Raw genomic sequence first — 566,007 nt, 5'->3', positions numbered from 1 at the left:
GGGAGAGGGAGAGGGAGGGTTGTGTGTGGGGGGGGGGGGAGAGGGAGAGGGAGGGTTGTGTGTGTGGGGGGGGGGGGAGAGGGAGGGGTGTGTGTGGGGGGGGGGGGAGAGGGAGAGGGAGAGGGAGGGTTGTGTGTGGGGGGAGAGGGAGAGGGAGGGTTGTGTGTGGGGGGAGAGGGAGAGGGAGGGTTGTGTGTGGGGGGAGAGGGAGAGGTGTGTGTGTGTGGGGGGGGGGGGGAGAGGGAGAGGGAGAGGGAGGGTTGTGTGTGGGGGGGGGGGAGAGGGAGGGTTGTGTGTGGGGGGGGGGGAGAGGGAGGGTTGTGTGTGGGGGGGGGGGAGAGGGAGAGGGAGGGTTGTGTGTGGGGGGGGGGGGGGAGAGGGAGATTTGTGTGTGGGGGGGGGAGAGGGAGGGAGGGTTGTGGGGGGGGGGGGGGGAGAGGGAGGGTTGTGGGGGGGGGGGGAGAGGGAGGGTTGTGGGGGGGGGGGGGAGAGGGAGGGTTGTGTGTGGGGGGAGGGAGAGGGAGGGTTGTGTGTGGGGGGGGGGGAGGGAGAGGGAGGGTTGTGTGTGGGGGGGGGGGGGGGGGAGAGGGAGGGTTGTGGGGGGGGGGGGGAGAGGGAGGGAGGGTTGTGGGGGGGGGGGGAGAGGGAGGGTTGTGTGTGGGGGGAGGGAGAGGGAGGGTTGTGTGTGGGGGGGGGGGGGAGAGGGAGGGTTGTGTGTGGGGGGGGGGGGGGGGAGAGGGAGGGTTGTGGGGGGGGGGGGGGAGAGGGAGGGGTGTGTGGGGGGGGGGGGAGAGAGGGAGGGTTGTGTGTGTGGGGGGGGGGGGGAGAGGGAGGGTTGTGTGTGTGGGGGGGGGGGGGGGAGAGGGAGGGTTGTGTGGGGGGGGGGGAGAGGGAGGGTTGTGTGGGGGGGGGGGGGAGAGGGAGGGTTGTGTGTGTGGGGGGGGGGGGGGAGAGGGAGGGTTGTGTGTGTGGGGGGGGGGGGGAGAGGGAGGGTTGTGTGTGTGGGGGGGGGGGGGAGAGGGAGGGTTGTGTGTGTGGGGGGGGGGGGGGGGGAGAGGGAGAGGGAGGGTTGTGTGTGGGGGGGGAGAGGGAGAGGGAGGGTTGTGTGTGTGGGGGGGGAGAGGGAGGGTTGTGTGTGGGGGGGGGGGGGAGAGGGAGGGTTGTGTGTGTGGGGGGGGGGGGAGAGGGAGGGTTGTGTGTGTGGGGGGGGGGGGAGAGGGAGGGTTGTGTGTGTGGGGGGGGGGGGGTGGAGAGGGAGGGTTGTGTGTGGGGGGGGTGGGGGGGAGAGGGAGAGGGAGGGTTGTGTGTGTGGTGGGGGGGGGGAGAGGGAGGGTTGTGTGTGGGGGGGGGGAGAGGGAGGGTTGTGTGGGGGGGGGGGGGGGGGAGAGGAAGGGTTGTGTGTGGGGGGGGGGGGAGAGGGAGGGTTGTGTGTGTGGGGTGGGGGGAGGGGGAGGGGTGTGTGTGTGTGTGTGTGTGTGTGTGTGTGTGTGTGTGTGGGGCGGGGAGGGGACGCGAGAGAGAGCACGTGCCGGGGTGGGCGGGAGGAGAGAGAGTGATCGGGGGGGGGGGAGAGAGAGCTTATTGAAAGCCACACTTGAATCTGCTTCCACCCACCCTTTCAGGCAGCGCATTCCAGATCATAACTACTCGCTGCAGGAAAAATGATATCCCTCCTGTCACCTTTAGTTCTTCTGCCAATCACCTTAAATCTGTGTCCTCTAGTTCTTGACCCTTCTGCCAATAGGAACAGCTTCACTTTATTTACTTTATCTAAACCCTTCATGATTTTGAACACTTCTATCAAATCTCCTCTCAACCTTCTCTGCTTTATGGAGAACAACCCCAGCTTCTCCAGTCTAGCCACGTAACTGAAGTCCCTCATCCCTGGAACCGTTCGAGTAAATCTCTTCTGCATCCTCTCTAAGGCCTTCACATCCTTCCTAAAATGCAGTGCCCAGAATTGGACACAATACTGCACTTGTGGCCGAACCAGTGTTTTATAAAAGTTCAACATAACTTCCTTGCTTTTGTACTCTATGCCTCTATTTATAAAGCCCAGGATCCCATATGCTCTTTTAGCTGCTTTCTCAACCTGTCCTGCCACCTTCAAAGATTTGTACACATATAGCCCCAGGTCTCTCTGTTCCTGCACCCGCTTTAGAATTATACCATTTAGTTTATATTGCCTCTCCTCATTCTCCCTGCCAAAATGTATCACTTCACATTTCTCCACGTTAAATTTCATCTGCCATGTGTCCACTCATTCCACCAGCCTGTCTGTCCTCTTGAAGTCTATCACTCTCCTCCTCACTGTTTACTACACTTCCAAGTTTTGTATCACCTGCAAATTTTGAAATTGTGCCCTGTACACCCAAGTCCAAGTCATTAATATATATCTAGAAAAGCAATGGTCCTAGTACCAAAGCCTGGGGAACACCACTGTATACCTTTCTCCAGCCCGAAAAACAACTGTTCACCACTATTCTGTTTCCTGTCACTTAGCCAATTTCGTATCCTTGATGTCCAGTTTTGCCCCCTCTCCTACAGCTGTTGATTCTTGCCATAATATGGTTTTAAGTGTTCCACCCACACTGCTGCCTAGCCAACATGGCCATTCTTCATGTATGAGCCCAGGCAATGAGTGTCTGTCAACTATTCAGTAGCTGTGGGGGCTTCACAGCTGAGCCCAATCCTGTCCTCACCATTTTCATTAGAACTTTATAGAAGGAGGCTATTCACTCACTGTGTCTGTGTTGGCTCTTTGATATAGTAATTCAAAACTACTTTTTAAAAATGTAATTCGTTCTTGGGATATGGGCTTGCATTTATTGCCCACACCTAGTTAAGAACATAGGAACAGGAGTAGGCCATTCAACCCATTGAGTCTGTTCCAATATTCAATTAGATCATGGCTAATCTTTATCTTAACTCCACTACCCACTTTGGTTCCGTAACCTCTTGTTCACTACACAACTAGAAGAAATAGTTTCTCTCTATTTCACGTCAATTAGATCACCCCTTAATCTTCTATACAAAGGGGAATACAACCTAGTCTATCCAACCTGTCCTCGCAATTTAATCGTATTAGCCCTGGTATCATTCTCGTGAACCTGCGCTGTACCCTCTCCAAGGTCAGTATCTCCTCCTTGAGGTGTGGTGCCCAGAACTGAACGCCATACTCTAAATGGAGTCTAACCAAAGCTTTATATAACTAACATAATTTCTACCCCTTTGTATTCTAGCCCCCTTGAGATAAAGGCCAACATTCCATTAACGTTTTAAATTATTTTTTGTACCTGTCCACTAACTTTGTGATTTCTGAACTTGGACTCCTAAAACTATCTGCTCCACAGTTCCCAGCTTCTCACCATTTAGAAAATACTCTACCTATCTTCCTTAGGTCCAAACTGGATGACCTCACACTTTTCCACATTGAACTCCATTTGCCACAGTTTTGCCCACTCATTTAATCTATCAACGTCCCTTTGCAACTTTCTACTCCCATCTACACTATTTACTGTGCCACCTAACTTGGTGTCATCAGCAAACTTAGATATATGGTTCTCTATTCGTTCATCAAAGTTGTGTTTAAATATAGTGAAAAGCTGAGGCCTCAGTACAGATCCCTGGAGAACATCACTAGTCACATCCTGCCAATTTGAGTACATATCCATTATCCCTGCTGTCCGTCTCCTACCTCCTAACCAATTTCCTACCCATGTCAATAGGCTGCCTCCAATTCCGCATGCTATTTTTTAAGTCTCTTTTATATGGAAACTTATCGAATGCCTTCTGGAAGCCCATATAAATAATATCCGTACACACTCCCCTACCTACCAAATTAGTTACCTCTTCAAAACATTAAACTAAGATCATATAACATGACTTACCCTTTACAAATACATGCTGGCTCTTTCTGATCAGTTCATATTTGCCCAAGTGCTCAGTTACTCTGGATTGAATAGATTATAGAACTTCTCTACAACTAATAGGCCTATAATTTCCTATCCTCCTTAAATAATGGAGTGACATTGGCAATTTTCCAGTCCAAGGGGACAATTCCTCAATCGAGAGTCTTGGAATATCATGACTAGAGCATCTACAATTTCCTCACCTTTTTAATATCCTGGGGTGGAAACCATCTGGTCCTGGAGATTTGTCTATCTTTAATCTCATTATTTTCTCCATTACCATTTTTTTACTTGTATTAAATCTAGCAAGTTCCTCCCCTTAATTTATTTTGTTTTCCTCGTATCGCTGTACTTTATTGTCATCCTCTACTGTGAAGACCAACACACAGTAAGTATTTAGCAAGTCTGCCATTTCCTGATTTTCAATTGCAGTATCACCTGTGTCAGTCTTTAAGGGGCCCACATTACTCTTAGCCACCCTCTTTCTCAATATATTTGTAAAAACCTTTAATGTTGACTTTGATATCAGTCATTTTTTTTTCTCGTATTCCTTTTTAGCAGTTCTTACTACTATCTTTGTATCGCTTTGCTGTTTATGTCTCTCCCAGTCCATGGGCTCTTTACTGTTCTTTGCATTCGTTTAAGCCCTTTTAGTTGTATACTATCTCTCACTTGTCTTGTTGACCAAGGTTGTTTAATTACACAAATCATGCTCTTGCCCTTTAGGGATATGTACATGTCTTGTATTCTACCAAATACTTTTTTGAACACTTTCCACTATTCATCTGTAGTTTTATCTGTTAATAGTTCTGCCCAATCTACTGTGGTGAATTTCAGCCTCATCCCTCCAAAGTCCACTTACCTAAATTTAAAACCTTAGTTCATGACTCACTCTTGTCCCTCAAACCTAAGTTGTCCTGAGACGGTGATGGTGAGCCACAGCCTTCGACCGCTGCAGTCCCAAGTGGTGAAGGTGCTCCCACAATCTTGTTAGATAGTGAGTTCCAGGATTGTGACCCAGCAACAATGAAGGAACAGTGATATTCCACTCCCTCAAGCTCTTCCCATAGCCCTGTATCTTCCTTTGCTTCAAATAATTATCCAATTTTCCCTTAATAAAATGGTCCCTCACTCAACTACTTGTGGCAAACCATTTAAATTAAATGGCCCCTCCTACTGACTCCCCAACTAGAGGAAATAATCGATCTCTATTCTCATTAAAACCCTACAAAATTTTAAAAATCCCTTAAATCTTCTAGTTTTCTCTGCTCCAATGGAAATAGTCCCAGTATCTCAAGTATCTGCTCATGACTATAGTTTCTCCTCAATGGCATCTTTCAGGTGAATCTACGCTGTAGATGGCTTTATTGTCCTTTCTATAATGCGATATGCAAAAGCACGCACACTTCTCCGACTGGCCTAACCAATGTTTTGTACAAATTTCTCATTTTTCATACACAGCGGGGGGAGGGGGGGGGGGCGGTGGAAACAAGGTATTCTATGCCCCTGTTTATAAAACCCAAAATGCTCTTGGCCTTTTTTATGGCTTTACCTACCCACACGCGCCTTCAGGGAATTATGCTTCTGCACCCCAAGGCCTCTGTGTTCAGCTACACCCTTCGGCATCTTTGTATTAGGTATATATTCCCAGGAGCAGGGACCCCAGTTGATTTTTTTTTTAAACCACTCTAGCCCAGGGACACAGTTGTAACTTGTGTTAAGATAATCAAAGGAGTATAGAAGATTAAGGGGTAATCTAATTGAGGTGTTTAAGATGATTAAAGGAATTGATGGGGTAGATAGAGAGAAACTATTTCCGCTGTGACTATTGCCAGGGACTAGCGCACGCGCACTTGAGCCTGGAGCATGTTGGGCCGTGCATGCACGTTGTAGGTCACCAACTGCCCTCGCTGCCGTTCACTAAAAGCGCGGACTGGAGGACGAGCACCAAAAGTGCAGCTGATGCAGGTAATCGTAAGGGGGGAGGAGAGCAGAGTCTGGAGGAAGGGGAGAAGCAGGAGAAGCGGTGGCGGGGGGAAGGGGAGAAGCAGGGTGATGGAGAGAGCAGAAGCGGGGGAGGGGAGGAGCAGGGGAGAGCAGAAATAACATGGGAAGCAGAAGCAGAGGGGAAAGGGAGAAGTGGTGCCCCCTCTGCTTCTGCTCACCCTTCCCCTCTATTTCTCCACCGCTACTGCTTTCCCAGAAGCAGTGGGGGGGCGGCGGCGCATGTGGAGGGAGCAGAATAGTGTTTGCAGGGGGTTGGTGGTGAGGAGAGAACGTGACCCAGATCTAGACCCCCACGTTCTCCGCTCTCTTTCTCTTTTTCTCTCTCTCTCTCTCTCTCTCTCTCTCTCTCTCTCTCTCTCTCTCTCTCTCTCTTTCCCCCCCCCCCGCCTCCCCAGTTAGACCTGGATCACGTTCTCCTCCAATGACGTCACCCGTTCTCGGTGAATGAAATGCGTCCTCACTAAACCAAACTTGCAGCCCAAATTATGTAAGATAATCAATGCTGTGGATTTGTTACATGCAGCCTCAGAAAAGGCTGCAGCCTCCCACATGATCTTGCAGTGCCTGTTCATGGGGCCACATATTTGAAGGGCCCCACAGGTCAGTTGCTGGGTTGACCTGGCATGGAGTGTTTCCAGAGTCAAAGCGAGGTGGGAGGCTGCTCAATGTGGAGGCCTCACCCCTCCAGAGGACAGGGGAGTTTGGTGGGAGTTTTTAAATCAAATCATGCTGATAGCATTCAACAAGGTTCCACATAAGAGACTGTTAACAGAAACGAGAGCACATGGAATTAGAGGCAACTTATTGGTTTATTACCAGGACATATTTATCTCAATCTTGCTCTGTAACCACGCCGATGTAACTTTAGTTTCCCTGTGTCCATTCACGTGTATTTTGGCTGCTGCTCCGGCCCTGAGACCATTTCTTCTGTTTCACCTTTTTTCTTTTCTCTTTACCCCTCCTGCCATCTGGCCTGCTTTCTATTTTCCCCCCTCAATTATTTTGCCTCCCCCTCCCCCCACCCAAATCTCTACCGCAACCCTTCAGCACTCCTCGACCTTGCTACTCTCCTGCCGCCATCCCAGGCTTGACTACCTCTTGGATAAGCCTACAGCATCCTCTGAAGGGCCCTCGAGGCACTCGTTGCGGCCTCCTTATGAGCAGCAACCCCAACTGCCCCATCCTACTCTCAGACTTTCCTGCCCAGCACGCCCAGTGGGGCTAATCTTGCCAATTTCCTTCCCGTTCCACTCACCGCTCCCAGCATTGATCCTGTGAACTCTGCCCCTCTCTGCATCTCCCTCCAGAATGTCTGCTCACTTGTGAACAAGACCCTTGTCATCCATGAGCTTATTGTGGATCATTGCATCGACATCATGGCTATGATGGAAACCTGGCTGAAGGGTGATGACACCTTCTCTCTTAATGAAGCCTCCCCGCCTGGTTATATCTTCCACCACTTATCCTGCCCAGACCGCTGCCGTGGTGGTGTGGCCCTTGTCACCAATTGGTTTGTCCCCCTACTCTGGCAACTTCTCCTCTTTTGAGCATCTCACCTTGTTCCACCCCTCTCACCTCCTTTAAAATCCTCGTTCTCTACCACCCACCAAAGTACCACGCCAAGTTTCTCACCGCAATATCTTCACTGCTTTCCTCCCTCAGCCTCTGCACTAAGTAGTTTCTCATCCTCAGTGATTTCAACCTCCATCTCAACTCATCATGCTCTCTCTCCTGAGTTCACAGCCCTCCTATCCTCCCTTAATCTCTCCCTCTATATAAACTCCCCTACCCATATTCACGGCTACCCCCTCGACCTTGCCATCTCCTGTGGCCTCTCTACTCCTATCGTGTCAATCACTGATGAGGCCCATCTCTGATCACTTCCTTGTATCCCTCTCCACCCACGTCCCCCTTCCCCCTCCCCCTCCCCCTCCCCCTCCCCCTCCCAATCCCACTTCCTTCTGTGTTCGCCCCTGGAAAAAACTCTTCCCCAAGTCACTTACAAGGGCACTTTCAAATTCCCAACTGTCTAGTCTTTGGCCCTCCAGTCGTCATGACATTTCTGCAGCTACCGACCTGCTCAATCACACCCTCACCTCCACCTTTAATGTCCTTGTCCCCATTATAACCATTACTCTCTCACCCTGGTCGGTCCCCCTAGTACGGCCCCCATCTCCTTAAGTCAAAGGGGCACAGACTTGAACGTTTATGGCAGACAACTTGTTTAACCATTCATCGCCAGATCTGGCTGGACCACATAAATCACTCGGGTCCTGCTCTCCTCTGCCAAAACTATTCACCATTCCAGGATCACCCTGGAATGCAAAGATAACCCTGGCTTCTCTTCACTACAAACTGTCTTCTTAAACCCCTCTCCCCTGCCCCTTCCACCCTCCCCTCCAACAAGTGCGAGGAGCTCATGGACTATTTTGTCACTAAGATTGAGACCATCTGTTCAGCTGCCTCTGCCGCTTCCCTCCCTTCCCCTAGCCCAAGTCAAACTTCCCCTATGGTTCCCCCCTGCCCTTGCCCTGAACTCTCATTTTTCTCTAGTTTCTCTTCTGTCTCCGCTCATGCCCTCTCTGAGCTCATCTTGACCACGAGACCCACCTCCTGCTCCCTCGGCCCTATTCCTGCCAAACTGCTGACCACCCAACCTCCATTCCTGGCCCCCATGTTAGCGGATATTGTTAATGGTACCCTCTCCTCAGGCAGTATCCTCCTCCCCTTTAAATCTGCCATCATCGCCCCCTCAAAAACCCACCCTTGATCCCTCTGTCCTTGCAAACTACCGCCCCATCTCCAGCCTCCCTTTCCTCTTCAAAGTCTGAATGTATTGATGCCTCCCAAATCCATTTCCATCTTTCCCACATGTTTGAAACCCTCCAATCAGCTTTTCACCCTTGCCACAGTACTGAAACAGCCCTTATCAAATTCACAAATGACATCCTATGTGACTGTGACAGTGGTGAACTATCCCACCTCATCTTTCTCGACCTGTCTTCAGCCTTTGACACGGTTGACCCCACCATTCTCCTTCAACACCTCTCCTCCATCATCCAGCTGGGTGGTACTGCGCTCACCTGGTTCCATACTTATCTATCCAGAGAATCACCTGCAATGGCTTCTCTTCCCACTCCCGCACCATTACCTCGAGTCCTCCAAGGGGCTATCCTTGGCCCCCTCCTATTTCTCGTCTACAGACCTACATGCTGCCCTTCCGTGACATCATCCGAAAACGTGACATCAGGTTCTGCATGTACGCTGATGAGACCCAGCTCTACCTCGCAAGCACCTCCCTTGACTTCTCCACTGTCTCTGATTTGTCACACTGCTTGTCCGACACTGGATGAGCAAAAATTTCCTCCAAATAAATATTGGGAAGACCGAATCCATTCTCTTCGGTCCCTGCCACAAACTCCGTTCCCTAGCCACCGACTCCACCCTCTCCCTGGCCACTGTCTGAGGCTGAACCAGACCGTTCGCAACCTTGGCGTCCTATGAGCTTCCGACCACATATCCACTCTTATCACCAAGACCGCCCACTTCGACCTCCGTGACATCACGCTTCTCCGCCCCGCCTCAGCTCATCTGCTAAAACCCTCATCCATGCCTTTAAACTTGACTATTCCAATGCTCTCCTGGCCGATTTCCCATCTTCCACCCTCAGTATACTTGAGCTCATCCAAAATTCTGCTACAAGTATCCCAACTTGGAGCAAGTCTTGTTCTCCCATCACCCCTGTGCTCACTGACCTACACTGGCTCCTGGTCCACCAACACCTTGATTTTAAAATTCTTGTCCTCACGTTGAAATCCCTCCATAGCCTCACAGCTTCCTGTCTGGACACGGGCGTGCCAGCGCTGCGCCTTGGCTGGGCTCTGTAGCCTGCCTGACAATGACAGGATCAAATTACACATTCCAAAGAGCTTGAATTACTCTGCGACAGACTTGTTCAAATTACACAGTCCAGACAAAGGGTTGGGTGAGTATTGTCCTCCCATATCCTGTCAGTGGCAATACCAGAATGTGCTATTGCGACCACAGTGGTGGCAGTAAACACGGCCAACTATTTTGTCTAGTGGGGAAGTCCAGAACAAGGGGTCGCAATCTTAAAGTTAGAGCTAGGCTATTCAGGGGTGATGTCAGGAAGCAGCTCATCACACAAAGAGTAGTGGAAATCTAGAACTCTTGCCCCAAAAAGCTGTTGAGGTTGGGGATCAATTGAAAATTTCAAAACTAAGATTGATAGGTTTTTGTTAGGCATGAGTATTAAGGGTTACAGAACAGGCTTGAGGGGCTGAATGGCCTACTCCCGTTCCTATGTTCCTAACTGCTGCCCCAGCTGAGAACAGCTAACTTAGCACAGACCAGAAAATGAAACCTGGGACCTTATCACCAGAACCACTTGGTGCAGTTACTCACCAAGCCATTGAGTGAGCTTAGTCTAACCAAGGAATTTGCTTTATCTGCTAAACGCTGAGAATTAAATCTCTATCCCTCCCCGGGGTGGGGGGAAATCAAAGGTCCACTTTTTTTCCTTGGGGCTATTTGTAGTGAGTACTGTTTAGGTTTAATAGGGGCTATTCAACTTTGGGCCTGTTAGTGTGTTTACTGTGCATTGATCATCGATTAATGTGGTTTTCATGATTGATTGATTATAACTTTAGCATATGTTAATTTTAGAACTAACCTGCAGTGCAATTATAGATCCTGTCCTTCCAAACTTGGGTTGTGTATGGCGAGAGCATGTTTAACACTAGGGTGAAGTACTGGCAGTTACAGGTCTGTCAACCGGTACCGTGTTGAGACCAATCGAAGTGTTTCACTTTATTTTTATTCTCAGGATACGAGCAACATTAGCAGGGCTGCATTTATTGTCCATCTCTAATTACCTTGAGTAAATCATCTTGAGCTTCAGTTTAATTTTTACCTACAAAATTACGTTCATAATAGCACTATGCAAAACCAGAAGATAAGCAGCCTGTCTGTATATAGCAGTGTTCCACCAGTTAGATCATGGCTGATATGCATCTTAACTCCATCTACCTGCCTTGATTTTGTAACCCTTAATACCCATGCCTAACAAAAACCTATCAATCTTAGTTTTGAAATTTTCAATTGATCCCCAGCCTCAACAGCTTTTTGGGGCAAGAGTTCTAGATTTCCACTACTCTTTGTGTGATGAACTGCTTCCTGACATCACCCCTGAATGGCCTAGCTCTAATTTTAAGATTTGTGCCACTTTTGCTGTTGGAGCACAGGCCCATCAGCCAGGGAACTCCATGTAGTTTGTGTAATCATTGCCAATTTGAAGAACTTGCATTTATATAGCGCCTTTTACGTGCTCAGGATGTCTCGCAGCCAAAGGATCATTTTTGAAATGTAGTCGCTACTGTTAGTTAGGTACATGTGGAAGCCAATTTGCACACAGCAAATTCCCACAAGCACTGAGCTAAGGGTGTTTGTTGAGTGATGAATCTAGACCAGGAAATTGAGAGAACTCCCTGCTCTTCAAAACAAAGAATGCTGTGGTATTTTTCTACTTCTATCTGAACAAGCAAACAATGCCTCAGTTTAATGCTCAACTTTCTGAATCAAGAGGCAAGAATGCTGCCAATTGAGTCAACCAGTGACATTTTTACATTCAGCTATATGTGTACATGCTTCCTGTTAGAATGTGTCCTGTACCCACAGATGTGTTATTGACACAATCTGTATTTACCATTCTGCCCAGCTAGTACCACCCACATTTGCAGATACCTAACCATGAAGGCAGCACAGCCTTGTTATTGAGTACCTGGTAACTGGCTGCTTAAAAATAGTATCTGCCACCGCAAATTATTTTTAAATAACGTTTTTGTTACTGGAATAAGTTCTCCATTTTAAAAACAAATTGCAGGTGCCACAGCTGTTTACAGTAAATCTGTGTTGCATCACTTTTGCGTGGATAACCTACCATTATCATAGTAGGACTCGGCCCATTGTTTCTGTGCCAACACTTTGAAAGAGCTATGCAATTAGTCCTATTCCCCTGCTCTTTTCTCCCTAGCCTTGTAAATTTTTCCCTTCAAGTATTTATCCAATTCCCTTTTGAAAGTTACTATTGAATCTGCTTCCACCACCCTTTCAGGCAGTGCATTCCAACTCGCTGCGTAAAAGAAATGTTACTCATGTCGCCTCTGGCTCTTTTGCTGATCACCTTACCGACCCTTTTGCCACTGGAAATGGCTTCTCATTTACTCTATCTAAACCGTTCATGATTTTGAACACCTCTATCAAATCGCCTCTTAACCTTCTCTCTTCTAAGGACAACAACCCCAGCTTCTCCAGTCTAGCCACGTAACTGAAGTCCCTCATCCCTGATAACATTCTAGTAAATCTCTTCTGCACCCTCTCAAAAGCCTTCACATCCTAAAGTGTGCTGCCCAGAATTGAATACAATACTCTAGCTGAGGCCTAACCAATGTTTTATAAAGGTTTAGCATAACTTCCTTGCTTTTGTACTCTGTGCCTCTATTAATAAAGCTCAGAATCCCATATGCTTTTTTAACAGCCTTCACAACTTGTCCTGCCACCTTCAAAGATTTGTGTATGTGAACCTCCAGGTCTCTGTTCCTGCACCCTGTTTAAAATTGTACCATTTAGTTTATATTGCCTCTCATTGTTCCTACCAAAATGCATCACTTCACACTTCTCTGCATTAAATTTCATCTGCCATGTGTCTGCCCATTTCACCAATCTGTCTATGTCCTCCTGAAGTCTGTTACTATCCACCCCATTTCCAAGTTTCATGTCATCTGTAAATTTAGAAATTATACCCTCTATACCCAAGTCCAGGTCATTAATATATTTCAAAAAGATAACATTTGATTCGATGTCCATTTTTGTCTGATTATACTTCCATTAAGGGTCAGGCTGGGCAAAAGCACAGTCCAAGAGGAGGGTTTTAAAAAGCTTTTTGAAGGTAGGAAGGAAAGGTAGCAAGACAGAGTTTGGAGTGGGTGGGTGTAAGGTGAATGGAAGGGGAAATACTGATGGTGTGAGGAATGAGAAGTAGCTGGATACTGGAGGGTAGGAGGGTGTGCGTACAGATGTGAGGCTGGAGGAGATTTTGGAGGGATTTGAAGGTGAGAACGAGAATCTTACCTACAAGACAGCAGTGATTCATTGAGTGCGAAGCACTTTGGGATGTCCTGAGAACATGAAAAACTATATAAATGCAAGTTCTTTCTTCGTTGAAGAGCACAAAATAGTTATAGATGCAGAAGGCCATTCATTGCATCTTAATTCATCTACCGTGTGAAGTGCCTTAGGACGTTTTATTACATTAAAGGTGCTATACAAATGCAAGTTGTTTTCCAAAGAGACCCTAAAGTTGGTCCATTTCAGCATGTAACTGTTTCTTAAAAGATTCCAGGGTTGGCGTCTCCACCTCTCTTCCTATATGTTGATTAATGTGTGAAGCGGAATTTCCTAACATCAGTTGTAAATTTACCTTTTACTAGCCTGTCCTACTCTTGTAACGTAATATTCTGGAATTACCTTTTCCATTCCTCTTACTATCTTATCTATCTCTAAGATCACCTCTCACTGGCTGAAAAGCTTAAGTCTCCCCAGTCTTTCCTCATAGCTCAGTCCTTCGACACTAGGAATTAGCCTCATGCGTCTTCTCCGCACTGCCTCTAAAGTCTGAATGTCTCTCCATTTCTCAGGTGTCTCAGACGGGACGCAGTACTCAAGTTGCAGTCTGACCAGAGCACTGTACAGTTTGATCACAACTTCCTCTGATTTGTATTTTACTCTTCTGATTATATAGTTCAACATTAGGAAAGGGGAAGAATTAAAACTAACCAATATGTGATTTTAATTCCAAGAATAAACTGAACCAAGAAATATTTGTGTGATGTTCAAATTGAGGATTAAGTTCAGATGGATGCTTAGACCTGAGTAAACAGGACTTTCTGGTCATTCAGACATTTCAGGGTTTCCTCTTTGTGGTTTTACAAAGATACCCTTAGCACTCTTTAATATGTAGGTCATAGGTAGAACAACTGTGCCCACCTCGCATATAGCAGGGTTAAAATTGCCTCAGAGTTTACAGTTGCTTCCTCCTTGAAGTGATTACCAGGTGTTGGCACATTCTCAGAGCATTTTGAGTGCGTTTCTGTTCAAACTCACGTCGAGTGGCACAGCAGCAGGGTGAGTCTGGAGGCAAGAAATGAGAATAGGGTCCTCACAGCTTTATTAATGTGACAGCCCAGCCACAAGTTTGTGATATTGGAGCTTGTGGCTCTTCTGCTGAGCCATACGTTATTTAGTTTATTGCTGCGTCTCCCTTTGGACTGCACTGAGTTCAATGGAAAGAGATTCATTTTCTGTAATGTCAACAATTTTCTATCACTGAACAGACATCAGTTTTCTACACTGAAGTTGGTAATGGTGATCAGTCAGGCACCTCACTCAACTTTTTCTCATCCTTGCATTCCTAAAGTTTCCCATTGTACCATCTTTGCCACTTGTATAAATCTGAGGTGATGACCAAGCCAAGAAGCTTGTAACTGCCATTAACAGTATGAGGTCTACATGTGTACCTTAAAACCACAGAATGGGTGTTTGACAGACTCCATAGCTTTGCTGGAAAGCTCTATTTACTATAATTTGAATCTCCAGCATTGTCTTTCTTCAAATGAATCCATCAAGAAACACTAACATACTAGCACACCTTCCATGGCATTGATTACAGTAAGTCGGAGGATTTGCCATTTTATAATTGGAGCATTATGCTATGTGATTAAGTCTTGCATCAGTGTGCACTTCCTGCGTCGTGACTCTCTTACATGGATAGCTTTTAGAAATGCTTTTAAACTAAGAATTGTTTTCTGTACTTATTGTTACTTTGAACGCCTCCCAACACAAGGAGACACTGCTGTGTCTCACAGTCTGCCCACTATCTTAGTTTTTTTTTACCTGTTCCCATTCACCTGATTTGAGTTTACCTGCTCCTTTCCAATCAATATTTGGGGCTACCAGGCCAACCCAATTCTGATTTCGGGCTATGACCTAGTTTTCTGTCATCCATAGTAGTGGTCGGACCTTAAGTTTGCCAGCTCAGACCTAGCTTCTCATTTCCTTTCTTCCACCACCCTCCCACAATGACCCCCTGCCAGACATTTGGGTCAGTTGGGGTTTATCCCCTACCCACACTACCCCGTGGATGCCTGATGTGTCACCACGTTAATGTATTCTTCATTACAATGTGTCACAGAATACCATTTAATAAAAAATCAACTTACTCAGCTACTGTAAATCAGTGGCCCTAAAAGTACATCACATGTTGCACTGTATAACATCGTGTTCATATAAAACAGCACATCATCCAACTTGCCATGACCCACAAGTAGGTTTTAAGGAGGGCCTTAAAGTAAGAGAAGACGATGGTGGGGTTTAAGGAGGGAATTTCAGAGCATGGGGCCTAAGTGGCTGAAGGCACGGCTGCTAATGGAGTGAAGTGAATGGGGGATGCAGATGAGACCAGAGGAATGGAGAGTTCGGGTGGGGTTTGTAAGGCTGGAGGAAGTTAGACTTGGGGAGGGGCGAGTCCATGAAAGGCAGAATCAAAGCTGAAACCAGGTTGTTTTTTTTCAGATGGCCAAGGATTGTAAAACATGGCTCTATACGTTCCCTGAATTTAAATGTCCTTAGATACTCTGATAAAATTTATACTGACAGGCACAGGCTAATGGTTGAAAACACTTCAGTGCTCACAGTGTTGCGAAGTTTCACTGCTCATATGAAATTAATTTCTCTTTTTGTTTCTCTTCAGCTAAATTCTAATTATACATTCAGGAAGACTCTTTTCAATGACAGCACTATTTATTTAAAATGTAAGTAATAGTTTTTACTAGGGTTGTGTGTAAAATGCTGGTGGAAGGCGTAAGGCAACAGTATCGTGGTGCTGGCAAGAGATGAATTAACTGTGCCCTAAGAAAGCTGATCCGCAATTGTCCTCCATGAGGTGCTCAAGTGAGCTGGTTGATATTTCATTCAAGGGAAACCCGAAGCCTGTACTCAGCACCTCTCTCTGGCCAGAGATCAGGGTGTGGTCATGTGCCTGAACACAGCCTTGAGGTTTATTGATGCACTGTGCTACAGAGCTGCTCACTAGATAATATAAGAACGTAGGAATGGCCACTCACTTAGACATATTCTGACCGTTTCCCTGGCCCATAATCTGCTTAATTCTACTGAATTAGGAATCAAGCCAATTACCTTTTGAATGCTTTGGTGAAGATTGACACTGCACTATTTGTCATGCAGTTATGAGCAGGCTTATGATTTCACCACAACATGACAAACCAAGGAAATCTTCCCCCTTTTGACTCCAGTGGGTTACATCAGAAGTTGTTCCTGCAGGAGGCTGTGCGTGGAGGGCAGTGTGAACAAAGTGGGGATGTGTTTCTGATGCTAGGAATAAGGATAATTTGTTGAGCTCCAACATTATTTGGACTTGCGCATAATCTGAGGAATTCTTGGTGCTGCCGGTGAGAGTATTTTCTTGGGCCAGTAGAGGTGATTGATATCTTGCAATGCAGTTTCCTTCTGCAACATCCATGATCCTAGTGCACAATTATACTCGTGATTGGTGATCTCCTCAGGGTTGCAATTCTGAATGCTAAAGTGCTGTTAAATTCAGAGTACAACATTCACAACCCTCCCTCCCTGCATGCACTTTACTAATTCCTCCCATGTGCAAAGAGAAGCTTTCTCCACAAGAGAGAGAATATTGAGGGCTGCTCGGAGACATTTCCTGCTACCGGCCTGCCTCCCTCTAAAAATTGTACTTCTCATTGTGGGTTAGATTAATTGCATTTCTCCCAGCACCATCCCACAGTGTGTCTCGGTACCTGTCGTTTAAATGGCTAATATTTCCCACTGGGTGTAAATAGCAGACCTAATACGGCATTTTTATATTGATGCTGTTGGTACATAAACCAGATGAACTCTGCCTGCTGAATTTTATGGCTCCTGAGAACACAGGTCAAAGGTGCTGAGTGCATCGGTCTGTTTCTGTTGTCTGTCAAAAGGAACCGTGACATAAGGTGCAGTAACAAGGGGAGAGCCCTGCTCTCAGGTTGTGGGTCTCTTAAACACTGCTCCTCCAAAGCCCAAGAACTATTGTAAAAGTGTCTAGAAACAGTGTGTTGCTGACTAGACTGCTGCTCATTCTCTCTTCTGTTGTTCTTGCCTCTAGTTCTCAATGATGGGAAAACATGTGATTCCTCACTGACTTTTAATGTCTCCTGGTACCTCAGGTATTCACACTGCTACAATGAAGTCTTCAACATGCCAGTAAGTCTCATTTGCAGTGGTTTGGACGGGAAAGTACTATATTGCAGTGCCATTCGCCAACCTTTTGTCACAGGCTACAATTCCAATCAGTGTCTTACTGGAGAGTCTCTAGAGTGACGCACGATAAAATGTTGGTCTGCGCTTGTGCGCTCACACATTTTGATTATGCCACTGAGAAGTGCCGAGTGAAGTTCTTGTGACAGAGGAAGAGGGCAGAAAAATATAGGCCATTAGTTGTATTTTAATAGGGCTCTTTCACTTGCTGTTGGGGGGGAACACTGCCTACTGGTATTGCATTTTCTGGAAAGTAACAGGAGCGGGAACAGAATTGAATCCCAGCTTGGTCATTGTTCCCCATTCATTTAGTCCACAGGCACGAGGATCAGCAAGTCTGGCAGGGGGACCTATGAAGAGACAGATTTAGGTAAGGGAAAGCAATCAGCGGACACTCCATGGTTAGACTTGAGGAATAAGAGGTCTTAAAACTGTAATGGGAGTTGTTTACGGGCCTCATGATAGCAGCAATGAAGTGGTGGAATGTACTCACTGAGGTTAGAGAGGCTTCTAGCAAAAGCAGAGTTGTTTTAATGGGAGACTTTAATTTCCACACAGATTTGGAAGAGCAGAGTAGCTCAAATCAGAAAGGTGATGAATTTCTTGAGTGCATTCAAGATAGTTTTCTGGAGCAATATGTTATAGATAATAAGTACATGAAGGAGAAAGGAATAGAAGGATAGACTGCTAGGGTTAGATGAAGCATGGTGGGAGGAGGCTTTTGTAGAGCATAAACACCAGCATAGACCAGATGGGCCGAATGGCCTGTTTGTGATGTAAATTCAATCTAACCCAGCAATAGGCAGGTCATACTAGATTTAGCAATGAGTAATGAGCCAGACTTAAATAAATATTCCCTTACTGTTAGATTATTAACTAATGGTAATCATATGATTGAATTCAAAAGGCTGTGTATGCTGGGACAAGTGGAGCTTTCAAGACTGAGATCGATAGATTTTTTGTTAGGTAAGGGTACCAATGGGTATGGAGCAAAGGCAGGAAAATGGAGTTGAGGTGCAGATCAGCCATGATCTAATTGAATGGCGGAGCAGGCTCGAGGGGCTGAATGGCCTACTCCTGTTCCTATGTTCCTCCCATCACCTAACCAAAACATGCTCAATGCAGAAATGACACTCGTATTAAGGGACAATGTTGGGACACCTGTGACATTAGTTGGCTGGAAGGAGAAGACAAGAGTCTGTTTAAAGAGAAACTCTCGGTTCAGGCATCAGCTAATCCCCATACTTGCATTGACACTAAAAGCGTTCAGGAAGATGTGTTCACTTGCTGTGAGAATTTGCTGCCTTGAAAACACACTGGCACTTTTTGATCGGGTACTGGGCAGAATATATCAGGATCAATGAGGCCTCTTTATAACTGGAGGATTTCCAAAAAAATTTATTTTTGTGTAATTATGTTAAAAAGCTGTTTTTATGTTGGGCACCAAGAGGCCCGTGACCAAGTCTCTCAGCATGCAGCCAGTGCCTCCAGGACGTGCTGGGAGGACAGCAGGAAGCAGTCCTGTGTATTGCATATATGCTAATAATGCTCGTGGTCCCAAATACCTTGGCATGAAGTTAAAAAGCAAAGACAGGATTCGTTTATATAGCACCTGATCACACCTCTTGTCAGCCATGGCTCAGTGGGTAGCACTTTCGCCTCCGAGTCAGAGTTCTGTGGGTTCGAGTCCCACGCCAAAGACTTGAGCATAAAATCTAGGCTGACACTTCACTGCAGTACTAAGGGAGTGCTGCACTGTCAGAGGTGTGCGGTCTTTCAGATGAGACATTAAACCGAGGCCCGGTCTGCCCTCTTGGGTGAATGCAAAAATCCCATGGCCACTATTTCGAAGAAGAACAACAGGGGAGTCCTGGCCAATATTTATCCCTCAACCAACATCATTTTTAAAAAAAAAACAATTATCCAGTCACTATGACATTGCTATTTGTGGGAGCTTGTGCACAAATTGGCTGCCGCGTTTCCCTATATTACAACAGTGACTGCGCTTCAAAAGTGCTAAGGTCATGAAAGGCACTACATAATTGCAAGTCTTTCTCTCTCAAATATCTCAGCGCTTCACGTACAGTGAATTAGTTTGAAGTGTGTTGGTTGTTATGTAGATCTTTGGACAGATAGTGTGTCGGCAGCAGAAGTAATGCATGACTGCTGATGGTCACTTAATATAAAGGAACTTAACCCCGTTCTCCTCCTCCTCCTTTCCTAACCCCCCGTCCTCAATGAAACACTGAAGCCTTTGATTGCTTGCTTATTTCCATATTCTAATGTATTGCAGGATGAGCAGAATATTGTGTACTTTGAAAATAACAGAGAAGTACATGGAGGCTGGTCTGGAAGCTATGCTCAGAATTTCATCGTCTTTGAGAACTGCACGGAGCTCTTAAAGCTACAGGTATCTGACACACAGTCTCTGCCGACTGCCTGACTAGAGGTGTCCTGAGAAATCATTTGATGTAGTGGGAGTGAATCGTTTGTGATTTTGTAGAATTGTGGAGGGAGGGGATAATAACTTAGTGAGGTGGGGAGGGGATCAGGTCAATGGGATTTTGTAGATTGTGGGGAGGGGGTCAGGGCAGTGGGATTCTGTAGTGTGAGGAGGGGATCGGAACAGTGGGATTCTGTAGTGCGGGGTGTGCAGTTTCCTTCAAGGTAAAAATGCCGTTATTCTTTTTCAGTCCTACCGTCAATCTTCAGTCCACGTGAAGAAATTGGAGCCCCTGAAAGAGGTGAGAGGGTCTTGGGGTTAATTTTTAATGCTATATACCCCCTTTAATTCATCGGTTGTTAAACATCTCAGTTCTAAAACTCTAATTCCTTCTTCACATGTCAACAAGTGCCCAGTGGCTCCACATCTAGGCTGTAAATTGTGTTCTGCTGGCCCCCCCCCATGAATGGTAATCAGCAAACCTCCTGCTGATTACCATTCCTTTACTGTTTGACTCTAGGCCTCCTAGAGTCAGGGCAAGACCTCTTCCTTCTCCCATCCTCCCCTCCCATATCTACCCTCTCTGACAACGCTACTTCCAACTTTACCTTCGCTTTTGTGCTGAATTGGAATGCACTCTATACCGTGTTTTTTTAACCACACGGTATAGAGTGCATTCCAATACCGTGGAATGCAATAGAGTGCATTCCACGGTATTGGAATGCACTCTATACCGTGTGGTTAAAAAAACAATGGTGTGAAGAATTGGGTAATGCAGTTTAAAATAAAAGATTGAGTCACGCACAGATGTCCAGCTGGTTTAGGTTGTGTTTGTGTGTCAACATCCGCTCCACAAGCCTCTCTCAGTCAGGAGCAACACTGCACATTAAGCTGCCAGATTTGCTAAGACCGGATGCTGTACAAGGCTCACATGTTGGGAACCAGCATTTGCACGATAGAAAATCAGCTTCCATTCCTTTACTGTTTGACTCTAGGCCTCCTAGAGCCAGGGCAAGACCTCTTCCTTCTCCCATCCTCCCCTCCCATATCTACCCTCTCTGACAACGCTACTTCCAACTTTACCTTCGCTTTTGTGCTGAATTTTTTACCCCTTGCTGGTTGTCTGCACTTTGGGCGTTGGCCCTTCACCTGGGTTTTATGGTAAGGGCTTACAGTATTTGTTTTTGAACATTATTTTAACACTTCAGTAATTAAGGTGCGAGGGCGCATGTGAAATATGATTTGTGGAACAGTTAAACTCCAGTCTTAGTTATTTAAATTGAATTAATTAAATCAAATCTGGAATAAAAAAAACTAGTATCAGTAATGGTGGCCGTGAAACTACCGAATTGTCGTAAAACCCCATCTGGTTCACTAATGTCCTTTAAGGAAGGAAACCTGCCATCCTTACCCGGTCTGGCCTATATGTGACTCCAGACCCACAGCAATGTGTTTGATTCTTAATCGCCCTCTGAAATGGTCTAGCAAGCCACTCAGTTGTACAGTCTCGCTACAAAAAGTCGCAATAAGGACCACTCTGCATCGAACCACTAGGCACCGGATATGACAAAAGCAAACCAAACCCAGTCAACCCTGCAAAGTCCTCCTCACTAACATCTGGGGACTTGTGCCAAAATTGGGAGAGCTGTCCCACAGACTAGTCAAGCAACAGCCTGACATACCCATACTCAGAGAATCATACCTTTCAGCCAATGTCCCAGACTTTTCCATCACCATCCCTGGGTATGTCCTGTCCCACCAGCAGGACAGACCCATCAGCGGTGGTGGTACAGTGGTATACAGTCAGGAGGGAGTGACCCTGGGAGTCCTCAACTTTGACTCTGGACCCCATGAAATCTCATGGCATCAGGTCAAACATTGGCAAGGAAACCTCCTGCTGATTACCACATACCGCCCTCTCAGCTGATGAATCAGTCCTCCTCCATGTTGAGCACCACTTGGAGGAAACACTGAGGGTAGCAAGGGCACAGAATGTACTCTGGGTGGGAGACTTCAATGTCCATCACCAAGAGTGGCTTGGTAGCACCACTACTGACTGAGCTGGCCGAGTCCTGAAGGACGTAACTGCCAGATTGGGCCGGCGACAGGTGGTGAGCGAATCAACACAAGGGAAAAACCTGCTTGACCTCGTCCTCACCAATCTACCTGCCACAGATGCTTCTGTCCATGATAGTATTGGTAGGAGTGACCACCGCACAGTCCTTGTGGAGATAAAGTCCTATCTTCACACTGAGGACACCATCCAATGGGTTGTGTGGCACTACCACCGTGCTAAATGGGATAGATTCAGAACAGATCTAGCAGCTCAAAACTGGGCATTCATGAGGTGCTGTGGGCCATCAGCAGCAGCAGAATTGTATTCCAGCACAATCTGTAACCTCATGGCCTGGCATATTCCTCACTCTACCATTACCAACAAGTCAGGGGATCAACCCTGATTCAATGAGGAGTGTAGAAGAGCATGCCAGGAGCAGCACCAGGCGTACCTAAAAATGAGGTGCCAACCTGGTGAAGCTACAACACAGGACTACATGCTATAGATAGAGCCAAGCGATTCCACAACCAACGGATCAGATCAAAGTTCTGCAGTCCTGCCACATTCAGTTGTGAATGGTGGTGGACAATTAAACAACTAACGGGAGGAGGACTTTAATGAGCATCCCCATTCTCAATAATGGCAGAGCCCAACACATGAGTGCAAAAGACAAGGCTGAAGCGTTTGCAACCATCTTCAGCCAGAAGTGCTGAGTGGATGATCCATCTCGGCCTCCTCCCGATATCCCCACCATCATAGAAGCCAGTCTTCAGCCAATTCGATTCACTCCACATGATATCAAGAAACGGCTAAGTGCACTGGATACAACAAAGGCTATGGGCCCCGACAACATCCTGGCTGTAGTGCTGAAGACTTATGCTCCAGAACTAGCCAAGCTGTTCCAGTACAGCTACAACACTGGCATCTACCCGAAAATGTGGAAAATTGCCCAGGATGTCCTGTCCACAAAAAGCAGGACAAATCCAATCCGGCCAATTACCGCCCCATCAGTCTACTCTCAGTCATCAGCAAAATGATGGAAAGTGTCATCGACAGTGCTTTCAAGTGGCACTTACTCACCAATAACCACCTCACCGATGCTCAGTTTGGGTTCCGCCAGGACCACTCGGCTCCAGACCTTATTACAGCCTTGGTCCAAACATGGCGGAAAGAGCTGAATTTCAGAGGTGAGGTGAGTGACTGCCCTTGACATCAAGGCAGCATTTGACCGAGTGTGGCACCAAGGAGCCCTAGTAAAATTGAAGTTAATGGGAATCTGGGAAAACTCTCCAGTGGCTGGAGTCATACCTAGCACAAAGGAAGATGGTAGTGGTTGTTGGAGGCCAATCATCTCAGCCCCAGGACATTGCTGCAGGAATTCCTCAGGGCAGTATCCTAGGCCCAACCATCTTCAGCTGCTTCATCAATGACCATCCCTCCATCATAAGGTCAGAAATGGGGATGTTCGCTGATGATTGCAGTGTTCAGTTCCATTCGCAACCCCTCAGATAATGAAGCAGTCTGTGCCCGCATGCAGCAAGACCTGGACAACATCCAGGCTTGGGCTGATGAGTGGCAAGTAACATTCGCGCCAGGCAAAGACCATCTCCAACAAGAGAGAATCTAACCAGCTCTCCTTGATGTTCAATGGCATTACCATCGCCGAATCCCCCACCATCAACATCCTGGGGGCCACCATTGACCAGAAACTTAACTGGACCAGCCACATAAATACTATGGCTACAAGAGCAGGTCAGAGGCTGTGGGTATTCTGTGGTGAGTGACTCACCACCTGACTCCCCAAAGCCTTTCCACCATCTACAAGGCACAAGTCAGGAGTGTGATGGAATACGCTACACTTGACTGGATGAGTGTAGCTCCAACAACACTCAAGCTCGACACCATGCAGGACAAAGCAGCCCACTTGATTGGCACCCCATCCACTACCCTAAACATTCACTCCCTTCACCGGAGCACTGTGGCTGCAGTGTGTACCATCTACAGGATGCAATGCAGCAACTCGCCAAAGCTTCTTTGACAGCACTTCCCAAACCAGCAACCTCTACCACCTTGAAGGACAAGGGCTGCAGGCATATGGGAACATCACCATCTGCACGTTCCCCTCCAAGTCACACACCACCCCAACTTGGAAATATATCGCCGTTCCTTCAGAGGAACTCCCTACCTAAGAACACTGGGAGAACCTTCACCACTCGGACTGCAGCGGTTCAAGAAGGCAGCTCACCACCATCTTCTCGAGGGCAATTCGGGATGGGCAATAAATGCTGGCCTTGCCAGCGATGCCCACATCCCATAAACTAATTTTTAAAAATACAGTGCTGCAGCCATGAGCACAATCTCGAGTATTATTCAGAAAACTCTCTCACTACCTCAGACTTAGCCACCAAAACAGCTGCCATAGCCTGCCCCAGACTAAGTCCCACTCTCCTCTCTCCTGTCCTTACTGATTTACACTGGCTCCCCTTTCCCCAATGTGTTGAACTTAAAATCCTTGCTCTCTCCTCAAATCCGTGCACAGTCCTGCCCCACGCTAACTCTGCAACTTTCTCCAGCCTTATAACCTTCCAACACTGACTCTGGCCATTTGTGCATCCTGCCCTCCTTGCACTCCCATCACAAGTGGCAGAGCCTGCAGCTGCCTCAGCCCTACTCTCTGGCACTCCCTCTCTAAACCCTTCCTCCCCTACACTTCTCTCTCCACCTTTTAAAAGCCTTCTCAAAGCCCACCTTGCTGATCTAGCTTTTGGTCACCTCTGAGCGCTCTCACCAGGGCTTGGCATCTGTTCCTTTTGGTTTTTTTTCTTCGTTTTCTTCCTCCTTCCTCTCCCTATCTAAAGCACCACAGAATAATTTCTACATTAAAGGTGCTACGTAAGTTCAAGTTGTAGCTTGATGACCTAAACCCGTGATGGTTTATTGAAACCTGAGACACTTTCACCGCAATCGTTTTTAACTCAGATTGATATATTTTAGTTTTCTTCTTGGGCTTCTTTCTTCGCTCCCTAGTCCATACTCAGGCTCAATGGGCCGAATGGCCTCCTTCTGTGCCGTAACCATTCTATGATTCAATCCTGACGCCTTCTAAATCTGTATTGCTCTGTACTATATCAGGCCTTTACTCACTAGGCCTTTGGGGGAAGTTGTAGTCTTTTTAATATTGCCTGAAATTTTTTTTTAATTGGTGAAGCCAGAGAATTTCTCGTGACACCATTATTTAGAGGTGCTTTTTGCTGTGGCAAAAATGCAAAAGCTGCTGACTTGGAGTGACTTTGGCAAACAGACATCGCCAGGAAGTTCCTCCACTTTTCCTTGTGGGATTGTACCCGACCCACACTTGACAGTTCCCAATAGCAGCACAGCCAAGCTTGCTTTTGTCTGTGGTTTCATCTGTTACTGCTCCGATCCGCTGTACCACCGTCCCCCTCCCCCGCCCCCGCCCCCATTTAAATAGTCTGCTAACGTTTGAAGTGGCTGTGAATCAGAAAATACGACAATGTTTCTATATTCATTGGAGTGTTTAATGTGGTTTGATTTGGTTGTGTGGTGCGCAGTTACCCCACTCTTGTATTTGGGATGTGGGCGACACTGGCAAGCCAGCATTTATTGCCCATCCTGAGTTGCCCGGACTGCATTGAGTCAATCACATATGGTGGGACTGGAGCCACAGGTAGGGGTGGCAGGCTTCTTACCCTGAAGAACATTCGTGAACCGGTTGGGTTTTTATGACAATCTGAAGCATTCGTGGTTATTTTTCTGGTGCCAGCCCATAAATTTCCAGATTTATTGAATTCATTTTCGCAACTTGCCATGATGTGATTGCTCTGGGTTACTAGTCCAGTACCATAACCTTTAGGCTCTCGTACCCAGCCTCACTCATGCCAATGTGTAGAGACAGCAAGTGGAGGCACTTCCAACAGCACTGAGTGGTCAGTTGGACAGTGATTACTGCCTCCACACCTAGCATCTGTTGCCAGCAGCTGTGGCCTGGCAGCAACTTAGAATCATAGAATCGTTACAGCACAGAAGGAGGCTGTTCGGCCCATCGAGCCTATGCTGGCTCTTTGTAAGGGCAATCCAGTTAGTCCCATTCCCCCGCTCTTTTCCTGTAGCCCTGCAAATATTTTCCCTTCGGATATTTATGCAATTCCTTTCTGAAAGCCACGATTGAATCTGCTTCCACCACCCTTTCAGGCAGCACATTCCAGATCATAACTACTCGCTGCGTTAAAAAAAACTTTTCCTCACATCGCTTTTGGTTCTTCTGCCAATCACCTTAAATCTGTGTCCTCTGATTGTCAACCCTGCCACCAGTGGGAACAGTTTCTCTTTATTTACTTTATCCAAACCAGTCATGATTTTGAACACTTCTATCAAATCTCGTCTAGACCTTCTCTGTTCTAAGGAGGACAACCCCAGCTTTTCCAGTCTATCCATGTAACTGAAGTCCCTCATCCCTGGAACCATTCTAGTAAATCTTTTCTGCACCCTTTCTAAAGTGCAGTGCCCAGAATTGGACACAATACTCCAGTTGTGGCCGACCCAGTGTTTTATAAAGGTTCAACATAACTTCCTTGCTTTTGTACTCTATGGCTTTATAAATAAAGACAAAGTTCCCATATTTTTTAACCGCTTTCTCAACCTGTCCTGCCTCCTTCAAAGATTGTAAACAATTTTACAACACCAAGTTATAGTCCAGCAATTTTATTTTAAATTCACAAGCTTTCGGAGATTTTCTCCTTCCTCAGGCAAATGTTTCAAGATCTCCTTGAAGCCTACGCATTTATACATATTGAACAATAATACATGGTGTTTACAGACTGCCCCTGCAACTGCCCGTTGCCAAGGCAATCACCGTGTTCAGACAGAGAGGTGTTACCTGCAGAACCTCCGAATACACATTCAACAAAAAAACAAACAGGGAAAAAAAACAGAGAAAAAAAACAGAGAGAGGCAGAAACATCCGGAAGGCAGAGAGAGCCAGCAAATGACCCATTATATTAAAAACAGATAACATTTGTTCGCTGGTGGGGTAACGTGTAGCGTGACATGAACCCAAGATCCCGGTTGAGGCCGTCCTCATGGGTGCGGAACTTGGCTATCAATTTCTGCTCGACGATTTTGCGTTGTCGTGTGTCTCGAAGGCCGCCTTGGAGTACGCTTACCCGAAGGTCGGTGGATGAATGTCCATGACTGCTGAAGTGTTCCCCGACTGGGAGGGGAACAGAGTGTGGAATACGTACACACATCTCCTTCAAAGATGTGTGTACGTATACCCCCAGGTCTCTGTTCCTGCACCCCCTTTAGAATTGTACCATTTAGTTTATATTGCCTTTCCTCATTCTTCCTGCTAAAATTTATCACTTTGCACTTCTCTGCATTAAATTTCATCTTCCATGTGACCGCCCATTTCACCAGCCTGTATGTCCTCTTGAAGTCTATTACTTTCCTCCTCATTGTTCACTAACCTTCCCAGATTTGTGTCATCTGCAAATTTTGAAATTGTGCCTGTACATCCAAGTACAAATCATTAATATATATCAAGAAAAGCAGTAGTCCTAGTACCGACCCCTGGGGAACACCACAGTATACCTTCCTCCAGTCTGTAAAACAACCGTTCACCACTACTCTGTTTCCTGTCACTTAGCCAATTTCGTATCCATGCTGCCACTGCCCCTTTTATTCCATGGGCTTCCCTTACCTATCCTGTTAGCTCCAAGAGGAAGCCCGACAATATAGTGCTTTTAGCGTAAACCTCCCAAGATGTTTTGCAGAGGACAGCAAATGCCAGGCACTAGGAGAGGTGGCCGATAGCATGATTGAAAAGATTTTTGGAAGACTTTTAAAGGCAGGAAGTGAAGTAGCAAGGCTGACGAATGTCTTGGGGGTGAAGGGAGAGAAGAATTCCAGAGAGTAGGAACAATATAGCTGAAGGCTTAGCCACCGGTGGGGGCCTTGGGACAAGAGTGAGAGGAACGAGGTGTTTGGGTTAGAAGTAGGAGTTTGGGGCACGGCCTCGGAGAGATTTGTAAATTAGGACAAGGATTTTCAACACTGCTTTGCAAGACCAGAAGAAGAAATTGAAAAGGAGGTTTGAGAAAATACCCTGAAAATATTAAAGAGCTGTTCTTTCTGTTTCCAGAATCCAAGAAGCACACAAGGGGGTGACAAAGATAACACAACAGTAGGAACAATTTCACCTCCACTCCCTGGGCGTGAGGTGAGTAGTGCAGATTTGTGCAAATTCACCTGGGAACCATTTCTTAAAACTGATGTCTTAAAACAATTTCAATGCAAAGTATAGTTGGCTGGCTAACTATTGTAGTTACATAAATGAGGATACTTCAGTTCATTGGCAATCCGAGGACCCAGGTCCATTTGTGGAATCTAGGCTTATTGTGTAGTTTCCTACTTATAACAGGACCTCAGGACTGGAACCCCTTACATCCTACATCTACAGGGTTTTAAAACTTAAGCTATGTGTCAGCTAATCACTATTTCCTCATTTATCTCCTCTCTTTTAATCTCCAACCTTGGAGGAGTCATGAACGATAGGCTTTGGCCCTTCACCTGGGTTTCTCAGAGACTCTGAGTTATGAAGGTCAGAGGCCAATCAAACTAATGAGGCATTTTAAACCACATTCATTCCATTGTAATGCTTTTCTGCCGAGATTCTTCATCTGAGATCGGGATCAGGGAGTTGAGTCTACGTGCATCTAACCCTCTTGATGGTGTTCCAGGGGTGGGGCTTGGGTACTGAAGGAAACACCGCAACTCCAAGAAGGAAGTCTTACCATGCCTGGGTTAGCGATGGCTGATTTGAGGCATTCAAAGGTTGTTCTCATTGTCCTACAGGGGAAACTATAAAACCAAACGTGAGTGCTGAGGGCTAAACAGTTGTGAAATCTGTGAATGAGCAGAATCCATTTGATATGTTTTGCAGTCTTTTCTTTCTCCCTCTCTTTTTCGTTGACTGGCTTGTTTTTCTCACGGATTCTGTTCTTTCTCCTCCGTGGCTCACTGTTTAGCTGGCTGGGCAATTTCAATGCCAGACATCCAAACTGGGGTTGTACCAGTCACAACAATGTTGGTTTAAACTGCCCCATGCTGTGTTTTACCAGTCGCACTTTTAACACAATCCGTCCAAAATGGTGGCAATTTCCATGTTTGATTGATTTAGCTGCTTGTCAAGAATGAGGCCTAACAATACTATTGCCGCAGACTGCTATTGGACTAAAGTTAAACTGAAAACCAAAAAGTATCAAGTACAGGCTCCCTGGGCCGACACTTGGTATCCTTTTTCCAGAAATAAAGGGCTAGTTGCCTAAATGTATTGTAGAGAATAGCACGCCAATCAAGATGTGTGCGCCCCATTTATTTTTTCTCAGTTGTACATGGTTAGCGGCCAGTTGGGAGCCACTTGTAATAGTATTGCTTTCGCACTTCTCAAGTAGCTAAACAAGCACATAACCAGCATGAATTGCAAGTGTATCTTTCATCCAACTGTGGAGTGCACAAAGCTTTCACCGATCCAGTTTTACATAAGAGGGTATAGTAATCCTGGTGGTAATGGAATTAAACTGTAACAGCAAACTGGCAATGTTAGAGGGAAGGTTGCAGCCTGTCCCATCTCCCTATGGCACCCCTCATACTAATATAAATGAACAAGTGTGACTGAAGAGTAATTTACTCAGTCATTTATCCCAATATGAGCAAAACCACACAAGTTTGCCTTGATTGTCTATTACCAAAGGATAATCAGTGCTGTAGACTCAATGTAAAGAGGAGGGGCATGAAAATGTTGTTCTTTGCTCATTGCTGTACGTGCCCTGTATTTCCTTTAAACAGACTTTAGGCGTGTTCAGAAGTTGGGAAGATGGGCCATATTTATTTATAATTAAAATCCAAGCGTCACAGAAAGAGTCAAAGAAGGAAGGAAACAGCAAATCCACAGCAACTGACCAAGTGACGAATGAAAGTAAAGGGGAGGCGAACACAAAGAAGAATGTTGCGCCAGCAAAGCAAGATGGCCTGGCACTCACAAGTAAGTACTGATAGTTAACTTGGATATAGTCACTTGCATTAGACTGTACTTCCTTCTCTCTCGTGTCATACTGAGCCAAACCAAGCTGGAAGCACTTTGAGTGGGGAAAAAATGGCAGCCAGGATCCCACTGAAAAATTAAAATGAGCCTGATGATGCACTTAACAGCATTTGATCACTTCTGTGAAACTTCCGAGTCCTTCACATACAACGAATTACCACAAAGTGCAGCCACTGCTCTTTTGGAAAATGTGACATACATCTGCTTTTGGTGATTGAGAACTAGGAAAACCCTTTGGTCTTCAAATAGTTCCATGGGGATATTTAATATTCGCCTGGACCACAAATGGATGTGAGAGTTTCACATTTTGTTCCAAGGTTACATGGTAGAAGTGGGAATTCTGAAACGAGAACAAAATGCAAATTGGGATCAATGAACATCAGAGAGAAAGATGGGCGATTGGATAAAAGCCTTCAGTGGAATGGCCCATATCTGTGATAATTTGGTGTATGCTGCACCTGAACTGGGGTCTGTCAGTGTTCAAAATGACATTGGGAATCAAAAGAAATGACTGGGAATGTTATCGGAAAATAGCAACAAGAGCAGGGGAGAAGAACCTCTCACTGGGTCTGATCTGTGTTGTCCACTCAATGTCTTTTATATCTTTCAGTGATAGTGGAAATGAAAGGACATTATGAGTACATCTCCCCTGCAGACTGGCCACTAATGATGGTAAGTACTACCATTAAGTATTTGCGAGTTGTGTCTTTCCCCAGTCAGTCCAGTAGAAGTTTAATATCCGTGACAGCACATGGCATTCTCCTGGGTGTTTTCCATACATCTTGTTCCCAACTGGGAGCTCGTGGTGAGCTGCACTATCTATACAAATTCAACCAACCAAAATATCCCCTAAAGAATCATGGAGTGTGTTTCATGGCAGTTCCTGCCTGTGTTATTTTGTATGTAATTAGAACCAATATCAGTATAAATAGATTTGTACTAAAAAGATAGCATTTAACACCGGTGAAAACTTTGTGTAACTGGTGTAAAGTTTGAGAGGGACTGAGTGATAATGATAGTGGAAGAACCAGTCCAGCTGTCAAACCTTCCTCATTTACTGCATTTCAGGGCCAAGTCAGTTCAAACTTGGTGTTAATCTTTTTGTCCGATTCACATAAATTGTGTCCTGGAATGAACCTACAGCTGTGAAATATATTATTGATGGATGGTAGTAGCACAGACTGTGCAGTAAACTCGTATTGTTGCTTCTCTCTCCTGCCAGTTTTTCATGGTGATGTGCATTGTGTACGTGCTGTTTGGCGCTCTGTGGCTGGTCTGGTCTGCCTGCTACTGGAGGGACCTCCTGCGCATTCAGTTCTGGATTGGAGCAGTCATATTTCTGGGAATGCTGGAGAAAGCTGTCTTTTATGCAGAGTACCAGAGCATCCGATACAAGGGGGAATCAGGTAGGGAGTCTTGCTATCCTGTTCGTAACAAAGTTTTCAGTCAAATAAGTAGATCTTCTGTGGTGGTGCTCGTGGTTAGAGAGAATGATATGTCTTTTAGCCGGGTTTGTTTTAATGGGGTGCAGAAAAGATTTACTAGAATGGTTCCAGGGATGAGGGACTTCAGTTATGTGGATAGACTGGAGAAGCTGGGATTGTTCTCCTTTTGAGCAGAGGTTAAAAGGAGATTTAATAGAGGTGTTCAAAATTATGAAGGGTTTAGATAAAGTAAATAAAGAAAAACTGTTCCCATTGGCGACAGGATCGAGAACCAAAGGACATAGATTTAAGGTGAGTGGCAAAAGAACCAACGGCGACATGAGGAAAAATTTTTTTACGCAGTGAGTTGTTATGATCTAGAATGTGCTGCCTGAAAGGGTGGTGGAAGCAGATTCGATCCTGGATTTCAAAAAGGAATTGGCTAAATACTTGAAGGGAAAGAATTTACAGGGCTATGGGGAAAGAGAAGGGGAATGGCACTATCTGGATTGCTCTTACAAAGAGCTGGCATGGGCTCAGTGGGTCGAATGGCCTCCTTTTGTGCTGTAACCATTCTATGATTCTATGGAGAGGTTGCAGTGCCACCTGTGAAGCAAGTAAGAATAACAGCCGTTCTTGTAATAGAAGAGAAGGTACTTTACTCTATATTTAGACCACCCTATCCCTGACGTGTGTACAGGTCCAAACTGCACAAATATTTACCCCTCCACTTCAACTGACCATTAAATTCTGGTCGCTTAAGCCAAACAGATGGCCCCTGCGTCCAACGTCACGACAGTGCAAAAGGCGGGAAACACGGAAGCTGTTTTCACTTGTTTGCATGCAGTTAACCTACACCTGCCTGCACACTGGCAGATGGATGCCGCTCTGATGGGTCTGGTTCTGGAATAAGTGAGGAGGCGCATAGGGGTAGGGATGCAATGGAGTGTGTCCCCAAGCACCTTTTTGCTCTGACCGCCCCAGACCCACTGAAAAAAATCAGAGGTGGAGGTGAGAAGCCTAGGCTGCAAAGTAAAGCTCCCTTTTCACTGCACCATCAACGCTCCCAGGTACAGTACGATTAGATGCAGAGTGCACTGCCCTATACTCTGTCCACGCAGTGTGTTTCAGCCCCAAACTCAAGGACATCTGGTACTGCACTGCTGTCTCATTTCCATTTCTCGTCAGCCATGCTGGTAACCTCTAAGTGAAATTGCCAGTTTGTGGGGAGTTATAAGTGGTTTTGTGCAATGGACAGAGTTGGAAATGCCCATACTCTCTCGTAGGACCTTTGATAAGAGTTGTACCCCATCATTTTGGGCTCGATCGCAGCGCTGAAAGGACTGTTAACGTAGTGTCTCTTTGGAATATTCTGCATATAATCTACGAAATTACATTCTTATTACTGACATCATTCACCTTAATCCCAAAAATTCACCAAAAATAAATTGAGTTCATGTCATTGCTTAGTTTGTACTACGAATGATCTCTGCTTCCTCCATGGAAAGGGGTTGCTTAAAAACTACTCAATCACAGTGCATCTCAGAGGAATCTTTTTCTAAAAGCGTCGACGTAATAACTTGTCTTGTAGAAAAACAGCACACCCTGCTGGAATTAAATTTACCCCATGCCGTGCATTGTACCCGCTGGAGAAGGTAAGCAGTTGCTATGCTCCCGGTCCCTGCATCTAGCTACTGGAATGAGAGTGACTGACCAGGATCTTTTATTTTCACACGCTGTCTATAGGGGAAATGCCTGACCTTGGCATGAGTGAGACTGGGGAACTCCGGAATATTGGGTGCAGATCCTCTGTTGTGCCACATTGCTCCAGGCTGTGGTAATCATTGCAGTGCCAGTCACATTGCGAATCCAAACCTGCCTTTCTCAATTGCCCTGCTTTTGGAGCTTGCAGTAAATAGAGTTGCCTCAAGATTTCATTCTGTTGTCACTGAGTTACACTTTTAATCCTTTGTAACTAGCACTGTTTTTTAAATTTGTGCTTTAATCCAGTGCAAGGAGCAGTGCTTTTTGCAGAATTACTCTCTGCACTGAAGCGTTCCCTGGCTCGTGTTCTGGTCATCATAGTCAGTCTTGGATATGGAATCGTGAAGTAAGTAAAAACAAAACTTTATCAATGCTGATTGCTAGCTCTCGATAACTAGTGTCTGGGCTTTGATGTATGTACATAAGTTACAGTAAATACTTCTCTTGGCTGTAACTTTTACGCTCCTTTGAAAACTCCCATGTACTGTGAAGAGCAAGCATAGAAGAGTGTGCTTAATTGCCACTTACTGGAGGGCAGCTGGCATCTGTGGAACTGTGACATTCATCTCCCTGGCATTGTCGACTAACCATCAGTGGAGTGAAGATTACTCGCTCTGCAATCTCACCATTGAGCATTGAGTTAATTCAGTTCCCCCACAAAGCATGGCTCAGCCACTTCTCTGACAAGGTCATCAGAACAATGTTTAAAATGAAACATTGGTAATTAGAGGCCTTGAAAGTACATTTTTCCTTTCACTGCTATCTCATGGTAGGGGACAGTTCCACAGATGCTGGCTGCTGTCCAGTACCTCACCCATGTGGCTACTAAGTACACCCTTCTACACTTGCTCTTCACAGTGTTTGGGCGTTTTCAAACAAGTGTAAAAGTTACAGCCTAGGGAAGTATTTACTGTAACCCATCACTTTGGTTTTCTCCCTCACTCCGCAAGTGTTTTGTTCTTTGTATCTCAAAGCCTAATCACCAATTATTGAGAGCCCAGTTCAACATGTGGGTTTGCTGTCACTGTCTACTTCACTCAAATACTCTTGGATATTTGCATGTATATGGACCACAGGTTATAACTAGGGTGATTAGAATCATAGGTGACTGTCCTAATCCTGTGGTCCAAGTTCAGTCAACAGGATACTGTCCATCTAGATGTGAAGTAATACACACTGATGTCGAAGTGATTTTAAATTTAACTTAAAACCTTACCTGAAGGGGCTGGGTGGGGTATTGGGTTCTCCTGATGTTTAGCCTCGAGTTCTGAATTTCAGTCAAACCCAGACCATTGTGATGATTTTCTTTTTCTGTCTATTTGCAGTTCTTTTTTCTCCTTCTTCATTTTTTTCTTTCTCTCATTTCCCTTTCTCTCTCCTTTCCCTTGTTTGTGCTCCCCACCCCTCGCTCTTATTTTTTCTCATCTCTTTCTGTCTCCACACACAAGTGTTTTCCTGATGTTTTCTTTGCCGCAGGCCTCGTCTGGGAGCTATGCTGCACAGAGTTGTTGGAGTCGGAGTCCTCTATTTAATTTTCTCAGCGATAGAAGGCATCCTTCGAGTCACTGGAGTAAGTAGCATTTAAACAGCCGGCAAATATACATGTGTTTTGGGACAGGTACCATAGAGCCTGCAGAAGATCAGAACGACACAGGAGCTCATCAAACTATTTTCTTCAACAAAAAAAAAATCATCATCTTAAATTATAAGTGCCTTCTCAGTCATTGTTGTCTAACTCTATTCCAGTTGTAGCATTTGTTTCAGAATTGGTTTTGTTGGCGTTCTTCAGCCTTCTCAGCTGATTAGTGGCTTTTTCTTAGGGGCTTATGGGACCAGGAATTCAGGCTACAAATCCATATTCTACCACTCCACTGTGCGTTTGGTCACTGCAGCACCCCAATTATCGTGCATTTTAAGTATCCCACTGTTTAGTAAAACATACCTATTGGTTCCATTGCCTGAATTTTTTGCCTTCTGTTACGATACATGCCGCTGATCTTTTTCAAAACCAATATCCTTACAATGTCGGATGATAAACGGTCTCCCACTTCCCGATGTTCAGTTTCCATTGAGGTTTTTCTGCTGGAGTGAGAGGAAAAAGTGGCAGATGGCGTCTCTTGGAATAGCAGGATCTGTAGCTCATAGTCAAGTCAGAAAATGCTGAAGTTATTAGCAGTCATCAAGTAAATGTACTTGTCGTTTTTACTGCATTCATTTCAAAGGGAGTTTTTGTAGGGGGGGGTGGGGAGGGAAAACATGTTATTCTATATTTGCCTCCCACTTTTTTTTTAAAAACAAGGTCTCCTGGGAAATTTGAGCCACTCCAGTGACTGACCAAAAGAATTCACGCAAGTTGTCTAGGGTAACTGGCCCTCAAGTTTTGTTTTGTCTCCTCTCCTCTCTTCCTGCTCTCATCCCTGTGAAGTAGACCCTCTGCCAAGCAGGACTGCCTGAGATTGGGAACTTACCGACTAGGTACAAAGCTATACCCTGCTACTCTGGTGCAGTAAGTTGATGTGTTTGTTTTGTTGGGTCTGCATCTGTGTCCTGCCCCATCCCACTGCTGGTAAATCTTTGGGATCCTAATGTGCAGTCACTACACAAAAAAAGGTGTCTGGTGAAGTGGTAAAATCAATTCGCAAGGCTGTTTTTTTTTTAACTTGCCTTCCTGTATCACTGCCAAGCTGTCTTAATCTTTGCACTTTATGGTAAGGTGGTAACTGATGCAGACTTTAAAGCTCTTGGCATAGAGTAGTGATAGCACAATGTATTTCCCTCCTTGTACCCATCCTGAACAGAGAGTTATTTCACTTTAGGTAATGCCAGGGTTTTGGATGGATGTTATATTAATTTCCAACATCTCTGGGTTGATAAGCCGCATTAAAAATTTAAATTGCATTTTAATTTCTGTGTAGATGGAATTGTCGTTAGGATAAGGACAAATATTCCATACTGGCCAGCTCACTAAGAAATAGGTCCGTAATCCCACCTTGTTGGAAGGTACATTTCACCCTGAATTGTTCTCGCTATAACTAAAATTGGCCCTGTTTTGCTCCTGATTTAGGCCCCGCTTGCTACCCTGGCTCTTGTAGGGAACATCAGTCTCTCACTGATCGACTCCTGTGTACTCTGGTGGATATCCTTTACATTATACTCACATATTACCTTCTGTCTTTGTTATACTGATTGCGCAATCAGCCTCATCTTTAGACCTGGTCCTTACATGCACAGAATGGCTGAAAACCGTGTTTGACCCTTGACACCATCCATTCCTGTTATTTTTGACCTTTTTTTCTATTTAAAAGCGCCACGTCAAGCTGTGTGCTAGTTAAGGCAATGAATCGCTGAGATAGACAGACTGGGAGGGCATTGATTCTATTTTTGGTCTATGATGACTTAGCTGATCTCAGTCAGGTTAGCAGGAGAGCTACTATGGTTAGCCTAAGCGCCATTAGGTTGGGAAATATTTCCTAGAGTCCCTGGTCCTCATTCCTATGCAGAGAAGTGCTCGTTTAGATGGCGATTTGGTGAGTTCAGGATCAGGTTCAGCTGAGATGCTCTCTATGGCTGAATAGCCTGCTGATGCTCACTATCCAGGCTCGCACACGAACACTGGGCACTTGGGTGAGATAGTGGAAGCCCATCAACACCTGTGGAACCGAACCCCAGCAAGGAGTCTGTTCAGGAGGGGAGAAAACTAGTGGAAGGAGGAAAGTGACCAGGCTTAATGTAACAGGCTCGGCCCACCATTGCTTTGATGGGAGCTTTTGTTTATAATAATTGAAGTGAAATGGAATTATGAGCTTAACGAATGTTCTGAGACCCTTATTGGAACATTGTTATGGGTTACTGATGCCTATACCATAAAATCAGGCCACTTTCCTGGGAGTAAATGTATGAGAACACGAGCTTGGGAAAAAATAACATGACTTCAATTTTGCGCCTGGTAACTTTCACTACGGTCTCGTGCAAAGTATTTCTGATTAAAAGTTTGCTGTAACATTTCTGGTATCTGGTGATGTACATTCTGATGGTTGTGTCCTGGATTGTAATTGGGTATATGATAGATTTATATCCAAAACTCCACACGAGTTCCCTGTAATGTAGTACGTATTTTTCCACCTATAACATAGCTCATCTCCAGACTCCTAACTCTCACCCTAACCTGAAGGACATCATATCCAAATCTGATCCTGTTCACACATGGCCACTTCTTAGTGGGGGGGGGGGGGTTACTGATTAACAATTAGAAATCCTGACCCTGTTTTTCCCTTCCCTCCCCAGCCCAGGGATGCTGACGCAATTTGTAGCACACTAAATTCTGCCCTGGATGAGGTCAGCTACTTGAACACAGGCCAGGCAGCAAACCTGGGTCTGCCAATTATATATGGTTCTGGGCGATGCCTTTATTCGGGCCACTGAAGAAGTTAATACAACTGTTTTAAAAACAGAAAGCTGCTCCACAGTGGCTTTCTGTACCTTTTATGATCCATGATATAAGACTAAAAGAGGAAGTTTTTGGTAATCCCAGATAAAGAGTATGTTTCATTAAACAGCATTGCTAAACCACTTCAGGTCGATTTGCATCTTTTCTTTGTTGTAGTCTTATCTGTTCTGGGCTAGATTTGAATCCAGGTTCTGGAGAAAGGCCAATGTTTATCCCTACTGCCCCAGCCAGTCCCTGGAATCTGGGCATTTTACATGAGCAACACAGTGAGATACATGTAACATGTCATCATGATACATCAAAGGGTTGACAGTGATTACATATGCCTCTTTATTGAATTAGTCCACTGCTGGATGTGTTCCTTGTCATATATTGACCAACCTCATGATTTGTTTTAGAATAATTTGGCATTGTCTTTTTCTGAAAGCCCCAGTAATGCTGCACAGCAAGAGACTGGACTGAAACTAACAGGAACTCTGCTTTGATACAGATTTCACACTATTTATTGTACAGTGCCCAACAATGTGAACCAAACCATGGTGTATAACCAGAGTCTGCCTTCATGGATGTCTGCAGTCAGTTTGTTATTTTAAATCATAGAGTAGAAGAATCATAGCAAATTTAGGGCACAGAGGGAGGCCATTCGGCCCATCGTGTTCGCGCTGGCGGAAAATGAGCCACCCAGCCTAATCCCACTTTCCAGCACTGGTCCGTAGCCTTGTAGGTCACGGCACCTCAGGTGCACATCCAGATACTTTTTAAATGAGTTGAGGGTTTCTGCCTCCACCACCCTTTCAGGCAGTGAGTTCCAGACCCCCACCACCCTCTGGATGAAAAAAATTTTCCTCAGCTCCCCTCTAATCCTTCTACCAATCAATTTAAATCTATGCCTCCTGGTTATTGACCTCTCTGCTAAGGGAAATAGGTCCTTCCTATCCATTCTATCTAGGCCCCTCATAATTTTGTACACAATTAAATCACCCCTCAGCCTCCTCTGTTCCAAAGAGAACAACCCCAGCCTATCTGATCTTTCCTCATAGCTAAAATTCTCCAGTCCTGGCAACATCCTCGTAAATCTTCTCTGTACCCGCTCTAGTGTAATCACATCCTTCCTGTAATGTGGTGACCAGAACTGTACGCAGTACTCAAGCTGTGGACTAAGTAGTGTTCTATACAGTTCCAGCATAACCTCCCTGCTTTTATATTCTATGCCTCGGCTAATAAAGGAAAGCATTCCATATGCCTTCTGAACAACCTTATCTACCTGTCCTGCTACCTTCAGGGATCTGTGGACGTGCACTCCAAGGTCCCTCACTTCCTCTACCCCTTTCAGTATCCTCCCATTTATTGTGTAAAATTATTAAAAGATTACTGATGCAGCTCCCCTGATGGCTCAATGGGTAGATGCAGTGCCTGGTACAGTACAAGGCCACATGGATCAGCAAGGGCCCAGGATTAATTTTTGCACTGTTGTTAGCTGATTCTAGCAGAGGTGGGAGTTCAGGCACAGCACTTGGTCTCCATGGCCCCAGGCATACGTCAAAAAAAAATTCAGCAAGTGTAGTCGCCCATAATCACTGTCCAGTGACTCCTGCTGGAAGGTATGTGGGCGAGAGTGTACAGACCTCCTATGATGATAAAATGGGACTTGGCCCTGATACCACCACTCCCACACGCAAGTTAAATAGTCTGCACTCACTGCCTCGCCTCATGCACAAGGGTTATCACTTGGGTTGAGGTACGGGAGAGGTGCCCATGGAATGATAACTTAGCACTGTCAGAGAAAGTGGAAAGAAAAATGGGAAATAAAAATGGAAATGAGCCATTTTATATTGAAATCCAAAAGGACAAGAATCAAGGTATGCTAACTGTACAATTGATTTCCTCTTTGTAATTTAATAGTTTAATTTTCAAAATCAGATCTGACCATATGACAATTGCAGGAACAAAACTCCATCATCGTACCCCAGCACAAATTGACTCCAGCACTATCAGAGGTCAATAGTGCAAGAGCACTTGGAAAGGTCAGGTTCACAATTCGAACATTATACACATCACATTGCTGATTATAGATTTAAAACATTCAAATCGGGCAGTTCAAACATCAGTGTCCCATTGAGAACAACAAAGCAGGCTTCTGTTAGATGAGCGCGTCAACGTACATCATCTTTAGGCGTTGAAGTTTCATAGTTTTGCCTTCATAACATGGCCACATTTCAAAAGTGATTAATTGCCTGTAAAGCGTTTTGTAGGTATGGTGTCTGTGCTGTCGAAGGAGGTAAGTATGGTGTCTACCATTGTGGGGGGTGAGTGCGGTGTTGGTGCTGTCGGTGGGGGGGGGGGGGGGGAGAGAGTGTGGTGTTGGTGCTGTCGGGGGTGGGGGGGGGGAGAGAGTGTGGTGTTGGTGCTGTCGGGGGTGGGGGGGGTGAGTGTGGTGTTGGTGCTGTCGGGGGTGGGGGGGGTGAGTGTGGTGTTGGTGCTGTTGGGGGTGGGGGGGGTGAGTGCGGTGTCGGTGCTGTCGGGGGGGGGGGGTGAGTGTGGTGTCGGTGCTGTCGGGGGGGGGGGGTGAGTGCACGGTGTCGGTGCTGTCGGGGGGGGGGGGTGAGTGCACGGTGTCGGTGCTGTCGGGGGGGGGGGGTGAGTGCACGGTGTCGGTGCTGTCGGGGGGGGGGGGTGAGTGCACGGTGTCGGTGCTGTCGGGGGGGGGGGGTGAGTGCACGGTGTCGGTGCTGTCGGGGGGGGGGGGTGAGTGCACGGTGTCGGTGCTGTCGGGGGGGGGGGGGGTGAGTGCACGGTGTCGGTGCTGTCGGGGGGGGGGTGAGTGCACGGTGTCGGTGCTGTCGGGGGGGGGGTGAGTGCACGGTGTCGGTGCTGTCGGGGGGGGGGTGAGTGCACGGTGTCGGTGCTGTCGGGGGGGGGGGGTGAGTGCACGGTGTCGGTGCTGTCGGGGGGGGGTGAGTGCACGGTGTCGGTGCTGTCGGGGGGGGGTGAGTGCGCGCTGTCGGGGGGGGGGTGAGTGCACGGTGTCGGTGCTGTCGGGGGGGGGGGGGTGAGTGCACGGTGTCGGTGCTGTCGGGGGGGGGGGGTGAGTGCACGGTGTCGGTGCTGTCGGGGGGGGGGGGTGAGTGCACGGTGTCGGTGCTGTCGGGGGGGGGGTGAGTGCACGGTGTCGGTGCTGTCGGGGGGGGGGTGAGTGCACGGTGTCGGTGCTGTCGGGGGGGGGGTGAGTGCGCGGTGTCGGTGCTGTCGGGGGGGGGGGTGAGTGCGCGGTGTCGGTGCTGTCGGGGGGGGGGGGTGAGTGCACGGTGTCGGTGCTGTCGGGGGGGGGGGGTGAGTGCACGGTGTCGGTGCTGTCGGGGGGGGGGTGAGTGCACGGTGTCGGTGCTGTCGGGGGGGGGGTGAGTGCACGGTGTCGGTGCTGTCGGGGGGGGGGTGAGTGCACGGTGTCGGTGCTGTCGGGGGGGGGTGAGTGCGCGCTGTCGGGGGGGGTTGAGTGCACGGTGTCGGTGCTGTCGGGGGGGGGGTGAGTGCGCGGTGTCGGTGCTGTCGGGGGGGGGGGTGAGTGCGCGGTGTCGGTGCTGTCGGGGGGGGGGGGTGAGTGCACGGTGTCGGTGCTGTCGGGGGGGGGGGGTGAGTGCACGGTGTCGGTGCTGTCGGGGGGGGGTGAGTGCACGGTGTCGGTGCTGTCGGGGGGGGGGTGAGTGCGCGGTGTCGGTGCTGTCGGGGGGGGGGGGGGGTGAGTGCGCGGTGTCGGTGCTGTCGGGGGGGGGGGGTGAGTGCGCGGTGTCGGTGCTGTCGGGGGGGGGGGGGGTGAGTGCGCGGTGTCGGTGCTGTCGGGGGGGGGGGGGTGAGTGCACGGTGTCGGTGCTGTCGGGGGGGGGGGGTGAGTGCACGGTGTCGGTGCTGTCGGGGGGGGGGGGTGAGTGCACGGTGTCGGTGCTGTCGGGGGGGGGTGAGTGCACGGTGTCGGTGCTGTCGGGGGGGGGGTGAGTGCGCGGTGTCGGTGCTGTCGGGGGGGGGGGGGGGTGAGTGCGCGGTGTCGGTGCTGTCGGGGGGGGGGGGGTGAGTGCACGGTGTCGGTGCTGTCGGGGGGGGGGGTGAGTGCACGGTGTCGGTGCTGTCGGGGGGGGGTGAGTGCGCGGTGTCGGTGCTGTCGGGGGGGGGTGAGTGCGCGCTGTCGGGGGGCGTAAAATGTTTAGATTGGAATACTGGGAAGTTCCACTGGAAGATGTGAAGCTATCGACTAACGGCTGGTGTGATCAGTCTGGGCACTGGTGGGAGATGAAGGGAGGAAATTAAAACCTGTCAAATTTTTTAATAGACCATAAACAAAATCACTCGACTTCCTGATCACTCTGTTGGTGAACTGATGTCTTCTGTAGTGTAGTAGAACATGAGTGCTTGATTACAGTTCCCAAACCTGGCAACATGCTCATCTCAGCTGAACCGGCACAAATGTCAAACAGTGAAGAGATCACGATGACATGGACTGCATGTTGAAGTAGATTGGATATTGGCCTTGCACCGTTAGAATATGAGTTCAAATCCAGACCAGTGTGTTAGTATGTAAGTCTCTGTTTACTGGCTGTAAGAGTCCTAGTTAAAATCAGTTTGTACAGTTTCATTCCAGTTCCTAGAGTGTGTGGGCCCGCAGCACCAGTGAAGTGAAACCATAAGTGGATATAGCTGCATTGAAGTTAATTGTAGATTCTATTCCATACAATGAATTTTGACACAGATCAGTGAAAACATGTCCAAGGTGCAAGTTTCTGCTGTATTGTGAATTGCTAATTAATACGGTAACTGGGAATCATTCCTTTCTTTCTCTTGCTCCCTCCTTCTCTCGCTTTCACCTGACATGTCCTTTCCTTCCATTTTTTTTAGGAGAATTTCGACCTGGCTCTCCTGGCCTTTATCCCTCTGGCTGTTCTCGACACTGCCCTCTGCTGGTGGATATCCTTTCTGGGTATGGGATTTTCCAGGGAAAAGGATTTCTGTTCTATTTTCTACTTATCCCTCAATCACGAAAAGGCCATTCTGCCCATCAAGCCTGCTCCTTCTAACAGTGTATAATTTGAAACTCATGGACTCTACTCAACCTCTTGCCTCCTGTGGGAAGTAACTGTCCACTAATTGAGGTAAACACCTAAGTATGGCTTTGTTAGCAACATTACTTTGACTGTGAGCTGTACTATTCGTACATGGATATCCCATGGCTGGAGTCTCAGCATCGATACTGTCATCACTTATCTAATCATGTAATCTTCAATCTCATGTTAAAAACCCCTAAGTTCCATAGGTGGCTGTCGTCCTCTGGTACATCACACAAGTGACCATTCTCCATGCGTAAGCATAGACAGAACATCAATGGGCTATTTAATTATGTGGCATAACAGCCAATTCAGTCCTGTCCTCCAATTTAACTGTGCACTTTTTCTTGGTGTTAAAAAGCTGAGCAGTTTTCAGTTGAACACATTAACCAGCAACTGGTAACTACCAGCCATAGCCAATGTAACGGCCAATTAGCCACTGTAGATTATGGAGATTTTCAATTTCTAGCTTTTCTGTAACTCTACAGTGTTTGGGTGATCCAAAGTACTCACCTGGTCTAGTACGTTTGTTCTGGGACAGTTATACAGTTACTTTTATGTCAACATTCCTCAGGAAGTACAGTACTTTTCATCAATAGAAAACTGACAGTATAATTCCAATGTCAGCATAGGAGGTAAGAGCTGCTAGCTCCACATTGCACTCAACAGACTGGTACCTATTACTGCCCCTTTATAGTTAGGTGAGCCCAGTGGACGGCCGTGCACATGGGTTTTTGAGCCTGGGATGACGCCTTTTCTTTTTTCAGAGACGTGCTTCTGATTTTCTTTGGTTCTTGTTTTAGTAATAGACATGCTTTAATGGGAATCATCTTTGAACTTTTTTTAACCTGTTTAAATCCCTTTGTTACAAGAGGTGACACAGGAAGGGAATTCTATGATATAGAAAGTTCCTGGTTTCCTTTATAATTCTGGTTCAGAACACTAAAATAATCCCCTTGTATTCTGTGACTTCAGTCTTCTGTAGTGATGTCCGGTATCTGTTACTTTTAGGTCACGGTAGTGGGGAGTGACAGCCAAACAGTGGAAAGGAAATAGAGGCTGAAAACTCTAAACAAATGAGAGCATCAAGTATTTACAGGATAGCTATAATTTAAAGAAATCTTAATTATCCAAAAATAAATGAATAGGGAAAGAAAGGGAAAGTTACTTTGCAATTATGTGTTCAGGACTGTTTTCGCAGCCCATGTGTTGCTGCAAGGAATGAAACTCTATTTGGCTTGATTCTGAAAAATGAGCAAGTAAATGGCCTAAAAGTCCTGGAATATTTGGGAAGCAGTGACCAGGATATAATTAGGTTCTGTGTAAGAGCAGAAGAAGAAGGGATATTTGACTGGTGGCGGTGGGGGGGGAAGGCAAATTATAGTAAGATTAAAAAGGGACCTTGCCCAGATTAAATAGGAAGAAAAATCGACAGATGGAAAGGTTACGAGTTAAATATATTCCAGTAAGGAAAAAAGGGGAATGTATTGAAGGCGAGGGTTCCATGAATGATCAGATTCAAAACTTTAAAAAAAAAAGTAATTGGTGCTTCTAGGGCAGATGATAAAGCCAGGACAAATATAAAAAATATAGCAAACGTACCTAAAGCGAGACGGGGAAGCCTAAGAGGGATTATGAGCTTTTTTTAAAAAGGGGCAATAAGGCTTTCTACAGGCACACTAGTAAAGAGGATAGTCGGGTAGGGGTAGAATAGTGAAGAGGAGGAGGTGGCGGCACGCTTAAAGTGAAGAGTAAAGGAATGGCAGAGGCCTTTGCCTCTGTTTTCACATAGCAAATGGACATTGGGATTGCAGGTGGGTGGTGTACAGTTAGTGGCAATTATTATACAAAGATGGTACTAAAGGTAGGCAAATCACAGGGACCTGGTTGCTCACATCTAAAGTTCCTGAGGGAAGGAATAGCAGAGGGCCTGACTACAATTTTACAAAATCCTGTGGAAAAGAGACTTATGCCAGAGGACTAGAGTGGCACATGTGATGCCCTCTTCAAAGAAGGATAAATGGATAAGCCAGGAAATTATAGGTCAGTTGGTCTTCAGTTAGCAATCTACTAGTCTATAATATTAGAGAAATATGAACCAGTCAGTGTGGATTTTTGAAAGGCAGGTCATGCTTGGTCAATATTATGGAATTCTTCAAAGGAAATGTAGTGAATGTAGTTTATATGGATTTTCAAAAGGCATTTGATAAGGTACCACATAAGAGACTTATGGCAAAGATAATGGCACACAATTAAGGGCAATGTGGCAACTTGGATAGGGAGATAATTGGAGGGCAGAAAATAAATGGTAGATGTTCTAGAAAGCATCCTGAGATATAAAGAGATGATGAGGGGTGTTCCACATGTGTCTGTGTTGGGGCTGCTCTTATTTACTGTATACATAAATGATCTGGATATAGGAATTGAAATATTAGCTGATGTCACCAAATTGGTGGATATAGACAGATTGTTAATGATAGCAGGAGGACATGAATGGGCAGATAGGTAGAAAACTATGAAGTAATACATGAAGACCAGAGAATGAAAGTATACCTCAAATGGCAAGATTTTAAATGAAGTAGAGGGACTTTGGTATGCTTATACATTGGTTGAAGGGTCATGATAAAGTAAATAATGACTTAATCCCAGCGGTCAGCAAGACACAAATTTAAGATAATCACAGAGTTGGAGTTGTTTGGAAAAGAAATCTTCACACAGGCTGGGATGTGGGATTTTCTGCCACAAATAGTTTTTGAAACAGGTTTCATATACTCTTTTGAAAGGGAATTAGACAGCTGTTTAAAAAAGAGAAATACTAAAGGATATTGAGAGTGAGCAGGAGTGTGGAATTAGGTTAGATGACTGATGTGGAGGAAAAATGCCAATGCCCCCATTTGAGTTTCACTCACCTAGCACATGACGCCATGTTAACCCCCAGAGTAAGTTAGTCTCATTATCCTCAGCTATCTTTAACTTTGTATGGGGGACCTGTTCATTAACATCAACATATCGCTTGAAGTTTTTATAAAATATGAAGCTTAAGTTTTTCCTACAGAAGAACTTGTTGCCCTCTGACTCTATCTCTAAAGTACATTATCTTGGGCAATGCTACCTGTATTTGCCTGTGCATTGCCCCATGGAGTTGAAAGTAGCTGGTTTGCCCCAGAGATTCTTTGCATGGGGATGTTGACTGTGCTATTAGGAAGATACACTTGCCACAGGATAGGAGAGAATGCTGGTGGGACAATCCACCCAGACTACGTTTCTATGCCTCAGTTACTTGGCTTCCAATCTTAAAATTAGAGCTAGGCCACATAGTAGTGCAATCAGTGAGCACATTTTCATACAAAGGGTAGTGGAAATCTTGAACTCACTTCCCCAAAAAGCTGTTGAGGCTGGGTCAATTGAAATTCTCAAGACTGAGATCGATAGAATTTTGTTAGGTAAGGTTATTGAGATATGGAGTAAAGGCAGGTTAATGGAGTTGAGGTACAGATCTTCCTCCTGCAGCATCAATATTATTCATTTGGACAACATAGTAGTTCTGGCTGTCAGACTGTCAGTTGGTAGGTAAGCTCTTCTGTAACCTAGTTTGTTATTTGATTTTCAAATCTCCAAGTATGAACTGCAGACTTTACATAGGACAGGATTAATATTTCTGTGTCCCTCCAGTTTTCCCCTCATTTGAAGCTGCCCAGTCTTGCTGGGGTATTATGACCGTGGTGGCATGGCCCCTTTTTAAGGCTGTTATTTTTACTTTATTAGTTGGAATACCGTGGTGTAGTTGGAGAGGACTGTGAAAAGGATAGATATCTCAGATTTGGAAGTAAGAAGAATTTGGAGAAATCATCAAGGTTCCAGTGGGCAAGTTGCAGCTTTCCACAGCCTGTTGCCTTCTCCAGCAACCTAGCTCACCAAGTGAAGGGAACCTTTGCATAAAAGGGACAGAATTTGAGTTGCCAGTGATGTCATGGTGGGGGGTGTGGCGGGGGCGTGAGTGAATTCCCCCCAGACATAGAGATAGTTTGTGGGGCTTTACCACTGTGTTCTGTTTTTTTTGGAAATTATGCAGTTGTAGCACCTCTTATGTTCAGGCTGATGGAGGTCTCCCTTAAATGACCCTAACTGCTATGATGATGTTCTACATCTTAAAGTGGATTAGCAGTCTGACTATATCCTTCATGGTTGGAGAAGGTAGAATTTGGCATGGAGCAGGCCATCGAGTCTACTGATCTGTCTGGGTTTGGACTGCACTGAATCCATGAGCAAGAAATGAGTATTCTCTGTATCCTGCCAAATGGAACTGCAATATTCCATCATTGAAATAGATTTAAGCTGGAGCTGGCTCCGAGGTTCAGATGGCTTGTATAAATAGTGGATCCCTCAATGATTACGTGGCAGTCGTGTAAATGAGGAATTCAGAACAAGCAGTTTATAACAGCCATCTAAATCCAAGGATAGATTACAGCCTTGAATTGGTACTGGTTATTTAGTTTGAATTGGTACTGGTTATGTAGTGCTCTGTGATTGCACTGCAGGGTTAACTAGTGAGCTCATATATATTTCCTGCTCATATTGACCAGTGTGGGTTCTGTTGTATACCTTAAAAAAATGCAGCATTTCCAGAGGGAATCCAAATGTTTCAGGTAAATTTTGCTCATCCCTAAATACAAATACTAAATAAGGAATAGTCTATCCTAAATATATGTTGGGGAAAACAGCTGGATGGACCTTGTTATAGAGTAGCACTTGTATTTTTACCCAGTTCTTGTCCTCTATGGGGTTACCCCATTGTAAAGTTGGAAATTGTATAATTCTGAGCGGGTTGGTGCAATGCAGATTCTTAGTGTGCTAACTTGGCACTATCTAGTATGTATAAATATAATGTATAATAGTGTAGATTGTGGCTTGGCTGTGATGCCACCTCCCAAAACACGCATCACACTCACTGCCCCATAGGTTGATTCTCATGAAAAATAGCTACTAGGATCAGATATAGAGGGTTACATATAATTAGGGGGAATGCACCTCTCCAGGAGATGGGAGGGCAGTCCGCATGGGGGGGGTCTCAGTGCAGCGTGTGGCTCCATTCTAGAATTTGAGGATTGAATTTCCTGGACTTGTTTGGTATATGAAGCTTAAGAACATAAGAAATAGGAGCAGGGGTAGGCCATACGGCTCCTCGAGCCTGCTCCGTCTTCAGTAAGGTTATGGCTGATCTTTGACCTCAACTCCACTTTCCCGCCCGATCCCCATATCCCTTGATTCCCTTAGAGTCCAAAAATCTATCCATCTCAGCCTTGAATATAATCAGCGACTGAGCAACCACAGCCCTATGGGGTAGTGAATTCCAAAGATTCACCACGCTCCCGAGTGCAGAAATTCTTCCTCATCTCGGTATTAAATTGCCCACCCCTTATCCTGAGACTATGCCCCCTAGTTCTTGACTCTCCAGCCAGGGGAAACAGCCTCTCAGCATCTACCCTGTCAAGCCCTCTAAGAATTTTATACAGTTCAATGAGATCACCTCTCATTCTTCTAAACTCCAGAAAGTATAGGCCCATCCTACTCAATCTCATAGGACAGCCCTCTTATCCCAGGAATCAATCTAGTGAACCTTTGTTGCACTGCCTCTAAGGCAAGTATATCCTTTCTTAGATAAAGTGATCAAAACTGTACACCATACTCAAGCTTCTTGAACTTGATGCCACCAAAGCAAATGGAACCTAACCAGCAAACTTGCCAACCAGTACACTATTACTATTGATCCTGACTGTTAACTTGCATGCATTTGTTTAAGCAGAATGATGGTTGGTGTTTTTGTTTCCACAAAGGGTCCATCTGGATTTTTTATTTTTTATTTTGTATTTTGTATTCTGTCCATTTTCCTTAACTGACGACACATCTTCATCAGCTTGTCCCAGACTATGAAGATGCTGAAGCTGAGAAGGAACGTTGTGAAACTCTCCTTATACAGACATTTCACAAACACACTCATCTTTGCTGTCATAGGTAAGTTTAAAAACACTCTGCAGTGGTGTCTGTTAGGTGGCCTGATTGTGTACAGGTGAAGCATTGGATTCCTGATACAAGGGCTTCTGAAATTCACTCTCGCTTTGATATTGCTGGCCTTTAAGGAAGAACGACCAGTTAAATAGTGGGTTGTACAGCAATGGAGTACGCCTATCTCAACTGGGTAGAAGAATTGGCAAGAACAATCCTAGCCTGTTGGAAGTTCACCTCCTCTCATAGCTCTTCAGATAGCTGTACCTAATTGTATGGCCTAAGCTGTGCCGCCTCCTGGCTGAATGAGGATGTCGATAGGCAGGAGGCAGCCATGGTGTACTGTGAGGAGGAAAGAAAAATTGTATTGTCTATAAATTATAAATCATTGGCCTTGCCTAGACTATTGCACTTGTGTCATTTCCAGTGTTTTGGACTAGTTAATGGGGGTTTAGGTGTTAAATATAAAAGCTAGATCTGACCCTGGGGGTGGGGGGGGGGTGGATTTCTACATGTAGCTGTTTGTTGAATATCCTACAGCACAATTGGTGTTGCTGTAAATGGAGTAAACTTATATCAAATGATTAGTCAATTAATCTCTTAAAAATGTCAAATCTGCCAATACAGTTAGAGTATCTCCACTTCCACTGGCGATTTGAAGTTGGATTTGACCTGCACAAGTACTACAGCATCAGGAACGCTCGTTGTTGAATCCATGAGTTGTTCCGATGGTTTGTCTCGTTCAGCTGACCAACTGGCTGATCTCGATGGTGTTTCCTGAGATGTGCTTGGTACTATTTAAACCTCAGCATTGTTAGAGAATCCCCTGTAGGCTAAGTGGCTAAGCACACTACCTGGTGTGGAACTGAGCCACACACACCAGGAAAGGTGCAGGTTTGTCCCCGGTCTGCACTGTAAGCTGACCTCAGCTTGTTGCGAGGCTGCAGGTCTTTTTATTTCTTCCTCCTGTAGCGTCAATATTTTTCATCATTTGGATAACAAAAGTTTCAGCTGACAGACTGTCAGTCGGTAAGTAAGCTCTTCACTTTGGCAGTGATGTTTTGTTATTTGATATTCAAATCTCCAAGTATGAACTGCAGACTTTACATAGGACAGGATTGATATTTCTGTTGCTGGGGTTCAGCTCCTTGGCTAGGGAGGGGAAAAATCAGCCTACATTCTCATTCCTAATCACTGTGCAGTGACGCCCAGTGTTTGTGTGTGTGTGTACATCAGATGAGGTCAGCTTGAATTAGTAGGGATAGTCAAATCCCATTATGGAATAGCTTGCTAATACTTGCTAGGCTCACATTAAGAATGGGGTAGCACATATTGGAATGTCTGGTATCTTGTATATAGGGTTGGATATAGGAGTGATGAATTTTGAGTGGTGTTACCAATGCTATTGCCTTTATCTCCACTCCTCTGTGAGCTATCCCTCCCTAATTCTGAGGAAATTATTTGAGAATATTTTGATTGGTAGATTAATCTTGACAATTGGGGGAGAGGGATTAGATGGAATCCGAAGCATCCTACTGAACGTACTGATTCCTTTACTAAGTTAATATTTCACTTTTTATTTCTTCCTCCTGTAGCATCAATATTTTTCATCATTTGGACAACAAAGAAGTTCCGGCTGGCAGACTGTCAGTCGGTAAGTAAGCTCTTCACTTCGGCAGTGATGTTTGTTATTTGTTTTTCAAATCTCCAAGTATGAACTGCAGACTTTACATAGGACAGGATTGATATTTCTGTGACCCACCAGTTTCCCCTCATTTGAAGCTGCCGAGTCTTTCTTGGGTTCAGTTGCAGAGATGTCAGAGCCTCCGGTACTTCAGTCCAGCAGCCATTCTTCATCTGTGGGCCAAGGCAGTGAGCCGACTGTGTGGGGAGGGTATTGTTGCCAAGCACGATCCTCTCCTCTCACCAGATGTCCACATAGACACAGGACTCATTGCACAGCAATCATGGGCAGGATTCCTGCACATTTATCCCCCATTCACTCACATCATTTGTTGCGTCCCTACAGTCACCCCAGCAGAGATCAGCTAACTCGGTACAGACCTGGGACTGGTCTTGGGAGTTGGGTCTGTATGGCTCATTACCACCCACCCCATACAGTGCAGCTCCCCACTAACTCTATTGGGACAGAACAAATTGGATCAACCTGGTGCTGCAGGACGCCCTTAGCCTGGCTGCTACATGCTGACACGGAGTCCTGTATATTGCCCGATATATTGAATCTATCGTGTTTCTCTCTACTGCACGTCACTCTGAAAATGGGTTCAGGCTGCAGAGAGGGAAAGGGCTTTGGGTCAGTGCAAAACTGCCAATTTTTCTTCAAAATTATAATTTTACAGGTTATTAACTTCAGAAGCATTGTGACAGTACCCCTAAATAATACATCCCAGACTAGATAGCTCCTGGTGTGTCCTGGTTCAGACCAATGCAGCTGTTGCACCTCGGATTGACTGGACTTGGAACAGCACTGATATCAGAGACAGTCAGGCTTTGTGGTTTGTTTCACTGGGCCTCACTGAAGAGGTTTTCTGAGAGTGAGCACTCATTTAAAGAGGAATGTAAATGAAGGAAGTTGAAGTTTAGTATTGCTTTTCGTTAGTAGGAGGCTATCTACTTTTACGCAATTGAAAGTGTGGGCAAAGTAGTTCCCCCCACCCCCCCGTGACAAATGTACCACCCAGTGTGGTTCGAGCTGTATAGTCCAAGAAGGTACCGTGGACTATCTCAGGTCTGTGCTGAGTCAGCTGATCTCAAACAGGGCAGCACTTGCTTCACTATAACTGGCCTCATTGTCTGTGAACTGGGAAGTGGGAGGCAAATCTGGCGGGGTTCTCACTGCTGAAGGTTATCTGATGGCCTTCGAGCATGTGTAAAGGGACAGGCAAAGTCCTTCTGGTCCATCTAGACATTATCCAGCCCAGGGGCACCATCAAGCAAACCACCTCAATCATGCAATCTACTGGGAGAGGTTAAAACAAAACTGGAGCCGATTGTGGGGAATTCCACTCCGACCCCTGAAGGAGAGAAAGGAAGATTGAGGAGACTGGAGTAACTCATCAATAAACCCAGCTACCCTGAAACCTACCTATCAGAAATTGAAGTACTTGTGGGGGGGGGCGGTGCTAGTGCCTGTGGAACTATACCCGAGCAGAGAGGTCCTGTGGGTCTGCTATACCTGTGGAACTATATCTGAATGAGCATCTTCAGGAAGAGAGAAGAAAAACTGAATGAAATCATGAGTGTATTAGGCAACACTTTGATTCCTTCCCTTCCGTGTTTCCTGCAGGACTGGAGAGAGCGGTGGATAGACGATGCATTCTGGCGATTGCTATTCTCCGTCATCCTACTGGTCATAATGATCTTGTGGAGACCATCGGCAAACAATCAAAGGTTTTAGTGCGTTTTTTTTGGCCCTGATTTTTTTTCCTCTTGCCCCAGCTGAAGATAAACAGGGTATTGAGGGATGAATGGGTGGCAAACGTACATCACAGTGGGTTACTCCATAAGTGGTTTCAGCTGGACTGTAACATGGCAACACACGAGCAGAGCCGTAGAATATCCCCATAGAGGAGGAGGAAAACTTAACAGGAAAATTATCCCCTTTATTCCAACGCCTTTCAGCGCCTGGTTATAAAATAGTATGGGCAGAGGTTGGGAAATAATGTATGCAGCAGAGAATCTGAGGAAATTTTTTTTTAAATGAGATCTCATTCCCCCAGTGAAAAGTTGCTGATCTCAGCCAGGTTGTAACTCCGTACCTGGCTAACTGGAACTGCATCAAAATCTGCTGGCGATTCTTTGGTTTTGACTCCACATTAATTTCTTGAAGGCTGACCACAAAACACAGGTGGCAGAAGCTGAGGAGATGGCGGCTAGATTGCCCATTCTTTAAATTCAAGTGTGAGATATGTGGCCTACAAAGATGAGGTGCAGATAACCGGGCCCCCCCGTCCCGTCTGCCCGGGGGTGCGGATAACCGGGCCCCCCCGTCCCGTCTGCCCGGGGGTGCGGATAACCGGGCCCCCCCGTCCCGTCTGCCCGGGGGTACGGATAACCGGGCCCCCGTCCCGTCTGCCCGGGGGTTCGGATACCGAGTTAACGCGATCATTACCAAGCCGTCAAAACTGCAGAACCCCTTGCATCATTCATTCCTTTCTTCCCCCTACAATCTGCACTGCTTTAAATGTCTAAAGGTGTTGCAGAGTACTTCCTGATTTATCTTGCCCCTCTCCATCACTTTTCAGCAGTGATTTCCTGTACTTGGGGCCTCAGCCCTTCATCCAGGGTTCTTTATATCTGTATATACCTTTTTTGTGTAGTTCTCTTTTCGCTCATCATACTTTGGTGGTCACGTTTTTCTACATACAAACCTAGCATTTGAATGGTGGAAATTTCACATTCATAAAACAGTGACAATTACAACCAGTTAGTCAGTGTACCAATCAATAATGGGCAAAGCAGGTACATTGGGAAATTACGATGAGTGGCAAACAGACGGCGCTCGCAAGTGACTAACTCACCTGTAAACTTTTTGCGGGCTTCTGGGCGCCAATTTGCTTTAATGGAGACCTGTAAGGTGTGCAGTGGCCTGTCCCAGCCTTCTGAGCTGTGAGAGCAGGGGACGGAGCTCTTTCTCCCTTCAACCAACCAGCTGGTAGCATCGTTGACAAGCCGCGCAGTCAGAACCAGGAAGTGTCAGGTCGATTAGTAAATTCTCTTTTTATAAAAAAATTAGTTAGAGAAAGCAAAATAAAGAAAGGGTGACATTAAAAGATGGAGGTAAAGGAGATAAAGAAAAGTTTTTTTAAAAAATTTTAAATTTAAAAATATTTTTAAATGTCCTCAACAATTAATATCGGGAGGAATAAGACTCCACATTTTTAAAAGTTAATTTTCAGTGCCAGAAAGGTTGTTTGGCAGTCATTAATACTTACCACACCATTAAAAGTTAGTTTAGACCTAAAAAAAACACCCAGCGTACCTTTTTTTTTAATGGAGAGATTAGTTCGTTTCCAGCTGGGCAGTGCAGCCAGCGAGATCACTAACGCTAAGCTTTCAAATGAGATGGGCAAATGGCAGAGCGATTTCTGCTTTTGACTGCGCATGCGTGCTCACCGGAATTCGGTCTTCCATTTGCCCTGAAATAACGGTGAGCCCTGTAAGCCTCGCCATTATTTCTTGAGCAATTTCCAGGCCATAATGTTCCAATGAACAACCTCTGAGGACGTGTGAAAACAACCAAACATCAGACAGCAAAAGATGCCAATAATAAAAGGGGAGTCGGTGAGACGGCTCCAAATATTTTTTGGAAATTGTTTTGGCAGCTATATTGAACTCTTAAACTGACTTCACTGCTGAACTAAGATTTGTAACAAACATTGCTAATTACAAAAAGAACGATTAAACTTTCCTCAACCAAAAGCAAAATACTATGGATGCTGAAAATCTGAAATAAGAACAGAAAATGCTGGAAACACACAGGTCAGGCAACATCTGTGGAGAGAGAAACAGTTAACGTTTCAGGTTGATGACCTTATGTTAAACTTGCCTATACAGCAGCATTGTGACCTGTTTAAAATGTTTAATGCTTTTTGTTGGTTGTGCGTCTGAGAAGCCTAGGTCTTGAGTTCATAAACATAGCAGAGTTATCATCTGTCAAGTGACGAGCCTCACTGAGGGAGCAGACTTTATCTCCCAACGTGGACCTGTACCTACAACTCCCAGAAGCAAGACTGGTCATACACAGAGTAAGCCAGGACTTGCTTCTTCCTCCCCCATCCAGCAGTGGAGAAGCACTGGGAGGGAGAACAGCCAGGAAAGCGTTTTTAGCAACAGTGAAAGTAACTGAATTTGTTTTTGGTTTAAAAACATCAAAACAAGGTAAAATATGAACTTTCAACTTTTTGTGCTGTACAGCTGAGAAAACGAATGTTATATTTTGAAGGGGTTTATTTAGTAGGTGCAGCATGTAACGTGACTAATTAAATTTTGCAATTTGATATATCATTGTTTTAAGTTTTATTTATATTTTGTAATTACAAATGGTTACGGAAGCTGCATTTCTTGTATATCGAGAGACAGTAAATATAAGTGGCAAATTCTGGAAGTACCGTGATTCAAGTTTGGGGGGAGGTTCTGAATAAAAGTTCTCAATTTAAAAGTTTATTTCAGCAGCACCTTTTAATAACACCAAGTATTGTTGGAGATATTTGGTAAAGAAGGGAGGATGCAATTTAGTTTAATAAATTTTATGTATTAATTTTATAACTTTTTTGGTGCCTGCTCTATAAACCACACCCCAAGCAGCTGGACAGTGAAGGTAGAACTGCTTTTCCATGTTAAATGTCGACATTTATTGATTTAGCAATAGTATGTGAGAGGAACAAATTTATTTACTTACCTGCAGTGGGTAAGAAAAACATTTATTTTCCAGGAACTAATCAAAAAAGCACTTCACTGTCTCTGAAGAGATCTCTTACAAACTACTTCCCTAATCCTTTCAGTAAAGAAGTGCACCCTCCCCCACTTCCACATACCAACATTTTCCTTTGCAACAGGATGATCTCTAATTCACTGACCAACACCACAGTAGATCTACTAATACTAACAAAAGACTATTTTTGTTTTGCAGGTTTGCCTTCTCCCCTCTTGCAGATGAGGATTATGATGATGACCTCAAAGAGCCAATGCTCAATGAAGCTTTTGGTAAGCAGAGCCTATCAATTTAGTAACCCAAACTCTAGAGTAAAACAAATGAAGAGTAAGGATTAAATTGTGGCAGGGGTTGGGGGAAATAAAAATGTTGACCACTTTTGCCTTAATTTGTTGGATTAACACTAGTGGGGTTGAAAGGTCCTTTACCCAGTTATCAGATGAAGAAAGAGATCTTCAGTGGGAAATGAAATGGAGGAAGAAGTGATTATATTCAGTTTTAAAAAGTTGTGGCAACTGTATCTATATATTTTCTGCAGAGGGAATGAAGATGAGAGGTACGAAAGCAGAGTCCAATGGCACTGCAAAGCCTAATAAAGTGGTGAGTAAGATAGCAGACATTGCTGATTTAAAGAATCATAGAAGGTTACAGCACGGAAGGAGGCCATTCGGCCCATCGAGTCCGCGCCAGCTCTGTGCTTGAGCAATCCAGCTAGTCCCACTGTCCTGCCTTATCCCCGTAGCCCTGCAGATTTTTTCATTTCAAGTACTTATCCAGTTCCCTTTTGAAGTCCATGATTGAAATCTGCCTCCACCGTCCCCTCGGGCAGTGCATTCCAGATCCTAACCACTCACTGTAAAGTTTTTCCTCATGTCATCTTTGGTACTTTTGCAAATCACCTTAAATCTATGCCCTCTGGTTCTTGACCCCTCCACCAATGGGAACAGTTTCTCTCTGTCTAGGCCCTTCATGATTTTGAATACCTCTATCAAATCTCCTCTCAATCTTCTCTGTTCCAAGGAGAACAATCCCAGCTTCTCCAGCCTATCCACTTAACTAAAGTCCCTCATCCCTGGCATAATTCTAGTAAATCTCCTCTGCACCCTCTCTAAGGCCTTCACATCCTTCCTAAAGTGCGGTGCCCAGAACTGGACACAATACTCCAGTTGTGGCCGAACCAGTGTTTTATAAAGGTTCATCATGACTTCCTTGCCTTTGTACTCTATGCCTCTATTTATAAAGCCCAGGACCCCGCATGCTTTTTTAACCACTTTCTCAACCTGTCCTGCCATCTTCAATTTATGCACATGTGCCCCCAGATCTCTCTGTTCCTGTACCCCTTTTAGAGTTTATATTGCCTCACATTTTTCCGCGTTAAACTTCAATTGCCACATGTCTGCTCATGCCACCAGCCTGTCTATATCTTCTTGAAGCCTATCACTATCCTTCTCACTGTTCACTACCCTTCCAAGTTTTGTTTCATCTGCAAATTTTGAAATTGCGCTCTGTATACCCAAGTCCAAGTCATTAATATATATCAAGAAAAGCAGTGGTACCAGCACTGACCCTGGGGAACACCACTGTATACCTCCCTCCAGTCCGAAAAACAACCGTTCACCACTACTCTGTTTCCTGTCATTTAGCCAATTCTGTATCCATGTTGCTATTGCCCCCTTTATTCCATGGGCCACCATTTTAATAGCAAGCCTACCATGTGGCACTTCATCAAACGCTTTTTGAAAATCCATCTACACCACATCAACTGCATTGCCCTCATCAACCTTCTCTGTTACCTCATCAAAAAACTCTTATCAAGTTGGTTAAACACGATTTGCCTTTAACAAATCCGTGCTGGCTTTCCCTAATCAACACACTCGTCCAAGTGACTGTTAATTCTGTCCCAGATTATAGTTTCCAAAACTTTCCCCACCACAGAAGTTAAACTGACTGGCCTCTAGTTGCTGGGTTTATCTTTACACCCTTTTTTGAACAAGGTGTAACATTTGCAATTCTTCAGTCCTTTGGCACGTTCCCGTATCTAAGGATGTCTGGAAGATTATGGCCAGTACCTCCGCAATTTCCCCCCTTCCTGGTGCATCCCATCCAGACCAGGTGACTTATCTATTTTAAGTACAGCTAGCCTTTCCAGTACCTTTTCTTTCTTAATTTTTAGCCCATCCAGAATCTTAACTATATCTTCCTTTACCAAGACTCTGGCAGCATCTTCTTCCTTGGTAAAGACTGATGCAAAGTACTCATTTAATACCTCAGCCATGCCCACTGCCTCCGTGAGTAATTCTCCTTTATGGTCCCTAATCGACCCCACCCTTCCTCTTACTACCCGTTTACTGTCTACATGCCTGTAGAAGACTTTTGGATTCCCTTTTGTGTTGACCGCCAGTCTATTCTCATACTCTCTCTTTGCCCCTCTTATTTCCTTTTTCACTTCCCCTCTGAACTTTCTATATTCAGCCTGGTTCTCACTTGTGTTATCAACCCGACACCTGTCATACGCCCCTTCTTTCCGCTTCATCTTATTCTCTATCTCCTTTGTCATCCAGGGAGCTCTGGCTTTAGTTGCCTTACCTTTCTCCCTCGTTGGAATGTACCTTGTCTGTACCCGAATCATCACCTCTTCAAAGGCTGTTCAATTACAGTTTTGCCTGCTGATCTTTGATTCCAATTTACCTGGGCCAGATCTGTTCTCATCCCATTGAAATTGGCCCTCCAATTGAATATTTTTACTTGAGTGGTCCGTGGCCTTTTCCAAGGTGCATCATGATGCTGTATGGACTTAAAGTAGTTGAGACACTCCTTGCAAGCTCGTGCACATTAAATTCGAGCTGCAAAACGGTCTGGACACCTAAATCCATCAGCTGTACGTAGGATGAGTTTTGTCAGTTCATCTCTTAACCAGACCGTGAGACGACTTTTCAGAGGAAAGAGCAGTACAGCCTAACCCGTTCCGTAGAAACTGAAGTGGGTGGCCACTAAACTAATTGAACACAGACATTGGGTAGAGGAGAGGAGGGCCTTGGAGAGGTCTGACCTCGCAAGGATTCCCACTCCTGATTGCCATCCAGTGAATCCTGCTAGAAAGCTGGAATGCATGGACATCAGGTGAGGGCGAGGCTTGGCTCAGTGGCGATATCCCCATGGTAGAATAGCATGCCAACGTTATATAAATCGCTACCTACCCTGATGGGTATTATGTTGCAGCATATTCAATGCAGCGGAGCCTCCCCCAGGCGCACTCAGTAGTCAAATATGATTCAAAATGGCTGTTAGTGAGACCACTGTTGTGAAGAGCTGATCTAATGATAAGTCATGAAGTTTAAATTTTTTAAAAATAGTATCTGAATAATATGGGCTGTTTGCATGAAGGGTTTAGAATGAAGGAAATAAAATACCCTTATACCAGAAGTAATAGCTCTAATGCCTTGATTTGAGAACTGAATTAGCTTGCCCTTTACATCGTGCCTTAAAAATACTTCTAACAAAAATTAGTAGCTGACGTACCATGCTGAGATGGCCAAGATGAAATAAGTAAAATCTCCACCCCAGTAAACTCAGCTCGAGCTGCCCAAAGTGCTCCAGCTGGAGCTTGTTAACGTCTGGTACTAGCGCGTGCTCTATCTGCAGTTTTGGCTCAAACCTTTGTACAATAACATTACTCTAACACCCTGTAATTTCAGCCCATTATCTTACGTACTACAGTTTGATTATTTCTTTCTCTTCCAAATTTTTTTCCCCTTCTGAACTCATGACTCCGTCCCTGAGATGCCATTCCATGGGCATTGGTGACCCTCAGAACCATGATTTATATGCGAGCCCAGACAGTGAATGCCAGCATAGGCATCAAAGTTGATCTCGCTAAATGTCACTAATGCGCAGGTTGAGTAAGGGTTACTGTATGTACACTGATGAGTGGAACCCTAAATAATTTCTCTCCTCTCACTCCCCCCAAAGTACAAAGGAACTGCAACCAATTATAGTGCCTTGCCACTACATGGCTGAGATCAACTAGCCCAGGACAGGGTGGTGATTGAAGCTGATGCTTTTCCAGGTCTGTATGGCAGAGGAATGGAGACCTCTGAATGATCAGACCAGCCTGGGAATAGATAGTTACATAAACGTAGCCACAGTAATCGTTCACCTTTCTCCTGAGCAGTGCATTTTAGGACTGTTCCATTTAACACATACTTCCACTTTTGGACCAGTTACATAAAAGATCCAGATCCCTCTCAATCAGTTACATTGTTTCTTAGAATTTGCTCTGCTTCCTATTTTGGTGGTATTAGCAAATGTGAAGATTTTTCTTAAAAGACAGTCATTCAAGTCATATATTTTAAAAATAGCAACGGTCTCAAAACTGGCCTCTGGGGTATCCCGCTTGTAACCAGCTTGGAAAGTTCTCATTATGGCTACCCTGTTGGTTTTGTGCTAAGTATCTATTTAGCTGCATGCTATCCCTCAAGTTCATCGACTCCTTGCCTTTACTATGTTGATATGCAATTTTGACAACAACTTGCATTTATATAGCGATCTTTAAGGTCGTAAAACACCCCAAGGTGCTTCACCGGAGCGTAATCAAGTAAAATTTGACACCAAACCACAAAGGGTGATGTTAGGACAGGTGTCCAGGTGGGTTTTAAGGAGCCTCTTAAAGGAGAAGATAGAGGTTTATGGAGGGAATTCCAGAGTTTAAGACCTAGGCAGCTGAAGGCACGGTCGCTAAAATCGGAGATGCGCAAGAGGCAAGAATTGGAGGAGCGCAGAGATCTCTGAGGGTTGTAGGGCTGGAGGAGGTTACAGAAATAGGGAGAGGCAAAGCCATGGAGGGATTTGAAAACAAGGGTGACAATTTTAAAATCGAGGCGTGGCCGGACCGGGAGCCAATGTAGGTCAATGAGCACAGGGTTGATGGGTGAGTGGGACTTGATGCGAGTTAGGATTCGGGCAGAAGAGTTTTGGATGAGCTCGAGTTTACGGAGGGTACAAGGATAGCAGTCTTGGTGATGGGGATACAGGGTCGGAAGCTCAGCTTATGGTCAAATAGAAGGCCAAGGTTGCGAATAGTCTGGTTCAGCCTCAGACAGTGGCCAGGGAGAGGGATGGAGTCGGTGGCTAGGGAACAGAGTTTGTGGCGGGGACTGAAGACAATGGCTTCAGTCTTCCCAATATTATTTAATTGGAGGAAATTTCTGCTCATCCGATACTCGATGTTGGACTAGCAATGTGACAAATCAGAGGCAATGGGGGGGTCAAGAGAGGTGGTGGTGAGATAGAGCTGGGTGTCGTAAGCGTGCATGTGGAACCTGAGGTGTTTTCAGATAATGTTGCCGAAGGGGCAGCAGGTATATGAGAAATAAGAGGGAGCCAAGGATAGATCATTGGGGAACCCCAGACCACATCCAAGTATATAGTAACAGCTGTAATTCCCTTGTCCATCATGTCAGCAGCATCTTTGCAAAGTGCCAGCATTAAGTATGACCAGCATCTCCTAAATCTGTGCTGACTGGCTTTAACAAATTAATGCCTTTAAGATAATTTATAAGGTCTTTTTAAGTTACAAAAGATAAGCAGTGGCAAGGATTAGCTTTCTAAATCATTTAAAATCGTATCCACGTTGGACTTCATCTGCTACCTACTTGTCCAGTTGCAGTCCCACTGAATGATTTTGTCTTTCATGCTAATTAGTTGGGCTTGAAACTCATCAAAACTGTTGCTGCTCTTGACAGGATGAAGATCTGAAGTGGGTTGAAGAGAATGTCCCATCTTCCATGGCAGATGTGTAAGTGACTTTCATTACTACTAGTTACAAGCTTTATCATTGGGCTGTAAGCCTTCAAATGCACCAATCGATGTTATTTCCACACTCCCTGCTGTTTTCAGTGAGAGGAAAGGGTATCGGTATACATCATATGGAGGAATGTAGGAAAGAGATGGGAATACCACTGCAAGGTTTTGGTGAGCATTTAGAAAATAAAACACAATTTCCTCGGAATCTGTTCTTTTATAAGAATGACCATGGAATTCAGCCGTTGCAATGGCACAGTACACAGTTGTCGGTGGTGTCCTGGACTATGGACCTAAATTCCCAAATGATGCCACCCACTAAGGTAAAAAAAAAAATAGGAAAGATGATGAGATATATCAGGAAGTTGTGCTGAAGCAACACCGAGCTTGGATTTTAAATCCTGTAGACTGAAGTGAAAGGGAAGACTGAGAGCTGAGAATTTCCAATGGTGAGGTCCTTGGAGAGAGTGAGTTAGAGTAGGCAGTTATGTGATGAATCTTGATTTCAGCACCATGAGAAAAAGCTGGAAACTAGAGATGAGAAGAGGATCACCAGTTTTGTTTCGTACCCTGTTCCAGAGTGCAGGGAGGAGCCTACCCAGATAAAGGAGCTGCTTTTGAGTCTTGAGAATCTGCGGCCTTAGAGATTGAAGAGTACTTGGCATGATCAAGCTTCTCGGAACAAGCTTCAGCGATGGAGGAGATGTGAGAGTTTCATTTTGAACTCTAAAGGGATAGGCCAAGAATACCAAAGGAGGACAGAGTGAAATCATGACCAGTCGTGGTAGCTGTTAATTGGACTTCAAGGAGATGTGAGGAAGTTTTCTTTCATAAAAAAAATACTGAAACAAGCAATATTTTCATTGCATCATGGAAAGGGTGTCAAAGGTGTGCACACAGGCATGCAATCTAAAGGAAGTTGATGAAGGTACAATAGAAGATCAGAAGAGTGGACAGGGTTGGATGATATGTGGAGGAGATCGTTGATGGAGAAAAAACAGAAAAGCAAACAGTCAGAATGAACCGTTACTACACCACAGTGTAAGATTGCTTTTCTCATTCAGAATACAACAGGCTAAGAAATCAAGTGAGATACTGTAGCAAAGAATTTAATTCTACCGTATATCTAAAGGGAGTTCATTGACTTCCTTTAGATTGCATGCCTGTGTGCACACCTTTGATGCCTTTTCCATGATGCGGTGAAAATATTGCTTGTTTCAGTACTCTTTTTATGTAGAAGAAAACTTCTTCACGTCACCTTCAAGTCCAATTAACGTGACCGTTTGTACCAGAAAGTAGTAACTTTTCATACAACCGAGTACAACTCAAGACAAAGAATTGATCAGAAAACAAAGGTTCCTTTTCTACAGCGTCTTATTCTGATGTCGTCCGTGGTTCTCCTGAAAACCCTTGTAGAATGAGCTGTTCTATATGGTTTCCTCTCCAAAATCTGCTCTTTAATTCTCAAATATCAAAGAATCTCTTAAATTTGCAGGCCTTGCTTCCTTATCTCTGCAATTGTCCGCATTGTTCATCAGTTACTTCAGGTATAATCTTACAAAGGCTCCATTTCTTCTGGCTAAAACATACGTTTCTCTCTCAGCATCCTGACTTCGGTCATTCTGACAGCGGTGTTCTTTACCAAGAAAGCAAGAGTTTCATTCCAAGTCCATTATTTTAGACTTTAAAACAAGTATCCAAAATTCTTGAACAGAGTGAGTTGAGTGAAACTATATATCCAGAAGCATAACTGATGGATGATCCTAGTGACTTAGAACAGATCCTTGATAAGACGTCTGCTAACTGAGGCACTGGGGCAGCGTGACTGGTTTATTTTTAAAATACATTAAGCTTACGGATTTCTTGGCTTGTAATCCTGCAATCACAATGCCCGCCAATGTTAACAATACGCTGCATTGGACCACAAGCAGCTGCACAATGATGTGAGCAGGGATGTGTGATCACATCCTCGCTCCTCATCCACTCATGTTGCACAGAGTGCTTCTAACTGGCCTTCTGGTTTCCTATCTAAAAGGGCTCACTGACAGTCTATGTTTCACAACAAGTGTGAACATTTGATAAGGTACCACATGAAAGGTTGTTGTGCAAGATAAGGGCTCATGGAGTTGGGGGTTATATATTAGCATGGATAGAGGATTGGTTAACGGACAGAAAACAGAGAGTCGGGATAAACGGGTCATTTTCAGGTTGGCAGGCTGTAACTAGTGGGATGCCGCAAGGATCAGTGCTTGGGCCTCAGCTATTTACAATCTATATTAATGACTTAGATGAAGGGACCGAGTGTAATGTATCCAAGTTTGCTGACGATACAAAGCTAGGTGGGAAAGTAAGCTGTGAGGAGGACCCAGAGTCTGCAATGGGATATAAACAGGTTAAGTGAGTGGGCAAGAAGGTGGCAGATGGAGTATAATGTGGGGAAATGTGAGGTTATTCACTTTGGTAGGAAGAATAGAAAAACATTCTTTTTAAAATGAGAAACTATTAAATGTTGGTGTTCAGAGAGATCTGGGTGTCCTCGTACAAGAAACACAAGATTAGCATTCAGGTACAGCAAGCAATTAGGAAGGCAAATGGCACGTTGGCCTTTATTACAAAGGGGTTGGTGTGCAAGAGTAAGGAGGTCTTACTACAATTGAACAGGGCTTTGGTGAGACCGCACCTGGAGTACTGTGTACAGTTTTGGTTTCCTTATCTAAGGAAGGCGGTGCAGCGAATGTTCATTAGATTGATTCCTGGGATGAGAGGGTTGTCCCATGAGGAGATTGAGTAGAATGGGCCTATACTCTCGAGTTTAGGAGAATGAGAGGTGGTCTCGCAGAAACATAAGATTCTGAGGGGGCTTGACAGGGTAGATCCTGAGGTTGTTTCCCCTGGCTGGAGAGTCTGGAACTAGGGGGCATAATCTCAGGATAAGGGGTCAGCCATTTAGGACCGAGATGAGGAATTTCTTCACTCAAAAGGTTGTGAATCTTTGGAATTCTCTAACCCAGAGGGCTGTGGATGCTCAGTCATTGAGTATATTCAAGGCTGAGATAAGTAGATTTTTGGAAACTAAGGGAATCAAGGGATATGGGGATCGGACGGGAAAGTGGAGTTGAGGTTGAAGATCAGCCATGATCTTATTGAATGGCGAGCAGACTCAAGGGGCCATATGGCCTACTCCTCCTATTTCTTACGTTCTTAAACAAAAAGTTAAAAGCAGGCTTTGTGCTGGCAGTTCTGCCATTGCTGTTGTAAAAAATTATGCTTGACCATCTCTTGGCGATAGTCTGGTTAACACTGATACCAGCCACAGTAGCAGGATTATACTGTACCCAGTACCTCTACTATTCTTGACTAACCTTTATTTATTTTCTTTCAGTGCACTTCCTGCCCTACTAGACTCAGACGAGGTAATAAACAGATTCATGAAAAATTTGTTTGAGGATGTATTTGGCGGTGTGTGGAGGGGGGTGTTTGTCTGGCGGTGTGTGGAGGGGGGTGTTTGTCTGGCGGTGTGTGGAGGGGGGAGATGTTTGGTGGTGTGTGTGGGGGGGGAGATGTTTGGTGGTGTGTGTGGGGGGGGAGATGTTTGGTGGTGTGGGGGGGGAGATGTTTGGTGGTGTGGGGGGGGAGATGTTTGGTGGTGTGGGGGGGGGCGGTGTTTGGTGGTGTGGGGGGGGGGCGATGTTTGGTGGTGTGGGGGGGGGGGGGCGATGTTTGGTGGTGTGTGGGGGGGGGGCGATGTTTGGTGGTGTGGGGGGGGGGCGATGTTTGGTGGTGTGGGGGGGGGGCGATGTTTGGTGGTGTGTGGGGGGGGGGGCGATGTTTGGTGGTGTGTGGGGGGGGGGGCGATGTTTGGTGGTGTGTTGGGGGGGTGCGGTGATGTTTGGTGGTGTGTTGGGGGGGTGCGGTGATGTTTGGTGGTGTGTTGGGGGGGTGCGATGTTTGGTGGTGTGGGGGGGGGGGGGGAGATGTTTGGTGGTGTGGGGGGGGGCGATGTTTGGTGGTGTGTGGGGGGGGGGGCGATGTTTGGTGGTGTGTGGGGGGGGGGCGATGTTTGGTGGTGTGTTGGGGGGGGGGCGATGTTTGGTGGTGTGTTGGGGGGGGGGGCGATGTTTGGTGGTGTGTGGGGGGGGGGGCGATGTTTGGTGGTGTGTGGGGGGGGGGGCGATGTTTGGTGGTGTGTGGGGGGGGGGGGAGATGTTTGGTGGTGTGTGGGGGGGGGGGAGATGTTTGGTGGTGTGTGGGGGGGGGGGAGATGTTTGGTGGTGTGTGGGGGGGGGGGAGATGTTTGGTGGTGTGTGGGGGGGGGGGAGATGTTTGGTGGTGTGTGGGGGGGGGGGGAGATGTTTGGTGGGGGGGGGGGAGATGTTTGGTGGTGTGTGGGGGGGGGGGGGAGATGTTTGGTGGTGTGTGGGGGGGGGGAGATGTTTGGTGGTGTGTGGGGGGGGGGGAGATGTTTGGTGGTGTGTGGGGGGGGGGGAGATGTTTGGTGGTGTGTGGGGGGGGGGGGGAGATGTTTGGTGGGGGGGGGGGGAGATGTTTGGTGGGGGGGGGGGGAGATGTTTGGTGGGGGGGGGGGGAGATGTTTGGTGGGGGGGGGGGGAGATGTTTGGTGGGGGGGGGGGGAGATGTTTGGTGGGGGGGGGGGGAGATGTTTGGTGGGGGGGGGGGGAGATGTTTGGTGGGGGGGGGGGAGATGTTTGGTGGGGGGGGGGGGAGATGTTTGGTGGTGTGTGGGGGGGGGGGAGATGTTTGGTGGTGTGTGGGGGGGGGGGAGATGTTTGGTGGTGTGTGGGGGGGGGGAGATGTTTGGTGGTGTGTGGGGGGGGGGGGGGGTGCGGTGTGTGGGGGGGGTGCGGTGTGTGGGGGGGGGGCGGGGGGATGTTTGGTGGGGGGGGGGCGGGGGGATGTTTGGTGGGGGGGGGGCGGGGGGATGTTTGGTGGGGGGGGGGCGGGGGGATGTTTGGTGGGGGGGGGGCGGGGGGATGTTTGGTGGGGGGGGGGCGGGGGGATGTTTGGTGGGGGGGGGATGTTTGGTGGGGGGATGTTTGGTGGGGGGGGGATGTTTGGTGGGGGGGGGCGGGGGGATGTTTGGTGGGGGGGGGGCGGGGGGATGTTTGGTGGGGGGGGGGCGGGGGGATGTTTGGTGGGGGGGGGGCGGGGGGATGTTTGGTGGGGGGGGGGCGGGGGGATGTTTGGTGGGGGGTGGGCGGGGGGATGTTTGGTGGGGGGTGGGCGGGGGGCGATGTTTGGTGGGGGGTGGGCGGGGGGCGATGTTTGGTGGTGTGTGGGGGGGGGGCGATGTTTGGTGGGGGTGCGGTGTGTGGGGGGGGTGCGGTGTGTGGGGGGGGTGCGGTGTGTGGGGGGGGTGCGGTGTGTGGGGGGGGTGCGGTGTGTGGGGGGGGTGCGGTGTGTGGGGGGGGTGCGGTGTGTGGGGGGGGTGCGGTGTGTGGGGGGGGTGCGGTGTGTGGGGGGGGTGCGGTGTGTGGGGGGGGTGCGGTGTGTGGGGGGGGTGCGGTGTGTGGGGGGGGGGCGCGGTGTGGTGGGGGGGGGCGGGGGGGTGCGGGGTGGGGGGGGGGGGTGGGGGGGGGCGATGTTTGGTGGTGTGTGGGGGGGTGCGGTGTGTGGGGGGGTGCGGTGTGTGGGGGGGGGTGCGGTGTGTGGGGGGGGGTGCGGTGTGTGGTGGGGGGGGCCGGTGTTTGGTGGGGGGGGGGGCCGGTGTGTGGTGGGGGGGGGGGCCGGTGTGTGGTGGGGGGGGGGGCCGGTGTGTGGTGGGGGGGGGGGCCGGTGTGTGGTGGGGGGGGGGGCCGGTGTGTGGTGGGGGGGGGGGCCGGTGTGTGGTGGGGGGGGGGGCCGGTGTGTGGTGGGGGGGGGGGCCGGTGTGTGGTGGGGGGGGGGCGGGTGTGTGGTGGGGGGGGGGGCGGGGGGATGTTTGGTGGGGGGGGGGGCGGGGGGATGTTTGGTGGGGGGGGGGCGGGGGGATGTTTGGTGGGGGGTGTGTGTGTGTGGGGGTGTGTTTGGTGGGGGGGGTGTGTGTGTGGGGGTGTGTGTGGGGGGGGTTTACTGGGCAAATGGGACCCGTGGACACCCAGCAGGAGTCAACACTTTGGGAAGGTAAATGGAGATAAAAATAGCAAGCTGACTATTTTTGAAGAAAATGAATGAGCATACACTCAAAGGAGAGACACTGAAGGGTGTGAATGAACTGAAGAACTCAGGTTCAAATATATAATTTCCTGAAAGTGTAAGTCTAGGCAGATAAAGCCATAAAGAGCACAACAGAATTTTGGATTTTTAAATAGGGGCATAGGGTGCAAGAGTGAAGAAGTAATTATGAATTTATGCAAAATATTGGTTCGGTCACAGTTGGAGTGCAATGTACAGTTTTGGATGTCCCATTATAGAAAGGATATCAATGCCACATGGTGTGCAAGCTTAGATTCACCAGGATGTTGCCATGGATGAGAAACTAGTTGTGAGGAGACACTTGAGATGCTGGGACAATTTCCACTGGATCAGAGAAGGTTAAGGGGACTTGAGAGGGTTTTTTTAAATTACGAAAAATGTTGATAGGTTGAATAGGGAAAGCCAATTTCCCCTGGTTAGGGAGTCAATAACCTGGAGTCATCAATTTAAAGCTCTCACTAAGAGACGGAGAGAGATTGGAAGCAATTTCTTCACACAGTTGTTAGAGCAAGGAATTTTTTTGTCACCGAAAGTAGTTGAGGCAGAAACCATTGCACCTATTAAGGGAACATCAGATAAATATTTGAAGCAGAGGGAGAGAGCTGGGCGGTGGGATTAGTTTTGGATTGCTCCAGCAGAGAGCCAGCACAGACACTATGGGCTGAACACCTGCCTTCTGTGCTGTAAACGCCAAAGGTTCTTCTATTGGTGGCAAAAAACAGCTAATAATTTTCTTGTTTTGCAGGAAATTATGACAACGAAATTTGAGATTTCAAAAATGGAGTGATAATGAAGTGTTCGGAAAGCATCACTCTTGTTTTTGGAGCAACAACTGTCCAGGAGAGTGTGTCTTCAGTCTGCATGAAGCACTGAAACTGTATAGTGTCACATGGCTTCGCTGGGGTTGGGTGGGCAGAAGAGTTTTTATATTTCGCTAAAGTGCAATTCTGTTTTTTTTTTTAAAATGAGTAAGTTATTTTGTTAGTGCTTGCCATAGGTGTCTGATTTGGGTGAGATTATGTTCTTCGTCCAGGTAAAATCAATGGCTGGCCTGCTGCTATTATTCCTAAGCAAAGTATTCCACGGAGGACAGGCCACAAGTTAACATTACCCTGCCGCTGCTCCTTCTCCCTTTCCAACCCCACCCTGCCAAACAAAGTGAAAAGCAAAGCTGCGTTTATATTCCAGCACTAGTTTTTCACTGCCTGAAACATGGGTGCAGTGTCCTGGTGGTGTTGTACTGCCACTGGCCAGCTGCAGCCCCCCTGAGGATTATTTCCTCTGACCCCCATATACTAATAATGACTTAGTTCCTCCCCAAGTTTGTTTGTGTACAATTGCCAGGGAAAGAGTGAGTTTTGTAAATTCTAGGCAGCATAGCCGGACTCGAGTTACTGACTGCCAGCAGTGCTGGCACCTTGAGTGGCCGTCAGCTCCCATTGGAATTGGCAGGAAAATGGAGCCTTGTAAACCTAGTGACGGAGGGGTTTAGTGAAACAATCAGGGCAGTTTTGTTGTGGTGATCTTGTTTTCAAATCAAATAAAATTGTAGGGGTCAAATTCTACACCGGTTGTTATGTTTTGCTTTTAGAAGGTTTACATAGTTAAAACCAAAATTCCTCTTGTGTTTTCACTCATCCATTGGTCCTTTGCGCTGAATTAAAAGAAGGGTGGTCTATTGGAATGATGTTTTCTTTTGTAATTTTCGTAGTTTTTGGGTTTTTTATGTATGTCTCTTCACTTTTCATGTAGTCTGGGAAAAAGTAGGTGAGATTGAGGACTACTTATCAATGAAGTAATCTACCGAGGTGGACTCTTATCCGTGAAGGCAAGGGTAGAAGTAGGATATTTAGTTAACGGGGTTTTTCCTTCAGGTAAAGGCACCTCTCACCCATGAACTAAGGGAACACTTTGTTTCAGTTCAAGTGATCTCAATTCTCAGGATTCAGTACATAGAACCCCACTGCATCAGTTACCCCTTCCATAAACCCACCATTCAGAAGCTTAGTTCTCAATCTTCCTGCTTATTAACGCGCCAAGCTATCATATTTGAACGTTTAAACTTCTTTTCCATTCATCTCAGTCTGTTTTTTCTCCTCTTACAAACATTTTTTTTCCATACTTTAAGACCTGACTCTTCACTATGGCTCATTTAAAAGGGCACCAGCTTCCCTCCAAGTAGCCATTTTTCACATGAGAGTCAGAGAATGGCAACAGGCTTTTTGACCACGAGTATCACAGCCAAGGTCAGGAACCGGTTCTCACCTAACATCGGGATTCACTGGACAGTGGAGTCCCTGGCAGATCTTCTCACCTTCTTCATCAGCCAGCTCAGCACAGATCTGGCATCATCTCTGGTCTCTGTGGCTCAGCTACGCACTGTCTTAAGCATCTGATATAACGGGGGCTCTATTTCTGCTTGTGTTATTAGAACATAAAGCCATTTAGCCCATTAGTCTTGATCTATCCATTGCACCATCTAGTCTATCGGGGCCTCTACTCCACCTCTTTAATCTCCTGTAAAAACGCAAAGGAATCTGCAGAGTATTGGTGTATATATCCAGCATCCAATCCTCTGTTTTCTTGCACTTATCTTGTATTTGTTTTACTTCCCTTTTGTGCCTGATGAAAAGGGTGTTATTGGCAAGTCTAGTTTGATTCTTTGCCATAATGTTGGAAGTTTCCATCCTTTCACTGAGCTGCACCCACATCGTATTCCTTGGCTGCCAAATCCTCTCGCCATTCCAATCTGTTCCAACGTTCCGAGTCTCTTTATTTGTCCTCTTTTTACCTCCTTAGATTGTAACCTCCATCTCTCTTATTTCCCTATAATCAACTAAAGTTAAAACTTTGTCATCTTCCAATTATGTCATCACGAGCATATTTTAGTGATAAAGCATGTATCCATTTGGACTATTTTTATGATTTTGATGTGAATTTGTGTGCTTGTCAAGGGATAATATGCTTTCCATTTTTGATACCCACCATTAGAATCAAGGTATAACAAAATTAGATGCAGAGTAAAGCTCCCTCTATTCGGCCCCAACAATTTGCCTAAGCCCCAACTTCAGATGAATACCCCTAGTGCACCAATGTGACATTGTTCCATTTCCCTCACCAGCCAACCTGTTGTTCTCTGTGCGAGATTCCAATTGGTGCCAAATTAGAGGTGTCTTGTGTATCCATACCTGCTAAGAACTGGTTTGCGACTACCCAGACTCCTTTCGGGTGAACTAGTACATTCAAGAGATCTTCAGCCCATCAGTTTGGCCAACTTGGGGTATCGGGTGATACAAACTGAGCTTTGCTCTATGGTTTGTGAAGTCAGCTGAACTCTTCAGTTAGATTGTCATTAAAAATATACAAGAAGCAGTATTCCTACAACATGCTATCGAATGAATCCTAACAACAATGCTGTTCGAATCGGACTGAATCCAGTTTTGGAGAAGAGTTTCAGCATAAAAGTCTCCCCAGACTTTGCACGCGTGACCTTTCTCTCACACACAGCAGGAAAATGGTAGTCTGGATTAACTTACTTTTTTCCACTGTTCCTGTACAAATCAAAAAGCAAATAAGGCTCGTTTCTCCAAAGTAGACAATTTCAATCTCTCATTGCTGTCAATCACCCTAAGCCCGGCCCAAGCCCCCTCTCCTGTCTGGTTTTAGAGGCAGCGAAAGGTGATTGTTCTAGGTACAGCAGTACTTCTGTTCAAAATCTCTTAACCTTTCATTTTTTTCCTTATACCTGTGAAGTATCTTGGGGTGTTTTTCTATGTTAACGGTGCTATATAAATGGAAGAGAAGAGGTAGGTGAGGCTGCAGATTTCACACCAACAGCATCACTGCCACTCAACCAGCAGGAGCCAATTTGCTTTCATAAAAGTTCTTTTAGTGAATTTTACGCTTATCAGGGCGATAGGGGTTGGTGCTAAGCAATGGGACCCTTTGCATTTCATGCATTAGTCTCGGGTATACCACTACTATTTGCAAATTTAAAGCTCTTTCTACTCTGAGCCCAGCCTCAGAAGCAGTAAGATGCTTGAGAGAGCTTTGAGCACAGAGCTTGGCGAGGACAGAGGTGGATGAATCTGCTTAACGGAGTGAATTGCAAACAGTGAGGGCTCAATCAGGAATTTGGTGAGAATGGGAATTCACTGGTAAGTAGTGGGTGAGTAGTACAGAAAGTGTGCTTTTTATCTAACTGAAATTTAACTTACAACAACTTACAAAGGCACTTATAGTTTTCTAACTTTAAAAACTGCAAATCAGGGGCAGTTAAGTCAATCAGCTGTAAGTGGTTCCCTGACTAGGTGGTGGTTATAAATAATAAAAACTGAAAATGCTTTAAATATTCAGCAAGTCAGGCAGCATCTCTGGAGAAAGAAAGAGTGTTAACGTTTCTCTCTCCACAGATGCTGCCTGACTGGCTGAGTATTTCCAGCATTTTGGTTTTTTTCAGATTTCTAGCACTGGCAGTATTTTGCTTTTGATTTAGGTGTTGATTATTGTAGCTGAAAGTTGACTGACCAGTTGTAACTAGTGTGTTTCTGAAAAGTATATATTCCAGGGATATCTGCAAAAGCACAGCACTTTGTGCACAGAGTTGGGTGAATCTTCTAAACGGAATGAATTGCAAACAGAGTGAGGACTCAAATGAGAATTTGGTGGAGGGGAAAAGGAGGTGCTAAGTAATTTAAACCAAGGGACAACAGTAAAGTAAATAAATAATCAGAGGAATTAATTAGATCTAAGGGGATAAAATTAACGAAGTAGAGGATGCCAACATTAAAGGGATCAGAGTTGTATTGGTAAAAATAAAAATCTGCAATACATTAAAAAATAAATAGGAGTTAAGGGAGTACTAAACCAAAAACATAAGTAGATAGACTTTTAAGTAAAATGATGGGCTAGCTGAGACAATTCCTGTGCCATGTGAGAACTCCAGGATGCTTCATATGTCCTGCGTAATCACATGCAGGAAGTGCCTCTAACGACTCAAACTCGAGCTCAGAGGTACATTAATTGACAGCATGGCCAAAAACTGAAGGAATTCTTTGTTCTAGCTTGTGATTCAGGCATGTGATTGAATTTCTGAATTCAAAATTGGATCATTTCTTTCAAGCCATCATCAATTTGTGTTCTCTGGATATTCCAGCAGTGCTGTCGACTTCATTTGAATGTATCGTAGCTAACTGCTCATTGAAAAACATGTGACAATCAGCTCGCTGATCCATTTTTAATCACATAAAGTACCTAGCATTTTTACTGAAAGTAATGTTTTTCATATTTTGTCACAATTAAATATAAAGGTTGTGTAATTAAATATATAGCCCATTCCAGCTGAGTGTGCTCACTATACATTGAGAGAGCGAATTCTAGCTGCAGACACCTGTACACTTGGTGTCTGTTTGAGGGAAGGTTAACTCTCAAGCCTGGGGGAAGGGGTGTTGGTTCAGTCTACGTACCTTTTCCTAAGTTCAAAAGCAGTCAGTGAGACTTGATTGACTTATGACATTTGCATTGCTCATAATGAATTAAGATTAATAATTACTGCCTCCACGTCAAAAGGTGGAAAAAAAGTGGATTTATGTTGTATCAGTCTGTGGAAAACTGGTTTACAGTCAAACAGGACTGGTTCAAAACCATTCAGGTATAAATCTTTGACCCAAAACTGAAACTTTGAACGTCAGTAAGAGCTATAAGATAGAAAAGGGTTAATCGGTTTACATCATGATGTCAACACACATACTCGCCTAAACATCTGTTAAATACTAATGGGGAATCCTATTTACACATTAATATTCCTAACATTTAAAAAATAATTTCCTGAGATGTGGACGACACTGGCAAGGCTGCATTTATTATCCTTTGTTGTTCTGAACTTGCTAGGTCAGTTCAGAGGCCAGCAACGGTCAACCATGTAGCGTAGAGCCGGAGTCATGTGTACGGTTGGCAGGATCCCGTCTCAGAAGGACATCAGTGGGTATAGCTATGATGCTACCATTGTGAAATGATTATGAGCATCCGTGGTCTAAACTAACTAAGGTGTGGTACTGGAGGGCAACCAGCAACAATGGAACCGTATTCCAGCAAAGCCTTCAGGAGAGGAGGGAAGAAAATTGGCATGGAAAAATAGTCTCCAAAGCACCAATGGTACAATTCTAATTTGAGTCTCACTTTTGGTGTGTGTAAGATATCTTGCACTACTTTGAGCTGAGCTAGATATTTCCCTCTCACTCTTTGGAAGACTTGCTTTAGTCATTAGAACTGCATTATTATTCTCGAGTACCCTGGGTAGCAAATTGATATCAAATAGCATCCTTCTGTAAAATTACCTATCAAAGGGCTCTTCATTATAGACAACTTTAAGTTGTCTTTATCATATTGTATTTTCCAATATCCTCTGGGCATTCAAGGCACTGAAGATTTTAGCTTTTGGAAATCTGAATACAACTTCAATTGTCCACATCAAGTAGTGTTCTAATTTAGTAACCTCCTCCAGTCCTACAACCCTCCAAGATCTCTGCGCTCCTCCAATTCTTGCCTCTTGTGCATCCTCGATTTTAATCGCTCCATCATTGGCGGCCATGCCTTCAGCTGCTTAGGTCCTAAGCTCTGGAATTCCCTCCCCAAACCTCTCCACCACTCTACCTCTCCTCCTTTTAGGATGCTCTTTAAAACCTACCTCTTTGACCAAGCTTTTGGTCACCTCCCTAATATCTCCTTATGTGGCTCGGTGTCAAATTTTGTTTGATAATTGCTCGTGTGAAGCGCCTTGGGACGTTTTTACTACATTAAAGGTGCTATATAAATGCAAGTTGTTTCGACCTTTCTGATGAAGGCATATCACAGATTGTTGTGATCTAGTTTCACCACTCTGACCAATCTTTGGCAATCACTCTGCACTGTTCCATACTGTTGAACTCTGCATTTTCTCCTTCACTGCTATTAAATAACACTAACTGGTTGGGCCAAATGGCTTGTTTCCGTGTTGTATTTCTATGTTGCTTGATGCATATTAAGCTATTAAATGCGTCAGTGCATGTGACAAGTATTTCTAGAAAGCTGTTCGTCTCAACTTGCTGGATCAAATCGCAAGCTGAGTCCAAGCTGGATCCTTTCCTCTGGAACTTAAAAGTTCTGATCATACTACATATTTTTGCACTTGCACAACATCATGTCATTTGATACTCTGTCCTGAATATGTCACAAGTCTAGCATGTGACTCGCTTAGTTTGGTGCATAAGCTTTGAGGTAGCGACTCTAGTATAATATCATATTGTGTCCCAGTGTCTAATTCGAATGCACGTCTACATACTCTGAGGTCAACTTTGCGTGTCTTACTGGTCTGTTCATAGGCTTCATCCCCTAAAAATAGTGCTTTAGGTTCAGAGTCAGAGTCCCCTTTCCACATTTCTAACATTTTCATCCATGTTGGATGAAGTTTCACCTCCTCTCTTTGCTCCATAGTTGCAGTCATATTCCTAACTGTTCAGCTGTGAAATTTCAGTGCATTTTGTCTCTGCTCTTTCACCGTTCAGTGTTTGATTTTGCACTTTTGACAGCCCATTTACCAACTGATACAAATGTCTTAATGTCCTCTGCAGTATGGCAAATGACTACTGCTTTTTGGTAAGCAAAGATTTCCTTCATGAAGTCTGGGACTGACTTGATCAACGACAATGTCCAACACAATCAGGTTTTCATGCAATGTACCATACTTACAGGACATAAAATTTTTTACAAATCTATTATTGATTGGTCAATCAAATCTATACCTTTTTAATGTTTTATATTTTTCTGTGGCATGAAATGGTCCTCAGATTTCTTCTTCAATATCTCTTGCTTTTATCTATCTTTATGCAAGGTAAATTGCAATGTATTGAGCACTCCCAAGTGCTTCATTGCCTATGTTGTAATAATGGACTGGACTACAACTTTGATCATTTTGTTTCAGTTCCTGACACACTCAACAAATTCAAGTCTTTATTTCATAAAACTGCAGTAAATAGAAATAGTCTCTTCCAGTTCCATCCAGCCTAAATTACTCTAACCCTTCAATCTCAGAGTAGAAGGCAAGTGTAAGTATTGGTGTACTAGGTAGAATAACCAAAGTAAGCTTCTGTTTATATATCCACATATTAAAGATTGATTCTGCAGTGGTTGTAATGACTATACAGGGTCTGGCTTGGAATATAGGCGATATTACCTCATTAACCGTCCATGAGAAGACACAGTAGGAATATAGTAAATCAGTCGAGGAGACTAGGGATAATTTGGTATGAATAGGGGTTGTGTTATGGATGTACTGGGAAGAGATAAGACTTTAAATGCTACAGAGTACTAAAAGCCACTCATATGTGGAATGTACCGAGTGTAATAAACAACCTAAGACATCAGAGGCATGCACAACAAATGATACCAGCTAGACTTACATAAGAAACAGGCCACAAGGCCCCTCCAATTTTAACCTCCAAGTGTAGGTGGGTTGGGGGGCGGGTGGGAGGTTAAAAGAACGGGTTTTTGGAGCGGGGCCACAAACAGCAGGAAGTCCCGCCCCCACTTAAATAGATACTTAGAGGGGAAATGTACCTCAATGAGGTACTTGAGGTACTTAATATTTTGTGTATTGGAATAATAAAATGAATTTAACCGTACTTGTTGCTTCCCATTCATGTCAGGTGAAAGCAGGCAGGAAGGGCCGGATCCATGAGATGAGTGCCTACATTGCACTGCTTTTGGGCCCGGAGGAGCAGGAGTGCTCCATCCAGGCCCAACGAGGCGATAGAAACCCCACAATTGACTGCAACCCCCCCTCCCAACTAATGGTGGCCACCCCGACCCGCCGCCATGGTGGACCCCCCCGATACACTTAAAGAGACAATACACTAAAAACTAAAGAAAAATCCAGTAGTTTGTAATGGTAGGAGAGATTAAATCTTCCCTTTTCACCTTTTCCCCCTGTTTTAAATCACCTATCCTTTATCTCACTTCCTGAATTTTCAATTTCTTATATTTCCTACTTAACTCAATTTTGCACCAATTTAAAATGTCATGTGGGAAAGACCATTTATCGGACTTGTATTGGCTCTCCTGCTTAAATGTTTTCTCCTTTTTCTCCGTTGGTGGAAGGATGGGGTAGAGTGACATAGAGTATGGAGGAGAAGGGGGTACTGGGGACCCAGTCGAGAGTTCCAGTACCTTTCCCAGTTCACTTTCCAGAACCTCTAGTCTCATAGTATCGCCATCTTTGGATTATTGTTCTGCTTTTGGGGTCATTGTTCTTCTTTCTATCACAAATGGGGGTGACAAGGTTCAGTCATTAGTCAAAGGTCAGTATTTTACAATCCAGCAAAATAAGCAGCACAGCCTGCAGAGCAGGATGGTTGATAGAATTAAGAAAATGATGTCAATTTGTCCGTATTCCCAATATTCTTACAACACTGTCATGTTGGAAATTTGCCTACTTTTCCAGTGGTTCTTAAACCTGGTCGAATAATCAGACAAAGAAAGTCCCCATTCACGGTAGTTTTGTTAATTAAAAGTGATTATTCAATGATATAATTTACAGAAGCAGAAAGCAAAATCGAGCAATGCATGTGACTGTACTCTATAAAACAAGCAGCAAGCAAATCCAGTAATACACATCACCTTAAAACCAAGGATTTCTGCCTCAAAGCCTGTTAAGATTGATCAAGTCTTTTGGAGCTTTTGAAGTCTTGTTGCTGGACGTCCTTCCTGTGGATCAGCTTTGTTAGGCTTCCATCTGACTGCAGTACTAATGTCTTCTTTTTATATTGTTTTTGCCCTTTGGGCCGTCGATGAATTAGGGATAGTGTCATTTTGGCCAATCAGCCACAGTTGCCAGGCTTCAACCATGACTAGGCCTTAACGATTGACAGTTATCTTGCTTAAGACTAGGTGCATGGCCGCGTGTATTTTCCAGACTCCATGGAATGTGGTAGGCCCCCATTATCAGTGTTGCCATGACGACCTGTCTCTTTCTCATGGCTTTGCATGGTTTTACAATGGCTGCTTCAGTAGGTTTTTTAGTTACTTTATCTGATATCAGTTCTGCGGACTGTGACTCCCTAGTTTCCTTAGGTTCTCCTTTTCTTTCTCATCGTGCCTTACAAACCAAAGAAACCTCTGGAAGCCTTACTGCATGTTGTTTTAAATTGGTTCTGTTCAAACTTTCCAAAGGGGCAACGTTAACCCTTTCCTTAATCTAGGTATATTGTCCAAAGGTTCCATAGGTTTTAAATTCACAATGCTCACAATTCCTTACAGCTGCCACTGCCCCTTTAATCCCACGGGCTTCAATTTAATCAACAAGTCTATTATGTGGTACTTTATCGAAAGCCTTTTGCCTTGTGTTTACTTAACAGCAATTTGACTTTTTTTATTCGTTCATGGGATGTGGGCGTCGCTGGCGAGGCCAGCATTTATTGTCCATCCCTAATTGCCCTTGAGAAGGTGGTGGTGAGCCGCCTTCTTGAACCGCTGCAGTCCGTGTGGTGAAGGTTCTCCCACAGTGCTGTTAGGAAGGGAGTTCCAGGATTTTGACCCAGCGACGATGAAGGAACGGCAATATATTTCCAAGTCGGGATGGTGTGTGACTTGGAGGGGAATGTGCAGGTGGTGTTGTTCCCATGTGCCTGCTGCTCTTGTCCTTCTAGGTGGTAGAGTTTGCGGGTTTGGGAGGTGCTGTTGAAGAAGCCTTGGCGAGTTGCTGCAGTGCATCCTGTGGATGGTACACGCTGCAGCCTCAGTGCGCCGGTGGTGAAGGGAGTGAATGATTAGGGTGGTGGATGGGGTGCCAATCAAGCGGGCTGCTTTGTCCTGGATGGTGTCGAGCTTCTTGTGTTGTTGGAGCTGCACTCATCCAGGCAAGTGGAGAGTATTCCATCACACTCCTGACTTTGTGGCCTTAAAGAGATAGAGCTTCACCTTAGGAGCAGAATTGTGCATTCCATAGTTCAATGCTGCTAAATAGTTTGGTTGACTGTGGTGAATGGCACAGGAGACCAGCTAACGTCTATGTCTATCATGCAGCGCCCATTTACTTCCTGTAACACTTCCTTGTCATTCTTTTCCAGTTGTACCTTCCTATCATACTTTTGTTGTTTGGCTCAAAGCACTGAACTGAAGGGGTAGGGACTTCAGGAATCAAAAGTGGAGAATGTAGCTAATCAATTCTAAAAGTAATCAATTGTAATCGGCCAGTCAGAAGAAGCTGCAAATAAAGGAAGGGAGAAGGTGAACCAACCAAATTGCTTTAAAATTTTCACGGTTCTTTCATTGGCTAATTTTAAGTTCTGACTAAAATTTGTATTCTGCAAAATAAGAAGAAAAAAATCAAGAAATGACACTTTTCTCCATGACCTGCTGAAGTAATGCATTCACTTCATGGCCCAGCTGCCTCAAAATCCTGGGCTTTTATGGTATTTTTCCTGAAGGAAGTTACCAACCACTCTTGTGCAATCTGAACATGTGCAATTTGCAGGATTTCAGTAAGCTTCTGTCTGGATTTCCCATTACAATCTTTACCTCCTCGTTCAGAGGCAGCATTTCTAAATTTGCTTTCTGTAGGAATTTCTGTATTTTGAAAGCTGTATAGATTTTTAATTATCCCACAACCCCTTGCCCAGCACTGTCACTGTGCAAAACAACCTCCACTACTCCCAAATCTCAAAACCCCACGCTCACAACCTTGGACCTCAGTTATCTGGAGAGACTGGAGGATCTGGGATTGTTTTCCTTAGACCAGACAAGGTTAAGGAGAGGTTTGATAGAGGTGTTCAAAATTATGAGAGGTTTTGGTAGAGTAAATAAGGAGAAACTGTTGCTGCTGGCAGGAGGGTCAGTAACTCAGAGGACACAGATTTAAAATAATTGGAAAAACAGCCACGGGGGAGATGTGGAGAAATTTTTTTACTCAGCGAGTTGTTATGATCTGGAATGCACTGCCTGAGGAAGCAGATTCAATAGTAACTCTCAAAAGGGAATTGTATCTCTACTTAAAAAATAAAAAAATTGCAGGCTATGGGGAAAGAGCAGGGGAGTGGGACGAATTAGATAGCTCCTTTAAAAAGCCGGCACAAACACGATGGGCCGAATGGCCTCCATCTGTGCTGTATTATTCTATGGTTCTGTATATCCTTCCCCCAGCACACAAACTGAAACACACTGAAATATAACATTTTGTGACTTTTTATTTTATCCATGTACAAAACATTCCATATAAATTATATTGAATACACATCTCCAAACTATTTACACAAGTACATTACTTATGTAAACATATTTCAATACATTATTTCATAGATTTCACGTTAATCCCATTCTCTTTATTCATAAACCTCTTCAATTATAAAAACTGAGTGAGTATTGACGCCACTGTGACAGCCAATGAGTTGGAGGTAGGGCGGGACGTACGGTAGGACTTACAGCAAACAGAGTCTACTTTACAGCAGAGTCTACTTTACAGCAAACAGGGTCTATTTAAATGGAGTCTATTTAAACAGAGTCTCTACACACTACAGCAAACAGAACTCATGATGGAAACTACAGCAAAGTCTTCCGATAAAAGTAGAATTGTTTCTGCAGCAAAATGCTGTGAGTGGAGGGTAGTTAAATATAAATTACGTGCGTCTCCAGACGTGATTGACCAGGGAATTACCCAATCATCTCCATTCTGGCCGGGAATAGTGGTGTCACTATATGCAGCCCTATCTCACCCCCTCCAATATACAATTCATCTTATTTTACAATTAATTAAATAAATTTCATTTGAATTTTTATATAACTTTTCTCTGCCATTTTCTCTATTTCACCTTCATTTCTTTATTTTTAACCAATATTTATTTTATTGCCAATGACACCTGAAGTATAACAGCACAGTAACAGATTCTCTATTACTCCATATAATCCTCCTTATCAAGGAACACATTATATACAAATGTACAATCAACCATGGGACTCAAGCCTGAATATGCCACTAACACTCGCACAGCACTTTGCAACAATAATACAATTTCATTTATTCAATCATCAGAAATCAGTGGCCCTTGTAATATATTGGAGATTACATGGGCTAAAACAGCAATGCCATCGGAGGTCTTCTTGTAATTAATATACAGGCTAACTTCACTATAACAAACCATGTTTATAACGAACCCCTTGTTTTAATGATCCCAATGGCAAGACCCAATTGCTTGAATGGAAATCATCCTTACTACAACAAACGCTTAAGCAGGGCCGACCCGGGGACAATAATGGAAATCAAGCCGAGGTTAATTGAAAGATAAGCTATTGTAGTGCAAATCCAGCATAACGTATGCATTCGTTGCCTGATAAGACGCCATAAAGTGCTACTATCTATTGACAATGCCCCTGCGCATCCAAAAGTAGTCACTGGGCACTGTCCCTGACCCCCCCTAATGCAACAAGCGTTCCACAACCCATGGACCAGGGTGTTATTTAGTGCTTCCAATCCTGGTACAGAAAGTTCCTACTGCGGGAGATGATAGTTTGCATGAACAGCGGTAATAACAATCCAGGTGGACATTCTGCAAGCCATGCACTTCACACACAAAGCACGGGAACAGGTGTCAGAAACGTTTTTTGTGAACTGCTTTAAACATGCTGAATGGTCTGCAGAAAATGGTGATCAAAAGAAGGAGGTGCTGTCTGATAGAGAGGAATTTCAGAAACAAAATTACAGGAAATTGAATTTGAAGAAAACCTAGTATCTACATACGCAACTGTGAGCAACAAAGACATTATTAAATCAGTGACATTGAGTCGGGGAGAGGATGAGGAAAATTCTGGTGATGAGGACATGGCAGGCACAGAACCAGTTATCCTTTCACTGGATGAGCAAGGATGAAACTTCAACTAGTCGTTACCTGGAACTGAGGATCTTTGTGGACTGCTTAACATGATAGAAACAGCGTGCCTTGAGAAAAGTATGAATAATAGGAAGCAGTGTGCACTGTATAGTTGTTTTAATATAATAAAATGATGTTCAATTCAAATTGATCACGTCTTTATTTTTCTGTAGCAAATTGCCAAACCCTACTATAGTGATACAGCCCTGATATAATGATCTTTTCTGTCAGTCCAGAGGGAGTTCGGTAAAGTGAAGTTCGCCTGTATTATAGCTTTTAGAAGGTGAGAGACTAGGAAATACTGATAGTAGTCAGAGGGATTTGGGTGTTCTTATACATGAATCATAGGCAGTTAACATGCAGGCACAGCAAGCAATTGGGAATGCAAATGGTATGTTAGCTTTTATTGCAAGGGGTTGGAGTATAAGAGTAAGGAGGTCTTGCTGCAATTATATAGGGCTCTGGTGAGACCACACCTGGAGTACTGTGTACAGTTTTGGTCACCTTACTTAAGGAAGGATATACTTGAGTTAGAGGGGGTGCAATGAAGGTTCACTAGGCTGATTCCTGGGATGAGAGGGTTGTCCTCCGAGGAGAGATTGAGTAGAATGGGCCTATACTCTGGAGTTTAGAAGAATGAGAGGTGATCTCATTGAAACATATAAAATTCTTAGAGGGCTTGACAGGGTAGATAATGAGAGGCTGTTTCCCCCGGCTGGAGAGTCTAGAACTAGGGATCATAGTCTCAAAATAAGGATCAGCCATTTAGGACTGAGATGAGAAAAAATTTCTTCACTCAGAGGGTTGTGAATCTTTGGAATTCTCTACCCCAGAGGGCAGTGGATGCTCAATCGTGAGTATATTCAAAACTGAGATTGATGGATATTTAGACACTAAAGGAATCAAAGGACATAGGGTGGGGATATAAACAGTGTGGAGAAAGCAGGAGTTCAGTGGGTGAGCGGGGGGGGAGAGAGTGAGACCAGAGCGGGAATATAAACAGCGTGGAGAAAGCAGGAGTTCAGTCGGTGCCAGTCAGAACCCACCCACCATGTTCTGAGAAAGATCCAGGTGTGACGCCACAGGGAAACACTTAAGTGATTGGTTGGTGAGTATTTGACTCGTTTAAATTTCAAAACAAGTGTAACTTAGTAATTGTAAGGTTTTAGTAATAGAAGGTTTCCTAGCAGTTGTAAAGCTTACTGGGAGTAGTAGGATTTATAAATTATAAATTTAATTAAGAATAATAATAAATTAATTAACACATAATAAAGATGGCAGGGCAGGTGATGTGTAGCGACTGCAGAATGCGGGAGCTCCTGGACGCCAGTGTGATCCAGGGCAAACGCGTCGGCAATAAGTGTCTGCGGCTTGAGGAGCTTCGGCTCAGAGTAATTGAACTGGAGGCCAAGCTGCAGACACCGTGACACATCAGGGAGGGGGAAAAATACCTGGACATTCGGTTCCAGGAGGTGGTCACACCCCTGAGGAAAAATTCATCTAAATTGGTCAGTGGTCAGGGACAGGCGGGTGTGACTGCGAGCGAGGCAGGTAAGGGGATCGAGAAGGTAGAAGTGGAGGAGCCTCAGCCTTTGCAATTGTCCAACAGGTTTGGGGTGCTTGCAGCCTGTATGGATGAAAACGGGGGCTGCAGGGTGGATGAGCAGACTGACCATGGCACCATGGTACAGGAAGCCATTCAAGTGGTAGTAGGGGACAGTATAGTCAGGGGGATAGACACAGTTCTCTGCAGCCGAGAACGAGAGTCCAGAAGGCTGTGTTGCCTGCCTGGTGCCAGGGTTCGGGACATCTGCTCTGGGCTGTAGAGGAACTTGCAGTGGGAGGGGGAGGATCCAGTTATTGTGGTCCACGTAGGTACCAACGACATAGGTAGTTCAAGGGAAGAGGTTCTACTTAGGAAGTATGAGCAGCTAGGGGCTAAATTAAAAAGCAGAACCTCAAAAGTAATAATCTCTGGATTATTACCTGAGCCACGGGCAAATTGGCATAGGGTCAATAAGATTAGAGAGTTAAATTTATGGCTCAAAGATTGGTGTGGGAGAAATGGGTTTTGTTTCATGGGGCACTGGCACCAGTACTGGGGAAAGTGGGAGCTGTTCCGTTGGGATGGGCTTCATCTGAACGGTGCTGGGGCCAGTGTTCTGGCGAATCGTATAACTAGGGCGGTAGAGAGGGCTTTAAACTAAATAGTGGGGGCGAGGGATCGAGTAAGGGAAGATGTGATAAATTAAATAAAGAAGACAAGGCAAGAGAGCAAGGTAGCAATAAGGGAAATGATAATCAGAGAGTGGCTGGAAGGGACAGAGCATGCAAACTTAAGAGTGCACCAGCAGATAAGGCTAGAGGTTGCAAAAATAGTAAACAGACAGCACTAAAGGCTTTGTATCTGAATGTGCGTAGCGTTCATAACAAAATGGATGAATTGACAGCTCAAATAGAAATAAATATGTATGATCTGATAGCCATTACAGAGACATGGCTGCAAGATGATAAAGGCTAGAACCTGAATATTCAATGGTACTTGACATTTCAGAAGGAAAGGAAGCTAGGAAAAGGTGGAGGGGTAACTGTTAATTAAGGATGACATGAGTATAATAGAGAGAAATTACCTTAGTTCTAAAGACCGAGATGTAGAATCAGTTAGAGATAAGAAATAGTAAAGGCAAGAAGACACTCGTAGGAGTAGTTTATAGCCCCCCTAACAGTAACCACACTGTAGGACAGGGTATACAGGGTACGGTAGCATAGTGGTTATGTTACTGGACTAGTAATCCAGAGGCCTGGACTAAAATCCAGAGTCATGAGTTCAAATCCCGCTACGGCAGCTGGCGAATTTAAATTCAATTAATTAATAAAATTCAATTAATTAAATAAAAATCTGGAATTAAAATACTAGTATCAGTAATGACGGCCATGAAACTACCGGATTGTCGTAAAAACCCATCTGGTTCACTAATGTCCTTTAGGGAAGGAAACCTGCCGTCCTTACCCGGTCTGTCCTACATGTGACTCCAGACCCACAGCAATGTGGTTGATTCTGAAATGGCCGAACAAGCCACTCAGTTGCAAAATCTCACTACGAAAAGTCACAATAAGAATAAAACCAGACGGACCACCCGGCATCGGACCACGAGGCACCGGACACGACAACGGCAAAACACCAAGCCCAGTCGACCCTGCAAGGTCCTCCTTACTAACATCTGGGGACTTGTGCCAAAATTGGGAGAGCTGTCCCACAGACTAGTCAAGCAACAGCCTGACATAGCCATACTCACAGAATCATATCTTTCAGCCAACGTCCCAGACTCTTCTATCACCATTCCTGGGTATGTCCTGTCCCACCAGAGGTGGCGGTACAGTGATATACAGTCAGGAGGGAGTGGCCCTGGGAGTCCTCAACATTGACTCTGGACCCCATGAAATCTCATGGCATCAGGTCAAACATGGGCAAGGAAACCTTCTGCTGATTACCACCTACTGTCCTCCCTCAGCTGATGAATCAGTCCTCCTCCATGTTGAGCACCACTTGGAGGAAGCACTGAGGGTAGCAACGGCACAAAATGTACTCTGGGTGGGGGACTTCAATGTCCATCACCAAGAGTGGCTCAGTAGCACCACGACTGACCGAGTCCTGAAGGACATAGCTGCTAGACTGGGCCTGCGGCAGGTGGTGAGCGAACCAACACGAGGGAAAAACTTACTTGTCCTCACCAATCTACCTGTCGCAAATGCATCTGTCCATGACAGTATTGGTAGCAGTGACCACCGCACAGTCCTCGTGGAGATGAAGTCCTGTCTTCGCACTGATGACACCATCCAACGTGTTGTGTGGCACTACCACCGTGCTAAATGGGATAGATTCAGAATGGATCGAGCAGCTCAAAACTGGGCATCCATGAGGCGCTGTGGGCCATCAGCAGCAGCAGAATTGTATTCCAGCACAATCTGTAACCTCATGGCCCGGCATATTCCTCACTCTACCATTACCAACAAGCCAGGGGATCAACCCTGGTTCAATGAGGAGTGTAGAAGAGCATGCCAGGAGCAGCACCAGGCCAACCTAAAAATGAGGTGCCAACCTGGTGAAGCCACAACTCAGGACTACATGCATGCTAAACAGCGGAAGCAACATGCTATAGACAGAGCTAAGCGATTCCACAACCAACGGATCAGATCAAAGCTCTGCAGTCCTGCCACATCCAGTTGTGAATGGTGGTGGACAATTAAACAACTAACGGGAGGAGGAGGCTCTGCAAACATCCCCATCCTCAATGATGGCGGAGTCCAGCACATGAGTGCAAAAGACAAGGCTGAAGCGTTTGCAACCATCTTCAGCCAGAAGTGCCGAGTGGATGATCCATCTCAGCCTCCTCCCGATATCCCCACCATCACGGAAGCCAGTCTTCGGCCAATTCGATTCACTCCACGTGATATCAAGAAACGGCTGAGTGCACTGGATACAGCAAAGGCTATGGGCCCCGACAACATCCCAGCTGTAGTGCTGAAGACTTGTGCTCCAGAACTAGCTGCGCCTCTAGCCAAGCTGTTCCAGTACAGCGACAACACTGGCATCTACCCGACAATGTGGAAAATTGCCCACGTACGTCCTGTCCACAAAAAGCAGGACAAATCCAATCCGGCCAATTACCGCCCCATCAGTCTACTCTCAATCATCAGCAAAGTGATGGAAGGTGTCATCGACAGTGCTATCAAGCGGCACTTACTCACCAATAACCTGCTCACCGATGCTCAGTTTGGGTTCCGCCAGGACCACTCGGCTCCAGACCTCATTACAGCCTTGGTCCAAACATGGACAAAAGAGCTGAATTCCAGAGGTGAGGTGAGAGTGACTGCCCTTGACATCAAGGCAGCATTTGACCGAGTGTGGCACCAAGGTGCCCTAGTAAAATTGAAGTCAATGGGAATCAGGGGAAAAACTCTCCAGTGGCTGGAGTCATACCTAGCACAAAGGAAGATGGTAGTGGTCGTTGGAGGCCTATCATCTCAGCCCCAGGACATTGCTGCAGGAGTTCCTCAGGGCAGTATCCTAGGCCCAACCATCTTCAGCTGCTTCATCAATGACCTTCCCTCCATCATAAGGTCAGAAATGGGGATGTTCGCTGATGACTGCACAGTGTTCAGTTCCATTCGCAACCCCTCAAATAATGAAGCAGTCCGAGCCCGCATGCAGCAAGACCTGGACAACATCCAGGCTTGGGCTCATAAGTGGCAAGTAACATTCGCGCCAGATAAGTGCCAGGCAATGACCATCTCCAACAAGAGAGAGTCTAACCACCTCCCCCTGACATTCAACGGCATTACCATCGCCGAAACCCCCACCATCAACATCCTGGGGGTCACCATTGACCAGAAACTTAACTGGACCAGCCATATAAATACTGTGGCTACGAGAGCAGGTCAGAGGCTGGGTATTCTGTGGCGAGTGACTCACCTCCTGACTCCCCAAAGCCTTTCCACCATCTACAAGGCACAAGTCAGGAGTGAGATGGAATACTCCCCACTTGCCTGGATGAGTGCAGCTCCAACAACACTCAAGAAGCTCGACACCATCCAAGATAAAGCAGCCGGCTTGATTGGCACCCCATCCACCACCCTGAACATTCACTCCCTTCACCACCGGCGCACCGTGGCTGCAGTGTGCACTATCCACAGGATGCACTGCAGCAACTCGCCAAGGCTTCTTCGACAGCACCTCCCAAACCCGCGACCTCTACCACCTAGAAGGACAAGAGCAGCAGGCACATGGGAACAACACCACCTGCACGTTCCCCTCCAAGTCACACACCATCCCGACTTGGAAATATATCGCCGTTCCTTCATTGTCGCTGGGTCAAAATCCTGGAACTCCCATCCTAACAGCACTGTGGGAGAACCGTCACCACACGGACTGCAGCGGTTCAAGAAGGCGGCTCACCACCACCTTCTCAAGGGCAATTAGGGATGGGCAATAAATGCTGGCCTCGCCAGCGACGCCCACATCCCGTGAATGAATAAAAAAAAATAATGGGGACTTGTGAGAAAGGAATAGCGATAATCATGGGTGATTTTAATCTACATATTGATTGGAAGAATCTGATTGGCAAAGGTAGCCTGGAAGATGAGTTCAAAGAGTGCTTTCGGGACAGTTTCTTAGAGCAGCACGTTCTGGAGCCAATCAGAGAGCTGGATATTCTAGATCTGGTAATGTATAATGAGACAGGATTAATTAATGACCGCATTGTAAAGGAGCCTCTAGGTAACAGTGATCTCAATATGATTAAATGTCGCAATCAGTTTGAGGGAGAGAAGAGTAAGTCTAAGACTAATGTTTTAAACTTAAATAAGGGCAATTTTTTTTTTTATTCGTTCTCGGGATGTGGGCGTCGCTGGCGAGGCCAGCATTTATTGCCCATCCCTAATTGCCCTCGAGAAGGTGGTGGTGAGCCGCCTTCTTGAACCGCTGCAGTCCGTGTGGTGACGGTTCTCCCACAGTGCTGTTAGGAAGGGAGTTCCAGGATTTTGACCCAGCGACAATGAAGGAACGGCGATATATTTCCAAGTCGGGATGGTGTGTGACTTGGAGGGGAACGTGCAGGTGGTGTTGTTCCCATGTGCCTGCTGCTCTTGTCCTTCTAGGTCGCGGGTTTGGGAGGTGCTGTCGAAGAAGCCTTGGCGAGTTGCTGCAGTGCATCCTGTGGATGGTACACACTGCAGCCACAGTGCGCCAGTGGTGGATGGAGTGAATGTTTAGTGTGGTGGATGGGGTGCCAATCAAGCGGGCTGCTTTATCTTGGATGGTGTCGAGCTTCTTTAGTGTTGTTGGAGCTGCACTCATCCAGGCAAGTGGAGAGTATTCCATCACACTCCTGACTTGTGGCTTGTAGATGGTGGAAAGGCTTTGGGGAGTCAGGAGGTGAGTCACTCACCGCAGAATACCCAGCCTCTGACCTGCTCTCGTAGCCACAGTATTTATATGGCTGGTCCAGTTAAGTTTCTGGTCAATGGTGACCCCCAGGATGTTGATGGTGGGGGTTTCGGCGATGGTCATGCCGTTGAATGTCAGGGGGAGGTGGTTGGACTCTCTCTTGTTGGAGATGGTCATTGCCTGGCACTTATCTGGCGCGAATGTTACTTGCCACTTATGAGCCCAAGCCTGGATGTTGTCCAGGTCTTGCTGCATGCGGGCTCGGACTGCTTCATTATTTGATGGGTTGCGAATGGAACTGAACACTGTGCAGTCATCAGCGAACATCCCCATTTCTGACCTTATGATGGAGGGAAGGTCATTGATGAAGCAGCTGAAGATGTTTGGGCCTAGGACACTGCCCTGAGGAACTCCTGCAGCAATGTCCTCGGGCTGAGATGATTGGCCTCCAACAACCACTACCATCTTCCTTTGTGCTAGGTATGACTCCAGCCACTGGAGAGTTTTCCCCCTGATTCCCATTGACTTCAATTTTACTAGGGCTCCTTGGTGCCACACTCGGTCAAATGCTGCCTTGATGTCAAGGGCAGTCACTCTCACCTCACCTCTGGAATTCAGCTCTTTTGTCCATGTTTGGACCAAGGCTGTAATGAGGTCTGGAGCCGAGTGGTCCTGGCGGAATCCAAACTGAGCATCGGTGAGCAGGTTATTGGTGAGTAAGTGCCGCTTGATAGCACTGTCGATGACACCTTCCATCACTTTGCTGATGATTGAGAGTAGACTGATGGGGCGGTAATTGGCCGGATTGGATTTGTCCTGCTTTTTGTGGACAGGACATACCTGGGCAATTTTCCACATTGTCGGGTAGATGCCAGTGTTGTAGCTGTACTGGAACAGCTTGGCTAGAGGCGCAGCTAGTTCTGGAGCACAAGTCTTCAGCACTACAGCTGGGATGTTGTCGGGGCCCATAGCCTTTGCTGTATCCAGTGCACTCAGCCGTTTCTTGATATCACGAGAAGTGAATCGAATTGGCCGAAGACTGGCTTCTGTGATGGTGGGGATATCGGGAGGAGGCCGAGATGGATCATCCGCTCGGCACTTCTGGCTGAAGATGGTTGCAAATGCTTCAGCCTTGTCTTTTGCACTCATGTGCTGGACTCCGCCATCATTGAGGATGGGGATGTTTGCAGAGCCTCCTCCTCCCGTTAGTTGTTTAATTGTCCACCACCATTCACGACTGGATGTGGCAGGACTGCAGAGCTGTGATCTGATCCGTTGGTTGTGGAATCGCTTAGCTCTGTCTATAGCATGTTGCTTCCGCTGTTTAGCATGCATGTAGTCCTGAGTTATAGCTTCACCAGGTTGGCACCTCATTTTTAGGTACACCTGGTGCTGCTCCTGGCATGCTCTTCTACACTCCTCATTGAACCGGGGTTGATCCCCTGGCTTGTTGGTAATGGTAGAGTGAGGAATATGCCGGGCCATGAGGTTACAGATTGTGCTGGAATACAATTCTGCTGCTGCTGATGGCCCACAGCGCCTCATGGATGCCCAGTTTTGAGCTGCTAGATCTGTTCTGAATCTATCCCATTTAGCACGGTGGTAGTGCCACACAACACGTTGGATGGTGTCCTCAGTGCGAAGACGGGACTTCATCTCCACGAGGACTGTGCGGTGGTCACTCCTACCAATACTGTCATGGACAGATGCATTTGCGACAGGTAGATTGGTGAGGACGAGGTCAAGTAAGTTTTTCCCTCGTGTTGGTTCGCTCACCACCTGCCGCAGGCCCAGTCTAGCAGCTATGTCCTTCAGGACTCGGCCAGCTCGGTCAGTAGTGGTGCTACCGAGCCACCCTTGGTGATGGACATTGAAGTCCCCCTCCCAGAGTACATTTTGTGCCCTTGCTACCCTCAGTGCTTCCTCCAAGTGGTGCTCAACATGGAGGAGGACTGATTCATCAGCTGAGGGAGGACGGTAGGTGGTAATCAGCAGGAGGTTTCCTTGCCCATGTTTGACCTGATGCCATGAGATTTCATGGGGTCCAGAGTCAATGTTGAGGACTCCCAGGGCTGCTCCCTCCTGACTGTATGAGGGCATGAACACAGAGCTGGCTGAAGTGAACTGGGGAATTAGGATAAGGGATATGTCAGTCGAGATGCAGTGGCAGACATTTAATGAGATAGTTCATAACACTCAGCAAACATACATTCCAGTGAGAAAGAAAGACTCCAGGGGAAGGACATACCATTCGTGGCTTACTAATGAAGTTAAAGATAGTATTAAATTGAAAGAAAAAGCATACAATTCCGCGAAGATTAGTGGCAGGTCAGAAGATTGGACAGAATATAAAAAACAGCAAAGAATGACAAAAAGAATAATAAGGAGGGAGAAATTAGAATACGAGAGAAAGTTAGCTAGAAATATAAAAACAGATAGTAAGAGTTTCTACAGGTATTTAAAAAGGAAAAGAGTAAGTAAAGTGAGCATTGGTCCTCTGGAGAGTGAGTCTGGGAAATTAATAATGGAGAATAAGGAAATGGCGGATAAATTGAACAGATATTTTGCGTCCGTCTTCACTGTGGAGGATACAAATAACATGCCAGAAATAACTGTGAATCAAGAGGTGAAAGGGAGGGAGGAACTTAAAACATTTAAAATCACCAGGGAAAGGGTTCTGAAAAAAATATTAGAACTAAAAGCTGACAAGTCCCCAGGTCCTGACGGACTTCATCCTAGGGTCTTAAAAGAAGTGGCTGCAGAGATAATAGATGCATTGGTATTAATTTTCCAAAATTCCCTAGATTCTAGAAGGGTCCCATCAGATTAGAAAATAGTGAATGTAACTCCTCTATTCAAGAAATAAGGGAGACAGAAAGCAGGGGCTCGATTTAACCACCCGCTATCGGGTGCGTTCTCGGCGGGGGGGGGGGGGGGCCCTCGAAAATCGGGAAATCCAGGAGCGGGACCGGATCCCGCCTCGATCCCGCCCACTTCCGGGTTCCCCGCTGACGCGCCAGCGTGCGCGCGCAGCCCCCGCTGGTGGGAATCCCGCAGGCAATTAAAGCCAGCGGGATGCCACTTGACAATATTTAGTTAGGTATTTCAGGTCATTAACTGACCTGATTAAGGGACTATGTGGGATTTTTGAACAACATGGGACTGTTTCCCACACTGGAGGAAACAGTCCCAGCTCGAATGGACATGTTGCAGCTGTCAGCCTGTGGCAGCTGCAAAGGTCCATTCGACAGGTGGGGGTGGGGGGAGACCCCCACCCATTGCAGGAGGCCACTCTGTCACTTGGGACAAAGTTTGGCCTCCACCACCCTCCTCCTGATGGTCAAAGTCACCAACCTGCACACTTACCCCGGGGTCCGGAGACATGTACCTACCCTGCGGACCCCCTCAGATGTACATCTTGCGGATGGGGGCTGCCGTAGCTGCAGTCATGACCTCCTCGGAGGGCGAACAGCATCACCAGCCTCGCCATCCATGCCGTCCACCTCTGACACGTGGAGCTCCACAACACAGTGCTGTGACACATCCACCTGTACAGCAGGAGGGAGGGCTACCGCAGAGAGAGATGCGTCGCAGAGGGCACTACCCTGGCCACAGGTTCCACAGACCGAGGCTCAGCCTCCTGGACCTCTCTGAGCAGCAGTGCACACGGAGGCTCAGAGTCACTCGACATGTAGCCGTGGACATCTGCAGCCTCTTTCATGCCGAGCTGCTCCTGGCTGGCCCGTGCACCATCTTCCTACCTGTCGCTGTCAAAGTCACCACTGCCCTCCCGAACTTCTCCTCCGCAGCCTTCCAGGGTGCAACCGGGGACATCGCCGATGTCTCTCAGTCGTCTGCGAATACACCTACACCCACTCTGCAGTAACACAATGGGTGGCATCAGTGGTGGGTCCTCATAGTGATACCCAGAAGCGGGCATTATTGCACAAACCGGACAGGATTCGCAAAGGCATGGCAGTAGTGGTGCCAATATAATGTGTGATGTGAGTTGTTCTGAAATTCAATATAAGTAACAACCATGACATGCTCACGACACGTTTGCCTTACGCTGCCTACTGCACATATGTGATGCATGCCCTGTGGCTGCAGCACAGGTGGTGGCAGGTTGTGTGAGGCTGGCCGTGAGAGAGATGCACGAGAGGGTGAGTATGGGATAGAGCCATGAGATTGTATGAGGATTGGGTTGCGTGGTAGTGGCGGGGTGAGTACTGGCGAGGTGAGTAGGTGCAGGTAAGATGAGGATGGGGTTTGAGTGGGTATGAGGGGTGATGTGACAGAGTAGTGTTGGCAGTGCCGAAGGAGATGTGGGGTGGGGGAAGTGATGTGGCAGACGGAGTGTAGGGGAAAGACTACGTGTACTCACTGTGTCTGACCTACTGTGTGCAGGTGGGCGATATGTTGGTGGCGCAGGTGACCCACTCTGCCACCTCGAGCCAGGCCTTCCTGGTGGCGGAGGCGGGCCGCTTCCTCCCGCCTGCCGGGTGGAAGATCTCTGTCCTCCCCCTCCTCCTCACCCCATGTATTGATACCTGGGGTGAGGCATCATTCAACTGGAAGCAGCCTTCCCCCTGGGCTGCTCCATGCAGTCATCTTTGCTATTGGTTGCAGCATCTGTCAGTGGAGGACTGCCCCTTTAAATAGAGCGCCTCCAGCTGACAGATCTTACTGCGCATGTGCAGCCCGCCCGACGCGCAGATCAGCAGCGGGGAACCCGGAGGAGCAGGTAAGTGGATCCAATTAGTGGTTTGCCTGCTACGATCGCGCGGGAAACCCACTAATTTCACCGGGCGCGTTACCCACGTGCCCGCTAGCCCATCCGCCGAGAACCCACATCCCTGCTAAAATTGGGCCCCAGGAAACTGCAGGCTGGTTAGCTTAACATCTGTCATAGGGAAAATGATAGAATCTATTATCAAGGAGGTTATAGCAGGGCACTTAGAAAATCTCAGTGCAATCAGGCAGAGTCAACATGGCTTTGTGAAAGGGAAATTGTGTTTGACTAATTTATTAGAGTTCTTTGAGGAAGTAACAAGCAATGTGGATAAAGGGGATCCTGTGGATGTGGTGTACTTGGATTTCCAGAAGGCTTTTGACAAGATGCCACATCAAAGGCTACTACATTAAATAAGAGCTCATGGTTTAGGGAGTAACCTATTAGCATGGATAAAGGATTGGTTAACTAACAGGAAGCAGAGAGTAGGAATAAATGGGTTATTTTCAGATTGGCAAGATGTAACGAGTGGAGTGCCACAGGGATCAGTGCTTGGGCCTCAACTATTTACAATCTATATCAATGACTTGGATGAAGGGACCGAATGTATGGTTGCTAAATTTGTTGATGACACAAAGGTAGATAGGAAAGTAAGTTGTGAAGAGGACATAAGGAGCCTGCAAAGGGATATAGATAGATTAAGTGAGTGGGCAAAAATTTGGCAGATGGAGCATAATGTGGGAAAATGTGAACTTGTCCACTTTGGCAGGAGGAATAGAAAAGCAGTGTATTATTGAAATGGAGAGAGATTGCAGAACTCTGAGGTACAGAGGGATCTGGGTGTCCTAGTACATGAATCACAAAAAGTTAGTACGCAGGTGCAGCAAGTGATTGGGAAGGCAAATAGAATGTTGTCATTTATTGCAAGGGGAATGGAATATAAAAGTAGAGATGTTTTGCTACAGCTGTACAGGGAATTGGTGAGACCACATCTAGAATACTGTGTGCAGTTTTGATCTCCTTATTTAAGAAAGGACATAATTGCTTTGGAGGCGGTTCAGAGAAGGTTCACTTGACTGATTCTTGGGATGAGGGGGTTATCTTATGAGGAAAGGTTGGACAAGTTGGGCCTGTATACACTGGAGTTTAGAAGAATGAGAGGTGATCGTATTGAAACATATAAGAGCCTGAGGGGACTAGAAGGGGTAGACGCTGAGAGGATGTTTCTCCTTGTGGGAGAGACTAGAACTAGGGGCCACTGTTTAAAAATAAGGGGTCTCCCAATTAAGACGGAGATGAGGAGAATTTTTTTCTCTCAGAAGGTCGTGAGTGTGTGGAACTCCCTTCCCCAGAGAGCGGTGGAGGCAGGGTCATTGAATATTTTTAAGGCTGAGTTAGGTAGATTCCTGATTAACAAGAGGGTCAAAGGTTATAGTTTGTAGATGGGAAAGTAGGGTTGAGGTCAGATCAGCCATGATCTTATCAAATGGCAGAGCAGGCTCGAGGGGCCGAATGGCCAACTCCTGCTTCTAATTCTTTTGTTTGTATGTTCTCAGGGTTTATGCCAAAAATACTTTGGAACTCATCTGAGATATTGTCTGAAAATGTTTATGAATGATATCAATACTGATCATTGATAAAGGATGCTGGTTGCAAACCCTGCCCCTCCCACCCACTCTCCCAGAGGTGCAGAAATTGCAGACTGAATATTGCTAGTTGAAAGTAAAAGTATATTTTATTAGACAGTTTCAGAGAGGCAGGGACACAGAAAATGTAATTTGTATATTTATTCATGTAGCTTATTTATCACAAAATACTTCATCTCTGCACAGAACCCTTACAAACCAATGTTTTCAGACCAGGGATCTCCTTTTTATTATGTTAGACCCATTTCCAACCCCAGGACTCCAGCAATGAGCACCCACTGGTGGGAGTGTGTAATTACAGCATGACAAGTATACATAGGCAGTCTCCAATATAAATGTGGACATAGGAATTTATAATGGAAAAGTTGACAGAAAGTGCATGCAGGCATAATTTTTTTATATATAGATACATTAAAAGGCACTCATTTACAGTTTTGACAGTATAATGGAAAAAATCATGGAATTTAATTCCCACAACATTAAAAGTCCCAGAATCAGCAACCACTTTGTCACTGAAGAAAAAGGTACCTGGAAAACGTACCTCCATAATGTGAATGTCATCAGTTTAACAAAGGTAGCTACTTTACAATATCGTCTTGACATGTTTCCTTTGATTAATTCCAGTACTTTGTCACTATAGATTTTTTTAACTACAATAAATACTTAATCGAAGAACCACAAGACCTGTGCTACAGACTAAGGGAATGAAGATTATTTTATTTGAAAGGGAAACAATGTGGTTACAGTTCAGGTTTTTAATATAATGATTGAGGTTCAGAAAGTATGAACTAGAAATGCTCACATATCATGCTAAGGCTTCCTATATATACAACACCTTTTCCCCATGTCCTGTAAGCACATTAGCCTAGATCTTTTGATTGGGCATAATCTTGACCAGAAGTTGGGTAATTCAGGAAGAACACCTGTCAAACCTTTAGTACGTCGACCCTGCTTGTAATTCTGGGGCCAGAATCACTAACATAATGGAAGTGAGTTCCTGGTATTGAACATGCATGTGATTGGGAACTTGCGAGTTGCAGGGCAAGAAATCAGGTGCTGCTGCAAGGTTTAAACGCTTATGGTAACATGAAGAATGAGCTCTCGTGGTTTGTGGCTTTTCAAGGCAGCAGGCTTCTCTGGCAGTTCCCAGTGTCTGGAAGAAGTTCAGCATGGCAAAAAAATAACCCATTAAAAAAATACCCGGTTTTTTGATGGGATCGTAAAATTCTGCTCAGGAAGTGAGATACAGGAGGGGGTTGTCTGTTCAGAATGGAGTGATACAGGATCCTTCAACAGGCTGCACAACAAGAACAGCAAGAGGCAGTTACCAGTGTGAATGCCATATGTGCTATACTGCCCATCTGCAGGCAATGGCGGAAAAAATGTAATGGTCTTACCTGCTCAGGCAAGGTAGGAGAGCCCATTAATTCAGAGTACTAAGCATCCATGGCACTTACAATTACTTCATATTGCCTTAAAGTGCTTTCAGTGCTGGCCGTGAACGCCCATTTTGCTGCAAGGCAGAGTTAATGTGGCAGATGAAATTTAACGGAGAAAAATGCAGTGATGCATTTCGGTGGAAAAACGAGGCGAGGCAATATAAACTAGAGGGCACAATTGTAAAAGGGGTACAGGAGCAGAGAGATCTGGGGGTATATATGCACAAATCGTTGAAGGTGGCAGGGCAGGTTGAGAAAGCAGTTAAGAAAGCATACGGGATCCTGGGCTTTATAAATAGAGGCATAGAGTACAGTGGAAGTTATGATGAACCTTTATAAAACACTGGTTCGACAACAACCGGAGTATTGTGTCCAGTTCTGAGCACCGCACTTTAGGAAAGATGTGAAGGCCTTAGAGAGGGTGCAGAAGAGATTTACTAGAATGGTTCCAGGGATGAGGGACTTTAGTTAAGTGGATAGACTGGAGAAGCTGCGATTGTTCCCCTTGGAATAGAGAAGATTGAGAGGAGATTTGATATAGGTATTTAAAATGATGAAGGGTCTAGACAGAATAGATAGAGAGAAACTGTTCCCATTGGCGGAAGGGTCAAGAACCAGAGGACATAGATTTAAGGTGATTGGCAAAAGAACCAAAGATGCCATGAGGAAAAACGTTTTTACACAGCGTGTGGTTAGAATCTGGAATGCACTGCCTGAGGGGGTGGTGGAGGCAGATTCAATCGTGGCTTTCAAAAGGGAATTGGATAAGTACTTGAAAGGAAAAAAATTGCAGGGCTGCGGGGAAAGGGCAGGGAGTGGGACTAGCTGGATTGCTCTTGCATGGAGCTCGCACGGACTCAATGGACCAAATGGCCTCCTTCCGTGCTATAACCTTTCTATGATTCTATACTATGTAATAAATGTAAATCAGTGGCCCTGATATTACATTGGTAAAGTCCCATAGAAAATCCCTTATCCACTCCTGCATTACCAAAAGTCAGGACTGGTCCTGCCAAGGGGAGGGGGTGCATCAGCCAGTGGGGGCTCAGGCATATTTAGCGGACGCAAGGGTAGCCGGGAGCCAGGGAGGACTTGGGTTTCCTGGCAGAGTCGAGTGCTGGGAAGTGCAGTAATAAGGCTTTCCACAAACTGTGTGAACCCCCTATGGGGAATCCTGCTCCTGCCATCACTGAAGCCGGTTTCTTCTATGAATTGGAACCAGCTTTACGTTTCTTAAGTGCTTGAAGAAAGTATTATTAAAGTGGTAGGAGGAAGAGGCTGAAATTAGATTGGCCTCAGGTGGGGTGATGCTGTGGGCTCAGCACTACAGTGCCACCTTGTTTGGAGATGCAAATCTGGAAGCTTTATATGCAGCACCATAGCGCCATCTTATGTGGACAGAAGCTGGAGGACTCAAGGAAAGGTAAGGAAAATCAATAGGTAACTTCAAACAGGGCAGAAATAAACATGGCTGAGCTCGTGTGACAGTTACTGGAAGTATGAGTTATAATTGCAGGCCACTATATGAAAGACAATATATTATATGGAGATGTAAATTTTTGGTCTGATTACATTCCTGTGAAGTGCTTTGGGATATTTTACTACATTAAAGGTGCTATATAAAATCAAGGTGTTGTAGATATATATAGACAGATAGGTGAGCATAGACATATTGGCCCAGAATTTGCTGTAGCAGTGCAACAAACACCGCCCTCCATTAGTTAGACTTGCTTTTGCCCGTTTAATCTCGATGATATTTTGCGCTGCAAGTTGCTGAAAGTGGGAGATGGAGACGGCGTGGCACCCCCTACAGGGCATCTGGGACCTGAGTGAACAGGGCAGGCACCTGTGTATCTCCTTAACCAATCAGATTGAAGGATTGGGAAATTAACAGCGCAAGGACTGAGAAGGAAGTGTAAATTAGAGTGGGTGAATTTAATGTCAAATCAGGCACAGAAAGAGAAATAAAGAAAGGGAAAGAAAGATTGGATTAAGAGAGAGAAAAAAAGAGACAGAAAGAAAAAGTTAAAAAAAATGTTTAATTAACAATTTTAAAAAAATCTCCAACATTTAAATGCGGATGGAATGTGACTCCACACTGTAATAGTTAATTTTCAGTGCCAGAGAGGTTGTTTGGCAGTAATTAACACTTATCATGCCATTAAAAAGGGTACTTAGACTGAAATGGACAAGCCCTAACTTTCTATGGTGAGTTTAGTTCGTATCTAACGCACAAATACAGGAACTTCATGCTGTTCAATGCATTTGAATGGTGAGGCAGACAGTGAGATGCCGTTTTCGGGAAGCTAACGGCAGAGTGGTGCATCTCAGACAGCAACTTCTGGATTTTGATGTTTAACCTTGTATCTGCCCTCACCTGAAGTTGCTGTGCGATTTGCATATAAATAATGGTGAATGTTATTTTGACAGCAAATTCTGGACCATTAACTGGGTCATTTATCTCACTGTTCTTTGTGGGATCTCACTGTTCACAAAAATGCCATGATTGCCCAAGTAACAACAGTAACTGTCCTTCAGAAGTAATTCATTGTCTGTGAAGTTATTGTACATAAATGATTTGGACTCGAGAATTGAAAGTGCAATTTCAAAATGTGCGGACTACTCCAAATTGGGGGGTATAGCTAATACTGAGGACTGTGACAAAATACAGGAAGATATTAATAATCATGCAGAGTGGGCATGTAATTGGCAAATGAATTTTGGTAGGTAAAATAAGGAGGCCAATACTCCTTAGAAAATAAAAGTCTAAATGGGGCAAAGGAGCAGATGGACCAGGGGCTACAGATACACAAATCACTAAAAGTAGCGACACAGGTTAATAAGGCCATAAAAAGGCAAACTGGGGTTCATTTCTAGAGGGATAGAATTGAAAAGCAGAGAGGTTATATTAGACGTATAGAACCTTGGTTAGACCACACTTGGAGTACTGTGCAGAGTTCTGGTCTTCAAATTAAAAAAAGGATCAAGAGAAGGTTCAAAAAAGATTTACTGGGATGATACCAGAACTAAGAGGTTATACCTATCAGGAAAGGTTGAACAGGCTGGGGCTCTTTTCTCTATAAGATTGATAGAGATCTATAAGATTATGAAAGGGTTTGATAAGGTAGATGTAGACCATAAGACCATAAGAGATAGGAGCAGGAGTGGGCTATTCGGCCCCTCGAGCCTGCTCCGCCATTTAATGAGATCATGGCTGATCTGATTTTTACCGCAACTCCACTTTCCCGCCTTTTCCCCATATCCTTTGACTCCCTTGCTGATCAAAATTTTGTCTAACTCAGCCTTGAATGTATTCATGACTCAGCCTCCACAGCTTTTTGGGGTAAAGAATTCCAAAGATTCACGACCCTCTGGGAGAAGAAATTCCTCCTCATTTCCGTCTTAAACGGGCGACCCCTTATTCTGAGACTATGCCCCCTAGTTTTTAGATTCCCCCATGAGGGGTAACATCCTCTCAGCATCTACCCTATCGAGTCACCTCAGAATCTTGTATGTTTCAATAAGGTCTCCTCTCATTTTTCTAAACTCCAATGAGTATAGACCCAACCTGTTCAATCTTTCCTCATAAGACAACCCTTCCATACCCGGAATCAACCTAGTGAACCTTCTCTGAACTGCCTCCAATGCAAGTATGTCCTTCCTTAAATAAGGGCAACAGAACTGTATGCAGTACTCCAGGTGTGGTCTCACCAGCACCCTGTACAGTTGTAGCATGACTTCCCTGCTTTTATACTCCATCCCCCTAGAAATAAAGGCCAATATTCCGTTTGCCTTCCGGATTACCTGCTGCACCTGTATGTTGACTTTTTGTGTTTCATGTATGAGGACACCCAGATCCCTCTGTACCGCAGCTTTTTGTAGTATTTCTCCATTCAAATAATATTTGGCTTTTTAATTTTTCCTCTCAAAGTGGACGACTTCACATTTTCCCACATTATATTCCATCTGTCAAATTTTTGCCCACTTAACCTGTCAATATCCCTTTGCAGTCACTTTGTGTCCTCATCGCAACTTGCTTTTCCACCTATCTTTGTATCATCAGCAAATTTGGCCACAAGACACTCTGTTCCTTCATCCAAGTCATTGATATATATTGTAAATAGTTGAGGCCCCAGCACTGAGCCCTGCAGCACCCCACTAGTTACAGATTGCCATTTTGAAAATGACCCTTTTATCCCGACTCTTTGTTTTCTGTTAGTTAGCCAATCCTCTATCCATGCCAGTATATTACCCCCAACACCATGAGCTCTTATCTTGTGCAGTAATCTTTTATGTGGCACCTTATCGAATGCCTTTTGGAAATCCAAATATACTGCATCCATTGGTTCCCCTTTATCCACCCTGCCCGTTACTTCCTCAAAGAACTCTAATAAATTTGTCAGACACGATTTCCCCTTCATAAAACCATGTTGACTCTCCTTGATTGTATTATGAGTCTCCAAATGTCCTGCTACTACTTCCTTAACAATGGATTCTAGCATTTTCCCAATGACAGATGTTAGGCTAACTGGCCTATAGTTACCTGCTTTCTGTCTCACTCCCTTCTTATGTTTGCGGGACCTTTCCAGAATTAGTGAATTCTGGAAGATTACAACCAATGCATCCACTATCTTGGTAGCCACTTCCTTTAAGACCCTCGGTTGTAGGCCATCAGGTCCAGGGGACTTTTTTTTATTCGTTCATGGGATGTGGGCGCGCTGGCGAGGCCGGCATTTATTGCCCATCCCTAATTGCCCTTGAGAAGGTGGTGGTGAGCCGCCTTCTTGAACCGCTGCAGTCCGTGTGGTGAAGGTTCTCCCACCATTTTCCCAAGGTTCTTCCTCTACCATTTCCTTGTTTTCCATTATTATTTCCCCAGTCTCATCCTCTAAGGCACCAATGTTTACTTTAGCTACCCTCTTCCTTTTTATATACTTATAGAAGCCTTTACTGTCAGTTTTTATATTTCTTGCTAGCTTACTCTCATAATTTATTTTCTCCCTCTTTATTATTCTTTTAGTCATCCTTTGCTGTTTTTTTAAAGTTTTCCCAAACTTCAGGCTTACCAGTAATCTTTGCCATGTTGTATGCTTTTTCTTTTAACCTGATACCATCCTCTACTTCCTTAGTTAGCCATGGTTAGTTCACCCTTTTTGTGGAGTCTTTCCTCCTCACGGGGATATATTTTTGTTGCGGGGGGGGAGACCAGGACTAGGGGCCATAAATACTCACTAATACATCCAAAAGGGAATTCAGGAGAAACTTCTTTACCCAGTGGTAAGAATGTGGAATGCATTACCACAAGGAGCAGTTGAAGCGACTAGCATAGATGCACTTAAGGGGAAGCTGGATAAAGTACATGGGGGAGAAAGGGATAAAAGGCCCATAGGGTTAGATGAAGGAGGCTGGTGTGCAGCATAAACACCAGCACAGATCAGTTGGGCCAAATGGCCTGGGCACTCACTGTACTGACAGGATTTCTCCGACGACAATCCCCACAAACAGCTCTGCGTGTCGAACGCTCCCAGTGGCCTGCGGGGCGCGCGCAGCCAATTGAGGCGGGAGCTCGGCGGGGCGCGCGCAGCCGGTTGAGGCGGGAGCTCGGCGGGGCGCGCGCAGCCGGTTGAGGCGGGAGCTCGGCGGGGCGCGCGCAGTGGGCGGTGGAAGTCACGGGACTGCGGGGGGCGCGCGCGCGCGAGTGCGAGCGCGATACCGTTGTTTGTCGTGCGCGCGGCCGCGAGCCTCCGCAGCTCGTGAGGAGTTTGTTGCGCCGGCCGCTGTGTCGGCCTGTCTTCCCCGCAGGGATGCATGACGCCTACGAGCCGGTGCCGATCCTGGAGAAGCTGCCGTTGCAGATAGATTGCATGGCGGCCTGGGGTAAGGGGCTGTTGTTATGGCGGGGCGGGCGATTGTCGAGGCTCCGGGCAGAAGCTGAAAGGGTGACAGCCCGGGGACTGAGCGGGGATGGCTCGAGCGGCAGAGCCCCGGCGGGCCACCGGCTCGTGGAGCCGAGGCCGAGTCAGCGTGCCGGAATTGGGTGATGTTATGGAGGTTCGCTGACCCCGTTAAAAACCGTTAAACGATTAACCGGGTTTAAAACCGCCCCCGGGGGAGGCGGAGGAACAAAACTTTCGGTCGCCTATTGATGACATCATCAGAACAACCAGACCAAAGTTATAATGGAACCTCAAAACCAGAGAGAGGTTTAACTAATCCTTCTGCCCCTGTTAGGTACAGCCAGTTAGAAACATAGAAAATAGGAGCAGGAGTAGGCCATTCGGCCCTTCGAGCCTGCTCCGCCATTCAATATGATCACGGCTGATCCTCTATCTCAATACCATATTCCCGCTCTCTCCCCATACCCCTTGATGCCTTTTGTGTCTAGAAATCTATCGAGCTCCTTCTTAAATATATTCAGTGACTTGGCCTCCACAGCCTTCTGTGGTAGAGAATTCCACAGGTTCTCCACCCTCTGAGTGAAGAAATTTCTCCTCATCTCAGTCCTAAATGTTTTCAGGTGTAAATTACTATTTAAAAATTGAGAGTATTTAGTCTGCTTTGTCTTTTTTGTTTAATGTTAATATCCTCTTGCATCTCTGGAAGTTTGTGTGTTTCTTTTCCATTTGTAAAATATTTAACTTTTCACGATCTCCCCATGCCACAATATTTGCCAGCTGTGAGGAGAGACTGAAAGCATCGCCCCAGACCTGTGCAGTGGCCTCGTAATTATCCTGTACTCCAACAGAGAGACTTTTATTGATGTAGTGTCTTGGGTTTCGGAAACATCCCAAAGAGCTTCGCATACAGTGAATTACTTTGAGGTGACATTTACATCGATAAACAAAGCAAAATCTAGATAATCAGTATTTTGGTGCTTGTTGAGTGATGGCTAGGACACCCAGAGAACTCCCAACCCCTCCAGATAGTGTCATGGGATCTTTAATGTTCACTGGAACAGGTAGACAAGTCCTTGGTTTAGCAGTTCATCCAACTATGTTGGATATTGGCTCAAGCCTGTGCAGTAAAGTGCCAAGGTGCGATGCTCTCAATCTCCTTTGTTTTTCTAAGAACATCCTAGGATATAAAAAGGCCATTTGGCATATCAAAGCTCACCCCTAGTGTCTGACTGTAACACCCCGAATGTTTTTGTCTCGAATACCTTGCCTGGTAGATTGTTTTAAACACCTGTTGAGTACTTTCACATCCTCAGGACACCCCAAAGGCCACTGAATTATTTTTCAATTGTAGTCGTTGTTTTGTCAGCAAATGCAGCAACCAATTTGTGCACAGCAAGGCTCCATGTAAAGCAATTAGATGAATAGTCAATTAATCTGTCTTTTGTAGGTATTGATTGAGGGATAAATGTTGGCCAGGGCCCCAGGAGAATGCCTTTGTTCATCTTTGAATAGTACCATGGGATCAAGCCCCATGACTCAGTCACTAGATATAATTAAACTAAGAGGATAGATGCAATAAGTGGTGGTTTATATTTTTCATATACCTATCACTCCCAAGTATTGAATTCTGTGTATGGTACATGGCTAACTTTTATTGAAAATAAAGGAGTACCTTGTGTGTACTTACACAAAGAACACTTCTATGTTTTTAAAAAATACAATGTTTCCAGTTATTTGAGAGTAACATTTTGTGTCCATATCCTTCAAGAACTTGAGTCGAGCAAGTCCGGTGGGATTTTCTTTGAGGTTATCTGTTCCATGGTTAGTGTCTGTCAAAGCTATTATTTTAGAGGCTGATTATGGAGTGTGTGAGTGTGATATCCCCCTCTAATATCTGAGTATTTGCTATGTTAGCTTGTGTTTCTTTGCTTAGCAATTCTTTTGAGGTTGGACATAGAAAATAGGAGCAGGAGTCGGCCCTTCGAGCCTGCTCCGCCATTCAATATGATCATGGCTGATCCTCTATCTCAATACCATATTCCCGCTCTCTCCCCATTGCCCCTTGATGCCTTCTGTGTCTAGAAATCTATCTACCTCCTCCTTAAATATATTCAGTGACTTGGTCTCCACAGCCTTCCATGGTAGAGATTTCCACAAGTTCACCACCCTCTGAAGAAATTGCTCCTCATCCCAGTCCTAAATGTCGTACCCCATATCCTGAGACTGTGACCCCTCGTTCTAAACCCCCCCCCCCCCAGCCAGGGGAAACATCCTCCCTGCATCCAGTCTGTCTAGCCCTGTCAGAATTTTATATGTTTAAATGAGATCCCCTCTCATTCTTCTAAACTCGAGTGAATACAGGCCGAGTCAACCCAATCTCTCCTCATACGACAGTCCTGCCATCCCAGGAATCAGTCTGGTGAACCTTCACTGCACTCCCTCTATGGCAAGTATATCCTTTCTTAGGTAAGGAGACCAAAACTGCACACAATACTACAGATGTGGTCTCACCAAGGCCCTGTATAACTGCAGTAAGACATTCTTGCTCCTGTACTCACATCCTCTTGCAATGAAGGCCAACATACCATTTGCCTTCCTAACTGCTTGCTGCACCTTCATGTTTGCTTTCAGTGACTGGTGTACAAGGACATCCAAGTCCCTTTATACTTCAACATTTCCCAATCTATCACCATTTAAATACTACTCTGCCTTTCTGTTTTTCCTTCCAAAGTGGATAACTTCACATTTATTCACGTTATACTGCATTTGCCCACTCACTCAACTTGTCTAAATCACCTTGAAGCCTCTTTGCATCCTCCTCACAACTCACAATTCCATCTAGTTTTGTGTCATCAGCAAACTTGGAAATATTATATTTGGCTCCCTCATCCAAATCATTGATATATATTGTGAATAGCTGTGGCCCAAACACTGATCCCTGCAGTACCCCACTAGTCACCGTCTGCCACCCCGAAAAAGACCCATTTATTCCTACTCTCTGTTTCCAGTCTGTTAACCAATTTTCAATCCATGCCAATATATTACCGCCAATCCCATGTGCTTTACTTTTGCACACTAACCTCTTATGTGGAACTTTATCAAAGGCCTTCTGAAAATCCAAATACACCACATCCACTGTTTCTCCCTTATCTATTCTACCAGTTACATCCTCAAAAAAACTCCAATAGGTTGTCAGACATGATTTCCCTTTCATAAATCCATGTTGACTCTGTCTAATTCCCTTGATAATTTCTAAGTGTCCTGTTATCACATCCTTTATAATAGACTCTAGCATTTTCCCTACTACTGATGTTAGGCTAACTGGTCTGTAGTTCCCTTTTTTCTCTCTCCCTTTTTTAAATAGTGGGGTTACATTTGCCACCCTCAAATCTATAGAATTTTGGAAGATGACAACCAATGCATTCACTATTTCCATGGCTACCTCTTTTAGTACTCTGGGATGCAGATTGTCAGGTCCTGGGGATTTATCAGTTTTCAGTCCCATTAATTTCTCCAGCACTTTTTTACTAATACTAATTTCCTTTAATTCCTCCTTCTCACTAGACCGGTTCCCTAGCATTTCTGGGAAGTTATTTATGTCCTCTTTTGTGAAGACAGAACCAAAGTATTTGTTTAATTGCTCTGCCATTTCCTTGTTCCCCATTATAAATTCTCCCATTTCTGACTGCAAGGGACCAACATTTGTCTTCACTAATCTTTTTCTTTTTACATACTTGTAGAAGCTTTTACAGTCCACGTTTATGTTCCTTGCAAGTTTACTCTCATACTCTATTTTTCCCCTCTTAATCAATCTCTTGGTCCTTTTTTGGTGAATTCTAAACTGCTCCCAATCCCCTCAGGCTTGCTACTTTCTCTGGCAACTTTATGACTCCTCTTTGGATCTAATACTATCCTTAATTTATTTTGTTAGCCATGGTTAGGTCGCTTTTCCTTTTGTGTTTTTGCGCCAGAAAGGAATGTATAACTGTTGCAATTCATGCATTCATTCTTTAAATGTTAGCCATTGCCTATCCACTATCATGCCTTCATACGAAGCAGCCGGTATTGTTTAGATTTTTATTTTCTAACTGTTTAGTACATGTTAGGAAGCATTGATTTAGAATCTGATTCAGACCCTGAAGGTAGAATGAGAAAGAGCAGTGAAATGTGGGGAGAGTAATGGTTTGATTATTGATTGAAGTTTTAAAACTTCAATCTTATTTCACAGGGAGTATTTTTTTAATACCAGTTTTCTCCCTTCCCGACCCATTTTGTTGAAGATGGTAATTGTTTTCTGGAGTCTGGTCCAGGGTGTCAACTGCATTCCAGTATCTTGCCCAAGTGACCATTACTCATGTATTAGCGTTGACGGTAAATGTTGAAAGACTGTTTGATTGTGGCGGCATCACAGGTGAGCCCAAGGAATAGAGAGCCGTACAGCCAAGTTTGCCGATGACACTAAGTTAGGTGGCACAATAAGTGTAGATGGGAGCAGAAAGTTGCGAAGGGATATTGATAGATTAAGTGAGTGGGCAAAACTGTGGCAGATGGAGGTAAACGAGCGGAAGTGTGAGGTCATCCACTTTGGACCGAAGATAGATCGATCAGAGTATTTTCTAAATTCAGCTAGGAACTGTGGAGGAGCAGATAGTTTTAGGGACCCATGTATGGAAATCACTTTAAAAACTTGTGGACAGGATACTTCTTCCCTGTTGAAAGTCTGTAACAATGGAAAGTTGCAGAAATATAGTTCAGTGATAGCACTGTCACCAGTACAACAGAAAACACAGCATTCTTGTATGTACAAAAATCTATGCAAATACACAGAATGCCGATAATCTTAAGAGTGGTGTCACTATTCCTTCAAGTTTATTGGGACAAAAGTGAGCTATCACTCAGCGTAGTGAGGGAGCGGGGAGGCTCATCTACAAATTCTAATCCAGAAGAGTTCATAAATCCTAGCAATCATGGGTATCCAGAAAGATATACAGAGTTAATCTGAATGTTAAGATAGTTTCCCGTGGTGGTGCTTGCGAGCAGAGTTTAAAAAGATGCAGAATTGAGTAACTGCTGACACTTCTAATTCAATCTGCTCATAATCTGCATCCAGGCTTGTTACTTCAACCTTCAGCTACAACTTATAAACAGTAATTTTTATTTAACTAACACTTCAGGTTTTTTTTGTAGTACTGTAAATGCTGCCTTATGTGTATTTGTGGAATGTCCCTGCTAATACTACGATGGTTAGTGTGGATCAATTAGGCAGCAAATTAGATGCTACATTCTTAAGAGACACAGCCTTTTACAAAAAGTTCCCCATCTCCTAATCTTAATTTCCTCTAAGTATAAAATATCTATTGTATAGTAGAGTTATTTCTGCTGTAATTCACCATTGAAAAGAGCTGTAATATTCCCATTTCACCAATGCCACATTATTTCAGCCGTGTTTAATGTGCTTGCTGCATAATGAGAATTTTAAAAAATGTTCCCTTGCTTTGTCATCCGAACTCCTTAATCCCTCTAACTGACATCCATCGTTTTGTATTTGTCAGGTTTTATTTGTCTTTCTGATGCTCTGTTATTTTCTTTCACTCTTAATGTGCCCTCGCCCCCCAACACATGCACATTTTCCACCTTCCATTTGACCTCCTTCCAAGCTCAGGGATGGCTGCAATTTGGTATTGAACTTCTCAGTGATATTAAGATCAGCATGCGAAACAATGAGAACAGTGGATGAATCACACATGTCAACAGAGTTAGTTTCTGTCTCCCTGATGTGCTCAAATGTTAGTGGTTGTTTGTGACTCAGTCGTCGAACTATGTGCAATGTTGGCGATAGAATAGCAGCCTGATTATAATTAGCCTAGTGAAAAGCTACAGGAATAGGTACTGGAGGGTTTCTGGCATTCAAGGTACTGTATCCCGGTGTGAGTCACTACCTTTAGTAGAAGAGGAAAGAACATACAGGGGAAAATATGAGGACTACTTTAATATATTTTACTAGATTTTATCAAAATATCCATTGCTGGATTGTATTTGTCCTGGGCACTACTGGTAGTTCATGCATACAGTAACCCAAAAATCAGTTGCGCAGCTTTACGATGTGTCAAAACCTTAAATTGAGCTGTATTTAAAGTATGTTGGAGCACCTGCAGTTTCCACTGTGGTGTATCAGGCTCAATATGCTTTCAATGTAAAAATACGAAAGCAGTATGCCAAATAAGCTGTTTGTGTATAGCTAGTGGTGTTGGTATATTTAAATGGATCTTAATGAGTTTTTTATGGCTGTGGAAAAATGAATTTTTGCGTGTGTTGATCTCTCGCTTGTATTGTAATGTTCGATTTAGCCTGTAGGGAGTTAGCTCCCAAGGCTTTATGCTATTCTCTTTAACAAAGTCGTCAACCCGAACCTGTTTGTCTTAGATTTTCCTCAACTTGGGTGTTTGTTTTACCCATACAGTAGTGATTTGAAAGGGGGGGGGGTGTATTTACATCACATGCATCTCATAGTATTAGAGATGGTCCTATTGTCCCATAGGACATTATGATACCTGATTGCCTAAAGTTTCCTATTCCATTCACACAATCAGGTAATAGCCAGGCATTGCAACTTCCTGGTTATACATCAAAGGGTAGGCCTTTAATCAAGAGGAGTAAATTTAATTGATGGGTGTTTCTGAGACTAATGGAAAAAAGGGACGGGTTCTTGATTGTTGGAGAGCTGTATAAAAGATAGCAAGGTGGGCAGGAAATTTCATCTCTCAGACTTAAGGGGGCGGTTCACACAGAGTGGCAGTGACAGAACGTGTGAATTTTGCAGCCAAGATAGTTTATGTCCCAAAGCCTGAACCAGCTGAGTCTTGAAAGATTAAGCTAATGTAAGTGGTCTTCTGTTTTAGGGCCCACATTCAAAGAGAAAGCAAGCTATGAATTTGTTGTTTTCATATACCAAGAAATATAGGGAAATACATATTCTCACTGTGAAAATTGTGTAGTTCGTTTATATATCTTGTGTGAATAAACCACTTATTGGTTCAAACATATCTCATTTAAGTAGAGTGCTGATCCAGTCTACTTCCCCGATTGATGTTTTGTGCATCTCACCCTCCGCACCATTGGTAGTAAAGCCTCCAGTTGCTTAGACTCCCTTCCTAAATCCCGCTATCTCTCAACTTTTAAAAACCTACATTTTCAACTGACCTTTTAGTCATTCCTAACCTCTCCCTTCCTGGTTCCTGTGCTTTATCTTTACTTCTATCTGTGAAATGCCTTGGGATGTTTCTTTACATTAAAGGCTCTATCTAAATGTAAGTTGTTGTAGTACTCCCAGTTCAATATTACTGTAGAATAGAATAATATACATTCTACAATTTTTCTCTGTCACTTCAATAAAAATGTTATTTTGCTTACTTGCCTGGTGACCCTTGATTTGGGTGGACCCTCCTTGCTGGTTAGTTATGTTGATGGGGAATGACCCTGTGTGTTGGACTGGCTCCTTAGTGGACACTGGGGAGGTATAAATACAAACTTGCCTAACCCTTGGAACCCCAGAAAATCTCTCAGCTGTGAAATAGGACAAAATGCAATCTCCTCCCACACATATGCAGCTGATTTACAGGTCATATTGGGTTCTCAAAGTTATCCAGTTAAATTTTATATTTTGGTTCCCAAACTTTGTCATGACTTAGATTTTGCTTTGCCGGATTGGCTAAATGAGGCATTTCTAGCATCGTGAGTTGTTGCCACCTCATTTGTGTCTAATTTGTATGACAGTAATTGGCAAACCAATTTGATCATTGAGATATATTTATTCATCAATAAAAAAGTGAAACCCTGGCTCATTTACATTCCAATTGTAAGAAAGAAAGACTTGCATTTATATAGTGTCTTTCATGACGTCAGAAAGCACTTTGCAACCAATTAAGTACTTGTTTTGAAGTGTCACTGTTGTAATGTAAGAAATGTGCAGCCAATTTATGCCCGGCCAGGTCCTACAAACAGCAATTAGATAATGACCAGATGATCTGTTTTAGATGTTGGTTGAGGGATAAATGTTGGCCAGGACACCGGGAAGAACTCCCCTGCTCTTCTTCGAATATTGCCATGGGATCTTTTACGTCCACCTGAGAGGACAGACAGGGCCTCTCGGTTTAATGTTTCATCCAAAAGACGACACTTCTGGCAGTGCAGCACTCCCTCAGTACTGCACTGAAGTATCATCCTAGATTATGTGCTCAAGTCTCTGGAGTGGAGCTTGAACCCACAACCCTGACTCAGAGGCGAGAGTGGTACCACTGAGCCATAGATGACACCTGTGAAAGATCCCACTTTCAAGGTGAACTGAGTGGCAACATTTTTTTTTATTACTTCATGGGATTATGGGCATCTCTGGCAAGGCCAGCATTTATTACCCATCCCTTGTTGCCCTTCAACATTGCAGGTGCTACGCAAGTGTTACGGCTAGGATTGCAGTCAAGTAGTGCGTTTATGAAATTTTCAAACTATGTTCACTTGTACTTTGAAACAACCAGTAATAAAATTATAGATTCTGTCCTTCCTGTTTTGGGCTTTGTCTAGAGCGAGTATTTTTGCTGTATAACATTAAGATGAAGTACTGGTGGTTTTAGGTCTGTCTATAGTGGTTGTGATGGGAGCAACTTGAGGCAATGAACTAAGAGTATCACACCAGAAGTGTACTGCACAACATTGGAAGCGTATTGATGTGTGAATTTTTTCTCTAAAGGGTATTTGTAGCATACACTAAATACACCCAATGATAACACTGAATCCTAGCAACAGGCATCTGTAGTGAGCACTTCAGCACTGGAGTTCTCTGTAGACTGGCAGTGGAGCAGCTTGTTTATCATGACGATTTTTTCAAATACATTGTAGTTTTGAATGCTTAACAGATAACTGTTATGTCCATTTTATCCCCCTCTCAGAGGATTGGCTTCTTGTTGGCACCAAGCCAGGACACCTCCTTCTCTACAGGATCAAGAAGGAATTAGGCAAGTAGTTCATTTTCAGTCTCTCACTCATATCATTTGAATGATATTCTCAGTTAGGTCTTGTTGGTTTGGTGTAGGATTCACTGCTGGCTGTTGCTAACTGAAGAACTGAGAATTGTCAGATGTGGGCAACTATCTGTTGCATCATCTCATTCTTCCACCCAGATCATTCCTTGCGTAATGCATTTGTGTGTTCCTGATTTGTAATCTACCAATACAAGGAAAGCATCAGTTAAAATGAATTCTGTTATTAGGGGATACACTGGAATACAAACAAACTGCACCAGAGAGTGCTGTGAAGCATGTTTGTGGCTGTGATTCCTCACGCATTGTTTCTAAACTGTTAACGCCAACAGAGCAGGAGATTAGAGTGGTGCCACTGGAGGTTGGATTGATGCCATCTCCTTCCACCCATTAACGCTGATCCAGAAATGCCCAACCCCAGAAAAACATGTGACCCAAAAAGTATACAGCAGATTTGTGATCAGCTCCTGTTCTAGTCCAAAGTTAGAAGATACCAATTGAAATGAATGGAGGTCCTCTGGAACACAGAGGACTCCTGATCCGTGACATCACTGGAGCAGCCTGGAGGAAAGGAGATCCAAAATGGAATGTCTCCAATGTAATTTTTATTTTTAAATAGTAACAAAGATTTTTTATAATTATATTTTTTCCCACAGTTACTCTTAATTCTTCATCTCAAATTGCATCTACTCCCACTACCAGTGACAATGATCTGTAACTGCCAGTACTTCACCCTGGTGTTACATAGTTCAAAATACTCTTTCCAGACACAAACCAAGTTTGCAAAGATGATTCTGTAATTACGCTGCAGTTTAAAGAACATAGTATGAAGATTTCATAACCTGACTGTTATGCTTTGCTGAAATCCTAGTGACAATGCTGACCCCCTTTTTAAAATAAAAACCCTAGCTATTCATCGACCAGGTTCATTTGGGTAGGGAAAATTTGCAGATAAGCCTCAAAGGGGCTAGGTACAACTAGGGAGCTGAGAAATTACTGTTGGTATTGGAATATTTGCATGTTGTGAAAACTGATTTGTTAGGTAAGTCATTGTTTTCCTTTCTTTAAACAGGTAGCAATAGATTTGAAGTCTTACTAGAAAAATCCAACAAAAACTTTTCAAAGAAAATTCAACAGGTATGTGCTGCATCCCTCATTTCACTACTGTAGTGTTGTCCAGGCGTTGGTGGTGGTGCCTGTAGAGAGGGTAAGCTGATGTTGCAGTAATGGAAAGTTCCCCGTTGCTATCCATCAATTAGGCTAGCCCATTTCTCCACCCCAATTCTCTGCCCATTTCTCCTGAAGGCAGTGACTGATGCTGGTGTGTTTATTCACTGGTGCCATCTGGAATTCTTGTCACTGATATACTAAGATAACTGAATGAATACCAGATAATTTAAATTAAGTGACTATATTAAGTGGAGTAGACTGTAGAAATCTCAGTTAAATGGTACCTGAAGCTGCTTCCTACTTGGGTATTTATTTTCTCTTGCCAAATTTTCTGATAGTTTTCATTCCTAAAGATCCTGATTCCCTACTGCAGCATGGTTCCATTGGCACTAGGCACCCTCGCTTGAGGCAATTATTGGGGAGGGCACACCACAGCCAAAGCTGATAATTGTCTTGCTCGGTATGCACACATTTGCTTCCAGCTCGCAGCGATCAGGAGTAGCAACCTTGGTTGATTATATTCTTTTCCTAGCCCAGGGCACAAAGGGCACTTATAGACCCCTGTCCTTATCTGAGATCAGCTAATTAGCACAGCCTAAGCTAGGATCTTTGTGGTCTGTATGGCTCAGCCATTCACTGGACAAATCCACTGAGGTACCAAGAGAGCTAGTTTGGGTATTTTTTTAATAATGTGTACAAGTATGTAATTTCCTTTTATTCAGTTTAACAATTACCAGTGATAAGGGGCAGGTGCCAATTGTGATATGTTGATAGCAGCACAATTAAAGTGTGTTTTGTGTTTGTGATTTCCCCTATTTCATGTCCTGGATCTTTCTAAAGGGTGCTGTGTTCTCACAGAGAACAATGGCCAGTGCACCTGCTGACAAGCAGAGGATTCAGAGGTGGACACTTGCCTGTCCCTTCAGCTGAGGAATCATGCAGGAAGGACTTGAGACAGGAATCAAATGTTGGGTTTGAGGCCTGGAGCTTCCTGACAATTCCTTCTTCAACACCTCAATTTTAAAATGATTATCCTCATGTTCAAATCCCTCCACAGCTCCTCCCCTCCCTATCTCTGTAACTTCCTCCTGCCCTATAACCCTTCGAGAACTCAGTGTTCCTCCAACTCTGGCCTCATGTGCATCCCCTACTTCATTTGCCCCACCATTGATGGCTGTACCTTCAGCCATCTAGGCCCTAAGCTCTGGAATTCCCTCCCCAAACCTCTTTGCCTCTCCACCTCTCTCTCCTTTAAGATGCTGCTTAAAACCTACCTCTTTGATCAAGTGTTTGGTCATCTGTCCTAATATCTCCTCCTTTGATCCAGTGTCAATTTTTGTCAGATTATGTCCCTGTGTGAAGTGCCTTGGAATGCTTTACTACCTTAAAGGCATTATATAAATGCAAGTTGTTGGTGTCTCCCACAGTTGGGAGGAGTTTAATTTATTTGCGCATCTTTTAGTACTGGCGCTTCCCATAGTAGAAGGGAGATTAAATTGTTTTTTGTTATTCTGGTGTGACTTTGGAACTGACAGCCATGTGGCTCCTTCGTATCTTCTGTCAACTGGGCCTTGTACTGAGACACTATGGGAACTGGAGAGTGAGAGAAAATGAAGTCCTGTGTCTCAGTAAGTTAAGATAAGGTGATTGAGGAAATTGTGAAAAGAGCCTCGTGGTTCCAGTCCACACAGCTAACTTCACACAATGCTGCTCTATAATTCCCTGAAATCAGGGTTTAATTTCCATATTGGAGGAACCAATCACTTTGGCTTAGTACATGAATGGGTTACATTTTTTTGTGTTGCCATTACTGAGGTGACACTGCTGTTCCTCTCTTCAGACATGTGCTGCCTCATTCCCATTGTAATACTAAGATGACTTTTCTCACTAACAGAGTAATTATGCACCCAGGCTGTGTTTCCCTTCTCATGTATTGCACACAAGGGCATAGTTATTGTATTAGTTGTATGAGGACCTTTCCTCGTCTGAATGCCCAATTCTTCCTTTGACATTTTACGAATGAGTTGCTGTTGGGGCAAGTTCCTCAATTTTCAAGCAGTTTTGTTCCACATTGCTTGTTGACTGCACCAGTACATCATACATGTGTCCTTTCCATCCATTTGCTTGGCCACTTTTCACAATTATTTCCTTTTGTCATGCTACATTGCATGTGCCTCCTATTTGCTTCAGTTGACTGGAATCCTGAATGTGAGTAGCTAAGCACAGCCCTATGATTAAGCATGATTGATGTGTGATTTTGTTTTATTACTCCATACTGAAGCTTGTTCTTGTTTGATTTTTTTTGTCTTCTAGCTATATGTGGTATCCCAGTTTAAAATACTGATCTCTCTCTTGGGTAAGTGAAAGCAAATTGCCAAAGTTTTACCTGTGAAGACAGCAGTAACTTTCCTATACCAGAACAATAATATTACAGAATTCAGCTTATTATAGTGCAAGTTAATAGTACTAAAAGAAGTTGGGTGTGTGGTCCCCTTATATATGAGAGGGGCATGTGTATAACAGTCCATTGCCTCATTGTCTGATGGACTTAATTAGGTTTTCCATTAAATTTGGCCATTCTGTTGCCATAACTATTGTGCCAAAATTATCTTTGCACCAATATAACAATGGATTTGTTTCAAATTGTCAGCATGGAAAGATCCATTGTGTTACAAAATAAACAGGCAACTCACTATACAATTTGCTTCTTCAGAGTAAGGTTTTATTTCCCCACCCCCTCCCCCAAATTGTTCTCCCCAGGATCATACTCAGCTCCTGTTAGTGAGTGGGGGTTAAGGAATGAGAGAGAGACAGAAAGAATTGGGTAACAGGACTACTGCAAAAGTAGTCTTTTTTTGTTAAGGAAAAGCTTTCACTGAGATGAAGAGGTTATACAAACTGGAGTATAGTTTGGAGACCTCCTGTTTAAGATGACATGCTGAGATGCGAAAGTGTAGCATGTTCAATATTTTATTATGACATGGAGATAAACTGTGTTGATTGAACCAAGTGAATTTGATCATAATTATGACCGTATGTTGAATTTACTGTGGAATAAAGTACCGTAACAATTTAAACAAAGCCTCGTCTCACCCATGTTAACTTAGTCTGCCTTCAGTTATAAAGGACAGTTTGAATCAAAATCTATCGAAGTATACTGCTCAGATAGGAACGAGTGACCTGAGGACGTACCTACAACAGACTTGAATTCATAACAGGAATTTGAACAAGGGGAGGAAGGTGCAACTTGTGCATCAAATGTTGCATTTGTTGCAAAGTGACCAGTGGTATCTAGAGATAGAATAGTGTGCATCCACTTACTGTTTACATGTGTGTGCATTTTTGGTCTGATTGGCTGTTTGAGTTGTGCATTCTGGAGTAATGCATAGTTGTGTCTAGGAAAGCTCAGAGGCATCAACCCAGGCAGGTGATCAGTTGCTGTTTGGCCATTGAAACAGAGGCAATAAAGGATTTTGTATGTTGCTCACGAAGAGAATGTAATGAAGGGATGTCATGGTGCATGCTGGGTGCAGTGATAAAGCAGGTTATTAAGGAGGGTGCAGAGATGGAATACACACTCTGGGTACAATTATGGAGCAGGTAATTAAGAAGGATGCAGTGATGGACAATGCACTCAGTAAAAAGATGGAGCAGGTTATTAAGGAGAGTGCAGAGATGGAAAACTCTGGGTACAGTGATGGATCAGGTTATTAAGGGGGATGCAATGATTGAGTACATACTCTGGGTACAATGATGGAATAGGTTATCAAGGAGGGTGCAGAGATGGAGTACATGCTCTGGTTACAATAATGGAGCAGGTTATTAAGGGTGATGCAGAGATGGAGTGTACACACTGAGTACAGTGATGGAGCAGGTTATTAAGGGTGATGCAGAGATGGAATATGCATTCTGGGTGTGATGATGGAGCACATGCTGATTATTAGCAAGAGATTGCAGTGTTGAAGCTCCTGCATGCACTGAATGTGCTGATACAACACATGTAGGTTATCAGCAAGATTAAAAATGGGGGTGTGCATGTACATTGGACACAGCAACGGAGTATTTATGTGCATCTAACCTAATTATGTGCATGATGGTTATTAAGATTTGAACTCATTTTGGTTCTGTTTTACTCAGTTGGTTCTTTTGTGGATTGCATACTGCTTTACCAACTGAGCTATCTCGAGCCTTTTGGATTATTTGTGCAAAATTAGTAAGTACCCGATTGTGCTGTAATGTTCCAGAATCTTCTGTGCACCGGGCAAGTGAATTGTCAGTTTGCGATGTACAAAGGAATTGAGCTAGTATCAATTGCCGTTTGCAGAAGAGAGTTCCAAACTTCTACCACCCTTTGTGTGTAGAAATGTTTTCTAATCTCACTCCTGAAAGGTCTGGCTCTAATTTTTAGACTGTGCCCCCTACTCCGAGAATCCCCAACCAGCAGAAATAGTTTCTCTCTATCCACCCTATCTGTTCCCCTTAATATCTTATAAACTTCGATCAGATCATCCCTTAACCTTCTAAACTCTGGAGAATACAACCCCAATTTGTGTAATCTCTCCTCGTAACTTAACCCTTGAAGTCCGGGTATCATTCTAGTAAACCTACGCTGCACTCCCTCCAAGGCCAATATGTCCTTCCGAAGGTGTGGTGCCCAGAATTGCTCACAGTACTCCAGGTACGGTCTAACCAAGGTTTTGTATAGCTGCAGCATAACTTCTGCCCCCTTGTACTCTAGTCCTCTAGATATAAAGGCCAGCATTGCATTAGCCTTTTGATTATTTTCTGCACCTGTTCATGACACTTCAATGATCTATATACCTGAACCCCTAAGTCCCTTTGGACATCCACTGTTTTTAACTTTTTACCATTTAGAAAGTACCCTGTTATCCTTTTTTGATCCAAAGTGGATGACCTCACATTTGCCTACATTGAATTCCATTTGCCACAGTTTTGCCGATTCACCTAATCTATCAATATCCCTTTGTAATTTTATGTTTTCATCTACACTGCTTACAACACCACCAATCTTTGTGTCATCGGCAAACTTAGATATGAGACTTTCTATTCCTTCATCTAAGTCGTTAATAAATATTGTGTACTTTCACAATGGCCAGTGGCTTGAAGCCAAATTGTGGGCCATTCATGAAATATTAATTCCTGTATTCTATTCAAGTGTCACATGCTGTTTCGCATACAGTGTATACAATTGCATGGAGCCAGGAGTATTGTCTTTACAGTTCCTCTTATTAGTGACAATTTTAAAACTGCACTATACATGAACCCAACGGGCCATACACAGTGTGCTCTGGTTCTGTTGAATACGCCTTACAAAGCTGAATAGCCCTTTGGTTATTAAGTGAATAAGTTAGAATTGTAGAATCATACAGCACAGAAGGAGGTAATTCGGCCCATTTGCCTGTGCTGGCTCTTTGAAAGAGTTATCCAATTAGTCCCGCTCCCTGGCTGTTTCCCCCATGGCCCTGCAATTTTTTTCCCTTCAAGTATATATCCGATTCTCTTCTGAAAGTTACTATTGAATCTGCTTCCTTTCAGACGCTGCATTCCAGATCATAACAACTTGCTGCGTAAAAAAAAATGTCTCCATATCTCCCCTCTGGTTCTTTTGCCAATTACTTTAAATCTGTGTTCTCTGGTTACTGACCCTCCTGCCAGTGGAAACAGTTTCTCCCTATTTACTCTATCAAAACCCCATATAATTTTGAACACCTCTATTAAATCTCCCCTTAACCTTCTCTGTTCTAAGGAGAACAATCCCAGCTTCTCCAGTCTCTCCACATAACGGAAGTCCCTCATCCCTGGTACCATTCTAGTAAATCTTCTCTGCTCCCTCTCCAAGGCATTGACATTCTTCCTAAAGTGTGGTGCCCAGAATTGGACGCAATAGTCCAGCTGAGGCCTAACCAGTGATTGATAAAGGGTTAGCTTAACTTTCTTGCTTTTGTACTCTGTGCCTCTGTTTATAAATTGTAAACAATTTTACAACACCAAGTTATAGTCCAGCAATTTTATTTTAAATTCACAAGCTTTCGGAGGCTTCCTCCTTCGTCAGGTGAACGAAGGAGGAAGCCTCCGAAAGCTTGTGAATTTAAAATAAAATTGCTGGACTATAACTTGGTGTTGTAAAATTGTTTACAATTGTCAACCCCAGTCCATCACCGGCATCTCCACATCTGTTTATAAAGACAAGGTCCACCCCATTTAGTTTATATTGCCTCTCCTCATTCTTCCTTCCAAAATGTATCACTTTACATTTCTCTGTATTAAATTTCATCTGCCATGTATGTGTCTGCCCATTTCACCAGTCTGTCTATGTCCTCCTGAAGTCTGCTACTATTCGCCTCACTGTTACTGTATTTCCAAGTTTTGTGTCATCTTCAAACTTTGAAATTAAGCCCTTTATACTCATTAATATATATCAAAAAGTTCAATAACCAAAAATTTTGGAATTAATATTTTTTTATCCATTCATGGGATGTGGGCATTGCTGGCAAGGCCAGCATTTATTGCCCATCCCTAATTGCCCTTGAGAAGATGGTGGTGAGCCGCCTTCTTGAACTGCTGCGGTCCGTGTGATGAAGGTTCTCCCACAGTGCTGTTAGGCATCACATAGTAATGACTTTTAAGTATATACCAATTGCACCAGTTTAGTGTACAATGTATAAAGTTATTCTCTGTTACATACAATGAAATATATACCAGCATCACTTCCAGCCAAATCAATCAGCCCATTTAATATATTTTTTCAGATTGGTAAGCTTACTTTCTTTCCATTAAACATCCAGCTGTTTCTTAAACATGTCTAGTGAATTGGCCTTAACCACCCGTTCCTGGCAATGTACTCCACCTTTAACCTGTGCCGTCATATCCTGTGTTCTTGTGTCCATAGTAAGAAATTGTGGTAACGGAACTGTGACCGTACTGTTCTGAGTTTACCTTCTCTATCCTGTTACGTATCTTTTATACCTCAACAAAGTCCCCTCTCGGAGGTCTATTTTCAAAACTAAAGAGTCCCACCTTACCCCACCTGTTAGTTCATCCCTCTAACATCGGGAATCAGCCCCATTGCTCTACAGCACAATCCGTAGCGCCTGGATGGCCCCCTGTGATACACGTAAGATCTCCGGTATTGGCATACTAAAAATGGTGAAATTCTTCAACTTGCATATTATTGAGAATACTAAATCCTGGACAGTGATAGAAGGCAATCATGAATTTTACAGTTTATTTATTTTTTTCTCTATTCCTCTCCGAAAGCATTGACTCCTGCTGGGGTATAGTAGGAGTCCATGGGCACTGGCCACTCTCAAAAACTACGAGTGTTGGCAAGCTATATGACTGGAGGGGTTGGAGGCACATAGTACCTGACCCTGATCCTGTCCTCGCCAAGTGTCCACACACATGCATTTCCGGCCAAGGTCATTAGATAGTATTCAGGAGCAGGAACTCTTGACTTATGTTGCCCTTCCTAGACTAGGGTTGGTGAGGTTAATTGTAGCTCTCCTATTGCCATTCCAGCTGAATTTAACTAACTCAGCACAAACTAGAAATTGAACTTGGGTCCTTTTGCTCTGTAAAATTCTGTTACACACTGCTTTTACCATCTGAGCCATATCATGTCTTCTTCTCCGTCCCCTTAAGTCTGACTATATTGTAACATGTTTCAAGCACTTGTTTTATGTAACAAAAATAATCATTCATCTGCACAGCCTTTGATCTTGTGACAGTGGTTTGAGGAATCACTGCAAACAGACCACATTGTGACTAATTCAAATCTGGTGACAGGAAATGCGCCAGTCTCAATGCTACTGTACTGTGTTGTAGTAACAATGTCATCTTCCACTACTGGGCTTAAAACAAAATTCAGCACACATCTATGACCAGCATGTCTCCCCTTTCCCCCTCCAAAAAATCTGGGACAGGAGCAGTTTCGTGATGGTTTTTAAAGCAGTCCTTATTGTAAATTAAATGTGCGTGTGCACGCGCACACATGTATGCCAGGACATAGCTAAATTGAATAATTAATGTGGTTTCCTTCTGTTAATCATTTCATGGATTAAATGTTCTGACCTATTTGCAAATTGATGTGTTCGACTGGAGGGGTATAATATAATTTTCTTATTCATAAGTCAGAATTGTATGGCAATTTTAATTTTATTTCTGTGGGAGACCATAACAATGTCTTGCAGCATAGGTGAAATGAAGCTTTGTTTGTACAACAGTTTTAACATTGGGAAACCAATATAAAGGGGCAAAGTCATAGCTTTTTTTTATTCATTCATGGGATGTCGGTGTCGCTGGCAAGGCCAGCATTTATTGCCCAAACCTAATTGTCCTTGAAAAGGTGGTGGTGAGCTGCCTTCTTGAACCGCTGCAGTCCGTGTGGTGAAAGTACTCCCACAGTGTTGTTAGGTAGGGAGTTCCAGGATTTTGACCCAGCGACAATGTCCCAAGTCGGGGTGGTGTGTGAATTGGAGGGGAACGTGCAGATGATGGTGTTCCTATGCATCTGCTGCCCTTGTCCTTCTAGGTGTTAGAGGTCGCGGTTTTGGAAAGTGCTGTCGAAGAACCCATGGCAAATTGCTGCAGTGCATCTTGTAGATGGTACACGCTGCAACTATGTTGCGCCGGTGGTGGAGGGAGTGAATGTTTAAGGTGGTGGATAGGGTGCCAATCAAGTGGACTGCTTTGTCCTGGATGGTGTCAAGCTTCTTGAGTTTTGTTAGAGCTGCACTCATGTAGATGGTGGAAAGACTTTGGGGAGTCACTTGCCGCAGAATACCCAGCCTCTGATCTGCTCTTGTAGCCACAGTATTTATGTGGCTGGTCCAGTTAAGTTTCTGGTCAATGGTAAACCCCAGGATGTTGATGGTGAGGGATTCAGCGATGGTAATGCCGTTGAATGTCAAGGGGAGGTGGTTAGACTCTTTCTTGTTGGTCATTGCCTGGCACTTGTCAGGTGTGAATGTTACTTGCCATTTATCAGCCCAAGCCTGGATGTTGTCTAGGTCTTGCTGCATGCGGGCACGGACTGCTTCATTATCTGAGGGGTTGGGAATGGAACTGAACACTGTGAAATCATCAGCAAACAGCCACATTCTGACCTTATGATGGAGGGAAGGTCCTGCAGCAATGCCCTGGGGCTGAGATGATTGGCCTCCAACAACCACTACCATCTTCCTTTGTGCTAGGTATGACTCCAACCACTGGAGAGTTTTCCCCCTGATTCCCATTGACTTCAATTTTACTAGGGCTCCTTGATGCCACACTCAGTCAAATGCTGCCTTGATGTCAAGGGAAGTCACTCTCACCTCACCCCTGGAATTCAGCTCTTTTGTCCATGATTGGACCAAGGCTGTAATGAAGTCTGGAGCCGAGTGGTCCTGGCAGAACCCAAACTGAGCATCAGTGAGCAGGTTATTGGTGAGTAAGTGCCACTTGATAGCACTGCCGACGACACGTTCCATCACTTTGCTGATGATTGAGGGTGGACTGATGGGGCGGTAATTGGCCGGATTGGATTAGTCTTGCTTTGTGTGGACAGGACATATCTGGGCAATTTTCCACTTTGTTGGGTAGATGCCAGTGTTGTAGCTCTACCGGAACAGCTTGGCAAGAGGCGCGGCTAGTTCTGGAGCACAAGTCTTCAGCACTACAGCCAGGATGTTGTCAGGGCCCATAGCCTTTGCTGTATGTAGTGCACTCAGCTGTTTCTTCATATCACATGGAATGAATCAAATTGGCTGAAGACTATCTTCTGTGACGGTGGGAATATCGGGAGGAGGCTGAGATGGACCATCCACTCGGCACTTCTGGCTGAAGTTGGTTGCAAACGCTTCAGCCTTGTCTTTTGCACTTACACTCTGGGCTCTGCCATCATTGAGGATGGGGATGTTTACACAGCCTCCTCCTCCCGTTAGTTGTTTAATTGTCCACCACTATTCACGACTGGATGTGGCAGGACTGCAGAGCTTTGATCTGATCCGTTGGTTGTAGGCTTGCTTAGCTCAGTCTATAGCTTGCTACTTCCGCTGTTTAGCATGCATGTAGTCCTGTGTTGTAGCTTCACCAGGTTGGCACCTCATTTTTATGTACTCTTGGTGCTGTTCCTGGGATGCTCTTCTGCTCCTCATTGAACCAAGGTTGATCCCCTGGCTTGTTGGTAATGGTAGAGTGAGGGATATGCCGGGCCATGAGGTTACAGATTGTGCTGGAATACAATTCTGCTGCTTCTGGTGGTCCACAGCGCCTCATGGATGCCCAGTTTTGAGCTGCCAGATCTGTTCTGAATCTATCCCATTTAGCACGATGGTAGTGCCACATAACACGTTGGATGGTGTCCTCAGAATGAAGACGGGACTTTGTCCCCACAAGGACTGTGCGGTGGTCACTCCTACCAATACTGTCATGGACAGATGCATCTGCGACAGGTAGATTGGTGAGGATGAGGTCAAGTAGGTTTTTCCTTCGTGTTGGTTCTCTCACTGCCTGCCGCAGGCCCAGTCTGGCAGCTATGTCCTTCAGAACTCAGCCAGCTCAGTCATTAGTGGTGCTACCGAGCCACTGTTGGTGATGGACGTTGAAGTCCCCCACCCAGAGTAGATTCTGTGCCCTTGCTACCCTCAGTGCTTCCTCCAAGTGGTGCTCAACATGGAGGAGGACTGATTCATCAGCTGAGGGAGGACGGTAGGTGGTAATCAGCAGGAGGTTTCCTTGCCCATGTTTGATCTGATGCCATGAGACTTCATGGGGTCAATGTTGAGGACTCCCAGGGCCACTCCCTCCTGACTGTATACCACTGTGCCACCACCTCTGGGTGAGTCTGTCCTGCTGGTGGGACAGGACATACCCAGGGATGGTGATGGAAGAGTCTGGGACATTGGCTGAAAGGTATGATTCTGTGAGTATGGGTATGTCAGGCTGTTGCTTGACTAGTCTGTGGGACAGTTCTCCCAATTTTGGCACAAGTTCCCAGATGTTAGTGAGGAGGATTTTGCAGGTTCGACTGGGCTTGATTTGCCTTTGCCGTGTCCATTACCTAGTGGGTCCGTCCAGTTTTATTCTTATTGTGACTTGTTGTAGCGGGATTGTACAACTGAGTGGCTTGCTAGGCCATTTCAGAGGGCAGTTAAGAATCAGCCACATACTGGCCAGGCGGCTGGTTTCCTTCCCTAAAGGGCATTAGTGAACCAGATGGGTTTTTACAACAATCTGGTGATTTCATCGTTACCATTACTGTTACTAACTTTTCCAGATTTTTATTTAATCAACTGAATTTTTAAATTCCCCAGCTGCCGTGGCGGGATTTGAACTCATGTCTCCAGATTATTAGTCGAGGCCTCTCGATTACTAGTCCAGCAACATAGCAACTATGCCACCGTACCTATACCTGAAGGTTGAAGACAAATTAAATCAGGAAGTAGTGATTGGACGAGACCAGACTTTGGTTTTATTTGTTCGTTGTAGGTGGAAGGGAAGACTGAAGGAGGTGAGGAGTTTTGAGGCTCTGGGAAAGAATGAGTTAGAGTAGGAGATGGTGCAGTGTGTTTGAAGTGAACGTGATTGTGTAGGTTTAATAACCCTGTCGGATTTTGGTAAGTATAGTGGCGTGTTAGTTTCATCCCATGTTCGTTTAAGCTGTGAAAAGCATCCAGCAGTACAATTATACATTTTTGACATCCCAAACCGGAGAGAGAGCATTTTGAGCTCTAACACTAGGCTGAAGTACTAGTGCTGGTGAGAGCAACGTGAGGTAAAACAGTTAGAGTACCACACAAAAGTAACACATTAAAGCATACTGGCTAAAGTGAGGTTTTCCTACAAAATATAGGCATCAGGAGGCCAACACCAATGGCAACACTGATGTGTATCTGGGGGAGAGTGGGGAGAAGGTAGTTTCAAATTACATTAAAATATTTTCTCTCTCTCCCTACAGAAAGTAATATTTATGTTCATGACTTACTCACATTCCAACAAATTACTATGGTTACAAAGGCTAAAGGCGCCAGTCTGTTTTCATGTGACTTGAAGGTAAGAGGCAAGGTGTACAAAACTGCAGCATTACTTATGCCCTGCAGGAGTATGGGAAGTCTCCCCAGTAACAAACCTAAAGATAACGGTGATGCAGCACTCAACTTATTTTTTTTGATTGGGCGTCACTAATAATCCAGAGAGAGAATATAAGTAAATGAGAGTGTGTATTTCACTGCTGGTAATGGTCTTTTTTTTGCCACCTTGCTCCATAAGCAGATGAACAGACTTTTTTGAAGAAGAAAAATCCCCCCACCCCCTTCCAAAGTGTTCTGCCGTCTTCTTCTGAAGCTGCTGGGGGTACGCTTCTACAAGGCGGCTCTCCAGTACCTTGTTCAAGTGGCCATCCATGTATGAGTCTGGACAGTGATGACTTGGGGGTGAGGGCGGTAAGAGAGGACAGTTGTGCCAGCTGACACTCGCGTGCATGCACTTTCCAGCAGAAGTCACTGGATACTTTTCCCATCCTTTTTTAATCCATAGACACAGAGAGCACCCAGCTGAGGGAAGCTGTCTTGTCTCAGACCATAAATCAAACCTGGCACCTTCGTGGTTTAGTGTTATACTGGGCAGTGCCTTCACCTGCCGTTATATTCTGGAGTACAGGCGCAGAGTTTAATGTTATATGCGGATGTGAATAGCTAATTTACTGTGTACAATCAGTTATTAGGAATTTGTTCCAGTATAACTTAACTTAACGTATTTTAAAAAGTGAAGGACTGCAGGATGTCTATGCTTTGAAATACGTTTGTATACTAGGCACCAAACCTTTATTGCCACATTAAACCCTTTATTTCATGTTATCTCCCATGCCACCCCTCCTCTCATTTTTATTTTAGTTCCTTGTCTTTTTGCTATGCATCACTTTCCCCAGCAAGGGAGGAGAAATTGCTCCCTATGTGAGGTGGATGAGATTGTGAATCTGGTATGTGGGGAACCCAGAGAGCTGCACTGCTGTTTTCATAGAATCATAGAAGTTTACAACATGGAAACAGGCCCTTCGGCCCAACATGTCCATGTCGCCCAGTTTATACCACTAAGCTAGTCCCAATTGCCTGCACTTGGCCCATATCCCTCTATACCCATCTTACCCATGTAACTGTCCAAATGCTTTTTAAAAGACAAAATTGTACCCGCCTCTACTACTGCCTCTGGCAGCCCGTTCCAGACACTCACCACCCTTTGAGTGAAAAAATTGCCCCTCTGGACCCTTTTGTATCTCTCCCCTCTCACCTTAAATCTATGCCCCCTCGTTATAGACTCCCCTACCTTTGGGAAAAGATTTTGACTATCTACCTTATCTATGCCCCTCATTATTTTATAGACTTCTATAAGATCACCCCTTAACCTCCTACTCTCCAGGGAAAAAAGTCTCAGTCTATCCAACCTCTCCCTATAAGTCAAACAAGTTTTCGTATGAAGTTTTCATTCATCTCTTACTTTGATTTTTATTAACTAATGAGCCAATAGCTGACATCTACAAAACTGATTGTTGGTAAATATCTAATTGCTCTTATGAGGCTCAGTGTATAAATGCGCATGGTGTTACATAATCAACAATATTCTGAGGATGGAGGACAGAAGGATTTTAATCTTGGTAATTAGAGCATAATTGACTGACCCCTTCTCTTCTGAAGGCATTGACTCCTTGACAGGGCATGTTTCTATGGTTGCCAGACACCTCTGATAACTCACCCAATGAGCCATTTTTACATGAGTCTAGATAGTGGCAAACCAGTCAACCATGGCAGGCATCACAGCTGAACCTGATCCTGTTATTACCTGACGCATGCACGCATAAATGTACACGTGTGCATGTGCATGTATCAAAAGCAGGTACCATTGCCTATTTTCCCCTTCTCTAACTTGGGTACAGAGGCTAATCATGGTGCCCCTGCCGCCATCATGCCTAAGATCAGCAAATCCAGTACAAACCTGGCACCTTCTGGCTGGACTATGTGGCTCAGCCCCTTATTGCCTTAACTAGCAGAGCCATTGGGAGATCTCTGAAATAGAGTTTGATGCTTGGATTTGAAAATTTGTTTTCCACCTTCCTTTGACTGTAGTTCTAGGCTGGCTTGCATCAACAGTGAGGATCTGGTTACAGTGATGGTTGTGAATGTTATGCATCCACATGTACAATAGTGAAAAGTAAAAATGCTGGTGTAAATTCAGTGTAAGTTGAGGGTCAATTCGTTTCTTACGATCAGTTGGTAACATGTATGCTATGTTTTCAGCGATCTGATGGCGATGAGCTGATTCTCAATATATGTGTAGCTGTGAAGAAGAAACTACAGCTTTATTACTGGAAGGACCGGGAATTCTATGAAACCCAGGTGAGGCATCCTTAATTGAGGAACGCTCCAGGAAAATAACCAAAAAAGCAGATAGCTGGTGCTTATCTGGAATCTGTAACATCCTGAGGGGCAAATAGAAGTGCAGTAATGTTTTAAGTACAAAATTAGCCTTTTGTTCCATTTTTCAAACTCTTCTCTGTGCTGTAAAGTGTCCAATCTTTGACTACTTTGTGATTTCATTAATGTTGTTATTGAGTTGGATCAAACACGTGAGAGCAGCTACTGTCGACATCGAGGCAGCATTTGACCAAGTATGGCACCAAGGAGCCCAGTAAAACTGAAGTCAGTGAGGGTCAAAGGGAAAACTCTTAATGTAACTTGGCTGTCGTTGTTGGAGGTTAGTCCAGATAGCCCCAGTCTATAACTGCAGAAGTTGCTCAGAGAAGGCCTAACCATCTTCAACTGCTTCATCAATGACCTTCCCTTTGTCATAAAGTCAGGAGTGAGGCTGTTTGCTGACGATTCTATAGTGTTCAGTTCCATTCACAACTCCTCTGATAATGAAGAAGTCCATGCCAACCTACAACAGGACCTAGATAACATCCAGACTTGGGTTGACAAGTGGCTGGTAACATTCGCGCCACAAAAGTACCAGAAAATGACCAACTCAAAAAACCTAGCCACTTCTCTTCGACCTTCGGTAGCGCTACCATTGTGGAGTCCCGCATCATCAATATCCTGACAGTCACCATTGACCAGAAACTGAACTGGACCAGGTATATCAATACCATGGCTACAAGAGCAGGAAAGAGGCTGGTTATTCTGCAAAGGGCGGCTCATCTCCTGACCCTGAAAGATTCTCCACCATCTAGAAAGCTCGAGCCAGGAGTGTGATGGATGGACGCAGCTGCAACAACACTGAAGGAGCTTGACAATATCCAGGACAGAGCAGTTTGCTTGGTGCCCCTGCCACTAAACACAAAAGCAACTCACCAAGGTTACTTCGACAGCACCTCCCTCTCTTCGAATCTCTATCGCTGAGAAGAACAAAAATAGCAATGTTGTGGGACCACCATTGCTTCCAACTTTCCCTCCAAGTCGCACACCATTCTGACTTGGACAAACAGTGAAACCTGTAAATTAGAGACACCTAAGGGTCTTGCATCAGATGTCCCTATTTTCAAAATGGTCATTGTATGTACAGTAAACCAGATGAGCCAAATATCCTGGGATTGGCTGTATCTCCTGCAGCGTTCCTTTTTTTCACCCTCACCTGGGATTGTGCCTAATTCTGGAGCCCTGCCAAAAGGATTTGATTTCAGTTGGGTTTCCCAGTTCATTGCCATCCCAGGGTCCTTTTCCATTGAGGGAGGCATGTCCTGATCCTGGGATCTGCTACGTTAGCAGCCTGCACAGGGCGAGGTGGCTGCTGTAGGGCCGGAGTGCCTGGAGATCCCAGCCAAATTGGGGGAGATTAATGTCCTGCAGACCCCTGTCTGGGGCCCCCTCCCTCCATGTGCTGCAGCTGCTAATGCTTGAAGTGCTGGGGGTGGGTAGGGGGCTGTTAACTCATCAGTACCTGACATACTGGTGGAATAGGGTTGCCAACTCTGGTTGGAGGCATGATCACGTGATGTAACCGCATGACATCTGACCATGTGACATCGGATCGCGTGATGTCATCACATGACATTGGACTTCTACAAATGTTATTTGATTTAATGTACCTTATAAAGATTGGCTCCCCTGTAGTTGCGTATTTCGCTCCAACAGCAGTGTGCGAGAAGTTCAAAGAACCAGGAGGCCACCCGTGAGGGTGAAGAGGGGAAACCATTCTCCCCATTTCTTCTGCCCCCACTCTCCATCTCTTTCCTCTCCCCCCATTCCCCAGTCTCCATCTCTCTCTCTCTCCCCACTCCCCCATTCCTCAGTTTCCATTTCTCTGCCACCCCCCCCCCCCCCTGGAGTTCTTTACCCAGCATCCATAGTGACAGAGAAACTGTCCTATCTCTGAGCAGAGCCATGCAAGCATTCAATCCCAGAGATAGAGCGGTTTCTCTGCCACAATGGATGCTGGGTAAAGACATCTCCATTACACAAAAGCCATTTTTTCTCCCACTGCCGCCTCGCGCTTACCTGTTTCAAGGTGTAAACGGACTTGGTGCATTGAAGGCTGTCCGTAGTTCGCAATTCGCGAGTGTCCGTTATTTCAAGGTGCAGTTTGTATATTTCGCAAAGTAAATTATTTGGGAGTGTCAATGAGCGTCCATTTTTTGAAGCTCTCTGTTTCTTGGCGATGTCTGTTTGTGCAGGTTTCACTGTATATCACCATTCGTTTATCTTCATTGGGTCAGAATTAAGGAATTGCCTACCTAACACTATCGTGGAAGAACCATCATCCAAGGGCTGCAATGGTTCAAAGAGAAAGTTCACTGCCACCATCTCAGGGTAACTGGGGATGAGCAATAAATGTAGACTTGCCCATGTTGCCCACCCACATGCCAAGTACAAATGTTAAAAAAAAACAGGTGTCTTTGCTTTAGCCACTTGCTCACCTAGTTGGTAAAACAGACCAACTCCATCACAACTTATCAAATATGTTGGCAAGTAAAGCTTGTTTCAATAATTTTGCTTAATTTCAGAACTGCTAAAGTGGTTGATTTGTTATTGAACATTGAAGGATCAATTGTTTGAAGCGTTGTTTTTGTCAATGGAATGTTTGGTTGGTTGCACAATATATTGGAATAAAGCCATTTCCATTTTGGTTATAATACAGCTCGGCCATGTGAGTTGATGGCATTCACTCTTGAATGGATGTTAAGAGCCCCAGGTGAAATGAGTTTGGCTGATGAGGAGCCTATGATTTGCATTGATGGGATTATTTCACTCAGGAGAGGCTATTCGATAGTTTTGAAAGTGGAAATCTCCCACTGGGGTTGGACCTGCTTCTTTATACATGAGATCAGTATTATAACCATACATGTATAAACTTTAAACTGTACACCCAAACAGCTTGCAGACTATGGTATTAAATCTTACTCTATACTTTCTGTGCTTCAAATGACTCTGTAACCTACATCAATCACTCGGAGTCTCAATATTTCCTGATCAGTTGGAAGCAGGTTTTCAATCATTTGGATTTATTAGTATAGATCAGCTGGCTCCATTAGAACTATTGTGTTAAAGCGACCGAAGTTCAAAGTGGTCTGCATTCGGAACATAACACAGCATCAATTGGCTATCTAGTTGCGGTGTAAACTAGGGTTGAGATTGCAGAGGTCATAGTTGAGAAGGTGCAGGGTTGCAATGAACACCAGTATTAATGACAGACAAGGTGCATTCCATTCTCTATATGCACTGTACAAGATCCATGCAACAGTAATGGTGTGCACTGCAGATGGAATGTGGCTGCAGCATTTTATTTTATTTCTGATGTTTTTGGTTTGAATCTCTACCATACATTGAATAGCCATTATTTTGAACATTGAAAGGAATTCCACCAGTTTGTTCCATTGATATTCCAAGATAGAGTCCTGGCTCAAACCATGGTTCCCAAACCAGTACATGCCCACTTTGGAGGTTACACATTGAAGGTAGCAAGGGCACAGAATGTACTTGGTGGTTGGACTTGAATGTCTATCATCAAGAGTGGCTCGATAGTACCACCACTGACGGAGCTGGCCGAGTCCTAAAAGACGTGGCTGCCAGACTGGGCTTGAAGCAGGTGGTGAGAGATCCAACATGAGGGAATAACCGACTTGACCTCATCCTCATCAATCTACCTGTCGCAGGATCATCTGTCCATGGCAACATTGGTAGGAGTGACCACCGCACTGTCCTCGTGGAGACCAAGTCCTGCCTTCACACTGAGGATACCCTACATCCTGTTGTGTGGCACTACAACCATACTAAGTGGGATAGATTAAGAACAGATTTAGCAGCTCAAAACTGGGCATCCATGAAGCACTGTGGGCTATCAACAGCAGCAGAATTGTATACCACCAAAATCTGTGACCTCATATCCAGTTTATCCCTCACTCCTCCATCACCAACAAGCTAGATGACCAACCCTGGTTCAATGAGGAGTGTAAAAGAGCATGCCAGGAGCAGCACCAGGCGTATCTGAAAATGAGGTGCCAATGTGGTGAAGCTACAAAACAGGACGAAGCATCATGCTAAAGACAGAGCTAAGCAATCCCACAACTAACAGATCAGGTCAAAGTCCTGCAATCCTGCCAAATCCAGTCGTGAATGGTGGTGGACAATTAAACAACTACGGGGGTAGAAGGAGGCTAAAGCTGGATAAACACATAAGGGAGAAAGGAATAGAAGGATATGCTAATAGGGTTAGATGAAGAGGGGTGGGAGGAGGCTCATGTGGAGCACGAACACCAGATCAGTTGGGCCGAATGGCTTGTTTCTATGTATGTATGTATTCTCATCCTCAAGGATGGCAGAGCCCAGCATGCGAGTGCGACAGACAAGGCTGGAGCATTCACAACCATCTTCAACCAGAAGTGCTGACTGCAGATCCTTCTCGGCCTCCTCCTGAGGTCCCAACATCACAAATGCCAGTCATCAGCCAATTCAATTCACTCCATGTAATATCAAGAAACGGCTGAGTGCACTGGACACAGTAAAGGCTATGGGCCTCGACAGTATCTCAGCTGCAGTGCTGAAGACCTGTGCTCCGGATCTAACCACACCCTTAGCTAAACTGTTCCAGTACAGCAAGAACGTTGGCATCTACCCGATAATGTGGAAAATTGCCCAGGTATGTCCTGTCCATAAAAAGCAGGACAAACCAAACTCAGTCAATTACCACCCCATCAGCCTACTCCCAATCATCAGCAAAGTGATAGAAGGAGTCGTCAGCACTCGTCTCCAGACCTCATTACAGTCTTGGTCCAAACATGGACACAAGCTGAATTCCAGAGGTGAGGTGAGAGTGACTGCCCTTGACATCAAGGCAGCATTTAACTGAGTGTGGCACCGAAGTGTCTTTAAAAAAAAATTAAGGCAGTGGGGATAGGGGAAAAACTCTCCAGTGGCTGGAGTCCGTACCTGGCCCAAAGGAAGATGGTTGTGGTCGTTGTAGGCCAGTCTTTTCAGCCCCAAGGCATTGGTGCAGGAGTTCCTCAGGACAGGGTCCTAGGCCCAACTATCTTCAGCTGCTTCATCAGTGACCTTCCCTCCATCATAAGATCAGAAGTGGGGCTGTTCACTGATGATTGCACAGTGTTCAGCTCCATTCGTATTCCTTAGAAAATGAAGCTGTCCTTGCCCGCATGCAGCAAGACCTGATCAACATCCAGGTTTGGGCTGATAAGTGCCAAGTAACATTGCCTGACACTTGTGTGGCACTAATGACCATCTCAACAAGAGAGAGCATAACCATCTTCCCTTGACATTCAACGGCATTACCATCGCTGATTCACCTGCCATCCTCATCCTGGGGGTCACCATTGACTAGAAACTGAACTGGATCAGCCACATAAATACTATGATTATTAGAGCAGGTCAGCAGCTGGGTAGTCTGTGGCAAGTGGCTCACCTTCTGACTGCCCAATGCCTTTCCACCATCTACAAGGCACAAGTCAGGAGTTTGATAGAATACTCTCCACTTACCTGGATGGGTGCAGCTCCAACAACATTCTAAGCGCGACACCATCCAGGATAAAGAATTCAAATTGATCAGCACCCCATCTACTTAAACATCCACTCCCTGCACTTTCAGTGTACCGTGCCTACAGAGTGTGCTGTCTACAGGATGTACTGCAGCAACTCGCCAAGGCTTCTTCGGCAGCACCTCCCAAACCAGTGACATCTATCACCTAGAAGAACAAGAGCAGCAGGTACATAATGCTATCATCTCCAAGTTCCTCTCTAAGTCACACACCATCCTGGCTTGGACATGTATCGCTGTTTCACATTGTCACTGGGTCAAAATCCTGGAACTCCCTACCTAACAGCACTGTGGGAGCACCTTCACCACATGGACTGCAGCAGTTCAAGAAGGCGTCTCACCACCACCTTCTCGTGGGCAACTAGGGATGAGCAATGAATGCCGGCCTTGTCAGCGATGTCCACATTCTGAGAGCGAAGTAGAAAAACACTTTGTACAAAGCAGCCAAATAGAGTAATTTGCATGCTCAGGCCTTGTAGAGGGTGCAGAGGGGATTTGCTAGAATGATACCTGGGATGAGGGCATTCAGTTATGTGGAGAGACCAGAGAAGCTGGGATTGTTCTTCTTCGGAAAGAGAAGGTTAAGGGGAGACTTAATAGAGGTGTTCAAAATTATGACTGGTTTTTGTGGAGTAAATAAGGGGAAACTGTTTGTTTCCACTGGCAGGAGGGTCGGTAACCAGAGACCACAGATTTTTAAATAATTGACAAAAGAAACGGGAGATGAGATTTTTTTTACGCAGCGACTTAGATCTGGAATGCATTGCCTGAAATGGTGGTGGAAGCAGATTCGATAGTAACTTCCAAAAGGCAATTGAATATATATTTGCAAAGAAAAATCTTTGCAGGGCTATGGGGAAAGAGGGGAGTGGGACTAATTGGAGAGCTCTTACAAAGAGCTGGCATATGCACAGTGGACCGAATAGCTGCCTTCTGTGCTGTTTGATTCTATGAAACAGAATATGATGACCCAAAACCTTCAAATGTCTTGATACCACAGTGTTCCAAGGTGACTTGTAGTGCTGGAGCTTCCCATCTCCATTTTCTGTACAGCTTTGACATAATTGGTTCATATGTGAGGTTGAAAGAATAAGGAAGGATATTAGGTTCCCTACAATAAATGTGCCCTTCCTTATTCTTTGCACATAATTTAACCTCCACACACACAATACCCTCCCTGCTTTCTCCTTCGTACCTCTCTGACTTTAAAGTTTAAACTCCAAATTATAATAGCTTAGAACCTGTGCTGCTGAACAGAAAACAGATATACTTGAACCCCTATAAGTGTCTTGATGGGAGACCATATGACTAATGTGCTTCCTAAATGGTGTAAAGCTCTTAAAGTGGCAGTGTACAGCTCATTGTTCATATGATGGCTTATTGTCTTGCATGTGCAGTTCACACAGTTGTATGAACCAGACTGTTTGGCAAGGCAGATAGTGCAGACAAATTCGACAGCTGGATAGCTTTTTTGGCAAAAGAAATTATTGAAGTATGTAATGGAGAGTGTGTAGGGCTTCAGGGCCAGTTTGCTGAGCCACAGTGATCTGCTGGCCCTATAAGTTCCTATATGAGCTGAAGTACATTCAAAGAATGAGGAAGACTGTATCTGCAGTAAGCAATCTAAACCAATTAACATCTGTCTTTGTTGTTATAGGCGGATTTCAGTGTTCCTGATGTTCCCAAATCCATGGCCTGGTGTGAGAACTCCATTTGCGTGGGCTTTAAGAGGGATTACTATCTTATCAGGGTATGTAGGTCAAATCTTTTCAGGACTGCAGTTTGTAAAAAAATTAGTTTTAATAGAAAACTGGTATGTCTGTAAAATGACTTTCCTGTGAATTTCCTGTGGTGTGCAATACAAAGCCCAGTGAGACTGCAGAAACAGATGGCAGAGGATGGATAATGAGGACCATCCACGTTTTCCACTGTGTATTTGCTGTATTTGTGACCTAACAAGAAATTTAGAATGTTCTCTGAGGGTCAAAGTTAAAGCAATGAATACCATGGGATTGCTGATCAATGATGGTACAGTATTACAGCAATGGGAAACTCATACTGTTTACCTGTGCATTTGTCTTTGTTCAATTTAACACATATAAACATGTAAAGGCTCAGTTTGAATGTGAAGCAATGTTAGAACTGTGAAACAAAATGTGATTAAGACCTAGAAGTTAGGGAACATGATCTCACCTTCCTTGCATTTCTTTCCTGAACATTCCTGATATTCCTCAACAATTTTATTTTAAATTCCACAAGCTTTTGGAGGCTTCCTCCTTCGTCAGGTGAACGGTGTGGAACGCTGACGAAGGAGGAAGCCTCCGAAAGCTTGTGGAATTTAAAATAAATTTGTTGGACTATAACTTGGTGTTGTAAAATTGTTTACAATTGTCAACCCCAGTCCATCACCGGCATCTCCACATCATCTCCAATTCGGAATAAGATGGTCGACCTACATACTGCTCCTGGTAACTGACTGTAGTTGATCAGTTGGACTTGGTGTCCTGTGTATATAGGACTCAGGACATTCCCCAATCTAGGAAGTTATTTGTCTCCTTTGCTAACAAGTTTTAGCTGAGTACGATTCACCAGGGAAAAACCCAGAAATGTCAAAATTTGAATTTGCACATTCCCGTTGGATGAACAAAGCAGCATAGATACATGCAACAGACATTGGTAAATGCAACAGCATTGCTGTAGCTAAAAAAGATTCCCAGAATAAGGTACAAATCACTTGTTCTCCCTTCCCCCATCCCATAATTATATTAATACCTACAATAAGATGCAACATTTCCCAAAAGGCACCACCACCCCATTTTTGTTTGATCTCCATTTCTAAAATGGTTTAACTTGATAACATGGAATTCTGCACCCATGCACCCCACCTTGTGTGCTAACATCCGTCGTGGTCCCATAGAGACAGTTTACTATGGACAGAATAAACAAAATCCTTGGTTGAGCCTGATGCGTAGTTGTGCTGCGATGGAGGTCTGGGCTCTTCTTCACGCCCTGTTCAGAGCTTGCGTAAATGAAAACCAGCTCTAAATGAAGATGATTTTCAGTTTATGAAATTTCTTTGTGCCGAAGGGAGCACAGAGAATAGATCATTTCATCCAGGCCCAATAGTCTTCTAAAATTATTCCACCTTGCCATGAGTATGCTGAGATAGTTCTTTCTGCTTGAGAGTGGGGTGCTGAGATCTAAGATCTCATTTGCCGTATGCTTATATCCAAATACATAAGCCCATTGCAGGTTAAAATGTTGAATATTGTTTTTCTAACAGAAGGTTGCAGATTCCTGGAAGGGTGGGAGGGAGGTAGAATTGCATTTGGTTGTCTATTAGCATAGGGACCTGAATGTAGCATGTGCACTCATCTTGGGACAATACGTAAATTCTTCATGCAGCTACTGGGTAATCTACCAAATAAAAGAAATTCTCAGAGGCATTGCCATCAGCAGATCCTCAGCAAGCTGCAAATTATAGAATGATGACGCTGGAGAGAGCCTCCCCCAGAGATGGAAAAAAGGATGGCAGGCATCTGCTGGCTGATCATAGAACAGCAATGATACAATGGAGTTTGTGGTCAAGTCATTTCAACCTGCTGAGAGTTGGTGAGAGGCAGCAACTCAAGTACGATTGGGGGGGGGTTGGAGTATGGGAACATGAAAGGTGTGATTTTAGTCCTGAATTTGGCATGAACAAAATACAATTGATTCATTAGATACATAGTTTATCTGTATACTGCTGAGATTTCTCACCTTCACCTTGGGTTGATCCAGTCATGAAGGCAGGTGGGCTCGGTCTCCTGTGGGGAATTGCCTGAACTCCTGATAGCTATCCCCCCATAACAATGTAATCTTACTGTCTGAAAAGATGTGTTTTTACAGTCACAGGCAGCGATTGGGAACAAGGCACGTGGAAGAATGTGATTGTAAAAATATATCTAACCAGTCTCTTTCGTGGTATGGATTAAGATTTATTGAATAAATCCACTTATATCATAAGCGTGTGTGAAAGCTGTCTCTTTACAGATGGCATTGTTGTGGGTTGAATTGATTTTGAATCAATAACTTGTATACAAAAATAACCTTTTCTTCTCCTTACCAAATAGTTGGATGGAAAAGGCTCAATAAAGGAGCTTTTCCCAACTGGGAAGCAACTAGAGCCCCTCGTGACTCCCTTGGAGGACCAAAAGGTGGCAGTCGGGCAAGACGACTTGACAGTGGTTCTGAACAAGGATGGAGTCTGCACTCAGAAATGTGCCCTGAACTGGACGGATATCCCTATTGCTATGGGTGTGTAAACTTTAAATAGATTACTCCAAGTTCTTAATTCTATCTAATAGATTTTTTAATAGGATTCCTGTATATGATTTGCAGGGTACTTACATGTTATTACTTCATACTTTGAGGGCTACAAAGCTTTAAGGATGTTAATTGATGGATAGAGCCCAGTCAGAGCAAACTGTATAGCAGTTGATCTGAGCCTCTATCTACCCTATCAACTCTTTCAATCATCTTGAAATACTTCAATTAGATCACCCTACAATCTTCGATACTTACGGGAATATAAGCCTAGTCTATGCAACCTGTCCTCATAATTTAACCCTTTTAGCTCAGGAATTATTCTGGTGAACCTGTGCTGCACCCCCTCCAAGGCCAATATATCTTCCTAAGGTTCAGTGTCCAGAACTGAATGCAGTACTCTAAATGGGGTCTAACCAGAGCTTTATATAAATGTAACATAACTTCCACTTCTGTATTCCAGACCCCTTGAGATAAAGGCCAACATTCTATTAGCCTTTTTAATTATTTTTTGTACCTGTCCACTAGTTTTTAGTGATTTCTGTACTTGGACCCATAATTCTCTCTGCTCCTCCACAGTTCCTAGCTTCTCACCATTTAGAAAATACTCTGATCTATATTTCTTGGGTCCAAAGTGGGTGACCTCACACTTCCCCACATTGAACTCCATCTGGCACAGTTTTGCCCACTCACTTAATCTATCAATGTCCCTTTGCAACTTTCTGCTCCTATCTATACTATTTACTGTGCCACCTAACTTGGTGTTGTTAGCTAACTTAGATATACAGCTCTCTATTCCTTCATCTACGTCATTTATAAATATGAAAGCTGAGGCCCCAGTACAGATCCCTGGGGGACACCCCTAGTTACAACCTGCCAATTTGAGTACATACCCATTACCCCATCTCTCTCTGTCTCCTACCTCCTAACCAATTCCCTACCATGTCAATAGGTTGCCTCCCATTCCATGTGCTCTTTGATTTGGCCCAGGTTGCTCTTGCATATTCCCTAGTGCCTGGCTCCAGAGTCACGTGGACATAGACCTGGTGAGTGGTGGCACACCTGCCTTCTCAGTGTGGGGAAATGATTGGAGGGGAAATAGTATGAGAAGCTTCCCTCCTAATTTTTTCACTGTTCCTGCCATCCTTGCTTATGTACTGTTCCACAGACATTGCTTACCATGCATGCTATTCCACTATGAGGACATCACAGTTGAACCTGATCCAATACTGACGATACCTCCATGTGTGCCTTCCCAGCACTGGGTGGTGAGCAGGAGCAGGAATACTGGTTGATTTTATCATCTCCCAGTCAGCCGTACCATGATCACTGAGGCTAATTGTTGCACCACAAATGCTCTGGCTGAGGTCAGGTGAATCAAGAGAGTCTGGGAATTGATCTTAAACCCGCTGTTGGGTCAACTGCTTTAAGAGTACTTGCTGGAGTTGGGGGGTGGTGGGAAAGGGGAAACGGGAACAAAAAAGCACTGAATGTGCCCTTCCCACAGGGACTGAAAAAGAATGTCCATTAATGCTCAGAGAAAGTTAATGGTTCTCAGCAGCTGTATCCATTTTATTTTATTGTTTCCAATAGAACATCAGTCCCCTTATATCATAGCGGTGCTGCCGCGATATGTGGAAATTCGCACTTTCGAGCCACGCCTGCTGGTGCAGAGTGTGGAGCTGCAAAGGCCCCGGTTTATCACGTCAGGAGGGTAAGTGAGCCTCTTTCGCCCTTCCATCGCCTACCTCCAAAAGCGCACACATCGCATAGCAGAAAGGGTCTTCAGCAGGAAGTGAATCCTTCCAGGACAGGCCACTTCACTCAGCTGGGAACTAATACAGCTGGAAGACTGAAGTGCCACGTGGCACAGGGACTTGAATGCACAGCCACAAGGTGCGAAATCGAGTGTTGTGTCCACTATGTTACTGTTGCCTGCAGGCTGCATATTTGTGTAGCTGAAACCATCAGATATGCAGTGCGGATGGGTTAAATGCACATTCAAAACCATGTGCTATTGTACTAGTCCTGGATGAACAGATGGCAGTCTTGAGAGCCTCAATATCCTTCCTATAATGTGGAGTGGACATAGTACTCTAACTGAGATCTTATTAAGGTATTATATGGGCTCATTATTATCTCTTGTCTTTTATTTTCTATACTCCTTGTGATATAACCTAGAATTTCCATTAGATTTTTTTTACATTTTATCAGCCTAGGTGCTGCCTTTAATGTCCTGTGAACCTGTACCAAATCCTTCTGCTCTTCCACAACACTAAACCTACTTCCACTACTGATGTTATTTTTATTATCTAAGTGTATCACCTCACGCTTATACAGTTCAGTAAATTAGTGCATCCTCTACTTCCTCCCTGTTTCCACACTGATTGCATCCTTCTGTTTCACAACATACCAGGTAGGCTCAGAGTTGGGCTTCCCTTCAGCCACCTTCACTGTGCTTATTTTCTGTCATCCTTTTCCCCTCAGCCATGAGGTCTGCATTGTCTTACCAATAAATGAGAATCGCTGTTGTGAGTGTCTGTTTCTACTTCCATTGGCTTCATTGTGATGCTGCAGTTTTTTTCTTGGTTGAAGGATGAGGAGCATGAAGGCAATGAGCAGATGTGCGCTAGAAGCATGCAAGTAGCAAGCTGCTTCCACCTAATCTCCTTTCTTCCCAAGACTGCTGAATTTCTTACGGAAATATTTTAATTTCATGATCAAACAAGTTGTGTCTGCAGTAGTTTGTGATTAAACCAGCTAGCTGGGAATTATAATGAATGATAGAATATAAGTGTTCATCTCTTTCAATCTCCTCTTTCTCCCCCGATGGCCATCAATTCCTCTTCCCAGGCCTAATATTGTCTACGTGGCCAGCAATCACTTTGTGTGGCGACTGGTACCTGTTTCAATTGCAACTCAGATCCGACAGCTTCTTCAAGACAAGCAGTTTGAATTGGCATTGCAGCTTGCTGTAAGTATTTACAATATGCACCTTAGTTATTGCATGTGTTTTAAATCACCCTCAAAAAACTGTCAATATCTATATGTGAGGCTCTTGATGTCCATATGTCTCCCTGAGCTGGGAGGGTGAAATGACCTTGCCTATGGTATGATCCTTGACTGCAGTTTTTTAAGTATCGAATCAAGTGATGGGGCAGGATCATAGGGTTAAAAAGTAATGTGCTCCTTATATTGAGAGATGTGAAATATGTACTGGACTAATTGGCACAGACTGCTTTCACAGGGCAAGAGGAAGATTGTGATTTATCATCGCTGGCTGTAACTTTTTTTTTAAAAAGTGAATTAATGCACATTCAAGGAGGACATGGGCAGGTAGCAGATTGGGCAGATAAGTGACAAATGCAGAAAAATGAAAGGCAGATTTTTTTTTAATAGAATGAAAGAACAGAGATCTAGGGATGCAGATGTGGAGATCTTCAAAAGGGAGTGCAGGTGAAAAAGGCCATCAATAGGCAAACATAATTTGGGGTTTTATACATGGGGTATTTAATACAAAAGCAAACAGTGATGAATTTGTACAAGACGCTGAATAAGCCACATTTGGAGTATTGCATGCAATTCTGGTGGTGAAGGATTTTTAGAGGCAGGATTCGCTAGAACAATACCAGGAATGAGTAGTTATATTAGGTAGCAAGGCTCAAAAAATTGGTACATTTTCATTGGAACACAGAAAATTAAAGGATGATCTATTACAGGTTTTCAAATTTATTAAAAGTTTTGAAATGGTAAATAGTGAAAGATTGATTTTGTGATTGACAAATCAGTAACCGGGGCACAGACTGAGGATTATTACTGCAAAAATTGAGGAAGTTAGAAGAATTTGCTTTCTCTACAGAGGGTTATTTGAACATGCAACGCCTTATCACGTTGTTGAGGCAGAGCACGTAACACTATTTAACAAAAAATTGGATAAGTATTTGAAAAGGAAGGGACATGACGATGGGGCAACGCAATGGGATTATTAGGTAGCTCCATTGGAAGAGTTAGCATCATAGAATCATAGAAAGGTTACAGCACGGAAGGAGGCCATTCGGCCCATGGAGTCCACGCCAGCTCTATGCACGAGCAATCCAGCTAGTCCCACTCCCCGCCCTATCCCCGTAACCCTGCACATTTTTTTGTTTCAAGTACTTATCCAGTTTCCTTTTGAAGGCCTCGATTGAATCTGCCTCCACCACTCCCTCAGGCAGTGCATTCCAGATCCTAACCACTCGCTGTGTAAAAAAAGTTTTGCCTCTCGTCACCTTTGGTTCTTTTGCCAATCACCTTAAATCTATGTCCTCTGGTTCTTGACCCTTCCACCAATGGGAACAGCTTCTCTCTATCTACTCTGTCTAGACCCTTCATGATTTTGAATACCTCTATCAAATTTCCTATCAACCTTCTCTGTTCCAAGGAGAATAATCCTGGCTTCTCCAGTCTATCCACGTAATTTAAGTCCCTCATCCCTAGAATCGTTCTAGTAAATCTCCTCTGCATCCTCTCTTAGGCCTTCACATCCTTTCTAAAGTGCGGTGCCCAGAACTGGACACGATACTCCAGTTGTGGCTGAACCAATGTTTCATAAAGGTTCATCATGACGTCCTTGTTTTTGCACTCTATGCCTCTATTTATAATGCCCAGGACCCTGTATGCTTTTTTAAACCATTTCTCAACCTGCCCTGCCACCTTCAACGATTTGTGTACATATACCCCCAGATCCCTCTGTTCCTGTACCCCTTTTTAGAGTTGTGCCCTCAAGTTTATATTGCCTCTCCTCATTCTTCCTACTGAAATGCATCACCTCGCATTTTTCCGGGTTAAACTTCATCTGCCATGTCACCGCCCATGCCACCATCGTGTCTATATCCTCTTGAAGTCTATCACTATCCTCCTCACTGTTCACTACCAAGTTTTGTCTCATCTGCAAATTTTGAAATTGTGCCCTGTTCTCCCAAGTCCAAATCATTAATATATATCAAGAAAAGCAGTGGTCCCAGCACTGACCCCTGGGGAACACCACTGTACACCTCCTTTTAAGGTAGAAACAACCGTTCATCACAGACACAATGGGCCATATGATGACTTCCTGTGCTGTAATTTCTGATTCTTTGGCCATTCATTATAATTTCTAAAGTAAACAGTCTATATCTGTAAACAGGTACTTAAAGCTTCTTGAAATAATTCAGAACAAATGGGGATATTCAATATTGTACAGAAGCTCTCGGGCAAATTATGTGGCTGACTTTTGCAGCCAGCCGAAACTAATTTGGTGACATGAGAATGTGTTGTATAAAAGGAGCTGAAGTAGTGGCCTTTTTGTTTTCAAAAAAAAACTCTGCCCTTTAATCACTGAATTATGTTACTGTGCTCAGGCTTTGAACCCCATATGTGCTTTTTAGCTGTTTAAAGTAATTTAAATACCCTATGAGGGGGAAAGGAAGGGTATCTAAAGCTAGAGCTCCTTGGATGACTAAAGAAATTGTGATTAAAATGAAACAATAAAAGGAGGCTTATGATAAATTTCAGGTTCATAATTATGTAGAGAATCAAGCAGAATACAGAAAGTGCAGAGGAGAACTGAAAAAGGAAATAAGAGGGGCAAAGAAAGTGAATGAGAAAAGATTAGCGAGTAACATAAAAAGGAACACTAAAGTATTTAATAAAGAGTAAAAGGGTAGCCAAAGGAAGGGTGGGGCCGATTAGGGACCGAACAGGAAATCTTACAGATGACAGTTGTAAAATTGTTTACAATTGTCAACCCCAGTCCATCACCGGCATCTCCACATCATGGAAATCTTAGAGGCAGAGGGCATGGCATAAATGAGAGGATGCTGCCAACGTCACAATAAAGGAGAAGGTAGTAGAGAACTTGGATAGGATAAAAATAGATAGAGTCGTCATTTTAAAGGCTGGCAGCACTCAAAGTAGAAAAGTCTCCCGGTCTGGATGTGATGCATCTTAGATTGCTGAGGGAAGTCGGGAGGAAATAGCGGAGGCTCTGGCCACAATCTTCCAATCCTCCTTAGGTATGGCAATGATGCCAGAAGACTGAAGGGTTGCAAATGTTACACCCCTATTCAAGAAAGGGGAGAGGGATAAACCAGGTAACTACAGGCCAGTGAGCCTAATGCCAGTGGTGACGTAAACTTCTAGAGACAATAATATGGGACAAAATTAATTGTCACTTGGAAGAGCATGGGTTAATAAATGACAACCAAAGTGGATTTGTTAAATGCAAATTATGTCTGACAAATTTAACTGAGTTCTTCAACGAAAAAACAGAGATGGTTAATGAAGATAGTGCAGTTGATGTTGACTTTCAAAAAGCATTTGATAAAGTGCCACATAATAGATGATAGCAAAATTGAAGCCCGTGGAATTAAAGGGGCAGTGGCAGTGTAGATACGAAATTGGCTAAGAGACAGAAAGCAGAGAATAGTGGTGAACGATTGTTTTTCAGACGGGAGGGAAGTATACAGTGGTGTCTCCCAGGGGCCAGTATTAGGACCAGTGCTCTTTTTGATATATAATATACAAGTCGATAAGGCTGTTAAGAAGCAAATGGGATTCTTGGCTTTATAAATAGAGGCATAGAATACAAAAGCAAGGAAGTTATGGTAAAGCTTTACAAATCACTAGTTATTAGGTTTAGGCCTCAGCTGGAGTATTGTGTCCAATTTTGGGTACCCCACTTTAGGAAGAATGTCAAGGCCTTGGAGAGGATGTAGAGGAGATTTTCTAGAATGGTACCGTGGATTGAAGGACAGTTATATGGAGAGGCTAGAGAAGCTGGGATTGTTCTTGTTAGAGAAGAGAAGGTTGAGGGGAGATTTAATAGAGGTGTTCAAATTTGAGGGGTTTTATAGGAACAGGTGTAGGCCATTCGGCCCCTCGAGCCTGTTTTACCATTCAATTAGATCTTGGCTGATCATTAGATCGAACTCCATCTACCTGCTTTGGTTCCATAACACATAATACTCTTGCCTAACAAAAATCTATCAATCTCAGTTTTGAAATTTTCAATTGACCCCCAGCCTCAACAGCTTTTTGGGGGAGAGAGTTCCTGATTTCCACTCCCCTTTGTGTGAAGAAGTGCTTCCTGACATCACCCCTGAATGACCTAGCTCTAATTTTAAGGTTATGCCCCCTTGTTCTGGACTCTCCCAGCAAAGGAAATAGTTTCTCTCTATCTACCCTATCAACTCCTTTGATCATCTTAAACACCACAATTAGATCACCCCTTAATCTTCTATATTGAAAGGAATACAAGCCTAGTCTATGCAACTGCCTTCATAATTTAACCCTTTTAGCCCTGGTATCATTCTGGTGAATCTGCGCTGCATCCTCTTTGATAGAGTAGATCGAGAGAAACTGTTTCCACTGGCAGGAGGGTCAGATTTCAGATAATTGGTAAAAGAAGCAGGGGGGAGATTTTTTTTTAATACAGTGAGTTGTTATGATCTGGAATGCATTGCCTGAAAGGGTGGTGGAAGCAGATTCATTAACTTTCAAAAGGGAATTGGATAAATACTTGAAAAGGAAAACTTTGCAGGGCTGTGAGAAAAGAGCAGGGGAGTGGGACTAAATGGAAAGCTCTTACAAAGAGCCGGCACAGGCATGATGGGCCGAATGGCCTTTCCTGTGCTGTATGATTCTATGATTTTTGTTTATTCATTCTTGGGATACGAGCATTGCTGGCAATGCCAGCATTTGTTGCCCTTGAGAAGATGGCGATGGACCTTGTTGAACTGTTGCAGTCCATGTGGTGAAGGTACCCAGCGACAATAAAGGAACAGCAATATATGTCCAAGTGAGAATTTTATGTGACTCGGAGGTGATGGTGTTGCTCTTGTCCTTCTAAGTGGTGGAGATCATGGGTTTGGAAGGTGCTGCCAAAGAAACCTTGGTGAGTTACTTCAGTGCATCCTGTAGATAGCACACACTGCAGTCATGGTGCACTGGTAGTGGAGGGAGTGGATGTTTAAGCTGGTGGATGGGATGCCGATCAAACAAACTGCTTTATCGTAGATGTGGTCGAGCTTCTTGAGCGTTGTTGCAGCAACCGTCCAGGCAAATGGAGAGTATTCCATCACACTCCTATATTGTGCCTTGTAGGTGGTGGAGAGAGTTTGGGGAGTCCGGAAATGAGCCCCTCACTGCAATATACCCAGCCTCTAACCTGCTCTAGTAGCCACAGCATTTACGAGGCTGGTCCAGTTGAGTTTCTGGCCAATTGTGACTACCCAGGATGCGATTGGTGGGGGAATCAGCAATGGTAATGTCATTGAATGTCAAGGGAAGATGGTTACGCTCTCTCTTGTTGGAGATGGTCATTGTCTGACACTTGTGTGGCATTAATTTTACTTGGTACTTATCAGCCTAAGCCTGGATGATGTCCAGGTCTTGCTGCGTGCGGGCATGGACTGCTTCATCATCTGAGGAATTCCAAATGAAGCCGAACACCATGCAATCAACAGTGAATAGCCCCACTTCTGATCTTATGATGGAGGGAAGGTCGTTAATGAAGCAGCTGAAGATTGTTGGGCCTAGGACACTGCCGAAGAACTCGTGAAGCGAAGTTCTGGGACTGAGATGATTGGCCCCAACAACCATAACCATCTTCCTATGACTCCAGCCACTGGAGAGATTTCCTCCCAATCTCCATTGATTTCAGTTTTGCTCAGGCTCCTTGGTGCCACACTTGGTCAAATGCTGCCTTAATGCAGTCACTCTCACCTCACCTCTGGAATTCTGCTCTTTTGTCCTTGTTTGGACCAAGACTGTAATGAGGTCTGGAGCCAAGTGGTCCTGGCGGAACCCAAACTAAACATCGTTGAGTAGGTTATTGGTGTGTAAATGCCACTGATAACACTGAACGATTCCTTCCATCACTTTGCTGATGATTGAGAGTAGGCTAATAGAACGGTAATTGGCCGATTTGTCCTGCATTTCTATATTGTTGGGTAGATGCTGATGTTGTAGCTGTATTGGAACAGCTAGAGGTGTGGCTGGTTCTGGAGCACAGGTCTTCAACAGTACAAATGACGTTTGTGATGGTGGGGACCTCAGCAGAAGGCGAAGAAGGATCATCCACTCGGCACTTCTGCAAATGCTGCCGCCTTGTCATTTGCACTTATGAGCTGCCATTATTGAGGGTGAGGATTTTCATGGAGCCTCCTCCTTCCATTAGTTGCTTAATTGTCCATCACCATTCACGACTGGATGTGGTAGGACTGCAGGGCTTTGAGCTGATCCATTGGTTGTGGGATCGCTTAGCTCTGCCTATAGCATGCTGCTTCTGCTGTTCAGCATGCTTGTAGCCCTGTGTTGTAGTTTCACCAGGTTGACACCTCATTTTCAGGTATGCCTGGTGCTGCTTCCGGTGAACCAGGGTTGGTCATCTTTAATGATGGTGATTGAGGAGTGAGTGATCTGCCTGGCCATAAGGTTACAGATTGTGGTGGTATACAATTCTGCTGCTGCTGGCCCACAGCGCCTCCTGGATGCCCAATTTTGAGCAGCTAAATCTGTTAATCTATCCCACGGTAGTAGTGTCACACAACACGATGGAGGGTGCCCTTAGTGTGAAGATTGGACTTGGTCTCCACAAGGACTGTGTGATGGTCACCCTTACCAATGTTGTCATGGACAGATGCACTTGTGACAGGTAGATTATTCCCTCGTGTTTGTTGTCTCGCCACCTCCTCAAGCCCAGTCTGATAGCTATTTCCTCACTATCCGACCAGCTCAGTCAGTGGTGGTATTGTCAAGTCACACTTAGAGTATATTCTATGCCATTGATATCCTCAGTGCTTCCTCCATGTGGTGTTCAACATGGGGGAGTACTGATTCATTAACTGAGGGAGAGCGATAGGTGGTAATCAGCAGGAGTTTCCTTGCCCATGTTTGACCGGGAGCCATGAGATTTCATGGGGTCCAGAGGTAATGTTGAAGATTCCCTGGGCCACTCCCATCTGACTGTGTGCCTACCTCTGGCGGGTCTATCCTGCTGGTGGGACAGGATATACCCAGGGATAATGATGGAGACTCTTGGACATTGGCTGATAGGTATGATTAATTGAGTATAATTTTGTCAGGCTGAATTGGTCCATGCAGCTTTCTTATTCTTTCTAGGCATTTGATAGCACTGAGTGGCTTGCAGACCACTTCAGAGGGCTGTTAAGAGTCAATTATGTTGGTGTGGGACTGGAGTCGTGTATGGGCCAGACTGGTTAAAGGATCAGTGTTTGGGCCTCAGCTGTTTACAATCTATATCAGTGACTCAGATGAGGGGACCGAGTGTAATGTATCCAATTTTGCTGACGATACAAAGCTAGGTGGGAAAGTAACCTGTGAGGAGGATGCAAAGAGATATAGACAGGTTAAGTGAGTGGGCGAGAAGGTGGCAGATGGAGTACAATGTGGGGAAATGTGAAATTATCCACTTTGTTAAGAAGAATAGAAAAGCAGAATATTTTTTAAAAGGTGAGAGACTAAGAAATGTTGGTAGTCAGAGGGATTTGGGTGTCCTTGTACATGAATCACAGAAAGTTAACATGCAGGTACAGCAAGCAATTAGGAAGGCAAATGATATGGTAGCCTTTATTGCAAAGGGGTTGGAGTATAAGAATAAGGAGGTCTTGCTGCAATTACATAGGGCTCTGGTGAGATCATCTGGAGTACTGTGTACAGTTTTGGTCACCTTACCCAAGGAAGGATATACTTGCCTTAGAGGGGATGCAATGAAGGTTCACTAGATTGATTCCTGGGATGAGAGGGTTGTCCTATGAGGAGAGATTGAGTAGAATGGGCCTATACTCTGGAGTTTAGAAGAATGAGAAGTGATCTCATTGAAACTTATAAAATGTTTAGAGGGCTTGACAGGATAGATGCTGAGAGGCTGTTACCCCTGGTTGGAGAGTCTAGAACTAGGGGTTATAGTCTCAAGATAAGGGGTCGACCGTTTAGGGCGAAGATGAGGAAATATTTCTTCACTCAGAGGGAGTTTAATCTTTGGAATTCTCTACTCCGGGGGCAGTGGATGCTCAGTCATTGAGTATATTCAAGACTGAGATTGATGGATATTTGGACACTAAGGGAATCAAAGGATATGGGGACAGGGCGGGAAAGTGAAGTTGAGGTCAAAGATCAACCATGATCTTATTGAATGGTGGAGCAGGCTTGAGGGGCCGTATGGCCTACTCCTGCTCCTATTTTTTTAAAAACTGAATTCAAATTCAAAAACTGCTATGGTGAGATTTGAAGTAGTGTTCTCTGGATTACTAGTCCAGTAACATATCAACTATCCTACCATTTAGGAACTAGTTGCCAACATGAATATTCACTGGATAAAGTAAATAAATGTTGGGTAGCAGTAAATAATATGTGACGTACCAGTAACAAGTGCTTGGGATAGGAATGATCTGAGCTGGTGTCATCTTCTGTTCCCCAAGAGCTGCAATTTGTTAACCCCCTTGCATTTCATACCTTGCACACTTACCTGATAAACTGGACTTGAGTTTCTGCAAAGTGAGCTGGTTAAGGAGCTCAGCCAATGGGGTACATAATCCCTGAAAATTAAGCACCTCGTACTACACATGCAAACGAAGTATGAAATGTTTGATGATTAAGAGGAGTTCAGCTACAATGGAAGATAGTTTGGGAAATGAAAATGCTGGGGGGAGGTGGGGGAATGACTGAAAGAATTCTGCGGCAGACGCTATTTTCCACAGCCACGGAATTGTGGAGCACTCTTCAGATTGCACCAATTTTCTTTGGTTTCTCCCCTGTATTTTACTCTGTATAACATTGGTAGGAAGTTAATTATGCCCTCTGGTAGACAAGTCATGCAGAGGAGAGCTTAGTGTTGGACAGGATACAGGCAGCACATTTTGGACAAGATGGAGTTCATGGGACGTGAACAAAGGAAGGCCCGGGTACTGCATTTGCTTGATTCCAATCCAAAATCCTCTTAAGTGGATTGATTCTTGTTTGGGTGTTGGGTGTCCCATGGTATTTGCTAATAGTGGCTGCCCACCCATCCTTGAGTATTTGTCTGAAGAGTTGCCGTTTGTGTTTCAGAAAATGAAGGATGACTCCGACAGCGATAAGTGGCAGCAGATTCACCACATTCAGAACCTGTTTGCTTTCAATCTGTTCTGCCAGAAACGCTTTGACGACTCCATGCAGGTTTTCGCTAAGCTCGGCACTGGTAAGAATGTGGCTATATTTTTTTTTTAAAAATGGTTGATGAACCAAGGCTCACAGTGCAGGACAACACTAAGTTGAAAACAGCAGATGATGAGTTGAAGCCCTCGTTAACATACTATTTATAATTCTTGCTCGGTGATTAGGTGACGCCAAGCTTGGGTTTTAAATGCTGATGTGATGAAGGAAAGGGAGAGAGAGAGAGAGAAATTTTATAGCTTGGAGGTCTTGAGAAGCAGTGAGTTGTAGTTGGAAACTGTACGGTGAGTCTTGATTTCAACATGTGAGAGTGCAAGGGAGGGTGCAGTATTGTGAATTTGGAGCTCACGAGAAATGAGAGAGGGCAGTTCAGAGGGACGCTATCTGTAAACTGAGGGGTGTGAAAGAGATTTGGATTTCAAAAGTTCACTTTTTAAGGGGTACGGAGCAGTGAGAAGCACTGAATTTGGACAATTCTAAAACTGTTGATCTTTGCTGAAGTTATTGGAAAGTCGTCTTTGTTCCCAAGTGGAGTTGAATTAAATTCACCGTGTCCTCTTTTGTGTTAACTTTATTGTGTTTGGTTTATCAGATCCCACTCATGTGATTGGGCTGTACCCAGATCTGTTGCCAGCTGACTATAGAAAACAGCTTCAGTATCCAAATCCTCTTCCCACACTATCTACTGCAGAGCTGGAGAAAGCACATTTAGCACTCATAGACTACTTGACGCAGGTAAACACACCTGGGGCAATCACGACTTACCTAATTTAAATACACCTGGGAAGGGGCTGCAGGGCTTGTACATAAATTGACATGAATGAATGCACCTGGGGGCTCATGGCCTGCCTGATTTGAATGCACATGGGGAGGAGCTGGGGGGCTTGTTCAATACCAACATGAGTAAATGAATGTGGAACAATACTTGGTATGAATGAATGCACTGGACAGTGGGGGTTGTACAGCAATGATATGAGTGAATGCATCGGGGTTTGGAGATGGTCGGAAGGGGTGGTATGCTACCTGGTTTGAGTGAACGCAATTAAATTTGAGGTGGCTTGTATCCACCTGTGAGAAGACTTGTAGACTGTTTAATGTCTGTGAAAGTGCACTGGGACTTGTAGAATAACGCATGTGGTAGTAAGGTATTCAGTGGGTTTAAAGCCAAAATTCTGGTGATAGTGTAAGTCTTCATTAACATATTGTTTATAATTCTTGCCATTCCTTCAAGAAACGAACCCATTTGGTAAAACAGCTGCATGATTCAGATCCATCTACCACCTCACCCCTCATGGAAGGAACTCCAACTATCAAGTCAAAGAAAAAATTGCTCCAGATCATCGACACAACATTACTGAAGTGTTACCTTCACGTGAGTAGGACAGCGTTGTGGTTCAGTAGGGCAGTAGGCTCAGCTTTAAAGATAAAAATTAATGTTACATTTTCTTCACTCTTCTGAAGGTCGTGACTTGGAATGAGTCTCCTTTCAGCCGTGCCGTGTGCCCACCCATGGTGATCAAATGATCTCTGTTATCAGTAGGCCACACAATGTGATCAAACGGTCAGTGGCCCACACAATGTGATCAAACAGGTTTTAGCTTAGCAATTCCAGCTTACTATTGCATCACCCAAAACTCATTAACCCTACGCTTGATCTAACCTAACACTTGCTAAAATGTTGTTCTATCATCCACTTTGCATCCTTACACCCTACAACTGCAAATTGAAAGCTTATAAGAAATCACACACAATCCATCCCAGACTTTGTTTTCACACAATGATTGTAATCCATTCCCTGACTTTCTGTTGATTATCATACGATGATTGTAATCCATTCCCTGACTTTCTGTTGATCACACGATGATTGTAATCCATTCCCTGACTTCCTGTTGATTATCACACGATGATTGTAATTCATCCACTGCTGTTTATAAGATGCACGAACACAAGAATGTCAAGCTGCTTGGTTACTGACAAGTCTGTTAGTGAATGTAGCTCTGCTTGAGACACTGCCTCCTGTACATGGTGTGCATTATTTAATAAGTGACAACAGATTTCCTCCAATGGCTCAGTTGGTAAAGGCAGCATGTATCAGAGCCATACAGATCAGAAAATTCTTGGATTAATTCCTGGTCTGTGCTGAAGCTGATCCCAGGTGGGATGGCAGTTGTAGCTTTATAAAATTGCCCTCAGCACCCTGGGTTTGTTTTTTTTATTATTTGTTCATGGGATGTGGGTGTCGCTGGCAAGGCCAGCATTTATTGCCCATCCCTAATTGCCCTTGAGAAGGTGGTGGTGAGCCACCTTCTTGAACCGCTGCAGTCTATGTGGTGAAGGTTCTCCCACAGTGCTGTTAGGTAGAGAGGATTTTGACCCAGCGATGATGAAGGAACGGTGATATATTTCCAAGTCAAGATGGTGTGTGACTTGGAGGGTAACGTGCAGGTGATGTTGTTCCCATGTGCCTGCTGCCCTTGTCCTTCTAGGTGGTAGACGCCGTGGGTTTGGGAGATGCTGTCGAAGAAACCTTGGCGAATTGCTGCAGTGCATCTTGTGGTTGGTACTGTGCGCCGGTGGTGGATGGAGTGAATGTTTAGTGTGGTGGATGGGGTGCCAATCAAGCGGGCGGTTTTGTCCTGGATGGTGTCGAGCTTCTTGAGTGTTGTTGGAGCTGCACTCATCCAGGCAAGTGGAGAGTATTCCATCACACTCCTGACTTGTGCCTTGTAGATGGTGGAAAGGCTTTGGGGAATCAGGAGATGAGTCACTCGCCACAGAATACCCAGTCTCTGACTTGCTCTTGTTGCCACAGTATTTATATGGCTGGTCCAGTTAAGTTTCTGGTCAATGGTGACCCCCAGGATGTTGATGGTGGGGGATTCGGTGCTGGTAATGCCATTGAATGTCAAGGGGAGGTGGTTCGATTCTCTCTTGTTGGAGATGGTCGTTGCCTGGCACATGTCTGGCGCGAATGTTACTTGTCACTTATGAGCCCAAGCCTGGATGTTGTCCAGGTCCTGCTGCATGTGGGCACGGACTGCTTCATTATCTGAGGGGTTGCGAATGGAACTGAACACTGTGTAATCATCAGCGAACTTCCCCATTTCTGACCTTATGATGGAGGGAAGGTCATTGATGAAGCAGCTGAAGATGGTTGGGCCTAGGACACTGCCCTGAGGAACTCCTGCAGCAATGTCCTGGGGCTGAGATGCTTGGCCTCCAACAACCACTACCATCTTCCTTTGTGCTAGGTATGACTCCAGCCACTGGAGAGTTGTCCCCTTGATTCCCATTGACTTCAATTTTACGAGGGCTCCTTGGTGCCACACTCGGTCCAAAGCTGCCTTGATGTCAAGGGCAGTCACTCTCACCTCACCTTTGGAATTCAGCTCTTTTGTCCATATTTGCCCAAACTGAGCATCGTTGAGCAGGTTATTGGTGAGTAAGTGCTGCTTGATAGCACTGTTGACGACACCTTCCATCACTTTGCTGATGATTGAAAAGTAGACTGATGGGGTGGTAATTGGCCGGATTGGATTTGTCCTGCTTTTTGTGGACAGGACATACCTGGGCAATTTTCCACTTTGTCGGGTAGATGCCAGTGTTGTAGCTGTACTGGAACAGTTTGGATAGAGGTGCAGCTAGTTCTGGAGCACAAGTCTTCAGCACTACAGCCGGGATGTTGTATCCAGTGCACTCAGCCGTTTCTTGATATCACATGGAGTGAATCGAATTGGCAGAAGACTGGCTTCTGTGATGGTGGGGATGTCGGGAGGAGGCCGAGATGGATCATCCACTGGACACTTCTGGCTGAAGATGGTTGCAACCGCTTCAGCCTTGTCTTTTGCACTCACGTGCTGGACTCTGCCATTATTGAGGATGGGGATATTTACAGAGCCTCCTCCTCCCGTTAGTTGTTTAATTGTCCACCACCATTCACGACTGGATGTGACAGGACTGCAGAGCTTTGATGCGATCCGTTGGTTGTGGAATCGCTTAGCTCTGTCTATAGCATGTTGTTTCCGCTGTTTAGCATGCATGTAGTCCTCTGTTGTAGCTTAACCAGGTTGGCACCTCATTTTTAGGTACGCCTGGTGCTGCTCCTGGCATGCTCTTCTACACTCCTCATTGAACCAGGGTTGATCCCCTTGTTGGTAATGGTAGAGTGAGGAATATGCCGGGCCATGAGGTTACAGATTGTGCTGGAATACAATTCTGCTGCTGCTGATGGCCCATAGCGCCTCATGGATGCCCAGTTTTGAGCTGCTAGATCTGTTCTGAATCTATCCCATTTAGCATGGTGGTAGTGCCACACGACACATTGGATGGTGTCCTCAGTGTGAAGTTAGGGAGGGTAACTGCCCCGATCATTATCCAGTGACCACTGCCAAAACTTTCACAAGTGTCAGAGGATGACAGGATCAGGCTGGATTGTGATGCCTTCTACAGTCGGAAAGCCTGCTTACACTAACTGGCTAGCTCACTCATGAATAATAGTAATTTTGGCATAGTATTAGAGGCTATTGGTGCCCACGAGCCAGCATCTTCATGGGATGAGGGAAGACAACCGAGGGGGAAAAAAAGAGAGCATTAGTACCTCAAGCCTTCATAATTTCCTGCTGCAAGAGATTAACCTAGTGCTTGATATTGATGATTGAGATGTAGCTTTCGAAGTATCATAAGATACAGCGCAGAGGGGAGGCCATTCGTGGGACTAATTGGATAGCTCTTTGTTAGAGCTATCCAATTAGTCCCACTCCCCTGCTCTTTCCCCTTAGCCCTGTAATTTTTTTCCCTTGAAGTATTTATCCAATTCCTTTTTGAAAGTTATTATTGAATCCAACACGCTTTCAGGCAGCGCATTCCAGATTATTACAACCCGCTGCGTAAAAAAAATGTTTCCTCATTTTGCCTCTGGTTCTTTTACCAATCACCTTAAGTCTGTGTCCTCTGGTTACGACCCTTCTGCCACTGGAAACAGTTTCTCCGAATTTACCCCATTAGCAGGACACATCACCCCAACTGGACCTCGCAAGGAGCTACGAAGCCAAATCGAAGTATAACATTATAAGCCTGCTAACATACTTTTTATCACCAAGTGTGTAGACATGTTTTTCTAATACTTATCCTGGTGCTGTGTCTAAGTGCAACCTGAGGGCTAGTGTCACAAGAGGTGGTTAGCTGCTGCTCAGTCAAAGTCACTTTTAGGACTAAGGAGGCCCTTGTATCATGACTGCTGCATCCTGAGAAGGACCGACTGTGGGCTGCAACTCGTTGTGCAACTACCTGGTCAGCCTGGCTCTGCCTCCTACCTGCTCTTTTCATAGACAACTGAAAGGCTAAGCCAGGGAGCTGGCCTATGCTGATATCCCGAGAAGCAGCAGCCTCATGTGGGTGACCTCGGCTCCACAACTGGTTCTGGGCTCAGGTTTCCGATGACCAGTGACCTGCGGGATTGCAGATCTAATGGTTCCCAAGATAGTGTATCCTGTAACCCAGCCCCAAGTGTCTGAAGGTTGGAATGCAAGGCACTCGCAAGTTTCCAGAGCTGCAGTCTGTGCTTCCATTGTGGAGGAGGCACCTAATTGTCCTGGGATGTTGCTGTTGGGGTGGATGGTTGCAGTATGCAATGAAGCTGCCGCAGATTCCATTGATTTCTGCAATTGAGCAAAAGCGTCACTCAAGTTCCTGCACTTGAGACCAGTGGACTTGTGTCACTTGCTGCATATCCTAGGAGAGCAACCTCAGAGCCCATGCCCTTAGTTGGGATCTTTGTAGAACATCATTCTTTTCATTGCAGACTAGAGATATAACAGTCCACAGCCTTCTCAGCCAAAGACTATCTCTGCAGCCACCATTGGTGAACGGCCAAGTCCTTTTCAACTCCAGCTCCCTAGTGCTCACTTGGTGCAATATCCAAATCCCTACATTCTGGATCCCGACTGGTGTAAGCCTCTGAACTGGTGTGTGGAAGAGATAAAGCGGGTGATAAAAGAAAAATTTATATAGTGCCTTTCACATTGTCGGGATGTCCCAAAGCACTTTACAGCCAATGAAGTATTTTTTTGCAGTGTAATCATTGTTGTAATGTAGGAAACACAGCAGCCAATTTGCACACAGCAAGCTCCCACAAACAGCAATGTGATAATGACCAGATAATCTGTTTTAGTGGTGTTGGTTGAGGGATAAATGTTGGCGAGGACACTGGGGAAGCATTCCCCTGTTTTCTTTGAAATAGTTTCACGGGATCTTTTACATCCACTTGAGAGGGCAGATTGGTTTTAACGTCTCATCTGAAAGACGGCACTTCTGACCGTGCAGCACTTCCTCAGTACTGCCCTGGAGTGGGACTTGAACCCAGAACCTTCTGACTCAGAGACAAGAGTGCTACCCACTGAACCACAGCTGATGTTGATAAAAGCAGTGTAATAGATGGCGAGGGTACAGGGGCGCCAGAGGTGCAAAGGGTGGGATAGTCGTCATCGTCTTCTCTCAGGAATTTGAGACGTTCCTCATGCTCGTCGTTATCATCATCCTCTTCTCACCCCCACCTTGCTATGTGGAGCCTCCAATAGGGGAAAGGATATGAGGTAAATATCAGTGTCCAACAGCCAGAGAGAATGATGAGATAGAATCATAGAATGATGCAGCATAGAAGGAGGCCATTCGGCCCAGCATGCCTGTGCCGGCTCTTTGAAAGAACTATCCAATTAGTCCCACTCCCCTGCCCTTTCCTGCAAATTTTACCCCTGCAAGTATACATCCAATTCCCTTTTGAACGTTATTATTGAATCTGCTTCCACCACCCTTTCAGGCAGTGCATTCCAGATCATAACAACTCGCTGAGTAATAAAAAAAATTCTCCTCATCTCTTCTCTGGTTCTTTTGCCAATTATCTTAAATCTGTGTCCTCTGGTTACTGTCTCTTCTGCCACTGGAAACAGTTTCTCTTTATTTACTCTATCCAAACCCTTCATGATTTTGAACACCTCTATCAAATCTCCTCTTAACCTTCTCTGTTCTAAGGAGAACAACCCCAGCTTCTCCAGTCTCTCCATACAACTGAAGTCCCTAATCCCTGGAACTATTCCAGTAAATCTCTTCTGCATCCTCTCTAAGGCCTTGACATCCTTCCTAAAGTGTGGTGCCCAGAATTGAACACAATACTCCAGCCGAGGCCTAACCGGTGTTTTATAAAGGTTTAGCATAATTTCCTGCTTTTGTACTCTATGCCTCTATTAATAAAGCCCAGGATCCCATATGCTTTTTTAACAACCTTCTCAACTTGTCCTGCCATCTTAAAAGACTTGTGTACATACACCTCCAGGTTGGTCTGATCCTGCACCCCTTTAAAATTTTACCATTTAGTTTATATTGCCTCTCCTCATTCTTCATATCGAAATGTATCACTTCACATTTCTCTGCGTTAAATTTCATCTGCCATGTGTCTGCCCATTTCACCAGTCTGTCTATATCCTCCTGAAGTCTGTTACTATCCTCCACATTGTTTACTACATTTCCTGAGTTTCGTGTCATCTGCAAACTTTGAAATTATATCCTGTATAACCAAGTCCAGGTCATTAATATATATCAAAAAGAGCAGTGGTCCTAATACCGATCCCTGGGGAACACCACTGTATACTTCCCTCCAGTCTGAAAAACAACCGTTCACCACTACTCTCTGCTTTCTGTCCCTTAGCCAATTTTGTATCCATGCTACCACTGTCCCTTTAATCCCATGGGCTTTAATTTTGCTAACAAGTCTATTATGTGATATTTTATCAAATGCCTTTTGAAAGTCCATATACACAACGACAACTGCACTACCCTCACCAACCCTCTCCGTTACTACTTCAAAGAACTCAATCAAGTTAGCCAAACACTATTTTCCTTTAACAAATCCGTGCTGACTTTTATTTATTAGTCCGTACTTTTCCACATCCTGGATTATTGCCTCTAAAAGTTTCCCCACCACTGACGTTAGGCTGACTGGCCTGTAATTGCCAGGGTTTATTCCCCTCCCCTTTTTTTGAAGTGGTTTAACATTTGAAATCCTCCAGTCCTCTAGCACTGCCCCCGTATCTAAGGAGGATTGGAAGATTGTGGCCAGAGCCTCCGCAATTTCTATCCTTACTTCCTTCAGTAACCTAGGATGCATCCCATCTGGACCAGGTGATTTTTCTACTTTGAGTATTGCCAACCTTTTAAGTACCTCCTCTTTATCTATTGGATAGGATAAAAATATCGCTACTACCTCCTCCTTTACTGCTGCATTGGCAGCATCCTCTGCTCTGGTGAAGACCGATGTGAAGTATTCATTTAGAACCTCAGCCGTACCCTCCGCCTCCACAAGAAGATCTCCTTTTTTGTCCCTAACCCGCCACACCCTTTGGCCATCCTTTTACTATTTATATGTTTATAAAAAGACTTTTGGGTTCCCTTTTATGTTAGCCGCTAATCTAGTCTCATACTCTTTTTGCCCCTCTTATTCCCTATTAGCTATTTTTGTTTCTCTGGGTGTTTGATTCAAATGGAAACCCATCGCCATATTTGAGTCTCCAAATCAAGCTACTGCGAAATTTACACACGTCGAGTTTGTTTGTGCACAAACTACCCCAAACGGACATACCCCATATAGCACAGGTTGGCTGGGACCAGCACAGAGCATTGGTGAGCTGCCTGCTCCTTGCTGAGCCGAATATAAGGATTCCAGCCCCCATTGATGGATCTATCTCTCCCAGATACCCTTAACGAGGCTAGCTGATCGATCAATTAGCAGTGCCCTGGAGTACCACTGACCTGCCTGGCTCATATATCGGAGTCTGGAGAGTTGTTTCTGATTTAATATCTCATCGCTTCATGTGCCATCTTTGACCTGAGGGACCTCCCTTTCCACCGCTTGGCAAGGGTCATCATGGAAAGAAGCTCTGATACACTTAGTGTGATGTTTAATTTGGTAGGAGGAGCAGAGAAATGTGACATTCATGGTGTCTGTACAATTGCTGGGATGGTATCAAGTCACTGATGCATTTAGAACTGTTCAATTTAGTGTCTTGTGCTGGCTGTTCCTGGAGCCAACTTTCCTCCCACGAAAGAAGGGGTTTCATGTGAATATGTTTATATTAGAAATTGAAAACTCAATGTCCCAGCTCCTCCCACCCCGGAATGTTGGGAATAATTCACAGTCTTTGCTGGCGGCTGTGTATTTCAGACAATGTTCTCCCCACCCCTCTGAATGCGGGTGATAATTCACGGTGTCTGCTGGCGGCTGTGTGTTTCAGACAAACGTGGCGCTCGTGGCCCCGTTGTTACGGCTGGAGAACAATCACTGTCACATTGAGGAGAGTGAGCATGTACTGAAGAAAGCACACAAGTACAGCGAGCTGATCATTCTGTATGAAAAGAAGGGCCTGCATGAGAAAGGTAACAGCATTTGTTTATATCTTTGGTCACTATTGTAGTTCCATTCCCTTTTATAGGAACAGGAGGCCATTCAGCCCTTCGAGCCTGTTCCACCATTCAATTAGATCATGGCCGATCTGTAACTTAACTCCATCTACCTGCCTTGATTCCATAACCCATAATACCCTTGCCTAATAAAAATCTATTAATCTCAGTTTTGAAATTTTCAATTGACCTCCAGCCTCAACAGCTTTTTGGGGGAGAGGGTTCCAGATTTCCACTCCCCTTTGTGTGAAGAAGTGCTTCCTGACATCCCCCCTGAACTACCTAGCTCTAACTTTAAAGTTATGCCCCCTTGTTCTGGATTCTCCCAGAGGAAATTGTTTTTTTCTAGCTACCCTATTAAATCCTTTAATCATCTTAAACACCTCAATTAGATCACCCCTCTACCTTCTATATTCAAGGGAATACAAGCTTACTTTATGCAACCTGTCCTCATAAATTTTCTTGGTATCTTGTAACTATTGTAAAGTTGTGTAGTGATTGTATTTTCCATTGTTGCTGCGTCCAGCACTCTCTGCTTTGTTCTTTAATGATGAGTACTTCAGGAATTGCTGTCCTTTCCATTGTAGCCCTGCAAGTCCTACTAGATCAGGCAAAGAAAGCCAATTCACCACTGAAAGGCCATGAGCGAACGGTGCAGTACCTCCAAAGACTAGGTTAGTAATAGTTACTATTCTTGTATAATATATACAGTGACTGCTAGTCCCCTGGAATGTACAACCCTGATAACTCAGTTGGTAAAGACACTGAGCAAATAACTAACAAGGTTGATCACTGCTCTATGGTGAGTTACCTGATCTGAGCCAGAGCAGCAATTTTGATATGTTACAATTGGCCTCAACACTTCTGGGCTAGGAAGAAGAAAATGGCTCCTGATCATGATCCAGTGACTTCAGCATAACATGTTTATGTGGACATTGAGTGAAGACAGGATCACGATTCGTTTTGATGCCTTTTGTTCACATGCACTTGCAGTTCAGATTCTTATTTTAACCTGTGTCGGTGAGTGGAGTGCACTAACATTTCACATATGCCCTCGATTAAAATTGAAGTGTGATAAATGGGAAACTGTTGGGAAAAGCCTTCGGGAGCATTGGGATTCAGGCAGCCACTCGAGGTCCTCCAGTAAATCTGGAGTTTTTCTACTTGGTGTTTGATGGGTCATCACTTGATGCTTTTAATTTAAATAGTGCTGTAAGTGTTGTAGATGAGATTGACCTCTGTTTCTATTTCTTTTCAGGGAAAGAGAATTTGAATATTATTTTTGAGTTTTCTCTTTGGGTCCTGAAAGCATGTCCTGAAGATGGGTTAAAGGTAGGGATTTGGAACACTCTTTAAAGTTTTATTTTTAACTAAGGATCAAAACTAGGTTGCTATGATCAATTCTTCAGCAGAGTTCTGCAATCACCGTTCTTATATACTTGCACTTCATCAAAGTGGTGTTTGATGCTGGCTGGAACAGTGTTTGTGAGAGAGAGGGAGCTGTTTAGCTGCAGCACAGAGTGATGAAGGGGAGTGCTGTGGATGGAGCAATGTGTGGCATGAAAGGAAGAAATCTGTTTGGAGCAGAGTTACTCGAAGTTTGAGTGCTCTGAATAAAGCAGCATATTGGTTTCAATTTGTGGGTTTTTTTCCTTCTGTGTTTAGATATTTACAGAGGATCTGCCTGAGGTGGAAAACCTGCCCAGAAACAAATTGTTGGAGTTCCTGATGGAGAGCTGTAAGGAGCTTGCTATTCCATATCTGGTAAGAACTATTGCTGTTTGTAAGCAGTAATAATTGTGATCTTGTCCCCTTTGTTAACACCTCTATGCAGACTTTTCAGTCACTGGGTGTTTACTTGAGGCGGAGGGGGAAGAGTGACAGAGTGGTTTGGGTTTCAAACTTTTCCACACTGCTTCTTTGTTGCCTTTTGATCAGTTCGAACATGTAGCATGCCACAGTAGAAAATATGCCAGCAATGACCATTCCTGCCCCTTGCCACCCTATCTAAATCTCCCCTTCATTCTGCTGCACAGTCCTCTAGCACCTTGCCCTAGTACCTATTCCTTTTGTGGACCCAGACGGTGAGTGTCGGCAGGCTATTTTCATCCCAACCGAGCCTGGTCCTGACATCCTTATGTGCGCTTTTCAGCAGGAGACATGGTACTGATCGGGGTGGGAGGAGAAATAGAACCCTGGCTGGTTTATTTTTTTCCTGATATGGGACCTTCAAGTCTATGGCTGAGGCATACACTTCTTTATTCACCCAATCATCAAGGGAGCCTGCAATGACTATTGTCACAAAACCACAAATCCATTCTTTCAGGTAACAAATAAAGCTTTCAGATGCTGTTCGTGTAGCTGCATAACATTAATTTGTTTGTATCTGGATTGGTGATTCAACAACATATACAGGCAGTATTTATTTTGATTGTCTAGATGTATAGAGGTTAACGTGTCAGTGGTAGCATTCTCATCTCTAAGTCAGAAGGTTGTGGGTTCAAGTCCTACTCCATAGACTTGAGCATATAATGTAGGCTGACATTTCAATGCAGTACTGACAGAGTGCTGCCCTGTCAGAGGTGACGTTAAACCGAGACTCCATCTACCTTCTCAGATGGTTGTAAAAGATCTCTAGGCTGGAGAGTCCTGGCCAATATTTATCCCTCAACCCACATCACTAGAAAAGCAGATTATCTGATCATTTACTTATTGTTGTTTGTGGGAGCTTGCAGCGTTTCCTACGTTACAACAGTGACTACACTTCAAAAAGTACTTCATTGGCTGTAAAGCGCTTTGGGATGTCCTTGGGTTGTGAAAGGCGCTATAGAAATGCAAGTTACTCAGAGACCAGGAAAAGTCTGTACTAAGAGCTCATCCCAGTACTGGGGACATAAAGAAATCTAAATATACTGAGTTCATGGAATTCAAGACAGCAAATTAAACTAAATGAAACCCAAAAAACGAACCTGATGGTGCTAGTGCAGTTTAAAAGGGAGCTGCTTTGTTTTTCAGTGTTCTCCCCAACTCTTCTGAAGGTGCACTGGGGTTTGATTCCAAGGACACCAGCAGCACTCCATTCTTCACTGTCATTCTTCGTGTAAACCTAGACAGTGAGTGTTGGCAGGGTATTTTATCATGGTGGGTACGGACCTGAGATATAGCTCAGCAATACACCTTTGCCCAGTTGGCCATTGTGAGATTATTTTTATTAATCATATAGTGATAACTGTTGTTTATCCTCCTTCCTCCAAGGAACACATCATCTATATCTGGGATGAAACAGGGCCAGTCTTCCACAATTGTCTAATCCAGCTGTACCGTGAGAAGGTGCAAGCCCTTATGAAGGAATACCTCAACTCTCTACCTGAGGGTAAGGCCCATGTGTGCAGATGATCTGCACTGCACAGCTATGCATTTTCTTCTAAGTTCCAAAAAAAAATGTTTTGGTTTATCTGGCCAATCTTTTCTGCTATTTTTTTCTCTTCTCCTCCCCTGACCTCCCTCGCTGGGGCACAGCCCTGACCTCCCTCGCTGGGGCACAGCCCTGACCTCCCTCGCTGGGGCACAGCCCTGACCTCCCTCGCTGGGGCACAGCCCTGACCTCCCTCGCTGGGGCACAGCCCTGACCTCCCTCGCTGGGGCACAGCCCTGACCTCCCTCGCTGGGGCACAGCCCTGACCTCCCTCGCTGGGGCACAGCCCTGACCTCCCTCGCTGGGGCACAGCCCTGACCTCCCTCGCTGGGGCACAGCCCTGACCTCCCTCGCTGGGGCACAGCCCTGACCTCCCTCGCTGGGGCACAGCCCTGACCTCCCTCGCTCCCAAGCTCAGTGCATGTTATAGAAGGCAGCAGTAAAGAACCCACCCTGCCATTTTGCACTGAGCCAACAGCACTGAACTGTCACACTGCAAGGAGCAGCACTAAACAACCCACCTTCCAGCACTACTGCCCTTCATAGCGGCAGCAGTACCGAGTTGTCACATTGTCCTTTCTGCTTTCTTCCCATAGAAATCACACCAGGTTACTTTAGATACCAAGCAAGCTTTTATTAAATGAAATATTGTTACTATGAGACGGCATTGAATCTTATACCATTCGGACAAAATTTAGTAAAGATATCTTTTTCATGATTCCTTCTCTTTGTCCCTTCTATCCATTCTCTCTCCCCCATTATCCTCAATCTTTAACAGCGTGTGCACTCCAGACACCGGCTCAGATTTATTGTCAGTTTTGGTTGACTCACCAGGTGATGTGATTGAGTAAAATCCAATACAGTCACCACCACTTAACGTTAACTATTTGCCTAATATTACCATAGGCATCAATTACAAAGGCAGCGCTTAAACTATATTAACCGTTCCAATTTCAAGCAGTTCAAGCAGCTATTTGCACCTCTTTCTTTAGTCCCATTCATAGTATCCTGCAATGGAACAAATTCCAGCTCCGTTTTAAAATGAACACATTACAAGCTTTTCTGTTACCAGTGACGAAGATGAGAGTGTGGGCTTGGCCCATTTAACTCACCCTCCTATGGACACCATCCGTCCGCCCCCATCATAGTCTGACCGCCTCTTAAATGGTTCCAGGGCTTGTTGAAAATTTTGAGTCTGGTGAGGTACACGAGATATTTAGTATTGGCACTGGGGCATTTAGACAGTAAATAGAGAGACGAAGGATGAAGATTTCCTCCGTGCTTTCATTACAGTTAAATCTCTCGTTGTGCCACGCCGCATTGCTAGAGACCTCCAGGATCTCGGCTGTCAGCTTACAACAGCCACCGTGTATAGCGGGCAAACTGCATTGACACCAGTGCTCCCACTATAAGTGGTGCGGACTGTATCCACCTCCACTTCAACCTGCTTGTTTTCCCTTTGTTACACCGGACAAACCTGCGAAAACTTGCCGTGCAAGTTGGGTCTAAGGTTGAACCGCAACCCCATTTAACTCCTGAATGCTGCTCACCTCCAGACAGGCGGGCAGTTGAAAGAGCTATACCGTAGTTTCTTTCTTTTGCCACTAGAACAGTGGTTTTCAAAATTCCGTGTCGGGGATCACCCTGGAAATACTGACATGCTCCCAGGGACCCCTGAAAATATTGACACCATCCCAGAGACTTTGCTGCAAATATTTACAAACTTTCGGGGGATCCCTGCAAATATTGACACCATCACAGACCCTCTGCAGATATTGATACTATCATGGACCCTTTGCAAATAGCAGCACAGACCTGGCGACTCGCTGTCCTAATTTCTGAAAAACCGTGTCTGCCACCCAAAGGAAAATCATGGTGTCATTGCAGAAAACATTTTTTTTATTACAGTACAGCAAAGGAAATAATGTACTTCTAAGTCAACACATACAGAAAAATTCAGAAATCTGGTGACCGATGAGCAGAAATTTGCTGACTTCCTCGACCTGCCCTAGGATGTGGGAACCCCGGTTTGAAAACCTGTGCACTCTAGCATGACAATGAGAGCTTAATGTTGGAGCACCATCCAGTGGGAGACATTGGGGAGTACAACACACTGATTCAGAACAGAAGAAATAAGTTACACTGTTATAGTGCCCTTGCATCTGAAAGCACTTCAAAGACAATTAATCACTTTTGAAGTGTAATCACTTGTTTCGTAGACAAACATAACAGCTAATTTGCACACAGCATGGTCCCACAAAGCAAATAAGATAAACCGAGATAATAAGATTAGATTAGGTAATCTGTTTTGTAGGTACTGGTGGAGGAATTAACATGGCAGAACACTGTTCTTTGAACAAGTGCTGTGGGATCCTTTACATCCCCCTAAACAGGCACTTGGGATCGTGCTTTAAGATCTCATCCAAAAGACAGCATTTCAAATGATGCAGCATATCTTCACTGTTGCACTGGAGAGTCAGCCTAAATTATGTGCTCAAGTCTTGTTGGAGTGGGGCTTGAACCCACAACCTTCATGAAAGCTACCACTAAGTCAAGCTGACACTTTTGGATCCAGTTTACAAAATAATTACAGATGAGGAAGACCATTCGGGGTCATCCATCCAAAAAGACTCTACAGTCCCTTCATTGCAGCACCCAGTTGTTTCTTAAATGGTTCCAGGATTTTTGCTTCCATTACTCTGTTCAGAACCCATTCCATATATTACCCACTCTTTTTGTGCAGAAGAACCTCCTGATTTTAGTTCTAAATTTGCCTTTTACTAGTTCACACCTGTGTCCGCTTTTCCATACTATTTACTGTCTACTAAGACTATTAATTCTCTTTGAACACCATTCACTGGGTACGTGTGCTCCCTGATTTTCTTTTTTACGTGCAGTACTTCATTGGCTTGGCTGACACTTACTGGCTGTTGTCCAGAAGATGAAGTTTAATGCAGACAAGTGTAAAGTACTACACATAGGAAGGAAAGATGGTGACACACTACTCCATGAATGATGTTGAAACAGTTACGGATGAAGTTGAAAGAGACCCCCTACGAGTCTTGGTGTACTTGATGTTGAATATGTCCAACCAGTATAGAGCAGCACTCAACGAGGCCAAAGGAATTCTGAACTGTATATCCAAAGCATTAGAATATCAGTTATTATAAGCTCAAACTGTATAATGCTCTGATCGGACCACATCTTGAGTACTCTGTCCAGGTCTGCCCACTTACATATTTTGACCAACTCACATTTTCTTTCTGAACGTCCTCCTCCTAGCTTGGTATCATCTGCAAACTTGACCAGTTTGGTAGGGATCCTTTCTTCTCTTCTCCTCCACCCCCCCCCCCCCCCACCACCCCTCTTAAAAAATATCAGCCTCAAGTTGTTTTTTACCCCCTAGCTTCTTGCACATAGTTTATAAAAATTTGTATTCTGATCACTTTGGGTTACTTCTTTTCCAGATGAAATTCCTGTTCCTGCTGGAAAGGAAGAAGGGGAGTTGGGAGAGTACAGGAACAAGCTACTGTGTTTCTTGGAAATCTCAACACATTATCAGCCCAGCAGGCTCATCAGTGACTTTCCATTTGATGGTAAGTGGCCGCAGTGGGTAATGTCTGGACAAAATGTTAATGAACATAGCTTGTATGGGCATTTCATTGCTTTGGCTAGACATATGTAGTGAGATGGTTTTTCGTGGCTAACATGAAGTTTTGTTAAATTTATGAATGTAATCTGTGAAAATTATGAACTGTTAATCCATCCAGGAGCAACTGTTCCCATATAATTTTAAAAAGAATTGAGTTTGGAGAAAAATGGTAAAGGTTCATGTCAAGCGCTGCAGTCTAAAGGCCTTTTACTAGTTCGAACCTGTGTTCCATTGTCGTACTTTCGCTATTTGTTTGGAAATGATACTGGCCCGTTCACCAACAAAAGAATTGTCTTCTGCTGCAGTCTCCAGCCTTTTAAAATCCAAGCTTAATGTTACCTAATAACCACTTCCTGATCTTACTTTATCTCTGTTACCCCTTTCAACTTTCACTATGCTTAAATTTGTTTTTGTATAGGCTGCACTGCAGATTGCGTTAATCTAGGTTTGAGTTTATACAGGCACTGGTAGGCTGCATCCTGTACATCATAATGGCCCAGAAATTGTTGCCAAAATAACGGTGAGTTATTATTTATGTGCAAATGCTACAGCAAATTCAGGCAAGGGCAGATGCTAGATTAAACGCAGAAATCCAAAAGTTGCTGTCGGAGATGTGCCACTCCACCGTTAGCTTCATGAAAACGGCAACTTGCTGTCTGCCTCACCATTGAACGGTGTGAAGTTGCTGTATTTGCGCGGTAGATACAAACTAAACTCGCCACAGAAAGTTAAGTCAAGTCATTTCAAGTCGAAGTACCCTTTTAATGACGTCTTAAGTGTTAATTACCGCCAATTAACCTCTCTGGCACTGAAAATTAACTGTTAGTGTGGAGTCTCATTCCTTCAGCTTTTAATTGTTGGAGATTTTTTTTAAAATTAAATTAATTTTTTTAATTTTCCATTTTTTTCTCTTAGTCCAGTCTTTTTTCCCCCTCTCTTTATTTCTTTTTCTGTACCTGATTGACATTAAATTCTCCCACTCTAACTTACACTTCCTTCTCAGTCCTTGTGCTGTTAATTTCCCAATCCTTCAATCTGATTGGTTAAGGAGATACCCAGTTGCTTGCCCTGTTCACTCAAGTCCCAGATGCCCTATAGGGGGCGCCGCGCCGTCGCCATCTCCCACTTTTGACAACTTGCAGCACAAAATATCATCGAGATTAAACAGATAAGGGCAAGTCTAACTAATGGCCGGCGCTGTTCGTTGCCCTGCTGCAGCAAATTCTGGGCCAATGAATTTTGGGTTTATACAGGCACTGTTGGGCTACACGCTGTACAATATTATCATAGGTTTGGGTTTATACAAGCACGTGTAGGAGGCAGTCTCCAACATTAATCTAGGTTTTGGTTAAAATAAGAGACTTGGTGATAACTTGTACATATATTAGTAAAATTCTTACATCAGTACACACCTCCTGTCTATAAAACCTTATTTACCACGTTCTTGTCACGTTTTCCATTATAACTTCCTATTTCCACATTTATTACAGTAACTACCTATGTAAACTTGTCATGTTGTATCCTCCCACCAGTGGTAGTGCTGCAGCACGTCAATTTTGAGCTTCCTAGCTCCTCAGACTGAACTGTAGAGAAACTACTTTGTTGCAACCAACTCTACTTCTACGCTTACCAAATTGCCATTGAGTTTATCAATTTAACTATAAATGATATAAAAAGTTATTACATCAGGACAGAACTGAATTATGTATAGACACCCTGGCCCAATTATCCCCTGCTTTCTAATCCCACTTCACCTGAAGGCTGTACTTAGTCTTGGCTCCCTGTGTACAGTGCAGCAGGAGATCAACGAATATATTTTTTTTTAAAATGGATATTCCTCTCATATCTTTTAGCATTGTTTCAGCACTCCTAGACAGTTGATCAGAAAAAAAACTTGTCTGATTAGTGATCCTTGTCTAGCCACCAAATTCTCTCTCTCCCTAATCTATTATTAATACTACTCTGGTTATTGCTCTTCTGAATTGTCGTCTTTAATTCCTTCTGAGCATTAAATGCGTTGTCCTACAAGGTCGTCCTCCTTCCTACTGTGTATCAAAACTCACTGCACCATCTCCTGCTCTGAATTCGTTCTTTCCATGGGCCTTCTGTTCCTGAAATCTAAACTTGGCATTGACCAATCACTACTTTATGATTTATCTCATCTTTTCTCTCCAACTGTGACTATTTCATTCACTCTGCACCTTGGCCTTCACTTTGGGCCCCTCGGTGGGGAAAAGAAGGGTGAAAGTCCATGATGAATCCTATTTCTGGTTGTATTTCAGGTTTGCTGGAGGAGCGAGCATTGCTAATGGGTCAGATGGGTCTACATGAACAAGCCCTTTTTATTTATGTTCACATACTGAAGAATATTAAAATGGCAGAGGAGTAAGTATACCACATCCCATATTGGGAGCCCTGGCATCAATAGTTAAAGTTACTGGGTTTTAATTAATGTGATCTGGTTTTAAGAGTTAGAATTCTGGATCCTTTTAATTATATAAGTAGTGGGCCTGCAGTACTGGGGTTCATGGGCTCAAATCCAACAACCACTAATGAATGAGCTTGGCTACTCTTGGTTCTCCAACGAGTGAGAGCAGGATGGGCTCATCGTCTCAGCTCGTACGTTTGTGCATGTGTGCGGGTCCGACTGCTGAGACTTTTGGTGGGTGGTGGGGGGGGGAAGAGAGGAAATTTCCACTTGTTCTGTGCCCAGATTCCAGCCCAATCCGGGCAGAATCGGCCGAAGCAGCGTAAAAGATCTGGGAATTTAAAACGTAGGCGAGTTACGCCCAAAACCACCTCCGTTCGTGTTTTCCACGATCTTTTTACACTGGTTCAAGATTCAGTTTGCCCGAATCAGGCCCAGCCTGAAAACTGGCTGCATCCCCAAGTTAAAATTGTGTGATACCGCCGATTGCGCTGGTTGGGGAAGGCTCTTCAAATTGTGCTCGTTTTCTTAGGCGCACAGGCTCTAGTAGGCACGTTTTAAAGTTTTTTCATATCAAAAAATATTTAATTTACTAGGAAACTGATTAGTGTCCACCATGAAAGTATTAAATGGTTCAGTATAGTTTTTTAAAGTCATTATCAGTAATTTTAAATGAGATTACTCACAGTTAGAGGACTGGACACTCTTATGCTTATTTTTGGTGATAAACCCTTTTTCAGCTGTATTAATGAAGCTGCACCAGGTTACCACTATTAAGTACATCAGGAATACTTTTCAATGGAAAGAAACAGAAAAGAAACGATTATGTCCGATTACACTGGTTCATGGAAGGTTTTACATTCGTGATTATGCAAATGAATTTTAGCAGAAACTTGAAGCGTAACCTAACCACGTTCTGGGCGTAATTTCCCGATTGCACCCAAAGTGGAAACTCTACCCCTTGGTGTCTAGACTTGCACACAAAAACTAGTAGCTTGAGGTCCCAGAGGACTGCTGGCAACTCTTGACCTGTACCCCATCAACAGTCAGAGCCTTCTGGAGAGGAGAATTGGGGGCCAGAGGGGAGAGCTCCTACTTTCTCAGGAGTCTATTTAAACTTTCACCTCCACATGTGCAGTGTAAGGTACTAGCAATGAAGATGTAGAACACCGCCTGTTGGATCGATTTCTCACTAATCCCGCCAAATTCAATGTAGCTTTGACCACTTCAGAAAATTGCTTTTGAGCTAAGTTCCCTTGCTCGTACCCTTATCAAAGCCGATTGTACTAGACTTGGTTTAAGTCTGTTGATTTTAACGTGAGCCTGTTCTATCTGATTTCAGGTACTGCCACAAACATTATGACTGGAACAGGGATGGCAACAAAGATGTGAGTACACACAGTGCTAACCCTCCCCCTGTGCAAAACATTGTACAGTTCCTTGTCCTGATGCTATGTGGAGCACGGAAAGCAGGGATTACTGTTTTAAACTGTAGAGGACAGCCTTGTAGCACTTACTCGCCAACACTTGCCATGCAGAAGCTGCGTAGAATAATAACTCAGGGATGGGGCAGAGACTAGCCATGACAGTTGGAAAATGATCAGTTTAGCTGTCGACTGCTGCACTCTGAGCTGAGCGGAGGAGAGGGGGATGCTCCTCGTAGGATTGGGACAAGTGGACAAACAGTGGTCAGAACTGTTGTATCAGCAGATGGTGAGCATGGCACTAGTACATTTGTTGACATGGAGCAGCAGCATTTCATGTACTTATATATAGTACTAGCTTGTCACGTGGCTGGTTAAGTCAATCATATGTTTATTAAAACCTGTCAATTAACTGTTTAAAATAATTTTTGTGTTTTAAATAAGTTTGCTGTTTAATCTAGTTCATATTCACAGAAGATTAAAAGCAATGTCTTTGTTTCATTTAGGTGTACCTTTCTCTACTACGTATGTACCTGTCGCCACCCGACATTCACTGTGTGGGACCAATCCGGATGGAGATACCAGAGCCACAGGCAAACCTGCATGCTGCACTGCAAGTACTAGAGCTCCACCACAGCAAACTGGACACCACAAAGGTACTTACTGTCAGTGTTGTACCTGGACAGGCAGAGCTGTGCATGTCAGAAAGCCCAAATCTGGAACTAGCAGCACCAATTCTTTAGGCTTCATCAGCAAGACCCAAAGTACTGGATAATAAAATTATTGCACTGAAGCACGAGAGATCCTTGTCTGACATTGAATTTGACATATGAGGCAACCTAGGAATGACAGGTGACCTGTTTTTGGAATGTTCAAACCTATAATAAGGGAGCAAAATTTCTATTATACTACCTCACTTTAGTAAGCCCAAAAACACGCACGCGCACACACACGCATATATGTATGCACACACTCATTTTATATATACACACCTACATATATGCGTGCTCACGCCTTTACAATGTGTACAGATCAGCTGAACTGCATCCATGTCCCTTTTTTGTTGGACTACTTGTTTTTTGTGATGCTTGTTTAATTAGGATACTGCGACTCCAACGTTTTCAGAAATTAGCTGCAAATGGTTAAATTATGTGCGGCCAACGTTCAGTTGTGGAGTTTTGTAGTTCTTGACTTCCTCACGTACAAGTTTGTAATTAATTCACCCTTTGGGCAGTGGGGCACCAAATAGAATTTCACCACTTAAAGTGAAACAAAAACAGATACTGGTGGTGGAAAATTTATTTCTACAATAAGAAAATAAAACCAGCTAAGAGTGATGACAGCAAAAGTTTAGTTATGCATCACCTTTCATGTAGTAAATGGCCCAAGGTACTTAACAGAGAAGAAACAGGATGCCAAACATAATGGGAGATGAGTTAAGATGGGTCGATTTTGAGAAAACTTTTGAAGGTGGAGAGAGGGAGGTAGGAGGTTAAAGACTATTCAAGCTCAACTGTTGTACTCAAATTCTCCTATTATAGCAGTCAGCTGCATTTTAAACACATCTAATGTTTTTGTTCCACTCCTTTGACTGTAACTCTGTTCCAAACATGTATCACACTGAGCAAAGAAGTTCTCTGATAATCTAATTTAACTTTACTTTTTACTAAATTAAATTTATGTTCTCTCTTTATATTTTCCTGACTTTTAAGTGATAATTTGAGTTTACCTTCTCTATACAATTTAGTATTTTGTAGGTCCCCTGCTTACCCACCATGTCTCTACATTGTAGAGCTTAAGTTCCTCTAATGTTTCTTCCCCTATACACTTGGGATTAGCCTTGTTGCTTCTCTCTGCACCCTCCCCAATGTGAGTAAGTGGTATGGTGACTAAAACTGGACCCAGTTCTCCAAATCTTTAATGTCATTTCTGTGGCTGTATTCTGGTTTCTGCCTATGTGCATTAGCATCCCATGAGTTGCATCACTACATTATCTAGATGTTGAAAGTGACCAATGTACTATTACACCTTTTTATAGTTCCTTTTTAAGTCTATTTATGTTAACAAGAATGAATATGTTGATAAGATGTACACTTGCCAAGTTTAAATGGATCTAAATTTTTATTCAGAAAAAAAGTACACATGTACAGTTTTGATGAATGGCACAAGAGTACATCCAATATCGATACGGTTGTGCAAATGCAGGGAACTGTCATTTTTTTGGGGGCAGGATTAAGATCATTTGTTGACAGTCCTTGGGATTCAACTGGGTCAGAGAGGGGAATATCAAGGGTAATTGGAGTTCAGGTCAAGCAAGGCTACGTCATTGCTCTTTTTTAAGTGCTGATGCATTTTTAAAAATTCGGATAATTTGCAGATTAATGGTGTACTTTGTATGCACAACAGAAGCTACTAACAGTGCCTAATTACCATAAGACCACCACATATTAACCCTCAAATCATTGCCCCCTCAAGGGAATTTCACTCATCCATCTGGCCATTCTTCACGTGAGCCTGGCCAATGGGTGTCATCACCCAGTTCAATTATCGAGGGTCTCACAGCTGAGCCCAATCCTGTTCTTATCCAAGTGCTTTCCAGCCCGGGCCAATATTCACAAAGCACCTAAAGTAAGCCTTGAAGGTCTTTATGACCGCTTTCACTGCCAGTGGTTCCGATGACCATATAGATGTTGCTACATACTGGGAGGAGTATTACACCATTGTAAAACAATGGGTTGGGTTAGATTCACAGAGCAGTAATTTCACTTTGTTCATAGGCAGGTGTGTTTTGCCGCTTCTTGTAATTTAAAAAAAATTTCCATAGACTTTGAATCTGCTTCCTGCCAACACGCAAATCCGGGAGATCCGAGTATTTCTGGAGAATGTTCTTGAAGGAAATGCTCAGAGACGGCGCTGCAATCAAGTTCTGAAAAGTCTCCTTCATGCAGAGTTCCTTCGTGTAAGTCAATTATCTTACACTAAGACCTAAAGGTTAAAAGCATTGGTTCCGGATAAACATGTGTAATCCAAGCATAGAATCCCATTCCCTCTTATTGTATAGAATCCCAACGAGAAGAACGAGTCCCATTGCTGCTGTTGTATCGATATCCAGTGGACTAAGCTACATCTTGTACTTCTGCAATGAGTAGAACCGCAGTGGGTGAAATCACTTCCCATTCAGTCCTACTCTAGCAGAATCTAGAGCACCTTCGATGAACTAGTGGGTAAATGTTCTGCTCAGTGTAGCACTAAGTCAGGAGGTGCCATGTTGTGCTGCTTCATAGAGGCCAGGCGCTCCCCACCAGGTGAAGGAGGAGAAAGCATTTATAGTCCTACTGCAGGGGCCACTGGTGCTCACTTCCAGATAACCCATTATATGGTCTCTAGTGGGAACTGACTGTTACAGTGGGCAAATCACTGGCTTTTCACCTCTGGGTCTTGGGTTCAAATTCAGAACAGACTGATGAGAGGACAGTCTCCTCTAGCTGTAAGCTCTTACGAGAAATGATTTTGGGCATAGGCCCATATCAAACAAATGCCCCTAATTTGGCAATCTTGCCAGAGATGCTGCAGGATAGCTTGTTTGGGAAATGGGACAAAATGTCACATTGAAGTAATAGGAGATGCTCTTCAGGTTGGAACCATTAGGGTAGGGTAGACGGAGCTTTACTCTGCATTCACCCATGCTATCCTTGACCTTGAAGTGCTTAGTGCTGATACAGTTGCCGAAAATGAAAAGTGCATTGAGCAGGGTAGATAAAGAGGAACCAGTGGATGTAGTAAATTTGGATTTTCAAAAGTCATTCGATAAGGTGCCACATAAAAGATTATTACACAAGATAAGGGCTCATGGGGTTCGGGGTAATATATTAGCATGGATAGAGGATTGGTTATCAGACAGAAAGCAGAGAGTAGGGATAAACGGGTAATTTTCAAGTTGGCAGGATGTAACTAGTGGGATATCGCAAGGATCGACGCTTGGGCCTCAGCTATTTACAATCTATATTAATGACTTAGATGAAGGGACTGATTGTAATGTATCGAAGTTTGCTGATGATACAAAGCTAGGTGGGAAAGTAAGCTGTGAGGAAGACACAAAGAATCTGCAAATGGATGTAGACAGGTTAAGTGAGTGGGCAAGAAGATGGCAGATGGAGTGTAATGTGAGGTTATTCACCTTGGTTGGAAGAATAGAAAAACAGAATTGTTTAAAAAATATTGGTGTCCAGTGAGATTTGGGTGCTCTCGTACAAGAAGCACAAAAAGTTAGCATGCAGGTACGGCAAGCAATTAGGAAAGCAAATGGCATGTTGGCCTTTATTGCAAGGGGGTTGGAGTATAAGAGCAAGGAAGTCTTACTACAATTGTACAGGACTTTGGTGAGACCTCACCCTGGAGTACTGTGTACAGTTTTGGTCTCCTTATCTAAGGAAGGATATACTTGCCTTGGAGGCAGTGTAACAAAGGTTCACTGGATTGATTCCTGAGATGAGAGGGTTGTCCTATGAGGAGATCGAGTAGAATGGACCTATATTCTCTGGAGTTTAGAAGAATGAGAGATAATCTCATGGAAATATATAAAATTCTTAGATGGCTTGACCGGGTAGATGCGGAGAGGCTGTTTCCACTGGCTGGAGATTCTAGAACTAGGGGGCATAGTCTCAGGATAAGATGGGGGTGATTTAGGACTGAGATGAGGAGGAATTTCTTCACTCAGAGGATTGTGAATCTTAGGAATTCTCTACTCCAGAGGGCTGTGGATGCTCGGTTGTTGAGTATATTCAAGGCTGAGATCGATAGATTTTTGGACTCTTAAAGGAATCTAGGGATATGGGGATCAGGCTGGAAAGTGGAGTTGAGGTTGAAGATCAGCCATGATCTCATTAAATGGCGGAGCAGTCTCAAGGTGCCATACGGCCTACTCCTGCTCCTATTTCATATATTCTTATGAATAGCATTAAAAGAGATTATCTGGTTATTAATCTCATTGCTGTTTGTGGGACCTTGCTCTGCGCAAAATGGCTGCTGCATTTAGCTACATTGCAGCAGTGACTACACTTCAAAAGTACTTCATTGGCTATGATGCACTTTGGGGCGTCCTGTGGTTGTGAAAGGCGCTACATAAATGTAAGTTCTATTCTTTCTTATCTGACAGATCCAGGAGCAGAGGATTTACCATCAAGAGGTGAAATGCATCATAACTGAGGAGAAAATCTGCCGAGTCTGCAAGAAGAAAATTGGAAACAGGTTCGACCACTAAATGTTTTCCCCCTGTTACAAATAATTACCTATTGAAATCTGACTGTTATTAACTCCTAGGCAATAAGTGGTGCCTGGTGTCACTAGGTTTTCACCAAAAGATAATAGATTTTTTACTGTATCCATTTGATCTGTGAATAACACCCAGCAGTAGTACTATAGATTTTCACCTTCAAATGGGAGTTGTGTCCATAGAGAGCCATTTTAGCTGTATAACATTAGGGGTGAAGCCACAGGTCTGTCAGTGGGAAAAGTAACCAGGGATGACGAATTAAGAGTATTGCACAAGAAGTTTACTGCACTTGATTTTAGGGTCCAAATGCACTGTTCTGCATGCACCTTTCTACGTCCCCACTTTGTCGAAATCCAAACTCATTGCACAGTCTCCTGCCCCTACTCATTCTTTCCAGGACCGTCACACGGTGGAACTCTTCCCTTCCTCATACAATCTTCAGGTTTACTTTCATGATTACGAATAGCATGTTGCTTTAGGTGTGATTTCTGCTACAGCGTATTAGCCCCAATGTGCTAAGTAAGTCTGGTGACGGTTCTGCTTGCTGCATTGCTTCCCCGCAGAGGGAAAGGAGGAAGTATGGACTGAACTTTGGGAGCACAGCTGCTTGGTTGCCCTATTGGTTTGGGGATATGTGTAGCAGAGAGAGAGTTTTTTTTATGTTGAGAAGATTAACAATTTAGGTCTGTTATATGTGACAAATATTGAAGAAAGCTGAGGCTTTAGCTGACTGTAACCTTCTGTTTTGTTATTGCCCGTCAGACCATTGGGCGGTTATACTGCTCAAGTGTTGCCCTTTCCACCAGAAGAACCTTTTTGATTTCTTTGACCCAATTAACCACTGCCTTGGATTGGCATAATGCGATGAGAGCGCAGTGGGTTATTGCAGTGAAACACCAGCAGCAGGCAGCACAGAGTGGTGGGCTTGTGCCTTTTAATTCTTTGATACACTTACTTCCCAATCTCAATCATATTGTGCAGAGTCCAAGGGTCACCCCTATGGGAGGCAGGGTTACTTTAGGCTGCTGTTGCATACCAATTAGTAACTGTGAAGGATCAACATTGGTGGAGGTCTAGTAGCAGATTACGTGCCCACTCAGTGCCTGGGGCTGGGGCACCAGCAAAGAGGAAGGTGAGAAAATGATATGGTGACGGGGTGAAAAAAAAATGGAAACCAAAGTTTATTTGTATTGTACGCACAAACATCAAAATAACAAGTACCAGGTTGGTCCACGCATCTGCTGATGGATTGAACATTTCAAATTTGTCTTCCAGATTTCAGTTTATACCCCTGCCCCTAATTCAGAGAATGAATGTGCCTTGCATTCCACACACAAGTTGCTCTTGTACCTACTTGTGATATTTTTAAAATGTTTATTCTCCCCTTCAGACTGAGGATACTTATATTGCTTCTCCTCCTGCAGTGCTTTTGCTCGTTACCCCAATGGCGTTGTGGTCCATTATTTCTGCTGCAAAGACCGTAGTGTTTGTCCCACAGAGACGTGAGTGTGCCAAAGCAATCAGGATGCAAGATTTTTTTTTGTTCTCAAGATGGACATATGGATAAGATGGACATTCAGATAAGTGGCCTGCCTTTCACCGTTGGAGGATGAGTTAGAAGGGCAGATGGTATGCACTATCTGTGCTATCGGCATTGATAGCTACATTAATAATTGTGTATAGATACTATTACTGGCATGTCGGCTTTCTGCTTACATTGGGGATTTAGTGTAAAACTGGAAGCTGTTTCCTGTGTACAGTTGTATATTTGACTTTTGCCACTTTATGAAAGACAGTTGCACTACATAATAGCACATCCCCAGAATCTGAAAGCACTCTGCCACAGTATTTTCAGTTAAAAAGCTGTTGGCCTTTGAGCCTCACCAGAGATTAAATTCCTTGTAAAGTGATATGACATTTTGAGGGTTGTTCTCCTTTAAGTCTTAGCTCAAGCCCTCTATTCATAGCATTAACTGGTTTGTAGCTCCTAAGTTTTATTTCCACATCCCGTTTGCTGTGAGTGCTGTGTGCCTTGTTCTAACATGCAAAAAATACTAAACTCCCAAAGCAGTGTTTTGTACAGAAGTGACATGTGTTCACTACTGGTCTCGGGCACCATCCCACACTATACCCTCTGGTTTATCACAGTGTTGAAGCTATAAAACAATTGGTGATCGTTCTGTTTGGGATCGTGAATCCATAAATGTTAACAATGTTGGGTGTACCTTGACACTTTTTGCCTTAGAATATGCTTAGAAGCCCAACGTTTGAATTGCAAAACATTTTCTTGTACACCATGCCACTTTGTATTTTTTTTTACTTTTAAATCCCACTTAGCAAAGCATCTTTTAATAAAAGTACAGAACTATTCCCCACCTGTTCTCAGGTGGGACAACAATTGTAATGCTGCAGTTGTTTTGGTTCCCCACCCCCAGCTAGAGGAAGAAAAGAAAATCATCCAGAGTTCTTGCTCCTGATCGCTATCCAGTATCTGAGGTGGAAAGTGCAAATGTGTAGATGTTGGGTAAGGACAGGACCAAGCTCAGCTGTGATGTCCCCCCCCACCCCCACCCCGCACCCACCCCTGTAGCAGAGGGCTGTGGTACCATTGGAGTCATAGCCCAGTCACAGTACTTTCAGGAGAAGGAAGAGAAAAAAAATAAAGGTACACAAATGTTATGGTTTTGGTTATAGTGGTGACCAAAAAGGTGGATTTTAAACAGAGTGCTCCAAATGAATGGGGATGTTTTTTGTGTGTGTAGCTGATTGCAATGGAAGAAGTCTGGTTATAGAATTGAACTTGTCCCAATGTATATCCTGTGGGGTACTAAACACCGAGGTTGAATTTTAATTTTTAACAGGTGGCCAGATTTTGGCAGTGGATTTATATTTTTTGCCAAATTTTCCTTTCTTCTCGAGAGGTAGGTTTTTAAATAGTCTTTCTGCATCCCCTCCCCCCACCTCCCCAGGGCATCTATTGCAATGAAAAGAATGCAGTGCAATGAAGTGTGATGGGATTGATTGATGATTGCATGCGTGTGATGAGCTGGGGTACAGCAAGCTCAGACATACAGATTGATTCTTTGCTTTCCAACAGCATTCAAAGAGCAAGATGTGGAAGCAAAGGTTGAAGACCAGAAAATGGGGGTTGGGAAGCTTTCAGGTCCATTTTGCTAATGCTTCTTGTAAGGATCTGTCTAGCAAAACCTAGAGGATACAAAACGTCCCCAATATTTTGCACGTCAGTCTCGCAACGCTCAGCTCTGCATTGATGCTAAGTTTAGAATGAAGTCCAGATGACCTTACTGGGATGTTGCATTTCAAGTAGGAGACTCCCAATTTAAGAGTATCCCTGATTGAACTTAGACCCAACTTCCCCTGCAGGGCAAGTCTCCACAGGGTTATCGGGTGGAAAATGAGCAGGTTGAGGGGAGGTGGATTTCTCATTCTACTCAATCACATCTTCTGGTGAGTCAACCCAGGACCAAAACTGACCATAAATCTGAGCCATTGTCTGGAAGTTGGAATGCGCATCCACTTGAATGGAGTTGATAACTGGAAGAAAGGGAATGATTTGGAGGTATAAAGTAAGGAAGCAATCATGAAAAAATTATTTTTAAAAACCAGCTTGTTCGAATGGTACAACAGATGACGACATCACACTATAACAGTATTCCATTAAACACCGAAGGAAGACGGTCGAATCAACCACGCCGATTAGGCACCAAGCAGCTTTTAATTTAAAAATGACTTGAAGAATGTGACAGCTCAGTGTTGCTTTCTGTGGTATGGATTGAGTTTGAATCTCCCAGTGATCATGTTTAAATATGATTAATTTCCCTTGCTCCATATTTTATACTTAAGGCTGCCCCAAGTAAACTTGTGAATGAACGGTTTTTATTAACCATTCAGAAGGGAGACTCAATGGCCTAGTGGAATTCAGCTCAGAGAGTTTTGATATGGACTTCCTTTTTCTGCTGCCTGTAATGATTTTGAAAATGATAGTCTCAATTCAGTTCTACATACGCGCAGGGCCACAGCAAAAAACTGCCACAATTTGGTACAAGTTGACATTTGATTATTTGGAAAAGTCCAATAGAGCATTTATATCGGACAAAACAAAGTAGATTTGTGGGTAGAGGGTGTGCATTTGTTTTCCTGGGAGTGTTTGTACATTACTGTAACCATTAGCAGCCTTAGGTCTGCTGCATCTGTGTTTTTACAGCAATAATAGAGACTGGCTAGCATTAATGCCTGATAATCTGAAGATAAATCTGGCTCCCTACAATTTGTGCTCCTTCCCGCCCCCAAATCTGTCTGAAGACTGAGATAAAGTTTAAAAATACAGGTTGTCTCCTGACTTTGTACAGTCTGAAACGGATAAGTCTATTAAATCCTCCTCTGCTTTTCCCCAAAGGATTAAAATTCTTTGCCTTTCCTTGGATTTTCCTCCTTGAGGAATTTTCTGAGCAGCAAGGGTTGGTCATTCAAGGCTACAGATATCTTTATGTTCATGTCTGGTACCGGGACGTGTCATCCTTCCTTCCTTTGTCTCCCCTCCCAATAAAAGCTAGAATAATGAGTTCCCGGACACCCTATCGGAGGGATAACCTCAAGATTTGATTGTTGTATTTACCAAGCCTTGAAATCCCACAATAACTTTGTGGGAGACCACAGATCAATTAGCTGGTCTCAGATAAAGCAACTGTCCTTGGTCCCTCTGAGCTAGGGAGGGTAAAAATCAGTCCGCAGTCCAGGTATGGGAACACAGGGCAGCCCCGTAGCCAAATACTCTACCAACAGATATAGTTTAGGTTCACATATGAAGAGTGTCTCCGTTGTCTCGATACTGGAGAACTGCTGGCATCTGTGGAACTGTACCACTGCATCAGTCAGTGCCTTCAGAGGACGATGAGAGTAAACTAGAAGGTGATTAAAGTACTTGCAAGCCACGATTTATTCTTATTTCATTGGAAGTTGCGAACATTGCCAGAATTGTGCTTCTCTCCCAGTTCCTCCAGTGAGCAGCTGTTGATTAGTCAAGTTCTTCCAACAGCATTTCTCAATGAATGTAGCACTGGAGGTTGAAGTGTGAAGAGGGAGAGAGATCGCTCCCTTGAGGCGGTTTATTTTGCTGTTTAACTTGCAAGTAGCTCAAGGCAGCTGTGGCTGTCGACAGGCATGAGCGATATTGAGCGACTTGAACCTAGAATCTTCTGATTCGGCGGGGAGTTTGCTATACTTACTGAAGAGCATAGTGAGTATCGCAACGTACTGGTGACATAACTCACATGGCAGCAGATATTTTAAGCACTGAAGTGCCTCAATAGGGGGAGAAAACGATTGGCATCAACTGCCATCATCATACCTCTAGATAGTCCCATCTACTGCATGCCTTTCTGATCCTCTCCCTCATTGGAAGGGATTAGCATGGAGACCTTGGGGAACAGGACAGGAAGGGAAAATACTGTAAATATTAACAACAAATGCTGTTCAGTTATTTTTGGAAGAACAGACACTGGTTCCGTAATACAGTTTGTACTTCTCTCCTCGCCCCAAAATGGAAGTTCTAAGTTTGATAGTACTATGCCACACTTAACTCCTGGTCATTGAAAAGCTTGTGCACTTTCTAGTCTTTTTAAAAAAAAATTAAACTTGAGAACGTTTGCTTGACAGGGATTCCGATGACTGCTGTATTATTGGTGTTCATCTTGAATGTTTCTGTATAATTTAAACTATGTTTGTATGTGTTTGTATAAACGTAAATAATTTTTTCTGTTCTATTTTCCTTGACTCGTGCTGCTTTACTGAAGAGAAATGCAAAATGAACTGGTAAAGAATGTGTGTAACTCTGCAATTTGGTTTGCTTAAAAGTGCATTTCTGGAGAGTGGTGGTGTGTGCACTTTAAGGGAATTCCCAGTTAAAAGTACTTGGGTTCCTGTTCTAGGCTGAGTTAGGTCCTCTCATCCTAAGCAGGAATAAGGATGCATCGTTTGGCTACAATGTTCCTGGCTGAGGGAGCGGAAAGTCAGCCTTATCGCTACCCATTGACCTCCGACTGGAAAGTGCGCATGTGTGTGGATGTCGGGTGAATACATGATGAGATTCAGCTGGATGCCTTCCATAGTCAAATAGCTTGTAAACACTCATTGTCTAGGCTCACACGTTAAGAAAGGCCACTTGAGTGAAGTATCAGGAGGGCTGCCACTGCTCGTGGAGCTGTATGCCCAGGAAGAGTCTGCACCTTCAGGAGAAGAGGCCAAAAAAATATTTGGGTATTGGGAATTAATGCAATGTATGGAGAATGAGTCTTTGTTTTCCCTCTTTATTTTCTGTTTATTGAAGAGAAATATTTATGTTGAACATTCTCTGCTCTGTAAGAAATGTGGGGCGGGATTGACTTTTACAAAAAACTTTAACTGCAACTAATGGTTCATTTTTGCTGCATTCCACAGCTTTGTATCACAGAATTCCCATATTTTCAGCTAACCTGCTTGTTGAGAGGTTGCTTGCTAGCCATGTTACAATTCTTTAATAAAGATACAAAATGGTGGTGTACAGCACGTTGCAGTAGTGCAAAGCCCATTGTTCTTGGATCGATTTAACACGTTTTTAAAGCAGGCGGCAGAGGGCAGCACTGCTGATACATTGCATAAATGCACTCGATCACCGGGGATATGGGCTCTCCCCATTCGGCTCTCAAGATGGAGAGTTGCTGACCTCATGGGGGTAGGGAGTGTAAAAGTGCATATAGAGGCAGAGAACTTCTGAAGCAAGGAGTGGGGGGAGGGAGAACCTAAGGATGTCCTGTCTTTTGTTCCTTATTTGCACTTTCTGATGGCCACTCAGAGCAGCTTTGGCATAAGTCTAGGAACAGGTCACTCAGCTGCCCCATTGGCCAGTAGCAATGGCCCTGAACTTTAGAATAAGATAAGAATGAACTTGCAAAGTATGGGGGACTACAGAGACAAGCCAGCAACTACCTGTTAGCTGATTTAAACTAGAGTTTGATAGTATCTTGGAGACGATGCTTTGGGAAGGGGGTCACACCAGATGCAGCCTCAGAAGTTAGTGGCTGGTAGAACGTTGGTTACCAAAAGAACATTCAGTAGCCTGCACCCCTGCTATTACCACCTCAACTCTCCAGAGTTCTGTACTCAGGCTGCTAGCAACTCAGTAATATAGGAGCAATCCAGTAACTTAGGAGATGAGTAACTTAGGAGATGCCAACATACAAATTCATGCTGCTGTTACATATGCTTTTCAATGTGGCATACAGGAACTGAGTTTGCCTGTGATTTGTGGGCCACATGTGGTTTAAAGGCTGTTGTTTGGACAGCCCTGTCTAATGGCAGATCTTCTGAATCTTGAAAAATACCCTTTAAAGTAAACACGTGTAGATGCCTCTCTTTTTTTGCCAGTTGAATAACTGATGTAGGACAGTTACTGTGAAGAAGCACACCACAGATTAATGGTTACAACTGATGAAGAGCTTTGACATCGGAAAAAGTTACATATACAGCGGAGAGCAAAATTAATCCAGACACAGTCAGACTGTGACTAATTTAGTTACAATTAATGCAACTACAGTCAACTTAAGTAAAGGAATGTCTGCAATGGCCAATATTGCTGCACACTATAACCAAGTGAACTGGTATTACTTTTGATGCATTTGGTTTGAGAAAATATTTTTGGCTTTGTTACCTAATTATCTGGCCACACCACATCCACTGAGTGGAGCACTATGTAACTCGCTTACTCAGAGACTTATGATATCAGCTGCAGGTTCTGGCTGTTTTCACTTTGTTTCTGTTCATCTTAATTCTCTTCTGTCATCTGTTTTTATTGATGCTCACCTAGAAGTTAGTGGTATAACTTGATGCTTATGGTTATTACTGATCTGGGTCAATTAGTATTTTATACCCACACACACAAAGCTATTGATCCAAAGTTGGTGAGTTTACTTTAGTAATGGAGTTACAGTGTCTGACACAAGTATCCAATGTACTGGTCTATTTTCTTACCAGAAGAGTGTATAATGTGCTTTTTACTGATGGTTAGGGTTGGCAGATAGCATGCTTCCCTGGATCACTATTGCCATCCCAGATTACATTAGAACTTCAAAAAGTTGGCTGTGGTTCTGCAACTACACAACTGCAGCTTCACTTTTAATTCACTCTTTCCCCAGACAAAAGGTATGGCTATGGGAATCTCCATGGATCTCAGCTGCACCATTCTTTTTATAGCTCATGTGGAAGTCTTACTGTTGCAATTCTAGTCATCCTGACCTCATCTTTTGCACTGATGACTGGTTTGGTGTTTTCTTTTGGCTCTCACTCTGACCTAGAGTATTTCATTGCTTTCCTTGGAGAATTTCATTGACTGCTTCCCATTTCCATTGAGTTGCCTTTGCGTGGTCCATATCTGACTTATCTCTCTCCTTCCTGGACTTGTTGCTCTCCGTCGCTGACACTGGATTTCTACAGGAATATATAATGTGGCATCATCAAAGATTTCCAGGCACCACACCCAAGAGTGTTCCACTGCTTTAAAGTAATATCTGCACACAGATGCTCCTATCAGACCCCACATGCGGACCAAGTAGAGGACTGTGTAAGAGGAATCTCCTCTCACAATGGGTCAAATACTATACTAGAACTCGTACATTTTGTTTGACTGCCTGGTTGTTGAAAGATAACATCCGTCAGAGGGCGGAGACCTTCATTTGATGATGGATACTTTGGGCCATCCACTAATGGAACTAAAAACACCAACTAGGAAACGGTTGTGCAATGATGCTCTTGAGAGTGTTGACTGCCCTAGCTCATGCAGCGCTCTCCCCAGCCTTTAATGGTAGTTTAACCCTCAGTTCTATTTGGGATAGAACCTTATGTTCTGTTTCACATAAGATGAGGAGAGACTAGAGAAGATGGTATTGTTCTCCTTAGATTAATGGAAGATTTAATAGAGGTGTTTGAACTAATGAGTTGTTTTGAAGAGTAAATAAGGAGAAACTGTTTCTACAGGTCGGTGGGTTAGTAACCAGAGGACACAGATTTAAGATAATTGTCGAAAGAACCAGAGGGGATGTGAGGAGAAGTTCTTTTATACAGTGCTTTATGATCTGGAATGAACTTCCTGAAAGGGTAGTGGAAGCAGTTTCAATAATAACTTTCAAAAGGGAATTGAATATATACTTGAAAAGGACCATGTGGAAAGAGCAGGGGAGTGGGACTAATTGGATAGCTCTTTCAACAAGCCGGCACAGGCAATATGGGCTGAATTGCCTGCTTCCATGCTGTACGATTCTATAAAGATGTCCAAGGAGGCCCTCACTGGCTTCCAGTTGGGATTTTAACATAAGTCTTCACAAGGCTTAGTGGTAGCATTCCCATCTCTTGAGTCAGAAGGTGTAGGGTTCAAACCCTGCTCCAGACAGTCCCGGCAAGTGGGGACGGCTCTGAATTCTGGGTTGACATCGAGCGGGATACTCGATGTGTGGGTGTGCCCCCCCGCAATAGTATGAGTTGTGGGAGCCCATAAAACCCTCCCGCCATATAGGACTTGCGGTTACATCCATGGAAGGAGTATTCATGTCGTGGCCTGTCAGACTGTTAATCAGCCTTAGAATCTTTCCACTACTTCACGCTATTCTCCAAGGGAAGAGTGCGAAAATACAAAAACAAGAAGTTAATGAGCGAGACAGAAAGCAGGTAACTATAAACCAGTTAGCCTAACATCGGTCATTGGGAAAATGCTAGAATCCACTATTAAGGAAGTAGTAGCAGGATAGTTGGAGACTCATAATACAATCAAAGAGAGTCAACATGGTTTTATGAAGGGGAAATCATGCCTGACAAATTTATTAGAGTTCTTTGAGGAAGTAATGGGCAGGGTGGATAAAGGGGAACCAATGGATGCAGTATATTTGGATTTCCAAAAGGCATTCGATAAGGTGCCACATAAAAGATTACTGTACAAGATAAGAGCTCATGGTGTTGGGGGTAATATACTGGCATAGATAGAGGATTGGCTAACTAACAGAAAACAAAGAGTCGGGATAAAAGGGTCATTTTCAAAATGGCAATCTGTAACTAGTGGGGTGCCGCAGGGATCAGCGCTGGGGCCTCAACTATTTACAATATATATCAATGACTTGGATGAAGAAACAGAGTGTCAGCAAATTTGCTGATGATACATTGATAGGTGGAAAAGCATGTTGCAATGAGGACACAAAGTGTCTGCAAAGGGATATTGACAGGTTAAGCGAATGGGCAAAAATTTGGCAGATGGAATATAATGTGGGAAAATGTGAAGTCGTCTACTTTGGGAGGAAAAATAAAAAAGCAAAATATTATTTGAATGGAGAAATACTACAAAATGCTGCGGTACATAGTGAACTGGGTGTCCTCGTACATGAAACACAAAAAGTCAACATACAGGTGCAGAAGGTAATCTGGAAGGCAAACGGAATATTGGCCTTTATTTCTAGGGGGATGGAGTATAAAAGCAGGGAAGTCATGCTACAACTGTACAGGATGCTGGTGAGACCACACCTGGAGTACTGTGTACAGTTCTGGTGCCCTTATTTAAGGAAGGACATACTTGCATTGGAGGCAGTTCAGAGAAGGTTCACTAGGTTGATTCCGGGTATGGAAGGGTTGTCGTATGAGGAAAGATTGAACAGGTTGGGTCTATACTCATTGGAATTTAGAAGAATGAAAGGAGATCTTATTAAAACACAAGATTTTGAGGTGACTCGATAGGGTAGATGCTGAGAGGATGTTACCCCTCATGGGGGAATCTAAAAACTAGGGGGCATAGTCTCAGAATAAGGGGTTGCCCGTTTAAGACGGAAATGAGGAGGAATTTCTTCTCCCAGAGGGTTGTGAATCTTTGGAATTCTTTACCCCAAAAAGCTGTGGAGGCCGAGTCATGAATACATTCAAGGCTGAGTTAGACAAATTTTTGATCGGCAAGGGAGTCAAAGAATATGGGGAAAGGGTGGGAAAGTGGAGTTGAGGTAAAAATCAGATCAGCCATGATCTCATTAAATGGTGGAGCAGGCTCGAGGGGCCGAATGGCCTACTGCTTCTATCTCTTATGGTCTTATGAAGTGCCATGGGAACCTTTTGAATGTAGGAGGTTGACTCAGATGATGGTAGAGCACTGTTAGAATACCAAATCAAATACAAGAAAGGCTAGCCTTTCATTAATTCTGGGACAAAACCAACCCTAAAAAGAATTAAGTTTTAAGACTCAGGAAGCAGCCACATCTGAAAGGCTGGCACACTGAACAATCTTCAATCGGAGAAACATTGCTGCCAACATGTCACTATAGACACCAGTACCTTTGGAGGATCAGCCACCTCAGCTGACGTTAGGGCTCCTCCATAGGGGTCTTTTCCACTGCTGAATTGTACTACTTTGGTATGCACCTATGGTATGTGGAGGATCCTTAAAGATAAATTACCTACCTCCGCACACCACAATCTGATTCATTCCTGCGGAGGTATCATTTTCTGGGGGGTGGGAGATGGTTTAGTTAGTTTCAGGTCAGAACAAACTGGCGTAATGGTGCTCACCCTAGGGCTTTACATGACGTGTGAACAGGGCACCACACCCACATGAAACATCCTAAGTCCATGTTCAGTATGTGGCTTCCCCAGAACCTATCAATCTATCTGTACACCTCTAGCATGTGGGAAAAGAACCATTAAAAGAATGAAGATGAGCCTTCAAGGTAGGTAATTTATCGTTCTTGTTATTTGGATAATTTTCAGAGACACCTGAAAATAGTGTCCACCTGTCTGATTTTTGACCTGGACAGTCGAGTTTTGAGGGGTGGCTGCTGGTGATTTTTATAATTGAAAACTGGACAAGAAAATATGTTTTTCAATTTTACATCTTTTTTAAAAAAAACAAAAGTGTGAGCATATCCATTTCACGTTTACGCATTTGCGAGCAAACTCATTTAACTGCACACACAGCCCTATTTTTAATGCTTCATCCAATTTAAAATTGGGTAGTAGGTGGTCACCTCGCAGGTAAACACTTTCCTTTAAGAAACTTCCCTTTAAGAAGTTCCCTCCTTTGCAGGTCATGTGATGACCCCTCGCCCACAGTTTTCTCCCTTTCCACTGTAGATGCAGGTTTGTGCTGTTCTCTCTAATCATACCCCCTCTAAATGTCACTAATAAGTGCTTTTGAATAAGTAGGTCATTTTAAAAAAATGTTTACAATTCTTTTACTTGAGGTCCAGATTTTTTGTTCTGTTTTTTTTTTAATTTAGCAGAAGTGCTGGATGATTCTTGCCTCAGAGCAGGGTTTAGTGCCGGAATCCTTCCCCCCCCACCACCACTCCCGCTTTTTATCGAATTTCCCCTCGTTCAGTAAAAAGTCTTTTTGCTTCGTTTCCGCGCCCTGCGAGTGGTCCCATTCGAAAGAGCAGAACCTGTCGTAGAAAAATATCAGCAGTGCAACATTCTTAGGCCTAGCCTCGGTCGTTGCACCGATTGCCATGAAGTTACCATCAGTTCTCGGCATCCATTTAAGAAAAAAGCTTTCTATCCGTAATTTCAACAGGTTTTAAAATAACAATACGAAAGAAGGAGGATGAGATCTTAATCCAGTAGTGCTTCCTAGGAACCAGACCGAGGTAGGCAAAAGTCAGCATTGACAAGCAGTAGTGATAATCTGGAGTGTAGTCAGATGAACAGGCTGCATGAGGGGAATATGCCCGAGTCAGCATCAACTTCAACAGAAGCAAGGCATTGAGCCCACGCTAATTTTATGGTTATATCCCAGTCCTGTTACCATGAGGCAGAACACTTGAATACTGCTCCCAAATCTGGGGAAGCTCATGTCTTTTGGACCGATGGATAAGATAGTGAAAATGTTCATTGGTAGGTGACACCCTGTCTCATCTCTAGCTTTCACTCAATCAATTTCTCTAACTCTTTTCCCCCTTCTTTCTGTAGATCTCCCAATATCTGGTGTGTCTGTTATCTGTCTGGGTGTCTTTCTCTGTGTGTGTCTGCCTCTCTCCTCCGTCTCATTGTGCTACTCTGAACTTTCTTGTTCGTCTTCGGCTGAGCTTAAGAAACTATCCTTGGCTTCCTCCTATTTCTCATCTACATGCTGCCCCTTGGCGACATCATCCAAAAACATGACGTCGGATTCCACGTGTAGGCTGTTGACACCCAGCTTTACCTCACCACAACCTCTCTCGATCCCTCCACTGTCTCTCATCCAGCACTGGATGAGCAAAAACTTCCTCCAACTAAATATTGGGAAGTCTGAAGCCATTGTCTTTGGTCCCTGCCACAAACTCCATTCCCTAGCCACGGACTCCATTCCTCTCCTTGGCCACTGTCTGAGGCTGAACCAGACCATTCGCAACCTTGGCTTCCTATTTGACACTAAAATGAGCTTCTGACCACATATCCGCTCTATCACCAAAACTGCCTACTTCTATCTCCGTAACATCACCTGTCTCTGCCCCTGCCTCAGCTCATCTGCTACTTGAAACCCTCATCCATGCTTTTGTTACCTTTAGACTCGACTATTCCAGTGCTCTCATGGCTGGCCTCCATCCTCCATAAACTTGAGCTCATCCAAAACTCTGATGCCTGTATCCTAACTCGCACCAAATCCCATTTTCTCATCACCCTGTGCTCACTGACCTACGTTGGCTCCTGGTCCAGCAACGCCTTGATTTTAAAATTCTCATCCTTGTTTTCAAATCTCTCCATGGCCTTGCCTGTCCCTATCTCCGTAACATCTTCCAGCCCTACAACCCTCTGAGATTTCTGTGCTCCTCCAATTCTAGCCTTTTGCGCATCCCTGATTTTAATCGCTCCATCATTGGCAGCCGTGTGTTCAACTGTCTAGGCCCTAAGCTCTGGAATTCCCTCCCTTTCCGCCTCTCTACCTCCTCCTTTAAGACGCTCCTTAAAACTCACCTCTTTGACCAAGCTTTTGCTAACCTGTCCTAATATCTCCTTATGTGGCTTTGTGTCAAATTTTGTTTGATAATGCTCCTGTGAAGTGCCTTGGGACGTTTTACTATGTTAAAGGTGCTATATAAATGCAAGTCGTTGTTGTTGAGCTACGCTATGTATTTTTCCTCTTCTGTGCATACCCCGTGTTGTAATCAAGTCTACCCTTAACTGTTTCCTAGGACCTCCAAACTCTGGATCTCCTTACCTCCGTCAGTCCACCTTTCCTCCTGTGATCTACAGGCATTTAGAACTTGACTTGGTGTCACCCAGCCATTTTTTCCTGATATATCCATTTTATTCTTCGAATTTTTTTCAGCCTTGGTGCTTTCATAGACTGAGAGTCCTGGCCCTTGCTTCTTCAGGGCTTTTTAATTTAAAAAAAGTACACCAGGGTCTTCACTAAAATTTAGCATGGTTTTCAATAAAGTTTGGCATAAGCAAATAACAACAAAAAAAAGCTAGGAGCTTCTGTCCATGCGGGAAGTGTAAAAATTGCCTTGTGGGGAGGGAGTTGGGTGAAACCCAGTTTCTCCCCCCAAGATCCTAGGTAGAGGAGGGCCCTCCATGTATCTTATACCGTCCAAATCTGTTATAGGAAGTTCAGGTAACTGGTCCCCACTCCCACAAAGACCAATGCATCTAAAGAAGACCACACTCAATGGAGTTTGGCCTATTGCAGTTGGCTGGACCATGTCCCTTCTCCATGGTCAAATCCTAGAATCATAGAAAGGTTACAGCACGGAAGGAGGTCATTCGGCCCATCGACTCCACGCCGGCTCTATGCAAAGCAATCCAGTTAGTCCCACTCCCCTGCCCTTTCCAGGTAGCCCTACAAATTTTTTCCTTTCAAGTACTTATCCGGTTCCCTTTTGAAGGCCATGATTGAATCTGCCTCCACCACCTCCTTGGGCAGTGCATTCCAGATCCTAACCAGTCGCTGTGTAAAAAAACGTTTTTCCTCATGGCACCTTTGGTTCTTTTGCCAATCACCTTAAATCTATGTCTTCTGGTCCTTGACCCTTCTGCCAATGGAACAGTTTCTCTCTATCTACTCTGTCTAGACCTTTCATGATTTTGAATACTTCTATCAAATCTCCTCGCAACTGTCTCTGTTCCAAGGAGAACAATCACAGCTTCTCCAGTCTATCCACGTAACTAAAGTCCCTCATCCCTGGAATCATTCTATTAAATCTCTTCTGCACCCTCTCTAAGGCCTTCACATCTTTCCTGAAGTGCGGTGCCCAGAACTGGACATAACACTCCAGTTGTGACCGAACCAGTGTTTTATAAAGGTTCATCGTGACTGCCATACTTTTGTACTGTATGCCTCTATTTATAAAGCTTTTTTAGCTGCTTTCTCAACCTGCCCTGCCACTTTCAACGATTTGTGCACATATACCCCCAGATCTCTCTGTTCCTGTACCCCTTTTAGAGTTGTGCCCTCTAGTTTATATTGCCTCTCCTAGTTCTTCCTACTGAAATATACCACTTTTCATTTTTCTGCGTTAAATTTCATCTGCCACATGTCCGCCCATGCCACCAGTCTGTCACTATCTTCCTCACTGTTCACTACTCTTCCAAGTTTTCTGTCATCTGCAAATTTTGAAATTGAGCCCTGTACACCCAAGTCCAAGTCATTAATATATATCAAGAAAAGCAGTGGTCCCAGCACCGACCCCTGGGGAACGCCACTGTACATCTCCCTCCAGTCCAAAAAACAACCATTCACCACTACTCTGTTTCCTGTCCCTTAGCCAATTCTGTATCCATATTGCTACTGCCCCCTTCATTTCATGGGCCGCAATCTTGACGATAAGCCTACCGCGCGGCACTTTATCAAACGCTTTTTGAAAATCCATATACACCACATCAACTACATTGCCCTCATCTACCCTCTCTGTTAGCTCATCAAAAAACTCTCATCAGGTTAGATAAACACGATTTGCCGTTAACAAATCAGTGCTGGCTTTCCCTAATCAATCCACCCTCGTCCAAGTGACTTAATTCTGTCCTGGATTATCGTTTATAAAAGTTTTCCCACCACTGAGGTTAAACTGACTGGCCTATAGTCACTGGGTTTATCCTTACAACCTTTTTTGAACAATGGTGTAACATTTGTAATTCTCCAGTCCTCTGGCACCACCCCGTATCTTTTTTTATTCATTCATGGGATATGGGTGTCGCTGGCAAGGCCAGCATTTATTGCCCATCCCTAATTGCCCTTGAGAAGGTGATGATGAGTCACCTTGAACCGCTGCAGTCCGTGTGGTGAAGGTTCTCCCACAGTGCTGTTAGGAAGGGAGTTTCAGGATGTTGACCCAGCAACGATGAAGGGACGGCGATATATTTCCAAGTCGGGATGGTGTGTGACTTGGAGGGGAAGGTGCAGGTGGTGTTGTTCCCATGTGCCTGCTGCCCTTGTCCTTCTAGGTGGTAGAAGTCGCGGGTTTGGGAGGTGCAGCTGAAGAAGTCTTGGCGAGTTGCTGCAGTGCATCCTGTGGATGGTACACACTGCAGCCACAGTGCGCCGGTGGTGAAGGGAGTGAATGTTTAGGGTGGTGGATGGGGTGCTAATCAAGCGGGCTGCTTTGTCCTGGATGGTGTCGAGCTTCTTGAGTGTTGTTGGAGCTGCACTCATCCAGGCAAGTGGAGAGTATTCCATCACACTCCTGACTTGTGCCTTGTAGATGGTGGAAAGGCTTTGGGGAGTCATGAGGTGAGTCACTCGCCGCAGAATACCCAGCCTCTGACCTGCTCTTGTAGCTACAGTATTTATATGGCTGGTCCAGTTAAGTTTCTGGTCAATGGTGACCCCCAGGATGTTGATGGTGGGGGATTCGGCGATGGTAATGCAGTTGAATGTCAAGGGGAGGTGGTTAGATTCTCTCTTGTTGGAGATGGTCATTGCCTGGCACTTGTGTGGCGCGAATGTTACTTGCCACTTATGAGCCCAAGCCTGGATGTTGTCCAGGTCTTGCTGCATGCGGGCACGGACTGCTTCATTATCTGAGGGGTTGCGAATGGAACTGAACACGGTGCAATCAGCGAACATCCCCATTTCTGACCTTATGATGGAGGGAAGATCATTGATGAAGCAGCTAAAGATGGTTGAGCCTAGGACACTGCCCTGAGGAACTCCTGCAGCAGTGTCTTGGGTTTGAGATGATTGGCCTCCAACAACCACTACTATCTTCCTTTGTGCTAGGTATGACTCCAGCCACTGGAGAGTTTTCCCCCTGATTCCCATTGACTTCAATTTTACTCGGGCTCCTTGGTGCCACACTCGGTCAAATGCTGCCTTGATGTCAAGGGCAGTCACTCGCACCTCATCTACGGATGTTTGGAAGATTATGGCCAGTACCTCTGCAATTTCCACCCTTACTTCCCTTGCATCCTATCTGGACCGGGTAACTTATCTACTTTAAGTACAGCTAGCCTTTCAAGTAACTCTTTATCAATTTTTAGCCCATTTTGATCCTATTACTACCAGAATCATCCTGGTGCTGAAAGAAGTCTTCGACTCCTTTTCTCCATGATAAAGCACCTCCTTAACCCTCTCCTTTCCCCTCACCAGGTGCCAGGAGCTTGTGGATTTTTTCATCTCAAACATTGAAATCATCCAGACAGCAGCCTCAGCTATTACCTTCCTCCAGCACTCGGACCACCTCTCAAGCCCTTCTTTCTTCCTTATCTGTTATCACTTAGCAGCTTCTATCAAATCTTCCCCCTTCCCGCCCTCTTCAAATTGATCTCTTCTACGGAACCTGTTTCCTGACCCTTGAAACTGAAGCTCAATTCCTCACCACTCAACTACTGTTCCTGGCCACAGAACTTGACGACATTGTTAATGGCTCCCTGTTTCAAAACTGACATCAAAACGAATTTCCTACCGTTGAACACCAGGAAGACTGAAGCCATTGTCGTCGATCCCTTGCAAAAAGGAAAGCAGCACCTTTGCTGCCGACTCCATTCCCCCTCTCTGGATGCTTGTTCAGATGGAACCAGAGTGCACAAAATGTCCGAGTCCTGTTCAACCCAGAGCTGAGCTTCAAGCTCCGTAGCTTATCCACTACGAAGAGCTTTTACTTCCACTCTACAACATTGCTTGCCTACTCCCTGTGTGGCCCCACTGCTCCTGGAATCCTTATCCACACCTCTGTGACCTGTAGACTTGATTTCTCGATCACTGATCTCCACTTTCCACTCCAAATCTGCCCACATCCTATTCACAACTAAGCCTTGCTTGCTCGTCGATCCCATCTTTGCTGACGTGCATTGTCTTCTCATCCTCTAACAGTTTGAATTTAAAATCTTTGTGCTAGTTTTCTAATCTCTCCAGCTCTAACCTGTTGCCCGTGTACTGTATACCCCCTCCTCCATCCACTCCATTTTTGGTAGCAGAGCCTTTAACCACCTCAGTCCTACACTCTGGAACTCCCTCCCAAAACCCCTTCACCTCTTGACCTTGCTCCCCACTCTTTAGAAGCTTTCTCAAAACACATCTTGGCCACCTGTCTTGTACTGACTTGGTACACGCTCCTTTCCTCCTCTGTGCCCTTCTACATTAAAGGCACTGTATAAATGCAAGTAGTTGCTGTTACTCCATGTACATAATTTTCTCAGACTGGATTATTTTAACCAGAAATAAAGTCAGTTCCCCTGAAGCTATGTGGGTGTGGGTATTGCAAAGTGTAAAACCAAAAGACGGCTTGTGCTGGTGTTTTAGGGAATCTCCAACAGGAGTCCCAGGAGATGGACTCTAAGAAAGATAATCTGATCCAGCGGTTTGATTTCTTAAAATCATAGCCCAGTACCATTGGGGTATGTGGAATTCACCAATGGACTCAGCAGCCCATCCAGCACGCATGGACTCTGTTGCCACACTAGTGTGTGATAAGCACAGTATAGAATGCTTATCTGCCTTTCCTTCAGGCAATTAGAAATAGGTTTGTAACAGAAGAGCAGAGCTTCCTCTGCTTCATTGGTAATAGGGCCTCTCCAAGATAGTTGGTGCTCACTGGTTCTATGAAATTAAGAGTGAAACAGCAAAACAGCCAGTTTAGTCTGGCGGAAAAGAAACGGCAGCCATTTGCATTTATACATTGCCCTTCAAGAAACGCCCCAATGCACTTCACAAATAGGTGTAAGGAAAGCAGACTCTGAACCAGGATGTGAGAGATTAGGTGGGGTGACTAAAAGCTTGGTCAATGAAATGGATCTCGAGGTTTTCAAAGCTGGAGAGAGAGGCAGAGAAGTTTAAAAGAGTCGGACTAAGGGGTTGAAAACTTTGCCACCAGTGGTGACCTAAAGGTAAGGGAGGCTGCACAAAAGGAGTCAGAAGAATGGAGCCTTCAGGAGATGTTTAGGGCTGGAGTGGCTCGCAGAGATACGGTGAGGTGAGGCCTGGAGGCATTTATAAATGAAGACAAGGATTTTAAATTTATTGGATTTTGAGGATGAAGAGCAGATGTAGCAAAAATAGGGGGTGATAACTGGCATTACTGGGGAATAGTAATGCTACAGGTGTCAAATAATCTCAAATACTCTCTTCCCCAACCCAGAAAGAGTTTTGAAAATTGTATTCCTTGCTAAGAGATGAATAAGAACTGACCATTATGACCTTGAAGATTTGGAAGACACAACTGAAACTGCCCTTTACAGTTGGAATCTTTAAATTATTCTACAGGGAGGAAGTGGCAGAGCTGGTTGGGTAAATGGAATGATATCTGTACGACTGCTTTAATCCATAGATGAGACTAGAATCCTTGCTTTCGAAAGAAAGGAAATTGCTAATCCAGGTAGGGTACCAGCTCCTGTTCCATACCCGTCCATAGATGGTCATGGGTAGGGTGGATCAGTTCTGCTTCTCATCTGAGCTGGCCAGAAGTAGCATAAACAATTGAGGAGAAACAAGTCCTTAGCTAAATTGATTACTAAGCAGAGGTTTGCAAACTGGGTTGTTTCTTGATGGGTTAGAAAAGTTGGAGCTCATTCTATTTGTGCAGTGGCCATTTCATGGACCAACATGCAGAGGCTTCCTCTCGAGGTCAAATATAAAATAGATACCTGGAACAGCACTTGCTTCTGCCAGCTGGTTTGAAAATATAGATCCTTGGAATCCCTTCACCAAAGCTTCTGCACTGTTCCCATTAGACGTGTAAGCTCAATGAAAAAAGGACTGCACCTTGCTTACAGTAGATAGTTTGCTTTCTTGAAGTTCAGCTTCTACATACATAGCTCTCTCTCCAATCTGCCCTCCTTTTCATTCTGACTTACTGGGATTTGGAGCTTTCATTTTTATTGACTGTCCAAGGATTCCACGCTGTTGTATTTCAGATCTCATCCTACTTCCTCTGGGACAAGAACCACAAACGAGACTTGGAGCTGGGGAAGACATTTAACTTCAAGGGTAGAGATATTTCTTAAAGCGAAAGTCTGTGGTTTCCTGCAGGTGGTGGCAGTATTTGAAGGTTGAAATTCAATCCAATGAAGAAGACTGCCTCTGGTATCTAATCTATCATTATTCAATCAGAGCTAGTTGCATTCCACAAATGTCTTTTCAAGGGTCCAGATAGGACTGGAGGTCTAATAATCTACAGATTATCTATGTCAAAACATATCCCTTTAAACACATTATTGCCAGGTATTTGTCCAACTTTAAGTGCTTCTGCAGTGAATCTGACCCATATATGTATCCCTCTGGGTAATTCTACTTGAATCAATTGTTATTGTTTGAGGCCTGCCAATTGCATAGTCACTTCCTGTAGTTCTACATTTAAGCTGAACAACCGAGTTATTATGAAAACCTGGATCACATCCCATCTCAATTTGCTTTCCTCCAACGAGGATAGTTCATTTGGACTACGTTGCTACCTTTAGAATCTTTCAGGATCACTCCCATTGTCCTTCTCTAAAATCTCTCCAATATGCCAATGTGCTTTTGAAGGCAAAGTGCAGATAACATCCTAATGGGTAATTTTACGAATCTGTGCATCTGCATGGAGCCACGCTCGAAGCGAATGTGAGTCAGAGATGGGGCTTTAACGTTGTAGCCCCTATTCTCTGACCTCAAATATCCTTTTACATATTATTTACTGGGAGAGATTGAAATTTTCACAGCATTGGTCACTATAACGTAACCCGTAACAATTCATCTTTTTTTTTATTCGTTCACGGGATGTGGGCGTCGCTGGCAAGGCCGGCATTTATTGCCCATCCCTAATTGCCCTTGAGAAGGTGGTGGTGAGCCGCCTTCTTGAACCGCTGCAGTCCGTGTGGTGACGGTTCTCCCACAGTGCTGTTAGGAAGGGAGATCCAGGATTTTGACCCAGCGACAATGAAGGAACGGCGATATATTTCCAAGTCGGGATGGTGTGTGACTTGGAGGGGAACGTGCAGGTGGTGTTGTTCCCATGCGCCTGCTGCCCTTGTCCTTCTAGGTGGTAGAGGTCGCGGGTTTGGGAGGTGCTGTCGAAGAAGCCTTGGCGAGTTGCTGCAGTGCATCCTGTGGATGGTGCACACTGCAGCCACAGTGCGCCGGTGGTGAAGGGAGTGAATGTTTAGGGTGGTGGATGGGGTGCCAATCAAGCGGGCTGCTTTATCTTGGATGGTGTCGAGCTTCTTGAGTGTTGTTGGAGCTGCACTCATCCAGGCAAGTGGAGAGTATTCCATCACACTCCTGACTTGTGCCTTGTAGATGGTGGAAAGGCTTTGGGGAGTCAGGAGGTGAGTCACTCGCCGCAGAATACCCAGCCTCTGACCTGCTCTCGTAGCCACAGTATTTATATGGCTGGTCCAGTTAAGTTTCTGGTCAATGGTGACCCCCAGGATGTTGATGGTGGGGGATTCGGCGATGGTAATGCCGTTGAATGTCATGGGGAGGTGGTTGGACTCTCTCTTATTGGAGATGGTCATTGCCTGGCACTTATCTGGCGCGAATGTTACTTGCCACTTATCAGCCCAAGCCTGGATGTTGTCCAGGTCTTGCTGCATGCGGGCTCGGACTGCTTCATTATCTGAAGGGTTGCGAATGGAACTGAACACTGTGCAGTCATCAGCGAACATCCCCATTTCTGACCTTATGATGGAGGGAAGGTCATTGATGAAGCAGCTGAAGATGGTTGGGCCAAGGACACTGCCCTGAGGAACTCCTGCAGCAATGCCCTGGGACTGAGATGCTTGGCCTCCAACAACCACTACCATCTTCCTTTGTGCTAGGTATGACTCCAGCCACTGGAGAGTTTTCCCCCTGATTCCCATTGACTTCAATTTTACTAGGGCTCCTTGGTGCCACACTTGGTCAAATGCTGCCTTGATGTCAAGGGCAGTCACTCTCACCTCACCTCTGGAATTCAGCTCTTTTGTCCATGTTTGGACCAAGGCTGTAATGAGGTCTGGAGCCGAGTGGTCCTGGCGGAACCCAAACTGAGCATCGGTGAGCAGGTTATTGGTGAGTAAGTGCCGCTTGATAGCACTGTCGACGACACCTTCCATCACTTTGCTGATGATTGAGAGTAGACTGATGGGGCGGTAATTGGCCGGATTGGATTTGTCCTGCTTTTTGTGGACAGGACATACCTGGGCAATTTTCCACATTGTCAGGTGGATGCCAGAGTTGTCGCTGTACTGGAACAGCTTGGCTAGAGGCGCAGCTAGTTCTGGAGCACAAGTCTTCAGCACTACAGCTGGGATGTTGTCAGGGCCCATAGCCTTTGCTGTATCCAGTGCACTCAGCCGTTTCTTGATATCACGTGGAGTGAATCGAATTGGCCGAAGACTGGCTTCCGTGATGGTGGGGATATCGGGAGGAGGCTGAGATGGATTATACACTCGGCACTTCTGGCTGAAGATGGTTGCAAACGCTTCAGCCTTGTCTTTTGCACTCACGTGCTGGACTCCGCCATCATTGAGAGTGGGGATGTTTGCAGAGCCTCCTCCTCCCGTTAGTTGTTTAATTGTCCACCACCATTCACGACTGGATGTGGCAGGACTGCAGAGCTTTGACCTGATCCGTTGGTTGTGAAATCGCTTCGCTCTGTCTATAGCATGTTGCTTCCGCTGTTTAGCATGCATGTAGTCCTGAGTTGTAGCTTCACCAGGTTGGCACCTCATTTTTAGGTACGCCTGGTGCTGCTCCTGGCATGCTCTTCTACACTCCTCATTGAACCAGGGTTGATCCCCTGGCTTGTTGGTAATGGTAGAGTGAGGAATATGCCGGGCCATGAGGTTACAGATTGTGCTGGAATACAATTCTGCTGCTGCTGATGGCCCACAGCGCCTCATGGATGCCCAGTTTTGAGCTGCTAGATCTGTTCTGAATCTATCCCATTTAGCACGGTGGTAGTGCCACACAACACGTTGGATGGTGTCCTCAGTGCGAAGACGGGATTTCATCTCCACGAGGACTGTGCGGTGGTCACTCCTACCAATACTGTCATGGACAGATGCATTTGCGACAGGTAGATTGGTGAGGACGAGGTCAAGTAAGTTTTTCCCTCGTGTTGGTTCGCTCACCACCTGCCGCAGGCCCAGTCTAGCAGCTATGTCCTTCAGGACTCGGCCAGCTCGGTCAGTAGTGGTGCTACCGAGCCACTCTTGGTGATGGACATTGAAGTCCCCCACCCAGAGTACATTTTGTGCCCTTGCTACCCTCAGTGCTTCCTCCAAGTGGTGTTCAACATGGAGGAGGACTGATTCATCAGCTGAGGGAGGACGGTAGGTGGTAATCAGCAGGAGGTTTCCTTGCCCATGTTTGACCTGATGCCATGAGATTTCATGGGGTCCAGAGTCAATGTTGAGGACTCCAAGGGCCACTCCCTCCTGACTGTATATCACTGTACCGCCACCTCTGGTGGGTCTGTCCTGCCGGTGGGACAGGACATACCCAGGGATGGTGATGGAAGAGTCTGGGACGTTGGCTGAAAGATATGATTCTGTGAGTATGGCTATGTCAGGCTGTTGCTTGACTCGTCTGTGGGACAGCTCTCCCAATTTTGGCACAAGTCCCCAGATGTTAGTAAGGAGGACCTTGCAGGGTCGACTGGGCTTGGTGTTTTGCCGTTGTCGTGTCCGGTGCCTCGTGGTCCGATGCCGGGTGGTCCGTCCGGTTTTATTCTTATTATGACTTTTCGTAGCGAGATTTTACAACTGAGTGGCCAGAGTTCAGGGCATTGTGGCTGGTGTTGCAATACTGTTAGATAAACATACAAAATTAGTCACTTCTCTGCCACCACCCGCAGGAAACCACAGACTTTCGCTTCAAGAAATATCTCTACTCTTGAAGTTAAATGTCTTCTCCAGCTCCAAGTCTCGTTTGTGGTTCTTGTCCCAGAGGAAGTAGGATGAGATCTGAAATACAACAGCGTGGAATCCTTGGACAGTCAATAAAATGTAAGCTCCAAATCGCAGTAAGTCAGAATGGAAAGGAGGGCAGATTGGAGAGAGAGCTATGTATGTAGAAGTTGAACTTCAAGAAAGCAAACTATCCATTATAGTCAGGTTCAGAGGGTGGAGAATGTACTTGTTTCCAGAGCTTTCATTCTATAGAAGCTCTGAATTTGTCTTTTTTTTGCTATTTTTTTCCCGGTAAATTGCCCCCGCCCCATCCTCTTCTAAAGGCACTGACTCCTTGTTGCGCACCAGTTGTCTTGTACCTCACCCCCGTGGCCATTGTTCATGGTTGACTGTTGAGCGCTGGGTGACTGGTTGGGCACATCACAGCTGAGCCTGATCCTGTCCCGACACAATGACCACCTGTGCATTTTCCAGCAGGGTTGACTGGATAGTATCAGGTGTGGGGACCTGGTCAGTTTTCTCCTCTCTATTTAGGTGCACTGAGGCCAGTTCTGGAACCTCTATTGCTGCCCCGATTGAAATCAATGTACTCAGCACAGGCAGGTGATCGAATCTGCACCATTCCCGCTCTGTAGCTCACTGCCTGTTACCAAGGGAGTTCCTGAGTACATTCATCTTTCTAAAAATAATTTGATTTTGTACTGTGGATACTCCACTCCCATTGAATAGTAATGATGTGGAGATACCGGTGATGGACTGGGGTTGACAATTGTAAACAATTTTACAACACCAAGTTATAGTCCAGCAATTTTATTTGAAATTCACAAGCTTTCGGAGGCTTCCTCCTTCCTCAGGTGAATGTTGTGGAGGAACATTCACCTGAGGAAGGAGGAAGCCTCCGAAAGCTTGTGAATTTCAAATAAAATTGTTGGACTATAACTTGGTGTTGTAAAATTGTTTACAATTGAATAGTAAGATATCTGATAGTCGCATAAGATTCATAGTACCAGACATGCCAATCAACCAGTTGTACATCTGCCCTATTATACACTGTGTGAACAGTTTATCACATGTGAAGGGTTTGCTGTTAAACTCACCAAAGGTAAGTCATTGCAAGAAGATAGCAGCCACTGCGTTTGAGTGGATCGATACTTTTCAGTAGCACTGTGAACTGCTGAGGTACTGTTGTACTTGCATTGTCCTTCCTCCTTCTCACACAGACTTCAAATCAAATTAATATTTAGCTAACAAAGTTTAATGGATACTCCAAGCTGGATAATCACATTTGATTAAAAAGGATCTATAATAGGAATCAAATTTGCCAGGTCCCCTGCAGTAGTGGATGTTTCCTGCTAAAATGGCTGTGTACGGTCCTTGTGGTAAATATCCCCACCACAGTGGACACCCTCACTGAGTCACCCCTGAAATATCGGTTCTCCCTCCTGTTCTGGAGATTCCATTCTCATCTGTCGTGCTCAGTCAAATCTGATGGGTTTGAGACTAGCAGAGGTTCCACTCGATGGTCAGCTTATCCCCATTTGATTTTGAAAAGTGCCTACATGGTTCTGAGTTGACATATTTTCAAATGTAAGGAATCTTACAACACCAGGTTATAGTCCAATGATTTTATTTTAAAATCACAAGCTTTCGGAGATTATTTCCTTCGTCAGGTGAGTAGTGAATCTCACTACTCACCTGACGAAGGAGATAATCTCCGAAAGCTTGTGATTTTAAAATAAAATCGTTGGACTATAACCTGGTGTTGTAAGATTCCTTACATTTGTCCACCCCAGTCCATCACCGGCATCTCCACATCGTGACGTATTTTCAGTAATAGGTCTTTGCTGTACATGCATTATGAGTAAATCAAAGTGTCCTATAATTGTCCACTGTCAGTATGAGCATTTCTCTACAGCTGCTTTAGCTTGTTGCTCATGGTTGTTGCTGGGATTTCATTTAACAGTGCGTTCCATGGGAGTGGAGGTGGCTCCAACCCCTATAGGAGGTATATGAAACCCTTGTGTTGGGCCAGTTTCCCTTTCCATGATTTCGGTGCAGTCTGAGATGAGTTACTTTGAATGGATCACCAGTAATAAACCTAGGCAGAACTGTAGTGGTTAAAATAAATATTCCCCTCGTGGCTGTATATCTTTTACAGATGGTACCAATTCATATCATTCAGGTCCATTTGCTACTGAGAGAAACTTTTTGAGTACCAGTGGAAAAGATGTGCTACTAGAGTGCTTTCTCGAGTGGCCTAGTGTTGTGGAGACACTGTTATCCCATCTGCTGTTGTGAAGCGCATGCTGACATGTGTTTCACAAACAGCTTGGACAGTCTGAAGCTAATTCCTAGTGCATGTGGGGCCACAGTACCAAGTGACACTGAATTGGCAACCTCACTTGGTGAGAATGTTACGTATGGGAAATCCGAATGTGACTCCAGTGCAACAATGGAAGTTTGGGCAGATTATTGGGGTTGGAATAAGGGAGTTTCTTTCTAGATTCAAACTGCCCCACCTGCCATGGGAATGCTTGACGCAAAGTTTAAAATGTTGCCTGTTACCCAGTACTGAACTCTCAAATCAAAAGTTTCCTGAGAATCCATTCTGTTTCCGAATTCTTGTCAGAAAAGGTGTCTCCGTAGCACTGCATAAACTGTGCCTCGGTGGATGTCAGGTGAGGGCAGGAACGGGCTTGGCTTTAATAGGCTGCCATAGCCTATCAAAATTCACTGTCTAGATGGGATACAGGCCAGCATACATGGAACTGTACTCTAATAAGGTTCAGTGCCTTCAGGAGATGAGAGGAGAAAATTTGGTGGGGAAGTAAACAAAAACACCTTTTAGAAAATGCACTCGAACATCTGTATGTATTAAACATGCACCCTGCAATTGTTTTGTAGTTCTATGTAAGTGGGAACTCTCTGTGCCACAAGACATAGTGCATGTGTTGTAAGAGGAATACAAAAGTTTTAAAATAATGAGTGTTTGTTTTCATTTAGATTGAGCCGCAGAACGAATGGTTAAATAGAGAAGAATTTAATTTGCGTTGATAAACATCCTTACTGCATAGTTTTTGAGGGACTTTGATCTGTATTAAATTCATTCAGCAGTTTAGCTCCTGCACTTGCGCATTAAAAAGTGGGCGTGAAAGGTTGTGCTGAGTTCAGTCGGTGGAGAGGAGGGTCGAATGGATTGCAGATAAAGACTCACGTGAAGTGGAGCAAACCAGAGCAATTCATCTGAATTCCATCATGTTCATGAGAGTGTCAACACGAATCCTGCCAGCTGTGGTTAGTGTTCTGTATAAATCAGAAGATGTGCCGAGAAAAGCTACCCCTTTATCTTTTAAGGTACTGTAACTTTAAACTTCTACTCCGTTTGAATGTACTGTTAATTGGCACGGGCTTGGCCTTGGCAACAAATGTAAATATTGTCACATATATGATTTTGATGATATGAGGATTAACAGGACATTGATTGAGTCTTGCTGTGATAACTGTACTGTTCATATAGTTCATGTAAAATAAATCAGTTTTTTGGTTCACAATCAAACTCCTCTCACTCAAGTGCTTTTCAGTTCGTGATGATATGTAAAAGCTCACAGAATCCAGATTGTTACAACACCCAGTTCATATTTTCACGCAACTAGATATGCCTCAGATCTTTCCGCTCTGACAGTCTTCTTAAATGCACGTACCATGCAGCAAATTTGGGAGAGAGCCAGAGCAGTGAACGATTTGTTTTCCGGGTAAGTTTTACTTGGTGGAGAAAATGGGAAGTATTAGATATGCCCCAGTCAAATTTGGCTGCCTCCTTCACATACCTGGACTATAACCAACAATCCTACCGCATTTTAAACAACGTGAATGATAGACATACACAGCAGGCCTCCAGTATCTGAAAGAGAAAAGTGGGTTAATGATTTAGGGTGTAGATCCTTCAGCTGAAGATAGGTTGCCATCCACCTGGTTTGTTTTGACACTGGTTGGATAAAATTGATGCTGGTGGCTGGTAGTAAATTTTATCTGGCAGTGCAATGGCTATTTCTTTTTCTCATACTATTGCCGTGCATTTTGCCTCCATAAAAATGTCAGAAGTATGATTAAAAATACATGTGATTGCCAACTGTCAGCTGAAATGAGTATTGATCACTTGTTCAGCACAGATAAGGATAGAATTTTACAGCACGGAAGGAGGCCACTCAGCCCATCGTACCTGTGCCGGCTGTCCACTTAGTTCCATTCCCCTTCCCTTTACCCTTTGAAATTTTTTCTTTTGCAAATATTTGTCCACTTCCCTTTCTAAAAGCTGTTTTGGATTCTGCTTCCACTATTGTTTCTGCTAGGACATTCCATGTCCTAACAATCCTCTGCCTAATAATTTTTAAAAAATCTCCGACTTCCTCCCTCTTTATGTGTGGATGAACAGTTCCACTCCAGAGGAGATCTTGGGAGCAGCAGACTGTGTAAGGTGCAGCTGGCACCTTCTCATTGCTGGCTCAAAACCCAGGTGGCTGCTCGAGATCAAATCACCCCTCGCACCCTCCTGGGTGAACATGTGCCAGTTTGAGGCTGTGAGCTCAGGGACCGTTTAGTTGTTTTTGAGGTTGGTTAGTTTTTTAGTCTCAGCGAAGGAAAAAAAAGTGCCAAATGTTTCACCCTTTGCCTCCCAACCCTTTTAGGATTCCTCCCCTTACATTGTAGATGGTGGAGCAACCCTAATGCAAAGCCCCTGAATGTGACTGACAGAAACAAAGAGGAGATGGGAACACAGTAGGTAAAGTAAAGATCAAGAGTCCAGCTGCATTAGCTCAACATAATCCAAGCTTTTTTTGTCTTTGTGGACCACTCAGTTTAGATTTGGGAGATGGGCACATATTAACTTTAACCCATGCTCCTGTTAATTTGCTAATGCCAATAGTTCTTGGATGATTTAGGGTACGTACCACCGATTAGACAATTCCGAGCCCATGAAATTAGAACAGGACAAACCAGTGAATAAGAAATATATGTACAAATAGAGCTAATTGAGCCTGGGTTCCACAACCCAGATTACCAAGGCTCGAGTGCCATAGTTTGGTCACTCCTATGCGAGCTGCTTTCATAAAGCAATGGCCGATAGGTTTAATAGCTTTTAAGTAGATTTTAAAATGCAGGAAGGACACGTGAAGTGCCGTGCAGTACGTAAGGACATCTCCGTTCAGAAAAGTCACTGGGGCTGAAAGAAAGAAAGAACTTGCATTTATATAGTGCCTTTCACGGCCTCAAGATGTCCCAAAGCGCTTCGCAGCCAATTAAATATTTTTGAAGTGTGGTCACTCTTGCATTGTAGGGAAATTCACAGAGATTTTGCGCACAGCAAGGACCCACAAACAGCAATGAGATAAATGACCAATTAAACTATTTTGGTGATGTTGGTTGAGAGATTAATGTTGGCCTGAATACCAGGAGAGCTCACCTGCTCTTCTTCAAATAGTGCCATGGGATCTTTCATGTCCACATAGGACCATAAGAGATAGGAGCAGGAGTAGGCCATTCGGCCCCTCGAGCCTGCTCCGCCATTCAATGAGATCATGGCTGATCTGATTTTTACCTCAACTCCACTTTCCCGCCCTTTCCCCATATCCTTTGACTCCCACGCTGATCAAAAATTTGTCTAACTCAGCCTTGAATGTATTCAATGACTCAGCCTCCACAGCTTTTTGGGGTAAAGAATTCCAAAGATTCACGACCCTCTGGGAGAAGAAATTCCTCCTCATTTCCGTCTTAAACGGGCGACCCCTTATTCTGAGACTGTGCCCCTAGTTTTAGATTCCTTCATGAGGGGTAACATCCTCTCAGGATCTACCCTATCGAGTCCCCTCAGAATCTTGTATGTTTCAATAAGATCTCCTCTCATTCTTCTAAACTCCAATAAGTATAGACCCAACCTGTTCAACCTTTCCTCATAAGACAACCCTTCCATACCCAGAATCAACCTAGTGAAGCAGGACATCGGTTAATGTCTCATCTGAAAAACAGCACCTCCGACAGTGCAGCACTCCCTCAGCATTGCACTGGAGTGGCAGCCAGGAATATGTGCTCAAGTCTCTGGAGTTGAGCTTGAACCCACAACCTTCTGACTGAGAGGTGAGAGTGTTATCACTGAGTCAAGGTTGACATGGTCAGAATTGGCTCAAGTGGAAGGAAAAGTGGTGGAATGTGAATGGGTTGATTTTTTTTCCTGAATTTTCCCATTCCTGTTTTTATCCTCTGCCCTCTTTGTTTTGACAGCCCTACAATGGAGCTTCTCCTGCCCCATTGTGCCAGTCCTGATGAAGGCTTTCTCCTGAAACATTACCTTAGGTTTCTCTTTCAGATTCAGTTTGAGCCCAGGCACCTTCTGTTTTAAATTTTTCTCTTTATCCCCTTTGGTTCTCCTCTCTTATCTCCGTGTCCCCCGCCATAAGGTTTCAATTTTATGGCTGTGAATTTTGGGGGGTGTGACGACGGTGGGGGAGGGTAATTTTCACTTTCACCGTTGAGCAGTAAACTGGCGGAGCGGACTGCTCACCCATTATAATCATTGAAATCAATGCAAATTAAAATTGGACCTATTCTACATCAGGTGGGCAATCTGCTCTGCTAGTTTATTGCTCAACGGTGAAGATGAAAATGATGCCCTTGGAGAAAGAGTGCTTTTCTTTCTGCAGATATGTGTTGCCACATTATTTAAGCACTTGCCCCCTTCCAGTCCCCGAGAAACACATGCCTCTTCCAGTACGGTTATGCACTGATCACTGGAAGGTACCCGACAGTTACCGTGAACTTGGGGCTGTGAGACATTGATGTCCATTTGTTTTTTTAAATATATATATTTTTATTTACAATTACTCGGAAATTTTACCAGTATCATTTTTTTTCGGCCAAGGAGATGATTCCTTGCTGGAGTACAGGTCCATGGACACTGACTAGGTTCTAGTTCCTTAGACCATGTGGTAATTCTTAGGGATAAGCCTGCAAAGCATGTGTTGGCTAACCATTCATGCACAGAAGGCATCATGGCCAAGCCTGATCCTGTCCTGGTCTGTTGTCTGTACATGTACTACCAGCAGGAGTTATTAGGTGGAGACCAGGACTGGAAACCAGAGCAGATTTCCCTTCCTTCCCTAGCTCAGGGACGCTGAAGCCTGTTTTGGTGTTCCCAACATCATCCTGGCTGATAGCAGCTAATTCAGCACACACTGGGAATTCAACTATAATGTATTCCACCCTCCCTCCGCCTCATCACTCCTGAGCTCAGAGGGCAGGGCAGCCAACTAAAATTCAGGACAAGAGTCCTACTAGCACCACAGAAATATAGAGTCAGCACCTCACCTGACAAGAATCCTGAGCTCCCAGCCTCACTAAAGCACCAAGAAAGGTCTACAGCCATGGTTTAATTCAGTGTTGTCCAATACATTAGCCATAAGCTACATGTGGGAATCCAGATGTGGTTAATTACATTTCTGATGATTAAATAACAAATGAGTATTAGACACACCAATGTTGGGACTGTGATCTTAATAATTGTATTCACACAGTGTGTGCATGTCTACTTTAACCTTTTTGTGCATTTGGTGGTAAAATGGTAAGAAGGAAAGCAGAGTGTGTGATTGTTCTTTGATCGCTGTGTGTGCATTACTTCCTTGGTTGCTGCTTATTGGTTATCTGCTAAAATGGTGTGTAACATGGGTGAAAATGCCAGACTCCACCATGGAAACCAGAGGAACAGTGTATGGAGAGGGGAGCAGTCATTGTCGGTGGCTCAACTAATCAGAATAATGACTCACGGCCAACAGGAGAAAGCACATCACGGCAAAAGGCAAACAGCATCCAACAGCAATGTGGATGGAGAGTGGGGGCGGGCCTGGAGCGTCTCTGTGAGAGTCAACGTTCTCAGCAATCACTCTGATGAAGTCAAAGTACTGCTCCCAATTCTTGGACAAAAAACTAGAAACAGCACTAAGATGTGCCGTGTCTGATAAATTCATGCCAGAATTCCAAACTTTGATGAGAGAGAAAGATTGCAAAGTTTTGCTCTGAATGGTGGTGGATGTTTGTTAAATAAATGTACACGTGAAGTGCACTTACCTGTATTGTGTGTAAGGCGTTTTCTACTAGAATTAGTGCATGTGGCTAAAACAGTGTCGCCGCAGCCATGACTGTGGCTAATCAGCGATTTCTATTGGACAACACTGGTTTAACTCCTTGAATTCCATATTGTTGGAAAATGGATCAAAAACTGCAGGCAAAATAGATCTAGATCCAATTGAATGATTTAGTCAGTAATTCAACCAAAAACACAAAATATACATAAATGAACAGGGAGTGGTTCTGTGCACTGAAAGTGAGTAAATCTATTGGAATTCAATGGTGCAGTATCTGGATCCACTAACTTCTGTACCACTGGTTCCATTAATTGATTCAACTTCAACACCATGACGTTGCGCAATAACACTTAGCTTTCCTTTTCAGAGAGAGCAGCAACCTTACTATGACTTATCTGTGAAAATTATACGAGCAAAAAATATCGTTGGAGGAGATTTCTGTAAGTGAATTTTCCTGTAGAAAGTATTTGTGACCTTGCTGATTCTTTCATAAGTTATGTGCTGTATTTTAAACAAACAAATTCTTTTAGTTACTTAATAGGAACACTCTTGACTCCATCACTGCTTGCTGACCCACCCATTGCTCCCCAGTTCCCACAGTGGCTGGTGCTATAAAGACATATATAAATTTGTTTAGTTAATTGTTCTGTTCATTCTCCTAGATGGATCTGTACTTAAGAGTCAATATCTAAACTAGCTGTAACTACTTTAGCTTGGCAGCTCACCTTGCTTCAAATACCTCATGCAATGCGGAACAAGAGCATTTTATTTTAAATTGGATTTATGAATAACCTGTAGCTGTTTAACGTGTCAATTGTAGTTAAGGATAAAGAGGGTGTTCTCATTGAGAATGTTTGAATTTCTGCACTCAACCCATCTCTTTGTCTGGAATCAGCCAATATTAGTCAGTCTTTATGAGGTCTTGGCAGGCTGGGAAGGCTTGCCACTATAATAATACTGTAAACCAGATTAGCCTGCTCTTGTCGCTTCCTTGATTGCACAAAGAATTCCTTTCTCACCTCCATTATTTAAAAAAAACAGCAAAGAAGGATGACCATCATGATACCCGATCCTTGCATACAGTGAATCCGCTAACAGAAAATACAAGTTTTGTTTGGAGGTATGCAGGTCAGGGATATGTTTATTTTCATTTCATGCTGCAACATGAATTGGATGTGCAGAGACATTGGAAAAACTGTTCCAGTTTTTCAATAAAAAAGTCCCTTTCATCCAAACCATGAGTACTGAGTTATCAAATGGTGGTAGTTTCCCATAGTGCCACATTCCCTTCCCTCTACTGTGCCCCAACAATGTACATCAGTTCCAATCTCAAAAGAGCGCTTCGTAATGCAGTGATGTCTCCTTTTCCCACACCAATTATCCTGTGGCCAAATTTCCCTGATAATGAAACAGCCCATGCCTGCCGACAGCAGGACCCGGACAACATCCAGGCTTGGGAGGTAATATAAGGGCCAGGCAATGATCACCTCGAGCAAGAAAAAGCCTAGCCATCTCCCCCTGAACTTCAACCACCAACGTCACCTTGGGGATCACCATTGACCAGAAGCTCAACTGTACTAGCCATATCAACACAGCGGCTGCAAGAGCAGGGCAGAGTCTGAGTGCTCTGCAACGTGTAGTCACCTCCTGACTGCTCAAAGCCTCTCCAAAAGGTTCAAGTCAGGAGTGTGATGGAATATTTACCAATTGCCTGGATTGGTGCAGCCGCAACAACACACGAGGCTCAACACCATCCATGACAGAGCAGTGCGCTTGATTGGTGCCTCTGCCACTGGACTCAATATCGACTACCTCCATCACTGGCACACTGTGGCTGCAGTATGTACAATTAACAGGATCTTCTTGCTTCAACAGCACCTCACTCCAGTGCAACCTCGACTACAGAGAAAGAAAACAGCAGCGTTGTTGGCACGCCGTCACCTCCAAGTCCCCCTCCAAGTCACATGCATATCTAAGTTGAACCAGACTGTTCTCAACCTTGACATCCGATTTGACCCTGAGCTGAGCTTCCAACCCTGTATCCTCTCCATCAACAAGACTGCCTACTTCCATCTCCATAACATCACTCGTCTCCGCTCCTGCCTCAGCTCATCTGCTGCTGAAACCCTCATCCATGCCTTTGTTACCTCAAGACTGGACTATTCCAACGTTCCCCTGCTGGCCTCCCACCTTACATCCTCAGTAAACTTGAGCTCATCCAAAACTCAGCTGCCCGTATCCTAACTCGTACCAAATCCCGTTCTCCCATCACCCCTGTGCTCACTGACCTACATTGGCTCCTGTTCCAGCAATGCCTCAATTTAAAAATTCTCATCCTTGTTTTCAAATCCCTCTATGGCCTCACCCCTCCCTATCTCTAATGTCCTCAGGTCCTACAACCCTCCAAGATCTCTGCACTCCTCCAATTCTGGCCTCTTGCACATCTCTGAATATTATCATTCCACCATTGGTGGCTGTGATTCAGCTGCCAAGACCCTAAGTTCTGGAATTCCCTCCCTAAACCTCTCCGGCTCTCTACTTCTCTCTCCTCCTTTAAGATGCTCTTTAAAACCTACCTCTTTTGGTAGCTTTTGGCCGCCTATCCTAATATCTCCATATGTGACTTGGTGTCAAATTCTGTTTAATAACACTCCTGTGAAGCACTTTGGGAAGTTTTACTACATTAAAGGCGCTATATAAATGCAAGTTATTGTTGTTGTTGCCTCATCCTTGCTGGGTCAATATCCTGGAATTCCCTACCTAGCACCATTACCACAGGACAGCAGCAGTTCATGGAGAAGGCCTACCACCACCTTCTCAGGGCAACTAGGGATAGGCAATAAATGCAGCCTTGCCAGCAATGGCCACACCTTGAGAACAAATAAAAATAAAGTTTCTGTTAGCTCACCAGGTATAGGCTTGAGACTGCTCGAGACCCAGGACTCCTGTAGAGAAGAATCATTCAGATTTTGGTACAGCATATTTTTGGGCATCACTGACAAACTAGCCATTGCTGCCCAGTATGTGAAGTATTTGCTCTTGCATTTTGTTTTTCTTTGAATCGTTTCCCTCATCAATCTGGCCCCCATTGTCTCTACAGATTGGGAGTTCTATACTATTGGTGGCTAAACTTAGCCATACCCAGGTGGATGGGCAAACCCCACAGTGCAGCTATCGGGGATTAAAAACAAGTGGAGAAAAGAAGGAACAAATCAAAAAGCTTTGGGGGGGGGTGGTGGTGGTTAGATAATACTAAGCTTGGGTTCATACAAGTATAGCATGGAGGGTGTAGGTAAGGTTAAAATGGGGGAATGCTGAGTGGGGTGCCCCCTGGGGATCGGTATTGGGATCACTGCTATTTCCAACATGCATCAGTGACTTGATTCAGAATCTCAATGTAAATTGGTCAGAATTGTAGATACCAAAATAAACATTGGCAAGAGGGATATTATTAGCGACACAGACACGAATGGCCGCCTTCTGTGCGAGATGATCCTATGAAATGCAATCGGTGATAAAGTGGTGTCATTGCCCCTCGTACTGCGTGATGGCGCACTTGCGTTCATGTATCTGGTGAAATGATAGGCAGGTTGTGTCGTCAGGGCAACAAGGCCTCCTTAAGTGCAAGGTTCCAATAAAAGTTTTTTCTTGAAACATCAGTGAAAATCGCAGCAAATTCACGTGATACATGAACGCAAGTGCGCCAACATGCAGAATGTGGGGCAATGACGTCATTTTATCACCGATTGCATTTCATAGAACCATATACCACAGAAGGAGGCCATTCGGCATATTGTGCCTGTGCCACTAATCATATTTGTGGTAGTTCTGATCTGGCCTCTTTTTGCATGCAGGAATAGCAGCAACCATGACTGCCTGCCTTGCGCTGCCATGCTGTAAGATTCCTGCGCATGGCATTGACACATCTTTTGATTGTTTCACTGTTGTAACTGTTCACAGTAACGGAAGGAGATTGTTATGTTTCTTTACGTCTCCCAACGGCATCTGTAGTCGATTACCAGACAAAAACCATTTCCAATACCAACAATCCCGAGTGGAATGAAACCTTCAATTACAGGATCCAGAGTACGGTGAAGGTAAGCCTGAGAAAAGGAAACACCCTGCTGTGACTTGGAACAGTTAGAGGCCATAACGTTGATTACAGTTTAAATGCTGTTGGCAACACCAGTCCTGCCAGTCGGGAAAGGTAACCCCAATTGTTTGGATGTGTGGAGTCCATATTGTGTCACATTGGGAGGGGTGTTCACTCAATAGCTGTAATTGTTTTGAGTTTGTTCAATCTGTAGGAATGTTTGTTTTGGGCGTAGGATGCATTGGTGAAGCTACAACACAGGACTACATGCATGCTAAACAGCGGAAACAACATGCCATAGACAGAGCTAAGCGATTCCACAACCAACGGATCAGATCAAAGCTCTACAGTCCTGCCACATCCAGTCGTGAATGGTGGTGGACAATTAAACAACTAACGGAAGGAGGAGGCTCTGTAAACGTCCCCATCCTCAATGATGGCGGAGTCCAGCACGTGAGTGCAAAAGACAAGGCTGAAGCGATTGCAACCATCTTCAGCCAGAAGTGCCGAATGGATGATCCGTTTGTCCTCCTCCCGATATCCCCACCATCACAGAAGCCAGTCTTCAGCCAATTCGATTCATTCCACGTGATATCAAGAAATGGCTGAGTGCACTGGATACAGCAAAGGCTATGGGCCCCGACAACATCCCAGCTGCAGTGCTGAAGACTTGTGCTCCAGAACTAGCTGCACCTCCAGCCAAGCTGTTCCAGTACAGCTACAACACTGGCATCTACCCGACAGTGTGAAAAATTGCCCAGGTATGTCCTTTCCACAAAAAGCAGGACAAATCCAATCCGGCCAATTACCGCCCCATCAGCTTACTCTCAATCATCAGCAAAGTGATGGAAGGTGTCGTCGACAGTGTTATCAAGCGGCACTTACTCACCAATAACCAGCTCACCGATGCTCAGTTTGGGTTCTGCCAGGACCACTCGGCTCCAGACCTCATTGAAGCCTTGGTCCAAACATGGACAAAAGAGCAGAATTCCACAGGTGAGGTGAGAGTACCTGCCCTTGACATCAAGGCAGCATTTGACCGAGTGTGGCACCAAGGAGCCCAAGTAAAATTGAAGTCAGTGGGAATCAGGGGGAAAACACTCCAGTGGCTGGAGTCATACCAAGCACAAAGGAAGATGGTAGTGGTTGTTGGAGGCCAATCATCTCAGCCCCAGGACATTGCTGCAGGAGTTCCTGAGGGCAGTGTCCTTGGCCCAACCATCTTCAGCTGCTTCATCAATGACCTTCCCTCCATCATAAGGTCAGAAATGGGGATGTTCACTGATGATTGCACAGTGTTTAGTTCCATTCGCAACCCCTCAAATAATGAAGCAGTCCGAGCCTGCATGCAGCAAGATCTGGACAACATCCAGGCTTGGGCTGATAAGTGGCAAGTAACATTCGCGCCAGACAAGTGCCAGGCAATGACCATCTCCAACAAGAGAGAGTCTAACCACCTCCCCTTGACATTCAGCAGTATTACCATCATTGAATCCCCCACCATCAACATCCTGGGGGTCACCATTGACCAGAAACTTAACTGGACCAGCCATATAAATACTGTGGCTACAAGAGCAGGTCAGAGGCTGGGTATTCTGCGGTGAGTGACTCACCTTCTGACTCCCCAAAGCCTTTCCACCATCTACAAGGCACAGGTCAGGAGTGTGATGGAATACTCTCCACTTGCCTGGATGAGTGCAGCTCCAATAACACTCAAGAAGTTCGACACCATCCAGGACAAAGCAGCCCGCTTGATTGGCACCCCATCCACCACCCTAAACATTCACTCCCTTCACCACCGGCGCACTGTGGCTGCAGTGTGCACCATCCACAGGATGCACTGCAGCAACTCGCCAAGGCTTCTTCGACAGCATCTCCCAAACCCGCGACCTCTACCATCTAGAAGGACAAGGGCAGCAGGCACCTGGGAACAACACCACCTCTACGTTCCCCTCCCAAGTCACACACCATCCCGACTTGGAAATATATCGCCGTTCCTTCATTGTCGCTGGGTCAAAATCCTGGAACTCCCTTCCTAACAGCACTGTGGGAGAACCTTCACACGGACTGCAGCGGTCCAAGAAGGCGGCTCACCACCACCTTCTCAAGGGCAATTAGGGATGGGCAATAAATGCTGGCCTTGCCAGCGATGCCCACATCCCATGAACGAATAAAAAAAATCTATCGATATAATTATTTTTTGGGTGTTCATTGTGTGGTTGTCATTGAATTGAGAGTGTTCGTTCTCTAGGTATAATTGTTTTGGGGGCATTCATTCTTTTTTATTAATTCATTCATGGGTTTGGGAGGTGCTGTTGAAGAAGCCTTGGCTAGTTGCTGCAGTGCATCTTGTAGATGGTACACACCGCAGCCTGGATGTTGTATAGGTCTTGCTGCATATGAGCACGGACTGCTTCATTATCTGAGGCGTTGCGAATGGAACTGAACACTGTGCAATCATCAGCAAACATCCCCACTTCTGACCTTATGATGGAGGGAAGGTCATTGATGAAGCAGCTGAAGATGGTTGGGCCTAGAACACTGCCCTGAGGAACTCCTGCAGCAATGCCCAGGGGCTGAGATGATTGGCCTCCAACAACCACGACTATCTTCCTTTGTGCTAGGTATGACTCCAGCCACTGGAGAGTTTTACCTCTGATTCCCATTGACTTCAATTTTATTAGGGCTCCTTGGTGCCACACTCGGTTAAATGCTGCCTTGATGTCAAGGGCAGTCACTCTCACCTCACCTCTAGAATTCAGCTTTTTTGTCCATGTTTGGACCAAGGCTGTGATGAAGTCTGGAGCCGAGCTGTCCTGGCGGAACCCAAACTGAGCATCGGTGAGCAGGTTATTGGTGAGTAAGTGCCGCTTGATAACACTGTTGACCTTCCATCACTTTGCTGATGATTGAGAGTAGACTGATGGGGCGGTAATTGGCCGGATTGGATTCGTCCTGATTTTTATGGACAGGACATACCTGAGCAATTTTCCACATTGTCGGGTACATGTCAGTGTTGTAGCTGTACTGGAGCAGCTTGGCTAGAGGCGCGGCTGGTTCTGGAGCACAAGTCTAAAGCATTGCAGCCGGGATGTTGTCGGGGCCCATAGCCTTTCTTGTATCCAGTGCACTCAGCCGTTTCTTGGTATGACACAGAGTGAATTGAATTGGCCGAAGACTGTCTTTTGTGATGGCGGGTATCTTGAGAGGAGGCCGAGATGGATCATCCACTCGGCAGTTCTGGCTGAAGATGGTTGCAAACATTTCAGTCTTGTCTTTTGCACTCACGTGCTGGGCTCTGCCATCATTGAGGATGGGGATGTTCACAGATTCTATAGATATTCATTGATTCAATAGATTATGTTTTGGGCTGTTCATTCTATTGTTATATCTGTTTTGGGGGTGTACATTCTATAGATATAAATTTGGTATTCTATTGATAGAACTGTTTTGGGGATGTTCATTCTTTAGATGTAATTGTTTTGGGCTGATCATTCTATAGGTATATCTGTATCAGGGGTATTTGTTCCATAGATATAATTATTTTAAGAACCTAAGAAATAGGAGCAGGCGCAGGCAATACGGCCCTCGAGTGTGCACCACCATTCAATAAGATCATGGCTGAACTTCTACCTCAACTCCACTTTCCCATCCAATCCCCATATCCCTTGATGACCCAAAAGTCCAACGAGTTGCTAGAGTTTTGCGTGTGTTCATTCTACAGGTATAATTGTTTTTGAATGTTTAATCTATGGTATAATTGTTTTTGGATGTTCATTCTATGGGTATAATTGTTTTGGGATGTTCATTCCATGGGTATAATTTGTTTGGGATGTACTCTATGGGTATAATTGTTTTGGGATGTTTGTTCTATGGGCATAATTGTTTTGGGATGTTGATTCTATGGGTATAATTGTTTTGGGATGTTTGTTCTATGGGCATAATTGTTTTGGGATGTTTGTTCTATGGGCATAATTGTTTTGGGATGTTCATTCTATGGGTATAATTGTTTTGGGATGTTCATTCTATGGGTACAATTGTTTGGGATGTTCATTCTATGAGTATAATTGTTTTGGGATGTTTGTTCTATGGGCATAATTGTTTTGGGATGTTGATTCTATGGATATAATTGTTTTGGGATGTTCATTCTATGGGTATAATTGTTTTGGGATGTTTGTTCTATGGGCATAATTGCTTTGGGATGTTTGTTCTATGGGTATAATTGTTTTGGGATGTTCGTTCTATGGGTATAATTGTTTTGGGATGTTTGTTCTATGGGCATAATTGCTTTGGGATGTTTGTTCTATGGGTATAATTGTTTTGGGATGTTCGTTCTATGGGCATAATTGTTTTGGGATGTTCATTCTATGGGTATAATTGTTTTGGGATGTTCATTCTATAGGCATAATTGTTTTGGGATGTTCATTCTATGGGTATAATTGTTTTGGGATGTTTGTTCTATGGGCATAATTGTTTTGGGATGTTTGTTCTATGGGCATAATTGTTTTGGGATGTTCATTCTATGGGTATAATTGTTTTGGGATGTTCATTCTATGGGTATAATTGTTTTGGGATGTTCATTCTATGGGTATAATTGTTTTGGGATGTTCATTCTATGGGTACAATTGTTTGGGACGTTCATTCTATGGGTATAATTGTTTTGGGATGTTCATTCTATGGGTATTATTGTTTTGGGATGTTCATTCTATGGGTACAATTGTTTTGGGATGTTGATTCTATGGGTATAATTGTTTTGGGATGTTCGTTCTATGGGTATACTTGTTTTGGGATGTTCATTGTTTTGATATAATTGTTTTGGGATGTTCAAAATATGGGTATAATTGTTTTGGGATGTTCATTCCGTGGGTATAATTTGTTTGGGACGTTCATTCTATGGGTATAATTGTTTTGGGATGTTCATTCTCTGGGTATAATTGTTTTGGGATGTTGATTCTATGGGTATAATTGTTTTGGGATGTTAATTCTATGGGTATAATTGTTTTGGGATGTCCGTTCTATGGGTATAATTGTTTTGGGTTGTTCGTTCTATGGGTATAATTGTTTTGGGATGTTCATTGTTTTGGTATGATTGTTTTGGGATGTTCATTGTTTTGGTATAATTGTTTTGGGATGTTCATTGTTTTGGTATAATTGTTTTGGGATGTTCATTCCATGGGTGTAATTGTTTTGGGATGTTCGTTCTATGGGCAGAATTATTTTGAGATGTAGGTTCTATAGGTATAATTGTTTTGGGATGTTTGTTCTATGGGCATTATTGTTTTGGGATGTTCATTCTATGGGTTCAATTGTTTTGGGATGTTGATTCTATGGGTATAATTGTTTTGGGATGTTGATTCTATGGGTATAATTGTTTTGGGATGTTCGTTCTATGGGTATATTTGTTTTGGGATGTTCATTGTTTTGATATAATTGTTTTGGGATGTTCATTCCATGTGTGTAATTGTTTTGGGATGTTCGTTCTATGGGTAGAATTATTTTGAGATGTAGGTTCTATAGGTATAATTGTTTTGGGATGTTCAAAATATGGGTATAATTGTTTTGGGATGTTCATTCCGTGGGTATAATTTGTTTGGGACGTTCATTCTATGGGTATAATTGTTTTGGGATGTTCATTCTCTGGGTATAATTGTTTTGGGATGTTCATTGTTTTGGTATGATTGTTTTGGAATGTTCATTGTTTTGGTATAATTGTTTTGGGATGTTCATTCCATGGGTGTAATTGTTTTGGGATGTTCGTTCTATGGGCAGAATTATTTTGAGATGTAGGTTCTATAGGTATACTTGTTTTGGGATGTTCATTGTTTTGGTATAATTGTTTTGGGATGTTCATTCCATGGGTGTAATTGTTTTGGGATGTTCGTTCTATGGGCAGAATTATTTTGAGATGTAGGTTCTATAGGTATAATTGTTTTGGGACGTTCATTCTATGGGTATAATTGTTTTGGGATGTTCATTCTATGGGCGTAATTGTTTTGGGATGTTCATTCTATGGGTATAATTGTTTTGAGATGTTCGTTCTATGGGTATAATTGTTTTGGGATGTTCATTCTATGGGTATAATTGTTTTGGGATGTTTGTTCTATGGGCATTATTGTTTTGGGATGTTCATTCTATGGGTATAATTGTTTTGGGATGTTCATTCTATGGGTATAATTGTTTTGGGATGTTCATTCTATGGGTATAATTGTTTTTGGATGTTTATTGTAGAGATATAATTGTTTTGAGGGTGTTCATTCTATGGGTGTAAACGTTTTGGAGGTGTGCATTAGATAGGTATAATTATTTTCAGATGTTCATTCTGGAGATATAATTATTTTGGGTTGTTTATTATACAGGTATAACTGTTTTGGGGTGTTCATTCTATATATACATATTGATTTGGGGTGTTCTTAAAATGTAATTGTTTTTGCGTGCTTATTATATAGTTACAATTGTTTTGGGCTGATCATTCTATAGGTATAATTGTTCTGCGGGTATTTGTTTTGTAGATATAACTGTTTTATGAACATATGAAATACGAGCAGGAGTAGGCCATGCGGCCTCTCGAGCCTGCTCTGCCATTCACTAAGATCGTGGCTGATCTCCGACTTCACCTCCACTTTCTCGCCCGATCTCCATATTCCTTGATTCCTCTAGAGTTTTGTATGTGTTCATTATATCGGTATAATTGTTTTTGGGGTGATTATTCTATAGATGTAATTGTTTTGGGGCTGCTCAGCCTAGAGATATAATTGTTTTGAGGGTGTTCATTCTATGGGTATAACTGTTCTGATATGTGCATTCTATAGATTTAATTGTTTTAAGATGTTTGTTCTCTAGGTAAAACGGTTTTGCGTGTGTTCATTCTATAGGTATGACTGTTTTGGGGATGTTCATTCCACAGTTATAACTGTGTTGGGTTGTTCATTCTATAGGTATTTTTTTTCTTGGTGTTCATTCCATCTGTATAACCATCTTGGGTTGTTCATTCTCTACGTATATGTTGTGGGAATGTTTATTCTATAGATATAATTGTTTTGGATGTGTTAACTCTACAGGTATAATTGTTTTTGGGGGTGTTCGTTGTATAGGTATAGTTGTTTTGGGGATTTCATTCTATGGGTATAATTGTTTTAGGGGTGTTCATTCTATGGGTATAATTGTTTTAGGGGTGTTCATTCGATAGGTATAACTGTTTTGGGGTGTTCATTCTATAGGTATAACTGTTTTGGGGTGTTCATTCTAGAGATAGAATTGATTTGGGGGTATTCATTCTATGGGTATATTTATTTTGGGGATGCTCATTCTGCAGGTATAACTGTTTTTGGAGTGATCATTATATAGCTATAATTGAGCAACCCAAAACATTCTCGAGATATCATTATTTTGGGGTGTTCATTTAGGTATACCTGTTTTCGGGTGGTCATTTTGTGGGTATACCTTTTTGGGGGCCATTTATTCTATAGATAAAATTGTCTTCATTCTATTGGTGCAATTATTTTTGTGGATGTAATTGTCACTGAAATTCCATAGGCTGCAATCCTGGCTGTTAGATTGGGATCAGGCCTGCCAATGCCCTCCCAACAACAACCCACACTGGAGTTTGTGGGGTCAGTTGGAGGGTATCGCATTTCAATGGGTCAAGCGGTGCAAGTGCCCCTTGGAATGCTTCTTTGGCATCTGCCTGCCTGCTCTCTGTATCTGGAAACTGGGATAGCTGCCCTCCCACCTGTGGTGGAGATTAGCCAGGACCTGACTCTGCCCTTCAAGCAAGGGTGCGAAAATATTTTTTTAAAAATCAATATGCTCTCTTTGGGGCTGTAGATCTAGACCCCACCTCTGGGGCCTACATGAGCCCTGCATTTGTCTCAGTGCACCAGCCACCATTGTTATGCTGGGTGCCCAACTGGGACTAGGACCAGGAACCCACAGCTTAAAGAGTCCCCATTCCGGCTCCAGCCCCTGGCCTGTCATTGACAGAAATATGTAGAAGTTACAGCACAGAAACAGGCCATTCAGCCCAACCAATCCATGTCGACGTTTACTCTCCATGTGAGCAAATAGTTCCAATCACATTTACACATCCCATTCCCTTAGCCCTCCAACCCCTTTATTTTCTTCCACCTATCCAATCTAATCTTGAATTTTGACTTAGTTTCTGCCTTAACCATTACTCATTTCATTACCCAGATCTAGATCTAGCAACACCTCCACTCTTGTAGGCCTTCTAATATACTGCTTGAAGGAGTCCTGCACACATTTTAGGAATTCCATTCCCTTTTCTCCATTTATTCCCTTTCTGTCCCAAAATTCCCCAAAACAACAGTTTTGTTCTTCCTACGCATTTCTCTAATCTGACTGCAGATTTCCTCTTCCATTTCTTTCCCACAATTTGGAGGTCTATAATACACCCCTACTAATGTAACTAGCCTTGTTTAAAAAATCTTTGAGCGCCAACAGTATCGACTCTGTCTGTACCCCTTCCTTGTCTACATCAACCCTCTCTACAGTCTGTATTCCCTCTTTTACCAATATTGCCACTCCACCTCCTTTCTTATCTTCTCTGTCCCTCCTAAATACATTATATCTCTATGTTTACTTTTCCATTCTGGTACAGGTTGCAGCCAGGTTTCTGTTAATGCTATTAAGTCTAGATCTTCCTGTAAAATAATTGCTTGCAGCTCCCCCAATTAATTTCCCACACAATTTGAACCCTTTTTCTTAAACACTATTCCTTTTCCCATGATTTTTTTGCCTAAGTTACCTTATACCTTTACTCCAGTCTATTCCCTGTTTATAACTAGCCCATTTAATTGACGTAACTGGTCTTCCCCATTTCCTTGGGGATTCCACCGGATTCCCAGCAAAATTATGCTGGCGACTGGTAGAATCCCCATGGAATTTTGTCCTTTGTTTTTCTGTGTGGAGTTGTTTTGGGAAGGGGTGTTTAATCTATAGGCATTCTTGTTTTTGGAAGGGGTGTTTAATCTATAGGCATACTTGTTTTAGATGGGGTGTTTAATCTGTAGGTGCACTTGTGTTTGGAGGGTGTGTTTATAGGTTTAATTGTTTTTGAAAAAACACTGACATCCATTAATCTTAATGATTTGAGATGTGTTGATTAGGAAGAGTTAATTGTTGATCTGGGAGCTGTGAGATGTGTTTTAGTTGTTTCTTTGTAGGTCTGATTTACTTAGTCTTTCACCTCCAGACAAACGTTGAACTGAGTTTGAGGCAAGAGCTTCCATGGGATAAGATTGACAGAAAGACTTTTTTTCTTCTTGAAGTTAGACCGACTGTCTTATGGACACACTTGAGAATCTAACAAAACTCAGGCACGTTTTAGAGTTGTGCCAATCAGCAATTAGATGAGGTAGACCCAGCCCTGCGAGCTTGATTTGCAATATGATTTGGGCTTTTTTTTTACAGGATTTATGTTGCTGGATTTCTGGAAAGGACCAGAGTAACAATTTTGTTCTGCTCTTTTCCAAATAGCACCCAAAAAACAAGTGCAAATGGGCACTAACCATTTTCTCCCATTCTGCTCCTGAAAATCACTACATCCAAATTTCCCCCATGGCTTTTCTGGTGTCTGCATCTGATTACACCCTGAAGAAGGCGCAGCAATGGAAATTCAATGGAAATCAGTGTCGGCTCTGCACACAGATTTCCTCTGATAGCACAAGATGCAGATCAGGGACAGACTGCCCCCCATAAAAATCTGACACTACTGTTCTCTGAGCTGCTATCTTAAAAGGGACAAGCTGGTATTAACAGGATAGTTCTTTACTTTTAACTTTTTGAATCAAAATGGTTTTGCTGCTTCTATACTTGTTGCAGAATGCTGTTCATCTTTTACACTTAGCAATGGAGTCCGTGTACTGTGCCACCCTCCATTTTGCAATACGGCCTATTTGGAGGCAGACAAGGGGAAACAGCTACCAGTTCCCATTACAACTGATCAAGTCATTTGCCTGGTGCTCTCCTAGTATTTTGCGGTAGTCCATTGTGAGACGCTTTTTTGTCCTGTTAGTAAAATTTTTTTTTGTTCTATTTAGAATGTACTAGAGCTCTCCCTCTATGATGCCAATGTTAAAGGGAAAAAACTTCTGTCGTCGGTAGCCTTCGATATCGGAAAAATTCAACTTGGGCACAGTTTGAACACTACCATAGACCTGAAGGTTAGGCATTCGTTTGCTGCGATAATACAACTGGACATGGGTTCCTTTTCTGTACACATTAAGGAAAAATAGTGAGTGCCATGGATGGTCAGGAGATGCATAACACAGTCCCAATGGAGATAGTGTTTATAGAAGGGGAACCCAGCCAAATAGTTCACAAGCGTGGAATGAAATATGTTTGCCTACGTAACAATAGTAACTACAATTCAAAAGTAATGAATTGGCTGTGAAACGCCCTGAGGACATGCAAGGTCTGTATAAATGCACATTCTTTCTCATGTGAAAGGTGTTTAGATAATATTGTGCTGGAACTTACCAAGGTATTTTTGGGCAGTTGTCCGCCTTGTCCTGAAGCTGCTGACTGTTGGTGGGATACAGTTTCTCAAGCACTGATTGTTTTCTCTCTCTCCAATATCTTGCACAAGCTGCCATTCTTCATGTGTGAGCCTAGACATTGAGCAGGCTGTTCAACCATGGGGGATGCATTACGGCCAGGGATGATTCACTAGTTCTCTGACATCCATACATGCATACTTTCCAGCAGGGGTCATTGGAGAGCGATGATGGGGAATCCCAACTTACTTCTCTCCTATTAGCCCAGGGTTGCTGAGGCCAATCTTGGTCCCATCAGACTGGGCTGATTTTAAACCAGGTTCCAGAGATAGAAGGGCAATATCTACCACTGCACCATCCAGTCTCCCAAGCAATTATATTTTTAAAGCAATATAAACTAAAACACAATCTGATAGTTAGATTTACTTTCTTTTAAGCTGTGAATGCAGGATTGAAGGCCAAAAATAATAAATGGGCAAAGGAGTCTCATTACCTGTTTCTTGCAGGATAAGGAGCAGCTGGAAGTGGAGTTTCATTTGGAAAAATGGTGAGTATTGAAATTACTGTTCAGGGGGCTTGAGGATAGGACAAATGCTGTTCAGTTTTATAGGCCGTTATTTAAATTGTGTTTGTTTTCAAAGCCATTTGCCATGGATGCCAATGTCCATCCATGTGACATTTAAGAAACGACTGAGTACTTTGAACAGTGTAGGTTATGGACTCTGACAACATCCCGGATGAAGTGCCGAAGACCTGTGCACCAGAACTAGCCGGCCCCCTAGCCAAGCTATTCCAGTGCAGCTATGATCCAGGCAACTACCTGACATAGAGGTGAACGGTTGTTTTTCAGACTGGAGGGAAGTATTCAGTGGTGTTCCCCAGGGGTCAGTATTAGGACCACTGCTCTTTTTGATATATATTAATGACTTGGACTTGGGTATAGAGGGTATAACTTCAAAGTTTGGAGATGATATAAAACTTCGAAATGTGGTAAACAATGTAGAGGATAGCAACAGACTTCAGGAGGATATAGACAGACTGGCGAAATGGGCAGACACATGGCAGATGAAATTTAATGCAGAGAAGTGTGAAGTGATGCATTTTGGTAGGAAGAATGAGGAGAGGCAATATAAACTAAATGGTATAATTTTAAAGGGGGTGCAGGCACAAAGAGACCTGGAGGTTCACATACACAAATCTTTGAAGGTGGCAGGACAAGTTGAGAAGGCTGTTTAAAAAAAGCATATGGGAACCTGGGCTCTATTAACAGAGGCATAGGCTCCAATATTAGGGAGGCGGGTTGGCAGCGGGGGGTCGACTGGGCGCGTGGGTAATGCGCCCAGTGAAATCGGGGTGCTCCGCACGCGATTGCAGCCTAATTGAAGGTGCTTATGCGTGCTTCCGGGTTTCCCGTAGCAGACCTGCGCAGCGGGCGCACTGCGCACCCACATCACAGGCTGTCAGCAGGAAGAGCCCTATTTAAAGGGGCAGTCCTCCTGCAGCAAAGAACCAAATTGGCAACATGGAGCAGCCAAGAGGCAAGGCTGCTCCAAGGTTCTCAGGCTCCTCACTCCAGGGGCTGCTCGATGGGGTCAGGAGGAGGGGGGAAACGTTTTTCCCAGCGGACGGGAGGAAGTGGCCTGCGTCTGCCACCAAGAAGGCCTGGCTTGAGGTGGCAGAGGAGGTCACCAGCAGCAGCAACATCTCCCGAACCTGGGTCCAGTGCAGGAAGCGTGTTAATGACCTAACCAGGTCAGCCAAAGTGAGTACACTTACACATTCTCCCACACTCCGTCTTCCACATCACCTCCACCACCACACAACTCCTTCTGCACTGCCACCACAACGCTCTCGCATCACTCCTCACCTTGCCTGCACTTACTCACTGCCCCAGTTCCCATTCGAACACTACCACGCAACGCAATCCTCATGCAATCTCATGGCTATGTTTCACACGCACCCTGCCATTCATCTCCCTCACAGTCACCCCACCCACACCAATGCATGCAGCGGGTCACTATGCAACCATCACTCAATCACGCCTCTCTGTGTTTTGCCTTGATAGAAGAAGAGATGCCAGAATGCCCGGGAGAGGGCAAGGACCGGAGGGGGCCCGCCACATCAGGTGGTCCTCACCGACGCAGAGCAGCAGGCACTGGAATTAAGCCGTATGCTGGAGTGCCGGTACGTGGCGGACGCCGAGACTTGGAGCGCACAAGCGGCTAATGACAGAAATCTAACACTCAGCACTCATGATAGCGAATGATCTTAACATCACTTGGCATCTGCAGCACCTCAACATCTGGTCACATGCATAATATTGCTTTCTGTTCTCTTGCAGGGCCATCTGCGAGCGCCGTGACTGTGGAGGGCAATTCCTCAGAGGACCTGTCGGTCCCCGTATTCAGTTAGTTGGGCTTGCACATGGTGAGTCACCACGCACATGTGAGCACGAGCAGACCCTGATGGCAGGGGCAGCCGTGGAGAGTCCGCATCGGTGGGAGCACTCTTCTCCAGGCTGTGCTCAGCTGGACCCAGAAGCTGAACCCTGGGGGCCAGCCATGAAAAGGAGAGTCATCGAGGGGCAGCAGCACATTGCCGAGGTACTGGAACAGTTGCCACGCGCACTCTCCACAATCGCGCAGAGGATGGAGGAGTCCAACTCCTGCATGAGTGGAATACTGTCGCAGGGACATAAAGGCATCTCTGAGATAGTGTTGCGGGTAAGTGCGGGAATGTCTGCGACGGAGGGGAGGCTAGCCTCCATTGAGCTTCAAGCACGGCTCAACAATGAGTCCATTCAGGCCCTGACAACAGCCGTGTGGATTCAGGGTGAGCAACATTCTGCTGCCTTCAACAGGCTGACAGATACATTACAACTGGCCTTCCAAAGCTTCACACAAGCCCTCCAAACTGTCAGGGTGGAAGGAGTGATGTGGGCCTGGCCCAGGAGAGGGATGATGGCGAAAGGGGACGCCATTCAAAGCGCTTCCATGTCTCACCCGTTGCCCCCCTCTCAACCAGTACCCACAATGCTGCCTCCGCTCCAGGTGGCCGAGTCTGCCCCTGCACAGGTGCAGGTGGAGCAGTCTTTGGAGGGACCCTCACTGGCATCGAAACCCAGAGGGCGTCCGCGCAAAGCATCTCATCAGTCAGGGCATGGACAAGAGCAACCTGCCACTACTTCTGCTGAAGCCACAGGAGTAGCACCACGTAGGGGTTCCCGTAAACGTAAGGCTAAGGTTTTGTGAGCACAAAGGGGATGCACAAGGGTGTATGACGGAATGTCATGTTTTTCATTTAGATTTGTTTCTTTTGCCACTCACATTAAATGTTGTTATCACCACTACTGCCACGTCTTTGCAAATCTTATCTGGCTTATGCAATAATTCCCTTTCCTGAGGATCACCATGAAGACAATGCCACCCATTTGGTCACCGCAGCGTGTGTGTAGGCAAATTTGCAGGGCTCTTTTGTGCAGACGACTGAGATGCTGGCGATGTCCCCAGTGGCACCCTGGAAGGATCCGGAGGAGAAGAAGTTGAGGGCAGTGGTGACTTTGACAGCGACAGGAAAGAAGATGGTGATTGGGCCAGCCGGGAGCAGCTCGGCATCAAGGGGGATGCAGATGTTCACGACTACATGTCTAGTGACTCTGAGCCTCTGTGTGCAGTGCTCCTCAGAGAGGTCCAGGAAGCTGAACCTCAGTCTATAGACCCTGTGGCGAGGGTAGTGCCTTCTGCGACGCATCTTTCTCTGCGGTTGCCCTCCCTCCTGCTGTGCAGGTGGATGTGTCACAGTACTGTGTTGTGGAACTCCACGTGTCTGAGGTAGACGGCGAGGCTGGTGATGCTGTTCGTCCTCCGATGAGGTCATGACTGCAGCTATGGCGGCCTCCATCCGGAAGATATACGTTTGAGGGGGTCCGCAAGATAGGTAAGTGTGTCTGCACATCGGGGTTGAGGTTCCAAGTTGGTGAATTTTAGTGTTAGGAGGAGCGTGGTGCAGGCCAAACCTTGTCCAGAGTGGCCTCCTGCGATGAGCAAGGGTCTCCCCCCACACCTGTCAAATGGACCTTTGCAACTCCCACAGGCTGGTAGCTGCAACACGTCTGTTTCAACTGGGAGTGTTTCCCCCAGTACGGGAAACACGCTCAGTTTAGATGAAAATCCCACCCCTCCAAAATATCCTACCAACCAGGTCTGCAAACGACCTGAACTATCTAAATAATTGTTTTAAGTGGGATCCCGCCGGCTTTAATTGCCAGTGATTGGTAAACCCGGAAGTGGGCGGGTTGGAGCCGGGCTCCGGACCCACTCCGGGAATACCCAAATTTTAGCAGCCCCCCCCTGCTACGAACGCACCCGCTTGGCCATCCGAAAATTGACCCCATAGAATACAAAAGCAAGGAAGTTATGTTAGAACATAAGAAATAGGAGCAGGAGTAGGCCACACGGCCCCTCGAGCCTGCTCCGCCATTCAATAAGATCATGGCAGCTCTTCGACCTCAACTCCACTTTCCCACCCGATCCCCATATTCTTAATTCCCCTTGAGTCCAAAAGTCTATCCATCTCAGCCGTGAATATATTCAGTGACTCAGCATCCACAGCCCTCTGGAGTAGAGAATTCCAAAGACTCACAACCCTCTGCGTGAAGAAATTCCTCCTCACCTCAGCCTTGAATGGCCGACCTTGTATCCTGCGATTATGTCTCCTAGTTCTGGACTCTCCAGCCAGGGGAAACATTCAGCATCTACCTTGTCAAGCCCCCTCAGAATCAAATATGTTTCAATGAGATCACCTCTCATTCTTCTAAACTCCAGAGAGTATAGGCGCATTCTACTCAATCTCTCCTCATAGGACAAGCCTCTCATCCCAGGAATTAATCTAGTGAACCTTTGTTGCACTCCCTCTAAGGCAAGTATATCCTTCCTTAGATAAGGAGACCAAAACTGTATGCAGTACTCCAGGTGAGGTCTCACCAATGCTCTGTACAACTGCAGTAAGACTTCCTTACTCTTGTACTCCAACCCCCTTCCAATAAAGGCCAACATGCTATTTGCCTTCCTAATTGCTTGCTGTACCTGCATACTAACTTTTTGTGTTTCTTGTGCGAGGACACCCAAGTTGCTCTGAACACCAACATTTAATAGTTTCTCACCATTTAAAAAATATCCTGTTTTTCTATTCTTCCTTCTTGCCCATTCACTTAACCTGTCTATATCCCTTGCTAAACCTTTATAAAATACTGGTTAGGTCTCAGCTGGAGAATTGGGGAGAGTTCTGGGCACCACACTTTAGGAAGGATGTGAAGGCCTTAGAGAGGATGCAGAGGAGATTTACTAGAATGATTGCAGGGATGAGGGACTTCAGTTACATGGATAGACTGGAGAAGCTGGGGTTGTTCTTCTTAGAACAGAGAAGGTTAAGGGGAGATTTGATGGAGGTGATGACAATCATGAACAGATGTGATGGAATACTCACTACTCACCTGGATGGGTGCAGCCTCAAAAACACTCAAGAAGCTCTACACCAGGACAGTGCAGTGTATCTACCCCCTCCGCCACCGGCGCACTGTGGCAACATCAAGCTTACTTACTCCCAGCACTGCAACTTTTACCACCGCGAAGGACAAGAGCAGCCCTGTCATTGGAACACCCTCACCTGCAAGTTCACCATTCTGACTTGGATATATATGTTATCATTCCTTCATCATTACTGGGTCAAAATCCTTGAGTTCTCCACCTAACACCATTGTGGAAGCATCGTCATGACAAAGACTGCCCTGGTTCAAGGGGAAAGCCCAATGTCACCTTCTCAAGGCAACTATGGATGGGTAATAAATGCAGTCCTGCCAGTGTCACCCACATCTTGAGAACTATTTTTTAAAAATTCGAAACCAGCTTTTAATTGAGAGTTTAAAAATAAACAGAAATGATGAATTAGATGTACATAGGAACGTATATTAATGGAAAAGATCATTCCAAGCTATCAGAGCTTTCCCAGAATCTGGAAAATATCATGAACAACTCTATCCCTTCATCTCGTCCCTCCCCAAAGCTTGTTTTTTGATTTACTGACAGTGTGCCCTGCCATGTCCTCGGGCAGTCCATTCCACACATTCAACACCCTCTGTGTCAAGTGAACCTAAATTGTCTCTCCACCTTTCTATTTCCAAACTTGCCACTGTACTCTCTTGTTGCAGAGTTTGTGACGATATCAAACACATTATTGAGCTTTGGTTTGTCCATGTCCCTTAGAACCGTGGCTATTTCAATAAGATCTCCCTGAACCTTCCCTTCTCTTGCATAAACATTCCCAATTTCTGTAGTCTTTGCTCAGGTAGCCTCCCCTGTAGCTCAGGTGCCTAATCCCAGTTATCAGTTTAGTCACCCTTTGTTGTACTCTCTCCAAAGCCAAGATGTTCCTGCTGTACTGGAGTGACCAGAATTGTACACAGTACTCTGGGTGAGGATGGACACTGCTGTGTACAAACTCCGCATCACTTCCTGGTTACTTTATATTTTCTATAATGTATTCCTGAAAATATTCCGTTTTTCCTTCTAACAATAGGTTCTAATCCGACCCCCTTAGTTATCTCCTCATTCTCTCAAAACCCACATCACTTCCATCCTAAACCTGACTTCAAACTCCAGCATGTTGTGGTCATTCTTTTAGTGTAACTTCCTTTGTGATCCCTTAGTTGTCATCTAGTATGTCTGGTATTGCACTGTTTCCCCTCTACACCTAGTTCCTTAACCATTTGAAACATGCAACAATCCCGTATCATGCCCAGAAGCAGATGATCACTCCTTTTACTCCAATTAGAATCCTTTCAGTTTATTCCTGGTAAGTTGAAGATGCACACCACAGTTGTGTTGATCCCTCTCCCACTTCCCTTGTTTGAGTGTCCAGTTCCGGGTCTAATTCCTCTTCCTGACCCGGTAACTGTTACAGAACCCTCATCATAGTTCATTTTTCTTCTCTTAATGTTGATTTATTTGTTCAAATTTGTGTAACTGGCTCTGTGAATGGAAGATTCTTTATACCCAATTCTCTCTCCCTCCTCTTCTAAGGGTGCTCATGTTTGTTAGGGTGCTGTTTTATGGGCATTGGCAGTCATCCAGTACCCCAAACAAGTGGGCATTCTTTAAAGAAGAGCCTGTGTTAGGGTTAGTGACTGTTTGACCCTGAGGACATCACAGCCAGTCTTAATCCTGTCTTCACCTTATATACGCTTTCCAGCAGTAGTTACTGGTTAGTGATCGTTAACAGGAGCTCTGGCTGATCTTCTCCTCTTTAGCCCACGGGTACTGAGACCAATTGATGCCTGGGCTGAGATCAGACCAGCTCTGCTCAGCTTGAATGTGGGAAGTTGCATTTACATCCCAACTTTATTAAAAGCTTTGGTGATTGTTAGATTTGATATGGTCATTCCATTCTGCAAGTGAATGTTTGAAATAACGTGATGAGAGATTAGGTGACATTATTTGAGAAAGAAGAATTGGATACTAAATGGTGGCCCTGCTGTGTTTGAGGGAACGATGATATGACTAGGCTCATTAGAAGCAAACTAACAGGCTATGCACGTTATGAGATATTTGCTGCTTTCAAAAGAGCTGCTGAGTTAAGAATAATTTGTAAAGATTTTCTGAGTGACTCAGGAGTGTAATCTTCACCTTGTGTTAAGTCGGCTTTTTAAGATATTTTCTGCACTTGCCCAATTTGGCCTCCACATCATGCATAACTCACAGACAAGTGGGCAGTAGATGTCCTGCTATAGGATCTCTAAAACAGACTAGAGGGAGGAGCGTGTTAGAAGTTCAGTGACTTTTCTATCTTCTTATTGTTTCACTTCACCTCTTGGCCAGGGTTGAAAGGAGTTGACTTCACATCACTTTCTAATAATGTTATAGCGAGGGAGCTCTGGCTTTGGGGATGGTGGGTGAATATTGCAGTTCTGAAAATCCCACAGTCAGGAATCTTCCATTATGTGGTCCTTAACCCACCCACATTCATTCTCCACCATAATATCAACTCGTTTCTTTTTCTTCTCTTTTGCAGCAACGATCCTCCCAATGAGATCCTCACTAATGGCGTTCTAGTGGTGAGTGGTGGAGCTTTTTCTGCAGGTTACTGGACTTAGCTCAGATCAGCACATATCTGTTCACTGGTTGGAAACGGTGGGGATTCTCAATAAAGTAATGGGAGTTAGAGAGTGTACTAAATGCCTGAGATTAGTTCATTCCCTTCTCTTCCCCCCCCCACCCCCTCACTCCAGTTTTCTCCCGATGTGTATATACACTTGCACATCCCAACAGCGGTCACTGAATAATAATGTGGACCAGGAACCCTTTGTAGCACTCCAATTTATGTTCAGACTGAAACCTGGTGCCTTTGTTTTGTATAAAAGGCAACAACATTTAAGGGCCGTTCCAGTTCTTCTGATGCTTGTGCTGAACATTATGTAGCTGGTTCATAGTTGGTTTATTTTGGTGAAAAAATGGCTATTTTGTGAAGAAATAGCATCTGCACCAAACGTGGTATGAAGCTGCACTCGGGGGCTGGCCCATCATTGTATATATGAATGGGGAACCAGCAAGACAGGGAGTACAATCACCACCACAAAGCTAATTCTGCATCAGTAAAAGGTTAAAGTGCTTCAGTGACCAGGTCATTTTAACTTTGTGTGGATATTTATTTAATCCACCTGCCTCACTTCATTGGCCTTACTAATTAATCCAAGATGATTAGACTAATTGGCGGAAGGGTCAAGAACCAGAGGACATAGATTTAAGGTAATTGGCAAAAGAACCAAAGGTGACATGAGGAAAAACTTTTTTATGCAGCAAGTGGTTAGGATCTGGAATGCACTGCCCGAGGGAGTGGTGGAGGCAGATTCAATCATGGCCTTCAAAAGGGAACTGGATAAGTACTTGAAAGGAAAAGATTTGCAGGGCGGGGGAGTGGGACTAGCTGGATTGCTCTTGCATAGAGCTGGCGCGGACTCGATGGGCCGAATGGCTGCCTTCTGTGCTGTAACCTTTCTATGATTCTATAATGAATGCAGTACATGATGTGCAAACAAATATATTAAGAAGAAATGAACAGAGTAACTGTTTTTCAAATACAATTATTTGCAAATGTGACCTAACCAAACAATTACCAGGCCCAAATTTGTTCATGAGTTTAGTACTGATAAAGCCATTCCTGTTACATTGAAAGAGTGACTATTGCTATTACTTTCTTCAAACGATCATCTACAAAAACCACTACTCAACTTTAATTCCCTTTAATCTATGCCCTGACTCTTGCTTAGTTAGCCCTAATTACTAAAATGACCAGAGATCCCAATCATGCTCTGCCAGTCCCCAGTCTGCCTGTTGTCACTTATCCGTTCACTTCCTGTACAAAGCCGCAGCATCTCAGCTTTGGCTTTCCATGTAGTCTTTTCACCATTCTATCATCTTCCGAGGTCCCTCTCGCCACTTAAGACCCTCACAATCTGTTGTCCAACTCTCATTTGCCCTTTGGCACCCCAAGAGATGGGAGATAACAACTTGTATCCAACTTAATGGAGCCTGTGGCATTGGGCAGTGTGTGTCATAGATGTTTCAAACCTCTACTTTCATCACTGACTAAAAGTAATTGCCCCAAGAAGCCCCCAGACTCAAGCAATCCCTGCAATGAGTTTCAATTGAACCATGATTGTGAGTTGACATGCTTTCACGGTGCGGAAGAGATTGTAGCACACTGATGTTATAATTCAGAGTAAATGGCGTAATATGTATAGAGTGGGCATTGGCCGACCTTTCCATGTGTCCACATTTGTGATTCAGGTAGCCAGTCAATGATGAAAATAACAGTGATTCCTCACATTAATAAGGGCAAAAAGGCAAGAATGCAGTGAAAGTACAACTAATAATCGAATTGGTAGCCCAGTACCTGTAATCCAACGCCTGTGTATCTGGCATTTCCTGTTTAGCTTGATGCTGAGCTAACTTGTTTTCTATTTCTCCATTGACTAGGCTCAACCCTGTACCTGTGTGGAAACCAAGGTGAGGAATGTCAACAATGCCCAAATGGTAGGCACAGGTGAGTGAAAACATAATGTGGCTACTGAATGCAGGAGTGCTAGAGGATGGGTGTTCTTTCTTATTCGTTTATGTTACTCCTCAAAATAATAGAGTTCAAAAGCATTTATTGTTGACGTTCACAGAGTATTAAGCATACCGTAATAACTATTATTTGACAATAATTACTCATACACTTGACAGCACACTTGTGGTGATACCTCACGAGCTCATCGTGAAATTCAAACATGTTACAGTTCTCGAGCTAGGAGTTCTTGGTTTGCCAAACCTTAACGAATTCCAAAGTATCTGTTCTAACACTTGCTTTTTAAACCTTTTTTTCACTCTGCCATGTGAGAATTCACATGTTTCTACATTACCTAATCCACATTTATCATTCAACACTGTCCTTCCAGCGCACAGATCAGACTCCCCTTTTTGCAGGCAGGTGCCTTTTCAAGGCTAGAGCTAACAAAGACAGCTTCTTTGTCATTTCTTACCAGCTAAAAGACGGTCTTTGCCTGGTATTTCTTTTATTTCCTATTGTGCTCGCTGACCTACATTGACTCCAGGTCAGGCAACACCTCGATTTTAAAATTCTCATCCTTGTTTACAAATCCCTCCATGGCCTCCCTCCTCCCTATCTTCATAACCTCCTCCAGCCCTACCACCCACCGAGATCTCTGTGCTCCTCCAATTCTGGCCACTTATGCATCTCTGATTTTAATCGCTCCACCATTGGTGGCCGTGCTTTCAGCTTCCTAGGCCCTAGGAATTCCCTCCCTAAAACTCTCTGATATGGATGACAAAAGAGGTAAGGGACAACATAAAACTAAAAAAAAATCATACAAAAATGCAAAAAATAGCACAGATCCTGGCGACTGGGAGAGATACAAAGACCAGCAAAGGGTGACAAAACAGATAGTAAGAGCTACAAAAAGGGAGTATGATAAGAAACTTGCAAGGGATATCAAAATCAACACAAGAATTTTTTACAATTCTATTAGGAAAAAGAGGGCGGTCAAGAGCAATGTGGGCCCCTTAAAATCTGATAATGGTGATATTGTAAATGACAATAAGGACATGGCGGACATGTTAAATAATTACTTTGTGTCAGTATTTACAGTAGAGGAAGAGGATAGCATACCGGGCACCCCAAGGAAACTAATTTTGAATCAGGGACGGGAATTCACCGTAATTAATGTAAGCAAATTAACAGTAATGAAGAAAATAATGGCACTAAAGAACAGCAAATCCCCAGGATCAGATAGTTTCCATCCCAGGGTTTTAAAGGAAGTAGGTGAGAACATTGCAGATGCCCTAACTATAATCTTCCAAAGTTCTCTCGATTCAGGAACCGTTCCTTTAGATTGGAAAATTGCACGTCACTCCGCTATTTAAGAAAGGTGAGAGAGGGAAACTAGGGAATTATAGACCAGTTAGCCTAACATCTGTTGTCGGGAAATTACTGGAGTCTATAATTAAGGATAGATTGACTAAACACCTTGAAAATTTTCCACTGATCAGAGAGAGCCAGCATGGATTTGTAAAGGGTAGGTCATGCCTGACGAACCTGATTGAATTTTTTGAAGAGGTGACTGAAGTAGTGGATAGGGAAATGTCTATGGATGTTGTTTATATGGACTTCCAGAAGGCATTGGATAAAGTCCCTCATAAGAGACTGTTAGCTAAAGTGGAAGCTCATGGAATTGAGGGCAAATTATTGACCTGGTTAGGAAATTGGCTGAGTGGCAGGAGACGGAGAGTAGGGATAATGGACAGGCACTCAAATTGGCAGGCTATGACCAGTGGTGTCCCACAGGGATCTGTGTTGGGGTCTCAACTATTCACTATATTTATTAACGACTTAGATGACGGGTTAGAGAGCCACATATCCAAGTTTGCCGATGACACAAAGATAGGCAGCATTGTAAGCAGTGTAGGTGGAAGCATAAAATTACAGAGAGAAATTAATAGATTAAGTGAATGGGCAAAACTGTGACAAATGGATTTCAATGTAGGCAAGTGTGAGGTCATTCACTTTGGACCTAAAAAGGATAGATCAGAGTACTTTCTAAATGGTGAAAAGCTCGAAACAGTGGAGGTCCAAAGAGACTTAGGGGTCCATGTACATAGATCATTAAAATGTAATGGACAGGTACAGAAAATAATCAAAAAGGCTAATGGAATGCTGGCCTTTATATCTAGAGGACTAGAATACAAGGGGTAGAAGTTATGCTACAGCTATACAAAGCCCTGGTTAGACAACACCTGGAGTACTGTGTTCAGTTCTGGGCATCGCAACTTAGGAAGGATATATTGGCCTTGGAGGGAGCGCAGCGTAGATTTACTAAAATGATACCTGGACTCTAAGGGTTAAATTACGAGGAGCGATTTCACAAACTGGGGTTGTAGTCACTGTAATTTAGAAGATTGAGGGGTGATTTGATCGAAGTTTTCAAGATATTTAGGGGAACTGATAGGGTAGATAGAGAGAAACTATTTCTGCTTGTTGGGGAGTCTAGTACAAGGAGATATAGCTTAAAAATTAGAGCCAGGACTTTCAGGAGTGAAGTTAGGAAACACTTCTACACACAAAGGGTGGTAGAAGTTTGGAACTCTCTTCTGCAAACGGCATTTGATGCTAGCTCAATTGTTAATTTTAAATCTGAGATTGATAGATTTTCGTTAGCCAAAGGAATGAAGGGTTATGGAGTTAGGTCATAGATCAGCCATGATCTCATTGAATGGCAGAATAGGCTCAAGGGACTAAATGGCCTACTCCTGTTCCTATGTTCTCTACCCCTCTCTCCTCCTTTAAGACGCTGCTTAAAACCTACCTCTTTGACCAAGCTTTTGGTCAACTGTCCTAATATCTCCTTATGTGGCTCGGTGTCAAATTTTGTTTGCGCCATGGGACATTTTACTATGTTAAAGGGGGACTATGTGAGGGGGGACATGATTGAGGTGTACAAAATTATGAGGGGCACAGATAGGATGGATACTAAGGAGCTTTTTCCCTTCGTTGAGGGTTCTATAACAAGGGGGCATAGATTCAAGGTAAAAGGCGGGAGGTTTAGAGGGGATTTGAGAAAGAACTTTTTCACCCAGAGGGTGGTTGGAGTCTGGAACTCACTGCCTGAAAGGGTTGTGGAGGCAGGAACCCTCACAACATTCAAGAAGCATTTGGATGAGCACTTGAAATGCCATAGCATACAAGGCTACGGACCAAATGCTGGAATATGGGATTAGATTAGACAGGGCTTGATGGCCGGCGCGGACACCATGGGCCGAAGGGCCTCTATCCGTGCTGTATAACTCTATGACTGACTCTAATATAAATGCCAGTTTTTGTTGTTGTTAACTAAACTGAACATTGAAACTCACTTAACAGGCAAACGCTAAAGGTTAATATAGAGACTTCAAGACAATTTAATTAACCCCTTTCTTACAGGAGAGGAGGAGAAAAATAAGGGCAGAAAATTGGGTTTGTTTTCATGTTTTGCTTTTCCCCTTTCCACTGAAGGCACAGACACGTGCCGGCCAAGTTCCATGGGGGCTGGCAGCCATCTCACCCAAGTGACAAATTGTCACGTGTGATTGTTTGCAACCACATTGAGGGTCAGCCCTGCTGGACTGGTCCTGTCCTCATCGCTACACACCAGCAGGGTAAACAGCAATCAGAAGTGGGAACCGTAGCTCATTATTTAACCCAGGGATGCTGAGGGAAATTGTAATACCCCCAATACTGCTTCAGCTGATATCAGCTTACTCCGCACAGGACTGGGAATCAAACCTGGAATCTTCTGTTCTGTATGGCTTAGTGCTGCACTGGGGTGTGTCTTTACTCACGAGACCACTTGAGGAGATTCTTCTTCCGTATAGCAGCTTCAAGAGCAACATTATAGAATCATAGAATCATGCAGCAAAGGAGGAGGCCATACAGCCCGTCGTGCCTGTGCCAGCTCTTTGAAGGAGCTATCCAATTAGTCCCAATCCCCTACTCTTTCCCCATAGCCCTGCAATTTTTTCCTTTTGAAGTATATGCACAATTCCCCTTTTAAAGTTACTATTGAATCTGCTTCCACTTCCCTTTCAGGCAGTGAATTCCAGATCATAACAACTCGCTACGTAAAAAATTTTTCCTCATCTCCTCTGTGGCTCTTCTGCCAATTACCTTAAATCTGTGTCCTCTGGTTACCGACCCTCCTGCCAGTGGTAACAGTTTCTCCTTACTTACTCTATCAAAACCTTTCATAATTTTGAACACCTCTATTAAATCTCCTCATAATCTTCTCTGCTGTAAGGAGAACAATCCCAGCTTCTCTAGTCTGTCCAGTTAACCAAAGTCCCTCATTCCTAGTTCCATTCTAGTAAATCTCCTCTGCACCCTCTCCAAGGCCGTGCCATCCTTTGACATTAAATGTCGATGTCCAAGTTTGTCATCCGCTTTGTGAAATCTGGTGATATGGAGTGAATAGAAGCTATTTTACCAGGTAAGGATTTTAGCGACCAATAGTCCATGGTTTTGATAGTCTGCACAGTCGCACATCGGGCTATTCTTCATCTTCCATTTATATATAGGTGTTTGCTGTGCTCATATGAAGTTCTATGAAGATGTGGTTCACAGTGACACATATTTCACGTGGCATGATGAAGCTGGGTGGTTGATATTACGGTCCATGATCAGGTCCTGATTCTTGACCCCGCTGGCTTCCCACATCCTCCGCTGCTTAGCCTTAGGTGAAAGTTCTGAGGTATTAAAAGTTTCGGCGTGTAACCAGAAAAGGTTCCTAAGGTGGCCTCTTCCCTTCCCTCTCCTCCCAAAACCATGATAGGGTCCCCCTGGTCCTCACCTTCCACCCCACCAGCCTCCAGGTTCAATGTATCATTTTCCACCATTTCCGCCATCTCCAGCATGATCCCACCACCAAACACGTCTTCTCCTCCCCTCCCCTTTCATTATTCCGAAGGGACCGCTCCCTCCACGACAGCCTGGTCCATTCTTCCATCACCCCCAACACCCGCTCTCCTCCACACGGCACCTTCCTGTGCGAGCGCAGGAGATGCAACATCTGCCCCTTCACCTCCTCCCTTTCCACTATCCAGGGCCTCAAACACTCCTTTCAGGTGAAACAGCGGTTTACTTGTACTTCTTTCAATTTAGTATATTGTATTTCGCTGCTCACAATGCAGGAGCATTGGGGAAACCAAACACAGATTGGGTGATCGCTTTGCTGAACCACCTCTGCTCTGTCTGCAAGCGTAACCTTGAGGTGCTGGAAGTCTTAACGCGCATCAAGGTAGATAAATCTCCGGGACCTGATGAAATGTATCCCAGGACGTTATGGGAGGTTAGGGAGGAAATTGCGGGTCCCCTAGCAGAGATATTTGAATCATCCACCGCTACAGGTGAGGTGCCTGAAGATTGGAGGGTAGCAAATGTTGTGCCTTTGTTTAAGAAGGGCGGCAGGGAAAAGCCTGGGAACTACAGACCAGTGAGCCTGACATCTGTAGTGGGTAAGTTGTTAGAGGGTATTCTGAGGGACAGGATCTACAGGCATTTGGAGAGGCAGGGACTAATTAGGAACAGTCAACATGGTTTTGTGAGAGGAAAATCATGTCTCACGAATTTGATTGAGTTTTTTGAAGGGGTAACCAAGAAGATAGATGAGGGCTGTGCAGTAGACGTGGTCTACGTGGACTTCAGCAAAGCATTTGACAAGGTACCGCATGGTAGGTTGTTACATAAGGTTAAATCTCATGGGATCCAAGGTGAGGTAGCCAATTGGATACAAAATTGGCTTGACGACAGAAGACAGAGGATGGTTGTAGAGGGTTGTTTTTCAAACTGGATGCCTGTGTCCAGCGGTGTGCCTCAGGGATCGGTGCTGGGTCCGCTGTTATTTGTTATTTATATTAATAATTTGGATGAGAATTTAGGAGGCATGGTTAGTAAGTTTGCAGATGACACCAAGATTGGTGGCATTGTGGACAGTGAAGAAGGTTATCGAGGATTGCAACGGGATCTTGATAAATTGGGCCAGTGGGCCGATGAATGGCAGATGGAGTTTAATTTAGATAAATGTGAGGTGATGCATTTTGGTAGATCGAATCGGGCCAGGACATACTCCGTTAATGGTAGGGCGTTGGGGAGAGTTATAGAACAAAGAGATCTAGGAGTACAGATTCATAGCTCCTTGAAAGTGGAGTCACAGGTGGATAGGGTGGTGAAGAAGGCATTCAGCATGCTTGGTTTCATTGGTCAGAACATTGAATGCAGGAGTTGGGATGTCTTGTTGAAGTTGTACAGGGCATTGGTGAGGCCACACTTGGAGTACTGTGTACAGTTCTGGTCACCCTATTATAGAAAGGATATTATTAAACTAGAAAGAGTGCAGAAAAGATTTACTAGGATGCTACCGGGACTTGATGGTTTGACTTACAGGGAGAGGTTAGACAGACTGGGACTTTTTTCCCTGGAGAGCAGGAGGTTAAGGGGTGATCTTATAGAAGTCTATAAAATAATGAGGGGCATAGATAAGGTCGATAGTCAAAATCTTTTCCCAAAGGTAGGGGAGTCTATAACGAGGGGGCACAGATTTAAGGTGAGAGGGGAGAGATACAAAAGGGTCCAGAGGGGCAATTTTTTCACTCAAAGGGTGGTGAGTGTCTGGAACGAGCTGCCAGAGGCAGTAGTAGAGGCGGGTACAATTTTGTCTTTTAAAAAGCATTTGGACAGTTACATGGGTAAGATGGGTATCGAGGGATATGGGCCAAGTGCAGGCAATTGGGACTAGCTTAGTGGTATAAACTGGGCGACATGGACATGTTGGGCCGAAGGGCCTGTTTCCATGTTGTAACTTCTATGATTCTATACTTGCCATTTTAATTCCCCGTTCAACTCCTACTCTGACCTCTCTGTCCTCGGCCTCTTACACTGTTCCAATGAAGCTCAACGTAAGCTCGAGGAACAGCACCTCATCTTTCGTTTAGGTACTTTACAATCTTCCGGACTCAACATTATTTACAATAACTTCAGATCTTAACCACTGCTCCCATTTTTTCGGTCAGCTAGTGCTGGTAATGGTTCTGCTGCTGCCATTTCCAGCTACTCCTGATCAGTCTTTTGTTTCTCAACTTGTCCCATTACCACTTACCTTGCCTTGCACCATCATCCCTTTTGTCATTTAATCACTCGTGCCCTCCACCCTATCGCAGACCTTCCCTTTTGTTATTTCCTCCCCTCACCCCCTTTCCCTGGCTCTGTATTTGCTCAAAAACTCTCTTAACATCTTGCAGTTCTGACGAAAGGTCTTCGACCTGAAACGTTAACTCTGTTTCTTTCTCCACAGATGCTGCCTGACTTGCTGAGCTTCTCTGGCATTTTCTGTTTTTATTCCTAAATTGGCATTTCAGAAGCTTCTGGAGATCATGGAATGATACAGCACAGAAGGGAGGCCATTTAGCCCATCGTGTCTGTGCGGGCTCTTTGAAAGAGCTATCCACTTAGTCCCATAGCCCTGCAAATTTTTCCCCTTCAAGTATTTTTCCAATTTCCTTTTGAAAGTTATTATTGAATCTGCTTCCACCATCCTTTCAGGCAGCGCATTCCAGATCATAACAACTCGTTGAGTAGAAAAATTCTCCTCATCTCGCCTTTGGCTCTTTTGCCAACTACCTTAAATCTGTATCCTCTGGTTACCGACCCTTCTGCTACTGAGAACAGTTTCTCCTTATTTACTCTATCAAAACCCTTCATGATTTTGAACACCTCAATCAAGTCTCCCCATACCTTCTCTGCTCTAAGGAGAACAAATGTAAGGAATCTTACAACACCAGGTTATAGTCCAACAATTTTATTTTAAAATCACAAGCTTTCGGAGATTATCCCCTTCGTCAGGTGAATGAGTGAAAGATTCTCAAATCGCATATCTTATATTAGGCTGGGACAGCATCACACCAATCAAAAGGTGTCGTTGTTGTTCAAACAGGCCAGTCACAGAGAACAGCACGTCCCAGTACACTGGATATACATTGAGTCAATTACACAGACAGAAAGAAAGAGACCCAAATGGCAGAGAGAGAGAGAGAATATTAAAACACATAACTTTTTTTTCTTCCCTTTTTGCTGGTGGGGTTACGTGTAGCATGACATGAACCCAAGATCCCGGTTGAGGCCGTCCTCATGGGTGCGGAACTTGGCTATCAATTTCTGCTCGACGATTTTGCGTTGTCGTGTGTCTCGAAGGCCGCCTTGGAGAACGCTGACCCGAAGATCAGTGGCTGAATGTCCTTGACTGCTAAAGTGTTCCCCGACTGGCGATTGTTGCGCGGTGTCCGTTCATCCGTTGTCGCAGTGTCTGCATGGTCTCACCAATGTACCATGCTCCGGGGCATCCTTTCCTGCAACGTATGAGGTAGACAACGTTGGCCGAGTCACAGGAGTATGAACCATGTACCTGGTGGGTGGTGTCCTCTTGTGTGATGGTGGTATCCGTGTCGATGATCTGGCATGTCTTGCAGAGGTTGCCGTGGCAGGGTTGTGTGTTGTCGTGGACGCTGTTCTCCTGAAAGCTAGGTAATTTGCTGCGAACGATGGTCTGTTTGAGGTTGGGTGGCTGTTTGAAGGCGAGTAGTGGAGGCGTGGGGATGGCCTTAGCGAGGTGTTCGTCGTCATCGATGACATGTTGAAGGCTGCGGAGAACATGGTGTAGTTTCTCCGCTCCGGGGAAGTACTGGACGACGAAGGGTACTCTGTTGGTTGCGTCCCGTGTTTGTCTTCTGAGGAGGTCTATGCGATTTTTCGCTGTGGCCCGTCTGAAATGTCAATCGACAAGTCGAGCGTCATATCCCGTTCTTACGAGGGCGTCTTTCAGCGTCTGTAGGTTTCCATCGCGTTCCTCCTCGTCTGAGCAGATCCTGTGTATTCGTAGGGCCTGTCCATAGGGGATGGCCTCTTTGACGTGGTTAGGGTGGAAGCTGGAAAAGTGGAGCATCATGAGGTTGTCCGTGGGCTTGCGGTAGAGTGAGGTGCTGAGGTGCCTGTCTTTGATGGAGATTTGTGTGTCCAAGAAAGAAACCGATTCTGAGGAGTAGTCCATGGTGAGTTTGATGGTGGGATGGAACTTGTTGATGTTATCGTGTAGTCTCTTCAGTGATTCTTCGCCGTGGGTCCATAGGAAGAAAATGTCGTCGATGTATCTGGTGTATAGCGTTGGTTGGAGATCCTGTGCAGTGAAGAAGTCGTGCTCGAACTTGTGCATGAAAATGTTGGCGTATTGGGGTGCGAATTTGGTCCCCATGGCTGTTCCGTGTGTTTGGGTAAAGAACTGGTTATTGAAGGTGAAGATATTGTGATCCAGGATGAAGCGGATGAGTTGTAGGATGGCGTCTGGAGATTGGCTGTTGTTGGTGTTGAGTACTGAGGCTGTTGCAGCGATGCCGTCATCGTGGGGGATACTGGTGTAGAGTGCCAAGACGTCCATCGTGGTGAGAAGTGTTCCTGGTTCAACTGGTCCGTGGGTGCTGAGTTTTTGTAGGAAGTCTGTAGTGTCGCGACAGAAGCTGGGGGTTCCCTGTACGATGGGTTTCAGGATGCCCTCGACGTATCCAGAGAGGTTCTCACACAGGGTTCCGTTGCCTGATACGATAGGACGTCTGGGTGTGTTGGCTTTGTGTATCTTTGGGAGGCAGTAGAAGTCTTCCACGCGGGGAGTACGTGGGATGAGAGCACGTAAGATGCTTTGAAGGTCTTGATCAGTTTGTTGAGCTGGTGGGTGTGTTCTTTGGTCGGATCTGCGGGTAACCGTCTGTAGTGTTCCTGGTTGTCCAGTTGTCAGTATGCTTCTTTGCAATTGTCCGTTCTGTTCTGTATGATAATGGCTCCTCCTTTGTCCGCTGGTTTGATGACGATGTTGCGGTTGGTCTTGAGAGCGTTGATGGCGTTGCGTTGTGCTTGGGTGACATTCTGGACTGTCTTGTGAGTGCGGCTGATGAATCTGGCATTGACGCATTTCCTGACAGCTTGAGCATACATGTCCAGCTGAGGGCAGCGACCCTCCGGAGGAGTCCAGTTTGACTCTTTCTTCTTCGGTTGCTGTACCGCGGATCCCTCTGTCTGCTGTTCCGGATCGTTGATTGTCTCATTGGGCTCGCTGCTGAAATCTTGGGATTTGTGGAAGAATTCCCGGAGTCTCATTCTCCTGATGAATTCCTCTGTGTCTGCCGCGAGACTAGTGGGGTCCATTTTGGTGGTGGGGCAGTAATTGAGCCCTCGGCTGAGAACCTCGATTTCGTCTGGCTCAGACAAGGAGGAACACGATGGACACCTACAGACGCTGAAAGACGCCCTCGTAAGAACGGGATATGACGCTCGACTTGTCGATTGACAGTTCCGACGGGCCACAGCGAAAAATCGCATAGACCTCCTCAGAAGACAAACACGGGACACAACCAACAGAGTACCCTTCATCGTCCAGTACTTCCCCGGAGCGGAGAAACTACACCATGTTCTCCGCAGCCTTCAACATTTCATCGATGACGACGAACACCTCGCTAAGGCCATCCCCACGCCTCCACTACTCGCCTTCAAACAGCCACCCAACCTCAAACAGACCATCGTTCGCAGCAAATTACCTAGCTTTCAGGAGAACAGCGTCCACGACATGACACCACAACCCTGCCACGGCAACCTCTGCAAGACATGCCAGATCATCGACATGGATACCACCATCACACGAGAGGACACCACCCACCAAGTACATGGTTCATACTCCTGTGACTCGGCCAACGTTGTCTACCTCATACGTTGCAGGAAAGGATGCCCCGGAGCATGGTACATTGGCGAGACCATGCCGACACTGCGACAACGGATGAACGGACACCGCGCAACAATCGCCAGATAGGAGGGTTCCCTCCCAGTCGGGGAACACTTTAGAAGTCAAGGACATTCAGCCACTGATCTTCGGGTCAGCGTTCTCCAAGGCGGCCTTCAAGACACACGACAACGCAAAATCGTCGAGCAGAAATTGATAGCCAAGTTCCGCACCCATGAGGACGGCCTCAACCGGGATCTTGGGTTCATGTCACGCTACACGTAACCCCACCAGCAAAAAGGGAAGAAAAAAAAGTTATGTGTTTTAATATTCTCTCTCTCTCTCTCTGCCATATAGGTCTCTTTCTTTCTGTCTGTGTAATTGACTCAATGTATATCCAGTGTACTGGGACGTGCTGTTCTCCGTGATTGGCCTGTTTGAACAACAACGACACCTTTTGATTGGTGTGATGCTGTCCCAGCCTAATATAAGATATGCGATTTGAGAATCTTTCACTCATTCACCTGACGAAGGGGATAATCTCCGAAAGCTTGTGATTTTAAAATAAAATTGTTGGACTATAACCTGGTGTTGTAAGATTCCTTACATTTGTCCATCCCAGTCCATCACCGGCATCTCCACATCTAAGGAGAACAACTCCAGCTTCTCCAGTCTCTCCATGTAACTGAAGTCTTTCATCCCTGGTACCATTCTAGTAAATCTCCTTTGCATCCTCTCCAAGGCCTTGATATCCTTCCTAAAGTGTGGTGCCTGGAATTAGCCACAATAATTCAGCTTGGGCCCAACCAGTGTTTTATAAAGGTTTAGCATAACTTCCCTGCTTTTGTACTCTATGCCTTTATTTATAAAACCAAGGATCCCATGTGCCTTTTTAACAGCCTTCTCAACTTGTCCTGCCACCTTCAAAGACTTGTGTACGTGCACACCCAGGTCTCTCTGTTCCTGCACCCCTTCAAAATTGTACCATTTGGTTTATATTGCCTCTCCTTATTCTTCCCACCAAAATGAATCACTTTAGACTTCTCTGCATTAAATTTCATCTGCCATGTGTCTGCCCATTTCACCAATCTGTCTATGTCCTCCTGAAATCTGTTACTATCCTCCTCACTGGTTACAACATTTCCGAGTTTTGTGTCATCTGCAAACTTTAAAATTATGCTCTGTATACCCAAGTCCAGGTCATTTATATATATCAAAAAGAGCAGTGGTCCTAATACTGATCCCTGGAGGACAACACTGCACACTTCTCTCCAATCTGAAAATCAACCTGTCACCACTAATCTCTACTTTCTGTCCCTTAGCTAATTTCATATCCACGCTGCTACTGTCCTTTTAATCCCAACGGCTTTGATCTTGCTAGTCTATTATGTGGTACTTTATTTTGAAAGTCCATATACATAACATCAACCGCACTCTCTTAATCAAAGAACTCAATCAAGTTAGTCAAACACAATTTGCCTTTAGCAAATCCGTGCTGGCTTTCATTTATTAACCCATATTTTTCCAAGTGACAATTAATTTTGTCCCGGATTATTGTCAATAAAAGTTTTCCCACCACTGATGTTAAGCTGACTGGCCTGCAGTTGCTGGGTTTATCCCTCTCTCCCCTTTTTTGAACAAGGGTGTTACATTTGCAATCCTCCAGTCCTCTGGCACCACTCCCATATCTGAGGAGGATTGGAAGATTGTGGCCAGAGCCGCTGCAATTTCCATCCTTACTTCCTTCAGTAACCTCGGATGCATTCCATCTGGACCAGGTGACTTTTCTACTTTGAATATTGCCAACCTTTTAAGTGCCTCCTCTTTATCTATTTTTATTTCATCCAATTTCTCTACTACCTCCTCCTTTGCTGTGACATTGGCAGCATCCTCTTTAGTGAAGACAGATACAAAGTATTAATTTCGTACCTCGGTCATGCCCTCTGCCTCCACAAGAAGATCTCCTTTTTTGTCCCTAATCAGCCCCAACCTTCCTTTGACTGCCCTTTCACTATTTATATGTTTATAAAAGATTTTTGGATTCCCTTTTATGTTACCTGCTAATCTATTCTCATGCTCTCTCTTTACCCCTCTTATTTCCCTTTACAGTTCTCCCCTGCAATATTTGTATTCATCTTGGTACTCCGCTGAATTATGAACCGACATTTAGCATAAGCCTCCTTATTCCGTTTCACTTTAATCTCTATATCTTTTGTCATCCAGGGAGCTCTATCTTTGGGTGCCCTTCCTTTCCCCTTAATGGGAATGTATCTACTCTGTACCCGAATTATCTCTTCTTTGAAGGCCTCCCATTGCTCATTTACTGTTTACATGTCAATCTTTGATTCCAATCCGCCTGGGCCATATCCCTTTTCAACTCACTGAAATTAACAGTCCACCAGTTGAGTATTTTCACATTTGATTTTTTCCTTGTCCTTTTCCATAACTCTAAAGCTAATAATATTGTGCTCATTGTTTCCCAAACGCTCCCCCACTGACTTGCTCCACTTGCCTCAATTCAAACCACAGGACTAGATCCAGCACTGCTTCCCTCCTCGTTGGGCCGGATTGAAAAAGTTCTCTTGTACACATTTCATGAATTCCCCCCCCCTCTTTTCCCTTTACACTGTTATTTTCCTAGTCTATATTAGGATAATTGAAGTCCACCGTTATCACTGCTCTAAAGTCCTTGCATCTTTCTGCAAATTTGCTCTTCCATCTCCTTCCCACTGTTTGGTGGCCTATAGTATATGCCCAGCAGCATAATAGCTCCTCTGTTGTTCCTTAATTCTAACCAAATAGATTCTGTCTTTGAAACCCCAAGTACATCATCTCTTTCTAGTGTTGTAACAGTATCCTTGATCAATACTGCCAGCAACTCCCCCACTCCTTTTTTTTCTTCCCTATCTTTCCTGAATACATTGTAACCAGGAATATTAAGTGCCCATTCCTCCCCTTGTTTGAGCCAGGCTCTGTTGTTGCCACTATATCATATCCCATGTGGGGACTTGTGCCTGCAGCTCATAACCCTTATTTACCACACTCCGTGCTGTTATGCACATGCACTCCAAACCCACATTAGTGTGCCTCGCATTTCTCCCTGTCTGATCCCTCCTATTTCTGAACTACTTTTTATTCTAGTGCTGTCTCTCCCAGTCCTCTATGCACCTTGTTTCCCCTCTCTAATGCTTCATCCTGGTGCCCCTCCCTCAGCCAAATTAGTTTAAACCTCCCCACTCCTCAAGTTAACCTCCCAGTGAGTACATTAGTGCCAGATCTTCATTAATAGGCAGGTCTGAGTTTGTTAGGGCCTGTTTGTATTCCCTGATTATCACTACTTCTCTTCTGCAAGATGGTGGCAGACTGTTGATGCTGGTTTCAGCACTCCTGTGATGCTTCTCATTGCCGTGTTCAATTGTTGTCAACAAGATTGGTACCGTGGACTTCCTGCCCATGTTGGTGCGCAGTGTTCAGCTACTGAGAAAGGTGGCGCTCCACAGGGCATGAGTGTCTGCCCCCCAACTGGTGCCAGCTAATTTGTGGATTAAGTTGACCCTAGTTTTTACCTTGGCTACAGTTTCCATTAAATGATGATGGTATGTGAGACTACAACAACAACGATTTGCATTTATATAGCACCTATAACGTAGTAAAACATCCCAAAGCGCTTCACATGGAGTATTATCGAATAAAATTTGACACGAACCATATAAGAAAATATTAGGACAGGTAACCAAAAGCTTGGTTTTAAGGAGCGTCTTAAAAGAGGAAAGAGAGGTACAGAGATTTAGAGAGGGAATTCCAGTGCTTCGGGCCCAGGCAGCTGAAGGCACGGCCGCCAATGGTGGAGTGATTAAAATCGGAGATGCACAAAAGCCAAGAATTGGAGGAGCGCAGAGATCTCGGAGGGTTGTAGGGCTGGAGGAGGTTACAGAGATAGGGAGAGGCGAGGCCATGGAGGGATTTTAAAACAAGAATGTGAATTTTAAAATCGAAGTGTTGTCAGACCAGGAGCCAATGTAGGTCCAGAACCACTTCAAGTTCATTTTGGAAACCCTGGTGCCTGGGTTCAGTACCACAGAAGGGAGCATGCAGGCGATTCTTTGCATGCCAGGTGCTCAAATGAAATGCAGAGACGAGCATTTTCTGAGGATTTGGACGAAATTGCCACAGCTTATAATAGTCCTCAAGTATTTTCAAGTCTTCAAGCATGCATTCCGCTTGAGGAAGAGTTCCTATCAAAAGGTCTGGGTTGCAAGTGCAATTACCTGGTCACAGGTGTTCTTTCCAGGTCTAAACCCACATTGCTTCTTTGGGATCTACTCCTCAAAGAGAGGCATCAGTCTTTGGAGTAAAATCCTTTCCAGGAGCTTGTACATAACGCACAGGAATGATATTGGCCGGTTGTTTTCTGCCTATCCAAATGTCCTTGACTGGGTCAGCGGGATATCACAGATGTCAAGATTGAAAAGTGCTGGTCCTAAGACTGAGTCCTGTGTGAGCCTTTTATTCAGTAGTCGAGGTCTGCTAATCTGTTCCATGAGATGTTGTGGAGATGCCGGTGATGTACTGGGGTTGACAATTGTAAACAATTTTACAACACCAAGTTATAGTCCAACAAATTTATTTTTAATTCCACAAGCTTTCGGAGGCTTCCTCCTTCGTCAGGTGAACGGTATTAGATGTTGGTTTACAACGTACTATTCTAGACATTTTCGGCAGTAGACCGTCCTCCCACACTGCAGGCAAGTCCACAAAAGCTTCTGTTGTTTTGAGCCCACACTGATAACCAGCTTTGGTCTGGGTTGCAAGTGCAATTACCTGGTCACAGGTGTTCTTTCCAGTTCTAAACCCACATTGCTTCTTTGGGATCTACTCCTCAAAGAGAGGCATCAGTCTTTGGAGTAAAATCCTTTCCAGGAGCTTGTACATAACGCACAGGAATGATATTGGCCGGTTGTTTTCCGGATTTTCGGGTACTTCACCGCTTTCAGGATGGCAGTGACTTTTGCATGTTGGCATAACTCGGGCATCTGGCCAGAGGCGTGCAGGTTGGTAAAGAAGCATGCTAGCCAGTCGCGGACATGTTGACATAGGTTCTTCAGGGATTCTGAGAAAATGCCGCCTGAGCCTGCAGTTTTGCTAGTTTTGGTAAGTGCCAAAACTTTGTCCATTTCTTTGTTGAATGACCTTGATAAAAATGATGTTGGTGGGCAGTCAGAAAGGGAGCAAAGCAGCACTTTTTTTACTTCCCTTTCTTGATGGCGATCTGCGTGGATCTTGGGATTCGGGAGTATTTGGGAGGCAATGGCTCTAATTTAGCACTACCAGGTTACAGAGAAGTCTCCAGGTTTCCCTGCTCGAGTGTGTGAAATCTAGGGTCTTGCCCCTCGCTCTTTACTAGCAGAATTTAGTGATTCCAAGAGTGCAGTTGCAGCAGCAGGGCTACCTGTTGTCCTATGTTCCTCTAGAATTGCCTCACTATCGACTGATCGGCAGGGAGTATAGGCTTTCCTGTACCCACAAGGGATGTTCCTTTCGCGGCCACCTTAAGGAGGTTGATAAACCTGTTGTAGTTTTCAGCGTTCAGAGGAATTCATTATACCTGTATTTCTGTGATTCCAGTTAGCCTTCATAAAACTCCAACGTGGCTTTGGTAGTGATTTGATGAATGGGTTTTGGAGACCAATAGGTCGATTTTGACTATGTGGAAAAGACATCAAGGACAGATTGTTCCACCACCGGGGGGGCGGGGTGTACATTTTTGTCACAGTTCACAAAGCACACATCTGGAGAGTAGCCTTTTCTCCGTCTAGCAGAATGGAATGCTCCTGGCTTCTGAAGATCGAAAAGTAGGTATTTTTCTTGATTCCAGGCCCATTCAAGGAGCTGTTCACCTGCAACATTGCGGTCGTCATAACCCCAGGTTATGTGATGTCCTCACCCCATATTGAAGGGTGGCTATGATTTGGCAAAATTAGTTTGGGCCAGGTAACATTTGGTGGCCTATCAACATTGGTAATTGTAAACGCGCCGTCTCTCATTGTCATGAAGGCAGAGGGAATGGCCAAGGTACTAAATGAGTACTTTGCATCTGTCTTTACCAAGGAAGAAGATGCTGCCAGAGTCTAAGTAAAGGAAGATATAGTTGAGATACTGGATGGGCTTAAAATTGACAAAGAGGAGGTACCAAAAAGGCTAGCTGTACTTAAAGTAGGTAAGTCACCCGGTCCGGATGAGATGCATCCTAGGTTACTGAGGGAAGTAAGGGTGGAAATTGCGGAGGTACTGGCCATAATCTTCCAAACATCCGTAGATACGAGGGTGGTGCCAGAGGACTGGAGAATTGCAAATGTAACACCCATGTTCAAAAAAGGGTGTAAGGATAAACCCAACAACTATAGGCTAGTCAGTTTAACCTCAGTGGTGGGGAAACTTTTAGAAACGATAATCCTGGACGGAATTAACAGTCACTTGGACGAGTGTGGATTGATTAGGGAAAGCCAGCACGGATTTGTTAACGGCAAATCGTGTTTAACTAACCTGATAGAATTTTTTGATGAGGTAACAGAGAGGGTAGATGAAGGCAATGCAGTTGATGTGGTGTATATGGACTTTCAAAAGGCGTTGGATAAAGTGCCACATGGTAGGCTTATCATCAATATTGCGGAATAAAGGGGGCAGTAGCAACAGGGATACAAAATTGGCTAAGGGACAGGAAACAGAGAGTAGTGGTGAACAGTTGTTTTTTGGACTGGAGGGAGATGTACAGTGGTGTTCCCCAGGGGTCGGTACTGGGACCACTGCTTTTCTTGATATATATTGGACTTGGGTGTACAGGGCAAAATTTCCAAATTTGCTGATGACACAAAACTTGGAAGGGTAGCAAACAGGAGGATAGTGATAGACTTCAAGCAAATATAGACAGGCTGGTGGCATGGGCGGCAAAATAAACTGAAGGGTGCAATTCTAAAGGGAGTGCAGGAACAGAGATCTGGGGGTATATGTGCACAAATCGTTGACGGTGGCAGGACAGGTTGAGAAAGGGTGAAAAAAGCTTACGGGATCCTTGGCTCTATAAATAAAGGCACAGAGTACAAAAGTATGGAAGTCATGATGAACCTTTATAAAACACTGGTTTGGCCACAACCAGTTCTGGGCACCGCACTTCAGGAAAGATGTGAAGGCCTTAGAGAGGGTGCAGAAGAAATTTACTCGAATGATTCCAGGGATGAGGGACTTCAGTAACGTGGTCAGACTGGAGAAGCTGGGGTTGTTCTCCTTGGAACAGAGACAGTTGCGAGGAGATTTGACAGAGGTATTCAAAATCATGAAGGGTCTAGACAGAGTGGATAGAGAGAAACTGTTCCCATTGGCGGAAGGGTCAAGAACCAAAGGACATAGATTTAAGGTGATTGGCAAAAGAACCAAAGGTGCCATGAGGAAAAACGTTTTTACACAGCGAGTGGTTAGGATCTGGAATGCACTGCCCAAGGAGGTGGTGGAGGCAGATTCAATCATGGCCTTCAAAAGGGAACGGACTAAGTACTTGAAAGGAAAAAATTTGCAGGGCTACGGGGATAGGGCGAGGGAGTGGGACTAGCTGGATTGCACTTGCATAGAGCCGACACGGACTCGATGGGCTGAATGGCCTCCTTCCGTGCTGTAACCTTTCTAAGATTCTAAGGCGTATGGTGTTGAAGAGTTCAAATTCAAGGAACAGTTGTTCCAGAGTTCTTGTCTCAAAAGCTGTCAACTCGTGTTGTGTTTGGTGTTGGCTCACTGCTAACATATCCGGGAATGCGATATTTTGATGCTTGATTGTTACCTGAGACTCTTGTAGCACGAGTAGCAACTTGGTCAAGTAGTCGCATTTTGCAGGTGAGAGGCCTTCCACATTGAGGTGGCAGACATGTAGATGTGGGCCGACGTCTCTCGTTTGATGTTGGCCCCGAAAAGGACCGTATTGGTTAGGAATGTCAAGTGTGTTGCTTTTTGGAGCGGGAAGCCGTCAGTTGGCGTTCGGTTGCCTTGTTGATGGCGTTAGTCGTGCTGGAGCACTTAACATCTTCTGTGGTTCTATGGTTCTAACAGAGAGATCTAGGTGAAGATTACCATCTTCTTCCCCCTTGGGAAGAGTTAGATCACCAACCAGAGCTAGCTAGTTTCTAAACAAACGGCAGGTTGGCTGGGCAGCTTGGCTCGGTAGAGCAGGTCGATTCATTGGAGCAGCTTTTTGAAGTAACCGCATCCTGGTCCAAGGGGTTAGGGTTAGGGTGGAATGCTGACTCATTATTGCCTTTGCTCCCTCAACATATGTTTTCAGTCACAGTCTCCTGTGACTTCTCTCCTAACGCCTGGAAATTCAATCGCGCCCATTTCTCGGACACTGAACGGTTGCATAAGCTCCCGATCTGGCGGGCATGAAGCATCCGCCCATTTTGAACCGCAAGCGCGCCAACCGCCCTATTGGATCAGGCTTCTCCGTAGGCGTCCAGAGCGCATGCCAGAACTATCTTATGTAATCAAGGATCATACGCTTGTTGGAGGATCCTTTTCCGATTTCGGTCTGCCCCGGTGCCTGACTCGCCACGTGCTAAACTCACCCAGCAACTTGTGGCACTAACAGGCCATGAAGGACCCCTCACCAGCACTATTTATGTCCCAGAGCATGGTACATTGGCGAGACCGTGCAGACGCTGCGACAACGGATGAACGGACACCGCGCAACAATCACCAAACAGGAGGGTTCCCTCCCAGTCGGGGAACACTTCAGCAGTCAAGGACATTCAGCCACCGACCTTCGGGTAAGCGTACTCCAAGGCGGCCTTCGAGACACACGACAACGCAAAATCGTCGAGCAGAAATTGATAGCCAAGTTCCGCACCCATGAGGACGGCCTCAACCGGGATCTTGGGTTCATGTCACGCTACCCCACCAGCGAACAAATGTTATCTGTTTTTAATATAACGGGTCAGTTGCTGTCTTTTCTATGTTTCTACCTCTCTATCTCTGTTTTTTTTTGGTTTGTTTTTTTTTGGTGATTTGTATATTCGGAGACCTTGTAGGTAACACCTGTCTGTCTGCACACTGATTGCCTTGGCAACGGGCAGTTGAAAAAACTGTCTGTAATCACCAAGCATTGTTCTGTGATTTATAAATGCGATTTCATTTCGAGGATTTCATTTCCAACAACGTTCACCTGAGGAAGGAGGAAGCCTCCGAAAGCTTGTGAATTTAAAATAAAATTGCTGGACTATAACTTGGTGTTGTAAAATTGTTTACAATTAAGCATTATTTAAAGGGATCATGCAGCACTTACAGGTTAGTTGCTGGTTTGTCATTTCAGGCTGCTGGTTACCTTCTGGGCATTTTTTGGCCTGCTTTCTGCCTCTGGAAAGTTAAGTTTGACTGCTGAGAGGAAGATTTTGCTGAAGCTTTTGGCTGCCTTCTAAACCATTTGACAGCATGGGTGGTCTGGTAGGGCCTTCGGGTGTGGAGGATGAGGGGGAGCAGCCAGGAAGACTGTGGAGAGCAGGAGCATCTGTGACAAGATGGAGGAGGCAGAGGGCACCGTGCAGGAGGCCATACCCGCAGCGGGTATTCAGGGAACACTTCTCTTACATTAACTTCCCTGAGGAGCAATGTCTGAGGCGCCCTCGCTTCACAATGGATGTTGTCACTGAGCTATATCACCTGCTGCAGCCACAGCTCGAGCATTGCACTGGGACATGGACAGCGCTGCCTGTGCCTGTCAACCTTTATGCCACGGGCTCCTTTCATGCTGCAACAGGTGACAGCAGCCAAAACTCCCAGTTTGCGGTCCGCCGATGTATCAGGAAGGTCACCAAGGCTCTCTTTACCAGGAGAAACACCTACACCTCCTTCCCTATTGACAGAGTGAAGCAAGATGAGAGGGCACTAAGTTTCACCGCATGGCAGGCTTCCCCATGGTGCAAGATGCCACTGAATGCACAAACATCACCAGCCTGGCATCTCTATCAATTGAAAGGGATTCCACTCCCCCAATGTACAGCTGGTTTGCGACCACAAGCAGCTCATTTTGCAGATCAGTGCCCGTTATCCCAGTATCAGTCATGGCTCTTTCATCCTGTCCAGTCCTCTGTGCTGCCTTCATTCCAACCAGGCCAGCAAGTTACAGACTGGCTTTTGGGAGACGAGGGCTATCCCTTCTGGACCTGACTCATGACTCCGGTCAGGAATCCGGGTGCAGCTGCAGAGGACGCCTACAACGAGAACCATGCCGCCACAAGTAACTTCATTGAGCAGACAATTCACGTGTTTAAGCAATGCTTCCGCTGCCTGGACTGTTCAGGAGGAGCCCTGCAGTACACCGCTGAGCACGTATCCAGATTTGTCGTTGTCTGCTGCATGCTCCATAACTTTGCCATCATGAGGGGCCAGCTCTTACCACCACCTGGGCAGGAAGAGGAGGAGGAACATCCCCGAGCTGCCAGAGCTCTTAGAGAGCAGCTCATCGAAGAGCACTTCACCTAAACCATCCCCAAATACACCAACAGTCCCACTATCCTTACCACCGTCCTTCAGTCCAGCCTTATAGGTCTTCCCTCACTTAACTACAAGTATAAACACGAACACCAAATCCAGAACAAAAAACAAATTTGTCAAACAACTCAATGACATCTCAATCTAACAGTTAACAGAAATAATTATGAATCACCCTTGTGCAAGTCCCTTGTGCCTATATTGGTGCTCCAATGAAGTGTTTCCCCAGTAGCTGCAGCTTGGGTGGTGGAAGGCTGCTGAGCTTCAATTGAAGACACTTTACATGGCTGTGGAGGACGACCTCGAGCAGCTTTGGGCCTCGGGGGCCCGGCTGTAGACTGCAGCATCTCGGCATGTGCAGGAGCAGTCTGGCTCAGCTGTTTGTGTGGCACTAACAAGGGCATTGGCAGAGTGGGTGGTAGGGGAGCAGACACGCTGTCATCCTGAAAGAGGAAAGTGATTTCAGACACTCCCGATATCTGATCCCCAAAAAGACAGCAGCCAGTGAATAGTGTGGCTGGCACTGGCTGCACGCCTAACTCATGATAATGAGCAGGCAGCACGAACATGTGGTGCTTGAGACAACACTAACAGTCTGAAGCAGTAATAATACCTTTCATGCTTCCCAGCATGCCATCTTGTAACTGTTCTGTTGTTTTTTAGTTGTTGTTAATAGTTTTAACCAGATTCTGTTCTTTGAGCAATCCAGAGTTTCCAGCCCATGCTTTTAGTTTTCTTTAGAAGTCCAAAATCCTTCATGAGCATGGGGGCCTTCCTGCCAGTTAACACCACCTTGTGCTGTGCAAGCTCGGTACGTGGTGAGTGAAATGCTGGAGTATTCAAAAATTGAAAACGGGTTCTGCAAGATGCACAGAACCCTCACTTGAATAAATTATTCTGGCCTTTAAATGTTCCCGATCTGCACTCTGCTGCCAGCACTTCGACCTTATTCAATAGGGTGGGCCACACACTCAAGTGTGTAAAACTAATTTTACATTGGACCCTTACAGAGAGACGAGACTTATCCTATCAGTCTCAGCTGGATTTGAACCCAGGTGATTCTTGGGATGAGAGGGTTGTCCTATGAGGAGACATTGAGTAGAATGGGCCTATATTCTGTGGAGTTTAGAAGAATGAGAGGTGATCTCATTGAAACGTATAAAATTTTTAGAGAGCTTGACAGGGTAGATGCTGAGAGGCTGTTTCCCCTGGCTGGAGAGTCTAGAACTAGGGATCATAATCTCAAGGTAAGAGGTTAGCCATTTAGGACCGAGATGAGGAAAAATTTCTTCACTCAGGGTTGTGAATCTTTGGAATTCCCTACACCAGGGGGCTGTGGATGCTCAGTCATTGAGTATATTCAAGACTGAGATTGATGGATATTTGGACACTAAGGGAATCAAGGGATATGGGGATCGGGCGGGAAAGTGGAGTTGAGGTTGAAAATCAGCCATGATCTTATTGAATGGCGGAGCAGGCTTGAGGGGCCTGCTCCTATTTCTTATATTCTTATGTGAAAGAGTACTGTGCTCTCCTCTCATTGTTTTTTTTAAGATATTAGTGCTCAATAAGTTCTGTTTTGCTCTTGCAGGTGTTAACACACAGTATAATATGTCTTTGAAAGTTGATGGAGCCTATGAAGAGGAGCAGGTCACCACTCTCAAACCTATCTCAAATCCTGTGTGGAATGAAAATTTTGTCTTCCACATAGACAAGAGCTTGGACCCAAAACTGAAGATTGACCTGATTCAAACCAGCACAGTACTGCAGGTGAGCAATCTGACCTCACACTGATCCCACTTCATACCAGCACAGTACTGCAGGTGAGCAATCTGACCTCACACTGATCCCACTTCAAACCAGCACAGTACTGCAGGTGAGCAACCTGTCCTCACACTGATCCCACTTCAAACCAGCACAGTACTGCAGGTGAGCAGTCTGACCTCACACTGATCCCACTTCAAACCAGCACAGTACTGCGGGTGAGCAATCTGACCTCACACTGATCCCACTTCAAACCAGCACAGTACTGCAGGTGAGCAACCTGTCCTCACACTGATCCCACTTCAAACCAGCACAGTACTGCAGGTGAGCAGTCTAACCTCACACTGATCCTACTTCAAACCAGCACAGTACTGCGGGTGAGCAATCTGACCACACACTGATCCCACTTCAAACCAGCACAGTACTGCAGGTGAGCAATCTGTCCTCACACTGATCCCACTTCAAACCAGCACAGTACTGCTGGTGAACAACCTGTCCTCACACTGATCCCACTTCAAACCAGCACAGTACTGCAGGTGAGCAACCTGTCCTCACACTGATCCCACTTCAAACCAGCACAGTACTGCAGGTGAGCAATCTGACCTCACACTGATCCCACTTCAAACCAGCACAGTACTGCAGGTGAGCAACCTGTCCTCACACTGATCCCACTTAAACATAGTCGCAGTTGACTTTTCAATGCACTGACAACAGCGTACCTGGATTGCACAGTCCAACGGGGAGGACAAATCAATGTTGTTGTGGCAATTGATGAAACGATTGGATATGTGTCTGGAGGGTGAAGTAATTGAGGGATGCAGTAAGAAGGTGGGTAGATGGGAATGATCTGTGATAAAGGGCGAGACTTGCTTGACCTTATGACATTTCTCTGCCTCCCAAAATTCTTATGTTCCAAAATTGTGGAATTTGTTGACCGACTCTTAAAAGTTAATCAATCAACTAATTGTTAAAACTTTATCAAAAGGGAAAAAATGACTGGTTGCCAATCAGTTACTAGTAAGTTGCATTTAAAATGGCTGCTGCCTTTTTGACCAATTAGAACTGTTATTGAATGACTTCAGAAATGTGACTTTTAGTCTCCTGCCATTATCACATTGTGGCAACATAGAATTATAGAATCTTACAGCACAGAAGGAGGCCATTTGGACCATCTTGCGTTTGCTGGCTCTTTGAAAGAGCTATCCAATTAATCACACTCCGCTGCCCTTTCCCCATAGCCCTGCAATCTCTTTTGGACCTGCACAGCCTCCAGCTCCCATATTCAACTCGTCGTACACCCCACATGAAAAAGAGAAGTCCTCTCCACAGTAGACTAACCTCTCGTCCTGATGCCATGATGCCACTACGAATAAGGAAAGCATCGAGGGGATGGGTGTGGATTCTGGACAGGAAGTTGTAAAGAAAAGGCTGCAAGCATTAGTTAAGAATGTAAGCAGGCAGAAAGAATTGGGACTGTTCATAGGAACTGTTATTTATTGAAAAAAGACCACAGTCCATCTAGTTTGCCATCTACCATCCTAATAATCACATGATACAATGATAAAGGAGTTGTTGACTACACATGGCAATCAATCTCTATCAATTAGTCTACAATAGATCTAGACATGAGGTGAGGAAAACCCCCAGAGGTCCATAGGTCCAAAGTCACCTGTTCATCCCAAACCTGTTACACTTACCACATGTCATGTCTCAAATTACTCATCCCAAACCTGTTACACTTACCACATGTCATGTCTCAAATTACTCTAAAGATACTGTATCCCAAAATGTTATTTTCTGAAAGGAATCTATCATTTTCATTTGAATGAGTCATTACTATCTGCTTCCACCGTCTCCCTAGGTAGTCTGTTCCATAGATTAACCACTCCCTCACTGAAATAATGTTGCCACAGATCTGTTATGAATTTACCCCCCTTCAAGCACAGGCCGTGACCTCTGGTTCTACTGTTCTGGACAAAATGAAACAGCTTGTCATAGTCTACATTCTCTAGACCCTTCAGAATCCTAAAATCAGCAATCCTATCACTTCTTAACCTCTTTTCCAGTGAGAACATGCCCAATTTACATAATCACTCCTCGTAATTTAATCCCTCCAACAGCATAATCATTCTGGTAGCTCTCGTCTGTATCCTTTCATTAGCTGCAATATCTTTTTGTATTGTGGTGACCAGAACTGTGTATAGTATTCTAAGTGCGGCCACACCAGAGATCTATCAAGTGGCTCGATTACCCCGCTACTTTGACTCAATATTGATGTTTTAATGTATCCCAACATCGGATTTATTCACTGACATCAAGTATTGTTCAATTTATTGTCAATCAGGACCCCCAGATCTCTTTCATTTCATTTTATTTTCTTTCCTTTTAAGTAATAGTCCCTTCCTGGGTTTTTTGACCCCATATGAAGCACATTGCATTTCTCTACGTTGAATTTCATCTGCCACCTGTCTGCCCAATTGCCAAGTATATTCAAATCCTCCTGTAGCTTATCCTGTTCAGCTTTGGAGTATACGACCTTCATTAGCTTTGTATCATCTGCAAATTTAGCCACCGTGCCTGTGACCCCCTACCGCCAGATCATTTATGAAGATATTGAACAAGAGGTCCCATAACAGATCCCTGTGGGACCCCACTGGTCACATTCTCCCAGGCTAATGACAATCTCTGCACCACTGATCTCTGGGTTCTAGTAATCAACCAATTACGTATCCATTGTAAAATATGTCCAGCGATTCCTGCTTTCTTTATTTTCAGTACCAGCCTTTCCAAAGTGTTCAGGCAGACTTTGGAGTAGACAGGGAGTTCATGTGACCAATCGGGGCACAGCTAGACAAGGTGGTTACAGAGAACAGTTATTTTATAATCAAAATATATGTTCAATTTTTTTTAATAAGTTTATTCTATTTTTAAAGAACACAATCACCTGAACAATGAAATGACTACCTCGAGTAACAATAACATAACACAAGGTATAAAGGGATCTAGGGGTACAGATTCACAAATCATTAAAAGTCGCAACACAGGTTAATAAGGCCATAAAAAGTGCAAACCAAGCACTGGGGTTCGTTTCTAGAGGAATGCAATTGAAAAACAGAGAAGTTATGTTAAAAATATGTAGAACCTTGGTTAGACCACACATAGAGTACTGTGCACAGTTCTGATCTCCATATTATAAAAAGTATATAGAAGCATTGGAGAAAGCACAAAAAAGATTCACAAGCATGATACCAGAACTGAGAGGTTGTACCTATCAGGAAAGACTACACAGGCTGGGGCTCTATTCTGTAGAAAAGAGAAGACTGAGAGGTGACCTGATAGAGGTCTTTACAATTATGAAGTGGTTCGATAGGGCAAACGTAGAGATGTTTCCACTTGTAGGGAAGTCCAAAACCAGGGGCCATAAATATGATAGTCACTAATAAATCCAATAAGGAATTCAGCAGAAACTTCTTTACTCAGAATGTTGAGAACGTGGAATGTGCTACCACATGGAGTGGTTGAGGCGAATAGCACAGATGCATTTAAAGGGAAGCTAGATAAACACATGAGGGAGAAAGGATTAAAAGGATATGCTGATAGGGTGAGATGAAGTAGGGAGGTAGGAGGCTCGTGTGAAGAATAAACACCGGCATAGACCAGTTGGGCCGAATGGTCTGTTTCTGTGCTGTAAATTCTACGTAATTCTATGTATGATAACCTGCAACAAAATGATGTCAAAAATACCTGAATTGGCAAAATGAAGTCCCAGACCAGAGATTGACTAATCATACACAATACAACAACAACTTGCATTTATATAGCACCCTTAACATAGTAAAATGTCCCAAGGCGCTTCACAGGAGCGTTATCAAACAATAGTTGACACCGAGCCACAAATGGGGATATTAGGACAGAAAAGTGGTGGGTTTTAAGGCACATCTTAATGGAGAAGAGAGAGGCGGAGAGGTTTAGGGAGGGAATTCCAGAGCTTGGGGCCTAGGCAGCTGAAAGCACAGAGATAGGGAGGGACCACGCCATGGAGGGCTTTGAAAACAAGGATGAGAATTTTAAAATGAGGTGTTCCCAGATTGGGAGCCAGTGTCGGTCAGCAAGCACAGGGGTGATGGGAGAACAGGACTTGGTGTAAGTTAGGATATGGGCAGCAGAGTATTGGATGAGCTCAAGTTTACGGAGGGTGGAAGATGGGAGGCCGGCCAGGAATGCTCAGTAAGCCAATGGGGACAGTGATGTGGTTCAAGCTTTCTTGTGCTCACGGCAGAAAAGCGTTCATATAAATGGACCGAGTCTCCTATGGACTGGAATTTGTGCCCTTAGGCCAGCCTGTGAATGGGATAGTGTGTCACAGGACTAAGAGTTACCCTTTAATTACGGTATAGCACACCAGAGATTGCATGGGGTGCTCATCACATTCTCCCGCTTTTTCCCAAAAGGTGACAAGTATCACACTGTCAGACCAATGAACATAGACTAAAACTGATCGAAGTAGAATAATACAGAGGCAAAGAGACACAACAAGATACCAAAAAGCGCAAAGTGTGAAACAGTCCGTAGGAGGTTAATATATGAACATGTTTCTTACACATTACAATAATTTGGAAGACTCTTGGATGAAATAGTCTTTCGTAGACTTCCAAATGTTATGCCATACCCACGTGACCAATTTCTATGTTGAACTCATGGAGTTCAACTTCACAAGTGAACTGATCTAAATTTGAACAGCTAGGGCAGTTGTTTGTATGCCAAAATAACTATTCATGGTGTTAATATTGAAACATTAACAATATTTCTTCCAAGCAGATTCTCAAAGGGTCAGCTATCTGCGACAATGAATTCCTGTGTACCCCAGGTCTGCCCACTTGCATACATTAACATTTCATGGCTGAGCTGCCATGTGATTTGGACCTAATACCTCTGATACAGCTTGTGGCACCAACACAGAAGCCTAGTGAGCTCCAATTGAAAATGGAAAGGACACATTTATGAATGTCAGCCGAGGACAAGATCAGATTCAGATATGTTACACCCTCCTGTCCCCACCCCCTCCCACACTCCTCCATCTCAGCCTGCTGACCTTCACTTACTGGGCTAACACATGAATGATCATTTGGATGAGGTACTGGACTGATTGTCCGTAGAACCTTACATCAGCTAAGGGTCAATACTTTGAGGAAAGTTGCGGGGGGGGGATATCTTTTTGGACGCTAGAACAGAATGTTTTGCGTAGGCTGAGAGAATGTTTCCCTTGGCTAGAGAGTCTAGAACTAAGGGGCATAATTGCAGGATAAGGGGTCGGCTATTCAAGACTGAGATGAGGAATTTCTTCACGCAGGGGGTTGTGAATCTTTGGAATTTTCTACCCCAAAAGGCTGTGGATGCTGAGTCATTGAATATATTCAATGCTGAGATGGATAGATTTTGGACTGTAGGGGAATGAAGGGATATGGGGATCGGGCGGGAAAGTGGAGTTGAGGTTGAAGATCAGCCATGATCTTATTGAATGGCGGAGCAGGCTCGAGGGGCCGTGTGGCCGACTCCTCCTATTTCTTATGTTCTTATGTATAGCAGTGATGAAGCAGATAAACAGTGCATTTGTAGCTTCAACGTGTGAGAACTCCTTTTAACAACACCTGTCCATTTGTCATAGGATGATATGCATGTTGAAATGACGAAGGACACCTCCATAGTGGGTTCAGGCTCCGAGCCCCTGTATCAGCTTCCTCTTGGGAAGAATGTGGCGGTCACATTACCCCTTGGCCAGGTGAGCAGGGTTTAAAGCCATTGGTCAGCTCTTACACATGGGTTGACTATCAGAGGGACGTTCCCAGTCAGTTATTATGAGTATCAGTGGGCAGCCTGCTCATAACTGCCAAGTATTGAGATCGACAGCCCCATAATAGCACGGCTACTGAAAATCCAGTGTGAGTTGGACTTTCAGCCATTGTATAATTCAGTTCACTTTGGGCTAAAATTTACCTTGCCTCCTTTATTTAAAATAATCAGATGAAGTTAAGATGCAGTGCTCCGCTGTGCAATTTCAACAGTTCACTTCAGTAGTAGTGGACGGCTAGCATCTGTTGCAGCAATGTTTGTTTTCAAATGTTCGTAAATGTTGTAGGAGACGGGATCCAATGTTGGTTGTCCAGGGTGCAGAATGTTCCTGAGTGAGGGGAAGGGTGAGTGTAAGCTTTGACTCGACGGGGCAAGGAAGGAGGTATGAAGTTTATGTGTTGGAAGTCAAGTGGATGAAGGGCCATCTAATCTTTGGCAAAATGGCTTTGACTTCATGGAAAGCTGAATGCCGTGCCTTCCGAATCAAAATAAACTGGACCACTGTTCCCAAATCCGTTTTGTATGAGGGTGAGGTGAGCCAATTGAGCACATCTTGACTATTTGTTGACTGCTGTTACAGTTTGTAATTGACCGGTTACAATGAACAGATCAGCAACAATCTCACAAGTACAGGCCTGCAGTGAGGCCCTTTAGTACACTGATACAAGAACCTTCTCCTGATTTCCCAACACAGTGAGCTCCCAGGGAGGCGAGAACAAGCAGCTCCCCAAAGGAAAGAGCAGAAAACTGGAGTCAGCCTCCCCTGTTGCCCCCTGCATTCTCCAGCAGATGCTTCAAGTTTTGCATATGTTGTGTGCCCAACATTGCGGTATGTGGTGTGGGGAACAAAAGAAATAAAATACATGGCCACCGCATGGGGAGAGGAAAGAAAGTGAATAGTTATTGCAGGCCCTTTGGAAGAATGGTGTGATGCTTAAGGAAGCAAGGAAGGAGCAATGGTGACTTGGCTTAAGAAGCCGGCCCCTTCCACAGACCACGCACAATCTACACGTTATGGTCCCTGTCCGACTTACTAAATCTTGCAAGGGAAACTTCTACAGAAATACTTATACTTAAAGCAAATCAAACAGCTCCAGGATATCTATCCAGCCTCACATCTCCATTATTTATCTCTCTCCTCTTACCCTTTAGAGATAATACCTCATCCCACAGCTCCATGGAATATCAGTCAGTACTGACCCTTGTATCCTTTGTTGCTGTCTTCCCAACCCTCTCTTTTCACTGCTCGCTGCGGGTGGCGGGGGGAGTACTTCTCTTTGGGCAGTAATCGTATTCACTGGGAAGAGACTAGGCCAATTCTTCCTGGTTGGCCACACCTAGCACTTCCCTGGGGCGTAGCTGAGTAATAGCTGGGACGGTGCTTATTACCCTCAGTCTCAAGTACTCATCTCACGTACACTCGACGTAAAAGAAACCTAAAGGAGAAAGAACTCTCAAATCCATCACCAGGCCAGTTGTGAAGAGGGACAGAAAGAGAGGAGAAAAGGAGGATAAGTGAGAGAAGGGAGGAATATACTCATGCCACTTGGCTAGCTGCCACAGCCGGTTTGACATTCTTCTTAAATAGCACGAGTAACTTTACCTCCTCATAATCTCTCTTAGGAACAGAGTGTCGACCTGAAGCTGAAGGCTAAGAAATGGTGAGTTCATTTTGATTGGTCTCTGATTTATGTTCCCTTAACTCTTTATATATTAAGCCCTAGTCTGTCCAACTCTTGAATACTGCTGCTGTATCTGGGGAGGCCATTCTCTCACACTCCTGTACGGGGTACGAGAAAAAGATGTCACCTGATGGGTGATCGCTGTCTTTACCTCTGTAAGGGCTGATTTTAACTTTCAGCGGCGGCAGAAAATGAGTGGTCATGGATCTGCTGCCCCACATACACCCGATTTACCTTCCCATTGGAGATCCACTACTGTCGATTTTCCCCCACTGCCATAAGTTAAAATCAGCCCTCCAGCGTCCAGCCCCTCTCTTACAATTGCAACTTTTCTTGTCTCCTCTGAAATTTGCCCCCTTGTGCCTGCTTGATCCCCTTCCTCCCTGCATGCTTACTGTGTTAAAATAAGGACTCATCACACTGATTCATGCTCTAGCTCCTTCTTTCCTAGGTCCTCCAAACTGTTGAACTCCTTATCTCCCTCTTTTCTTTTCTTCCTTCAACAATCTGTATGCTTTCAAAAGCCAAGCTTGGAAATTGCCTAATCAGAATTCCTGATCGTTCTCACCAACTTTCCTGCTCTTTAATGCACTGTGGGCCCCGGCCTGTCACCTGGATTTCTCGATAATTTTTTATAAAAGTTGGAGAAAATATATAAGTAATAAGTTCCCGCCAATAGCCTTTGCTTAAAGGCACGGGCCAGTGAATTACCAAGCCGCATAAAGACCACATGGTCCCACGTGTACTGGTTTCAGCCAGGGCAGCAGTTGGAGTGTTAAACTTGGCCTCAGGGGCTCAGTACATGTCAAAACTTCAGGCTCACCTGAAGAATGGCCGTTTGGGTAAGGTCCCGGAGGGCAGTCAGCCCCACCATAAGTCTAGAGAGAAGAGGACAAAATTAGAACAAACAAAAAAAAGGGTGAATTTCCGTTGCTTATTCATTGTTGCATTCATATGTTGCTCTGCTGTGGGGGGAGCCTGGCTAATTTCCACCCCCAGCGCAGGAGTGTCAAGACTAGATCAGCAATCCCAGCACAGACCAGAAAATGCTGGAAATGCACAGCATCATTACAATATGTAAATTGTAATAGTTATTGTAATTTATCAAAAATTACCATCATACAATAGCTTTTGCAAAGGGAAGAAAACTTTCATGTGTGTAACTGATCATCAGCTATTGAACCTGGGAACTTCTGACTTGTTTGGCTCGGCTGCTCACCACCTTTACCACGGAGAGGAGCAAGTTCAGACATCTTTCTCACTTGTTTGATCGTCTAAGGAGCAATAAACAATGAGTTAAAACCCCATCAAATTCATGATTGACCGTTCCAATAACCGTAAAAATCTGAACATATTGGGGGTTAAATTAGATAGCATGGGGAGAACGGGTGCTGGGATTGCGGTCTGCCGTTAACCCACGCCTGTTGATTGCAATGCAGGAAGCAAGTAAAATCCGTGCTGCCTGCTGCTACATTGGCTGCACGCATGAGTAGGGGGCCCGATATGGAGTCTAGAACTCTACTTAAAGACAGCCAGCACCTCTTAAAGGGGAGATGCATTGTGGTTGCCAGTCAACTGGAAATTCTTTCCGTGTGGTAGAATGGCAGAAGGTAACAGAGGGAGTGCACCAATGTCCTGGAGGCCTTGGTGCAGAAGGTGAAGAAGAGGAGGGATATTTTGTATCTGCCGGGGGGCAGGAAGCTAGGCCACTGATATGGATGCGGTGGGAGGAGGTAACCGACGAGATGAATGCCAGGACCATGGCTCCTACAGTGCAGGAAGAAGTTCAATGATCTGACAAGAGTTGTCAAGGTAAGATTAATATTCAAATAGCTTCTCATAACAGCTGCACCACATCAGTTGCTGAATTCACAGCAACCCCACCTACTTACAATCTGTAACAATCAGTAAAGCACAGTTCATTTTATATCCATAACCTCACCCTTACACACTCGGCACTATTGCAAACTTCACACTCACATCTCACACACATACACGCTGGCAGCTATTCAATCATGACAACCACATCACCCAGACATATCGCAAGACTCTCACTAACACACGTCCCTCTTTCTTTCAGGAGAAGCTGGCGCATAATACGAGAAAGCAGACTGCCACCGGTGGAGGAGCAGTGTGTCTACGTACTTGTTTCCCCATTGAGACGGTGCTGTCCATAATGGGAATGGGTAGAGCCAAGACCACTGGCAACGCTGGGGGAATCGTTGAGCAGGGTTTCTGCATACCTAATCCTCCTTCTCACATCTCCCTCACCCCACACACTCTGCCATGACAAGCTGCAGATGCTGCCAGCATACACTTCTTCCCCTCTGTTCTCCCCACACCACAACCTAACTCTTGTCTCTTTTTAATTCTAGCTCGCCAGGATATTGAAGGTCTTTAGCCAGTGGAGGAAGTTGAAGAGAGCAATGATGAAGCGGCACCGTCACTTGATCCTATTCTTGCCGTTACCAGCTCAGATACTGACACTGCGCGGACTTTAGAGGCTAGGTTAGAGGTGGGATCTGCACTTGGTGAGTCACCGGGCACAAGTGCGCAGGAACCAGAACGGGGAAAAGGATGCCACAGGTGCTAGCTCACCGGAGAGCAAGGTCACTTAGTAGTTCTGCTGCAGAGGAGTCAGATGAGGACTTTGATGGGCCAGACTACAGAAGAAGGCTGAGGGATGTACACCAGGAAATGCTTGGTGGGAAGCCTCTGCACAATGTCAAGGAGCGTGGAGGAGTCTAGCTCCAACTTGGCACAGGGATTTCCACAGAGCTTTGAGTCCATCCTTACCCACATGGAACGGGTGGTCACTTCCATCAGCACACCTGTGGAACCCACCATGATACAGTGTCTGATGACCGATATCACAACTTCCATCACAGCACAAAATGCTGCTATAATAGCTCAGAGTGCTGCCATTGTGGCTCTGGGTACCACTGTTGAAAGGAGCTTCCAGGGCGTCATAGCAGTCCAGCAATCGGTTCTCCAACAGATCACCAGGATTGCTGAGGCGCTGCCCCGGGAGAGTGGCAGTGACTCCATGGAACAGGAACCTGCTGTCCTCTCTCAGGATGACAGCATTCCTGCTCCCACCCCTGCCACTCCGACAGTGCCCTTGCTGTTGCCTGTCAGCCTTCCGGCCCAGACTGCTGCAGCCCAGTCCTGAGATGGTGCACTCTGCAGCTGGGCCCTGTGTGCCCAAAGCTGCTCAAGGTCGTCCTCCAAGGCCATCTGCAATCTCCTCAATTGAAGGTCAACAGCCTTCAACCTCCCAAGCTCCAGCCACTGAGGAAGCACCTTGTAGGACCAGGATAGGGAAAGGAACACGAAAGACAGGCATCAAGGGAATGCACAAGGGTGAATAGTCTCATTTTGTGTGCCGAATGCCATCAATGATTTGATGGATTTGCATTTGCATTTGGTGTTGGTTTTTATGTTTTCAGTCAAGTGAGGGAGATTAAGTGTTGAGAGAAAGAGGACGATGCAATGGTTATTGTAAGAAGAAAGATAAGGAGTGTGGGATTGCTGGTGAATGGGGATGTGGAGTTGAGTTTAATGGAAGCGCTCCTCAATCAGCTGATCTCATAGAATCCTGATCCTCCTCTTCTTGCTCCTCTTCAATTTGTCGGTTCGCAGATGATGTTAAGGGTTGGTCCCTCATCGTGATGAGGTTGTGGAGCACACAGCAGAAGACCACAAATCTAGATACCTGCTCAGTAGTGTACTGCAGGGCTCCTCCTGAGCAGTCCAGGCAGTGGAAGTGTTGTTTGATGAAGCCAATTGTGTGCTTGATGATGTTCCTTGTGGCAGCACGGCTCTCTTTGTACTCCAGCTGTGCGCATGTTCCCAACAGGATTCATAAGCCATGTCACGAGGGGATAACCTTGTCCAATAGCCAGCCTTTAACTTGGAGGTTTAGTTTTAATATAGGTGGCCCAGAGGACTGACGCAGAATGAAGGAGTAGCTGGCACATACTTGCATGATGCTCTGCCTGTGGTCGCAAACCAGTTGCACGTTGAGTGGAATCCCTTTTGATTGATAAATATTGAAGGGTTCTCATGGGGAGCATGCAAGGCAATGTTTGTGCAGTCAGTGGCACCTTGCATCCTGGGGAAGCCTGCCGTACATTGCTGCTCACTGAAATTGAGGTAGGAGAAGTGATCCCTGAAGACGTTCTGCAGATATGGCCTCCTGCTGAGGGCTCTACTCCTTCTCCTCGCTCTTCTGGCAGCTTGTCCTGCTCTGTGGGGTTTTCCTTCATGCTTCTAGTCATGCTCTACTTCTAGAGACAGCCCTAGGAAGCCGCCCATGTCTGGAAGCAGACAAATTGTGAATGAGACTACAGGCACAGGAACGCAAGAGCAGCCAGACCCCACTCTGTCCAGACAAATTAAACTTTCAACAATCCTAGAACTCAGCAAAAATCAGCTAGAATTCGAGCAGTAGCCAAAAGTAATAAACCAGCAATTTACCTGTAAGTCCTGCATGATCCCTTTAAATACCACTGGCAAGGGGGCCATCATGCCATTTACTGTCATGTTCTGCTGAGCGAGTTCAGCACAGGGCATCTGATTCACTGGGGTCTTCCAAAATGTCAATGGCCTCCTGCATTCAGCGTTGCACACTGACCCAGCTGATGATCTCCCTTCTCTGCATGTTGGCAGCATGTGATAATCTCGCGAACGCTGTCTCTTGAACCAAGATGGTGTGTTTCCCATCGGAAGTGAGGGTGTGCATCTTGGACACCATTTTGGGACCTTGGGTGGCCAAATTGCACCATAAAAACGGGCACTATGTGGCCCAATTTAACTCCCGTAGTGTTCCAAAGATTATTTGATCGTCACTTCTTATACTTAATTATGTTGAAGGGAAGTCTTGACAACTGCTTATTCGGATCTACCAACAATGTCCAGGAACTTTTAACTTATCTGCCATATCGACTACAAGTTCCAAGACTTGATCTCTGGTCTGTGCTAAGTTAGCTGATCTCAGCCGGCACTGCCCAGCTGAGCCTATTACTTAGTGATCAGCAGCAAGAACCCTATCTAACATTTTCCCTCCCTACGCTAGTAAAATCCCCCAACACTGTCTCAGTACTACCTGGAAATCGAACCTGGAGCCTTCCTGATCTGTACAATATGCTCCTGCTTATTTTTTTGGTGAGGCCTTAATATAGGAACAAAGGAACAGGAGTAGGCCATTTAGTCCCTCGAGCCTGTTCTGCCATTCATTGAGATCCTGGCTGATCTGTGCTCTAACTCCATATACCCTTTGTGTGTAGAAGTGTTACCTAACTTCACTCCTGAAAGTCCTGGCTCTAATTTTTAGGCCATGTCCCCTAGTCCTAGACTCCCCAAACAGTAAAAATAGTTCCTCCTTATCTACCCTATCAGTTCCCGTATCATCTTCTAAATTCCAGGGAATACAACCCGAGCAATCTCTCCTCGTAATTTAACCCTGAGAGTCCAGGTATCATTCTAGTAAATCTACGCAGCACTCCCTCCAAGGCCAATAAATCCTTCCTAAGGTGCAGTGCCCAGAACTTCAGGTGTTGTCTAACCAGGGCTTTGTATAGATGTAGCTTAACTTCTACCCCCTTGTATTCTAGTCCTCTAGATATAAAGGCCAGCATTCCATTAGCCTTTTTGATTATTTTCTGTACCTGTCCATGACACCTTAATGATCTATGTACACGGACCCCTAAGTCTCTTTGGACCTCCACTGTTTCGAGCTTTTCACCATTTAGAAAGTATGGGTATATCCAATAAATCTCGATTGTATGTCCTGTTTATTCTTTAAAAACACAAGCAAAGAATATGGGACGATCAATCAAGTTACACAAGTTCTTCTTCACCTAATGTCCAGTAGGATACAGCAATGTTTTACTGATTAAAAAGACAAAGCAGCCATTTTGTGTGTGAATAGTAGCCATTTTGTGTTTTTTGAATTATACAGATGTACAGCGTTATACGTACAGTGTCACATATAAATAAATCAATGATCATTAATACATTGTCATGTCAGAACACATCTTTTATTGAGTGGTTAATTCAATGTTTCAAGAGTAGCAAGGTTATTGTAATATTCTAAGAAAACTAACACAAACTGATTGAATCAAAATTGGTTGTGATTAAATTAGTTTTATGGCTATGTTAGAGGAGAGGTGTTCTTACTTATAATTTACTCCTGAAGATAATAGGGTTCGCAACATTAAATGTCAGATGTTAGAAACATAGAATCATACAGCACAGAAGGAGGCCATTCGGCCCATTGTGCCTGTTCCAGCTCTTTGAAAGAGCCATCCAATTAGTGCCATTCCCCTGCTCTTTCCCCATAGCTCCTCAAATTTTTCCTTTTCAAATATTTATCCAATTCCCTTTGAACGTAACTATTGAATTTGCTTCCACCACCCTTTCAGGCAGTGCATTGCAGATCACAACACTGGCTGCGTAAAAAATGTCTCCTCTGGTTCTTTTGCCAGTTACCGTAAATCTGTGTCCTCTGGTTACCAACCCTTCTGCCACTGGAAACAGTTTCTCCTCATTTACTCTATCAAAACCCTCCATGATTTTGAGCACCTCTATTAAATCTCCTCATAACCTTCTCTGCTCTAAGAACAACCCCAGCTTCTCCAGTCTCTCCACATAACTAAAGTCCCTCATGCCTGGTACCATTCTAGTAAATCTTCTCTGCACCCTCACTAAACCCTTAACATCCTTCCCAAAGTGTGGTGCCCAGAATTAGACACAATACTCCAGCTGAGGCCTAACCAGTGTTTTATAAAGGTTTAGTATAACTTCCTTGCTTTTGTATTCAGTGCCTCTATTTATAAATCCAAGGATCCCGTATGCCTTTTTAACAACTGTATCAACTTGTCCTGCTACCTTCAAAGATTTGTGTACATACACCCCCAGGTCTCTCTGTTCCTGCACCCCCTTTAAAATTGTACCGTTCAGTTTATATTGCCTCTCCTCATTCTTCCTTCCAATATGCATCACTTTATACTTTCTTGCATTAGATTTCATCCGCCATGTGTCTGTCCATTTCACCATTCTGTCTTAAGTCCTCCTGAAACCTGTTAATATCCTCCTCATTGTTTACTACATATCTGAGTTTTGTGTCATCTGCAGACTTTGAAATTATGCCTTTTATGCCCAAGTCCAGGTCATTAAAATGTATCAAAAAGAGCAGTGATCCTAATACCGATCCCCAGGGAACACCACTGTATACTTCCCTCCTGTCTAAAAAAACAACCATTCACCACTACTCTCTGCTTTCTGTCTCTTAGCCAATTTTGCATTCACGCTACTACTGTCGCTTTCATCCCAAGGGCTTTAATTTGTTCACAGATTTATTAAGCATACAGTAATTAAATGTGCACTTAACAGCAGCACTTACGACAAAACCTTGTGAATTTTAGCCGGAGAATTCAAACACACAAAAGAAAAAAACTCAAATTTTGGATAGCTTCATCAGATCTCATCTTAACTTGCTCTGTCCATTCGTAAAAGTCTGCCAGAAATTTGGACTTAGTATATTTTATTATTTTTTTAAAGAAAGCATTTCCAAAACGCTTCGTGAGTAAATAGCACCCGCCTGAGTACTGTAACCTACACGCACAGTATTGGCAGCTAGATTTATTTTCACAATGCTAAACACTAATGTAATCCATGAATAAACTCAAAGCATTAATTTACAAATACACCACCCAGTCCCATATTTTGCAGCATCAGCTCGATTGCTAGAGACACCACTCTCTTGGTTTGAGGTTGTGGGATTCTGCAGAATCAGCTATGCTCCCCATGCTTTCCTTTCACAACTTTTGGGGGATTGAGGCACTAGTTATAACGATTGATCGCCCATTCATAGTAAGTGGACGGGAAATATAGCCCAATTCAAATCGTACATGTTCCAAGGAAAGTGATTGGGATTCTAAAGAGATATTTCTCTGTTTCGCAATGAACGTAACCCGGTAGATAGAGTACAACACCCTCAAAGTTAACAGGAAAGGGATTGAATGTGAACGCACCCAAACTGACTCGATCTTCCACTTATCTATAGCTCCACAACACCTTGGGGAAAATGTTCTTGTCCTCTCAAAACAAGTAACTTAAAATTTTGCTTTATTTAGCTAATTTATTTAGCTAATTAATTTATTGTTAGAGTATTGTGTCCAATTCTGGGCACCACACTTTAGGAAGGATGGCAAGGCCTTGGAGAGGGTGCAGAGGAGATTTACTAGAATGGTACCAGGGATGAGGTACTTCAGTTATGTGGAGAAGCTGGGATTGTTCTCCTTAGAACAGAGAAGGTTAAGGGGAGATTTAATAGAGGCGTTCAAAATCATGGAGGGTTTCGAAAGAAACTGTTTCCACTGGCAGAAGGGTCAGTAACCAGAGGACACAGATTTAAGGTAATTGGCAAAAACCAAAGGCAAGATGAGAATTCTTTTTGCCCCAGGAGTTGTAATGATCTGGAATGCACTGTCTGAAAGGGTGGTGGAAGCAGATTCCATAGTAACTTTAAAAAGGGAATTGAATAAATAGTTGAAGGGGAGAAAATTGCAGGGCTATGGGAAAAGAACAGGGGAGTGGGTCTAATTGGATTGCTGTTTTAAAGAGCCGGCACAGGCACGATGGGCCAAATGGCCTCCTTCTGTGCTGTATGATTCTACAGTTACAGTTCCAAGATCGGTTTTCAGGTTGATCAGACCTTAATTGAATTCTAAAGTATCTGTTCCCACACACTTTTTACACCTTTTTTTCACCCCTTTCTATGTGGCAATCCTGACGTTACTGCATTACCTCACACAACTCCATAATTTTAATAAGCTGGTCCCTTATCAATAACTTTAGTTTTTATGAGTTCTTTTTCCGTAGACTGGTACAACTCCCCAACTTAACTACACTCTCTAACTTTCCAGATCAGCCCTGATCTAATTGAATGGTGGAACAGGCTCGAGGGGCTGAATGGCCTACTCCAGTTCCTATCTATGATCTTTCTCAGGTAGCTGCTTATCTTCAAGGCCTTCCTTCTAATGAATGAACAAAGGGAGCTTCTCTGCCTGTATGTAGTCGAAGATGTTCCCTTCTGCAGAACTTGTTTATCAACTAACTAAAGCTCTTTGATGTGTATGCACTGGAATATCTTTTAATTAGGTTTATTGTCTAAACTGATCTTTGCTTTAAGGTCAGTCTTAATTCAACAGTTCAGTGGTCTCTGCATCTAAATTGACTTATACTTCCTCACTTAACAGGCAAAAGCTAAAGATTACTATTACTACAATATGAAGAGAAATCAATAGCAGTATAACAGTAATAAAAACAGAAAATGCTGGAGCTACTCAACAGGTTAGGTAGCATCTGTGGAGAGAGAAACTGAATTAACGTTTTCAGATCGACGACCTTTCGTCAGAACTCTGATGAAAGCTCACCGATCTGAAACGTTAACCCTGTTTCTCTCTCCACAGATGTTGCCTGACCTGCTGAGTGTTTTCCAGCATTTCCTGTTTTTATTTCAGACTTCTAGCACCCACAGTGTTTTGCTTTTGTTGCAGTGTAATATTAGGTTGGGTTTGACTGTGAATGTCCTTGTTGCACAGCGTTGAAGACCTTGACGTGCGCCTGAGTTTTGACCTCGCTGACCCGGAAAAGGAGTTCCTTGTGAAGAGAAAGAAATTTGTTGCAAGGGCGCTGAAGAAGGCACTCCAACTAAAGAAGACCCCTAAGGACATTCATGTATGAACCAAAGCAAAGGATGCAATGAGCTGAATACACAACCTTCATTTTGAGAAGGAGGAGGGAGGGAGGGGGGGAAAGCCCTATTTTGTGCAGTTTAAGTACTGACTACCCTAACATTTAGCACCGCACAGTGGGCTGCAGCTCTACATGCCAACTGTAATTTTACTTTTGAAGTTATATAAAACACTTTGCCCCAATAATTATTCTTATTTAGGATGTCAAACAGTGGGAAGCTGTTACAGATACATTACGTATGTCTGTCTCACACTGCAGCTGTAGAAACGCCAGCATTTTGTCCGATTGCAAGTGTGGAGCCCCGAGTTATCAATAATCACTATAAAATGAGGAGGGAGGTTTCGGAATAGGAAGTTGCTTACCAATTCAAGCCCAACTCCCAAACAGCCGTAGCGTCCTCTACTCAACCCAAACCTCAGAAGTGTATCCCTGTCGCTTTAGAGCTACATCTTCCATTTTCTCACACCCGTCATCCTAAAGAGATGAGATTGCCAAATTAGAGGCTGTTCTGTGTTCTGGTCTATGCCCACTGAGGACTTGGCCATGACCGTCTTAGCACATGGGACACTTACTGCTACAGGGGAGAGATTAGTGTTGCTTTATTAGAGAGACAGGATTGAATTGCAGGAGCAGTATCTGTATTCCCAGACCTCTTTGCTCCTCTACCCCATTTAGTTTCTTACCTTCCAAGGAATAAGTGGCCTCCTATTGCCCTTAACAAAATGAAACACCTCACACTTTCCTATATTGAATTTCATTTGCCATTTATCCACTCACGCTGCAAGCTTGTTTATGTCTTCCTGTATTTTGGTGCAGCCCTCCACATTATTAGCTACAACCCCCCTCCACTTGGAATCATCTGCAAATTTCGACACCTTACCTCCAATTTCTGATTCCAAATCATTTATATGTATATATATATGGTGAACAACAGTGGTCCCAGCACGAATCCCTGTGGGACATCACATCCCACTTTCTACCAGTCCGAGAAACTTCCCTTAACTCCTACCCTCTGTTTTCTGTTTTGTAACCCACTTTCAACCCATTCTGCTACATGGCCCCTGACTCCAAACACCCTGACCTTGATCTTGAGTCTTACCATAAGGTGGGACCTTATCGAAGACCTTATCAAAGCCCAAATATGTCACATCCACTGCATTGCCCTTGTCTACACTTTCTATTACTTCAAAGAATTCATTAAGGTTGGCTAAACATGACCATCATTTTAGAAATTCATGCTGATTATTTTTTAGTATCTTTCCTATCACTGACGTTAAGCTAACTGGTTTATAGTTCGCTGGATTAGTTCTAGCTCCTTTTTTGAAGATTGGAATTACATTTGCAGTCATGAAATCATATGATGTGGAGATGCCGGTGATGGACTGGGGTTGACAAATGTAAAGAATCTTACAACACCAGGTTATAGTCCAACAATTTTATTTGAAAATCACAAGCTTTCGGAGATTACCTCCTTCGTCAGGTGACTCAGTCACCTGACGAAGGAGGTAATCTCCGAAAGCTTGTGATTTTCAAATAAAATTGTTGGACTATAACCTGGTGTTGTAAGATTCTTTACATGAAATCATATAGCACAGAAGGAGGCCATTCGGCCCATCGTGCCTGTATTGTCTCTGAACGAGGTATCCAATTAGTCTCACCCTTGCTCTTTCCCCATAGCTCTGCCAATTTTTCCTCTTTAAGTATTTATCCAGTTCCCTTTTGAAAGTTACTATTGAATTTGCTTCTACCATGCTTTTAGGCAGCGCATTCCAGATCATAACAACTTGCTGCGTAATAAAATGTCTTATCTCTCCCCTGGATTTTTTGCCAATTATCTTAAATCTGTGTCCTTTAGTTACCGGCCCTCCTGCAAGTGAAAACAGTTTCTCCCCATCTACTCTATCAAAACCCCTCCTAATTTTGAACACCTCTATTAACTTTCCCCTTAACCTTCTCTGTTCTAAGAAGAACAACCTCAGCTTCTCCCGTCTCTCCACATAACCGAAGTCCCTCGTCCCTGGTTCCATTCTAGTAAATCTCTTTTGCACCCTCTCTAAGGCCTTGACACCCTTCCTATAGTGTGCCCAGAATTGGACACAATACTCCAGCTGTGGTCTAACCAGTGATTTATAAAGCTTTACCATAACTTCCTTGCTTTTGCACTCTGTGTCTCTATATGGGAGCCATCCAATGCTTACATCTGACTCGGTTCCTCTCATTAGAATAAGGGAAATACAGTTGCCCCAGTTTCTTGTTGAATGTCCAGCTTTTACATGTGTGGATGAACAATGCTTTGGTTCGTTGTGTCGAGTGATTTACAGATACCTGTACAGGTACAGAGCATGGGAGTGGGACTAATTAGATAGCTCTTTCAAAGGGTCCGTATAGGCAAAATGGGCCGAATGGCCTCCTTCTGTGCTGTAGAATTCTATGATTCTGTTATAGCAATCCTTGGCTCGGGAGGTGGAATACGAGCAATGACATCCCTTTATTGCGCTCTGGTTCATTGTGTTTGTGAATTACAGATACCTGTTATTGCAATCCTTGGCTCGGGAGGTGGAATACGAGCAATGACATCCCTTTATTGCGCTCTGGTTCATTGTGTTTGTGAATTACAGGTACCTGTTATAGCAATCCTTGGCTCGGGAGGTGGAATACGAGCAATGACATCTCTTTATGGCGCTCTGTCAGGGCTGCAGCAGATGCACCTCTTGGACTGTGTGACCTACATGGTCGGGGTGTCCGGTTCAACCTGGTGAGTACGTGTTTAAGTTGAAAGGACAATATATTTCTGATGATTAGTTTGCGTAATCTTTGTGCTCATCATAATGAAGGTCGTTACTTCGGGGAAACAGAACTCTTTCCCAGTTAGGCCCCAATATTAACGTGGAGGCCCTGCCGATGGCCATGACAGGGTCTCATGTAAATTAAATGCTGCAGTCTCCCGCCCGACAGCCTGGCCGGCGAGCTGGTGCCTGGCAGTTAATGGGTCTCGGGGCCGGTATCGGGAGGGAGGGTAACGGGGCCAGGGTTTGTCGGGGGGGGGGGGGGGCCCACAAAAAAACCTGAAAAATAACACTCCCAGGGCAGGTACAGCACGGGTTAGATACAGAGTAAAGCTCCCTCTACACTGTCCCATCAAACACTCCCAGGGCAGGTACAGCACGGGTTAGATACAGAGTAAAGCTCCCTCTACACTGCCCCACCAAACACTCCCGGGGCAGGTACAGTACGGGTTAGATACAGAGTAAAGCTCCCTCTACACTGTCCCATCAAACACTCCCAGGGCAGGTACAGGGTTAGATACAGAGTAAAGCTCCCTCTACACTGTCCCATCAAACACTCCCAGGGCAGGCACAGCACGGGTTAGATACAGAGTAAAGCTCCCTCCACACTGTCCCATCAAACACTCCCAGGGCAGGTACAGTACGGGTTAGATACAGAGTAAAGCTCCCTCTACACTGTCCCATCAAACACTCCCAGGGCAGGCACAGCACGGGTTAGATACAGAGTAAAGCTCCCTCTACACTGTCCCATCAAACACTCCCAGGGCAGGTACAGCACGGGTTAGATACAGAGTAAAGCTCTGTCTATTTTGCCACAACAATGTATACCCAACCTCAGAAGAGTGCCTCTTATCTACTTTTCCATTTCCCGCTGCAGTCCATTCTGTGGTCTCTCTGTGAGGGTGCCAAAAAGGAGGGAGGGTTTTGTGATGTGGAGTTGGGTTGAAATTATCCAAGCTCATTTCATGTGTGACATAGACAGCAGACAGAGGAGACTTTCCTCTCATCAGTCTAGTCTGGGTTCAAACCCAGGTCATCAAGAAAAAAGCACAATGCAATTGACTGACTGCACCATCGGTTCTTTATTTGTTTGTTTATCAAGATGAGGGGTGAGTGTGCTGGGCAGTAACAGCATGGAGCATGTGCAGAGATGGTATGGCCTCGGACAGATACAGAGCCTTTGTGTTACTTGCAGTCTTTGCTACCCAAACCAGCATCAGCACCACAACTTCACCAGGGCAACATTAAAGATTTTTACCAATATATAAAGAAAAAGAGGATGGCAAAGAGTAATGTGGGCCCTTTAATGACAGACACAGGTGATATTGTAATTGGAAATCAGGAAATAGCAGACTTACTAAATAGCTACTGTAAATTGGTCTTCACAGCAGAGGAAGAGGATAAAATACAGAAATACGAGGAAAACAAAAAATAAATCAAGAGGACAAACTTGCTAGATGACTTGGATGAAGGAATAGAGAGATGTGTATCTAAGTTTGCTGATGACACTAAGTTCGGTGGCACAGTAAATAGTGTAGATGGGAGCAGAAAGTTGCAAAGGGACATTGATAGATTAAGTGAGTGGGCAAAACTGTGGCAAATGGAGTTCAATGTGGGAAAGTGCGAGGTCATCCACTTTGGACCTAAGAAAGATCGATCAGAGTATTTTCTAAATGGCGAGAAGCTAGGAACTAGGGATGAGCAGAGATATTTAGGGGCCCAAGTACAGAAATCACTAAAAACTAGTGGACAGGTACAAAAAATAATTAAAAAGGCTAATAGAATGTTGGCCTTTATCTCAAGGGGTCTGGAATACAAAGGGGTGGAACTTACGTTATAGCTGTACAGAGCTCTGGTTAGACCCTATCTGGAGTATTGTGTTCAGTTCTGGGCACCACACCTCAGGAAGGATATATTGGCCATGGAGGGGGTGCAACACACATTCACCAGAATGATACCAGGGCTAAAAGGGTTAAATTATGGGAACAGGTTGCATAGACTAGGCTAGTTCTCTCTTGAATATAGAAGATTAAGGGATGATCTAATTGAGGCGTTTCAGATGATTAAAAGATTTGATAGGGTAGATGAAGAGAAACTATTTCCTCTGGTGGGGGAGTCCAGAACAAGGGGTCGTAACCTTACAATTAAAGCTAGGCTGTTCAGGGGTGATGTCAGGAAGCACTTCTTCACACAAAGGGGAGTGGAAATCAGGAACTCTCTCCCCCAAAAAGCTGTTGAGGCTGGAGGTCAATTAGAAATTTCAAAACTGAGATTGATAGATTTTTGTTAGATAAGGGTCTTAAGTGTTACGGAACCAAGGCAGGTAGATGAAGTTAAGAGATTCAGGGGTTCATGTACACAGATCACTAAAATGTAGTAGTCAGGTACAAAAAATAATCGAACAGGCTAATGGAATGCTAGCCTTTATATCTCAAGGGATAGAATATAAAGGGGAGGAAGTTTTGCTACAGCTATACAAAGCCCTGGTTAGACCACATCTGGAGTATTGTGGACAGCGCCTTAGAATGGATATATTGGCCTTGGAAGGAGTGCAGCACAGATTCACCAGAATGTTACCAGGGCTCCAAGGGTTAAATTATAAGGAGAGATTACATAAACTAGGCTTGTATTCCTTGGAATATAGAAGGTTAAGGGTGATTTAATTGAGGTTTTTAGGATTTTGAAAGGAATTGATAGGGTAGATAGAGAGAAACTATTTCCACTGGTGGGGGAGTCTAGGACAAGGGGACGTAACCTTCAAATCAGAGCCAGGCCATTCAGGGGAGAAGTTAGGAAACACTTCTTCACACAGAGTGGTAGAAGTTTGGTAGTCTCTCCCCCAAAAAGCTGTTGAGGCTGGGGGTCAATTGAAAATTTCAAAACTGAGATTGAGTGATTTTTATTAGGTAAGGGTATTAAGATTTATGGAACCAAGGCGGGTAAATGGTGTTAAGCAACATATTAGCACCGATCTAATTGAATGGTGGTACAGGCTCAAGGGGCTGAATGGCCTACTCCTGTTCCTATATTCCTAACCCTCCAGCATCCCACTCCTTTAGCTTTGCAACGTTTCTGAATGATAATTAAAGGGACGGTTAAGTTGAGTTGGGCCACAGGCCTGACACAGTGCCTGATGGTGTTCTTAGATAGGTTTCAAATAATGCACACTTGAGGGGAAGAGACTCCCCTCCCCCCTGGCCAGGTTTCAGAATTCCCACCGATATCTCAGCTGAGGTCAGCCAAACTCACCTTGTGGGGAAGTCCGTGAACAACAACTATTGCACCTTCAGAATAGGGAAGCGAGAGCGATGCCTGGAACTCTCCGGCAAGTCAGCCCCTTTAATGGCACCTGTCAATGATAAAAGAGGCTGTATTCAGTTGGAAAGACAGGCCCAGACATTCTACACCAGCAGTGTGGTCAGAGAGTAGGGTGGAAAATTCCTCAAATGGGCAGAGACCCATGTTTTCAGAAAGGGAGTTGGAGTAGAGTGACCGCCTGTCTGGTTTTGATTTCAAGGGTTAAGTTACGAGGAGAGATTACACAAATTGGGGTTGTATTCTCTGGAGTTTCGAAGGTTAAGGGGTGATCTGATCGAAGTTAATAAGATATTAAGGGGAACGGATAGGATGGATGGAGAGAAACTATTTCCGCTGGTTGGGGATTTTAGGAGTAGGGGGCACAGTCGAAAAATTAGAGCCAGACCTTTCAGGAGCGAGATTAGAAAACATTTCTACACACAAAGGGTGGTAGAAGTTTGGAACTCTCTTCCGCAAACGGCAATTGATACTAGCTCAATTGCTAAATTTAAATCTGAGATAGATAGCTTTTTGGCAACCAAAGGTATTAAGGGATATGGGCCAACGGCAGGTATATGGAGTTAGATCACAGATCAGCCATGATCTTATCAAATGGCGGAGCAGGTACGAGGAGCTGAATGGCCTACTCCTGTTCCTATGTCCTATAATTTCCAGGATAACCGGACACCAGAAGAATAACTTTTGACCGCTGGTTTTTAAAAATAGCTGCCCAAAGTTACAATGGGACTTGTTTCCTGTTCAATGAATGTTCCAATGGGCCCCTTTCACTGATGTGCACAACAGGGTTTTTAAATGTTTTGAACTGGTGGCTACCACAGCTGGGACACAGATTAAGGAGTCCCGTCTCAGTCTGTTTCAGGGTGCTAAGCATACGGCATTTTGTGCATCGTGTATTAAATTGAGTCTGCTCCCCAATAATTAGTTAAATTGTCCGGTTTCACAGCCTTGCAAAACGATTTGTCTTTCTGGAGGTGATTATACAGATTGGCATCAATTCAACCCAAACCCAGATTTCCACTCCACTCCCTATTTCCCAGTTGATGGAAAACAGGCTGAAGATCTTCACAGCACCTAATAGATCCCTTGTAACTTACTCCCACCCCATCCTTCTGCTCTGTAAGTAGAGTGTAGGGAGTAAGGGTAATGCAACATTTTGCAGCTGGACTGTGCTGAGTTTAGAGTCGTGCGATGTGAGATCGTACTCTTGGTTTCTCACACAGTGAGCTCGAAATCCCCATTGCGCTCTCAGGGACGGATCCTGACTGTAGGTCAGATACTTTCCCTCTGGGACTGGGTCCGGCCGTGTCTCTGGGACTGGGTCCGGCCGTGTCTCTGGGACTGGGTCCGGCCGTGTCTCTGGGACTGGGTCCGGCCGTGTCTCTGGGACTGGGTCCGGCCGTGTCTCTGGGACTGGGTCCGGCCGTGTCTCTGGGACTGGGTCCGCCCGTGTCTCTGGGACTGGGTCCGGCCGTGTCTCTGGGACTGGGTCCGGCCGTGTCTCTGGGACTGGGTCCGGCCGTGTCTCTGGGACTGGGTCCGGCCGTGTCTCTGGGACTGGGTCCGGCCGTGTCTCTGGGACTGGGCCCGGCCGTGTCTCTGGGACTGGGCCCGGCCGTGACTCTGGGACTGGGTCCGGCCGTGTCTCTGGGACTGGGTCCGGCCGTGTCTCTGGGACTGGGTCCGGCCGTGTCTCTGGGACTGGGTCCGGCCGTGTCTCTGGGACTGGGTCCGGCCGTGTCTCTGGGACTGGGTCCGACCGTGTCTCTGGGACTGGGTCCGACCGTGTCTCTGGGACTGGGTCCGGCCGTGTCTCTGGGACTGGGTCCAGGTGTGTCTCTGGGACTGGGTCCGACCGTGTCTCTGGGACTGGGTCCGACCGTGTCTCTGGGACTGGGTCCAGGTGTGTCTCTGGGACTGGGTCCGACCGTGTCTCTGGGACTGGGTCCAGGTGTGTCTCTGGGACTGGGTCCGACCGTGTCTCTGGGACTGGGTCCGACCGTGTCTCTGGGACTGGGTCCAGGTGTGTCTCTGGGACTGGGTCCGACCGTGTCTCTGGGACTGGGTCCGACCGTGTCTCTGGGACTGGGTCCAGGTGTGTCTCTGGGACTGGGTTCGACCGTGTCTCTGGGACTGGGTCCGCCCGTGTCTCTGGGACTGGGTCCGCCCGTGTCTCTGGGACTGGGTCCGACCGTGTCTCTGGGACTGGGTCCGACCGTGTCTCTGGGACTGGGTCCGGCCGTGTCTCTGGGACTGGGTCCGGCCGTGTCTCTGGGACTGGGTCCGACCGTGTCTCTGGGACTGGGTCCGACCGTGTCTCTGGGACTGGGTCCGACCGTGTCTCTGGGACTGGGTCCGACCGTGTCTCTGGGACTGGGTACGACCGTGTCTCTGGGACTGGGTCCGGCCGTGTCTCTGGGACTGGGTCCGGCCGTGTCTCTGGGACTGGGTCCGGCCGTGTCTCTGGGACTGGGTCCGGCCGTGTCTCTGGGACTGGGTCCGGCCGTGTCTCTGGGACTGGGTCCGGCCGTGTCTCTGGGACTGGGTCCGGCCGTGTCTCTGGGACTGGGTCCGGCCGTGTCTCTGGGACTGGGTCCGGCCGTGTCTCTGGGACTGGGTCCAGGTGTGTCTCTGGGACTGGGTTCGACCGTGTCTCTGGGACTGGGTTCGAATGTGCCCCTGGGCTGGGTTCGAATGTGCCCCTGGGCTGGGTTCGAATGTGCCCCTGGGCTGGGTTCGAATGTGTCCCTGGGCTGGGTTCGAATGTGTCTCTGGGACTGGGTCTGGCTGTGTCCCTGGACTGGGTGCGTCTGTGTCCCTGGACTGGGTGCGTCTGTGTCTCTGGGACTTGGTTCAACTGTGTCCCTGGGACTGGGTCTGGCTGTGTCCCTGGACTGGGTGCGTCTGTGTCCCTGGGAATGAGTCCCGCTGTGTCTCTGGGACTGAGTTCACGCACGGTAAACAGCCACTTCAGGTGAGGTGCTGGAGATCTGCCTGCACCTGTGGACGACCCGGCAAACCTCAATGCCTTCAAGGAGGAGGAGGTGGAGAGAGTGTTGGCTGGAGGAGGGAAGGGAGGATTGTGGATGGGAATAAATGTTCTGATGGGTAGCAGTGATTTCACAATTAAAATAAGCAGCATATTGTATGTCAAGCCATTCCCAATGCTGGGGACAGTGTACACACCAGCAACCTGAAATCATTTGTTTTTTTGCGAAGTATCGCGATTCGTCACCTATAATAACCCTGTCGGGATTACCGTGAAGGCGTGCCTCGTAACATGTTAACCTGACAAACAACCTGCTGTCAGTTACAGGTCTTTAAACAATGTAACTTCTCACCAGGTGTATGTCTACACTGTATCAGGATACTGATTGGTCTCGCAAGGATATGAAAGGGCCAATCCTGCATGCCAAGAAGCAAGTGACCAAGGCCAAGACCAGCGTCCTGTCCAAAGATCGATTGGGATATTACATCAATGCTTTGGTAGAGAAGAATCGATCGGGGCAGAGTGTAACGGTTACAGACCTGTGGGGGCTCATCATTGAATCATTTCTAGATTGGAAGGTACTGTGTTAGATAACCTTCTCTCTATAACCTATTAAACCATGGCTCTCCCCTCCCCTGTGGTCATCCTGTACCATGTATGATGGTCATGTGAAAATGTACTGCTTTGTTTTGGGATGCAGATTGAAATGAATCAGTCAAGTGGTCAGAACCAACACTTCTATTGCCGTGGCCAGATGGGTTTTCTAAAATCTGAGCAGGAGATTTGACTGCTTGATCTCAGACTCAGGGCTAGAGCAGAGCGCAGGCACATTCCCATAAAGTTTTCCTTGGGTTCCTCTCGGACACCTTCCAGCAGACCGTGGCAGAGCCCTGGAAAATGATCAGTTGCCTTGCGTCTGTGTGGCTCAGGGAAATCTTGGAGAAACGAAACACAAAATTATTAAAGAAAGAACTTACATTTACATGGCACCTAATACAACCTCAGGACATCCCAGAGTGCTTTACAGCCAATGAAGTACTTTTGAAATGTAGTCACTGTTGTCAGTTTGCGCACAGCAAGATCCCCCAATCAGCAATGAAATAAATGACCAGATTGTCTGTTTTTAGGTGTTGGTTGAGGGATCAATATATGTCCACCTGAGTACTCCCTCAGTACTACACTGAAGTGCCAGCCTGGATTAGGTACTCAAGTCTCTAGAGTTGAGCTTGAACTCACAGCCTTCTGACTCAGAGATGAGAGCCACAGCTGACACCTTGAAATCTGCTGTAGGCTGGGAGGGGAGCCTAAAAGATTAGCATCATAAGCCAACTTGCTTTAGAGGCGCACTTTGGTAGCTGGGAATAGCGTCCTGTTTGAGGCACACGGGCCCTCAGTATTCCACTGGTGGTTTGGATGACGTGGCCCATTCCCAACGATGAGGACGAACGAGGCTGAAAAATACTGACTGAAGCACCCCACTGATAATCAATGGCTCTTCAGGTGGTTCTTTAGGTAATCACAGAAATATAGCAGATGCTTTGAAAGCTTATAATGTAATTAAAAAATAACAGGTTGGATTTTGTTCTTGTGATGAACGTACGAGGCAGGTTGTGATTTTATTTAAGATTGGGAACATCGCAATGTTTTCAACCTGGTGCAGTCGTCATTGAAATCCCAATAGCTAGATCTACGTGACTACGTCTTGGATTTTATCCAGGATGTGTACACTAGTTCCGTGTGCTGGTCAGTGGAAGACCCGGTGAGCCTATCTTACTAATGCTTCAAGCAATGCAAAACTTAACTCCTCTATAGACCACAGCTTCTTAGAAGATCAGCCATTAAAGGTGATGCATTTGTCTGTAAGCTTGGATTTGTTGACACCTTAAAAGGGACTTGCATAGACTAGGCGTTGTATTCCCTTGAATAAAGAAGATTAAGGGGTGATCTAATTGAGGTGTTCAAGATGATTAAAGGAATTGATAGGGTGGATAGAGCGAAATTATTTCCCCTGGTGGGAGAGTCCAGAACAAGGGGTCATAACCTTAAAATTAGAGCTAGGCTGTTCAGGGGTGATTGTCAGGAAGCACTTCTTCACACAAAGGGTAGTGGAAATCAGGAACTCTCCCCCACAAAAAGCTGCTGAGGTTGAGGGTCAATTGAAACTTTCAAAACTGAGATTGATAATTTTTGTTAGGTAAGGGTATTAAGGGATATGGAACCAAGGCGGGTAGATGGAGTTAAGATACAGATCAGCCATGATCTATTAGAATGGCAGAACAGGCTTGAGGGGTTGAATGGTCTATTCCTGTTCCTGTGTTCCTTCCTATGTTCCTATTGACTGACCCAGACAGAAATAATCTTCTGACACAATTAATGTCTGAATACAGCAAAAAAAGGAAACCATCTAGGATGTCAAGGAAGTATTTTATTGCCCATTCTATGTTGCCCTGAAGGCAATAAGAGTCAACCACAGAGTGGGACTGGAGTCACATACAGGGTAGACCAGGTATGGATGGCAGGTTCCTTTCTCCGAAGGACGTTAATGAACTTGTTGGATTTTTCCGACAGTCCGACAGCTTTCCTGGTCTTTTTCTGGTGCCAGCCCACAAATTACCAAATTTAGTGAATTCAGTTTCACAGCTTATCATGGTGGCAATCCATTGCCATAACCACTGGGCTACCATACCTGACACAGACACCAAGACACAGCTGATACGAGACCAGTCTTACTGTGTTTATGTAAAGTCAACTAAAAAATTATAATACAGAAATTTGGCATATGATGAAGCTTTATTTTCATCAGTCTGTGGCAGGCATTTCTGAACAAATTGGCACTTTTTGCAGTTGATAATGCTGGCAGATTCATCTGGGGATCTAATGCATTTCACTTACCATCTTGAGGCATGGGTAGACCAATGTGATCTGGTAGTGCAAGGTACAAGGGGCGCCTTTTCCAATTATTGATTCATATCAATACCTGGGAATTCTGACTATTTGAAGCCTTAGTTTGGACACAGGATCATGTCAGGAGGGGGTGAAAACTGCTGTCATCTCATCCCAATGTAGGTTACGGTGCTAGTGTATAAAAGGTGTGTTCGAATAGTTCACCTGCATGGTCCAGAACCCCAAGCCATGTCCGAGATTTAGGATCAAACTGAGGTGGATTGTAGCAAAAAAGGAAAAGAGTTAAAGGGAGGGAGGGCTCCTGCTAACACTGACCTGTCAATCAACATCCTAGAGGTGGAATCAGCCTCATTGTAGCCACATGCCTCCTTTAGATGAAGATCTGGATTAAGCAGCTAGTGGTGAGTAAGCCTGGTATATGGAATAGACTTAGGAATCTAGGATATCAAGATGGTTGTCTCGCTTGCTATCCTCCATTGATTCTTTCAGTACACTGAAGGATAAAGGCTGGAAAAGCAATGGGAAACTTACCAGTGCCCTGAGAGGTTAAACTCTAGCAACACCCACCTTACCTAAACTTGAAGATCCCTAAACCTTTGCTTTTGTCTAGGCTTGGGTACATGAGTTGTGCCCCTACAAGGGGAGACGGGGTATGTTATGTATCAATACTGGCATCTGTCCCATACGCTATGGTGAGTTATGCTGCGCCTTATGCCGCCCAAGAGAAGTTCTTGGTAGCTGTGGTCTGCGTAGTGAAGACCCAGATCTCTGGGTGGGAGAGGGCAGAGGAGGTAAGCAGTGTGGCTTTGGGTCGAGATTACTCCAAGATGACACATCTAGATGGGAGATTGGAACTGAGTCAATCCTCTGTGACACATTTAGTAATCCAGTATCCATGACAGACAATACTCCAAGGTACCGTTAATAATTGAGCAGCCAACCTGGCTCCTGGAGGCGAGACCTGTCACTGGGGGCTGGAATTATTCCCTTGCAGCTTCCAATAATCCAGCAAGTCAGAGCCGTGACGGGTAAAGTGGTCCCAGCTGGCCAAGCAATGGGAAGCTCTGGGAGATTAAACTGCTGCAGCACTTGGGGATCCCTAAGCTTTTGCTGTGGTCAACCTCCATTAATATTCTCTGAGCTTCAATACGTGAGCTATGCACCTACACTCTCAGTGTAAGGCAAATAGAAACACTATTTATCTGTAACTTGTTTGGGAGATGTCTGGATGTGGTGATGGGTTTCCAAAAAGTCACGTTCACTCAATAAAAATGTTTGTTGCCTTTTACACAATAAAGGCAGTAGCTGTTTTAAATAATCAGTAAGGGTGCATGAATGCTAAAAGTAATGTCTTTATAATCAGGAGAATAAAATCAAGCTGTCAGACCAGCAGAAAGCTGTGAGGAGGGGGCAGAACCCATTTCCCATCTACGCCAGTCTTAACGTGAAGTCGGATGTCAGCGCTAAAGATTTTGGAGGTACAGCTCTTATAACTCAGCAGGAATCCCTTGAACTGAGAGCCAGTCAGTTCGGGATTTGGAGCCTCAGTTAGATGTGTAGGAGGAGCTGCCTGTTGCTTATTTGCCTGTTAGGTATTGTGCAGATTGCTTCAATCCAAAGGGAGGAGAAGTAGAAACCGATCAGAGTGCCCTACTAGTCAAGTGTAGTGGAACAATACATCAGAGTGCCCTGTTAGTTTACGGTGACGGGAGATCGTATCAGAGTTCATTATTGAACTATTGTGGTGAAAGGGAGACAATCACAGTACCTTACTGGACACCAGGGAGAGAGTACCCTATCAATCCATGGGGTGGGAGGAATGTATAATGAGAGAGTCCTATTGATGTTGAGGGGAGAGTGTAGTTGTTGTCTATGTGCCTTTTCTGTGGTGGAGGTTGGCAATTGGTGCACTTCACACTTTAAGCTTTCTGTGCGGGTAAATTGTACCAGTCCATGATACACCTGCCTATCCCATCACATCATTAGGAGAATACCCTGACAGTACTTGAGTAATATTGAGAAGGTCCCAGTATCATTTCTTAAAAGGGCATTGTAAGGTGACTGGGCAGTGCACTGGCCTTTCAGTTCTGGGATAGAGTTGTTGTTACTCTGCAACCAACCCCTGGGAGCACTTGATGCTGATGCTGGGTGACTAAAGTGGAAAGTGTGCCATTCCCAAGCACTAACACCCCCTTACCTTGATGAACGCAAAATGAAGTTTTAAAAGAGGACGTCATTGTTTACTTCATCCTCTGCCTCTTCCTCCTTCCTGCCCAGAAACAGTGGCCATTGCCATTTCATGAGCTGAGAGTCTTGGGGTTCCAGGTCTGTGTGAAAATGGACCTTCTATTTCAATATGAAATGCAACTTGGTGAAATAATTTTATTTAAAAAGACCACCAGCCAACAGGAAGCAGATTCTTCTGTCTTTTACAGAATGGTTTGAGTGCACTCCTTATGAAGCAGGACTTCCCAAATATGGAGCTTATATCCCGATTCAGCATTTTGGCAGCAAGTTCTTCATGGGATACCTGATAAAGAAATGTCCAGAGATAAAAGTCAGCTTCTTGGCAGGTACAGTTTGCAATAAACTGAAGTCCTAAAATAACAGTACATATATATTTATACGTTATATGTGGAGTAATGGCTGCGTGGAGAAAGTGTGTGCTTTAGTGTGGGTTATATGTGGGGTAATGGCTCCTTAGGGGAGGATGGGTGCTGTAATGTGGGTTAAGCAGGGACATAGGAACATAAGTAAGGCCAATCAGCCCCTCGAGCCCGTTAAACTGACAGGTCTGTAGTTTCCTGTTCCTCCCATCTTAAATAATGGAGTGATATTTGCAATTTTCAAATCCAAAGGCACAATCCCAAACCTAGAAAGCTTTGGAAAAGTATGACAAAGGCATCTGCAATTTTACCACCAGTTTCTTTTAATACCCTTGGGTGGAAACCATCAGGTCCTGGAGATTTGTCTATCTAAAGTCCCATTATTTTCTCCATTACCACTTATTTTTAGGTTACCTCCTACTGCTAGTATTTTATCCTCTTCCTCTATTGCGAAAACAGATACAAAGGGGTCAATTTTAAAGTATTAATTTAATGAGTCTGCCGTTTCCTTACTATCCATTATAGTATCACCATATTCCCCCAGAGTTATATGTGGAGTAATGACTCCTTTGGAAAAGTGTGTATTATAGTGTGGGTTGTATGTGGATTAGTGGTGACTTAATTTGTGTTGAATTAGCTGATCTCAGACATGAGAGGGAGCGCTACAATTGGAAGCGGTGCCCCTGGGTGCGAGAAGGGGGGGGAAGAAAATCATTCAAGGTTCTCACTCCTGATCAGTATCCAGTGACTCTGGCTAGAACGTGTGTGGAATGAGGCTGTGAGGTTTACTCGCAAAAACACAGGCAACCCCACACGTGAAGAATGGTTGCTTAAGTTCTTGGAGGGCTGTCGGTACTGCAACACAACATGAGTCTGTACCCCGGTTTGGTGGGGGGGGGAGGGGGGGGGGATTCTGCACCCTCGGGGGAGCTAGATAAATGAAAATGATCCACCTCCGTCCTTTGCAGGCCTGTGGGGCAGTGCCTTTGCAGCTAACCTGGAGGAGATCCTGAGGGAGGTGATCGGCACCTCTAACACCTGGATGCAGAACCTGCACGACGCTATCAGGGTGACAGGTACCATTCAGTCTCCTTGTTATATAAAAAAGGTCAATAATTCCCAGCCCTGCCATTTGTACAATTACTGACTGGGATGCAGGAAGTATTTCTTTGAGCAACACCGAGAAGCTCTCAAGTCATGAGGCTCATGATTGAGTGGATCATCTCTGATGCCCTCGTCCCCATTAAAACCATTACTTTCTCTCACCCTAGTCGTTCCCCCTGGTATGGTTCCCATTTCCACTTCTTTAAGTCCAGGGGACGCAGACTTGAACGTTTATGGCGGACAACTTGTTTAGCCATTCATCGCCAGATCTGGCTGGACCATGGAAAGCACTATCGGGTCCTGCTCTCCTCTGCCAAAACTGCATCCTGGAATGCAAAAATAACCCCCGCCTTCTCTTCTCCACTACAAAACCCCTCTCCTCTGCCTCCTCCACCCTCACCTCCAACAACAAGTGCGAGGAGCTCATGGACTTCTTTGTCACTAAGATTGAGACCATCCGTTTAGCTGCCTCTGCCGTTTCCCTCCCTACCGCAGTACTGAAACGGCCCTTATCAAAGTCACAAATGACATCCTATGTGACTGTGACCGTGGTAAACTATCCCTTCTCATCCTCTCGACCTGTCTGCAGCCTTTGACTCGGTTGACCACACCATCCTCCTCCAACGACTCTCCTCGGTCATCCAACTAGTGGGACTACGCTCGCCTGGTTCCATTCCAATCTATCCAGTCATAGCCAGAGAATCTCCTGCAATGCCTTCTCTTCCCGCTCCTGCACCGTTACCTCTGGACTCCCCCAATCATCTAAACTTGGCCCCCTCCTATTTCTCATCGACATGCTGCCCCTTGGCGACATCATCCCAAAACACAATGTCAGGTTTCACATGTACGCTGGCAACACCCAGTTCTGCCTCACCACCACCTCTCTCAACCCCTCCACTGTCTTTCATTTGTCACACTGCTTTTATGACATTCAGTATTGGATGAGCAGAAATTTCCTCCAACTAAATATTGGGAAGACCGAAGCCATTGTCTTCGGTCCCTGCCACAAACTCTGTTCCCAAGCCACCAATTCCATCCCTCTCCCCGGTCACTGGCTGAGACTGAATGAGACCGTTTCCAACTTTGGGGTCGAATTTGATCCTGAGCTGAGCTTCCAACCCCATATCCTCTCCGTCACCAAGACGGTCTACTTCCACCTCCTTAACATCACCCGACTCTGCCTCTGCCTCAGTTCTTCTGCTGCTGAAACCCTCACCTTTGCCTTTGTTACCTCTAGACTTGACTATTCCAAGGCTCTCCTGGGCGGCCTCCCACCTTGCACCCTCCGTAAACTTGAGCTTATTCAAAACTCTGCTGGCCGCATCCTAACTCGTACCAAATCCCGTTCAGCCATCACCCCTGTGCTTGCTGACCTACATTGGCTCCCAGTCCGGCATTGCCTCGATTTAAAAATTCCAGCCTTGTGTTCAAATCCTTGCATGGCCTTGCCCGTCCCTATCTCTGTAACCTCCTACAGCCGTCTGAGAAATCTTTGCTCCTCCACCAATTCTGGCCTCTTGCTCACTCCTGATTTTAATCGTTCCACCATTGGCAGCCATACCTTCAGCTGCGTGGGCCCTAAGTTCTGGAATTCCCTCCCTAAACCTCTCCACCTCTCTACCCCTCTCTTCTCCTTTGAGATGCTCCTTAAAACCTACCTCTTTGACCAAGCTCTTGGTCACCTGTCCTAATATCTCCATATGTGGCTCGGTGTCAAATTTTGTTTGCTAACGCTCCTGTGAAGCGCCTTGGGACGTTTTACTACGTTAAAGGTGCTATATAAATGCAAGTTGTGTTGTCACACCAAATATCACAAAGTCATCATCTTGTTATCCGCCATTTCTGTTTTTAAGAGTATATTTGTGTTCCCAGAGACTCAGAATGGCTAGGAGTGAGTAATCATAGAATGGTTACAGCACAGAACGAGGCCATACCGGCTCTTTCTAAGAGTTAATCCAATTAGTCCCATTCCCCTGTTCTTTCCCCGTATTTTTTCCCTTCAATTTTTTTCCCTTCAAGTATTTATCCAATTCCTTTTTGAAAGCCACGACTGAATCTGCCTCCACCACCCTTTCAGGCAGCCCATTCCAGATCATAACAACTCGCTGCATAAAAAAAGTTTTTTCCTCATGTCGCCTTTGGTTCTTGTGCCAGTCACCTTAAATCGGTGTTCTCTGGTTCTTGACCCTTCCGCCAATGGGAACAGTTTTTCTTTATTTATTTTATCTAAACCCTTCGTAATTTTGAACACTTCTATCAAATCTCCTCTCAACCTTCTCTGCTCTAAGAAAAACAACCCCAGCTTCTCCAGTCTATCCACGTAACTGAAGTCCCTCATCCCTTGAACTATTCTAGTAAATCACAAGTTCTAGTAGAACTTTTCTGCACCCTCTCGAAAGCCTTCACGTCGTTTTTAAAGTGCGGTGCCCAGAAATGGACACAGTACTCCAGCTGTGGCCAAACCAGTGTTTTATAAATATTCAACATAACTTCCTAGTACTCTATGCCTCTATAAAGCCCAGGATCCCGAATGCTTTTTTAACCGCTTTCTCAACCTGTCCTGCCACCTTCAAAGACTTGTGCACATATACCCCCAGGTCTCTCTGTTCCTGCACCCCCTTTAGAATTATACCATTTAGTTTATATTAGCCTCTCCTCATTTTTCCTGCCAAAATGTATCACTTCGCACTTCTCTGCGCTAAATTTCATCTGCCATGTGTCCGCCCATTCCACCAGCCTGTCTATGTCCTCTTGAAGTCTATCACTATCCTCCTCACTGTTCACTACACTTCCAAGTTTTGTGTCATCTGCAAATTTTGAAATTGTGCCCTGTGCACCCAAGTCCAGGTCATTAATGTATATCTAGAAAAGCAGTGGTTCCAGCACCGACCCCTGGGGAACATCACTGTACACCTCCCTCCAGTCCAGAAGACAACCGCTCACCACAACCCTGTTTCCTGTACTTAGCCAATTTCGTATCCATGCTGCCACTGCCCTTTTTATTCCATGGGCTTCAATTTTGCAGACAAGACTATTATGTGGCACTTTATCAAACGTCCATATTATGGACTTTCTATGAGTTTAATTACAGGGCTGCAATTAAACTCATTAACAATGAAAGCAAAGCCTGTGTGGTTTATAAACATTGTTTGTGGTTTAGAAACATCGTTTGAACCCTTTAGTTCAGGGCGACTTGCAGGCTTTTACTGGTTCTGTACTATGCATAATTTTTAGTGACCTGTACATTATAGCTACATTTCTTGAAGTGATTCGTGCTGCTAAGTTTCACACTGATGATAAACCTTGTCTCCCTCTCCTGATCTGAAGGTGATGTGTTGTTGTTCCAGATGAGCATTCGCAATCAACTCAACTTCAAATGCGAACGATCATTCCAGCCCGCATGCTGGACACTATAGTAAAGAATTTATTTGTGTCACGCCTGACAGCGGCTGAGACCTTCAACTTCCTACGTGGCCTTTTCCTGCATCGGATGTACGAGCAGAACCACAACTTCATGAAGGGGCAAAGTACTCTATCTATCTATCCATCAAGTTTTGTGCTTGTATGTCTATAATGCTGCAATATTGTGTTAACGCTCCAGCATTGATGCTAACTATATGATATCACTGACCAATCTGAACCCAACATCAGTCCGTGCCAATCTTGTGACATCAAAGAACAGTCAGGTCCCCAGAACAGCACATAAGACAGCCATTTTTGTGATTTTTTTTTAATTAGCTATTTATTTTTAAATTAGCTATTTATTTTTAAATTATCTTTGGTGCTTTTCTCTACTTATCAAAGGAGAGAAAAACAGGAATGAAAGACAAATAGAAGTGGAGGAGAGACAGGGAGAAATAGAAGTGGAGGAGAGAGAGAGAAATAGAAGTGGAGGAGAGAGAGAGAGAAATAGAAGTGGAGGAGAGAGAGAGAGGAATAGAAGTGGAGGAGAGAGAGAGAGGAATAGAAGTGGAGGAGAGAGAGAGAGAGGAATAGAAGTGGAGGAGAGAGAGAGGGGAATAGAAGTGGAGGAGAGAGAGAGGGGAATAGAAGTGGAGGAGAGAGAGAGAGAGGAATAGAAGTGGAGGAGAGAGAGAGAGAGGAATAGAAGTGGAGGAGAGAGAGAGAGAGGAATAGAAGTGGAGGAGAGAGAGAGGGGAATAGAAGTGGAGGAGAGAGAGAGGAATAGAAGTGGAGGAGCGAGAGAGGGGAATAGAAGTGGAGGAGAGAGAGAGGGGAATAGAAGTGGAGGAGACCTGGGGCTTTAGGAAAACAAAATTTTGATGGTGGCAGGACAAGTTGATACAGCTCTTAAAAAGCATTAGGGATCCTGGGCTTTATAAATAGAGGCATCGAGTCCAAAAGCAGGGAAGTTGTACTCAATCTCTATAAATTACTGGTTGGACCTCAGCTGGTGAATTGTGTCCAATTCCGGGCACCACACTTTAGGAAGGATATCAAGGCCTTGGAGAGGGTGCAGAGGAGATTTACTAGAATGGTTCCAGGGATGAGGGATTTCAATTATGTGGAGAGGCTGGAGAAGCTGGGATTGTTCTCCTTTGAGCAGAGAAGGTTTAGAGGAGATTTGATCGAGCTGTTTAAAAATATATGGGGTTTCGATAGAGTAAATAGGGAGAAACTGTTTCCACTGGAGGGAAGGTTGATAACCAGAGAACACGGTTTACGGTAATTGGCAAAAGAACCAGAGGCGATGAAGAAAAATTATTTTACGCAGCGAGATGTCATGATCTGGAATTCACTGCCTGAAAGGGCGGTGGAAACAGATTCAATAATATCTTTCAAAAGGGAACTGGATAAATACTTGAAGGGAAACATTTGCAGCGCAACAGCAGAGGAATGAGACTAATTGGAAAGCTCTTTCAAAGAGCCAGCACAGGCATGATGGGCCGAATGGCCTCCTGTGCTGTGGGATTCCATGATTCTAATTATCACTGTATACACGATTCATTATTGTGTCCCCTCCAAAATAGAAGATGCACCAAATGAAATGTCAAATGTCACCATTTTGGGGGGTTTGGGTAAGGAGAGAAATGCCACCAAACCTCCCCAGACTTGAAAATAAATCTCGTGGAGTGTGAGCAGCTGCTGTTGGGCACAGCCTGAAAATAAATTGAGAACCAGTTATCTGAAGAAACCTACTGTCTCTTCCCCACCCCCATCACAGCATTCAACCGGCTCTCAAAAGATTCCAAGCTTTTGCCTTTCCTACTCTACCCAAAATTCCATTCTAAGTGTTGACCGCTCTGTCACACAAAATAATCACAGAAGAGGAAGGCCATTCGGCCCATCTTAGTTCATTCATCCAGAAAGACCCTACCATCCCCTCATCACGGCATCGCATTGTTTATTCATCTCTTTCAAGGATTTGCCTCCGCTACTTTACCTGTGAGTCAATACTGTAGGGACAAAAGACGCAGTGTGATTTTATTATTTAACATGGGGAAATTCCATTTTATCTCAACACGGTTTAATTTTATATTTAATTTAATGGGCTGTTTTTCCTAAAGCAACTTCAGGCATAAACCATGGCTTTGTAAAAAAAAACAAACATTTATTATACACTAGAAAATTGTCATTAGAATTAAACAACATCTTCAATTAATGCACGATTTAGAATTACTTTAACGATAAAAAAACTCACCTTCTGACTCCCCAAAATACAGACCCTTTTGGAAAACAAAAGTCTATCCTACGCTAACCCTTTAACGAAAGTTTTATATACTCATGGTTGGCTCAGGCTTGTCGATGCCCTCTAAATATCTTGATAGACGAGTTGTGTTGTAGCACATGGACAGGTCAGTCGTTCCAGAGGCAATCTGTAAGCCTGCAACCAGGTGGTGCAGTGGTGAGGTAGAGCAGTGAGGAAGCACACTGGCTCCACGTGGCCAGGATTTTTAGTCTTTTTAATTTTGAACCACACCGCTGGGATGGTTCCTTGCCAACAATCGGCTTCTTCAATACAACCCCAGGATTGATTGACATTCCATTTGTTTTCTTTCAGTATCTTTAATGTGGTCAAGTTGTATAGATCTCCAGTCCATCTGGAGCCAGGTTCTGCAAGTTGCTATGGTGACCTGTTCCTCTTTACCTGGTCTTTCCCGAGGTGTAATTTAAAAGTCCTTTGTGTTTCAGTGATTTTCCATTTATATAACTTCTGTTTATCCTTTTACTACACAATCCCCCTCTTGAGGCGCAGTGGTAAAATGGTTTACCTTGCATTCCAAACCTAACAAGTTACATTAGTGGGTTAGGCATTAGGTGGCAAAGAAAAAGTTACAATCAACACGGGGGTGCCTTCCACCACATCAAAACTATGTAACACCAGGGAACAGTTCACTCTTTCTCCTCTGATCCAGTAGCTCAGATTCTTTTGCAAGGGTTTGAGCTGGTTTATGTGCACCAATTATAATTGTCATCACCGTAGGGTTTTGGTAGGCCACAGGTGATACTCTGTCCGTAATGATGTGTGGGCCATTCCAGCTTGGTAAGAATTTCTTCACTTTTGTATTGCGTTTACGGTAATTGAAGTAGAATAGTTTTTCTCTAATTCTGTATTCTGTTACTGTTGACTTTTTGTCACTGTATGCTTTCATGCCTTTAACACTTATCTAGGTTTTTCTGGGCAAAAGCAAATGTATCTTGCAGGTGTTGTCTTAAATTTATTACATACTGAGAGGCAGTTGTAGCACTTGCTAAATTTATATCATAATTCTTATTCAGCAGATGTAGGGGAAAAATCATTTCTCTTCCTGTGATCATTTCAAAAGATGTAACACCGGTAGATCGAACAGGAGTTGCTCTAATAGCCATTAAGACCAGTGGGAGTTTTACATCCTAATCTTTTCCAGATGCAGAGATCTCCTTCTGGTTTTGTTTGCGTGTTCCACTTGTCTATAGAGGTTTGTGGGTGATATGACGTGTGTAGCTTTCTCAGTATTCCCAGTATGTTCCACACATTCTCTACTACTTATCCACTGAAATGGAATCCCTCCATCCTGATCACATCCCCCCCCCGGCCCCCCCCCCACCGATTGCTTACTTCCCTCTACATAGACTAAGTTTCCTCTCTGATCCGCTCCAGCATTGCTTTGTGCGAGAAAATATTGAAGTCCGCTGGAGAATTTAAGTCTCCAAAAGGACATCTAATCCTATACTTTCTCTTACCAAAAGAAAAGGCCAATTTGTGTTGGTCTTCTGGATCTACTTTCACTGTTAAAATCCATTGGCTATGTCTAGAGTAGTCAGATACTTAGCCCCTGCTATTGTAGTTAGGCTCTGGTCCGAATAATTCATAGGCCAGTGTGACAGAGGCACCTGTTGCCTATAATCTATTGTTAGCCTCCATTTACCAGATGGTTTTAAAACAGGCCAAATAGGAGAATTATAGGTCAAATTACATTCTCTAATGATATTTCTCTCCATCAGTGTGTTTAATATTTCTTGTAGATTCATAACGTTAAGGGTACTCTGTACTATCGCACAAACATAGTTATTTTTATTAGGATCTGTAGGTATTTTAGTCACATGTGGATCGGTTTCATGACAATCATATGGCAAAAAGATCCTTAAACTCCTGAAACATTTTCCTCAATTGTTCCCTCTGGGATTTTGATTCCAAAGCATCAGAAGCTTCAATATGCCGTTGTATCATTTGGTCAAATTCAGGAGAATCTTTGTCTCCTATTTCAGCCTTTTCCTGAATTTCTTTTGAAAATCTTCTACTGTAACTGAGCTCATAATATTAATCACTTTGGTTCCACTGTCTGACTGGTCTTTCTTCCCATTCCTTCAGACAGAATTAAACATTCGGGTTCTATTTTACATTGGTGAGTATGATTCACATAATAAGGCCAAATCGATTGAATTGCAATTAAGCCTTTAGGGCTAGTGCTCACTCTGTCAAATTCACCCCCTCTAGTTAGACTTTCTGGCAATTTCCTTATAACAGGTACATCCAGTTCTAAATCATAAAATGATTCTCTAATATGCACTCCAGTTTCAGTGTCTTCCTCCAGAACCATAGCTTTGGATCAGAAAATATATGACAATTTCAGAAAATGTGTGACCATTTTACTCACATCGAGTTCCGTGAATTTCTAAACCCATATCAATAAATTGGGTACTGGGTGCAAAAGAGGGCCACTGAATTAAACATCTCCTGACTTTCGATAATCATATGTATTTTTACTATAATACCATGTATTGATCACTCTTTGTGTGAAGAAAAATGTTCTAAATTTGCCTTTTACCTGTGTTCACAAGTGAACACAGGTAAAAGGCAAATTTAGAACATTTGTTCTCATGGTTTAGTTTGAAGTTATTTTCTGAATCTATCATTTCTATTCCATTAACTATATTATACACCTCCATAAGATCAACTCCAGCCTCCTCCTTCCAAGGCTGAAAAGTCTCTAGTCATTCATCATAACTCAGACCTCGTGACTCTTCTCTCCACTGCCTCCCATGCTTGAAATCTCCCTTGTGTCTCAGTGACCAGAACTGGGTATAGTACTCAAGGTGTGGCCTGACCAGATCACTATACAATTTGAGCATGGCTTCCTCTATAATTAAGCATTCTATTGGTTTTCTTGATTGCTGCTCTACGATGGGTGGACATGTGTCAAATCTACTAAACCCTTTTTCTATCACCCTCATCTTTAGCTTTTTCAACACCATTCACTAGATACTCATGTTGGAAGTTTTTCTTTCTATGTGCAATACTTTACATTTCTCCATATTTAATTTAATTTTCCATATTTATATATTTCTATTCATATATTTTATCCAACTTATTGTATATTTGTCAAGCTGCGTCCCCACGATCAACTGACCTTCATAGTTTGGTATTATCTGCAAGTTTGGACTAACTTGCATTGAGTTTCTGAATCCAAGTCATTAATGTAAATTAGAAACCATAGAGATCCCCACAATGAGCCCTGAGGATCTCATTCAGCAACCCCTCCCACTTTGACATTTGCAGGGCTATGGGGAAAGAGCAGGAGTATAACTAATTGGCGAGCTCGTCAAAGAGCTAGCACAGACACAATGGGCCGAATGGCCTCCTATTCTGTATCATTCTATGACATAACTCTTCTAACCAGTACCCATTGTTTTCTGCCCTTTATCCAATTTTTATCTACACCCAAGATTTGCCCCAATGCTTTGAGCTTAACTGATATCCTCCAATGTGGAACTTTCTCAAATGCCTTCTGGAAGTCTAGATACAGCACACAGAGTTTCTCATAGTCCATTTGGGATGTCATTTCCTTGGGAAAAAAGTCAAGGAGGTTGGTCATACAGGATCTTCCCTTTCTAAATCCATTTTGCCTGTTCTTTATTAGATTATCATACAGGCAATCCTCAAGTTTACCCCTGATAACCAGTCTAATAATTTTTTATGGTATTCACAAGACTAATGGGTCTGTACTTGCCTGCATCTGTCTGTCTCTCATTTTGAAAATAGGCACTATGTATTCAATTTGCTAGGACCCCGGTGTTTATTGACTTATTCATACTGACCATGAGTTCCTGATGAACCTCCTCCCATGTCCAACTTAATACTCAGCCTTGGCTTAGTGGTAGCACTCGCACCTCTGAGTCAGAAGGTTGTGGGTTCAAGTTCCATTTCAGGACTTTAGCACCTAATCTAGGCTGTCAGTCCACACAGTGCTGAGGGAGTGCTACGTTGACAGATGTGATTCTTACTGATGCTACGTTAAACTGAGGCCCTGTCTGCCTGTTCAGGTGAACATAAAAGATCTCGTCACATTTTTTCAAAGAGCAGGGGTCTGGTGTTCTGGCCAACATTCAGGGGAAGCGAGATAAATGCATGAGAGGGGAAGGAATAGAAGGATATGTTGATAGGGTGAGATGAAGTAATGGAGGAGGCTCTGTGGAGCATCAGCACTGGCGTAGTTCCTGTGCTGTAAATTCTGTGTAATTCTACATAACTTTCATCTCTCAACCAAAACAGGTTAATTAGTTATTCATCTCATTTGTGTTTGTGTTGTGCACAAATTGGCTGTTTGCCTAAAAGAGTGACTACACTGCAAAAGCAATTTTCTACCTGTGAAGCACTTTGGGACGTGCTGAGGGCATAAAATATACTAGATGTATATATACTGTCGCGTTCCGGCAATCCGGGGAGCGGTTCACGAGGTGTGATCACAGGTGGTCATGTCCGTGCCACTGAGCTTGAGAGAAAGAGTTGCGGTTCACTTTAACAATTAAGTCAGAATCAAAGTAACTTCAAACAAAAGCAGTTTATTTTGTCTAAACTGAACAAAGTATGACTGGCACTAAATAGGGATATGGCAAAACAAGTACGGCAATTTAACAACAAGCGATAATACAGAGAACGGGAGTATGGCAGAAGTCTTAAAGAGCCTTCAATCAGCATCTCTCTCTGATCTGGTTGATGACCGTTGTCCTGCTCTGGAGCTAGTCTCTATATAGTAACATTCTTTGACCACATGGATGGGATCAAAACTAACAATCAGCTGAGTCTGAAAAATGCCTATTCTTCATATGATTAGAAGTTATTTCATCGCTTAGGTCAGCTCTTGACATGTTTGTGGTTCCTTTGACCTTATTTATCTGGTCTTTGTAGCCGAGTCTTCAGCTGATTGTCATCAGTGCCATTTATGCTTACATACACAGAATTAAGATTTGGGTCCCGGAACAATGGGAAATCAAAAGGACCTTGGTTACATTTATCATTACTCTACCTTCCCAGTGGTCACCACTACCTGACCTAAACAATGCCATTGCCCCTTTGTGAGCTATAACTTGTTTGGGGGCATCAGGATCCCCCTTGGGAAAATAGTTATCAGCGATATGTGTTATTAGTCTGTACTTGGCCCTACGCTTTCTCAACTAACCATCACAATATCTATCCATATATATATATATCCCCGTGAGAATTTATTTGTTTTGAGCTCTTTTAGCCTGTCCAGGATTTTTAATTCATTTATGTCACAGCTGTTAATTCTACTTAGATTGTTGCTAATTAAGACCATGTTGTTCATGGGTTCCTGTGAATAATTGAAGGAAGTAATCATGTAGTATGTTTATTATCTTGTGCTCATCCAGTTTCAAGCCCATTTAATTTTTTTTTCCAAAAAATATACTTTATTCATAAAATTTGCAACAGTACATACAATACAGTTGTCATATTACATTCCAAACGTACACAATATAGATTATGCAATTTGCAGGTTACATCAAGTTCAATGAAACACATTGGACATAATTACAGTTCATGACACTCTAGGGTGCCTCATTGCATCACAATCAATACAGGTGATTCATTACAGATACATTACAGATTTATTACGAGTACATTACATCAATTTGAATTTTACATTCTGCCCGAGGGGGTTTTTCCCTGATTGCAGCCCCTCAGCATACAATGGCGGGAAGGCTCTAAACGGTTGCCTTTCCTCTCACCTCTTCTCTGACTGCCCTTTTACTATAGAGCAAGACATTTTTTTGCCTTTCCGGGTTCCTCAGCTACCCTTCAAACATGTTGCTGCATGTTCTTACATTTAACCCACCTGTCTCCTTGCAGGATTTGTAGAATTCATTTTTACTTCGCTTCTGATTATTTTATTAATCCATTTAGGGTCTTGAGTATTTAGTTTGTGCCTGCTGATACCAGGTATGTAGTAATCCTGCATGCTCAGCATTATGCCTTTAAAGGAGTTCTACTTCACACCTACTTAGTGTTGAACAACCCCCTCCCATCAGTTTAAAAAGCTGTTTCCTCATATACTTGAAGTTAGCCCTTTTGAAAAGACACACCTGGCTTTTGGTCCTTGGTGTCTCATGCATCAAGTTTTGTCATGTTGACATTAATTTTAGGATTGAATTAAACAATTTGCTAGTTTATGCCAGTTCTTTTTCAATTATGCCTTTTTTATTTTTTAATCTTTTAGCTACGCACCTGGACTCCTCTCCAAATTATCTGACGCCAATGGCAAACCAACTGTACCTGGTTGATGCTGGATTTTCGATTAATTCAGCATTTCCTCTTGCCCTGCGGTCACAGAGACGAGTTGATGTCATCCTGTCTTTTAGTTTTAGTCGGGGATCACCGTTCAAGGTGAGGAGAGGGGGTCTGTGCAAAGTGCCATGACAGCATGGTGTGCGACCTAACTATGTCATCTATGTACCACAGTCCCGTCCTGCTTGTTATACATTTCTCCCTAGGGAGCAGAATATACACAGTGCTCAATTTATGAACAATGGAACTTAAACTTATTTGTTCCCTCACTTAAAAAAAAGATCTAGAATCTGGATACAAGGGAGAGGATGGGAGTTTGATACATGGCACGTGCTTTATTTCTGTATTATGTGTATGGTATCCTGATGGTTATGGTTGTGGACTAGCAACCCAGAGGTCAGGAGTTTAAATCATACTGGGGCAAGCTGTGAAATTGAATTCAACAAATCTGGTAATTTGTGGCCGGCCCCAGAAAATGCCCTCAGTTACGACGTTTTTATTTGTTTTTACTGTTGTATTATAGTTTGTTTCCTTTTGGCATTTTGTGTGTGTTACAAATAGTGAAAGTTGCCAGAATGTCACAAAACCCCACCTGGTTCACCGATGCCCTTCAGCAAAGGGAACTGGCCACCCGGTCCCACACTATGTGGTTGTCTCTTAATGCCCTCAGGGCAACAAGGAATGAGCAATCAATACAACCTGCTGGCGTTACCTACATCCCAGAATAAATCAAAAATATACAGTCAGTGAGACACAGTTGAGAAAAGGACACTGTTCTTTGTTTATTTTCTGCTGCGTACCGTGGAGAAATCCATGGTAATCCACACTTCGCAAACACACGTCCTCTTTAGCCAAGGGTCTCGGCCGATAATGTTTGGTGAAGTCTTGAGGATTACTCTAATGACCATTGTCCTGGTCAGGGCATCCCTTAACTTGTCTCACACGTTCCATCCACACCAACTATTTAAACATATCTCCATGTAGCCAGTTTCTGCCAACAGACTTATCCACAGTCCAAATTCTGTAAGAGATTAACTAAAAACATCTGGACTTAAAATGCCCTTGGTTCTATCCAAATGGAAGAATAAAGTCAAATGCAGTGCTGATAGTCATATGCTGTTAACAGTCAAACCCTTGGAAAGGTGTGGGTGGCTGATCACTCATCAATACTTACGTTATTGTCCTGGTTAAGAGCAGCAACATTAGGTTTTGACCTTCAGTTGAACTAAAAGTCTGGACTGTTCTTACATTGTGTGGTTGTCGATAGACAGAAGGATGCAAGAAAACTAGTGAACTAAGGGTTATGTTATGTGCAGAATGCCACAAAACGCTGTATCAAAGCATAGTGTAAACCTCTTCCACATTTCAGTACCTTTGTTACTCTAATTCCCTCTCCCCCCACTAATATTAATCAGCTGAAAACTTAGTAAACTGAGTAGCCAGGATGTTCCCTGGAGGTGTCAGCAGTCTAAGGGTTAAACACGTTACTAGATATATACTGCCCAGTGACTGATACATTGATAACTTTACTCAAACCTATTTTTGAAGCCCATAGGTACATTTTTCAATTATATCGCAATGTTGACTGTAGACAGACACTACTACCAGGTAATTAGTTTTAAGCTTATGTTCTCCTCCTTTCCCTCACTCCGCTCCCACCCAGGTTCTGAAGAAGACTGAGGAATACTGTGTAGAACATGATATCCCTTTCCCAAAGATTGATGTGCCAGACATACTTGAGCAAAGCCTGCAGGAATGCTACGTCTTCACGGATGAAAAGAATCCCAGAATTCCCACAGTGATTCACTTCCCACTCACAAATGCCACATTCCGGAATTACAAGGCCCCAGGTGAGGGTCTATGTCCAGTAGAGAGCACTTAAAAAAAAACCATGTTCAAGTATAAAGAATGGCAAAGCATTTTTTTTTAAGAAATTCATGGATTTTTTTTCATCTGAATAATTGAGACTATCCACTTGACTGCCTCAGCCTTTTCCTCTCCAACTCTCCCAAACTATAGCCCTGATATACTCCCCTGCCCATGAAGCTTATCTCCTTCATAAGATCCATCTTCTGCACCCTTCCAGCCCAATTCCCCATCATCCAACCACCACTCCTTGGCCCCGAGCTCAATGATATCAGTGGCTCTCTTTCCTCAGGCTGTCCCCATTTGGTTTTTAAACCGGTGTCATAACTGTACTCCTCAAAAAGCACCCCTGTCCTCTCCCACTACTGTGCTAACTCTAACCTTCCTTTCCTCTCTTAAGGACCTCGAATGTGTCTTCACTACCCAGCTCTATGGACACTTCTGTCATCTTTACATCACCCCCCCCCCCCCAAACCCATACTGAAATCCTTATCTGTGTCTTTATTAGCTCCTGGTTTAATTTTTCCAACGTTCTCCTCGTTGGCTCCTAAGTTCTACATAAGCTTGTCGAAAGAACCTCACCCACATTCTCCTTGCACCAAATCCAAACTCCCCTTATTCCTGCCCTTGCCATCCTCCAGTGGATTGAATTCAAAATCCCCATTCTCCTTTTCAAATCCCTGTATAGCTTTGCTTCGCCTGTCTCTACAATTTACTCCACATCACATACCCGCTATTTTTTCAGTCGTGTCTTTTGCCTTCCCCTGACCCCAGGACCACCTTCAATGGTCTGGATATCTATGCTATCCGTTGCTATCTCTCCTTACTTTCAAAATCTGCCTCGTAACCTACTTCTAAGATCATGCAAAGCTTCCAACGTTCCTATTGCTGTTCAATCTTTGTTTTCTGCTCTGCGAAGTGCCTTAGGATGTATTACTATGTTAAACACGATATATAAATACAAGCTGTTGGCAGTAAGGAATCTGAGCAGTGTTTTATCAGTCACTGCTGTCTGTATCTATTGTAGGCGTTGAACGTACGTCTGAAGAAGAGAAATACTACGGCAGTTTTGTCCTGGAAGCCGAGCAGTCTCCATACAGCACCCTGCAATTTACATACACCGCTAATGATTTCGACAGGCTGGTTGATCTGAATTGCTATAATGTGATGAACAATAAAGACATCATTTTGATGGTCTTGAAGCAGGCGATGGCCAGGAAGAGGTAAGGAGCCGCCGCCTCAACTCTGGAAGTGTTACTGGACTGAATGCTGAACTGTGGAACAATCCTTACTCATTCAGCTTCATCACTTGGTTTATTTCAAGCTAAATCAGCTATTTGTCTCCATGTTCATTGATTTCCTTGGGCTGCCGAGCACTGGAACAGAAAAGTTATCGAGGCACCTGATCGCAGGCCTTGGTCCGTGCTGCTGTGAACCAGCCACTGGTAATTACACATGTGATCCAGGAGTGTCCCTCCAATGTTCTTGTTCATCCTTCCAGTGGAAAAGTGACATTCCTGGGATTTGGAGCTTAATATACATCCCAGCAGTGTCAGTGCCCCAGACTGTCTGACCTCTCCACTACTTTCACCCTTTGCTCATTCCATTTATTACAACTAAATGGAGTATTTTATATATATATATATAAAAAAAACAAGCAGCTGTTGTATATCTTGTGTAATTCATGTTGAAACCATTCAAATATTCGTGGAACTATCTTGGGTAACTGTCATAACACACATGTTAACAGTAGAAGTGAGAACAAACCAATCAGCTAAAATGTCCCATCATCTGAGAAAACAAAAAATTACTGTATGCTTAAATTCTCAGGTCAGCAAGGTTACTGCAACTTGCAATTTATGTTTGAATTACAGATTATTTAAATGAATTATCTGTAGGCATTTACCATTTACTGGACACAATTTAATGAAGAGCTGCTGTTGCACTTGTTAATCAACTCTGGGAGCACCTCCGACTGAACAAAACCCAATTCCCTTTTTGTAAGATGTAAAATTCTTTGGATTTACATTAAAGTGATTCATCGTAGACTGGGGTTAGTTCTCCTCGGCTCACACCACACCATGAAATACACAAGACACATTTGACTTTGAGAAATTTATGTAAGGAGATGGTCAGTGGTTGAAAAGAGTGGACAAGCTGAGGTAAATCAGAAAGTAATGGTGACTAGGTGAAACCAGTCTGGGGTTTTAAGGCTTGGCTCAGTTGATGGCACTCTGGGCCTCTGAAGCAGAAGGGTGTGGGTCCAAGCCCCGCTATCTTGAGCATATAATCTAGGATGACCCTTCCATACAGTCATCGGTCATCTCATTGCTGTGCACAAACTGGAAAAATTACTCTACAACAGAAGTGGCTATACTTCAATGTGAGGCACTTTGAGACATCCTGAAAAGTGCTATATAAATGCAAGTTTGTTCTTTAAAAATGAGATATGGAATTCTAGTTTGTAGGGACTTAAGAAAGATGGTGCATTGAGTCTTGCTACCTGTACGATTGTATATTATGGAGAAGGGAGGATATGCAACAGCAATGACCAATAGAATAATGATGGCAGCAGAGGTGAAAGATTGCCTACCAGATATCTAATCTTTTCTTGATCCTGCCCTGCACGGAGAGGGGTGCTGGAAGAGCTCCCCTCACCCTAGAAGCAATATTCAAGTCTTGCCTTTTATAGAGTTGAGTTGCTGAGGAGAAAACAATTTGGCACAAAAAAACCCAGCAAACTTCAGTGGAAATGTGGGAGTTCTATTTGAGATAAGAGGAAAATAGCAAAAGCAAAGAATGAAACAACGCAGAGGAAGGATTGAATGGAGGCAGAGATGATGTCTTTTGCAAATCCAACCAACAGCTATGAAGAAGCTTCATTGAGAAGCTGAAATGAACATTTTGTTTATAGTGGAATGCTTTTGTCAGTATGACTTTGGATGATTTGAACGTTAGTTCTGAGGTAAGGGAACACTTAACTTTATTTAACTGGTGTCAGCCATAAGGCTGCTCAGATCAGGTATAGGGAATGCAGAACTAAGCTCCCTTTAATCTGACCTGAAAAAAGTGCCCTAACAACCATTTCTGAAGAGTATAGCCCTTCTTCCCAGCTGCATCAGTGCTAGCTTTCCAGTTCCCACACCATCCTGGGCTGGGAGATTGCACATTAGGACAGTGGGTCCACACACACAAGAAACAAGGTCGAGAATGTTCCAATGTAATTTGCTGATAAGATTTTTATAACCAGCCAAGAGGAGAGACAAAACCATCAAGACACCATCAATCTGGGCTAGATTTGATAATCCGCTGTAACAAAAAGACCCACAACTCTAACGCACAGCACTGCCTGCTCCTTCACACACACATGTCCTGTATGTTTTGCCAACTAGAGCCTTTGGTACCTGGTGTGTGCAAGAATAAAGTCAACAAGCAATAAGATACTGAGAAACTTCAGTGCACAGTAAAACTATTTATTCTTTTTCTTTAAACCTACAGAGAAAACAATTAAAATTCACAGCGTCAAATCTCACGCTTAAGAATGATTTAAATTTCAAGTATAAACACAAAATATCCTGGCCCTGAAATTCCCTGGGGGCTGCTCCGATCTCCTGCCAAAATACCAGCAGACACCCCGGCAAAATGAGGTCCCACTGATCTGCTGCCAAAAGTACAACAGGAGATTGGGAAAAAACCCACAGAACTTCAGGGCTCATATTTCCTTGTTGCTGTGATTGTTCAAACAGCAACACCAGCCCCTTCCCTTCAGCACTAAGGCCAGTAGGAAAGCTCCAGGTGATTATAGATACTCCATGATTAAATACAATGCCTACAGTTAATATTCTTCATCTTCAATTATTCCCAGTAGCTGATCTGCTTGGTGACAGTGATGCAAGGCTTCACTCAGCAACCTATATGCCGAAGAAGCTGAGAAACCAGATTGCAAAGTGAGTGACCCAAAAGAGGGGCAGTCCAGTTTAACTAAATTGCCAACATGTCTTATTACAACTGAGCCACCCAACAATAGTTTGTTTCAAGGCCGATCAAACTGCAGCTCATCGATGCGGTTCCAGTGACTGCCTGCACACGGGGTGCCCTTTTGTTGAAAGGGACAATCTGCTAATTGGATTTGGTTTAGGAAAACTCGGGGTTTAAAATCGTACTCCGTGATTTGTAACTAACCCACATGTGTAAAAATTTCTCTCCTCAGGTTAACACATTCACAACCAGGCACATTCCAGAGCTCCTGGCACTTTCTGCACTCACCAATCCAGGGAGGAGCATTTTTTTGGTGTTGAGCACAACTGGTTAAAAGCTAGGAGCTCCTCGGGTATCAAAGAAACAGACAGTCTGAGAGCAGCACGACTAGACGCTAAGAAGATCAGCTATTAACTGACCTAGCTGCACTGAGGTCCTCTTTAATCCTGTGTACCCTTCAAATTCAGTACAGTCTGATGGAAAATTGACTTCCGATGGCCAGGGTTAAATTGGCAGTGCCATCAGTGGATGGGGCCCACTAGGAGACGGACCAGTGGTTTTAAAAGGCACTCTTTCCCACTCAGAGTATTGTAATTTTGTTCTACTCAATTAGCCTGCACGGCTGTCCAAGCAAAATGGTCTCAATGCAAAGATGCAGCTAGAAAGAGCAGATGGTTAAAGATGTGGTATCACTGCAGGCTTAGAGTGTCACAGCAAGCACTGGCTGAGCCTCCAGAGGTGAAGGTGCCCTTTCAGAACTAAAGGCTCTCACATCTGAGGGCAGGGAAGCCCAATGTCTCTCCCAGCAGGTTGGTATGCAACCAATTTCTGCTGAACACTGCCTGACTGGGGAGAGCGAGTGGAACGGCCCTGTAACCCTGCTGATCTCGAGGGGTGGGCAAAGCAACGTACTGTATACAAAGAAAAGACGCAGCAACCGTTCACCAACGCATTTCAGAGAGACGGTAAGCTTCTGCCTCGGAAAGGAACGCTCTTGGTTAGGTTAGGACTGGTAGGGTCACACATACCAACAGTGCCTCGGTCAAGAAAGCACACAGCACTTTTAACGTGAAAGGACTTGGAGCTATTTCACACATTGATATAATGCTTTCTGTTGGAATGGATACAGTGCTGTGATGCCTGCCACAGTCCAATAGCCCATTGACACTCTCACCTAGGCTCGTACTGGAAAAATGGCCACTGGGGACTACTCGAGCTTCCCAGAATCTGGAGTCGCCACCTTTGGGTGGAGGGAGAAAGTTAAGGACTGTGAGAACAGCGCACCACAACACGGCGAACCGCAATACGCCGTACCGCCGTGTCGGGCAACGAGCATAATGCCACTTTCCTGATTATTCCTGAAACTGGTGCTTCACAGTGACTAGAATAAAGAAACCCAGATATCATGATCCAGCTCGCCCATTTCAGTCCCCTATCACACCGAACTGGTCAGTGCAACCCTTCTGGACAACCTTTGAACCGTGAGCCGCACTCACTAGAACAGAATCTTGTAGTCGTCTCTGTAACTATACAGAACCAGGAATGACACCCTGTGGAGACACAAACAAACAGCAAAGTTAGAGCTAACTGTGGATTACAGGACTTGAATCAAAGAGTTAGAACTACCTGTAGGGTACAGTCCCCGGATCACAGTTAGCGCCACCTGTAGGGTACAGTCCCTGGATCCCGGATAGCCTCACCTGTAGGGTACAGTCCTCGGATCCCGGTTAGCGTCACCTGTAGGGTACAGTCCCCGGATCCCGGTTAGCGCTACCTGTAGGGTACAGTCCTCGGATCCCGGTTAGCGTCACCTGTAGGGTACAGTCCCCGGATCCCGGTTAGCGTCACCTGTAGGGTACAGTCCCCGGATCCCGGTTAGCGCTACCTGTAGGGTACAGTCCTCGGATCCCGGTTAGTGCCACCTGTAGGGTACAGTCCCCGGATCGCAGTTAGGACTACCTGTAGGGTACAGTCCCCTGATCCCGGTTAGTGCCACCTGTAGGGTACAGTCCCCGGATCGCAGTTAGGACTACCTGTAGGGTACAGTCCCCTGATCCTGGTTAGTGCCACCTGTAGGGTACAGTCCCCTGATCCCGGTTAGCGCTACCTGTAGGATACAGTCCCCGGATCCTGGTTAGAGCCACCTGTAGGATACAGTCCCCAGATCACAGTTAGAGCCACCTGTAGGGTACAGTCCCCGGATTACAGTTACAGCCACCTGTAGGATACAGTCCCCAGATCACAGTTAGAGCCACCTGTAGGGTACAGTCCCCGGATTACAGTTACAGCCACCTGTAGGATACAGTCCCCGGATCACAGTTCGGACTACCTGTAGGATACAGTCCCCGGATCCCGGTTAGCGCTACCTGTAGGGTACAGTCTCCGGATCCCGGTTAGCGCTACCTGTAGGGTACAGTCCCCGGATCCCGGTTAGCGCTACCTGTAGGGTACAGTCCCCCGATCCCGGTTAGCGCTACCTGTACACTACAGCCTATTATTGGGTTCTTGGTTTCTCTTTGCTGGGTGTCGGGATCCTACATGAAGTGCGTTCGTCAGTCATGCAGTCTCAACCCAGCCGCCAGTGGACATCAGCTTATAGCAGAAAACCACCTTTAATTCAGTACAAACATTTTTTCTCAGAGGGCCCACACAATAGCTGGTACAGGAATGGAATAATGGCCAGAATTTGGTGTCAAGATAATGGTTAAACTCGAAAATCCGGAAGTTGCTGTCGCTCCGCCATTAGCTCCGCGAAAACGGCATCTCACTGTCTGACTCACCATTGAAATACTTTGAATACTGTGAAGTTCCTGTATTTGCGCGGTAGATATGAACTGAACTCGCCACAGAAAGTTAGGGCTTGTCCATTTCAGTCTAAGTACCCTTTTAAGGGCACGATAAGTGTTAATTACTGCCAAACAACCTCTCTGGCACTGAAAATTAACTATTACACAGTATGGAGTCACATTCCTTCCACATTTAAATGTTGGAAATTTAGAAATAGTCATTAAAATTAAAATTTTTAAAAAATTTTTTTCTCTCAATCCAATCTTTCTTCCCTTTTTATTTCTCTTTCTGTGCCTGATTTGACATTAAATTCACCCACTCTAATTTACACTTCTCAGTCCTTGCGCTGTTAATTTCCCAATCCTTCAATCTGATTGGTTAAGGAGATACCCAGGTGCTTGCCCTGTTCACTCAGGTCCCAGATGCCCTGTAGGGGGCGCCACGCCGTCTCCATCTCCCACTTTCAGCAACTTGCAGCGCAAAATATCATCGAGATTAAACGGGTAAGGGCAGGTCTAACTAATGGAGGGCGCTGTTTGTTGCTCTGCTACAGCAAATTCTGGGCCAATATCACTGACACAATAGGTGATGCTCTAATGAGGCTAGGACTCAGGCACCTTGTTCAAACAGTGTAGAGGGAGCTTTACTCTGTATCTAACCTGTGCTGTACCTGCCCTGGGAGTGTTTGATGGGACAGTGTAGAGGGAGCTTTGCTCTGTATCTAACCCATGCTTTACCTGCCCTGGGAGTGTTTGATGGGACAGTGTAGAGGGAGCTTTACTCTGTATCTAACACGTGCTGTACCTGCCCTATTCAAAACAGATAGTGGAAAGTGCTGCATTCCCCAACTTGTTGAACACAGGATTGGGGGTTAAAATGGGATAAGGCTTGTGGGACAGACACTCACTACCGGCTATACCTAGTCAGTAACAGCATAATGAACTGGAAATGTGGTGTTGACTATGTTCGAGTTATGACAAGAGCTCAGAATATCTAGTCAGTTACAGCACCCAGGGGCGCCTCACCCAGTAAAGCACCCAGTAGTCTTTCTGATTCTATGACTCCTGTGTTACAGCACCCAGGAGCCTTGAACACCCCCTTGTTATAAACACCCAGGAACCTCCCCCATTCCTCCCGCCTTGTTACAGCACCCAGTAATCTTACCCCCACGAGGAGTCTCCCCCGTGCTTCTATCTCACCTCTTAACCAATTTGAAGTGATGGATTTCGTCACAAATGGATTTCAGGTAGCGCTGTTTAGTTGACCGTGAGAACAGGTGTTGCACACTGGCATAAAATGTTTGCTCGTCTCCATCAAACTGCGAAAGCAGGAATAGAGAATTAGAGCAAGTATGGGGCAGGACAGACCAACCAACTATTCATTTCATACCAACATACAGCGAGGGATGAGGCCATCCAATAGGCCAGTGGTAAGTGGTGCTGAGAGCAGAGGACCGCAGGCCTGAACGCCAGTCCAGGCAGAGCATGGATCTCAACCCAGATGTCGACCGAAGTGTTGCAATAGATTTCAGCGACTGTGGGTTTGGGGAGGGGAAAATGTAACCAGGGTCCCCATCCTCTTGGGTGTGGGGGGAGACGGAATCAGTCTTGGCTGTGATGTCAGTCATACGTGAATAGGCTGCTAATACAGGCTGTCAGGAGGCGTGAGTGGGTGTGTGGATGGTTCAGTCACAGAATAACCAGCTTCTCACCCAGTTAGTACAGGGGTAGGGACTGGGAGCAGCCCACCCTCTCACCCACAGTACAGGGACTGGGAGCAGCCCACCGTCTCACCCACAGTACAGGGACTGGGAGCAGCCCACCGACTCACCCACAGTTAGTACAGGGACTAGGAGCAGCCCACCCTCTCACCCACAGTACAGGGACTGGGAGCAGCCCACCCTCTCACCCACAGTACAGGGACTGGGAGCAGCCCACCCTCTCACCCACAGTACAGGGACTGGGAGCAGCCCACCCTCTCACCCACAGTACAGGGACTGGGAGCAGCCCACCGTCTCACCCACAGTTAGTACAGGGACTGGGAGCAGCCCACCCTCTCACCCACAGTTAGTACAGGGACTGGGAGCAGCCCACCCTCTCACCCACAGTTAGTACAGGGACTGGGAGCAGCCCACCCTCTCACCCACAGTTAGTACAGGGACTGGGAGCAGCCCACGGTCTCACCCACAGTTAGTACAGGGTAGATGAGGTCTGGGAGAAAATGGAGGGGTTGAGGGGTAGATAAATTCTGAAAGAATACAGCAACAGTTGTGAGAAGCTTCCCCACCAAATTACTTGTGGAAGATCAGTAATTTACAAAGAGTGGATGAAATCCTACCTCGAGCGATAAGAAGCTGATCAGAGTTTCCTTTGACACATCAACCTGCAAATTAATCACAAGTCTGTTTATATAACTGGAGTGAATTCCTCACCCTCCCCTCACTGCCACAATATCTTCCCACAGTCCCTCTTAACTACAACCTCACCTGAGCAGGGGGCATCCTGAATGTTGTAGTTCCTATTTGGGATGAATATGTGATGATAGAACAGGCCTCAGGCCTGGACCCCACATAGTACCACCCACTACAGAGCAATCCCCTGCCACAGTTATCCCACAGCAGAGAGCGGTAACAGATACGTCCCTGGCAGCACGGGGAGCTCAGCTGCAGGGGAACTGGGTTGAGGACAATTATACAATACAACAGGGTGTGCAAACTGAGGCCCACAGGCCGCATACAACCTAAAGCCAGCCAACCACGGATAAGAAATTCAGTCCTTTGTGCTTATTTCTTAAACAGTGTTATTTGAACTGTGTGACTGGAGGCTTGGAGAGGGATGGTTTTTAAGCACTCACAGGTGGATCAATCATGTCACCCAGATCCCTTTGTACGTGCAGGTTGAGATATTTATAAATTGATGGGAATAGGGATGTAAACTTTATAAGTGCTGCCCCCCTCTCTCCTTCTCCCTCCCCCTCCTTCACACCAACGAGACGCACAAAAACAAAAAGGTTATACACCCCTGCAAACAGAGCAGTCCATTCGAAAATCGGAACTAATGGCAACGAGGAACACTCCCAGACCATCGTACAGGGCTAGCTGGGGGAGGGGTACAGGGCTAGCTGGGGAAGGGGACTTGGGGGGGCGGGGGGGGGGGGGGTACAGGGCTAGCTGGGGAAGGGGACTGGAGGGGTAGAGGGCAAGCTGGGGGAGGGGTACAGGGCTAGCTGGGGAAGGGGACTGGAGGGGTACAGGGCAAGCTGGGGGAGGGGTACAGGGCTAGCTGGGGAAGGGGAAACGAGACGTTGGAACTTCCTCTCACTCCTCTGTCTTGCCACGATGCAGTCCTACTAATCTGGGTCACAATATTACTCTCTCAGCCCATCGAGAGCGGACAGTGTATCAGCAGGGGTTGTCAGCCACCTCACACTTCACCCTCACAAACGGAAGCTCCATCTAGAGATGGACATTTTCAGGAGTTGGGGTATATCCATCTGCCAGACAACCACCACTGCAGTGGAGGACTGAGGCGGTATCACCAGTGTACAGCCTGAATGGTTTCCCTTTATCCTGAACGCATGAATTTCCTCAGTTTCTGATCCCACAGGTCATTCAGAAGATACAACAACTTGCATCTAAATAGCACCTTTAACATAGTAAAACGTCCCAAGGCATTTTACAGGAGCGTAAATCAGACAAAAATTGACAACGAGCCAAAGGCGGCGATATTAGGACAGGTGTCTAAAAGCTTGGTCAAAGAGATAGCTTTTGAGGAGGAGAGAGGGGTCGAGAGGCAGAGGGGTTTAGAGAGAGAATTCCAGAGCTTAGGGTCTAGGTGGTTGATGGCACTGCTTCCAATGTTGGGATGAAGGAAATCGTGGATGCAGAGTTCTCGGAGGGTCGTAGGGCTGGAGGAGGTTAGAGATGGAGAGAGACGAGGCCATGGATTGATTTGAACACGAGGATGAGAATCTTAAAATCAAGGCGTTGCCGGTCTGGGAGCCAATGTAGGTCAGTGAGTACAGAGGTGATGGGAGAACGGGATTTGGTGCAAGTTAGGATACGGGCAGCAGAGTTTTGGATGAGCTCAAGTTTACGGAGGCCGGTCGGGGGAGCATTGGAATAGTCGAGTCTGGAGGTAACAAAAGCTGGATGAGGTTTTCAGCAGCAGATGGGCTGAGGCGGATACAGGGATGTTACTGAGGTAGAAGTAAGCGTTTTTGGTGTTGGAGCTGATATGTAGCCTGCAGCTCAGCCCAGGGTCAGTTAGGATGCCAAGGTTGCGAGTCGTCTGGTTCAGCTTCAGACAGTGGCCAAAGAACAGAGTTTTGGTCCAAAGACAATGGCTTCGGTCTTACTCATGTTTAATTGGAGGAAATTTCAGCTTATCCAGGACTGGATGTCGGACAAGCAGTCTGCCAATGCAGAGATAATGGAGGGATCGAGGGAGGTGGTGGTGAGGTAGAGTTGGGTGTTTTCAAATGATGTCGCCGAGGGGCAGCATGTAGATGAGAAATAGGAGGGGGCCATCGATACATCCCTGGTGGACTCCAAAGGTAACAGTTCGGGGGCAGGAAGCGAAGCCATTGTAGGAGATTGGGGGGTCTCATACCTGGTGGCAGACACCTTGATTAGTTCCTTGAGGACATTCAGTGTTAGAGCTTTTTAAAATCAAAAAAGGAAAAGGTTTGTGCAATGTTGCTGTGCCCTGTTTCGTGCAATGTCTCATATGCAGCAAGACCTGGACAACATCCAGGCTTGGGCTGATAAGTGGCAACTGACATTCGCACCAGATAAGTGCCAGGCAATGACAATCTCCAACAAGAGAGAGTCTAACCACCTCCCCTTGACATTCAACGGCATTACATCACCGAATCCCCCACCATCAACATCCTGGGGGTCACCATTGACCAGAAACTTAACTGGACCAGCCATATAAATACTGTGGCTACAAGAGCAGGTCAGAGGCTGGGTATTCTGCGGCGAGTGACTCACCTCCTGACTCCCCAAAGCCTTTCCACCAACTACAAGGCACAAGTCAGGAGTGTGATGGAATACTCTCCACTTGCCTGGATGAGTGCAGCTCCAACAACACTCAAGAAGCTCGACACCACCCAGGACAAAGCAGCCCGCGTGATTGGCACCCCATCCACCACCCTAAATATTCACTTCCTTCACCACCAGCACACCGTGGCTGCAGTGTGCACCATCCACAGGATGCACTGCAGCAACTCGCCAAGGCTTCTTCGACAGCACCTCCACCACCTAGAAGGACAAGGGCAGCGAACACATGGGAACACCACCACCTGCACGTTCCCCTCCAAGTCACAAACATCGCCGTTCCTTCATCGTCGCTGGGTCAAAATCCTAGAACTCCCTTCCTAACAGCACTGTGGGAGAACCGTCACCACACGGACTGCAGCGGTTCAAGGCGGCGGCTCACCACCACATTCTCAAGGGCAATTAGGGATGGGCAACAAATGCCAGCCTCGCCAGCGACGCCCACATCCCATGAATGAATAAAAAAATATCCTTTAGTGACTCTCAGTGGTACCACTCTCGCCCATGAGTCAGAAGGTTGTGGGTTCAAGCCACACTCCAGGCACGAGCATAAATCTAGGCTGATACTTCAGTGCAGTACTGAGGGAGTAATGGACTATCAGAGGTACCATCTTTCGGATGATGTGTTAAACCGAGGCCCTGTCTGTCCTCTCAGGTGGATGTAAAAGATGCCCTGGCACTATTCGAAGAGCAGGGGTGTTCTTGTGGTGTCCTGGTCAACATTTATGCCTCAACCAACATCAGTTTTAAAAAAAAAACAGATTATCTACTGAAATATCTCACTGCTGTGGGACCTCAGAAATGCAGAGAGATGATACCTGCTGTAATACTGTGATCAAATTGCTTAGCTGCCATCTCCACAGTTTCAGTTCTAGGAAGGAACGTAATTGTTGGCCATTCAGCCCCTCGAGCTTGTTCGGTCATTCTGTTAGATCATGGCTGATCTGTATCTTAATTCAATCTACCCGCTGTGGTTCCATATCCCTTAAGACCCTTATCCAACAAAAATCTATCAATCTCAGTTTTGAAATTTTCAATTGACCCCCAGCCTCTACAGCTTTTTGGGGGAAGAGAGTTCCTGATTTTCACTCCCCTTTGTGTGAAGAAGTGCTTCCTGACATCACCCCTGAACGGCCTAGCTCTAATTTTAAGGTTATGGCCCCCTTGTTCTGGACTCCCCAACCAGAGGAAATAGTTTCTCTCTATCTACCCTATCAACTCCTTTAATCATCTTAAACACCTCAATTAGATCATCCCTTAATCTTCTATACTCGAGAGAATACAAGCGTAGTCTATGCAACCTGTCCTCATAATTTAACCCTTTTAGCCCCGGTATCATTCTGGTGAATGTGTGTTGCACCCCCTCCATGGCCAATACATCCTTCCTGAGGTGTGGTGCCCAGGACTGAACACAGTATTCCAGATAGGGTCTAACCAGAGCTCTGTACAACTGTAACATAACTTCCATCCCTTTGTATTCCAGTCTCCTTGAGATAACGGCCATCAATCCATTTTATTTATTTTCTGTCCCTATCCACTAGCTTTTAGTGATTTCTGTACATGGACCCCTAAATCTCTCTGCTCCTTCACATTTCCTAGCCTCTCACCATTTTGAAAACTCTCTGATCTATATTTCTGAGGTCCAAAGTTCTCAGCATGTCTGTGCACTCACGGACTCACCATTTAAGGGACAAACTTCAAAATGGCTCAGCTTATACAATAAACTGTATGTCCACTAAATCAGGGCCATTTGTATCAACTTATTTTAATGGGAGCCTTTCTTCAATGAGAAGAGGGGACACACTATGAAATGATTCATTCACTACTCTCCCTTTCTTTTGGCCTCACTGTCTTCTTTCAGGAACTGAGAGTGTAACCAGTGGCCCTCTCCCACAGTCATCGTGTCATATCATCTGTTGGGTGCAGTCCTGCGCCCCACTCTCCTCGATTCTTGTAAATACTGCTCAACACCAGCATTGTGCACCAATCGCTAGGTTACTCACCGCTAAAACTTCAATGTCGCTGCTTTTCTGCTGCAGGTTACTGACAAACGTTTGAAGTCTTGAGAGAACCTGGAAAGAAAAGAGCCGTTTTCAGAATGACTAAGACAGAGGTACATTAACAACCTAAAATAAACAGCGTTTGCTCCCCTCCTCTCCTAAAGGCACTTGCTTTTGTGGGATCCAGGTTTGACAGGCACCAGGTTTTGATAAACTGCATGACACAGAGCACTGATGCGCACACCTGTCTATACAGAGTTGCACTCACATGCAAGGCTCATTTGGTACTTGCATATGTGTGAAGAAAACTGTACAGCAAGGGCATTTTATCAGAGAGGAAGCAGCCGCTCTTGGAAGAGGGAGGGATTTAGTTTGCTAGGATTTAACTTAAAATGGATACAATAGTAGCAGTGTACAATAGCTAAAGATTTCTCTGTAAAATATTCATAGGATTGTAAAAATCTATTAAAGATTAATAGGTTGTCAGTAAGAATTCCCTTTTTTTAACCCTGAATGTCTGATTTAAGGCATTATGTTGACCAACCTCTCAAACTGACAGAAATGTTTCTCCCCTATCACATTAAATATCACCTACGAGATATGCAAAATTATTCTAACAGCATTTTTAACATAAAATGCAAATGTTTCCTGAGGGGTTAGTGGGAGCATGCCCAGGGAATAATCATACTGGCATGTGCTTTGGGGGAAGGATGGGGTAACACCATTTGGAAGGAGGGGACAATAAATTAGCCATCTACAGCCCTGGGCAGGGTGTATATTTTGAGCTTGGGTAGATATGGGAACATTTGAACTTGGGAACGAAGCAGTAAGCAAATAAGTAAATAAATCATCAACAGAAATCTGAAAGAAATTACTAGCAAAACGTGTCATCCAGCATCCAAAGACACAGATGGAGTTAATGCTTCAGTTGGGACCTATTGTCACTGGGTTCTGATAAAGAGGCCTGTCTTTCAAATGTAGAGTGACCTGTTGTGACTTTCCAGCAATGAGGTATTTTGTTCCAGTCTCAGCATCACCTACACCATCTACAGCTTGGTTTAAGCCCTGCAGAAGACTCCCCTGTAGGAGCACTGAAGAGGTCGACCCTTACCTGTGCTTCGTATCGCCGTCTAGTGCTGGACGGCAGCTTCTCGGGTGGAATTAAATTAACATTAGGCACTATGGAACCTCCATGTGATTCAAAAAGCCCTGTGGAGAAGTGGGAAATGGTAAAAAATATTAGTAATAAAGCTGATAACCAGGTATGTGAAAGTGATCAAATATAATTATTACTTATACTGCTCTAGTGCTGTCATTAGTTTATTTAATACACTAGCTGATCTCCTGTGACATTGATCATGGGCAATTGATTAAGTGTAGTCTTCAGATAAAGCATAGTTAGAGGATAGGAGATTATTGGATCATTTCAATCCCTATTTTAAAGCCATCTCTTCTGTCCTTAGATTCATATTTCTGTCTTAAATTCTAAATTTCTGTCCACATTTATAATGGGAACTGCCTATGTAAAGTTGTCACACTGTAATTACAACTTCTTTCCAGTGGTGGCACAGCAGCACCACCTCTGGAGGAGGGTGCAATTACAGCCTAATAAGTGCACAGTCTACAGTATACATGTAGTCACAGGAATTTATAATGGAAAAAGTTCACAGAAAATGTATGCAGTCATAAGATTTTTAAAGTAATATAGATTGTTAACATGCTATAAGGGGGAACGTAAGCCCATGAACGAATTAAAAAAAAACTTAAGCCAATATATTTTTCTGTGCTCCTGCACCGTTACCTCTGGAATCCCCCAAGGATCTACCCTTGGCCCCCTCCTATTTCTCATCCATATGCTGCCCCTGAAAACACGTCAGGTTCCACATGTACGCTGACGACACCCAGCTCTACCTCACCACCACCTCTCTTGACCCCTCCACTGTCTCTGATTTGTCACACTGCTTGTCCGACACCCAGTACTAGATGAGCAAAAAATCTCCTCCAACTAAATATTGGGAAGACCGAAGCCATTGTCCTTGGTCCCCACCACAAACTCCGTTGCCTAGCCACCGACTCCATCCCTCTCCCACTGTTTGAGGCTGAACCAGACCGTTCGCAAACTTGGTGTCCTATTTTTTTTATTATTCGTTCATGGGATGTGGGCGTCGCTGGCGAGGCCGGCATTTATTGCCCATCCCTAATTGCATTTGAGAAGGTGGTGGTGAGCCGCCTTCTTGAACCGCTGCAGTCCGTGTGGTGAAGGTTCTCCCACAGTGCTGTTAGGAAGGGAGTTCCAGGATTTTGACCCAGCGACGATGAAGGAACGGCGATATATTTCCAAGTCGGGATGGTGTGTGACTTGGAGGGGAACGTGCAGGTGGTGTTGTTCCCATGTGCCTGCTGCCCTTGTCCTTCTAGGTGGTAGAGGTCGCGGGTTTGAGAGGTGCTGTCGAAGAAGCCTTGGCGAGTAGCTGCAGTGCATCCTGTGGATGGTACACACTGTAGCCACAGTGCGCCGGTGGTGAAGGGAGTGAATGTTTAGTGTGGTGGATGGGGTGCCAATCAAGCGGGCTGCTTTGTCCTGGATGGTGTTGAGCTTCTTGAGTGTTGTTGGAGCTGCACTCATCCAGGCAAGTGGAGAGTATTCCATCACACTCCTGACTTGTGCCTTGTAGATGGTGGAAAGGCTTTGGGGAGTCAGGAGGTGAGTCACTCGCTGCAGAATACCCAGCCTGTGACCTCCTCTTGTAGCCACAGTATTTATATGGCTGGTCCAGTCAAGTTTCAATGGTAACCCCCAGGATGTTGATGGACCCGGAGATGAGCTTCCATCATATCAGCTCTATCACCAAGACCGCCTACTTCCATCTCTGTAACATTGCCTGTCTCCACCCCTGCCTCAGCTCATCTGCTGCTGAAACCCTCATCCAAGCCTTTGTTACCTCTAGACCCATCTATTCCAATGGTCTCCTGGTCAGCCTCCCATCTTCCACCCTCCATAAACTTGAGCTCATCCAAAACTTTGCTGCCTGTACCCTAACTCGCACCAAGTCCCATGCACCCATCACCCCTGTGCTCACTGAGTGGTTCAGCAACGTCTCGATTTTAAAATTCTTATCCTTGTGTTCAAATCCCTTGATGGCCTTGCCCCTCCCTCTCTCTGTCACCTCCCTCCAGCCTGTCGTCAGCTGCCTGGGCCCTAAGCTCTGGAATTCCCTCCCTAAACCTCTCTGCCTCTCTCTCCTCCTTTAAGACGCTCCTTAAATCCTATCTCTTTAACCAAGATTTGGGCCACCTGTCCTAACATCTCCTGTTGTGGCTCGGTGTCAAATTTTGTCTGATTACGCAGCTGTGAAGTGCCTTGGGACGTTTTACTAAATTAAAATCGCTATATAAATGTTGTTGATTACTTTCAATTACTCCCGCCAATGTCAGACATTTAACAGCCAGTATTTCATCCTAGTGTTATACAAAGGAAGTTATGCTATACCTTTATAAATCACTGGGCACATACTTTAGGAAGGATGTCAAGCAATTAGAGAGGAAGCAGAGATTTATTCGAATGGCACCAGGGATGAGGGATTTCACTTATGTGGAGAGACTGGAGAAGCTGGGGTTGTTCTCCTTGGAGCACAGAAGGTTAAGGGAAGATTTAATTGGGGTGTTCAAAATCATGAGGGGTTTTGATAGAGTAAATAAGGAGAAACTGCTTCAACTGGCAGGTGGGTCGGTAACCAGAGGACATGGATTTAAGGTAATTGGCAAAAGAACCTGAGGAAAGATGAGGAGAATGTTTTTACGCAGCGAGTTGTGATGATCTGGAATGTACTGCCTGAAAGGGCGGTGGAAGCAGATTCAATAATAACTTTCAAAAGGGAATTGGATTGAAGGAGAGAAAATTGCAGGGCTGTGGGGAAAGAGCAGGGGAATGGGACTAATTGGATAGCTCTTTCCAAGAACCAGCACAGGCACAGTGGGCCGAATGGCCTCCTCCTGTGCTGTATGATTCTATGATTCTAAATCAACAATAATCTCTCCAGACACAGGTTATGAAATATATCAAACAAGCAGTGTAATGGTTTAAGTGAAATTATTTTTTTCTCTTAGCGTATATTAAAAATCTTTCATCTGCACACACCCTCGGCAACTTTTACCATTATGAATTCCTATGTCCACATTTATATTGATAAATTCCTATGTAAACTTGCCCCACTGTATTCTTGAAAGGGGAAGGGTAAAATGTAAAACTGTACTGCTGGGTGTTTTCTACTGTTCAAGGGGTCTCACTGTTGAAAATGTCACCCCTCTCCCAATTACTTGTTGCTGAAATCCTAGTGACAGCATTATTACTGAATTCCTGTATCATGGGATTATTGTAAAACGCACCACCCCCACCGAATGCTTAAAATAACATTTCTTCCTTTTTCCCCAACTAGGCCCCACCCCCAGCCAAGAGGGGACGTAGGTCTGTTCCTAGTCCTTGGCTTGCATCCCACGGACTTGTCTCTTCCAGGAACGTGAGCACAGCCCAGAGGATGTCCGTCCTTCTGATATGTTTTCTGCCTCCCTCCTAAGTGCCCTTCACTCAGGATATTTGTCCAGCAACATGGCTAAGGATTTCAGCAGGTGGAGTGAACCTACGTTCAACTATTTCTCAGGTTGGTTGATCAGTTTAAATCGCTCTGTCTACCTTCCGTGCCTGGTTTTCTCCTCGCCAGGTGCGGTGACACTTGCCTGTAAAGTGGGGGTGGGGGGGGGGGGGGGGGGTTGGGGTGGGGTTGGTTGGTATGGTTCCAGTCACTGGCAGCTCCCTGCCAACCCTCCAAGTAGCCCCGCTTCATGTGGGAGTTCAGTTAGTGAGTGTTTGGGCTAATCGACCATGGATTGCAGAGTGCACTCCATCCCAGCTTTATTCTGTCCTCACCTGACGCCTACATACATGAGCTTTCCAGAAGGGGCCACTGGATGGAGATCATGAGCAGAACCCTGCCTGAATTTTCCCCCCCTAACCCAGCAGTGTAGACACCAATTGCCCTGACTGAAATCAGCTCATCCGTCAGAGACTAGGAGCTCAGTCACCTTCGTTGAACAGTCTGGAACACTGGGCTCAAATACCTCATTTCTCTAAGTTACTGAATTAAAATACACTTGGTGCAAAGTTACGCGTGTACCGAGCAGCGAGGAAGCAGTGAGTGAAAGCCCAGATAATGGGGCTTTTACCACAAGGCTGAGTGTCAGTCTTGGCTCGGTGGTAGCACTCTCACCTGAGTCTGATGACCATGTCATCACACAGTGGAGACCCCCCCACCCCCCACCAACCAACAAACAGACCACACAGGTGATGGGTTCAAGCCCCACTCCAGAGACTTGACCACATAATCTAGGCTGACACTTCAGTGCAGCGCTGAGGGAGTGCTGTACTGTCTGAGGTGCCGTCTTTTGGATGAGATGCTAAACCAAGGCCCCATCACTGTTCAGATCTCAGCACACACTATTCGAAGAGCAGGGGAGTTCTCCTGGTGTCCTGGCTAATATTTATCCTTCAACCAACATCACACAAAAAAAGCTGGTCATTTACCTCATTGATACTTGTGGGATCTTGCTATGCGCAAATTATCTGCCATATTTCTCTGCATCACAGCAGTGACTGCACGTCAGCAGTATTTCATTGGCTGTAAGCACTTTGAGACGTCATGAGGGCATGAAAAGTACTGTATAAATGCACGTCCTTTCTTCCTTCTTTCTAAGCACATGTCTGACTCTCATTATTGCAATTAGATCACTCAGTTGGTTCACTGTAACCATAATTCTTACTATTTTCCTTAACAATGAAATAAACGTCACAGCAGCAGTAGGAACAAGTGAAGCACAAGGGAAGAAAGGAAATTCTAAATAGACATTCTGAGTAACTATACTGGGTCATCGTAGCCCTGTGCCTGGCATGACTTCACCTTGATCTAATCTGTAACAGAATGATATCCCTTTCCACCAGTGCTCCTACTTGCAATGCTCTCTTTACACTAGTGACAGCCCTGTAGTAGACACCCCAGGGTGATGGGAGTCTTCAAAGGTAAGAACCTGCTTGGATTTCAATAAAATGTCACATTCTGTACCCCATAGGCAAAGCCGCTGGTTTTCAGAATGAGAAGAAATCGCAGAATACAACGCTCTAAACACTGGCAAAATCCCATGGAATTTGACTAATTCAGTCACTAAGCCAGTGGCCCCGACTATAGAGAATAGCAGCACTGCAAGGAAATGGTTAATTCTTAACTTTTAGCTTTTGCCTGCAGTGAGTTTCTGTTAGAAGGTGTGAAATACATATACAACGTACCATTACTAATAATAATTACATGTATACTCAGGTTCACACTTACGATTCAATGTACTGGAGAATTTCACTGGAAATGAAAAGTAAGGAGCTTCTTAGCTGATAAGATTTCAGCTGAAGGCAAAAAAAAACCTTCCTTTGTTGGATGAGAATGCTGTATCAACTCCCATAAATTGTGCAGCTGAGAGACAGGTCAATGGTGCCATCCATTCCGCAGCTAGAATGGTCAACTTCTTCAGGAACATTGTGAGGAATTTGGCCAAGATAAAGCCCTGATCAGGTGTATGGGAGGCTTTCTCGTTAAAATTGAAATTCATGAAGTGAACAACAGGATGAGGTAATCCTTTGGAAACATGCGGATTCTCACATAGCCAGAGTGAAAGGTATAAAAAGAGGGGTCTTAGAATGGATACTTCAGAATTCGACACGGCTTGGCCAGCCCATCCCCTCGAGCTCGAGAACTGTAACGTGTGAATTCTCCGGTTATTGTATCATAAGTGCGAACCTGAGTATATGTGTAATTATTATTGGTAATGGTTATCATTGTATATGTACAAACGTTGGTAATAATGGTTATCATTTTACGCTTAATTCCTATGAAAGCCAATAAATGCCTTTGAATCCTATTATCTTGCAGAATAACTTATAAACTTAAGTAAAAATATCCATTTCCTAACAGCACCTTTGTATATATAGGCACAGCACCAGTTTTCAAAGACGGATGTGGAATATAATCCCAAAAGACAGGCAAAAATGACACAAACGGAATTGGACTCATTCATTCATAAAACTAGTGGCGCCAACCATGGGGACTCATTCAAACATAAACTAGTGGGATCTCTCTGATTCCAACCCCCTCCCTGGCTTTACCAGTTACACCGTGCATCATGGGTGGAAGCTGAGTACATGTGTAAAATGGTGGCGCCACTCGCTCACAGGATGGCTGTGTTACCTGTAGTACTGCAGAGTGATCCCTTAGAGCTCTGCGAGGAGAGGGTATCTGGGGTTTCCCTGCTTAAAATAAAACACAAGGAAGTAAGACCGTTAACAGAAAGCAATCCAGGGAAAGGAGGTTCAGATCAGAAGCAATAATTATTATTTTTTAAAAAACTTTTGATGCTGGCCAGAAATGAGAGCTTAGAAAAGTTTATCCCTCGGTTCTAAAGCGTGTTATTTTCCTTATTTTTCCCCACTGATGTGTCAGTTTGTCATTAATCCAAGCTGCTTGGAATCGAGCCAGGACAGGTCAGGACTGTAGCTGGTGAATGTTGGACCATATTGGTGGTCAGTTTTCACGAACTGATGACATGTTTTTTTCCTTTTTTGTGCGACGATTCAACAAAACTCCTTGTTTCAGCGACTTCCTCCCGATTTGCCCACTCTATTCTGTGCTGCTTCAGCCGGAAGGGAGTGATACCTGGGCCTACATGTAATATACCAGCACTGAGAAGAGAGGCACGTTACACAGGGAGGGGCAGGATACTTTTCTGGCTCTGAGAAGCAGCGACCTCCCGCCTCATTTACTGGTTTGACCAAACTGGTGAAACTAAGCTTTAGATATTTAGAGAATTCGGTTTTGAATCAAAGGCCTGACTTTTAAACTAAAACACAGAAAGGGGGGAAAATGGACTTCTGTACTTTGTTAGGAGAAATGACAGCAATGTCTCAAAAACCTGATTCTCAGATTCACCAAACTGCAGTACGACCAAGCCCTGTACTAACCCTGGACATCACATTCCATCCCAACCACCGTCAATGACCCTTCGCTGAATCAGGAACAAGTATGGTAGAAATGTTGCTACAAGGACTGGCCGTTTAGCCGATTGCACCAGTGCTCATTCAACATCGGAACTCTCTAACGCCATTCCCTGTACTCTTCAATATTTTTACTCCAAGTGTTTATCTAATTCCCTTAAACACTGTGGTTCACTCAGAATCAACAGCCCATTGTAGTAACCCACAGTCACCTGACAGCTAGCAATGAAAACAACTTCAAGATTTGTTTCTGCCCTTTCCCCCTGTGCTTCCAGTACTAATCCTGATTCTATACCCTTTGGTACCAATTCACCAATCAATGGAAATAATCTTTCGCTATTTAACCCCTCGCATTCCTGAACTGCCCCCTGACGATCTCTGTTCGAGCGAACACAGCCCTGGTCTCCAAGTCTCATCACTAGCAGTACTGGCAAGTACCCAATAATGACCAGATACCAGACACCAAGTCTCTGCCTCTCCGAATCATTCGCGCTCTGGTCTGCAGTATCACTCTCACCTACTGTTCCTTTCGTCTGGCGCTTTGGTCCTGAGTTTCTGAGCGAAATGCTCCACTGCTTCCTGATCCAGAAACCGTTTTTCAGTCTGCTTGTCCTTTTCAAATGACCTCACCTGAAAAGGAAATGTAAAAAAAAAACCCATCACCCATGAGGAAACCTCCCCCCCAAAATATCCAGGCAGCTGGGACTCCGCCCCCTCCCCGACCACCCACAGAGGCTCTCTCTCCTCCTCCCCCCCCCCCCCCCGACCACCCACAGGGGCTCCCCCCCCCCCGACCACCCACAGAGGCTCTCTCTCCTCCCCCCCTCCCCCCCCCCCCCAACCACCCACAGGGGCTCCCCCCCCCCCCCCCCAACCACCCACAGGGGCTCCCCCCCCCCCCCCCCGACCACCCACAGAGGCTCTCTCTCCTCCTCCCCCCCCCCCACCTCGACCACCCACAGGGGCTCCTCCCCCCCCCGACCACCCACAGAGGCTCTCTCTCCTCCCCCCCTCCCCCCCCCCCCCCCCCCCAACCACCCACAGGGGCTCCCCCCCCCGACCACCCACAGAGGCTCTCTCTCCTCCCCCCCTCCCCCCCCCCCAACCACCCACAGGGGCTGCCCCCCCCCGACCACCCACAGAGGCTCTCTCTCTTCCTCCTCCCTCCCCCCCCCCCCCCCGACCACCCACAGGGGCTCTCCGCCCCCCCCCCCCCCCCGACCACCCACAGAGGCTCTCCGCCCCCCCCCGACCACCCACAGAGGCTCTCTCTCCCCCCCACCCCCCCCCCCCTCGGACCACCCACAGGGGCTCTCTCTCCTCCCCCCCCCCCCGACCACCCACAGGGGCTCTCTCTCCTCCCCCCCCCCCCCGACCACCCACAGGGGCTCTCCGCCCCCCCCCCCCCGACCACCCACAGGGGCTCTCTCCCCCCCCCCCCCGACCCTTGACCACCCACAGGGGCTCTCTGCCCTCCCCCCCACCGACCACCCACAGGGGCTCTCCGCCCTTACCCCCCCCCCCCGACCACCCACAGGGGCTCTCCGGCCCCCCCCCCCACCCCCGGACCACCCACAGGGGCTCTCCAGCCCCCCCCCCAACCCCCGGACCACCCACAGGGGCTCTCCAGCCCCCGCCCCCAACCCCCGGACCACCCACAGGGGCTCTCCAATCCCCCCCCCCACCCCCGGACCACCCACAGGGGCCCTCTCTCCTCCCCCCCACCCCGACCACCCACAGGGGCTCTCCGGCCACCCCCCCCCCCGCCCTCACCCCCCCCGACCACCCACAGGGGCTCTCCGCCCTCACCCCCCCCGACCACCCACAGGGGCTCTCCGCCCTCACCCCCCCTGACCACCCACAGGGGCTCTCCGCCCTCACCCCCCCCCCGACCACCCACAGGGGCTCTCTCTCCTCCCCCCCCCGACCCTTGACCACCCACAGGGGCTCTCTCTCCTCTCCTCTCCTCCCCTCCCCTCCCCCGATCACCCACAGGGGCTCTTCCCTCACCTCCCGACCACCAATAGGGGCTCGCTCTTCTCTCCTCCCCTCCCCTCCCCCTGACCACCCACAGGGGCTCCCCTCCAACCACATCACCACCCAGTGGGACCCCCAACCTCATGTCTCAAGCGCTGATAAACCACAACCAACAAAAAAAAATGGCTGTTTGGTAAACCCATATAAACCTTGGCTTGTAATTTTACATCAAACAGAAACAAACAGCAACGGCAGGTATTAACTCCAAGCTTCCACAGTAAAGGGAACACAGAACATTACCACAGAAGCAATCTTTGAGTTTCAAATCTCAATAACCCTGCAGAAATGATTACCCTCAGAGCTGTCATGTCACTTAAGTGCCATTGTACTGTAATCAAAGCAGGGAACAGTATTTCTATCACAGGCATCCTATTAATGAGAAAACAATAGCAAAATACTCCCAACAAAAATACTTGGCCTTGCAAAGGGAGAGCTTTCTGATGGATTTAACACCTGTGAGAACCATCATCACCATTAGATGCTCTGTTACATCTCAGGACTGACCGCGCACTGTATCGTTAATTAATATGTGGGACAGGCTCTCATCGAAAACAGTTAGTGCTACAATTGGATTTATGGATATCAGGGTGAGATGATGATTGTAAGTGCGGAGGCAGAAGATCACTGCCTGAGAATACTGTAATTGCGTTTCTGCTGCTGTTAAGGAAGTGTCATCTGCCGAATACAACCATCCAGGCAGGGTTCAATAACACAGGCTGCAATGCTACACTAATAATACTGGAGTCGCCTTCACTTGCCTGACTGGAGTCAGGAGCGAGGTGAAGAGGGAGAGGTCAGGTAGAAATTTCAGTTTCACCTTTCTCGATGTTCTATCCTTGCTTGTTCAATTTTTTCTCCTTTTTCCTCTCCCACTCCATTCTTCTCCCTTCCTTCTCTCCCGAAGGCAGACCCCTGGGAAATACTGTCTAGTGCAAATATCACACAGTTATCGATACAAAACAATCTTAAAATGTTGGGTACTTCCGAGCAGCAGCCTGAAACGTACAAGCACGTTCCAGTCTGCAAAGTTTCCTGACTAAATGACAATTGAACTCCGAATGACCCAAGTACCTGTTTACTTAATAGCAATTAGACTTTGTGGCCTTCAAGGGACGCAGTTCCATCGCAGCAGAATAATACGTTGTGTATGTATAACACTCCTGATCTTATTAGCAGTGCATACAGTGAGCAATGCCACAGGAAATCTATGTGGACATATTTGCTAATAAGCAAGGAGCTTTGGGGGTTTTAACATTGAGATGAATCTTAGTTTGCCCTGAACAGTTTGTTACCTTCACATGGTTACCCGCCTTATCCGAGACTAGGACTAAGGAACTGATTCCAGCCCGTTTGCAATGTTCCTGAACTTCCTCCTGAGTCTGTAAAGTAAAAGCAAACATGTTCATTCTGATAGAATAAAGGATATATAAAAAGACAGAACAGGTACACGACAGAAAGATAGGAACAGCCAGCATTGCTGGTAGTAAATTAAAACTACAATCGCAGGAAATCTGAAACACAGCTTCAGGAAATGCACAGTACATATACAACTTGGCGTGGTACTGAACCATACAGACAGTGAAGTCACAGGTTCAATCCCTGCTCAGTGCTGAACTGGCTGATCTCAGCTGGGGCAACCGGGGTGGGAGGGGGGTGGGGGGGGGGGGGGGAAGATAAATTGGCCGAGGGAGGGGGTGAAGATGGGGAAGAGGTCCATCTGTGTTCCCACTCCCATCACTGTCCAGTGACCGCTGCATCACAGTCCACACGTGCAGATGTCGGGTGAAGATGACCTAGCTCAGTTGTGACACGCCCCCATGTACCCCGCCGATGGTCATCTGTTTGCACATGAAGATTGACCAAGGTGCCCAAGGCCACCAGTGCCCGTGGTGCTATAGCCAAGAATGAGTGACCACCTTGATACAGAAGCACCGTCAATCATAGACCTCTGTGACCCCTAGATGAAAAGTGCAACGCGGTCAAAGAAAATATTAATTGCACAAACGAGGCAAGAACTCCTGGTGGTAATCACTTGAATATTTCTGCCCTTTTTCCTGAACTCAAGCTGCCTTTAGGTCAGCCATCAATGGAGCTTTTTTTTTTATTCGTTCATGGGATGTGGGCGTCACTGGTGCGGCCAGTATTGATTGCCCATCCCTAATTGCCCTCGAGAAGATGGTGGTGAGCCGCATTCTTGAACCGCTGCAGTCCGTGTGGTGAAGGTTCTCCCACAGTGCCGTTAGGAAGGGAGTTCCAGGATTTTGAACCAGCGACGATGAAGGAACAGCGAAATATTTCCAAGTCGGGATGGTGTGTGACTTGGAGGGGAACATGCAGGTGGTGTTGTTCCCATGTGCCTGCTGCCCTTGTCCTTCTAGGTGGAAGAGGTCGCGGGTTTGGGAGGTGCTGTTGAAGAAGATTTGGCGAGTTGCTGCAGTGCATCCTGTGGATGGTACACACTGCAGCCACAGTGCGCCGGTGGTGAAGGGAGTGAATGTTGAGGGTGGTGGATGGGGTGCCAATCAAGCGGGCTGCTTTGTCCTGGATGGTGTCGAGCTTCTATTGTTGTTGGAGCTGCACTCATCCAGGCAAGTGGAGAGTATTCCATCACACTCCTGACTTGTGCCTTGTAGATGGTGGAAAGGCTTTGGGGAGTCAGGAGGCGAGTCACTCGCCACAGAATACCCAGCCTCTGACCTGTTCTTGTAGCCACAGTATTTATGTGGCTGGTCCAGTTAAGTTTCTGGTCAATGGTGACCCCCCAGGATGTTGATGATGGGGGATTCGGCGATGGTAATGCCGTTGAATGTCAAGGGGAGGTGGTTAGACTCTCTCTTGTTGGAGATGGTCATTGCCTGGCACTTGTCTGGTGCGAATGTTACTTGCCACTTATCAGCCCAAGCCTGGATGTTGTCCAGGTCTTGCTGCGTGCGGGCACGGACTGCTTCATTATCTGAGGGGTTGCGAATGGAACTGAACACTGTGCAATCATCAGCGAACATCCCCATTTCTGACCTTAAGATGGTTGGAAGGTCATTGATGAAGCAGCTGAAGATGGTTGGGCCTAGGACACTGCCCTGAGGAACTCCTGCAACAATGTCCTGAAGCTGAGATGATTGGCCTCCAACACCCACTCCCATCTTCCTTTGTGCTAGGTATGACTCCAGCCACTGGAGAGTTTTCCCCCTCATTCCCATTGACTTCAATTGTACTAGGGCTCCTTGGTGCCACACTCGGTCAAATGCTGCCTTGATGTCAAGGGCAGTCACTCTCACCTCACCTCTGGAATTCTGCTCTTTTGTCCATGTTTGAACCAAGGCTGTAATGAGGTCTGGAGCCAAGTGGTCCTGGCGGGGCTCACTGAGCATCAGTGAGCAGGTTATTGGTGAGTAAGTGCCGCTTGATAGCACTGTCGACGACACCTTCCATCACCTTGCTGATGATTGAGAGTAGACTGATGGGGCGGTAATTGGCCGGATTGGATTTGTCCTGCTTTTTGTGGACAGGACATACCTGGGCAATTTTCCACATTGTCGGGTTGATGCCAGTGTTGTAGCTGTACTGGAACAGTTTGGCGAGAGGCGCAGCTAGTTCTGGAGCACAAGTCTTCAGCTCCAGCCACCTAAATTATACGACTTAAATTATACCAGCTTCCCGTATTACCTGGGAGACGTCATACAGCAACTCAGCGGGATTCCCTTTCGACCACAACTTCTGGATGATGTTGATGGCTCTGCCCAGCGACGTCCTCCCGACTGCAACCACCAGTGTCTCGCAACGACTGACAGCAAGCTGCAATGGAGGACAGAAACGTAGCCTTGGTCGCAAAGTTGTCAATGTATAGTTCACAAACAGGTCACCGTTACAAGTCAAAGGACCAGAAGTGTTCGTGCTGGAATGTCTCTCCACCTTCCCCTCTCTCTCTCTCCTCTTCCCCCCCCCCCCCTCCCCCATCTCTCTCCTCACCATCCCCCCCTCTCTCTTTCTCTTCCACCCTTCTCTCTCACCCTTCAGCCCCTCTCTCCCTTTCCCTTCCCCCTCCCTCTTTCCACTCTCTCTATCTCTCTCTTCCTTACCTAGCTCTCTCCCCCCTTGTTTGGCCAATATATTACAGGTGAAGTCAGCATAGATATAAAATGGAAGCTGTCAGTGAAGTAAAACTCTTGTTACAGATAACTCACTGGCTCAGATGTGTTACGAAGCGTGGAGATTTTATCCAAGGCAAGGCTGACTCCTACTGCAGAGGGATTTGGTCCCATGACCTGTGGTCCCTGGAACTCCAGGATCTAAGGGAGTAGAAAGAGAACATTTTTACAATCTTATTTTTTTGAAAAGGACAATTAGATTTACAATTGTGCTGAGCAGCTCTGCGAATGGTGCATGGAGTAAATGCACTGCCTGGTGTGGCTCCCACAGGCTGGGATTGCTCCATGCCCAATTCTCAATCAGAGTTGAGTTAACTGATCTCATCCAGGGCAGCAGTTGCCACCACCACCATTGATCTCAGTGCTGCCGATGAAGGGAGTGGGGAATTGAGGAGGAAAAGATCTTCCAGAGTTCCTGCTCCAGTCATTATTGCTGGAAACTGGACGTGTGGGGATCATTGGGCACGGATAGAATTAGGATCGGCAATGGTGCCCTCCACAGTTGAAGCTGGCTCTTGCTAACTTACACATGAATAATAGCCACTTAGGCAATGCGCTGTGTCCAGAGCAAATCAGGACAGAAAGGGAGAGGGGAAATTGGGGAGCCCTGATGAGCAGTTACTGTGTCTTGCATCATAACCCACGGCAAGGCAGGAGGAAGTTGCTTCCAATGCTCACTCTGAAACCAGACTCAACAGGTGTGTGAACAGAGCAGAGACTCTGCAGATTTTCCTCCCCGCTCAAGTTAAGTGCCTGGCACCTTCCTACCACAGCACAACTGAGCGACCACAAATCACAGTGCAGGAAAAGGTATGATGAAACCACAGCCCATCCCTCCACAGGACAGCGCTTCAATAAACTACACCCGTACCGTGCATCCACCTGGGCAGTTTATCACCTCGCTTTTCTGCTCCCAGAGGTGTGGGCTCTTCCTGGGTTATGGGTCCACAGGAGCCGGCTCTCCTCCAGTCCCTCTCCCAAGTGGGTGGGGCTGGTCAGGCCAGATCCTCCAGCACAGATACCAACCCCATTCTCACCCAATTTCCACGTATGTGGACTTACAGCAGGTGTCACTGGGTAGCGATCGGAAGAAACTACAGCTGATTTGTCTCCACAGTACCCAGAATCAACTGCGTTATTCCTACTGGGGCCCAGATCATGATCAGCTAACTCAGGAAGAACGGGGGATTTTCTGCGTTTGTATCGCTCAGGTTTCTCACCATATCAACCAAACAGTACCTCGATCACATGGATTTTTAATTAGTGACAGAATCTGTAAAAGTTACTACCGGTACATGTCTCAAGGGACAGACATGTGCCACACGTACTGGAATATACTGCGCAGGGATAAGGTAATACCAGCTCTTTCACCAGCTGGGGGATCACTCCGCTCCTGTACAGTCACTCTATAACAATGACATGCCTCATTAAGCACAGCTCAAAGAATCCATGTGCAGGAGTGACATGGAGATGGACACCAGCTACACCAAACCAGATGGGAGGGAAGCATCAACTTTTACCTGGCGCGCATTGCTCCTGTGCAAGAGTGCCTATTGAGGCACAAAACATAGAATATCAGGTCGGAGGGAATGCTGGTACAGTTGGTGAATCGTGGGACTGAGCCATACAGAGCACCTTTGATCCGCAGTCTATGCTGAGGTGGCCGAGCTCAGCTGGGGCTGCAGCACCGGTGCTAAAATTAGCCTCAGTGCCTCAAGGCTAAAGAAAGGAAATACTAGCCAAGGTTGCCATTCCTAATCGCTATAAAGTAGGCCCCTGCTGAAAAGTGCACACGTGTGTGAATGGCGGGTGAGAACAGAGTGAAGATCAGCCACGGTGTCCCCCATGCTTGAATAACCTGGCAACACTCATTGTTTAGCCTGACACGTGAAGAGTGGCAGAAAATGCTGGAGAAGCTCAGCAAGTGAGGCAACATCTGTGGAGAAAGAATCAGAGTTAACGTTTCAGGTCGAAGACCTTTCGTCAGAACTGGAAGATGTTAAAAGAGTGAACGTTTTTGAGCATGTACAGAGCCTCTTACCCTCTCGATCTTTTCATTGCGAACTGCCGGTGTGACATTGGCCGTCTCAAGATCTCTACTCCCCTCACTCACTCTAACCTCCCTCCCTCTGAACTCGCAGCACTCCGTTCTCTCAGGTCCAACCCTGACATTATCATTAAATCTGCTGACAAGGGCGGCGCTGTTGTCACGTGGCGAACAGACCTCTACCTTGCAGAGGCTTAACGCCAACTCTCCGATACCCCCTACTACATCCCCCTGGACCATGACCCCACCATCGAACATCAAGCCATAGTTTCCCAGACCATCACCGGCCTCATCTCCTCTGGAGATCTTCCCTCCACGGCCTCCAATCTCGTATTCTCCCAACCCAGCGCAGTCCGCTTCTACCTCCTTCCCAAGATCCACAAACAGGACTGCCCTGGGAGACCCATCGTTTCAGCCTGTTCTTGCCCCATGGGACTTATTTCCTCCTATCTTGACTCATTTTTCTCCCCTTGTCCAGTCTCTTCCAACCTACATCCACGACTCTTCTGACACCCTCCGCCACTTTTAACAGTTTCCAGTTCCCCGGCCCGAACCATCACCTTTTCACCATGGACGTCCAGTCCCTCTACACCTCCATTCCCCACCAGGGCGGCCTGCGAGCCCTCCACTTCTTCCTTGAACGGAGGCCCAACCAGTCCCTGTCCACCACCACCCTCCTCCGCCTGGCTGAACTTGTTCTTACATTGAACAAATTCTTTTGACTCCACTCACTTCCTCCAAGTGAAAGGTGTCGCTATGGAATCCGTATGAGTCCCAGCTATGCCAGCCTTTTTGTGCAATACGTGGAACATTCTTTGTTCCAGTCCTACTCAGGACCCCTCCCTCACCTTTTTTTCCCGGTACATTGTTGACTGTATCAGTGCCATTTCCTGCTCTCTCCCCGAACTGGAAAATTTCATCAACTTTGCTTCCAATTTCCACCCTTCCTTTACCTTCACATGATCCATCTCCGACTCTTCCCTTCCCTTCCTCAACTTCTCTATCTCCATTTCTGGAAATTGGCTGTCAACCGATATCTATTATAAGCCGTCCGACTCCCACAGCTACCTTGATTACACTTCCTCCCACCCTGCTTCCTGTAAGGACTCTATTCCCTTTTCCCAGTTTCTCCGTCTCTGTCGCATCTGTTCTGACGATACCACCTCCCGCACCAGTGCTTCAGATATGTCTTTCTTTTTTCATTAACCGAGGATTTCCTTCCACAGGGCCTTGACCGTGTCCGTCCTATTTCCTGCTGTTCTGCCCTCACCCCTTTCCTTCCCTCCCAGAACCATAATAGGATTCCTCTTGTCCTCAACTTCCACCCCACCAGCCTCCACATTCGATGTATTATCCTCCACGATTTCCGCCACCTCCAGCGCGATCCCACCACCAAACACATCTTCCCCTCCCCTCCAAGTATTCCGAAGGGGCTGCTCCCTCCACATCACCCTGGTCCACTCTTCCATCACCCCCAACACCTTCCCGAGCAAGTGCAGGAGATGCAACACCTGCCTCTCTTCCCACTATCAAGAGCCCCAAACATTCCTTCCAGGTGAAAGAGTGATTTACTTGTACTTCTTTCAATTTAGTATATTGTATCCGCTGCTTACAATGCGGTCTCCTCTACATTGGGGAGACCAAACGCAGACTGGGTGATCGCTTTGCTGAACACCCCCCGTCAATCCGCAAGTGTGACCCTGACTTGACGGTCACTTGCCATTTTAATTCCCCGTCCCACTCCCACTCTGACCTCTCTGTCCTCGGCTTCTTACACTGTTCCAATGAAGCTCAATGTAAGTGCGAGGAACAACACCTCATCTTTCATTGAGGCACTTTACAATCTTCCGGGCTCAACACTGACTTCAATAACTTCAGATCATGATCACTGCTCCCATTTTTTCGGTCAGCTAGTGCTGGTAATGGTTCTGCTGCTGCCATTTACAACTACTCCTGATCAGTCTTTTGTTTCTTAACCTGTCCCATTACCACCTTCCTTGCTTTGCACCATCATCCCTTTTGTCATTTAATCACTCGTGCCCTCCACCCTATCACAGACCTTCCCTTTTGTTCTTTCCTCCCCTCCCTCTCCCCTTTCCCTGGCTCTGTACTTGCTTAAAAACTTTAACTCTTAACATCTTCCAGTTCTGACGAAAGGTCTTCGACCTGAATCGTTAACTCTGTTTCTTTCTCCACAGATGCTGCCTGACTTGCTGAGCTTCTCCAGCATTTTCTGTTTTTATTTCAGATTTCCAGCATTCGCAGTATTTTGCTTTTGATGACATGAAGAATGGCCCCGTTTTGTGGAAATGGACAAAGCGATGGTATGTCAGAAGAGGAGAGCAGAATACAGCACGCGGAGAGGCTGTTTATCCAGGCTGGAGAGTCTAGAACTAGGGGAATAGTCTCAAGATAAGGGGTCGGCCATTTAGGACTGCGATGAGGAGGAATTTCTTCACTCAGAGGGTGGTGAAACTTTGGAATTCTCCACCCCAGAGGACTGTGGATGCTTATTTGGTGAGAATATTCAAGACTGAGATTGATAGATTTTTGGACTCTAAGGGAATCAAGGGATATGGTGATTGGGCGGGAAAGTGGAGTTGAGGTAGAAGATCAGCCATGATCTTATTGAATGGCGGAGCAGGTTCGAGGGGCTGTACGGACTACTCCTGCTCCTATTTTGTGTGTGTGTGTGTGTGTGTGTGTGTGTGTGTGTGTACACACACACGTATGCAAAGAGAATAGAAAAATATTTAATTTATTGTGATCCCTGATCAAACCGAATACAGCAGCGATATCTCAAACAACAAACAGCTTTGTTTCAGGAGGTGCCAGTGACTGACTGAAGCCAGTATTTGCTAGTACTCACAAAGGGTTTATTTGCTTATTTTGATGCCACGTTGATGAGGGTGTGCTAACAAGAAATCTGCACAACAAAACACGCCTGCATCTGGATCAACAGAATCTTACACAGCAACAGGAAGTCAAGGCCGCCAAGGAAAGCTGGGGCCAAAAGAACTCACCAGACTGTCGTATCTCCCTCCAGCTGCTATGATATCTGGGACAATGCGGTGTCGCCGCTTCACGAATGCAACAAACTGGAAAATAACTCCACTGTGCTGCTGCACCTTGTAGACAAGGCCCAGATTAACCACCACCTGCAAAGCAAGGAACCCAGGTCACTTCCCAACCGCTGCAGGTGTTAATATCAACATCTTCCACGTCTCACTCTCTTCTGTATTAGCCAAAAGACTCTAAATGTGCGACTCTTCCAAACACTCAACTTTTCTTGGATTCCACAGGGAAAGAGAAAGGGAGCGTTGCTGTGTGAACACAGACCCAGAAACACTCTGCAGTTTCTCTCTGATTTCACTTACACAGGCTGTGAGCGGGCAGACATCAGACCCAAGGCTCAGTGCCAACAGTACGGCTCAACTTTTAGCCAATCGAGACTCCCAGTGTCAGCGTAAAGCACTCCAGGTCAGCTCAGATGCAGGGTTATGCTCCCGCTACGCTGCCCCAACCTCAACAACACGCCCAAATGTACCAGCGAGACATTTTCCCATCTCCCATACTAGCCACTCTGCGACCTCTCAGTGAGATGGCAAATGTGCTGATGAGTAAACGGCAGCTTCACAATTCTGGGCTCAGGGCAACTTTTAAAACTCTGGGGCTATCGGGCCAACTTTTAAAATTCAAATAGTAACAAGATTAACATCCTTCTTCCTTTTGTCTATTTCTGGTCAACCAGTATGCTGGCGACACGATTGGGAGCACAGGTTTGAAAGGATACTGCCCGATAATGCAATGAAGTAGACGTGGAAATCACTGTGGGTTACAGATCATCACTGCTAATGTTAAGACAAGTCCATCATAGAATCGGGCTCAGTAACTCCTTCAATTCAGCACTCAGTGTAATTATCTGAATATTGAAATGAACCGTAAAAGCTCCAATGGTCTAGTAGATAAACAGGTCCACTTTGAAATACAAACTGTCAGGAGTGATTTCCTCAAAGAAACTGAACAAACTGCCTTTTGTTCAATGGCCGATGCTGAAGCAGCATTAAGTTTACATTAACGGCCAGCACAATAATGGTACTCCAGTGCACAGTACCACAGTTACAAAAGGGATTTCTGCCTCTCATCTAATTCTCTTTCCCAGTTGGGAACACAGTCTCCATTCGATATCTGGTTCGGTATGGGTCTCGGTCGAGGAGAGGAACTTGCAGTGTGGGTGTAGAAAGTTTCATCCGACGCCACACCGCTTTGTTTACCAGGGGATTGCCTCTAAGCCAGTTTCCTGCAGCAGGAGATATACCGGAGGGAATAGCGACCAGAACATTACCCACAGCAAGAACACCCCCTGGTGATGGAGCACAGCAACAACAAAGCTCAAGTCATGGGCCATCTGCCTGGTTTACCAGCTAAAAACCAGTCTGTTGAGATTCCCAGGAGAAACAAATCTGCCCCACTCACCACCTATTAATTTGCCAATCTGACACCTCTTTTGGTTGCACGTCCTCCCCTTTTCACCAATTCTCCTCCCCTGAAGATAATGCCAATGCTGGGGTACAGTTCCACAGGCTGCAGGTGCCGTTCAGTACCTTGACTTGTGTGAGCCTAGACAGGGAATCAACAGGCTATTCAACTGTGGAAGAGGGGGCTCCTACTTCCTCACCAGACAGCCACAGAAGCCATACAGCACAGTGATCAGGAGGGGGAACGATGGCCGACAGAGGGGGAGAGAGACCAATTGTAGCGCTCACACTGTTGACTAAACTGGCATCGCCCCAGCCTGCATGGTTCAGCTACACTCAATGCCTTAACAAGCTGAGCTATTAGGTGTTGGCTGTTTAAATCACTCACTACAATTACAACCAACCTGCAGTTTGATGCAGAGTTTCTTTAGGAGTTCTGTCACCTCCTCAAGGTCTTTTAAGCCCTGTTTTGCCATCTGGCAAACAGCCAACTCCCCCTTCATCAGAGGGGTCAGGACCGTCCTCAGGTCTTGGAGATCCACCTTCTCCTCAATATACTTGTATAGGTGCAGGAGCTAAATGAGAGAGAAATGGCATTTTAACAACAGAACTGACCTTTCCTGTGACCCTCCACATCGCCAAACAGCACGAGGAGATGCACAGGTGCATTTATGGGGAAGTTAGACAAACACATGAGGGAGAAAGGAAAAGAAGGATATATTGATAGGGTGAGATGAAGTAGGGGGACAGGAGGCCGGTGTGGCGCATAAACACCGGCACAGACCGATTTGGCCTAATGGCCTGTTTCTGTGCTTTACATTCGATGTAATTCTATGTAATGAAGCAGATGCCATTATATCACCAACAAGCAGTCACTCAACTTACATTGTTTTGCGACAGCGAGAGATTGCAGAACTTGGCTTCTATCTCTCGTCTGGTCAGCTTCCCCATCTGCCATGGAAGAGAGAGGTTGACTGTTATATATTGAAGGAGATGGAAAGGAAGCAGTAAATCTGGTGATACACCAAATTATAAATATTTCATCATTAAAAAGACCTGTTTAAAAGCACAGATTTCAAGTGAGCTCTACTGAAGTACGTTAGGTATGATAGGAAAGTCAAGTCAGATGCACTCAGCCCTATGGTCCCCAGGGATCTTGAAAGGTCCAGTGTCTATGACCTGATAAGTCCCCCAGGACAATTCCAGATTACCTGGTGTGGGAAAAAGTTCCAAACAGCAACACTCCAGTTAGAGCAATGGAGCAGTACAGTCAGGAGGGGGCTGCACCGGCGATCCAGGATCCTTATGGATGGATCGGGAGACTGGGAGGTGTACGAGGCCCAGGACTTGTGCAGACTGTACTTCTACTATTGGCTAAAATCACATAAGTGTGGCTCCAGAACTCTCAACCACCAGTGAGCCAGTTCAGACTGCTCCATCACAGGCAGTTAATGTTGCAGAATTCACCACTGGCTGATCGTGTACTTTTACTTACATTGCACATTAGTCTCATTTTTTAAAAACATTAATGGGGGACTGGATGCTCAGCGGGTTAGAGACCGCCATTTCACCTCTGGAACCTGAGCTTATTTATAGCCCAGACGGTTGAGATGAAAGTCTCTTCTGTTGGTTGTAAGAATCCTACGTGAAATGAGTTTGGTCAGTCTCAGCCCAATCACGAGTGGATATGGACTCGAGCACAAAAAGGTCCCTTATTCAGCACGAAATTGTGAATCTCACTCAGTGGAGCCACACAATGGATGGTGTGGTAAATGGAAAAATGTCACACTAAAGCAGTAGGGAGAGTGGGACTGAGACAAACTGGTGGGACAAAGTAAAGGGAGCTTTACTCGATATCTGATGTGCTACACCTGACCCAAATGGAACGTTTAATTCCCCACCACTAATGTCTGTCATCTTGATGAGCACAAAATTCACATACGACTTAAAAGAAACCAGTAGGTCTTTTTTACCCTAAGATTTGTCTGTGCTGTATATTGCTGAGGTGGCTAGCTGGTTGAAGCAGGTAATGTTTGCATGGTATCAGGGATAAAACACACCAACATCCAGAAACAGAACAGTTTTGGTATCTTGCAGCGTTTTGCTGCTTCATCTACAGGAGACATGTTAAGCAGCACAACAGAACTTACCATAGCATCACACAGGATGTTGCAGACCTCCTGGAGTTTGTCCTCTGGTATTCCACAATGCAGCAACACTGCCTTCAACAGGGAGGTGTGGTTCAGATAGATGCTGTAGTTTCGCTCCTACAAATCAAATAAATGCAACAATCTCTCAATGTGTAATCAAAAAGAGAATCTGACAACATAGGAACATAGGAAACATAGAAAACATAGGAACAGGAGTAGGCCATTCAGCCCCTCGTGCCTGCTCCTCCATTTGATAAGATCATGGCTGATCTGTGATCTAACTCCAAATACCTGCCTTTGGCCCATATCCCTTAATACCTTTGGTTGCCAAAAAGCTATCTATCTCAGATTTAAATTTAGCAATTGAGCTAGTATCAATTGCCGTTTGCGGAAGAGAGTTCCAAACTTCTACCAATGTATAGTTCTTAAAAGCATGATGATCTTAATGGGGAAGGAAAATCCAATTGGGAGTTTTTTCCCATCTAGCTCTTTCCTGTTTTATATTGGAAAAGCAAATTGCCACACAGTCTCGATTTTTTTTTTACGTAGACACTTGTTGCTAGGCTATTCCTGCGATGTCACTGATAGGGAGCAGCCACATTTAAAGCAATGGTGGCCATAACTTCAAAGGCAGTCCAAGACCCCATTTACAGCACTGACCTCGACAAAACCACGGTATTGGCTGGTGCTTGCAGCTTTCTGTCCTTTTTATTAGAGATGGTGGCTCGGAGGCAAGCGATAGCATCTCAAGAGCAGTGACACAGTGTCCATCGGGTACTTCTCTATGATCTAGCCGAGATCAGATACTTCAATGCACGAGGACCTGAGTTTCAATCCTACACCTGTAACTCCCAAGTCACCCAAGAATTTCACTGGTAGCTGTTTGTGCTGCCTAATCATCACATCTGGTAGCCCACCAAAAAAATCAAGCTCACCAATTCAGCCCCTTGGCTGTTAGTATTATACTTGTGAAACCAGCAGCTGCCTCGGCACTGTTAAAAACTTGGCTCCTACTTTGCTAATAAAGACGACCCAGTTTAGTGTACTTGAATGCTGCAGAGATCAGCATTAGCTAAGGATCTTTCCTCAGCTCAAACCGGAAAGACAGGGAAAGAGAGGGGAAAAAGAGAAAGAAAGAGAAAAAGAAATAGAGAAAGAAAAAGAGATAAAGAAAGTGATAGAGGAAGGGAGAAAGAAAAAAAAGAGAAAAGGGGAAGAGAAAGAAAAATAAATAAGTTGCATTTATTTAGCAACATTCACATCATCAGGAAGTCCCAAAGCGCTCCACAGCCAATAAGGTCCTCTTTCATCAAGTATAGCCAATGTTGTAATGTCGGCAAATGCAGCAGAAATTTGTGCACAGCAAGATCCCACAAACAGCAATGAAATAAATGATCAGTTAATCTGTTTCTTAGAAAGCAAATAAGTTTGATATTAGAGATCACAGGACATCATGTGATATATCTCAGTAAGCACAGTGCAGTGACAAGAGCTCTCTCTTTGACCCTGGATTGTGCTGCATTTATTGGGTAGGTAAGGTGTGAGGCTACACCCAAATAATATCATATCCCAGTAGTGTAGGTGCGGCTATACATTGTGAATTTGAACTGCAAAATCCTCACTCCTAGGGATAAAAAGAAAGAACTGTACTGGATTGGAACGGGTTAACAAACTATGAACTGACTCCCCACCTGCAGTACAGGAAACTCGTTAATAATTTCGGCAGTGGTGTAGATCACCTCAGCATCTGGCAACAGGCTGCTTGTGGTTGGTGTGACAATGTCAAATGCACATTCCAATAGTTCTCTCGGGTGACAGCGGTCCAGCTTTCGGGGTCTAAATACCCGTTCAATGCAGTACCTTGTGAATAAGGAAGAGATCAGACAGGGTTAACAACCAGAAGAGGTTTTTAAACAATATCAAACATGAGTAAAGCTCCCTCTACACTGCCTTAGAAACATAGAAAATAGGCCATTCAGCCCTTCGAGCCTGCTCCACCATTCAATATGATCATGGCTGATCCTCTATCTCAATACCATATTCCTGCTCTCTCCCCATACCCCTTGATGCCTTTTGTGTCTAGAAATCTATCTAGCTCCTTCTTAAATATATTCAGTGACTTAGCCTCCACAGACTTCTGTGGTAGAGAATTCCACAGGTTCACCACCCTCTGAGTGAAGAAATTTCTCCTCATCTCAGTCCTAAAAGTCCTACCCCGTGTCCTGAGACTGTGACTTCTCGTTCTAGACCCCACCCCAGCCAAAATTTCCCAATCGATCACCACTTAAATAATACTCTGCCTTTCTGTTTTTCCTTCTGAAGTGGATAACGTCACATTTATTCACATTATACTGCATCTGTCATGCATTTGCCCACTCACTCAACTTGTCTAAATCGCCATGAAGCCTCTTTGCATCCTCCTCACAACTCACGATCACACCTAGTTTTGTGTCGTCAGCAAACTTGGAAATATTACATTTGGTTCCCTCATCCAAATCATTGATAGATATTGTGAATAGCTGGGGTCCAAGCACTGATCCCTGCGGTACCCCACTAGTCACTGCTTGCCACCCTGAAAAAGACCCATTTATTCCTACTCTCTGTTTCCAGTCTGTTAACCAATTTTCAATCCATGTCAGTATATTACCCCCAATCCCATGTGCTTTAATTTTGCACACTAACCTCTTATGTGGGACTTTATCAAAGGCCTTCTGAAAATCCAAATAAACCACATCCACTGGTTCTCCCTTATCTATTCTACCAGTTACATCCTCAAAAAACTCCAGTAGGTTTGCCAAACACGATTTCCCTTTCATAAATCCATGTTGACTTTGTCGAATCCCATTGATATTTTCTAAGTGTCCTGTTATCACATCCTTTATAATAGACTCTAGTATTTTCCCTATTACTGATGTTAGGCTAACTGGTCTGTAGTTCCCTGTTTTCTCTCTCCCTCCATTCTTAAATAGTAGGGTTACATTTGCCACCCTCCAATCTGCAGGAAGTGTTCCACAATCTATAGAAATTTGGAAGACGACAACTAATGCATCCACTATTTCCATGGCTACCTCTTTTCGTACTCTGGGATGCAGATTATCAGGCCCTGGGGATTTATCGGCTTTCAGTCCCATTAATTTCTCCAGCACTTTTTTTTACTAATACTAATTTCCTTTAATTCCTCCTTCTCACTAGTCCCTTGGTCCCTTAGCATTTCTGGGAAGTTATTTGAGTTCTCTTCTGTGAAGACAGAACCAAAGTATTTGTTTAATTGCTCCGCCATTTCCTTGTTCCCCATTATAAATTCTCCCGTTTCTGACTGTAAGGGACCTACATTTGTCTTCACTAATCTTTTTCTTTTTACATACATGTAAAAGCTTTTACAGTCCACTTTTATGTCCCTTGCAAGCTTACTCTCATACTCTATTTTTCCCCTCTTAATCAATCTCTTGGTCCTTTTTTACTGAATTCTAAACTGCTCCCAATCATCAGGCTTGCTTCTTTTTCTGGCAACTTTATATGACTCCTCTTTGGATCTAATACTATCCTTCATTTCTTTTGCTAGCCTTATCATATACTCTCAGGTAAGGTACAGAATGGGTTAGATACAAAGGAAAGCTCCCTCTATCAAGCACTCTGTCAGTTGTAGCACGGGTGAGATACAGAGCAACATTCCCTGTACACTATATCCATCAACCACACCCAGCTCAGGGACAGGACAATTAGATACAAACTAAAGCCCAATTAAGCACTCTTGGTCAGGTACAGGATGAGTTTAAGGCACAGAAAAGTTCCTTCTGCACTGCCCCATCAATTTGCCTTGCTTCAACCTCAGAAGAGCATCCTACTGCATCAAGAGCTACAGCCTCAGAGACTCCCAATTTAATGTCAATTTGTGCCAAACTTAGCTATTCAGTAGTGCTTTGTGTCTATTAGGAACTGGACTGTACCAAATCATATGGATTGCCCAAACTCATTTTACATAGGACTCTTATAATCAAAGAAACATAGAATGATACAGCACAGAAGGAGGCCATTCTGCCCAACATGCCTGTGCCGGCTCTTTGAAAGAGCTATCCAATTAGTCCCATTCCTCTGTTCTTTCCCCACAGCCCTGCAATTTTTTTCCCCTTCAAGTATTTATCCAATTCCTTTTTGAAAGTTAATGTTGAATCTGCTTCCACCATCCTTTCAGACAGTGCAGTCCAGATCATAACAACTCTAGGGACAGAGTGACTGAGCAATATGAACGGATCAGAAAGAGCCAACATGGATTTGTAATGGATAAGTCATGTCTAACTAATCCAGTTGAATTTTTTGTGGTGGTAACCAATGTGGTAGATAAAGGAGTTTCTATGGATGTTATTTATATGGACTTCCAGAAGGCATTCGATAAGGTTCCACATAAGAGACTGTTAACAAAAATAAGAGCGCATAGAATGGGAAGTAACCTATTGACATGGGTAGGGAATTGGTAGGAGACAGAGAGTAGGGATAATGGGTATATACTCAAATTGGCAGGATGTGACTACTGGTGTCCCACAGGAATCTGTACTAGGACCTCAGCTTTTCACTATATTTCTAAATGACTTGAATGAAGGAATAGAGAGATGTATATCTAAGTTTGCTGATGATACTAAGTTAGACGGCACAGTAAATAGTGTAGATGGGAGCAGAAAGTTGAAAGTAGATGGGAGCAGAAAGTTAAGTGAGTGGACAAAACTGTGGCAGATGGAGTTCAATGTGGGGAAATGTGAGGTCATCCACTTTGGACCCAAGAAAGATCGATCAGAGTATTTTCTAAATGGCCAGAAGCTAGGAACTGTGGAGGAGCAGAATAATCTGGAGGTCCAAGTACAGAAGTCATTGGTGGACAGGTGCAAAAAATAATTTAAAAGGCTAATGGAACGTGAGCCTTTATCTCAAGGGGGCTAGACTACAAAAGGGTGAAAGTTATGTTATAGTTATATAAGACTGTGGTTAGACCCCATCTGGAGTACTGTGTTCAGTTCTGGACACCGTACCTCAGGAAGGAGATATTAGCCTTGGAAGGGGTGCAGCGCAGGTTCACCAGGACAGTACCGGGGCTTAGAGGGTTAAATTCTGAGGACAGGTTGCAATTACTGGGTTTGTATTCCCTTGAGTATAGAAGATTAAGGGATGATCTAATTGAGGTGTTTAAGATGATTAAAGAATTTGATGGGGTAGAGAGAGAGAAACTATTTCCTCTGGTGGGGAGAGTCCAGAACAAGGGGATATAATCTTAAAATTAGAATGTCAGGAAGCACTTCTTCACACAAATGACCCCAAAACACTGTTGAGGCTGGGGATCAATTGAAAATTTCAAAACTGAGATTGATAGTACCCTTGGCTAAAAAAAAACTAAGGGTTATGGAACCAAGGTGGGTAAATGGAATTAAGGTACAGATCAGCCATGATCTAAATGAATGGTGGAACAGGTTTGAGGGGCTGAATGGCCTACTCCTGTTCCTATGTTCCTAAGAGCTGCTGATCTGAATAGTATCAGACAACAATTAAAAAATTTGACTGTTGTGATGTTTCCAAACTTTTTATTTTTGCTTCTATCACCAGTCCTAAAGCTCCAAAATCCCAGTTACAGTACAGCATAGATCCCCAAATATAGCCAACCATCAGCACCCTGCTCCTCGGACAGCTTGGTGGGGAAGAGAGTTGAAGAAGGAGTTTGTGCCTTACAGCCATCCAACGACTGCTCCCCAAGAGTACATGCCTGGAGATGACAAGGCCAGCCTCTGCAGTGCTGCACTGCCCTCTGTAACGGAGTAACTTGTCAACCCTCATTGTCCAGGCTCCTACATGAATAGTGATCATTTGGGAGAGGTAGCAATGGTCTGCCGGTGCCCATGGGGTTCTATCTCAGGAAGGAGCCCACAGCTTTCAGGAGGGAGAGACTGTTGGGGAATCTCGTGGGCATACTGGGAGACAGTCTTTCTGGGACAGTCCTGTTAAATGAGCTGTACTTTGGCCAATTAGGCAGAGTCCAGCACTTAACCACAGTGACATCAGGTGGTACTCTGCACTGGAACTCAGTCCAAAATCCAGGATGCTTACATAGGTCTGGTGCAATGAGATGTTTTAATCCTTTTATCCCCGGTTCCCAACCCCCACGAGACCCCGATACGTCGAGCAAGTGACTCCATATGTGAGCCTAAACGGTGAATTCCTGTAGGCTATTTAACCAAGGGGACATCACACCTCAGCCTGATCCTATCAGCACCTGACCCACTCACACAAGCACTTTCCAGCATGGGTCACTGGATAGTGATCAGCAGCAGGAGCGCTGGTCGATTTGCCTCTCCATAACCCAATGGCACAGAGGCTAAATGTGTCACCTGACCACGATCAGCCAACTCGGCGCAAACCGTGAAACTAACCTGGTCTTCACACCTCAGGTACACAATGGCCTCACCGGCTGTGCCATTAGAGCAGCCGCAGTGGCCGTTTCTGCTCACCTTTTTAAATTGGTGATGTTGTTTCTTGCCACAAATCTTGCAAATGGTACCTAAACAAAAAGGAGAAAAACAGACACGTACTCAGCACCAACTCTTGGATTTGGGGTAGCTAAATTTTGGTATAAATTAAAAATATTTTAACTTTTTTCATTAAAGAGCATTTTTTTGAAAGTGAATTGAAAAAAAAACAACCTCCTACAACATACAGCAAACAAAATAATTTAGAGGGCACTGCTCTGGAAAGCATCTATTAATACAATTTCATTTAACTAAGGACAGGATGAATCACCACTAGATCAGGAGGACACAAGCATGGTGTATTATTACTGTTCAGTGACCTCTCCCCACACCAACCACATGACATGAATTCAGGGTGACCAGTAGTATCAATACACATCACATGACTCACCCGGAGGTCATGGGGCAGCATGACCAGCATGCCACTATGATCCATGAAATAGGCTGTTTCACTACTCTCATACAGCTTCTTCTCCTTGGGCATAAGCAGCGGCGTGTGTAACCAAATGGCACCTGTACAAAAACAACAACTTCGTATCAAGGCAAAAACTTCATACCTCCAATCAGCCAAGGATATAAGAACATAAGAAATAGGAGCAGGAGTAGCCATACGGCTCCTCGAGCCTGCTCCACCGTTCAATCAGATCAAGGCTGATCTTCGACCTCAACTCCACTTTCCCGCCCGTTCCCATATCCCTTGATTCCCCGAGAGTCCAAAAAACAATCCATCTCAGCCTTGAATATATTCAGTGACTGAGCATCCACAGCCCTCCAGGGTAGAGAATTCCAAAGATTCCCAACCCTGAGTGAAGAAGCTCCTCCTCATCTCCGTCTTAAATGGCCGACCCCTTATCCTGAGACTATGCCCTCTAGTTCCAGACTCTCCAGCCAGGGAAAACAACCGCTCAGCCTCTACCCTGTCAAGCCCCCTCATAATCTTCTATGTTTCAGTGAGATCACCTCTCATTCTTCTAAACTCCAGAGAGTACAGGCCCATTCTACTCAATCTCTCCTCATAGGACAACCCTCTCATACCAGGAATCAATCCAGTGAACCTTCGTTGCACCCCCTCTAAGGCAAGTATATCCTTCCTTAGATAAGGAGATCAAAACTGTGCAGTATTCCAGGTGAGGTCTCACCAAAGCCCTGTACAATTGCAGTAAGACTTCCTTACTCTTATACTCCAACCCCCTTACAATAAAGGCCAACATGCCACTTGCTTTCCTAATTGCTTGCTTTTCCTGTATGCTAACTTTTTGTGTTTCTTGTACAAGGACACCCAAGTCTCTCTGAACACCAACATTTAATAGTTTCTCACCATTTAAAAAATATTCTGTTTTTCTATTCTTCATACCAAAGGGATTAACCTCACATTTCCCCACATTATACTCCACCTGCCACCTTCTTGCACTCACTTACCCAGTCCATGGCCCTTTGCAGACTCTGTCCTCCTCACAGCTTACTTTCCCACCTAGTTTTGTATCGTCAGCAAACTTGGATACATTACACTCGGTCCCTTCATCTACGTCATTAATATAGATTGTAAATAGCTGAGGCCCAAGCACCGATCCCTGCGGCACCCCACTAGTTACAGCCTGCCAACCCGAGAATGACCCGTTTATCCCTACTGTCTCTTTTCTGTGTGTTAACCAATCCTTTATCCATGTTAATATGTTACCCCCAACCCCATGAGCTCTTAATTTGCTTAACAATCTTTATGTGACACCTTATCAAATGCCTTTTGAAAATCCAAATATACTACATCCACTGGTTCCCCTTTATCTACCCTGCTAGTTACATCCTTAAAAAACTCTAATAGATTTGTCAATACATTCAGAACCTGAGGCTAGGTGATGAACATCAATCCCTCGACCAGAAACGTTAACTCTGTTTCTTTCTCCACAGATGCTGCCTGATTTGCTGAGCTTCTCCAGCATTTTCCGTTTTTATTTCAGATTTCCAGCATCCGCAGTATTTTGCTTTTGATTAATCCCAGGGGATGGGTAACGCAGTACATTAGAACACTGATCCCAGGGGATGGGTAACGCAGTACATTAGAACACTGATCCCAGGGGATGGGTAACGCAGTACATTAGAACACTGATCCCAGGGGATGGGTAACGCAGTACATTAGAACACTGATCCCAGGGGATGGGTAACACAGTACATTAGAACACTGATCCCAGGGGATGGGTAATACAGTACATTAGCACACTGATCCCAGGGGATGGGTAATACAGTACATTAGAACACTGATCCCAGGGGATGGGTAATACAATACATTAGAACACTGATCCCAGGGGATGGGTAATACAGTACATTAGAACACTGATCCCAGGGGATGGGTAATACAATACATTAGAACACTGATCCCAGGGGATGGGTAACACAGTACATTAGAACACTGATCCCAGGGGATGGGTAATACAATACATTAGAACACTGATCCCAGGGGATGGGTAATACAGTACATTAGAACACTGATCCCAGGGGATGGGTAATACAGTACATTAGAACACTGATCCCAGGGGATGGGTAACGCAGTACATTAGAACACTGATCCCAGGGGATGGGTAATACAATACATTGGAACACTGATCCCAGGGGATGGGTAATACAGTACATTAGAACACTGATCCCAGGGGATGGGTAATACAGTACATTAGAACACTGATCCCAGGGGATGGGTAATACAATACATTAGAACACTGATCCCAGGGGATGGGTAATACAGTACATTAGAACACTGATCCCAGGGGATGGGTAATACAATACATTGGAACACTGATCCCAGGGGATGGGTAATACAGTACATTAGAACACTGATCCCAGGGGATGGGTAATACAATACATTGGAACACTGATCCCAGGGGATGGGTAATACAGTACATTAGAACACTGATCCCAGGGGATGGGTAATACAGTACATTAGAACACTGATCCCAGGGGATGGGTAATACAATACATTGGAACACTGATCCCAGGGGATGGGTAATACAGTACATTAGAACACTGATCCCAGGGGATGGGTAATACAGTACATTAGAACACTGATCCCAGGGGATGGGTAATACAATACATTGGAACACTGATCCCAGGGGATGGGTAATACAGTACATTAGAACACTGATCCCAGGGGATGGGTAATACAATACATTAGAACACTGATCCCAGGGGATGGGTAATACAGTACATTAGAACACTGATCCCAGGGGATGGGTAACGCAGTACATTGGAACACTGATCCCAGGGGATGGGTAATACAGTACATTAGAACACTGATCCCAGGGGATGGGTAACGCAGTACATTGGAACACTGATCCTTGTTAAAATCCGAGTTCAAATCATATGCTGAGGAAAGGCTACCTCTGCATAAAACTGATACACATTTAAAAAAATGTCTCAAATATTTACAACCAACATGATTATAGCAGCATAGGAAATAGGTGGAGTAGGCCATACGGCCCCGCGAGCCTGCTCCGCCATTCAATCATGGCTGATCTTCCACCTCGACTCCACTTTCCAACCCGGTTCCCATATCCCTTGATTCCCTCAGAGTCCAAAAATCTATCTAGCTCAGCCTTAAATATACTCAACGACTGAGCCTCCACAGCCCTCTGAGGGAGAGAATTCCAAAGATTCACAACCCTCCGAGTGAAGAAATATCGCATCTCATTCCTAAATAGCCGACCCGTTATCCTGAGATTCAGCCCCCTAGTTCTGGACTTTCCAGCCAGGGCAAACAACCTCTCAGCATCTACCCTGTCAAGCCTCTCAGAATCTTATATGTTTCAATGAGATCACCTCTCATTCTTCTAAACTCCAGAGAGTATAGGTCCATTCTACTCAATCTCTCCTTATAGGACAACCCTCTCATCCCAGGAATCAATCTCTGTGGCGCCGCCTCTAAGGCAAGTATATCCTTCTTTAGGTAAGGTGACCAAAACTGTACACAGTACTCCACGTGTGGTCTCACCAAAGCCCTGTACAATTGCAGCAAGACTTTCTTACTCTTGTACTCCAACCCCCTTGCAATGAAGGCCAACGTGCCATTTGCCTTCCTTACTGCTTGCTGTACCTGCATGTTAACTTCCTGTGTTTTATGGATAAGGACACCCAAATCCCTCTGAACACCAACATTTGACAGTTTCTCATCATTTAAAAAATATTCTGTTTTTCTATTCTTCATACCAAAGTCATCTGCCACCTTCTTGCCCACTCACTAACCTGTGTGTTTTTTTTATTCGTTCACGGGATGTGGGCGTCGCTGGCAAGGCCGGCATTTATTGCCCATCCCTAGCGAGATTTTTACAACTGAGTGGCTTGCTAGGCCATTTCAGAGGGCAATTAAGAATCAACCACATTGCTGTGGGTCTGGAGTCAGGTTTCCTTCCCTAAAGGACATTAGTGAACCAGATGGGTTTTTACGACAATCCGGTAGTTTCATGGCTATCATTACTGATACTAGTATTTTAATTCCAGATTTTTATTTAATTAATTGAATTTAAATTCGCCAGCCGCCGTGGCGGGATTTGAACTAGTGACTCTGGATTTTAGTCCAGGCCTCTGGATTACTAGCCCAGTAACATAACCACTACGCTACCGTACCCTATCCCTTTGCAGACTCTATCCTCCTCACAGCTTACTTTCCCACCTAGCTTTGTATCCTCAGCAAACTTGGATACATTACACTCGGTCCCCTCATCTAAATCAATATAGATTGTAAATAGCTGAGGCCCAAGCACTAATCCTTGCGGCACTCCACTAGTTAACAGCCTGCAAACCTGTAAATGACCCGTTTATTCCTACTCTCTGTAGTCTGTCCATTAACCAATCCTCTATCCATGTTATTATATTACCCCCAAGTCCATGAGCCCTTGTCTGTGAGACTTTGAGAGATAAAATACTCCAAATGCTTACTTCAGCAAAATCATTAGTGCTAAACATTTTTTTAACCTCCCACATCCACATACTATTTGAGATTGGGTGCTAAAGGACAGCTTTTCGTGATTGTGTCTCAACTCCTATCACTACGCTCTACACCAGTGAAAGCAGTCAGCTTCCATAGTAAGTTGCCAGCCACCGAAACAACACTGATCGGGGGCCGGTATTATTAGGCCAATCAGTGTTGTTTTGGCGGCTGGTTTGGAGACGAAGAAAAACTAAATCCGGGAGGGCAGTATTTTGTTTTGTAATAATAATCTCACTGTACAGTCTTAGCCGGCAATATACTCTAAAATCGTTAGTCTCCTTCACCTGCCCACAATACAAAAATACAATCCAGAATGTAACCAGATAGACGAAAGCTGAAGTGAATTCTATTCCACAGGGTCGGACTCTTCTCTTCACAAGTGACACTATAGCCTCCCTCAATTAATCACATTCCAATTATCTCCCAGAATATTTGAGGGACAAAGCCCGTGATCAGATGTCAAGTCATTACACAGCAGACTAACATTCACCTCCTCCTGTCTGACACAAATCAACCTCAAGTATGATTAAAATCAATTTCTGTAAATATTTGACAGCTGATGTCTCTGGTAAGCAACAGTGAGCAGATAATTTAGAAAAAGAATTGACAATAGTGAACAAACAGGCCAATGTCGCTGTACTCACTCGGGAGCCAGAGAAATCCGGAAACAAATCTCTGTCCGGAATACACTTATTTTCTGTGTTGGCATGACGAGAGGGAGCTATAATGAGGACATAATGGAACTGAGCTGGGCAGTGATGTTGAGCGCAGACTTAGAAAAACTAGTGGCAGTGCTGACAGGGAATTTGAGAGCTTTCTTACAGCTTAATGCATGGAATAGCAATCCAATTTTTGGTGATCTTGTTTGAGGAATAAATGTTGGGCAGGGCACCGGGACAGCTTCCCTGCTCTTCTTCAAATAAAGCCATAGGATATTTTACGTCCACCTGAGAGGGCAGAAGGGGGCCCAGTTTAACATCTCATTAGAAAGACAGCATCTCCAACGGTGCAGCACTGCCTCAGTACTACACTGAAGTGTCAGCCTACTTATCTGTTCAAATCCTGCAGTGGGCCTTGAACCCACAACCTTGAGTGAAGAAGTGAGAGTGCTACCACTGAGCCAAGCTGACACAAAAGGACACTAGAAAGAAATAGTGACCATAGCAGCACTGATACAATAGAGAGACACAAGACAAGGTAAGATGGAAACGAGATTAGATATAAATAAGAAAAGGATCCCCTATCAGCTGAAAACTACAGCACAGAAACAGGCCATTCAGCCCAACTGGTCTATGCCGGCATTTATGCTGCACGAGCCTCCTCCCTCCCTTCTTCATCTAACCCCATCAGGATACCCTTCTATTCCTTTCTCCCTCGTGTGCTTATCTAGCTTCCCCTTAAATGCATCTATGTTATTTGCCTCAACTACTCCTTGTAGTATCCGTTCCATTACGAAGACCGCCTACTTCTACCTCCGTAACATCGTCCATCTCCACCCCGCCTCAGCTCATCTGCAGCTGAAACCCTCATCCATGCCTTTGTTACCTCCAGACTTGACTATTCCAATGCGCTCCTGACCGACCTCCCATCTTCCACTCTTCATAAACTTGAGCTCATCCAAAACTCTGCTGCCCGTATCCTAACTCACACCAAGTCCCGTTCTCCCATCACCCCTGTGCTCGCTGACCTACATTGGCTCCCAGTCCGGGAACGCCTCGATTTTAAAATTCACATCCTTGTTTTCAAATCCCTCCGTGGCCTCGCCCCTCCGAGATCTCTGAGCTCCTCCAATTCTTGCCTCTGGCGCATCCCCGATTTTAATCATTCCACCATTGGCGGCCGTGCCTTCAGCTGCCTAGGCCCTAAGCTCTGGAATTCCCTCCCTAAACCTCTCCGCCTCTCTACCTCTCTCTCCTCCTTTAAGACGCTCCTTAAAACCTACCTCTTTGACCAAGCTTTTGGTCACCTGTCCTAATATCTCTTTATGTGACTCGGTGTCAAATTTTGCATGATAACACTCCTGTGAAGCGCCTTGGGACGTTTTACTACATTAAAGGTGCTATATAAACACAAGTTGTTGTTGTTGTGGTGGTGGTAGCACTTTCCACATTCTTACCATTCTTTGAGTGAAGAAGTTTCTCCTGAATTCCTTACAGGATTTATTAGCGACTGTTTTATATCTATCAAACCCTATCATTATCTTAAAGACCCCTATCAGGATAGCAGTCAGCCTTCTCTTTTCTAGGTAAAAGAGCCTCAGCCTGTTCAGTCTTTTCTGATAAGGATATCCTCTCAGTTCTGGTATCACCCTTGCAAGTCATTCTATTCAGGGTGCGGCATACACTGAGCAGCCAAAGTATCATAGAATCATAGAAGTTACAACATGGAAACAGGCCCTTCGGCCCAACATGTCCATGTCGCCCAGTTTATACCACTAAGCTAGTCCCAATTGCCTGCACTTGGCCCATATCCCTCGATACCCATCTTCCCCATGTAACTGTCCAAATGCTTTTTAAAAGACAAAATTGTACCCGCCTCTACTACTGCCTCTGGCAGCTCGTTCCAGACACTCACCACCCTTTGAGTGAAAAAATTGCCCCTCTGGATCCTTTTGTATCTCTCCCCTCTCACCTTAAATCTGTGCCCCCTCGTTATAGACTCCCCTACCTTTGGGAAAAGATTTTGACTATCGACCTTATCTATGCCCCTCATTATTTTATAGACTTCTATAAGATCACCCCTTAACCTCCTACTCTCCAGGGAATAAAGTCCCAGTCTGTCTAACCTCTCCCTGTAAGTCAAACCATCAAGTCCCGGTAGCATCCTAGTAAATCTTTTCTGCACTCTTTCTAGTTTAATAATATCCTTTCTATAATAGGGTGACCAGAACTGTACACAGTACTCCAAGTGTGGCCTCACCAATGCCCTGTACAACTTCAACAGGACATCCCAACTCCTGCATTCAATGTTCTGACCAATGAAACCAAGCATGCTGAATGCCTTCTTCACCACCCTATCCACCTGTGACTCCACTTTCAAGGAGCTATGAATCTGTACTCCTAGATCTCTTTGTTCTATAACTCTCCCCAACGCCCTACCATTAACGGAGTAGGTCCTGGCCTGATTCGATCTACCAAAATGCATCACCTCACATTTATCTAAATTAAACTCCATCTGCCATTCATCGGCCCACTGGCCCAATTTATCAAGATCCCGTTGCAATCCTAGATAACCTTCTTCACTGTCCACAATGCCACCAATCTTGGTGTCATCTGCAAACTTACTAACCATGCCTCCTAAATTCTCATCCAAATCATTAATATAAATAACAAATAACAGCGGACCCAGCACCGATCCCTGAGGCACACCGCTGGACACAGGCATCCAGTTTGAAAAACAACCCTCGACAACCACCCTCTGTCTTCTGTCGTCAAGCCAATTTTGTATCCAATTGGCTACCTCACCTTGGATCCCATGAGATTTAACCTTATGTAACAACCTACCATGCGGTACCTTGTCAAATGCTTTGCTGAAGTCCATGTAGACCACGTCTACTGCACAGCCCTCATCTATCTTCTTGGTTACCCCTTCAAAAAACTCAATCAAATTCGTGAGACATGATTTTCCTCTCACAAAACCATGCTGACTGTTCCTAATTAGTCCCTGCCTCTCCAAATGCCTGTAGATTCTGTCCCTCAGAATACCCTCTAACAACTTACCCACTACAGATGTCAGGCTCACTGGTCTGTAGTTCCCAGGCTTTTCCCTGCCGCCCTTCTTAAACAAAGGCACAACATTTGCTACCCTCCAATCTTCAGGCACCTCACCTGTAGCGGTGGATGATTCAAATATCTCTGCTAGGGGACCCGCAATTTCCTCCCTAACCTCCCATAACGTCCTGGGATACATTTCATCAGGTCCCGGAGATTTATCTACCTTGATGCGCGTTAAGACTTCCAGCACCTCCCTCTCTGTAATATGTACACTCCTCAAGACATCACTATTTATTTCCCCAAGTTCCCTAACATCCATGCCTTTCTCAACCGTAAATACCGATGTGAAATATTCATTCAGGATCTCACCCATCTCTTGTGGTTCCGCACATAGATGACCTTGTTGATCCTTAAGAGGCCCTACTCTCTCCCTAGTTACCCTTTTGCCCTTTATGTATTTGTAGAAGCTCTTTGGATTCACCTTTGCCTGATCTGCCAAAGCAATCTCATGTCCCCTTTTTGCCCTCCTGATTTCTCTCTTAACTCTACTCCGGCAATCTCTATACTCTTCAAGGGATCCACTTGATCCCAGCTGCCTATGCATGTCATATGCCTCCTTCTTATTTTTGACTAGTGCCTCAATCTCCCGAGTCATCCAAGGTTCCCTACTTCTACCAGCCTTGCCCTTCACTTTATAAGGAATGTGCTTACACTGAACCCTGGTTAACACACTTTTGAAAGCCTCCCACTTATCAGACGTCCCTTTGCCTGCCAACAGACTCTCCCAATCAACTTCTGAAAGTTCCTGTCTAATACCATCAAAATTGGCCTTTCCCCAATTTAGAATTTTAACTTTTGGGCCAGACCTATCCTTCTCCATAGCTATCTTAAAACTAATGGAATTATGATCACTGGTCCCAAAGTGATCCCTCACTAACACTTCTGTCACCTGCCCTTCCTTATTTCCCAAGAGGAGGTCAAGTTTTGCCCCCTCTCTAGTCGGGCCATCCACATACTGAATGAGAAATTCCTCCTGAATACACTCAACAAATTTCTCTCCATCCAAGCCCCTAATGCTATGGCTGTCCCAGTCAATGTTGGGAAAGTTAAAGTCCCCTACTATTACCACCCTATTTTTCTTGCAGCTGTCTGTAATCTCCTTACATATTTGCTCCTCAATTTCCCGTTGACTATTTGGGGGTCTGTAGTACAATCCTATCAAAGTGATCTCTCCCTTCTTATTTTTCAGTTCTACCCATATGGACTCAGTGGGCGAACCCTCGGATATATCCCCTCTCACTACTGCCGTGATGTTCTCCCTAATCAAGAACGCAACTCCCCCTCCTCTCTTACCTCCTGCTCTATCTTTCCTATAGCATCTGTACCCTGGAACATTGAGCTGCCAGTCCTGCCCCTCCCTTAGCCATGTTTCAGTAATAGCTATAACATCCCAGTCCCATGTACCCATCCATGCCCTGAGTTCATCTGCCTTGCCCATCAGACTTCTTGCATTGAAATAAATGCAGTTTAATCTAGTCTTCCCTTGGTCTTTGCCCTGCTTTCTCAGACCATCTGTCCGGTCATGTTCTGTACACTCTCCCTTACTGCCTTTTGTTTCTGTCACCACTTTATTTCCCACTGACTTCCTGCATCGGTTCCCATCCCCCTGCCACATTAGTTTAAACCCTCCCCAACAGCACTAGCAAACACTCCCCCTAGGACATTGGTTCCAGTCCTGCCCAGATGCAGACCGTCCAATTTGTACTGGTCCCACCTCCCCCAGAACCGGTTCCAATGGCCCAGGAATTTGAATCCCTCCCTCTTGCACCATCTCTCAAGCCACGTATTCATCTTAGCTATCCTGTCATTCCTACTCTGACTAGCCCGTGGCACTGGTAGCAATCCTGAGATTACTACCTTTGAGGTCCTACTCTTTAGTTTAACTCCTAACTCCCTAAATTCAGCTTGTAGGACCTCATCCTGTTTTTTACCTATATCGTTGGTGCCTATATGCACCACGACAACTGGCTGTTCACCCTCCCCCTCCAGAATGTCCTGCAGCCGCTCCGAGACATCCTTGACCCTTGCACCAGGGAGGCAACATACCATCCTGGAGTCTCGGTTGCGTCCGCAGAAACGCCTGTCTATTCCCCTTACAATCGAGTCCCCTATCACTATAGCTCTGCCACTCTTTTTCCTGCCCTCCTGTGCAGCAGAGCCAGCCACGGTGCCATGAACCTGGCCACTGCCACCTTCCCCTGGTGAGCCATCTCCGCCAACAGTATCCAAAACGGTATACCTGTTTTGGAGGGAGATGACCGCAGGGGACCCCTGCACTGCCTTCCTACTCTTCCTCTGTCTGTTGGTCACCCATTCACTATCTCCCTCAGTAATTTTTATCTGCGGTGTGACCAACTCACTGAACGTGCTATCCACGACTTTCTCAGCATCGCGGATGCTCCAAAGTGAGTCCATCCGCAGCTCCAGAGCCGTCAAGCGGTCAAACAATAGCTGCAGCTGGACACACTTCCCGCAGGTGAAGGAATCAGGGATACAGGAAGGAGCCCTGAATTCCCACATCCCACAAGAGGAACATGACACGGCGCTGGGATCTCCTGCCATGACTTAACCCTTGCTCCATGGAGCCCTGAACCTACAGCACATTAAATTAGCTCAAGTAAGCTACAGAGAAGGTGACAGAAAGCAAGCTGGAGCAAGCGACATAGAACACTGGATGGAGTAGGGCCAGCAGATCAGATCCAGGCTAGTCAGGATGTATTACACTCACCATGCTTTTTGAATATCCGGCACACTGTCTCGTATACAAACTGCTGCAGCATGGTGTGACGTGCTGAGAAACTGCCCTGAAGAAAGAAAACCAGTTCCATTTTTAAGAAGTGCATAAGTTACAATCTGAACTGCACTTGTAGTGGACTCGTCAGAACGGCCATAGCTAACACTACAGCAGAAAAGGAGACAGACCCTCCAGAGTGAAACTTCTCCTACATTTGGTCATTGTTTCTAACTTACTGCCAGCAGCTGGCCAACATGTCAGTACAATATATATTAGTGAATCTCCCATGGCATTGTTCACGGTTTAATTGCAGGATACGATGTTTTGTGAATTTTTTTCCCCAGCATGGAGCAGAGGCAGGGGTGAGGTTGCAATTTTACATTTTAAAAGTCTGGAGCAGAAAAACAGTCCTTTAAATTAACAGGGTAATATTTCAGAGTTGGAAACAAGGGGGAGTTTTATTTTAAATAGGTGGTTGAGATCCAGGAGCTGGACTCAGTAGCTTTATTTTTAGGGGAAACAGTATAGGGCCAGGAAGGGTGGGTGGATGCTGCCATACTGTAAATAAAGGTGGGAGGGATGGTAGAAGTTAAGGGGTTACCTGTGTCTGCCCATTTCACCAGTCTGCCTAAGTGCTCCTGAAGTCTGTTACTATCCTCCTCACTGTTTACTAATTTCTGAGTTTCGTGTCATCTGCAAACTTTGAAACTACGTCGTGTCCCCAAGTCCAGGTCATTAATATACATCAAAAAGAGCAGCGGTCCTAATACTGACCCCTGGGGAACACCACTGTAAACTTCCCTCCAGTCTGAAAAACAACCGTTCACCACTACTCTCTGCTTGCTGTCCCTTAGCCAATTTCATATCCAGCCACTGTCCCTTTAATCCCACAGGCTTCAATTTTGCTAACAAGTTTATTGTGTGATACTTTATCAAATGCCTTTTGAAATTCCATATACACAATATCAACCCTCTCTGTTACTTCATCAAAGAACTCAATCAAGTTAGTCAAACACAATTTGCTTTTAACAAATCAGTGTTGGCTTTCATTTATGAACCCATATTTTTCCAAGTGCCAATTAATTTTGTCCGGGATTGTTGTCTCAAAGTTTCCCCACCACTGACGTTAGGCTGTAACATTTCCAATCCTCTGGCACCACTCCTGTATCTAAGGAGGATTGGAAGATTGTGGCCAGAGCTTCTGCATTTTCCACCCTTACTTCCCTCAGCAATCTGGGATGCATCCCATCTAGACTGGGTGACTTTTCTACTTTGAGCACTGCCAATCTCTTAGGTACCTCCTTTTTATCCTCTCCAATTTCTTTATTACCTCCTCCTTTACTGTGACAGAAGGGTCGGTAACCAGAGGACTCAGATTTAAGCTAAGTGGCAAAACAGCCAGAGGTGAGATGAGGAGAATTTTTTATGATTTGGAATGCACTGCCTGAAAGAGTGGTGGAAGCAGAGTCAATAGTAACTTTCCAAAGGGAATTGGATAAATACTTGAAGGGGAGAAAATTACAGGTCTATGGGGAAAGAGCAGGGGAGTGGGACTAATTGGATAGCTCTTTCAAAGAGCCGGCACAGGCACGATGGGCCAAATGGCCTCCTTCTGTGCTATACGATTCTATGCTTCTATGAATATTTTGGGACGTCTCTGAACCCTTTCTGGCTGTGAACAGAATGATACGTAACACAGAGGCAGTCAGTAATGTTCACTCGCTGTGGAATAAAGCAGCTTATGATTCGTATTTCATCTCATCTTATCATGTCTTTGCTCAGTCTGCCTCCGGAAAGATTGAAGAAGCATGCATTCAAAAGATAATGAATATCCAGTTCAGATCACACTGTTTCACCCCACGGTTAAGCTATCATATAGTTAGATATTGGGCACAATGGGCACACCCCAAAACATGTGGTCAGAACACTTACGGAAGTGACCAGTATCACCCTACCAGAGAGGATATTCAAGGCAAGACCCAAAACTTGTAACGCTTGAGGGCAGCCATCTGGGATACTGAGTTACAATGGTGACAAAGGCATTCAAAACCTTTAAAATTTAACAGTGAACAGAACTGAAAGAGAGAAATTTAAAAATATCAAAATCAAAGTAGATGAGCTTGAATGATCAAGGTTAGCAGCCGAACAGAGAGCGACGGCTTTGCTATTTAATACTGAGGAACAGATTTCTGGATTTGGTTCCACAGATTTAAAAAAAAAATCTGGTTGCTTGATCAAGCAACTCTGCTCACATGCTGATGAATTTATGGCCTCGCAAGCACAGAAGAGCTGTCGTACAAGTAGGGATCTGGATGCCTCACACTGTCCCACAGACGAGCCAGTGAGCCAACTGCTCATTCTTCCCCAGACGTTAGAGATCTGAAGGTAATGAGATCATGTGTTTTTACTGTTTTGAGGTAAGGCCACTGCCAGTCTCTTAAAAATCCTTGGAAACAAACTGGGAGGCCACGTGAGCTCATAAGATAAGAGATGTCTGCTGATGTATAGATCAACTCCTTACCTTCACTCCATCATGGTAAATGGGAAGCACATAAGGGGGCTGTGATGCAGGCCAGAAAGCTCACCTTTCACCTCAATGACTGACTTTAAAAGGAATGGAGTGTATTCAGTCACATGGGGACACGGTATGTTTGGGAAGCAGGTCTGCGTCTGTGCAGGACGATACAGCCTTATACGTCTCACCTATTCAAAGGACGGGAGGCCAGCTGGAGACAGGGCGAGCCATTGATGGTTGCCTCGTCTCAAGCGGCGAATGGGACAGGCAGAGGCAGTGGAGTTGGAACCTGTGCAGCACCCTACTGCTATCGCAAGAAAAAGCTGTGGGGGTGGGTCTGGTCATCAGGCAATACAGGCAATTTAGGACCAGCCAGGCAGTGCAGGCACTTCAGACCCTGGGCAAATTAACCAAGAGCATTTGGGCCAATGTTGGGAGAGTGCGAGGATTAGTTGCAGTTGTGCTACCAGGTTAGTTTGGGAGCCAGGAGGCAGAGCTTGGGATTTCCCGCACCACACCCAGCCCCCCAAACCCGTTTTGAATTACATCTGCCGTGATTTTCAGCAAAAAAATCCCAGTGATAAATCACCAGCTTTAGTAATGAGGAAACAACACAATGGAGCTAACACCATCGCAACCCAGAGATGTTCCGTCATTGAAATACATTCCAGCTTTTGTGTTCTGTATATAAATACAAATGGGCAGTGTTCATGAGAATGCAGGTTCTTTTTTTTAATGTTGACAGATCTCAGGCAGACTTCTAGTACTGAATCGCACAACTTATACTTGTATTGTTACTGTACTTCACAATGCTACCAGTGAATAGCATATATGCAGGATAACACACAGGTATCACAAGGTAGCAGCCTCTCAGGGCTCCAAATGATAATCAGCTATTTGAGCTGTTCTTCACACTGCTTACTGACTTCAAAAACCGGCCGAAACTCTTGGCCACATCAGTATATTAAATGCCGTTATACCTCAGTTTAGACTGACTTGTGATTAAAGCTAAAACAAGATTATTTCTGAGGGGACAGTATTTCACACACCATGCAGCATCGTCTTTAGCATTTTAGTAACACTGCACATGTGGAATGTTCATGCATTTGCACTTCAGGCATTTTGCCTGAAAGATTTCAGTATAATGGATGAGTGAAATTTTGATGCAATGTTCACACAGTTTGAAAAGACAGTGGTTATGGGTTCTGTCCTCCCAGATTCAGGCTGTGCGTGGAGAGAACATTTTGAACAACTTCTTTATAGAGAAACCTAGCTGAAGGGTCAAGGTTCATAGTGAGGGATAGCGTATTGGTGAAGTATCGATGCTTACAGGTCCGTCATTGCTGGTGGTGTTTTTGAACAATTTGAGAGGAGGAATTAAAAGAGTATCGTACAAGAAGTGGGTTAAAGTGCATTGGGTTAAGTTTGATTTTTATCCCAATATATTAAGTAAGTCCAGTGACGATGCCGCAGTGTCCCCACTGGAGGATGTGTTTGGCAGTATCAGTTTCCTACCTTGTGAACATCAATGTCATAGGTGAAATCCATGGCAGGAGTGATGTGCTGGGAGAAGATCTGGGTGACCATTGTCCGGTAAGCTTTACTACTGGTATTTGCCAGTGTGTGGTGCAACACTTCATGCAGTTCCGACTCCTCCATCTGGGGTGGGGGGAGATATTTGCTTTTCAGCAACTCTACTGCAGTGGGACGTTTCGCTGGGTCATGATTTAACAGCCAGCCGACTATCAATCTCTTTAAAGAGAACAGGCAACAACAGGATATTAACTGTGGATCAAGACAGATTTCATACCTCACGCACACTTGTATGAGAATAGATATCTGGCACTGAGCTGCATAGGAACATAGGAACAGGAGTAGGCTATTCAGCCCCTCGAACCTGTTCTGCCATTCAATTAGATTATGGCTGATCTGTATCTCTACTCCATTTACCCGCCTTTGATCCATACCCTCAATACCTTTACCCAACAAAAATCTATCGATCTCAGTCTTGAAAGCTTCAATTGACCCCCACCAACCACTGCCTTTTGATGGAGAGGGGTTCAGATTTCCACTACCCTTTGTGTGCAAAAGTGCTTCCTGATTTCACTCCTAAACGGCCTGGCTCTAATTTTAAGGTTATGCTCCCTTGATCTCGATTCTCCCACCTGAGGAAATAGCTTCTCTGTATCTACCCCATCAATTCCTTTTTTCATTTTTAACACCTCGATTCGGTCACCCCTCAACCTTCTACACTCAATGGAATACAATCCAAGTCTATGCAATCTACTCTACACCCCCTCCAAGGCCAATATATCCTTCCTGAGGTGCCGTGCCCAGAACTAAATACAGTATCTCCAGGTGGGGTCTGTCCAAGGCTCCATACAACTGAAGCATAACTTCCTCCCCTTTGAATTGCAAGTCAGTAATTCAAACAAGCAGCTACAATGTCATTACAATCCACAAGGACTTGCATTTACATAGCGCCTCAGGATGTTCCCAAAGCACTTCACAGCCAACTAAGTACTTTTGAAATGCAGTCAGTCAGTTTTGTAATGTAGGGAAATGCGGCAACCGAAGTCCCACAGTCGACAATGACATAAATGACCAGATAATTTTTTTTTTTGAAGTGACACAGTTTGAAGGATACCCAGAGAAGTCTCCTGCTCTTCTTCAAAATAGTGTCATGGGGTCTTTTACATTCACCTGAGAGCGCAAACAGGGCCTCGGTTTAAGATCTTATCCGAAAGATGGCACCTCCAATAGTGCAGCACTCCCTCACTACTGCACTGTGGAGTGTCAGCCTATATTGTGTGCTTAAGTCTCTGGAGTGGGTCTTGAACACTCAACCTTCTGAATCAAGAGCGCTACCACTGAGCCAAGGTTGAAACGTTGACAAGATGTAGCCCATAGAATAGAGCACCAAAATTTAAAAGAGTAAACGAGAAGACAAGGTATCAGCTTTCAAAGCCTGCAGAATTAAGCTCACTGCTGGCCATTTGCTATTACTAATTATGCGCTGCTGTGCAGTTCATTTAAATTTTAATACAACTTATTCCTATTACCTAGGAGGTGCACTGATCACAGAAGAGGCAGTATGGTATAGGCAAAAGGTTAAGCGAGATAGTAGGGTCAGGACCTGAAGGTATGTGGTGGCCTCACACGTATTACAAGTTCTACCGCCCAATTCAGGAAAAGGAGGAAATTTAAAAGTCACCCAAATAAAGTTTTCAAGCTGATGAGGGCAACTGAAAGTTGATTCAGGGAACTTGTTCATTAGGGCAAACTCTAATAGCAGGTGACACAAAGTAAAAATTAGAAAGTTAGCAGTAAGAACGGACGTCATGCAAGCACTTCCATCCAAAGGGTAGTAGTCGTGGAATAAGTTATCAAGGAGATAACACAGTAGAAATGGGTTTAATGGACAAGTGGATGGATTCCCAGAGAGGATGGATATGGCGAGATGGCGGCTAGGTGAGGTTCAGATCTATCTAAAAATGGATGGCTTATTGTTCTACTAGCTGATTACTAGGAAGTAAATGCTAGACTATGTCACAATATTGTTTTAGAATTGTTGAACACTGGACACTGCCACTACACAAGGATCTTACAATGTGGCAATGCGCATTGCTGAAACCTTCCTTTTCAGAGCGTCAGAGTACCACAGCTTGAGGTCACCTAACACTAGCTCTTCCCTAGTCCCAGAAAATTCTTCAAGTGGAACAACAAAGTGGGTTGGAGTACTTTGCTGATAAATGGTTCCTTTCTGCTTCAGAAGCACTTATGTGAAAATATAAAACGTGGCCACTCCTGGAAATAAAAACTGCCCATCTTACAACCCGTGGGCCAGTCACTTTCTCCAGGTTACAACAGTGCAACTGCTGATGAGGAAAAAGCCAAAGACTGTACCTGTTTTGAACACTTTTCTTCATCGAAATCTTCGGGGAATTCAATTGTTGGCTGGGAAAGGAAAAAGTAGCTTCAATTAGATTAGAAATTTCCATCAATAACCTGAAAAACAAGCAATGCTCTTTCATCGGAAAAAAGGGGCATTTACCCCCAACTCCTGGAGGCACCACTGCAATCCTCAAATCTAAACAAGAGGGCATGCAGGGCTCTTCTGTGCTGCCAAGGGACAAGAGCACAGTGCAGGATAACCCCATATTGCCACTCCTCACCGCCACCAGACACTCCAGATGAATCCTGTATGCATATAGACGTGATTGGACGGTACTGTGATGTCTTTTCCCCTTCCACATTCGCTCCCTACACTCATCCTTACAATGATGCTTTTCCTTCAAATTGTGTGCCGAGGTGAGGGTGGCAGTGCTGGGTGATGGGTCGCTTTTCTATTTTTGGCATTCTCTATAAGCCCCAAGCATTGCCAGGTCAGATATAGAATAAATGGACAGAGGAGATTTACGAGGAAGTTGCCAGGACTGGAGAATTTTATCTATAAGGAAAGATTGGATAGGCTGGGGTTGTTCTCTTTGGAACAGAAGAGGCTGAGGGGTGATTTAATTGAGGTGTACAAAATTATGAGGGGCCTAGATAGAGTGGATAGGAAGGACCTAATTCCCATAGCAGAGATCAATAACCAGGAGGCACAGATTTAAAGTAGTTGGTAGAAGGATTAAAGGAGAGTTGAGGAGAAACTTTTTCACCCAGAGGGTGGTGGGGGTCTGGAACTCACTGCCTGAAAGGGTGGTAGAGGCAGAAACCCTCAACTCACTTCAAGTGCCATAATCTACAAGGCTACGGACAAAGTGCTGGAAAGTGGGATTAGGTTGGCTAGCTCTTTTTTGGACAGAACAGACACAATGGGCCTAATGGCCTCCTTCTGTGCCCCTACTCCTGGTCCAATGTCTCAGTTCAAACGTCAGAAGAGCAGCCACCAGGACTTCTGAGCGAGAGACAATTTAACACCAATGTTTACTGAATTGAGAGAGATTGGGGCAAATTCTTTTTCTTACATATATTTTATTTGTTTTCTTTAAGGAAGTATTGTGCCAATTCACTGTCTTGCTGTATCGCTTCTGTGTATTATTGGACTAATAAATCTAAAAATACATATAAAAAAAGAATCTGCATTATACAATGCATCAAAGTTCCATACTCAATGGATTATTGTCAAAGTGGTGTTAAGTGTACTAGGAACTAGATTAAGAGTAACCAAACTAACAAGATTAAGAATGGTCACTCCTTATAATGGACAGTGAAAAGATTTCCTACCCATCTTGGCTCTCAACCTAGTGTTATAATTTGGGCTTCTCTCCCGCCAACCCAACCCATCCACCACCACCACCCTCCCCAAAACCCTTCTCACAACTGAAGGAAACATTATACTTTTTTTAAAAACACACAATTAAAGCAGAATGAGTCAATGGGGATTAAGATACTCGGAATATATTTCCTACAGCGACTCATGATGGCAAGACTGAGCCTGCTACGATCTGAAACCTGTGCCCTCTGTGTATGGATCAGCACATCAGAGTTCAATTCGCAATTTACTGTACATCGATCATTGCAGAATACGGAGGAGGCCCACCACGCAGGAAATACCATATCATCAGATCAATGCATGCAGGCTAAAACCATTTGGTGAGATTTATTTATAGGTCAAATAGTACAAGAAGCGATACAGCAAGACAGTGAATTGGCACAATACATAAATAAATGAAAGAAAGAAAACTAATTCATAAGGGTTAAGTTACTCTTGTCAGAACATATTTCCTACAGTGACTGATAAGTGGCAAGGCTCTTGGATCGAAGAGTCAAGTGCGTTGCTTGGTAGACCTTCGATGCAAGGTTGTATTGAGACAATAAGAAACCCAGTTTATGCACTGAGATCCTTCCAGAACTAAAGACTACAGGAGAATTCTCCAGTACTTATTCAATCCAAGGGACTCTTAAGTCAGAGCTGCCAGTCATCCACGATAAAAGATGCAATAGAATGTTAATAAGTTGGTGCTCACACACAGTTTAGGTTCCAAATATCTGTTAATGCCTTGACCATGTACTATTCGATTAGCACTTAGAACAGTTCTGACTAATTTCCACTGTCAGGCATCCTTCATTTTTTATTAATAAGGGAAGAAAGCTGCCAATTTAATTTTAGTTATTTTAAAACTATATGAAGTGTCCCCATCTGGTTACACTCAAGTCCAGAAATGTGAGCACAGCACACTAACGCAACTACAAATCTGAGCTGCCCCTTTCTAGCCTTCTTGGAGAAACTCCACAAGAAACTGGACTTGCCAAAAAAAAAACACAGTAATCAGTGAGCCATAAAGAACATTAAAAACACTAAATATTCCTCCTAACACCACTGCTGTCTGGTCCAGTTTGGAGAACTGAAGTTCGTCCTTGTTTCTGCAGATAAACAGTTTGAGCTTCTACATCATGCATCTCAACAGCCAAACAGACTTGTTACACTCCTAACTACTAGCCCTGCAGTATTGTTACTAGGCATATTTAGGGCATTGACACCAATACTTTAAAACCCTGCAACACTCAATTCATCTACTCAAACTGCTCTCACCAATCAGCGACAATTTTGCACCCTCCATTACACTTCACTGAAATATGAGTGAGAATATTGCCCATAATGTGCAAAATTAAAATGAGAGACATACAAAGACTTACTGGAATTGAAAACACAATCTGGTTATTTCTCTAAGGCAGGAATGAATTTACTGAGGGCTACAATGATTTGGATTTTACCATGTCTCCGTTAAGGGCCAACATGCCAGCACCTACCATTCGCAGCTTGCTGAGGACAGAGATCCTCTCAGAGGCCGTGCCCATGGGATGATGCGACATCTCAAAGAAAATGATTCCCAAACTGAACAGATCCACTTTCTGGAACAGACGATAGTGAATTAGCTGTAGTTTCATGAATTAACACATGCCAACAGAATAGGTCAATGAAGCCAGATCGGACGGATGATTCTGGTCACATTAGACTGTGGTATATATTCGGTCGCACTCACATGTACAACATGCTTCTTTTGCAATGATGTAATTGTCACTGTTCTCCCTCATCTGCCATACCTTGCAGGGCAACCCTGCCCTACAATTGACCCTCTATCATAGGCCACCATTCTTTTTAAAGCCTATTCCTGTCTCCAAAGGTGCCAATTGTTCCCTCTGCTCCTCCCAAGATCGCTACGCTCCACTCCACTGATATGTGCACCATAGCAAATGGAGCTATGGTGCACATAGGGCAGTGACATAAGGCAGGGAATCACCGTCTCCTCTGCCACACAGTGCAGAACTTAAAGTTTATGCACAGATTTTTTTTAAAAATCAAAAGTTCTACGAAGTAGAAGGGCTGGAGCGCTTCAGCTATGATGAGAGACTGGGAAGATTGGGTTTGTTTTCCTTGGAGCAGAGGAGGCTGAGGGGGGACATGATTGAGGTGTACAAAATTATGAGGGGCACAGATAGGATGGATACTAAGGAGCTTTTTCCCTTCGTTGAGGGTTCTATAACAAGGGGACATAGATTCAAGGTAAAAGGCGGGAGGTTTAGAGGGGATTTGAGAAAGAACTTTTTCACCCAGAGGGTGGTTGGAGTCTGGAACTCACTGCCTGAAAGGGTTGTGGAGGCAGGAACCCTCAACATTCAAGAAGCATTTGGATGAGCACTTGAAATGCCATAGCATACAAGGCTACGGACCAAATGCTGGAATATGGGATTAGAGTAGACAGGGCTGATGGCCGGCGCGGACACGATGGGCCGAAGGGCCTCTATCCGTGCTGTATAACTCTATGACTCTATGACTCTAATATATACAGGAGCGTTATACCCAGTAACACACGGTGTGTTATTATATAATATATATAGAGGAGTGTTTACCCAGTAACACACGGTGTGTTATTATATAATATATATAGAGGAGTGTTTACCCAGTAACACACGGTGTGTTATTATATAATATATACAGGAGTGTTACACCCAGTAACACACGGTGTGTAATTATATAATATATATACAGGAGTGTTATACCCAGTAATGCATGGTATGTTATTATATAATATATACAGGAGCGTTATACCCATTAACGCACGGTGTGTTATTATATAATATATACAGGAGCGTTATACCCAGTAACACCCAGTGTGTAATTATATAATATATACAGGAGTGTTATACCCGGTAACACACGGTGTGTTATTATATAATATATATACAGGAGTGTATTACCCAGTTACACACGGTGTGTTATTATATAATATATATACAGGAGCGTTATACCCAGTAACACACGGTGTGTTATTATATAATATATACAGGAGCATTATACCCAGTAACACACAGTGTGTTATTATATAATATATACAGGAGCATTATACCCAGTAACACACGGTGTGTTATTATATAATATATACAGGAGCATTATACCCAGTAACACACGGTGTGTTATTATATAATATATACAGGAGCATTATACCCAGTAACACACGGTGTGTTATTATATAATATATACAGGAGCATTATACCCAGTAACACACGGTGTGTTATTATATAATATATATACAGGAGTGTATTACCCAGTTACACACGGTGTGTTATTATATAATATATATACAGGAGCATTATACCCAGTAACACACGGTGTGTTATTATATAATATATACAGGAGCATTATACCCAGTAACACACGGTGTGTTATTATATAATATATACAGGAGCATTATACCCAGTAACACACGGTGTGTTATTGTATAATATACACTGTTGCCCTCCTTTTACAGAGGGAGACTTCAGAAATCGAATGTGTGTTGGTTAGATATTAGGCTCGGTGATGGATGTGCCAGGGTGCGGGAGTTGCTGTTCAGTTGTGTGGGGAATTTATTGTGTGGGGTATATTTCTTAATGCTAAAAGGATCATGGGATATGGGGAAAAAGCGGGAACAGGGTACTGAGTTAGACGATCAGCCATGATCATTTTGAATGGTGGAGCAGGCCCGAAGGGCCGAATGGCCTACTCTTGCTCCTATTTTCTATGTTTCTATGTTTCTATGAAGTACGAGCCAACAGTTGTTGAGGACTGGTTTAGGAGGGGCTGTCATAGAATCTACAAAACCCAGCACCTAGTCAGGCACCAATCAACATTTAATTTAAAAGTTTTTAAAAAAACAACTAACTTTCAATCAGGGAGGAGTTTACTAGTGAGCATCTAGCTAGAATTGCCTTGAAATTGGTGTAGGTATACAATAGGCAAGTCAGCATCTGAAAGGTGACATGCATCTGGCTTCTGTTTTCAGAAAGCGGTGGACCTGCATTGTCCGCAGACTTTCAGCATTCACCGCAGACTTTCAGCATTCACAAGTTTTTCTCTTTATCTGCATTGTCCCCGTTAATTAGATTCAAGACAGAAGAAATAAACTTATCGCTAGACGTGCAATTTTTAAAAAGAACTGGGCAGGCCCTTGCTTGCCAGCAAAATGGACAATTGCAAAACGCAGCTAGGGGACGCTGTGCCCCCACCTGCAGGGACGGTCAATCATCGAGCACCAGTGGCTTGGAGCACCCCAGTACGAGCAATTACAGGCTTCATCCCCAGTGACACTGACCTCAGCAGCAATCCTATCAGTGTGCCAAACTAACCGCATCCCAACACTGTTGGAGGCAAGAAAAAACCCTTCAGATTGCAGGAGTAAATGCTTCAGAATTATGCAGTATAAACAGAGATACGCAACAGGTGACGATGCTTAGAGAATGAGCCTTCAGAAGGAGGCAAGCAGCTGCCAGTACCAGTCAATATTCCTAGCAAATCTGTTTCTTGTGCACAAACACAATGTATTACCTGATTGTAGGTGGCTTTCGTGTTGCCCTGTACCTCAGGGCTCACGTACAAGGCAGTGCCAACCATTCCAGTCAGATTCCCTGTAATTGAAACAAATGCTGAGCTGTAACCTTATGCGATTCATAATAAACAAAGAACGTCAAGCACCATAGCCTCTGAAGCAGAAATGCAGAGTTAGGATGTGGGACTTGGATCTTTTGGACACAATCCCTAACCCTTCTCCCATTATTGCTTCATGTCTAGTTATCTTGTCTCTGTGAAGAGACTTGGGACCTTTTATTACACTAAAGCATTATAAAAAAAGTGTAATATTTTTGTTGATGGTATTGACTGAGGGTGGAATGTTGGCCATGACACCAGAGAACTCCTGCTCTTCAAACAGCATCATGGATTCTTTAATGTGTTCAAAAAAGGGTGTAAGGATAAACCCAGCAGCTATAGGCCAGTCAGTTCAACCTCGGTGGTGGGGAAACTTTTGGAAACGATAATCTGGGACAGAATTAACAGTCACTTGGATGAGTGTCGATTGATTGAGGAAAGCCAGCACAGATTTGTTAAAGGCAAACTGTGTGTCTCTAACCTGATAAGAGTTTTTTTGATAAGGTAACAGAGGGTAGATGAGGGCAATGCAGTTGATATGGTGTATATGGATTTTCGAGAAGTGTTTGATAAAGTGCCACATGGTAGGCTTGCTATTAAGATTGCAGCCCATGGAATAAAGGGGGCAATAGCAACATGGATACAGAATTGGCTAAATGACAGGAAACAGAGAGTAGTGGTGAACGGTTGTTTTTTGGATTGGAGGGAGGTGTACAGTGGTGTTCCCCAGGGGTTGGTGCTGGGACCACTGCTTTTCTTGATATATATTAATGACTTGGACTTGGGTATACAGAGCACAATTTCAAAATTTGCCGATGACACAAAACTTGGAAGGGTAGTAAACAGTGAGGAGGACAGCGATAGACTTCAAGAGAATATAGACAGGCTGATGGCATGGCGGACATGTGGCAGATGAAGTTTAACACGGAAAAATGCGAGCTGATGCATTTCGGTAGGAAAAATTAGGAGAGGCAATATAAACTAGAGGGCACAATTCTAAAAGGGGTGGTGGAACAGAGGAATCTGAGGGTGTACGTGCATCAATTGTTGAAGGGCCGGTTGAGAAAGCGGTTAAAAAAAACACACAGGGTCCTGGGCTTTATAAATAGATGTGGAGATGCCGGTGATGGACTGGGGTTGACAATTGTAAACAATTTTACAACACCAAGTTATAGTCCAGCAATTTTATTTTAAATTCACAAGCTTTCGGAGAAAGTCTCCGAAAGCTTGTGAATTTAAAATAAAATTGCTGGACTATAACTTGGTGTTGTAAAATTGTTTACAATTTATAAATAGAGGCATAGGGTACAAAAGCAAGAAAGTCATGATGAACCTTTATAAAACACTGGTTCATCCACAACTGGAGCAGTGTGTCCAGTTCTGGGCACCGCACTTTAGGAAGGATGTGAAGGCCTTAGAGAGGGTGCAGAGGAGATTTACTAGAATGATTCCAGGGAAGAGGGACTTAAATTATGTGAACAGACTGGAGAGGCTGGGATTGTTCTCTTTGGAACAGAGAAGATTGAGAAGAGATTTGATAGAGGTATTCAAAATCATGAAAGGTCTAGACAGAGTGGATAGAGAGAAACTGCTCCCACTGGCAGAGGGGTCAAGAACCAGAGGACATAGATTTAAGGTGATTGGCAAAAGAACCAAAGGTGACATGAGGAAAAACTTTTTCACACAGCGAGTGGTTCGGATCTGGAATGCACTGCCCGAGGGGGTGGTGGAGGCAGATTCAATCATGGCCTTCAAAAGGGAACTGGATAAGTACTTGAAACGAAAAAATTTGCAGGGCTACAGGGATAGGGTGGGGCAGTGGGACTAGCTGGATTGCTCATGCATAGAGCCAGCGCGGACTCGATGGGCCGAATGGCCTCCTTCCGTGCTGTAACCTTCTATGATTCTATGTCTGCCTGAGTCACTGGAACAGGCAGACACTTGACTTTACATCTCATCTAAAGGCCAACACAGTTCTGACAATACTGCAATGGAGTATCAATAATTTGCAATTATTCAGCATCTTAACGTAAAGAACAACCCAAGACTGTTCACAGAGGTAGAAGGAAAACAGATGCCAAGCCCGGGCAGATTAGTAGACAGTGAACAAAAGCTTTGTCAGAGATGGGCTGGAATGCGACTTGAATTCATAAGCCCCTGGCCAGGAGGCAAAAATGCTACCAACTCAGTCAAACTGACACTTAAGAATCATCTCAGGCAGATGAAAAAACTCAAGCAGCAACTTAACAGACAAGTGATATGCTCAGAGCGTCAATATGAACAGAATTTGCTGATGAAATACTAACATTAGCATCAACTTGGGGGACTGGGTGTGCAACGGGTCAGATTACTGGCGCAAATGCAGCCCAGATTGACGGGATGAAAATTTCTTCTGTTAACAGAAGAAATCTGTAGGTTAATTGAACTTTAGCAGTCTCAACCTAGCTCCTAGCACCGCCCTAAGTTGACAACGTTTGACATCTGCACTGCGAGAGGCCACAGGGTAATCATGTGGGAGCTAGGATAGAAGTCAGCATTAACCCATCCCCGGGGCCATCCAACATGGTGCTTCAGGGAACATCCTCACCTGCTGGGTCGGGTTTGATAAAGTGAACAGATCCACTTCCATCTGTTTCCTGCTTGTCGCCTGCCTGTGGGAAAGAATATTTTAAAATCAAGAGTTTTATTTGTAGGTTCTTAGAGTAGACAGATTAGGAAGAAAAAGAATATGAGGTATCAAGAATTTAAAGTATGAGGAGAGATTATGGAAGGTGGGCTCATTTTCTTTGGAGAAGAGACTTTTAGGAATATGGGAACAGGAGCATGCCACTCAGCCCCTCGAGCCTGTTCCGATATTCAGTCAGATCGTGGCTGACCTGTACCTGAAACCAATTTACACACCTTTGATCCATAATCACTCGATACCATTACCCAAAAAAAAAATCTATAGATCGGTCACAAAAGCGCAACTGACTCATCATTCACAACATTGAGGGAGACAGTTCCCAATTTCCACTACCCTTTGTGTGTCAAAGTGCTCCCTGATTTCGCTCTTCAATGGCCTAACTCAAATTTTAAGGTTACGCTCCCCTGTTCTCGATTCCTGCATGAGAGGCAATAGTTTCTCTGTATCTACCCTATCAAATCCCTTCATCATTCTAAGCATCTTGACTAGATCACCCCTCAACCTTATAAAATCACGGGAATACATGCCAAGTTTATGCAACTTGTCCTCATTTCTACTTTCGGGTAACCTTGTGAAGGCGAATGTATAAAGTATATTGGCAGGCATTTCATATCCCGGGGACCCAAGTCTTTTTAGAAAAAAAATCAGAAAATTAGGAGGAAGAAGGGAAGTTGGACAGAACCTTTTATCATAGTATCATAGTATTTACAACACAGGAGGACGCCATTCGGCTCCTCATGCCTGTGCCGGCTCTTTAAAAGAGCTATCCAAATAGTCCCACTCCTCTGCTCTTTCCCCATCGCCCTGTAAATTTTTTCCCTTCAAGTATTTATCCAATTCCCTTTTGAAAGTTACTAGTGAATCTGCTTCCACCACCCTTTCAGGCAGTACATTCCAGATCATAACAACTCGCTGCATTAAAAAAGTCTCCACATCTCCCCTCTGGTTCTTTTGCCGATCACCTTAAATCTGTGTCCTCTGGTTACCGACACTTCTGCCACTGGAAACAGCTTCTCCTTATTTACTCTGTCAAAACCATTCACTATTTTGAACACCTCTATCAAATCTCCCCTTAAACTTCTCTGTTCTAAGGAGAACAACCCCAGATTCTCCAATCTCTCCACATAACTGAAGTCCCTCATCCCTGGCACTATTCTAGTAAATCACCTCTGCACCCTCTCTAAGGCCTTGACATCCTTCCTAAAGTGTGGTGCACAGAACTGAACACAATTCACCAGCTGAGGCCTAACCAGTGTTTTATAAAGGCTCAGCATAACTTCCTTGCTTTTGTACTCTATGCCTCTATAAATAAAGCCCAGGATCCCATATGGACTTTTAACAGTCTTCTCAACTTGTCCTGCCAACTTCAAAGATTTGTGTACATAAACCCCCAGGTCTCCCTGTTCCTGCACCCCTTTAAAATTGTACCATTTAGTTTATATTGCCTCTCCTCATTCTTCATACCAAAATGCTTCACTTCATATCTCTCTGCGTTAAATTTCATCTGCCATGCGTCTGCCCATTTCACCAGACTGTCTAAATCCTCCTGAAGTCTGTTACTATCCTCCACATTGTTTACTACATTTCCTGAGTTTCACGTCATCTGCAAACTTTGAAATAATACCCTCTATTACCAAGTCCAGGTCATTAATATATATCAAAAAGAGCAGTGGTCCTCATACTGACCCCTGGGAAACACCACTGAATACTCCCTCCAGTCTGAAAAACAACCATTCACCACTACCCTCTGCTTTCTGTCCCCTAGCCAAATTTATATCCACGCTGCGACTGTCCCTTTAATCCCATGGGGCTTTAATTTTGCCTATTATGTGGTACTTCATTAAATGTCTTTTGAAAGTCCATATACACATCAACCGCTCTACCCTCATTCAACCTTCTCCGTTACTTCAACAAAGAATGGAATCAAGTTAGTCAAACATGATTTTCCTTTAACAAATCCGTGCTGACTTTCATTTATTAGTCCATACTTTTCCAAGTGCCAATTTATTACATGATTATTGTCTCAAAGTTTCCCCACCACTGACGTTAGGCTGACTGGCCTGTAATTGCCGAGTTTATCCTTCTCCCCTTTTTTGAACAGGGGTGTAAAATTTGCAATCCTCCAGTCCTCTGGCACCACTCCCCATATCTAAGGAGGATTGGAAGATTGTGGCCAGAGCCTCTGCAATTTCCACCCTTACTTTCCTCAGTAACCTAGGATTCATTCCATCTGGACCGGGTGACTTTTCTACTTTGAGTACAGCCAATATTTTAAGTACCTCCTCTTTATCTATTTTTATCCTGTCCAATATCGCCGCTACCTCCTCGTTTACTGCTACAATGGCAGCATCCTCTTCTCCAGTGAGGACGGATGAAGTACTCATTTAGTACCTCAGCCATGCCCTCTGCCTCCACAAGATGATCTTTTTTGTCCCTAATCGGTCCCACCCTTCCTTTGACTGCCGTTTTACTATTTATATGTTGATAAAAGACATTTGGGTTCCCTTTTACGTTAGCCACTAATCTATTCTCATACTCTCTCTTTGCCCCTCTTATTCCCTTTTTTTAATCTCCTCTGTACTTTCTGTATTCAGCCTAGTTCTCTACTGTATTGTGAACCTTACATTTGTCATAAGCCTCCTTTTTCTGTTTCATATTAATCTCTATATCTTTAGTCATCCAGGGAGCTCTAGCTTTGGATGCCCTTCCTTTCCCCCTTGTAGGAATGTGTCTTCTCTGTACCTGAACCATCTCCTCCTTGAAGGCCTCCCATTGCTCAGTTACTGTTTGCCTATCAATTGTTGATTCCAATCCACCAGGGTAAGATCCCTTTTTAACTCACTGAAATTTGTCGTCCTCCAGTTAAGTATTTTCACATTCGATTGTTCCTTGTCCTTTTCCGTAACTATTCTAAACCTAATGATATTATGATCACTGTTCCCCAAATGCTCCCCCATTGAAATGTGCTCCACCTGCCCCACTTCATTCCCTAGAACTTGATCCAGAACCGTTTTCTTCCTGGTTAGGCTGGAAACACACTGTTCTAGAAAGTTGTCGAACACATTTGAGGAATTCCTCCCCCTCTTTGCCCTTTACACTGTCACTATCCCAGTCTATATTGGGATAACTGAAGTCCCCCATTATCACTACTCTATAGTTCTTGCATCTTTCTGTAATTTGCCTGCAAATGTTCTATTCCATCTGCTCCCTACTATTTACATACCCTGTAGTGTAATAGCTCTGCTATTGTTCCTCAGTTCTACCCAAATAGATTGTCTTTCACCCCTCAACTACATCAACCCTTTCCAGTGCTATAATAGTTTCTTTGATCAATACTGCCACCCTCCCTCCATTTTTTCCGTCCCTTTCTTTCCCTGAATACTCTGTAGCCAGGGATATTAAGTACCCAATCCTCCCTTTTCTTTGAGCCAGGTCTGTTATTGCCATTGTACCACAGTCCTATGTGGCAACTTGAGCCTGCAGCTCATTAACCTTATTTACTATGCTAGGTGCATTTATGCACATGCACTCCAGTCTCATCTTAAAGTGCCTCGTATTTCCCCCTATCTGATCCCTCCTATTTCTGAACTATTCTTTATTCTAGTTCTATTTGTCTCTCCCAGCCCTCTGTGCACCTTGTTTCTCCTCTCTAATGTTTCCTCCTGGTGCCCATCCCCCTGCCAAATTAGTTTAAACCCTCCCCCCACTGCACTAGTTCACCTCCCCGTGAGGACACTGGTCCCAGCTCTGTTGAGGTGCAACTCGTCCATCTTGAACAGATCCCTCCTGCCCCAGAACTGGTCCCAATGCCCCAGGCATCTGAAGCCCTCCCTCTTGCACCACTGCTTGAGCCACACATTAACCCGTTTTATCCTACTATACCTGTACTCACTAGCATGTGGCACTGGGAGTAATCCAGAGATTATTACCTTTGAGGTCCTGCTTTTTAACTTCCTCCCTAGCTCCTGAAACCGACTGCAGAACCTCAACCCTTTTCCTTCCTATGCCATTAGTTCCCACATGGACCATGATTTCTAGCTGTTCCCCTCTCCCCCTTCAAAATGTTCTGCACTCTCTCAGTGATATCCTTTACCCTGGCACCAGGGAGGCAACGCACCCGCGGGACTCACGTTGGCAGTTGCAGGAACACCTGTCTATCCCCCGACTATCGAATCCCCTCTAACAACCACATTTCTTTTACCCTCCTGTGCAGTCGAGTCTCCCACGATGCCATGGATTTGCTCCTGACTGCACTCCCCCGAAGTGTCAACACCCTCACTGGGATTCAACACTGAATACCAGTTTGTGAGTGCCACACTCCCAGGGGACTCCTGCACTGCCTGCCTGTTCCTCCTAGTCTGATGATCACCCACTCCCTCTCCACCTGAACTCTCTGTAGCTGCAGGGCGACCACCTCCTGAAACGTGCTAGCCACAAAATTCGTAGCTTCCTGTATGCACTGTAGTGACGCCAGCCGCCCCTCAAGCTCAGAAACTCTGAGCTCGAGCAGTTGGCGGTTGTTCCTGCATGTGTGGTTTTCCAGGACACACAAAGTGTTCTGGAGTTCCCAAATGGCACAGGATGTGCATGCAACAGGCCCCAGTTGTCCTGCCATGTTAGCTACAGTCATTTAAACTGTTTAGCTTTAAGACACTTTACTGTTTATCTGACACTAAAACACTAACCAATGAACTAAATACTTACTGACTTACCCTCGGCGCTCCTCCTTGCCTTGTTTTGATTCCTGTGGCTCTCTTTATGCTCCACTCAGTCTTAATCTATAGTTCTTTGGTTTAAATCACTTCGCATCTCCTTCCCCCTCTGCACATAATTCCCACATCCACCAAATTCCTAGTTGAATGTCCTCACTCTGTTAGCACTTCACTCCGTTAGAGGTTCACTCTCCGTCTTTCCCAACCTCTTTGCTCAGTGCTTCACCAAAAATATAAAAGGTGAGCAATAAAGTTCGTGGGACAGGCATTGAAATATTGAAATGGGCAGCATAAACAGCCTCAGCAGATAGTTAAAGTTTCTGGTGAGAAGGGGTTGAGGGATCTGTTAAGAAGACAGGTAACATGGGCTTGAGCAGTCAGAAAAGGACAAGCTCATTGCGCCCAACAGCAGTTTCCTGTAACTAAACGTTCTTATCTTCCACTCGTCTGGAATCGACTAGGGACCTCTGCAGGCCGGGGAAGACCCAGACACCTCCCAATAGGTCAGGCACTTCACACTTTAACAACACAAAGACATTCATACTTGGCTTACATGTACCAGATAGATAAGAGCGACTGTCGGGGGCGTGACAAAGGATTGCAAAGAAAAAAAACACCATTTTAAAACTTCAGTCAACTGGATCTCCTGCATTTTAATCTTTTAAAACCATAAAAGAATTCCTTGATTACAATGTGTGTGTGTGTGTGTGTGTGTGTGTGTGTGTGTGTTTTTTTTCCCTTCTCCTCTCTCCCCCTCCCCTCCCTCTGTCAGATAACCACATCTCCCCAAACATATACAGTGCAAAACGCACATTCATTCCCAACAAACACATAGATAACTGATATCCCACACAAACACTACTAGTCCTGCGTCACGCAATGTATTGTACAAGAATGCACTGTCTTCACAATCTATCCATGTGGGACATAGTATGTTTCATTCATTTTGAAGTCACTTCTTACCACATTAGAAAGATGATCTGTGGCTAAGCCGAAGTCTCCTATTTTTACGTGATCATTGGAATCCAGAAATATATTGACAGGTTTCAGATCCCGATGAATCATTCCCTAAAATAACAAGAGAAGAGAACAGCTGGTCAGGACATAATGGGCCCAGAAGTTCATCAGCGGAACTGGGACCCATAACTCCTCACACTCCAGTTAGGCATAGCTGATCAGACTAGATTCTGGTAAAGCCAAGTTGGTTCGATGTGGCTGGCTTTTGACTTTACCTTTTTCCCACTGAAAATACCTAAATACATAAACCACTTCTGAAATTTCATATTTTGTTTTTAAAACTATTACTCTGTTTCACCTTGGTCGTTCCTCCGGTACAGGCCTCATCTCCGCTCCCTTGGGGAGTCAAGGGACGCAGACTTTAATGTTTATGGAGGACAACTGGATTAGCCATTCATCGCCACATAAAGTACCATTGGGTCCTGCTCTCTTCTGCCCAAAACTGCTCACTATTCCAGGATCATCCTGGAATGCAAACATCACCCCCGGCTTCTCTTCTCCACTACAGACCGTCTTCCAAAACCCCTCACAACTGCCCCCTCCACCCTCACCTCCAACAACAAGTGCGAGAAGATCATGGACTACTTTGTCACTGAGATTGAGACCATCTATTCAGCTGCCTCTGCCGTTTCCCTCCCTTCCCCAAGGCCAAGTCAAATTTCCCCAGGGATCCCCCTGCCGTAGCCCTGAACTCACATTTTTCTCTAATTTCTCTCCTATCTCCCCTTATGCCTTCTCTGAGCTCACCTTGACCACGAGACCCACCTCAACCACGAAACCCACCTCCTGCTCCTTCGACCCTACTCCCGCCAAACTGCTGACCACCCAACTTCCCTTCCTGGCCCCCATGTTAGCTGATATTTTTAATGGTTCCCTCGCCTAAGGTACTGTCCCGCCCCTTCAAATCTGCCCTCAGCAACCCCCTCCTCAAAAAACCCACCCTTGACCACTCTGTCCTTGCAAACTATCGCCCCATCTCCAACCTCCCTTTCCTCTCCTAAGTCCTTAAACGTGTTGTCGCCTCCCAAATCCCTGTCCACCTTTTCCGTAACTCCATGTTTGAACCTCTCCAATCAGGTTTCCACCCCTGCTGCAGGACCGAAATTGCCCTTATCAAAGTCATAAATGACATCCTCTGTGACTGACAGTGGTAAACTATCCCTCCTCATCCTTCTCGACATCTCTGCAGCCTTTGACACGTTACACGTTTGACCACACCATCCTCCTCCAATGTCTCTCCTCCTCGTCCAGCTGGGTATGGGACTTCCATCTCATGGTTCCTTAATTTCTTTTGTTAGCCATGGTTGGGCTGTTTTTCCTTTTGTGTTTTTGCACCAAAAAGGAAGGTATAATTGTTACAATTCATGCATTCGTTCCTTAAATGTTAGCCATTGCCTATCTACCGTTATGCCTTTTAATGAAGCTTCCCAATCTATCATAGCCAACTCACTCCTCATACCTTCGTAGTTTCCTTTGAGGACGGTAGATAGGCAATGGCTAACATTTAAGGAACAAATGCACGAATTGCAACAATTATACATTCCTTTCTGGCGCAAAAACACAAAAGGAAACGCAGCCCAACCATGACCAACAAAAGAAATTAAGGATAGTATTAGATCCAAAGGAGTGATATAAAGTTGCCAGAAAAAGTAACAAGCCTGAGGATTGGGAGCAGTTTAGAATTCAGCAAAAAAGGACCAAGAGATTGATTAAGAGGGGAAAAAGAGAGCGTGAGAGTAAACTTGCAAGGAACATAAAAGTGGACTGTAAAAGCTTTTACAAGTACGTAAAAAGAAAAAGATTAGTGAAGACAAATGTAGGTCCCTTACAGTCAGAAATGGGAGAATTTAAAAATGGGGAACAAGGAAATGGCAGAGCAATTAAACAAATACTTTGGTTCTGTCTTCACGGAAGAGGACACAAATAACTTCCCAGAAATGCTAGGGAACCAAGGGACTAGTGAGAAGGAGGAATTAAAGGAAATTAGCATTAGTAAAAAATTAGTGCTGGCGAAATTAATGGGACTGAAAGCCGATAAATCCCCAGGGCCTGATAATCTGCATCCCAGAGTACTAAAAGAGGTAGCCATGGAAATATTGGATGCATTAGTTGTCATCTTCTAAAATTCTATAGATTATGGAACAGTTCCTGCAGATTGGAGGGTGGCAAATGTAACCCCACTATTTAAAAAAGGGAGAGAGAAAACATGGAACTACAGACCAGTTAGCCTAACATCAGTAGTAGGGAAAATACAAGAGTCTATTATAAAGGATGTGATAACAGGACACTTAGAAAATATCAACAGGATTAGACAAGTCAACATGGATTTATGAAAGGGAAATTATGTTTGACAAACCTACTGGAGTTTTTTGAGGATGTAACCGGTAGAATAGATAAGGGAGAACCAGTGAATATGGTTTATTTGGATTTTCAGAAGGCCTTTGATAAAGTCCCACATAAGAGGTTAGTGTGCAAAATTAAAGCACATGGGATTGGGGGTAATATACTGGCATGGATTGAAAATTGGTTAACAGACTGGAAACAGAGAGTAGGAACAAATAGTCTTTTTCCGGGTGGCAGGCAGTGACTAGTGGGGAACTGTAGGGATCAGTGCTTGGGCCCCAGTTATTCACAATATATATCAATGATTTGGATGAGGGAACTAAATGTAATATTTCCAAGTTTGCTGATGACACAAAACTAGGTGGGATCGTGAGTAGTGAGGAGGATGCAAAAAGGCTCCAAGGCGATTTAGACAAGTTGAGTGAGTGGGAAAATACATGGCAGATGCAGTATAATGTGGATAAATGTGAAGTTATCCACTTCGGAAGGAAAAACAGAAAGGCAGAGTATTATTTAAATGGTGATAGATTGGGGAATGTTGATGTACAAAGGGACCTGGGTGTCCTTGTACACCAGTCACTGAAAGCAAACATGCAGGTGCAGCAAGCAGTTCGGAAGGCAAATAGTATGTTGGCCTTCATTGCAAGAGGATTTGAGTACAGGAGCAAGGATCTCCTTGTCTTGGGGCCTCAATTATTCACAATATTTATTAACGACTTAGATGAAGGCATAGAAAGTCTCATGTCTAAGTTTGCCGATGACATGAAGATTGGTGGCATTGTAAGCAGTGTAGATGAAAACATAAAATTACAAAGGGATATTGATAGATTAGGTGAATGGGCAAAACTGTGGCAAATGGTATTCAATGTAGACAAATGTGAAGTCATCCATTTTGGATCAAAAAAGGATAGAACAGGGTACTTTCTAAATGGTAAAAAGTTAAAAACAGTGGATGTCCAAAGGGACTTAGGGGTTCAGGTACATGGATCATTGAAGTGTCAGAAAATAATCAAGAAGGCTAATGGAATGTTGGCCTTTATATCTAGAGGACTAGAGTACAAGGGGGCAGAAGTTATGCTGCAGCTATACAAAACCCTGGTTAGACCGCACCTGGAGTACTGTGAGCAGTTCTGGGCACCGCACCATCGGGAGAACATATTGGCCTTGGAGGGAGTGCAGCGTAGGTTTACTAGAATGATACCCGGACTTCAAGGGTTAAGTTACGAGGAGAGATTACACAAATTGGGGTTGTATTTTCTCGAGTTTAGAAGGTTAAGAGGTGATCTGATCGAAGTTTAAGATATTAAGGTGAACGGATAGGGTGGATGGAGAGAAACTATTTCCGCTGGTTGGGGATTTTAGGAGTAGGGGGCACAGTCTAAAAATTAGAGCCAGACCTTTCAGGAGCGAGATTAGAAAACATTTCTACACACAAAGGGTGGTAGAAGTTTGGAACTCTCTTCCGCAAACGGCAATTGATACTAGCTCAATTGCTAAATTTAAATCTAAGATAGATAGCTTTTTGGCAACCAAAGGTATTAAGGGATATGGGCCAAAGGCAGGTATATGGAGTTAGATCACAGATCAGGCATGATCTTATCAAATGGTGGAGCAGGTATGAGAGGTTGAATGGCCTACTCCTGTTCCTATGTTCCTATGGATGTCTTACTGCAGTTATACCTAGAGTATTCTGTGCAGTTTTGGTCTCCTTACCTAAGAAAGGATATACTTGCCATAGAGGGAGTGCAGCGATGGTTCACCAGACTGATTCCTGGGATAGCAGGACTGTTGTTATGAGGAGAGATTGGGTCGACTAGGCCTGTATTCACTCGAGTTTAGAAGAATGAGAGGAGATCTCATTGAAACATATAAAATTCTGACAAGGCTAGACGGACTGGATGCAGGGAGGATGTTTCCCCTGGCTGGGGGGTCCAGAACGAGGGGTCACAGTCTCAGGATACGGGGTAGGACTTTTAGGATTGAGATGAGGAGAAATTTCTTTACTCAGAGGGTGGTGAACCTGTGGAATTCTCTACCACAGAAGGCTGTGGAGGCCAAGTCACTGAATATATTTAAGAAGGAGCTAGATAGATTTCTAGGCACAAGAGGCATCAAGGGGTATGGGGAGTGAGCAGGAATATGGTATTGAGATAGAGGATCAGCCATGATCATTTTGAATGGCGGAGCAGGCTCGAAGGGCCGAATGGCCTACTCCTGCTCCTATTTTCTATGTTTCTATGGTTCCATTCCTATCCTGTCTTAGCTATAAAATCTCTTTGGCCTTATCCTTGGCACCCTCCTATTTCTCATCTACATGCTGCCCCTCGGCAACATCATCCGAAAACACGTCATCCGAAAACTTGACATTCAACGGCATTACCATCGCTGAATCCCCCATTAACATCCTGGGAGTCACCATTGACCAGAAACTTAACTGGACCAGCCATATAAATACTCTGGCTACAAGAGCAGGTATTCTGCGGCGAGTGACTCACCTCCTGACTCCCCAAAGCCTTTCCACCATCACAAGTCAGTTGTGTGATGGATTACTCTCCACTTGCCTGGATGAGTGCAGCTCCAACAACACTCAAGAAGCTCGACACCATCCAGGACAAAGCAGCCCGCTTGATTGGCACCCCATCCACCACCCTAAACATTCACTCCCTTCACCACTGGCGCACTGTGGCTGCAATGTGTACCATCCACAGGATGCACTGCAGCAACTCGCCAAGGCTTCTTCAACAGCACCTCCAACACCCGCGACCTCTACCACCTAGAAGGACAGGGGTAGCAGGCGCATGGGAACAACACCACCTGCACGTTCCCCTCCAAGTCACACACCATCCCGAATTGGAAATATATCGCCGTTCCTTCACCGTCGCTGGGTCAAAATCCTGGAACTCCCTTCCTAACAGCACTGTGGGAGAACCGTCACCACACGGACTGCAGCGGTTCAAGGCGGCTCACCACCACCTTCTCGAGGGCAATTAGGGATGGGCAATAAATGCGGGCCTCGCCAGCGACGCCCACATCCCATGAACGATTAAAATAAGGTTCAATATGTATGTTGATGACACCCAGCTCAACCTCACCACCACCTCTCTCGACCCCTCCACTGCCTCTGATTTGTCACATTGCTTGTCAGACATCCAGTTCTGGATGATGAGCAGAAATTTCCTTGAATTAAATATTGGGAAGACCGAAGTCATTGTCTTTGGTCCCCGCCACAAACTCCGTTCTCCAGCCACCAACTACATCCACTGTCACTCTTAAGCTGAACCAGACAGTTTGCAACCGTGGCAACCTATTTGACCCTGAGGTGAGCTTCCAACCCCATATCCTCTCATAGAATCATAGAATGGTTACAGCACAGAAGGAGGCCATTCGGCCCATCAAGCCCGTGCAGGCTTTGTAAGAGTATTCAGTTAGTCCCATTCCCCGGCTCTTTCCCTGTAGCCCTGCAAATATTTTCCCTTCAAGTATTTATCAAATCCCTTTTTGGAAGCCATGAATGAATCTGCTTCCACCACCCTTTCAGACAGCACATTCCAGATCACAACTACTCGCTGTGTAAAAAGGTTTTTCCTCATGTCACCTTAGGTTCTTTTGCCAATCACCTTAAATCTGTGTCCTCTGGTTTTTGACCCTTCTGCCAATGGGAACAGCTTCTCGATTTATTTTATCTAAACCCTTCACGATTTTGAACACTTCCATCAAATCTCCACTTAACCTTCGCTGCTCTAAGGAGAACAACCCCATCTTCTCCAGCCTATCCACACAACTGAAGTCCCTCATCCCTAGACCATTCCAGTAAATCTTTTCTGCACCGTCTCTAAGGCCTTCTCATCCTTCCTAAAGTCCTTCCTCTCCATCACCACGACCGCCGACTTCCACCTCCGTAACATTGCCCCTCTCCGCCCCTGCCGCAGCTCATCTGCTGCTGAAACCCTCATTCATACCTTTGTTACCATGAGACTTGACCATTCCAATGCTCTCCTGGCCTGCCTGCCACTTTGCACTCTCCATAAACTTGAGCTCATTCAACATTCTGATTATGGAAGGGTTTGACAAGGTAAAAGTAGGGAAAATGTTTCAACTTGATGGGGAGTCCAAGACCAGAGGTCATAAATATAAGATAGTCACTAACAAAACCAATAGGGAATTCAGGAGAAACTTCTTTACCTCGAGAGTGGTTAAAATGTGGAACTCACTACCACAAGAAGTAATTGAGGTGAATAGCAGATACATTTAGGAGAAGCTGGATAAGTACAAGGGGGAGAAAGGAATAGAAGAATTTGTTGATGGGGTTAGATGAAGAGGGGAGGGAGGAGGCTCGTGTGGAGCATAAATGCCAGCATAGACAAGTTGGGCCAAATGGCCTGTTTCTGTGCTGTAGGCTCTATGTAACTATGTAATTTTTAGCTTAATGGTTAATGCGTTTGTCTTATATTTCTGCCTGGGCGATTTTAACAGTTATTATTCCATCCTAACTTCTAAACTGGATTCCTATAATTTTTAATCTTTCACGTGAACTTTGTCACGAGCCTTTTGAAAGTCTAGATACATTAGATATCACAGATCCCTTCAGAGCCATCTGCAAAACTAACCTGTTCATGGATATAGGCCAGTCCATCAAGGATTTCCCGGAAAAGCCTCCAGAGACGGTTGATGTCTTCATACAATCCCTGGTCAATTGTGTCTCGTAAAGTGCTTTTCTCACAATACTCCATCTGAAAGCAGCCAAGAAAATGTAAGTCTACACTTTGTAAGCCATGTAGCAATGATCCTGGAAACTCAACAACGCAGATTCAAGTCATTGGGTGTTATACAAGATCATTTATTTTTGATATATATTAATGACCTGGACTTGGGTATAAAGGGCATAATTTCAAAGTTTGCAGATGACACGAAACTCGGAAATATAGTAACAGACTTCAGGAGGACAGAGACAGACTGGTGAAACGGACAGACACGTGGCAGATGAAATTTAATGCAGAGAAGTGTGAAGTGATTCATTTTGGAAGGAAGAATGAGGAGAGGCAATATAAACTAAATGGTACAATTTTAAAGGGGGTGCAGGAACAGTGAGACCTGGGGGTGTATGTACACAAATCTTTGAATGTTGAGAAGGCTGTTAAAAAGGCATATGGGATCCTCGGCTTTATAAGTAGAGGCACAGAGTACAAAAGCAAGGAAGTTATGCCTAAACCTTTATGAAACACTGGTTAGGCCCCAGCTGGAGTATTATGGCCAATTCTGGGCACCACACTTTATGAAGGATGTCAAGGCCTTAGAGAGGGTGCGAAAGAGATTTACCAGAATGAGGGACATCAGTTATGTGGAGAGACTAGAAAAACTGGGGTTGTTCTCCTTACAGCAAAGGTTAATGGGAGATTTGATAGAGGTGCTCAAAATCATCAACGGTTTTGACAGAGTAAATAAGGAGAAACTGTTTCCAGTGGCAGAAGGATTAGTAACCAGAGGTCACAGAATTACGGTAACTGGCAAAAGAATCAGAGGCGACATGAGGAAATACATTTTTACGCAGCGGTTACGATGATCTGGAATGCACTGCCTAAAAGGGTGGTGGAAGCAGATTCAAAGTAACTTTCAAAAGGGAACTGGATAAATACTTGAAGGGGAAAAAGCAGGGGGAGTGGGACTAATTGGAGAGCTCTTTCAAAGAGCCGGCACAGGCACAATGGGCCGAATGGCCACCTTCTGTGTTGTATGGTTCTATGTACTGAAATATACCCATAAAATCTCACAGCTGCAACTCAACAGCAAGCCAAAGCCTCACCACCACATTTATTGATCTTTCAGCCAATTCGGCACATTTGCGAAGAGTTATGGTTTGACGATACTGGTTTTTTTCTCCTTCCTGGGGAGGTGTATATTTGTTACGTGTAGTTGAAGAAATTCGCCGTCAATTTCCTCAAGACTTCTCCCGATTGGCCGTCATAACATCACCGGAAACACCATAAAAACAGGGTTATCGCAGCCAATCGGAAAACCCCCTTCCGCGCCAAGGAAATTCCCAACTGTTATGACACACACACACAGTGTAAGAGAGAGAGAGCCAGCGAGACAGAGAGAGGTGGAGAGAAAGAAAGAGATCACTGAGCACTATTCCAGGATGTCCCAAATTATTTCACATCCAATTAATTACATCTGAAGTGCAGTCACTTATGTAGGCAAATGCCGTCAATTTTCACACAGCAAGAACCCAGAATCAGCAAATCAGATGACTGAGCAGTTAATCTGAACTGTACAATGTTACTAAAACACATCCACTTGGTGTCAGGCAGGATTCATGGTGAGCAAGGGGAGACTTATTTCAATTTTTCTTTTCCAAGTGGCAGGTTGCATGGTGCATTGTAATGAAGGGCAGTCTTCAATACTGAATCAAGTGACTTGAGCTAAACTGTTGTTCAGATTACATACAACATGTTACCTGAATATACAAAAAGTGCACAGTCTGGGGTACAGTCTGTTACCTGAATATATAAATAGTGCAGTGTCTGGGATACAGTTTGTTACCTGAATGTATAAATAGTGCACAGTCAGTGGTACCGGCACGATCTCTGTCTCCTCCGTTTTCTCATTACCAGGATCCTTTTCATTTGCAGCTTCTCTGCCCTGCAGATTAACAAACGATCACAAAACGTACAATATATCAGACTGCAACTGAAGTCGTCTGAGGCATTAGCAAAAACAGAAGTTACATTCAAGCTGCTATTAGAATGAGGGAAAAGGCACATTCTTGCTAAGGGAAAGCAATAGACAGATAAATACTAAAATAATTTTTTGCCTATTTTGTCACCTGCCAAAGGTGCTAGCTTATGCAGCTGTATTGTGCCATAGCTGCTAAGTCACCCTCCATACCTTACCAAAGAGACCATGTTTCAAGTTTGAGCCTAGACAGGTAAGCACTAGTAGGCAACTCCGGGAAATACTACAGCAGAGCTTGATTTGGTCCTCACCCTATATCCACACACACAGACTTTCAGCAAGAGATACCAGACAGCAAGCGGCTTCACAACTGATTTTTCCCTCTGGCTGAGATCACTTGAGCACCAGATGTGGGACCTCCTCGCCTGTCCAGCTCAGCTACACACTGCTTTTACCAACTAAACCTCCTTTGTGGGGGGGGCGGGGGGGGGAAGCTTTGTAAAATCAATTCCAATCAGAGTGTTTTTACTGAGAAGCAGGAGGAAGTGCTTAAAAGTCCAGAACATCGCCACGGTTGTAAAGAGTAGGAAAGAAGACAATATAAATCAAGTAATGGTGGCTAGGCAATACCAGGCTAGAATTTCAAAAGTCTGTCAGTTCTGGACTGAAGGGAAGGCCACAGTTCAAGAGTTTTGTGATCTTTGAAGTGAATAACATGGAGTCAGGGCTCTGGCTCTGCTGAAAGGGTGCAGGACTCTTCAGGACTCACACGACATTCAGGAAACCTTCATATTTGCCAGGTGGCCAGTTGGCCCCGGCTTGGAGTCAATTATATGGAAACAATAAGTGTTAACCCACGGTGTGTTCATCAAGGTCATTATAGCTGGTAACCAGACACTGTTTGTCTTGGGTTACCAGTCTTCTCCCTTTCCCAAAAGACACCAAGTCCTCCTGGAATTCAGTATCGGATTAGAGTAGCCCAGATGGCCATTCTGTACGAGTGACCCAGTCTACCAATTGTCAATCGGCTAATTTTGGGTTTTTACATTACCCCATTCCTATCACAGACCCATCTCAACCACCCCCCCCCATCCCTCTCAGACCCATCTCAACCCCCCACATCCCTCTCAGACCCATCTCAACAACCCCCCCAATCCCTCTCAGACCCATCTCAACCACCCCCCCCCATCCCTCTCAGACCCATCTCAACCCCCCCCATCCCTCTCAGACCCATCTCAACACCCCCCCATCCCTCTCAGACCCATCTCAACAACCCCCCCAATCCCTCTCAGACCCATCTCAACCGCCCCCCCCCATCCCTCTCAGACCCATCTCAACACCGCCCCCATCCCTCTCAGACCCATCTCAACACCGCCCCCATCCCTCTCAGACCCATCTCAACCTCACCCCCATCCCTCAGACCCATCTCAACCCCACCCCATCCCTCTCAGACCCATCTCAACGTCCCCCCCCCATCCCTCTCAGACCCATCTCAACTCCCCCCCCATCCCTCTCAGACCCATCTCAACTCCCCCCCATCCCTCTCAGACCCATCTCAACTCCCCCCCCATCCCTCTCAGACCCATCTCAACTCCCCCCCCATCCCTCATTATATCTCCGTCGTGTTCTCTGGTCGGGTTTTGCATTTCAACGACAGCGAGTTGATATTGAGGAGTCCCGTGCAGTGAGTTCAAAATGGCAATTCATGAAGAAGTGAGGAGTCCCGCTCAACGGAAGGCTCGGCGCAGTGCACATAGGGACGTCGTCGGACTGGAGGAGTGCCACACGTGCATAATCGGGGGGCCCGAAACAGAAGTTGTCATTCTTTGTCACTATTCACTTCATAATTTAACAGCACCACTGAATATTATTCCCACGGAAGACAAAATATTGACCCAGGAATTGACAGACAAAGTGCAAGACTGGTGAAATAGGCAGACATATGGCAGATGCAATTTAATGCAGAAAAGTGTGAAGTGATCCATTTGGAAGGATGTGAGGAGAGGCAATGTAAATTAAATTGAACAATTTTCAAGGGGGTGCAGGGACAGAAAGATCTGGGGGTTCACATACACATCTTTGAATGTGGCAGGGCAAGTTGATAAGGCTATTTAAAAAAAAAGCATATGGGATCCTTGGCTTTATAAATAGAGGCATAGAGTACAAAAGCAAGGAAGTTATGGTAAAGAATTATAAATCACAGGTTAGCTCTCAGCTGGAGCACTGTATCCAATTCTGGGCACCACACTTTAGGAAGGATGTCAAGGCCTTAGAGAGGGTGTAGAGGGGATTTACCAGAATAGTACCTTGGAAGAGGGACTTCAGTTATGTGGAGAGACTGGAGAACTTGGGATTCTTCTGCTTGGAACAGAGAAGGTTAAGGGCAGATTTAATAGAGGTGTTCAAAATTATGAGAGGTTTTGATAGAGTAGATAGGGAGAAACTGTTTCCACTGGCAGGAGGGTCAGTAACCAGAGGACACAGATTTAAGATAATTGGGAAAAAATCCAAATGAGGGGGAAATGAGGAGAATTTTTTTATGCAGAGAGTTGTTATGATCTGGAACGCACTGCTTGAAAGGGTGGTAGAAGCAGATTTAATAGTACTTTCAAAAGGATATGTACTTGAAACGGAGAAGTTTGCAGCGTTATGGGGAAAGAGCAGGGTGTGGGACTAATTGGGTAGCTCATTCAAAGAACTGGCACAGACACGATGGGCCGAATGGCCTCCTTCTGTGATGTATGATTCTATATAGATATACACCCACACAAACACATTCGCCCTGCTTCCTGAAAGCCTCTGGCTCAGAATTTCATGAATTCTTACGACTTTCCTGGGGCACTATTCACACATCATTCCAGCTTTATGTACGTTATATTTAAATGTAGGATTGTGCCACCACATCTACTAACATTCCATCCCCACAGCACTCATTGCATTCACATACCAGCTCAGAAAGGGACGAGAAGAAGTCAGTGGATTGGAAGTCCTAAAGAAGAGAGACAGCATCATTAAACATGGTGCCCAAATGGGCACAAACAGCATAACCTGAACCACAAAGGTAAATAATCCAATGAGATAAATACTAGTGGCTGCACCAGAGCTGATGATGTGGTCTGGAACTGCACTTGATATTGGCTGCATCCAGGTGCCTGCAGACAATGTTGCATTGGCAATGCCACTGGAGGCTGGGACTACGCCTGTGCTAAAGACAACTCTAAGGGTACAAATATTGTACCTGGTCTATAACTATTTTCTGTATAGAGTCTAAAAATAAACCTCATCTCTGGTACTCAAAATAAATCTTCCAGTGAAAAAGAGGGACCAGCCCAGTGAGTGAGAACATACGAACATAAGAAATAGGAGCAGGAGTAGGCCATACGGTCCCTCGAGCCTGCTCCGCTATTCAATAAAATCATGGCTTTGACCTCAACTCCACTTTCCAGCCCGATCCCCCATATCCCTTGATTCCTTGAGAGTCCAAAAATCTATGAGTAGGCATCACAATAGGGCCCAATTATTTTCTTATTTTTTCCCTTTCCTAGCTTTCTACCAGAATTCAAACCAGGTCCCAGAGGCACTGTAACCAATTGCAGTTTTTAGATTACTGATGAAATCATCAGGGATCTCACTTGGAAAAGGTACTGTGCCCAACAGTGTACAGAAAGCTGAAAAATTTGTATCTTTCTTCACAGTAGAAGACACAATGAACATACCGCAAATAGTGGGGAACCAAGGCTTTAATGAGAGTGAGAATCTTAAAGTGTTCAATATTAGTAAAGAAAAAGTACTGGAGAAATTAATGGGACTAAAAATTAACAAACCCCCTGGACCTGATGGCCTACATCCTAGGGTTTTAAAAGAGGTGTCTGCAGAGATATTGGATGCATTGGTTTTGATCTTCCAGAATTCCCTAGATTCTAGAACGATCCCTGTGGATTGAAAGGTAGCAAATGTAACCTGTTGAGAGTCTGTATCCCCTGGCTGGAGAGTCCAGAACTGGGGGTCATGGTCTCAGAATAAGGGGTCGGCTATTTAGGATTGAGATGAGGAAAACTTTCTTCACCCAGACGGTTGTGAATATTTGGAATTCTCGACCCCAGAGGACTTTTGAGTATATTCAAAACCGAGATCAATAGATTTTTGGACACGAAGGGAATCAAGGGATATGGGGATCGGGCGGGAAAGTGGAGATGAGGTTGAAGATCAGCCATGATCTTAATGAATGGTGGAGCAGGCTCGAGGGGCCACATGGCCTACTCCTGCTCCTATTTCTTATGTTCTTATGAATACCAATAGACAGCCAGTAGCTCATACGAACTATCTATTAACCCAGCTCCCTCATGCTGTCAGACTCAATAATGCATCTGAGCCACATCCACATTATTGTCATCCACAGTAACTGTTCAAACAAAATTGCAGGGGATAAAGTAAAATCTCAACTGCATGTCCAATGGGGACTGAGTAGTGCAGTGGCTGGAACCCATAATCGTCTGACTCAGGCAGATCGTTCAAATTGAGCCAAGCTGACTAGATGTAGAATACTCGTCGTGGGTAAACTGTTGACTCCTCACCACAGGGCTGTTGTCACTGTTTTCGTCGCCGTTCTCGAAGATGATGTCGCTGTCTGAATCGATGTTAGCCGGTCTGCAGAAACACAGAGCAGAGCATATTTAATATAGAACTCCACGCACTGTTAGCAAACAAACAAAAGGCCAAAATGAGATCCTGAAAATGATCAAAACCCCAACTATGATTTTTAAGGGTCCGACCACAGCAGATCTCCTTTCTCCAGAGCACTTTGTCACCTACTGTCCAGAAGCTTCGGGGACAGATATTGCTGGAATCACTGTGCTATATTAAGCTGTTCTTTGCCATTCTACATCATTCTTTGATGGCCTTAATTCTCCCTCGAAACAGAGCACACCTACAAAGCATAGGCACAAGTATGGAATTCTATCTTCCGTAATGGCCTGCTGGGGACACACACTTGCCAGGTGTGGTACCGAGTTGTACAGATTTAGGAGCATAGGAAAAGGAGTAGGCCATTTAACCCATCAAGCCTGTTCCGCCATTCAATGAGATCACTGGGGAAAGAGAGATGTGTTCCGTTGGGATGGACTGCACCTGAACCATGCTGAGACCAGGTTCTAGCGAAACAAATAACTAGGGAGGTGGATAGGGCTTCAAATTCAATAAGGTTTGGGGGGGGTGGGGGGGGGGGGGCCGGGGAGGGTCCTGGTGGAGAGAAATCTAGAATGCTAAAGAGAAAAGAAAAGGAAGCAGTGCAGGAAAGTGATTGGGGTAAGGATAACCAGATTGTGTCAGGAAGGGACAGAGCGTACAAACAAAAGACAACAAATAGGGTCCGGGTAAGAAAAAATGCTAATAAGACAAATAGGGCCATAGTACAAAAAAATGTTAAGATGTCTAAAAATGTTAAAAAGACAAATTAAAAGGCACGAAGCATTCGTAATAAGATAGACGAATTAACAGCGCAAATAGATGTAAACAGATATAATATAATTGTGATTATGGAGACACAGCTGCAGGGTGACCAAGGCTGGGAGCTGAATATCCAAGGGTATTCGATATTTAGGAAGGACAGGCAAAAAAGGAAAAGGAGGTGGGGTAGCATTGTTAGTAAAAGATGAAATCAGAGCAATAGTGAGAAAGGATATTGGCTCAGAAAATCAAGCTGTAGAATCAGTCTGGGTGGAGTTAAGAAGCACCAAGGGACAGAAAACACTGGTCGGAGTTGTCTATAGGCCTCCAAACAGTAGTGGTAATGTAGGGGACGGCATCAAACAGGAAATTAGAGATGCATGTAACAAGGGTACTACAGTAATCATGGGTGACTTTAATCTACATATAGACTGGCCAAACCAAATTAGTAATAATACTGTGGAGAATGAATTCCTGGAGTGTGTACGAGATGGTTTTCTAGACCAGAATATTGAGGAGCCAACCAGGGAACAGGCTATCCTAGATTGGGTATTGTGCAATGAGAAGGGGTTAATTAATAATATTGCTGTGCAGGGTCCTTTCACGTGAGTGGCCATAACATGATAGAATTCTTCATTAAGATGGAAAGTGAAGCAGTCCAATCCGAAACTAGGGTCCGAAATCTAAACAAAGGAAGCTTCGAAGGAATGAGGAGTGAGTTGGCTATGATAGATTGGGAAGCTTCATTAAAAGGCATGACAGTGGATAGGCAATGGCTAACATTTAAGGAACGAATGCATGAATTGCAACAATTATACATTCCTTTCTGGCGCAAAAACACAAAAGGAAAACAGCCCAACCATGCCTAACAAAAGAAATTAAGGATAGTATTAGATCCAAAGAGGGGTCATATAAAGTTGCCAGAAAAAGTAACAAGCCTGAGGATTGGGAGCAATTTAGAATTCAACAAAAAAGGACCAAGAGATTGATTAAGAGGGGAAAAAGAGAGCGTGAGAGTAAACTTGCAAGGAACATAAAAGTGGACTGTAAAAGCTTTTACAAGTATGTAAAAAGAAAAAGATTAGTGAAGACAAATGTAGGTCCCTTGCAGTCAGAAATGGGAGAATTTATAATGGGGAACAAGGAAATGGCAGCGCAATTCAACAAATACTTCGGTTCTGTCTTCACAGAAGAGGACACACATAACTTCCCAGAAATGCTAGGGAACCAAGGGACTAGTGAGAAGGAGGAATTAAAGGAAATTAGTATTAGTAAAAAAAAGTGCTGGAGAAATTAACGGGACTGAAAGCCGATAAATCCCCAGGACCTGACAATCTGCATCCCAGAGTACTAAAAGAGGTAGCCATGGAAATAGTGGATGCATTAATTGTCATCTTCCAAAATTCTATAGATTATGGAACAGTTCCTGCAGATTGGAGGGTAGCAAATGTAACCCCACTATTTAAAAAAGGGAGAGAAAACAGGGAACTACAAACCAGTTAGCCTAAAATCAGTAGTAGGGAAAATGCTAGAGTCTATTATAAAGGATGTGATAACAGGACACTTAGAAAATATCTTCGGGAGTAGACAAAGTCAACACCGATTTATGAAAGGGAAATCATGTCTGACAAACCTAATGGAGTTTTTTTGAGGATGTAACTGGTAGAATAGATAAGGGAGAAACAGTTGATGTGGTTTATTTGGATTTTCATAAGGCCTTTGATAAAGTCCTACAAAAGAGATTAGAGTGCAAAATTAAAGCTCATGGGATTGGCGGTAATATACTGGCATGGATTGAAAATTGGTTAACAGACAGGAAACAGAGAGTAGGAATAAATGGTTCTTTTTCGGGGTGGCAGGCAGTGACTAGTGGGTTACCGCAGGGATCAGTGCTTGGGCCACAGCTATTCACAATACATATCAATGATTTGGATGAGGGAACCAAATGTAATATTTCCAAGTTTGCTGACGACACAAAACTAGGTGGGACCGTGAGTTGTGAGGAGGATGCAAAGAGACTTCAAGGTGATTTAGACAAGTTGAGTGAGTGGGCAAATACATGGAAGATGCAGTATAATGTGGATAAATGTGAAGTTATCCACTTCAGAAGGAAAAACAGAAAGGCAGAGTATTATTTAAATGGTGATAGATTGGGAAATGTTGATGTACAAAGGGACCTGGGTGTCCTTGTACACCAGTCACTGAAAGCAAACATGAAGGTGCAGCAAGCAGTTTGGAAGGCAAATGGTATGTTGGCCTTCATTGCAAGAAGATTTGAGTACAGGAGCAAGGATGTCTTACTGTAGTTATACAGGGCCTTGGTGAGACCACACCTAGAGTATTCTGTGCAGTTTTGGTCTCCTTACCCAAGAATATACTTGCCATAGAGGGAGTGCAGCGCAGGTTCACCAGACTGATTCCTGGGATGGCAGGACTGTAGTATGAGGAGAGATTGGGTCGACAAGGCCTGTACTTACTCGAGTTTAGAAAAATGAGAGGGGATCTCATTGAAACATATAAAATTCTGACAGGGCTCGACAGACTGGATGCAGGGAGGATGTTTCCCCTGGCTGGGAGAGGGTCCAGAATGAGGGGTCACAGTCTCAGGATACAGAGTAGGACATTTAGGACTGAGATGAGGAGAAATTTCTTCACTCAGAGGGAGGTGAACCTGTGGAATTCTCTACCACAGAAGGATGTGGAGGCCAAGTCACTGAATATATTTAAGAAGGAGCTAGATAGATTTCTAGACATAAAAGGCATCACGGGGTATGGGGAGAGCGCGGGAATATGGTATTGAGATAGAAGATCAGCCATGATCATATTGAATGGCGGAGCAGGCTCGAAGGGCTGAATTGCCGACTCCTGCTCCTATTTTCTATGTTTCTATCATGGCTGATCTGTGATCGAACTCCATATCCCTTAATACCTTTGCTTAACAAAAATCTATCAATCTTAGATTTAAAATTAACAATTGAGCTAGCATCAAATGCCGTTTGCGGAAGAGAGTTCCAAACCCCTACCACCCTTTGTGCGTAGAAGTGTTTCCTAACTTCACTCCTGAAATTCACATTTTCACATCTGAACTTCACATTTTCACATCGTTCACCTGACGAAGGGGGAAGCCTCCGAAAGCTTGTGAATTTAAAATAAAATTGCTGGACTATAACTTGGTGTTGTAAAATTGTTTACAATTGTCACTCCTGAAAGTCCTGGCTCTAATTTTGGGAAGTCTAGCCTGGAGTCCTAGACTCCCCAACCAGCGGCAATAGTTTCTCTCTATCTAATCTATCAGTCCCCCTTAATATCTTGAAAACTTTGATCAAATCACCCTTTAAGAATCATAGAATGATCACAATACGGAAGGAGGCCATTTGGCCTGTCGAGCCCGTGCCGCCTCTCTGCAAGAGCAATCCAGTTAGTCCCACTCCCCCGCCCTTTCCCCATAGCCCTGCAAATTTTTTCCCTTCAAGTAATTATCCAATTCCCTTTTGAAAGCCATGATTGAATCTGTCTCCACGACCCTTTCAGACAGCGCATTCCAGATCACAACTACTCCCTGCGTCAAAAAGATTTTTCACATGTTGTCCTTTGGTTATTTTGCCAATCACCCTGATTGGCAAAGAATCTGTGTCCTCTGGTTCTTGATAGTTTCTCTCTATCTACTCTGTCTCGACCCCTCATGATTTTGTACACCTCTATCAAATCTCCTCTCAACCTTCTCTGCTCTAAGGAGAATAACCCTAGCTTCTCCAGTCTAACCACATAACTGAAATCCCTCATCCCTGGAATCATTCCAGTAAATCTTTTCTGCACCCTTTAAGGCGTTCACATCTTTCCTCAAGTGCGGTGCCCAGAATTGGACACAATATTCCAGTTGTGGTCGAACCAGTGTTTTATAAAGGTTCATCATAACTTCCTTGCTTTTGTACTCTCTGTCTATATTTATAAAGCCCAGGATCCCGTATGCTTTTTTAAACCACTTTCTCAACCTGCCCTGCCACCATCAACGACCTGTGCACATATACCCCCAGATCTCTGTTCCCGCGCCCCCTTTAGAATTGTATCTTTTAGTTGATATTGCCTCTCCTCATTCTTCCTACCAAAATGTATCACTTCACACTTCTCTGCATTAAATTTCACCTGCCATGTGTCTGCCCGTTCCACCAGCCTGTCTAAGACCTCTTGAAGTCTATCACTATCCTCCTCACTGTTCACTACACTTCCAAGTTTTGTGTCACCTGCAAATTTTGAAATTGTGCCCTGTACACCCAAGTCCAAGTCATTAATATATATATCAAGAAAAGCAGTGGTCCTAGTACCAACCCCTGGGGAACACCACTGTACACCTCCCTCCAGTCCGAAAAACCGTTCACCACTACTCCCTGTTTCCTGTCACTTAGCCAATTTCGTATCCATGCTGCCACTGCCCCTTTTATTCCATGGGGCTCAACTTTGCTGACTAGCCTATTATGTGGCACTTTATCAAAAGCCTTTTGGAAGTCCATATACACCGCATCAACCACATTGCCCTCATCAACCCTCTCTGTTACCTCATCAAAAAATTCTATCAAGTTAGTTAAACACAATTTGCCTTTAACAAATCCATGCTGGCTTTCCTTAATTAATCCACACTTGTCCAAGTGACTGTTAATTTTGTCCCGGATTATTAATCTTCTAAATTACAGTGACTATAACCCTGGTCTGTGTAATCTCGCCTGGTAATTTAACTCTTGGAGTCCAGGTATCATTTTAGGAAATCCACGCTGCACTCCCTCCGAGGCCAACATATCCTTCCAATGGTACGGTGCCCAGAACTGAACACAGTACTTCAGGTATGGTCTAACCAGGCTTTGGAGCATAACTTCTACCCCCATATATTCTAGATATAAAGGCCAGCATTCCATTAGCCTCTGATTATTTTCTGTACCTGTCCATTACATTTTAATGATCTATGTACACGGACCCCTGAATCTCTTTGGACCTCCACTGTTTCAAGCTTTTCACCATTTAGAAAGTACTCTGATCTATCCTTTTTAGGTCCAAAGTGAATGACCTCACACTTGCCGACATTGAAATCCATTTGTCACTGTTTTACCCATTCACTTAATCTATTAATATATCTCTAATTTTATGCTTCCATCTACACTGCTTATAATGCTCCCTATCTTTGTGTCATCGGCAAACTTGGATATGTGGCTCTCTAACCCGTCATCTAAGTCGTTAATAAATATAGTGAATAGTTGAGGCCCACACAGAGATCCCTGTGGGACACCACTAGTCACATACTGCCAATTTGAGTACCTGCCCATTATCCCTACTCTCTGTCTCCTGCCACTCAGCCAATTTCCTAACCAGGTCAATAATTTGCCCTTAATTCCAAGAGCTTCCACTTTAGCTAACAGTCTCTTAAGAGGGATTTTATCGAATGCCTTCTGGAAGTCCATATGAACAACATCCATAGACATTCCCCTGTCCACTACTTCAGTCACCTCTTCAAAAAATTCAATCAGGTTCATCAGGCATGACCTACCCTTTACAAATCCATGCTGGCTCTCTCTGATCAGTGGAAAATTTTCAAGGTGTTCAGTCACTCTATGCTTAATTATAGACTCCAGTAATTTCCCCGACAACAGATGTTAGGCTAACTGGTCTATAATTCCCTAGTTTCTCTCTCTCACCTTTCTTAAATAGCAGGGTGCATGTGCAATTTTCCAATCTAAAGGAACGGTGCCTGAATCAGAGAACTTTGGAAGATTATAGTTAGGGCTTCTGCAATGTTCTCACCTACTTCCTTTAAAACCCTGGGATGGAAACCATCTGGTCCTGGGGATTTGCTGCTCTTTAGTGCCATTATTTTTTTCATTACTGTTAATTTGCTTATGTAAATTATGGTGAGTTCCCGTCCCTGATTCAAAATTAGTTTCCTTGGGGTGTCCGGTATGCTATCCTCTTCCTCGACTGTAAATACTGACACAAAGTAATTATTTAACATGGCTGTCATTTCCTTATTGTCATTTACAATCTCACCATTATCAGATTTTAAGGGGCCCACATTGCTCTTGACCGCCCTCTTTTTCCTAACAGAATTGTAAAAAATTGTGATGTCGATTTTGATATCCCTTGCAAGTTTCTTTTAATACTCCCTTTTTGTATCTCTTACTATCTGTTTTGTCACTCTTTGCTATTCTTGAGGTTTGGTTCTCGATCACAGTGGTTAATCCCGGCCGGAGTGCTTTAGGCGGCCTCGGTGCCTCTTGGCTGGGCTGAGGGAAGGCGGGGTAGGAAATCAACCAACCTGGATCACTGTCCAGTGACTCCTGCTGGAAATTCATACAGGCTGTCAGTTGAGAACAAGCTCAGGCTTGGCTGTGGTGTCCTCTGCAGCTGAACAGTGCTTTGCACACAGGGATTCGAGATCTAGTATAGTCTTCAGGTAAAGTGGGTTGCAGGGGAGGGGGATAACTGGATCAGGGCGCACAGGTGCCATTCAATCTGCGTTTTAAAGTCACACATTCTGTCATTATTTTTATATTTCCATTAAATATACATTCCTATATCCACATTTATAATGGAAACGGTCATTGCAAGTGCCTCCAGTGGCGGGAGGATACAATTACAGCGTGACACCTTTACATGAACTGTTTCAATTATAAATGAGTGGCGTCATGGAGTAAAAAAAAAACGAAGCTATTGGACACTCCGAATCCAGTGAGCATAATCAGACAAAGAACAAAACTGTTCTGTTTGTACCATTTGGAATTTCATTAATTAGAGCGGATTCACAATACCACGATTTCTTCAAGTGTCAGATGTTTTTTTCCCTTGAAAATAGCATAAATCAGGAATATTAACAATGGACAATAAAAACTGGGCAGAGTATAAAACTGGTGTCCGATCCAATCCTGTCAGTTTCCCGCCAGGCAGGTTACGTTACGTTTACCCCACAAACGTGGGAAATCTAAAATAAATACCCCAAATTGTGGAATTGTACAGTGGGTGAGTCAACAATAATGAATGTTTTGGATGTGATAAGCTCTGATAAAGTATCTCTCAGCTGGAATATTAACCTCCCTCACTGACTGACTGACTGACTGACCAGCTATGCATTCCAGCACTGTAGGTTTATGGGTACTGCAGTGCATTGATACTAAAGATCCTAGGATACAGAGAGTCACCTCCACACAGGTGGGGTTTGCAGTCTTGGCTGGACCATACCAAACAGGTACAGAACTTTAATGTACTGCTTTGTGTTTATACCATCTGGAATTCTGCTTGTCAGGCCTACTTTTACTGCAGGCCTTACTTCTGGTTTAAGGGCTTCCCAATCAATTCAAAAAAGGGGAGTCTTTTTTTTTAAAGTTCTGCTTGCCCAATAAATAGGCAGCACTCCAGGAAAGACTCATTGCAGTTACTCTCTGCCACCAGTGTAACTTATGTCCTGTATTTATTTTGTTCAGCTTACTGTTACACTTCGCAGTCTCCAGTGATGGTCTCTGCTGCAGCCATTAATTTAACTGTCCAGCATACACTGACCACTTGTATGTTGATTGCCACTATATATCACAGCAAGAGATTCATTTACTTCCATTTTAAAATACTGCCTCTTAAGTTCCCCCCCATGTAACTCTCCACTCCACAGTCTCCACAATGCCTCTCCATAATTATCTGAAGAGCTACCACACAAATTTCAGTAAACACGCACTGACTGATGTGTTAAACTTTGTCTCCTTGGACTGTGGAACCCCCCCCCCCACCCCACAGAAAACATAGATGTTGTCCTTGCAAACTTGAGCTGTGACTGCAGAGAGTATTTTGAATTATTAAACACTTGCCTATGTTATTCTCGGTGAGGTTTTAAGTTTGTGTAATAACTGCAACCCGACACTGTATAATTACACAGAAAAGATTTTAACTAACTATTCTATTACAAACTGCCCCCAAAAACGAGCAATTAAGAAAAAAATGACCTGAATAAAACAGAAGAACAAAACCTTCCAGTGCAGACCTCCAGAATAAGCCAGCAGATTCTGACAGACAAAGACAGATACGGGCACTAAAGAATCTGCACTCACCACAGGCACTATTTTGCCCTGGGAAGAATCCAACACTTTGAATAACGCACACTCGCCGCTGCTCCCCCGACTTTGAGAACGTAGCTGCGTAGTCTCCTAACAGCACTGTGGGAGAACCTTCACCACACGGACTGCAGCGGTTCAAGGCAGCAGCTCACCACCACAGTCTCAAGGACAATTAGGGATGGGCAATAAATGCCGGCCTCGCCAGCGATGCCCACATCCCATGAATGAATAAAAAAATTAGTGCCTATTCTATAAAAACTGTAGCTTAATATTTGCAACGCAGAACGTTCCCCCAGTTAATTGTTTTGGATTGAATCCAGCAATGGGCTGATGTGACAGGGTGTGCAAAAGCACCACATTCAGCAGGGAGGCCGACCAGCCACACTGACAGCCAACTACTTTAAGTTGTCCTTGGCTGCACAATTGGCGGGCTTGTGGGGAGGTCTGGCAGCAAAACCCTCCTCACTACAGACGAGCTTCTCTGTTGGCAGAAGCAGGACCTACCACAGAGCTCAGTGCGACCTACCACACTGCTTAGTGCCGAGAGAGGCCACCCACAGAGGAGAAGGGGTAAAGAGAGGTCAAGCAGGAGCTAGCTTCTCAGATGCCTGAATTGATACCCTGGCAAAATTACAAAATAGAAAGGTGATTTTATCACCAGTCTCCTCCTCATCTAGCTTGTTGAAAAAAAAAACTTATTTGAACATATTTTTAGATCATATTCTTGCAAGAATTTCTGTATTTTTATTCTTCTCAGGTAACATCACTGGGACCCAACAGGAGAAAAAGGACCCACATTGGTTTTACAGTATTTACACAGTTCACCATTAGGGGGGGGGGGGGGGGGAAAGAGAGAGAGAGAGAACACGAGAAAGAGAGAGAAAAAAGAAAGAGAGAAAAAAGAAAAAGAGAGAGACAGATAGACAGAGATAGTAACAGGACTGTTCTGAAATGGAATTGAAGGAAAATTTGATGTAATAAAAGCTAGATTGACTTTTGGCCAATTTGAACAGACAGATGACCTTGTTTCACCTACAGGTGGCCTTCATTTTAAGTTTGCTTCTTTTCAGTTTTCTCCACTCCTCTCCAGCTGGCACGGATTCTTCCTGACATACGGCTCTAAGTTGCATAGAATCATCCCAGACCTAAGTGTTGGCAGCTGTTTGATCATCAAGGACATCACTGCTGGGCCTGATCCTGTCCTCACTCAATGTCCTTACATGCACCTTTTCCAACAGGGGGCTCTGGATAGCGATATGGAGTGGGAACCCTGAAAAATTATTTTCCTCCTACCCAGCACAGGGGCGCTGTGCCCAATTAAGAAAGAATTTATATAACGTCGTTCACGTCTTCAGGGCGTCCCAAAGCACTTCACAGCCAATGAAGTACTTTTGAAGTGTAGCCACTGTTGTAATGTAGGGAAATGTGGCAGCCAATTTGCACACAGCAAGATCCCACAAGCAGCAAAGAGATAAATGACTGGATAATCTGCTTACGTGGTGGTGGTGAGGAATAAATGCTAGTTAAGACATCAGGGAGAACTCCCCAGTTCTTCAAATATTGCCATGGGATCCCTAAGTTTTTGCTGTTCCGATCTGACCTTATGTTCTCTGAGCTTGGGTAAATTGGGTGTCTTTATGGATCGAAGGGCTGGAGTATATACTATAAATCAGTTTGGTTTGGAGATTTACTTTTCCGTAATATCACCAGTCTCCGACCCTGCCTCAGCCCATCTGCTGCTGAAATCCTCATCCATGCTTATGTTACCTCCAGACTCGACTATTCCAATGCTCTCCTGGCCGGCCTCCCATCTTCCACCCTCAGTAAATCTCTGAGCTCCTCCAATTCTGACCTATTGTGCATCCTCGATTTCCTTCGCCCCTCCATTGGCAGCCGTGCCTTCAGCTGTCTAGGCCCTAAGCTTTGGAATTCCCTCCATAAACCTCTCCCTCCTCCTTTAAGACCTTCCTTAAAACCTACCTCTTTGACCAAGCTTTGGCTCGGTGTCAATTTTTGTCTGATAATACTCCCGTGAAGCACCTTGGGACGTTTTACTACATTAAAGGCGCTATATAAATGCAAATTGTTGTTGTAGCATGGTGACAGGCTTCTGAGCATTTCGACAACTGGGTGGACCACAAGAAAAACAATTGAGCTGAATGGCCTTTTCTTTGATGCCCCTTAAAAAAATGATCCCAGCTCACTGCTCCTGACTGATATTAAGTGACTCCTGCAAGAAAGTATGCGCATGGACTGCGGATGGAGACAGGATTGAGCTCAGTTGTGATGTTCCAGTTGAATAGCCCTTCAACACCCACTGCCCAGGCTCACATGGGTGAGACACTGGACAGCTGCAGGTATCTGTGTACCCTACTGCAGCATCAGTCAACACCTTCAGGAGAGATGGGAAGAGAAGAGAGAACATCCCGAGGAGAACGCAACATATGGAACAGTGGACTGGCCCTCGCACACAACGAATCTCTTAGCTTGCACTGTACTGCTGTTCCAAATAGCACCCTAGACCAAGAAGCCCACTTGACAGCAGGTGGCTATTAGACACTAAAAACACTATTTAAGGACTGGATTCTGCACCATACTTACAAAAAGGATGCACAAAACACATCCTCTTCATCATCATCATCCTCATCACTTGACTCCCTCTCAGTGCATTTGACGCTCGGCGATCTCTCGCACGATGTGCTCCACTCCACTGAACTGGTCGTGACTGCGGGTGGGGCATTCTTTTCAATGTTGTCTGACCAGCACAATTTGTTCTGGTTGTCCCACTCGGGTGGGGATGGAGTCTGTTGTGAGTTTTTCATGACTGGGTTCGAGACAGGCTGGATTTCGTGTTTCTCGATCCAGGCATTGTAGTACCTCACAATGTTTTCATGGTTTAGACGCGACAGCAGCGTCACTTCGCCCTTTATTCTGCGGAACTGTTTACTGATGGGATTCACCAGGATGCGCTTCACAGCATAGTAGCAGCCATCTAATTTATTCTTTACCTAGAATCAAACATAATGTTGTATTTAAATAACTATATAAAGTCATAAGACTGCATGGAATTGGAGAAGGCCATCAAGCCTATTTTCTCTGAAATGGTCATAAACCCATCATCCATACGCTGGGAGGGGGGGGGGGGGGGGGGCGGGGGAGAGAAACGGAGGAAACAATCAATTTACCAAAGCCCATAGAACTTAGGGTTAGATTAGCAATAGTGAAAGTTTAGGAACCCCCATTTGTGTGTTGGGGTACTGCTGGCTCATGTCAAACAGTTTACCAACACACAGCACTGGCACGTTTCCTGCTGCTAGTCTATCTAGGACCAACCTCTCCATTAGAGTACTGCAATTCCTCCTTTATATATGCAAGGGTGATTCACCCTCCCCTTTTACAATTACAAACACAATGGGGACGAATGGAAGAAAAGAGCTATTTCAAATTCAGGAGAAGCAAATAAGCAAGGGAGAGGAGCAGGAAGATCTTTCTGTGAATACTGCTGCACGCAAAAGTGAAATACAAAAAAAATTAGCGAGATTTAAAGGGCATGTCAGTGCCAGCAGTCCTTTCATACAGCAGCTACACAGAATTGAGATAACTTGAATGCTGGTTGGTTTTTCTCCATCCACTTCCATCTGATTTTCTCTCCTTAAAAAGCACAAACTCATGCTAGGATTCACTTCCACAAATGCTAGGCACCTTCCAATACCTCACTCAACTTATTCTTCTTTGGGAGATTTTTCTACATTAAAAGTGCAATATAAATGCAAGCTTCTGTTGTAGGTATGTCAGCTTGGCTCAGTGGTAACATTCTCATTTCGGAGTCAGAAGGTCGTGTGTTGAACCCCTACTGCAAGACTTGAGCACACAATCTATGCCATTGCTTCACTATATACTGAGGTAGTGCTGCACTGTTGAGGAGCTGTCTTTTGATAAGACTTGATAAGAGGGGACTAGAAGGAGCAGATGCAGAGAGGATGTTTCTCCTTGTGGGAGAGACTGGAACTAGGGGCCACAGTTTAAAAATAAGGGGTCTCCCATTTAAGACGGAGATGAGGAGAAATTTTTTCTCTGAGGGTCGTGAGTGTGTGGAACTCCCTTCCCCAGAGAGCGGTGGAGGCAGGGTCATTGAATATTTTTAAGGCCGAGTTAGATAGATTCCTGATTAACAAGAGGGTCAAAGGTTATAGTCGGTAGACGGGAAAGTAGGGTTGAGGTCACAATCAGATCAGCCATGATCTTATCAAATGGCAGAGCAGGCTCGAGGGGCCGAATGGCCTACTCCTGCACTTAATTCATATGTTCGTAGACATTAAACTGAGGCCTTGTCAGTTCTCAATGAACTATTTAAAGTGCAGACGAGTTTTCCTAGTGTCCAGGCCAACATCTATCCCTCAAACAACATTAGATTGATTCCTGGGATGAGAAGGTTGTCCTATGAGGAGAGATGGAGTAGAATGGGCCTGTACTCTGGAGTTTAGAAGAATGAGAGGTGATCTCATTGAAACATATGAGATTCTAAGATGCTGAGGGGCTGGTTCCCTGGCTGGAGAGTGTAGAACAAGGGTTCATGGTTTCAAGATGACGAGTGGGTGGGGTGGGTGGGTGGGGGGGGGTCAAGCCGGGGGACTTCCTTCACTTACAATTGGCATCAACTCACAGACAGAAATCTGAAAAAGTGACATCACAGGACAGCAGGTAGGTGTTTGGTTGGTGAGTATTACTGTTAAGGGCAGTGGGTTAAACTAAGAGCTTAAATTAATCTTAAACTAGATAAATTAATTAGTTAATAAAACTAAAAATATCGAGTGAATAAAAACTCGAATGAAGTAAATAAATAAAACAAGGTTAAATTGGGATGGCAGGGCAGATGGTGTGCCATAACTGCAGTATTTGGGAGTTTGTGGAGAGCAGCATGATCCCGGGCAATCACATCTGCAGTAAGTGTCTACAACTCGAGGAACTTCAGCTCGGAGTTGTTGAGCTGGAGTCTGAGCTGCAGATACTGCTTTGCATCAGGGAGGGGGAAAGAGTTATCCAGACACTTTGATCCAGGAGGCAGTCACACCCCTTAGGTTAGGTAGTAATTTAGATTCGTTCAGTGGTCAGGGACAGGAGGATGTGACTGTGAGTCAGGCAGGTATGGGGACCCAGAACGTAGTGATAGAGGAGCCTCAGCCCTTGATCTTGTCCAACAGGTACGAGGTACTTGCTACCTGTAGGATGAGAGCAAGGACTGCAGGGAGGATGAGCAAACCGACCACACCACAAGAGGCCAGGGAGTAAAAAGGAACGCAGTAGTGTTAGGGGATGGTATAGTCGGGGGATAGACATTGTTCTCTTCAGCCACGACCAGGAATCCCGAAGGTTGTGTTGCCTGCCTGATGCCAGGGTTAAGGATATCTCCTCTGGGCTGAAAAAGAACTTGGAGCATGAGGGGGAGGATCCAGTTGTCATGGTTCACATAGGTACCACAATGACATAGATAGAACTAGGAATGAGGTTCTGCTAAGGGAGTTTGAGGAGCTAGGGTCTAAATGAATAAGCAGAATCTCAAAAGGTAATAATCTCTGGATTACTACCTGAGCCACATGCAAATTGGCATAGGGTCAAGCAGATCAGAGTGTTAAATGCATGGCTCGAAGGGGGGTGTGGGAGACGGGTTTCGATTCATGGGGCAGTGGCACCAGTACCGGGAAAAGAGGGAGCTTTGGCACGGGCTCCATTGGCTGGGACCAGTGTCCTGGTGAATCGAATAACTAGGGCTGTAGATAGGGCTTTAAACTAAAAAGGGAGTAGGTGGGGGGGTAGTCCTTATAATAAAGGATGACATAAGGACAGTAGCGAGAAAGGATCTTGGCTCGGCAGATCAGGAAATAGAATCAGTATAGGTGGAGATAAGAAATAACAAGGGGCAGAAAACACTGGTGGTAGTAGTTTATAGGCCCCCTAACAGTAGCTATACTGCTGGATAGAGTATTAATCAAGAAATAAGAGGAGCTTGTAATTAGGGTAATGCAATAATTGAGGGAGACTTTAATCTTCTCACAGACTGGACAAATCAAATTAGCAAGAGTAGTTTGGAGGACGAGTTCTTGGATTGCATTTGAGACAGTTTCCTAGAACAATACATCATGGAACCAACCAGGGAACGGGCTATTTTACATCTTGTCTTGTGTACTGAGACAGGGGTAATTCGTCATCTCATCTAAAGGATCCTCTGGGGAAGAGTGATCATAATATTATAAAATTTCACATCGAGTTTGAGTGTGACATACTTAAGTCCGAAACTAGAGTCTTAAGCTTAAATAAAACCAATTACATAGGTATGAGGGGCGAGTTGGCTAAAGTAGATTGAGAAATTAGATTAAAAGGTATGATGGAAGATAAGCAATGGCAAACATTTAAAGAAATATTTTAAAATTCTCAACGAATATACATTCCATTGAGAAATAAAATCTCCACTGGAAAAGTGATCCATCCATGGATAACTAAAGAAGGTAAGGATAGTATTAGATTAAAAAAAAAAGGTTTATAATGTTGCCAAGAAGAGTAGTAAGCCTGAGGATTGGGAGTTTTAGAAACCAGCAAAGGACAACCAAAAAATTGATAGAGGGAGAAAATAGAATGAGAGTAAACTAGCAAGAAATATAAAAAGAAATTGCAAGAGTTTCTACAGGTATGTAAAAAGGAAGAGAGATGCGAAAGTAAACGTGGGTCCCTTAGAGGCTGAGACAGGAGAAATTAAAATGGGGAATAAGGAAATGGCAGATGTGTTAAACAAATATTTGGTAAAAACATACCAAAAATAGCAGGGAACCAAGGGACTAATGAGAGTGAGGAACTTAAAGTAATTAATATTAATAAAGAAAAAGTACTAGAGAAATTAATGGGACTAAAAGCTGACAAATCCCCAGGACTGGATGGCTTACATCGTAGGGTTTTAAAAGAGGTGGCTGCAGAGATAGTGGATGCATTGGTTGTGATCTTCCAAAATCCCCTAGACTCTAGAACAGTCCTAGTGGATTGGAGGTAGCAAATGTAAAACTGCTATTCAAGAAGGGAGGGAGAGAGAAAACAGGGAACTACAGGCCAGTTAGCCTGACATCGGTCGTCAGGAAAATGCTGAAATAAGTGGTAAAAGGGCACTTAGAAAATCTTAATGTGATTAGGCAGAGTCAACATGGTTTATTGAAAGGGAAATAGTGTTTGACAAATCTATTAGAATTTTTTTTAAGGATGTAACTAGCAGGGGAACCAGTGGATGTCGTATATTTGGATTTTCAAAAGGCATTCGATAAGGTGCAAGATAAAAGGTTGTTACACAAGATAAGGGGTTGGGGTAATATATTAGCATGGATAGAGGATTGGTTAATGGACAGAAAAAAGATTAGGAATAAATGGGTCATTTTCAGGTTGGCAGGCTGTAACTAGTGGCATGCCGCAAGGATCAGTGCTTGGGCCTCAGCTACTTACAATCTATATTAAGTATTAATGAAGGGACCGAGTGTAATGTATCCAAGTTTGCAGACGATACAAAGCTAGGTGGGAAAGTAAGCTGTGTGGAGGACACAGAGTCTGCAAAGGGATATAGTCAGGTTAAGTGAGTGGGCAAGAAGGTGGCAGATGGAGTATAATGTGGGGAAATGTGAGGTTATTCACTTTGGTAGAAAGAATAGAAAAACAGAATATTTTTTAAATGGCGAGAAACTATTAAATGCTGGTGTTGAGAGAGACACAAAACAGAAAGTTAATGTGCAGGTGCAGCAAGCAATTAAGAAAGCAAAAGGTATGCTGGCCTTAATTGCAAGGGGGTTGGAGTACAAGAGTAAAGAAGTCTTGCTACAATTATACAGGGCCTTAGTGAGACTACACCTGGAGTACTGCTAGAGTTTTGGTCTCATTATCTAAGGAAGGATATACTTGCCTTAGAGGCAGAGCATCGAAGTTTCACTAGATTGATTCCTGGGACGAGAGGGCTGTCCTATGAGAGAAATTGAGTTGAATGGGCCTATACTCTACTCTAGAAGGATGAGAGGTGATCTCATTGAAAAATATAAGATTCTGAGATAGCTTGACAAGGTAGATGCTGAGAGGCTGCTTCCCTTGGCTGGAGAGTCTAGAACTAGAGGTCATAGTCTCAGGACAAGAGATCAGCCATTTAAGACTGAGATGAGGAGGAATTTGTTCACTCAGAGGGTTGTGAATCTTTGGAATTCTCTACCCCAGAGGGCTGTGGATGCTCAGTCATTGAGTATATTCAAGGCCGAGTTAGATAGATTTTTGGAATCGAAGGGAATCAAGGAATATGGGGAATCGGTCAAGAAAGTGGAGTTGAGGTTGAAGATCAGCCATGATCTTATTGAATGGCGGAACAGGCTTGAGAGACCATATGGCCTACTGCTGCTCCTATTTCTTTTGTTCTTATCACTTAAACAGATTAACTAGTCATTTATCTCAATGATATCCACAAAGTGCCTGCCACGTTTGCCCACATAACACCAGCGACTTCATTTTAAAAGTAATTAATTGTCTGTGAAGTGCTTTGGGACACCCTGAGGACGTGAATGGCACTATAAAAAGAAATACATTTATAATGGAGAAGCTAAATAAACACATGAGGGAAAAAGGAATAGGATATGTTGATAGGTTTAGATGAAGTAGCATGGGAGAAGGCTCGTGTGGAGCATAAACGTCAGCATGAACCAGTTGGGCTGAATGGCCTGTTTTGTGCTGTACATTCTATGTAATTTTATGTTGAGCCTAGACAACAAGTGGAGAGATCGACTTCAACCCAGCAATGGTCTTAATTTAACTGTGTGAAACCAGTTAATGATTCAGCTCCCTCACATTGTCTAGCCCAGTAACTCCGCAATGGTAGTTCTCCAACTGAAGGGAGAACGAACCAACAGTATTAAAACCAATTGGTTCTTGTACCAACTTCATTTTTGAAACAGGGCACTGATGGCAAGACTCACTCTAAATCACAGTGGCTTTAATCAACATTTAGAATGTAAATTAAGTGACGAATCCACACGTACAGGGGGCTGTTCTCGGGAACTATGTAGGAGACGGTTCAGGATTTCGTTGCACCATCTTAAATACAATTACCTTGATGACTGCTCCGAAGGCACCTTTCCCCAGAAGCTGTAACTCCTCAAACTCATTGTAATAGCGCGACAGCTGCCTCTGGGTGTCTGTGTAGGGTGAAGCAGTGAGAAGCTGGCTGTTCGCGATAACAGTTTCTGCACAGTCTATTCCTCCTGCTGAATCTGCTAACAGAACAATCTGCCACGTTAGTAGGATGCGTGTAACAAATGGGAAGAGAAACATTTAGAACTGTATATGGTCAAACACAGGAACAAGTACAAGTCATTCCTTGTTCTTGGAGCTACACTGACCATGCTCTTTTAGGAAATGAAACAAAGGTAAAATCTGAGCTTCTGGAATCCTAAAAAAGGCAAGTGGCATAAACAGCCAATGTTAAAAATTAAAAATGAATCACTGAGTGCTACAAAGCAAATGTAAAACACACAACTCAGATAGATTACTTATCAGTAAGGGGGGTATAAATCGATCAGAAAGAAAAGCAATGAATAGGGTTTTGTTAGAGAGGCTTATGTTCTACAGTCAGGAAGGAGTGCATTTAAAGGAGGGATCAAGCAAAATAACAAATGACAGATAAGGTAAACCTAGTTGATTTCTAGGAAAAGGGGAGCAGAGGTCATAAAGGGAAATTAGTTTTAAAAAAAAGTTATTTTAGATTAGCTAACAGGAAAACCTTTGAAACGTTGGAACAATTGATCAAAAAAGGTGATCAAGACAAAAATGTTAACTTAATTAAATGCCTTTATGGGAGAGCTGATGTACTCGAGCAAGGAACTTCGATGGGCAGAATGCCTTTCCTGGCTCCTGACTTTTCTGACACTCGCCGCTGTGTAGCAGGGGTGAAAGGAGAATGTTCGTGCACTAATGGTGATAGAACATACCTTCTGGACTGTCTTCATTGCAGGGGGAAGGGGCTCGTACCACTGGTGGCTTCACAAAGGAATGTTCAAGCAGTTGCTGGGGACTCCAGCGCGCTTTGTCCTCCAAACACACGCACCTACAACAGACATGACAAATAGAAACATCATCGGACAAAACGTGCCTTGTGCACTACTCCATTAGCAACAACTGCCCCAAAGCTTCAGTAATTTTGCAAATTAAAAGCCATGCTTTAAACTAAATTACTGCCCTCAACACTATAACCTTGGTGGGGGGGGGGGGGGGGGAAGACATCCTACTTTGCAATTTTTTTAATTACGCATACAGTGAAACATGCAATATTTGGTTGAGGACAACGTACTGGGGTTCAAGGGCGGTTTTCAAATACAGTAACGCATTCTAGGCACCCTCTCCTAAAGGACTGCTCGTTACATTGCAGTGCCAATGAAACACGGTGTTGCTGGTTTGTGTACCCACTCAACTGTACCATGATTGGGAGGATACCGGACTGTACATGTATTTCTATACACAGGGACTTCCAGTCTCAGCAAGGAGATGGAGAGAAGCTACTGTAAATCAATGGCAAAATTCAAGGGCTGGGAAGCAGTCATGGGACATACTTCCTGAGAGAAGCTTTAGTAGGGGCCTGGGAGCAGGTTTGTTTGTCCTTTTGGCCAGGATGTTGCACAAGATATTGAAGGTTTTTTTTTATTCATTCATGGGATGTGGGCGTCGCTAGCAAGGCCAGCATTTATTGCCCAACCCCAATTGCCCTCGAGAAGGTGGTGGTGAGCTGCCTTGAACCGCTGCAGTCCGTGTGGTGAAGGTTCTCCCACAGTGCTGTTAGGAAGGGAGTTCCAGGATTTTGACCCAGCGACGATGAAGGAACGGCGATATATTTCCAAGTCGGGATGGTATGTGACTTGGAGGGGAACGTGCAGGTGGTGTTGTTCCCATGTGCCTGCTGCCCTTGTCCTTCTAGGTGGTAGAGGTCGCGGGTTTGGGAGGTGCTGTCGAAGAAGCCTTGGAGAGTTGCTGCAGTGCATCCTGTGGACATCACACACTGCCACCCCGCAGCCACAGTGCGCCGGTGGTGAAGGGAGTGAATGTTTAGGGTGGTGGATGGGGTGCCAATCAAGCGGGCACCCCATCCATGGTGTCGAGCTTCTTGAGTGTTGTTGGAGCTGCACTCATCCAAGCAAGTGGAGAGTATTCCTTACAGGACAAAGCAGCCCACTTGATTGGCACCCCACCCACCACCCTAAACATTCACTCCCTTCACACTCCTGACTTGTGCCTTGTAGATGGTGGAAAGGCTTTGGGGATTCAGGAGGTGAGTCACTCGCCACAGAATACCCAGCCTCTGACCTGCTCTTGTTGCCACAGTATTTATATGTCTGGTCCAGTTAAGTTTCTGGTCAATGGTGACCACCAGAATGTTGATTATGGGGGATTCGGCGATGGTAATGCCGTTGAATGTCAAGGAGAGGTGGTTAGACTCTCTCTTGTTAGAGATGGTCACTGCCTGGCACTTGTCTGGCTCGAATGTTACTTGCCACTTATCAGCCCAAGTCTGGATGTTGCCCAGGTCTTGCTGCATGCGGGTACGGACTGCTTCATTATCTGAGGGATTGTGAATGGAACTGAACACTCTGCAATTATCAGCGAACATCCCCATTTCTGACCTTATGATGGAGGGATGGTCATTGATGAAACAGCTGAAGATGGTTGGGCCGAGGCACTGCCCTGAGGAACTCCTGCAGCAATACCCTGGGGCTGAGATGATTGGTCTCTAACAACCACTACCATCTTCCTTTGTGCTAGGTATGATGCCAGCCACTGGAAAGTTTTCCCCGATTCACATTGACTTCAATTTTACTAGGGCTCCTTGGTGCCACACTCAATCAAATGCTGCTTTGATGTCAAGGGCAGTCACTCTCACCTCACCTCTGGAATTCAGCTCTTTTGTCCATATTTGTACCAAGGCTGTAATGAGGTCTGGAGTCGAGTGGTCCTGGCAGAACTCAAACTGAGCATCGGTGAGCAGGTTATTGATGAGTAAGTGCCGCTTGATATCACTGTTGACAACACCTTCCATCACTTTGCTGATGATTGAGAGTAGACTGATGGGGCGGTAATTGGCCGGATTGGATTTGTCCTGCTTTTTGTGGAAAGGACATACCTGGGCAATTTTCCACATTGTCGGGTAGATGCCAGTGTTGTAGCTGTACTGGAACAGTTTGGCTAGAGGCGCGGCTAGTTCTGGAGCACAAGTCTTCAGCACTACAGCTGGGATGTTGTCGGGGCCCATAGCCTTTGCTGTATCCAGTGCACTCAGCCGTTTCTTGATATCACGTGGAGTGAATCGAATTGGCTGAAGACTGGCTTCTGTGAAGGTGGGGATATCGGGAGGAGGCTGAGATGGATCATCCACTCGGCACTTCTGGCTGAAGATGGTTGCAAATGCTTCAGCCTGGTCTTTTGCACTCACGTGCTGGACTCCGCCAACATTGAGGATGGGGATGTTTACAGAGCCTCCTCCTCCCATTAGTTGTTTAATTGTCCACCACCATTCACGACTGGATGTGACAGGACTGCAGAGCTTTGATCTGATCCGTTGGTTGTGGAATCGCTTAGCTCTGTCTATAGCATGTTGCTTCCACTGTTTAGCATGCATGTCGTCCTGTGTTCTAGCTTCACCAGGTTGGCACCTCATTTTTAGGTACGCCTGGTGCTGCTCCTGGCATGCTCTTCTACACTCCTCATTGAACCAGGGTTGATCCCCTGGCTTGTTAGTAATGGTAGAGTGAGGAATATGCCGGGCCATGAGGTTACAGATTGTGCTGGAATACAATTCTGCTGCTGCTGATGGCCCACAGCGCCTCATGGATGCCCAGTTTTGAGCTGCTAGATCTGTTCTGAATCTATCCCATTTAGCACGGTGATAGTGCCACACAACACGTTGGATGGTGTCGTCAGTGCGAAAACGGGACTTCGTCTCCACAAGGACTGTGCAGTGGTCACTCCTACCAGTACTGTCATGGACAGAGGCATCTGCGACAGGTAGATTGGTGAGGATGAGGTCAAGTAGGTTTTTCCCTCGTGTTGGTTCGCTCACCAACTGCCGCAGGCCCAGTCTAGCAGCTATGTCCTTCAGGACTCCGCCAGCTCGGTCAGTAGTGGTGTTACCGAGCCACTCTTGGTGATCGGCATTGAAGTCCCCCACCCAGAGTACATTCTGTGCCCTTGCTACCCTCAGTGCTTCCTCCAAGTGGTGCTCAACATGGAGGAGGACTGATTCATCAGCTGAGGGAGGACGGTAGGTGGTAATCAGCAGGAGGTTTCCTTGCCCATGTTTGACCTGATGACATGAGATTTCATGGGGTCCAGAGTCAATGTTGAGGACTCCCAGGGCCACTCCCTCCTGACTGTATGTCACTGTACCGCCACCTCTGGTTGGTCTGTCCTGCCAGTGGGACAGGACATACTCAGGGATGGTGATGGAAGAGTCTGGGACGTTGGCTGAAAGATATGGTGCCCGATGTTACCAGGGCTGCGGGTTCTCGGTGGGGGTGCTATCGGGCACGTGGGTAACGCGCCCGGCGAAATCAGTCAGCCACCCACGCGATCGTAGCCCAATTGGATCCACTTACCTTGTCCTCCGGGTTCCCCACTGCTGATCTGCGCGTCGGGCGGGCTGCGCATGCGCAGTAAGATCTGTCAGCTGGAGGAGCTCTATTTAAAGGGGCAGTCCTCCACTGACAGATGCTGCAACAAATAGAAAAAATTACAGCATGGAGCAGCCCAGGGGGAAGGCTGCTCCCAGTTTAATGATGCCTCACTCCTGGTATCAATACACAGGGTGAGGAGGGGGAGGACAGAGATTTTCCCCCCTGCGGGTGGGAGGAAGTGCCTGCCTCTGCCACCAGGAAGGCCTGGCTCAAGGTGGCAGAGGAGGTCACCTGCATCACCAACATATCGCCCACCTGCATACAGTGCAGGAGGCGCTCCAATGACCTCAGTAGGTCAGCCGAAGTGAGTACACTTGCTCTTTCCCCTACACTCCGTCTGCCACATCACCGCCCCCACCCCACATCTCCTTCTGCACTGCCAACACTACTCTGTCACATCACCCCTCATACCCACTCAAACCTCATCCTCATCTTACCTGCACCTACTCACCTCGCCAGGACTCATCCCGCCACTACCACTCAACCCAATCCTCATACAATCTCATGGCTCTATCTCATACTCACCCTCTCATGCATCTCTTTCACAGTCAGCCTCACTCAACCTGCCACTACCCGTGCTGCAGCCACAGGGCATGCATCACATATGTGCAGTAGGCAGCGTAAGGCAAACATGTCGTGAGCATGAAGGGGATGCACAAGGGTGTTTGAGGGTTTGTCATGGTTTTTACTTATATTTAATTTCTGATCAACTCACATCACATATTATATTGGCACCACTACTGCCATGTCTTCGCGAATCTTGTCTGGTTTGTGCAATAATGCCCTTTCCTGAGGATCACTATGAAGACCCACAACTGATGCCACCCATTGTGTCACTGCAGAGTGTGTGCAGGTGTATTTGCAGGGCTCTTTTGTGCAGACGGCTGAGAGACGTCGGCGATGTCCCCGGTTGCACCCTGGAAGGATGTGGAGGAGAAGTTGTTGAGGGCAGTGGTGACTTTGACAGCGACAGGTAAGAAGATGGTGTACAGGCCAGCCGGGAGCAGCTTGGCACGAAGGAGGCTGCAGATGTCCACGACTATATGTCGAGTGACTCTGAGCCTCCGTGTGCACTGCTGTTCAGAGAGGTCCAGGAAGCTGAGCCTCGGTCTGTGGACCCTGTGGCGAGGGTAGTGCCCTCTGCGACACATCTCTCTCTGCAGTAGCCCTCCCTCCTGCTGTGCAGGTGGATGCGTCACAGTGCTCTGTTGTGGAGCTCCACGTGTCAGAGGTGGACGGCGTGGATGGCGAGGCTGGTCGCCCTCCCAGGAGGTCATGACTGCAGCTACGGCGGCCCCCATCCAGAAGATGTACATCTGAGGGGGTCCGCAAGGCAGCGTAAGACACGTTTGCCTTATGCTGCCTACTGCACATATGTGATGCATGCCTCTGGACACCGGGGTAAGTGTGCAAGTTGGTGACTTTGATTGTCAGGAGGAGGGTGGTGGAGGCCAAACTTTGTCCCAAGTGACAGAGTGGCCTCCTGCAATGAGCGAAGGTCTCCCCCCAACACCTGTCAAATGGATCTTTGCAGCTGCCACAGGCTGACAGCTGCAACAGGTCCATTTGAGCTGGGAGTGTTTCCCCCAGTGTGGGAAACAGTCCCAGTTTGCTTTAAAATGCCACCCCTCCTCACATAATCCCTTAATCAGGTCAGTTAATGACCTGAACAAGCAAAGCAATTAGCGTCAAGTGGCATCCCGCTGGCTTTAATTGCCTGCGGGATTCCCACCAGCGGGGGCTGCGCGCGCACACTGGCGCGTCAGTGGGGAACCCGGAAGTGCGCGGGTTCGAGGCGGGCTCCGGTCCCGCTCCGGGATTTCCCGATTTTCGAGGCCCCCCCCCCCGGCCAGGAACGCACCAGATAGCGGGTGCTAAAATGATGCCCATGATTCTGTGAGTATGGCTATGTCAGGCTGTTGCTTGACTAGTCTGTGGGACAGCTCTCCCAATTTTGGCACAAATCCCCAGATGTTAGTGAGGAGGACTTTGCAGGGTCGACTGGGCTTGGTTTGCCTTTGTCGTGTCCGGTGCCTAGTGGTCCGATGCCGGGTGGTCCGTCCAGTTTCATTCTTATTATGACTTTTTTTAAGCGAGATTGTACAACAAGGTGGCTTGCTCGGCCATTTCAGAGGGCAATTAAGAATCAACCACATTGCTGTTGGTCTGGAATCACAAATAGGCCAGAACAGGTAAGGACGGCAGGTTTCCTTCCCTAAAGGACATTAGTGAACCAGATGGGTTTTTATGACAATCCGGTAGTTGGCCACCATTACTGATACTAGTTTTTTTTTAATTCCAGATTTTATTTAATTAATTGAATTTAAATTCCCCAGCTGCTGTGGCGGGATTTGAACTCATGACTCCGGATTATTAGTCCAGGCCTCTGGATTACTAGTCCAGTAACATAACCACTATGCTACCATACCCTTGGAAAGGCAAAGATTGGAATTTGCTCAAGCTTCACAGTTGTTACTAAGATTTCAGTGAAGTATAGTGGTGAGCACGTGAAATCTTTCATATATTTACCCAAGTTGTAAATTCTGTCCGTCCAAACTTAAGTGATGTACAGAAAAGGCATATTGAGCGGTGGAACATTAGGGTGAAGTACTGATGGCAGCAATTTGAGATTGTGAATAGAGAGTGTGACACTAGATGCATTTCACACATTAAATGCACTGGTTTAAGTGTTAGTTTTTTCCTGCAGTATATTTGTATTGATGCACGAGATACACGCAGAGGCAGCACCCAGTTTAATGTGCTGGAATTCTGGCGATGGTGGTGTCACACGGGAAAATGGAACATCAGTGTCTGAATGTGGATTCTTACTGGCGATTCCCTGTGTACTGAGGTACCAATCTCAGTCACACTTATGGAGAAGCAGCAACGAGATGTCAATTGTTTCCCAAATAGGAAGGGACAGAGAGAGCAAATGAGTGGGCTAGCCAGAGGTGATGTGCAGTACAAGCAGACCTACTTTGGGAAGGAACTGGATATATGATTTACACCCCACTCACTACAGCGAGCACAACTTCCACTTTTACCACCCTGATACCATCAGTTATCAGGTCAGCCACCTGTAAAATCCCATGGACCTTCATGAAGATACCAGTCTGGGGAATGGGGCATTTTCTCCACGTGCCCAGAGCCATCAACAACGCTACCTGGTCAAATGTAATGTAAAGCTCCTCCTGCTCTGCCACCTCAAGGAACATTAACCATGTCTTAGGAACAGCCCTCACTACAGCACCAATGTGATAATTCCATTCACACACTATCATTCTTTCTGATCGCTGAGACAGATTGAAACTTCTACAGTGGAGATTCCTCAACTAAGAACTGCGACGAGACTGCCCAAACTCATTTCATTTCAGACCCTTACAACCAGCAGACAGGCTTTCACCCATCAGATTGGGGTGGATTCAAATTCTGGTGGCAGGTGAAAGGACACCATGCTAACTCATTGCTCACTGTCCCCTATTCTGCAGAAATTGTGAGCCATTTCACAACTACTTGGCCCTTTCATCATCTCAGTGTTCCTCACTCATAACCCTGTAAACCCTTGGCCATGAACATCCAGGTTCAAGAAGTGAGAGGGCTGTATTCAAACCCACTGCATCACCAACACTCCCATTAACCACCAAGCTCCCACTGGTGGGCTAATAGATAAAAGTACCATCCAGCACGGCACAGAAGTTCCCAGGTTCAAAGCTGAATTCGCTGGTTATCAGTTGGGGCAGTAGATGAGCACTACCATTCGACACAGCAGCTCTGGGCGAGGTGGGATGGAAAAAAACAGGAATCTTGTTCCTGATAACTTCACGTTCCAACCCTACATTGTGAGAGATAACTGGTGTGCTTCAGGAGATTGTATGGACCACCTTGTTCCTGCTCCTTTCGAGTGTCAATCACCACTGCACTAGTACAGGGTCATAGAATCATATAATTTTAAAGATTTAGCTCAATGGTAGCACACTCACCCGAGGGTGAGAAGGTTGTGGGTTCAAGCCCCACACCAGAGACTTAAGCACATACTTTAGGTTGGCACCTAAATGCTGAGGGAGTGCTGCACTGTCAGAGGTACACCCCCACCATTTATAGCAGGCCTGTTCATGCGAACGTGATATGCCCACTATAAGCGATGGCCGGTATAACGGGACAGCGCTTTGACAGTACTCTACTAGTGTTCTACTGTTGCTTTCAGTGCAAGAGGCGCTTTAAAGAGGTGCTGTTTACAGTTACTTATGATTGTTGTTGCTTTCAGTGCAGTAAACAAGGTGTGATCTGGTGAGTCTACACACAGCTGTTTCTGGGCTAAATAAATTGATCACTTAAGACATTATAATCGGCAACTGTGAAATTAACGTGATGGTTTTCACTTTGTGGTCGATATCAGCGACTGCCCGTTTTGGAAGTGGGCGTTTTACGTGGTGGGTACCGTACCATCTTTCGGGTGAGAGTTGCCCTCTCAGATGGATGCAAACGGTCACATGGCTTTTTGACGAAGAGCCGGGGAGCTCGCCAGATGTCCTAGCCAATATTTATCCCTCAACCAACACCACCAAAAGCAGATTAACTGATCATTTATCTCATTGCTGTTTGTGAGACCTTGCTGTGTGCAACTGGCTGCCATGCTTCCCTACATTATAACATGATGTGGAGATGCCGGTGATGGACTGGGGTTGACAATTGTAAACAATTTTACAACACCAAGTTATAGTCCAGCAATTTTATTTTAAATTCACAAGCTTTCGGAGGCTACCTCCTTCCTCAGGTGAACGATGCGGCATTTTTTCCGCATCGTTCACCTGAGGAAGGAGGTAGCCTCCGAAAGCTTGTGAATTTAAAATAAAATTGCTGGACTATAACTTGGTGTTGTAAAATTGTTTACATTATAACAGTAATTAATTGATTGTGATGTGCTTTGGGACGTCCTGAAGATGTGAAAGGTGCTATGTAAATACAAATTCCTTCTTTCATTCATGTTTCTAGTAATAAGCTGCAAACTATTTAATGATTTTAAACCTACAGTAGCATCTCGGTCACATCCTCGACAGTGATTACCATAACTCATCGAGGGCCCAGAGTGTGCTTGCTGAGACAGACAGCTGCTGCTGGCTCATACAACACAAAATTTTAAAATATATATTTATATAGAGGGGGTATTGTGGGAATGATTTATTGTGGAAATCTGCCGCACAAGGCATTCCAACTACTGTTATAAACTAATTGAAGCTCGCTCATGGCCAGTGGGTAGAAACACCGCCTAGTATGGTACTGAGCCATAAAGACCGGAAGGGCTCCAGTCCAAGCTGAGTTAGCTGATCGCAGCCGATCTCAGCCACTGCAAAGTTGCCTCAGTACAACCAACATCAGCACCTTCAACTAGTGAAGGGGAAGGGGGAAATCAGACAGTGTTCCTGCTTCTGTTCACTATCCAGTGACGCCTGACTATGTGGGCATCAAATGAAGACAGGATCTGTGGTACCACTAATAGCTTGGTGGAAGTCTACTGATAATAAACAACTTACTTGTTGAGGAAATCCTGAAAGTTGCCGGGCAGGTTGCGAGGTACAATTACTGGGTATTCCTTTACAATTGTGCCTTGGCTAAGAGCCAGCAGGAGGAGGCCCAGCCTCCACACATCCCCCTTTTTCCCACTCTTGTAAGGCAGAGCGTTCTCACTGAATCGCACTTTGGTCTGTTCAAACACGTCCTCCTTACAAATGTCAGCCAGCCTCTTCGAGATGCTGTAATCCGTCAATTTTACGTTGCCTTCGCCATCTACTAGAACACTGGAGGCACCAAGGTCCTTATGCACCACTGAGTTGCTATGGAGATAGTCCAAGACTGCCAGGAGCTGTGCTGTGTAGTGCTGCAGCCGGTCAACCCCAACGGGGGTCCCTTTGCTAAGGATATCTGAGAGGCTAGAGCTGTTCACATATTCAACGAGAAGGTTGATCACGATAGAGTTCTCCTGCTCCTTGTAGCACATCGCCATGTAACGTACCAGGTTAGAGTGGCTCAGTTTCAACAAGGAGCTAAACTCACTTTCTGCACCTTGGATCTAGAAAAATAAAAGCAAAAATTCAGTCATTTCTACAGACAGCAACTTTATTAACATCCCATTCTTTTGATTGTTTTGGGAGGGCAAAGTCACTCTGTCCAAGAAGCTGGGCCTACGCCACTCTCTGTGGCCTGTTTATATGCACCTCTTAGAGGGGCTCAACTTCGTGCCTCTCTCTCTCTCTCTCTCTCTGGGGTGTACAGCAGCCTAGTGGTTATGGTACTGGACTAGCAACGCAGCGATCACGAGTTCAAGTCCCACCATTGGGAAATTGTGAAATTTCTAGCACCAGAAAACACTTGGATTTTCACAACAATCAAACTGGTTCATTAATGCCTTTCAAAGAAGGGGCCTGCCATCCCAACCAGTCTTACCTACACGTAACTAGTCTCAAACTACGTGGTGACTCTTAATGCTCTCAGGGCAAGTAGGGATACTGCCCATATCCCAACAACTCAGCTGAGCTGAACAGCATATGAATCGTAGGCCCAGTGAGCAAAGACACAAACCCATCCAGCACCCAGTGAGAAATCACAGGCACAAACCCCAGTACTGCCCATTGAGTAATCACAGGCACAAATTCAAGTAATGCACAGTACGCAATCACATGCACAAACCCACAACCCCCCATATTGCCCCTTAATGGCCGTAAACAGTGCAGCAATGCTGTGATCAAACTGTCCCAACTGTTGCAGAAAACAAATTTGCTTGCATCATTTGGGACCTTATATCCTATTCAAATCATCACAGCCTGAGCAGTGAGGCCGTGTATGGAGGGAACCAGGAGTAGGACAGTAAGTATGTACATTACTAGTGTAAGTGTTGCAGTGAATAACATAATATATCCTTACTAAAAGTGAACAAAATCTTTTCTTTCAACACAAAGCGCACACTTTGTTTTGCATTTATAAAGTGCTTTTAACGTAGAAAAACACCCCAAGGCGCCTCACAGAGGCGTAATAAAAAAAAGGATGCTGAACCAAGGACAACTTAGGAGCGGTGACAGAAAAAGGTGAGTTTTAAGCAGGGTCTTTAAGGAGGAGAGGAAGATGGAGAGGCAGAGGGGTTTAGGGAGTGTGGGGCCTAGGCGGCTGAAGGCATGGATATCAATGGTGGGGTGAAGTGGGGGAGGGAATGCACAAGAGGAAGAATCAGAGGAACAGAAAGTTCTGGGGGTGTTGTAGGGCTGGAGGAAATGAGAGAGATAGGGAGGGGTGAGGCCATAAAGGAATTTAAAAAGATGAGGATAAGAATTTTAAATTTGAGGCATTGGGAACCAATGTAGATCATGAAAACAAGGGTGATGGGCCTTGGTGTGGGATAGGATATGGAGGGCAGAAAATGGGTGGATCCCCATTAGAGCATTGGGAAAGTCGATTTTTTAACAAAGGCGTGAACGAGGGTTTCAGCGATAGATGGGCTGAGGCTGGGGGCAGAGGCAAGTGATGTTACGGAGGTCGAAACAGGCGATCTTTTTCATGGACAGGATATAGGGTCGGAAGCTCAGCTCAGGGTCAAATCGGATGTAGAGGTTGCGAACAGTCTGGTACAGTCCGAGACAGCAGCCAGGGAGATGGTTGGAAGCAGTGGTGAGAGTACAGAGTTTGTGACCAGGGCCAAAGTCGATGGCTTCGGTCTTCCCAATGTTTTAACTGGAGGAAATTGAGGCTCTTCCAAGGCTACATGTCAAACAAGTAGTCTGAATGTCAATCAAGAGAGGTTGTGGAGAGGTAGAAGTGAGTGCCGTCAGCATACGTGAAGCTAACTCCATGCCTTTGGATGATGTCGTCAAGGGCCAGCATCTAAATGAAGAGGGAGGGCCCACGGATAGATTCTTGAGGGACTCCAGAGGCAATGACGCAGGGATGGGAAGAGAAGCCATTGGTGGAAATGCTCTGGCCACAATCGGATAGATAAGAGTGGCATCCAGCGAGGGCAGTCCCACTGAGCTAGTCACTGCAGGAATGGCATTGGAGGAAGGGATGATGATGGTGGTTTTCTGGTGACAGAAGTATCATGGCACTTGGGCGTTTGGAAGTGCAATTGTAAATGACCTGGGGGAAGAGTTTATTCCAGGGGTGGACGCAGAAGGAAGTGGGGTTAGAAGGGGGTAGGGGGATACACGGAAGCAGTTGGAGATGGTCTCATTAGTAATCGCAACCATGGGAGCAGAGAGGCTACAAGAAATGGCACGGTTGAGCTGGTGGGCAAGAGCGATTATGGAAGGAGAGAGGGCAAGGGGATCAGAGATGCACATTGAAATCACTTCAGAAATTTTGTTGTCACTCAAGGGAAAAACAAAAATATAAATTATCCTTCAGCACTGCCAGAGGCCTGCAGAGATGTTAACCATTTGGCCTTCATCTGAAAGGAATGGTTGCAGTGGACTGTATTGCTGAAACCTCAGCAAATAAATAAGATGTTTTAACGTACGGATTATTTTCCTACCAAGGTGGGAAAAGTTAGAACGGAGAATGGAGCATTTTGAAGATATCTAGTATCAACATCAGGCATAGCTAAATGCAGAGTGAAGCTTCCTCTACATTGCCTGGCAACGTGCCACAGTTACTACTTTAGAATAGTGCCTCCCAATGAACTTATCTATTTCCCACACCAGACATACTCAGACTGAAAATCTAGGACCAATTCAGACTAAATTAGATCATTTGGAACAAAAATCAGAGATTTCCTTTTCAAGCTGACATAAATACCTGCTTTCTGCATTTTTCAATTTTGTCACTCTCCTCGCTGGTGAGAAACTTGCCCATCTTCTTCTGCCACTGAAGAATCCATTCATAGATCATCACAAAATTACCAGTCAATTCTTCCAAGCCATTGTAGACTGACCGGCTCAGCTGCTCACTCTCACCTTTCACAAGATGACAAAACGAGTAATTTTCCTCATGCCTCCTAATTTAACACTATACCGACCAACAGCATAACCAAGGCTCAAATAGTTCAAAAAGACACTGAACAAATACAATGCAGTCAACTAAAAATGTTCCTCACCAACGAGCTTCCCCCTGTGCACAGTGAAGCCTCCAGTTGATCCCGTATTGAAACGTATAACTTTGTACGGCTTGGAACAGTCCTCGTTGCTACCAACAGAAAATTGGCGTTCTCGCCTGCAAGTTGAAAAATACTTACCATTACAAAGTTTATTACTAATTGATTAAAAAACAATTTAATTCTATCAGTTTTGTAGAGCAGATCAGCACTGCTACAGGACAGAAATTCATGTTAGCTTCTATTACAGGGGTGTCAAACTCAATTTACATGGTGGGCCTGACCCGGCATCCTGGCACTTGGCATGGGCTACTTTCAGCAGAAGTTATTTGGACTCATTGGGGTAGAAAATTAGTGCGCGCTTTGCCGTTTTTTGAGCGTAAAATAGGCACAATATGTACCATTTTCTGGACGTGAGGTCCTGCACGGCGGGAGAATAAATCCCATTTATACAAAAACATATTGGTCCTCACTGTTCTTAGATATACCTGCCAACTGCCTGAAATCAGCGTTGGATCAATTTAAATATGCAAAAAAAAAGTCCTGGTGTTTCACAATCCTTCTGTAAAATGCATGAAAAACTAGGTGGAGCATGCACCGTGTAAACTCCAACCAGTTTTTCCAGTTCTACAGCTCCCTAAAGAGACCGCTGAATGGTAGGGAAAGTTTTTTTAAATTTCCCATTCTGTGGAGCACGGAGAAGCGGGAGTGCTCCCTCCAGCTCCACAGCACTACTGTGGGCCACTGCCAACCTATAATCTGCCCTCCTGCATCTCACTCCTCCATGTATTGGAGCTTGTAAAATCAGGGTGTGCAGCTCTCCGTGCACAGTGAGAATCCTCAGTCTCCGTCCCCTTGTTCCCCCTTCACCCACCAACGGTAACAATCTTTCACTATTTACCTAGAGTAAAGTTCCCAGATTTCACTCAACCCTCTACTGGCTGCTCCTCTCAGTGTCGCTCCCACTCACCAACTTTGCTGCTGCTGCTGCTGCTCCTGGTTCCGCAGGAAATGCTGGGTCCCATGACCACCCCATTCTCCCTCTGCCTGAGCCCCAATTTCCCAAAAACCATTCCTGAGTCTCCCCACTTCCCCACCCCACCCCAAGCCCCAATATTGAAAGTGCCTCAAAATTGTGAAAGCTGGCTGGTGAACAATGCAACTAGGCTCAACCTGCATTTGGCACCCACGCTCTTACTGCCTAAATTGTGCTACAACCTCCATACTTTGAGCGGCCGTTGGAATTTGTTCGACGTCGGTTGTTCCCTCCTTTTTTGTGATCGACTTGGTCCGCTGCATCTTCATTCGAGCTGGTATTAGACTGGCGGTTTAAAGCAGCAATTCTGGAAGGGTTTCCCGGACTGGTCACTTGGGTGCTTTCCAGCCACCCCTGCAACGGTGGAAGGAAAGAAAGAGAAAATAAAAGTGAAAGATTACACACGCACACTTCGGGTGTTACAGTCAGCCTCAGTATTTCTAGGGTAGGGAGGAAAAGAACCATCAGCGTTCCCATTCCTGACTGTGATCCAGTGATCTTGGTTGGAAGTATGCACATGTGAAACGGCCACTTAGGTAAAGTGCTGGAGGACTGCTGATGCCCATGGACCCGTAGTCCACCATGAGATAGCAACTTCAGAATAGAACGGGATAACTGGATAACAAATTAACAAAGAAACCAATCTTAAATATCAGAAAACAAAAGAACTTCTTTATACAACAAAAAATAATTTTTGGCCCCCAAAGGGTAGGGAAATGGGTTATAGTAGGTAGGTCCAGTTGAAGAGATGGACCGAATGGTCTCCTTCTGTGCTGTAATTTTTATGACTACCACTTGGAGTAGACCTCCAGGAAGGCAAGTGATGTCAAAGACCTTACAGTCAAGAGCTTATTAGATGACACGATATGGGGGAGCAGACTGCACATTTTTGCCCATCTAGATCAAATGGCCTTCCTCATGGAATTATAGAATCATACAGGAGGCCATTCTGCCCAACATGCCTGTGCCGGCTCTTTGAAAGAGCTGTCCAAATAGTGCCACCCCCCCTGCCCTTTCCCCATAGCCCTGCAAATTTCTCCCTTTCAAATATTTATCCAATTCCCTTTTGAAAGTTAGTATTAAATCTGCTTCCTCCACCCTTTCAGGCAGTGCATTCCAGATCATTGCAACTCCCTGTGTTAAAACATCTCATCTCCCCTATGGTTCTTTTGCCAATTATCTTAAATCTGTGTCCTCTGGTTACCAACCCTCCTGCCAGTGGAAACAGTTTCTCCCTATCGACTCTATTAAAACACCTCATAAGCCAAGGGTCCCGTATGCTTTTTTTTAAGTTTTATCAACATGTCCTGCCACCTTTAAAGATTTGTGCACAAAAACCCCCAGGTCTCTCTGTTCCTGCACCCCCTTTAAAATTGTACCATTTAGTTTATATTGCCTCTCCTCATTCTTCCTGCCAAAATGCATCACTTCACACTTCTCAGCATTAAATTTCATCTGCCATGAGTCTGCCCTTTTCACCAGTCTGTCTATGTTCTCCTGAAGTCTGCTACTATCCTCCACATTATTTACTACATTTCTGAGTTTTATTTCATTTGCAAACTTTGAACTTTTGCCCTTTATACCAAGGTTCAGGTCATTAATATATCAAAAAGAGCAGTGGTCCTAATACCAACCCCTGGGGGACACCACTGTATACTTCCCTCCATTCTGAAAAACAACCGTTCACCACTACTCTCTGCTTTCTGTCTCTTAGCCAGTTTTGTGTCCATGTTGCCACTGTCCTTTAATCCCACCAGCTTCAATTTTGCTAACAAGTCTATTATGTGGTACTTTATCAAATGCCTTTTTAAGTCCATATACACAACATTAACCACACTACCCTCATCAAATCTCTCCGTTCTTTCATCAAAGAACTCAATCAAGTTTCTCATCTACGCCTCGTGAGCCAGAAGTCTAAAGAGACCCCTACAAACCTGTTTGGCCAACTCCATCCGTTTCTTTTCTTCTCTTTTCTCTTCTTCGTGTCTCTGTATTTCCTCCAGGATTTCACGTTGCTTCAAAAAAAAATTAAGAGTTCAACATTATTCATATACAAATATCATGAGACTCCAACAAACTAAGCAGGCAAACCTTTAAATGATCTTGGGGCAGTCTGCTCACAAAACACATTGCAGGGAAAACGCAAAAAAGGGGGCGTCTCAATAGGAACATGGGAATTGCTAGACAAAAAAAGACCAAGGCCCATCTAGATCGCCCTTCAGTACTGGATACCGGGGAGGGTGACAACACCTCAAAGGAGTGCAGTCTGGAACAAATCCCCGGCATCATGGGGCAAATGGCTGCACAGGGTGGCACAGTGCAGTGTAGAAATGCAGTGGTCATAGGAGATTCGATAGACAGGCGTTTCTGCAACCACCGGTGTGAGTCACGTGGGGTGTTGTCTCCCTGGCGCCAGAGTAAAGGACATCACTTAACAGAACATTCTGTTGGGGGGGTGGGGGGGGGGGGGGTGGAAGAGAAAAGAGGAGAACAGTCAGAAGTCGTGGTCCATGTTGGAACCAATGACATAGGATAGAAAAGGGTTGAGGTCCTACAGGCAAGAGTTTCAGGAGTTAGGGAGGAGGCTAAAGAGCAAGACCGCAAAGGTTGTAATCTCTGGACTACTCCCAGTGCCACATGCTAGTAAGTGTAGAAACAGCAAGATAAAGCGAGTTATTGCATGGCTGGAGAAATGGTGCAGGAGGTGGGGGCTTCAGATTCCTGGGGCACTGGGACTAGTTCTGGGGCAGGAGGGACCTGTACAAGATGGATGGGTTGCACCTCAACAGGGCTGGGACCAATGTCCTCGTGGAGAGGTTAACTATTACTTTGTGGGAGGGTTTAAACTAATTTGGCAGGGGGACAGGAACCAGGATGAAGCAGAGAGGCGAAACAAGGTGCAGAGGACCGGGAGAGGCAAATAGCATTAGAATAAAGAGTGGTCCAGAAATAGGAGGGATCAGATAGGGATGTCGCCCAGGGATTGGCATTCGGGCCACTGCTCTTTTTGATGTACATTAATGACCTTGACTTGGGTGTAGGGGGCATAATTTCAAAGTTTGCAGATGACAAAACTGGAAAATGTAGTAAACAGTGAGGGGGATAGTAGCAGACTTCAGGAGAACATAGGCAGACTGGTGAAATGGACAGACACATGGCAGATGAAATTTAATGCAGAGAAATGTGAAGTGATGCATTTTGGAAAGAAAAATTACAAGAGATAGTATAAACTAAATGGTACAATTTTAAAGGGGTGCAGGAACAGAGTGACCTGGGGGTATATGTACTCGAATCTTTGAAGGTGGCAGGACAAGCTGAGGAGGCTGTTAATAAAGCATACGGGATCCTTGGCTTTATAAATAGAAGCGTAGCGTACAAAAGCAAGGAATTTTTGCTAAATCTTAATAAATCTCTGGTTAGACCTGAGCTAGAGTATTTTGTCCAATTCTGGGCACCACACTTTAGAAAGGACTTCAAGTCTTGCAGAGGGTGCAGAGGAAATTTACTAGGATGGCACCAGGGATGAGGGGTTTCAATTATGTAGAGAGACTGGAGAAGCTGATTTGTTCTCCATACAGCAGAGAGATTTAAGGGGAGATTTAATGGAAGTGTTCCAAATTATGAGGGGCTTTGATGGAGTAGATAGAGAGAAACTGTTTCCAATGGCAGGGGGGTCGATAGCCACAGGACAAAAATTTAAAATAATTGGCAAAAAATCCAGAGGGGAGATGAGGAGAATTTTTTTAAAACTCAGCAAGTTATGATGATCTGGAATGCATTGCCTCAAAGGGTGGCGGAAGCAGGTTCAATAGTAATTTTAAAAACAGAATTGGACCTTTACTTAAAAAGGAAACATTTGCAGGGCTATGGGACTAATTGGATAGCTCTTAGAGAGCCGGCACAGGCACGAGGGGACGAATGGCCTCCTTCTGTGCTGTATGATTCTATCATCCTGGTAGTCACAGATACCTCCAAGCTAATGACGGGTGGCCCTGGGGGCAAGCAGTGCGAAGCTCATCAGTGCTCTGTGTTAGTAAGCTATGCAGTTTTAGCTGACTACACTCTAGCGGTGCCACAGCGTACACTTGGGAGCCAATGCGCCTAAGTTCTCTGGACTTGGGATGCGTCCCTACCGTGAGGGTGTGAACATCACAAGCGAGCAAATAGAAATACTAGCTGCGTGGATTTTTTTTTGAGAGCTAGGTTTGGAGACTCTTAGCTTCCACGTGTGTCGGATACTCAACTGACCAAAAAATAAAGGTGAGCTTAAATGTTGGAAACTGAAACCTTTCAGGAATTCTATTGTGCAGAATAATTTTATAATTAGTATTATTGAAACATAGTAAGAGCTGGAGAAGGGAGTTGAAGACAGCCTGGTTGGGTGGTAAAAGGAAATTAAACCCATTATTTGCAACCTTTAACAAATTATAGAATGAAAATAGGCCATTTCAGTCTGTCAAACTCTCACCTTCCTACAGTATAATCTGCACCATCAGGGACACTCCCCAAAGAAGGGAGTAACTATGTGGAAAACTTTAAATAAGGCAAAGGTCTCCCTGAACACTAAAGGAAACTGACCAATAGAAAATCGAGCTGCAGAGCACAGGCAGCAGTATGATCATCATGATGGCCCCAGCACAGCTGGAAACAGAGTGCTGCAGAGTATTTGACCTCATTCTTCACCAGAGCTCATCATTGCTTTTGATGGGGGTCTGTTCTATGTATCCAGTACTTGTGGCTTTAATTTTACATACGTTTTAGTTTATATGCTCCAGTTCTATGATCACAGTTTTAGTTAAATATCTTGGTTACAATCCAAACCATCCAATGTTTTAAATACCTGGACCACCTCTTTTTCAGTTTTATTTCCTATCTAAGAGACGTTCAGCTCTGTGGGCATAACTTAGAGTTTTAAGATGCTCTAGGCACCCAATAACAACTTGAATTTATATAGTACCTGCAACAGTAAACACCCCCAGTTGCTTCACAAGGGAGAAGCAGATATCGATCAGTAGGAGAGGTAACAAAGTACGATCGGAGAGACGGGTTTTGAGGGGACTTTTAAAGGAAGAGAGACCATTACGATGGAGGGGTTTAGGGCCCCAAATTCCGTTGTGTAGCCACCAATTCCATTCCCTCCCTCCCTGGCCACTGTCTTAGGTTGAACCAGACTGCTCACAACCTCAACACCCTAATTGACCCTAAGCTGAGCTTCCAACCCCACATCCTCTCCATCACAAAGACCGCCCACTTCCACCTCCGTAACATCGCTCGTCTCCGTCCCTGCCTCAGCCTATCTACTGCTGAAACCCTCATCCATGTTACTTCCCAACTCAACTATTCCAATGCTCTCCTGGCCGGCCTCCCATCTTCCATAAACGTGAGCTCATCCAGAACTCTACTGCCCGTATCCTAACTCACACCAAGTGCCGTTCACCCACCACCCCCGTGCTCATTGACCTACACTGGCTCCCGGTCCCCCAACGCCTCGATTTTAAAATTCTCATCCTTATGTTCAAATCCCTCTCTGGCCTCTCCCACCTCCTGTCTCTGAAACCTCCTCCAGCCATACAACACTCCAAGAATTCTGCATTCTTCCAATTCTGGCCTTTTGTGCATCCCCCACTTCCTTCGCCTGGTCATTGGCAGCCCTGCCTTCAACCATCTAGGCCCCGAGCTCTGGAATTCCCTCCATAAACCTCTCCGCATCTCTCTCCTCCTTTATGACGCTCCTTAAAACCTACCTCTTGGACCAAGCTTTTAGACAGCTGCCCTAATATCTCCTTCATTGGCTCGGTGTCAATTTTGGTCTGATAATGCTCCTGTGCAGTGTCTTGGGCCGTTTTACTATGTTAAGGGCACTAAATAATTCAAGTTGTTGTTATTGAGTTCCGGAGAGTAGGGCAGAGATATCTGAAGACTTTTCCACCAGTGATGGAATGGACGGTGCAAAAGAAACCTGAATTGAATGATCAAAGAGGTACAATAATAAAAACAGAAAATACTAGAAACACTCAGCAGGTCAGGCAGCATCTATGGAGAAAGGTAAGGATAATGTTTCAGGTCGATGACTTTTCGTCAAAACTGGAAGATGTTACAGATGAACAATGCCAAGGGAAAAGGGCAGGGAGAAAACAAACAGAATGATCTGTGATTAGGTGGAGTACAGGAGATGATTAAATGACAGAAGTGGTAATGGTGTGATAAAAGGAGGTAATAATGAGAGAAATTAGAGAAATAAAAGATATATCCAAGACACAGTGGATGTGTAAATGGTTACGGAATAGCAGAGGGGGGAGAGAAGCATAGAAAATCTGGCAAAGCAAAGAAGGCACCAGTGGCCTGAGAGTATGGTGGAAGAAAAAGACAGGTAGACATCATGAGTGCAGACCAGCCTGCAGGCCATGTACCAATAAGAGATCCTGGTCCCAAGCACCAGCTCACAGCCTCCCCCACTCCCAGAAGCACTGGTACACCCATGCTACATTACCAGCACCTGCAGTCCCAGAGAAAATGGGAGCTGTGGTTAAGGTCTAAAATTGTTAAACTCAATGTTATGGCCAGAGGGCTGTAAAGTGCTTGGTAGAAAAATGTGGTGCTGTTCCTTGAGCTTGTGTTGATCTTCATTAGAACAGTGTCGGAGGCTAACGACAGAAGGCTGAGTGAGAGTAGGGCGGAGAATCAAAGTGGCAAGCTCAGGGTTGCGTTTGTGAATAGAACGGAGATGTTCAGCAAAGTGATCACACATCCTCCTTTTGGTCTCCCCAAAGTAGAGGAGACCACATTGTGAGCAGTGAATACAGTATACAGTCCCAAGCACTTACACCATCCCCAGTTATCCTGGACAGCCGCCCATATCGGGCAGCAGCACTGACCATTTGCCATTGCCACAGGCGTCAATTACCAAAGGCGCTGCTTAAACCGCATTACACGTGCCTACTATCTCAGACACTTCAATCAGCTGCAGCAATCAGTTTTAATTTCTCTGTTCCTGGATTTGTTGTTGAAAAGAATCATAGTTTCTAAGTAATAAACAGGCAATCATTCTGCTGTTTTTGCAGAAGTCCACTCCTAATTTTGCAAGTTGCAACGTCAGCTTTGCGAAGGCTATAAAAACAAACTACTCTGCTCCGAACACCGGGCGGTTCACGGCTTGGTTTCTTTTATTAGTTTTATTATTAAAATTTCAAAATTTTACAATAAAAACAAGCGAAAGGAGCAAAAAAGCTCACAGTGCAAGCTCGCCGTTCTCCAAAGAGATCGACTTTGGGGAGCCGGATTTGGGCGTTGAGTCTGGCCGGAGATGAGCAGCTTATCCCCGGGGTGATCCAGGTGCTCAAATCTGAAAACAAGGAGCCTGGGGGGAGGGGGCGCGATGGAACCGCGACACAGTACCGTCCTACAGCACGACCCGGAGCAGATAGTCATGGTGGGACCAGACTTCCCAGTAAAAAAAAAGTACTGTTTTTAAATTTGTTGGTTACGCTGTCCACCGTTTATAGCGGGCAGGCACCATCGCGCCACACCCGCTATATGGTGGGGACTGTACTAGGTTGGAAATACAAATATATCGCCGTCTCAACCGGAAGGAGTGTTTGAGGCCCTGAACAGTGGTATGGGAGGAGGTGAAAAGGCAGGTGCCTGGGGAAGGAGAGCAGGTGTTAGGGATGATGGAGGAGTGGACTAGGGTGTCAGAGAGGGAAAGGTCCCTCGGAATGCTGAAAGGGGAAAGATGGGGAACATGTGTTTGGTAGTAGGATTGTGATGGAGATGGCATAAATGGCGGAGGAGGATCCGTCGAACGTGGAGAATAATGGGGTGGAAGTTAAGGACAAGGGGAAATCATAACATGGTTCTGGGAGAGAAGAAAAGGGGTGAGGACAGAAGTGCAAGGAATGGGACGGACACCTTCAAGGGCCCTGTTTATCACGGTGGAGGGGAATCCTCAGCTGATGAAAAAGGAGGATACTTCGGAAGTTCTGGTGTGGAAGGCTACATTGTCAGAGCAGATTCGATGTAGTCGGAGAAACTGGTAAAAGGGGGCGGAGTCCTTACAAGAAGCAGGTAGGAAGAAGTATAATCAAGATAACTGTGGGAGCCGATGGGCTTGTAGTAGGTATCAGTGGGCAGTCTATCCCTAGAGATGGCGATAGGGAAGTCGAGGAAGGGGAGGGAAGAGGTACACATGTATAAAGTTTTGGGATATTAGGGACAATTCCTGGATTTTGAGAAGGTTGAGGGAGGGGAAGAGGGCGGAGAGGAGAACATAATCCGTACCAAAAAAATCCGGGTGGGGGAAACACACCCTCCGCCCATTCTCCACCCTTCACCAGTCATGCCTATGCCTGAACCAAAGCAGTGTAGAGAGTCAAGTTCCCAAATCATCATCAGTGCTCTCTAAACTTGGTCCAATACATAATAACATGGAAACAGGCCATTCTGCCCAACTAGTCAATGGCGCCGTTTACCCTCCACATAAGCAAATAGTCCTAATCACCTTTACCTACCCTGTTCCTATATCCCCTTCAACCCCTTTTCCTTCATCTACCTATCCAATCTAAACTTTAATTCGGATATAGTTCCTGCTTCAATCACAAACCTTGGAAGTGAATTCCACAGCCCCACAACACTGAAGAATTTTCACATTCACAGTTTCAAGGTGGGGACCTCAAACTCCACGTATTTAAATTATCAAGTAACCCATTTCAATTTTAAGTCACGTTGAGATAAATCACTGTACTTGATCCAGTCGTGTTGACAACAGCCTCACACCAAGAACAGGACATGACCCAGAATAGATTTCTGAGGTTCTGCACTGGCCACCAAGGGACATTCTATCCATAGACAGTCATATGTCTGCAAGTTTTAAACACATGTACACACAAATACATACTTCCAGCTGAAGCCGCAATGAGAACATAAGACTATATCAGAAGAGTAGCCCTAGTTTATTCAAATAACACTAATCCCTGAATATTCCTCTTATTGCATTGTAAACATTTTAAACCCAGTGTGCAATTGATTTAGATGGTCCCCTAGTCTAGGCTTTGCTGAAACAGCTCTCCTCACTGAGCCAAAAAGGATGAGTGGGAACTCAGCTAGGGTTCCAGCTCCTGATTGCTATCCACCAAGTCCTGTCAGAAAGTGAGCATGTATGTGGACATCAGGTGAGAATATAATCTGGCTTGACTGCAATTCACCACAATGACCATCAAGCTGCCCTGAAGAATGGCCATTTGGGTGAAGACTGCCTCGTGACTGATGGCAGCCACGGACTGACCGCGGAACCTGATGCCAGCATGAGACAGCACCGTCAGGACAGGAGATAAAGCATACAGCAGGGACCTATGGGCAGTTATCACAAAGCCACGGGAAAGTACTAAAAGGATGAGAAGATAAAAGGAGGTGGAACAAATCATGCATCACGCACCATTTTCTCTTTGTGCTTCTTTTTCTGTTCCATCCTGCGCTGTTCCTCCAGTGCTAGCCGCTGCTGCTGCTCCTGCTGGTTCTTCAGCATTTCCTCATAGAAGGACTTGGAGGGAGGGATGTTATTTTCACTGAGAAATGTCTGCACATGATCCGCCAAGAGGAATATCATCACCTACCACAAGAAACACCATAGCACAGGGTTACAACTAAAAATGGCAACGGGTGACCCTCTCTTGGGGAAGACAACTGGCCTCTGGCTGGCACTTCCCAAATGCAGAGATTGGATTCACTTACAAGTTTATAGTGCAACTGCACCATGCACTACACTGAAGTACTACAGTACGCTGAACAGCAGTGGACGAGACGCATCACCACTTGTCACTGCGCCACAGTTAATTGTGTAAGGACAGACAGGCTGCTGGCAGGCCGGAGTGTGCTCACATTCAGCAACAGTGACATGCTGGCACATCGCTGGCCTTTGATGAGCCGCTTCACAAGTTAAATTATTTTGGACAACATAGTTCATTGCAGCCCTGACATACTACACTACGGAGTAGCAGGTTGAGTGTTTTCACCAACAATAAATTACCACTCTGGGTGTACTGAAGCAGATAAAGCCCTTAGGCTCCCACCCAAGACAAAAATAATACAGCAGGGGTGAGTGTTAAAACAGCTGGAAATAAACTGTGCACAGTATAAAACAAGGCCAAACATTACACTGCGATACTGAGTTCAAGTTATTCCGATATCTCACACTCTTGGTATTTCCTAATTTACTCACCTCTCCACAGTGATCTTTGGCTAGTTTTATCAGCTCTGCCTGCAACCGGTTCAGCTTTTCGTTAGAAAGGCCTTTCGCTCTCTCCAGCTTGATTTCTGGAGGTCTGTGGGAATGACAGTGGAACAGCGTTAGCATAGGACCAAAGTCAGGACGTCGTGCTGCAAGCTGGCCTTCGCTTCAGCCACAGTGACGTTGCATTGCACCGACTCGCTGCCAAACGTGACAACAGCCCACATCATAAACTTCGCTGCTCCAGAGCTTACCATATTAGTAGTATTTTTCTCAACAGTTGCCTCCCCCTTCCCCTTGACCGAAGGCTTTAATTGTTTGCTGGACTACACTCTATGGGGGGGGGGACACTCGACACTCCACTGGTACCTTGCCCAAGCGGTTAACCTTCACGCAGTGAATGTCAGCAGACCACTCAATCATAAATAGCATCACATCTGAGCCAAATCCAGTCATGATCAGACGTCCGTACACGCTTGACCTCAGCAGGGGAGCCCCAAAGAATCTTACTCTCTGCTCCAGCTCACATATCAGCCCACTGAGATCAGAGCCGGGGGCCGGGGGGGGGGGGTTTGAGCCTACTAACTGACTGAGCTGTTTTGCTCAGCGTCTCAGTGAATAAACTCGCTGAACCAACAGAGACTGCTGGACTCAATAGGCAACACCATCAGAAAAATGCAGTGCAAAACTACATCAGTTCAGTGAATACACAAATTACCTGCACAGATCTCAACAAAGAAAAGAATTAAAGATTAAAAACAGAAAAAATGCCAACCCAGCCTGCCATTAAGATTTTGAAAAAACTAAACTCCTGTTACAGTATCTGGGCCTGCAACACCTAATCAGGACTGGTATTTTTTGTCACACAAAGGCAGTAACCCATTCTAAACCTTGTTCAGATTACCCAAATCTGCTCAGAATTGGGACTCATCCCAACTTGCCACAACTTTCAGAAGAGACATAACCCAGTAAAGGCTTTATGCTTTTTAAATAGCCAGGGTTAAAATGTAGGCTGTCTCCAGCAGGACAAGTGGAGAAAGTGGGAATGGGGGGAGGGGCGAGGGAGAGACAGCGTAGAGTGAGAGGGGAAGGGTGCAGCCAGCAAACACGTTGAGCGAGTGGGGAGGTTGCAATCAGTAAGTCACAGGAACAGGAGGCCATTCAGCCCCTTGAGCCTGTTCCACCGTTCAATTAGATCATGGCTGATCTGTACCTCAACTCCATTTACCTGCCTTTGATGCATATCCCTCGATACCCTTACTTAATAAAAATCTGTCAATCTGTCTTGAAAATTTCAACTGACCATCCACAGCCTTTTGGGGTACCCGTTCCAGATTTCCATTACCCTGTGTGAAAAAGTGCTTCCTGATTTCACTCCTAAACGTCTTAGCTCTAATATTAAAATCGTGCCCTCTTGTTCTGGATTCTCCCACCAGTCAAAATAGTTTCTCTGCATCGACCCTATCGAATTTTAAACACTTCAATTAGATCACCCATCACCTTCTAATCTCAAGAGAATACAAGCCAGGTTTATGAAACCTGTCCATATAATTTAACCCTTCCAAGGCCAATACATCCTTCGTGAGGTACAGTGCCCAAAACGAAACACAGTCCTCCAGATGGAAGACAGCAAATGGTTGGTCTGTGGGAAAGTGCAAGAGCCTCGTGACAAGAGAAGAATTCACAAAGTCATTTGATGGTTGGGACAGGTTATTTGTACTGTTAGTTGTCGCGGTCCCCACAAACAAGTAAATCTCTAACTTCAGCACACAGTGAGGCTTGGTGACGTGGTGGTTTAAGGTGCAATTATACTGTAACTTTCTCATCGATGCAAAGTAATTTTGGAGACAACCTCCATCAGTTTAAGTTTGCACAGAGTGCATTATAACTGCCATTTCATCTCTTGAAATTGAATTTGAGGCCGGTCTGGTCCGGCTGCAAGAGCCCTAACTGCCGTGAGACTGCGCAGTCTTATCGGAGTTCCTAGTGGGCACAAGTCAAAAGCACAATACTAGGAACACAGGCGGTCTAACGTGGGAAATGGAAATGTCACATTGACACATAGGGAATCTATTCCCTGAGGTTAGGATTATGGGACAATTTATAGGGAAGGGGAAAGGGAGCCTTGCTGCATATGTGCAACACCTCACCCAGGAATTCTCCAAAAGCTTTGAAACCACTCACCTTTACCAACACAGAAGTTCACCAATGTCAATAAAAGCTTGGACAGTTCCAGTCAAACCTGCCAGGACCACTCGGACAAGACTTCGAGCACAAAGTTGGCCCTCTTAAAATTTGGCAATTTTATTTGAGTTTTTATAATCTCTCCAATCCTTCTAATGTCAAAGCTGATCAAATTATGATCACAGGTACTTAAAGCCTCACCCATCTGTGTGTTGATTTGATAATCCCTATTACTCGTGATCAAATCTAAGACGTTTTCTGCCTTTGTTGGCACTTTTACAAACTGAGTCATAAAACAGTCTTCCATTAGCTCTAAAAATCCCTTCCCTGTCATACCAGTAGAGACATCATTGTCCCAATCAATTTCTGGCAAGTTAAAATCTCCAACTACTATAGCTGGTTCCTTACTAGTCGCCTCCTTATCGCAACCCACAGTTCCGGATCAAGGCTTTCACCCCAGCCTGTGGAGTCTATAGCAAACCCCCTCTGTTACCATCTATTAATTCTACCCAAAGTTACTCTGTGTCTGCACTTTCCATTTTAATATCCTCTCCCACTTCTGTCTCAATACCGGAGTTTATACATACGGTCACTCCAGCTCCTTTTCTCCCGATACGGTCTCTTCGAAACAATTTATGTCTTTCCAGCTACGTACCCCATTGATTGGAATCATTACACCACATCTTTGTGAAGCAAATGATTTCCAATCTATCACCCCTGTAAGACCTTCCAGATGACACATCTTATTTGTCAGACTTCTTGCATTAATGTAAGCACAGCTCCATTTTTTGTTTATGTTTCCCATTTACTTTATTAACATTTTTACTTGTTTTTTCTCCCATTAGAATTAGACTTATTAAACTTCCTTCAAACAACACTGCTTTTTTTTTGCATCTCATGGCCGCCACTCCCAGACAGCCTGACTGGCGTACAACTTGCAGTGTATTGAATAGTGAGTGCAAATCCAGGTGTTGTGACTTGATTGCACAGCCTGCCGAGTGCGTTCTACAATCACAGCAAAATTCAAACAGTCTGGCACAGTAAAGATCAGGTACTCACATATCAGGGTAGTTGGGCGGGCAATTAACATGTAAATCCGCAGCAACGTGGCTATCTTCAACGCTGATCAAACCCTGAGGGTGCAGCACAATACAGATTTCTGGGGGACGTTTTACCTGGAACAGAAATAATGATTCAGATTATCAAGATTCAGCGATGTAAACAAAAGGGGGAAATTTCTTTGCCAGCTAATTAACGGAGACAACTGGACCATTGTAGAAGGTGCTTTGATACCTGTAGACTGTCTGGATTGCACTGGCCACGGATTGAGATAGCCGTTATGCGGAATGATGAATGGGACCATTGTGCTGGTTACTTCAGTGTATCTGGATCACAGGCAAGCCAGAGCGGAAGGTTACAACAATAACTTGCATTTATATAGCGCCTTTAATGTAGTAAAACATCCCAACGCGCTTCACAGGAGCATTATCAAACAAAATTTGACACCGAGCCACATAAGGTGAGACTAGGACAGGTGACTAAAAGCTTGGTCAAAGAGGTAGGCTTTAAGGAGTGTTTTAAAGGAGGAGAGGCACAGGGTTGAGAGGGAATTCCAGAGTTTAGGCTCTAGGCAGCTGAAGACACAGCCGCCTATAGTAGAGCAATTAAAATTGGGGCTGGACAAGAGGCAAGAATTGGAGGAGCGCAGAGATCTCAGAGGGTCATAAGGCTGGAGGGGGGTTACAAGAGATAGGGAGGGGTGAGGCCATGGAGGAATTTGAAAATAAGGAAATGGAACTCCGCTGAGTACAAATTATGATGCTACAAAACACAAACTAGTGTCACCTTGGCTCCGTTGGTAGCACGAGTGCAAAAGACAAGGCTGAAGCATTTGCAACCATCTTCAGCCAGAAGTGCCGAGTGGATGATCCATCTCGGCCTCCTCCCGATATCCCCAACATCACAGAAGCCAGTCTTCAGCCAATTCGATTCACTCCACATGATATCAAGAAACGGCTGAGTGCACTGGATACAGCAAAGGCTATGGGCCCCGACAGCATCCCGGCTGTAGTGCTGAAGACTTGTGCTCCAGAACTAGCCGCGCCTCTAGCCAATCTGTTCCAGTACAGCGACAACACTGGCCTCTACCCGACAATGTGGAAAATTGCCCATGTATGTCCTGTCTACAAAAAGTAGGACAAATCCAATCCGGCCAATTACCACCCCATCAGTCTACTCTCAATCATCAGCAAAGTGATGGAAGGTGTCGTCGACAGTGCTATCAAGCAGCACTTATTCACCAATAACCTGCTCACCGATGCTCAGTTTGGGTTCCGCCAGGACCACTCGCCTCATTTTAGCCAATATATAGCAAGCCCAACAAGAGTGGGGGCAGTTCTGGATTTAGTTCTAGAGAATGAAGAGGGGCAGATGGAAGAAGTAGCAATGGGAGAGCATTTTGGTGGTAGTGATCATAATACAGTTAGTTTTAGCATAGTTATGGAAAAGGACAAAAACAGAGCAGGAGTTAAAGTTTTCAATTGGGGAAAGGCCAATTTTACTAAACTAAGAAGTGATTTAGCAGAAATAAACTGGAAACAGCTACTTGAAGGTAAATCAGTGTCAGAGCAGTGGGAGACATTCAAAGGGGTTCAGGGTAAACATGTTCCCACAAAGAAAAAGGGAGGAGCTGCCAAATGTAGAGCCCCCTGGATGTCAAGGAGCATTCAGGGTAAGATGAGAAAAAAAAAGCCTATGACAGACACTGGGAACTCAATACTACAGAAAGCTTAGAGGAGTATACAAAGTGCAGGGGTGAAGTTAAAAAGGAAATTAGGAAAGCAAAGAGAGGGCTCGACAAAATATTAGCAGGTAAGATCAAAGAAAACCCAAAGATATTTTATAAATACATTAAAAGCAAGAGGATAACTAAGGAAAGAGTAGGGCCTATTAGAGACCAAAAAGGTAAACTATGTGTGGAGGCGGAAGATGTGGGTATGGTTCTTAATGAATACTTTGCATCTGTCTTCACAAAGGAGAGGGATGATGCAGGGATTGAAGTTAAGGAGGAGGAGTATGAAATATTAGATGGGATAAACATAATGAGAGATGAAGTATTAAGGGGATTAGCATCTTTGAAAGTGGATAAATCACCAGGGCCGGATGAAATGTATCCCAGGCTGTTAAAAGAAGCCAGGGAGGAAATAGTGGAGGCTTTAACAATCATTTTCCAAACTTCACTGGATATAGGTGTAGTACCGGAGGATTGGAGGACTGCTAACGTTGTACCGTTGTTTAAAAAGAGTGAAGGATAGAACGAGTAATTACAGGCCAGTCAGTCTAACCTCGGTGTTGGGCAAATTATTGGAATCAATTCTGAGGGACAGGATAAACTGTCACTTAGAAAGGCACAGACTAATCAAGGACAATCAGCACGGATTTGTTAAGGGGAGATCGTGTCTGACTAACTTGATTGAATTTTTCGAGGAGGTGACAAGGAGGATCAATGAGGGTAGCGCAATTGATGTAGTCTACATAGATTTTAGCAAGGCCACATGGCAGATTGTTCAAAAAAGTAAAGGCCCATGAGATCCAAGGGAATGTGGCAAATTGGATCCAAAATTGGCTCAATGGCAGGAAACAAAGGGTAATGGTCAACGGGTGTTTTTGCGACTGGAAAGCTGTTTCCAGTGGGGTGCCGCAGAGCTCAGTCCTTTGCTTTTTGTGGCATTCATTAACGATTTGGACTTAAACGTTGGGGGCATAATTAAGAAATTTGCAGATGACACAAATGTAGGCCGTGTGGTTGATAGTGAGGAGGAAAGCTGTAGACTGCAGGAAGATATCAATGGACTGGTCAGATGGGCAGAAAAGTGACAAATGGAGCTCAATCCGGAGAAGTGGGAGGTAATGCATTTGGGGAGAGCAAACAAGGCAAGGGAATACACAATAAATGGGAGTATACTGAAAGGTGTAGAGGAAGTGAGGGACCTTGGAGTGCATGTACAAACTGGACAGGTTGCACCTCAACAGGGCCAGAACCAATATCCTTGTGGGGAGGTTTGCTAGTGCTGTTGGGGAGGGTTTAAACGAGCTTGCCAGGGGGGTGGGAATCTGAGTGCAGATTCAGATGGGACAGAATCAGAACTGGAGATAGAAGGCAGAAAATTAGTAAGTGACTTAGGAAAGCAGAGGAAACAAAGGTTAGAAAAAAAACAGCAAGGAAGTTTGGCAGTGCTTAATGGCACATACCTTAATGCAAGGAGTATAGTGAATAAGGCAGATGAGCTGAGGGCACAGATAGATATGTGGCAGTACGACATCTTAGCTATTATTGAAACATGGTTTAAAGAGGGGCAGAAATGGCAGCTCAACGTTCCTGGTTACAGGGTTTTCAGACGAGATAGAGAGGGGGATAAAAAAGGAGGGGGGGTGGCAATTTTGGTTCAAGAAACAATTACAGCTATGGGGAGGGATGATATGTTAGAAGGATCATCAAATGAGGCCATATGGGTTGAGCTAAGGAACCAAAAAAGGGGCAGTCACACTACTGGGAGTGTACTATAGACCCCCAAACAGTCAGAGGGAGATATAAGAGCAAATATGTAGGTAAATTTCTGAGAAGTGCAAAAACAGTAGGGCAGTAATAGTAGAGGATTTCAACTACCCTAATATTAACTGGGACACAAACAGTGTGAAGGGTATAGAGGGCGCAAAATTCTTAAATTGCATTCAAGAGAACTTTTTTAGCCAGTACATAGCAAGCCCAACAAGACAGGGGCAGTTCTAGATTTAGTTTTAGGGAATGAAGCTGGGCAGGTGGAAGGAATATCATTGGGAGAGCATTTTGTGGTAGTGATCATAATTCAGTTAGTTTTAGCATAGTTATGGAAAAGGACAAAGATAGAACAGGAGTTAGAGTTCTCAATTGGGAAAAGGCAAATTTTACTAAGCTGAGAAGTGATTTAGCAAAAGTGGACTAGAAACAGCTACTTGAAGGTAAATCAATGTCAGAGCAGTGGGAGGCGTTCAAGGGGGAGATTCAAGGGGTGCAGAGTAAACATGTTCCCACAAAGAAAAAGGGTGGGACTACCAAATTGAGCCCCGTGGATGACAAGGAAAATACAGGGTAAGAAAAGGCAAAAAAGGAAAACTTATGTCGCACACCGGGAACTCAATACTACAGAAAGCCTAGAGGAGTATAAAAAGTGCAGGGGTGAAATTAAAAAGGAAATTAGGAAAGCAAAGAGAGGACATGAAAAAATACTGACAAGTAAAATCAAGGAAAACCCAAAGATGTTTTATAAATACATTAAGAGCAAGAAGGTAACTAAGGAAAGAGTAGGGCCTATTAGAGACCAAAAAGGTAAAGTGTGTGCGGAAGGGGAAGATGTGGGTATGGTTCTGAATGAATACTTTGTGCCTGTCTTCACAAAAGAGAGGGACAATGCAGACATTGTAGTTTTTTTTTCTGTAGTGTGGATGTGTTAAACAGGTTGACTTGTTTTGTGTGTTTAGGCCTCCCTTTTATAAGGGGGGGTTAGGGAGTGTTTAATGTGCAGCAAATCAAAAATGTGTGTCAAAATAATAATTTTGTGAGGATCTGTATGCACCCCAGCCCTTGCAGTCATTGTACTTAAGGAGGAGGAGTGTGAAATATTGGATGGGATGAACATAGTGAGAGAGGAAGTATTAAGAGGATTAGCATCTTTGAAAGTAGATAAATCACCAGGCCCGGATGAAATGTATCCCAGGCTGTTAAAAGCAAGAGAGGAAATAGAGGCTCTGACCATCATTTTTCAATCCTCTCTGGCTACAGGTGTGGTGCCGGAGGATTGGAGGACTGCTAACGTTGTACCATTGTTTAAAAAGGAGCGAGGGATAGACCGAGCAGTTACAGGCCAGTCAGTCTAACCTTGGTGTGGGCAAATTATTGGAATCAATTCTGCGGGACAGCATAAATCATCATTTAGAAAGACAAGGAGTAACTAAGGTCAGTCAGCATGGATTTGTTAAGGGAAGGTCGTGTCTGACTAACTTGATTGAATTTTTTGAGATGGTAACAAGGAGGGTCGATGAGGGTAGTGCGTTTAATATAGTGTACATGGATTTTAGGAAGGTTTGTGACAAGGTTCCACATGGCAGTCTGGTCAAAAAAATACAAGCCCATGGGATCCAAGGGAGAGTGACAAGTTGGAACCAAAATTGGCTCAGTGGCAGGAAGCAAAGGGTAATGGCTAACAGGTGTTTTTGTGACTGGAAGGCTGTTTCCAGTGGGGTTCCGCAGGGCTCAGTACTAGGTCCCTTGCTTTTTGTGATATATATTAATGATTTGGATTTAATCATACCCCCTACATTTAAGAAGTTTGCAGATGATACAAAAATTGGCCGTGTAGTTGATAGTGAGGAGGAAAGCTGCAGACTGCAGAAAGGTATATCAATTGACTGGTCAGGTGGGCCGAAAAGTGGCAAATGGAATTTGATCCAGAGAAGTGTGAGGTAATGCATTTGGGCAGGACAAACAAGGCAAGGGAATACACAATAAATGGGAGGATACTAAAAGGTGTGGAGGAAGTGAGGGACGTTGGGGTGCATGTCCACAGATCCCTGAAGGTAGCAGGACAGGTAGATAAGGTGGTTCAGAAGGCATATGGAATACTTTCCTTTATTAGTCAAGGCATAGAATATAAGCGCAGAGAGGTTATGCTGGAACTGTATAAAACACTGGTTAGGCCACAGCTTGAGTACTGTTTACAGTTCTGGTCACCACATTACAGGAAGAATGTGATTGCACTACAGAGGGTACAGAGGGGATTTACGAGGATGTTGCCAGGACTGGAGAATTTTAGCTATGAGAAAAGATTGGATAGGCTAGGGTTGTTTTCTTTGGAACAGAGGAGGCTGAGGGGAGATTTAATTGAGGTGCATAAAATTATGAGGAGCCTAGATAGAGTGGATAGGAAGGACCTATTTCCCTTAGCAGAGAAGTCAATAACCAGGGGGCATAGATTTAAAGTGATTGGTAGAAGGATTAGAGGGGAGCAGAGGAAAATGTTTTTTCACCCAGAGGGTGGTGAGGGTCTGGAACTCACTGCCTGAAAGGGTGGTAGAGGCAGAAACCCTCAACTCATTTAACAAGTACCTGGATATGCACCTGAAGTGCCGTAACCTACAGGGCTACGGACCAGTGCTGGATAGTGGGATTAGGCTGGGTGGCTCATTTTTGGCCGCCGCGGACACACCCTTCTGTGCCGTAAATTTTCTATGATTCTATGAATTGATACTGCTTTCCCATCCCCCCACTTCCTTCCTAAATACATTACACCTGCAGAATTTGACTGTCGATGCTGTTCTTTATGCAGCCATGTTTCAGTTTTCCCTACTACATCTGGTTTCTCGCTACAAATTATTGCTTCCAGTTCCCCTGTTTTGATTCAGATTTAATTTGTTTTTATTAATAATTCCTCTCGCTTTATTTTTATCAGTTATTTTATTCTAATGTTTTGCGTTTTGCTACAATTCAGTGACCTCCAACAAGGACTCCATTTTCCCCTCTTAGCCTGGGGGTGAGGCAGAAAGACCAGCTGTAGAGTCCAATACTGCTAACTTAGTACAGAGTACCCTTCGTCGTCCAGTACTTCCCTGGAGCGGAGAAACTACACCATGTTCTCCGCAGCCTTCAACATGTCATCGATGACGACGAACACCTCGCTAAGGCCATCCCCACGCCTCCACTGCTCGCCTTTAAACAGCCACCCAACCTCAAACAGACCATCGTTCGCAGCAAGTTACCCAGTTTTCAGGAGAACAGCGTCCACGACACCACACAACCCTGCCACGGCAACCTCTGCAAGACTTGCCAGATCATCAACACGGATACCACCATCACACGAGAGGACACCACCCACCAGGTGCATGGTTCATACTCCTGTGACTCGGCCAACGTTGTCTACCTCATACGTTGCAGGAAAGGATGCCCCGGAGCATGGTACATTGGCGAGACCATGCAGACGCTGCGACAACGGATGAACGGACACCGCGCAACAATCGCCAAACAGGAGGGTTCCCTTCCAGTCGGGGAACACTTTAGCAGTCAAGGACATTCAGCCACCGATCTTCGGGTAAGCGTTCTCCAAGGCGGCCTTCGAAACACACGACAACGCAAAATCGTCGAGCAGAAGTTGATAGCCAAGTTCCGCACCCATGAGGACGGCCTCAACCGGGATCTTGGGTTCATGTCACGCTACACGTAACCCCACCAGCAAAAAGGGGGAAAAAATTTATATGTTTTTTAAAATTCTCTCTCTCTCTCTCTCTGCCATTTTGAGTTTCTTTCTGCCTGCCTGTGTAATAGACACAATGTATATCGAGTGTACTGGGACGTGCTGTTCTCCGTGACTGGCCTGTTTGAATAACAACGACACCTTTTGATTGGTGTGATGCTGTCCCAACATAGTATAAGATATGCGATTTGAGAACCTTTTCATTCATTCATCTGACGAAGGAGATAATCTCCGAAAGCTTGTGATTTTAAAATAAATTTGTTGGACTATAACCTGGTGTTGTAAGATTCCTTAACTTAGTACAGGCCGCAGATCAATCGTGGGACCTTCTCGTTTGTTTGACTCGGTACCAAGCCGGACGATCCACTGGGAGATAGAGCTTCACATATGACAATCTCGAAAACCAGCAAAATTGACCTTCAGCCTCCCCACCACTGCACCCTCCTCTCACCTTCCACCTTCCACCTCCCATCCCATTCCCTTCCCAGTCTCTCCCCACCTCCCATTCCCAGTCTCTCCCCACCTCCCATCCCATTCCCTTCCCAGTCTCTCCCCACCTCCCATTCCCAGTCTCTCCCCACCTCCCATCCCATTCCCTTCCCAGTCTCTCCCCACCTCCCATTCCCTTCCCAGTCTCTCCCCACCTCCCATTCCCAGTCTCTCCCCACCTCCCATTCCCAGTCTCTCCCCACCTCCCAGTCCCAGTCTCTCCCCACCTCCCAGTCCCAGTCTCTCCCCACCTCCCAGTCCCAGTCTCTCCCCACCTCCCAGTCCCAGTCTCTCCCCACCTCCCTTTCCCATTCCCAGTCTCTCCCCACCTCCCTTTCCCAGTCCCAGTCTCTCCCCACCTCCCTTTCACAGCCCCCCTCCTCTCCTCTCCTCACCTTCCACGGGTCTTGGTCCCGTAGATCCCTGAAGTCCTTCCCGTAGATGGAGTTCAGAGCCTGCACCTCGGTCTCCTGCTGCTCGGAGTAGGTCTCCTGCTCCGGGTCGCCCATGGTCCCAGCTCCCGCCGCCTGTCCCGTCATAGGTCGGGGGGAGGTGTGAGGCGGACTCCCTGCCATCCGCAGCTCCCAGCCCTCGAGTCGCCAGGCTGCAGCCAGACCCCGCTCCCGGCGGCACTGTCGCTCCTCGGCATAACGACAGCTGAAGCCCGGGTCCGCTCGGCCCAATGTCCGCCTCCCTTCACCCGCCGTCACCCGGAATCACAACACGGCCCCACAAGGACTTCCGGGTCCCCCCCCGTTACCCAGGGTGACTGCTCCCTCCCCGTTACCCAGGGTGACTGCTCCCTCTACCCCCCCCCCCCCCCCGTTACCCAGGGTGACTGCTCCCTCCCTCCCCCCCCCCGTTACCCAGGGTGACTGCTCCCTCCCTCCCCCCCCCCGTTACCCAGGGTGACTGCTCCCTCCCTCCCCCCCCCCGTTACCCAGGGTGACTGCTCCCTCCCTCCCCCCCCCCCCCGTTACCCAGGGTGACTGCTCCCTCCCTCCCCCCCCCGTTACCCAGGGTGACTGCTCCCTCCCTCCCCCCCCCCCCGTTACCCAGGGTGACTGCTCCCTCCCTCCCCCCCCCCCCCGTTACCCAGGGTGACTGCTCCCTCCCCCCCCCCCCCGTAACCCAGGGTGACTGCTCCCTCCCCCCCCCCGTAACCCAGGGTGACTGCTCCCTCCCCCCCCCCCGTAACCCAGGGTGACTGCTCCCTCCCCCCCCCCGTAACCCAGGGTGACTGCTCCCTCCCCCCCCCCCCCGTAACCCAGGGTGACTGCTCCCTCCCCCCCCCCCCCGTAACCCAGGGTGACTGCTCCCTCCCCCCCCCCCGTAACCCAGGGTGACTGCTCCCTCCCCCCCCCCGTAACCCAGGGTGACTGCTCCCTCCCCCCCCCCGTAACCCAGGGTGACTGCTCCCTCCCCCCCCGTAACCCAGGGTGACTGCTCCCTCTTCCCCCCACTCCCCGTAACCCAGGGTGACTGCTCCCCCTACCGCCCCCCCCCGTAACCCAGGGTGACTGCTCCCTCTCTCCCCCCCCCCCCCGTAACCCAGGGTGACTGCTCCCTCTCTTTCCCCCCCCCCCCCCCCCGTAACCCAGGGTGACTGCTCCCTCCCCCACCCCCGTAACCCAGGGTGACTGCTCCCTCCCCCCCCCGTAACCCAGGGTGACTGCTCCCTCCCCCCCCCCCCGTAACCCAGGATGACTGCTCCCTCCCCCCCCCCCCGTAACCCAGGGTGACTGCTCCCTCCCCCCCCGTTACCCAGGGTGACTGCTCCCTCCCCCCCCGTTACCCAGGGTGACTGCTCCCTCTACCCCCCCCCCGTTACCCAGGGTGACTGCTCCCTCTACCCCCCCCCCCCCCCCGTTACCCAGGGTGACTGCTCCCTCTACCCCCCCCCCCCCCGTTACCCAGGGTGACTGCTCCCTCCCCCCCCCCGTAACCCAGGGTGACTGCTCCCTCTACCCCCCCCCCCCCGTTACCCAGGGTGACTGCTCCCTCTACCCCCTCCCCCCTGTAACCCAGGGTGACTGCTCCCTCACCACCGCCCCCCCCCCCCCCCCGTAACCCAGGGTGACTGCTCCCTCCCCCCCCCGTAACCCAGGGTGACTGCTCCCTCCCCCCCCCCCGTAACCCAGGGTGACTGCTCCCTCCCCCCCCCCCGTAACCCAGGGTGACTGCTCCCTCCCCCCCCCCCGTAACCCAGGGTGACTGCTCCCTCCCCCCCCCCCCCCCCCCCGTAACCCAGGGTGACTGATCCCCCCCCCCCCCCCCAACCCAGGGTGACTGCTCCCCCCCCCCCCCCCGTAACCCAGGGTGACTGCTCCCTCCCCCCCCCCCGTAACCCAGGGTGACTGCTCCCTCCCCCCCCCCGTAACCCAGGGTGACTGCTCCCTCCCCCCCCCCCCGTAACCCAGGGTGACTGCTCCCTCCCCCCCCCCCGTAACCCAGGGTGACTGCTCCCTCCCCCCCCCCGTAACCCAGGGTGACTGCTCCCTCCCCCCCCCGTAACCCAGGGTGACTGCTCCCTCTTCCCCCCACTCCCCGTAACCCAGGGTGACTGCTCCCCCTACCGCCCCCCCCCGTAACCCAGGGTGACTGCTCCCTCTCTCCCCCCCCCCCGTAACCCAGGGTGACTGCTCCCTCTCCCTTCCTCCACACTCACCATACCCACACTCACCATACCTGCTCTCCCATGATGGCCCACCTCTCCCTTAGGCTAACCATCTCTGTTTCTTCTCTTGGGTGCCCAAGGTTACCAATGCTTACAGGAAGCGGGCTGACTGACCCCTACCACAATTATTCAAACTGACTGCCACCTCCATTAGCCATGGCTGTTGGCCCAACCTGACATATCACGACTCAGTTACCAGCAGGCCTAATTTCTCAAGATGCATCAGTACCATTCGGTCATTGTACTGACGAAATATTTTTCTTCCTTAGTTTCATAGGATTTTCTGAACAGTAGCTTTTCTTCAAATAATTTGGGAAAACAAGCAAATTTCCAAAGATTTACTGAAGCAAAAAAATGTATTTTAAAAAGGCTGTATGTCTGTGTTTTTGTGTATGTGAGAGTGAGAAAAATGACACTAATTATATACATTTTTAAAATTCGTTCATGTGATGTGGTGTCACTGGCGAGGCTGCCCATCCCTAATTGCCCTTGAGAAGGTGGTGATGAGCCGCCTTCTTGAACCGCTGCAGTCCGTCTGGTGACGGTTCTCCCACAGTGCTGTTAGGAAGGGAGTTCCAGGATTTTGACCCAGCGACGATGACTTGATGTCAAGGGCAGTCACTCTCACCTCACCTCTGGAATTCAGCTCTTTTGTCCATGTTTGGACCAAGGCTGTAATGAGGTCTGGAGCCGAGTGGTCCTGGCGGAACCCAAACTGAGCATCGGTGAGCAGGTTATTGGTGAGTAAGTGCCGCTTGATAGCACTGTCGCCGACACCTTCCATCACTTTGCTGATGATTGAGAGTAGACTGATGGGGCGGTAATTGGCCGGATTGGATTTGTCCTGCTATTTGTGGACAGGACATACCTGGGCAATTTTCCACGTTGTCGGGTAGATGCCAGTGTTGTAGCTGTACTGGAACAGCTTGGCTGGAGGCGCAGCTAGTTCTGGAGCACAAGTCTTCAGCACTGCAGCTGGGATGTTGTCGGGGCCCATAGCCTTTGCTGTATCCAGTGCACTCAGCCGTTTCTCACGTGGAGTGAATCGAATTGGCTGAAGACTGGCTTCTGTGATGGTGGGGATATCGGGAGGAGGCCGAGATGGATCATTCACTCGGCACTTCTGGCTGAAGATGGTTGCAAACGCTTCAGCCTTGTCTTTTGCACTCACGTGCTGGACTCCGCCATCATTGAGTATGGGGATGTTTGCAGAGCCTCCTCCTCCCGTTAGTTGTTTAATTGTCCACCACCATTCACGACTGGATGTGACAGGACTGCACAGCTTTGATCTGATCCGTTGGTTGTGGAATCGCTTAGCTCTGTCTATGGCATGTTGCTTCCACTGTTTAGCATGCATGTAGTCCTGTGTTCTAGCTTCACCAGGTTGGCACCTCATTTTTAGGTACGCCTGGTGCTGCTCCTGGCATGCTCTTCTACACTCCTCATTGAACCAGGGTTGATCCCCTGGCTTGTTGGTAATGGTAGAGTGAGGAATATGCCGGGCCATGAGGTTACAGATTGTGCTGGAATACAATTCTGCTGCTGCTGATGGCCCACAGCGCCTCATGGATGCCCAGTTTTGAGCTGCTACATCTGTTCTGAATTTATCCCATTTAGCGCAGTGGCAGTGCCACACAACACGTTGGATGGTGTCCTCAGTGCGAGGACGGGACTTCGTCTCTGCGGTGGTCACTCCGACCATTACTGTCATGGGCAGATGCATCTGCGACAGGTAAATTGGTGAGGACGAGGTCAAGTAAGTTTTTCCCTCGTGTTGGTTCGCTCACCACCTGTCGCAGGCCCAGTCTGGTAGCTATGTCCTTCAGGACTCGGCCAGTCGTGGTGCTACCAGAGCCACTCTTGGTGATGGACATTGAAGTCCCCCACCCAGAGTACGTTTTGTGCCCTTGCTACCCTCAGTGCTTCTCAACATGGAGGACTGATTCATCAGCTGAGGGAGGGCGGTAGGTGGTAATCAGCAGGAGGTTTCCTTGCCCATGTTTGACCTGATGCTATGAGATTTCATGGGGTCCAGAGTCAATGTTGAGGACTCCCAGGGCTACTCCCTCCTGACTGTATATCACTGTACCGCCACCTCTGGTGGGTCAGGACATACCCAGGGTTGGCTGAAAGGTATGATTCTGTGAGTATGGCTATGTCAGGCTGTTGCTTGACTAGTCTGTGGGACAGCTCTCCCAATTTTGGCACAAGTCCCCAGATGTTAGTGAGGAGGACTTTGCAGGGTCAACTGGGCTTGGTTTGCCTTTGTCATGTCCGGTGCCTAGTGGTTCGATGCCGGGTGGTCCGTCCGGTTTTATTCTTATTCTGACTTTACGTGGCGAGATTTTACAACTGAGTGGCTTGCTAGGCCATTTCAGAGGGCAATTAAGAATCAACCACATTGCTGTGGGTTTGGAGTCACATTTAGGTCAGACCGGGTAAGGACAGCAGGTTTCTTTCCCTAAAGGGCATTAGTGAACCATACGATAATCCGGTATTTTCATGGCTACCATTATTGATACTAGTATTTTAATTCCAGATTTTTTATTTAATTAATTGAATTTAAATTCACCGGTGGGATTTGAACTCACGATTCTAGATTTTTAGTGTAGGCCTCTAGGATTACTAGTCCAGTAACATAACCACTATGCTACCGTACCCTGTACGGTACATGTTGCAGGTTTTGTTTTGTGTCTATAAACTTTAGAAAGTGTATTAAGCTGAGGGGGAGATAGTAGTCAAGGGGGAAGGGGAATGAGGGAGGAGACAGAGTTTCTCGTCATTTAATTTTGTTCCATATTCAAAAAAAGTTGAACTTTGAAACTAATTATCACACCTGTGTTTCATTGACAAGTAGAAAATATGAATGCTAATCATTTACACCCATAAGACAGAGGTTCTAATTTCTAACACCATGAGACAGAGAGGTGAATCAATAGAACGATATAAATGGAGAGAAAGGCAGCCAGACAGCTTTCTTTCTCATTCAAATTCAATTTATTTTTAAAGTTTAATTTTGAAAGCAAAATACAAATAGATGGAACAGGAGGAGGGAGACAGGACAACCTGACTGTGGGAGAGCGAGTTACAGGTGAGGGAGTAGATCAAGAGTTAAAGCTGAGGTATGTGGGGGAAGAGGTAGCAGTATTGATAGGGTAATGGGAAGGAGAATGTATATGGGACACATTGAGGCCGAGAAGCTGGGGAAAAGTATGAATGGTTATGGGAGGGGGTGGAAAGGAGCTGCTAAGACCCAAATTTAATAAATGTAAAGTAAACATATAAACAGAATGTAGCACTGTAAATATAATATAGCCATAGAAGTAGAATATTCTACTATATGTAGAATGTAGCACTGTAAATAGAATATATTGCTCTATATACAAAAACTTGCATTCATATAACACCTTTAACACGGTAAAAAAAAACCAAGGTGCTTCACAGCAGCATTATCAAACATAATTTGGCACATAAGGAGATATTAGGACAGGTGACCAAAAACTTGGTCAAAGAGGCAGGTTTTAAGAGGCGTTTTAAAGGAGGAAAGTGAGTTAGAAAGGTTTAGAGAGGGAATTCCAGAGCCTAGGGCCTATGTAGAATAACACAGCCCCATGAAAAGAAAGCATGATATGTAGAATGTAGAGCTATAAACAGAATACAGCACCACAGGCACTTTGAAAGAACAAATTCTCGTTAATTGCTGTTTATATTGAAAAAGCAAAGGTGGCAGCAAGTCGGCAATGGTGGACCCAGGCATTGTGGGAGGCTCACCAATCAGGAAGGGGTTGATGGTGGTATCTCCAGTCATTGGAGGACACCCACCAATCAGGAAGGGGTTGATGGTGGCATCTCCAGTCATTGGAGGACACCCACCAATCAGGAAGGGGTTGATGGTGGCATCTCCAGTCATTGGAGGACACCCACCAATCAGGAATGGAACTGTGATGGTGGTGGCTCCATGCGTGTAAGCAGGCCTTGGAAAGAAGCTATGGGAGGGGGGAGTGGGATGGCCTGTCAGCTCCAGGTGTCGGGGGAGCCCTGCGAGTAAGCGAACAGAAGTGGGAAAGAGCCACAGAACAGCCAAAAATTCTTTTTGAAGGTGCAATCAGTGCAGAAAGCACTGTGGCCGGAGGACGGCCAGCAAATGTCTTTAGGAATCACAGTTGGGGCAGCTGAAGGTTACGCGGCAGGAAACAGTAGGGCTGGTGACAGAGCCAAGGGAATGGTGCGGCTAAGGACAAAGGTCAGCCAGAGACAGGAGAGGAGAAAGGGCCACGTTGAAAAATCACAACATATTCAAATTAAAAGCAGCTTTTCCTTACTTAACTGTGAGGGGGAGCATTTGGGGAACAGTGATCATAATATCATTAGGTTTAGAATAGTTATGGAAAAGGACAAAAAACAATTGAATGTGAAAATGCTTAACTGGAGGAGGACAAATTTCAGTGAGTTAAAAAGGGATCTTGGTGGATTGGAATCAACAATTGGTAGGCAAATCAGTAACTGAGCAATGGGAGGCCTTCAAGGAGGAGATAGTTTGGGAACAGAGAAGACACATTCCTACGAGGGGGAAAGGAAGGGCGTCCAAAGCTGGAGCTCCCTGGATGACTAAAGATACAGAGATTAAAATGAACAGAAAAAGGAGGCTTATGACGAATGTAAGGTTCATAATAAAGTAGAGAACCGGGCTGGATACAGAAAGTACAGAGGAGATCTAAAAAAGGGAATAAGAGGGGCAAAGAGAGAATATGAGAATAGATTAGTGGTTAACATCAAAGGGAACCTAAAGTCTTTTATAAATATATAAATAGTAAAATGGTAGTCAAAGGAAGGGTGGAGCCAATTAGGGACAAAAAAGATCATCTTGTGGAGGCAGAGGGTATGGCTGATGTACTAAATGAGTACTTCATCCGTCCTCACTGGAGAAGAGGATGCTGCCATTGTAGCAGTAAAGGAGGAGGTAATGGTGATATTGGACAGGATAAAAATAGATAAAGAGGAGGTACTTAAAATATTGGCTGTACTCAAAGTAGAAATGTCACCAGGTCCAGATGAGATGCATCCTCGATTACTGAGGGAAGTAAGGGTGGAAATTGCAGAGGCTCTGGCCACAATCTTCCAATCCTCCTTAGATATGGTGGCAGTGCTGGAAGACTGGAGGATTTCAAATGTTACAACCCTGTTCAAAAAAAGGGAAGAGGGATAAACCCGGCAATTATAGGCCAGTCAGCCTTACGTCAGTGGTGGGGATAATTTTAAAGACAATAATCTGGGACAAAATTAATTGGCACTTGGAAAAGTATGGACTAATAAATGAAAGTCAGCACGGATTTGTTAAAGGAAAATCATGTTTGACTAACTTGATTGAGTTCTTTGAAGTAGTAACGGAGAGGGTTGATGAGGGTAGTGTAGTTGATGTTGTGTATATGGACTTGCAAAAGGCATTTGATAAAATATCACATAATAGACTTGTTAGCAAAATTAAAGCCCATGGGATGAAAGGGACAATGGCAGCGTGGATACAAAATTGGCTAAGGGACAGAAAGCAGAGAGTAGTGGTGAACGGTTGTTTTTCAGACTGGAGGGAAGTATACAGTGATGTTCCCCAGGGGTCAGTATGAGGACCACTGCTCTTTTTGATATATTTTAATGACCGGAATTGGGGACAGAGGCTATAATTTCAAAGTTTGCAGATGACACAAAACTCAGAAATGTAGTAAACAATGTGGAGGATAGTAACAGACTTCAGGAGGACACAGACAGATTGGTGAAATGGGCAGACACATAGCAGATGAAATTTAACACAGAGAAGTGTGAAGTGATACATTTTGGTAGGAAGAATGAGCAGAGGCAATATAAACTAAATGGTACAATTTTACAGGGAGTGCAGGAACAGAGAGACCTGGAGGTGTATGTACACAAATCTTTGAAAGTGGCAGGACAGGTTGAGAAGGCTGTTAAAAAAGCATATGGGATCCTTGGCTTTATTAATAGAGGCATAGAGTACAAAAGCAAGGAAATTATGCTAAACCTTTATAAAACACTGGCTAGGCCTCAGCTAGAGTATTGTGTTCAATTCTGGGCACCACACTTTAAGAAGGATGTCAAGGCCTTAGAGGGAGTGCAGAAGAAATTTACTAGAATGGTACCAGGGATGAGGAGAGACTGGAGAATCTGGGATTGTTCTCCTTAGAACAGAGAAGGATAAGGGGAGATTTACTAGGCGTTCAAAATCATGAACGGTTTTGATAGAGTAAATAAGGAGAAACTGTTTCCAGTGGCAGAAGGGTCGGTAACCAGAGGACACAGATTTAAGGTGATTGACAAAAGAGCCAGAGGCGACATGAGGAAACATTTTTTTACATTGAAATGATCGGAATGCACTTCCAGAATGGGTGGTGGAAACAGATTCAATAAGAACATAAGAAATAGGAGCAGGAGTAGGCCATACGGCCCCTTGATCCTGATCCGCCATTCAATAAGATCATGGGTGATCTTCGACCTCAACTCCACTTTCCCGTATGATCCTCATATCTCTTGATTCTCCTAGAGTCCAAAAATCTATCCATCTCAGCCTTGAATATATTCAATGACTCAGCATCCACAGCCCTCTGGGGTAGAGAATTCCAAAGATTCACAACCCCCTGAATGAAGAAATTCCTCCTCATCTCAGTCTTGAATGACCGAGCCCTTATCCTGCGACAGTGCCCTCTAGTTCTAGACTCTCCAGCCAGAGGAAACATTCTCTCAGCATCTACCTTGTCAAGCCCCTTCATAATCTTATATATTTCAATGAGATCACCTCTCATTCTTCTAAACTCCAGAGACTATAGGCCCATTCTACTCAACCTGTCTTCATAGGACAACCCTCTCATCTCAGGGTGAATCTTTGTTACACCGCCTCTAAGGCAAGTATATCCTTCCTTAGATAAGGAGACCAAAACTGTACACAGTACTCCAGGTGAGGTCTCACCAAAGCCCTATACATTTGGAGTAAGACTTCCTTATTCTTGTACTCCAACCCCTTTGCAATAAAGGCCAACATGCCATTTGCTTCCCGAATTGCTTGCTGTATCTGCACACTTACCCATTCCCCTACACATCACCACCCCCACCCCACAACTCCTTCTGCACTTCCAACACTACTCTATCACCTCACTCCTCACACCCACTCAAACCTCATCCTCAACTTACCTGCACTTACTCACCTCCCCAGTACTCATCCTACCACTACCATTCAACCCAATCCTCATACAATGTCATGGCTCTGCCTCATACTCACCCTCTGATGCATCTCTTTCACGGTCAGCATCGCCCAACCCAATGTATTCAGCGGTTGGCCACGTCACCATCCCTCACTCACGCCTCTCTACTTTCTCCCCTTATAGGAGAAGAGAGCCCAGAATGCACAGGAGAGTGTGAAGACCGGAGGGGGGCGCAACATCTGGTCGTCCTCACAGACACGGAGCAGGAGGCTCTGGAACTAAGCCACACCCTCGAGCGCCTGTCCGTCGGGGACGCCGAGACTGGCACCCGACAAAAGTCTGGTGACAGAACTTTAACATTCAGCACTCACAATAGCAAATGATGTTAACATGCCTTGCCAGCTTCAGCACCTCAACATCTGTCACCATGCTTAATATTGCCTTCTGTTCTCTTACAGGGCCTTCAGTGACCACCGTGACGGCAGAGGGCGATTCCTCAGAGGACCAGCCGGCCTCTGAGGAGGCACCGTCAGATCTGAGCGAGCCATCCACCAGCGCAGATACACACACCTCGGTGGGTCCCCGTCCTCACTTAGTTGGGGTCGCACATGGTTAGTCACCACACACGAGAGCACGAGCAGACACTGGTGGCAGGGGCAGCTGTGGAGAGTCCGCGTCGGTGGGAGCACTCTTCTCCAGGCTCTGCTCAGCTGGACACAGATGCTGAACCCTGGGGGCCAGCCATGAAAAGGAGAATGATCGAGGGGCAGCAGCACATTTGCGAGGTGCTGGAACAGGTGCCACGCGCACTCTCCACAATCGCGCAGAGGATGGAGGAGTCCAACTCCTGCATGAGTGGAATGGTGGCACAGGTACAGGAGGGAATCTCTGAGATACTGTCACAGAGACGTGAGGGCACCTCTGAGATAGTGTCACAGGGACGTGAGGGCATCTCTGAGATACTGTCACAGGGACGTGAGGGCACCTCTGAGATAGTGTCGCAGGGACGTGAGGGCATCTCTGAGATACTGTCACAGGGACGTGAGGGCATCTCTGAGATAGTGTCGTGGGTAAGTGCGGGAATATCTGTGATGGAGGGAAGGCTAGCCTCCATGGAGCTTCAAGCACGGCTCAACAATGATTCCATTAAGGCCCTGACAACGGCCCTTCGGACTCAGGGTGAGCAACACTCTGCCGCCTTAAACAGGCAGGCAGATACTCTGGCACTGGCCTGACAAGGCTTCACACATGTCCTCCAAACTGTCGTCAGGAAGAGTGGTAGGAGTGGTGTGGGCCTGGCCCAGGGGAGGGATGATGGTGAAAGGGGACATGGAAGTGGGGACGCCACTCAAAGCGCTCCCACGTCTCACCCGTTGCCCCCCTCTCAACCAGTACCCACAATGCTGCCTCCTCTCCAGGTGGCCGAGTCTGCACCTGCACAGGTGCAGGTGGAGCAGTCTTTGGAGGGGTCCTCATGGGCACCGAAACCCAGAGGGCGTAGGCCCAAAGCATCTAATCGGTCAGGGCATGAACAAGAGCAATCTGCCACTACCTCTGCTGCAGCCACAGGGGAGGCACCACAGAGGAGTACTCGTAAGCATAAGACGAAGGTTTTGTGAGCACAAAGGGGATGCACAAGGGTGTTTTGACGGTTTGTCATGTTTTTTATTTATATTTGATTTTTGTTAATGGCACATTAAATATTATTATTGTCACCACTACTGCCACGTCTTGGCCATTCTTGACTGGCTTGTGTAATAAGTCCCTTTCATGAGGTTCACCATGAACACCCACACTTGATGCCACAGTGGGTGTATGTGGAGTTCCAGGACTGTTTTGTGCAGGGGGTGGGCACTGCTCTGTCCAGGTGGTGAGGACTGGACTCTTCACACTGTCTGATGTTAGGAGAACCGTTCACATATCACTGACTCCCTGGCCTCAAGAGCAGCCAGGTGAGCCACTGTTCTGCCCATGGGTTGCTCCTCCTCCTCTGCCTCCTCCTCCTCCTCTTCGTCCTCCTCCTCCTCCTCTTCCGCCTCCGCCTCCTCCTCCTCCTCCTCCTCAATATGGGTGGCAGATGTGGATGGGGCCTCCTCAAGTGGCACCCCTCTCTGTTATGCCATGTTGTGCAGGGCACAACACACGACTATAATGCGTCCCACTCTGTCTGGTGCGTATTGAAGCGCTCCCCCAGAACGATCAAGGCACCTGAAGCGCATCTGGAGCGGCCTTATAGCCTGCTCAATTGTAGACCTGCTAGCGATGTGGCTGTCATTTTATCCTTCTGTGCTGTACCTACTACGATACCTTCAGTTGAGAAACTGATGAGAACAAATTTCTTCAGCTGTTGCTAGCTGTGCTGGGTTAACTCTACAACATGGTGGTTTAGCTTTGGATAGCGCGGCTGTACAGTGGTGTAACAGTCCCTGCTCAGATAATTAAACTCGGAATCACTATTACAGCACCATCTGCAGGACTTACAGGGAAGCATCATAAGGAAAGTCTCATAACTAACTGAGGACATTTCAGAAGATCACAAGATAATTACAGAACAGGATGGCCATTCGGTCCATCTTAATTCATCCATCCAGAACGACACTATAGTCTTCCCATTGCAGTATCCAACTAGTCCTTAAATGGTTCCATCGTTTTTGCATCCACTTTCGCGGTGTCCATTCCATGTGTTGATTACTCTTTGTCTGAGGAAGAACTTCCTTATATCAGTCCTAAATTTACCTCTTACTAGTTTGAACCTGACCTACTGTCTTAAAGTAATTACCTTTTCCATAATGTTTATAATCTTGCATTCTGCAACTACCAATCTGCTCAATCACACCCTCACCTCCACCTTTGATGTCCTTGTCCCCATTAAAACCATTACTCTCTCTCTCACCCTGGTCGTTCCCCCTGTATGGCCCTCATCTCCGCTCCCTTAAGCCCAAGGGATGTGGACTTGAACGTGTATGGCGGACAACTGGTTTAATCGTTCCTCGCCAGATCTGGCCACATAAAGCACTATCGGGTCCTGCTGTCCTCTGCCAAAACTGATCACTATTCTGGGATCTTCCTGGGGTGCAAAAATAACCCCCAGCTTCTCTTCATTACAAACCGTCTTCTTAAACCAATCTCCCCTGCCTCCTCCGCCTCCAACAACAAACGCGAGGAGTTCATGGACTTCTTTGTCACTAAGATTCAGAGAAGGTTCACTCGGCTGATTCCTGGGATGAGGGGGTTATCTTATGAGGAAAGGTTGGACAAGTTGGGCCTGTATACACTGGAGTTTAGAAGAATGTATCCCAGGACGTTATGGGAGGTTAGGGAGGAAATTGCGGGTCCCCTAGCAGAGATTTTTGAATCATCGACAGCTACAGGTGAGGTGCCTGAAGATTGGAGGGTAGCAAATGTTGTGCCTTTGTTCAAGAAGGGCGGCAGGGAAAAGCCTGGGAACTACAGACTGGTGAGCCTGACATCTGTAGTGGGTAAGTTGTTAGAGGGTATTCTGAGAGACAGGATCTACAGGCATTTGGAGAGGCAGGGACTGATTAGGAACAGTCAGCATGGTTTTGTGAGAGGAAAATCATGTCTCACGAATTTGATTGAGTTTTTTGAAGGGGTAACCAAGAAGATAGATGAGGGCTGTGCAGTAGACGTGGTCTACGTGGACTTTAGCAAAGCCTTTGACAAGGTACCGCATGGTAGGTTGTTACACAAGGTTAAATCTCACGGGATCCAAGGTGAGGTAGCCAATTGGATACAACATTGGCTTGACGACAGAAGACAGAGGGTGGTTGTAGAGGGTTGTTTTTCAAACTGGAGGCCTGTGACCAGCGGTGTGCCTCAGGGATCGGTGCTGGGTCCGCTGTTATTTGTTATTTATATTAATGATTTGGATGAGAATTTAGGAGGCATGGTTAGTAAGTTTGCAGATGACACCAAGATTGGTGGCATTGTGGACAGTGAAGAAGGTTATCTAGGATTGCAATGGGATCTTGATAAATTGGGCCAGTGGGCCGATGAATGGCAGATGGAGTTTAATTTAGATAAATGTGAGGTGATGCATTTTGGTAGATCGAATCGGGCCAGGACCTACTCCGTTAATGGTAGGGCGTTGGGGAGAGTTACAGAACAAAGAGATCCAGGAGTACAGGTTCATAGCTCCTTGAAAGTGGAGTCACAGGTGGATAGGGTGGTGAAGAAGGCATTCGGCATGCTTGGTTTCATTGGTCAGAACATTGAATACAGGAGTTGGGATGTCTTGTTGAAGTTGTACAAGACATTAGTAAGGCCACACTTGGAATACTGTGTACAGTTCTGGTCACCCTATTACAGAAAGGATATTATTAAACTAGAAAGAGTGCAGAAAAGATTTACTGGGATGCTACCGGGACTTGATGGTTTGACTTATAGGGAGAGGTTGGATAGACTGGGACTTTTTTCCCTGGAGAGTAGGAGGTTAAGGGGTGATCTTATAGAAGTCTATAAAATAATGAGGGGCATAGATAAGGTAGATAGTCAAAATCTTTTCCCAAAGGTAGGGGAGTCTATAACGAGGGGACATAGATTTAAGGTGAGAGGGGAGAGATACAAAAGGGTCCAGAGGGGCAATTTTTTCACTCAAAGGGTGGTGAGTGTCTGGAACGAGCTGCCAGAGGCAGTAGTAGAGGCGGGTACAATTTTGTCTTTTAAAAAGCATTTGGACAGTTACATGGGTAAGATGGGTATAGAGGGATATGGGCCAAGTGCAGGCAATTGGGACTAGCTTAGTGGTATAAACTGGGCGACATGGACATGTTGGGCCAAAGGGCCTGTTTCCATGTTGTAAACTTCTATGACTCTATGACTCTATAATGACAGGTGATCTTATTGAAACATATAAGATCCTGAGGGGACTCGAAGGGGTAGATGCTGAGAGGATGTTCCCCCTTGTGGGAGAGACTAGAACTAGGGGACACAGTTTAAAAATAAGGGGTCTCCCATTTAAGACGGAGATGAGAATTTTTTTCTCTCAGAGGGTCGTGAGTCTGTGGAACTCCCTTCCCCAGAGAGTGGTGGAGGCAGGGTCAGTGAATATTTTTAAGGCCGAGTTAGATAGATTCCTGATTAACAAGTGAGTCAAAGGTTATAGTAGGTAGACGGGAAAGTAGGGTTGAGGTCACAATCAGATCAGCCATGATCTTATCAAATGCAGAGCAGGCTCGAGGGGCCGAATGGCCGACTCCTGCTCCTAATTTGTATGTTCGTATTGAGACTATCCGTTCAACTGCCTCTGCCACTTCCCTCCCTTCCCCTAGCCCACCAAGTCAAACTTCCCCTACGGTTCCCCCTGCCCAAGCCCTGAGCTCTTTTTTTCTCTACTTTCTCTCCTATCTCCCCTCATGCCCTCTCCAAGCTCATCTTGACCATGAGACCCACCTCCTGCTCCCTCGACGCTATTCCTACCAAACTGATGACCACCCAACTTTCCTTCCTGGCCCCCATGTTAGCTGATATTATTAATGGTTCCCTCTCCTCAGATACTGTCCCTCCCCTTCAAATGTGCCGTCATCAACCCCCTCCTCAAAAAACCCATCCTTGACCCCTCTGTCCTTGCAAACTACGGCCCCATCTCCAACCTCCCTTTCCTCTCCAAAGTCCTTGAACAAGTTGTCGTCTCCCAAATCTGTGCCCATCTTTCCCGCAACTCCGTGTTGGCCCCCTCCTATTTCTCATACACCTGCTGTCCCTCGGCGACATCATCCGAAAACACATCAGGTTCCACATGTAGGCTGATAGTACCCAGCTCTACCTCACCACCACCTCTCTTGACCCCTCCACTGTCTCTGATTTGTCACACTGCTTGTCCGACACCCAGTACTGGATGAGCAAAAAATCTCCAACAACTAAATATTGGGAAGTCCGAAGCTGTTGTCTTCGGTCCCCACCACAAACTCCGTTTCCTAGCCACCGACTCCATCCCTCTCCCTGTCTACTCTCTGAGACTGAACCAGACTATTCGCAACCTTGGTGTCCTATTTGACCCTGAGATGAGCTTCCGACTCCATATTCACTCCATCACCAAGTCCGCCTACTCCCACCTCTGTTACATCGCCCATCTCCACCCCTGCCTCATCTCACCTGCTACTGAAACCTCCACCCATGCCCTTGTTACCTCTAGACTCAACTATTCCAATGCTCTCCTGGCCGGCCTCCCATCTTCCACCCTCCATAAACTTGAGCTCATCCAAAACTCTGCTGCCCATATCCGAACTCACACAAAGTCCGTTCACCCATCACCCACTGTGCTCGCTGATCTACATTGGCTCCCGATCCGGGAACGCCTCGATTTTAAAATTTTCATCCTTGTTTTCAATTACCTCCATGGCTTCACCCCTACCCTATCTCTCTAAACACCTCCAGCCCTACAACCCTCTGAGATCTCTGCGCTCCTCCAATTCTTGCCTCTTGCGCATCCCTGATTTTAATCGCTCCACCATTGGTAGCCGTGTCTTCAACTGTCAAGACCCTAAGCTCTGGAATTCCCTCCCTGAACCTTTCCGCCTCTCCATCTCTCTCTCCTCCTTTAAGACGCTCCTTAAAACCTACCTCTTTGACCAAGATTTTGGTCACCTGTCCCAATATCTCCTTATGTGGTTCAGCATCAAATTTTGTCTGATAATCGCTCCTGTGAAGCACCTTGAGATGTTTTACTATGTTAAAGATGCTATATAAATGCAAGTAGTTGTAGTTGTTATTGTTGTTGTATGTTTTTATAACATTACCTCTCAAAGGCCTCCTCTCTAGGCTGAAAAAGCCCAAGTGTCCCTGCTTTTTCCTCTTAACTCAAATCTCTAACACTGCCAATGTGGCCCTTCTCTACATTGCCACCAATACTTGAATGTCACCTTTAAGGAAAGAAAACTGTAAAGAAACAAAGGCAGCCATTTGCAGTGTACAGATTAATTGCCCAAGAACAGATCGTACAGGAGCTACAATAACTAAAGCTTCCAATTTGACCTTCTCACAAATAAAGCTGGTCTTTGAATAAACCTACATAGAAAGAAGGAGCTTGCATTTATATGTCAACTTCCCATATCCCCAAGACGCCCCAAAGTGCTTTATTAACATCAATTAGACTGTGTAGCCATAAAGGTTGTAAACCTACAGATTAGCAGAAGAATATGTTGGTCCAGCGGAACCCAATAGAAACTGTTAGGGAATGAATTGGGTTGTGCAGGTTCTCACTGATTCTCCAAGTTGCCGGTTGGCCTTGTCGTTAATTATTCGACGTTGTCTCACTAAACTGTTAATCAATCCAGTTTTTGGAAAATTGGAGAAGTGCACCTGGAGGCACATGTGAGATCACAGTATATCGATCACAGTTCATATTACAGTGAGTTTATATTGTTACAACCGCCATCCCCCACCACGACCCATCAGTCACGATATCGGATAACTAGATATTGCGCAGTAATAATAAATTCCTGATCGTAAGGGATGCGGGGCCCACCCACAGGACAGATGTTGGACCCAAGCCAATATCGAGAGCAGACCCAAAATTGGTAGCATCCTCATAGTACAGACCCTACCTTGTTCTGTTCTAATCTGCTCAAGGTATGGGACAGGGGGGCCCTCATGCTGTGCCTCTCAATCTGGCTCATCTACAGCCTTTCCCTGAGCTTCCTTCTTTCCCTGCTGCAAAGCAATGCTCTGTGGACAGCAAAATTATGAAGTATGCTACAACCATTTTGGACACCTTGGCAGGACTGGTATAGCAACATGGTCCTGAATGATCATGGCAATGAAAAACCCATTTGAGCAGGCAGTTGGCATATACTATCTCAATCCTGATAGTAGAATGGACTTCCTTAAATCATCCTTCTGCTTGTTATCATTGGTGTCAGAAGCCATGGCTATGGTGAGGATTCCTGCTTCCTCAGCAGTCATCTTGCTACTGCACTGGGAGGATCAGCCTGGATTTTGTGCTCAAGTCTCAGCAGTCAGACTTGAACCCACAACCTTCTGACTGAGAGGCGAGAGGTGCTACCCACTGAGCCACAACTGCACATTAAGTCAAAGGAAACTCTTCCTGGTAATGAATGCCACTGGAATAATGCATAAGGTCAAGTCACAAGTAGATCCTGCAGGGATCGGTTTAGGACTGATGCTCTTCATTCTAATAAGTGGATTAAAGCATTAAAGGAACAATTCTCAAGTTTGCTAATGACAGAAAAATGAGCACAAGAGTTAGGAAATAAATAGGCTACGAACTAATTTAGATAAATTGGGGGAATGGGCCAATGTATGGCAATCATCCTGTAATGTAGATAAATGCAGTGCAATGCTTTTGGGACAGAGTAGACAATGCAGGGGCTGCTAAAGGTTATGGAGAGTGTGAGGGAGCTGGGGGTCACAGTAGAAGAGAAACTGAAGGACACAAGCAGTGCTATAAGGCCATAGGGAAAGCAAGTAAGGTTATAATGCTAGGACTGTACAATGTAAAATTAGGTACACCATACTTAGATCTGCCTCTCTACCTCTCTCTCCTCCTTTAAGATGCTCCTTAAAACCAACCTCTTTGACCAAGCTTTTGATCACCTGACCTAAAATCTCCTTATGTGGCTCGGCATCAAATTTTCTCTGATAACACAGTGAGAGGGTGGGGAGTGTATAAGAGAGTGTTACAGTGAGGGGGATGGGGAATGTATAAGGGGGTGTTACAGTGAGGGGGTGGGGAATGTATAAGGGAGAGTTACAATGAGGGGGTGGGGAATGTATAAGGGAGTGTTACAGTGAGGGGGTGGGGAATGTATAAGGGAGAGTTACAATGAGGGGGTGGGGAATGTATAAGGGAGTGTTACAGTGAGGGGGTGGGGAATGTATAAGGGAGAGTTACAATGAGGGGGTGGGGAATGTATAAGGGAGAGTTACAATGAGGGGGTGGGGAATGTATAAGGGAGAGTTACAATGAGGGGGTGGGGAATGTATAAGGGAGTGTTACAGTGAGGGGCAATATCGGGATGATGATTGCTGTGGGTTATATCAGAGTGTGTTCATGAGCTCTGTGCATTATGTTAGTGTTACAGTGGATTATATTAGAGTGCCTAACCGTGAAGTTTGTGTGGTATTTTTGAGTTTACAGTGAAAGATTTGGGATTCAATTTAAAAAAGCAAATGGGATCCTGGGCTTTATTAATGGAGGCATACAGTAGAAAAGCAAGGAATTTATGCTAAACCTTTATCAAACACTGGTTAGGTCTCAGCTGGAGTATTGTGTTCAATTCTGGGCACCACACTTTAGGAAGGATGTCTTTGAGAGAGTGCGGAAGAGATTTACTAGAATAGTTCCAGGGATGAGGGACTTCAGTTACGTGGAGAGTCTGGAGAAGCTGGGATTGTTCTCCTTAAAGCAGAGAAGGTTGAGGGGAGATTTGATAGAGGTGTTCAAAATCATGAAGGGTTTTGATAGAGTAAATAAGGAGAAATTGTTTCCACTGGCAGGAGGGTCGGTAACTCAAAGGTCACAGGTTTACAGTAATTGGCAAAAGAACCAGAGGGGAGATGAGGAGAAATCTTTTTACGCAGCGAGTTGTTATGATCTGGAATGCCCTGCCTGAAAGGGTGGTGGAAACGGATTCAATAATAACTTTCAAAAGATAAATACTTGAAAAGGAAGTATTTGCAGGGCAATGGGGAAAGAGCAGGGGAGTGGGACTAATTGGATAGCTCTTTCAAAATCACAATGAGCTGAATGGCCTCCATCTGTTCTGTAGACTTGTTGTAATAGCCTGGATTTTAACCTCCCTTCAAAGGTGGCGGTGGAGCAGGTTGGGGGGGGGGGTGCAGGGGGAAGGGGGGAGAGGTTCAGGTGAGGGGTTAAATTTTGAAAACGAGGAACCCGTCGCGTTCCCGGCCGCTGCGATATTAACCGTGGTGATTATCGGGGACGACAGGTCTCCCGCTACGGAGAGATATTTAAATCGGGAGTCCAGTGATGTTTGGACCCGAGTTGACCTTAACTTCTGCAGCACGGGTTTCACCCAGGTCAGCGAGGTCGCCAGGAGATTGGTCACATCCTTATCAAGGTGCGTAAAGTAGAGAAGGCCCAAAGTGGATAAAGCTGAGAGGTGCTTCCTCAGCTCATTGTGGGCTGCGGTTTTGTGAGAATAGATTGTTTGGGATTGTGGCTTTGATACTCTCCACTTGGAAAAGGCCAAGTGGTGATGGGAGCTGCTCTAACGGCACTGGATTGGACTGAAGAGGAGGAGCACCGGCTGCAGGGGCGTGCTGACCAAAGAGTTGCAGGTGGGCCTGGACATATGCACACTCTGCACACGTGTGTACTCCAGACACGTGCACACTCTGCACACGTGTGTACTCCAGACACGTGCACACTATGTATACGTGTGTACTCCAGACACGTGCACACTCTGCACACGTGTGTACTCCAGACACATGCACACTCTGCACACGTGTGCACTTGACACGTGCACACTCTGCACACGTGTGTACTCCAGACACGTGCACACTCTGCACACGTGTGTACTCCAGACACGTGCACACTCTGCACACGTGTGCACTCCAGACACGTGCACACTCTGCACACGTGTGTACTCCAGACACGTGCACACTCTGCACACGTGTGTACTCCAGACACGTGCACACTCTGCACACGTGTGTACTCCAGACACGTGCACACTCTGCACACGTGTGTACTCCAGACATGTGCACACTCTGCACACGTGTGCACTCCAGACACGTGCACACTCTGCACACGTGTGCACTCCAGACACGTGCACACTCTGCACACGTGTGTACTCCAGACACGTGCACACTCTGCACACGTGTGCACTCCAGACACGTGCACACTCTGCACACGTGTGCACTCCAGACACGTGCACACTCTGCATACGTGTGTACTCCAGACACGTGCACACTCTGCACACGTGTGCACTCCGGACACGTGCACACTCTGTATACGTGTGCACTCCAGACACGTGCACACTCTGCACACGTGTGTACTCCAGACACGTGCACACTCTGCACACGTGTGTACTCCAGATACGTGCACACTCTGTATACGTGTGCACTCCAGACACGTGCACACTCTGCACACGTGTGTACTCCAGACACGTGCACACTCTGCACACGTGTGTACTCCAGACCCGTGCACACTCTGTACACGTGTGCAGTCCAGACACGTGCACACTCTGTATACGTGTGTACTCCAGACACGTGCACACTCTGCACACGTGTGTACTCCAGATACGTGCACACTCTGTATACGTGTGCACTCCAGACACGTGCACACTCTGTATACGTGTGCACTCCAGACACGTGCACACTCTGCACACGTGTGTACTCCAGACACGTGCACACTCTGCACACGTGTGTACTCCAGACACGTGCACACTCTGCACACGTATGTACTCCAGATACGTGCACACTCTGTATACGTGTGCACTCCAGACACGTGCACACTCTGCACACGTGTGTACTCCAGACACGTGCACACTCTGCACACGTGTGTACTCCAGATACGTGCACACTCTGTATACGTGTGCACTCCAGACACGTGCACACTCTGTATACGTGTGCACTCCAGACACGTGCACACTCTGTACACGTGTGTACTCCAGACACGTGCACACTCTGTATACGTGTGCACTCTAGACACGTGCACACTCTGTATACGTGTGCACTCCAGACACGTGCACACTCTGCACACGTGTGTACTCCAGATACGTGCACACTCTGCACACGTGTGTACTCCAGACACGTGCACACTCTGTATACGTGTGTACTCCAGACACCAGAGCCACCCGAGATCCGGCCTCCCCAAACAAGCGGCAACATTGCTGCCTGACTCACGATAATTAGCAGGCATCACGAAGATTACGTGCAGCCTGGGACAACATTAACAGGCTACCCCTGTAGGCCCGATTTTGGCTGCGATTGAATTTCTAGGCCACTGCGTCGTTTTTGCATCACTTAGCACATGGGGATGATTTAATCGAGGTGTTTTACAATGATCAAAGGATGGATTGATACTGAGAAATTCTTTCCTCTGGTTGGGGAGTCCAGAACAAGGGGGCATAATCTTAAAACCAGAGCCAGGTCGTTCAGGGGTGAAATCAGGAAGCACTTCTTCACCCAAAGGGTAGTGGAAATCTGGAACTCTCTTTCCCCGAAAGGGATGTTGAGGCTGGGGGTCATTTGAAATTTTGAAGAGTGAGATCAACAGATTTTTATTTGGTAAGGGTATTAACGGATATGGAGCAAAGGCGGGTAAATGGAGTTGAGGTACAGATCGGCTCTGTTCTAATTGAATGGCAGAACAGGCTCGAGGGGCTGAATGGCCTACTCCTGTTCCTATGTTCCCATGTTGCCTGAGCGTAAGGCCTCCTGATTAGAATCCCATTTGCCCTGGAGCTCCCCGCAGCCTTTGCTTGTGGCACACGGGGCTGAGAAGCCCAGTTACTGTTGCACTGCAGCTGATAACATCCCCAGGACTCCCTGACCCCTGACTGAGGCAGTGATGCACCAGGGATCATGTTACTCAAGCACGAGATGTATCTCAAGGACATACGTTGAAACACGTCATTGGAACCTTAGATAGCTCACGAGCGATGACACATTTGGAACATTGTGTCCAGTTCTGGCCACTGTAGTTTGCAATGATGCAATGGGCAGGGTTTGAGGAGCAGTCCAAGGATATTTCCAGGGTCTAGGGCTGTAAGTTATGATAAACAGCAACACAAGAGCTGGACTGAAGCTCATTGAGAAACCACGAGTGTATGGAACAGACTCCCAGACAAATTACCTAAACATCTCCGTCAAAAAAAAATCTAGGAAAGTTTGAATGAAGTGGTATCGTATTCAAGGAGGTACAGATGTCCCTGGGCTGCAGAGGGGTCGCAAAGCATAACCAATAGGTGGGCAGACACAAGAAGGGACTATCAATAGAATGGAACACCTCCCAGTGAGTCATCGCAGCCTGGTGTAGCACAGGGAGTACTGGATGTTCCAATGCAACAACGTAACTGCAAGACATCAAGTTAGGGGAGTTCACCATCCCAAGGAAACCTCCTATCCCGGCAGTTCAGCTGATGCATCTCATCACAATTTCACAACAGTGTGTGAGAATGTAGCAATCTGAAGAGATTGTGACCACTTAAAACTGGAGGCAAGACTCAGTGTGAGCTATTGGCGTGAACTTGTTGGCAGTCAGCAGTCTCAGGTCAACTGTACTGAAGAGGGTTCAACATCACTGAGGAATTGTACAGTAAGTTTACTAGCTACATTTTAAAACTTGTAGGCAACAGCAGCCCATACTCTTCCCTCTTACTGCATTGCTTGCTCCTCGGAGCTCCTGATTAACTCTCTCATTAGCCCCAGATGTGTTCTCTCCCTACAGCTCCAGATGTGCTCTCCTCATCTCCAGATGTATTCTTCATAGCCCTTGATAAGCTGTCCATGCTGCTCCTGATTTGCTCACCCCTTAGCTCAAAATGTGCCATTTGCTTGGAGCTCCAGATGTGCTCTCCTTGGCTGATGAGCTCTCTCAGTTTCTGATTTGCACCCTCCTTAGATCCTGATGTGCATCTCCACAATGCCAGATGTTCTCCCTCCTCAGTCCAAGATGTGCTTTCTCCTTAGTTCCAGATGTGTTCTCCTGATGTGTTCTCTCCTTAGCCCTGACGTGCCACCTGTGTCACTCAGTTGTGCTCTCTCCTTAGTTCCAGGTGTGATCTCTTCTGAGTCCCTGGTTCCCTCTCTCCTTGGCTCTGATGGATTCTCTCATTAGCCCCTGATTTGCTCGCTCCTGAACTCCAAGTGTGCTCTTTCCTTAGCTTTGATTTGCTTTCACCTTATTCCCAGCTGTGCCCACTTTTGAGCCTCTTATTTGCTCTTTCTTTAACTCCCTGTGTGCTCTTTCTTTAACTCCCCATGTGCTCTCTCTTTAGCCCAGTGTGTGCTCTTTAACTCCCCATGTGCTCTCTCTTTAGCCCAGTGTGTGCTCTTTAACTCTCCATGTGCTCTCCCTTTAGCCCAGTGTGTGCTCTTTCTTTAACTCCCTGTGTGCTCTCTCTTTAGCCCAGTGTGCGCTCTTTCTTTAACTCCCCGTGTGCTCTCTCTTTAGCCCAGTGTGTGCTCTTTCTTTATCTCCCCGTGTGCTCTCTCTTTAGCCCAGTGTGCGCTCTTTCTTTAGTCACTGAGGCTCTGCTGCCGTGAAGATCATATCTTCTGCTACCGTTCCCATCTCCCCCCGTTTGCCTCTCCTATTTCCAATGCCCTGCGTGCTCTAATGGCTGCTACTTCTGACTGTGCCAGTGATTGAAATCTCTATTTGTCACGAAGCAGTTTTTATAAATATGAAGGATTCTGATGCTGAATTTGAAGGTCAGATCCACATCCTCAAAATTGCTGCTGCTCTCCACTGGATCTTTGCTGAAAGTGCACCTATTATTTACACACGGAAATGGGGTTTCCCATTTACAGCAAACTTACGGTGTCAGAGCAGGAGCAGCACCGAGGAAACTGAAGGTCATCTGTCTTCACTCTTGTTCATTCCCTCTTTATGACTACGACTGTGGTTCTAGCCTATTCTCTCCCTCTCACCTTTATCCCTCAGTTTCCCTCTCATTCTCTCTCTCCCCTTTATCCCTCAGTTTCCCTCTCATTCTCTCTCTCTCCCCTTTATCCCTCGGTTTCCCTCTCTCTCTCCCCTTTATCCCTCAGTTTCCCTCTCATTCTCTCTCTCTCTCCCCTTTATCCCTCAGTTTCCCTCTCATTCTCTCTCTCTCCCCTTTATCCCTCAGTTTCCCTCTCATTCTCTCTCTCCCCTTTATCCCTCAGTTTCCCTCATTCTCTCTCTCCCCTTTATCCCTCAGTTTCCCTCTCATTCTCTCTCTCTCCCCTTTATCCCTCGGTTTCCCTCTCTCTCTCCCCTTTATCCCTCAGTTTCCCTCATTCTCTCTCTCCCCTTTATCCCTCAGTTTCCCTCATTCTCTCTCTCCCCTTTATCCCTCAGTTTCCCTCTCATTCTCTCTCTCCCCTTTATCCCTCAGTTTCCCTCTCATTCTCTCTCTCCCCTTTATCCCTCAGTTTCCCTCTCTCTCTCCCCTTTATCCCTCAGTTTCCCTCATTCTCTCTCTCCCCTTTATCCCTCAGTTTCCCTCATTCTCTCTCTCCCCTTTATCTCTCAGTTTCCCTCTCATTCTCTCTCTCCCCTTTATCCCTCAGTTTCCCTCATTCTCTCTCTCCCCTTTATCCCTCGGTTTCCCTCATTCTCTCTCTCCCCTTTATCCCTCGGTTTCCCTCATTCTCTCTCTCCCCTTTATCCCTCGGTTTCCCTCTCATTCTCTCTCTCCCCTTTATCCCTCGGTTTCCCTCATTCTCTCTCTCCCCTTTATCCCTCGGTTTCCCTCTCATTCTCTCTCTCCCCTTTATCCCTCAGTTTCCCTCATTCTCTCTCTCCCCTTTATCCCTCGGTTTCCTTCTCATTCTCTCTCTCCCCTTTATCCCTCGGTTTCCCTCTCATTCTCTCTCTCCCCTTTATCCCTCGGTTTCCCTCATTCTCTCTCTCCCCTTTATCCCTCGGTTTCCCTCTCATTCTCTCTCTCCCCTTTATCCCTCGGTTTCCCTCATTCTCTCTCTCCCCTTTATCCCTCGGTTTCCCTCTCATTCTCTCTCTCCCCTTTATCCCTCGGTTTCCCTCTCATTCTCTCTCTCCCCTTTATCTCTCAGTTTCCCTCTCATTTTCTCCCCTTTATCCCTCAGTTTCCCTCATTCTCTCTCTCCCCTTTATCCCTCGGTTTCCCTCATTCTCTCTCTCCCCTTTATCCCTCGGTTTCCTCTCATTCTCTCTCTCCCCTTTATCCTCCTGGATCTCCTCTCATTTTATCCTGGGTCTGCTCTCCCATTCTCTGCCTCCTTTATATGTCTGGTTCCCCTCTCAATCTCCCTCTTCCTCCTTTATCCTCTGGTTCTCTCTCTCATTACCTCTCACTTTTATTACTCTGTCCTCTCTCTCTCCCTCTCTCTGTTTCTTTCTGCCTTCAGTCTGTGCATGGTCTCTTCTCAATTCATGAATCTTATTTTAAATTGCTGACTCCCCTGATATTTAGGGATCTTCTCACTACATGAAGGAGGGTGCCCATCGACAGGCTCACTGCAGAATGCAGTTTCCCCATCCTCCAGCTGGTGCTTTGTTGGCTCAGGGATTTCCAAGCATAGGACAAAGTTTGGAAACAGTTTTCTAGCTGATAGAAAGTAACCTAAAGGCTGGAATTTGACCATTTGCTGGTGATTGTTGGTAAATAATTTATTTCCATGTTCATTTTTAAATTCAACAAAACAAATTACACTGTTTGGGCCAAAGGCGGATATTTTCGGGGCTGATGGTAATTTTAAATGTTGCTGACCTTAAGTCAGGGTCGTGGAATTGCACAGGGCCCCGAGCGGATCCAGTGACGGGAATAGCTGATTGGTCAGTGTCTTCCGGCACTCAGTGATGGTGAAGCTGTGTCTGGGCTCTGAAGTTGGGACTGTTCCCCACTGATTGTTGTAACCCTAGTCAGATAAGAAATGAATAAAGACACAGCACAGGAACAGAGGGGGAGGAATTTTTGGACAGTTTTCTCCAGAGTACAGTCACACCTCAGAGGGAAGCACAGGTACAGGAAGGAGAGAGTGTGTCTGTCAGTCAGCAGGGTAAGGGGAACCGAGGGGAGGTAGAGAAGGAGGTCCCACAGACACTGGTCCTGTCCAATAAGTACAGTGCACTTGCTAACTGTGAGTATAAGGATATAGGCTGCTGGGTGATCATTGACCATGGCACCGTGGAGCAGGAGGCAGTCCAAGGGTGGGAGAAGCAGAATACAAAGGTTGTAATCACAGGGGATTCGATAATTAGGGAGATAGATAGCGTCCTCTGCAGTCACGACCAAGAGTCCGGGAGGGTGCGTTGCCTACCTGGTGCAAGGGTAAAGGACATCTCAGAGCAATTGGAGAGGAACTTGGAAAGGGAGGGGGAAGATCCAGTTGTCGTGGTTCATGTTGGGACCAATGACATAGGGAAGAAAAGGGAGGAGGTCCTGATAAGGGAATATCAGAAACTAGGAATTAAATTAAAAAGCAGGACCCCATGGGTCCTCCAGATTATTACCCAAGCCACGTGCTAATTGGCATAGGGATAGGCAGATCAGGAAGGTGAATGCGTGGCTGGAAAACTGGTGTGGGAAGGAGGGGTTCCATTTCATGGGACACTGGCACCTGTACTGGGACAGGAAGGAGCTGTACCACTGGGACGGGCTCCACCTGATCCGGAATGGGACAAGTGTCATAGCAGAAATGATAAATAGGGCTGTGGATAGGACTTTACACCAGTAAGACGGTGGGGGAGGGATCTGATAAAAATAACACAAGTCTGAAGATGAAAGAAATAGGAGATGAGAGCAAAGGTCAGACCAAGGTGAGGAATAAGGGTAACATAAATGGTCAGGAACAAACATAGTTATAGAACATCAGTACAAAATTAATGTTAAAAATAAAGTGACTGGAACAATTATTAAAAATAAATTAAATTGCCTGTACAGCAATGTCTACAATATCCGAAACAATACGGGGGAACTGGAGGCAAGAATTCGTAGTGTGGAGCCAGATGTAGTAGCGATAAGTGAAACATGGCCACATAAAGAACAGGACTGGCAGTTAAATATAGCAGGATATAACATATTTATAAAGGATAGGGAAGGAGAAAGAGGGGGTGTGGGGTAGCTAATTACTAATTAGAGACAACATAATGGCAGTAGAAAAAAAGGACATTACGATAGAAACAGAATCCATGTGGATTGAGACAAAGGATAAGAAGGGATCGATCACATTAATAGGGATATATTCAACAGACCATCTAATAGTGGAAGGGAAGTAGAGGAAGAAACATGTAGACAAATCTATGAAATGAATAAAAGACATAGAATAATAATCATGGGAGATTTCAACTACCCTCAAATAAACCGGCAAGAAGGGGTAGGGAAAGGGGGAAGGGGAATGGAGTTTTTACAGCGTGAACAGGACTCCTTTCTTACCCAATACATAAGAAGCCCAAAAAGAGAGGAATCGCTACTGGATCCAGTAATGGGAAATGAACCAGAGCAGATAAGATAAGTAAACATAGGGGAACATCTAGGCAATAGCGATCATAACATAATAAGGTTTAAAACAATGATTGAGAAAGACATAAGAAAGAAAGGCAAAGTAATAGATTAGAAAAAAGCTAATTTTGAGGGGATGAGAGTGGAACTAGGGAAGGTAAACTGGAAAAAACATTAACAGACAAAGAGATAGAACAACAGTGGGAAATATTTAAAACGGTGATCATTAGAGTTCAGGAGAAATATATTCCTCTAAAAAACAAGAACAAACTAGTCAATAATGCAACATCATGGATGAATAAAGAGATAAGGGTAAAATTGAAATTAAAGAAAAGGCATACACTAAGTACATAGACAATAAAGGAGAGGACGACAAAAGGGAATCCGAAAAGGTTAGAAAAGAAGTCAAAAAAATTAGGAAAGCAAAGAGGAACTATGAAATTCAATTATCACAGAATATAAAAAGAAATACTAAAGTATTCTACAAACACATAAATAACAAAAGAAAAATCTGGATAAGGATAGGGTCACTAAGGGAAACACATGATAAACTCACAGGTAATGACAGTGAAATGGCAGAAATATTAAATAATTACTTTGCTTCAGTATTTACCAGGGAGACAAACATGGTGGGTATGACATGAGAAGAGGAGATCAAAAAAGATGTAAAGATAGTTAAGATAGAAAGGGGGAGAGATAATTGATAAACTAATCAAACTTAGAGAGGATAAAACCACTGGTCGGGATGGATTGCATCCGTGCATGTTAGAAGTTAGGGAGGAGATAGCAGAGGCACTATTACATATATATAAACATTCATTAGAAAAGGGAATAGTGCCAGAGGACTGGCGGACAGCTAATGTGATTCCTATATTTAAAAAGGGAAATAGAACCAGTCTGGGGACCAATTAGCTTAATGTCGGTGGTGGGAAAGATAATGGAATCTTTACTTAAAGATGTAATAGAAAAACATCTAGAAACTAAAAATACAATAAAGAATAGTCAGCACGGATTTCAAAAAGGAAAATCATGTTTGACCAACCTTATTGAATTCTTTGAAGAAGTAACAGAAAGAGTGGACAAGGGTAATGTAGCAGCAGTAATATATTTGGATTTTCAAAAGGCCTTCGATAAGGTCATTGTAGACTGATGACTAAGGTCAGAGTAAGTGGAGTCAGGGGACAGGTAGCAGTATGATAGCAAGCTGGCTACAAAACAGAAAACAGAGAGGGGTTAAGGGTAGTTACTCAGACTGGCAAAAGGCAGGAAGTGGTGTTCCACAGGGATCGGTGCTGGGACCACTGTTGTTCACAATTTACATTAATGATTTAGACTCGGGAATTGGAAGTATAATTTCAAAATTTGCAGACAATACCAAATTGGGGGGTGTAGTTAATACAGGAAGAATGGGTCAAAATACAGGAAGACATTAATAAACTTGCAGAATGGTCGTGTAATTGGCAAATGAATTTCAATATAGATAAGTGTGAGGTGGTGCACTTTGGTAGGAAGAGTAAGGAGGCCACATACTGCTGGGATAATAAGAGTCTGAATGGGATACAGGAGCAAAGGGATCTCGGGCACAGATACACAAATCACTAAAAGTAGTGAGGCAGGTTATTAAGGCCATAAAAAATGCAAACCAAGCACTGGGATTCATTTCTAGATGGATAGAATTGAAAAGCAGGAAAGTTATGTTAAACTTGTATAGAAGTTTGTTCAGACCACACTTGGAGTGCTGTGCACATTTCTGGTCTCCATATTTTATAAAAAGGATATAGAGGCATTGGAGAATGTGCAAAAAAGATTCACAAGGATGATACTGAGAGGACATACTTATCAGGAAAGGTTGGGGCTCTTTTCTCTAGAAAAGTGAAGGCTGAGGGGTGACCTGATAGAGGTCTTTTAAGATAATGAAAGGGTTTGATAGGGTAGACGTAGAGAAAATGTTTCCACTTGTGGGGGAGACCAGAACTAGGGGCCATAAATATAAGATAATCACTAATAAATGCAATAAGGAATTCAGGAGAAACTTTTTATCCAGAGAATGGTAAGAATGTGGAACGCACTACCACAAGGAGTAGTTGAGGTGACTAGCATAGGTGAATTTAGAGGGAAGCTAGATAGGCACATGAGGGAGAAAGGGATAGAAGGATATGCTGATAGGGTTAGATGAAGTAGGGTGGGAGGAGGCTCATGTGGAGCATAAACACAGGCATGGACCAGTTGGGCCGAATGGCCTGCTTTTGTGCTGTAGACCCGATGTAGCTCGGTGAAAGTCCGTGGCCTCCTGAATAGCCCCGCCGGCAGTGAGCAGCATGGAGTGGTACCTGGGCATCAGCAGGGTGAGACACGCGAAGGACAGGAAACAGGTGAAGAGTGGGCGGCAGAGAGAGGCTGCGGCCCCGCCCAGACCAGGCTGGGTCTCTGATACAAAAACAGAAAATGCTGGAAACACTCAGTAGGTCAGGCAACAGCATCTGTGGAGAGAGAAACAGAGTTAACGGGTCAAATTTTGCTGTTAAAATGACAGTGAGGCTAACGGTGCTCGCCCTTATTTATGCACAAATCTCACAGTGTCAGAGGGCAGATGCGAGGTTAAACATGAAAATCCAAAAGTTGCTGTCCAAGATGCTCCACTCCGTCTGTTAGCTTCGCGAAAATGGCATCTCGCCGACTGCCTCACCATTGAAATGCATTGAACAGCATGAAGTTCCTGTATTTTCACGGTAGATACGAACTAAACTCACCATAGAAAGTTCGGGCTTGTCCATTTCAGACTAAGTACCCTTTTTAACGGCATGATGTGTTACTTCCTAACAACCTCTCTGGCACTGAAAATTAACTGTTATAAGTGTGGAGTCACATTCCTTCTGCTTTTAATTGTTGGAGATTTTAAAAATGGAAAATTTTAATCTTAAATTTTGTTTTTTTTTACTTTTTCTGTCTTTTTTTTTCTCTCTCTTCATCCAATCTTTCTTTCCCTCTCTTTATTTCTCTTTCTGTACCTGATTTGACATTGAATTCACCCACTCTAACTTACACTTCTTTCTCAGTCCTTGCACTGTTTATTTCTCAATCTTTCAATCTGATTGATTAAGGAGATACCCAGTCGCTGGTCCTGTTCGCTCAGGTCCCTGTTTCTCTTGCTGCGACGTTATCAGCTCACACTTTCAGCAACTTGACACGCAAAAAAATTAAAAAACCTACATGTGCAAAGGGCAAGTCTAACTAATGGCAGACGTGTTAACTGTCCTGCCTCAGCAAATTATGGCCCATTGTTTCAGGTCAATGACCTATCATCAGAACTCTAGTTGAGTGTTTCCAGCATTTTCTGTTTTTACTCGAGCGTTTTACTAGTGTTTACTCTAGTAAAACAAACCTTTGCACAGGCAAACCCGTCCCTGTCTTAAGATGTAGGTCCACAGTTCAGGGTATCTGCAAACTTACTTTATTTACTCAATTTAGTAATGAGGACCCTTCAAAAACTCTTGTATATTGTGGTAATGTGTCATTACCAAACATGTTGGGGAGTGAAGGGAAACTAATTAAATAATGGTTATGGTGTTTCCAGATCAGAGTCTGTATTGTTTTGTCCACTTTAGAACAAGCGGACTGCACGCACTGGAGATTGGAGAGGGTGAACCAGGATCAGAAAGCAGTGTAGAGTGAGCTCAGAGAGAATAATGCAAGCACAGCCAGAAAAGAAGCATTCCAGCACCTGCGACTCCAAGGAGGACAGCAACAAGCTAGAAAGTCGCTATCAGTTTTGTGGGAACGCTTTGAGGATCACACGGGACTTCAGCAATAATCTTGGGATATCAGCAATAATCTGGGAATCTGTAAGTCCAATGCTTGGTGTGAATGCGTTGATCCGATAGAGGACCCTGTCTTCTACTACAAACACCCCAACACCGCCCCCCATGTTGAGTAAGCTCTATTTAATGCAATGGGTTTCCACGTGAACATACACAGATAGGAATTGTTGGACGATAAAAGACCACGGTCCATCTAGTTCGCCGTCTACCATCCTGGTAGTCACATGATACAACGATAATGGAGTTGTTGAATACTCATGGCAATCAATCTCTATCAATTAGTCTACAACAGACCCAGACATGACATGAGGGAAACCCCCAGTGGGGGAGAGCTTTGGGAACCATAGGTCCAAAGTCACCTGTTCATCCCAAGCATGTTACACTTACCACATGTCATGTCTCAAATTACTCAGATACTGGATCCCAAAATGTTTTATTTACTGCAAGAAATCTATCTGATTTGTCTTTGAATGAATCAATACTAACTGCTTCCACCGTCTCCCTCGGGAGCCTGTTCCATCGATTGACCACTCACTCACTGAGATAGCGTTTCCGTGGATTCACTTTGAATTTACCCCCCTTCAAGCACACGGGAAGGACAGACAGAAAAAGACCAGCTGATCCATCGAGTCTGTCCCATTCAGCCATGCTGCAGCTAGGCTGCACGACCCCCAATACTCCCCACCCCCACCAGCAACCGTGGAACCTCTCCTGGGAGAGGCAAAAACCTAGGCCAATTCAGGGAAAAAGAATTCCTCTCCAATCCCCGAAGGGGATCACAAACAAGTTCCAGAGATAACTGTGACCATGAGGTACTTTACCCAACATCCCACTCACCATTTGTATGCAGTGACATCGGTGTCCTCCAGAATCATGTCCAGCTCCCTTCTGAACGTTTGCAGTGAATCCACTCCCACTCTACTGTGTGAAGAGAGGCTGGGGTCACCTCTCCTTCACCAACCTTCCTTCGTGTGTTTGAGCCAATGACACACCGTCCTGGGCACCAAGTACAGCGTTTATACTCACCTGGGCACCAAGTACAGCGTTTATACTCACCTGGGCACCAAGTACAGCGTTTATACTCACCTGGGCACCATGTACAGCGTTTATACTCACCTGGGCACCATGTACAGGGCTTGTACCCTCCTGGGCACCATGTACAGGGCTTGTACCCTCCTGGGCACCATGTACAGGGCTTGTACCCTCCTGGGCACCATGTACAGGGCTTGTACCCTCCTGGGCACCAAGTACAGCGTTTATACTCACCTGGGCACCATGTACAGGGCTTGTACCCTCCTGGGCACCAAGTACAGCGTTTATACTCACCTGGGCACCATGTACAGGGCTTGTACCCTCCTGGGCACCATGTACAGGGCTTGTACCCTCCTGGGCACCATGTACAGGGCTTGTACCCTCCTGGGCATCATGTACAGGGCTTGTACCCTCCTGGGCACCATGTACAGGGCTTGTACCCTCCTGGGCACCAAGTACAGCGTTTACACTCACCTGGGCACCATGTACAGGGCTTGTACCCTCCTGGGCACCAAGTACAGCGTTTATACTCACCTGGGCACCAAGTACAGCGTTTATACTCACCTGGGCACCAAGTACAGCGTTTATACTCACCTGGGCACCATGTACAGGGCTTGTACTCTCCTGGGCACCATGTACAGGGCTTGTACCCTCCTGGGCACCATCTACAGGGCTTGTACCCTCCTGGGCACCATGTACAGGGTTTGTACCCTCCTGGACACCATGTACAGGGCTTGTACCCTCCTGGACACCATGTACAGGGCTTGTACCCTCCTGGGCACCATGTACAGGGCTTGTACCCTCCTGGGCACCAAGTACAGCGTTTATACTCACCTGGGCACCATGTACAGGGCTTGTACCCTCCTGGGCACCATGTACAGCGTTTATACTCACCTGGGCACCATGTACAGGGCTTGTACCCTCCTGGGCACCAAGTGCAGCGTTTATACTCACCTGGGCACCATGTACAGGGCTTGTACTCTCCTGGGCACCATGTACAGGGCTTGTACCCTCCTGGGCACCATGTGCAGCGTTTATACTCACCTGGGCACCATGTACAGGGCTTGTACCCTCCTGGGCACCATGTACAGGGCTTGTACCCTCCAGGACACCATGTACAGGGCTTGTACCCTCCTGGACACCATGTACAGGGTTTGTACCCTCCTGGACACCATGTACAGGGCTTGTACCCTCCTGGACACCATGTACAGGGCTTGTACCCTCCTGGAAACCATGTACAGGGCTTGTACCCTCCTGGGCACCATGTACTGGGTTTGTATCATCTAGGGCAGCATGTACCTTCCTTGGCACCATGTATTGCTTTTATACCCTTCTGAACACCATATATCCTCCTGGTACAATGTACAGTGCTTGTGCCATCCTGGGCACCATCTACTGGATTTATATACCTCTCTGGTGCCTGTCCTGGGTTCATACCCTCCTGAACATCATGTAATGAATTTGCATCTTCTTTGGATCTATGTACAGTGTTTATACCATCTTCGGCATCATATACTGGGTTTATATCCTTCTGGGCATATGTATTGAATTTATACCCTTCTGGGCACCATATACTCAGTTTGCAGCCTCCCTGGCACCATATACTCTGGGTTAATAGCCTCCTTGGGTACTTCATTAGTTGAAATGCGCTTTGGGACATCCTGAGGTTGTGAACGGTGCTATATGAAGGCAAGTTCTCTTTCTTTCCTCCCCTGGGGTTATACCACACTTGGCACCATGCACTAGATTTATACACTCCCTGGCACCATGCACTAGATTTATACACTCCCTGGCACCATGCACTAGATTTATACACTCCCTGGCACCATGCACTAGATTTATACACTCCCTGGCACAATGTAATGGCCTTGTAACCTTCATGGCACCATGTACTGAGTTTATACCCACCTTACAGCATGTGCTGGGTTTATACCCTCCCAGGTTCCCTGGGCTTATACCCTTTTGTGAGAAGTTGTAGGTGAACTAATGGTAATGCAACATTTTTTTTCAGGGTCTCGTTCTCTGCCGGTACTTTGAGCAAGAGAAGATCAGTTTTTCTGGGAAGAAGGTGATTGAATTGGGGTCGGGCACTGGGATCGTGGGGATTCTTGCCATCCTACTGGGTGAGTTAAAGACTCCAAGCCATAGCACTTTGTAGGTATGAGGAAGTGCAATGGCCTATAATGGGGCAGGATGGGTTATATAGTGAGAAGGACCAGGGTAGTGACTGATCATTGGGGTGATTAATGGTCAAATTAGATCCAAATGAAACAGTAAGCCTGCCAGTAGAATAAAAACCAAGAGTTGTTGTTATAACCAATATTCAGCCATGAGATGGTGGGCTGGGTGAGTTGGAGGGTGGACCCGTGAGTGGGATGATGGGCTGGGTGGGTGAATTGGATGGTGGGATGTGTGGGTGAATTGGATGGAAGGTGTCCTCAGTGTGACGATAGATATAATTCTGTGAGTGTGACTCTGTCAGACTGTTGTTTGACTAGTCTGTGAGACAGCTCTGGTAACTTTGGCACCAGAGCACAGGTGTTAGTGAGGAGGACTTTGCAGAGTCGATTGTGCTGGGTGTGCCTTCGCTGTGTCCTAATTTGATGCCTAGGTTTTAGCCAAGTGGTCTGTCCAAGTTTATTCTTGTTTTCCTTTCTAGGGGTTTGATACAACTGAGTGTCTTTCTCAACCACGTCAGAGGGCAGTTAAGATTGAACCACATTGGTGTGGGACTGGAGTCATATATAGGCCAGGCTGGAGTGAGGACAGCAGCTTTCCTTCCCTAAAGGACAATTGTGAACCAGTTGGGTTTTTACAATAATCTGACAGCTTGATGGTCACTCTGGGGTAGATCTTGACTTTGTAAAATGGACCCGCTATCATCCGTTTTACACTGTTGCACCAAGTTAAGATTTACCCCGTTTACTGATACCAGCTCTTTATTTTTGGATTTTTTAAACTGAATTCAAATTCTCAAACTGCCATGGTGGGATTCGAACTCATTTCTGGAGTTCTTTAGATTTTGAGTCAAGGTCTCTGGATTATTAGTCCAGTAACATAACCATTACGCTAATATGATAGGTGAATGGGACTTGGTGCGGATTCGGATATGGGCAGCAAAGCTAAAACAGAAATTTACAGGGGTGATAGGCTGGCCAGGAGAGCAATAGAATAGTCGAGTGTGGAAGCGACAAAGGCATGGATGAGGATTTCAGCAGCAGATGGGCTGAGGCAGGGGTGAAGACAGGTGATGTTACCAAGTAGCTTTTTGTCCTACTGGTCCAACTTACTTTGAGATAATATTGTGAGTTCACCTTATCTCTGTGAGCTAATAATTTGTACACCCAAACGAGGTTGATATTTAGTCTTCCTCACTCTAGACGATGGGGCTTAACCTTTGCTCGTAGCTCATCTCCGTTACACTTTGGATCATTCCTGTTACTGTTCTCTGTAATCTCTCCAATGCACGTCTGTCCCTTTTGAAGTGTGTTGAGCAGAATTGCATATGATATTGCAAGGGTATAGCATCATTGAATCACAGAAATGACAGCACAGAAAGAAAGCATGTCTTGTACAGATTCAACATCACTTCTTTGCTCGTATACTCAATGTCCCTATGTAATAAAACACAGAATCCCATTTGCCTTTTATCCTGGCACTCCCACCTTTAGAGATCTATGTATCTGCTCTCCTCAATTTGTCCCCCCCCACTCTGTTAAGGATCTTACTGATTCGGGTACGCTCCTTCATTGATCTTTTTCAGTAAATATACTTCACACCTCTCTGCAATGAACTGCAGTTGCCTCCTCTCTGCCCACTCCCCAACCTGCTTCCGCCTGTAAAATCCCACATTCTTCTCAGTTCGCCCTGCCCCCTAATTTGGTATCAGCAGCAAACCTCCAAATCATTCCCCTTGTGCTATCATGAATAAATGATAATAATGGAAAACAAAAGAATTCCCAGTGCAGATCCATAAGGGACATCACGACTCACATCCCACTATATCTGCTGTCACTTTTCCAGCCATGATCAGAAACTAATTATTGGGCAATTCTTTTATTTTTAATGATTGCACCAGATATGTTTTAAAGATCTAACTTGCTACCTATCTGCTGTCTCACTGCTCTTTCAGTACTGTGACACTCAACATCCTCTGCTGTGTTAACCTGATTTGCCCTGGAATCCATTCTTTTGCTCATATTTCCCATTTTCAGACTGCTGTCAAAGGGAAGCAATATGGAGACACGTCATTACTTTTAAAAATTCTTTTGGCAGGTGGAGATGTAACCTTAACAGACCAACCCGTCGTTCTGAATCAAATAGAGTTCAACGTGACCAGCAACATCCCCGTTTCCATTATCCAACGTTCGAAGGTTTCTGATCTCCGTTGGGGTAAAAACGAGGACCAGTTTCCTACAGACTACGACTTCATCCTGGGTTCGGATATCGTCTACAGCCCACATGACTTCCCCTCCCTGATAAAGACCCTACAGCACCTGAGCAACCAAAACACCATCATTTACATCTCTTCGAAGATGCGCGAGACTATGGGAGCCATCGACTTTCATGAGAAGCTCCTCCCACAGCATTTTAACTCTGAACTTGTTCACAGAAACGAAGAGAAAGAAATCAATGTGTATAAAGTGACCAAGAAAGCCAGAGAGCAACCGTCGGCGTAGAGCTTTCTTGGTCACTGAAACGGGGGCTTACTGTTTGTGACGGAGTCTCACTACCAGTGACCCTTTCAAAAGGCAGTTTGAGGAAATCTATAGCATTGTATCTTTTCCAATTATTTCTCCTTCCTGTTTCCTGTCTACACCTCCACCCCCCCCACTCCACCCCTGTATTCAAGACTCAGATTCAAATATTACTGAGCAGACTCCTGCAGCTCTCTGGTCTCCTGATCCAGTGTTTTGAACCTAATTAGCGTCAGGAGATTATTGAATGTCTCGGGAGTCACATAAATCTCCACCCCCCCACCCAGCTCCTTTCTGCCCGGGCTTAAACCCAGCGGGGTAGATCTTGAGGTAGATTTTGACTGTGTGCGCCATAGTGTGAGACGGGTGATAGCGAGTCGGCAATCTCTATCGCACAAAGTCGAGATGTACCCGTGCCGCGGAGCGGCCGCCCATTATACAAACGGTCCGATTTTCACGTCCATTGCTTCTCCAAAATGCCAGAACACAAGCTGATGAAAAGCTTCTCCCATTTGCTCAGTGAGGTAACGCAGCAGCCACAGGGGTCGACAAGTACCCCGGGACAGGAGTGTATGAACACTTAATGGGCCAGAAATTGCTCCCGCAATAACGGAGGAGCTCAACAGCGCTCTCTGTTTTTACTGGCGAATTGAAGGAGCAAGTTCCCGCGTTCGCACAGGCACAGCGAAATGCGGAAATCCGGAACTTGCTCCTATTGGTTCACTGGAGATGTGACAGCTTCGAATTAAAGGGCCATCGCACACTGCAATCAGGGAAATCATTGAAAAATCGTAAACTTGCTCATCTGCCCAGCTGGAAAGTAATTAATTACGCCACCAAACAGGTACGCTTGAAAATACCAGGTCTAAACTAAGTTTTAAAAGCGCAGTTAGTCTTAATGACTGTCACACAACTTAAAAATTAACTTTTAAAAATGTGGAGTCTCATATTACTCCTTATTTTAAAAGTTTTTGGTCATTAAAAAAAATTTAAAATTTTCCCTCCTGTCTCTTTAATTTAATTCAATTATTTCTTTGGCTTTTTATTTATAAAATTTAAACATTTTTATTTACAATGACATTCAGAATACTAACTCTAAATGAATGAAGTCTGCTTGCCTGCTTGAGCAATGCAGCCTGAATCTGCTCTTCCGGACAGATTTTGTGGGTGTGTCTTTCCAGCCGTGTGGCGACTCACGCTGCTCAGAGGTTGGGTTGATAACGCACGTTTTGTTCAAATCAAATTCAAGCAATTGGACACCACAGAGCCTGCAGGAATTATTTTCGTTAATTGAATTGGCAGGAGCTGCGGTGAGTGCTGCCTCGCCCCTCTGCGTGATTGCTGGCCCAATGTGTCAGGGCTGGAACTTCTCTGCAAAAACAGAGGAGCGATTGAAACAATGTGCGTTTGTACGTCCCTGTTCCTCGGTGTGAATTCAGGCTTCTAATGTTGAGCTGGGTGAAACAGCCCAGTTGGATTCCTGGTGTGTGCTGGGATAACTGATCTCAGCCGGGTGCGAGTGGGGGTTTGAGCTAATGGATTAGGAAGGGAAAGTATCGGTCAAGGTCCCTCGCCCCTTCTAGCGACAGCTGTTGGGAAACGGGCTGTGAGGGGGTCCAGGAGCTGGCTCCACAGTGCTGGTTCCCCATGGTCGAACATCCACAGTCTGAGCTCACTTATGAATCAGCTGGACAGCACGGACAGTCCTCCTTCGAGGAAATCTCAGAGAACGCAAGCTAATCTCACAGTAATATGATTGAGAATGGTGCAGGATGGTTGTACATTGGGGTGTGACAGAAGGGCACTACACCAATAAGCAGTATGGTAGAGAAATGTTGGTGAAAGAATGTTGCCAATCCAGCAGGATGGATGGAGACAACTGGCTGAAGAAATACTTTAAATCCCTGACTCACCACAGCCACAGGCAGAGGGAGAGACCGAGCTGTTTCTATAATCAGTTAATCGGTCACCTGGTCAAAGCCCTGCTATATCTTTATACTAACACCATCCCAGCTATAGATTTAATAACCGGCAGCATGAACTACTAACAGCTTCAAACACCACAAAAAATACTCCAATCGTGCAAATTAAGCTGTGCTCCACTTTATGCTGCACCCAGTAGAAGCCGTGCTGTCAGAACTGCTGAAATGAGTTTGTGCTGAATAGAATCGAGCTGCTGTGTCACTGTAATGTCGGGTTGACCCTGCTTCTCATTATTTTCAGCAGTGTAATATCCTTCGATGTTTAGAAATAGTGAAATAAACAAAGATGTTCCCATTACACGAACACGTGTGCTGGCGTTCTTGTGATGTGTGCTAAGGATTAGATGATACAGTGGTCAATAAAGAACTTCATTCATACCGACAGCCCAGCCAATCTGTATAATGGAGTGGTGTCACACCGCCCCTCGTCACACCATCCCAGTCACGTCTCCACTTCACAACAACCTTCAACCATAAGTGCCGAGTGGATGATCCTTCTCGACCTCCTCCTGAGGTCCTCAGCATTACAGATGTCAGTCTTCAGCCAAATTACACTCACTCCACGTGATATCTAGAAATGGCTGAGTGCACCGGACACAACAAAGGCGACAGGTCCCGACAAGATCCCGACTGTAATGCTGAAGACCTGTGCTCTAGAACTAGACGCACCTCTAGCCAAGCTATTCCAGTACAGATACAACACTGGCATCGACCCAAAGATTTGGCAAACTGCCCACAAAAAGCAGGACAAATCCATTCTGGCCAATTACCGCCCCATCAGTCTACTCTCGTCACAAACAAAGTGATGGAAGGTGTCGTCGACAGTGCTATCAAGCGGCACTTACTCACCAATAACCTGCTCGCTGATGCTCAGTTTAGGTTCCGCCAGGACCACTCGGCTCCAGACTTCATTACAGCCTTGGTCCAAACATGGACAAAAGAGCTGAATTCCAGAGGTGAGGTGAGAGTGACTGCCCTTGACATCAAGGCAGCATTTGACAGAGTGTGGCACCAAGGAGCCCTAGTAAAATTGAAGTCAATGGGAATCAGGGGGAAAACTCTCTAGTGGCTGGAGTCATACCTAGCACAAAGGAAGATGGTAGTGGTTGTTGGAGGCCAATCATCTCAACCCCAGGGCATTGCTACAGGAGTTCCTCAGGGCAGTGTCCGAGGCCCAACCATCTTCAGCTGCTTCATCAATGACCTTCCCTCCATCATAAGGTCAGAAATGGGGATGTTCGCTGATGACTGCAGTGTTCAGTTCCATTCGCAACCCCTCAGATAATGAAGCAGTCCGAGCCTGCATGCAGCAAGACCTGGACAACATCCAGGCTTGGGCTGATAAGTGGCAAGTAACATTCGCACCAGACAAGTGCCAGGCAATGACCATCTCCAACAAGAAAGTCATACCACCTTCCCATAAAGTTCAACGGCATTACCATCGCCGAATCCCCCATCAACATCCTGGGGGTCACCACTGACCAGAAACTTAACTGGACCAGCCATATAAATACAGTGGCTACAAGAGCAGGTCAGAGGCTGGGTATTCTGCGGCGAGTGACTCACCTCCTGACTCCCCAAAGCCTTTCCACCATCTACAAGGCACAAGTCAGGAGAGTGATGGAATACTCTCCACTTGCCTGGATGGGGGACAGCTCCAACATTCAAGCAGCTTGACACTATTCAGGACGAATCTCTCCGACTCCATTCCCCACCCGCCCCCCCCCCATATCTGTCCGACTCCGTCCCCCACCCGCCCCCCCCATATCTCTCCGACTCCGTCCCCCACCCGCCCCCCCCATATCTGTCCGACTCCGTCCCCCACCCGCCCCCTCCATATCTCTCCGACTCCATTCCCCACCCGCCCCCCCCATATCTGTCCGACTCCATTCCCCACCCGCCCCCCCCCATATCTCTCCGACTCCATTCCCCACCCGCCCCCCCCCATATCTGTCCGACTCCATTCCCCACCTGCCCCCCCCCATATCTGTCCGACTCCGTCCCCCACCCGCCCCCCCATATCTCTCCGACTCCATTCCCCACCCATCCCCCCATATCTGTCCGACTCCATCCCCGCTCCCCCCACACCCCCATGTCTCTCCGACTCCATTGCACCATATTCTTGGCACTGATATGTTTTATTTTGCCTGGTATTGCCTACAGTAAACAAAATCCAAACAAAAAACAGGAACTGAGGTAAAAATCATAAAATGCCGTTAAATGATCCAAAGATCAGTCGCAGTGGTTAATAAAGATCATCGATGTGCATTTGCACCAACTCCAGTCAGATTGCGAGGATCCTGTCAGAAATACGTTACAGCAACAGAAACACATTCAGCAACAGTGTTGTGGTGCTCATTTCCCACCCTCCTCAATGGAGTAAGGAAACATGGGCGTGGGCCATCCCCGCTCCCCCATACCTTACCCAGGCGGCCACCATTCATTTCCAGATCCAGTTGACAGGCTATTCAACTGCCGAGGGCATCACAGCCAAAGCAGGACTCCTGGCCTTTCTCTTCCCATCCCATGGTGTATAATCTAGACCAGGATGCTTAGGCCAAGTGTAGCACCCCACAGTCACCATCTTAAGTCAGTCAGCTTAGAGCGAGAGGGTTACAGGCGGCCAACAAAATTAACACTCAGACTGAGTGCAGGGGGCGGCGATCTTCAATAAGAGTTGAATATATAAACAGCCTCATGCCTCTCTTTTCATGGAAATTACTGAACTTTAAGAGAATCTTGTATTATACATGAGGTACAAGCCTTCACCTCCAGCATCTCTGTCACACATACAGTTGCTGAACATTCAGGCCCTGTACACTTGGTACAGGTTTTATATAGCAGTTGGGTTTGCAGTCAGTATTTCAGTCCTCCTGCCAGTCAGCAGCAGCCCACCTGGGGAGCTTTGAGCTGTACTCCCAGTCCAGCCCTTTGTAGTGCAGGGCATGGAGGTACATTATCAGGTCCTTCGCAGATGGGTCCTTCCGAACCAGCTTGCACTCTCCACACAGAGTGTCTTTTACTGCCGCTGGCTTCTCTTCCTGGCCGCTGGCAGTGGCTTCAGTTACTCCCAGAGAGCCGTCGTCTCCTGCCTTACCCACGCGCTCTTCAGCAGCCTCGCTGTTCCCGCCTGTAGTCCTTACATTTGCACAGGCTTCAGTTTGGCTACTGGCTGGCGTGGTGGAGCCGCCTGTGTGGTCTGTGCCGGCCTCCTCCGCAGCACAACGGTGCGCCTCTTCTGGCAGATCGAGGAGATCCAGGCTCTCTTTCAACCGGTGAACGTCCACCAATGCAGTCAGCAGCTCCTCGTCCGTTTTGTCCACCTTCCCCCCTTTGCCCCTCTGGGGTCCCCAAGCCTCGGTATTGTACACTGGGTCATTAACAATGGGGTGACCCAGGTACTGGAGATGGACTCGGATCTGGTGGGTGCGCCCGGTGTAAGGGAAACACCGCACCACGCTGGACGTGCCATTGTAGCCCAGTTTTTGGAAGACGGTTCTGCACGGTTTCCCGGTGGGGTCCACTCGGCACACACCCACCTTGTAGGAGACGACCAGGATGGGCTCCTCGCACGTGATTTCACTGTCTGGAAACTCTCCCTGCACTCGGCACACATATTCCTTCTGCACCTGAAACGCAAGAGCACAAGTCAGCCTAGGTTATAGGTCAGGGACTGAACAGTAACCAGACACACTGGGCAAACCACTGCAGGGTGACCAACTCTTCAGATCATTGAGGTAATCATGGGGCCCCTCACGGCTCTGCTCCTCCCCATCACTGTAACTTCCAAAAACCTTAAACCCCCTTCCCCAAACTCAATGTTCCTCTGATGCTAGCTTCTTGTCTTTTCACCATTGGCGGCCGTGCCTTCATCCATCTCAGCCCAACTCTCTGGAATTCCCTCCCTGAGCCCCTCTGTCACTCCACCTCCCTCTCCTCCTTTACGACTGTTCTTAAAGCCCAGTTCTGTCACAAAGCATTTGGTCACTCCCAATATCTGCTCCTTTACCTCAGGGTCTATTTGTTGACTAGTTCTCTGTGGAGCACTTTGGGATGTTTTTCTACTTTAGAGGCACTTTGTGATGCTGGTGTGAAGATGCCTGTAACAAGCCGCTACTCTCTGCATCCCACACTGACCCCTGCAGTGGAACACAGTTAGCTGGTAAAAATCACAGTGTCATCAAGTTACATTGAAACTACAGCACAGAAACAGGCCATTCGGCCCAACTGGTCCATGCCTGAGTTTATGCTCCACACGAGCCTCCTCCCACCCTACTTCATCTAACCCCATCAACATATCCTTTCTATTCCTTTCTCCCTCATGTGCTTATCTAGCTTCCCCTTAAATGCATCTATGTTATTTTCCTCAACTACTCCTTGTGGTAACGAGTTCCACATTTTTACCACTCTTTGGGTGAAGACGTTTCTCCTGAATTCTCTATTGGATTTATTAGCGACTATTTTATATTTATGACCTCTAGTTTTGGACTCCCCACAAATGGAAACATTTTCTCTACGTCGACCCTATCAAACCCTTTCATAATCTTAAAGACCTCTATCAGGTCACCCCTCAGCCTTCTCTTTCCTAGAGAAAGGAGCCCCAGTGTGTTCAGCCTTTCTTGATAAGTATATCCTCTCAGTTCTGGTATCATCCTTGTGAATCTTTTTTACATCCTCTCCAATGCCTCCATATCCTTTCTATAAAATGGAGACCAGAATGTTTACACTACTGTGTGGTCTAACCAAGGTTCTATACAAGTTTAACATAACTTTTCTGCTTTTCAATTCCATCCCTCTAGAAATGAGCCCCAGTGCTTGATTTCCCTTTTTTATGGCCTTATTAACCTGCGTCGCTACTTTTAGTGATTTGTGTATCTGTACCCAGAGATCCCTTTGCTCCTCTACCCCATTTAGACTCTTATTATCCCAGCAGTATGTGGCCTCCTTACTCTTCCTACCAAAATGCACCACCTCACACTTATCTACATTGGAATTTATTTGCCAATTACACATCCATTCTGCAAGTTTATTAATGACCTCCTGTATTTTGACACATTCTTCCTTTGTATTAACTGCAACCCCCAATTTGGTGTCGGCTGCAAATTTTGAAATTGTAATTCCGATTCCCAAATCCAAATCGTTTATGTAAATTGTGAACAACTGTGGTCCCAGCACCGATCCCTGTGGAACACCACTTCCCACCTTTTACCAGTCTGAGTAGCTACCTTTAACCCCTACTCTCTGGTTTGCATCCATTCTGCTACCTGTCCCCTGGCTCCACATGCTCTGACCTTAGTCATGAATCTACAATGCATCAGTGAGTGTGGATGTGCTGCACACTGCCAGCACATGGGCTTGTTAAGGGGTGGGAGGGATGATGGGGGTGGGGGCGGTTTGGGGGCATGCCCCTGCTGAGCTCCCCCTCTCCATGACACTGATTGCCGGTGTACAATTCTCCACTACCTCACCCAAATGGTCACGCTTTGTGTGCGAGTCTATACAGAATGCATTGGCAGGCTATTCAACAATGGAAGGCTTCACAGCCAAGCCCAATCCGTTCCACAACCACCTGTACTTTCCAGCAGGGGGTCACTGGACAGTGGTCAGGAATGGGAACCCTGGCCACTACTCCCCTCCCCAGCCCAGAAGCATCAAAGCTGATGGTAGTGCAACTAAGTCAGTTGATGGCACTCTCGCCCCTCCGAGTCAGAGGGTCGTGGGTTCAAGCCTCACTCCAGAGACTTGAACACATAATCCAGACTGATACTCCAGTGCAGTGCCGAGCTGAGGGAGAGCTGCAATGTAGGAGGTGCCGTCTTTCAGATGAGACGTTAAACCTGGTGGATGTAAAAGATCCCACGGTACTATTTTGAAGATGACGAGGGGAGGAGTTTTCCCCGGAGTCCTGAGCCAACATTTATCCCTGAGCCAAAATCACTAAAACACATTATCTGGCCATTCATCTCATTGCTGTTTGTGGGATCTTGCTGTCCGCAAATTGGGTGTTTCCTACATTACAACAGTGACTACACTTCAAACGTACTTCATTGGCTGTAAAGCACTTTGGGAGGTCCTGAGGCTGTGAAAGGCGCTATATAAATGCAAGTTATTTCTTTCTTCGCACCGTCCTGGCTGAGAGCAGTTAACTCAGCACATACTAGGAAATCCTTGGGGCCAACATTCTGAGACCTGGTCTTAAGTCCTTCATGGATCTTCCTTACACTGTACCTGTCTCTCTCGGACTTGCTGGTCCATTTTCTTCGAGACCTCAAGTGTCCGGGCGAACATGAGGACCCCTGAGGTGAGCCTGTCCAGCCGGTGAATGGTGTGCAACTCAGTCAGGTTGTGCTCCTTTCCCAGGATAAAGATGACGGTGTTGTGTCGGAACCGGCCGCAGGGGTGGACTGGGATGGAGGCCGGCTTGTCCACCACAACTACCTCCTGGTCCTGGGCCAGAATCTCAATGGGCTGAGCGGTGACAGGAGGCTCATGCCGGTGGACTGTGTTCCGCATGAAATCGTTGTTCTAGAAGATGATGAAGGGAACCATTAACACTGGCAAGCCGCGTCTAACCAGCTCCTCGCGTCAATCGGACCCCTGCTGGGTCAATCAAATGGCAACGGCACGTCTCAAACCACGACCCAAGGGCCCAGTTGGACAGCGGTCAAGTGCACACAAGGCAAGGCAGACAATGTCCCCTCCTCTCCTGAGAGTGCTGACCCTGGTCAGGGATGAGTTCCGCAGCTCCCTGTACCCTCCCACCCCGTACCTCATTTTACCACGTGTGAGCCCAGGATACTCCATCACAGACCAGCCCAGTCATGGCCACACTCGCACTGTTCAACAGGGATAGTGAAGAGCAGTAGGAGCCCTGGCTGTCTTTGTTTATGCCCCCTACCCTGGGGAAATTGAGACCACACACAGTGAGGCAGAGGGGAAGATCTATAAAAGGAGGAAAGGGAACTTTCTGCTTCCCCTGAACATGGTCAGTGAAATGATTAAAGTTCACCGACCATTAAAGGGTGGACGAGGGCTCCCCCAGTGGCCATAGAGGGTAAAGGCAATGGCCAGTGGAGCACTAAACCATACACCTATTACAATGGCCGAATAATAATCCAAATTATAATTAACTGACCAACCTGTATACTTAAGATGCATCCCCACAACGGGAGTGCAGCCGAAGCCAGAGGCCAGGCCCTCTCACTGTCAGCCGCAAGTAAACCAGGTGCTTTATCCAGGACGCATAGTAAATACTGACGCCCCCCCCCCCCCGGGGACCCCCTGGAAACGCTGACGCACCCCCCGGGGGCCCCCTGTAAACGCTGACGCACCCCCCGGGGGCCCCCTGGAAACGCTGACGCACCCCCCGGGGGCCCCCTGGAAACGCTGACGCACCCCCCGGGGGCCCCCTGTAAACACTGACGCACCCCCCGGGGGCCCCCTGTAAACACTGACGCACCCCCCGGGGGCCCCCTGTAAACACTGACGCACCCCCCGGGGGCCCCCTGTAAACACTGACGCACCCCCCGGGGGCCCCCTGTAAACACTGACGCACCCCCCGGGGGCCCCCTGTAAACACTGACGCACCCCCCGGGGGCCCCCTGTAAACACTGACGCACCCCCCGGGGGCCCCCTGTAAACACTGACGCACCCCCCGGGGGCCCCCTGTAAACACTGACGCACCCCCCAGGGGCCCCCTGTAAACACTGACGCACCCCCCAGGGGCCCCCTGTAAACACTGACGCACCCCCCAGGGGCCCCCTGTAAACACTGACGCACCCCCCAGGGGCCCCCTGTAAACACTGACGCACCCCCCAGGGGCCCCCTGTAAACACTGACGCACCCCCCAGGGGCCCCCTGTAAACACTGACGCACCCCCCAGGGGCCCCCTGTAAACACTGACGCACCCCCCAGGGGCCCCCTGTAAACACTGACGCACCCCCCAGGGGCCCCCTGTAAATACTGACGCACCCCCCCAGGGGCCCCCTGTAAATACTGACGCACCCCCCAGGGGCCCCCTGTAAATACTGACGCACCCCCCAGGGGCCCCCTGTAAATACTGACGCACCCCCCAGGGGCCCCCTGTAAATACTGACGCACCCCCCAGGGGCCCCCTGTAAATACTGACGCACCCCCCAGGGGCCCCCTGTAAATACTGACGCACCCCCCAGGGGCCCCCTGTAAATACTGACGCACCCCCCAGGGGCCCCCTGTAAATACTGACGCACCCCCCAGGGGCCCCCTGTAAATACTGACGCACCCCCCAGGGGCCCCCTGTAAATACTGACGCACCCCCCAGGGGCCCCCTGTAAATACTGACGCACCCCCCAGGGGCCCCCTGTAAATACTGACGCACCCCCCAGGGGCCCCCTGTAAATACTGACGCACCCCCCAGGGGCCCCCTGTAAATACTGACGCACCCCCCAGGGGCCCCCTGTAAATACTGACGCACCCCCCAGGGGCCCCCTGTAAATACTGACGCACCCCCCAGGGGCCCCCTGTAAATACTGACGCACCCCCCAGGGGCCCCCTGTAAATACTGACGCACCCCCCAGGGACCCCCTGGAAATACTGACGCACCCCCCAGGGACCCCCTGGAAATACTGACCACACTCCTGGGGACCCTCCCTGCCAATATTGACTGTGCCCAGTGACCGCCCATATAAATTAAAATTTGTGCCCGTTGATCCCCTTTAACCACTGAAACACAGCCACTGACCTCCTTTAAACACCAACACAAATTACTGTACCTTTAAGACCGTGTTAAGGTCGGCGGGTTTCTCATTGAGTCGGATTCGGCCAGCTTTGGCAGCCTGGGCGTAGTACTCGATGGGCTCAACTCTGAACTCCGAGGTAAACACATCCCGTAGGGTCTTCCCGACCCAGCGTCCTTTACAGTAGGTCTGGAAATCATAATAGTAGGGAATCACCTTCCTCAGTCCGTGCTCAAAGTAATATTGGGTCTCTGAGGGGCGAGAATGGAAAAAAGGAGCATTACTGATCACTCAGGAATCACTAACCGTCCGGCTGTGTAAACACTGGAGCACACACTCTTCACACAGTTTTTCCCACTTCACTTCCGCCTCCAACCCTCCCCCAGGAATCTGCTGTCTCATGCTGGGGTACAGGTCTGTAAACCCCAGGCTCCCTCAGATGCCGAGCCCTGTGAACTCTGAGACGTCAGGCTGTTCAGCTGTCAAGGGCACTGCTGAGCCTGATGTCCGTGGGTGGGGCACTTTGATGGAGCTTGGGAGCCCCAGCTGTTAATACCCCTCCTTAACCTCGTGCACCAAGGCCAAAAGTAGCAATTCATAATTGGCCCCGACGCACACGCACACACACGCACACGATGGACCAGCAATGGGTTAGTGACTCAGGAGGTGAGGATGAATTTACTCACATCCCAAGAAGATTCTTCCCCACACAGCCCACAGCTCCCCATGGGTCAACCGACACTCACCGTGCCAGGCTCATGCACGAAGAACACTCCTTGGGTGTGGGGCCCGGTCAACAAACATGGAGCCTGGTGATAGCCAGCCCTTCTAGGGGAGAACACGAACTAAAATTCACCCGCCTGCCTCGCTCAGCAGCAGTGGCCAGCGTGAAACAATGAGATTATTTTAATATAGTCAGTGTGGGCCCGCTTCACCCATTAGAGACCACTGTGAAACAGTAATATTATTTTAATGTGGTCAGTGTGGGCCCCATCACCATCAAGCCAGATGATCAACCCTGGTTCAATGAGGAGTGTAGAAGAGCATGCCAGGAGCAGCACCAGGTGTACCTGAATGAGGTGCCAACTTGGAGAAGCTACAACAGGACTACATGCATGCTAAACAGCAGAAACAGCATGCTATAGACAGAGCTAAGCGATTCCACAACCAACAGATCAGATCAAAGCTCTGCAGTCCTGCCACATCCAGTCGTGAATGGTGGTGGACAATTAAACAACTAACGGGAGGAGGAGGCTCTGTAAACATCCCCACCCTCAATGATGGCTGAGTCCAGCACGTGATTGCAAAAGACAAGGCTGAAGCGATTGCAACCATCTTCAGCCAGAAGTGCCAAGTTAGATGATCCTTCTCAGCCCGCTCCTGAGGTCCCAATATCACAAATGCCAGTTATCAGCCAATTCGATTCACTCCATGTAATATCTAGAAACAGCTGAGTGCATCAGACACAGCAAAGGTTACGGGCCCCGACAACATCCCAGCTGCAGTGCTGAAGGTCTGTGCTCCGGAACTAGCTGCGCCTCTAGCTAAATTGTTCCAGTACAGCAACAACTTCGGCATCTACCCGATAATGTGGGAAATTGCCCAGGTATGTCCTGTCCATAAAAAGCAGGACAAACCAAACTCAGTCAATTACCACCCCATCAGCCTACTCCCAATCATCAGCAAAGTGATGGAAGGAGTCGTCACCAGTGCAATCAAGCGGCACTTACTCATCAATAACCTGCTCACCAATGCTCAATTTGGGTTCCGCCAGAACTGCTTGTCTCCAGACCTCATTACAGCCTTGGTCCAAACACGGATATGAGCTGAATTCCAGAGGTGAGGTGAGAGTGACTGCACTTGACATCAAGGCAGCATTTGACAGAGTGTGGCACCAAGGAGCCCTAGTAAAATTGAAATCAATGGGAATCAGGGGGAAAACACTCCAGTGGCTGGAATCATACCGAGCACAAAGGAAGATGGTAGTGGTTATTGGAGACCAATCATCTCAGCCCCAGGACATTGCTGCAGGAGTTCTTCAGGGCAGTGTCCCAGGCCCAACCATCTTCAGCTACTTCATCAATGACCTTCCCTCCATCATAAGGTCAGAAGTGAGGCTTTTCACTGATGATTGCACAGTGTTCGGCTCCATTGGAATTCCTCAGATAATGACACAGTCCACACCCACATGAAGCAAGACCTGGACAACATCCAGGTTTGGGCTCAGAAGTGGCAAGTAACATTCGCGCCACACAATTGCCAGGCAATGACCACCTCCCCTTGACGTTCAACGGCATTACCATCGCTGAATCCCTCACCATCAACATCATGGAGGTCACCACTGACCAGAAACTCAACTTGAACAGCCACATAAATGCCGTGGCTACTACAGCAGGTCAGAGGCTGGGTATTCTGCAGCGAGTGACTCACGTCCTGATTCCCCAAAATCTCTCCACTATCTACAAGGCACAAGTCAGGAGTGTGATGGAATACTCTCCACTGGCCTGGATGAGAGCAGCTCCAACAACACTCAAGCTCGACACCATCCAGGACAAAGCAGCCCGCTTGATCGGCAGCCCATCTACCAGCCTAAATATTCACTCCTGTCACCACCGGCGCACTGTGGCTGCAGTGTGTACCATCCACAGGATGCACTGCAGCAACTCGCCAAGGCTTCTTCGACAGAATCTCCCAAACCCGCGACCTCTACCAACTAGAAGGACAAGAGCAGCAGGCACATGGGAACACCACCACCTGCACGTTCCCCTCCAAGTCACACACCATCCCGACTTGGAAATATATTGCCGTTCCTTCATTGTCGCTGGGTCAAAATCCTGGAACTCCCTTCCTAACAGCATTGTGGGAGAACCTTCACCACACGGACTGCAGCGGTTCAAGAAGGCGGCTCACCACCACCTTCTCGAGGGCAATTAGGGATGGGCAATAAATGCTGGCCTTGCCAGCGACGCCCACATCCCAAGAATGAATAATAAAAAAAAGTAACCCTAAAGATAAGAAGATATAAAGTTAAAATAATCCAGAAACAGAAAAGATTATAGGAAGTAATAAGTACCTGAGAACAATAAAGCAGGAGCAATGAAAATAAGAGCATGAATACAAAGCATCAGCAACAAAACGGGGGAATTGGAGGCAATAATCAGAAGTGAGGAAAGAGATGTAATAGGGATAATGGAAACATGGCTGCAGACAGGACAGGATTTTCAGTTAAACATTGCAGGCTATAATGTATTTAGAAAGATTGGGACGGAAGATGGGGAGTGGGTGGGGTAGTTGTGCTCATCAGAAACAACATAATGACAGGAGGAAGAAGAGACATAACTAACAGGAATAGAAACAGAATCAGTATGAATTGAGATAAAGGATAGAAAGGCATCAGTCACACTATTAGGGGTACACTACAGACCACCAGATAGCAGAAAGGAAGTATAGGGAGAAATTGTAGGTAAATCTATGAAGTGAGTAGGAGGTGGCAGGACAAGTTGAGAAGGCTGTTAAAAAAGCATACGGGATCCTGGGCTTTATAAATAGAATTTATAATCGTTTTTAAAATCGTTCACCTGAAGAAGGAGGTAACCTCCGAAAGCTTGTGAATTTAAAATAAAATTGCTGGACTATAACTTGGTGTTGTAAAATTGTTTACAATTTATAAATAGAGGCATAGAGTACAAAAGCAAGGAAGTTATGATAAACCGTAATGAATCACCAGTTAGGCCTCAGCTGGCGTACTGTGTCCAATTCTGGGCACCACACTTTAGGAAGGATATCAATGCCTTAGAGAGGGAGCAGAGGAGGTTTACTAGAATGGTTCCAGGGATGAGGGACTTCAGTTATGTGGAGAGGCTGAAAAAGCTGGGATTGTTCTCCTTAGAGCAGAGAAGGTTAAGGGGAGATTTAATAGAGGTGTTCAAAATTATGATGGTTTTGAGAGTAAATAAGGAGAAACTGTTTCCACTGGCAGGAGGGTCAGTAACCAGAGAACACAGATTTAATATAATTGGCAAAAGAACCTGAGGGGACACTAGGAGAATTTATTTTTTTTAAAATGCAGCAAGTTGTTATGATCTGGAATGCACTGCCTGAAAGGGTGGTGGAAGCAGATACAATAATAACTTCCAAAAGAGAATTAGATAAATACTTGAATGGAAAAAATTGCAGGACTATGGGAAAAGAGCAGGGGAGTGGGACTAATTGGACAGCACCTTCAAAGAGCCGGCACAGGAACGATGGGTCGAATGGCCTCCGTCTGTGCTGTACCATTTTATGAGTAAAAAACACAATCATAATCATGGGGATTTCAACTACCCCCAAATAAACTGCCAGGGAGGAAGTGACAGGGAAGAATGGGATGGAGCATTTACAGTGTACACAAGGCTCCTTTCTGACCCAATACGTAAGAAGCTCAACAAGGGAGGAAGCAATACTGGACCCAGTAATGGGAAATGAACCAGAACAGATGAGAGAAATAAGTGTGGAAGAATATCCGGGGGACCAGGGATCACCGTATTGTAAGGTTTAAGGTAATGATTGAGAGAGATATAAATTGTACAAAGTCCAAAGTAATAGATTGGAAAAAAGCCATCTACGAGGGAATGAGGATGGAGCTAAGGAAGGTAAACTGGAGAAAAATATCGACAGACAAAGAGGTAGAACAACAGGGGACAATATTTAAAAGGACAGTTCAATAACAATTCAAGAGAAATATATTCCACTAAAAATATGAACAAACTGGCCAAGAATGAGATGACATCGCTAATAAAGAGGTGAGGATAAAATTGAACATAAACAAAAAGGGATAGGCAAAGTACATAAATAATAAAGGAAAGGATGACAAATGGGAATTTGATGAGCTTAGGAAAGAGGTTATAAAGACAATTAGGAAGGCAAAGAGGAAATATGAAATGAAAATATCAAAGAATATAAAATGAAATAGTAAAGTATTCTATAGGCACATAAATAACAAAAGGAGAATTAAGATAGGTTAGAGTCACTGAGAACACAAGAACATAAGAGTTAGGAGCAGGAGTAGGCCCCTCGAGCCTGCTCCGCCATTCAATCAGATCATGGCTGATCTTCGACCTCAACTCCACTTTCCCGCCCAATCCCCATATCCCTTGATTCCCCTAGAGTCCAAAAATCCATCCATCTCAGCCTTGAATATACTCAATGACTCAGCATCCACAGCCCTCTGGGGTAGAGAATTCCAAAGATTCACAACCCTCTGAGTGAAGAAATTCCTCCTCATCTCAGTCTTCAATGGCCGAGCCCTTATCCTGTGACTATGCCCCTAGTTCTGGACTCTCCAGCCAGGGGAAACAACCTCTCAGCATCGACCCTGTCAAGCCCCCTCAGAATCTTATATGTTTCTATGAGATCACCTCTCATTCTTCTAAACTCCAGAGAATATAGGCCCATTCTACTCAACCTCTTTTCACAGGACAACCCTCTCATCCCAGGAATTAATCTAGATGCACCGCCTCTAAGACAAGTATATCCTTTCTTAGATAAGGAGACCAAAACCGTACACAGTATTCCAGGTGAAGTCTCACCAAAGCCCTGTACAATTGTAGCAAGACTTCCTTACTCTTGTACTCCGACCCCTTTGCAATAAAAGCCTACATACCATTTACTTTCCTAATTGCCTGCTGTATCTGCATGTTAACTTTTTGTGTTTCTTGTATGAGGACACCCAAATCTCTCTGAACACCAACATTTAATAGTTTTTCACCATTTAAAATATATTCTGTTTTTCTATTCTTCCTACCGAAGTGAATATCCTCACATTTCCCCACATTATACTCCATCTGCCACCTTCTTGCCCACTCACTTAACCCGTATATATCCCTTTGCAGACTCCTTGTGTCTTCCTCTCAGCTTACTTTCCCACCTAGCTTTGTATCATCAGCATTGGATACATTACACTCGGTCCCTTCATCTAAGTCAGCAATATAGATTGTAAATAGCTGAGGCCCAAGCACTGATCCTTGTGGCACCTCACTAGTTACAGCCTGCCAACCTGAAAATGACCTGTATATCCCTACTCTTTGTTTTCTGTCCATTAACCAATCCTCTTTCAATGCTGATATATTACCCCCAACCCCATGAGCCTTTACCTTGTGTACCTTTCATGTGGCACCTTATCGAATGCCTTTTGAAAATCCAAAAATATACGACATCCACTGGTTCCCCTTTATCTACCCTGCTAGTTACATCCTCAAAAATCTATAATAAATTTGTCAAACACGATTTCCCTTTCATAAAACCATGTTGACTCTGCCTAATCATATTATGATTATCTAAGTGCCCTGTTATCACTTCCTTAATAATGGATTCCAGCATTTTCCCAGTGACTGATGTCAGGCTAACTAGCCTGTAGTTCCCTGTTTTCTCTCTCCCTCCATTCTTGAATAGCAGGGTAACATTTGCTACCTTCTAGTCCACTGGGACTGTTCCAAGATCCAGAGAATTTTGGAAGATTATAACCAATGCACCCACTATCCCTGCAGCCCCCTCTTTTAGAACCCTCTAATGTAGGGCATCAGGTCCAGGGGATTTGTCTGCTTTTAGTCCCATTAATTTCTCCAGTACTTTTTCTCTAGTGATATCAGTCACTTTAAGTTCCTCACTCTCATTAGTCCCATGGCTTCCCACTATTTTTGGTATGCTTTTCATGTCTTCTACTGTGAAGACAGATACAAAATATTTGTCTAACGCATCTGCCATTTCCTGATTCCCCATTATAATTGCTCCTGTCTCAGCCTCTAAGGGACCAATGTTTACTTTTGCTACTCTCTTCCTTTTTACATACTTGTAGAAGCTCTTACAATCTGTTTTTATATTTCTTGCTACTTTAGAATCATAGAAAATTTACCGCACAGAAGGAGGCCATTCGGCCCATCGTGTCCGCGCCGGCCGAAAATGAGCCACCCAGCCTAATCTCACTTTCCAGCACTTGGTCCGTCGCCTTGTAGGTCACGGCACTTCAGGTGCACATCCAGGTACTTTTTAAATGAGCTGAGGGTTTCTGCCTCTACCAGTTTACTTTCATATTCTATTTTCTCCCTTATCAGTTTTTTGGTCATCTTTGTTGGTTTCTAAAACTGTCCCAGTCCCCAGGTTTATTACGCTTCTTGGCAACATTATAGGCCTCTTCTTTCAATCTAATACTCTCCTTAACTTCTTCAGTTAGCCACAGGTGGATTACTTTTCCCGTGGAGTTTTTATTTCTCAATGGAATGTATATTTGTTGAGAATATTGAAATATTTCTTTAAATGTTTGCCATTGCTTTTCAGCTGTCAAACCCTTTAATCTAATTTCCCAATCTACCTTTGACAACTCGCCCCTCATACCTATGTAATTGGTTTTATTTGAGTTTAACACTCTAGTTTCTTAAGTACATTACTTTCAAACTTAATGTGAAATTCTATCATATTATGATCACACTTCCCCAGAGGATCCTTTACTGTGAGATTACTAATTAACCTTGTCTCATTACACATTACATAATACAAGATCTAAAATAGCCTGTTCCCTGGTTGGTTCAATGACATATTGCTCTAGGAAACTGTCTCGAATACATTCCATGAACTCGTCCTCCAAACTATCTTTGCCAATTTGATTTGCCCAGTCGATATGAAGATTAAAGTCCCCCATGATTACTGCATTACCTTTGTTACAAGCACCTATTATTTCTTGATTAATACTCTGTCCAATGGTATAGCTACTATTAGGGGATCTATAAACTACTCCCACCAGTGTTTTCTGCCCCTTGTTATTTCTTATTTCCACCCATACTGATTCTACTTCCTGATCTTCCGAGCCAAGATCCTTTCTCGCTACTGTCCTTATGAGATCCTTTATTACACCCCCTCCTTTTCCATTCTGCCTGTCTTTTCTAAGTGTCATGTATCCTGGAATATTCAGTTCCCAACCTTGGTCATTTTGCAACCATGTCTCTGTAATGGCTATTAGGTCAAACCCGTTTATCTCTATTTGTGCAATAAATTCATCTATCTTGTTACGAATGCTCCGTGCATTCAGATAAACAGCCTTTAATTTTGACTTTTTACCATTTTTCCCAGCTTTGACCTTACTTGTTGATGCTCTATTATTGGTAAACTCTGTCTCTTCCTGCCACACTCTGCTTATCTTTACCCAAATCACTACACTGCTCTATGCCTTGACTTTTCTCATTAGATTTCTAAATTTCCTCTCACCTGACTCCCCTCCCCACTCCCCCCCCACCCCCCTTTTTAGTTTAAAGCCCTGTCTACAGCCCTAGTTATTCAATTTGTCAGGACACCGGCCCCAGCCCGGGCTTAAGTGGAACCCGTCCCAACGGAACAGCTCCCTCTTTCCCCAGTACTGGTGCCAGTGCCCCATAAATTGAAACCCCTGTCTTCCACACCAATCCTTGAGCCACGCATTTAACTCTCTGATCTATTTGCCCCTATATCAATTTGCATGTGGCTCAGGTATTAATCCAGAGATTATTACCTTTGAGATTCTGCTTATTAATTTACACCCTAGCTCCTCAAACTGTCTCAGCAGTATCTGGTTCTACCCATGTCGTTGGTCCCCATGTGGACCACGACAACTGAATCCCCCCCCTCATGCTTCAAGTTCTTTTCCAGCTGCAAGGAGATGTCCTTAACCCTGGCACCAGGCAGGCAACACAGCCTTCGGGACTCCAGGTCGCAGCTGCAGAGAACAGTGTCTATCCCCCTGACTATACTATCCCCTACCACTACCACATTCCCACTTGAATGGCCTCCTGTACCATATTACCATGGTCAGTTTGCCCATCCTCCCTGCAATCTTTGCTCTCATCCATGCAGGTAGCAAGTACCTCGTACCTGTTGGACAAGGGCAAGGATTGAGTCTCCTCTATCACTACATCCTGAGTCCCCATACCTGCTTGACTTGCAGTCACACCATCCTGTCCCTGATCACTGAATGAATCTAAACTACTACCTAATCTAAGGGGTATGACTGCCTCCTGGATCAAAGAATCCCACAGTGATCTGCGCTAGTACAACTGTTGTTCACCACATACATAAAGGATTTGGAATCAGGAACTGGAGGTATGACTAAGATTGTACCCTTGCTCATTAGAATAGTGGGCAAGTGAACTCACTATAATGGCGTCTGTATGTGTATCTTTTTTTATATGACTTTGCGTGACTAAATACTCTGGTGCTGGATGTGTGAACCGTGCGGGGCTAACAGCAGAGCGGGGAGCTCTTAGATCACATCAACTTGCAAGAAAGGCAGCCTCAGCATTCCGCCTTCTGGCTTGTTTACACAAACAAATTAAAAGATGCCCTCGATGCATCGTAGTGTCTGCAGCTCGGTGTCTAGCTCAACAACTCTGAGCTGAAGTTCCTCGAGTTTCAGACACTTACTGCAGATGTGGTTGCCTGGGATCTCGCCTGTCTCCACCGATTCCCACATGCTGAAGTTATGGCACACCATCTGCACTGTCATTCTACCAAGAATTTATTTATTTACTTTATTAGAGTTTTTAATCACTCACTATTCTTAGTTTTATTGACTAATGAATTTATCAAGTTTAAATTATTGTTTTAAGCTCCAGCCCTAAGCTGGAGAGAAAAATTGAGCCAGGTAAACTCACAGGAGGGGATACTGAATATATACTTTACCTCAGTTTTCACTCAAAAGGCTACCAAAAAGTAAATGACAACTATAGACAAAGTCAAGAGAGATCTTACAATAGTTCAGATAGAAAGAAAGGAAATACTAGACAATCTAGAGGATAAGGCCCCGGGTCCAGATGGCTTGCACCCGTAAATACTCAAAGAAACTAGGTAGCAGAAACACTAGCATCCATATATAATAATTCAATAGAAAAAGGAATAGTGCCATGTAGCAGAATGGATTGAAAGATGGCTACAAAACAGAAAACAGAGGGTAGGAATTGAGGGAAGTTTCTCTTGAATTAATTTCCAAATCATTTTTAAATATATAAAAATGATTTGGAATCAGGAACTGGAGGTATGACTGTATAATGGCATCTGTATGTGTTTCTCTTTTTATATGACTCTTTTTATGTGACTAAATACTCTGGTGCTGGATGTGTGAACCGCGTGGGGCTAATAGCAGAGCGGGGAGCTCTTAGATCACATCAACTTACAAGAAAGGCCTCAGCATTCTGCCTTGTTTACACAAACAAATTAAAAGATGAAACAAGCATTCCTGACTAGTTAGAGCTGGGACCCTTATCAGATACTGGACAGCCATAAACAATGGAGCCTTTCAAGGCTGGTCCATGAAACCTGGCCTGGAATCTGAAGGAGTCAAGGAAGGCCTGGAGAATTATGGACTCCCAGCCTTGACTCAATGACAAGACCAGATAAGATGAGGCAAAAGAGTCTTGAGCTACTGTGTAAGGTGATGATTGGTTAAGACCAGAGGTGGGACACCAGCTGCTTCTGCGGACCCCTTATCGTTAAAGAAACGAAGAACTCAAAGCACCATTGGGCACCTCACCCTTTTGGGAAACCCCAATACAGCAGGGGCCCATGTCAATAGTTGATCCTGGGTCCACCCCCAAAAGTGGCATAAAAGGAGCACCCAGCACTAGTATTATTGTAGAGACTTGGCAGGAGTAATGACTGGTGATGTTGGAGACCAACCAAACAGCTATTCAACATTTCAACAAACGATCCAGATCGACAGAAGTGGCTCCAGGCGGAGCAGGTCTGAAGACAAGAGTTCCGAGAGGTCACCCCAGGCAGGGCAAAAGAAGTGAGAGATAACCAACGAACAAAGATACCCCAGGCGAGGCTGGAAAGCACTTTCTTCAAGGCTCCTGAGGCAGACACAACTCTACCCAGTGCGGAATGGTTGATATGATCTCTTGCTCTGCTTGTAAACTACTGCCCCAACACTGCGTATGTTGGTCCTTGTGTAAAGTTTAATAAAGCACCTTTTTAGCAAATTGCCCGCTATACTAATGAGCAAGGGTACAATCATACATGGTACTGAAATTTGCAGATGATACCAAATCAAGGGGGAGGGAGGAGGGGGAATTATAGCTAATAATGTGGAGACATAAACAGACTTCCAGATTGAGCAGATAAATGGCTAAATCAAATTCAATATAATGAAGTGTGAGGTGGTTTATTTTGGTAGGAAGAATAAGGAGGTCATTTATCCCTGGGAAGGTAAGAAATTAAATGGGGTCGAGGAGCAGAGAGGTGTGGGAATACAGGTACATAAATCACTAAAAGCAGCAACACAATCGATAAGGCCGTAAAGAGTGCAAACAAAATTTTTTTTTAATTCGTTTATGGGATGTGAGCGTCGCTGGTGAGGCATTTATTACCCATCCTTAATTGCCCTCGAGAAGATGGTGGTGAGCCGCCTTCTTGAACCGCTGCAGTCCATGTGGTGACGGTTCTCCCACAGTGCTGTTAGGAAGGGAGTTCCAGGATTTTGACCCAGCGACGATGAAGGAACGGCGATATATTTCCAAGTCGGAATGGTGTGTGACTTGGAGGGTAACGTGCAGGTGGTGTTGTTCCCATGTGCCTGCTGCCCTTGTCCTTCTAGGTGGTAGAGGTCACGAGTTTGGGAGGTGCTGTCGAAGACGCCTTGGCGAGTTGCTGCAGTGCATCCTGTGGATGGTGCACACTGCAGCCACAGTGCGCCGGTGGTGAAGGGAGTGAATGTTTAGGGTGGTGGATGGGGTGCCAATCAAGCGGGCTGCTTTATCCTGGATGGTGTCGAGCTTCTAGTGTTGTTGGAGCTGCACTCATCCAGGCAAGTGGAGAGTATTCCATCACACTCCTGACTTGTGCCTTGTGGATGGTGGAAAGATCCTGGAGTCAGGAGGTGAGTCACTCGCCACAGAATACCCAGCCTCTGACCTGCTCTTGTATTTATATAGCTGGTCCAGTTAAGTTTCTGGTCAATGGTGACCCCCAGGATGTTGATGGTGGGGGATTCAGCGATGGTAATGCCGTTGAATGTCATGGGAAGGTGGTTAGACTTTCTCTTGTTGGAGATGATCATTGCCCGGCACTTGTCTGGCGCGAATGTTACTCGCCACGTATGACCCCAAGCCTGGATGTTGTCCAGGTCTTGCTGCATGCGGGCTCGGACTGCTTCATTATTTGAGGGGTTGCGAATGGAACTGAACACTGTGCAATCATCAGCAAACATCCCCATTTCTGACCTTATGATGGAGGGATGGTCATTGATGAAGCAGCTGAAGATGGTTGGGCCGAGGACACTGCCCTGAGGAACTCCTGCAGCAATGTCCTGGGGCTGAGATGATTGGCCTCCAACAACCACTACCATCTTCCTTTGTGCTAGGTATGACTCCAGCCATTAGAGAGTTTTCCCCCTGATTCCCTTTGACTTCAATTTTACTAGGGCTCCTTGGTGCCACTCGGTCAAATGCTGCCTTTATGTCAAGTGCAGTCACTCTCACCTCACCTCTGGAATTCAGCTCTTTTGTCCATGTTTGGACCAAGGCTGTAATGAGGTCTGGAGCCGAGTGGTCCTGGCGGAACCCAAACTGAGCATCGGTGAGCAGGTTATTGGTGAGTAAGTGCCGCTTGATAGCACTGTCGACGACACCTTCCATCACTTTGCTGATGATCGAGAGTAGACTGATGGGGCGGTAATTGGCCGGATTGGATTTGTCCTGCTTTTTGTGGACAGGACATACCTGGGCAATTTTCCACATTGTCGGGTAGATGCCAGTGTTGTAGCTGTACTGGAACAGTTTGGCTAGAGGCGCAGCTAGTTCTGGAGCACAAGACTTCAGCACCACAGCTGGGATGTTGTCGGGGCCCATAGCCTTTGCTGTGTCCAGTGCACTCAGCCGTTTCTTGATATCACGTGGAGTGAATCGAATTGGCTTAAGACTGGCTTCTTTGTTGGTGGGGATATCGGGAGGAGGCCGAGATGGATCGTCCACTCGGCACTTCTGGCTGAAGATGGTTGCAAACGCTTCAGCCTTGTCTTTTGCACTCACGTGCTGGACTCCGCCATCGTTGAGGATGAGGTTCGTTTCCAAAATCTGGGAGGTATTGCTAAATTGATATAGAACCTTGGTTTGACCACACGGAGTATTGTGCGCAGTTCTGGTCTCCATTCTACAAAAAGGATATTTACGCACTGGCTCAGAAAAGATTTTCAAGGATATTGCCAGAATTTAGAGGATGCAACTATCAGGAAAGACTGAGCAGACTGGAACTCTATACTCTGGAAAAGAGAAGACTAAGAGGAGAGCTGATAGCGGTGTTTAAAATCAGGAAGGGGTTTGATTGGGAAAAACTGTTTCCACTTGTGAGTGAGTCCAGAACAAGGGGGCATAAATATAAGATGTCCACTAACAGATCAAATAAAGAATTTAGGAGGAGTTTCTTTACAGAATGGTGAGAATGTGGAACTCACTGCCACATGGAGTGGTTGAAGCAGATAGTAATGATGCATTTAAAGGGAGGCTTGATGCACCAGGGAGATGGGAATAAAGGGATATGGGAATAAAGGGATATGGGAATAAAGGGATATGGGAATAAAGGGATATGGGAATAAAGGGATATGGGGCAGGGTGGGAAGAAGCAATTGGAGTGAGAAGAAGCTGATGGAATATAAACACAGGCAATAGACCATTTGGGGCGGATGGCCTGTTTCTGTCCTGCAGATTCTATGTAAAAAAAAAATAAAGTCAGTTGACATTTCAGATCTTAAGATCCTTCCTGAGGACGGGGCCGCCCGCCAGCCGCATCAATCAGTGACCCAACGTGAAACAATTACATTAATTTAATGCGGTCAGTGCGGGCCCGCCCGCTTCAATCCCGAGGAAGGATCTTAAGATCTGGAAAGTCAACTGACTGACTTATTTCTTCACAGATGCCGTCTGACCCGTTGAGTATTTCCAGCGTTTTCTATTTTGGTTTCAGATTTCTAGAATCTATAGTGTTCTGTTTTTATACTATTTTATTGCGGTCAATACGGGCCCGCCCTCCCGCCCGGACCCATTAGTGATTTGCGTGAAACAATGAGATTATTTTAATGCGCTCAGTGCGGGCCCGCCCGCCCGCCCGCACTCTTTACCTCTGAAGTGCTGGTGACTGAAGCTGATGCCGAGATTCTTCTTCCCGGGCGGGGGCACGTAGCGCTCGCCGGCCCGGCCGCTCTTACACTTCTTGTTCCTGAGTTTTTTAGTCGGAGGTTGGCCGCTGCCCTGGGGCCCGAGTTCCGGCTCCTGCTCGAGCGCTTTCCTCTTGTCGCCGCCGGCGGCCCCGCTCATCCTCATCACAACTCGGCACAGGCGGCAGAGCGGGCACCTCATGGTCACTTCCGGCCTCGGCCGCCTGCGCCCACGGCCACGGCAGGACCCCGACGGGGTGTCCAGGAATCTGCCTCAACAATTATGTTGACATTCATTGTATCTTAATTTATTTTAGAAACAACAGGGCCGCCCATCTCCAGCAAGAGGGTGACCAGTGAATGTCTGATCCCTCCGCCAGATAGGAACATTAGGTCATAGCAGATCTGTATCTTAACCCCAGTCGACTTGCCTTGGTTCCCTAATAAAAATCTGTTAATCTCAGTTTTGAAAGTTTCAATTGACCCTGAATCTCAGCAGCTTTTTGGGGGAGAGAGTTCCTGATTTCCACTCCCCTTTGTGTGAAGAAGTGCTTCCTGACATCACCCCTGAACAGCCTAGCTCTAATGTTAAGGTTATGCCCCCTTGTTCTGGACTCTCCCAGTAGAGGAAAGAGTTTCCATCTACCCTGTCAAATCCTTTAATCATCTTGATCACCCCTTAATGTTTTATATTTAAGGGAATACAAGCCTCGTTCATGCAACCTGTCCTCATAATTTAATCCTTTTAGTCCTGGTATCATTCCGGTGAACCCCCTCAAGGCCAATACATCCTTCCTGAGGTGCGGTGCCCAGAACTGAACGCAATACTCCAGATGGGGTCTGACCAGAGCTCAGTACAACTGTAACATCAATTCCATCCCTTTGTATTCCAGACTCCTTGAGATAAAGGCCTTTTAAATTATTTTTTGTACCTGTTCACCAGCTTTCAGTGATTTCTGTACTTGGACCCCTAAATCTCTGCTCATCCACAGTTCCTAGCTTCTCACCATTTAGATAGATCAGAGTATTTTCTTTCTTAGCACCAAAGTGTATGACCTCACACTTTCCCACATTGAACTCCATCTGCCACAGTTTTGCCCACTCACTTAATCTATCAATGTCCCTTTGCAACATTGTACTCCCCTCTACACTATTTCCACCTAACTTAGTGTCATCATCAAATTTAGATATACGGCTCTCTATTTCTTCATCCAAGACATTTATAAATATAGTTACAAGATGACCAGTACAGATTCCTGGGGGACACGACGAGTCACATCCTGCCAATTTGAGTCCATACCCATTATCCCTACTCACTGTCTTCTACCTCCTAACTAATTCCCTACCCATGTCAATAGGTTACCTCCAATTCCATGCGCTCTCATTTTTGCTAATAGTCTGTTATATGGAAATTGTCGAATGCCTTCTGGTAGTCCATATAAATAATATCCGTAAACATTCCCTTATCTGCCTTATGACCTCTTCAAAAAATCCAACCAGATTAGTCAAACATGACGTACCCTTTACAAATCCATGTGGCTCTCTCTGACCCAGTTCATATTTATTCCAAGTGCTCAATCACTCTGTCCCTAATGACAGATTCTAGTAGCTTCCCCACAACTGACTGACAAGCCTCTAGTTACTTGGTTTCTCTCTCCCACCCTCCTTAAATAAGGGAGTAACATTAAGAAATTTCCAATCTAATGGCACAATTCCTGAATCAAGAGAGCTGTGAAAGATTATGACTAATGCTGCTGTATTTTTGATGGCAACAACAATAATTGCCTGGGCACGAGTCTCTGAAACTCCTTCCCTGAACCTCTCTGCACTTTACAAAATATTCTTGAAACCCACCTCTACAACCAACTCTTCGTTCACCTTCTCCTAACTCTCCCACAAAGCCTTTTCAACATCGAGGACGCTGTATAAATGCAAGTTGTTTGCAGCAACCTTGCTACTAACGGCCTCCGTCAAAAGCAGTGAGAAAGAGCAGTTCCCAGTCCATCATTTTCAAATCTGTAGCAGCTAATCACAGGCACCACAACCCAAATGTTGGGAGAAGCTACATGATCCCTCCCCAAGATGTGAAGCCAAAGGTGATACAAAGTACACATTTCTGTTTAAAAACGGTTTTGGATTTTTGGGGCCCAGTTTGCACTTGGAGATTTTCTAGCCACTCAACTCAAAAAAAACCACTGGCTGGTCAAAATCGACATTCCTGATAACTCTGAAAGTAAACGTGAAGTGCAGTATTTTTATCCTTATCCCATAATCTAGGCTCACCCGACACTGCACTGCCGTCTTTCTGAGGAGACATTAAACCGAGGCCCTTTCTGCTCTATCAGATGGATGTAAAAGAGCTCATGGCATTATTAAAAGAACAGGGGAGTTGTCCTAGTTCTGGCTAACATACTTAATTGGAGGAGGACCAATTTCAGTGGATTGAGAACGGATCTGGCCCTCGTAAAATGGTATCAAAGATTAGCAGGCAAAACTGTAATCGAACAATGGGCGGCCTTTAAAGAGGAGATGGTTCGGGTACAGTCTAGGTACATTCCCAGGAGGGGGAAAGGTAGGGCAACAAAAGCCAGAGCTCCCTGAATGATGAAAGAGATAGAGTAAGATTGATGTCAGGTTGAGAATACAATTGAGAACCAGGCTGAGTATAGAAAGTTCAGAGGGGAAGTGAAAAAGGAAATAAGAGGGGCAAAGAGAGTAAGAATAGTCTGGCAGTCAACATAAAAGGGAATCCAAAGGTCTTTCATAGGCATATAAATAATAAATGGGTAGTAAGAGGAGGGGTGGGGCTGATCAGGGACCTAAAAGGAGACCTATGCATGGAGGCAGAGGGCATGGCTGAGGTACTAAATGAATACTTTGCATCTGTCTTTACCAAGGAAGAAGATGCTGCCAAAGTCACAGTAAAAGAGGAGGTAGTTGAGATACTGGATGGGGTGAAAATTGATAAAGAGACATTAGAAAGTCTGGCTGTACTTAAAGTAGATAAATCACCCGGTCCGGATAGGATGCGTCCTTGGTTGCTGAGGGAACTAAGGGTGGAAATTGCAGAGGTGCTGGTCATAATCTTCCAATTGGATAAATACTTGAAGGGAAAAAAATTGAAGGGCTACGGGGATAGAGTGGGGGAATGGGACTAACTGGATTGCTCTTATAAAGAGCTGGCACGGGCTTGATGGGCTGAATGGCCTCCTCCTGTGCTGTAACCATTCTATGATTCTATGAACATTTATCCTTCAACTAATACATCCAAAAAAAAGATTATCTGGTCAATTACTTCATTGCTGTTTGTGGGATATTGCTGAGTGCAAATTGGCTGCTCCTACACTGATCCCTCCGCACTCCATCTCCTCTCCTGGGAGACCTAAAACCGAGTGTAGACAGGCGAAGCGGGGTCAGAGGGCAGGTGATATTTGGATCAGGATGTGCAGACGTAATTCAGTCCTCATTTTAAAGTCAGATACATTTCGTCCGTGTTTTTGTACAATATTTGATTTTAAATTATTTACAGTTAAAGCAGGCAAGAGTTGTTGGAACGGAGGAGTTTTTATGTCATAGAGGCCAAGGAGCTGGGAGGCTTGGTTTGGAAGTGCTAGAGCGCCATATTGGCAGGAGGTAGTAATTAGTGTGACCAGATTACTTGGAAGTTTCCATTTTAAATATAGACGTAGGAATTATAATGGAAATTTATCTACCGACAAATTTTAATCTATTATAGTTAAATTTGGTAATGATACTATGCTATAGGCCAGGTTACAAGTATAAAGAAGATACCTAGTATTCAAAAAGACCTGAACCATTTAAGCAGAGGGGTTTAAAGTCTGTAAGTGCCTTACTTTGGTCAGCACCATCGGTGGCGGGATTGGCGAGTGTTTCATATACACTGGGTGCCTGTAACGCAGTGTTCTTTGCCACAAAACTAATCTTCCTCTACTTGATCAGCACAAAAAAAATGTGAAAATGCTTCCTGGGGTGATGCTGTCCATCCTGCCGGCTCCTAATCTCAGGAGAGGCACAAACACCATCGTTTTCCGTGAAGAAGCAGACAGGAACACAAGGAATAAACACTGGTGCACCCTTGGCACACGGGTCTTTTATTGCGGTTAGTTCTGTACAGAGGTGAAGTTAGAGCAATCAAACTGCTCCAGGGATCATTCTACAGCAGTGAGTGTTTCATGCAATTCTCATCCCTTCTCTCTGAAATGCATAGTTTAATGCAAGCTGCCTCATGCATCTAGAAAACATTTAGCACTGTAATTCCATTAAAAAAATTCAAATAACAAATTTAGATAGCAGAATGTTATAAACCCAGCACATCACTGCCTTATTGAACAGACAGATCGGAGGACTGAGGCACTGTGCTGCAGTGCAGCAACCAGCAAAAGACACGACCCACGCCAGCTTGAATGAGGCAGTGCAGATGGTTTGCACTGGGAGAGGAGCGTGTGACAGACTGCACTGTGGCTGAAGCCTCCTTCAGGCAGATACAGGAAGTACCAGGTTACCCATCTCTGAAGCTTCCTAACCAGATTTTTAGAATGGATCAGCTTGCAGTGTAAACCAGCAACTTGCCTGCAGACATCACCAATGTGTGTTTGAAACTACACCAGCAAACAACTCCGGCCAGTGCCCAAATGGGACTCATTCAAGGGGGAGGATGTTAATGCTGGGAAATAGGTCAATTTTCACTGCTCTCATCCATTGCCCTATCAAGCACTCCCAGGGCAGGTCAGAGATACTGCACACAGGACTGATTGGGGATAGGATGAGAGCATAGAGCTGGTCCATTAGGCAAACAGCCTTTCCCTGTGTAAAAAATCTTGTTAAAACTCCCAGCACTGCAGAGTAAGAGGGCCAGACAGAGAACACCAACTAACTGGAAGTACCAAAAGGCAAGCCAGCACGAGCTGGGTGAGCAGCTTAACCCTGTCCTTCCATACATTTTCTGCCTTGAACCTTTATTATCTCCCTCCATCAAAAGCTACAGCTCAGAGAGGGAAGGGGGAGAAGATAACACTACTTACACCTCAGGGAGAATGGGACAGACCCCACTACCCACAGCATAGGGGAATGGGACAGACCCCACTACCCACAGCATAGGGGAATGGGACAGACCCCACTACCCACAGCATAGGGGAATGGGACAGGCCCCACTACCCACAGCATAGGGGAATGGGACAGACCCCACTACCCACAGCATGGGGGAATGGGACAGACCCCACTACCCACAGCATGGGGGAATGGGACAGACCCCACTACCCACAGCATGGGGGAATGGGACAGACCCCACTACCCACAGCATGGGGGAATGGGACAGACCCCACTACCCACAGCATGGGGGAATGGGACAGACCCCACTACCCACAGCATAGGGGAATGGGACAGACCCCACTACCCACAGCATAGGGGAATGGGACAGACCCCACTACCCACAGCATGGGGGAATGGGACAGGCCCCACTACCCACAGCATGGGGGAATGGGACAGACCCCACTACCCACAGCATGGGGGAATGGGACAGACCCCACTACCCACAGCATGGGGGAATGGGACAGACCCCACTACCCACAGCTCAAGGAGGGAGAACAGACCCCACTATCCACATTCCAGGGAGGGAGGGGATAACAGACCCCATTACTCAGGGTGATGGGGGGGGAAGAACACTATTGCTCACAGCTCAGGGAGAGCAGATCGCCCCAGCAACAGCTTGGTGGGGGAGTAGATGCCTGACTCTCTCTGCTGCTCCCAAACTTGCCACTAGGAGTACTTGGGCTAGCCCCTACCTGTGGAACACTCCCTCCTTGCAGAAATGCATCTGCACCCTGGCTCCCTCTCTGAGACACTGGTGGGCTGACCCAGAGAGAAAGCTGGAAAAAACCCAAACGTACGTACAGCCTGTGAACCACAGCAAACCAGTAGCAGAGTGAAAACTGTCCACAGATTCACTACTGATCACAGGGTGAAATTACCAGTGGAAAGGAACGGTAAACACACATGGAACCAATGTCTGACCTAGAACTGGTGCCCCTCCTCTCCTGCATCAGCCCTCTTGTAGTCACTGTCCTGCCAGCTGTACAGCACGATGCCTCATTCTCTCCAGCTCTTACAACAGAATCAGCTTTGTCGGCTGAATGATAATGAACAGGATGGTACATCTGCCGTATATTTTAATTCCTATTGCTCAGTGTCCATTAATGCATAATTAAACATTGGACCGATTTCATTACAGACCTAGCTACTGTATATAATACATTTTTGAACATGCATAATTAAAAACTCGGCCTCCTTCGCCCTGGATTCTTGTGGTCAGTTCGAGGTTCCGCCGATGTTTATCTGACATTTTCCAGTTGAATTCCTGCACACATTCACACAGCGTCGAGTCCCAAACCCAAGGTGCCGACGGATAGCAGACCCTCGGTAACTCAGGCAGGCACCTGGCCCACTAAAAAGGAGCATGCGCAGTCCATAGAAAGTGTGCCGTGCTCAGACATGAAATACCTGGGATGTGCCTGCTTTGGGTATTGTCCAGATAGCAGTTTTGCCTCCTGCCTATTTTCCGATGCCTGTGGGCATTGCAGTGCTACCGCAGGCTGTTCCCGGCTTCCGCGAGGAGTTGAAGTGGCGGCTGCCTGGAACTGGCCAAGCATTACACCCTTGATGGTCACAGGTATCGCTGGCCGGTCTCACTCCAGCCAGGCATAGAGCAATCCCAGTGCCCCTAGTTTAAAGGTTTCCAACACTACAAGTCAGCCTGTTCCAGAATAACTAGGTTGAGGTCTGTTTGGTCATTTTTCAACCACCCCTCCGAGCCCCTCCTCTCCTCTCCTATACTGGTACAGCATCACTAACACATGTACAACAGTTATTGCTACTAATGGCAGGTACTCTAAAATCATATGGCTTTATTTGCATTTTAATGTGACTACAATTTGTGCTAAGTTTCATTTGTAAGTGAAACCCAGGAGGTATTTAATAATCTTATCCAAAGCTGAATTATTTTGCAAAGCGCTATCTACTTTTTAAAAAAAAAAGAACAGGGACAGTTATACTACAATCTGATCTCTGTGAAGTTAGTCTCAGCCAGCGTGAGGGATGTTGCAAGACAGGTCTCGTGATAACTGCAAAAAGCCTCCTGTAAAGTGCCGTGATGCTCACTAAATGGCACTAAACCCACCCTCCTCGCTGCAAAGGGTCACAGAACGACAAGGTAAGTAAACCGAGCCAGTGACAATCAGTGACTGTGTATCGATCTCCATAGTTGGTGGCAGCTGCTCTGCTCTAAAGAATGAGTGAAACCCACCAGCTCCTGGCTCTGCTTTCAGGCAGTGCAAGTGTAAAGAGCTGATCTGTCGATGAAGAGCCTCGCCTCATTAGGACTGCAATCAAACGGCAGGATCACTGTCGTGTGCAGAGGTTGCAGCTTCAACTTCAACCAACGCTAAACGTGGGTTATGTAAATCGGGAGTAGAGGCGAAGTTCCTCCCCCGAGGAGTCCGAGTCTGCAAAGTCCAGAGTCAGGCTGCGTTTACACTGTAACTGCAGCCTTGGTGGAGAGAGAAACCGCTCTGCACCGGCAATACAGCTGCAGCATAAATACAAGTACTACTGGACACTGCAATACAAACTCTACAGACAGGTGGGTCTCACTGTCTTATATAAGAGCAACAGATACAATCCCCAGGACAGAGGATTCGTGGAGCCGATGCTCCCCTCCCTCCCTCGGCCTGCTCCCTGACGTTCTATAAAGATGGTCCACTAGCTGATAGAGTAAGTAACCTTTCTGGGCTTCCAATACGTGTAGATTTCTGATATGTTATCAGTAATTGTTTTTAGAAGCTGCTGGTAATTGTTCAGATGGCCGTTAGGATCTATTTAGTTCATGGAGAGCGAGGTTGGACGCTCGCCTGCTCCAGCTGCTAGGACAGCCGCCCCCACCCCCAACTCGATCGGTTTTCTGAAGCTCCATATAAGGATTCACCACCTTCCCTCAAATCCAAGCTAGCATCAAGATTCATTGCAACCAAAGTTCAAGAGAAGCGATGGGAGACTGAGGGTACAGGTACGAGGCTCTAATTTCTATCCTTACATTCCTCAAGCCAGCCTGCTGGATAAACCTGAATTCTGGTTAGTTCATTAAGCTACGCCCCGTTAAAAAAATATTTTCGGTTAAACCGCTCATGGCAAGCTCCGCTAACCTCATGCACTGCCTCTAAGGTTTGGCACTACAGCTGCTACTGAAGCACTAAAGTGGTGTGGAACTATACATCTCCAAATGGAAGACATTGGTGATTTTGTTGTTCTGTTTTTTTTTAAAAACTTGTCGTGACACTTTTTTCTCACGTTATAATATTGCACAGCCCGAACTCTTATCTAAATGAATATTAAAAATAAAAAAAATGCGAGTTTGAAAAAGATCTAAAAATTAGGGGGAAAAGGATAGCACTCTATTCTACTGACACTGCGCTATGTACAAACAGCTCAAAAACCTTCTCCAGCCCCAATGCTTCCGCTATCACTAGTCTAACAGGGCTCGGAATCAACACAAACCAGGCCCAGTGAAGCTTGTTAAGGGGCTGATGTTGGTGAGAACGAGACTGCCCAGACAGGCGACTGATTGTATTCTGATGCCTGTTGCCCTGCCCTCACATATAGGAAGCTTCTTGTGCAGGCTACAAACTTTGGGGCGACTATATCCTATTTATTTTTTTAAAAGTTAGTTTCCACGTGGTTGACGAATGTTTGAAATGTTTTTTGCTGCTGTGGATCAGGGACTTGCATGAAGTAATTGGTTCTACAGCCTGCCATGGTGACCCGATATCCAAGAGGCTCACTATGATGCACCATTAAATGCTGCTATCCAAGATGGTGCACACTGCCCCCGTTTGGAAACTGGCATCTCTCAGCCTAACAGCAGAACCTGAAGCCTACAACTCTCATTGCACGATATTCAACAGGTCTCTTGCTGCTGTTCTTTTGATCTCGAATGCAGGAAATCTAATAGCACAACTCCAAGGAGAGGCACTCCATTCCCTCACAGATTCAGAAAATATTCACTGGTATCCACCTGTCATGGGCTCATGGACCAATTTGGTCTGATTAGGAGAAAAACACTTCCCTCTGCTCCACACAACCAAGGCCCCTTTTACAGCAGGAAGAAACAAAGCACCCATTGTCTGCACCCTGCCCAGCCCACTGCACTCTTAATCCCAGCTCCAACCGATCCTCAATACACCCAGCGTTTCACAGCTCCCCAGATGACATGTGGTGTCCAACTGCCCAATCTCCCCGGACCAACCTCTCTGTGCCCAATCTCCCCGGACCAACCCCTCTGTGCCCAATCTCCCCGGACCAACCCCTCTGTGCCCAATCTCCCCGGACCAACCTCTCTGTGCCCAATCTCCCCGGACCAACCTCTCTGTGCCCAATCTCCCCGGACCAACCTCTCTGTGCCCAATCTCCCGGGACTAACCTCTCTGTGCCCAATCTCCCCGGACCAACCTCTCTGTGCCCAATCTCCCCGGACCAACCTCTCTGTGCCCAATCTCCCCGGACCAACCCCTCTGTGCCCAATCTCACCGGACCAACCTCTCTGTGCCCAATCTCCCGGGACTAACCTCTCTGTGCCCAATTTCCCGGGACTAACCTCTCTGTGCCCAATCTCCCGGGACTAACCTCTCTGTGCCCAATCTCCCGGGACTAACCCCTCTGTGCCCAATCTCCCCGGACCAACCCCTCTGTGCCCAATCTCCCGGGACTAACCTCTCTGTGCCCAATCTCCCGGGACTAACCTCTCTGTGCCCAATCTCCCGGGACTAACCTCTCTGTGCCCAATCTCCCGGGACTAACCCCTCTGTGCCCAATCTCCCCGGACCAACCCCTCTGTGCCCAATCTCCCGGGACTAACCTCTCTGTGCCCAATCTCCCGGGACTAACCTCTCTGTGCCCAATCTCCCGGGACTAACCTCTCTGTGCCCAATCTCCCGGGACCAACCTCTCTGTGCCCAATCTCCCGGACTAACCCCTCTGTGCCCAATCTCCCCGGACCAACCTCTCTGTGCCCAATCTCCCGGGACCAACCTCTCTGTGCCCAATCTCCCGGGACTAACCCCTCTGTGCCCAGTCTCCCCGGACCAACCTCTCTGTGCCCAATCTCCCGGACTAACCCCTCTGTGCCCAGTCTCCCCGGACCAACCTCTCTGTGCCCAATCTCCCGGGACTAACCCCTCTGTGCCCAGTCTCCCGGGACTAACCCCTCTGTGCCCAGTCTCCCCGGACCAACCTCTCTGTGCCCAATCTCCCGGGACCAACCTCTCTGTGCCCAATCTCCCGGACTAACCCCTCTGTGCCCAGTCTCCCGGGACCAACCTCTCTGTGCCCAGTCTCCCCGGACTAACCTCTCTGTGCCCAGTCTCCCGGGACTAACCTCTCTGTGCCCAATCTCCCCGCCAATTCACAGACAATGTACAGAAAATGTACAGCAGGTCAGTCCATATCCGGAAGAGGGAAGACTGGTTAGCATTTCGGGCGAGAGGCTCAGAGCAGACCAGACAGTAACTCGCTGACAGCCTTGCTGTGTATTTGCAGCGTTTTTAATTCTGATTTGCGCTGCTGGGGTCGGGGGTGGGGGGGGGTGTTTTTTGTTTAATCTCAGTGAGGGCGGCAGGCAGTTAATAGGGTGGAGGGAGATGAAGCGCGATCGGTGAGCTCTGTGCCAGGTGGTATGTTAGCGGATCGCACAGGCTCAGTCTCCTCCCAGCACATCCTTAAATACCCAACGGTTATGAACCCAGATCAGCAATTGGACACTAGTGCGGCTGTTACATTGCTTCCTTCAAAAAGGAAGGCGAGTCATTCTAGAGAAGTTAGCAAGAGACGAGCGAGCACTGGCAACTAAATGCAGGGGGAACTTAATTTCAGACGCAATGGTGTCTAGTCATGTGGTGCAAACAGAAGCCTGTTTGTCAAAAGAGCCATCGTAAGCGGAGATGCAGAGCAGCAATACCTGGGCAGGTAAGCTGCTTGGCAAAGCCTCTGGCGATGAGGAGCTCACACCAAGACAGGGGCAAATTGTGTATTTTTAAATGACAATTCACACAGAGATCAAATGGCCTTGAAGTTAAAATCAATAATGCCCAACACAGGCACTTTGATAACAATTATATCCAACCGGAGTAGGCTTGATATGATTGCCATCCTCACCGCCCTGCACCAATTTTGGACCTGTGCCACAGCTTGGCTGGGGACTTTGTTCTCCCATCCACTCTTTTCAAACTCAACATTGACACAAAATGTGGCCAGCTCCTGCCTGTGGGTAAAGGAGGCTAAAAATTACGGGTCAGACACCAGATCGCTCAAGAGTCACAGTCTGTGTAGAGCCCAGCTGGGTGAGTCCGTGGAACTTCAAGCAGCAGCCCCAGTGTTGTGTTTGAACAGTAACTCGGGGTGGGTCGAAGGTCTCAGTGCAGTTCAGAGGTCAGTGATCAGCACCACATCGCCTTTCCTCGTTCAGATGGTAAACAGCGACAGATCGACAGCCCAGAACGGTCAGTTGTTAATCCAGGTCACTTGAGATCGCACTGCTTCTTCAAACAAAAGGAGGGGCAGGGAGTGCCTGTGGTTGTGGCAACTTCCCAGCAGCAGCCGTTGTGACACAGTTGTTTTCCGCAGTGAAGGTTTTGTAACCCAGATCTCAAATTGCTCTCCGGAACGAGAGCGAGGAATCATCAACCTGGATTTGGGAAGAACAGGCAATCAGCGATAACGGATTCCATATCATTTCCGTTCATTCACTCCACCTCCCTGGGAACACAAAGAAAAACTTACAGCCCAACAAGTTCCAAATTGAGATGGGGGGGGGGGGCCAAGAGTGGGGGGGGGGGGCCAAGAGTGGGGGGGGGGGGGCAAGAGTGGGGGGGGGGGGGCAAGAGTGGGGGGGGGGGGGGGCCAAGAGTGGGGGGGGGGGGTGCCAAGAGTGGGGGGGGGGGGTGCCAAGAGTGGGGGGGGGGGGGCCAAGAGTGGGGGGGGGGGGCCAAGAGTGGGGGGGGGGGCCCAAGAGTGGGGGGGGGGGCCCAAGAGTGGGGTGGGGGGGGCCCAAGAGTGGGGGGGGGGGGGGCAAGAGTGGGGGGGGGGGCAAGAGTGGGGGGGGGGGCAAGAGTGGGGGGGGGGCCAAGAGTGGGGGGGGGGCCCAAGAGTGGGGGGGGGGCCCAAGAGTGGGGGGGGGGGCCCAAGAGTGGGGGGGGGGACATGAGTGGGGGGGGGACATGAGTGGGGGGGGGGTGGGGACATGAGTGTGGGGACATGAGTGTGGGGGGGGGTGGGGACATGAGTGTGGGGGGGGGTGGGGACATGAGTGTGGGGACATGAGTGTGGGGGGGGGGTGGGGACATGAGTGTGGGGACATGAGTGGGGGGGGGTGGGGACATGAGTGGGGGGGGGTGGGGACATGAGTGGGGGGGGGTTGGGGACGTGGGGACATGAGTGGGGGGGTGGGGACATGAGTGGGGGGAGGGTGGGGACATGAGTGTGAGGGGGGTGGGGGAGGGGGTGAGTGCGAGGGGTGTAGTGAGTGGGGGGGGGTGTAGTGAGTGGGGGGGTGTAGTGAGTGGGGGGGGGTGAGTGTGAGTGGGGGGGTGAGTCTGAGTTGGGGGGTGAGTGTGAGTGGGGAGGTGAGTGGTGGGGGGGTGAGTGTGAGTGGGGGGGGTATGTGAGTGGGGGGGGGGGGGGTGAGTGCGAGTGGGGGGGGTGAGTGTGAGTGGGGGGTGAGTGTGAGGGGTGAGTGTAAGGGGTGAGTGTGAGTGGGGGGGGTGAGTGGGGAGTGTGAGTGGGGGGGGGAGTGTGAGTGGGGGGGTGAGTGTGAGTGGGGGGTGAGTGTGAGTGGGGGGGTGAGTGTGAGTGGGGGAGGGGGGTGAGTGTGAGTGGGGGGGGGGTGAGTGTGAGTGGGGGGGGTGAGTGTGAGTGGGGGGGGTGAGTGTGAGTGGGGGGGGTGAGTGTGAGTGGGGGAGGGGGGTGAGTGTGTGTGGGGGGGGGTGAGTGTGTGTGGGGGGGGGTGAGTGTGAGTGGGGGGGGGGTGAGTGTGAGTGGGGGGGGGGTGAGTGTGAGTGGGGGGGGGGTGTGAGTGTGAGTGGGGGGGGGGGTGAGTGTGAGTGGGGGGGGGGTGAGTGTGAGTGGGGGGGGCCCTTTCGCCCTCAGTCACATGACTCTCCCCAGTATCCCACAATGCAACGCGGCCGCAAACTTCTCGCCGACCCTTACCGGCCGCCGGGCCCCCCGAGGCCGCGCTTCTCTTGTTCTCCCCACACGGGGCTCTCCTCTGGCCGCCATTCCGTTGCCTGAACTTCGTTTCACTTCTGCCTTCAGCCTCCTCTCTCGCCGCTGCTCTCTGCCGCCGCCATCTTCACCTCCGCTCAACCCGCCCGCCCCCGCGGGCGCGCGCCCGCCCACTGGTCCGCGCGTTCTCAATTCATCAATCTGATTGGTCAGGCTCAACGTCAATCATAGCTGCCACCGGAAGCAGCCCCGCTTTGTCTGACCGCCATTGGGAGGACCGCCTTCTCTGCCGGTACCGGATTGGTCAGCGCCAACGTCAATCATTTCACGCAGCCACAACATCGCCCTTACCCGGACCCGCGATTGGTCCACACCGCCCCGCCCCCGCCGCTCTGGGGCCTGGCGGCTCATGATTGGTGAATTCTACTGTCAATCATAAGAGCGCCTTCATTCGAGGCACCAATGCAGCCGGAGTCAGACTTGTGTGGGCCCCGCCCCCTGGTCATTCCCCTCCCCCCCCCCCGGCTCCTCCCCCTTCGTCACCCCGGTAACCAGGCCCCTCCCCCGTGTGAAAATTATAATCTCAAATTTACTTCAGTTAATCCCAATCCCTGAGTGAGAGAAATATTGAAAACCCCTCAATCCTCAATCCTCAATCCCACCCCCACCCCGGTCATGAGCTAAATGTTTGGTCTCAGTTTGTCTTAGCATCAAAACAGACCAGGACCGACCCGGGCTTCCAGGCTCAAGACTCGGCCTGAGCGGCCCCTGGCCCTCAGACCCACCCCGAACCAGTCGTGTTATCCGTCGGGCGAGGAGGGAAGGACCGGAGCGAGGCAGGCAGGCTTCACACCGAAAGCGTAAAAATACACAAGGCGACAGCGACGGGATCGACAGGCCCCATCTCCAGAACACTGGGAGCGACGACGCCTCCAGCACCCTCGACACCGGGAGCAGCGCCGCACAGAGCGGAGACCGGGAGCAGCGCCTCAGGGAGCGCAGACCGGCCCCGGGACACCACCTGCACGTTCCCCTCCACGTCACACACCATCCCGACTTGGAAATATATCGGCCGTTCCTTCATCATCGCTGGGTCAAAATCCTGGAACTCCCTTCCTAACAGCACTGTGGGAGAACCGTCACCACACGGACTGCAGCGGTTCAAGAAGGCGGCTCACCACCACCTTCTCAAGGGCAATTAGGGATGGGTAATAAATGCCGGCCTCGCCAGCGACGCCCACATCCCATGAACGAATAAAAGAGAATTCTGCCATCTCGTCCAGGCTTGGCCCTCCAAAATGCTGTGTTCCTCCGGTTCTGGCCTGTTCATCCCCCACCATGGGTGATAGGGTCGTCAGTTGCCTTGGTCCCGCTCTCTCCCTTGACCTCTGTCCCTCCACTAAAAACCTTCTCAAAAACCCATCCCTTCAGCTAAGCTTTCCGTTACATTTCCTAATCTCTCCCTCCAGGGCTCAGCATTCATTCCCTATGCCTTGGGTCATTTTCTCCATTTAAACTTCTCTGCCAGTCAAGGCTGCTTAAACTTACGTGTTATTTTTTATAGTTCTTTTTATTATCGGTGAGTGAACTCAGCACTGAGAACAGAACATTCTCCAAAATAGTGACAGTGAACAGTGCTGGTCTCAGACTCAAGGCCTGCTGCAGAATCCCAGCACAGCTCACACAGCCAACTCAGCACAGGTCTGTATTACTCTGTACCGTAGCGGTGGGCTCTTTTAATAGATTAAAAAAAAAATCGAACGTTACTTAAGAGACTGGTTATCATCCCTCCCAAAACAAAGGACTAGCAGCACTGAGTGAAGGATCGAAGATGATTAACGTTTTATTTATGAAATGTACAGATACTCTTCTCATAGGGAAGAACATGAAGGCACAGTTCAGGAAAGGACAATGTAATTCTACGCAGTATCAGTGAGCCTGTCACAGGCACTCAACAGTTTACATTACATTCAGCTCAATCACACCAGCCTTGATGGGAGTTCTCTCTTGTAAGGATGGACTTTGGTAATTATCAGCCTTCCCCATGTGTACTGGGGGCGGAGGGAGATGGGGGGCGGAGGGAGATGGGGGGCGGAGGGAGATGGGGGGCGGAGGGAGATGGGGGGCGGAGGGAGATGGGGGGCGGAGGGAGATGGGGGGCGGAGGGAGATGGGGGGCGGGGGGAGATGGGGGGCGGGGGGGCGGGGAGGGAGATGGGGGGCGGAGGGGCGGAGGGAGGGGGCGCGGAGGGGGTGGGGGGGAGGGGAGGGAGATGGGGGGCGGAGGGGCGGAGGGAGGGAGGGAGATGGGGGGCCGCCCTGACGTGAGAGTCTCTCTGTCCTCAGCCGTTTGCTGTAAGGGGCTTCACTGACTTACATCACTCCCTCTAGTGGTCCACATGAGAACTGACACCCAATAAAGGCAAGTCACCATCAGCCTTGGACTTGAATGGGATCCGAGCCCCTGACAGTCTACTGAGGAAACATCCAGGCTCAAAAAATAAACCAGAAAGAGACACAGAAGCAGGGCTGTCCCTCAGTCTGAAAAACACAAGGCCTTTGACAGTACCACAGTCTTCAGACTAACTGCAGCCCTCCAGAGATCAAAGTCTCCTGAAGGTGTGCTTATCCTGGACAGACCCCTGCGGTTCCTGCAGCAAGTGCTCCCCGACACAACTGGGCTTCTGAATTAGCCGAGCACTCAACAGGACAGCAAAATAATCTGCTCTTCATCAAGCTCAATGTGACAGTTTAGACTCTAGAATACTGGGGCTGCCCTGGCCCTGGCCCTCCCTCCCTGGCCCTCCATCCCTCCCCTCTGAGCGGTCCTGTGCTAGCAGGTAAATCACTTCAAAATAAATACTGTTGGAATGTTGCTGCGAGGCACTGAACTTCACCAATCAGGATTACCACAACTAGGTACATACGACAGCAAGCGTTAAATATAAACACAGCGCAGGGTGACGTCTAATTATTTAACAACTGGTGATGTTGCTACAGTGAGAGTGTTCCATGCCCATCCATGTGGGAGTGAGGGCAGGGGACAAACCCAGTCATATCACACACGGAGAAACTGGGGCTCCCTCATCGCCTGCACTCAATACTGTTAGTGGTCCCAGGTGGGGCTCCAAAGGCATCACAGCCTCACTAGAAATGTGCGTTGCCACATTAAGGAACTGATTCCATAGCAGTGAAATAAGGGACACTGTCACCTTCAGTTTTCACTGGTACAGCAGCCAACTAATTAAAAGAGGGGGGGCCCCGCAGGCGAGAGGCCTCTCGAGGGGCCCGCAGGCGAGAGGCTGAAACAAGTCTTGTTACTGCTGCCAAGTAAAATCTGCTGAAATCTTGTGATGGGATACATAGACCAACAAGTCACAAGTAAAGCACAAGAAAGCCTGGTCCCATGGGAAAAGTAGTGTTTCTTATCTTCAAACACAGGGGCAGCCTTTGTTGCCTTGTGGGGGGGTGGGAGAGAGGGCTTGAAATCTAACAAGCAAAACAGGCAGGCTGGAAGAACTGGCACTAAAGGGCTTGTACGAACCAATATCCTGAAAACCACAATTCATGCAACATTGGATCAATAAATACCCCATAATCAATAAACCCGATCAGAAAAACATGCAAATCCAAATTAAAAAGCACCTGATTGCCACCCCCTCAGTCTTACACCATTTGATTGGGGAGCAGCCCATTGTAAGGAGCACCAGAGCAGTGCAGTCCATGACAGGCACGGACTCCTCAGGCATGACTGGCTTTCCCTGCTCACCATCTCAACGTGTAGCACTGCCCCACCAGCAGGCCGATTAGTCTGTCCCGTCCTGTGGGTGGCTGCTCAGTGGTACGTGGGATAATCAGGTGAAGTGTGCGACACAGACTGGTCACTGGGGGGACTCAGAACTGACCACGCGGAGTAACGATTTCCGCAGCTGCTCAGGAATGGGGAACCAATGGAATGACTGGCACTCTCCTGTGTAACCGATAAACTTCTCTATGTAGTCAGCAAATATGTCGGTGTAGTCAGAGGCAGACAGAGTCGCTGTGTGGAGACCAGGCCTGCTGATTCACTGTACAGTGGATTTCAGTGAAGGAAACGGATGCTCATCTTCTGCTCAACATCCACCTTCTCCAACACCTGAAGGGGAAAGAGAGAGAAATAAACTGAGCAGGTAGAGAGCACAGAGGGAGAGAGGGAAAATAAACTGAGCAGGTAGAGAGCACAGTGAGGGAGACAGAAAATAAACTGAGCAGGTCGAGAGCAGAGGGAGAAACTGAGCAGATAACACTGGGGTACAGGTCTGTCAGGGTATAACACTGGGGTACAGGTCTGTCAGGGTATAACACTGGGGTACAGGTCTGTCAGGGTATAACACTGGGGTACAGGTCTGTCAGGGTATAACACTGGGGTACAGGTCTGTCAGGGTATAACACTGGGGTACAGGTCTGTCAGGGTATAACACTGGGGTACAGGTCTGTCAGGGTATAACACTGGGGTACAGGTCTGTCAGGGTATAACACTGGGGTACAGGTCTGTCAGGGTATAACACTGGGGTACAGGTCTGTCAGGGTATAACACTGGGGTACAGGTCTGTCAGGGTATAACACTGGGGTACAGGTCTGTCAGGGTATAACACTGGGGTACAGGTCTGTCAGGGTATAACACTGGGGTACAGGTCTGTCAGGGTATAACACTGGGGTACAGGTCTGTCAGGGTATAACACTGGGGTACAGGTCTGTCAGGGTATAACACTGGGGTACAGGTCTGTCAGGGTATAACACTGGGGTACAGGTCTGTCAGGGTATAACACTGGGGTACAGGTCTGTCAGGGTATAACACTGGGGTACAGGTCTGTCAGGGTATAACACTGGGGTACAGGTCTGTCAGGGTATAACACTGGGGTACAGGTCTGTCAGGGTATAACACTGGGGTACAGGTCTGTCAGGGTATAACACTGGGGTACAGGTCTGTCAGGGTATAACACTGGGGTACAGGTCTGTCAGGGTATAACACTGGGGTACAGGTCTGTCAGGGTATAACACTGGGGTACAGGTCTGTCAGGGTATAACACTGGGGTACAGGTCTGTCAGGGTATAACACTGGGGTACAGGTCTGTCAGGGTATAACACTGGGGTACAGGTCTGTCAGGGTATAACACTGGGGTACAGGTCTGTCAGGGTATAACACTGGGGTACAGGTCTGTCAGGGTATAACACTGGGGTACAGGTCTGTCAGGGTATAACACTGGGGTACAGGTCTGTCAGGGTATAACACTGGGGTACAGGTCTGTCAGGGTATAACACTGGGGTACAGGTCTGTCAGGGTATAACACTGGGGTACAGGTCTGTCAGGGTATAACACTGGGGTACAGGTCTGTCAGGGTATAACACTGGGGTACAGGTCTGTCAGGGTATAACACTGGGGTACAGGTCTGTCAGGGTATAACACTGGGGTACAGGTCTGTCAGGGTATAACACTGGGGTACAGGTCTGTCAGGGTATAACACTGGGGTACAGGTCTGTCAGGGTATAACACTGGGGTACAGGTCTGTCAGGGTATAACACTGGGGTACAGGTCTGTCAGGGTATAACACTGGGGTACAGGTCTGTCAGGGTATAACACTGGGGTACAGGTCTGTCAGGGTATAACACTGGGGTACAGGTCTGTCAGGGTATAACACTGGGGTACAGGTCTGTCAGGGTATAACACTGGGGTACAGGTCTGTCAGGGTATAACACTGGGGTACAGGTCTGTCAGGGTATAACACTGGGGTACAGGTCTGTCAGGGTATAACACTGGGGTACAGGTCTGTCAGGGTATAACACTGGGGTACAGGTCTGTCAGGGTATAACACTGGGGTACAGGTCTGTCAGGGTATAACACTGGGGTACAGGTCTGTCAGGGTATAACACTGGGGTACAGGTCTGTCAGGGTATAACACTGGGGTACAGGTCTGTCAGGGTATAACACTGGGGTACAGGTCTGTCAGGGTATAACACTGGGGTACAGGTCTGTCAGGGTATAACACTGGGGTACAGGTCTGCCAGGGTATAACACTGGGGTACAGGTCTGCCAGGGTATAACACTGGGGTACAGGTCTGCCAGGGTATAACACTGGGGTACAGGTCTGCCAGGGTATAACACTGGGGTACAGGTCTGTCAGGGTATAACACTGGGGTACAGGTCTGTCAGGGTATAACACTGGGGTACAGGTCTGTCAGGGTATAACACTGGGGTACAGGTCTGTCAGGGTATAACACTGGGGTACAGGTCTGTCAGGGTATAACACTGGGGTACAGGTCTGTCAGGGTATAACACTGGGGTACAGGTCTGTCAGGGTATAACACTGGGGTACAGGTCTGTCAGGGTATAACACTGGGGTACAGGTCTGTCAGGGTATAACACTGGGGTACAGGTCTGTCAGGGTATAACACTGGGGTACAGGTCTGTCAGGGTATAACACTGGGGTACAGGTCTGTCAGGGTATAACACTGGGGTACAGGTCTGTCAGGGTATAACACTGGGGTACAGGTCTGTCAGGGTATAACACTGGGGTACAGGTCTGTCAGGGTATAACACTGGGGTACAGGTCTGTCAGGGTATAACACTGGGGTACAGGTCTGTCAGGGTATAACACTGGGGTACAGGTCTGTCAGGGTATAACACTGGGGTACAGGTCTGTCAGGGTATAACACTGGGGTACAGGTCTGTCAGGGTATAACACTGGGGTACAGGTCTGTCAGGGTATAACACTGGGGTACAGGTCTGTCAGGGTATAACACTGGGGTACAGGTCTGTCAGGGTATAACACTGGGGTACAGGTCTGTCAGGGTATAACACTGGGGTACAGGTCTGTCAGGGTATAACACTGGGGTACAGGTCTGTCAGGGTATAACACTGGGGTACAGGTCTGTCAGGGTATAACACTGGGGTACAGGTCTGTCAGGGTATAACACTGGGGTACAGGTCTGTCAGGGTATAACACTGGGGTACAGGTCTGTCAGGGTATAACACTGGGGTACAGGTCTGTCAGGGTATAACACTGGGGTACAGGTCTGTCAGGGTATAACACTGGGGTACAGGTCTGTCAGGGTATAACACTGGGGTACAGGTCTGTCAGGGTATAACACTGGGGTACAGGTCTGTCAGGGTATAACACTGGGGTACAGGTCTGTCAGGGTATAACACTGGGGTACAGGTCTGTCAGGGTATAACACTGGGGTACAGGTCTGTCAGGGTATAACACTGGGGTACAGGTCTGTCAGGGTATAACACTGGGGTACAGGTCTGTCAGGGTATAACACTGGGGTACAGGTCTGTCAGGGTATAACACTGGGGTACAGGTCTGTCAGGGTATAACACTGGGGTACAGGTCTGTCAGGGTATAACACTGGCGTACAGTACGGGTGGGTACAGGTCTGTCAGGGTATAACACTGGCGTACAGTACGGGTGGGTACAGGTCTGTCAGGGTATAACACTGGCGTACAGTACCGGTGGGTACAGGTCTGTCAGGGTATAACACTGGGGTACAGTACCAGTGGGTACAGGTCTGTCAGGGTATAACACTGGGGTACAGTACCGGTGGGTACAGGTCTGTCAGGGTATAACACTGGGGTACAGTACCGGTGGGTACAGGTCTGTCAGGGTATAACACTGGGGTACAGTACCAGTGGGTACAGGTCTGTCAGGGTATAACACTGGGGTACAGTACCGGTGGGTACAGGTCTGTCAGGGTATAACACTGGGGTACAGTACCGGTGGGTACAGGTCTGTCAGGGTATAACACTGGGGTACAGTACCGGTGGGTACAGGTCTGTCAGGGTATAACACTGGGGTACAGTACTGGTGGGTACAGGTCTGTCACTGGGTGTTCAATAGCCTGGTCAGAAGCAGCCTGTGTACCAGTCTGGAGTGTGCTGCTGCTGCCCATCAATCTGCCCTCGTACCTTCTGGAACTCCATGAAGGAGATCGAACTGTCACCATCCTGGTCAGCCTCCTGAATGGTCCGGTCAGCAATGCTCCCCAGCTGCTCGTCAGAAATGTTGACCCCCACCATCATGCGAAGTACCTATGAATGGGAGAAGAGAACAGATCTGTCAATACAGGAGCCTGCACTGTACAGACAATCCCCTTAAAGGGCCGGTGCGGATAGCCCGTTCTTGAGGTAAGTAAAGGTGCACCATCCTCACCAGATATGGGGAAAGTTTCCTGTTAACATTATCTGTGAAAGTGTTTTTATTTTAAAAGACAGATCAGAAAATAAAGCATCATAGGTCTACAGAAGGAATCCAAGTAAATGCACCAGGACTGTCCATCATTGTAAGAATGGCTCCAGTAATCTCACAGATAAGATCATAAGAAATTGGAGCAGGAGTAGGCCACACGGCCCCTCGAGCCTGCTCCGCCATTCAATAAGATCATGGCTGATCTTCGACCTCAACTCCACTTTCCTGCCCGATCCCCGTATCCCTCGATTCCCCGACAGTCCAAAAATCTATTCATCTCAGCCTTGAATATACTCAATGACTCAGCATCCACAGCCCTCTGGGGTAGAGAATTCCAAAGATTCACAACCCTCTGAATGAAGAAAATCCTCATCTCAGTCTTAAATGGCCGACCCTGTATCCTGAGACTATGCCCCCTAGTTCTAGACTCTCCAGCCAGGGGAAATAACCTCTCAGCATCTACCCTGTGAAGCCCTCTCAGAATCTTATGGTTCAATGAGATCACCTCTCATTCTTCTAAACTCCAGAGTATAGGCTCATTCTACTCAATCTCTCCTCATAGGACAACCCTCTCATCCCAGGAATCAAACTAGTGAACTTTCATTGCACCGTCTCTAAGGCAAGTATATCTTTCCTTAGATAAGGAGACCAAAACTGTTCACAGTACTCTAGGTGAGGTCTCACCAAAGCCCTGTATAATTGCAGCAAGTCTTCCTTACTCTTGTACTCCAACCCCCTTCCAATAAAGGCCAACATACCATTTGCGTTCCTAATTGCTTGCTGTATCTGCATGTAAACTTTCTGTGTTTCTTGTACAAGGACACTCAAATCCCTCTGAACACCAACATTTAATAGTTTCTCACCATTTAAAAAATATTCTGTTTCTCTATTCTTCCTACCAAGGTGAATAACCTCACATTTCCCCATATTATACTCCATCTGCCACCTTCTTCCCCACTCACTTAACCTGTCGATATCCCTTTGCAGACTGTGTCCTCCTCACAGCTTACTTTCCCATGACGGCCCCCGCCCGGGACCGCCCCGGCCCCCGCTGCCCCAATTCCCAATGAGTGTCGGGAATGCAAATTCATAAAACCATTATTTATAAAACCAATCTTATTGTGAACTGAAGGTCTCTGTGGGTCTAAGTTGGAGAAAACGTGATCAGAAAATGTTCCGTCGATATGTACAGGGGGGAAACCATCACCTTCCTGTCACCCACCCTGAGTTAATGCAGCTTAACACAGCTCCAATAGAGGGCACTCGTTACCTGCAGGAGTTCTTCCCGTGAGATCTTATCATCCTTGTCAAGATCATACAGCCTGAAAGCAACTGAAATGGAAGAGAAAGGATTAATTCGCCATCACACGATGCCTGGGCCATTTACAGCGTCACAGCAAATAGGAGTGCAGGCAGCAGTGGAGCTTTGAGTAGTACTGAACTCACCATGTGGGGAAATGGTCACCAGCGTTCCTTCGTATGTCCCTTCTCTTTCCCATCTCCCTTATTCCTCCTCCCCTTCTCTCACCCCCATCACTTCGTCCCTTCTCTCTAACTATCCCTCCACCCTCATCATATAAACTTTACTGTCGCCTCACTCGCCTCAGACAGGCCCTTGTTTTGTGAGCCTCACTCTAGGGTCCTCCTCACCCTTTCATCAGCAAGGCCAGAGGCAAATGTAGCATCCAACAAGAGTCACGCAGTCCCAGGGAGCGAGAACACGCCTCATACAAGAGTCACGCAGTCCCAGAAAGAGAGAACACGCCTCGTACAAGAGTCACGCAGTCCCAGGGAGAGAGAACACGCCTCGTACAAGAGTCACGCAGTCCCAGAAAGAGAGAACACACCTCGTACAAGAGTCACGCAGTCCCAGAAAGAGAGAACACACCTCGTACAAGAGTCACGCAGTCCCAGGGAGAGAGAACACGCCTCATACAAGAGTCACGCAGTCCCAGGGAGAGAGAACACACCTCGTACAAGAGTCACGCAGTCCCAGGGAGAGAGAACACGCCTCGTACAAGAGTCACGCAGTCCCAGGGAGAGAGAACACGCCTCGTACAAGAGTCACGCAGTCCCAGGGAGAGAGAACACGCCTCGTACGAGAGTCACGCAGTCCCAGGGAGAGAGAACACGCCTCGTACAAGAGTCACGCAGTCCCAGAAAGAGAGAACACGCCTCATACAAGAGTCACGCAGTCCCAGAAAGAGAGAACACGCCTCGTACAAGAGTCACGCAGTCCCAGAAAGAGAGAACACGCCTCGTACAAGAGTCACGCAGTCCCAGAAAGAGAGAACACGCCTCATACAAGAGTCACGCAGTCCCAGAAAGAGAGAACACGCCTCGTACGAGAGTCACGCAGTCCCAGGGAGAGAGAACACGCCTGTAAATCTGCTACATTTGATGACCTACTGGAAGCACCGAGGATTTAAATGTCCAACTGGAGAATGAGAGTCGTAATAGACAACCAACACACGACATATTAAACCGAAGCCCGGGGTACGGGTAGTGATCGATTGAGGTCAGTGATATCGGGGTACGGGTAGTGATCGATTGAGGTCAGTGATATCGGGGTACGGGTAGTGATCGATTGAGGTCAGTGATATCGGGGTACGGGTAGTGATCGATTGAGGTCAGCGATTGATTGAGGTCAGTGATATCGGGGTACGGGTAGTGATCGATTGAGGTCAGTGATACCGGGGTACGGGTAGTGATCGATTGAGGTCAGTGATACCGGGGTACGGGTAGTGATCGATTGAGGTCAGTGATATCGGGGTACGGGTAGTGATCGATTGAGGTCAGTGATATCGGGGTACGGGTAGTGATCGATTGAGGTCAGTGATATCGGGGTACGGGTAGTGATCGATTGAGGTCAGTGATATCGGGGTACGGGTAGTGATCGATTGAGGTCAGCGATTGATTGAGGTCAGTGATATCGGGGTACGGGTAGTGATCGATTGAGGTCAGTGATACCGGGGTACGGGTAGTGATCGATTGAGGTCAGTGATACCGGGGTACGGGTAGTGATCGATTGAGGTCAGTGATATCGGGGTACGGGTAGTGATCGATTGAGGTCAGTGATATCGGGGTACGGGTAGCGATCGATTGAGGTCAGTGATATCGGGGTACGGGTAGCGATCGATTGAGGTCAGTGATATCGGGGTACGGGTTGCGATCGATTGAGGTCAGTGATATCGGGGTACGGGTAGCGATCGATTGAGGTCAGTGATATCGGGGTACGGGTAGCGATCGATTGAGGTCAGTGATATCGGGGTACGGGTAGCGATCGATTGAGGTCAGCGATTGATTGAGGTCAGTGATATCGGGGTACGGGTAGCGATCGATTGAGGTCAGTGATATCGGGGTACGGGTAGCGATCGATTGAGGTCAGTGATATCGGGGTACGGGTAGCGATCGATTGAGGTCAGTGATATCGGGGTACGGGTAGCGATCGATTGAGGTCAGTGATACCGGGGTACGGGTTGCGATCGATTGAGGTCAGTGATATCGGGGTACGGGTAGCGATCGATTGAGGTCAGTGATATCGGGGTACGGGTTGCGATCGATTGAGGTCAGCGATTGATTGAGGTCAGTGATATCGGGGTACGGGTAGCGATCGATTGAGGTCAGTGATATCGGGGTACGGGTAGCGATCGATTGAGGTCAGTGATATCGGGGTACGGGTAGCGATCGATTGAGGTCAGTGATATCGGGGTACGGGTAGCGATCGATTGAGGTCAGTGATATCGGGGTACGGGTAGCGATCGATTGAGGTCAGTGATACCGGGGTACGGGTAGCGATCGATTGAGGTCAGTGATACCGGGGTACGGGTAGCGATCGATTGAGGTCACCAACACAGGAAGTTTAACAAAATTGGAACTGTCTGGAAGACCCGTCGGGTGGTCTAACATGGCGACGCCACAATGTTCATTGATAGAAAAGACCAAGATGTATATTATGAACATGCGCAGTGGTGTGGAAGGAATGAAGTAACCTGAAACAAGCAGATAAGATGAACCAATTAATAAAAGAGACCAAAAGAAAACGATTGGAAAGCAGGAGTCATGTTGTTTCAAACACGAGAACCAGCTCATCTCAGACAGGAATTAGAACAGGCGAAGGAGTCGGAGGTAAGAGGGAACAGACAGAGGAGGATTTGGTGAACGAACCGAGTGTGAGAATATGTTACAGGGGTCGGGAGTCTGTTTACAGACTACTGTGACTCGTAAGACCCATGAGATGACTGCAGTAAAAGCAGAGAATGAAGAATTAAAAAGCAGAAAATCGAACTATGGCTGATTTAATCAAACAGGAACAAGAGAAACAAGTACAGGATCTGGACCTCGGCTCCTGCGGCAGGGAGCTCCTTCAGTTAAAGGAATAAATGAAGTCCCAGAGAGACACAGTCCATATAGTTACCCAATATTGATCAGGAGGAAATGCTGTTGATGATGGCGACATAGATTTGGTGGTGGTGGGGGGGGGGGGGTCCAGCAGGAACGGCCAATTAATGGAATGCGAGGATGACCATTATCCGGATCAGACCCCTATGGCACCAGTACTTGTGATCAAACGAGAACCCCCAAACAACGAGGGAGAACCAGGAAAGGAGATCCACAGACTCATGGTTTCGTATGACACCACCCAGATACAGAACATGATCAAAAACCTTCCCCGAATTAAACAGAAGGGGGACCCAAGTCTTAGCCTTTGAGCAGACTGCCGAGTTGCACAATTGCGACTTGGGGGAGAAGATCAAAGTTCTACTCCGTGTATGTCACCTCGAGGTTTAGACACAGAGGGGAAATTGACTTTGGCCGTTCGAAATGGCAGCTCAAATTGGCAAACTACCGGTGCCGCAGTGACGAAGGCAGCAGGGTACGGCACTAATGTCAGCCGTACGTCCCTGATCAACTGTGGTCAGGAAATGGGGCAAAACCCCACTGCTTCTGCTGACTGTTCATGAAATCACAACAAAGCAGTGTTTCCCGGTGAAAGACCAGACCAATAACAGTGACAGTGCTGGGTCGGGAACTTACTAGATTCCATTGGCACCCCCTATCAAACCATAGGGGATATTTAGGACCCATCCAACGCCAACCATAAAACAAGAAATGGATCACGGGCTGGATGAGAAGGAAATATGAACAACTTAAAGCTCGGAAAGGCAAAAAAGTGCACAGCATTCAACAGACTGAGCATGGGCACCTTCCAACATGGCGAGATAAATCATAGACAGGAACAGTCGATGAGCATGGGGCCAGGTGTAGGAGGTGGGGGTAGAGACGTGGAATGTTGGACGTGTGGGGGAAAGGGTCACTTGATGAGGTCCTGCCCCTCTCAACCAAAAGGAAAAAGGCAACCAATAATGAGGTCAGAACTTTTTAAACAATTTAAAGAATGGCAGAAACTAGGTGGATCCAAAGCAGGTGACACTGCTCGCACGAACATGATACAAGCTTCTGCCCAACAATGATGGGGTCTGCCCTCCTGCACCAAAGGGTCCAGAGCAAGATTGAATACGACCAGTTTGGGAGGCCTCATATCGACGTTCTGGTCGGAGACCACCGGAAACTCCTCACGATCGACATAAGGACATCTTACACTTGCATTTGGGGGGGGAACTCCTCAACATAAAACTCTGAGAACTGTTAGGGTCAGCCACCATCATATTGAATGGCGGAGCAGGCACGAAGGGCCGAATGGCCTCCTCCTGCCCCTGTTTTCTATGTTTCTAACGATAGAATCAGATCTGGGCCCCAACAACAGACTCTTGGTTTTTACCATCAATTACTGTATAACGATGGTAAGTTTGGCATTTTTCCAGTGCTTCTTAATCTATCGCAAATTGAAATGCCCTTTGGTTTATGCGACAAGATCTACGAGAGATTCTACCAGCAGATGTTGTTACACAAGTACATAAGGGCTAGAGGACATTGAAAACAATCGTATACCCTCATTTATAATTGATGAACAAATGGACAAATGGAACCCGACAGGGGACGAGCGCCACGATGTACATGGGGTCTGTACATCCGGTGAAACCATCCTGCAGTCAATGACAGGAAGGCCAAACTCTGGCTTCCAACGTTAGCCCGACCCATTCTCCCACCACCCGAACAGCCCCTGAAAGTCTAAAAAGTGGAGGAGGAAGATCTGAAGAAGGAATTTGTCATCTACCGTAGAATTCTGGCTAGGTCAAATCTCACCTGGGCTGCACCTGACCGACATTCTGGGAGAAGTCGGCTCAGTCACCTCCACTGAACAGCGGGTAGCAGAAGAACTGGTGTCGAGGAGCAGAAGAACTGGTGTCGAGGAGGGCAAGCAAGTTGACTCGGAGAAGGATCGAGCTACTGCAGCTGCTGGAAGCACGAAGTCACAGCCAACAGGTAAGTGATTGGCTGGTGACTGGTAAGTAGTTTTTCTTTTCTTTCCTTTTTTTCTTGACATTGTAGTTGTTGTTAAGCTAGCTTAAGGGTTAAGTCATGGCAGGAGATCCCAGAGCCGTGTCATGTTCCTCTTGTGGGATGTGGGAATTCAGGGATCCTTCCTGTGTCCCTGGTTCCTTCACCTGTGGGATGTGTGTCCAGCTGCAGCTACTGTTTGACCGCTTGACGGCTCTGGAGCTGCGCATGGACTCACTTTGGGGCATCCGCGGTGCTGAGGAAGTCGTGGATAGCACGTTCAGTGAGTTGGTCACACCACAGATAAAAATTACTGAGGGAGATAGTGAATGGGTGACCAACAGACAGAGGAAGAGTAGGAAGGCAGTGCAGGGGTCCCCTGCGGTCATCGCCCTCCAAAACAGGTATACCGTTTTGGATACTGTTGGGGGAGATGGCTCACCAGGGGAAGGTGACAGCGGCCAGGTTCATGGCACCGTGGCTGGCTCTGCTGCACAGGAGGGCAGGAAAAAAAGAGTGGCAGAGCTACAGTGATAGGGGACTCGATTGTAAGGGGAATAGACAGGCGTTTCTGCGGATGCAACCGAGACTCCAGGATGGTATGTTGCCTCCCTGGTGCAAGGGTCAGGGATGTCTCGGAGCGGCTGCAGGACATTCTGGAGGGGGAGGGTGAACAGCCAGTTGTCGTGGTGCATATAGGCACCAACGACGTAGGTAAAAAACAGGATGAGGTCCTACAAGCTGAATTTAGGGAGTTAGGAGTTAAACTAAAGAGTAGGACCTCAAAAGTAGTAATCTCAGGATTGCTACCAGTGCCACGGGCTAGTCAGAGTAGGAATGACAGGATAGCTAGGATGAATATGTGGCTTGAGAGATGGTGCAAGAGGGAGGGATTCAAATTCCTGGGCCATTGGAACCGGTTCTGGGGGAGGTGGGACCAGTACAAATTGGACGGTCTGCATCTGGGCAGGACTGGAACCAATGTCCGAGGGGGAGTGTTTGCTAGTGCTGTTGGGGAGGGTTTAAACTAATGTGGCAGGGGGATGGGAACCGATGCAGGAAGTCAGTGGGAAGTAAAGTGGTGACAGAAACAAAAGGCAGTAAGGGAGAGTGTACAAAACATGACCGGACAGATGGTCTGAGAAAGCAGGGCAAAGACCAAGGGAAGTCTAGATTAAACTGCATTTATTTCAATGCAAGAAGTCTGATGGGCAAGGCAGATGAACTCAGGGCATGGATGGGTACATGGGACTGGGATGTTATAGCTATTACTGAAACATGGATAAGGGAGGGGCAGGACTGGCAGCTCAATGTTCCAGGGTACAGATGCTATAGGAAAGATAGAGCAGGAGGTAAGAGAGGAGGGGCAGTTGCGTTCTTGATTAGGGAGAACATCACGGCAGTAGTGAGAGGGGATATATCCGAGGGTTCGCCCACGGAGTCTACATGGGTAGAACTGAAAAATAAGAAGGGAGAGATCACTTTGATAGGATTGTACTACAGACCCCCAAATAGTCAATGGGAAATTGAGGAGCAAATATGTAAGGAGATTACAGACAGCTGCAAGAAAAATAGGGTGGTAATAGTAGGGGACTTTAACTTTCCCAACATTGACTGGGACAGCCATAGCATTAGGGGCTTGGATGGAGAGAAATTTGTTGAGTGTATTCAGGAGGAATTTCTCATTCAGTATGTGGATGGCCCAACGAGAGAGGGGGCAAAAACTTGACCTCCTCTTGGGAAATAAGGAAGGGTAGGTGACAGAAGTGTTAGTGAGGGATCACTTTGGGACCAGTGATCATAATTCCATTAGTTTTAAGATAGCTATGGAGAAGGATAGGTCTGGCCCAAAAGTTAAAATTCTAAATTGGGGAAAGGCCAATTTTGATGGTATTAGACAGGAACTTTCAGAAGTTGATTGGGAGAGTCTGTTGGCAGGCAAAGGGACGTCTGGTAAGTGGGAGGCTTTCAAAAGTGTGTTAACCAGGGTTCAGGGTAAGCACATTCCTTATAAAGTGAAGGGCAAGGCTGGTAGAAATAGGGAACCTTGGATGACTCGGGAAATTGAGGCCCTAGTCAAAAAGAAGAAGGAGGCATATGACATGCATAGGGAGCTGGGATCAAGTGGATCCCTTGAAGAGTATAGAGATTGCCGGAGTAGAGTTAAGAGAGAAATCAGGAGGGCAAAAAGGGGACATGAGATTGCTTTGGCAGATAAGGCAAAGGAGAATCCAAAGAGCTTCTACAAGTACATAAAGGGCAAAAGAGTAACTAGGGAGAGAGTAGGGCCTCTAAAGGATCAACGAGGGCCTCTATGTGCGGAACCACAAGAGATGGGTGAGATCCTAAATGAATATTTCACATCGGTATTTACGGTTGAGAAAGGCATGGATGTTAGGGAACTTGGGGAAATAAATAGTGATGTCTTGAGGAGTGTACATATTACAGAGAGGGAGGTGCTGGCAGTCTTAACGCGCATCAAGGTAGATAAATCTCCGGGACCTGATGAAATGTATCCCAGGACGTTATGGGAGGATAGGGAGGAAATTGCGGGTGCCCTAGCAGAGATATTTGAATCATCGACAACTACAGGTGAGGTGCCTGAAGATTGGAGGGTAGCAAATGTTGTGCCTTTGTTTAAGAAGGGCGGCAGGGAAAAGCCTGGGAACTACAGACCGGTGAGCCTGACATCTGTAGTGGGTAAGTTGTTGGAGGGTATTCTGAGAGACAGGATCTACAGGCATTTGGAGAGGCAGGGACTGATTAGGAACAGTCAGCATGGTTTTGTGAGAGGAAAATCATGTCTCACAAATTTGATTGAGTTATTTGAAGGGGTAACCAAGAAGATAGATGAGGGCTGTGCAGTAGACGTGGTCTACATGGACTTTAGCAAAGCTTTTGACAAGGTACCGCATGGTAGTCAATTGGATACAAAATTGGATTGACGGCAGAAGACAGAGGGTGGTTGTAGAGGGTTGTTTTTCAAACTGGAGGCCTGTGACCAGCGGTGTGCCTCAGGGATCGGTGCTGGGTCCGCTGTTATTTGTATTAATGATTTGGATGAGAATTTAGGAGGCATGGTTAGTAAGTTTGCAGATGACACCAAGATTGGTGGCATTGTGGACAGTGAAGAAGGTTATCTAGGATTGCAACGGGATCTTGATAAATTGGGCCAGTGGGCCGATGAATGGCAGATGGAGTTTAATTTAGATAAATGTGAGGTGATGCATTTTGGTAGATCGAATCGGGCCAGGACCTACTCCGTTAATGGTAGGGCGTTGGGGAGAGTTATAGAACAAAGAGATCTAGGAGTACAAGTTCATAGCTCCTTGAAAGTGGAGTCACAGGTGGATAGGGTGGTGAAGAAGGCATTCAGCATGCTTGGTTTCATTGGTCAGAACATTGAATACAGGAGTTGGGATGTCTTGTTGAAGTTGTACAAGACATTAGTTAGGCCACACTTGGAATACTGTGTACAGTTCTGGTCACCCTATTACAGAAAAGATATTATTAAACTAGAAAGAGTGCAGAAAAGATTTACTGGGATGCTACCGGGACTTGATGGTTTGACTTTTCGGGAGAGGTTGGATAGACTGAGACTTTTTTCCCTGGAGAGTAGGAGGTTAAGGGGTGATCTTATAGAAGTCTATAAAATAATGAGGGGCATAGATAAGGTCGATAGTCAAAATCTTTTCCCAAAGGTAGGGGAGTCTATAACGAGGGGACATAGATTTAAGGTGAGAGGGGAGAGATACAAAAGGGTCCAGAGGGGCAATTTTTTCACTCAAAGGGTGGTGAGTGTCTGGAACGAGCTGCCAGAGGCAGTAGTAGAGGCGGGTACAATTTTGTCTTTGAAAAAGCATTTGGACAGTTACATGGGTAAGATGGCTATAGAGGGATATGGGCCAAGTGCAGGCAATTGGGACTAGCTTAGTGGTATAAACTGGGCGACATGGACATGTTGGGCCGAAGGGCCTGTTTCCATGATGTAAACTTCTATGATTCTATGTTGTTCACTGGTTAGTCACACCTGGATGTGTAGATGTTGTGTGTTGTAAAATAATGGGCCAGAAATCGCTCCTGAACTAACGGAGGTGGTCAACAGCACTCTCCGTTTTTACTGGCGAATTGAAGGAGCAAGTTCCCACGTGCGAAATAAAACGCTGAAATCGTGAACTTGCTCCTATTGGTTCGCCGGAGATATGACAGCTTCGAATTAAAGGGCCATCACACGCTGCAATCAGGGAAATCATTGAAAAATCGTAAACTTGCTCATCTGCCCAGCTAGAAATTAATTAATTACACCACCAACAGGTACGCTCAAAATTACCAGGTCCAAACTAAGTTTTAAAAGCGCAGTTAGTCTTAATGACTGTCAAACAACAAAAAATTAAATTTAAAAAGTGTGGATTCTCATATTACTCCTTATTTTAATAGTTCTTGATCATTTAAAAAAAAATTTAGTTAAAAAATTAAATTTTTAGAAAACATTTTCCCATTTAATTCAATTCAATTATTTCTTTGGCTTTTTATAAAAAAAAATTAAATTTTTATTTACAATGACATCCAGAATACTAACTTTCAATGAATGAAGCCTCCTTGCCTGCTTGAGCAATGCAGCCTGAATCTTTTTTTTTATTCGTTCATGGGATGTGGGTGTCGCTGGCGAGGCCGGCATTAATTGCCCTCGAGAAGGTGGTGGTGAGCCGCCTTCTTGAACCGCTGCAGTCCGTGTGGTGAAGGTTCTCCCACAGTGCTGTTAGGAAGGGAGTTCCAGGATTTTGACCCAGCGACGATGAAGGAACGGCGATATATTTCCAAGTCGGGATGGTGTGTGACTTGGAGGGGAACGTGCAGGTGGTGTTGTTCCCATGTGCCTGCTGCTCTTGTCCTTCTAGGTGGTAGAGGTCACGGGTTTGGGAGGTGCTGTCGAAGAAGCCTTGGCAAGTTGCTGCAGTGCATCCTGTGGATGGTACACACTGCAGCCACAGTGCGCTGGTGGTGAAGGGAGTGAATGTTTAGGGAGGTGGATGGGGTGCCAATCAAGCGGGTTGCTTTGTCCTGGATGGTGTCGAGCTTCTTGAGTGTTGTTGGAGCTGCACTCATCCAAGCAAGTGGAGAGTATTCCATCACATTTCTGACTTGTGCCTTGTAGATGGTGGAAAGGCTTTGGGGAGTCAGGAGGTGAGTCACTCGCTGAATACCCAGCCTCTGACCTGCTCTTGTCGCCACAGTATTTATATGGCTGGTCCAGTTAAGTTTCTGGTCAATGGTGACCCCCAGGATGTTGATGGTGGGGGATTCGGCGATGGTAATGCCGTTGAATGTCAAGGGGAGGTGGTTAGACTCTCTTGTTGGAGATGGTCATTGCCTGGCACTTATCTGGCACGAATGTTACTTGCCACTTATCAGCCCAAGCCTGGATGTTGTCCAGGTCTTGCTGCATGCGGGCTCGGACTGCTTCATTATTTGAGGGGTTGCGAATGGAACTGAACACTGTGCAATCATCAGCGAACATCCCCATTTCTGATCTTAGGATGGAGGGAAGGTCATTAATGAAGCAGCTGAAGATGGTTGGGCCGAGGACACTGCCCTGAGGAACTCCTGCAGCAATGTCCTGGGGCTGAGATGATTGGCCTCCAACAACCACTACCATCTTCCTTTGTGCTCGGTATGACTCCAGCCGCTGGAGAGTTTCCCCCGATTCCCATTGACTTCAATTTCACTCGGGCTCCTTGGTGCCACACTCGGTCAAATGCTGCCTTGATGCAGTCACTCTGACCTCACCTCTGGAATTCAGCTCTTTTGTCCATGTTTGAACCAAGGCTGTAATGAGGTCTGGAGCCGAGTGGTCCTGGCAGAACCCAAACTGAGCATCGGTGAGCAGGTTATTGGTGAGTAAGTGCCGCTTGATAGCACTGTCGCCGACACCTTCCATCACTTTGCTGATGATTGAGAGTGGACTGATGGGGCGGTAATTGGCTGGATTGGATTTGTCCTGCTTTTTGTGGACAGGACATACCCGGGCAATTTTCCACATTGTCGGGTAGATGCCAGTGTTGTAGCTGTACTGGAACAGCTTGGATGGAGGCGCAGCTAGTTCTGGAGCACAAGTCTTCAGCACTACAGCCGGGATGTTGTCGGGGCCAATAGCCTTTGCTGTATCCAGTGCACTCAGCCGTTTCTTGATATCACGTGGAGTGAATCGAATTGGCTGAAGACTGGCTTCTGTGATGGTGGGGATATTGGGAGGAGGCAGAGATGGATCATTCACTCTGCACTTCTGGCTGAAGATGGTTGCAAATGCTTCAGCCTTGTGTTTTGCACTCATGTGCTGGACTCCGCCATCATTGAGGATGGGGATGTTTACAGAGCCTCCTCCTCCCGTTAGTTGTTTAATTGTCCACCACCATTCACGACCGGATGTGGCAGGACTGCAGAGCTTTGATCGTTGGTTGTGGAATCGCTGAGCTCTGTCTCGAGCATGTTGTTTCCGCTGTTTAGCATGCATGTAGTCCTGAGTTGTAGCTTCACCAGGTTGGCACCTCATTGTCAGGTACGTCTGGTGCTGCTCCTGGCATGATCAAAGGGTGGGACTTCTCCTCCTGACAGATTTTGTGGGCGTGTCTTCTATTCTCACAGACTGTTCCATGCGTGTCAACTCACGCTGCTCAGAGGCTGGGTTGATTTCGAACTTTTAAAAAAAAATGTGCGCTATCAAGCAATTCGACGCCACAGAGCAGGAGCTGTGGTGAGTGCTGTCCTGTTACTCAGCGCGATGTCTGGCCCAATGAGGTCACACTAGATGAGCATTTCCTGGATTGTACATTGTTGGAAACTGGGAAGAACGAAACACGGTTACAGGGGCCAAGGAAGATATCGTGTGACGTCAGATAACTGCCGATATGTAACCGATACCGGAGTAAGACCTGCCCAGTGAGGGCACCAACTTTCTGTTTTAAGCCGGGAGAACCGACAAAGGATGTTGACAAAGTCTTGATTCCAGTCCAGACACATAACGTAATTGAGATCAGGGTCGAAACTGTCATCCAAAAGGGAGGCAAAAGGAGCTGTCATGAAGTTCAGACACCCCATTCCATATCTCTCCTTGCGCCTCAAGTCAATACGTACTGCCACGTCAGAAATACACAAGAAATAGGAGCAGGGGTCGGCCATTCGGTCCCTCAAGTCTGCACCACCATTCAATCAGATCATCGCTGATCTTCAGCCTCAACTCCACTTTCCCGCCCGATCCCCAATCCCTTGATTCCCTCACTGAACTCAAACAGAATGCGGCCACAGCTGATCAGATTAATAAGTTAGGTGATCCTGAGCGGTGGGAGGTTGTGTACAACGTAGGACAGCCTTCTTGGGCTAGAATTCTTTCCCAGGTCTTATTAATCTTACAATATGTGCTTGTCATGTTTATCATGCATATTAAAGGTTGGCAGCTTTGCACCTGCCTAGATGGCGAGGTTGACATGGTGCCATATCATGCAGTCCAAAGGTCAATTGAGTTGTAGGTTGGACCCAAGGCTCAACAGGAAGGAGATGTAAGATAATGGCGAAAAGCATCAGGCTAAATACACCAGGCGAAGAGCTGACTACTGCATTCTGACCTTGTCTAGCTGGCTAAACGCAATCTAATGTTCCATCTTGTACAAACTGCAGCCGAGCACAAAATTAGCCAGTGCCTACCGACGAGGAAGCAAGATAACAGAATGGAGAACTCTGCAAGGATGACTGTTAACAGACAGCTGCCTCACAAAAAGGACACTCATGATAACATTGGCAACTACGATATAAAAGGGTCTGCACAGCTATGATCCTGGACCCAACCCCCGCCACCACACATGGTATGATCCTGGACGCCCCCGCCACCACACATACTATGGTATGGTACTGCCGCCCACCCTGCTCACCGCACACATTATTGTATCTATGGCCCCTCGTTCGAGACCCTGAACAGACTGTTTTTATCCATCCTGTCCCATTCTTTCACTTTTCTAATCATGTCGAAACTCGCATCCAATATCAAATCATCCACTAATCTCCTCTGTTCGACCCAAAACTGCCCCAATTTTCCAAGTCTTCTTTTGTGTTTCCTCAGACTGGGCAGCATCCTGGTGAGTACAATCCGTACCCTCTCTCAGTCTGTGCTGGAAGGAACAAAATCCTAAATGCACAATGAACTGGTGCAATGCTCATTGAGTGAGGGGAGTGAATGGGGGAGCAATGCTCAGTGAGGGGTGTGAATGGGGGAGCAATGCTCAGTGAGGGGTGTGAATGGGGAAGCAATGCTCAGTGAGGGGGGGTGTGAATGGGGAAGCAATGCTCAGTGAGGGGTGAGAATGGGGGAGCAATGCTCAGTGAGGGGTGTGAATGGGGAAGCAATGCTCAGTGAGGGGGGGTGTGAATGGGGAAGCAATGCTCAGTGAGGGGGGGTGTGAATGGGGAAGCAATGCTCAGTGAGGGGGGGTGTGAATGGGGAAGCAATGCTCAGTGAGGGGGGGTGTGAATGGGGAAGCAATGCTCAGTGAGGGGGGGTGTGAATGGGGAAGCAATGCTCAGTGAGGGGGGGTGAGAATGGGGGAGCAATGCTCAGTGAGGGGTGAGAATGGGGGAGCAATGCTCAGTGAGGGGTGAGAATGGGGGAGCAATGCTCAGTGAGGGGTGAGAATGGGGGAGCAATGCTCAGTGAGGGGTGAGAATGGGGGAGCAATGCTCAGTGAGGGGTGAGAATGGGGGAGCAATGCTCAGTGAGGGGTGAGAATGGGGGAGCAATGCTCAGTGAGGGGTGAGAATGGGGGAGCAATGCTCAGTGAGGGGGGTGTGTGAATGGGGGAGCAATGCTCAGTGAGGGGTGTGTGTGAATGGGGGAGCAATGCTCAGTGAGGGGGGGGTGTGAATGGGGGAGCAATGCTCAGTGAGGGGGGGGTGTGAATGGGGGAGCAATGCTCAGTGAGGGGGGGGTGTGAATGGGGGAGCAATGCTCAGTGAGGGGGGGGTGTGAATGGGGGAGCAATGCTCAGTGAGGGGGGGGTGTGAATGGGGGAGCAATGCTCAGTGAGGGGGGGTGTGAATGGGGGAGCAATGCTCAGAGAGTGAGGGGTGTGAATGGGGGAGCAATGCTCAGAGAGTGAGGGGTGTGAATGGGGGAGCAATGCTCAGAGAGTGAGGGGTGTGAATGGGGGAGCAATGCTCAGTGAGGGGTGTGAATGGGGGAGCAATGCTCAGTGAGGGGTGTGAATGGGGGAGCAATGCTCAGTGAGGGGTGTGAATGGGGGAGCAATGCTCAGAGAGTGAGGGGTGTGAATGGGGGAGCAATGCTCAGAGAGTGAGGGGTGTGAATGGGGGAGCAATGCTCAGTGAGGGGTGTGAATGGGGGAGCAATGCTCAGTGAGGGGTGTGAATGGGGGAGCAATGCTCAGTGAGGGGAGTGAATGGGGGAGCAATGCTCAGTGAGGGGAGTGAATGGGGGAGCAATGCTCAGTGAGGTGGGGTGTGTGAATGGGGGAGCAATGCTCAGTGAGGGGGGGGGTGTGAATGGGGGAGCAATGCTCAGTGAGGGGGGGGTGTGAATGGGGGAGCAATGCTCAGTGAGGGGGGGGTGAATGGGGGAGCAATGCTCAGTGAGGGGGGGGGTGAATTGGGGAGCAATGCTCAGTGAGGGGTGTGAATGGGGGAGCAATGCTCAGTGAGGGGGGGTGTGTGAATAGGGGAGCAATGCTCAGTGAGGGGGGGTGTGTGAATAGGGGAGCAATGCTCAGTGAGGGGGGGGGTGTGAATAGGGGAGCAATGCTCAGTGAGGGGGGGGTGTGAATAGGGGAGCAATGCTCAGTGAGGGGGGGGGGTGTGAATGGGGGAGCAATGCTCAGTGAGGGGGGGGGTGAATGGGGGAGCAATGCTCAGTGAGGGGGGGGGTGAATGGGGGAGCAATGCTCAGTGAGGGGGGGGGTGAATGGGGGAGCAATGCTCAGTGAGGGAGGGTGTGAATGGGGGAGCAATGCTCAGTGAGGGGTGTGAATGGGGGAGCAATGCTCAGTGAGGGGGGGGGTGTGAATGGGGGAGCAATGCTCAGTGAGGGGGGGGGTGTGAATGGGGGAGCAATGCTCAGTGAGGGGGGGGGTGTGAATGGGGGAGCAATGCTCAGTGAGGGGGGGGGTGTGAATGGGGAAGCAATGCTCAGTGAGGGGGGGTGTTTCCTCAGACTGGGCAGCATCCTGGTGAGTACAATCCGTACCCTCTCTCAGTCTGTGCTGGAAGGAACAAAATCCTAAATGCACAATGAACTGGTGCAATGCTCATTGAGTGAGGGGAGTGAATGGGGGAGCAATGCTCAGTGAGGGGTGTGAATGGGGGAGCAATGCTCAGTGAGGGGTGTGAATGGGGAAGCAATGCTCAGTGAGGGGGGGTGTGAATGGGGAAGCAATGCTCAGTGAGGGGTGAGAATGGGGGAGCAATGCTCAGTGAGGGGTGTGAATGGGGAAGCAATGCTCAGTGAGGGGGGGTGTGAATGGGGAAGCAATGCTCAGTGAGGGGGGGTGTGAATGGGGAAGCAATGCTCAGTGAGGGGGGGTGTGAATGGGGAAGCAATGCTCAGTGAGGGGGGGTGTGAATGGGGAAGCAATGCTCAGTGAGGGGGGGTGTGAATGGGGAAGCAATGCTCAGTGAGGGGGGGTGAGAATGGGGGAGCAATGCTCAGTGAGGGGTGAGAATGGGGGAGCAATGCTCAGTGAGGGGTGAGAATGGGGGAGCAATGCTCAGTGAGGGGTGAGAATGGGGGAGCAATGCTCAGTGAGGGGTGAGAATGGGGGAGCAATGCTCAGTGAGGGGTGAGAATGGGGGAGCAATGCTCAGTGAGGGGTGAGAATGGGGGAGCAATGCTCAGTGAGGGGTGAGAATGGGGGAGCAATGCTCAGTGAGGGGGGTGTGTGAATGGGGGAGCAATGCTCAGTGAGGGGTGTGTGTGAATGGGGGAGCAATGCTCAGTGAGGGGGGGGTGTGAATGGGGGAGCAATGCTCAGTGAGGGGGGGGTGTGAATGGGGGAGCAATGCTCAGTGAGGGGGGGGTGTGAATGGGGGAGCAATGCTCAGTGAGGGGGGGGTGTGAATGGGGGAGCAATGCTCAGTGAGGGGGGGGTGTGAATGGGGGAGCAATGCTCAGTGAGGGGGGGTGTGAATGGGGGAGCAATGCTCAGAGAGTGAGGGGTGTGAATGGGGGAGCAATGCTCAGAGAGTGAGGGGTGTGAATGGGGGAGCAATGCTCAGAGAGTGAGGGGTGTGAATGGGGGAGCAATGCTCAGTGAGGGGTGTGAATGGGGGAGCAATGCTCAGTGAGGGGTGTGAATGGGGGAGCAATGCTCAGTGAGGGGTGTGAATGGGGGAGCAATGCTCAGAGAGTGAGGGGTGTGAATGGGGGAGCAATGCTCAGAGAGTGAGGGGTGTGAATGGGGGAGCAATGCTCAGTGAGGGGTGTGAATGGGGGAGCAATGCTCAGTGAGGGGTGTGAATGGGGGAGCAATGCTCAGTGAGGGGAGTGAATGGGGGAGCAATGCTCAGTGAGGGGAGTGAATGGGGGAGCAATGCTCAGTGAGGTGGGGTGTGTGAATGGGGGAGCAATGCTCAGTGAGGGGGGGGGTGTGAATGGGGGAGCAATGCTCAGTGAGGGGGGGGTGTGAATGGGGGAGCAATGCTCAGTGAGGGGGGGGTGAATGGGGGAGCAATGCTCAGTGAGGGGGGGGGTGAATTGGGGAGCAATGCTCAGTGAGGGGTGTGAATGGGGGAGCAATGCTCAGTGAGGGGGGGTGTGTGAATAGGGGAGCAATGCTCAGTGAGGGGGGGTGTGTGAATAGGGGAGCAATGCTCAGTGAGGGGGGGGGTGTGAATAGGGGAGCAATGCTCAGTGAGGGGGGGGTGTGAATAGGGGAGCAATGCTCAGTGAGGGGGGGGGGTGTGAATGGGGGAGCAATGCTCAGTGAGGGGGGGGGTGTGAATGGGGGAGCAATGCTCAGTGAGGGGGGGTGTGTGAATGGGGGAGCAATGCTCAGTGAGGGGGGGGGTGTGAATGGGGGAGCAATGCTCAGTGAGGGGGGGTGTGAATGGGGGAGCAATGCTCAGTGAGGGGGGGGGTGTGAATGGGGGAGCAATGCTCAGTGAGGGGGGGGGTGTGAATGGGGGAGCAATGCTCAGTGAGGGGTGAGAATGGGGGAGCAATGCTCAGAGTGAGGGGTGAGAATGGGGGAGCAATGCTCAGAGTGAGGGGTGTGAATGGGGGAGCAATGCTCAGTGAGGGGTGTGAATGGGGGAGCAATGCTCAGTGAGGGGGGGTGTGAATGGGGGAGCAATGCTCAGTGAGGGGGGGGTGTGAATGGGGGAGCAATGCTCAGTGAGGGGGGGTGTGAATGGGGGAGCAATGCTCAGAGTGAGGGGTGAGAATGGGGGAGCAATGCTCAGAGAGTGAGGGGTGTGAATGGGGGAGCAATGCTCAGAGAGTGAGGGGTGTGAATGGGGGAGCAATGCTCAGAGTGAGGGGTGTGAATGGGGGAGCAATGCTCAGAGTGAGGGGTGTGAATGGGGGAGCAATGCTCAGTGAGGGGGGGGTGTGAATGGGGGAGCAATGCTCAGTGAGGGGGGGGTGTGAATGGGGGAGCAATGCTCAGTGAGGGGTGTGAATGGGGGAGCAATGCTCAGTGAGGGGTGTGAATGGGGGAGCAATGCTCAGTGAGGGGAGTGAATGGGGGAGCAATGCTCAGTGAGGGGAGTGAATGGGGGAGCAATGCTCAGAGAGTGAGGGGTGTGAATGGGGGAGCAATGCTCAGTGAGGGGTGTGAATGGGGGAGCAATGCTCAGTGAGGGGGGGGTGTGAATGGGGGAGCAATGCTCAGTGAGGGGGGGTGTGTGAATGGGGGAGCAATGCTCAGTGAGGGGGGGGGTGTGAATAGGGGAGCAATGCTCAGTGAGGGGGGGGGTGTGAATGGGGGAGCAATGCTCAGTGAGGGGGGGGTGTGAATGGGGGAGCAATGCTCAGAGTGAGGGGTGTGAATGGGGGAGCAATGCTCAGTGAGGGGTGAGAATGGGGGAGCAATGCTCAGTGAGGGGTGAGAATGGGGGAGCAATGCTCAGTGAGGGGTGTGAATGGGGGAGCAATGCTCAGTGAGGGGGGGTGTGAATGGGGGAGCAATGCTCAGTGAGGGGGGGGGTGTGAATGGGGGAGCAATGCTCAGTGAGGGGGGGGTGTGAATGGGGGAGCAATGCTCAGTGAGGGGGGGGTGTGAATGGGGGAGCAATGCTCAGTGAGGGGGGGGTGTGAATGGGGGAGCAATGCTCAGTGAGGGGTGAGAATGGGGGAGCAATGCTCAGTGAGGGGTGTGAATGGGGGAGCAATGCTCAGTGAGGTGGGGGTGTGAATGGGGGAGCAATGCTCAGTGAGGGGGGGGTGTGAATGGGGGAGCAATGCTCAGTGAGGGGGGGGTGTGAATGGGGGAGCAATGCTCAGTGAGGGGGGGGGTGTGAATAGGGGAGCAATGCTCAGTGAGGGGGGGTGTGAATGGGGGAGCAATGCTCAGAGAGTGAGGGGTGTGAATAGGGGAGCAATGCTCAGTGAGGGGGGGGGGTGTGAATGGGGGAGCAATGCTCAGTGAGGGGGGGGTGTGAATGGGGGAGCAATGCTCAGTGAGGGGGGGTGTGAATGGGGGAGCAATGCTCAGTGAGGGGGGGGGGTGTGAATGGGGGAGCAATGCTCAGTGAGGGGGGGGGGGTGTGAATGGGGGAGCAATGCTCAGTGAGGGGGGGGTGTGAATGGGGGAGCAATGCTCAGTGAGGGGGGGGGTGTGAATGGGGGAGCAATGCTCAGTGAGGGAGGGTGTGAATGGGGGAGCAATGCTCAGTGAGGGGGGGTGTGAATGGGGGAGCAATGCTCAGTGAGGGGAGGGGTGTGAATGGGGGAGCAATGCTCAGTCAGTCTGTGTGTACATTCAACATTCTGAGCAGTAGTTTTAATGAGACAATAACTGGTTGTTCCATGATTTTCTTCATTGGGTTACACACCAAAATGTTGCTCTGTACCAGAAAGACAAGAAACTAACATTTTATTCTGACACAAAGTGTTAAAAAGTGCCTTTAAAAAAAAAGGCTGCTGAATTGTCGACCCCTAATCCACATTCTGCCTCAACCCCCTCTTCTATTAACAGCAGCTTGTGCCTGGGGACAGGTTCAGCCCTTCAGTCACTCAAGTGACTGCACGAGTCTGGTTAGTGTGCAGGGCCTCCCTGCCCAGCCCGAGCCTCAGCTCACCTGCAACCACACATACTCACATTCCCAACCCCTCTCACTGGATGGCACTCGGTACCCGGGCTGATTTCACCCTCCCTGGTCTCGAGAGGCTGAGGTTATCGAACTCCCCCACCCCACTGAGCAAAGTGGACTGAAGCTGAGCCCTTCCTGGTCAGCACAGATTCGAGCCACACTGGGCAATGCACTTCCAGACCGAGCTATCAGACAGCTGAGTATTCCCGAACTAACCCGCAAACTCAGTAACCACACCGCCCGCCCGCCCCGGAACAGAATCAGCAAGGAGCTAAGCTGGTTACTCACAGAGTAGCTTGTTGTTCCTGCTGTTGAGTGGTTCAGGAACACGAGGGTCATTGCTTTTGTCGTTATCCTCGATGGGTCGGAAATGAGCGAGAGTCCGCATAAAGCCTCGGAAATTGACCTGGTCTTCACTGAGCACATTTAGAGAGAAAAATCCAAGGTTCAGTGACAGGAAGCCCAGCCCAGCAATAATTGTACAGGATCATCAGTCACTGGTCACAGTGCAGGCTCAGCAATACCCCAGCTCACTGAGAAACCACTGGTATAAGACAGCAACACCACCCCGGCAGAGAATCGCGTGATGAGTGTTGGAGCAGAGCACACGGCCCCGCGTGGGAACCCCCGCCCACGTGTGGGAGGTAGTGAAAGGGCAGGTGTTGCATCGTCTGATTGCATGGGAAGTTGCTGGGGGAAGGGGAGCGGGTGGCGGGGTGGTGGGAGAGTGGATTGGAGTGCCACAGAGGGAACAGTCCCTTCGGAAATCCGAGATTGGGGGGGGGGGTGGTGGTTGAAAGAGAGACAATGTGTTTGATGGTGGGATCAGATAGGTGGCTGAATTGGCAGATGATCTGTTGAATGTTCAGGATGGTGGGTTGAAAGGCGAGGGGACCGTCTCACATCCCAGGGGTTAGGGCAGAAGCACAGGGAATGGGAATTTAAATGCTGTTCACATAGAATTACAAAGAACTTCCAGCACAGAAACAGGCCATTCGGCCCGACCGGTCTATACAGGTGTTTATGCTCCACACGAGCCTCCTCCCACCCTACTTCATCTAACCCCATCAACATACTCCCATCTCCCTCATGTACTTATCTAGCGTCCCTTTAAATGTATCTCTGCTATTCGCCTCAACTACTCCTTGTGATAGCGAGTTCCAAATTCTAACTACTCTCTGGGGAAAGAAGTTTCTCCTGAATTCCCTAATGGATTCATTAGTGACTATCTTATATTTATGGTCTCCAGTTCTGGTCTCCCCGACAAGTGGAAACATTTTCTCTACATCTACCCTATCAAACCCTTTCACAATATCAAAGGCCTCTTTTTCAATCCCTCTCCTATGCAAAGTGTCTGTGATCTTTTCTACATTAAAGGCTCGATATAAACCAACTTGTTGTTAAACCATGGATACTTAAGCATGCATTATGTAAAATGTGACCTCCCAGTTAGTCCCCGGTACAATTTCTTCAGATCTCTCTGTGCTCCCAGCAGCAACAAGGCTAAATTAATGAGATATCTCGCCCTGTTACAGTTGTCTGAGGTGCATTCTGTATTGTCTTAATATTCTTTAAAAGTGCCCTGATGCAGTCGTTGCTAATTGTCACTAGATGTCACTAGTAAATGCTGATCGGCAGGACCTGGAGGGTGAAATAATGCAATATGATGAATATTCTCCAGTTATAAAAATATAAATCTGTAATCTCTTCCAGTTTTAATGAAAGTTCCACATCTAAAACGTGAACATGTCTGTTATGTTCACAGACACTGCCCAACCTGCTGTTGTGTTTCCAGCATTTTCTGTTTTGTGCTTCAGGTTTTCAGTTTGTTGCTTTTATGATCTTTTTTAGGTTTCAGTGTGGGTTACAAACTGCCCGGACTTTGTTTAGTTACCATGTTATAATTGGCAAATCCTTGTGTTTTTAAAAAAAAATTTGTTGATTTACTGAATATGGTTCGAAATGTTCTTGTGCAATCTATCTCTGTACTCTCCTCCAGCCCTACAACCCTCCGAGATCTCTGCGCTCCTCCAATTCTGGCCGCTTGCACATCCCCGATTTTAATCACTCCACCATTGACGGCCGTGCCTTCAGCTGCCTGGGCCCTAAGCTCTGGAATTCCCTCCCTGAACCTCTCCGCCTCTCTCTCCTCCTTTAAGATGCTCCTTAAAACCTACCTTTTTGGTCACCTGTCCTAATATCTCCCCTTATGTGGCTCAGTGTCAAATTGCGTTTGATAATCGCTCCTGTGAAGCGCCTTGGGACATTTTATTGCATTTACATCGTGCCTTTAAGGTAAGTCGTTGTTGTTGTACTACCCCCAAGTCGAGAAACTTCACAAGAGTTTCTGCTGGAAGTGTTAAACTAAAGATTAACTTTTGAAAGATAACTCCTGCTCACTCTGCAGCGTCTCTCCAGTGTTCTTCACATCAGTGCAGGTGAACACAGTAAGATCCCAAAAACAGCAACTAATGAATTTCTGACTGTTAAAATTGGTAACATAAATGAATAAATTAAAAATTCCAAGCCATTTCCTACCTATGCCCCTTTGCACTGATTCCTGCGACTGAATACTGTTAACTGCTCGCTCTGGCTAGTGGATCCTTTCTAAACTTTGACATGTTATCCTGTTCACAGACTACATTTCCATCCAAAGTACATCTACTCTCAGCAGTCAAACATGACATGGGGTAATGAGGCGGTTAAAGGTGATTCCTTGCTCTGTAATTAATGGCTGCGCACAGAGGAATTTAATGGTTTTGCTACGGTGTAAAAACAGATTCCATGTTTAATTCAGAGCCTCATCATTAATTTATGCAAATATTGCCTGGTGTGTTGGGGAGTGCGGGGAGGTTAAAAGGAGAGTGACAGTGAAGAGCACTCAGTGTTACCACACCCTGGGGAGGTGCTGGGTGACCCGTTCAAAGCCCCTCACTCCAAGCAGAGAGTGAGCACAGATTCTGAAGTAACCAAGCCACGAGTCTGTTAAAGGGACCAATCGTTCCAAAACAAAAACCCACTCCCCCCCAAACCAGAGCTGTTTTTTCTGGGTTTCTCCTGATCTTTTGAGCTGCACCCGTACCCCACAAGCCCAGGTGAAGCCAGCTTGTAGCAGCGGAGCATGAACTGAATGACTGTAATCGGTAGGGGCTGGAGACCAGCTGGTATATGGCCAGTGAGAGCAGACACACATCAGGATGATCAGAAACAGAGCTGAGTTTTGGAGAAGTGGTAGGGGACATATTCTCGCACAGATCTTACAGTATGCCCGATAGCTCCGACAGTAAAAGCAGCGAGTCATGTCAGAGAACACGAACCACATTCCTGATCTGGGTACAGACGCTGCAATGGGCCTGAGGGTCCCTGGGTTAGAGAGGGGTGGGATTCCTGATCCTGATCTGGGTACAGGTGCTGCAATGGGCCTGAGGGTCCCTGGGTTAGAGGGGTGGGATTCCTGATCCTGATCTGGGTACAGGTGCTGCAATGGGCCTGAGGGTCCCTGGGTTAGAGAGGGGTGGGGAATTCCTGATCCTGATCTGGGTACAGGTGCTGCAATGGGCCTGAGGGTCCCTGGGTTAGAGAGGGGTGGGGAATTCCTGATCCTGATCTGAGTACAGACGCTGCAATGGGCCTGAGGGTCCCTGGGTTAGAGAGGGGTGGGGAATTCCTGATCCTGATCTGGGTACAGGTGCTGCAATGGGCCTGAGGGTCCCTGGGTTAGAGAGGGGTGGGATTCCTGATCATTATCCAGTGACTCCTGATGGAAGGTGCACGTTGACTGCTGCTGAGAACAGCGCTGGGCTTGGTTGTGATGCCTCTCAGAAATAAATAGCCTGCTGACAATCACACGAGGAGCTGGAGCCTGTACCCCAGCAAGGGTCACTCCCCCACCAGAGAGATGGCAAAACGTTCAGTAGCCATTTCAACAAAAGCAATACTCTCTCGCTCCCCCCCCCCCCCCCACGATTCAGGGGTACAGGTCCACAGGCACCCACACTCGGTGCAATGCCTGCCCGCCCCGTCAGGACAGACACAGTCTGGAGACAATGCCAACCTTTAAAGGAAAAAGCACATTCCAACAACTAAAAGAATCTCTGTCAGGCCACTTTCATCGTCTTCTCTTCTCTCCCAACCTCCAAACGGTGGCAATGGGATTGACAAGAACAACAGGTGAGGTATTCTGAGGAGAATGCGAGGGAGTAAATGACATGCGGACAGCTGGACGAGGTGGAGTGAAACATTAAACCTGATCCGCTCAGGAGGCTCAGAACCCAGAGTGTCGGCAGCACGGAAAGTAAATATTTTATTCAGGGAAAGCGCACCAATGTTAACCAGGAAAACACTGCACCCCCTTCATTAGAGGGAAGGGGGGGGGGAAAAGAGATCAATAAATGGAAATAACAGTGTGCAGGATGAGAGGGTCCAGTGCAGAAGGACACAAGAGGCCAAGTGGAGTAGAAAATGTTAATGCAGAGCAAAGTTTCTGATTAAACTGCAGACCTGTGGGTTAATAGTTCAGTAACATAACCATTGCACTGCTGGTATAGTAGTGTGTGGTTATATTACTGGATTTGTAATCTAGAGCCTTGAACTAGTAATCCAGAGAGTGTAAGTTCAAATCCCAATATGGCAGTTTGAGAATTTGAATTCAGTTGAAAAAAAAAATCTGGAAATAAAGTCTGGAAATAAATCTGGAAATCAGTAAAAGTGACTGTGAAGCTCTCGGATTGTCGTTAAAAACCCAACTGGTTCAGTAATATCCTTCTGGGAAGGAAACCTGCCGTCCTCACCCAGTCTGGGCCAATACGTTACTCCAGTCCCACACCAATGTGGTTGACTCTTAACTGCCCTCTGAAGTGGCCTAGTAAGACACTCAGTGTGTCAAACCACGACAATGAATTTCAGATTAAGAAGGTAGCCCACCATCTTCTCAGAGCAACTAGGGATGGCCAATAAATGCTGGCATTGCCAGCAACACTCACATCCCGAGAATGAATTAAAGACATTTTTTTTTAAGGGGGACAGACTGGTATAAGGTAAATTCAGGACTAGTGCCAGGAAGGAATTCTTTACAGAATGGGATCAATCCCTTCATTGGGATTGGGATTGGGATTGGGGAGTGGAGTTAGAAACTCTGGAGTGATGCGGGGCTGTCTGTGTCCAGGGAAGGATGAGCTAGATGGGTTTGAACAGCCTCCGTTACCTATCCCGCCTCTTATTAGAAAGGAAAGAGGCTTTCTCCTCACAGGAGACAATGTTCCAATTCCTCCAACCCACTGCAGGCCAGTCACCCAACAGTTCAGGAAGGGTGCAATAACTGGGCTGGGGTTGGGTTGAAACCAGAGGGATTGTCAGAAACAAAGCCTGACTTTGTTTGAGGATAGAAGTGTGGGGTAACACCGAACATGAAAGAAACCCCAGCATTAAATCACTGAAGGACACACTAGCTCACTGCTTACCTTTCTGGGAAGAAAGCGTTGATAATCCTGTCTCCCAGAGGGTTAATGGCCAGCTCCGGGATTCGCTGGAAGTCTTCACGGCTATGAGGACAGAAACAGGCAGAAGGTTTAACTGTGCAACAGAATGGCTCCTCCAATGATGGCCGAGTGGCGAAATGGCCATCCTGATGTGGGAACTGAGCCACAGACAAGAACATCCAAGAAAGGTGAGAAAAGATGGCAGGCCCATCACTGCTCACTCTGTCCATTCGACAGTGCATCCCCCACTCCCCAACCACAAGAAATGCTAACTCCAGGGGAGGGAAGGAAACCTGTGGCCAATATCAGGGAAAACTGGAAAATTCTTCCCCAACTCCCGAAGGCAATCAAACAAACTCTTGGAGACCTGTGATGCATCACTGGACATACGTAACCAACCCTGTATGTCCTAACATCTTGAGATAGGACATTACAGAACCAGACAGACCATGTCCATCTATTGCGCTAGACCAAAAGCTCGCAGACTTGACACCCTATGTCATCTTATGCTCTTTGATAGCCTTGCTTGCCAAAAACTGACCATCACTCTGTTGAAACTAGTACCACCCGCACCAACTGTCGCCTGGGGTGGGCCAGTCCATTTACTCCACACCCTGGGCAGTGTTTATACCTGAACTCTGGATTCACACTTTCTCACCCAGGTCCCTGATTCACAGCCCAGTCTGTGCTGGCACTATACCACTTGCAGTCTAAGGACGGGATAAGCCAGCCATGGGACTCTCACTGTCACTCAGTGACCCCAGGCCCATGGGCAGCAGGGGGGGGGTAAAGAGAAAGAGTGTGCGTCTCGGATGAGAACAGGATCAGTCTATCGTCAGCCAAGCTGCCAACACTCACACGAGGAACAGCCCCTTGGACAAGCACCAGAGGACAAATGTGCATCGACACCCCGCAGTCAGACCTTTCAGATCAGGACAGGAGAAAGCAAGAGTCAGGAAAGGTGAGTTGTTTAAAAACATTCCACACAAAGTTAATATCTTACAATAAATCAACTATTTTAAATGTTAATCCAAGCGATTGAAGCCATGAGCAGAGAACATTCTTTCCAATCTCAGACAACTGAAGAAGCTGCAGGTTACGCATCAAGAGGGGGCCCAGAGTACACTGGGAGCATCCTGCTCCTTCCTCACACCAAATCCCAACAGAAACTGCCCCGAGATCTCTCGGCCATAGTTTAACAACTCCCACCGGTCCAGAACAGTGCTACCAGCTCAGGACTGGGATCTCAGTCAGGAATTAATACGACAACAAAAATCACTGGTGCACACAACAGCGGAAAACACAACCCCTTTAATCACACAAAGGCACTCGGCCACTTAGAGTGCTGTTGACGCTCATTTTATTAAATCACTGGGAGAAAAGAATGTTCGTTATCTTTGGAAACTTCTTGAAAGGCAAAAGAAAACCCAAATGGCTTTGTGTTGCTCAAAGGGTCGGCAGGCTCCTGATTAGCACAGTGTGTTTACACGGTCGTGAAATTGTCCTTTCACCCCTGGGTTCCAGTCCTGACTTAGTGCAAGTTTCCTGTCACCCTCAAGGATCGTTCTTCGGGTTGGGGCACCGACAGTTACAGAAATAGGCAGGAGAAAGGGTGGGTTTCAACAAAGAAAATGACCAAACCCACATCTCAAAGATTAAAAGTTTGGTATGGATTCCTATTTTTGGGGTGAATTCTGTGCACGCAGTATGGTGGTTGGTTTGGGAGTGGGGGTGGGTGGGAAGAGAGCCAACAGCAGCAACAGGCACTTCGTGTCAAGAATTGCCAGGCGCAGTTTAAAGCTCACAAGAGGCATCTACCCCCTCCCCGCCCCCCCCCCCCCCCCCCGCTTAGGAGCGAAGCCCCTACTGGAATGGAATGCTACTCCAGCCAGGGCTGCACTGGAACCCAGGGGTGAAAGGACAACTTCACGAGTGCGTTAACACACGGTGCTAACCAGAAGCCTGTAGATCCTTCGAGCAACGCACCCCATTGGGTTCCAAAGAGCTGGCACGGGCACAATGGGCTGAATGGCATCCTTCTGCGCTGTCTGATTCTATGATTAATTTCTCCCGGTGATTGAAGGAAATTTGCTAAATGAGCATCAATACGGCCAATGGTGAAAGGGAGCTGATCTCTCCTGACCGTACAGTGTCATCAGAAGCTGCAAGTTTAAAAAGGACACTCACAAAACAACTTGCATTTATAAGGCGCCTTTAACATAGAAAAATGTCCCAAGGCGCTTAGTAGAAGCATAATCAAACAAAAATCAATAATGAGACAATGAAGATATTGAGGGGCGATGATGAGCTTGGTCAAAGAAGTGGGTTTTAAGCAGGGAGGTGAAGAGGTGAAAGGAATTCCAGAGCGTGGGGCCTAGGCTAGAGCGTTTAAGCCATGGCTCAGTTGGTGGCACTCTCACAACTCAGTCAGAAGGTCCTAGGTTCAAATCCTACTCTAGAAACTTGAGCACGTAATCTAGGCTGCCACTCCCAGTGCAGTAATGAAGGAGTGCCGTGCTATCGGAGCTGCTGACTCTCAGATGAGATGTCTGCTCTCTCAGGTAGAAGTGAAAGGTCCCATTGGGCTATTGGAAGAAGAGCAGGGGAGTTCTCCCTAGTGTCCTGGCCAATATTTATCCCTCAATCAACATCACTATAACAGATTATCTGGTCATTATCTCATTGATGTTTGATGCTTAGCTGTGCGCAAATTGGCTGCTGTGTTTCCTACATTACAACAATGACTACACTTCAAAAGTACTTCATTGGCTGTGAAGCACTTTGGGGCGACCTGAGACCATGAAAGGCGCTATATAAATGCAAGTTCTTTCTTTTCTTAGACGGCTAAAGGCACAGCCACCAATGGTGGGGCAAAGGGAGGAGGGATGCACAAAGCTAACGAGGCTGGTTATTGGTTTTCACTAGAATCTTGACAGTGACATGAACTTTTCAAACACGACCCATTATAAAGTGAACCGAGTGCTCTCTTCATCTTGAAGGAAGCTGCCTGACCCTGGCCTCACTGTGGAGGTGACTTGGTTGGAACTAGTTTAAGCTGGGTGAAACCTGTAAGTACAATCAATGCTTTTAACTTGTAATCAGAGCTGCTGTCCTACAGGAAGTAATTTAACTTTGAAAACCATGCTCAGAATGTGCCTGAGGCAAATCATGAATCAACAGGCTGTTAAATGTTACTGAGCAGAGTCATCATACTTACATGTGAGTTACCACCTTCCTCCTTCTTACAGCTTTCAAGACACACGGTGGTATCATAGGGCATTAGCAAGTTACTAAAATAAAACTTCTCTGCCCCATGTCAGCCTGCCTTTCACAGATCCCCTTTGTAGAAAGGAAATTTCACCATGATATGAAACGGGTGGAGAACGGGACGTGACTTATCGGAGTTAAGACTTAACGACACACCCCTTCCAGGTACTGACAGCTCAAACCACTGTGGTTCCAAACTTGATCTGTTACGTTTTCACCCCGGGGGAGAATAAAAGTGCAATAATCGGCCTCAGCTCACAGAGCTAGAGGGGGAAACCAGCCTGGGCTCGAACTCCATTTAGTGGCCTCATTTCACATGGGCTCTAACTGTATCTAGTGACCCCATTGCACATGTAATGAGTGTCAGGACTGGACTTCATTGTGATGCCTACTGTGGTTGAATAGCCTGACAATACGGTCGAGTCTCTCACATGAAGAATGATCGCTTGTGTGAGTTACCACAGCATAGCCTGTATCTAATTGGTTAGAATTAAGGAATAGAGGAGCTATTACGCTACTGGGTGTATACTACAGGGCATTAGATAGTGGGCAGGAGAAAGCTGAGCAAATTTACGGGCAAATTACAGGAAGATGCAAGAACTATCGAGTAGTGATAATGGGGGACTTCAATTATCCCAATATAGACATGGAAAATAACAGTGTAAAGGGCAGAGAAGGGGATGAATTCCTGAAATGTGTACAGGTGAACTTTCTTGATCAGTGGGTTCCCAGCCCAACGAGGAAGGAAGCAGTGCTGGATCTAGTTCTGGGGCAGCTGGAGCAAGTTTCAGTGGGGAGCATTTAGGGAACAGTGATCATAATATAATCAGGTTTAGAATAGTTATGGAAAAGGACAAGGAACAATCTAGCGTAAAAATACTTAACTGGAGGGGGACTAATTTCAGTGAGTTAAAAAGGGATCTTGCCCAGGTGGATTGGAATCAACAATTGATAGGCAAAACAGTAATTGAACAATGGGAGGCCTTCAAGGAGGAGATGGTTCAGGTACAGAGTAGACACATCCCTATGAGGAGGAAAGGAAGGGCATCCAAAGCTAGAGCTCCCTGGATGACTAAAGATATAGAGATTAAAATGAAACAGAAAAGAGGCTTATGACGAATGTAATGTTCATAATACAGTAGAGAACCAGGCTGGATACAGAAAGTACAGAGGAAATCTAAAAAAGGGAATAAGAGGGGCAAAGAGAGAATATGAGAATAGATTAGCAGCTAACATAAAAGGGAACCCACAAGTCTTTTAGAAACATATATACAGTGAAAGGGTAGAAACATATATACAGTGAAAGGGTAGAAACATATATACAGTGAAAGGGTAGAAACATATATACAGTGAAAGGGTAGAAACATATATACAGTGAAAGGGTAGAAACATAGGAACAGGAGTAGGCCATTCAGCTCCTCGTACCTGCTCCGCCATTTGATAAGATCATGGTTGATCTGTGATCTAACTCCATATACCTGCCTTTGGCCCATATCCCTTAATACCTTTGGTTGCCAAAAAGCTATCTATCTCAGGTTTAAATTTAGCAATTGAGCTGGTATCAATTGCCGTTTGCAGAGGAGAGTTCCAAACTTCTACCACCCTTCGTGTGTAGAAATGTTTTCTAATCTCGCTCCTGAAAGGTCTGGCTCTAATTTTTAGACTGTGCCCCCTACTCCTAAAATCCCCAACCAGCGGAAATAGTTTCTCTCTATCCACCCTATCTGTTCCCCTTAATATCTTATAAACTTCGATCAGATCACCCCTTAACCTTCGAAACTCCATGGAATACAACTCCAATTTGTGTAATCTCTCCTTGTAACTTAACCCTTGCACTCCCTCCAAGGCCAATATGTCCTTCCGAAGGTGCGGTGCCCAGAACTGCTCACAGCACTCCAGGTGCGGTCTAACCAGGGTTTTGTATAGCTGCAGCATAACTTCTGCTCCTTGTACTCTAGTCCTCTAGATATAAAGGCCAACATTCCATTAGCCTTATTGATTATTTTCTGCACCTGTTCATGACACTTCAATGATCTATGTACCTGAACCCCTAAGTCCCTTTGGACATCCACTGTTTTTAACTTTTTACCATTTAGAAAGTACCCTGTTCTATCCTTTTTTGATCCAAAGTGGATGACCTCACATTTGCCTACACTGAATTCCATTTGTCACAGTTCTGCCCATTCACCTAATCTATCAATATCGCTTTGGTTGTCAAAAGGAATGGTGGGACCAATTAGTAGCAAAAAAAGGAGATCTTCTTGTGGAGGCAGAGGTACTAAATGAGTACTTTGCATCAGTCTTCACTACAGAAGAGGATGCTGCCGTAGTAGCAGTAAAGGAGGAGGTAGTAGCGATATTGGACAGGATAAAAATAGATAAAGAGGAGGTACTTCAAAGATTGGCAGTACTCAAAGTAGAAATGTCACCCGGTCCAGATGGAATGAATCCTAGGTTACTGAGGGAAGTAAGGGTGGAAATTGCAGAGGCTCCGGCCACAATCTTCGAATCCTCCTTAGATATGGGGAGTGGTGCCAGAGGACTGGAGGATTGCAAATTTTACACCCCTGTTCAAAAAAGGGGAGAGCGATAAACCCGGTAATTGTAGGCCAGTCAGCCTAACGTCAGCAGTGGGGAAACTGAGTCAATAATACAGGACAAAATTAATTGGAAATTGGAAAAGTATGGGCTAATAAATGAAAGTCAGCAGGAATTTGTTAAAGGAAAATCGTGTTTGACTAAATTGATTGAGTTCTTTGATGAAGTAACAGAGAGGGTTGATGAGGGTAGTGCGGTTGATATTGTGCATATGCACTTTCAAAAGGCTTTTGATAAAGTATCACATAATAGACTTGTTAGCAAAATTAAAGCCCATGGGATTAAAGGGACAATGGCAGCGTGAATACCAAATTGGCTAAGGGACAGAAAGCAGGGTGCAGTGGTGAACGGTTGTTTTTCAGACTGGATAGAAGTATAGTGGTGTTCCCCAGGGGTCAGTATTAGGGCCACTGCTCTTTTTGATATATATTAATGACCTGGACTTGAGTATAGAGGCTATAATTTCAAAGTTTGCAGATGACACGAAACTCGGAAATGTAGTAAACAATGTGGAGGATAGTAACAGACTTCAGGAGGACAGAGACAGACTGGTGAAATGGGCAGGCACATGGCAGATTAGATTTAACGCAGAGAAGTGTGAAGTGATACATTTTGGTAGGAAGAATGAGGAGAGGCAATATAAACTAAATGGTACAATTTTAAAGGAAGTGTTGGAACAGAAAATGTGCAGCATAGATTTGTGGAACCATAGGGCACAGAAGGCAGCCATTCAGCTCATAGCGTCAAACCTAATCCCACTGCCCCACTCTCTCCCCATAGCCCTGTATCAATCCCAATCTCATCCCACTGCCCCGCTCTCTCCCCATTGCCCTGTATCAATCCCAATCTAATCCCACTGCCCCACCGTCTTCCCATGGCCCTGTAACAATCCAAATCTAATCCCACTGCCCCCCTCTCTCCCCATAGCCCTGTATCAATCCAAATCTAATCCCACTGCCCCGCTCTCCCCATAGCCCTGTATCAATCCCAAACTAATCCCACTGCCCCACTCTCTCCCCACAGCCCTGGATCAATCCCAAACTAATCCCACTGCCCCGCTCTCTCCCCACAGACCTGTATCAATCCCAAACTAATCCCACTGCCCTGCTCTCTCCCCATTGCCCTGTATCAATCCCAATCTAATCCCACTGCCCCCCTCTCTCCCCATAGCCCTGTATCAATCCAAATCTAATCCCACTGCCCCGCTCTCCCCATAGCCCTGTATCAATCCCAAACTAATCCCACTGCCCCACTCTCTCCCCACAGCCCTGTATCAATCCCAAACTAATCCCACTGCCCCGCTCTCTCCCCACAGACCTGTATCAATCCCAAACTAATCCCACTGCCCTGCTCTCTCCCCATTGCCCTGTATCAATCCCAAACTAATCCCACTGCCCCACTCTCTCCCCATTGCCCTGTATCAATCCCAATCTAATCCCACTGCCCCACCGTCTTCCCATGGCCCTGTATCAATCCAAATCTAATCGCACTGCCCCGCTCTCTCCCCATAGCCCTGTATCAATCCAAATCTAATCCCACTGCCCCGCTCTCTCCCCATTGCCCTGTATCAATCCCAATCTAATCCCACTGCCCCACCGTCTTCCCATAGCCCTGTATCAATCCAAATCTAATCCCACTGCCCCACTCTCTCCCCATTGCCCTGTATCAATCCCAATCTAATCCCACTGCCCGCCTCTCTCCCCATAGCCCTGTATCAATCCAAATCTAATCCCACTGCCCCGCTCTCCCCATAGCCCTGTATCAATCCCAAACTAATCCCACTGCCCTGCTCTCTCCCCATAGCCCTGTATCAATCCCAAACTAATCCCACTGCCCCACTCTCTCCCCACAGCCCTGTATCAATCCCAAACTAATCCCACTGCCCCACTCTCTCCCCACAGCCCTGTATCAATCCCAAACTAATCCCACTGCCCCGCTCTCTCCCCACAGACCTGTATCAATCCCAAACTAATCCCACTGCCCTGCTCTCTCCCCATAGCCCTGTATCAATCCCAAACTAATCCCACTGCCCCGCTCTCTCCCCATAGCCCTGTATCAATCCCAATCTAATCCCACTGCCCCGCTCTCTCCCCACAGCCCTGTATCAATCCCAATCTAATCCCACTGGCACGCTCTCTCCCCACAGCCCTGTATCAATCCCAATCTAATCCCACTGCTCCACTCTCTCCCCATAGCCCTGTATCAATCCCAATCTAATCCCACCGCCCCACCATCTTCCCATAGCCCTGTATCAATCCCAATCTAATCCCACTGCCCCACCGTCTTCCCATAGCCCTGTATCAATCCCAATCTAATCCCACTGCCCCACCGTCTTCCCATAGCCCTGTATCAATCCCAATCAAATCCCACTGCCCCACTCTCTCCCCACAGCCCTGTATCAATCCCAAACTAATCCCACTGCCCCGCTCTTTCCCCATAGCCCTGTGTCAATCCCAATCTAATCCCACTGCCCAGTTCTCTCCCCACAGCCCTGTATCTTTTTCTGCATCAAATATTTATCTTGTTTTCCCTTAAAAGATGTAACTACACCCCGTAGCAAAGCATTTTGTAACAATTCTGTGTAAACAAATTTCTCAACCCTCGCTTTGCTGTGAAAATTTTAAACTAAAGACCCAAATATCATCGACTCAACCCCAGGAAATTGTCTTTCCAAACTCTTCATAAATTTTAATACCTCAATTAAATCTCTTCTCAGCCTTCGCTGCTCCAGTGGGAGTCGTCCCTGGATCTCGAGCCTCTCCTCATAACTAGAGTTTCTCACCTCCCGCATTTTCCTGACTCACTAGAATGTTACTAGAAATGAGAAGTTACAGTTATGAAGAGAGATTTGAGAAATTGGAACTTTGTCACTGGAGCTGGGAAGGTTAATGGGTGACCTGTTGTATTTCTTTGGATATCACAAGGGAAGAAATCGTCCACCTCGGGTTCACACAAGACTTGCCGTTCTCGAAACATCTTAATTGTTTTTTGTGCTTTCAATAATATGTAACTCTTCAAAAGCAGTGTTTCCTGAAATTAAGTGAGCAGTATTGGATAGTTTCATCTGAAATTAAAACCTTGCCTTCCGATGAGAGTCGATGTAATTCAGGATGACATATACCCAAACTCATTAGTCAGATGTCCGGTTTAATCAATAAATGGGGACAAGTCAATTTAAGCACTGCAAGTCATTAAATTATCCATTTAATGGTGGATTGGGATTTCTTATCAGGCTACAGTAATATGTGAAGTTATAGCAGGAGAAAAGTTAATAGTCATGAAATCCTCTTAAATGCCATTCCGTCCTTTCCAATCACTGCCACCTCTCTGGCCTCCTTTTCCCCCTCTCAAGATTATTGAAAATGTTATTGCCCAGGCTCCATACCCATCTCTCTCCTAAGCCTCAAGTATCTCCTTGTAACTATAGTTTTCTCAGGCTTTACCCTGACTCACTAGATTGTTACCAGAAATTAGGGGTTACAGTCATGGAGAGACTTGAGAAATTAGAACTTTTTTTTTACTGGAACCGGGAAGGTTAATGTGACCTGAGTCTTCAAGATTACCAAGATTAATGATACGGTAACTAGTGAGATGATTTTCACTGGTCACTGAGACCTAATGAGGGGCACAAATTTAAGATCATCACAAAATGAATTAAAAGGGGAGGTGAGAAAAACGTATCTTCATAAAGGACAGTTTGAATGTGGAATTCTGTCACAAGCAACTAATGAAGAAGAGTCCATAAATTATTTTAAAGGGGAATTAGATAGTTTCTTGAAAAACAGGAATATTAAAGGGCGGAAGAGTGGGATTAGACTCGGTGGCTGTGTGGAGACAAGTACCAATGCATCGATGGGCCAATGACCCTCTCTATGCCGGAACATTTTATTCTCGTCCTTGCTCTCAATCCAACCCTAACTGACACAATGATGAAACCGCTGGCTGTAAGGTCCCAAAGCAGAGCTTGTCCAGTCTTAACCCAGATCCGAGAGTGCTGAACTGTCCATAATTGGCACAAGTTAGCAAATTCACAAACAACTCACAGCACAGCAGGTGGTGCTGTTCTGAGCTGGAGAGCGGGACCGAGTATACTACACCCAAACTACTTGACCTGTGAGTTCTCAATGATGTCTCTGGCTGCCTGAAACTGGACAAAGACATGCCACTGACTGTAATATGCTATCTGTTCTGTTCAGGCGATGACCTTCTTAAAAAGCATTTCCACTCGATTGCAGCGTTGCTGCTCCCTTGTCATGCAACGTGCACCATGCAACACCCGGGTAATCTCGGCTCTGCCCCTGATACTCTGAAGCTGGCTGTCAAGGATGGTGCTCTCTGCCCACCCCCCAGCACTGCCTGCCTGGAGCACGGCCACCGAGGTCACAAAGTGAGCAGGTATGGTCACACTGATCCGTCCTGTGTTGCTGCTCCGCCTGCACCAGGTCACATCTTTGGAATCAATTTATACAAATGAAGGGTTTTGGACTTTTCAATGTAAACTTTCAACACATGTTTCCTAAAAGAATGGACCGGAAACCCTGGATCACTCGGTGAAAGAACACAGAATGGTCAACTTGACCAAAACCACAACGCTGGGAAATTAGGCCCTTGACACGTCCTGAAAAGTATCCTGGGGTTATGTTCACCACATCCCGGCAGGGTGCAGTGTTGCTGAGACAGTGGGTAGGATGGGTCAGCAAGTCTGGCCTTGGTAAGCGACAAGGCCTGAGAAGAAACAATGCTGACAGTTGCAGAAATAGGAAACAAGGCCTGAGGAACTGATAAATTCTGTAGTGTGAGAATTGAGAACCCAAATATGGTACGATGCTCAACAGCAGATTTGAAGGAAAACATATAAAACAGCCCAGATGAAAAGGGTTTTCAGGAGAACCAGATGTGACGTCAGAACAAGATGGCACAGAAGAGGAACCACCTGACTCTCCCCAAGACAGGACTTGATCAATCCTTTGGCCTCGAGTGGCACTTCACGAGAGAAAGGTTCTATGAGAAGCTACTACTTTCTGTCTGGGAAAAACTGTGTCCACATGTCAAATTAAATTCTTTAAAGTTAGAAAATAACCACAGTATCTGACTTGATCCTTGGCCTTTCATATTCCGAACAAGAGAGGGGAGAAACCCTACACAAACAAAAGTTGCTCCCCTTCTCCAACGCTGGACAGCTTTCGATCACCCCTCCCAGTATTCCAATCCACTTCACTCCTTCCAGTGAATGAATAATAAACTCTGACAGAAGACAGTGCAGGAATCCTGCTCACCACTCCACTGTGACTGCAATGGCCCCAGCAATACTCGGGGGCCAGTGTCCACTGGTAACGCAAAGCGTAGCGTAAGAATCAGGTGTTCCCAAGGGACTGCATTTCCTTACCTCAGGGTGCCATTCTCCCCCTTATCGAGGCTGGTGAATCTGCTGTACAGCCGTGTAATCTGGCTGTGAGAGACTGTTGAAGGAAAAACAAAGAGAAATCAGATGGAGCTGGGGATGAGCGGGTTAGAATGCTGTCCTTCCACCTCGATGACAGGGCACCTGCTGACTGCCCCGCATGAAATCAGCCTCAATCCAGCTCCCACTGGACAGAAAGCAACACACAGCACTCCATCAACAGTGTCAGTCAACCAGAGCGACACCAGCACGGCAGTGGGGTCTCTCTCTGTCTCTCTCTCTCTCTGTCTCTCTCTCTCTCTCTCTGTCTCTCTCTCTCTCTGTCTCTCTCTCTCTCTGTCTCTCTCTCTCTCTA

The 566,007-nt window shown here is 45.8% G+C and overlaps 7 protein-coding genes and 3 long non-coding RNA genes across 17 annotated transcripts in view; 5 read left to right on the top strand and 5 right to left on the bottom strand.

The window, feature by feature from the left end:
• The first annotated feature begins 15,645 nt into the window (after positions 1 to 15,645).
• Positions 15,646 to 68,683, top strand: LOC137326255 (transmembrane protein 87A-like). 2 transcript variants are annotated; one of them, XM_067991176.1, is made up of 19 exons: positions 15,646 to 15,805; positions 17,173 to 17,270; positions 19,618 to 19,734; positions 20,018 to 20,068; positions 27,984 to 28,061; positions 29,690 to 29,885; positions 30,556 to 30,617; positions 31,168 to 31,351; positions 33,380 to 33,479; positions 34,610 to 34,703; positions 42,465 to 42,535; positions 48,576 to 48,682; positions 50,269 to 50,327; positions 51,981 to 52,084; positions 55,326 to 55,399; positions 55,666 to 55,727; positions 60,869 to 60,921; positions 64,309 to 64,339; positions 67,864 to 68,683. In XM_067991176.1, exons 1-19 carry the CDS (start codon positions 15,661 to 15,663, stop codon positions 67,903 to 67,905), a joined length of 1,728 nt encoding a protein of 575 aa, XP_067847277.1. In that variant the 5' UTR covers positions 15,646 to 15,660; the 3' UTR covers positions 67,906 to 68,683. The 2 variants fall into 2 exon arrangements, with proteins under 2 accessions (XP_067847277.1, XP_067847276.1); XM_067991175.1 differs by lacking the exon at positions 42,465 to 42,535 and adding an exon at positions 36,198 to 36,271.
• Positions 68,684 to 101,508: 32,825 nt separating this feature from the next.
• Positions 101,509 to 180,605, top strand: vps39 (VPS39 subunit of HOPS complex). The gene is made up of 25 exons (XM_067991174.1): positions 101,509 to 101,650; positions 110,613 to 110,678; positions 111,775 to 111,839; positions 114,186 to 114,228; positions 123,829 to 123,923; positions 126,161 to 126,259; positions 133,564 to 133,656; positions 136,019 to 136,202; positions 137,805 to 137,925; positions 139,065 to 139,185; positions 148,299 to 148,428; positions 148,996 to 149,138; positions 149,635 to 149,775; positions 157,685 to 157,826; positions 158,438 to 158,524; positions 159,109 to 159,182; positions 159,516 to 159,614; positions 161,106 to 161,223; positions 164,733 to 164,861; positions 167,200 to 167,302; positions 168,688 to 168,733; positions 169,276 to 169,425; positions 171,594 to 171,728; positions 173,925 to 174,016; positions 175,466 to 180,605. Exons 1-25 carry the CDS (start codon positions 101,578 to 101,580, stop codon positions 175,545 to 175,547), a joined length of 2,631 nt encoding a protein of 876 aa, XP_067847275.1. The 5' UTR covers positions 101,509 to 101,577; the 3' UTR covers positions 175,548 to 180,605.
• A 20,811-nt stretch (positions 180,606 to 201,416) lies between these two features.
• Positions 201,417 to 303,193, top strand: LOC137326252 (cytosolic phospholipase A2 zeta-like). Of its 2 annotated transcripts, XM_067991171.1 has the most exons (20): positions 201,417 to 201,692; positions 206,838 to 206,910; positions 210,431 to 210,567; positions 220,622 to 220,744; positions 221,584 to 221,624; positions 229,142 to 229,184; positions 231,106 to 231,172; positions 254,086 to 254,264; positions 259,924 to 260,037; positions 261,732 to 261,769; positions 271,399 to 271,534; positions 274,171 to 274,307; positions 280,998 to 281,220; positions 284,910 to 285,024; positions 285,982 to 286,119; positions 287,121 to 287,228; positions 290,604 to 290,783; positions 299,214 to 299,380; positions 300,945 to 301,131; positions 302,175 to 303,193. In XM_067991171.1, exons 1-20 carry the CDS (start codon positions 201,594 to 201,596, stop codon positions 302,372 to 302,374), a joined length of 2,505 nt encoding a protein of 834 aa, XP_067847272.1. In that variant the 5' UTR covers positions 201,417 to 201,593; the 3' UTR covers positions 302,375 to 303,193. The 2 variants fall into 2 exon arrangements, with proteins under 2 accessions (XP_067847272.1, XP_067847273.1); XM_067991172.1 differs by lacking the exon at positions 259,924 to 260,037.
• Positions 303,194 to 304,606: 1,413 nt separating this feature from the next.
• On the bottom strand, positions 304,607 to 445,029 carry eif2ak4 (eukaryotic translation initiation factor 2 alpha kinase 4). Of its 5 annotated transcripts, none has more exons than XM_067991166.1 (40): positions 444,683 to 445,029; positions 436,576 to 436,691; positions 433,324 to 433,426; positions 432,541 to 432,714; positions 425,045 to 425,125; positions 423,301 to 423,464; positions 422,078 to 422,193; positions 421,780 to 421,937; positions 418,533 to 419,068; positions 409,273 to 409,388; positions 408,395 to 408,558; positions 401,882 to 402,288; positions 390,329 to 390,401; positions 388,702 to 388,743; positions 385,623 to 385,721; positions 383,690 to 383,812; positions 376,686 to 376,790; positions 370,912 to 370,975; positions 368,226 to 368,305; positions 365,171 to 365,272; positions 362,321 to 362,371; positions 359,930 to 360,166; positions 355,894 to 355,969; positions 344,812 to 344,933; positions 344,403 to 344,452; positions 339,606 to 339,774; positions 337,915 to 338,031; positions 336,650 to 336,715; positions 336,169 to 336,339; positions 334,310 to 334,444; positions 329,276 to 329,380; positions 328,758 to 328,886; positions 326,387 to 326,473; positions 323,575 to 323,687; positions 322,255 to 322,316; positions 316,083 to 316,180; positions 314,975 to 315,043; positions 310,250 to 310,294; positions 309,112 to 309,230; positions 304,607 to 306,675 (listed from the first exon to the last, which is right to left on the bottom strand). In XM_067991166.1, the coding sequence occupies exons 1-40, from the start codon at positions 444,860 to 444,862 to the stop codon at positions 306,621 to 306,623; spliced, it is 5,079 nt and encodes a 1,692-aa protein (XP_067847267.1). In that variant the 5' UTR covers positions 444,863 to 445,029; the 3' UTR covers positions 304,607 to 306,620. The 5 variants fall into 5 exon arrangements, with proteins under 5 accessions (XP_067847267.1, XP_067847268.1, XP_067847269.1 ...); XM_067991167.1 differs by having other exon boundaries at positions 322,255 to 322,313; XM_067991168.1 differs by having other exon boundaries at positions 408,395 to 408,555.
• LOC137326253 (uncharacterized) lies at positions 383,661 to 402,356 on the top strand. The gene is made up of 2 exons (XR_010964151.1): positions 383,661 to 383,832; positions 400,351 to 402,356. It is a non-coding gene; the product is annotated as an uncharacterized lncRNA (long non-coding RNA).
• Positions 445,030 to 466,777: 21,748 nt separating the features above from the next.
• Positions 466,778 to 484,130, top strand: LOC137326249 (EEF1A lysine methyltransferase 3-like). Its single transcript, XM_067991165.1, has 4 exons — positions 466,778 to 467,430; positions 475,909 to 476,145; positions 479,165 to 479,276; positions 481,429 to 484,130. Exons 2-4 carry the CDS (start codon positions 475,990 to 475,992, stop codon positions 481,830 to 481,832), a joined length of 672 nt encoding a protein of 223 aa, XP_067847266.1. The 5' UTR covers positions 466,778 to 467,430; positions 475,909 to 475,989; the 3' UTR covers positions 481,833 to 484,130.
• Positions 470,458 to 476,672, bottom strand: LOC137326250 (uncharacterized). Of its 2 annotated transcripts, none has more exons than XR_010964149.1 (3): positions 475,347 to 476,672; positions 474,634 to 474,783; positions 470,458 to 473,511 (listed from the first exon to the last, which is right to left on the bottom strand). It is a non-coding gene; the product is annotated as an uncharacterized lncRNA (long non-coding RNA). The 2 variants fall into 2 exon arrangements; XR_010964150.1 differs by having other exon boundaries at positions 470,458 to 470,720; positions 475,347 to 476,647.
• A 2,408-nt stretch (positions 484,131 to 486,538) lies between the features above and the next one.
• On the bottom strand, positions 486,539 to 506,953 carry rpusd2 (RNA pseudouridine synthase domain containing 2). Its single transcript, XM_067990964.1, has 4 exons — positions 506,657 to 506,953; positions 492,583 to 492,797; positions 490,061 to 490,357; positions 486,539 to 487,461 (listed from the first exon to the last, which is right to left on the bottom strand). The coding sequence occupies exons 1-4, from the start codon at positions 506,892 to 506,894 to the stop codon at positions 486,697 to 486,699; spliced, it is 1,515 nt and encodes a 504-aa protein (XP_067847065.1). The 5' UTR covers positions 506,895 to 506,953; the 3' UTR covers positions 486,539 to 486,696.
• Positions 506,954 to 510,771: 3,818 nt separating this feature from the next.
• LOC137326248 (uncharacterized) lies at positions 510,772 to 520,163 on the bottom strand. The gene is made up of 2 exons (XR_010964148.1): positions 519,962 to 520,163; positions 510,772 to 518,438 (listed from the first exon to the last, which is right to left on the bottom strand). It is a non-coding gene; the product is annotated as an uncharacterized lncRNA (long non-coding RNA).
• A 1,631-nt stretch (positions 520,164 to 521,794) lies between these two features.
• Positions 521,795 to 566,007, bottom strand: part of chp1 (calcineurin-like EF-hand protein 1) — a 44,666-nt gene continuing 453 nt past the window's right edge. The window contains exons 2-7 of the mRNA XM_067991163.1: positions 565,638 to 565,710; positions 554,369 to 554,449; positions 549,198 to 549,325; positions 529,471 to 529,532; positions 527,921 to 528,043; positions 521,795 to 524,110 (exon numbers count right to left, since the gene is read on the bottom strand). Coding sequence (XP_067847264.1) covers positions 524,057 to 524,110; positions 527,921 to 528,043; positions 529,471 to 529,532; positions 549,198 to 549,325; positions 554,369 to 554,449; positions 565,638 to 565,710 — 521 coding nt within the window. The 3' untranslated portion in view covers positions 521,795 to 524,056. The remainder of the gene's footprint in view (positions 524,111 to 527,920; positions 528,044 to 529,470; positions 529,533 to 549,197; positions 549,326 to 554,368; positions 554,450 to 565,637; positions 565,711 to 566,007) is intronic.

Source organism: Heptranchias perlo, chromosome 10, assembly GCF_035084215.1.
Source record: "Heptranchias perlo isolate sHepPer1 chromosome 10, sHepPer1.hap1, whole genome shotgun sequence".
In the NCBI taxonomy this organism is placed as follows: Eukaryota; Metazoa; Chordata; class Chondrichthyes; order Hexanchiformes; family Hexanchidae; genus Heptranchias; species Heptranchias perlo.
Note: the sequence above shows the minus strand (reverse complement) of the source record. Positions and strands in the feature narration are given on the sequence as shown.

Bases quoted from the DNA above. Each gene is read 5' to 3' on its own strand.
- LOC137326255 (XM_067991175.1), top strand. From the start codon at position 15,661: ATGGTTGAAAACACTTCAGTGCTCACAGTGTTGCGAAGTTTCACTGCT. The intron at 34,704-36,197 runs GTAAGTAGCATT...CTCCTGATTTAG, and splicing joins GCATCCTTCGAGTCACTGGA to GCCCCGCTTGCTACCCTGGC. The intron at 55,400-55,665 runs GTAAGCAGAGCC...TATTTTCTGCAG, and splicing joins AATGCTCAATGAAGCTTTTG to AGGGAATGAAGATGAGAGGT.
- vps39 (XM_067991174.1), top strand. From the start codon at position 101,578: ATGCATGACGCCTACGAGCCGGTGCCGATCCTGGAGAAGCTGCCGTTG. The intron at 123,924-126,160 runs GTAAGAGGCAAG...CTATGTTTTCAG, and splicing joins TGTTTTCATGTGACTTGAAG to CGATCTGATGGCGATGAGCT. The intron at 159,183-159,515 runs GTAGGGATTTGG...TTCTGTGTTTAG, and splicing joins GTCCTGAAGATGGGTTAAAG to ATATTTACAGAGGATCTGCC.
- LOC137326252 (XM_067991171.1), top strand. From the start codon at position 201,594: ATGTTCATGAGAGTGTCAACACGAATCCTGCCAGCTGTGGTTAGTGTT. The intron at 281,221-284,909 runs GTACTGTGTTAG...CTTTATAATCAG, and splicing joins AATCATTTCTAGATTGGAAG to GAGAATAAAATCAAGCTGTC. The intron at 286,120-287,120 runs GTACAGTTTGCA...CGTCCTTTGCAG, and splicing joins AAAAGTCAGCTTCTTGGCAG to GCCTGTGGGGCAGTGCCTTT.
- eif2ak4 (XM_067991166.1), bottom strand. From the start codon at position 444,862: ATGGCAGGGAGTCCGCCTCACACCTCCCCCCGACCTATGACGGGACAG. The intron at 310,295-314,974 runs GTGAGTAACCTA...ATTAATTTGCAG, and splicing joins GCGACATTGAAGTTTTAGCG to GTTGATGTGTCAAAGGAAAC. The intron at 306,676-309,111 runs GTGAGATAGAAG...GTGTCTCCACAG, and splicing joins CACTTCAAATTGGTTAAGAG to GGTGTCATTCCTGGTTCTGT.
- LOC137326249 (XM_067991165.1), top strand. From the start codon at position 475,990: ATGCAAGCACAGCCAGAAAAGAAGCATTCCAGCACCTGCGACTCCAAG. The intron at 476,146-479,164 runs GTAAGTCCAATG...ATTTTTTTTCAG, and splicing joins CAGCAATAATCTGGGAATCT to GGTCTCGTTCTCTGCCGGTA. The intron at 479,277-481,428 runs GTGAGTTAAAGA...TTCTTTTGGCAG, and splicing joins GATTCTTGCCATCCTACTGG to GTGGAGATGTAACCTTAACA.
- rpusd2 (XM_067990964.1), bottom strand. From the start codon at position 506,894: ATGAGGTGCCCGCTCTGCCGCCTGTGCCGAGTTGTGATGAGGATGAGC. The intron at 492,798-506,656 runs GTAAAGAGTGCG...CTCGCCCCTCAG, and splicing joins CAGTCACCAGCACTTCAGAG to AGACCCAATATTACTTTGAG. The intron at 487,462-490,060 runs GTACAGTGTAAG...CTTGCGTTTCAG, and splicing joins AGCAAGTCCGAGAGAGACAG to GTGCAGAAGGAATATGTGTG.